The sequence below is a fragment of the Crocodylus siamensis genome, chromosome 1 (genome assembly GCF_052110815.1).
Source record: "Crocodylus siamensis isolate JL-2025a chromosome 1, ASM5211081v1, whole genome shotgun sequence".
NCBI classification, from domain to species: domain Eukaryota; kingdom Metazoa; phylum Chordata; order Crocodylia; family Crocodylidae; genus Crocodylus; species Crocodylus siamensis.
The window spans coordinates 10,147,633-10,724,348 of NC_143395.1; the positions used below are offsets into that span (position 1 = coordinate 10,147,633).

At 45.6% G+C, this 576,716-nt stretch overlaps 6 protein-coding genes across 14 annotated transcripts in view; 2 read left to right on the top strand and 4 right to left on the bottom strand.

The window, feature by feature from the left end:
- Positions 1 to 692: 692 nt before the first annotated feature.
- SPATS1 (spermatogenesis associated serine rich 1) lies at positions 693 to 14,937 on the bottom strand. The gene is made up of 7 exons (XM_090031357.1): positions 14,838 to 14,937; positions 11,501 to 11,657; positions 11,247 to 11,404; positions 10,212 to 10,373; positions 6,712 to 6,832; positions 5,603 to 5,665; positions 693 to 837 (listed from the first exon to the last, which is right to left on the bottom strand). The coding sequence occupies exons 1-7, from the start codon at positions 14,935 to 14,937 to the stop codon at positions 693 to 695; spliced, it is 906 nt and encodes a 301-aa protein (XP_089887483.1).
- Positions 14,938 to 57,696: 42,759 nt separating this feature from the next.
- LOC149872568 (protein eva-1 homolog C-like) lies at positions 57,697 to 364,943 on the bottom strand. Of its 3 annotated transcripts, XM_090031338.1 has the most exons (9): positions 364,690 to 364,835; positions 312,953 to 313,078; positions 263,827 to 264,041; positions 245,697 to 245,820; positions 231,270 to 231,422; positions 207,097 to 207,240; positions 78,272 to 78,436; positions 70,986 to 71,156; positions 57,697 to 59,090 (listed from the first exon to the last, which is right to left on the bottom strand). In XM_090031338.1, exons 3-9 carry the CDS (start codon positions 264,025 to 264,027, stop codon positions 58,720 to 58,722), a joined length of 1,329 nt encoding a protein of 442 aa, XP_089887464.1. In that variant the 5' UTR covers positions 264,028 to 264,041; positions 312,953 to 313,078; positions 364,690 to 364,835; the 3' UTR covers positions 57,697 to 58,719. The 3 variants fall into 3 exon arrangements, with proteins under 3 accessions (XP_089887464.1, XP_089887458.1, XP_089887471.1); XM_090031332.1 differs by lacking the exon at positions 312,953 to 313,078 and having other exon boundaries at positions 364,690 to 364,943; XM_090031345.1 differs by lacking the exons at positions 207,097 to 207,240; positions 312,953 to 313,078 and having other exon boundaries at positions 364,690 to 364,941.
- Positions 364,944 to 401,907: 36,964 nt separating this feature from the next.
- MRPL19 (mitochondrial ribosomal protein L19) lies at positions 401,908 to 409,261 on the top strand. The gene is made up of 6 exons (XM_090031352.1): positions 401,908 to 401,999; positions 402,306 to 402,444; positions 403,808 to 403,926; positions 405,157 to 405,291; positions 406,958 to 407,139; positions 408,906 to 409,261. Exons 1-6 carry the CDS (start codon positions 401,948 to 401,950, stop codon positions 409,119 to 409,121), a joined length of 843 nt encoding a protein of 280 aa, XP_089887478.1. The 5' UTR covers positions 401,908 to 401,947; the 3' UTR covers positions 409,122 to 409,261.
- Positions 409,262 to 413,770: 4,509 nt separating this feature from the next.
- Positions 413,771 to 458,303, bottom strand: GCFC2 (GC-rich sequence DNA-binding factor 2). Its single transcript, XM_090031396.1, has 18 exons — positions 457,928 to 458,303; positions 453,775 to 453,882; positions 451,624 to 451,770; positions 450,024 to 450,245; positions 436,416 to 436,504; positions 434,577 to 434,692; positions 433,132 to 433,318; positions 430,222 to 430,345; positions 427,248 to 427,335; positions 425,379 to 425,491; positions 424,321 to 424,520; positions 422,681 to 422,834; positions 421,075 to 421,196; positions 420,052 to 420,128; positions 418,853 to 418,919; positions 417,157 to 417,303; positions 415,469 to 415,593; positions 413,771 to 415,187 (listed from the first exon to the last, which is right to left on the bottom strand). The coding sequence occupies exons 1-18, from the start codon at positions 458,190 to 458,192 to the stop codon at positions 415,073 to 415,075; spliced, it is 2,466 nt and encodes an 821-aa protein (XP_089887522.1). The 5' UTR covers positions 458,193 to 458,303; the 3' UTR covers positions 413,771 to 415,072.
- An 87-nt stretch (positions 458,304 to 458,390) lies between these two features.
- The window catches only part of ITSN2 (intersectin 2), a 126,794-nt gene continuing 8,468 nt past the window's right edge, over positions 458,391 to 576,716 (top strand). The window contains exons 1-36 of one of the 7 annotated variants that reach the window (XM_090031381.1): positions 458,391 to 458,524; positions 485,505 to 485,568; positions 508,840 to 508,932; positions 510,820 to 510,883; positions 513,992 to 514,158; positions 517,325 to 517,525; positions 517,984 to 518,080; positions 521,903 to 522,045; positions 523,283 to 523,346; positions 525,309 to 525,446; positions 525,543 to 525,628; positions 526,489 to 526,751; positions 527,652 to 527,801; positions 528,066 to 528,206; positions 529,564 to 529,651; positions 530,111 to 530,250; positions 531,216 to 531,296; positions 533,733 to 533,869; positions 535,248 to 535,696; positions 536,860 to 536,981; positions 540,691 to 540,866; positions 541,134 to 541,278; positions 542,006 to 542,211; positions 543,566 to 543,630; positions 544,798 to 544,964; positions 545,548 to 545,593; positions 545,724 to 545,845; positions 547,276 to 547,372; positions 548,106 to 548,297; positions 568,727 to 568,848; positions 571,350 to 571,456; positions 571,856 to 572,039; positions 574,178 to 574,276; positions 574,408 to 574,575; positions 575,351 to 575,563; positions 576,377 to 576,498. In XM_090031381.1, coding sequence (XP_089887507.1) covers positions 485,538 to 485,568; positions 508,840 to 508,932; positions 510,820 to 510,883; positions 513,992 to 514,158; positions 517,325 to 517,525; positions 517,984 to 518,080; positions 521,903 to 522,045; positions 523,283 to 523,346; positions 525,309 to 525,446; positions 525,543 to 525,628; positions 526,489 to 526,751; positions 527,652 to 527,801; positions 528,066 to 528,206; positions 529,564 to 529,651; positions 530,111 to 530,250; positions 531,216 to 531,296; positions 533,733 to 533,869; positions 535,248 to 535,696; positions 536,860 to 536,981; positions 540,691 to 540,866; positions 541,134 to 541,278; positions 542,006 to 542,211; positions 543,566 to 543,630; positions 544,798 to 544,964; positions 545,548 to 545,593; positions 545,724 to 545,845; positions 547,276 to 547,372; positions 548,106 to 548,297; positions 568,727 to 568,848; positions 571,350 to 571,456; positions 571,856 to 572,039; positions 574,178 to 574,276; positions 574,408 to 574,575; positions 575,351 to 575,563; positions 576,377 to 576,498 — 4,886 coding nt within the window. In that variant the 5' untranslated portion in view covers positions 458,391 to 458,524; positions 485,505 to 485,537. The other 6 variants (XM_090031374.1, XM_090031371.1, XM_090031361.1 and 3 more) reach the window with 6 other exon arrangements.
- The window catches only part of LOC149872572 (protein FAM228B-like), a 41,123-nt gene continuing 30,051 nt past the window's right edge, over positions 565,645 to 576,716 (bottom strand). The window contains exon 10 of the mRNA XM_090031405.1: positions 565,645 to 566,071. Coding sequence (XP_089887531.1) covers positions 565,963 to 566,071 — 109 coding nt within the window. The 3' untranslated portion in view covers positions 565,645 to 565,962. The remainder of the gene's footprint in view (positions 566,072 to 576,716) is intronic.

Genomic DNA, 576,716 nt, shown 5'->3' on the forward strand with positions numbered 1-576,716 from the left:
TTTCTCCTCCACTTGTCTATGTTCATGTCCATGTCTTGTCTTATTTAGATAAGAAGCTCTTTGGAACAGGGATATTATATTAGCACTCGTGTATGGTTTTTGAATCAGGTGTGAGCTGGGCTTCAGGAGATAAATGTGACCTAATGTTTACCCACTTACATGCAATGCTGTGAAAATCAATTCAGGTTCAAAGCTCTCTGAGATGCCTTGGTAGAGGGCTCCATAGAATAAAGTTAGAGTATATACCAGAGACTCTACTGTAACCCTAGAAGGAAGTTTTGAATTCTAGCAGTTACTCCAGAGGAACAGATTTGTGGCATAGAAATAATCTGTTTGGGGAAGTAACATAGCATGAAACAAACAAAAAATCTCTGTACTTTTGTATTATAAATAGGGATGCACTACGTTCTCAGTCCATCCCTATTCAGTATCTCATTTAGCTTTGAACAACTAGTACAAGAAAACAGTTTGGAGCTTTTGTTCAGGGTAAAAGTGAGCAAGTGACAATCCAGAACTCAACAAGAAACCAGTAAATGAAAACTGGATATCTACAGTAATTGCCACATCAGGATACATGAACCACTGAAGTAAGAAACCACATCCAATGGTATTCATAGTGGGATATTAAAGCTCTTTTTTTTATTTTCTGTAGCTGACAAAATTATTCTTCAGAAAGACCTTCCCATTGCAGTTCATGATGTTTTTATTCTTCGTAGCGGTGAAGGAATAAGCAAGGTCTGACGCAGTGGTGGAGCAGGTTTCCATCTGTCTAGATTTTTCACCTCATTCCTTTCCCTTGCTAATTCCTTCTGTTTCTCCTTTACGTGATAGGGAACACTGAGGACAGGAGAAAAGCAAGTGAGGCAATAGCAAGGTTTCTTTGTACAAGTGGCATGACTATCCAAATCACTCCATCTAACAAAGTTGGAACATTTTAACCTCTCCAAATACAGATCTGTGTAAAAGATCCAACTAAAGCGTTCCTTTTACTAAGATGTCTTCTAAAAAAAATATGAAGTCTATTATCTGTTGAATGTTATTCATGATTTGATATTTCAAAAGGAAAAATATGAATTTAACACATTTTTTCCCGTGTATCTCAAAGAACATCAGTAAGTGACAAATGCCAGAGACTCCCCAGTCCCTGTGCCTGTAGAAGGATGACTGTGCCCAAAAACTTTCTAAGAACTTTTTTCCAACTACTCAGTTGGTCTTAATAAAAGATATCACATCTATCCAAAGATGCTTGCCTGACAAACCAGATCCCCAGCTGCTGTGAAGTGGCACAGCTATTGGTTTAATTTGTTACTCTTTTTGAATTAAGAGCAATCAAATTATGCCAGCCAACAGGTGAAATGGATCATTTTAACCCACATTGTTAAGGAAACAAATGATAAAGTTATAAATTATAAAAATAGGTTCTTTATAATAGGAAGTGTCATACAATCTTAACCAGCCTCAGTACCACTAGCTCGAATAAGGTACCTCTAGTATCAGGGACCTCTAGTATCTCAGATATTGCCATATAACTTTGGAAACTCCTCATCCCCAAGGGGCAAACATTCAGGTCCATTGAAAATACATTTCAATTGACTTCAGTGGATTTATGTTGTTCTACACCTGATGATGTAGCCTGGAGCATCTTAGAAGCTCCTATGTAAACAAGACCTCTAAGAAACCTGCTTCATCAATTATTAAAAATCGACTAGGTGATGTCAAAACAGAGGGGTGTTTATTTAACCAGAAAAAAAGGACTACTTCCCAAGGAGTTTCCTTCTGGTTTGGGCTGGGCACAGTAAAAATAGGGAAAGCAACACAACTGAAAGACACATAGGGCACATCCAGAAGAGCGTGCACGTGCCTCTTGCCCTGCCTCAAACTCCTTTGAGATGGGGCAACAGGCACATGTGGGAATGAAAAAATGTTTCCCACACTATAACTTTGCAGTGTGGGGAGAAAATGAGACCCCTGGATATCCAGGGGCCTAAAAAAAAATCAAAGTTTAAAAAAGCAGAGCAACCAGAGGCTGGATCCTCCATGGAGACACTCTGGCTGCCAGAGCATCTCTATAGTAGGCCCTTGCCCTGGCGCTGAAACACGTTGCTGGCCAAGCCACATGTTTCAGCACCAGAGCTCCAGTGCCTGGGACCCAGCCCCAGCCCTGCTGCCCCCCCCCCACTGCCCTGTGCTGCCAGGGGAGGCTCTGCCAGGAGGCCCCGGTGCCCCCCCACCCCTGCTTCTTAGGTAAGCAGAGGCTTTTTTTCCCCATTCTTTTTCTGTTTTTTTCCTGGGGTTTTTTTAACTGACAGTGCTTGGGTTGTGGGGGTATCCTTGGGGGCCTGAGGGTGCAAACTGGGGAGTGAGGCTGGGTGGGGCAGCCATTGAGGGGTCTGCAGCAGCTGGTGGGGGATGGGGCCAGGTGGGACAGTAATTGGGGGGCTGGAATGGGGCATGTGGGCCTTGCAGGGGGGCTGATATCCCTGTGGGGGGCACTTGGTCCCTGGTGGGGGGCCATACCCCTTGTGTGGGGGCCATATCCCTTGTTGGGGTGCTGAACCCCTTGTTGGGGGGCGGAACCCCTTGTGTGGGGGCCGAACCCCTTGTTGGGGGGCTGAACCCTTTGTGTGGTTGCCAAATCCCCTGTTGGAGGGGCTGAATCCCCTGTTGGGGGGCTGTAGCCCTTGTGTGGGGGCTGAATCCCCTGTTGGGGGGATGAACCCCTTGTGTGGGTGCCAGATCCCCTGTTCAGGCGTGGCGTACTCCTTGTGTGGGGGCTGAATCCTCTGATGGGGAGCTGTAACCCCTGTGTGGGGGCCATTGCAGCAAAATATGTATTCATGAATTCATGAAACTCGTATTTAGAGTTCACTTTATTATTATGATAAGAGACTTGCTTTAACACTGTAGATATATCAATAAAACATTGTCCAACTGATCACTGTCTCTGTCTCTCTCTTTACAGTGGTCTTTTGTTTTACTTGTGGAGGAACATGGATTTGGGGGTATTTTACAGAGTAACTTTGGGATTTTTTTATCAGGGATTTTTCAGTTTTCCAATAGGGAACACCAGAATTCCTGTGAGGGATGCCAGTGGCAGGACCCTGCCTGCTCAGAGCTAGCACCTTGGACCCAGCTGTCTGTGGCTGACCTCCTGGCATGGGGCCAGGAGGACGTGCTTTGACAGTTCAAAGCAGGCCACCACACCCAGAACATCTTCTGGGCAATAGCTGCCCAGATGGCTGGGCAGGGGGCACATGTGGCACTAGTTCTGCAAAGAGGCCAACCCTGCAACCACAGCCCACTGTCAGCTGGTCCAGAGGGGCAGATGCCTTTACTAACTGTGCAGTCCCCATCTGGGTCTGGCAGGTGGCAGCAGGTCACAGCCAGGCAGCAGCCCCCACTGCCAGACTGCTTCAGTGGGTAGAGGATGCAGGGAACTCTCAGGGCTGCTTCAGCAGTCCAGCTGGCACAGGGGGTAGTGTCCCCAGATACCAATTGGCTGGGCCCCAGAAGCTCCTAAGAGCTAGTAGCCCTAAGCTACTTGACAGGCCAGCTTTTTATACTGCTGGGGCCAGGTGCTGGCCCCTGCCTCTAGCTCCCTCTGGCAGCAGATCCGGGAGCCAGGAAAGTTCATTTTGCCCCAAGTCATACAATTTGCCCCGCACCAAAGTGCATTTCTGAGCATGTGCACTGAAGCAAATAGCCCCAGCTCAAATTTGTACCACTTCTATTTGAGCTGCTGCAAGCGCACGTGTTTGCATGTGTGGATGCACCCAGAGATGCCTACCCTTGAACTTTTGCCCATAACAAGAGTCATGCACTAGAAAACTTGTGCACATGATTTTGTTGGCATGCATGTATCGTTTTCATGAAGTTTATACAGCAACAGCAGTTTGTTTTCACAATGGGTAATTTGCAAATGTGGAAAGATGTGTTTTATGACCAATGAATTAAAGTGTTTACAAATCATTACATGCAAGGAGAACTATCAGCATCTTTGCAGCTTCTGTGGGGTTCTTAAAATGTATCGAACACCAAAAAAAAAAGCTCAAAAAGGAGAAAACAGAGCTGCTCTTGGCAGTGTCATCCAGAATGAAGTCCTGAGAGCAGACTGTTGACAATAACACTTAGCTTTAACTGCAATCTGGTCCTAAAAGTAGAACTCTTTGCCCAAACATTTTAATATTTATTTTATTTTTTAATACTATTTGAATTTAGTGATCATGAAAGGCACCAGCTTGATAAACTTAGGGGATGAAGGTCCCATTTTACCCAGATTCAGCAGAGGCAGCAGCATACGTGGCTTGATGAACTCAAGGGACTTCCATAGTCATTCAAAATCCAGGGGATATTAGAGCTGGATTTCTCTGCTCAGCATGGCTACAAGGTTGCTAATGAATTGTTTTTATTCAAGTTTTGTCCAGAATGTGTTAAGCTACAGGCTGGCAGGCATTCATGTGTGCACATGCACATGCCTTCTCCAGCTCCCCTGCTTATCTCCCATCACCTTCTAGAAACAGCCATTCATACCAATATCACTGCATTCATGCTATGGAGATTGCAGCTATACTACTGCAGTATAGCTACAATAGCAACATTGTAGCTATACTGCTACTCCTGTAGTAGTATAGCTAAGGAGACACACAGGCATGTCTACACGTGCATTTATGTGGCTTAAATTTACTGCACAGTAATTAGTTATGGCCAAAGACAGTAACTTGTCATTTATTTTGCCAAAGACTTAAGTCAGGGGACACATTAATAGAAGGGCAGAAACGCAAGTCCCACCGGAACTCAGGGAGAGTACCCTCCCCCTTTTTCTTTTTTCATCTGTCAATATGATTAAAGACAAACAATATTCTTATGATATAGTGGTGACACTGCTTTTCCTGAGTAATAGATTGCCCAGGCAGCACCAGCCAATGGCGACACCTGTCATCGTAATCCCTATATTAAACCCACCCATTCAGATATTTGAGTAAAAAAATTAGCTCTTTTTAGAGCCCTAGCATGGAGCTATTGTGCCATGAACTGTGCACACCTATCCTAAGGAACTGTGCTCGCCTTAAAATGTTTACAGACTAACGCCACAAGACAATAACTAGTCTGACAGAGCTGAGGAGGCATGAATTTCAAATCCCAGTTAAGGAGCACTACTGTAAATACGGTACATGATAGGAGCAAAGAATCATGGTTCTTTTTATACATAACTAAGGGTTTAGGTGCAGCATGTGTTTACCCCAGAGTATTCTCAATTTACTCCTTAGGCAAAATGTAGCACACAAATATAACACAGCATTTACTCCAGAGGGACGACCTTAAAAATTCTCAAGGAGTTAAAATGTTCTGTAGAAAGAAGAGATTCCCTGCTACACTTCCTGAGTTAGAGGATGTTTGCAGGGGCTCAATATATCCATGCACACACTAGCTGCTTATTCTTATGAAACCCAGTTGGACTTCTCCAGACACAAGACCTTATTTACACCACTTAAATCCATTGATTCTGACTGAATTACTCCATGACTTTTCCAAGGGCAAGAATGGTCAGAACCCAACCCCATGTATTCATAGCTGTCGCCTGTGCTTCAATGCAGATACTTACCAAGGAATCTGTGGCAAATGCTGAAGAGGGATAAATGTATCTACTCTCTTTTTATACTTTTCACTGTAAAAAAAAAGAAGAGAGAAAAAGAGAGAAAAGGAAGAAGAAAGAGTCATAAAGCTACTAAATCTTTCTATAGAGGCATGTCAATATTTGGCTCCCTTTCAGTAAAATGTGTGTGTTAATATTCATTAAAAATACTGAATTCCAAGTGTACTGTATTATAGAATTTTATCAACCGCTTCAATTCACACATTAATAACCAAATCCATATGTCTTTTCCAGATAGCATATTCCTCACTGTTATTGGTCTATTGGGATGTGTTGTCCATACTCTACAAGAAGCAATTTTCACTCTGTATTTCATCTTGGATCTGGAGGTTCTCTCTTTTACCCAAAGCACATAAGCACCTGGGCACTTGTAAATACTCAGCGAGCACCACTGATTTCAATGGGATTTTTCAGAGGCTTAAAGTTATAATAGGTGCTTAAATCCCTTGCTGAATCAGGGCTGAAGTCTCCATGAAAGCCATCCTGCTTATTTTGTCCATACACCTTGGACCATGTTTCAAGCTTAGCACTGCACTGCAGACATGTGCCTTCAATCTGGAGAAAACAGTCCTTCCTCACCACTACCTATATAACCTGGCTCTTACTACCCTTTCTCCAATTCTTCTTTAATTCTGACATTTTTTGTTACCATGTCTCTGTCACAGCATCTTTGGCTGTAATTAGGTCTGTACAAAGCATCGGTTGCTGATTCGATTCACTGGGGACTCGGCCCGATTCAATGGCCAAATCTCTGAATCCGAATCGAATCAGAAGACGTTTTAATCTCTCTGAACTGAATTGGAACCCTCTGATTCCAGGTCCAGCCTGTGGGCTATATGTTTGACACCATTGGGCCAGTGCCTCCACTCCCTGAAAACGTTTCTGGGCTTTTTCATTAATTATGTATCATCACCATGTAGTATATGGTGGCCAGGGTTTTTAAATCAAATATTGTTCCATTTCAGTTCCTGTATTCAGTAATAATATATTACTGATAACAATTTAATAAATGATTATGTATTTAACACTAAGAAATTGCACCCAGATTATGAACATACCATCCAAAATTCACCACTGGCCTTGTTGATCCGAATCTGTGAAAGTCCAAACTGTGTTCTGGACACTTGTAGCAGTTGTCACAAGGGGTTGCCGTGGGGATGCCATTTCTGCAGTCAATTTCTGACCAGGTTATAACAAAAAAAGAAATTATTTCCTTAACAAGCAAGGTATGCTGGATAAATCTGGGAGCTAGACCAAAGCTGAGGAGACTGAGGCTAGCAAAGCAAAACTGAAGCCCCAAGAGAGGCTGCAGCCAAGTCAGGGCTGAGGTCCAGGAGCTGAGGTCTCAGACAGTGGACCAGAGCTGAGAGCTTGGACAAAAAAAGAGGGGCAGGACCAGGATGCTTGTCGGGGGGCAAGGCCAACAGATGCTTGGAAGCCCAAGGGGGTGGCCCCTTAAAAGGGAAGCACCCCAAGGGAAGTGGAAACCCTCAGGTGTGAGACAGACCTAGAAGCAAGGACCAAGCTGGCTGGCAAAGGAATCAGAGGAGCTGCTCCCAGCCCCAGGGACCACTCCTCAATAAACCAAACCATAGCATCCAAGGTATGGCAGCGAGAGACTGGAGGTGAGGTGGGGCCAGACCCCAGAGGGGTGGCACACCCATGAGACCTGTTACAATAATGTAAGGGCAGGATTTCTTTCACAAGAAAGATCCTGGGTTGAAACCCTGAGAGATGGACAGTGACAGCACAAGCTTTGTCATTGTATCACCACCAGCTCAGGTATAATGTAGAGAGGGAGCCACCTGCAAGAGGTATGTCATGTCCACGCTATTCTATTTTCTAAAGGTCCAATAATCTCAGATAAGAGACAGGTGCTGCATATTTTAGGCAACAAGTATGGAAGTGTTACAACCTTGGTTATGCTGCTTGTACAGAGATTTTACTGGCTTTTTTTTACATCTTCCCTTTGTCATCATAGTTGATGTTCTCTTCATATAAGTAATACTCCACCATATTTTTATGCAGGAAGGCAGAGCCTGCAGTAGCTAAAACAGTAGATTTGTGACTCGGTACCATAGTGCTCTGACTCACCATTACATCTGTACAGGCTGGTGTGATGCCACTGACTTCAATAGGACTTTTGATGGAGTTAGACCAGCATACAATGGCTCAGCACAGTTGGTCCTGTTCCAAGCTGTACCCCTGACTTGATAATGTTGAGACCTAGTGAGCCAGTTCTTCAGCTGGGATAAGTTGGCATAACTGATGAAAGGAGCTATAGTGCTTCTCCTTAGCTGAAGATCAAAAGATCTCTGCCTCAGTTGGCAGTGCTTTAAGGCTTGCCAAGACTGCAGGCACCCAGGTACACTTCAATAGCTATAACATACTGTCTGGTTCCTGGATGCATGGTGTTATACATGCACAAAGCATTACTATGGTTATGCAAAGTTCCTCAGGGTTGTGGATGGAAAGGACCTCCTTGTTACAGCAGTCAAAAAAAGACACAGAGGCTTGTGACAGCTTTTGATTCTCCCTTGTTTTGAGGACCAACCTTGGTGTCCATAGTCAGACAAAACTGTCATGGACTTGCATAAGAGAGGCTTGACTTACATAAAAAAATAAGTTAGAAGCTCAGGTTTTTAGTTCTTCAGGGACTTCTGAGTTTTAAAAGAAATGGCTATTTATATGGCTACAAAATATATTTCCTGGGAAGGCCATCAACTCTGCATTATCTGTTAGGCAGATAGGCCAAACTCTTGGGGCACTCTTTAGCCAGCCCAGCTCTTGATATATCAATTAACCATTACTTATGAACATCCTGGTTCTTTTAAAACAATTAATTGGAAATGCTTGAACTAAATTAAAGATAAACTATCAACGGCATTTCTGCTATGTTCCATTATTGCCCTCACTGAATCTAGATTCCACAACAGCGTGTCGTCTATAGTGTTAAATTACCCTATTGCTCAAAAATATATGCTTAATTATCCGTGTCAAATGACATCGTCACATTTAATTATGCAAACTATAAAGCATCACTAATTCATGATTTAAAGCATTTACTTCTCTAGGATCTAAGACACTATATCTGGACTAATAACAACAAACACATTAGCTACAGTGTCTTTCTGTAGCCTTGCATAAGATTCCCTCTCAGTGAAGAGCAATGAGCTCCCCAGCCATTTGATAGGTTACTCCAGCTCTTGCTACTATTGACTTGAACAAAATAGACAGTGTAAAAATATATTTATGCTGTACAAACTGGTTTAGAAAACTTAGAGGGACTTTTAGTGCTCCAAGAGCATGTTCACACCTTTATCCTGGAGTGAGTTGGAGGCTTGTTCTCACTTCCGCTGACCCTTGTGGCCTCCTCTCCACTACTCTGCTTCAGCAGCGGGAAGGAAATGCAGAAGCAGAAACAAGAAAGCTGCCTGCTTTCTAGAACAGGAATCTCAAAATAATCCCTTCTAGCAATCATACTTACTACTTGTCTGCCCATAAATAGTTGGCTCTAATTATGGGCAATAGATAAAGTGGGATGGAGAGGAGCTGGAGATAGATTTCCTGTGATTACACCCTCATACTCACAGGTGAGCTGTGAACACGTTGCAAGGGGGATTCAACCCTAGGCCCTGATATTCAGCTTTGAGGCTTGGACTGCACTGCTGATGAGTTAAGAGACTGTTAAAAGAAACGGCTCGTGGGTTTGGACCTATGTCACAATATGCAAAGATGCCAATATAACTGCAAAGATGCCAATCCAAATAATTGATCCAAATAATGGATTGGACATACAATATGATTGTGTTATGAGACAGCCTTTTCCTTAAAGAATCAGGAAGTGAATAGGAGGAAGGGGAAGGTAGATGTTACGATTACCCTGTGCAAGATATGGACCAAGATGTTAAACCATGACTTGTTATTTAAATGAAGGATCTCCAATTCTGAGACACCTTAAAGAGTGTTGATTTCCCCCCTCACACTTCCCCACACACCCTGACAATGCTACACAGCTGCCTTTTGCAGATCTAACATTTCTAACAGTCAAAAATTTTTTTGCTTTTGAAAATCTTAATCTGGACACCTTAGGTTAGGCGCCTACACTGCACTTAGAAAACTATCCTGGTAAAGGTTAAGAGTGCACACAACTCCTGGATGCTTAGCTGCTCTACAACTCAAGCTACTTATTTAAATGCCTAAATATGGATTTAGGAGTCTATTTTAGCCATCCAGGTTTTAAAACATCAGTCTACATACACATTGTATGGCATGTCCTAGTGAACTGAGTACTGATGATTCTGTTTTAAACCAGCAGTTTGATCCAGATGGTATCCAGAACAAACCATTAATTTTTACCATCATTTTAATCCCAGTAGTAATACTGATCTATACCCCAGGACTAATATATATGAACTTTGGCCACTCCCTTTACCACGCTTGCACAAGTCATAATGAACCTGTGACTTTTTTCTCAAGCCACAAGTTCAATATATGAAGGCTGCCAAAGTCTTTTACGTAGAAGAGTCTTAGAATTAGCAAACACTCTAGAATTTACCATGTTTTTTTCTCCCCAAACACATTTCCAAGGTCCTTTCTGATGCAGAGGTTTTGTTTCGGAGGAAAGTGCCATTAAAGACGCATCGTTTCCCAATATGATATGTATAAAGACCAAACCGTGGATAAAAAGTCCATTCTAAAGCCAGTTTTGTCTTGTTTTCTGAAACAAAAGTCAAACACATAAGGAGTGGTGATGAATAAAGCATCTTCTAGTGGCCATTGTCTAATCAAAGATACCTGATTAGACAGACCTCTGAATTGACCTCATACAGCAATTACTATGATTCTATGCAAAAAATGCACAGTTCAAGACAGTGGACAGTTCTGAGTACTGGAATATAGATAAATGTAAAACGGTTGTATATTTTGGCCTCCTAAGCTATATAACAATGAACCAAATGTGAAACAGTACTAGCTCTCATTCCCACCCGAATTGCAGTTCTGCCACTGTTTAAATTAGCATAGTAGACAATCTCATAATATCATGCTGCTTCCTCCATTTACCATCCCTACTTTCTTAGAGGTGTCCCTGCTCTGCTTCAAACCTTTCTTCAATGCTCCTTTATTTCTGCTGATTTTCAGCCACTTATAATTGCTTAGTGCTGTAGACCCTCTGGCTTTGCATCTGGTTATACCAATGCCAAACAAAAAAGCCTGTCCCCCAGCCTCAAGGAAAAAAATCAGAGCCCAGACAGTCACTATCTTGAAAACATAATGGACCAGCTATCCTCCCTGCCAGGGTGTTACATCCCTTCACCTTTTTTTCACTTCCTGTCTCTCCTTGTCATCTGCTAGATGCCTTCTTTAGGCATCCAGAATTTGGCACAAAACCTTGTGGATACTGGGGCATGGAAGATGAAGAGGTCTGTATTTCCTCTGTTCAAAATGCCTAAGTTATTGTTAGATTGCTAGGAGCTTCCTTCTTGTTTTACTTGGCTAAGTGTTTTAAACTTAAAACACTTGTCTTGAGCTAAGGTTTGTTTGACACTGCAAGTAAAGTATTTCGTCTTGGCGCTCTTTACAGTTTACTCACGTGTGGGAGATTCCAGCAAAGCGATCTTCTCAGGAGACCTACTACACTGCAGAGCAGTTGCTGCTGAGTTAGTGTTGGGGAGTGGAGCATCCAAAGAGCCAGGAGTGGATAAAGAGGAAGGCCTGGACTTCAACTCCAGGTCAAGCTCAGGGCCATGGCTAATACAAAAAATAAAATGAGAGAAGGTCAGCTATTTCCTGGTAATCCCTGAAATGGAGCAGCAATGATGGAACAACTGTTAGTTTTGCACATACTTGGAACAACAAGAGTCTTCAGAGTGGATGCAAGGTCTGTCAAGACCGTCTTGACTTGCAATATGGTGAGATGCATGCTGGTGGCCATGAAGTCTGTGGTATTTCATTGTTTGGCTGCTGAGTTCAGGATGCTGGAGAGATTTGATGCCTTGAGGTCCTGGAATAGAGACACCTGATTGTTCATAACTCCTTTTTTGAGAGGATGCAACATTTCTAAAAAAATCACCTCCTGCTCAGCAGTAAGGTTGAGGCTCCTTGCTGTGATACTCTTCCAATGGGAAATACTTCTGGAGCAGGGGAGAGGTTTTATTTTTCTCTAAAGTACAGTGTAGATCCACTGATGTCAATGGAGATATGCCAGCTTACCTGGATCTAGCACCCAGCAACTAAAATCCAAAAGTTTTTTTCCCCCTTCAGTCAGCATGGGCAAATGCAATGTAGGTCTACTGACTTCAGTAGCATTATGTTGACTTGTACCAAATGATATTAAGGCCCTACAAATATATATGCTTAATTCCTTTTATCCAGCATGACACCTGAGGACATATAGGCAGGTGTTGTTTCAACTACACCTATGCATCTGTGAGTACCCATGAAGTCTCCTACTGCTTCTGCTAAAGAAACATCCTATTTGTGGTACTAAGAGGGCTGATCCTTTCTGTAGACCAGTTACTGAAGTGGGGAGGGACTGAGATGAACGCAAGATTTGTGTAACTTAAAGATCTTATTCTTTATCCCACTTCTCATCTACAAATCTCAGAGGGCTTTACATTATCATTACCCACATCTAACAAATGGGAAAGCTGAGGATCAGAGAGGGGAAGGGGCACACAGCGGATCTGCTGTGCCCCACACTTGTGGCGTGGCTGGATCTCTGGGCTCACGCTATTCATTGTTCTGCCACTGGCCTCTTGAGTGACCTTGGGCAAATCACTTCATCCCTCTGTGCCTCAGTTACCCATCTCTCTTATAAAGAACTAACGTCCTCCCAATAAAAAGGCACTGTGCAGGAGTTAGATATTTTGGTATAAACTCTCTTTTCAATAAAATCCCCACTGTGTTATCTAGTTACAATGTCAAGCCTCAGATCGTGTGTTCTGCCTAGACCTGAATTTAAAGACTTAAAATAAATCTCCTTATCTTTTGACTGAGCAGTGAAACGTTTTTTGTAAACATTTAATTTGGGGTCCATGTAAATGTTCTGGTCTGACTTTTTGGAACAGATAGTTATGCCATTCATTTCATGGGAAACTGCCAAATGAGATGCTTCGTTCTAGGGCAGAACCATGATACGTGTCAGCACCGCCGCGTTTCCAGCAAAACTGAAGCTCCAGGTCTTGCACGGTTCTGATGGCGGTGCAAGCCTCCCGAATCTTCTCCTTCATTTCAGACAGTCTGAAGCAGGGCATTGGGGCTTGTTATTATACTCACTAATATAACTAAAATAATAGAAACTAAAATAAGAAAACTAAAATAATAATAATGTTAGTTTATTGTGATTATAGTTTGTAGCAGGCAGTGGAATCAAGCAAATTTCAGGCACAAACAGTTTTTAAATGAAAACCCCAGCTTTTCCACTCTGAAGCTGGTGATAACAGGTATCTTAAGCTGCTTTGTTAAGATATTCTCTTAATGAGCTTTTATCAACATGGAGGTCCCCGTGGAAAGTTTTGCTCTTGATGAAACAACATTTCCTGACGAAGACGTGAGCTGTCATTGGGAGAATTCAGATCTGAGTTTTTGCAGTGCCTCCAAAGTAATCCATCGATTTACCTATCTCTACAGTATTTCTAATGTAGCAGACAGGTGTCTGGGGTAACTCTGAATATCTCCAATGCTGGATATTTTACATTCTTCCTTGACAGCTGTGTTCTGCCTCTTTACCCTTATTTTATGTATTTAATATGATGAGGCAGTGTCAACATGCATCACTCTGGTCAGCACCTTCCCTCTCCCCCCTATTATAACAGACTCCATAAAGTTATAGCGTAAAAGGGACTCGATGTTCCCCTGCCTGATCTGAAATGGGTAAGCATCGAGGAAGGGGTCCCGGCTAAGAGTCGCACTCTACACTCTATTCAACTACAATATACAATTATAAAAATACACAAAATAATAAGATGCAGTGTTACAAAATATAAGGTGCATAAAAGTCAAAAATAAGCTTGACTCTTCAAAATCCCTGAAGCCCAGGCTGTCCCTAAGGCCTTGGATGCACTTCAGTGACTGGTGGGAGGGGAAAACCCTAATGCCCTTGGGCCTTCCACAAACCCCAATGAAGTCTATGAACTCAGGGGCCTGCTCTCCCTGGGATCTCCCCTCCAGGTGCCCTTTACTAGCCAGGAGGAATTTCCCCATCCTGTGATCAGGCGAATGCATAGCAAATCAAAATAAGAGTCTGCATTTTTCCTAATATTTACAACGTCGACATTGGAAGCTTTTGCCCGTCACACACCAAAGTGCCTATTACCTCCAAAATGTTTCTGCAGCCTCGAGTATTTGTTTTCAACAGTATCAACAGACTTTTACCCCCTGATGTCCAGTTTAACTAGACATGTAACTGTAACTAGAATCACATCCCTTAATTGTTGTCATAAGCCAGGCCTGATTGCTAAAGGTTTATCCCAGGCACTTTCCAAATACAGACAGCCCCCCAATTCCCTTGAAGCAGAGGAGCAAAATCCTGTTTCTGCCATTGCAACCTGCTCTTGCCAAGCTAGTGAGGAAGTGAGAGAATGCCACCCTGCGGAGATAGGGCATCACTGCACCGTGATCACATTTTTGTCCTGTGAGACATAACCGCAAATTATACCGGTCTGATAAAGAGGTCGGAGGTCCAGATTCCTCCTCTTCAAAACAATTAAAAGCTGTTTCCATCAAGGACTCAGGTCTTCCTACCTGCACTGTATGGTGTCTGGTACAACAAGATCCCGACCCAGGGGGGAATCTTTGGAAACTACCACCATTCAAATTACTCACAGGGCACATCGACACATTCATTAACATGCCTTAAATACTGCGCGTTTAGTTGAGCACTTTCTTAATAAAGCACTAACTAAATGCACAGGACCTAAAGTTTCTGAGCAGTACCTGGCTCATGGCTATTTAGTGACGCTTACTGTGCATTAGCCTACTAACACTGCGCAGTAGGCTATTAGCACGGTTTTTGCCGTGACAGGCTACTATGCAGTGGTATTAGGCCAGTGCACAGATATCGTCTCATGTAGACGTGCCCACAGAATAACACTGCTGGGACTACACTGGTGTAGTGATGTTTGTTATGGCCCACAGAGGAAAGAAAAAGCCCCCCTAAGCTGTACCCATCTCTGAACCTTACCATCCTCCCCGCCTTCTTGTGACGTGCTGCCCGCAGATTGCACCATGTTATCTCCCGTGCCAGGATTTGGAAACCTAGCTCCGTTCCCAGTTACCACCATGCCTCTGCTACACCCGTATCCCTGTGCACTCTCGGGAGCTACTGAGACTGATGTGCAAGAGGAGCTGGGATGGGAGTGGGGGTCCAGTGCTAACTTCCAGCTGGAACGGCTTATTGTGTTGTCTCTTGGGTGTCAAGGAAACGGGAGATACCAACCTCCCCCAAATAATGGGGTGATCCCAAGAATCTGCTTCCTCCTCCAATTTATTATGGCATCTCCCACAAGTGGTGAAATTGCAGGCTCAGAGGTTTGGGCTGCTGTTGCCGATCACGTTCTTCACTTGTGTCCTCATAAACTTGCTGAATGCATCACAAACAACAGGGCATACAAAAAACTAGAACTGTTGGTTCCAAAATGATACCTTTTATTAGACCAACTGGGAAATTGCAAGAAAATTGTCCTTTTCTGCAAGCTTTCGGGATCAAAGTCCCTTCATCAGGCTCTGGGAAAAAGTATAGCTGGTACAAGATGGTAAAAAGTCACCATAGGTAGGAAATAAACTTCATTTTTGCACAGAGGAAGCTGAAGATAGAAGGCTGTCCCTCTGGGTCCATGACAGTGTCTTTGTGAGCTGTGCTGAGTAGTTCACAGGGAACAGGGAACACATGATGCACATCCCAAACTAGGAATGGCTCATTACTGGGTATGGCATTATCAGCAAAGCTGGCAGTGAGCCGGCTTATCGCTCTATGAGCTGGCAGTGCGATGCTGTAGCCAGTAGGGCAAATTCGACTCTGGCATGCATCAGTCGATCCATCTCCAGCAAAACCAAGGAGGTGACTCTCCCACTCTAGGGAGAGACCGCAGCTGGAGGACTGCGTCCAGTTCTTGGCGCCGCACTTCAACAAGGTTGTGGAAAACCTTGAGGGAGTCCAAAGAAGAGCCACCCGTATGATCAGAGTCTGAAAAGGCAAGCCATGCAAGGAAAGGCTGAGGGATCTGGGACTCTTCAGCCTGAGGAAAAGAAGGCTGAGAGGGGACCTGGTAGCAGCTTACTGCTGCCCTTGGGAAGTACATCAAGGGCTCGGTGAGCAACTGTTCACCACGGCACCCGAGGGGAAAACCAGGAGTAATGGCCACAAACACCTAGAAAATCGATTCAGGCTCAACACTAGCAAAACCTTCTTCGTGGTCAGGGTGTCCAGACTGGAATAAACTCCCCCCAGAGGTGGTGCAATCACCTCCCCTGGAAATCTTCAAGAGGAGACTGGACGGTCACCTTGCTGGAGTCACCTGACCCCAGTTGTCTTTCCTGCTTGGTGCAGGGGGCTGGACCCGATGATCTTGTGGGGTCCCTTCCAGCCCCTTACAAGCTATGGAAGACAGTACGATGGGAAGGATTCCTGCAATATGTCAGTCATCTTCAGAGAGGAATCTGAAGGTGGAAGGAGATCCTTTGGTGGACAAGATACAGCCCCTTTTACAAAGTTAGGAGCTGTTTCTATGTGTTCACAGATTGACTCCCACAAATACAGCCTGCCATGTACTCACCTCCTCACACGTTTTCACTGCTTACATTTTAAAGTGCACAAGGACAGACTTTTTTTAGTTTATCTTAAACTACCTGTGCTGCAGATCCCAGCCTGGGCCCTCGGAAAGTATGTTGGGATTGTCTGGTTCCCCAGGCAGTCTCTTTTCCCATCTTCCTCACAAAAGGCCAGCCTCTCCTGATTGTCTACCAACTGGTCCCAGTCCTTCTGAGTCCATCCACCAGGCTGGGAAAAGAGGAAGCCCTGAAATAAATCCAGAAATAGCAGTGCTTCCTTATGCGCTATAGATGGCACTGTTGTTACAGCCTAGGCTACTGGGGACTTCTTTAAATCAAGGCACCGAGTCTGAGTAGTAAAGGAAGGTAGCCTACAAGCATGTTTATATATCACAGCCCGCATGAGATACAGGCTTGGATAAACTGGTCAAATTTACACCTGAGTTTAGAAATGACCTGACTTCTAGCAGGTTGTCTGAGCCAGAATGTATATCTGCAAAGAGTTTTGAATGCTATGAAGCATTATAGACCAGTTAAGAATTGTCACTGTTTTGCAATAAAGTCAAGACTGGGACAAATGTGTGTTCTGTGTATTAGACCAACACTACTCAGTTGGTCTAATAAAAGATACAGTATCATATCTACTCAAAGAACCTGGCCGGCTCTATGAATAGCATATAAAATAGCTATATATTTTAATAGCCTTTTTTTGCTGTCTTGGATTCTTTCTTGGATTTCTTTTTCTCACCATCCCCTACTTGCGCGTGTTCAAAGTTTCTCTTCAGTTTGGGCTGAGTTGAACTTCGGGGCCTGAAGCATTCGGACACAGTTCAAATTAGGCAAAACCCATTCACTGAGCTCCATGCATTGTGTGATATACAAGCATAGTGCAGTATAAACCAGTGTTGCACCCAAGTGTTAGCCAAAGTTTAAAGGACAAAAGATAGGTGTTTAAAGATCCCATATGGTGTATTATACTTTTACAATGAATCATGCTACAGAGGAGTTGAGGGGCTTATTATTGTCGTTGTTCTAATAAGTAAACCTTGGCCTGAATTTCCTTTTTCCCCCATGGTGTTATCACTGACTCAACTGGCATCGTCTGAGAGGCAAATCAGTTTGTATTATTTTGTTTATTAAACACAATCATTTTGACCTATTTTGGCACTGTGTTTAACCTTCTTATACACACCAAACATGTTCCTTTAATAAATATGCCCCTTAACCGACCTCCATTTTAAATAAACTCCATTGCATTCCAGTTATTGGAATGCATCAATTTTTTTTAACAGTTATATTGGCTCAATCTTCCAGGAGAACATGTGATTTTTATTTCACTTCAAAATGAGCAGCAGCAGAAAGGTTTAAAAATACAGAGTCACAGTGAGGGCACTCTAAACCACTGCAGTTGATGGGCCCTTCTTAGCAAAACGCTAGATCCAAGCAACTCATCCTTTTTGAGGGAATTCAGATTTGGAAGGAATTGAGGAGATCGTGGCTTGAGCTGTTCTGTGTTATAAATAATGGGCCAGGTTCTACCCACCTTTACGCTGGAATAACTCAAAAGAAACTCAGCTCAAGTCAATAAAGCTGGTTCTCTGCACGCAGCTCTATACCCCGTCCCCTGTGCTCTCCAGTAAAAGCAAGTTGAGATATGCCCCACCTACCCTCTCTCATTTGTGTTCACCAAACCAGCAATTCAGTAGTGAGGCCAACCCAGGGGTATTCCTCTGTGTCTACTCCTGAGACCACTGCCTCTGTGTGCTTGAGAGCAGCTGGTGTGTAGCATCTGGGTGTAGCGTGTGTAAATAGTAGCAGGGCCTCTTTCTCCAGGAGCACCCAATACACAGTGTAGACATACTCTGAATCCCTGCACTTTGTGTACTCGTTTACACTGGAGGGAGGCAAACTCATGGGTGGGATCCAGACCACAAAGCTCATCACAAGCCAGATGCAGGCTGCGGGGCTTCCCATGGGCCAAATGACCAGCAAGCAGCAGCAGCACTAGTAATCCCCATGGCTGCTGGAGCCATTGATTCAGTCTCGCTCCAGGACCAGTTAATGCCACTGCCACTTTTACCCACGAGGGGCAACTCGTTTCCGAGGCAGGTCAGGGAACAAAGAGGATGGGGGCATGTGGTGTCAACTCCCTGGGTTCAGGAACCCTGCTGTAAGAGCAAGGAGTCGTGTCACTATGGCAGAGGCTGCAGCAACCACGGTGATGAGCCACGTGAGCCAAATCCAGCCCTCAGAGATGGGTGGGCCAACCTGCAAAAAGCCCCATGGGCCAGATGACTCACTTCTGTGGGCCAGATCTGGCCTGGAGGTCATATGTTTGACAGGATTTACACCAGTGCTTAGTAATTGCAATGTGCCTTTGTTCTGATTTTGTAGCATTTCGTACCCAATTGGCACTTCCTGTGCATAGATGTCATTGTAGCAATATGTTAAGATAATGTTCAAATATAGAATATTGCATTGGGAGGGGGCCTTTGTGAGTTTGAAAATCTGACCCCAGATAATATGAGCCCACTGAAAAATCTGTCCTTGAATGCCTTCAAATAGCTGAACTTTGGGGAAGAAATCCCACCCAGGAACATACTATGCCATCTATTTTGTTCCTCCTTCCTTTCTTGTGTGTTATCAGGTAATAATGAATACATGGATCTTTCAAGGGGGACAGACTTCCTCGATGGTACTGCAGCACTACAGCTGAAACACGGACTGTGGGGCTTAGCCCAGAGCCTCTATTTTTCCCGAGGATGTAGGCGGTGTTCCTCATGTAGTTCTGAACCAACTTTCACCAGTTGGATGAAAGGAGGGAAATGCTTTGTCACCCAAGCGCAATGCTCAGTGTTTGGTCGACATTGAAAAGCCACAAAATGGATCATCTCTGAACCAAAGGAAAAAGCAGCATGACTACAGCGTTAAACAGAGACAGGAAAGGCGTGATGGGAAACAGTCCCTAGGGTTTAGCACAGGACACTAAGAGCTGGGATATCTAGACCATGTTACAGAGTCTGTTGATTCCTCTCTGATCAGGACGAGTCATCTAAGTAGCTGTGGTTTGGTTTACCCAGGTGTTGAATGAGGCTAACAGTGCTATCTATGTATTTCGTACAGGCCATGTGACATTTCATTCATTTTTGTTGTAAAGTGCTATAAAGTGTCTGAATGACAGTCAGGTACCACAGGCTGAGGAGACTGGAGCAGGGTTTGAAAAACTGTAGGTGACTTCAGTAGAGACATAACTACCACAGCTGGCACAGCAGTGGCAGCAAGGCCAGGCCATCTGCAGTAGTGATGGCAGATGGGCCGGCAGTGGTAGTGGCTGCCATTCTTGTTCCCCTTTGAAGTGGGTGTCCAGGGCTCACCCGCCCCTCGGTACACTACTGGGCTTTGGTGAGCCCGGTACCGGGATGCAGCCTGTAGTTCTGGTGTCAGCCTCTGAGAAGCTGAAGTGAATGCAGATAAGAGATGGAAAAAAATGCTCAAGGACTGAAGAAAATGCCTTTCTGTGGCAGCCTTTGAGAATTTAATCTGTTTCGTTTATGAAAAAAAAGATGGAGAGGTGACTTGCTTATACTGTGCAAGTACATTTACAAGGGGAAAATGCCAAATACAAGGTACCAGGTACCAGGTACTAAAGGGGTCTTTCAATCTAGCAGAGAAAGCTATTACAAAAACCAGTGACTTGAAGCTGACGCCAAACAAATTCAAATGAGAAATTAGACACACATTTCAAAAGTGACTATCTGCTCACTTGCTTATTGATTTCAATCTATGCAGCTTAGACTATGAGACTATTGAATTGATTCAGCCTCCAACTTTTTGGCTGTCTGTACTTAGCCTTTGTCATTCTATTTGGCACCTGATGCTTTTTCAAGGTTTGGTATTTATAAAAACTCTGGTAATGAAAAAGCACGATTTTTGCCTGTGTTAGGATAGGCTCTTGCTATTATGTATTTGTATGACTGTGGAGCCTACAGATATCATTTGTGGACCAGGACCCACTGTGCTCAGTTCTGCACAACCCGCCCCCTTCCCCCTGCCCTCCCCAAATCCTAAGTCTCTTATTTCTTCATTGCTGGGTGTGTCTACATGTTCATTAATGTACAGTAGTTACTGTACATTTAGTTTAGTACTTACTTAATGAAGTACTAACGAAATGTGCAGTAAGTACAGTTACTGCACAGTAGTACGGGTGCATCTTTTTTTGTGATGCTTACTGTGCAGTAGCCTAATGCTACTAAAACTACAACTGTCAGTTCTGGGGGAACATTTATTTCTGGACACCGCATAAAATGTGGGCAGCAGCTGTAGGACGTAAAGAGGAAAGGCAGCTGAGATCATGGCCCGTTGCAGCAATGCTGCTGAGAAATCAAGTTCAAAGTCAGACAGCTCCCTCCAGAGGATATAGTTATGTCAAACCTTGTGGCAGAGATGACAATGTACCTGTTTTAGAACCAAAGTATTACAAAGAGCTTTTTTTATTTTTGCCTCCAGGCAGTAATTTGCTGAAGTGTACATACACATTTCCCATGGGCAGGATGAAAGGAAAACTTTCACCCCTTTTCTCTTTTAAAACACTACATTATGACATCTCTAAGAAGAGCTCTATTGTATGTGTGGGCTATTGCAAATATTGATGGAACAAAACTTCAATGATAACTTCTGTTGTCTGTATAAACACACATTCACCCAGTACTAGCAGGATTTCATTTGAACTTTATGCTAGGGTTTATAACAGGCCTCAGATTACAAAATGGATGTTCTTTATTCTGGTTTGTTGATTTGAAGCAATTTAGGAAATATAGGCTGTGTCTACACAAGACACTGACTGCACAGTTGTTACTGAGCAGTCATTTAGTAATTGCATACACAAGCGGAGCCACTGCACAGTAGCATCCCCAAACAGCTTTTTAGTGATGGTGACCGAGCAGGAGCTCGTTACTACTGAGCAGTACCTCGTTATTACTGCGTGCTAGCGCCGTGTCATGCTTTGTGTCACGCGACACTGTTGCACAGTAGTAACAAGCTACTGCGTAGTCAGCATCTCATATAGACACAGCCACATTGTCCTTTCTCATTTACTCTGTAGCAAGGCTGAGATCACAAAAGGGAAAGGTCATTTTCCTGTCCCAAGCAGATGGTATATTGTGTTAGTTTCCCATTTGTCCGCTTCAGTAAATATTTAAATCCGGATCACAACTTGAAAAAATGCAATACAAACAGTAAATTAGATTTTATTCAACCTAATTCTGCTCTCATTTCCTCCAATTTTATACCAGTGACACTAATGGAGTTACTTCTGATTTACATTGGTGAACGAGAAGGCACAATTGGCCTTTAAAAGAGCTTTTTTTTAAAAATTTAAAACAGCTGGGAAAATAAGAGGTAGACTAGGAATAGCTAGCTTTCCAGCAGCACGAAACTATGAAAAACCCAGCCTGACATGCACTTAAAAAATCATGCATCTGTTACCTGCCCCTAAACGTACTTGCTAAAGGCATTGCTTTGTAAGTATTGTTCGACTTCGGCAATCCATGTGAATGAATGAATTTTTCAAATCAGTAAATATACAATGAACAAGCCTGTGTAAAAGATTAATTCTGAACATTATAGGATTTTCATTCATGATAATAGGCTTTTATATGGCTATACACTAGCAAATGCTCTGTATTTTGTCAAAATAACAATCTTAACAGCATGACTACTTACTACATCCCCTGCTGTTAACTGGGGAGAGTGGGACCATTTGTTATGTAGATATGTGGTGTGTCAAACAAAAGAGCCCAGCTCTATTGTGTGAAAATTTTTATTACCTCTTTGATAAAACTCCACTGTACTCAGGCTCAGATCCAAAGCTCGCTTCCCCGTTTTATGTTGTTGGCTTTCACAGCAAGTCTGGGGAACCGAGGCGGTAAGGGCATTAAGCAGCAGGCATATTCCCTGGACCATCATGGGTATCACACCACTACAACACTATAATATCAGGTAAAAGGTACATAAGTGCCCCAGCATGGATTTCTGTGCCTATGTTGATTTTGCCACGTGTTTAATCACTTTGCTCTCATTGTATAACAGCCCCTAACCCTGCAAGTCCCATTTGTCGGCCAAAGTCAATGGGAGCTGATAAGATCAAACCTGGAAAGTAAAATGAAAAATTTTAGGTCAGCCTATGGGGTGCTGGGTGGTTTCAGGAAAAACCCCAGATGTGACCTTGGATTCTCACTGGAGACTGAAGCAGTAACATGGTTGTTTTTTGTCCTCTTTGTCTTCAAGTTTTCCATGACCGCAGCATGGGGTCTGCCGGAGGCAGCTGCCAGTTTGCACTCAGTTCAGAAACCACCCACTATGGAGGATATAGACTCACTGCGCTCTGAAATGGCATTTTTACTCTTCCTTGATTTTTTTTTAATCTAAAAGAAGTACTTCACAGTGAAAATCAGGGTCACTGTTTGTGTAGGGCAAGCGTGTCACCCGCCGGCTCTGAACAAAGGAGGCTGTCAGGAAAAAACCCTTTTTTCTTCATAAAGTATGAGGCAGTGGACCCATTCCTGTGGATGTTCTCTTGCTGCACTTCCAGATTTTCCAGTTAGAGCCGTAAGGAAAACGATGGATTTGGATGGTGAACACATGCAAAAATGTTCTACTTCTGCTACCCAAACAGTTAAAGAAATCATAACAATAGTAGTGACTTGAAGCCACGCTAGAAAGAAAGCACGGTTATGATGGTAGAATAACAAACATCAGAAATGGAAAAGGATGAGTCGATCATCTAGTCCACCTCCCTGCCAGGTTGGTATTGCTCCCTGGCTTGTTCTGATACTACTACCACCTGACCCAAATACAGCTGAAGTTATGCCCTGACCATGCAAGGCCTCGAAATTTACTCTTGAGCGCTTGTGTAAATGGACGTAGTCCCTACCGTACCACATAAAAAATGATTTTAACAGATTCTCTCTGTACAGAGATGTATAGCCAAAATATCAAACAATTCATGTTCTTTTCATCTTCCTCCCCTTCTTTTTTTGGTTTTCAAAAAAAGCATAACACAATACATTTAGAGTGATCTTCCTGGAGTGTCCCATGCATGTCTCTCCTGGTGAGCAGACCTTCTTTGATCTTTAAAGTCTTGACACTGAAAGTTTTACACTGATTTTCCTGGTACTTTTTGTCGCTGTTTCTTTGGCATGCATGAACAATATAGTACAGGCTCAGCCTAATGGTAAAAACACACCGCTTGAAGAAACATCGAGTGATATGATAACATATAAAGGACCTTGACCACTTGGTTTGTGCTAAACTGCATTACATCAATGCTTTCCCTAATTTGTGCAGGATATAGAAACTGGATAGATCCCTTTAAATAGCTGGGAGATCTTTAGCAGCCAGGACTGCTTCTATGTTCCAGAAGCACCAACACTGCCAGAGGAAGAGAGTATCTATATCACTATAGCTACACAGCTATATGCATGTTGTATATGCTGTGTTTTTCCAATTATAAATTGAACCCACATTTTCAGGTTCAATGTTAGTTAAAAAAAAAAACAGGCTTTTTTCCCCTTGAAAGTTAGTAACGCGCATAAACTGCTGTTCCCCTAACCAAAATCCCACAAGAGAGTCAAATAAACAAGGAAAGGATGCAAAGGGTTAGATGCACTAAACATACTAAAATAAAACCTGAGCTAAATATATTCTGACTTGGTATTTTTATTGCCCATTCAAAAATAGTGCAAAGTGCAAAAGGCAAGACTGTAGGGAGCCTGATTATACGTTGACCCTGCAAAAAAGTCACGTGTGATGTTCATGGTCCCTTTAGAGTGGAAGGAAAAGAGAAATTTATAATCAGAGCAATATGGTATTTAGTAAATATGGCTATTAGGGTTCATTTCAGACTGCATATTGAATAAAACCAAACTGCTACGACTTTTGCTCTTTCTGTAATCTACTTAACTCAGTATCCAAAGTAGAGCAATCTGAAACCCTCTGGACCCAAAGACCCTTTATTTTGCCCACCTGGTGGGATTTTCAAAATCCAGAACCAGGTTTTATAGCTGAAGCTTTTTGCTTTGTGCCTGTATACTGTTTACCCAAGGCAATGGTGCAATGCCTTTGACAAGCAATCATCATGTTGCAATCTGTTATTTTTCTTATTGAAGCATCAGTTGTTAAATATGCCATGCAGAATAATGGAATTTTGTTTTACAAAACACAATTAATTACAGCCCAGTGTTTCATTCCTTGGGGGTTTAAGGTCAATTGGTACATAGCACTGGGCGAGATCTGGATTTAGGAAATGCAGGCAATCATTTGTTTTCTCTATAAGAGAACCACAGAGCAAGAAAACCAGGTTCCCTTGTCTTGGTCTGGTTTAGAAGCTAATTCCAGGAGTTATGTATCTTTGGCTGTGCACTGCTCTGGAACTACTTTCTGTTTATTTAAATCACAGTTCATACAGCTGGGTTGAATGAACTGCTATCCAAAGACTCACAGTTTTAGTGCAGCCACCATAACTGCTTAGCCAAACTTCTCCATGCTCCTAAATGTTCCAAAAGTGCATTCAGAGCAGGAAAAAAAATGATTTTATAACAGTGACTACAATATATGAGCTTCCAATTTGTATGGAGCCATGATACTCCCAGGGATTTTTTTTATAGCATATCTCATGAGACAGAGAGAGGCATTTCTGGGTAACGCCCAGATAAGAAACCTCCAAGAAAATTCCAGCATACAGTCCTCGACTTACAACGTTTTGAGTTACAACATTTCGCACTTACAACGTTCATAAATTGACACCCTGTTTCAACTTTACAACCCCAGTTTCGACTTACAACACTTGATCCGATGCAACGCCATGCCAGCGAAGAAGTTTGCTGAGTCACTCATCTCCCTGGAGAACATCTGTCCAAACTTCATTGGACAGAAAGCAGACTAGACTCCAGAAAACCCTGCAGCCAGGACTCCTGAGAAGAGTCCAGCCAAGAACCCTTCAAAAAGTCCAACCAAGAGCCCTTCAAAAAGTCCAGCAAAGTCACCTCAAAGAAGTCCCTCCAAATCAATATGATTGCTATTTACAATATAAATACATTAATGTAGCTATATTACTCATTTATAATTGATCGAGTACAAAATTCTGGAGTATTTTTTGTGAAAATAGGGTATCGGGCCTTGGGTCAGGAACCGAACCCCCATTTATAGCATTGTTTCTTATGAGAAAATTGATTCCAAGTTACAATGTTTTGCCTTAAGGTGTGGTTTTCAGGAACCGATTGTGTCATAAGTCTGAAGACTGCCTGCTGGACCTACCATGCTCGTGAGACATACAAGAAGATTCTTCCTAATCAATAAAACATAATAAATTAGAAATACCAGAGCACAATTTTCTGCTAGAGTAAAGTCATGTAGACAAGCACTGTAAGCATTAAAGGTACATGCCCTCAACTATCCTACCCTGTTGAGCTCACTCATCCCTCATAGACAGGGGTGGGCAATTATTTTGGGCGGGGGGCCACTTACTGAGTTTTGGCAAGCCATTGAGGACCACATGCCAGGCAGCCAGGGGCAGATCAACATAAATTTTCTAAATTTTTTAGGGGCCCCGTGGGCTGGATAGAATGGCCTGGTGGGCTGCATCTGGCCCGTGGATCAAACCAAATTTAACTCTTTTCTGAGTTTTCCTGACTGACAAGAAAAAACAAGTTGCAGGACATTTAACAGTGGCCGTGTAATTTATAAACTTCTGGATATTTCCAACAGGAGACAGTCCTCCCACCCTTATGGGATTCTTCTTTAACTTTCATTCGCCTAAGTGTATGGGAAGAGATTTGATTTGAATAAGGGTAATGGCTGCCTCAAGATACATGATAGGGTACTCTGAGGTGGGTTGCCTTCATCCGATTTGAGCGGTTCACCTTTGTATAAAGGAATTGAAGACTCACTGAGGCAGAGCATGGGAATGACTTTAGCCAGGTGGTTAGCGCACTCGGCAGGTGAGGCTTCTGGATCTGAGTCCATACTCCAGTGAAAGTCGGTCTCAACAAGAATGACTTCCTAAAAGCAGGATGGCCTGGTGCCTAAGGCATTCCCCTGGGACGAAGGGGATCTGGGTCTAATACCTTTCCCCACGAGGAAGAAATTGAGCTCAGGTCTCTCACAAACTGTCTGATCGCTCCAACCCAAAGGTACCGGGAAAATCATGAGAACCTCCTCTAGTTTTCTGACTAGCACTTGCTATGCCCTCAGAAGTCCTAACTGAAATTATTCGGTGATCCTGACCTTATTTTTTCACAGTTGACCAAAATTTACTGTTTTCTAAAATGTCTCCTGCCCCCCGACTCCCCTATTCTAATTCTAAAAGGCTTTCAATGAGGCAGGTAGCAAATTTTATTTAAATGCTACATTTTTTGAAAAATTCAGTGAAGCAGAATGATGGAATAGCTCATTTACAACTGAGATAAATGAGGTAATACTTGAAGCTCCAGTGTCTCCAAACTTGGTGTCTCAGCGGGATCAGAACAAATCCTCTCCTACATATTTATCCGGGACTGACAATTGTAGGAAGGAAAACCCTTCCCTAAAAGCACTTTCTTACCTTCCAATGACCTGAACTTGCAAGTGAGTAGAGGGGATTCATTTTCTAGCCAGGGTGACACTGTGCGTAATACTCCCTGCCTTGAGAAACTCATGTTCTCTGCGAAATAAGGAGCAAGGCAAAACACTGGGCAATTTGTGTCATGACCCTTCCCATATACATTTGTGCTGCTTGCTAAAAATACCAAGGGCCTTTCAACTTCTGTGTCCTGACTGAACAAAAAGCATCATTGCCACTGCCTAACAACCCTAAGAGCAAGCCAGAGGGCCTAGAGGAGGGATCCACTGCTAAGAGGACTGTAAACATGAGTTTGCTGACAGTGCAGTACAGAGGGGGGTCAATTCGAACCGAGGTTCTTCGTCTTTCCTTGATCCACAGTGTTGACTCTTTTTTAAAAAGACAGCCAGAGGAGGAGTTACTGCACTTCCCTTTTATGCAAGGGCCCAGGGTTACAGCACTCAGCCTGGAAGGGGAAGAGTGGGGTTCAGGTCCCTCCTCCGCCCACAGAGATTGAAATCAATATTTCTTACCACCAAGGAGACTGCCATAACCCCTAGACTAATGGAGGAAGGAGGAGAAAGAGCACCCTTTCCACCCCCATTGATGCTGGGCTAATGTGCAACCAGAAATGCAGTGTCATGAGAGCAGAACAGTAGTATGAGAGAGCCTTAACTGGTGGCTACTGGTTAGAGCACTCCACCGGGCAAGGGGTAAGCCCTGGGTCCTAATCCCTGTCCCACAGGTTCTCTCTATATGTTAGCCAATTACTGCCTAATATGAAATACAGAAATGAGTCTGAGATCGGGACATAAAACCCAGCTCGCTCCTTCCCATTCGAGTACACCAGAGTAGGCTACAGCCTTGCTCTCTTGCCAGCCACTACCACTTCTTAAAAGAACCTGCCACCATCATCACTGCAACTGCACCCACCACCGCTCATCTGGAATGCAGTTGTGTTGGTGTTTTCCGTGTATCGGACCGAGACCCTTAAAAAAGGCAGGTAAGGGAATGCCTACTTTCTAGATCTTAGTAACGTTTGGGGCATGGGACCAATGGCAAATTGCTAAGCCTTGTCAAAGCTGGAGCACTTTGGAACGTGCCTAGGAGCAGTGCTTGGATGTCACCGGGACTTTCATTTAAAAAGCTGCTGCCCTTTTGGAAGGTTGGTACTTCAGGGGTTGGGCAGAAACAAGGGGCTGTGGGATCACCCTTTTAAATATAAGCACCTTAGTTCCACCTAAATCTTGGGCATACATTGTAATTAACTCTTACAGCAATGTAAACAAAAAGCAGACGCACAATAGAAACCTCCACCCTTGGGTGACTTCACCCAGTCCAACAGAATTATCCCTGAAAAAATCAGATATTATCCTGGTGCAGGTGTCATCTGCCCCTAGTTTGCCTCAAGGTAGCTATTAAGTCAGTGCAAACAGGCTGTTCATATACCCTCTGCCACCTGCCAGAAAGGTTCAGTCACAACTCTTTATAATCTCCTATCCTGGGATAAGCTTCTCATCTCAGTGGGCGCATCTACACATCGCCCAGTGGTGATGTCATGATGTGCTATGTCGCCATATGGCACGCTACGGCAATGTAGCAATCACACGGGTCTACATGTGATCGCTAGCTACGTAGTACTTCAAGGAAGTACTAAAGCTACCTGATCACTAGCTATCTAGTACCAAAAGGAAGTACTAAAGCATGGTGCAGTCATCATATGGAGATGCGTAGACCCCCCTATTGTCTATATGTGCAGTCCTATTAGATCGCGCTAAACTAATAAATGCCACTGTACATTAGTACTTGTCAGGACAAGTACTGTCTTATGGTGGTGATATTTAATGTGCCGTAACACACGTGTAGACACTAATGAGACTGGCTGGGGCGTGAGGGTGCTTCTGGGTTGGAGCAGCCCCAAGCTCGCAAGCTGACCCCCTAGGTCTCCTGCCAGCTGGGGCTGCTCCAACTTAGACTAAGAGACTGTGGTCCCAGGCACATGTGTAGATCCTGTGCCCAGGAGCAATAAACTGTGTTGTGAACTGCATCAGAATTTATTCAGTCAAATTTATTTCACATGTAGATGCACCCACTGATACACAGAACCAATTTAAATTAACCAGCATAAACATGTTGTGTGTATCTAGGCCATAAGTTCCATTATAGGAAACTATGTCTTTTTTTGGAGATATTTCAGTGACTTCTAAAACCACCACAAAACGTCATCTAGATGGGAATTCAGGCATCGCAACTCCAGGCTCAAACACCTAGTTCATAAACCCTTTCCCCCTCAGTGCTCTGCTCCCCTTCACATGCATGGATCAGGCTGAGTCAGCACAGAGCCAGTACTTATTTCTTGGACACGTCCCAGGCCTGAGAACCTCTGAAATATTTGACAGTAGACCCTCTGTCCAGTCACTATTTAATGGGGAACTATTAGGCACCAAACCACAGCCTCTTTGAAAGCCCAGGCAAATATGAGGGGGGAGAAAAAGCAAAAGTCCCCAAACTACCTGCATTTTATGTATTGCCTTCAGAAAGGAAGCTGGTGGTTTCCCAGTCATGCGACATGGCTACTGGTAGTCAGGAAGTGGCTAGACACGTATGGCTGTGGGCTGCGGATAGAAGTGATCCCCAAGCACCTAAGCAATTAAAAAGTTACAGTCCATTTGTAGAGTGGATGGATGTTCAGTGGATTGGGCTGTGTACACCTGAATTAAAACATAGGCCAAGCTACTTGACAGACCAGATGGACTAAGAATGCTGCAGCGAGAGGCCAAAGGAGGTGACAGAGTCAGGGGGTCTTTAAAAGCATGATTCACCAAGGGTTGCACAGTCCTGAATAAGACTTCTGCTATAACGAGCCCCTGAGTGGAGGTGCTGAGTGATTGCTTTATTGCTTCTTACAAACCTCACTGCGAGATCCCTGTAAATACGTTTATTGGCTTGTTGGGACTGCTTCCCCAATGCTCACTATACTGCAAACAAACACGCTTGCCTTTGATTCACGGAAGTCCTGTTTCTGGACTCCATTACATTCCCTTACTCTGCTTTCCAGCACAGCCTCGGGGCCTGTCTTGCCCGCACAGAGAGCTCTCACTGGAAGCAACAGTGCACATGTTTGGAGTTACATATTCTCACGGGACAGCTCAGCTTGCCACACTGTCCTGTAGTGAGCAGCTTGGTACTGCGGGGCTCACAAGGTCCTACCTGAGCTAGAACTGGAGAGTTGCATTACATACTGTTTGGTCCTAGCTTTGGTTTTGCACCTTGTGACAAGCTCATGCTTTCAGCCAGTGATTCACAAGCAGCAAGCTGCCAGGTCTGTTGCAAGGTGCTGTGAGGTATGAGGAGGTAAGTGGGGCGTTAGGAGATAAGCAGATAAACTAGGCAGATAAGTGCAGGCTTAGGTTTGTCCCTGCTTGAATGATTCCCCCCTCCCCACTGTCAGAGCCCTCTGCAAAGAAGTAAGCGCTGTCACCTATAAATCAGTTTTTGAAATTGGGTCCCACTCAATTCACAAGTTGCGGAGGGCTTCCTGAAGTCCAGCGAAGGGTGCCTCAAATCCAGACAGGCTGAGAATCACTACTCTAAGCACTGTACAAACACAGGTTCAGTTCCTATCAGACACGCTAACTCACATGGAGAGACTATGGTATGGAAAAAATATAAGTTCAAGCAGCAAAAGGTGAATAGGGATGGATTTAAATCTCGCTTTGGAAAGCGGTATACATATTGTGAGGTATTGCATGCTGTAGAATTGTACTCAGCAGAGGCCCAGCTTTCAGCGGCGATGTTCCCTATCCACCCCAGAGGCACTGAGATCACCCCAGCATATGACCGTGATCAGCATGTAGTGTCATGTGCTGCATGTCCTGAGACAGCACAGACTGCTGCAGTGGTGGTGACTGAAAAGATTGGCCCATGCAACGTGCATGTAAGTTTTGGATTGATAGCTTCACTTTTGTTAGTATTTCACTTTTACAGGCTTAGTTTACTGGCGTGAAACTCAGTGGCTTTGAAGCTCTGATTTGCAGATGGAGCAAGCCAGGGGCAAGCCAGCCCATTCCCAGGTGGCGCCAGGCATCCTGCCATCTGCAGGAGCCTGCTGAAGGCACAAGCAGTCAGGGGCCTGATCTTTTTTTGGCTGGAGCCTGCCCATCTCTCCCATGGCCAGAGGGCAAGCTAATGGCACAGATCAATAGTCCACCAGCTGCAGGAGAGGTGGACAGGCTCTGCTGGAAAAAAAAAAGGCTCAGGCCTCTCAGTGGTTCTGCCTTCAGGACACACCTGCGGCCCCCAGGACAATGACGCAGTGATAGAAAAATAAAACCTGCCATTACAATTACAAACGCACCGTTTCAGTTTAGGGGACATAGAATGCAATCCTGAAGGCCTAAACCCCTGTCTCATGTACAAGTGCCCCATATCTTCTTTGGTTTCAGTGAAAGGGGAGCCTGAGGCACTGAATTTGGATCTAGACACCCCCCCACCTGACTTATCCCAGCGCTCGAGCTGCTCACATGACAGAATTTGGCCTGGGACTGTCACTGGTCTAAGTCCCTGTGTTTGTCACTGCATTGGGCTGAATTTATTCCTGACGTAACGTATGTGCGATAAATTTGCCCTCCTGTTCTCCCGCCACCCCCACCCTTCACCCCCGCCCCCACCTTAAATTTGCTTTGACCAAAATCTCATAACGAACCTATGGGTTTTAGCTCAAATTGTGACTTTCTGGCAGTCTGGTGAAAGGGTATAAATGAGAGCCAGGTGTGTCGGAGAACTTCAGCAGATCTTTCACTAAGCCAGGACTCCCTTCCAGCTTCAAGGGAAGCCAGACGCCCGGTGGGGTCAGCATAGTTTCAGATGGGGCAAGCATTTCCCCTAGCGCAAGCTGCAAGATGACAGGGGCCACAAAAGTCATTTGGTGTAAAATTAAAGGACCTACTAAAATAGCTGGGTGCTGAACATACCAGTGCCACAAAATGGGCCTCACCATAACTTACTAGGACCCCAGCCGGACTAGCCAATCTATTGAAAGGGATGCAGAACAGTAGAGATGTTCGTGCAGGATTTAGTTCCTTGGGATTCTGGTGCAGGACTGGGGTTGCTTACAGTGAAGTCAGCAAAGCATGGTAGCACACAGCAGTGAGGCTTAATAATGGCTTTTTCTAGTCTTGCTTTATGGGACATGGCAGAAAAGAAAGTGAGCTGGGCTGAGCTACTATATATCAAAATAAAAGAGCAGGGATATTTTCCTGCCGCATAAGCCAACTGAGATATTCTATGCAATGTACGGGCCAGAAATTGAATAGTATTTTGCTACCAGACTAATCCCATTGAAATCAAGGGAATGACTTAGGGCAGGGGTGCTCAAGCCCCAGCCCAGAGGCCAGATGCTGCCCAGGGAACTATGCTATCTGGCCCGCAGGAGTCCCCATGGGCTGCAATTTTGGTGGAAAGGGAAGAACAGCATCAATTGCCACTCCCCTGCTGCCACTTTTCCAGACCTGTGGGGAACTCTGTGGGCTGGGTAACACATTGGATTGGCATGCAAAGGTGGCCTGAACCTGATCTGGGCATACAGGGGGCAGATGGAGGCAGCGTGGGGCCCAGGGAGGCTACACGGTGCCCCAGTCCAGCAGGGAGACCCCCAGGAGGTGGTGTGGAGCCCTGATCTGGCTATGGGTAGGATGACCATATGTCCTGGTTTGGCTAGGACAGTCCCAAATTTTGTAGCCATTCCGCTGTCCCGGCCAGTCGGTGAAAATTAAAACAAAAGTCCAGCTTGGCACCACCTTGCCTACTCCTCCAGCCAGCGTTGGTGATCAGCTGGGGTAGGGCAGGGGGAGAGCAATGCTATGAACATGGGCTGTTGTGTGTGTGTGCATATGTGTGTGTGTGTGTGTGTGCTCACACATTTGTGTGTACACATGCAAGTGTGTGTGTGTGCATTGGACGGGGGCTCCCTGGGCAAACTTGTATTTTGGCACCCTTGGGTGCCCTCCTAAGTAGTGACTGGAGGTAAAGGGCACACTGGGCCAGGCACTGCTCCTTCTGCTTGGAGTGGAGATCAGCTGTGGGGGAGGAGGGAAGGACGATAGTGTCCCAGATTTCCTTAAAAATAATATGGTCACCCTAACTATGGGGGGAAGGCAGTCCAGCTGCCTGAGGGAGGTGGTGTGGGTCCCAATCCAGCCCAGGGACCACTCATCCACCTCATGGCACCAATGACTTTGAACATAAAGGCACAACTCAGTGTAAGTAGAAGTATCCGGATACCACTCTGCACAGTGTCTTCCAGTCAAACAGCATCTTGAAATGCTTTAAAGCCATTAGTTACAGAGATTAAGAGGCATAAACATGAGATCAGAGCACGACTTCTCAGCTACGATTTGAAACAAGACAGAATAAATGAGGTGAATGCAGAAAGGCTGTTCCAGAGGGCAGACAATGCAGAGAAGTTTCTCACACCACTAAGGATCTGACCGTGAAAAGGGACACGTGAGTACTTTGCTTGTCATAAGAAGCAAGAGTTATGTTGGACAAGTTACTAAGATTGGAAAATGTTTAGTACAGTGTACACCTGTACATGAGACAGATGTTGTGTCTATATATGTGGTATATGCAAATGATACAGAAAAATGGAAAAGGATCTTAATGAAATGGGAGGATAACGGTCTGGCGGTTAAGCACTAGACTGCACCTCAGAAGATCTGGGTAGTATTCTTTGCTCTACAAGCAAATTCCTGATCTAGTTTAATAACTTATTTACGATGAGCTTTTCAAAGGTCTTTAGCCCCCCCCAACAACTTTGTTCACTGCTAGCCTAAATACTTTCAGGGATCTAGGTCTTCATCTCACTGTGTAAAATTTGCAAAGCCTCTTAAGTCATCAAAGCCATCTCTACATGGCAAACTTCCCGACCCAGCTCTGGTGCCTTCAAGACCCCCCAGGGCCTTGCACGGGGTGCCTTCAAAACCAACAGCAGCATAGCGATATGCACACAGTGCTTCAAGGGAGCACACGATGCTTCAACTGGCTCAGTCACCTAGTAATCCTAATTGGCCAGCCACTGTACAAACACACTGTAGGAGACAGTCTGGCTGGAACAGCAGCACAGCTTGAGGGTCCTGCTGCCCAGCATGGAAAGATGATAGCGTAGAGCTATTTTGCCCTCTTGGCTGAGTCTGCTGAGGGAAATTGCTTTTCTTTTTCTCTCATCCTTTGCCTCCCCGGGGCAGGGAGTGTTGTCTGTAAGTACAGCATTGACCACAATGGGCCTAGATCCCATTTGGGCTTTCATGATTCTAACTAAAGTATGCCCACGGATTTCAGCTCACCCTCATATCTAATTTGGACAAGTGATTTGCTTTAATTATGGAGAAAGTGAGACTATTGCTTCCTGATTGAAAAGGTAGGCCTTGGTGTCCCAGACCATCACAAACACCACCATACCGTAATCTCTAGAAGCAGCTGGTCCAGGGCAGCCTGCAGACACATCCCACAGAAAGGATGCCCGTTTCATGGGAATACACAGGACTTGTATCTCTGTGGTACTCGGTCCAGCATCTTTCGGCAGCACTGGGCATTTTTCAAAGCAGGAAACCAGTGGCATTCCCAGGGATACATCTATGGTCCCCATCCCTAGAATAGCATAGGTCCCAACCCTCCTGTTCTTTGCAGAATCTCAGGTCTGGCTCCGAGCTGCATGGCGTGGTGCCAGCCCTGGAATAAATAACATTTGGGGAAAAGGAAATGAGGGTAAAATCCCCTCTCCCCTAATATGCGACTGCCAACTGGTCCCAGAAGCAGATCAGATTTACTGCTTCTGTTCAACTGCTTGTGGAAGTAGGTCTGGCTATGCTGCAGCATGTCAAAGATATTAAGAAACAGTTGCCTGAGCAATGTGAAACCTGTCCACAGACAGAAATATTTCCCCTCGCTGCCTTGTGGGTCAATTACTGTGTCGTAGGCCTTACGGAGACATATGGCAGGTGACCCTTGGCTCCTGATCCGGAGACCTGCTTTTTGTCTTTTACTCAACTTTTCCACCCTCTCTTCTTGTCCAAGTCCCTAGAACTATTCCCTCTATACTTTGGTTCAGCCAGAGTTTTAAGATTCGATTCAGAAATGACTAGGTAAAATACTATGGCCCCAGGTACACAGAAGGTCAAATAAGATGATACCAGTGGTCCTATCTGGGCTTAAAAATACATAAATTAACTCACGTTAAGTAACAGAGTTGTAAATATTGGTCTAGATGTTCCTATTTATCCTAGTGATTTGCTGTATGTTGTGTCTTGAAATAAGACTATCAAGTCATTTGCAGTAATAGCTCACTGGCAAATCCACTCAGTTTAAAACTACAAACTTTACTCTGTTACATTATTAGTTAATTTTAGTGAGCCTTGGTGAAGGGCAAACCTAAGGCTCACCTTGGTCAGCTGGAACGTTAAAATACAATGTAGACAGTCAAAACCAGCCTTTGAAATGGTGTCTATTACGACCTGTTAGAAAATGCTTGTTGTAAAACCCTTTCTATAATTTATGCTTCTATAAAGTGAATTCAGTGCCAAGGGATACTACCTTGGCACATTCAGGGATGTTCAGCGCTAAATTTACCTTGAGTGTTTTCCACCTTTCGGTCTCATGTTTTATAAAAAGATGCTAAATTATTGCAGGTCCTACCAGTTAGGTTTCCAAGGGGATTATCAAATGGAGTCAGATTTATAGACCTCTCTAACAGAGTAGTAGAGGGAACATTAAATACGTGACTTCTTCCTCTTCAAGGCCATGGGCACTTATTCTTCGTTCACTGGAGTCATGTGTTTTGTGGAGTTCACTCTGATCAAGCGACTGAAGCTTGAATGAGGTGGTGAGTTTTAGGAGATGAGCAACATTGGTGAGCAGAGCAGATTTATCCCTTGGCAGGAAATGTCGTGATAGGTGCTTGCTAATGAGACTTGCTAAAGAAGCTTTGAGTGTTTGACTTTGAGAAACCAAGAAAATTGAGAGAGAAAACACCTGGGCCTAGTTAATCTACACACTGCTTTATCCATCAGTTGGGATACTTAAAAGATTTAACAGAAGAAACCTGTCATATTACCTCTTCATATGTGCTGGAGATTGGTTACTGTAACCTAACGGTTGTTAATCTGATAAAAATGGATTTGAGCAATTGATTTGGATTAACTGGGTCTGCTTTTTAGTGAAATGAGCTGGAATCCTCCAACGGGCATCTTAGCCATGATTAAATTATTGAAACACTCGCACAGCTAAATCCATGGCCAGTGTGCCAAGGTATAGGAATGTCATCATTATTGGGTATGTGTACATGTTCATTAATGCGCTTTTGGTAATGCACGTTAAATTTAGTACCTCCATTATGAGGTACTAGAAAAAGGCATGTTAGACTAGTTTAATGTGCGTTAGCAAAAGTGCGCCTTTTTTGTGATGCTTTAATGTACATTAAAATAGGCTAATGCATAGTAAAGCACATGTGTAGAGAGGGCAGTTTCCTCCCTCTCTTTTACTTCTGCTGGTAGGGGCTGGAAAAAACGAGGTATGAGAGATCCCCATCTATTGCTTTCTGGTTACAATTTCTGCCTCCTTTTGTCTTACTGATAGATGCCATGGGCCTTATTTGCCAAGTCACTATACAAGCAGTGAGACAGTGCCACTCTTTAGGTCATTTCCTCAGATATTGTGAATTCCTCGAGAGAAAAGACTTGTTTCTACCTCAGTTTGCATAGTACCTACTTACAGGGCTTAATCCCAGAATCATGTACAGCTGTAAAGAGAAATTCTGGTCGTTTCCTCTGGCTGCCAGATTAGACAGGACTCATTAAAGCCAACCCAAGAATGTAAAAGGCAAGGCTGCTTTTGGCAAGATAGGATGAAAGAGCAGGACAGGAAAGTCTACCTGGAGAAACATTGGGAATGAGCTCAACAGGGAGCTTGGTTAAAGAGTTTTACTTACATGCTTGCATAAAAAAAAGGAAAAGAAAAGAAAACCACAAAACAATGGTGTAGGGCGCTCAATGCATGCCCAGTGGTGGGGGGAAGCACCATTTCACTCACTGCCTTCACCCCCTGCCCCAAACACAGAACAAATTTCGAGAGCAAGCTGCAGCGCGTGTGTGTGACATTGGGAATTAAATGGCAAGTCAACCTGTTACCAAGCTTCAAATATCAGAGGTTGCTTAGGCTTCTTCCTTTGGTTATAGCAAAGGCTAGCCCTATCTAGTCATTGGGAGCCAAACAGACTCCTCTGGAAAGCCTGGCACATTGTCTCACCCAGAAAGATTGTCTCTATGAAACTGCCCCAGAGTTGGTCAAATGCATTAATTCCCATAAGAAAAAAATGGAAAAGAAAACCACAAAAAAGTTCTAGTTTTTTCAAATTTTCAAAATTGAAATTTTCAAAATTTTCAAAATTGAAAACCACCAAAAAGCAAACAAAACAATGTTTCTTTTTAATAGGCCTTTATACCGTGGCCCTTCTCACATTTTTGGGCATCTGCTAGAGGGGACTGACATTTTACATTCAGATGCATCCTGTGACAAGGCCCCTTCTAACTCAACATCTATACCAGGGTCCCAACTCAGTAAATAGTTTAAGTAGAAAACAGCCCCCTGGGCCTCCTGGTACCCCTCGCTCCTGACCTGCTGTCCCCCAGGCCCCAGTCTATGGGGCAGGGGGTGGGGGTGGGGGGGGTGAGGGGCCTCAAGCAGCCCCTTGCTGGCTGGAGCTCTGCCAGCCTGCAAGGGAAAACCTGAAGCTTTCCAAGTTCCTCTCCTTTAAAGGAGAATCCATTTTTAAAGGTTTTTTGCAACTCTTTCATATATCCTTACAACCCACTTTTGGGTTGAAAACCCATGGGTTGAGAAATGCTGCTCTAAAGGAAACTTATGCCTTTGCCGGTTGATTGCTTTGCTGGTTTACTTAATTTTTGGCATAAAAAGTCATTAAAGTCTCACAAAAAGAACTGAAGCAAAGTCTTCAAGAGAGAGCACAGCATGTACAGCTCCTTTGTAACAGGCTGCATCTGAACTTCACACCAAATGACAGAAACTGTCTCAAAGACTCAGGAAATATTAACGGTTTACAGCAAAGAAAGCCAAGTCAAAGCAAGCTGTCCCTGATCTAGCAGGCCATTCCTGATTTACACAAACTAAGGATCTAACATAATTTACATAGCATTTTAAAATTAAAATGCTTTGTAAATGCGATGCTGAGCTGACAGTCATCACAGGTAAAAATGACTGAGTGACTTAGGCACACATCAACGTTACCCAGGACTAGGTTCACAAAGGGATTCAAATGCTAAAACGTAACATCCAGACTGCTCCATCAGGCACTTTAACATAATGCCTAAAAAATAAATCACCTGCTCCCAGGAGAAAGAAACAGGACCAGGTTTCAAGGCTCCCTGCACAGTTTTTGGAGAGAGTTAGGCACCACCAAGGGTCATTCAGACAGCCTGGGCACCGAACAGGGAGCTTCGTGCTATCTGAATGCCCAAGCATCGGCGGAGACTTAGGCGAGTTTCGGAAGTGCTGCCCTTCATGACAGTGTGACAAGGGAGAGCAGGTCAACACAAGCTTTCCCACTTTCTGCCCCCCACTCTGCACCACAGCCCTGACCCTCTTCGACTGATTTCAATGGCATTAACTAGATGTGACTAGTTTTGATCCTGTGCAAATGCAAGGCAAGAGAAGTGGCCCAGTTGCCTTCAGTGAAGCTGCTGTACAGCCATGCAGGTGACTGGTGTTTTAGAAACGCATATGAAGACACAGTTTGTGCCCTGCAAACATTACTATCTAAGTAGAAGAGACAGATGAAGGATGGTTGGGAAAGATGACTAAAAAAGAGAAGTGAAGTGACTTGACCAAGGCCACCCAGCAGGTCATTAGCAGGAGCTAGATGTAAAAGAGCAGCCAGTGCATCACAGACGTGCCCCCTACCCCCAGGCTCATTATTCAAGTTTCCAACCTAAATTAAACTACTGCTAGATTCCCAGAGATCATTTTCCTTTTCCTAGTGTGGCTTTTTTTTTTCACTATTACACAGAAGAGTTAATCCTTCAAGACCCAAAGAGAAGGGCTATGAATTCCCTGCTGCTCATAGGAGATGGAACCCAATGCTGTCTTATTTTATTTTACTTATTATTAACAAACTCCTGGGAAATAAATTTAATAACACCCAGGTCGCATGACTCTGGTTGTGGTTAGCGCTGGAAAGCTGAACTTTCTCTCCATGAACAGTGTTTTCACTGCAACCCTGGGAAGGATCCAACGCTCCTTTGGGTTAATTTGTCAGGGCGGATTAGTTTTTCAGCAGCCCATTACTGAAGTGCAGCCTGCCCGGCTTTGGTCTTTGTTGCAAAGAGCCAGTGAGACTGAGCTGACAGCAACCATGGCCAGACAAGCTGCAGATGCGGCAAGCTGCTGCCAGAGCCTAGCAGTGACATCTGGAGATCAGCTTGCTGTTCAAGAGCAAGAGCTCACAGACAGATTTCAATGGGAGCAGAGGCTTGTCCTCTTCTTTAGCAGCAGCAATCCATTTAGTTGCTGTTTCTGCAAGTTTCCTTGAAAGAATTGGTCCCAGAGCCCAAAGAATTGGGACTCGGATAGCTTTTGTCAGAAGCACATAGCTCTAAGGGGATGCCGGGATGAGAATTTATACTGCAGCTGTTTTTTTAGGCAATGGGAAACTCATCCTGCCAGCTACTGAGGGTCTCCTATGAGATACCAAGAATTCACCTCCTCTCCCCATTCCTTTCACTTCCCCTTGACATCAGGGCACAGAACCACACTGGATCAAGCCCTCGGGACTATTTTTGACCCTGTGGAAATGCATTGCAAATCTACAGCAAGAGAACAAGTGGCCCAGTTTCCTTCAGTGAAGCTGCTTACAGTTATGCAAGTGACTGGTGTTTTAGAAATACATATATAGATACAATCTATGCCTTGCAAAGATTACTGTCTATGTAGAAGAGACAGATTAAGGATGGTTGGGGAAGATGACCAAGGAAGAGAAGTGAAGTGACTTGACCAAGGGCCCCTGGCAGGTCAGTAGCAGGAACTGGGGCTGGACTTCTATTAGTGCTCATGAAGGGTGTCATCTTTACAGCAGGAGAGAAGGAAGTCCCAGAGAAGAGGTTCAAAGGAAGATGCAGCAAAGACAGCCCAAGCCCATACTTGCCGTAGACCAGTAGTTTTCACCTTTTTTTTATTTGCAGACCCCTTGGGAAATTTTGAATGGAAATGCAGACCCCTTTGAATTATATGTGTGAGTATTCACATATGTTTGATTGATCATAGTCATCTTTCATGGCCCCTTCGACATAGTCTGCAGAACACCTTCCCCCCGCCCCCCCACAGGGGTCCACAGATTTCAAGTTGGAAACTGCTGCCATTGATTTTACCCTTGAACCCAAGAGATCTCAGATTGTAGGCTGGAAATTGGGCCTTTCTGGTGAGACTTCAGAAAGGAGACACCCACTTTGATAGGGCTGTGGGTGGCATCGCAGCCTAAATGTATGGTTGAATAATAGTGTTATTGCTCTGTTGGTGAGATCACTGGGGCGTGCATAGACAGCTGGCATCAGGTCTGATGACTCAGATATGATGCTACAGCTGAATAGTCTGCCCTCCTCCACTAGTCAGACTTAGATGGCATTTCCCCTAAGTTCACCAGTGTGAAAGGGGCCACGCTGCATGTGAGAGCTGTACCCATTGGTATTGACTCAGGAGCTGGCATGGGAGATTATTTTTGTTTAGGGATCAGTGCTAAGGGCCTGATACTGCTTCCTCGTATGCTCATATGAAACAGATGCATTTCCATACAAGTTGGTGGAGCTAATCTGGTGTGAAAAGCAGCCTGAAGTGGGAATCAGACCCCTTGTTTCCCCTTTTCTTTTTACTCGGCCTAGGAAGGAATGGAAATGAGCCCTTCTAATCATATGCACAGGCACGCTAGGGTGAAGCTTTCCAAGCTGTGCTTATTTGACTTTAGTGGGTTTAAGTGTAACATGATGTTTGCAGAGATCAGCACACGAGCTGGGAGTTTGAGGATGAACATGAAACGCATCGGCAAGTAAATTCAGTGAGAGGCGGCCACGACGGGAGTTGGGAGGCTTGTAGCATTCAACAGCTGGCAAGAAGAATAGAAGAGAATCGCATGCAAAGCCCAGTCCAGCTCTCACTTACCTTGGTGCGCATCAGGAGTGAATACAGTAGCATAATAATGGTGAGCAAAGAGCTGACGTATGAATCTGGAGTTTGAGAGGTGCCTAACAATAAAGTCTAAGGCGGCGCACAAGGGGAGTCAGATATGGGAAAAATGGAGCTAGAGAAGGAGAAGACACAGTTTGGTGCACTGGGAGAAGGCCACTAGCTGGGACTGAAATAGAGCATATTTCTCCTCCCCCCACCCCCTTCTCTAAAAGAAATATTGATATAAAAAAGGAAAGTATTTCCAGTAATGACGAACCCACCACAACCTTAGAAGTCTTCAAATTAGTCCAACCTTTGCAGGCAAAACTTTGTTTCTTAGTCTTCGTTTCAGTTCAAATGAGATTCCAGTCATTAGCTCTTGTCGTACATTTGCCTGCTACATTGAAGAACCTGCTATTACCAAATTTCTGTTCCCATGTAATTATTTATAGGCCAGTGAGTTGATTGGCGGGGGGTGGGCTGCAGTACATGACTCCTAAGGAGAGGCTGAGGGAACTGAGCTTATTTAGTCTGGCAAGGAGAAGACTGAGAGGGGAATTAATAGCAGCCTTTAACTACCTGAAGGGAGCGGGGGGTCCAAAGAGGATGGAGCTGGACTGTTCTCAGTGGCGGCAGATGACAGAAGAAGGAGCAATGGGCTCAAGTTGCAACAAGGGAAGCTTTGGTTAGATATTGGGAAGAATTTTCTCACTAAGAGGGCAGTAAAACACTGGAACAGGTTACCCAGAGTCATTGTGGAGTCTCCATCCCTGGAAGTTTTTAAAACCCGGGTAGACAAAGTCTTGGCTGAGATGATCTAATTGGGGATGGTTCTGCTTTGAGCAGGGGGTTGGACTAGATGGCCTCCTGAGCATATGGTATCTATGGGAGAGAAGGGATAATTAGGTTCCAGTCCAGTGCTCTGCTGAACACTTCATGCTCCCCTGACCTGGGATATCCCTTTCGTAGTTGAATGCTCTGAGTGTCGACCAGGTTGGGCCCCCAGGTATAGTAGACAGAGGACCACAGCAGGGCCTATATGAAAGACAGGTGCCGAGACGCTGAGCCATGGCAAGACTGAGGTGTTCCTTGTCATGGCCAGAAACCAAACATCAGCTGCATGGGGAACATTATTGTCCCAGACTTCGAACGCTTGCAGCTGTGCCCCTTTGGGACTCTGCCCTGAGGGCTCCTTCCAGACCACACAGAAGGTCATTAGCCTAGCTAAAGACATAGTCTCTAGCCAACAGAGTCCCCATCTAGTACTTTGAAGTACAAGGTCTATCTTGCCACTTGTCAGCCCAGCTAGAGATCTTACTTCCACCGTTGAAATACAATGCTTGCACATGCCTAACTTTTAAAATTGCACTAGCCCTGGGGTGCCGAACCCTTTTGCCCCGTCTGCCAGATAAGCATGGCCAGGTTGGTCTCTGAGTTGGGTCCAGTCCATAGGTCTGATCCAGATGTGTGGGACTGGCTTAGCCAGGACCCAATCCAGCGACATGGGGCTAACCCAGCCAGGGCCCAATCCAGTTGTGCAGGGCTTGAACACTTGGCAATGAGGAAGTGGTGGCAGTGTTTATTGCCACCACTACCCTGCCACCACATTTTTAGACCTGTGGGGAACCCTGAAGGCCAGATGACATGGCTCTGTATGTTGTATCTGGCCCACAGGCTGAGCACCACTAAACTAGCCTGCGGTAATAACATTTGAAAAAATCTTCCAAGTAGGATAAATGGGGAGCTGGAAAATTAGAGAGAGAACACCATTATTTCCAACACGCAGTTATTGTGTGCTGTGTCGTGTTTATAAAACCTCTTCTGAAGCCTTCATCGCAATCTATTGATTGCTCATAACATAAAACATAATTGTTGTGCCCACACAGTCAGAAAGCAAAGGCAGACAACGTGCCCCTTAGAAAATAATGAACATGCTTGTATAAGATCAACAAACAAAGGGCTATTTCCATTGCACACATTCATGCCATAAAAGCAAAGGAAAATCTGTAGCTGTTGGCATACAACACTGAGGGGAGAGATGAACAAAATTCATAAGGGACAGTAGCTGTGCCTTTGGAAATACACAACTATATATCACATGCTTCCTGCAGAGCCAGTAGGTTCTGAGATGAAATAATTTAGAGAAAGAAAGATTTAGTGCCTTGTGATCAGTTAATCGATACCAGCCTCTCTCCCCAGCCCTGCACTCATCAATATTTTATATATACACAAATGGATGCTCTAGCAGTGTTTAAACTGTTTTGCACTAAGTTGACTCATTTTAAACAAGAGTGCACTTGTGCTCCCAACTTCCCAAAGGAAAAGCAACAGATTTAGAGCCCAGCATGGAAATCCGATCTTAACATCATTCTTGTATAGCATCGATACATTCAAACGAGTCAGTAGCATTTTGCTAAAAGTTTTCATGGATATTCATCACTGGGTGACTTCAGCCAGTGTTCCTGAAGGGCACCCTGGTTTGCTTCTACACGGACCACATATTGGTTAGACCAGAGAAAGCATGAACTGGGACACACTTCCAAAAGCAGGGTTGGGTCTAGCCCAGGGGTGGGCGAAGTACAGTCTGAGAGCTGGATCCAGCACACCAAGGAATTTTATCCAGCTTGCAGCTTGCCATCCCTCGCCCCCACACAACCCAGGCACAGAGGGCAGCATGGCACACGGCACATGTAGCTGCTCCCACCACCCCCAGATGTGTAGTGGGGCTTGGGTGGCACAGCGGCTGGATTCACTTCCTGGCAGTCCCCATGACAGTGGCTCTCTCCACCACGACCACTAAACCTGGCCCTGATGCCTGAGCACCTCAGCCCATTGGCTATGCATCCACCACTGGGGGTGCCAGATCCCACATGGAGCAGGCAGGCAGGGTCTTCCTGAAGACTGGAAGCACTTGAGCTGCCTTCCTGTGCTCAAGTTTCTCCATCTCTGAAACAGGGATGACAACTCCACATTATCCCAATGAGAATCAGTGACATTAACATTGGCAAAGCTCTCATGGTGACAGCACCAAAGAAGTGGAGAGGGCACATCTACACATGTTGTTAATGTGCCTGAATAAACTCCGGCTCAGTTTGCGCCAAAGTTTATTGTCCCCAAGAGCAACATTTATATGTGCACCCAGAGCCACAGCAGGTTGAGCCAGGGCCACAGCCCCAGCTGGCAGGGGACCCAGGTGAGGCTGCTCCATCTCAGCTCAGTGTGCTGCAGAGGGGCCAGGTGGGGCACGAGGGCACTACAGGGCAGGGCTAGCCTGCAGGCAGCCCCCACACTATAGCACCCTCACGCCACAGCCAGCCAGGCAGCACCAACACATGTAGTTCGCCACACATAACTACTCCTCTGTAAGATAGTACTTATGCCAGGCAGTACTACCCTGTTAATTATTTTACTACACCTGGTGGCAACCACATGTGTAGACAGTGACGCTTTGCTGCAGAGCTAATCAGTCAGCTCCACAGTAAAGCATCTCTTGTAGACATGCCCAGAGAGAGGCTAATACGGTTGATGCTTTCCAGAGTTTGGATGGTGTCTGGTCACTATTGTGTGTTGCAGGGGAAGGGGCACATGCTGCCTGCATAGACCAGGTATGAAGAACTATTGGTATGAGTGAAAGGATTAGTTACTCAATGAGGCAGGGGCCCTGCTGGGAGAGGTAAGGGGAAGAAATAGCACATGAGTGTGTGATTAGAGGCGGTCTCCCAGCTTATGCACAAAGCAGGGGGCTAAATCCCAGCTACAGACTGCCTTCATTCTGACATCTGCTAACCCGAGGGCCTGACTCTGCCACCTCCACATTCCTTAATACAGCTGCTTGATATTAGTCATGCCCCAGCACAAGACTTAAGAGAATGGGAGGAATGTGCCAAGTAGGTTGTTTGAGGCCATTTATCTCCTGTCAAGAGTAGCTATGACTCTGCTCAGACGACACTTCTTGCTGTCTGCAGGTTTCCTGACAGAGGAGATAGTGGGAAAAACCTCAAAAGGACTGAATAAAGAGGCCAGGGTGCCACTGGAGGCAACTTGCAGCAGACTGCAGAAGAGCCTGATAAGGAGCCGACAGGTTGGAGTGGCCTCACAAGCTGCGCTGTCCGCCCACAAAAAGGTTTTCTGGCCTGCACTACTTCAAGCTTTTCTAGCCCTGTTTAACTTACAGTGTCCCTTGTGCTTTCCATCCAAAGCCACCTGAAGAGGCATAGCAAGGACACACACTGTAAGAGCTCCCAATGGGCCTGGTCCCCCGGGACCTCCAGACTGCAGGCTTAGCCACACATACATGGTACTAAGGAACAGACCTCAGGAGAATCTCCACTACCTGCTTCTCCAGAAACCTCTTCTCCTGGGGCCAGGCTCTTGTAGGGGACAGCCATCGGGATGTAGCGGGCTTGGCTTTTGGAGCTTGGGTTGAGTCCCAGGCTTGAAATCTTGCTGTCTTGATTGGCGGAGCTCATCCCCCAATCAGGAGGCAGCAAGAGGAGTTCAGTCATGCCCCTTTCCTGGGGGAAGGGGGAGAGGAGTTCCCCCCTCCCTGCCCGGTGGACCTGATTGAAGACTGCAACACTCCGGTCGGGAAGACTTCAGGGGCAGAGCCCTGGGGTGTGTAACAGTTGCTGCGTGCCCAGCATGAGGGAACACGTCGGGGGGAGAGAAGAGCGGGGCTTCGAAGAGCTGAGGCGAGCTGCTCAGCAGGGCGAAGCAGTAGCCCGGAAGCGCCCCTGAAGACTTCCAGCGGCAGGGAACGGTGGACGGCTCCAGCAGCAAGGCTCTCGGTGCGCAGACCCCGGGAGCTGCGTGGGGCAGCTCAGTCTGCAGCCTCTGGGGTGCCGCCAGAGACTCGCTGCACAGCACGGTGCATGGAGCAGGACCTTTGGAGCGCTTGCGCGGCTCGGGTCCTCGACCCCCGGAACGAGGCTGGGAGCTCGGTGCAGGAAGCGCTGCACGCAGGGTCCAGGAGCGGACCGAGCCTGGTGCCGCACGAGGCAGCCCAGGCCTCCGACCCATAGCAAAAGGTTGAGTCCAGAGAGCCGGATGGTGATCGGGCTACTGAGCCAGCCGACAGGGCCAAGCCAGAGGCCCCAGAAGCCCTGCCTAGCGGACCCCCCCCGAAGCCCATCACAGGCGAGAGAGCAGCCTGGCGCAGAGGACAAGGACCACCCTCCAGGCCTGGGAGCCTGAGTTGCAGGGAAAAGAGGATTCCCACAGGGGAGGGGGAGTCCCCCACCCTGGTTAGTTAAGGGCTCCTGAAAGGGGAGGTCCCATCCACAGGGCCCCCCTAAAGTTACCAGCTTCTTTGTAGGGCTTGGGAAAAGCCCAAGGGCATTGGGGTTTCCCCTCGGGATTGAGTTTATCTTTGGGGTTTATCTGTCTCAGATCAGATACTTACCTGTGACTTACCTGTATCTAGAGCACTGGTATAAGGTTTTCTGTAATTGACCCAGAGGGTATTGTTTATGTTACTGGTTTAGATATCTTATACATATATATATGCATTGTTCATGTGTTTGTATCCATGTTCCTTTCCCTTGTGATAAGTTAATGTAAATAAATGTGTATCGTTAAGTCCCTTGCCTGTCCTGGCCCGGTTCTGTAGGGACGGAGGGAGACTGAGCGGTCTGCAGTTCCCACCCCACAGCCCACCTGCCAGCTAACAGTCCCCTCCAGCTGGAGAAGGGGAGTATATACCCAGGTTACCTGTGCTACAGGGAGATAAACAGGGTGCCTTGAACACGGGCAGTTCTTCTAGCACTAGTGCCAGGTAGCTCAGTAACATTCAAGCAGAAAACTGCTTAATCCTACAGCAGAGGCAGTTTAGCCCATGGCACTGTGATGTCTTCTGCTGGTTTTCTTGAAGTCATAGGCCAACAGCAGCCATTGCAGCCTGGCTTCCTGTAAAAGTGTTATGGAGCCCCTCTGGCTATGTATTTGGCTGAGACTGTATCGCAGCATAGCTTTTAGAAAGCCTTCCAGGCTAGATTTGGGAATTCCCAGTGACAGAGAATCTACCACAGACTTGCAAAGCTGTTTTAATGGTGCTCTCGCTGTTAGAAACCCCCTGGCAGAGTGATGGGCAGGATGCACATAGCAAAGAACGGCAGCCAGAAGCTGTTGGAGTGTTGCTGTCACCGTGATGATCCCAGAAATGTATGCGAGAAAAGGAAGTTTAGTGATATCTTTTATTGGATCCACTATGTAATTGGGAGAGCTGTTGTGACCTGAGGAAGGGCACATGATGCCAAAAGCTAGGCACTCGAGGCACAGTAATTGAGCTAGTAACATGGAGGTGTGAGTTATGTCTGTCCTCCCGCAGACTGAGCGATGAAGTAGCTGCCACTATTTTTGTGTCCTTTCCATGCCACAAACAAAAAATTTAACTTAACTTTGCACTGCACGCTCATACATATATTCAGTTACCTGATCTGTGAAGGGACCTGGGATGCTTCAAACCATAAAAATCATCTCTGTTATCACCAAGGTTTTCAAAAATTACTTGAGATTGTGGCTGCCCAACTGAACACATCCTAACAGGGCTGGATTTGCAGAGAGAGGAACCTTTACACTCAGAAAATAAAGATTGCTTAAAATACCACTCAAAAGTGCCAGTACTGTATTGGTGCTGTACTCCCCTGGGTTTCGGAGATGTATGACAGCCATGGCCCCGACCACAGCAGCACAGGGCCTTTACTGAGGAATGCTGCAGCGTGGTTTCCATACAGGAAAGTGTTTTAGGCAAAGCATGCAGCATAGAAAGGATGCTGGATGTGCTCCAAGCTCTGTAGCTTGCTGGGTGGTCTTGCAGATTCCAAAAATGAAAGCTGTAGTTGAAGAAGACCTCATTTTGCCCTTTATAAAGGATGCCTTCATAGCCAAGTCCTTTCACACTAAAGAAGACAGATAGGATTGCACAAAATAAATGGCTATTAAAGGCCTTTGCAAAACATGGAAGGTCCAAATCACCCCCTTTATAAAGCCCAAAGGACTCCCCTGCTCCCCTCAAATGGCTCCAGAGTCACCCAAAATACTGCAAGGGGCTTGCATTTCATTCACACTACAGAACGGCATGAGACATGCATCACAGAGATCAACTGGCAGCTTTGGGAATGGTGTCTCGAGGCAGGCTTTGGCTTCCTTGACAACGACCCTCACAGCATGACGCGAGAAATGCTCGGGTGGGATGGGCTCCACCTTTTCCCTAAAGGTAAGCGTGTGTTCTCGTCTAGGTTGGCGGATCTCCTCTGGCGGGCTTTAAACTAGGCTCATCGGGGAAAGGGGAAGACGAGGGCAGAGGAAGCCTTGGACCGCCAAACCAAGCAGCAGCTGCAAGGACAGCCCAGCCTAGACCGACGGGTGGAACATATACCCAGGTAAGCAACAGGGGCCAGAGCAATGCTGAGATTAGGGAGCCAGTGCACACATCCACAGGTGGCCTCAAATGCCTCTACACAAACGCTCGTAGTATGGGAAACAAGCAAGAGGAACTTACCGTCGTGCTAGCTGACACCAACCCAGACATAGTGGGGCTCACTGAAACGTGGTGGGACCCAACACATGACTGGGAGATGACTATCAAGGGCTATAGGCTGTACAGGAGGAACAGGAATGGAAGGAAAGGCAGGGGTGTGGTGCTCTACGTTAAGGAGGAATACACATCCTTGTCAATTAGCAAAGAATTGGAGGAAGGACACGCTGAAGTGCTCTGGGTTAGGATACAAGGCAGTCGAGGGGAAAGAGTTTTAACTATGGGGGTCTACTACAGACCTCCCAACCAAGGGGAAGAGCTAGACCAGGAATTCTTAAGTCAGCTCATGGAGGTAGTTAGGTCAAAGGATGAGGTCATCATGGGGGACCTGAACTTTCCAGACATCTGCTGGGAAGAGCAGCCAGCCAGGTCTGACCGCTCACGTATGTTCTTGGCCAGAGTGCAGGACCTCCATCTAACCCAAGAGGTGCCCAGCCCCACCAGGGGAGAAGCCTTGTTGGACCTGGTGCTGACCACGGCTGACGACCTGGTGCGGGGGCTGCGGGTGCTCGACCACCTGGGCGACAGTGATCATTGCCTGCTGGGATTCACCACCCAGCGCAAGGTGGCAAAGGCATGCAGCAAGGCAGCAGCCCTAGATGTCAGGAGGGCAGACTTCTATGAGCTAAGGAGAATAGTCAGGGAAGCGCTGAGGTCCCAGAGGGGAGGGGAGCCAGGTGTCCAAGAAGAGTGGTTGCTCCTTAAGAAGACAATCCTACAAGCCCAAAGGGAGGTAATCCCAACACAGACTAAAGGGGGCAGGAGGGTGCAAAAGCCCCCATGGCTCACCAAAAGCATCCGGCAATGTCTTCTAGCTAAAAAGGAGGCTCACACCCAATGGCAGGGAGGGGCCATCCCCAGGGAGGACTGTACTGCAGTTGCTCGGGGATGCGGGGGGGCAGTCAGGAAGGCCAAGGCAGAGATGGGACTGGGACTAGCTTCCCAGATAAAGGACAACAAGAAGTCCTTTTTTAAATACATAGGGGGCAAAAGGAAGGTACCGGGTAATGTGGGGCCCCTGCAGGACACACTAGGAAATTTGGTCGTCACACCAGATGACAAACCTAACCTATTTAACAACTTCTTTGCCTCCATTTTCCTGAGCAGGGACCGAATCAGCCCCCTTTCCGGCCCCCCTCAGACACCAGGGGAGGCTCACCCAGGCCCAGGGTCAGGAAGGATCTAGTCAGGGAACTTCTGGAGGGACAGGATATATTTAAATCAGCTGGTCCAGACGATCTCCACCCCCAAGTGCTAAGGGAATTAGCTGCGGTCATTGCAGGACCCCTGGCATGGCTGTATGAGCACTCGTGGTGATCTGGTGTGGTGCCAGAGGACAGGAAGAGGGCCAATGTGGTTCCCATTTCCAAAAAAAGGAGGAAGGAGGACCCAGGAAACTATAAGCCAGTTAGTCTTACCTCGATCCTGGGTAAACTTTTTGAGAGAATTATCCTGGCACATGTCCACGAGGGGCCAGCGGGGGAGATTACACTTAGGGGCAACCAACACGGGTTCATTAGCGGCAGGTCCTGTCAGACCGACCTGGTGGCCTTCTATGACCAGGTCACCAAATCCTTAGATGCAGGGGTAGCAGTGGACATCGTCTTTCTGGACTTTCGGAAGGCCTTCGACACTGTCTCTCACCCTGTTTTCATTAAGAAACTGGGGGACTGTGGTGTCGACAGGGGGTACCAGCAGGCACTGGGGGAGTCCCTGTTCCCCCGAGCACCGCCAGGCGTGACCAGGAATAACGGTCACAAGCTGGCAGAGGGAAGGTTTAGGCTAGACATCAGGAGGCGCTACTTCACGGTCAGGGCGGCTGGGGTCTGGAACCAACTTCCAAGAGAAGTGGTGCAGGCTGCTACCCTGGGGGTGTTTAAGAGGAGGTTAGATGAACACCTTGCTGGGGTCGTTTGACCCCAGTACTCTTTCCTGCCATGGCAGGGGGTCGGACTTGATGATCTGCTCAGGTCCCTTCCGACCCTACTATGAAACTATGAAACCCCAGACTCTGAACACGAGTCAAGCACGTGTCCCTGCTGAAGCTGTCGAGAAAGATGCCTTTTTGTCCAGCTCTTACATATGCCAAAGGCATCTTTATGACTCCATCACTATAGTTTATATTTCTATATGAAGTCATAATGGAAGGGCAATAAGCTGTTTCTGATAGCACAGGTATAGCTTTGCCATTACACTTTTCACCCCTCTTAACAATTTGTTCTCAGAAAAATGGTCTGCCTTAAAAACAACACTCCTGCTACCCAGCAGAAAGGACCAAAGTACCAGGAAAGTGCCAGAGAGGCCATGGTGATATTTGGCAAAGGCTCCAAAGGCCCCGGCAGAAATGTGCCCTTCAAAGACGGGAGTTTGCTTCGCCCAATTCTCACCAAAGCATTAGAGCCAGCTGTGCTCAGCAGTCCCCGAGACTGGTTTTGAACAATGTCATTTAACTTTGCAAACAATCACAGGCCCCCACTTCCTCCCGCCGCTTCCAGATTTGTATTTATTTTTGTGCAATATGATGGAAAATGACGAGCGAACGCCACAGGCCTGGTCCATCTGCTGTGTTCACGTGTCACGTACTCTGCAATAAGGGGAAAGCACAAAAGGTATTTCTCAGTTGGACAGCTGAGAAAAAGGCAGGAAGGAGCAGTCGCTGGGAAGAATGACTGTTTGGGGGCCTGCAGTGTATCACAGTCAGGCGATTCGCTCTAGAAAGGCACGCTGCAAAGAAAGGCATCCTGGAAGGCAGCGACTCTGCAGCAAGAAGAGTAAAGGGAGTCAAAGGGAGCCATGTCTCAGAGCAAAAGTGTGCCTCTGCGCTGTCACTATATCACGTCCTCTCCTTTTCTTTGCTGGACACAAAAACCAGGTGGAGTCCTTATCTGCAGTATTTACCTTCCAGACACAGGAAAGAGCTTGTTCATGTGATGTTATTATTTCCTAAAATGATCTATTCACCAATGTATTTATTTTTTTGGTGAAGACTTTCCGGGTATTTTGATGTCTCTATTTTGTAATGAAAATGGAGCCTTTCAACTCAAATCACTCCCTTTTCCCTCGCCCCTCCTGCTCTTGAAAATGCCAGGGAAAGGGGAAATAAATTGGGGGGAGAAGGGTGCATTTCTAGCGCTGTTTTATGCCAAACAATTTTTTTTTTTAGCTTTTTCATTAAAATGTTGTACCTACCTGAAAGTTTGGGGAATTTGGTGAGCATGGCAGGTGTCTACTAGTGATACAACTGTGCGCTGCCGTCCAAGTCCCTTTCACTGTAGTGTGTAAGACAGTCCAGCCCGTGGTGGGCAGTTTTGGATCCCCGACTCCTCTGTGTAGCGGGAGGACCAGTCGCTGCTTGAGACAGAGGTACTCCTCTACTATAAGGGATGACTCTGCGTACTCCATGGGCCGGCCTGTTCCAGGAGCCCCCCCCCCATAGATTGGGGCTGTCCGACTTCTACGTTGTTGGGGCCACAGGTCCATCAGCCACACGTGTTATGGGCAGTGCCCCCCTGGGCTGTATGTCACACTATGAAATGGCATATGAGCCCCACCTCCCCACTGCACTGCCCGGTCCTGAAAGCACTGTGCAAGCCCCCCCTCTCCACCACTGCACCATGCAACCCCACCCCTAACACCCCCCTGCCCCCCCCCCAGCACACGGCACAGGCCCTGATGTGCAGTGCAAGCCCCGATGCCCAGATGTACCACAGCATGATCTATGCCTGCACAGGCAGCCATGCCTCCAACTATACTGTATGGGGTCCCCCAAGCCCTCTGGCCCTGGGCTCCTGAGCCCCAGGGGCTGTCCTAATCCTCACTGCCCCTGGTGGGGAAGCAGAGAGCTGAAGATGGAGGAGGGATGGGGAGCAGGGACACCAGTGACAGAGCAAGAGTAAAGTGAGGAGCAGTGCCCAACCCAGGAGCACAGGGGCTGCCGTTTAACCCTTCCCAGCCCATGGGCAGCCCTGCTATAGGGAACAAGGGGGGGCCTGGATTAGGCTTGCTAGGCTGTCGATGGAAGGAGGGGGCTGCCCTGCGGCATCATTCCCCTGGAAAGCTGCTCGGTGCAATGATGGCTCCTCTGTGCTTGGGGAGTAGTGGGGCAGGCAGGCAGACCCCACTAATTGCACCCACAAATGTTGTGACTGGAGCAGCTCGGTGCTGTGGCACAGCTCCTGACAGAGCGTTTCCTCCGCAGTGCTGCTGCCAGCAGGCTGGCGAGGACAGGCACCCTTGGGAAAGCAAGGCGTTTCAGGGCCTGTGCCTTGCTTCATTCGGGTAGGGAGCACATTCTGCCTCAGCACCAGCTGAGCTCTGAGAGGAGACCTGTGAAAGCTCTCGGCCCCCTGCTGCCCTACGGGCGGCCAGATCCACAATTTGACCCTGCTCAGGAGCGAGCTAGTAGCCAGGGAGAGCATCGACTTGCATCCGTTGCATCTCAAGCCCTCAACAGGGGAACGACTCTCAGGCACGATGAACAAGTGGAGGTCAGAGGTAAAAGGCTGTATAGTGCAGTGCTGCAAGCGATGACAATTCCCAGTGCTGCTGCCCGCACCATATCTGCTCTGTGGATCAGTGATTTCAGGCTCCATTGCTTTGCATTTGGCCATTTTCATAGCCACAGATTTCTCTCAGAAAGAGGGAGCCTGTTCATTCTCGCTCTCTCCTTCTCTCTCTCTCTCTATATATATATATGCTTACTACAGCACTTGCTTTAGTCACAGCATTAACCAAAGCCACAAAGGAAAGTCATTTAGGGTGGCGTTGGAGAGAAGGAGGGGTGACTTAATCTGAAATGTGATTAAGTCTCGAGTCAAAACACACTGAATATGAAGACGGGGGCAAGGGGGAGGCAGGGAAAGTGCAAGGAGAAAAATCTAAGCCATTCTGATAATATCTAGCAATTTTGGATTTTCAGGTTGCCTAAGGACATGAGCAGCTCCGGTCAGACTGTTATGAATTCACCGTGGAGGAAGCTTGAGTAACAAGTAGGAACAGGAGGAAAGTATAATGTGGTTAACTTCTTAAGGTGCCTCACACTGTAAAATGCCCATGCCACAAAACAGGAAATTCATATCCCCGCAGCTCTGTGAGCATATGATTTACATTGGGATGTCCCGAGAGCCAAACAGGGGCTTGCTTTATTTATGTAGCCCCTGGGGCACCATGAAGCATGGCAGCCAAGGGGTTAAGTAGAGCCACTCCGGTTTCAGGAAGGGAAAGCTATGCCTCATTAACTTGGTGGAATTCTTCGCGGATATTAACACCAGGGTAGACATGGGAAAAGCAACAAACATCACATTACCTCGATTTTCAGGGTACATCGAGCACGACGCTGCATAAGAGGTCTGTGCTTAGAAACTGGGATGACAGCGTAAGCGGGAATGAGCTGAAGGACTGACCCCCGGCAGAAAGACGCATCAAGGATCTTACTGGCACCAAGTAAGCTTCTGCTGTCTTTTCAAATGGTGGCACGTATCACAGGCAGATAGTTTTGGCCTGCTGTGTAAATTGAGATGTTGCAGAAACTGCTCACGCTTATCAGGGTCAGACTGCCTCCTCCATCCTTTAAAACCACCCTCTTAAATGAGTGAATTAAGATAAAGCGTGATTATCTCCAGTTACATAGCCATCATTTCATTGGCTTAACAGTCCTAGTCCAATGAATAAGGAGTTCTCATTTGAGGCTTACACAGCCCACAGACGAGCTTATGTTACACCGTGTGCGGGACACCACACAGGCTGGTTGGTAGTTTGCTCATCCACCAGGGCCACAAGAGTCAGCTCCTCGCTTGTGCTGTCACCAATAAGCCGACAGTCGTGCACGCTGCACTGCGTGTACTCAACAGCCTGACTCAGCAGTGCCTTTGCCCTCATTGCTAGGAGCAATACGGCACAGCTCGCTGCACAGAGACCTCCAGCCTCTTTAATAACCAGGAAGCCACTAGCTAATATCTTCCTGCCTCCGTCCTTGTACAGCCAGACCTCTAGCTTTAAGGGGCCATTTACTCCATGCTAACCAAGGAACTTAGATATGGAGTGGGGGCCAGGAGGCTGCATTACAACTCCCAGTACTTTAACTAGCAGACAGGATGCCAACCCCTATGTATACTACTGATGTGGGTCCCACGATCACAGTGTTTGAGCTAGTGTGTTGCCCAGCATGAACACTACATCTTGGTACTTTAGGCACAACCCCGTAATGTGGCAAGTGCCTGCTGAAAGGGTCTGTATGCCTTCAGTCCCCAGCGATCCAGTGGGAATTAGGAGGGCCCAGTGCTTTGTCTGAGCAAGTGAATAGGTGATTGCACTATTGACATGTTGCACAGAGGCCTCATGCCCTCAGAAGGGGCTACCATTTGGGGTGCACTGGGAAGACTACCCTTACCCAGCCAGCGCCTCGTGAGCTGCCCCATTGTGCCTACATTTCTCTTGCCAGAGCTGCACAACAAGCAGAGGGAGACGCAAGTAGCAGGAGGAACTGACAACCCCCTGCTAGGAATCACTCGCCTAACTACCTCTCTCCCCTCCTGTGCTTGGCAGTAATTACAGAGAGCAGAGCCCTTGAGTACAGAAGAACCAGATGTCAGGTGCTAGCAAAATTTCCCGGGCTAGGCCCCTACACCAGTTGGTGGGGGGGGGGATATAGTACAATCTGCAAAGGGAGGGGATAGAGGGAACCCTAGCCTCACACCACGGTCCACAGGCCCGGGGGTGTGAAAAGTTGCCATAAGCAAGCTTTTAATGTGAACAGTCACAAGGTTTGGGCTAGAAGCCAGGCCTAGGAACAGCCCTAGGCAGCAGTACAGACATGCCTTTGTCTCGGGAGACACAAGTAGCCCTCAGACTATCCTCCCCCTCTACACAACACTGGTCAGGCCACAGCTGGAGGACTGCGTCCAGTTCTGTGCGCCCCATCTCAGGAGGGGTGTGGACAACATGGAGAGGGTCCAGAGGAGGCCACCCGCATGATCCGGGGACTACAGGGCAGACCCTACAATGAGAGACTGCAGGACCTGAACCTGTTCAGCCTTCACAAGCGAAAGCTGAGGGGGGACCTGGTGACCGTCTATAAACTCATTAGTGGGGACCAGAAGGGTTTGGGAGAGACCTTGTTTCCCCTAGCGCCCCCTGGCATAATAAGGAATAACAGCCAAAAGTTGTTGGAGAGGAGGTTTAGATTAGACATCTGTAAGAACTACTTCACTGTCGGGGCGGCTAGGATCTGGAACCAACTTCCAAGGGAAGTGGTGCTGGCTCCTACCCTGGGGGGCTTTAAGAGGAGGCTTGATGCCTACCTGGCTGGAGTCATTTGAGCCCAGTTTTTCCTCCTGCCCTGGCGGGGGGTCGGACTTGAAGATCTACAAGGTCCCTTCGACCCCACTTCTATGATTCTATGACTACTAGATAGACTCCACTTTGCAAGATGCAAAGGAGCATGGGATGTGTCTTGCAGCCATGTGCAGGGGCCAGCTACCTGATGCTATGCAAATAGGAAAGAACAAGTCATGGCTCAGCCTGATAGCAACCTTGGTGGTGCCACTAGCTTTCAGCGTAGTCATGCCCTTAGTCACTTAGGTGCTTTAGACCATCCTCCCTGGGTATGTCTTCACGGCAAGGTTAACTCAGGCAGCTTCACACAGGGATGAGTCCCCGTATTAGCCTGGCCTGAGTGTGACTAGCCACACCGCAAAGCTCGACTGGAGTTAGCGTCCTCACTGCCTCACTGATGTGGCAGTCACCTGCTGCTGTGACCTCTGAGGGTGCACCCCACGGTTCTTTGCAGCGCAGTATGATCCTTAATGCAGCTTTATGATCCTTCCCAATGAATTGTCAGGGGGGACTCACCTGTCCTCCTAGCATCCAGAGGGGAAGTGTGGGAATGAACTGAAGGACTGACCCGATGCGCCTACTGCCCAGTGGATGGCTTGTCTGCCTCAGGCTGGTGGATGGGATCTGATTTCCAGTTCCTACCACCGCACTTCTTGCCATGCCACACATGCATGACAGGACATATGATTTTGGGATTGGCAAGCAGATCCAAATTGCACCCCACTTGCCAGTGCAAGGGGATCATGACCCTGGGTTCCCCCTACCCCAACAAATTGAAAGCTGAGTGCCCAACTTAATTGATCGTTGGCCAGCAGACATCACACCAGGGCCAGTTCAAGACCCTGGTGTGGTCCTAACCCAACCATGTGTTCAATTTAAGGCATGATGGAAACCAACACCAAAAATGTCACCTGTTTTTGGATAATTTTCTTTTTTTTTTGGCTAGTTTCCCTTTCTGTGGTGCCTTTGATTCCCTGAACATGCAAATAGGTTACTAGTTAAGACACAACTAACAGACTAAGCCCATATTACCTGTACTGTCTGTCTGAGGCCCCATTGAAAACAGCACAAAGTCTCCACACCTGGGAAATGATCTGCCCCAACTGGACCAGTCAGCCCACACCAAATGCACTACTAAACTCACTGGGGAGGATTTCATGTGTGGGTAACATAAAAGTTTGAGCCCCAGGTAATTTTGCAATGAAGACATACCCAAGCCAGATAATAACAACCGGCCTGTATGAACGTGCTAATGAATGGTATGTGGGGAGGGCACTTTTCTGAAGTGTTTTTATTCATTTAACAGTTGCTATAAGACACTCTCAAGTACAGGAGTGTTTGGGCTGTATTCAAAGCATCTTGAAATCAATGAGTATGTTTCCATTGTTGCTAATGGGCTCATGAAAGTGCTCACCACCGAAACCAGGGACAATGGAAACAGTGTGCACAGTTCAAGGGAGTACAAGACATTCCCAGGATTTATCTGCATTAGCCTTGAATAGCAGCAAAAGCTTGTTGCTATTCCAAAGTTTCTTACTGCAGCAAAAGCAAGAGGCAGTAGGGAACCAAATTAAAACAGAGATCACAATGCAGAGTTTATTTAGCATTTATTTCCCATCCTGCTGTCATATCTGGCCTCTTTTTGTCCCCATTCTCCTCTGGCAAATACAAACTTTTTTTTCCGTAATAAAATATATAAAATATTGCGCATCACCATCCGTAGGAAAATCAGAGTTTAACAGCAAAAAAGAATAAGGCACATTGCTGTGCAGCATTTTCAAATATATATTTAAAACAAAACCCCTTTCAACCTCTTTGAGGTTGATATCATTTCACCCATCACTGACACGGCTCTTGTAATACCATAGTTTCACTGTTGGGAGTGGGTTGGGTTGGTTGCAGTGGATGGAAGGGGGAAGTGTACTCAAAAAAATAATAGGATTTTATCCCTGAGGTGTCAGTATAAAATGCTGCCACTGAAAAGCAAGTTTAAAACACCGCCTTAAATAACAGATATGTTGTCAAACGTCCGAGCACCGAGATGAGGTGGTGGAAGAATCCCCGGTTCTCCTGAAGTCACATTTTTAACTAGGTTAATCTCATGGTTTCCTGAGTCACAAGACAGTTGCACTTCAGGCTTTTGCTGCTCCCACCCCATACCATCATTCCTGCAGCAGACACATAAGCTCAAGGAGGTTTGTTCATGATTCTCCTGAAATTCTCGGGAAATCAAAACACCCAGCAATTCCTCTCCCAACCACATGAGCAGCATCCGTACCGTTGCATGCTGGATTCATCTTCCTGGAAATGGGAGGTTTTGAACACTTGCCTCCCACCTATGGCAGAACAACAGCAAGAGAAGAAGTTAGCATTCACCTCCGCTGAAGGGAGAGATCAGAGAGACAAGACAAGGGTAAGGGTGTGTTTCCTAGGTGTCAATAGCAAGAGGTCAGGGGATAGTGGAAGGTGAAAGCTTTATTGCTGTCCATCCATACTGCTCCTGTTAGCTGTTCTGAACCAAAAGGGGAGGACTCCAGTCCACTCCTCCTTCCCTCCTGAGCACACTCAGAGAAGACCGAGGCTGCAGTCCCAGCCCATAGGATGTCCCAACACTCAATAATAACGGTTCAGGCTCCTGGTCCCTGGAATATCTGGTTGCCCATTCATCCATATCTCCCGGATGATGCGCTCCCGCTCTTCCAGCCTCTGAGCCCTCTCCAGCTCCTCTGCTGAAGTGAAGACATTCATGTTCAAAGTCCTCTCGAACCTGCGGTGCCTGCGAGCTGACAGGTCTGACGTGGTGTCCGAGTCATCGTCGCTGTCACTGCTGTCACTGTCGCTCTCCCGATCGCGGGTGGGCTTTTTCGGCGGGGATTGTTTGCAGTCTGTTCGGCAGGACACCCTCAGCACCAAGGCTGCCAGAGTCAACACCAGGCCGATGCACACTCCAGAGACAAAATACAGGGCAGCACGCTCGGGATTCTCTAGAAGGAGAAGCAGAAAGGATTCTCAGAGACGGACAATGTGATCGAACGACGCAATTACATAGTCCTGTTGCACGTGCACAAACTATTTCCCTTCCCTGATTTGCCCCAGTTACCGAGTGGTCCTTCCACCACTTCCATCACTGTGTCACCCCAGCGAATGTCAGGAGGGAGAGCTGTCCCCAAGGCATTTACCTGCACACAAGCCATGGTCTATCTGAAGACATTCCCTACAGCCCCCCGGCGTTTTAAAGAGCAGCCAGCGAGATTACAAACAAACTCCACCACCCGGTGAGAGCAATGCAAAGCCAGCAAGCTGCATAGTCAGCAATGGTAACATTTTTTTCCATATTCCAAGCGAAATTAGCCAAAACAAATTCCAAATCCATGAGTCAGTCCAGAACCGTAAGTGGCCCTACTGCCCGCAGACATCCTCTACCCCTATCTGGGGTTTCAGATGTTTCCAAAACTTTTGGTGGGCATCCTCCTTGCAGGCCCAAGCCTGAAGACTTGGGGCTTGGACACCCATGAGTTTCACCCGCCCCCAGCCATACGGCCCCAAGGAGCAAGCTAGGGAGGAATCTCCCATTTCCAAAAAGTGGGCACAAAGCCAAGATCTTCCCACTCCAGCAGCTAAGTGGGAGGTTTACTATACATTACCTGAGCAGGTACTATCCCCATGCCGGGAGAACGGTCTCCCCGGGAGCGACTAGGAAGACCACTTCCACGGCCACGGTGTTTCCCTTGCTAGGCAAGCATAGGACTACACTTGATCTGAGCTGAGAAGAGGCCAATGCCATGTACCTTTCTATCACATATGCCATCATCCACACCAGGAGTAGAAATGATAATAAAGCTTTAGGGTCTCTCTGCCCCGTGGCACATCTGACATGGTAAGCTTTGCATTAAGAGCTTTGCTTATTATCTATTCATGGCATTTGTTTGCTTGTCCAAGGTAACCATGCTGGCTTCCTGTCCAGCCCACCAAAAGGTACTACCTGTGCTGTCCATGCTGGATGGGCTAACTGAATGAATCCTGCATAACAAAGTGTAACAAGGGAGCTGTATTGTACCAAGGGAGCTGAGGGAGTTGTACTGTATGGTTTTTCATTGTTCTTTGGGCTTTTTAGAAATGTAATTAGGATGGGTTTGTGACCATAGACCCTAAAGGCTGAATTAGCATGGCTGATTGTTAAGTGTTATGAGTCTTTGCATGGGGATAACTTCCAAGCATGAGGGACAGCCTCAGAGACAGCATGAAGGTGCTTGTTTGAATTAACAAGTGGATGATGCGGACTGGCACTGTCGGCCGTGTAGAGGTGGGATTCAGCTTCTCAACAGAGAACAGGATGATAAGTAGGGTTGGGATGTGCCAAAAGGAATTTCAAAGCCACCCCACTTGTATTGGATACAATACAGTGATTGGAGGGACACACAGGAAGAGATGCTTAGAGCAATATGCTCGGAAAACAATCTTTGTGGTATCCTTTCTGGATGGATAGCAGTAGGATAAGAATACTTTTGCTACAGCCAGAGATACCTATGCGGCATCGAGATGTGAAATGACAGCCCAGATGAGAGTTTCAGCAGTGTGAATGATTACGAAAGATTTTATTATAGCTATGATATGCTAAATAAAACTGCAAGACTTCAATGTAGCCTGCACATGAGGACCAGGAGAGCTATCCAAGTTGAAGTGGTATCTGGGTTGCAGTTCTGAGTGATAGACAGGATGGTGATGTTGTCCTAAATTAATGGAGAAGGAGGAGGAATCAAGGGGAGTTTTGGTGAGGGAGCTGAAGAACTGTTTTAGGCATGTTGAAATTGAGGTCACCCATGAGGAGGCAAGTGATGATGTTTGTATGGACCGGAGACAGACTGGGAGTAGAAAGGCAGATTCGCGAGTCATCCTCTTGGAAACACTTGTTGAATTTGTAGATAAGATTTCTCAGAGAAAAAGCACAGAAGGAGAAAGAAAGCAGAACAAAGACACAGTTATCCTCAAAGAAAACTGGATTGGGTATAAGGAAGATCCATCAAAGGACACACTTGAAGGAATCATTTGGAAAGTGGGAGGAGAACCAGGAAAAATGGAGCCAAATAAGCCAGGAAAGAACTGATGTCAAGAAGGCCATGGGTTGGCTGCACTGAAGGAAGCTGATGGGTCAGGGAGAATGAGGATGGAGGTTGGCTTGGAAGAGATGAACAAAAGTGGCTTCAGAGGAGTGCAAGGGCTGCAAGCCAGGGTGGAGAGAGTCTTAGAGGGGTCAGACAGGCATCATAAACAGTACATCCAGTTAGCCTAGAAATGAAAGGGAAAGGGGAAAAGATCAGCAATTCTGGAGGGAAATGGGATTTTTTTTAAGATGGGAGAGAGATTGAAGCATGTTTGTATCATGAGAGAAAAGAGCCAAGAAATCTTCCATTGACTTAACTAGAGCCAGGATTTCACCAGTTGACTTCAACTTTACCCACTTGACACGCTGCCACTGACACTATATAAATAATGAAGTGACTATATTAAACAGGAAATTAGACTAGATATTCCTTAGGGCTGGGATTTCAAAGCCCAGAGAAAATGATTCCTTCCTCACATATTCGCCCAAGACTTGCCTTTGGACTTCAGTATCCAGGTGTGGTACCACTGTGTGCAGGCATTAACTTCACATCTGCGTATCACTTTCAAGTTAATACACGGACTGGAAATGAGCAAAACCAATCTGCACTGGCAGATGCTGCCTGGCCAATAGGGTTAACGCCTTGCTTTTACAATCACTACATTTATGTACACACATGGGCTCAATTTTAAAAAAATGTGATGCATCAGTTCCATAGATCATTCTTTTAACACACTTCATAAAAAGCATAGACTGGAGCTAGAGTGAAAGGAAAACAGATGGTTTCTCTTCCTCTTTTGCCAGTTTCCCTTTGCCCTTCTCTTTTCTGCACTTTCCCATCTACTTTCCCCATCTGGTGAGTGATCTTAAACTGGATGGGTTATTGGCCAATAATTCATCCCCCTCTGTACCAGCCTATATAGACAGCCTCTCATTTGGTTCAATGATGATAACTGACCTTTGGGCTCCACTGGCAGTTATGACCTACATTTACTACTCTATCAGTATTTAAGATACTACCTGGACTCCCTGTAACCCTACTGCAGACCTGACATATAGGCAATCTAGTCACCCAGCAAGCTTACTCCCAAAACATGTCTTTTTGCACATCAAAGATACCATTATTACAAAAACAGACTCCATTTTTCCTCTCTAGAAGCAGATAAAACACCACTGGCCAAGGTTTTGACTTTTGATAAGTGATACATGGTTTGGGGAGGTGTTCCCTTCTGAGAGCCCTACTTGTCAGCGGTGATCCCTCACAGTGGAGGACAACCATTCCCAAGGGTCGAGTAAAGGGGTGTAGATGAGACGCCTTACTGGAGATACACTAAAGGAGTGGGTTACTAGCATTTTCTGAAAATCGGACCCCCTAGGCAGTCTGAAGTTTAGCATCCAAACACAGAAGCGCCCTAAAATCACGTCAAGTTTGAAAATCCTATTATTAGCATATATTATATTTAATATAATGCATATACTTATGCATCACAGACCCCAGTCCCTGACAGAACCACTGTTAAAGGTATTATAGATATAAAGCAAAAAGACAGCCTCTTCTCCAATGAACTTACACATCTGCATTCACACACAGGCACACTATAATGGTGAGTTTAGCCAGATATCCTTGTCTTAAAAAAACCCCTCACAATTTAATTCAAGTAAATACAATACATAAAAGATACCTGTTAAAAATCAAGAGCGTGTGACATCATAGTAAAGAGACAACATTAAATAATGATAAAACATGGGAAACTAATAGACAAGGCATTCAATATCTGTTTGCAACTGAATTATAAATATTAGGAATCAATACTCATTGAAGGAAAACTCTTGCTACTGAATAAAGGGCTGTGAGAAGATCCATGCCTCTGCATATTTCCAGTTGTGGAGTGCAATATATATTCAGAGCAGTTTCTTTATAGTATGTATGTGGAGGGAGGAGGGTGGACTTCAAACCCAAACTTAAAGTTTAAAAGAAAGGTCTTTTGTTTATGCACACAAACTGTTAATTAATAATCAAGAACTGAATGGCTCAAGGGATTGGTAGGTGGATACAGAACCTCTGACCTGTTTGGGATCAATTCATGCTCCAAGTAACTTGAGTGGATCCGGTGGCTCCTGGATAGATGATATGAAAGAAGTTAGTGGTGCCAGTCCACATCCCAGTGGATGGGAAATCAGGAGATGACATCCGTTCATCAGCAAGTGATGGTGGTTATTGCATTGCAACTACTCTACTGACTAGTGGTGCGTTTGCTCCTGGGGCTGTGAAGACAGATGGCACTGCAGGCAAATCACAGTACTAGGAAACTCTGGGCTGGGCTGGGCTGATGGTAGTCTCCAGCCCTAACTTTGTAGGGCCATTAGGCTGAAAGGAATGCAAATGTTTAGGGGCCATAGACAGAACAATCAGCAAGAGGAAGTGCGATGTTGTAGTCCTTGGCTGGGTTTTGCGTTCCTGTCCCTGCCTCAGGAGCTACTTAAACATTTTGCATTAAACAGATAACATGTAGAAGCAGCATCAGGGGCAGGGAGTAGAGCATAAGCCTTGGTCCTACCCAGGAGCCAGTGTTTGGTATAGGTTGTCTTAAGTGTCCCCATGCCCTTGTGCTGGCTCTGGTGAATCCTGGCCTTGGGTGCCTGACTCTTCATTTTTAAAGTTCAGGGAACGTAGGCATCTAACCTGGGTTTGCAGAGTCTCTTTCTGGATCTGGGGCCCTACAGGTTAGGCACAAGCACCCTCAGCATCAGCCCATCTAACACCTAAGTGACTTGGGTCACACCTGAAGTCGATAGCAGGGCAGGGAATCAAACGGAGGTCTCTGAAGTGCCAGGCTAAAGCCTTCAACACAGGTCCATTTTTCCACCATGAAGGTGGAGGAGAGGATGTGGGATGGGTGTAAAGACAGTCAGATTGGTCTTACATCCTTAAATGCTGCCCCAAGGTCCTGGTTCAGCAAGCCGCTTCAGCAAGCCAAATTTTGCATGTGCTTAAATGCCATTGACTTCAGTGTACTTTGCTGAATCAGTGTCTATATCTATTTGGCAGATACTCCATCTGCCCCGGAGTATGTCTATAACCAGCCTTCTCGAGGAAGGGTCTCCCATGGCAAGCCCTGCCCACCTCTCCTCCTCGCCTGTGCCAAACTTAGAAACGCGGCAGTGAAACTATTCTGAGGGTCTCTCTCACAGTCATGCTCAAGCACACCAGAAGCTGATGCTCAAGAGCATGTTAGGCACACCTGCAGAATGGCTCCACAACTGCCTTTCTGGGTCTGGCACATGAGAACAGGGATATGGTGTGGACATCCCCTTATTTAACAGCATCATCCCATGGAAGCACTGCCTTCCTCTCTAGCAGACGGCACCGTGGGTTACTTTCTTATCCTCTGTGTTCATTGAGACCCATCCTAGACCTCAGCGCAGACTTCTCAGCAGAGAGTAGCTCTTACAGACTCCATGGGGCTGCTCTTTCCAGGCCGCATGTGCAGCTGAAAACGTCATTGATTCAAGACTGCTAAATCACTGCCTTTACTGTGCACAACCAGAAGGTGCTATTCTTCTCTTCTCAGTTCAAGCGGGAGTTACAGGGGTTTGGTATCAGTCAAAATTAAAAGCACATTTAAAAAAGTATCCAAAGGGACAGTAATTACTGAGGCTATTTCCTGAGGGCTAATGATTAGCTGGGAGCGCCGACTCAGATGGGCATTAATTCCCCAGGAAATGCCCCAAACCAAGGTTGTTATTGCTCTTATAAACCTCTTTTTTCTTGCTGTTGTTTCAATAACTAGAAAATAATCTGTGCATTACTGATCTGATTTCCTGTGATAGCATCAGACATTCAGAGAGCTGGCTGGCGAGGCGGGAGTTGAAGGGTCCAAGTAAGAGGGTCAGCTTTGACGATATTTGCTTTGCTGGGTCTTACTGGGTCTCCTGAGGAGGTTAGGGCTGGAGCAGCAGCCTGTCGGGTAGGGATGTCACAGCAAGGGCCTCACGCTTTATAATAATCCCAGTGCCAACAACTTACAAGAGAAGTTAAATACTCTCCCCCGAATCTTTTCTGTGAAACCCACGTATTAATGTATAGATGCAACATCGTGGTTTCTGGGTGGACTTTGCCGATTTTCCCCATAAATACTGAAAGGAAATGTTAGCACAAGTGATACACTGACAACACTGTAGACCCAAGTCCCCGGTGCACAGCACTGATACGGCACAAACCAGAGCAGTGAATGCATCCTCACGCCTTCCCTCTCAGTGACCTCCCAGCCTGGCCAGCACGGAAAACCCACTGCAAAGGATGCCACGGGAGTTCATTTTCTGTATCCGCTCCAGTCTCAGCCACGAAGGATGCACTCAGGCACTACTGGAACAATGGTCATTTAAGTCCTTTTATAAATAGGAGGGATGATTTTATGGTTGTTGTTAGTTTTTCAGTCACAATTACAAAGCCAAGCGATTGGATTCTGTGTAATGACTTCAACAGCCTTCAGAGCAGACCTGTAATAAACCCCTCTGTTGTTTGCAGGCAGCCCTTGTAACTAGGAACCTAATTCCACAAGAACACACTGTGGAGCGAGAGCATCCCTCACCCTTTTGCACTGATTGAGCCGTAAGTCACGCTTGTTTGCCTGATACCCTCAAATCCTACAGCCAGTGCTAACTGATGTTGTTCCTATTCTAATTTTTCCCCTGCAAGTTTCTAAAGGCAATTTTTAATTACTTCAACAGTTCTCTGGGATTGAGCAAAACATGCAAACGCGTTCCTTTGATGTAAGGCATAAAGGAAGCACTCTGGCTGCCCTGAATGCGATATGAGAAAGGTAGCAAGCACTTGTAAAGACAGAGCCATTGCCTGTCATTCTGGGCTTCGCCTTTCTTCGATGTGGACTTCAGTCAGGAGAACACAGGAAATGGCCAGTGTATCCCTCTTTGCATCTGCATCTAATCCTCCCATGTATGCAAGACACCTCAAGGGCCAACAGGTGCAAGTACCCAACACCTACTGCTGCCGCCTTGTGCAGGAAGAGACTGGACCAGTAAGCACAGTCAATATGCTGCCACTTTTTGGATGCTTTACTCAAGTGAGGAGGCAAAGTTAGTAAATGCTGAGAGGCCAGACTTCTCACAGGGTTCAGTGGAGATTGAGGTGAAATGTCACCATAAGGGACTGGGCACCCAACTAGTCAGGTTGTAAAAAAATTACAAAACACCTGGCTACTAAAGCCTTAGCATGTGTGCTACTATCTCAGAAAGACCTTGCACACACTACTTCACCAATGCAAAACCATCCTAAACACAGCAGATTGAGGACCCAAAGGATCTTCATAGATTTCACAGACATCAGGGCTGGAAGGGACCCCGGAGGATCATTGAGTCCAGCCCCCCGCCCCAGGGGCAGGAAGTCAGCTGGGCTCACAGGATCCCAGCAAGATAAACATCTGAATTTCTCTAGAAGGTGTTCAATGTAGGTGCTTGAACCAACTCTGGCGGCAGGCTGTTCCAGACCTTGGGGGCTTGGACGGTGAAGAAATTCTTCCTTAAGTCCAGCCTGAAGTGGTCCTGCAGGAGTTTATAACTGTTTGACCTTGTCATCCCTTGGGGCGCTCTGGTGAACAAACGTTCCCCCAGATCCTGGTGGTCACCCTGATAAACTTGTAGGTGGCCATCAGATCACCCCTGAGCCTGCGCTTTTCCAGGCTGAAGAGCCCCATGGATCTCAGCCTTTCATCATAAGGTCTGTTTTCCTGACCTCTGATCATGTGCATGGCTCTCCTCTGCACCCTCTTAAGCTTCTCCACATCCTTTTTGAATTGTGGAGCCCAAAACTGGACGCAGTACTCCAGCTGCGGCCTCACCAAGGCCGAGTACAAGGGGAGAATGACGTCCTGGGATTTGCTCGAGAAGCATCTATGGATGCACGCCAGCGTTTTGCTCGCTTTACTAGCCGCTTTACTATCTTACCTGGCAGAGTTCTCAGTGGTCTGGAATTAGAAGATAAGTTCTTTATACCACTTTTTTCCCCATTGCCTCTGAAAATACCACCCCAGGATCAATAGCCAAGGGACGGGGGCCTGGCCAGAGAAAATGGTGTGCCTGAGCTGCCCTCTACCCTCCTGCACCCTTGATACCCTCATCTATTGTAATGGCTCCCTCCTGACAGCTGGCATAGCTAGAGCAGCCCCAGGACCCCAGGATCAGGGTAACACAGACAACTATGCACCTCTTCAAGGCTCTTTATAAACACGAAGGAGGGTGATTTCACAGCGCTCCATTTTTACGAAAATTGCACCTTGTCATTTGCCAGTCTTTAAGTCCCTGCATTCATATACCAGTAATTTGGGAATTTAATGAAACAGCTCCAGATTCAATTATAGGGAATAAACTAAACCAAATCAATCTTCCACACAAGAAGCAAAGGACTAAATTATATACAGCAGATAAAGACGTGTTGGGATATCTGCTCTTTAGAACCGCGAGGAAGCCGTTACTTACTTTTTTACTAAGCAACTAAATTACAGTGCACGTTATTGAGACTAATAATCATCTAACAACCACTGTTTACTGTAATGGAGGAAATGGGTATCCAGCTTTCTGAAATCCTGAGCAAAACTGGGAGGTGAAAGTCAGACTTCCTCCCTATTTCAGGTCCTAGCTTTGTGAAGTTGACCTGAACAAGGATGGGGAAAACATGGGGTCAGGAAAGTGAATCCACAATTAGAGAGACTCGAAGTTTTCCTTATTTATTATCTAAAAGTCTCTGGCCCAGGACTGGGACCCTGTGGGATTTCATTCTATATAAAACTACAGTCAAAAGTGAGCATGTTCCATAAAACAGATATGGGCCAAACAGCTCCACCATAGAGAAAGGCACAGCCCTCGGTGCTTTCAAGTAGAGTCAAAGGCCTCAGCGCTAGTCCCAACTCTGTGATGGGCGAGTCACTTCAACTCCTGGGGCCTACGCCCCATGTATAAAATGGCACCGTCAATATTAACTTAATTTATAGGAGAGTTGCTGGAAATCGAGATACTTCCCAGCCAGATCCCCAGGTCTGACCATTTCCAAAGTTTAGTAAAGTGTAGACCATGATTCAAAATGTTTATGTCTGGTTTCTCTCATCATGAACCGAACCCTGAAATCACCTCTGCCAGAAACAAAGGGTGGGAGGGGAGATTCAGTTATGGGCCAAGGTTTGTGGCTGGAGTGCATCTTTCTTGACAGCTCATTAATATTTGCAAAATGCTGTCAGCTCTTCAAATTGAAGTGCTGCAGTGATGCAAAGTAGTAGTCCATTATCAATATGTTTCTAATTGCTTGTTTAGAAGCGGGTTTAATTCCTTTGAGCAGCAACCTGATTTTATACCAGTTCCTTAATAAGGTTCGGAGTCCAGCAGAGATGCTATCTAAGGCTGAGTACAGATGTTAACAAGCCCCTGGCGGACGTGCTCTCTCGTGCTTTACTTAAAGCGCTGTAAGTTAGAATGGAAGCAAACTGCGCAGATGTTAGCTACTGGATCAGAGGGGCTCACAGCCTGCCCACGCTGGCCAAGGTCAGCAGGCTGGAGGAGCTCCCACATGGCTCCCAGGAGGTTGCTGGAGCACCCCATCCTGCCCCGCTTCCCATTAGTGGCTTGGGGGGGCCACAATGGAGCCCCATGCCATGCAGGACCCCTGCAGCTTGCTGGGTCAGGACTGGGGTGGGGGGCAGGCCAGGTCTGTGCAGCAGGGGGCTCCCTCCCCGCCCCACCCCAGCCTTTGACAGCTACAGTACAGGCTGCCTGGCTTTTTGCCATGCCAGAAACAGGACAGAGCCCCCCTGCTGCATGGACCCAGCTCAGACCCACCCAAGACCCAACCCAGCAATTGGGGTGGGAGCATGGGGGCTCCCTTTCCCCACCCCCAGGTCTCTTTGCAGTGAAAAGCCGAGCCGGGTAGCCCCATGCTGTAATTCTTGGCCGCAGCTATCAAAAGGCTGGGGTGGGAGTCGGGAGGGAGGGAGCTCCCTTGCTGTGCACACCTCCCCCCTGCCCAGGCTGGTTTGGGTCTTGGGGGATCAGCTCGGGTTCACAGGGAAAGGGGGCTCCTTTCCCCACTCCCAGTTCCTGGCGTGGCAAAAAGCTGGGCTGGGCAGCCCCATGCTGCATCTGTCAAGACACTCAGGGGCAGAGGGAAGGAGGGAGTGCCCCTGCTGCACAGACCCAGTCCAGCCTCCTGCAAGACTCAACCCAGAAACCTGGGGGCTGGGGAGCCCGTGCAGCAGGGAGGCTTCGTCCCACCCCCCCCCCACCCACTCAGCCATGCAGAGGGGAGACAGTGCCTTTTCTGTCCTCTGTGACAGCCCAGGGGTGCGGCTGGGTCAGTGCTTGCACACAGCAAACAAGCACCAGCTGAAGCTAGCAAGCTGCTCAGCAAGGGACACCCTGGGGTGCCGGGGGGACGCAACCTACTTGGGATGAGATGTGGCGCAGATGTTCAAAAAATCACTCCAGCCCTAAAGTGCTTTAGTCTGAAACCACTCCCATTCAGCATTAACTTAGAGCAGGATACAGGCTTTATGTGCCATGAACGTCTGTTCTGTTACAGCGGTAAAGTGATTTCTGTGCATTTAATGCATGATAAGTACAATGTCTGTACCTAGCCTTAGCTGCAAAGAGATAGGATGGACAGTTGTCTAGGCAGAAAGAAACCCAGTACCCACAAATCTGGATTTCCCATGTCTGGCAACCACCATATATACCTTGGCAAAGCACAATGAAGGAAAGAAGCAAGATGAGAAGAACGATGGCTTAGCAGTTAGAAGCTTGGGATCCTTGAGTTCAAATCCATGCTTTTTCACAGACTTTCTGTGTCACTTCAGAAAATCTGCATAGGCTTAGGCAAGTCTAGGTTTTATTCCGGATTTTGAGCAAGCCACTTTAGTTCCCCATTCCCCCCAACTGCATTCCCTGCCTCTGCAGTGCAACCTCACGGGAAGCACAATTCACCTCTTCAAGACAGCAGCTCTGGAGCACCAGTTGTAACTCTAGGACAGCCCTAGCAGCTTGACTCCGCCCCAGGTTGGCTGATTCCTTCTACCTTTGCATTGCCACCAGCTCACTCAGGGCTCCCTCGTGCTAAAGGCAGTCGTGGGCAACTTGCACTACTCAGCACCTGTTTCTAACGGACCTTTTGCTACTGGAGGCCCATAACTTGGCTTCTTCTGGTGAAGTCGAAGTAATAACTGAGGCTCACAATCTCCTTGGAGAGAGAAACTCTTTAAAATCAATGCAAGTGGAAGAAAGTTCCTGTCTCACATGAAGGACGCATGTGGATGAAAGCTGTGATCCAAGGAAATCGCACCCTAAATGAGATTTAAAGACATAGTCAAGCAGAATCTCAAGTTACTTCATCTTCACGCTTCAACTGAAGATAAGCCAAATAGTCTCAAGCAGGGTAATGATCTAAATGTCGCTCATTTTCCAAATTACAAGACAACAAGCTTGCCTCCTTAATGCGCCTGCCTTTGATCTCAAGGAAAATGAAGCATTAGAAATAATACCGCATATAAGATTACACTGTATTTAACTCCAGATGTGAGCAAGTCCCAGGGAAGTCAGAGCACAATTAAGCCTGTTATATACCATCACCCCTTCTGCTACAGCTATTTCTGGCAGGTCTTTCAAGGGAAAACCTGCTGAGACACAAATGGAAAAATAAACCAGAGGGAGAAAGGGGCAGCAGATACTGCCGGCGGTTCCAGTGGTACAATCCCACGGAAACAGCAGGTACACGACCTACCTGTGATGAATGAATAAGCCGCTAGGATGTTGCTGAGCAGTGCCATCTCCGTGCTAATGCCCGCAGGCTCCATGCTGCTGTTGAACACCAGCTCTTGTGTCTCATCCACGGGGAGCAGCACAGGGCTGTAGTCCGGTGGGTAGAAGGTAGCAGACCTCCCTCTCTTCTTCTCTGTTTTGGAATACAAAACAAATGAGGGCCAAATTCCCGTCCGTCCCAATGCCACAGAATCTGCTTCTGTACTCCGAACCAAAAATGCCACCTAAATTTGGCAGCTTACACCTTCTCAGTTAACTTTGCCAGACTCTGCACAGGACAGGCACAGCAGCTGCTATGCTTGCAACCAGGCAGCATCTCCTCTCCCATCTCCTTCTCTTCCGTGTCCCCAGTCAGACACACCCGCATGCTTTAGAGCAAATCTATAATCAAGTGGCTTTTTGCTTTTGTAAATCAAAGGAGCCGTTATCAATGCTGGGGTCCCCCTCAGCTTGTAACGACTCAGCGTACAAAACACAGGCAGGCTCGGCAGCGCTCCGCTGTATCTCCCTGTAATCCTCGAGTGAGCTACACCTGGCAAACAGCGCTGTTTTCTCTCCAGCCTCCTTAAGGGAAGGGCGGATCGTTGCCTGCATTTATGACTTCCTTCAAAAGCACGCTCTCATTGTGTTTCACCCAGACATAATTTCCCCTTCAGAGAGGTGAGTGAACATGGGTTAATCATTTGATTTTATTTGTTGAAGACTAGAGCTGAGAAGGCGGCTAATTCCAGGAGACTGAAAGAGACCCTTTCAGACCTTATCAGATCACTGTTGAGCACTCACTGTACCTTGATCTGCTGGCAGATGCCGCAGCCAATGGCAAAATACTCATTGTTTTAAACACATTAAAAAGTCAGCACATGGCATACAGGTCACATAAGCACATAGGGACGCTGCTACAGCTTTTCAGATCCCTTTCCCCTGTGCATCTGGTCTTGGCAGAGAATAAACAGCGCACAGTCGCTGGCAATTGCACCTGGCTTCCACTTATCTGTAGGTATCAAGTTCAGGAAACAGACAATTCAAGCACACAAAAAATCATCCAAGCTACATAAGCAAAGGCACTTCCCACACCAGGGCGCAGCACAGGAAAATCGGTATTTGCGTGCTGACACTGTACGGGTGTTTGCAGCCCTTATCCCCAAGGCAAATAGTTACATTGTGCCACACGTGCATGGAAGCTGTACAGACCCCCTAGGCAATGATAGCAGGTTAGGTATCAGACTAGGGTAAAGTGACATTGAAAGGTGATGGAGCAAGTGGCGAACGTGTGTGTGGCGCTGTAGCTTTATTGCACGGTTCGAGCATACAATAAGGATGCTTTGGTTATGTCTAGGCAGCCTGTGGGACTGGCTATCAGGGCTCTTAGGCTCTGTTCCAACTCCAACAGTGGAAAACCGTGGAGCCAAGATGATGCCTTGAACTAGCTACCCTGTGACTGAGATGAATGTAGGAGACAAGGGAAGACACGAGTACAGGATAACTTTCATTTTGCATTATTATCTCCATCACGGCAGGCTCTAGGAACTCCAGTCCAGGAACAAGCCCCGTTGTTGTTTCAGCCACGGTTCGCACAAGTAACAAAGACGGCCCTCGTCCCAGAGAATGTGCCGTCTACCAGAGTGCAACAGGTGGAGAAAACTGGCAAGCCGGGTGGCAGACGGGTTGGAAGATGAGGCAATGAACTGAGGGGAGTTTAAGAGAGCAATGGAAGCCACAGCTCACCACTTGCCTCACCACTGCCCGCTGATGATAATTTTCAGGAATCAGAGCAGAGGTCGAGAGTTAAAGATGGATTTAAAGAAGAGAAAGGTCTTCCAGAGAAAGTGTAGGAGTGTTTCAGGGGTCTCCTCCCTTGTGTGATGTGTTGTGTTTTCAGTTAAGGGGGCGAGGATTTCTCTAGGATCCGGCACTGGAAGAGGCCCCCCAGGCCATAAAGTCTCAGTCCCCTATATTTATAGGCAACCGTTAAAAAAATACCCCAGAAAAAAAAAGAAAGAAAAACTCACACACTCCAGGCCCTTTCACATACTGCAGCCCCAGAACATTTTCTAAAAAGACCTAAGCCATGCCAGAGGCAAAAAGCAAAGACAGATGCCACCAAGGCTTTGGCCACAGAAAAGGGAAAGAATCCATTAAGCTAAAGTACATGGGTTGTGTCACGCATGCAACTTAATATTTATTACATGCTGTTAAAACATGAGGAAATATATATTAAAGCAGTTTAGCATGTGTTAAGTGTTATTGTGGCATTGCAAAGTTGTTCCCTTTCGAGTGAAGACTATCTAACAAACTAACTTTAATATGCAATAATTTTAATAGGTCATGACATCTCAATGGTTTGCAACTACTGCAAGCAAATATGTGACTACCCCTCTTAGGTGCTCGTGGGAAGAGGACCAAAACCTGATCCTACAAAGGAGGGCAAACATCCCAACAGCCCTTAGCAACTCATCTGGGGGAAAGCCAATGTGCTGCCCATCTTCAGGAAAGGGAGGAAAGGGGATCCAAGCCAATCAGCTTGACCTCAATCCCTGGAAAGAGTCTGGAAAAAATCAAAGAGACCATTCTTGACAAGCTGGCTGATGGCAACATCCTGAGGGATAGCCAGCATGGGTTTGGTGCGGGTAGGTCTTGCCTGACCAATCTCATCTCTTTCTATGACCAGGTGACTTATCACCTGGACAAGGGAGAAGAGATTGACATCATATATCTGGACTTTAAAAAGCCTTTGATCTGGTGTCCCACAATCTCCTCTTGGAAAAATTGGCCAACTGTGGCCTTGGCTACATTACAGTCCAATGGCTCAGAAACTGACTCGGAGACCCGACTCAGAGAGTGGTGGTCAATGGAAGCAAATCATCATGGTGCTCTGTGACCAGAGGTGTCCCCCAAGGCTCCATCCTTGGACCGGTTCTTTTTAACATCTTTATCAATGATGTGGATACTGGTGTCAAAAGTGGACTGGCCAAGTTTGTCAGTGGCACCAAAGTTTGGAGTAGAGCATCCACACCTGAGGATAGGCTGGTGATCCAGGCTGACTTGGATAGGCTCAGAAAGTGGGCAGATACAAACCTGATGATATTCAATACTGACAAATGTAAGGTACTCCACCTTGGGGAAAAAAATGCAGCATGCTTATAGGTTCGGCAGTGCTACATTCACTAACAATATGGCCGAAAAAGATTTGGGGGTCATACCTGACCACAAGATGAACATGAGCCACCCATTTGATGTCACAGCTGGTAAAGCAAACCAAACTCTGGCTTGCATCCATAGATGTTTCTCAAATAAATCGTAGGATGTCATCCTCCTGAGGCTGTACTCAGCCTTGGTGAGGCCACAGCTGGAGTACTGCATCCAGTTTTGGGCTCCACAATTCAAGAAGGATGTGGAGAAGCTTGAGCGAGTCCAGAGGAGAGCCACACACATTATCAGAGGGCAAGAGAACAGGCCTTATGAAGAGAGGCTGAGAGCCTGGAGAAGTGCAGGCCCAGGGCTGACTTGGTGGCAGCCTACAAGTACATCAGAGCTGTGCATCAGGATCTGGGGGAATGCCTACTCACCAGAGCACCCCAAAGGATGACAAGGTCCAATGGTCACAAACTCCTCTAAGACCATTTTAGGCTGGACATAAGGAAAAACTTCTTTACTGCCTGAGCCCCCAAGGCCTGGAACAGGATCCCTCTAGAGGTAGTGCAAGCACTTACTCTGGACTCCTTTAAGAAGTATTTGGACACTTATCTGGCTGGGATCCTTTGACCCTAGCTGACTTCCAGCCCTTGGGACAAGGGGCTAGACTTGATGATCTCCCAAGGTCCCTTCCAGCCCTATGGCTATGAAATCTATGAAAAGTCTTTCCTGACTGCTCATCAGGTGGCCTCTTTGGCTCTGTACATGAATCAGGCACCCAAGAGGTTTCCAGGTACTGTTTGGAGCAGCAGGGCACACAAGCCAATCTCCAGCTCCAACCATAACTAATGTTCAGGGCTTCCGAGGCAGGTGGAAAAAATCCCTAACATCAAACAATGCCTTTATAGAAAAACCAGAAGGCCTAAAGCATGGCATCACTGGACACTTCCCATACATGCAGCAACCCATCAAGTTTCCTTTCAGTCCCTTTAGAGGATTAGCAAACACTCAGCGCCACCTATCACATGCTCTGCTTCCTAGTCCAGGAGCATGTCAGTCCTACCATACTATCCCTTCCCAAACTTAAAAAGGTCCATTCCAAAGCAATCCCATTTCTTCACCTCCACCACTTTGCTCTGATGACCATGCCAAAACTTTGCAAGTTTTAAGCTTAGTTTCCAGTCTAAATCTCTTTATGGCCAGCGTGTACTCATTCAATCTTAGGTCAACATTGGCCTTCAGCTTTAATAGCCCTCCTCCCTTCCTAGCATTCACCCCACTCTGTATTTATACAGAGTAAATATATCCCCTCTCCACCTTCAGTTTTGCTAAGCTACACAAGCCAAACTCCTTTAATCTTCTCTCCTAAATGCAGCAGCACATTCTAGCCTATGAGGAGGTTCTTCCCACAGCCAAGGCTCTCACACGGTGATTAGTGAACCACTGGCAGGCATATGGGATGGGCAGACACCACAGTTGGTAACTGAGCACTAATCCTGCGGCCTGGGGATATGACATGCTGTTTGCCGTGTGTTCTCTGCCCTTTCCCTCCATCCTTTCCCCACTTGTGGAGGTAAAGGCTCTGTGTTCAAGCTCAAACACTGTAATCCCAGAGGTTTAGTCTTTAGCGGTAACTAAACTGATGGGCACAAGCCATGCCAACAGCTAATCATACCACTAGTCTGCTATGAGATGTATCGGGGAGCAGAACCATCTCATGCTGTGTAGCAATCACCTCCGTCTGTATTCTGTAGGAACTGTACTTGATGCAAGTGGAGCAGATGGCACCGCTGACTGAGCTGACAAATAGGATCCTCCCATTTCATTTCCAAAACAAAAACTTCTTCGGCGATCCCTTGCAGCCGAAGATGACTGTTTTTCATGAGTGTCTCTACCCCACTATTGAATCCAGTTTCCCAGCAGCTCAGAACTCATGACGACATCGGGAGATATTCTGGGTGGCTAATGAATGCATTTGGCAGCCTCTGAGCCCTATCCTTTGAGCAGAGTAGTTGCCTCGCCGCATTGTGGCGCTTCCCTGCACCCACACAACATGGTCTTTCTATGATATATCGTGACAGGAAGTCGCTCTTCCTCTGACAATAAGTGAGGATTGCTTTGCCTCAGAACTAGGGTTGCTCTATCAGGAGCAGTGCCAATTAAACTTCCTAATGATATAAATGAATGGCAGCAGCTCAGGTCTTCTGACTTGTGATTTGGAGGTGGGGACAGTATTAGGTGGCTGCAACCTCTGTAACCACTCCCTTCTCCCTAAGTTTTCCTTCCAGCTATAGCCCCCCTCCATCATCAGCTCCCCTACTTCATCTCTTACATTTTCACAATGTTCATAATTGGAATTCGCTGGATCACACTAGGACCAAGACTCCCTTTCCTAGGGCTCCTCCAACTTGTGTGCTGTGTATGAGACTGGCCGGCAAAAGCCCAGAAGAAATAAGGATTTGCTAGGCTCCATCCACTCTGCACAAACAACACAACACAACGCAAGTGCCTTGTTGGATGGGGAATGAAGAACCAGCTCCTCAGTGGAATTGTAAGAGGAATTTCACATGTCTTTCTCCCCTGCTCTGAGAAAAAGGAAGACAGGTCTTAAAAAAATCAACCAAGTTCCTAAATGAATGGTTATCAGAGTACTCTGCACTTCAGCAATGAGCAACCTCAAGTCACAGAACGGGTTTTCTAATCTGTCGGACAGTACAGTCATAAATGGTTAAGGCAGAAAAAACCACTGTGGTTATAACAGAGCGGGGAAAAATCTATCCTTCTGCAACAAAAACGCACCTTGAAACAGCCATTGGCTGCTATACAGTATCTTCAAACCTCTCCACAAGCTTGCCATTCATTCGATTCTGGTTCACTTATTCCCATGCCTACCTTAGAGATTGTGTCTTTCTCAAATCCATTTGTCTGTCAGTGGCAGCCTTTCATCCCCGCTGCCTCCTCCTTTGTAGCACCATATTGTTGAAACAAGCTTGCTTGATTTTTGCAGACAGGTGGCTAGCCCATATTAATTTAAAGTCAGGGCAAGGTGCCACCTTCGGGACAAACTGGTTGGGAGAGACATGAGCATCTTCAGGCAACAACCGACTTCAGTGAGTATCTGATGAAGTGGGTTGTTGTCTATGAAAGCCCATGGCTCTCGCATCCAGTTAGTCTTAAGTTGCCGCTCTGCCCTGTCTTTTGCCTTTATTACCAGAGCTAGACAACATTTTTTCAGGAGATTCATTGGAAAATGCAGTTTCAACATGAGCAGAACTATTTGTGAATATGGATCAAATTTGATAAATCATTTGGCTGAAGTAAAAGGGAACAACTGTCCAGAAAGTCCAAACATTCCTTGTTGACATCTGCAAAATGCAACATTTGACTTTTATGTCAGTTTTTTCTGAAAATTCACCTAACTTTTAACAAAGAATTAAAAACAGAATGCCAAACAAAATGATTCACTTCTGGTAGAAGTAGAATGTATTTTGGATCACCTAAAATACTTTTTTCTTGAGTTTTTTGTTTCATTAGGTCAATCCAAAAGGACCCTTTTTTTTTCAATTTTTCAGCTCCATCACTGAACCAAAATAAATCCATTCTCCACACGTCTCTGCTTGGCCCCTCACAGAACTTGTTCCCCATTTCCAAGCTCGGTTAGAAACTTATCTCTTCTCATTTGCATGAACCTCTTACTTTCTCATTCTTTCCTTATCTCTGCAATTGTATCAGATAAATGTGAAAGCATCTTGGGATATAAGTATATGCACATTGCCATAACTCTAATCTCACTGCCGAAGTAAATGGGAACTCTGTCCTTAACTTCAAGAGTAATAAGATCAGACCTTAAAGTTGTGTAGAAATGGTTGTACTTTGCTGACTTACACAGACTATGCCATTACCTGTCTTATGAACTCATTCACCCACAAAATCAGGAGCTCCTTACTTGTGTCATGACACAACAACAGTGACTCCAATGCTGAGAACAGGGTGCGGCATCTGACCAACACAAATACCTGAATAAGGATTCTCTTATTTCACATTCATTAATAAGGGCTCCTAGCATTGCTATCACTACAATAACGTTTGGGTCAGTGTTGTAATAGCCATAGCTACCTGGTAGAGCGCTCTTTATAATGGGAGAAGAAGCATCGGAAAAGAACACACCATCCCCTATAATGTTAGGATCATGCACTCTTGGCTGCTGTGGAAAATGCGGTTGCTGAATTCCTCGGTGGTGGGTTTGTTTTGGCTGGGTTTCATGCAGAAGCTTCTTGGGAACTGAAAGAGAAGCAGAAGTGAAACACAGTTGTTAGGATGGGTTATTCCAGCTGGTAGTAAACTGAGTTATTGTGTTATGCTACAGACGCAACCGGTAATTATACTGTAAGCAGACCAGGGAGACGCTCATTTATCACCATAATGTGTGCGCTCTAAATGCCTTAGCAGAGAGATTTGAGATCAGGATACAAGGTGCTCTGGACTCATTAAGATCTCACCTTATTTATAATGAACATATTCAGTCTCAAGATTTGTCTCAGTGTTCAGGTGGGGAAAAAAGTTCTTTGGGGTGGCAAGCCCTTTGATATCTTGACATCTCTTGGCATCTATAATTAAAAAGGATGTATTGTATTTCTGTGTCTTCCACTTTGCAATGACACTGTTCAGGTCAATGCTTGTCACTGAAGTTGAGACAGACAGCTCCTTGGGAGGGAGGTGAATGACAGTGAGGAGGCTAGGGACAGGCATTACACGTAAACCAGATTAAGTGATCAGAAACTGGTTTAAGCCTGTAACAGAACAGACATTCAGTGCACATAAACCAGTTTCAAAATGGCCCCAAACTGGTTTGAGATAAACCTGGTTGAATGTAGTATCAGACTTAACTGATTTGGCTCAAACCAGTTTATGCAATGTCTGTCCCAGACTTGTTGCTGGTTTAAGATAAACCAGAGACCCCCAGCATCCCAGCATACTCTCTGGGCTGGGCGGGGCTCTCTGCTCCACAGCAGGGCTGGCCCCTCCCCTCTGCTCTCTAGCCAAGGAGCACAGCCCCACACAGCCTGCCTGGCCACTTCTATCCCTGCAGCTCTGTGCCATGCCTGCAACTCGCTCTCTGACGGAGAAGCCCCATGCTGGACTCTGCGGGGAAGCAGGGGCAGGGCTCCCTCCACTCCCAGCAGAGTGCCAGTGCAGGACTGCACAGCACGGAGTGGCGGAAGCACCTGCCTCCAGCACTGGAGGTGCAAGCTCAGGCTGAGGCTCAGAGCCCTGGTGGGGGATAAGGCAGGCTCCACTCTCTCCCCCAGTGCAGTGCTGGCTGGAACCGCACCTGCGCTGGACACGAGCACCCTGACCTCCTGTCTGCTGCTGCTGCCAAGCAGCAGGGGCTGAAGCCCTGGGGGAGTGTGTGCAGCCATGGGGGGAGTGGTGGGGGCCCCTACATCCCCCACCCACACACCCCACCCTGCCCAGATGAGCTCTGCATTCCCGCTGCCCCTCTGCGGGGAAGAAGAGGAGGGAAAAGAGTTCCCCCCAGCATGGAACGGAGCCTCCCCCTGCCCTGGAGGGAAAGGTGGGGGGAAGAGTCCCCCTCTGGGGCTGGGCAGCCTCATAGAGTCCCCCTCCCCACCCCACGGTACCAGAAGGGGAGAAGAACCCCCCAGCACTGAATAGGGCCCCCTTCCTGGGCCCACAGTGGTGGGGGAGAGGGAGGAGGGGGAAGAGTTCCCCTCTGGGGCTGGGCAGCCCCGTGTGCCCAGATTGCTCCTGGGTGTCAGGGAGCCACTGGGGCCTGCCATGCTCCCCCTCCTCAGCTCAGCTTCCCCGAGGAAGGGAAGGTAGGGCTGCTCTAGTGCCCCAGGGCTTCTAGCTTGAATCACTGCAGCCATGTGCCATGTCTATCCACTTGCAAAGCAGTTCACTCTCTGCAGGTTAGACTAAACTGCAAAGACTGAATCAATTCAGGCTCGGGCTGTTTGAATGTCCGTCCCTGAGAGAGACACTGCCGATTTTTTTTTGTTTTTAAATGAGAATCATTCATTGGTTCAATTACAAACCAAACAGTGCACAGTGCAATGATTCCAGCTGTTGGAGACCTAACCGAGCAAGCTTTAAATCACCTAGCTCCGAGGATTCAACTTACTAGCGGTGGAGCTGCCATAGCCGCACAGCCTGCAAAATCGGTCCAAGCAGCTGCGTGAGCACTTGATGGGTTCGCCCCGTGCTATGCACAGTGCTTTACTGCTAGCAACACTTGAGTTACATCATGTAAAGCTAGGTACGGTATCAGCAGCGGTGACTCCAAAACAATCATCTCTTCAGTTTCCTGCTTTAGGCCCAGAGAAATCATATCAACACCACAGTATTCACCTCTTACAGTTACTGGGACAGATCCTCTGCCCTAAGTCAGTGCAGCCTCCAGGTCAGAGGAGCTATCTTGATTTATGCCAGCTGCAGGTGTCAAACCACAGTAAACTGACTTTTGCCACATAAACCTTAGCATGCCAGTTCATTTAGCCCGGCTTTCTGTCTCCAGTACCAGCCAGCACATACATTGCTCCAGAGGATAACATGCTTTGATAGGAAGAGAGCAGCCAAATACTTTTGGTCAGAAGATCTGATCTTAGGGTAAGAGAAAAACAACACGTGAACAGACAAAGTCTCCATCAAAAAGCACAATGCCTCTGTTGTCTTTGTGATGCTACGCATGAAAATTAAGACAAAATGGCCAGTTTGGCTGCACACCCTGAGGAGGAGGCACGTGGAAGAAGACTTGGCAAAGTGTGAAACCTTAAATGAGGAGGACAACTCCCTCCTGACCCGTGGAGGCCATCAGCTAACACCCTGAAGCATGAGATCTGATTGCCCTGGTCATTATTTAACTTGCCCAGCTACAAATGTTAAGGGTCAAGAAGTGATCCAGTCCTCTTGGCTGACCCTGTATTTTACTTACAGTCTGCTGAGGCTGAATATTCAAACTATATTTACTGACTCCCCTTCCATGCTTGGCTGTCAAGACATCAGCACTACAATTCTAGCCTTAATAGAGTTGTACCAGGTCAGGAAACAGACTTTTTAAAGAAAATAGTTTCTGAATAGGAACAGGCTGGCACAGTCATTTCTCAAGAAACCTGAATTGGCAAGAGCTCTCTGAGGGGAATTCAGCAAAGGAAGTATATGCCCTGATGGCAGCTAAACAGAAGCCAGAGGAATATCAAATACTGGAGTGGGAACTAAGTCCAGGATGTGTGTTGCTTTAAAGATGTTCTCCCCAGCACGCACACAGACTGTCATCTAGTGCCAAATCTAACACATGTTAAAAGAGGAAGCTCATTTGGGCTCGCAAACGTACGTTCTGCATATATCTCTGATTTATTCTGCAAGGTATATCTCTACCCTGCTTTCTACATGTTAAATGAGACATTTCCAGATGATAACAAGTCAGCAGCCTCTGAAAATCAGGGACCCCCTACTGCATCTCGCATCAAGGGTTTAAATGCAAAGGCATCAAAATCTCTACCACAGTTACTCTCTCCAACGCATGAGATAGTTGCAAGACTCTTAACTCTAATAAATAAAAGTTAGGAGCTTTCTTCTGGAGGGAGCAGAGTCTCACTGAAGCAGCCAACAACTGATCAGCAATCTCTCCAGGGAAGTTGGGGGGCCCTATTACTTCAACCTGATTATCTGCCTGCAGTAGATGGCCCCCTTCCCCATAGTAGCTGAGTGCCTTACAGGCTGTAAGACATACAGAAAACTAGAACTCTTGGTTCCAAAACGACCCCTTTTATTAGACCAACTGGGAAAGTGCAAGAAAATTGTCCTTGCCATTTCCCAGTTGGGCTAATAAAAGGGATCGTTTTGGAACCAAGAGTCCTAGTTTTTCTATGTCTTCTTGTCTCAGACCAACACGGCTACCAAGTGCACCCCTTACAGTCCGTAATGTATTTATCCTCTCATCACCCCTGCAAGGTAGGAAGAGGGTCTTATCTCCTTGCTACAGCTAAGGAACAGAGCAGCTAGGAGACTAACAGCCAGATTGCCGAAGGCGTTCAGGTATTTAAAGATAAGTAAGTGCCAAGCGGGATTTTCCAAAGCACCCAGACGCTTAATGCCCACTGATTTTCAATGTGAACTGGACATTTGAAAATCCCATGACGTGCTTATCTGCATCTTTAGCCCTTTCAAATTCTGGCCAGGACCTGCCCAGTCCCGTAAAGGAAATCTGTGATGGAGCCAGGACTCAAACACAGGTTAACAACCAAATTAATCACTGGGCCATATTTTTTCTAGTGCTCTTAGGAAACGGCCTCTGCTGGAAAAGGCTGGACCTGGTGACTTAATATGTAACATCTACTCTTATTCTAATTGATCTGCTACTCAGATAACATCCTGACAAACAGCAGAGATAGCCTGAGCTTAAAAGAAAATAAAAGTGAAAGGCCCACGTAAGTGCAGCCTCCAAGCGATTTCCAGTTGGTTCCTGTATTTCAGCCAACTGTGCAAGAAAAATTAAAACATCTGGTGCCTTTGAAACCCATCCTGCAGTTCTCACAAGAGGGGGAAGAGCTAACTTGACCATGGGAGCTGTAAGAAATACGTTTTGAACATGTCATTAAAAGTGCCTCCGACATTACACTTATCATTATTTGCAGTACGGGTCCTAAAAACACATAGCATGTGCTATGTTTGAGAAGTTCAGTCCACCAGTAGGACAAGCAGGCCAGGCAACAAAACAAGCAGAATAAGCTTTATATACTGGGAAGATCAGGAGAGAAAATGTGATACCAAGTCAAAGATGGAAATATTTTGGTACCAGTGGGCCCTATGCACAAAACCCCCGGGGAAAAACTGAGTGGCTCGGTGAGGGAGGGGTCTGTAGGTTATGGGCCTGGGAACAGGAGTCGGATTTGTCCTCTCGGTCTTTTTGTTTCTACATATGGTGCCCAACGGCCTCATTATCTGAGCACCACCCCCAAATTACGGGAGTGTGCACCCAAAACATCTGGGGTGACCCTGCAAAGGGGCCTGAAGATAAAGATCAAACCTCATATGGGAACACCGGCTAGGGAGGTGGAAGGCACCCCTGGGTTATCGAGCGCAGTCCCGGGCCCGCCTGCCCAATTATCTCATCTTCATTTTCCCAGCACACGGCCACTGGACAATGGGAAGAAAGCACCTGGAGAGTTCATCCCTAAATCACGCAGCCCCGGCTGGGTTGGTCACCGTCCAGTTCTCTACCACATGCTCATTTGTGCGTTTCCAGCCCATACTGTTTGCTTTGCAAGTTCAGTGTCATTACAACAGCTCCAGCAGAACATTAAACAAATCCTGCTGCTAATATTTTACGTACAGATCACATTAAACAAATCCTGCTGCTAATATTTTACGTACAGTGTGATCTGAGCAGCATGTGACTCCTTCACAGAAGAAAATTGCAACTGATTCTTTATTTGGGCAGGCTGTGGCCAACAACAATTACAGCTCAACATGTTTTTTAGAGAATGACACATCTTCTGTGGATAAACGGCCAACATGCATTTTTTTTCAGGACTGAAGGGCTGTTCTGAGAAATTGAGGTTTGAACCTTTAAATTATGAAGTCCTGCTATAAAAAAGGGGATATTTCATGCATTAGAGTCCTTAAATTATACTTTTTGGGCGCAGCTACACAAGACACTAACTGCACGGTAACCTAATAACACTGAGCAGAAGTGTGCCAGGCAAAAACCATGCTAATATGCTACTGTGCAGTAAGCGTCACTAAAAACCCATGTGCCGGTGCTACCGCACAGTAACACGAGTTACTGCACATTGATTTAGTACTTGATTAACCATGTAAACGTGCCCTGTCAGCCTGTTTAAATGCTTCTCTTGTGCACATGTAAGTGGTGTGACTTCTCAAGACTATGGCATTAAGAGTGATTTATTTGCTGCCAAAGAAAATCCAGTAAGTAGTTATTCAGCATAATCTGGATTTTAGTGCAAGTATGCCACTACACAGCACAAGAAAAGCACAATGCAAGGGGGAAAAAACACACGCATGTAAGAACACTATGTCTTTGATAATGCATTTATGTGGCATGTTTACTGTTAGTAACAATAGTAACCAGAGCTTATGGAGCTTTTTTTTGTTCTCTGTGCCCTGTACCAGTTGAGGACCATATTCTGCTTACCATGCCACACACTCTCTTAGAGGTAAAGGAGACCACTTGCATCACTCGAGCAGGGAGCATTGGGCATTTAAAATAATATACAAACCATATGTAGCAACTACAACACTATGATTGAATAGCAGGTTTTAAATAATGCACAGCAAGAGTTGAGGACAGGAAATGAATTTCACATCAGGCTGAAGCTACAGGGGACTTTAGGTAGGCAGAAAGTAAGTCCCAGTGTTGTTATTTGTTCAGGACACCAGAGTTTAACATCTCTATTCACATGAAAAAATAATAGATCATTAATGACTTCAAATGGTCAAGACCTCGGCTTTACATCACATTCATTTATTTTGAGCAGCAGACATTTTGGCCCAAAGTAAGACAGAACGTAAGCCTGAAAGTAAATGCAAAGTCCAAAAAAGGAGCTCCTTGATCTCACGCAGAAGTGTTTTTGTACAGACTTCTTCCAAACCACTGACAGAAGGAAATGACTCACACAGACTACAGTAAGTCCATTTTCCTGCAGCCTCAAGTGTCATGTGGGAATCAAACAGGACTTTCTGGGAAAATCTCCCTGTTGCAGCCCAACCCACCTACTCATACCACAGACACTGACTCAAAAGAGCCCACCTCCCAGGGTTTGCTTCTCACAATCCAACACTGTGTTAAACAGATGCAGAAACTCTGTGCCTCCATTTTACGTGTAGTAAAATTTCTGCTTTCTTGCTGGGGAGGAAACGGTAAAAAGGTCTGATGAGCAGGATCCAGGCAAGGTTCAAACACACCTATCAAGACTGCTCCTGCAGCAACCCTGCCGTCTTCTCCTAAGCTGGGACTACTCCTTGTAGCAAACCAGGAGATAGATCTGTAATGGGGAGACCTCTAAGTGAATTGTCTTTTAGGGAGGACATTGGCTGTATTTTCATACCACCCTTAGTGTGTTACCGGAAAAGCACTTGCAAAAAAGGCAACTTCTGGGCCCCCTGAGGCTGAGCCGACTTCCCCTAAAATCAACCCAAGTCTTTTAACTGATCTCACCAGGCCCTTCAGTCCAGTCTGAGTAATACCTGGAGTATGCCTCCAAATGTTATGCCTGATATTAATAATACGTCTAGAGTAATATCTACTTGTTCACATGACAAACCAGATTTTTACTTCTTGGTAGCAAGACAGAGCCAACACAGCTATGGAAGAACTCCCAAAAATCAAACTACCAGCATGTATCTAATATAGATCCAACCAAAGCCATTTTCACGATATCGGAGTGCTTTGGATTCCACTGCATTCTGCCCAAGGGCAGTAAAATCTTTATTACCAGTGCCAATGGATGAGGCAATAAAATTAGTAGATCCCAGGTTTATTGATAGTTTATAGGACCAGTAGTTAGGGGGAAAAGAGGTTATCTTTTTGACTGTGCACTGAGCAAATTTGCTATGGAGTCAGTGAAAGACTGTCTGTGGAAGCCTAGCATCAGGGCCAGACACAGGCATGGGCAAACCGGGCAGCTGCCCAGGACCTGAACAGAAAGGGGCACCAAAAACGGTAATTTTTTTTTATTATTATTATCGTTATCTCTGGTGAAGGGCAGCCTGAGACTAAAAGTCTGCCCGGGGCTGCCAGGAATCTAGGTCTACGATGCCGTCTATCATGTTGTCTTTAGCTTCACCTCTAATAACCCATGCTACGATTTTATATAGTGTTTCACATTTTGACTCACTTATTTTATTCCATCTCAACTTTTCGAACATAAGCAAGTGATACTACAAACAGCTGTATCTACGAGCAACAAAAACCCAAGTGTCCTGTCCATAGGCACTTTCTCCTCCTTATTTCACAGTCCGTCTTCCTTACAGTTCTTCTGTCACATTTGAAATGTAATTAAACATTTAGCAGCTGTTGCCAATGAATCACAAGCCTGATTGATGATGCGGCTTTTGCTTTCCACAGGGCTCAGCAGAAAAGCATCCACCAGGCTGCTGTGTACATATTGTATTTGGAAAGGAAGTAAACCAAAAGGAGTTCACTCTGCAACAGATGCTTTCAGGTACAAAGACAGACTTTCTCCCCAGGGCACAGAAATCCAAGTCCTGTTCAATTTTGATATGGTCTCAAATTTAATAAAGTTCTGCATTAATACCACAGGGCGCAAGCCTTGTGCAGTTCCCAAACGCCACCCACCCGGCCGTTCGTCCCCAAAGGTGCCTTCCACCAGCCCGAGATACCTGGATCTCTCTGACTCTCAGGCTATGTCCTATCTCCACCCAAAACACATAAGCCAATGACACCAACTCCACACTACTGAATAACAGCATAAGCTTTCCACACATTTATATCATAGGAGTGTCACAAAGGTGCTAGTGTGGGGAGCTGGACTGAGCCTATCATGTCTGCATCACCATTTCCAGATGCTTTTGTTTGCCATTGTAAGAAACAGCTATTGGCAAAGTCACTGTTAGAGTAATGGTCTGATGCCAAGCTGACTTAAACAAGCGCACCAGAATACCTCCGCTGGGTAAATCAAGCTACCTGTGATTTACACGGAAGAGTAAGGTAGATGAGATTAGGCTATTTGATCCTTGGTGCCTCAATTCCAGAGATATGTAGATATCCGGGGGAACTTTGGGTGCAACTATCTTAGCTTACAGTGTGGGGAATAGGATGATGGTCTACAAGAACAACAGCTACAAAAAACACCCGTAGATGTTAACTTCCTAAAAAATCCACGTGCATCCATATATGGGTTTCTGGCCCATCTCTCATGGCTATAATGAGCACAGGAAATATTTAGCATAGCAGAAGGATGATAAACTGAAATTAAGAAAAGGCATTAAATGTCCACTGGACCTACGAAAGGCATGTCACAAAAGTAGGATCCAAACCAGGAAAGGAGAGTACCTGCGATAGTGATAACTTCCAGGGTTACATTAGATAGGCAGAATACTTGCAATGCAATATAGAAGCCTTCAGGTTTCAGGACAGGAGCCAATCACTGATTGACAGGAGCCAACCACCCATGCCAAAAATGAACACAACAGGTTCCCCTTGTGGAATGATTTCCCAATAATGGCATGATTGCCCAATATGGGAAATTATGACTTCCTCCTGCTGCTCAAGTGTCCGATAATGGCTACCATCAGAGAGAGGACACTAGACAAACCACTAATCTGATCAATTAAGACAGTTCCCAGGATCTCATGGGATGCCAGCATCATGCTTGAGACCCCGGACAAGGGAAGAACGAGCAGTGGAACCAAACTCAGACCCAAGAACAAACAGATACCATGTGGAGAAGGTTTGGTGCTTAGAGGTGCACTATTAAAGGCAGCCACAGTATTAAAAACCCCGCAACTTTTGTATGCAAGTGTATGCATGCAATATTTGCCATATAAAAGATACTGAGGTTGAAGCAGGCATTACTGAGTATAATTCAACAACATGCAGCATGCAGGAAGTCAGGTAATTTAGCAGAATGTTCTCTTGGACCTTAAAATCTGGGATTTATGAAGAAAATACAAAACTTGCTTTCAATCTGAGTCTGAATAGTCAGACAGTCCTAGCTTTGGAGATATTGTCCTTTGGTGCTAACAGTTCCTAAGCTTGGCCTCAGCTGATAATTGGAAAATAGGAGAAAAATCCCTTTAGATACCTTTGAATTCTGAAAATCGTTTAAAAACACCCTGGTTTTAAAAAACACCTTTAAAAAGCAAAATGCTGTAGCCCTGAACGTTGTCCTTAAATTATATGGCCTATAGTTTGCAAGAAGTTCTTTATACAGCCAATATACTTTTCAGGAAAGCACACATCTTATCTATTGCTTCCACACACATCCTGGGGGAACAGTAAGTTTTGGGCATCCAGATATAACTGAACTCGCTACTGCAAGTAACTGCCAATTTTCTGGAGCAGCAAATTATAGTCACGTTTTCACTGCTGCATCAAACAAACTGCATCGGATAGGCAGCAAGGCTGGGGTGGGCTTTAGTTTACTCCAGAAAGAAAACAGGAGGACATCACTGAGCACCTACTGAGTGCTCTTATGCAACGAGCACTGCTGTGATTTCCATGCCAAGTGCAATCAGCAAGGATGGAAAAAACACTGTGGGAAAATGGAAAGCTGGATGGCCTTGGCGGCTGTCCAGTTCTTAATGATCTAGAAAAAAAGAAAGAGCATGAGGTTTTGAAGGCTAAATATGTCTTTCTATTAAATCATGTAGATTGTAATTGGTTTGATGAAATGTTCCTCAAGAACAAGGGGGGGGCTCCATGCATGAGTTTTCCTTGTTATCACTCTAGCCTACGTTCTGTTGAGTGCAATAATTCAACTTCAGTAAGGTCGGTGTCTCGATGTGCTATCAACTAAGGGCCATATTCACTTTGTTAATACTCATAACAGGCAGTTTCATGAGTGGGACCTTGCAGGACAGGGCTCTTGCCCTGAAAGCTGCTCTCCATGGGATTATAAAGGAAAATTCTGATCTCATGTAAATCTGACCTAAGACCACAAAACCTATCAAGAAGGTAGAGCAGAAGGCCCATTTCTGGCAAAACTCTGACCTCTACAAGAGTGTTAATTATTATCTGAACTTCTGAATGCACCAGAATGTCTTCAGCACATTGTCATCAAGGATTTTTCTATTTGTGCCAAAGATAACTGGAGAAGAAGAATGTGATTAAAAACAATTAGCATGGATTCACCAAGGGCAAGCCATGCCTGACCAACATGATTGCCCTCTAGGACAAGTTGACTGGCTCTGTGGATGCAGGAAGAGCATGGACATGGATGCAGGTAGAAGAGTAGATGTGGTATACTTTGACTTTAGCAAGGTTTTTAATCCAGTTCTCCCACAATGTTTTTTCAGACAAACTAAGAAAGTACAGGTTGAATGAATGGACTGTAAGGTGGACAGAAAACTGGCTGGAGCATCTGGCTCAAAGGGTAGCAATCAATGGCCCAATGTCTAGCTGGCAGCCCGTATCAAGTTGAGTGCCCCAGAGGTGGGTCCTAGGGCTGGTTTTGTTTAATACCTTCATCAACAGGAAGACAGGATGGAGTGCACCCTCAGCAAGATTGTGGATGACACCAAGCTGGAGGGGAGTAGTAAATACGCTGAAGGGTAAAGCTAGGATTCAGAGATACCTAGACAAATTGGAAGAGTGGAACAAAAGAAATCTCATGAGGTTCAATAAAGACAAGTGCAAAGTCCTGCACTTAGGACGGAGCAATCCCATGCGCCAGGGCTGACTGGCTAAGCAGCAGCTCTGCACAAAAGGACCAGAGAGTTACAGTGGACAATAAGGTCAACAGGAGCCAACAATGTGCCCTTGTTGTGATGGCACTGGTGAGGCCACATCTGCCGTACTGTGTCAAGTTCTGGGGCCCCTCTACAGAAAGGATGTGGACAAATTGAAGAGAGTTAACACAGGGCAATAAAAATGTTTTGGGACAGGGAGCATGACTTCTGAGGAGAGGCTGAGGGAACTAGGATTATTTAGTCTGCAGAAGAGAAGATTGAGAGGGGATTTAATAGAAGCCTTCAACTACCTGAAGGGGGGTCCAGAGAGGCTGGAGCTGGGCTGTTCTCAGTGGTGGCAGATGACCAAACAAGGAGCAATGGGCTCAAGTTGCAGCAAGGGAAGCTTAAGTTAGATATTAGGAAGACTTTTCTCACCAGGTGGGTACTAAAGCACTGGAACAGGTTGCCCAGAGAAATTGTGGAATTTTAATCCTTGGAGGTTTTTAAGACCCAGCTAGACAAAGCCTTGGCTGGGACCATCTAGTTGGGGGCAATCCTGTATTGAGCAGAGGACTGGACTAGATGCGACTCCCTGAGGTTTCTTCCTACCCTCATTTGCGACGATTCTAGGATGATGATGCAGGTTCTAGAAAGACCTGCAACTTATGTGGCTTTAAGAAACACAACCCATTTTCCATGTCTTGCTGCAACAGCTCCAGCCTCTTGTTCTTAGTTGCTTCACTTTTCAAGACTATTTACCTCAGCAAAAGAAATGGAGCTGAATCATAGCCCCCAGTCCCTTTAGAAATCTTGTTTTATTGCTCGTGCCCTGGGGAAAAAAGACTGTTAATTCACTGCAAAAGAATAATTGAGTTTCTACAGTACACTCTCTATTAAAACACATCTATTGTCAACTTTACTTTTGGTGACTCTTTCAAACGTATTGATCTACAGGTTCCCAGATGGAAGGGACATTGAATCCAGTGCCGATGCTTTAGGTTGCATACAATCAAAAGGAGTCTAACTGGAATATCGTTCTCTGTAATGTTTGGGTTTTTTCCATCTGATCCCACTGATAAAGAAATTATAATTAAATACAGCAGTTAAATTGCATTACCTAAATGTGAAGTGTCTACCCAAAAACCCCTTTCTGTGTAATGACAGGATACTATTAATGGTAGTTCCAAAAAAAAAATCCATCTTCCTTTCAATCTGAATGAAACCACCTCAACTCCCTTTACTGCATAATGGCATGGGATCATATACAGCCAGAGATGGGGAAGAATGATCAGACTGTGAAGTGCAAAATGTAGTCCCTGACTGCATCAGCTCTTAAAGTACTGAAGCTGAATTTAGCCAGGCAGTTCCTGAGTTCAATACCTACCCGAAACAAAAAGTGCACTGATTCAAGAGAGAGATGAGAAAAAGAGGATTCTGTGTTTGCATAGAGCTCAACATAAAAAGTGCCATAGTTTCATGTCTGGGGCTCCTGAGCACTATGATAAGATAAAAATAACTGAACAAAGATGAAAGCGGCAAGCCTGTCAATGAAGTAAAATAGCTGATTCAGCATCAAATGCACCTCCTCCCTATTCCCTAAGGAGAAACCTGCATGTCAAGGCCAGGAGAAGGTTCAAGGGAGATACGAATCAAATACATTCTGCCCGGAGTTTGTACCTGTACAATGTCAAAGAGAGTGAGCACCTGGGGAGTGTAACAGAGCACAGAATTTGGCCCAACACTCAGCCTGGTAAGGAGTCCATTTCTTTGCCTTGCTCCAGATTTCCCACTGAGAAAACTAGCTAGCCCATTAGAAGCAAAGATTGAAATGTAAAAATAATCCTTGCAAGAAGCTGTTTCCTTCACCCACAAGCAAATAATTCACTTTCAATTAGATGTGGGTAAGGGAACAATCTGACTTGAACTAAAGTTGAAAGCAAGTCACGGTGCAAAGGAAGTGTGTGCTGAACAATAGCCCAGTATTTAGAAGCAGACCCTGGCTTTGGACGCATACAGTTGAACTGCAAACAATTGTCTGTGCAATCACACAGGAGCAATTATCTGACTGCACCTAAGCACCATAATGCTCAAACCCCAAATGACATCAGTTCAGCCCACAAATATTTAGCTTGCAAAATGAGTGATTGAGCTGAGGCCTGATCTGAAATGTAATGAAACATGCAAAATGATAATCAAAAAGGGGACTGGGTGTGCATGTATTTTTCTCCAGGGATGTCATAATATACACTCTTGCTCCGCAAATTAATCTCAGCAGCAGATCTATGCTATACAGAGTATTTAGTAAAAAGCCTACGTGCTGTCGCAATGCGCTTGTGGCAAACATGTATGGTAGAAGGATCTACAAGTAATTTTGGCTTCATGTCCTCCTTTATTTTTTATTTTTTGGAGTAGAGTCATGTTATCATGCAGTGACATGAATGGAGTCAGACTTCCCACAGTATTCACACCAGCGTAATTCCACTTAATGTGGATTACAATTCTGTGAATCTATGAATCTTCCCTTCCCTTCATGGGTCCTCAGAAGAACAAGATTTCCTGTCCAGCTCTCAACAAGATGGTCTGTGTTAAGACAATGACTGTAATCATACGTCATTCTTCAGGGCCAGTTGCTTGATGGAGTCAGGAAGGAACTTTGTCCCATGGCCAGATACATTTTGCATGTTTTTCATCTTTCTTCCCCTTCTTCCTCTGAGGCTCTAGAGACTGGTTAAGACACTGGCACAGGAGAGGCCACTGCTCTGAGCTATAGTCGAGACCCTCCTACTTAGATGCCTAGATAACGTGTCTTGTCTACACACTCGGGGCAAACAGAGCACCGTATTTGGGATCAGGAAGAAATGTTCTTCCCAGATAGATTAGCAGGGACCTTTGAAGAAGGAGGGTCCTTTACTACGTGGCATGCACATGGATCACTTGACTACGTGGCACATGGTGCGTGTGGATCATGTGGCCGTATCTCACCTACTCAATTTCTGAGGAACGCATAGCCCCTGGCACTGTTGACACTTTTGGCTTCCTTGTTCTCTACTCATGTCACACAATAATTCATCCCCTGGAAAGCTGAAATGCAGTAGTCTAAAGCCATAGCATCAGGAGGAGGTATCTGGACAAAGGAACGGCCTGAGTTACACGGGAAGCCTGACTAGATGATCTAGTGGTGCCTTCCGGCCTTAAACTCTCCGAGATCCACGAATGCCTTTCCTGGAATGTGGATGTTCTGCTTCAGTGAAGTTCTGCTTGATTTATACAGGTGTAAGTAAGATCAGCATCAGCTCCCAATGGAGTTTCCTCATCACTGTTTCCTGAGTGTTTTCATATATGAACATCTGGTCTATAAGAAATCAACCATCAGAGGGAGGAAGAATGGTTCGGTGGTTAGGGCACAAGTCAGACACAGGAAAACTAATTTAACTCTGTCATAACCCCCCTGGTTCTCCTAGTGACTACTAGGCCTAGTAGTTTTTGCACCATTTCTGCTGGATCTTGTATGCTGCACACGACACATTGCCATAACAAATTGCATGCCAGAGCGTATACATTTTCTACAGGGCAGCTTCCAGGTCAGTGGAAGTAGAATCAAGGTTAGCAATCACTGGGCCAGGTCATGGGGACCCTAATGAAACGAGACAATTAGAGACTCCTGGCCAGTGACCATGAGAGGCACATGTAGTGTAATCAAATCCCACACAGAAGACAGCATATAGAAAAGGACTGGGGAATTTCCACCCTGTTGAATAGTCACTGATAGCATGAAATAGGAATTCCTGACACAAACGGGGATGATCGGGAAATTTGTCAATAGCCAGTTTACAATTTCTGGCTGCATTTATGAAAAGGCAGTACATTTGAAAGCCGGAGTGGATGTGCGGCCAGCCACGCGTTTTGAGAACTGCACCACTTTTTTCTCAGACCAAGGGTCTGTTAAATACTGGCGACTGCTCTTTTAAAGGGAGCATCCTTTGGTATGGTGATAGTACTCACCATGCAAGACAGTTTTTAAGGCATTGCTGGTCAGGCACTTGGATCACCTGACAAAGGAGCCTGGAAGTTATAAAAGGCAGAGTTTCTCATGAGGCATTTACAGAGGAAGCTTGGGGAAGGAAAAAGAAATGGAGGGACGTTTTCATAGCAGAGGGATCCAGATTCACTGTGGAACCAACTAAGGGAGAAGGAAAACTGCTGTAGAGGAGAGACATGGGCTCCCTAATTCTGCGAAGTGATGAGAACCATGGACTCCTTTGAGAAGTCGGACGTAACCCTAAGGAATACTGAAGTGTGGCTGGGAAACTAAGGCAGGGCGATGTTTACGGTCATCGCCGTGTCCAGACATGCACACTTCTTCTGCTAACTAATGGAAAGAGTGATTGGGTTTGGATATGCTTTACCAAGCTTGTATAGCTCTTTCTTTCCACAGTCCCATGTTCTGAACAGGTGAACTGCAAATCCAGAGTGCCCACAATGCTGGCACTCTGGGAAAGGGTGTGCTGACGTCTGGGAAGTCAACATTGCACCAGAGGGAGACAGCAGCTGGACCACAAAGTCCTATTTCTGTGTACAAGCAATGGACAAGTCTGTCCCCAGGCCAAGAAACAGAGCTGCAGCCCACTGAAATCAAGGGAGGCTTAAGAGCACTTGGGCCCGGGATGGAGGGACCCACACATAGCAGGCGTTTGAATGGTTACCTTTACCAAGGCTGTGTGCCAGAAATGTATATAGCCCTGTGGAATAGTCCCCATAGAAAAGAGCGAGCACAGACTACATCCAGACCCTTCCAACAGTCACGCGTTGGTGGCCTTCGATCTTTCTAACACATTGTCCCTGACTTACACAGTGAACCACATTCAGGTCTCAACTAGACTCATGCAAACCCCACTGGCTTCCCTGCAGCTACAACGGGAACAGAATACAGCCCACAGCATACGAGAGAATGAACTGCCCGACTAAGTAGCATGTTTATCGGGCTAATGTATTAGCTCGGCGCAGTGCTGCCACCGCTCACGAAAGGGAAGGGAACAGATCAACACATTTGCCCCTGATGTTACCCCTTTCCCTCTAAAGACAGACCAAAAGGTTTTGTTTTTTTTTAGAGAGTCTAGGGAGGAAACAGCAAACCCAAGTAATTGCTGAAGGACATTATCCTGACACCTCATCCATCAAAGACAGCGGCAAGGTTAAAAAGAAAGATGACAAGATAAAAGGGTCGCTTAGGGCCAGATTCAGCCCTGTCAGTTGCTCTGTCTCATACCCAGGAAAACTCCTGGACTTTTGAGCATCAGATCAATTTCATGATGTAAAATACACAGGCCTAAAATGATATGCAGGCTCAGTGAACTTATTCCGATGCAACTCGGGCTGATCCCCAAGATTTTTGTCTCTCTCAAATAACAGTGCTGCTGATTGAAAATACAGTGAAATTTATTGCCTGGCTGTGCTTAAAGCAGTCACTCTGCTGCTCCTATGATCCAGCTGCCCGCTCCCATGTTTACTGATAACCCAATAAAGCCCAGTTACCACCAAGGCACCCAGAGGGAAATAGTATATGCCTTTCAAGTTGGAAGCTTATCTCCTATGCTCAGGTCCCTTTTGGGATGGAGATTTCAATTCAGCACCCCTCATCAGGACTACATTTCTGCTTATGAATGAAAAACCAAAAGAGGGACAAATGCTACAAGACATTAGAGGCAGTAAGTGGTTTAATGCCTGTTCATCTTTATGTGACTGCAACAGGATAAAGAGCACATCCCCAGGGACCTCTCACATCCAGGTATAATTCAATTGGCATATTAGATTCAAATACTCCGAGACCGCAGAATCAGATCTGATCATCTGATTCCATTTTTTAAAATCCTCCATTATGGGGGAAATATCTCCCCTTCTTGTATCTTTCAACAGTCAGATGTTAGCCACAATCATCTGCTTCCCCTTGAAACTGAGCAGCTACTATATTTCAAGCAGCAACATGCCTAAAGTGTCACCTCCAGAGATTAGTATCCAGGGATTGATCCAGGGATTCCTTCCAGCGTGTGCAAATGAGACGCAGCAAAGTTCATCCCAGTGAAGAGCTGAATCAGTGGCAGCCAACATTTGTGGCCATGAATGAAGCCCCATGCTGTCCCCGAATGCCACTTCGGTCCCCGTCCTCCTCCTGCTCTGCTGCTCGGCTTTCTGTTCATTGCCCTGTGCTCCCTGCCTGATCTGCTGGCCTGCTTTCTGTTCCCGGCTTCCTTCCCAACCTACAGCATGCCACACACAGAGCCTGCCCCTGACACTTCTGGCGCACACGCTGAAGACAGGCCACCCTTGAGCTAAAAGGATCATTTTGCTGGAAAGGACAGTACCCCCAGCCCGAGAACCTTTGTGTTCAGTACCATGCTCCTCTGATAATCCCTGTCTCCAGTAGTCCTGGCCATGAACACTGTTCCCAGCACAGCCAGCAGTCCACCCCCATTCAGCCAAGACATACTGAGCCAAATTATAATATGGTATAAATCTACTGGAGAAATCTGGCGGGGATTTTTTTTTTTTGCTGACGGGTAAAACTGGGAAGAAAAGTTGAAATTCTACCCCGCCCCTTGGGTTGTCAGCCAAAAAACACATTAGTGCAAGCCTGCCAAAAAGCAGAACACCTTTTCCATCCTTGCCTCAAGTTGTGTGTGAAAACAAACGGCGGCCTCACCAGTTGGGACACTTAGATTTCACGGCAGAGTCTCGGGGGTCACAAAAATCCTCCCAAAGCAAATGAACAGTGGGAGCCCCAGAGGGCCACTAGAGAAAAGCAGCCCCCAATCCCTCAATCCTAATCCCATTTTTAACACTGATGCACTTTGTGGTTTCAGGCAAGTCACTTAACTGCTCTGATCTGCTTCTACCACTATGAAAAACAGGATTATTATTGTTCAGATGATGCACCTGGAGGCCACCACCAAGATCAAGGCCACAATGCACTATGTGCTGTACAAGCAGGGAGAAAAACACAGTTCCTGGCTTAAAAATCCCCATGCACAAGGCAAGGGGGTGACAGAAGATGTTACTCCCATTTTAGAGACAGGAACATGGGCCAGGTTTTCCAAAGGGCTCAGCTCCTGGCTAATGACACTCTGGCCACAGATGCTGATGCCCGAGTTGTGACAGTCTCCTAAAGTCACCTGAGAGTTTGGGGAAGAGCAAGAAATTGAGTGAAAACCCCACCCGCAAGCCTGAGGCTCCAAACCACTCTTCCTTGCGGGGGAAGTTGGGAGGATGATATTCATGGACAGGGATGGATCCAGAGGGGAGAGGTAGCACAGATGCACCAACCCTTTGGATTGCACCACACCATGAAAGCCTCTGAGGAGTTTTTAAAGTCTCTAAAGCATGTGAAAATGCTCCCTCCCTTCCCCTTCCAGCTCAAAAGCACTCCCCCCCACCAGCCTCTGCCCCTTCCACGCTTACCTGACTTCCCCTGCTGGCCCAGCAGCATTGCCAAGCGTATGATAAGCATCGTATTTGTACGATAATTTCAACCCTTGAATGATGTATGATAGATAATACTAAAAGAGTTCAAAACGTATGATAATTTTTGAGGCAGTTAATTGATGCAGCATATGCAAAACCCAAGTCACACTCAGAGAGTCTTAACCAAGTTTCAGTTCGCTCTCAGTGCTTTCTTATGACTGCTTGCCTCGAAATAAAGAAATGTTTCAACTTTGATGACCCAATTCTCACTCACTCACTGGAGACTTAGAAGATGTATTTGCATACTTATTTGCATGTGTATTTGCATAATTATGTGCATACTTATATGCATAGGTTTATTTTCAGCATACAATAGTTTTTTTCACAAAACACAGTAATTTGAGTTTCCAATACAATAATTTCCTATTTAAGACCGGGCAATGCTGTGTCCCAGAGGCAGAGATGCATCAGAGATGTTCCTTCCCACTGCTCAGGGGCTGGGCTCAGCTGGGGACAGTGACAACAGCAGCAGGGATGGACAGGAGGGTCCCTTTCCCCATGACTGCTCCACTGGGGGAGGGGAATCTACTGCCATGCCGTTGTCACTGTCCCCTCTCCAGTTGAGCCCAGTCTCCATTCAGACCAGCTGGTTCTGGAGCTTCCCTGCCCTGCAGCAGTGGAGAAAGCAGTTGCAGCACTCAGTGGAGTAGAGGGAGTTGAGGAAGAGGAGGGGAGAGGGCCTGTCTCTGACCAGATAGGGGAAGAAAGAGGGTATTTTCACCTGCTTTGAGGACTTAAAAAAGTCTGCCCACACTGGTGGGTGCTGGAGAAGGCTGGGAGCAGGGGTTTGAGGCTGCCCCTGCAGTGCAGGTTGGTCCTCTCACACCCTCCTCTGGAAAATCCTGGATCCAACCCTGTCCATAGAGAATTTAGCAGGTCTAATTTGTTATAGAAGAGAAAAGACAAAGTTCTTGTTAGTTGTTTGAAATGGTCAAAGCCAAAGTTTTCCTGGATAATTCTTACTCAGCTTCCATAGAAAAATCAGTAACAACTCAAATTCATCTTTCCTGTAGGACTGGAGTTTTGTTGCAACAGTGATGATCCAGGAAATGTAGGCGTATAAAGCAGTGGTCACCAACCAGTGGATCTCAATCCACCGGTAGATCTTGGAGCCTCTTGCAGTAGATCTTGGAGCCTCTTGGAGTCGATCCAAGGCTGGGGTAGAGGGCTGAGTGCCAGCGTGCATGCACACGCGCCTCAACACAGCAAGTCAGTCTGTGGGGGAGGGAACGGGAGGGGGATACATTGATGCCCCCACAGCGGAGACAGTGCCGCAGAGGCAGGAGCAGAGGTAAGATGAGTAGGGCCCCGGTCGGGTGGGACTTACCTGCTGGGGAGGCACACTCCCAAATAATTTTTTCTCCCTCTTCCTCAATCTGCCCCTCCTCCCCACCCAACTTACCTGCTTGGGGCGGGGGGGGGGGGGGTTGCAGTAGTGCACAGTAGATCTTGGGTTGCTTTTAATGCCAAAGGTGATCTCCTACTTAAAAAGGTTGGAGACCACTGGGTTTTTTACAATATCTTTTATTGGTCCAACCATATAGGTGTGAGAGGATCTGGACAAGTTTGGGGACTAAAAGCACCATTTGGAACAAGAAGCTGACACAGGCTAAGCTAAATAATGGGAAAAACAATAGGTTGTGTTCAACTCCAGGTAAATGAAAGCAGCCACTTAAAGAACAGAGGTTGGCTTGTGAAGGGAGCAGGCAGCTGATCACAAGCAGCTCCAAAACCAGGGAAATGCAGTTGGATGGAAACCTCCTTGCGTAGAAGAACAAGACTGTTCAAAAGGGGAGAAGGGGAGTCATTGCTACCTGTGGAATGCAGGGAGGTTGATAGAGATTGCAGGCCAACTGCAATGAGCCATAAAACCATTGTCTATGCCTTCATCTTCCCTGGCATTAACAAAAATGTATACACTGCTTTGCTGCAAACGTGTGCTTTACACAGATCTTTCATGCACTGCACTAGTTTTAGTTTAAAGCAACTGGTAAAATCCACCTGTGTAGAAAGAGACACAACTTCATTCTGTCAGTACAGCAGTGGCCTTCTTACAGCAACCTTCAGATTAGCTCAAGAAGGACGGAGGAATTAAAGAAAGAAGCAAACCCTGAGTGTCTTATAATACACTCCAAAGCAGCACTAATGAGCTGAGTAAAAAATGGAAACTAGGATTCCTCCAAAATACAATTAAATGGAAGTATAATAATACGTGTGGAGGGGAAAACCAATCTGATAAAAGAATCCGAAGCAAACCTCCTCATTTTGAATTGCTCAGTTTTAAAAATATTCTGGTTCTGTATCATTTGCTTCACTGAGTTGGGTAGCTATCTCAGCCCTTCCAGGCAGTCATGCCTCCATAACCAGTGTCAGCAAACAATAGTTCAACTCACCAACAAGAAGAAAAGCAAGTCAGATTGACTTTGTGATACACCGAGTTCAAGCACAATGAGCAAGGCAGGGCAGGTATACAAAGCAATCTGAATCACTTGCTAAAGTGGACCTGTACAAACATTAAGGCAGCCCAAAGCCAAGTTCTACGGCATGCAGGCTGTCCTTACAAACTGTAGCCTGGAAAGCGGTACCACTGAAAGGTATTTAGGGCTCACAGTGAACAAGTGACTCAACCTGAGCTCCCAATGCAATACTGTGATCCTGGGATGGATAAACAGGATTTCGGAAAACTGAAGAGCCACTAAAATTACTCATGAGCTGGAGAAACTGCCTTACAGTGGGAGACTTCAAGAGCTTATCAAAAAGACGACTAAGGAGTAAATAAACTGCAGTGCATACTTGCTAATGTGCTCTTTAATCCACTGGAGAGAGATTTAAGAAGAACTAATGGCTGGAAGCTGAAGCCAGATAAATTTGCAGTGGAAAGCAGGCCCGTATTTTTACCACCAAGGGTTACTGACCGCTAGAACAATCTACCAAAGGACATGGTGAATTGTCCATCTCTTTATTCCTTCAAATCATGGCTGAAAGTTGTTTTCAAAGATGCGCTTTGGTTAAAAGTTACTGAGTAACTTTATAGGGACATGTGGGTGAAATGTATGAGCCTGTGATATACAGGAGGTCAGACTAGGTGATCCAGTGATCCATCACCCTATGAAGAGCTTTACAGCTTTTAAAGAAAACTGGCTGAGATTTGACATTTAAGAGCTCGTCATGTAATGAGGCACAAGTGCTCAACCTTTTGGCTCTATGGGCCACATGAGTAATGCGGGCCCAATGCATGGGCCCAGCACTGCCCCCTCCTTGGCCATGCACTGGGATTGGGCCCTGGGGGCTGGCACTGCCGCCTCCCACCCCCACATGCCAGGATTGGACCCCATTCTGCCCCCCACCCCTCTTAATGGGATTGGGTAGTAGAGCCCAGCACTGCCCTTGCCTGACCCTGCACTCTGGGATAGGGCAGCCAATCCAGCACACAGGACCCAGGGCTCCCTGGGGCTCTGAAAATTTGGCAGCCACCAAATGTCAGGACCCATGGGGAGCCCCACAGGCCAGATGACATGGTGCTGCAGGCTGGATTGCATACTGGGTTGACGCATGCAGTTGATCCGGATACACAGGGGCTGGTTGGAGGCAGTGCAGGGCCCGAGCCAGTAACACAGGGACCTAGAGAGACAGCACAGAGCCAAAGGAGGTGGTGCAGACCTCAGGGAAGCAATGGGGACACCAAGCTGAGGGAGGTGGATCTGGGCCCCGATCCAGCAGTGTGGGACCCAATCCAGCAGTGCAGGGCCCCAGTCTGGGGACCTGGGACATAGGGAGGTGGCATGGGGCCTGATCCTGGTGCATGGACTCTGATCCCACAGACTGGCCCTGCACCACTCACCCAGCCCGCAGCCCCAAAAGCTTGGACACCACTGAGCTTGAGTATTTCACTGCCATTAAAACCAATGGTAGTCCAGGGGTCTAAGTCCCATAGCCAGCTTTGAAAACCTCCGATGCAGAAGACAGACTGCACAGATCAATCCTGCATCAGCAGACTGATGAAATGGCCAGCACAAGATGTCTCCTGTGCCGCCTGCATTCCCTTGCCACAGTATCCCAGGAAAAATCCCATCAGTAATGGCTTGGTTTCCTTTCTTCTCCTTCATTCCTTTCCCAGAGCAGGCAGAGGGTGCAGGATCTGTGTGTCCCAACAAGGTCACCTGTCTTTCCAAACTCTCTTTTCCCTGCTTTTTATTATACTGTTATTTGTATAATAAACTCAGGGCCCAATCAGGGTTAGGACTGTCTTGAGCTGAACATTATTTGGCCACTGTCTGCACCAGTGATTATGTTTTCCTGGGACAAGAATGTAAACCGGAGGAGCAGCAGAGCCCTGCTTGCAAGGGAGGGTATGTTAGTATTGAAACAGAGAAAGAAGTCTCTGTATATAGGAATCTGGCTTCAAGACCAGCTCTCCAGGGACAGAAGCTGATCCCTTGGGCCTGGTCAGACCATTTTTCCATTTTTCTGTTTCTTTCAGGGGGACAATACAGAGGCTGCTTCATGCTAGCCAGCTGTCTCCTTACATCAAGATGCATCACCGGAGCATCTCAGCACTTGTTTGCCAGTTATTTTCATTCACTCTTGTGTGCATGTGGTAACATTATTTTTTCATGGAAAGCGTACACGAGATGTGCATCACATGCCAAACCACACCCAACTGGGACTCCTAGCCCTCCACTTCCCATGTCATGAGACAGCCTAATATCTAATCACCATTCCCTGTTGGAGCTTAAAGTGTTCCACTTCTCCCACAACAGTTGAGGGGTTCACAAACCAAAAAGCAATTCCAGGAGTTGTCTTGCTTACATCCTTTATATGGCCATTAGCTGCACAGCGGTCTTGACAACTAAACAAAGAAAGAATCTATCTCCAACTGTGAGCGTTTGAAAAAAATGCCTGTCCCACCTGGAAATGTATATGCATGCTAAGATGATGACACAATACATGCACTGGTCATAGTTTAGATTCTTAAACTGTGTGTAAAATATATGTCCTTGTTTCCGTTTGCCTCTGTGACATGAGCTACCCAGCCAGGAGCTATGGTAAAGCAGACAGACATACCATGCAGTCATTTGAACTAATGAGAGTAACTAGCCAATGATCAGGTTTCTGTCCATCAAGCACAGCCCTAATGTGCATTTCTCTCTTTATATTTCTGACTATTTAAGTTAACTGTCTACATCGAGGTGGGATGTAGTCTCCGAAGGGGCAGCTCTCCTTCTTTGCTAGATAAATTATCAATCACTGAGGCTTCCACATGGACAAAGCAGTAACCCAAATGGCAGACTTCGATGGATTCATTGTCCACCACATATAATCCACTACCTTTGTGACAGCAAAACTTGAGGGTTTGGATCTTCAGGAGCAGCAGTCAAATTCCATAATGTGCACGTGAAATGGAGTCAGAAAAGAAAAGCCAGGAGACACGCTGGTTTCTTACTCCTCTAACCCAGACTTTTCTAAGCTGAACATTTGAAAACAAACATCTAATGCAGCTCCAGGGAAACGTTTTTTTCCACTGAGAGAAATCAACCTGTTCTTGTTTAGGAAGTGGCGGCCTTATTTGCTATCCAGAGAGCCTGTCTACACTTTAAAGAAATTGCTAGTTAAGTTTTGCTGGGCAACCCTCCAGCAGACATACAGCTTATGCCACAGAAGCGTTCTTTGGTAGTTATTGTTCCTACTGGTTCCCTGGTGGAATAAATTGTACTGGCAAAAGAACAATTTTTTTTCTGGCATCACTGCATCTACTCTTGGGTTTCTGCTAGTTTAAGGTGTGATCCTTTTGCACCCTACATAGCTCTGCTGGAAAACCTTGCATGTAGACCAGAGGTGGGCAAAATACGGCCTGCAGGCCAGATTCAGCCCACCAGACCATTCTATCTGGCCCATGAAGCCCCTAAAACATTTAGAAAATTCATATTTATCTGTTCCTGGCTGCCTGTCAAAGATGACAGGAGCCAAGGGTAGTAGGACACAGGGGGAGCTGGCAGCAGGACCCAGCAGCCCAGCCCAGCCCCTCCCCACCCCACCTCCAGCCATTTCCCTGCTCTCCTGCTCCAGCACCACGTGGCTCCTGGCTGCATCACTGGACCACAGGAGCACGGAGCCTGCACCAGTATCCAGGGCCAGGAGTGGAAGGGGGGGGGGGTGTATGAGTGCAAGGAGGGATGGAGTGTGTGTGTGTATGTGTGTGCCTGCACATGTGTCCAGGGAAGGAGGGAGGGACAGTGTGTGTGTGTGCATGCAGGGAAGGACAGCGTGTGTATGTGTGTGTGGGCACGCATGTGTGTGCAGGGAAGGAAGGACAGAGAGAGTGTGTGTGTTTGTAGGGTGAGGCTCATATGCACACCCCACCATAGACATGCACCCACACCCCTCCTCGCACTGCCATACATATAGACCCGCACACCCACACCCCCTCACACAGTCCAGACACCCTCCCCAGCACAAACCGATACTCACTTTGGCATGCCCCCCACCCGGCCACAATATACAAGAGTCAGACTTCATTTTAAGTTATTGTGCAAGCACCTTTATGTGTACTACACAAACACATGTAAACCAGGACAAACATATTTTTCAAAATCAAATAAATGAATGTTGTAGATGTTTGATTTTTAGAATATAATTTGGTATTTTTCTGGATCCGAGATGGCAAAATACCTTTCTGAAAGGAGTACGTCCAGCGGTAAGGGGAGTGGCTTCTGGTGGTAAAGGTCAGGGGTTAGGGGATGGGACTTCTGGTCACAAGATAGCAGCCAGGGGGTGGGGCAACTGCCAAGGGGTGGAGTTATCCATACGGCCCTCAACAGCTTGCCAAAACTCGGTACGCGGCCCTCCGCCCAAAATAATTGCCCACCCCTGCTGTAGACCAAGCCTCCCAAGTATGTCATAGAACTTTGTAAAGAGCTGGGTGAACACCATCCCTGACTCCTCTGAGGACCTAACCTGGCATCTAAAACTAGGGAATGGTGTGCAGTTGTAAGCTCCTTCATGCAGGAACCAGTGTTTTGTTCCATGTTTGTGAAGCACTTAACCCAGGGGGATTCTGGTCCATGAGCATCTCTCTAAGCCAGTACAATTAATAACAATAGCAACAGCAACTACAGCATGAAAACAGCAGGACAGTGGCTATAATGAAGCTTATTCCTAGATTATGACCACAGATGCAAACTCAAAGCAGCATCCATTCTCTATTAGAGCCCCAGAGGAAACATTACCCATGTCTGATAGCCTATGTAGTTCAGCTAAAGGCTTTTCTTTACTTTTTATTCCCTCCATTTTATTGTCTGCCAGCCCATCTTCGTGCCCAACTAAAGCAGTGATGTATAGCAAACCTTAAGTCTGCAAAATATCATCACAAAACATCTGCAGGATATAAAATAATCTGAGAGGCACCCTGGATACATAGCAATAGAACCATAAATGCATCACAGGGCTAGCCTTCCAGGGGGTGTGGGAACTCATCTAAGTGTGAGATGGAAAGGTGGTTGCTCAACAGCTTTAGCATGAAGGAACTGTCTTGTTAATGTCTTCTATTCCACCCAAGACACCAAAGATTAGCTCTGATGAAGCAGTACAAGGAAAACTGTCCAAGGGACTAAATACACAGGAATGCTTCAGTTTGTCCTTATTTTTTTTACGAACTAAAGCCCTAATCCAGCAGCAAAACAAGACATTTTTGTTCCCTGGGCAGTAACAGCAGCCAGGCCAACAGCAACCAATTCTGCACCTCCTCTAAGTCAGTGCCTGGGGCTGATGCCCCACTCAGCCACCCCCCCAGTGACACTACTGCCCCAGGCCTGTGAATACTCCTGCTTGTAAGTACATGCACCAGTCCACTGAGTGCTTCTGACTACTCATATGCATAAAGTAACTCAAGTCCTAAGCACTTGCTGAAGGAAAGTATGGTATGAAGAAAAAATGAATAATTTTTCCCTTTTTCTCCATCTCACCTGCATTGTAAATGTAAAGATTAACAACATTTTAGACAACAGATTGGCTCATCTGAACATATCCCACATGTCTCTGGAAGCACCAAGCTTTGAGTGAAAACAGAAATACTAGATGTGAGCAATGTGAAAACTCAGCTCTTCACCCCCACTCTGCAGTTTGTGTGGGTGCAAAATGTATCACAAAGGGTTCATAGATTTCACAGACATTTGGGCTGGAAGGGACCTCGGAAGATCATCGAGTCCAGCCCCCCCGCCCAAAGGGCAGGAAGTCAGCTGGGGTCATAGGATCCCAGCAAGATAAGCATCCAATTTACTCTTGAAGGTGTTCAATGTAGGTGCTTGAACCACCTCCGCTGACAGGCTGTTCCAGACCTGGGGGGCTCGGACAGTAAAGAAATGGTCTCGCAGTAGTTTATGACCGTTCGACCTCGTCATTCCTTGGGGCGCTCTGGTGAATAAACACTCCCTCAGATCCTGGTAGTCAAAAACTTATAGGTAGCCATCAGGTCACCCCTGAGCCTGCGCTTTTCCAGGCTAAAGATTCCCACGGCTCTCAGCCTGTCGTTGTAAGGTCTGTTTTCCTGACCTCTGATCATGCGCGTGGCTCTCCTCTGGACTCTCTCAAGCTTCTTCACATCCTTTTTGAATTGTGGAGCCCAAAACTGGATGCAGTACACCAGCTGCGGCCTCATCAAGGCCAAGTACAAGGGGAGAATGACGTCCCGGGATTTGCTTGAGAAGCATCTATGGATGCAAGCCAGCATTTTGGTTGCTTTAGTAGCCGCAAAATCGCATTGGAGGCTCATGTTCATCTTGTGGTCAATGATGACCCCCAAGTCTCTTTCTTCCATAGTGCTAGCCAGTGTAGCACTGCCAAGCCTGTAAGGATGCTGCAGGTTTCTCTTCCCGAGGTGGAGAACCTGGCATTTTTCAGTGTTAAACACCATCAGGTTCTCGTCTGCCCATTTGCTGAGCCTGCCCAAGTCAGCGTGGATCACCCGCCTGTCTTCTGGTGTGGATGCTTTGCCCCAAAGTTTGGTGTCATCGGCGAAATTGGCCAGTCCGCTCCTGACTCCAATGCCCACATCATTAATGAAGATGTTGAACAATATGGGTCCAAGGACAGAGCCTTGAGGGACCCCACTGGTCACAGGGCACCATGATGAGTGACTGCCATCAATTACAACCCTCTGGGTCCGACCACGGAGCCAATTTCCTAGCAGTGGATCATGGTGGACCCAAGGCCACAACTGGCCAGTTTGGCCAAGAGGTGATCATGGGATACCAGATTGAAGACTTTTTGGAAGTCAAGATACATGACATCAATCTCTTCTCCCTTGTCCAGGTGATAGGTCACTTGATCATAGAAGGAAATGAGATTGGTCAAGCAAGAAACACATGCTGGCTATCCCTTAGGATGTTGGCAATATCCAGTCCATTAAGGATGGCCTCTTTAATAAACTTTTCTAAGATCTTCCCCGGGATAGAAGTCAGGCTGATGGGCCTATAGTTAGCCAGATCCACTTTCCTCCCTTTCTTGAAGATCGGCACCACATTGGCCTTCTTCCTGTCTTCGGGCACTACACCAGAGCGCCAGGAGTTTTCAAAGATCCGTGCCAGGGGTTGGGCTATGACGCTCGCCAGCTCCTTGAGTACCCTGGGGTGTAGATTGTCAGGGCCAGCTGACTTGAAGGTATCCAGCCTCTCAACGTGTTCCTTCATGAGGTCAGCATTGATGGAGGGCAGGAGATCTCCCTCACCCGGACCTCCCTGTCCCGTAGCGGGCATGGGCGTCCCATGGGACTGATGAAAAACCAACACAAAGTACCCATTTAATAGGTTGGCTTTTTCCTGGGCATCAGTTGTCAGTTGCCCCATCTGGTTCAGCAGGGGTCCAACGTTGCCCTTGCTTTTTCTCCGGCTCCCCACATATCTGAAAAAGGACTTGTTATTGTTCTTGATGCTCAAAGCTAGTTGGAATTCAGATGCTGCCTTGCTTTCCTGGTTTGCTCCCTGCAGGACCAGACCAGTGCAGAATAAAACTGCTTGGAGGTGAATCCCGTCCTCCATCCTTTGTAGGCCTTTCTTTTTAGCCTTAGGAGGTCTGCTAGGTCCCTGGAGAGCCAGGAGGGCTGCTGTGAGCAGGGGGAATGACTTGGAAACTGTTTGGCTGCGTACATACCAGTGGATGAATCTGCATGTTCACCCAAGCCACAAGGTCAGAAAAAATATGAAGCTACAGATATTTGGATATGCATGTATTTAGATCAGAGCTTAATTCAAACCAATTATCTGGCTCCAAGTGCTATAGAGTGATGAGGCAGCGTGGATCTCAATCCCAGCTTTTAATTTAATCATAATAAACATTCATCTTAACAGCTCGTTCTCACATTGCAGTCTTCCTGGATGTGGCACAGAATAATCTTTCCAGCCAGTTGTCAGTTTTCATAATTGTCAAGCGAAGTAATTTCTCTAAACAATTGGAAGGAGTTATACAGTGAACAACCCAGGAGTTGTACAGTGAACACAGAATAATGTCTTCCAGGCAAACCTGGCTTACTACAGTGCAGCCATTTGGATGGGTTTGGAAATGCAAACTCTCATTATATGCTGGGAAAGGAGTCGTGGAGAAGGAAGAATTCATGTACCCCCAGCATGAAAACCCACACAACGGTTTCTTGAAAGATGCACTGTTTGAGTTGAACTCCATGTGGCCCTGGAAAAAAGCAGAGCTGTGCTGCTTCCCAGAAAATGACAGAAAAGAAAACTAGTGCTGGCCTCCTATGTCTACTGTGCATTAGGTTTAGTAGAGAATCTCATTTTAGGTTTTGTCTTCACTGGAGAATGAACTTGATGTTAATTCTGTTAGACTGCTCCCCGTTCAGCTGCCACCCCGCCTTGAGCCTCTTCCTGCTCAAGGCCCACGGCCATGTCCCAGAGTGTCTTCACCACTGCCTTTCAGGTTGGTGACCATGAGGAAGAGTGGGTGGACAGGGCAGGCCAGGGAGCAGGCATCAACTGGCACCACTGGTGACATGGTGTAGACATGCCCACTGTGAGGCTGGTACTTCCCTCTGGGGTACAGGGAAGACTATGAATTAGTTGCCTCATTATTTCCTAATGCAACGTGGCTCCATTAGAATGACTGAACATCACCCTCAGTTGTGCTTGGCCCTCCAACCATTTCCCACAATGGACCACAAAACTCTAGCTTTAATCCAGCCTTGCCCTGTACCTCTCATTCGTTCTCTGCTCAGAAAGCCCTCGCTTTCCCCCTGCTGACTCTCAGTCTCCCCTCTCCCTGCTCTACCCCCAGCTTCACTCACCATTGCTCGCCAGCACAGCAGCGAGACAAACGCCCACAAGCAAACCATCAGATGAGCAAGCTGCCAGCTGGCCAAAGGCTGATACCAAAGCACTGAAAAACCTTTGGGCTGATGCCAGCAAAGGAAATGACTGCAGGAGGCAGGCAAGAGCTGTTAAGCTATACAAAGCGATAGTCAGTAAACTCTGGGCCAGTTTGGGGATCCACTAGCACAGGGGGGGTGACCTAGGTGCTCCAGGTGGGGGAAGCGGCCTTTCGAAAATACTAAATGACTTGTGAGACAGCTGATGATTTCACTACAATTCTCAGCACTCTAAGACCAAGAATGCTACTAGCCAGCAAGGTGTCCTAATGAAAAGGACCATGCTGGTAGGGAAACACTGAGCACTCGGCAGAGATAAAAGAAGTCCCTTGTCCTAATGAAGCCTTATACCTTGTGTGCCATGACCTTACACTTGAACACAATTCTTTCTTTCACAGCAGCACAGGAAGTAGAGCTTACAGAAACCCAGAGGCATCATCTAATGTTTCCTCCTCCCCAGTATGAGATCAGCTATACCAATATTTTTGCCAGTAAATATGGTCCTAGGGCAAAACCCTGGCCCTTAATGCCAACAGCCACCAGGGAAGTTCAGATCCATGGCATTCGAACGAGCCATGTTGCATTAGCAAATAATGAGGCAACTAATTCATAGTCTCCCCTGTACCCCAGAGGGGAGTCCTGGCCACACTGTGGGCATGTCTACACCATGTCACCGGTGGTGCCAGCTGATGCCTGCTCCCCAGCCTGCCCTGTCCACCCACTCTTCCTCACGGTCACCAACCTGAAAGGCAGTGGTGAAGACACTTTGGGACGTGGATGCGGCTCACGGCGGGGTGGCAGCTGAACGGAGAGCAGTCTAACAGGATTAACATCAAGTTCATTCTCCAGTGAAGACAAACCCAAACTAAGATTCTCCACTAAATCTAATGGTTCCACCTGTGTGAGCACCGAAGGCTACCTTCCACCCTGACTCACACCCTACCATCCACCCCAATCAATTTGGTTGCATAGGTTGTATGGCAGAACAGGATTCGGGCATGAGTTTCCACACTGGAATGTGTAGAGATCGTCTCAATAGACAGAGCGCCAAAGTCTTAAATAGACAAAAGCATAGCAACTAGGGAGCAGCTCTACAGTGCTAAAGTCATGTGATGCGCAATACAGTATATGTCCAATGGATGCCTCACCCTGCAGAGGCAAAGGGGAAAACAAAAAGCCCCAGATCAGATACTGTTTCTCTACAGCAAACTGAGAAGACAAGGGGAAAGTAAAAAAGTTGTGGCTACTGGTATGACAAATTTTGCTATAGCTACCACAGCTAATAAACTGGTCTTGTTATGTGGGGGAGGAAGGACTGTCCAATGACTCGAGCACTAACCTGGGCTATGGGAGACTTGTGTTCAACTCTCCCGATTCTCTCACAACCCCTGGCAAGTTTAGTCCCTCTGTGCTTCACTTCTCCACCCATAACACGAACCTACCAGCACTGCTCTCTTCAGAGTTGTTGTAAGGATATAAATATATTAGGGATAATAAGGTGTGTGGGTACTACAGTAATGAGAGCTACAAAAGGACCTTAGGGTAGAAGCGCATGACATGTACTATGGTATAATTTACCCCAGATTTTAATCTGCAGTAAATGTACTGGATAGTAAAGCATGGGCATGTGACCTGGACACACAACCAGCTCACTCAAGTTGGCTGACTACAGTAGGCACTATTAAGTGCTTGCTTGGGCAGCATGGGAGCCCATCGACACTGAGGCACTTGTGACTAGAGGTAGGTGAGCAAGGATTCAGCCCTGGATGCTGATGTAGAGGGGTGCCAGAACAGTGGCCTCTGGGGAGCAGGCATGGCGGCAGCAGCAGCAGGATCAGCACTGCTGTCTGCAGGGAGCCCAGGCCCCGTGCCAGCAGCCTCCATCATTCGGGGAGCCCGTGCAGCAGTGGGGACACCAGACCCGTGTGTGGGAAGCCTGCTCTGTGCCAGGAGCGGAAGCAAACGACGGCTTCTGAGTCTTTGGTACGAGTCCCCCTCCCCACTCAGCGCTACACATTCTTCAGGGGATATCTTTACCCTGGATCTGAGCGACTTACTACACAGCAGGGCCCTGCCTCGTGTGTTCAGACCATTTAGTAAATGGCACCCTAAGGTAATCTGGTCCATCAATGGCTTTCTCCTAAAAATGGGTCTCAAAGATCAGCAAAACCCTAGAGGAATAGCTGGAACAGACCTCCGGAGGTCGTCTAGGCCAGCCCCCTGCTCGAGGCAGGGTCAGCCCCGTTAGGCAAACGTTTGTGTAATCTGCACTGGAAAACCTTCAATGACAGGGATTCCCCAACTTCTTTAGGTAACTTCCTCCAGGGCGTAAGCACCCTGGGAGTTATTCACCTCTCATCTAAATCCCCCTTGTGGCAATGTAACCCCCTTGGTCCCTGCCCTGTGCCATTCTCAGGGAGTCCAAAGAACAGCCGATGGCCTATTGGCGTCTGCCCCCTCCCAACTTTGCAGGGAGTCAGATCTCAACCTGACCTGTGTTGTGAGCTACATACCACAAGGCTGTCCACTAGTGGGAACTAGAGGCAACGCAAGAAAACAGACCCCAAGTCCCGTAGTGCCATGGCCCTTCTCATCGTTCTCCTTGCCTCCATTGGAGTTATATTATTGTCTACCTCTCCCACCTACCCTCCTTCGTGCCCTCCAGAGTTGCAATCAAAATCACATTTTCCTCCTCACATTCCTGAGAGCAAAGCAGGGGCTGTGTGAGCAGGCCTAGCCGTAAAAAGCTGCTCTCACAATGAAAGCAGCTCTTTCCAATAAAACCAAAGTAGTCTGGCTGGGTTGCTGCTGCTTCACTTCCCTGCTTTAGGGCACAGCTGCAGAGACAGAGCAACCTCAGACAAGCAAAATAAATAATACAGAGGCATTATTAATAATCAGGCAACTTCAGCCTTGCCAAAGAAGCAGCCAATGCAACTGCTCAAGCTACTGTTTACTTACAAAAACAGTGATCCCTGGAAACCTTCTCTCTGTTGGTAACTGAACCGATCGCCCATTTGACCGGTCTCTTAGTTGACTTGTTTATTGCCAAGTTCAAGAAAAAAAAAGTCTGAGCTTTCAGAGCCTGATTTATGAAGTGCCTATAAGTAAGCCCATGCATGCATGCATAAAAATACGCTGGCCTGGTAAATACAGCTGCTTAGGAGCAGGAGTGACAGCAACTCTCACTGCACAGTAATCACTACCTACGCAAGCCTTTTTACTTGACCTTGCAGATGTGCAGCTGGTGTAGATCAGCACTACTTCCATCAGCTCAGGGCCTGGCCCCTGACTTTAGAAATGCTCCTTTTTTATGCCGTCTTGAAAGAAGTCAGATGGACAGAGTGGGTTTATAAACGCCGGCCGCTGCACAATTCAAACGAGGTCAGAACTGCGCCATCAAACAGCCTAAAGTGTCCGAACTTTAAACCTTTACAAGCTTCGAAGGGGAAGACTGCTTAATTTTTCTTTTTAAAAGGTGGAAATAAGCATGTTAATAGGGCTTTAACCCAGCTCTGCTTAGAAAAATGTTTTGTTCCAATGCAGCAATAATAATTCAAGATACTTACAAAGCCACACGCTCAGCAGAAGCTCTTTTATTGACCTGGTAAGCTACTATTTAAATCCTTAAGAAAAAAATTGTGGTGATGTTCTTATTCTCAGTGAATAGGTCAATTTGCTATAGTCCACAAGTCCACAGTGACTGAAGAGCTATGAGTGACCCAAACAGCAATAGGCCAACCATCTACAATGTCCCAAGGAAACCTTCTAGTTGAAACAAGGCCATCATGGTGCCAGGTGGGTAACGTGAACTTGCACAGTGGGATCAGCAGATCGCTGTGACTGGGAGCACAAATTTGCATTCCTAGCAGGCTGCATCCCAAGCTGGTATCCAGGCTCCTGCTTTCCTCCCATAGGCCCAAGGATATTGAGATAGTTTTAGCCATTTGTTGGGGCCGTAGGAATTTTTTTCCCCTAACACTGCCTCATTTACCAGGGCAGCTGCAGGACCCCTGCCAAGATAAATAGATCCTAATTGTGATTGCACGCATTTCAGTTTGCCATCATGTGAGATGCTCACGCTAGCACTGCTCTACCTGGTATTTATTCTGGGCTGAATTATACCCCACTTCCTTACACGGCCACACAGGGAGTAAGGAGGATAGAAGGAGCCTGCCTGTTCTTCCACGACCAAATAAATTACAGCCCTTGAATTTGAGGGAAAGCAGAGGATGCTTGTTCATATACCCACCAACAGTTGCCAAAAGGGTCCAGGAGCAGAGGAAAGCACTAAACAACTGGTAATCAGAGGAGATAGTAAATGGGAGAGAGGCACGTGTCACAAACAACTCTCTCCGCCACGCGGTTGGAGAGCTCCAGATATCCGCCTGCCCCGCGGAGCTGCAGTGCCCCCCACCGCAACACCTGAAATGGGACGGCTGTGCAGAAAAGCCATGCAGTCTCGCCTGATGTGAGCACAGCCGTGCACCCTAGCCAGGGACAGCCCAGTGCAAGAAAGCGCTCTAGTCAGGAAGGGCCCTCATGCCCAGGCTCAACTCCTTTCTAGCAAAGGGGCAGTAAATAGTGGTAAACGAGATCAAACTACCCAAAACCAAATATCTCACCAAGAAAACTGTCCTGGCCCCTCCACCGCCCCTTTGCTGTTTACTGTGTCATTCCTGGTTAATTACAACGTTCATCCATGTCTGTCTTTACTTTTGTCTCTCCAAAACCAACTCAGATAATTAACCCCCATCTTAGCAGCCTCAGCAAAGACACTCAGGGTTGAACAAATAATATGTATTTGGCAGGACTGAGCATCAAAATGATCTGCAAACATTAATCCATTAGCCTGGACAAACATCTCCCAATTGCAAATGCTGGCATATGGTCGTCCTTTTGCAGCTAAGGAAAGGGAGCTATCTGACCGGCCCAAGGCCAGAGGAAATCAGAGCCAGAGTCAGATCTAGCAATGGGGAAGTTTCAGGTTTCTCCGTCTATACTCTGACCACTAGGCAATGCTTCTCCCTGACTGATCATGGGGACAGAAGTAGAATCATAGAAAATTAAGGTTGGAAGGGACTTCAGGTCATCTAGTCCAACCCCCTGCACAAGGCAGGACCATCCCCAACTAGAAAATCCCAGCCAAGGCTTTGTCTAGCCAGGTCTTAAAAACCTCCAAGGATGGAGCTTCCACCACCTCTCTGGGCAGCCTGTTCTAATGCTTTACTACCCTCCCAAAGTGAGAAAGTTTTTTCCTAATATCCAACCTAAACTTCCCTTGCTGCAACTTGAGACCATTGCTCTTTATCCTATCATTTGCCACCAGTACCTTTCTAACACAATCCCAGTGGCTAAAGGAAGGAGAAGTCAATGGTTAGGGCTCCATTTGGGGCTCAGGAGACTTAAGTTTAATTCCTTGCTCCGTTGCATTAGTTTCTTTTGTCACAGCTAAACTTTTGCCTCAGTTCCACATCTGTAAAATGGGGTTAAGTAGCTCTTCCCTCATAGGCAGGGTAAATATATTAAGAGTCTGCATGGTGTTCAGAGCCTAGAGTCCCTGCTGACATTATGTAGGTACTGCAGACAGCTACACAAAGGTTAGAGCTGAGCACATCAGTGACGGCTATACCTGTGTTTGCGGACACTTAGAGGAACTGGGTATCCCTTGGCCTCCAAAAGCTCTTCCAAAATCCTAACAAATGCAAGAAACACTGATGCAGTGCAGGCATCTGCCTTCTCCCATATTAACCCGAGTATGTGTGCATGTGTTGAACATCAGCTCCATAGTGTGTGCGCTTAAAACCAGGTTGGAAATTTGAGTATATTGATATGCCCATCGCTCCAGGGGGCCCAGCCCTACTTAGTCCAGACCTACCACCTCCAAGTCAATGGCCGTGACCTCTTTCCCAAGCACTAAAACAATGCGGCATTGCTCAGGTCTCAGCACTGGGTTGGCTTTGTTAAATTGCTAACCGCATTGTGGGCGACTGAAGCAGGGTACATATACCGGGAATATAGAGCCCTTATGTTCATCACCTTCCAGGGCTAGTCCATCCGTCATGTATCCCACGCACGGGATTCATCGTTCTCTGCACCAGTGACAAATTCAGTAACTACAAAAAAGACTTAATTCTTTTCAAGGGATTTCTTGTCTATAAAATCCTTTTTACGAAAGACACATGTGAACCTGACAGTTCAAAAAAATGGAGAGGGTCTTTCTAAAGGCAGGAATGAAAGTATTGTCATGCAGAATCAGCTGGAGCTAATTGGGGACTGCTCCGAAAGATGAGACAAGTAAATAGCTTCAATATGACAGCAAGGATTTGAGGAAGATTTTAGCCCATGGGCTTGGGGTCAGCGAGAGTAATCCCAAACAATCCCCCTGAAAAAGTACAGCAGTGATTCGGGGCACGAGGAAGGAAATGTGCTGCTCTTCAGAGAGGTTGACTGCCACAATCAGAAAGCATGCATTACAGAGATGGGGGGCTTAATTTAAAGCAGAGGCAGATTCAGTGAAGCAAAAAGAAAAAGAAAAGTAATGGTGAAGGAATGCTATGAGTAAAACAGGAAACCCCAGGCAGCCAAAACGCATCACCAAATGCTGCGGTAGCCAGACGGCAGCAGCCACACCTGGGAGAACCTTTTCGCTGCACAAAGATTTGGGTCCCTGTTTTGCTCTCTGCAAACATCAATGTGATATTTTTCTCCCCCTTTTCTAGAGAGACAAAAACACAACTTTTAACGACAGCCCTCGCAGGCTCTGCCCAATGGGAGCAAAGAGGTGCCAGTGCCATTTCAACAGGATCTTAGATGAAGACAAAACAACCGGAAAGTTTAGGAAGGCTGAGTCTTACCTCTGAATCCTCCTTGCAAGCTGAAGTGACGTGCCCTGAGGTCTCTCCAGCAGAGACGTAGGTGGGATTTTTGGCTTTTGTTTAGGCTACGGACCCTACAAATTGTGGAAACAAATCATTTTCAATTTGTCTCTCCAGGCACGGCAGGAGCAGCAGGCACAGACCTGATGAGCAGCTTTGCAGAGCGGTGCGTGAGCAGCCGGGACAAAGCGGAGGGCTGTAAGGGGAAGAATGCCACCGCCGTCTTCTGCGCTTGAGAAAGCCAAACACGGCTCTTAGCACGGCACCGAGAGCAGCCTTCTGAGCGAGTGAATTAAAAACCCATCACGGCAGGGATTCCTGAGCACCCGGCTCAAGCACACCGGCAGCGAGGGCAGCAACTCCGCGCAGCGTGCGGCTGTCACTGCACTGCACGCTCTGCACACACACGCGCAGGCAGAGCCAGGCTCACTCCCTGAATAACTGGAAACATTTGGCAGGGAGGTTGAGTCAGTGCGAGGGAAAAGGTTGCCTCATTTCCTTCCCTCTCCCCACCAAACCGCCCCGTCGCCCCCACCACTCTCTACTCTTCTCCCACCCCCCAAATCCACGCGTGGGAGGCGACAGAAAAAATGAACCAGCAGAGAGAAGTCGACTCTGTTATCACTCCCTGGCAGCCAGATTTTTTAAAGAGATAGAGCACTCCTCTTTGGGGCCCGGAGTCGTACTGCCTCGTCTGCCAGATTACTGCTAACCAGCCCGACTAAAAGACAGATGTTACTTTTGTTAACTCTCCATTTTTGAGTCCTTTAGAAAGGACGACAGATTGGACATCTCCCCCAGAATGGACCACCCTTTTATCAGCGTCTTTGATTTCATATTAAAACATCTCCACAGTTTACTTCCATACTATCACTAATCCTGGACACATATGGGCCCGATTCTCCATTCAAATACGGCCATTTACACCTTTCTAGCAACAGAAATACGCTGAAAACCACTGATATTTATCCCCACGGTTACCCTTACAAATCAGGGCAACAGTTATAAGCAAGGATGCTGCCTTTAGGAAAACAGAAATGGCTTGGAGTGTATCCATCCGCACAGGCGAGCATTAGTATAATGTGGAACGTCTGTGCGTCTGTCCTGTATATCTGTTTTCACACCTGGGGACGGGCAAGTGTTTCTGCCTTACATTTATATAGTGCCTTTCACCACCAAGAATGCCAAAGTGCCTTACAAGCTTTGGGGTTGATCTTGCAAGCTTTTAATCAGAAAAGTACCCTTTACACCAGCAAGTGGCAGAGTGTGCTTGGTGAATCAGGGTTGGCAGGTTCCTATATAAAAGCAGTCACTGCTCCAAGCACTGAAGTGTAGGCACCTCTGGTTGGACTGTGGCCACAGCCCTAGTATCACTTACTAGAGCTGTGATATCCTACATGACTCCTTAGATAAGGACTGCGAACTGGCAGGTGATGTTGAGAAAGATGATTGCAATTACTTATACTGGAATTTGGCTAGACTGGCAGAGTTAACACTTGTGAAATGCTCTTGTGAAATGATTCGCAAATCCAGAGCATGTACAAGTAGTAAAGACAAGTGACACTGGCCCCCTAATACCATGCTGGAGCATTACCTCAGTGTTCACCCAAAGGAAGATCCCTACCAGCTGAACCATCAATCCCTCTTGTGACCATGTATCTCACACAACCTGGAGAGGTCATGATTAATCTAATGTTAAAATTAGGAGCATACAGACAGCATTCAAAAGGGACACACCTCACTCATAACTGCATTCAACAGCGTAGAAGTCCCCATGAAAGAATCAGGGTTAAAGCCAGTATAAATTACCCTAGTGTAGGTGTCATGGGTTTTATTCTGGGATATCAATGAGTGTTGTCATAGCCACAAACTAGCGCTGGGAAAGTTGCACCTCTGTCTGCTCCTGTGAAAATTACTTCACTATGGAAAAGACTCAAAAGAGTCACTCATCATCTGTCCAGGCCATAATATTCATCACTGTAAAACACCCAGCTGCCAAAATGATGGATCCAGGATATGATTTATATCTGTGTCTCAAGCCATTGCATAGTGTGTTTCCCCAGCAAAGTCTATGTGCAAAGTCCATGCAACTTCCCACTATTCATTTGAGGTAGGGTCCATATACTCTGGCAAACTCAACACCAACTAGACAGACAAACATAGAGGCTCCCTCTGCACATGTAGGTAAACGTGCAGTGGGATCTAATGTGCAATTCACACAATTGCACATGTCTGGCAGGAGGCACGATTATGGGATCACACATTATGGGTACCCATTGTACCACAGGAAGCAAGCTCCCATGGCTGGGAGTCCCAAACGGCCTACTTGAGAGGCACCCAACACCCCCCCCAGGGCTTGAGGCTCTCCACTGCAGGGATCTCCCCACCCCATGGGTGCATGAAACCCCCTGGGCTAGGGGAATTGTGGCTACTGCAATCCTTACAGCTCAGGGGTTTTACACTGGGCATGGTACATCCCATCACCTGATGGGGCTCCTAGCCACAGACGTGACCCTGCTACATGTGCAAATTAAAGCTCAATAACAGCCAGCTATAAAATTAGTTCACATTTTTGAGTTCTAACTCTATAGCGGGTTGGAGCTTTTTATTGTGTGGCTACTTTGCATGTGTAGCTGGTCTCCAGTTAACTGCACAATACCTGTAATTTGAAGAGGGGGCCCAGGCCCGGGGAAGCTAGAACGCACAGGGGCATCGCGACTTCCACCATGCTGCCAATGTGGCTACAGCAGCAATGAGGTTTTTCTGCCTTCCCCCTCACCCCTTAAGTCAATGCCCAGGGCAGCTGCCCCAGTTCCCCTGCTCTAATTACACTACTGGACAGACAGACATGATACCAGGTAGCATAGTATATTATTCACTGCTCCACAATCTCTAGGAAACAATTGTTGTCTCTCCAATTTGCCAAATTATCTATATCTATATCTATTTTTTTTTAAATGCATGTTGACCATCAGAAATATGACACTCAACCAAGACCATACAAGTTTATCTGTACAGTTCGTATCAGGAACTACCTTTAAATATAAGGGTATGGAGGATAGGCCCTATGAGGGGAGAAGGGAACTGGGCCTATTCAGCCTTAGTAAGAGAAGGCAAAGAGGTGACTTGATAGCTGCCTACAACTACGTCAAACAAGAACACGAGGATCTAGGGGAGCAACTCTCTAGGAAGACACCCCAAGAGAGGACAAGGACCAATGGTCATAAGCTAACAGAAGGTAAATTCAGGCTAGATATAAGAAAGAACTTTTTCTCTGTAAGGGTCACCAGAAACTGGAACACTCTCCCGGCAGAGGTGGTGCAATCACCCTCCTTGGAGGTGTTCAAGATGAGGCTCGATAGACACCTCGTTGAGCTCATCTGAGCCCAATAACATCCTGCCCATGGCAGGGGACCAGACTTGATGATCTTACAAGTCCTTTCTGGCTCTATTCTATGATTCTATCATCCTAATATAAACTAAATTAAAGCCAGAAAACTCTAGAAGTCTTAAATTCTAGAGTTCTTAGTAGACAAGACTGTAATCTGGTAAACGTAAAGACCACAAAAGCTTCATTTCCCATTTTTACCCCATTTATTGCATCTTAAGGTCATTTAAATGCAATTTAAAAACACTGAGTTGAGTTAATTGTAAATAAGAACAGATTTCCTAGAAGGAAATTAAATACATATTTAATAGCTAATGGATTAGGAAGGCTCTTTGGCTATACTTGGTAAAGAAAGTTATTTGGATGCATTGATCTGGCCAACATTACTTTATCTGGGAAAAATCATTCACTTAATCTGTGCTTCTACTTCCCCACTTGTTAAAAGCCTTGGATGAAACAAGCTACAATAATGGAGTGGATCCAAAGAAAGACCTTACCAAACAAAGCTGGCTTCCTGCATAGCTACAATACTATAATCTTCAACAATAAAACTTAGTATTTAATTCAATCTACCTAGATTCTTGACTGCACCCATCACCACATGACTCGCTAAGAGCACATGCTATTAAGGTGGATAAGTGGAGAACTGAGAGGTAAATCTTGGTTTCCATGTAAAAAATTGCCAGCAAAGCAATGTTGGGAAGCAGCATTAAATAAAAAGAAAAAAATCACCCCGACATAACCATGTTGCTGACAAAAGCCTTTGCATGGACTCAAACAACTAAAAGGGCCTTCTGCTGGTGTAGCTCATTCTGTCTGGGCAACCAATTTAAGCTGTATTGGCAACGAGACTCCAGCCGATATGAGCTATGTCTCTGCTGGGGAGGTTCTCTCTGTTGGCCTAGCCAGGAAACTGCACATGGAGAAAAACCATTTCTCAAGGCAAAAAGAATAGCTGAGTTTACCAGAGAGGTATATTGAGTTTGCGGCAGGGCTGCGAAGAGGCATGAAGGTCCAGGTCCACAAAGATACTTAAGCTCCTAGCTCATTTATTTCCATGGGAATTAAGCACTAAATATCTTTATGGATCAGGGCTGAAGTCTCTTGACTCAGAATCCCCTACTCTGTGCATACAGGACGTTGTAAGCAGGAAGTCCTCATTTCCATTTATAATCCTTCTGAACATAAAGATGGGGAAGTGTTCTGGATTCCTTTAAAGAAAACGACTTTACAAACCAACCTGTACAGAGAGACCAGCTACAAGTTTTTGTATCAAAGGACAGGACACCTCAAAGAAAAGTCTTCAGTGGATTCAGCTGCAAGTGTAGCAAGTCTCCAGCCAAGTTAAGTACTTCTCCCACAGGTTCCCTCGAGTAAGATGACTAGCAAATATTGAACTGCTTCTGATAAACACTGGTCTTGCACCATCAGCCCCTGCCCCATTACTTCCCAGTTAGCTGACCAATATTACATAGGCGGTTGGGATTTCGCACAGGAATAATCACCAATCGTTCCATTTTAGCAGACGGGGTTTGTATCTTAAACATACGCAGCCCACAAAGCGCTGAAAATAGCCACAGGCATAGTGGATTAATAACTGAAGAGGCTGGGATGTCTGTCAAGCAGATGACAAGATCTCCCTCCCTACTAAAGCACTCCCCAAAGCCCCTTTAATTATGCAAAGTCATTAGATCACATGGCAGAATTTAAAAATATGTAAACATGCCTCTCCAATACATCCAGACTGACAGCTCTGAAGTCTGAAACCTATTCAGTCAGGAATGCCACCAGCAATTGGTAGTGTCAACCTGGCCCCCGAGGTGTTTTAGCCCCAGCTGAAGAGGTGGCTTTTAGAAATATGGGACTGTTCAGGCCCTTGTTCAGACTCTCTTCTGAAACAACTGGTAAAATCCAAGTTAGCATCCTTTCCATGTTAGGGACTTCTTTGGCTGCCATACCCATCTGAATACCTCCCAATCAGCAATATATTTAGTCTTTCAAGAAGTCTGGGGAACTGAAGACAGGTCTCCAGAGTCCCTGCCTAGGCATTAAGCACCAGGCAGTCTTTCCACTCCAGTGGATACCCGTCGGCTGGGTCCAGAACTAATACTATCAAACCAAAGGCCGACACCAGTCAGTCCAGGTGTAAATGGGTATCTGGTAGCTTGGATTGGGAAGTCAAAAATGATGTGATGCTAACCACATGGCTCTGTTGCACTGGGAGTCACGGGAGTCAAAAACTGATGTGACGCTAACCGCATGGCTCTGTTGCAGTGGCTACAGAAATTAGCCGGCCTTCATCACGGTGGCCTAACAGGCCATATAGGTTCAAGAACACCTTTGACCTTTCTTTGGCTGTGGAAAGCCCAGCTGCTAGCAACAATTACTTCTCTGGGCTATGAGATGTCACAGTATCCCTCCTGCATTTATTTCAGAAAATAGCTAACCGTCCCTACCTGCTAAAGTTGGTGGAAAAAAACAACAACCACTGTACATAGCTAATATATATTAAAAACTACCCTCCAAAAATGGGTAGTTTTTTATATATATACAGTACACGATTTAATGACACTGTCATTGCAACATTTTATTTTCTCTTAATCCATCTGCAGGAAACCTTCAAATAGTAAAAGTTATTAATTCCAGAAGCAGTAAATTGTCTCCAAGGAAGAGGGAAAAGGGGCTGCCCCTTTAATCTCCTAATAATGAAGCAAAGGAAATTACATCATACCCAGCATGGAGACTAATGTGGCTTGCCGGAGAGACAGAAGAAACAGCATGTCAGCATTAATGGCATCAGTTTCAGAGAACCATATAGACACAGAATTAGACACAAAGATGAGGGCGAAAGCCGGTGCCCAGACCCTCCTGGCTGTCTTTGAGTCTTGGTTCTGAACTCTGTCTGACCACTTTTTCCTCAAAACCCCCAAAGGCTGGGGAGGATGTGACCTTTGCTGTGCAGGCGCACCTCTAATCATTTCTTGAACCAGAGTGAGACAGAAGGATCATACCCTTTTCTCCCAAATCTATTAACCCATCCCAAACTGAAATTGAACTGAAAACAGCAGTGGTCTTCATTTTCAAAATCACGTAAAACTAAATAAGAAACAGCTTCTGGCCTGAACTTTGTTTTCTGAGCTACAATTTCTTTCGGATATATTATCTCTTCGGTAGCAACTGTGTTTTGTTTCTGGCTCCTTTTCTAACAGCTTTCTGGGTCAGATCATGGTATTTTTTTCATGTAACAAATGTGCCCCTTAACCAAGCTCAGGAGGCAGATGTTACTGTAGAGAAAGTTCCTCTGCAATCCCAGACACCAGCTCCATTGAGACTCCTTGTATTTGAATTGCTGTACACTTGAAAACCTGTCCCAAGTGACCACTCAAGGGACGAAAATCAGTTAGTCAGAGGAGAACTGTATTCAGCAAGCCTGGTTCTCCATTGCCGTGAACCTCACGTAGCCCTCCAGAACCAAGTGAAATGGGTGTAAACGGCACCAAATCAGGGTTGAGCATGCTGGCCTCAAAGGGGGAGTTTTTTAAGGAAAATTGTTCATGTCCCAAGTCAAATCAGCCAAATCAATTCCAAATCCATGAGCCATTCAAGAACCATATGTGGCTTTACCACCGGCAAGCATCTTCCACCCGCATCTGGGGCTTCAGCTACTTCCAAATTGTTTGGTGGGCATCTTATGTGCAGGCTCAAGCCTGAAGGCTTGGGTTTTGAATGCCCCCGAGTTTTGCTTGCCCTCAGCTGTATGGAGTCTCCTATTTCCAGAAAGACGGCATATAGCCAAGATCTTCACACTGGAAGTGAAAGTGGGAGGCTAACTATATATTACCTCGATCAGGGTACTACTCCCCACCAAAAAGTGGTCTTCTGCAACTAGGAAAACTGCCTCAGTGGTCACAGTATTTCCACTGCTGCCCTCACGGGATACATTGCAAGAAAGAATTAGTATGTGTAAGGCTAGTATGTGTAGAAATGCTTGGGAGTGACTCCTTGGGCTAGAAAACTTCTCAGGTAAGGGGATCGCTCAGGTAGGTTCCCCTGTAGTCCCTTATTTATAATGCCATCTACACAATAGGAGGAAATTTAACTGAAGGAGTCAGGAGACCTTTGAGGCACTTGGCTCAGTGGGATCCAAGTAGGTCACAGCTCAACCCTGCCCTTCAGTTAAAGAGACCCTGGGGCACAGTGAACCCTAAACGCAATCTTCAGGGACATAATCAACCTTCAGCAAGCCAAGAGTTTCAGTAAAAGTCTTGTTTATAGTCTCTGTCACTGTATTTACAGCGGCATCCAGAGGTCCCACCAGTGACCAGAACCTACTGTGCTGAGCAAATGCACAATAAGCCAGTCCCTGCCTCAAAACGTTTGCAATGAACAAAAGCTAAATGAAGGCTGGGATGAGACGCAGAGGGGAAGCGACTTGCAAGGGTGATACAGGGTGCCATGCAACGTTAGCACTGTTTGGTGTGCAAACACGACTCACCAGATAAACCCAGAAATTTCAAATAGGAATCCATAGTTTTAAAACTATTCTGACTTGATCTGGTCTTCCTGAGTTTTTTGCAACAGAAGGATTGCTGTATTATTTTTCTGTAGTCAAAAGCCAAATGGAAACAAAGGGCTACATTTCAAGGGAGCCTCTAGTCTAAAAAGGTTGAGAACCTTTGGCCTACAGACAAAAAGCTAAATGCAACAGCAAGGATGTTCCTAGCTAAAATCATCTCCCGGGTGAACGCCCAGCTAATATCTCGGTAGATAGAGTAGGAGAGACTGGAAGATGCTCTTCTTAATGGGCACCCACTCCACAGGCTTGTAGATGCTGCTGACACAGCAATACCTTGCTCCCTGTGATAGCTTCACTATAAAAATGAGACCAAACAGAAGTGATTTATCCTAGATTTTACCTATGACCTCCTCCTTTTTAACTGCAGGGATTCTCTCCTTACCTGTCCAACAATGCACTGCCCTGAAAGAGCCTTGAAAATAAGAAAAATCAGTCCCTCTTTGGACCGGAAGGAGAGAGAAGTCACCTGAGGCAGTGTCACATGCCAAAATACCTGAAGAGCCTCATTCAGAAATAATTATGGTTAAATAAAATGCTGCATACTGGCATCTTCTCTTTAACTGTATCCCTTCCACTGACGGAGCAGAACAATTCACTGCAGTGAGACAGAAAATCGGCTGGGTTCAAGCCATCACAGTCTTTCAGTGCTGGCTCCAGCCTCCCCTCCCCTCCCCTCCCCAGGGTAACTTCCCATGCGCCAGAGGACTCATGCCCAGGTGTTCCCCGGGGACAATCAGTGGTGGCACAAGGTGCCCTAATTTTCCACGGGGAATAAAATGTCCATGCTCCTGTGGATGTGGCCAGTGGTGGCAGATGACAGAACAGGGAGCAATGGTTTCCAGTTGCAGCAAGGGAAGTTCAGGTTGGATAATAGGAAAAACTCTCTCACTAGGAGGGTGGTGACGCACTGGAACGGGTTACCTAGAGAGGTGGTGGAAGCTCCATCCTTGGAGATTTTTAAGGCCCAACTCAACAAAGCCCTGGCTGCAATGATCTAGTTGGGCCTGGTCCTGCTTTGAGCAGGGGGTTGGACTAGCTGTGACCTCCTGAGGTCCCTTCCAATCCTCGTTTTCTATGATTCAATGATCCCAAGGCAGTAACAGCAGATGGCCCACTGACACTGCAGCATGCATCATCACTAACACTGATGAAGTTGAGTGAATGCTAGCAGCAGTGGGAAATTTTTGCCATTTGTGTGTGCATGAATGCCTTGGTATTTGAGAGGTTAATTTGGGAGCTTAAAGGGGAATACAGGACCAATGCAGGGGGAAAAATAAAATTATAAGCAGGAGTATTTATTGGCCAGCCCTCTACCCTAGAGGGATCTGCCCTGGTAAACCTAAGAAAAACAATTCAACCTAATCTCATCCCCAGCCCCTCGCCCCAAAGCATGCTAGTGTGCGGGCAATGCCCCTTGCCTCCCTGCTGCAAGACTCTGTGCAGCTCCCTCTCACGGAAGCTTGTTTACAGTCTTTGCTCCCTTTGCTGACATTGGCAGCTTGCTCCCAGCTTTGCTAAACTATGTTTTCTTGGATGTACTTAATCTGTTTTATTTTTATCCCAGTCTACAAGGGGGGAAAAAACGCAACCACAGCTCAAGAGCACTGCTTTTAGCATAGAAATCAGCACTGAGGATCCAATAAACTCCAGGCTAGGTTACTGCAGTGTACTCTGTGTGGTGCTGCCTGGGTGTATTCACCCGTAGATGGTCACTAATGTAAGATCCATTTGTAAAGCTGCTCAGAAGCCCTTGTCTCTGCAAATTACAGACTCCTGGGCTGATTAGCTACTTGCATTTCAGGTAGTTCAAGGCATTTCTTTTCTCTAAAGTTTTAAGGGAACTATTTTAGTAAGGGCTCTGGAGGGATTTGCATCGATGGGTAAATCGCGTTGGATATTTTTCTACAAGAGATGCTCTAGTTTAAACAGGATGTGACTTGTGAAATTCCTAGAGACCAGAGTTTCTCAACCTGTGGTACACGTACCCTTGGGGGTACGTGGGAGCCCAACACTCTCTCTTGTGCACACTCTTTTCCTCTCAAAACTATGGCAAAAAATTTGGTGCGCTGCACATTAAAATTCCCCAGTAATAATTTGGCGTACCACACTTTGTGCAGCACTGGGTTCAGCCCTCCTAGCTTTGGGCAACATCACTTGTAGCCCAGGTACGTTCTTGAGTTGTACACTGCTGGTGTAAATGGTGGCAACCCTACCCACAGCAGATCAGACATCTGCCATATCACGGCCTTATATACTCAGCCCTTCTTCCAACATATAGCACACATTAGTCTGTAAATATAAAAATCCCCTGGAAAATTGAGTGTTGGGGTACTTATTTTCAGAAGTTAGGGGGTACTTGCTACTTAAAAGGTTGAGAAAAACTGCTATAGACTATGTCAGCATTTCTCAATCCGTGGGTCGCAAGAATATATGAAAGGGTCGTGGACAACCTTTAAAAATACATTAACAAACTTTAAAAATGGATTCTCCTTTAAAAGAGAACAATGTGGGAAACTGTGGCTTTTCCCTTGCAGGCTAGCAGAGCTCCAGCTTGCAGGGGCTACTTGGGGCCCCCATGCCCAACACACCCCCCCTCTGCCCCACACACTGGGTGGTCTAGGGCCTGGGGGGAGGAGGGGCAATGGGTCGGGAGTGAGGGGCATGGGGGCAGGACTGGCTATCAGTGTTTACAAATGAGTCCACGTACAAAAAAGGTTGAGAACTGCTGGTCTATGTTATCCAAAGGCCCAGAGCAGATGATCTCAGTGGTCTCTTCTTACCTGACAAGTGTATACAAAGAGCCCAGATGGTCTGCTTGGCAAAGTAATAATCAGAGTGAGGTGACTGTAATGCCTGATGACCCAGTAAGGGTAGAGATACTTTGGCAGATGGTTGTAAATGTTTTGGGGAGTGTGAGACCTCTCCAGGAAGGCAAATGCAAAGTTGATGCCCCTGTTTTCTAAGAGCGAGAGAAGTACCAAAACCAAACCACTGTGCGCAGGAAAGGTCAGGGGAAAAAAAAAAAAGGGAAGCGATTGTAAGGGGCCTCCCCTATGCCAGTCGTCTTACCACCACCGGGGAACATGCAACAGTCCCAATCCCTGTAATTTTCTAGGAGAAGGAACTGCTCTATCTTGGTGTCGATACCAAAAGAGTCTTGATGGGAAGACAATGAGACCTTTGCCCTGCTTTCCCTCCACAACACTGAGCACCGCTGGCTGTCCAGAGCACTGCTCTAAGGGATATTGGAGTGGATGCATTCCTTCTGCACGCCAGGGAGCTCTGGGAAAGATCAGGCCCTCCCAAGACACTCATGTTTCTTTGAGCATCCCAGGTCCCGGGAGACCTCTCCACATTGCCCCTTTAACAGAGCTGTGCCTAATGGTCCCATCTGGTGCTTAGCAAAGAAGCTGTCTAACAGAACAGAAGCATCTATCATTTTATGGGATATGGATGAGCTGCAGATTTAGTTTTTCAAGGAAAAAAATTTAAAAGTACCATTTTCTCACGTTGTAACACCATTTTCTGCCCCTCAGCCTGACCGGGAAGATGCTGCAGTCATGCCCAACTTACCTTAGCCTTTTCCTTCTCACCACTTAATGGGTAGGGAAGGAGATTGCCCATGTGGAATGGATCAATGGTGGGAGGGAGAAGTGCGCTTAGATTAAACAGGGAAACCTAAAAGATCTGCAACATTCATTTTCCTAAGGATTTAACTTAATCAAATTATCAGCGGTCTGCAGTGCATTTCAAACCACTAGTTACCCATGCCCAGAAACCATTTAAAATAAATGTTAATGTCTGTAGTCTGTTTGATGAAAGCCTTGAAATGTAGATGCTGGGAAGCTTGAGAGCACTAACAACTGATGGGAAAATGTAACCACAAACATTTCCATTTTGTAACTGCCATCTCCTTCCACCGGCAGCACATGAGCGCAGGCAACGGATATTCTTCTCCTCCAATTTTCTGCCCCAAAGATGTCATTTTAATTGTTTTGGGATAACTTTACTCCTTTTCACACACATTTTTGTCATGAAAAGGTAACAGAAACTTAATCTTTTTCTAAATTACTACAACTTTGGAACTTGTGTTCCTAAAACCTTTCCTACTATATGGCACAGAGCTGAAACAATGAGCTGGTGCTCAGAGCCAATAGACCAGAGATCCGCGGAGAACCAGGAATCCCTGTATATCAGCAAAGCAATTTTGATATAACACAGGAAAAAAACTGGCCAGGAAAAGGGACAGAAGTCATGGATTGGCTTCCCACATACTCCCTTCCAATGAGCCACAAGTAGATTGACTAAAGTAGCATAGATTTCCCCAATTTACCCTTTGAACATCACGGGAGGTGTCACAGGGGCAGATAGGCATGGCCTGGCAAGAGTTGGGGGTGTGGGGAAGAGCCAGAGGAGCTGAGAGACCTGATGAGCCACAAGAGAAAGCTTCAGCAGCAAGAGAGGCTGCTTGCAAAGCAAGGCAGCAGGGAAGGCCACCAAATACAAGACAAGAGCTCTAACCATGTTGCCACACTTGGGAAAACAGAGATTGGGATCTACACAGATACCCCATAGGGAAACCCATATCTTTTCTGGAGGATTTCAGACTGTGAGTATTGCTACAACCCCACTGTTCAGTGAAAAAGATGATAGGGAATTCATTTCCCATAGAACCCAACAAGTGTTTATAGTAAGTTTTCTTTTCCTGTATGTTTTTACACAGAGGGATAAAATCACAGTGACCCAAAGTGAGTCGGGGAGTGGGGGTCTAGATGCCAGGACTCCTTTGGAGACCAAAGCTTAACTCCGGATTCATAATCAAGCATGAACGACACTGGGGCACGGCAGTGCTGGGAACACAGCAGCAGTAGTGGGGAGCTCCCACAAACGCCAACGGCACTGATGGCAGCGGGGGGGGGGGGGGGGAGTGGCAAGTGCCAACCAGAGTTTGGCAACCACCCGCAGACGCCACTGGCAGCAGTGGCAGTGGCCAGCGGCGATTGCTGACTGCCCGCAGACACTGCCAGTAGTGGGGGGGGGGGGGTGGCAAGTGGCGAGCAAGGAGAGAGATGGCAAGAAGCACTCCTGGTCCACTTCTGGGTCCACTGGAAAGCATGCTGGGCCCCCCCCATTGACTGGTGCCACCTGGGTCTGGGGGGGCACCCAGTGTCCCCCTGCAACTGACTGCCAATTCAGGGGGGTGCAGGGGAGCCCCAGTATGCTCCCTGGAAGACCTGGAAGTGGACCAGAAGTACTTCCAGTCCACTTCCAGATTCACTGCTGAGCATGTGGGGGCTCCCCTACCCTCCTGTGGGACGCTCCATCCACTCCAGCATCACAGCGTTCACAAGCCATGCTGGTACCTCAAGGTATGTAGAAAAAACACTTAAAGCTGTATCAATGTCCGAATCATTGATTCTCTGAATCAGCATCGAATCTTCAGATTCAGATTTGGCTGAACAAATCAGTGACAGTGATCTGAATCAACTAATTGAATCACTGTCCCTGATTCAGGCTGAATCGAATAGGGCCCATTTCACACACCCCTAGTGAAAAACATGCAAATCTGGAAGCAAAGAAGCAAATGCTGCAGGCGTGCAACATCAGCTCTGCAACTCGTATGTGCTCAGAAACACAAGAACAGACAGTTATGAAATTGGGGGGGGGGGTGTTCTGAATCCCAGCTTTGGAGTCCACATCTTCCAGGTTCAACAAAAACTCTGGTTACACATGGTTGTTTATGTGCTTTCACAATCTGCATGGTGTGAGACAGCATGGGCATCATGTCTGTCATTACAACTCTTACACAAGGCAGATACAAGTGAAATTCTTCCAGTTTCCCTTGTTAATAATACTTAGCCATCAAATACTTAGCTCTTTTTTTAAAGCACTAAGTAATGATTCTTGTGATATGTAGCTATGTAACATCATTTCCTCTTTGCAGATGGATAAACAGAATTACCTAAGGCCATAGAGGGCAAAGTACAGTCACAATCATGATTAATTAGATCTCTGGGTCTCTTATCTCCTGGAAGTGTGCTTAGACCCCACCTCTCAATTAGGAGCCAGATTCATAGTTAACCCAAGACATACATGCACAAACTAGGGCCATATGCGCCAATGCAGTAGGGGTAGAAATTAAGATATCTCTTGTGGCTACTTTAATTTGTGCTGGTACCAATAGTCCTGCTCTGCTCCTAAGAAACAAGCCAGGCCCATGGACAAATATGCCCCATTACATCAATTCAGTCTTTCACATGCTCCTATCACCTTAAACAGAAATTTCTTCCCACCACTGCTTTATTTTCAGTATTTTGGGCACTGCACTTCAAAGCAAAGAGAAATTGGAAAGAGTCCAGGCAAGAGAAGCAAAACTGATCCAAGTTTTAGAAAGCATGACATACAGGGAAAGGATGGAAGAACTAATATTACCTGGTTTGGAGAAGAGAATCTGAGGGGATACATTTAAAGTACAAAAAAAGAGCTGTTATAAAGAAGATAGTGATCAATTGTTCTGTGTGTCCACAGGGGCCAGGAGGGCTAGGGACAGAAGTTGCACATAAACCAGTTCAAGTCATCAGAAACTAGTTTAAACCTGTAACAATAGAAGTTCAGTGGACATAAACCAGTTTCAAAATGGCTGAATCTGGTTTAACTTCTGTCCCAGACCCCTTCCTAGCTTAAGTTAAATCAGAGTTCCTCAAAATCCCAGCATGCTTTCCAGCCCTGGGCTGGGCTGTCTGTTCCAGCAGAGAAGGGTTTGAATAGGAGAGAGGCAGGGACTGTCTCCCCCAGGCAAACCCCGACTGGGATCTGGGGCCAGGGAGAGGGGTTAAACCCCCTTCCTCCAAGTACAGAGCTTCGCTGCCCTACTAAACTTATTGAAAGATAATGCTGGCTGCAACTGTGGACTACAAATCCCAGAGGCACCCAGAAGAAGTGATGAGCAACCCTGCAGAGTCCTGCTTATGTGATTCTGGACTGCAAATCCCAGAGACCTCAGGGACAGCAGGAAGAGGAAGTGATTATACAGCCCATGCTGGCTATGTGCCAGAGAGCTGAACTCTATCACCTCCCCAGCTTCTGGCCAGAGGCACTGCAGGCATGTGGCTGCATTTCCTGATCAAAAGTAAATGTGTGTCCACTTGTTTCTCAGTTTAGACTCTGCATCTTAGACTAACCTGCAAAAACTGAATCAATTTAGCCTCATGTTTTTTGACTCTCTGTACTTGGCCAAAGTAATCAGTTTAAATTGTAACAAAGGAGATTTAGGTTACTTATTAGGAAGACCGTTTCCATGATGAGTTTTTGAATCTACAATGGACTTGTGTGGGATGTTTTAGACAAGGATGATCATGTGTTCAGCATGGTGTTTGGTCTAAATGACCTCTTGATGTTCCTTCTTGTTATATTGTCTATAAATGTGTGACTATTTTGTCTTCATCCTCTTGCTTCTAAAATGCACTGGGATAGACCAGAGATTCTCTACTCTTTCTGCTAAGCTCAGGCTATTCTATTACACACATACTTTATATCGGAGTTTACTGAGCCAAACTGCTTTGCTTTTCTATGATGGGAGAGGATCACTATTCAAGAGATCTTGGGGGGACTAGGTCTTCAGAGGACCCACTCTGTCCTCTAGGTGAGGACACAGCTGCAGAGGTGAACCGATGGACCAGTCAGTGCTTGACATTCACCTGCAGGCACAGTTCAGCATCAATGTACCTATACCTAAGGCTGTCTCTGCTATGCCACTGTATCCAGCAGGCTTCTGCAGTTCTTACAACTGTACAAGAGGACTACAAATGGCAGCCACCTACATCATGAAACTGGAATAGGTACTCACATCACACCAGGGTATTTATTCAGTGGGCCTGAGTCTCATTTAACCCAAATTCCCTTTCCCACAGGGGGATAATTTACATTTATGATCACTTTTATGTTGACAGAAGGAAAATGAGTGAAAAATTTCAGTGAAAATGAGAATCAGGCCTTAGCATTTTTTCCTAGGGTTTTTATACCACCACAAAGCTAGATAGATAGTAAGTCAAACTCCTTAACCAATACATTACTGTAGTTCAAAGGATTTTGACTGAACCAAGTTAGCCCTGGCTGCAACACCAACAGGACCAGCTATGTTGGAGCAAAAGGACTCCAGACTTCTTGCATATCCACTTACTTCATTTAATGCTTTCCATGGTACTTCACAAGCCGTTCTCTGATATCCTCCTCCTCTGCTGTGTGACATTTGGCAGTCAACAATACAGACATAACTGCACAATGCACAAAAAGAGGAACTGGATGGATCTGGCTTTTTCCTGCAAATTTTTTCCAGACTCACAAAGATGACTGTGGAAAATTACAGAAAAGTCAATGTGTGGATTAGGTTACTGTGCATTTTGATGCTGTCAGAAAATGAATGCAGACTGGCATGTGAGGAGGAGAAATCTTACTTTGATGGTCACTTGCTTCCAATCTTAACAGTCCTTATTTCTCCCAATGACAATGATGCATAGTGTTTACTTGGTGCTTTCCAAATGTTTATTGATCCTGACAAGCACCCTGGGAAATACTGAGAGATGTAGAGATGTATTTTTTATCATTTCCAGTCAGAAGATGGTTATGAACCTTACCATAAATATTACTAAGAGAGTACCTCTCTGGTAAAAGGCTTTGCTAGTGTTGCTAACTGAATACTGCATGCAATTTTGCAGCAGGTTCTCAGGGATGGTCAACATGAGTGGGACGTTTATCTACTGCTGGTTCCTCAAAAATGCCACTGTTGTGCTGGGCAAGGAGGACACAAGTCTTTCTACAGATCTAGATTAAAAAATAAAGCAGATGGCAAAATTCCACATTGAAAATTGTAGGCATAGAATCATGGAAGCACAGAAAGCTCGGGTTGGAAGGGACCTCAGGAGGTCCAACCCCCTGCTAAAAGCAGGACCAGCCACAACTAGATCACGCCAGCCAAAACTTTGTCTAGCCTGATTTTGAAAACCCCTGAGGATGGAGCTTCCCCCACCTCTCTGGGTGACCTGTTCCAGTGTTTTACTACCCTCCTGGTGAGAAAATTCTTCCTAATATCTAACCTGAACTTCCCTTGCTGCCACTTGAGCCCATTGCTCCTTGTCCTGTCATCTGCCCCCACTGAGAACAGTCCAGCTCTGTCCTCCTTTGAACCCCCCTTCAGGTAGTTGAAGGCTGCTATTAAGTCTCCTCTCAGTCTCATCTTCTCTACACCAAAATAAGCCCAGTTCCCCCAATTTTTCCCCACCTGTCCCCTAACCCCCTCACCATTTTTGTCGCCCTCCATTGGACTCTCTCCAATTTGTCCACATTGTTTTTGTAGTGGGGGCCCCAAAACTGAACACAGTACTCCAGATGTGGTCTCACCAGTTCTGAATAGAGAGGAATAATTACTTCCCTTGACCTACTGGCAACACTCCTACCAATGCAGCCCAGGATGCCATTAGCCTTCTTGGCAACAAGGGCACACTGCTGGCTCATATTCAGCTTATTGTCCACTTTCACCCCCAGATCCTTTTCTGCAGAGCTGCTGCCCAGCCAGTCTGCCCCCAGCCTGTCCCGGTACATGGGATAGTCAATCTTGCTTTACGGCCAAAGCTCCAAATCATGTCAATGGGAGTTCTGCATACGGAATATGTGGGGAGTCAAGATAAGAAACCAGGATAAGAGATCAAATGTTTCTTTGGTTACAAATCTGTTTTAACTCAAGAGGAAACAAGGAGAACTTCCTTAGCCTCAGTGGATCCATTCCTCTGCTCTAGACAGGGATGGCCCAAACCCTTGATTTTGTAAAGACATTTCTAAAGAGCTCCTCTCTTGCCTCATTCAAACACTACAAGGAAGGGCTTGTAATTAAGCTGGGATAGGTCCGTTTCTCTATGTGTTCAGTAAAATAGATGTTACGCATTACGCTCTTAAAGCCACATGCAGTTCACTCTAGGTTGGGGCAATGATCACGCAGAGCAAGTATCCGAAGTCAGATACAGAATCTTTATTCACTGCAGCGAGGTGCCTCTGAAGAGGGACCCCGCCTACCAGAAATACTACTGTTTTATACTTTGTTAGTATGTCAGCGTTAGTTCGTGATTAGCTCGTGCTCGTAAAAATACCCAATTGTCTATTAACTAAATCACTATCCTATCCAATCAAGCGGCACTGTGAGCATGAACACCAAAGTATAACTCTCGTGACTACATGCCCCATATTTTTTTTGCCCAGATGTAACTTATCTTATAAAAACAATCCTTGTAGCCACCTTCAAGGTTTCTCTGTTGATGAGACTCCTCTGTTGACTGGATTCAGCTAGTTTAATATCTTATCAGTAACCCTTACACAGTACCCCTCTTCCCTCCCAGCCGTCTCGTAAGTGCTGTGTCCATTTTTATGAAATGGAGGCAAAAGGACAAAGAAACAGCCTCACTTTTAGCATTACAAAGCCTTGCTTTAACCCTACAAGATTCATATACAACATAAACAATGACATTTCCAGTCAGCCCCTCTTGGCCTGCCTGGTGTATCTACATTGTCAGGCCTCTCCTCCGCCATGTGTGCACACAGCTCCTCACAGAATGGGGCCACTGAGCACTACTGTAATATTAATCTCATGTCTGGTCCCACTAGAGTTCTTTATAACTCCAGTTTTAAGGACTCAGCTCAAAAACTGCCTACTCTATTGACCAAGTTTGCACCCCTTCTAGCTATAAAGGAATGGGAAACAAAATATATATGAAATTTAATCTATCTGAGTCTGCCAAGTATCCCAAAACTGGAGCATTGTGTATAGTAAATAAAAAGTAACAAAACCAGAGTCAGAGGAATTTTGAATCTTTTATGCTCACTGATGTAATAAATCAAAGGTGCAGTTTAATATAGGAAAAATGTATTTTAAATACATCTGGGGGAAAGGACTGCATTTGAGAGTACGTACTTAAATGTGACATTCATGCAGCAGGCCAGCCATGAAAAGGATGTTGATATCACTAAAGAAAAATAACTCCTTGAAAGCATGAAATTCAGTGCATGCACAAGTATATTATATGCATCTATATGGACATGTATATGCAGCATGAATGTATTGCGCTACATTGGGGAGAAATAGTGGGGTATATGTTACTACATAGGGTAAATCAACTGGGCCTGACTGGGAGTAGCACGTTGTTTGACATTGCATACACACGGTGCTATTCAATATGAGAAATGGGTATTTTCCATGATTCTGGCATTTGCTGGTTGCCACATAGGACCAGGAGTGAATTTTTCCCTTCCTGCTGCTACATGTGTCAGGGGGGTTTTGAAGCCTTCCTCAGAGACATTGGGTGTTGGCTGCAGCCAAGGCTGGGGATTTTGAGTAGGGTGTGCCAGTGCTCCTGTTGGGACTTAAACCCAGAGATTTCTGCCTTGAGGGTCTTGCTCCTCTGCTCAGGGTCAGACTGAGGGCCACATTTGGGGTCAGGAAAGAATTTGACCCTATGGTACAGACAGCAGTGGTTTCTTTCTTCCTCTGTAGTGGGGGTGTGCCCCTCTTCCTGGGTTCTCGTAAGCATATTTGAACAACCTATGCAGCAGCAGGACATTGGCCACTGTGTTCCCCTTGCTTTACCTGTGGAGGATTGAAGCGTTATGTCTTGTGATTGTGTCAGGGATTACTCTGTAATTTTGCTAATAACTTAGACAATGGATTTGTATGGGATGCTTCAGATAGGGATGCTCCTCCTCAGGTATGGGGTTGGAGTAGATGACCTCTCTACTTCTTTATGGTTCTATGATGCTGTGATTCTATGAAATGGGTGTCATAGTCAGGCCATTCTTATTATTTCATCCCCGAGTAAAGTATAGTGAATGCTGGTCAACCAAGGACATTTTAGCATTAATACAGTCATCATGGATTTCTTTATTTGTTCATTTTATTTGCATCTTGTTATAACTCAAGGCCCTGATTTCCAAGTCCTACGGTGCGTCACACTGTCCAGAAACATAGTGAGAAACATGTGGGAGTATGTACAATCAAAAAGACAAGACATTCAAATAGTGGCCAGGAGGGTGAGTGCCTACAATGTGAGAAGTGCCTCCTGGTGGTGTCAGTCAGGAAGCCAACGAGCTACAGGAGGAGATGGTGAGCATCCAAAGAATCCTCCACCATGAAGAGTTGATTGATTCAATGCTGAAGGAGACCTCCAGGACTCTGGAGGAAGAACTGCCAAGGGCAGTGCTTGAAAAGGGAGAGGACATGGACTGCAAGAGCGTCTTTGTAAACAGGCTCCCTAACCTAGTGAAGAGGGCTTTAAACTAGGTTTGCTGGGGGATGGAGACGAAATCCCTGCGGTAAGTGGGTGACCTGGAAGAAAAGTGACCACGAGGAGGTAATAGGGAAGGTGTTCTCACACTTCCTGAGAAATCAGGGCAATCAGCTAGTCACCTCAGGTGTCTGTACATGAAGTCATAGAGCCTGGGAAACAAGCGGCAAAACTTGGAAGTCCTTGGACAATCACGGGCCTATGATGGGATTGGAACAACAGAGATTGGTAGGAGCTCACATGACTGGAGCATTGTCATGGATGGGTACAAACTGTTCAGGAAGGGTAGGCAGGGGAGTAGAGGAGGAGCTGCATTTTATGTAAAGAGCCATGTGACTGCTCAGAGCTCCAGTATGAAACTGGAGATAGGTCTGTTGAGAGTCTCTGGGTTAGAGTCAGAGGGGAGGTCAACAAGGGTGATGTCACAGTGGGGGTCTGCTGTAGACCACCAGACCAGGAGGAAGGGGGGGATGAGGCTTTCTTCAGACAGCTAGTGGAAGTTTCCCAATCACAAGCCCTTGTTCTCATGGGGGACTTCAACCACCCTGACATCAGTTAGGAGGGCAATACAGCAGTGTGCAGCAATCCAGGAAGTTTTTGGAGAGTCTTGGGGACAATGTCCTGGTGCAAGTGCTGGAGCAGCCAACTAGGGAGCTCTTCTTGACCTGCTGCTCACAAACAGGAAAGAATTGGTGGGGCATGTAGTAGTGGATGGCAACTTGGACAGTAGTGAACATGAGATAACTGAGTTCAGGACCCTGAGGAAAGGAAGGATGGAGAGCAGCAGAGTAAGGACCCTGGACTTCAGAAAAGCAGACTTCAACTCACTCAGGGAGCTCATGGGCAGGATCTCCTGGGAAGCCAGTCTGAGGGGGAGAGGAGTCCAGGAGAGCTGACTGTACTGTAAAGAAACCTGACTGAAGGCACAAAAACAAACTATCCCAATGCACAGGAAGACTAGCAAGTACAGCAGAAGACCAGCTTGGCTTAGCAAGAAACTCTTCAGTAAACTAAATCACAAAGAGGAAGCTTATAAGTGGAAACTTGGACAAAGAACTAGGGAGGAATATGGGAGAATTGCTTGGGCGTGCAGGGATGAAGTCAGGAAGGTCAAAGCACAACTGGAGTTGCAGCTAACAAGGGATGTGAAGGGTAACACGAAGGGTTTCTACAAGCATGTCAGTAACAAGAAGAAGATCGAGGAAAGTGTGGGTCTCTTACTGAATGGGGGAGGCAACGTAGTAACAGAGGATGCAGAAAAGGCTGAAGTGCTCAATGCCCTTTTTCACCTCAGTCTTCACAAGCAAGGTCAGCTCCCAGACTACTGTACCTGGCAGCACAGTTCGGAGGGGAGGTGAGCAGCCAACAGTGCTGAAAGAACAGGTTAGGGATTATTTAGAAAAACTAGATGTATACACGTCCACGGGACTGAACAGGATGCCTCCAAGGTCTAGCTGATGTGTTAGCTGAAGGACTTAGCTGATGTGACTGCAGAGCAACTGGCGATCATTTTTTAAAACTCATGGTGACCAGGAGAGCTCCTGGACAATTGAAAAATGACAAATCTAGTGCCCATATTTAAGAAAGGGAAGAAGAAAGATCTGGAGTACTACAGCCTGGTCAACCTCACTTCAGAGATCCCTGCAAAGATCATGGCGCAGATCCTCAAAGAATTTATTTCAAAGCACTGGGAGGAGAAGAAGGTGATTAGTAGCAGTCAACATGGATTCATTACGAGCAAGTCATGCCTGACCAACCTGATTGCCTTCTATGAGGAGATGACTGGCTCTGTGGATGTGGTGAGACCAGTGGATGTCAGACATCTTGACTTTAGCAATCAAAACTCATGACAGAGGTGATATCTTTTATTAAACCAACTAGATTTTTGCGAAAAACTTTTCTTTCATTGCAAGCTTTCAGGCACAAACACCCTCCATCACAGAAAAGATTGTAAAAGTTCTCCTGGGTAGAAATGAAAGTTCATATTTCATAGAAAAGTTGAAGGTGGTAAAATCTTCTGTTTGGAAAAGTTCATTTTATATGCAGATTAGGCTCAGAGAAAAGTTGGAATAGTCTGTTGGTAAGCAGGATGTATTCATATTTCCTTCTGGTTATGGTGTTTCATATTTCACAGAGGAGTAAGTATTTGGGATGCTCCTCTGGGCAGGAATTTTTCATCTGGTCAGGTGTCTCTGAGCTTTGTTGTGAGGCTCTGTGAAAGTTGGCATAGAGTGCACCCTCAGCAAGTCTGCAGATGATACTAAGCTGGGGGGAGTAGTAGATAAACTGGAGGGTAGGGCTAGGATTCAGAGAAATTGGAGGATTGGGCCAAAAGAAATCTCATGAGGTTCAACTAGGACAAGTGCAGAGTCCTGTACTTAGGACAGAACAATCCTATACACCGGTACAGGCTGGGGGCTGACTGGTTAAGGAGCAGCTCTGCCGAAAAGAACCTGGGGGTGACAGTGGACAATAAGCTGCATATGAGCCAGCAGTGTGCCCTTGTTGCCAAGAAGGCTAATAGCATCCTGGGCTGCATTAGTTGCCAGCAGATCAGGGGAAATGACTCTTCCCCTCTATTCAGCATTGGTGAGGCCACATCTGGAGTACTGTATCCAGTTTAGGGTCCCCCCACTATAGAAGGGATGTGGACAAATTGGAAAGAGTCCAGCAGAGGGCAACAAAAATGGTTCAGGGGCTGAGGCACAAGACTTGTGAGGAGAGGCTGAGGGAACTGGGCTTATTTAGTCTGCAGATGAGAAGACTGAGGGGATTTAATAGCAGCCTTCAACTACCTGAAAGGGGGGTTCAAAAGAAAATGGAGCTGGACTGTTCTCCATGGTGGCAGATGACAGAACAAGGAGCAATGGGCTCCAGTTGCAGCAAGGGAAGTGTAGGTTGGATATTAGGAAAAACTCTCACCAGGAGGGTGGTGAAGCACTGCAATGAGTTACTTAGAGAGGTTGTGAAATCTCCATCATTGGAGGTTTTTAAGATCTGGCTCAACAAAGCTTCGGCTGGAAAGATCTACTTGGAGATGGTTCTCCTTTAAGCAGGGAACTGGACTAGATGACCTCCTGAGGTCCCTTCCAATCTGAATTTTCTATTATTCTAAATGATCCCCATTTTTACAGCCGTGGAACTGAAGCACAATGAGGTTTATGTATCTCAGCTGAAGTCACGCAGAGGTTTATCACAGAGCCAGAAACTGAAACTTCCTCTCCAGAACTTCTTATAGTCATAGAAAGTCTCAGATAACTTTACGGTACTTCACAAGCTCTGGGCCTAAGACTCTGCTTGTCCTAGTGAAAAGCAGCTACCTGGGGGTGACACCATATTATAGAGTCTTTGGGAGGGAAGGTAAAATGAACACTGTCCAAAGACAATGGAGGAAATCTCTCCCTTTAGGAAAGGACCATGGCTCTGTCATGCCCAGCGGAGAGCGGAGAAGGCCAGGCTTTTCTGGGTCTATTCCAGAAGCGCCACATGAAACAAGACAGGAACGCTGTTTGTGTAACATCAGCAGTATGAATGTCTGAGCCGACCCAGCCAGGGTCACAGGTCACTCCATGGGGTCCAAGTATTTCACAGCAAACTCTTAGACCACAAATACTGTTGTGAGGCTGAGCTTATTTATGCTGTGGAAGAACAGCTTTTATGGTGACCCAGAGAAGTTGATCAAAACGATGATGAGATTCACTGAACTAAGAAGAACTGGAGGTGGCGTAGGTCTGGCCTACTCTGCTCAGTTTTGCTCCATCCGTCTTAAATGAAAAATCTGGCATTTATTACAAAATTCCGGCCTCAAGCTTCCTCCCACAGGATGAAGCAGAGAAGCCCAGACTTGTACAAATTAACCAAAAATAACACTTCCAGGGAGGGAGAGGATGACTGCTAATAGGATACAGAGGCCTTTCACCTCTCACTCACCAGTTCAGCCCCAGCCTGGGTCAGCAAATAGGAGTGAAAGCCAACCGCCTCAAACAGTTGCTTGGTAGCCTACAACAAATTAGCTGGTAGCCTCTGTCTACTTTCCAAGGAGCAAGAAACCACATCAAGGAAACTATGAGGCAGCCTCATTAGAGTCTTCAATCCAGTAGCTTTGAATGGACATGGAGACTGGAGGACTCTTTCAAACGCAGCCTCAGCCCCTGTAAAGCAGCTGAGAAATGTATTAAACCAATAAAAGACTTCAGACTCCAGCCCTGTCAATCCAGAACTAAAATGTGTTTCAGGATATTGCCTTGACTATCTTTATTGGACCATATGGTTTCTATGGCAATTATCACATGAACGCAGCAATGACCAGAGCCTCCTGAGCCCATGGGAATACACTGTCCTCAGAAAGGACTGGTATTTTGTATAATTTTTTTTTTTTTAAAGTTTGAAACAGATGAGCTGAGACCTGTACTGCCTCTGGACAATATAACAGCTACCTTTTGTGTTTAGGACTTAGGTACCACAATGATAAGAGCTTTAGATACACAATACTCAGGAAGATGAAGCAAATGAGACTGACTAGAACAAATAGAGCTGGCTAGTGTTAAGTCAGGTAGCAGCCGCAAGCCTTATGGAACCAATGCCAGAAAAGCGCGTGTCATTTTGATTTTCATGTTCAATTTATCAGGGAAGGGACAAAACATTTCCTGGCCAAGAGGAAATGGTGGCCAAGATGTGGAATTGTTGCTCTTTGTTGAAAAGTGAGTTTTGTCACATAATGATTCACGTGCAGTGTTAGGTTTGCTAATGTACTTAATGCACTTCATTACTACCCCTCAAAAGGGGGGAACGATACCCTTACAACCAGGGGAGAAAGCACAACTCGAAATGGGGAGGTAGGAAAATAAGCAGTCACAGCACGGCCCATTGACCAACGAACCGTGCCTGCCCATTGAAAAGACACTTTAAAGTCACACTTCATGACCACCCTGAATGCAGCCCACTAGCAGGGATGCCTCTTTGGCCTTCTCACACCCAAAGTACACAGTCGTGAAGGATGTAAAACTCCAAGCCAATCCAAGCACATACAGGCAGCCCTGCAGACCCCTTTGACTGGAGGATCACTTACCACGTTCAATCTATTTGCAGTCCGTATGTAACATTACCGCTGTGAGAGGGAAAGCGAAGCCTGGGGCAGGAAGCAGAAAGCATGCCGCAGACAGAATATAAGGAACGGTTCAGAGTCATGAAGAGGAAGCTGAGCCCCAGAAGACCCAGCCCAGAAGACCAAGGTGTCAGCTCTGCATGCTGTTCAGCATCACTTCATCCCCTTCATGCTCTCTACTTGAACAGGGAGTACTTTATCTCGTCTTCCTCTGTTCTGATCACAGCCTAGCCTTCACTAAAAGAGTACGATCTATTTCTGATTCAGTGTAATCAGGAGTGACACACTTAAGTCAGCGAAGCAATACCAGTATAACACTGGAGATATTAAAATCCATTATGCAATCCTTACCTGAGTCAAATTGCCATTGCAGTAATTGTAAGCCAAGTTTCCAGAGCAAACAGATCCAGATTTTTGAGTACTCAGCAATCACAACTGAGGCCAAGACCTCATCTTCCCTTTGGGCAACTCATCAGTAGGCAGATGTACAAAAGATCTCAGTTTGTGAATGTTGAAGTCTAGACCTAAAGGCTCCCAGTGTTATAGCTATGGCCTGATCTGGACAAAAAACAACACCTAGTATTCTGAAATCATTTGAAAATCTAGATTCTCAAGTGTACAACCCTTGTAGAAATGTGGCCCTACCATCTTATTCCATCCCATGGCACAAAATGCAGAATAAACTCTTGTCTTATTTCTCCTGTGAAGCTGAGTGACTGAGACTATGGATTCTCTGAAGCCCTCCTCTATGTGAGTTTAGATGGCATGTGCTGTGTCATGTATACTGAAAGGTAAAAGCAGGCTCCAGGGATATCAGTCAGCACATAGGTGTTAACAATGCTATAGTGTGAACAGAAGTCAGAGAGAAAGAATCAGAAAAACATTCATTGTTCTCTCTGACTTCTAACATTAACTTCCTTGTAAGCCCCATCCCAAAAAGGGAATTCAGAGCAGGATCCTAAGCCTTTCACCCTGAAGTTGGCAGCTCTGACTTTGTTCTTTAGGAAAAGTCATTAAGATCTGAAGGTTGATGAGCTACCTATTGAAATATCTTGAGAGATATCCAACCAGTTCCTTGCAAAAACCCTTGTTGGTGTAGACAGCAGCCTGAACAGATGAAGACGGACAGGAAGAGCAAGCTTTCCTTTCACCACAAGAGGTGATTGGGAGTGGTCAGAAATGAGGAACATTGCCAGGCCAATGTAAGGAGCTTGCACTGCGGCTGTGCATGATGCATCTAGTCTATGGCTGAGGCCCAATTCTTAACCTGGCTCTCCTGCACTCCCCCTCCAGCAAACCAAATTGGTGAAGGTGGAGAAACTGTAAAATGAAAGTGAAGTGAGGATCAAATGTGCCTTGAGCAATGATTTGGGGTAAACACATGCTGTATACACAAATAATTAGGATAATTTTTTTCCTGAAGCCAGTTCCCTGCCCTTTCTTCCTACTTCTAATTAACAGCCAGTTAACATTATATATGTAATTGCTGTTATTAAATTCTGCTGGATAGCTGGAGGTGTCCGTGATTAATCCTGCATGCAAAGATCATGCCGTTTCTCCACACTTGCTTTATCCGTTGATGTAAAACTGCTCTGCAAGCTCTTTTTCCTCCAGACTTAATGGCACATTGAAATTTACTATCCTACGTCACTTCAAGAAAGCATTTTAACTCCAAACGCCCTGTGGACTGGGCCCAGCATACGCTTCAGAAGTCATTCGCAGGCTTTTTTTGTTTTAATGTGCTGTGTCCAGGGAGAAAGGAGCGAGGACTGACTGAAATAGCAAAAGAAGTTACATTTGCCGCACTTTAGAAAGCAAATATCCATATCGTTTTCTTTCAAAAACAAACAAACATGAGCTTAGTGAACAAATAAGAAAACATCAGAGAGAACCCATGGTATAAGGTAGATTTATAGATGTCAAGCGCACGGTGCAGGTCTATTGGAGAACAGGACGGGGTTCTGGTAATGGTCATGCTCTTTCTAATTAAAAGAACTGACTTGTTAATAACCACCCTGGCTGCACTCCCCCACCAAAGCCCTGAACACTCACAAGCAAGAATTAGGGAAAATCTGCCAGTGTAAATACTGTGTTAGACCTAAAAGGCAAACGTGTAGGTGAAGAACGTGCACACACAGCATTCAGTTCTTTTGCCTCCACTCATTGCCATTCACAGCTTCTGTCCTGCCCCAAGCTGTTTTCTCCTGAATTGCTATTTTCTTCCATCAGCCAGTGTATCAAGCCCCCAGTGTTTGCTGAAGTGCATATATAACAGTCCTCTTAAATACCACCCTCTCCTCTGATGTGCACTTCAACAGAGACCTACATACAGCTCCTTCATTTCTGACATTCCACAGTCGGCTCCTTCCAGCTCTCCTGCAAACTGCAAGATTGAGCAGAAGGTGCTAAGCAGGGAGGGACCCAAGCACACAGCGTTTGGATTCAGCAGCGATATCTTTCCCAGTTGCCTCACTGTGGTTCCTTGCTCTTTCCCTGGCCGACCCAGTTAAGCAAGCAACCCTCGAATTTGCCACTGCCACATCATGCAGGAGCTATCTTTTTGCAATCAACATTATCAGGTGAAACGTTAACAGGACAAAACCAAACCCAAGTCATTAGATTTAGACTGAAATTGTCTACCAGCTTCCATCTGATGCTGAAATAACCCACGTCCCAAAGGTCGGAAGAAGAAAATGACTTTACCTTCCCTGTTGTTTCCCCGTGGCCGGGAGAAAAGCTGAGCCCTGCAGGACGGCAGGACACAGGAATGCAGCGTGACAGGAGAGCGCATGGGGTGTGTTGTCTTTGCCCCCTTCACATCCTTCCAAAAGAAGTGAGCAAGCGTGTGTGTGTGTGTGTGTGTGTGTGTGTGTGTGTGTGTGTGTGCGAGAGAGAGAGAGAGCGTGCAGGAGAGCAGCAACAGGAAATGACACGAAAACCTTCACCAAGCTCCAATACAAACTTGGCCCCTGACACGAAGGGGGAGATATTTCCCCCTCATTAACCAGCGTCAAAATCTGCTGACTGGGGTGGGCAAAAAGCCTCACAGTGACAAGTTTTATTAACTTGGGAATGAGGGGAAGAGGAAACTCCTACCAGAGGTTATCTTTTTGAGCAGGAACAATGGGATGACGTTAGACATCAGGAGGCAAATGCCCTCTCTGATGCGACTCATAGTTTCATAGTTTCATAGTAGCTAGAGTCGGAAGGGACCTAGGTAGATCATCTAGTCCGACCCCCTGCCTTGGCAGGAAAGAGCACCGGGGTCAGATGACCCCGGCAAGGTGCTCATCTAACTTCCTTTTAAAAATCCCCAGGCTAGGAGCCTGCACCACTTCCCCTGGAAGCCGGTTCCAGGCCCTAGCCGCCCTGACTGTGAAGTAGCGCCTCCTAATATCTAATCTAAACTTACCCTCCGCCAGCTTGTGACCGTTATTCCTGGTCACTCCTGGCAGCGCACGGGGGAACAGGGACTCCCCCAATACCTGCTGATCCCCCCTGACCAGTTTGTAGCAGGCCACAAGGTCCCCGCTTAACCTTCTCTTGTGGAGGCTAAACAGGTTCAGGTCCTGTAGCCTCTCCTCATAAGGCCTGCCCTGCTGACCCCTGATCATACGAGTGGCCCTCCTCTGGACTCTTTCCATATCGTCCACGTCCCTCTTGAAGTGTGGCGCCCAGAACTGGACGCAGTACTCCAGCTGCGGCCTGACCAGTGCCGCATAGAGGGGGAGGATCACCTCCCTGGACCTGCTCGAGATGCATCTTTGGATGCATGCCAGGGTACGGTTGGCCTTCTTGACTGCCTCCCCACACTGCCGGCCCATGTTCATCGTGGAGTCAATGACGACTCCAAGATCCTTTTCCGTCTCCGTGCTGGCAAGAGGGGAGTTCCCCAACCTGTAAGTGTGGTGCCGGTTCTTCCTCCCCATGTGCAACACCTTGCACTTATCAGTGTTAAACCCCATCCTATTCTCATCCGCCCACCGTTGCAACCTGTCAAGGTCAGCTTGTAGCCTATTGCACCCTTCTAGTGCACCCACATCCCCCCACATCTTAGTGTCATCAGCAAACTTGAACAGGGTGCTTTCTACCCCCACATCCAAGTCACTGATGAAGATGTTGAACAGTGCGGGCCCGAGGACCGAGCCCTGCGGAACCCCACTGCCCACGTCCTTCCAGGTCGAGAAGAACCCATCCACTACCACCCTCTGGGTGCGGCCCTCCAACCAGTTGGCGACCCATTTGACTATGTGGGCATCGACACCACAGTCTCCCAGCTTTTTGATGAGGACAGGGTGAGAGACAGTGTCGAAAGCCTTCCGGAAGTCCAGAAAGACTACATCCACAGCAACCCCTGCGTCTAATGATTTGGTGACCTGATCGTAAAAGGCCACCAGGTTGGTCTGACAAGACCTGCCACTGATGAACCCATGTTGGTTGCCCCTGAGCATGCATTCCCCCGCAAGGCCCTCCTGGATGTGTGCCAGGATAATTTTTTCAAAGAGCTTACCCGGGATTGAGGTAAGACTAACTGGCCTGTAATTTCCCGGGTCCTCTTTTTTTCCCTTTTTGAAGATAGGGACCACATTGGCCCTCTTCCAGTCCTCCGGCACCTCGCCAGAGCACCACGAGTGCTCATAGAGCCGCGCCAGGGGTCCCGCAATGACCTCGGCCAGTTCCTGTAGAACCCTAGGGTGAAGATCGTCCGGACCAGCGGACTTGAACACGTCCAGCCTCTCCAGAAGTACCCTAACTAACTCCTCGCTAACCCCTGGCCCAGGCGTGTCTCTCCCGGGGCCTGAGGGGGGCCCAGCAGGGAGGTGGCTGAACTGGTCCCTACTTAGGAAGACAGAGGCAAAGAAATCGTTAAATATGTTAGCTTTATCATCTGGCGTTCCCCGTGGGGACTCCTTTGGCTCCAGTGGTTTTATGCCAGGGAGAAAGCAAATTCTGGATGCGACCACTTGTGCCTTAGGCGACACAGAACAAAGAAAGTTTACGAGCTTCCCCTGGGCACTTCGGTTAGCTGAGAGACCCAGGATGATTCTGGCAGGCTGCGCACAGTCATTCAGAAAGACCGAGCATCCCTTCTAGCTCACAGCACTTCTGGGCAATGGAAGAGATATCAGGCAGCGCTATCTGGGCTATTCAGCTCAGCCTAGCAAGAAGGGATCTGCAATCACATGCATGCTGCACAGCGTTGGTACGAATATAGGCTGCAGTGAGGTGGCCGGCCAGCCGGATAAAATTGCTTTAACATCACAAAGAACCACGGAAGTGAATATTATTTGCGGCCCATGCTGAAGCCATTGCCTAATGAATCCTGTAGGCTCTTATAAGCTAACAAGCACCAGGATTGTATTTTATCTACTAGGTAGATTTTGAGTCAGCATTAAATATTCTTGGACTACTTTTTTAGACTCTTCCCTGCCTACCATGCTATCACCTCCCCTGTCATCAAGGCTGGAAATTGTGGGGGTTATCCCCTAACTCATTTGCCTCATATATCCAGCTTATCCTTGCTTCTCTCATATTCTACTGAAAATTCAAGCCTTCTGCTCTGTCTGGAGGATTACAACACTCTGCTAAACCCTGATCTTCCCTGATATCTCCTCCGCTCAAGGCACCCCAGAAGGCATTGTTACTATTATTTTATTCATTACTCATATTACAATATGATCTCTTAACCACAGTCAAAGTCCCACTGTGCTGGGCACTGCGCACACTCATAGCAAGACGCAGCCCCAGACTTGCAGAGCATACAAACTGGGGACACTTCCTCCAAGGACTCCCTGAAGCAGAGGGAAGTGAACCTTTTGCACAGTTTCAGACCTGTGACTCATGGGTAGTTTGCTGCCTCTGAGGTTCTTGGATGTTGGTTGCAGGCACAGGAATTTTGTGTTCCAGATACCTGCTTCTTAGGTTGGCAGGGAGAGCAAAATATAATGCTCAGCACAGCTGCCCATGATTTAGGGACCGTGGTCTTGGAAGATTCAGGGCATGTTCCCTTTGTGATCAACCAGGCCCCCTAGATGGGGCAGGGGATGAAGGCAGACACTTGGCCCCACTTCCTCCCTGCCTGTTTTGATAATGGCTTCTGCTCCAGAGGGTGCCAATAATCGATCCCGAGTCCTGGCAGGGTGGGGAACATAATAGGAAGGTGCAGCAAGAATTCTTCCAGTTACTGTTTTCATATCATACAGTCTCTCTAAAGTAAAGACAGGCCTGATTCATAGCCTGGGTCAAGTCATTGCCTAGTTTCAGAGTGTCAAACATATTAAGACCTAAAGGGATTATCATGATTATATCGTCTGACCTCCTGTATAGCATGCGCCAAAGACTCTTACCCAGCGATTTGTCTACTGAAATCCAAATATCTGATTGAGCACTTGCATATCTTTAAGAAAGACATCCAACCTCAAATTAAAGACTTCATTATGATGGGGAGGGAGAGTCCGTGACCTCCCTGAGCGTACCAATGGCACATTACCCTGATTATTAAAAATGTATGCCTCGCTCCTAATCTGAAATTCTCTAGCTGCAGACATCAACCTCTGAAATCTTTTGTCTGCTAAAATGAAGAGTGCTCTACTTCTGAAATCTCTCCCCCATGTAGGTACCTGCTAGTGTGACATCTCATCACTGAACCTTCTCTAGAGGAAACTGAATCAATTGACCTTCTTTAGTTTCTCACTACATGGCAGATTTTCCAAACTTCAAATCATTCTTTTCCAGTTTGTCAGCATTTTTAAATATACACACCAGAACCAGCCACAGTGTTACCATAGTAGTCTCAATGCTGCCATAAACCTTAAGGGTACTGAGACTTGCATCCAAACACAGACTTGGAAACATCTCTATTCCAGAGGTATATTCATGCCTTAGGTGGTGCATTGGCAGATCTGAATAGAAGTTAACTCAATAACTCAGCTGAATAAGGGGTTTATTGGCCTAGCATCATTCTCCTCCAAACTTCAGCCCAAACTACAAACATTTTAAGATTTGGCATTTATACAATGTTCAACATGGGCTTTGATCTAAACAAGGGTCTTGACCTCCATAACCCTTGGTGTATTTCTTTGGCTCTTGTGAATGACTTGAGTACAATTTTCAGGTATCGGCTGTCACTTCCTTAACAAGAGGTTATTTTCAATTCATCAATGAAATATAAACAGAGCCTTGTACTAAGTTCAAATAAACTCAGAACAGTTACTTCCTCAACATAGCTGTTCAGAACAGAGGCTGAAAACTGTATCCAATTTCACCCCAGGACTTTTGTGCTGCAAGAGACAGGCAGAGCAGATTTGTTTGTGCAGCTAACTTAAAAATCTATTAGTTCCAGTTTAAAGGCCAAATTGTGGCTTGCCTAACAGTGACACCTCTTTAAAGTCAATGAATGAGGCTGCCCAAAGAGCAATTCAGTAGAGAATCTGGCTCTAAATTAGATTGCTACTGATGTTATAAAATAGGGAAGATGTTGTAAGGCAGTAAGGTAGTGAACTCCTCATACTGTTTTATTAACCAAATCCCAGGCTCTCAACACACCTGAGCTTCAGGACAGCTCCCATCCAAATTGAATCTGAAACAACAGAACCGGGAGGTGGAAACACTCTAAGGGTGCATGCAGATGAGCGTGCACATGCGTTTTCCCCGAAGACAAACAGCAGTGGCACATAGTTGTACCGCTGTTACTTGTCCCCAGGAAATGTCCCTCCGCCGCTGTCCCCCATGTCCCTGCATACATGCTCTGGCACATGGCAAATTGCCCTGGGTGGGGTAGGGGAGGCTGGGGCCAGCACTTGGCCATGTGTACTGTCCTGCTTTTTTGGGGACATATTTTCTTTAGATCCTGGGCTGTCCTGGTATCTAATTTTGGCTCAACGCTGCAAATATGCAGTGCAGAGAACCTTTTAAGGTACCTCTGAGGCACCGCAATATGCACATTCCCACTCATTTGGATGCATCATAAGAGACCACCCAGAGTATCTCTCTGCAATATAAAACCATAGCCAATGGGTCACAGTTACATAATATATAGCTGTTAGTTACCAGATATTTCCAGGACGGCAAGCTTCACCAAAGCTTAACAAAGCATGAACATGCTCATGCACATACAGACAAGCCTCTTCATGTTCAAATATCTATGCAGACTTTTAGCTTCCTTAGCTCTCTGGGGAGGAACCATGTCTTTTCCCAAAGCCTTGATTTTGCAGTTACGTACGTCATCATGGTCCCTTGCAGACACACAGATGCACAACCAAATATATGGAACTGGTTTAATTGTCAGACCTGTGTTTGGGCTTAACACAATGGAGCCCCCAATCCTTTCACTATTATAACATACACATATACTTAGAATAAGAAGTTCACTTTAGGCCAGGAGGCCCCATTCTATCATTTCTCTGAACCCTTGCATGTCACAGGCCATTACATGTCTCCCAGTAACATGTATTTAACTAAAGAATATCTTCCAGAAAGATATCCTGTCTTACATCGAGATGGAGAATCCTGTGCTTTCCCTAGCAGTTTGTTCCACCAGCTAAACAGCCTCACCATTATACATTTGTGCTTTATTTTTCTTTTGAATTCTTCCTGGCCTCTGCCTGGTTCTACTTATGGACTTTTCTCTCATGATTAAAGGTTTCTGTAGTACCTGCTATTTTCTCCATCTGAAAGTAATCGTACAATGCAATCAAGTTATCTTTCCAACTTTATTTGATAAGCTAAGCAGACTGAGATCATAAATAACACCTTGTGCACTACCTGGATACTATAAGAATAATAGTACAGTCAGTAGAATATATTCCTTTCCACTAACATGAAAATAAACATTAAATTTAATTTTTTTACCCCAGAGTAGTATGCTTTGGGTCAGAGTAGGGTATGTCTCACAAGGATACATTCTGCATGGAAACGTTGAACATTTTTACCGTGTAGTCTGTTTCCAAAAGCATCATTCACCTGCACATATTTTAATCCCATCAAGTTTATATATGTTCTTCACTAAGTGAGATTCTAGACAGAATTAAAACAACTCGGGCCATGGACAGGTATTACATTTGTGTCTGGAAATACCCCATTTTTCCAGCACAAAGGGCAAGCGTACAAGCATCCGAGCAGTTCAGGTGGAAAAATCACAGCACTTCTGACAAACTGTGAGCTCTTTCAACCAGCAACTTTGCTGGAGAGCAGTGCCATGTGTAATGCCTGTACAGTTTTACATAATGGGATGGGGATTCATAGAAGCCCTGGGATCCCACAGTCCTCCATTCTCCCAACCCCCTCCAAGGGGGAGCTACTTGCATGAGAGCCCACCCCGTGGCAAGCTGCAGTCACTTGAATAGTCTTGTCTCTCCCTGTGACTGTTCAAGGGGCATTGGAAATGCCAACAGGAAGCAGTTCTCCTTCCCCTGTCACCCATGCAGGGTGGAGGATTGGTTTTGGAAGCTGCTAGCCAATCATCTCCCATCTTCTTTTATAAAGCACTGAGAATCCCCTCTACGTGCAACAAGACACAGCTATTATTTTAAACTGCATATCAAAGCAGTCACAAGGGTTGGAAAATTTCAGTGAGGAAGAGGAAACTGCCTTGTAAGTTCTTCTCTCCCCCACATTTTTAATTCCACATTAAAACACTGACTTCTAAACATGAAAACCGTGGCCATACCTATACGGCCTACCTGCCGAATCTGGGACCACTGCTAAGCAACAAGCCCCAGCTACTTGCTCCCATTCTGCCCATGCCCAAGCCCAGCGATCAGGCAGAGTATACAGCTTAGAGGGATCCTGTGGATACGTTTCGGTACCTACCCTACCTAATTGCCATGGTCATACTTGGAAAGAGTGGGACCAAGCATGTGGGGCTTTTTCCAGTCCCAGGCTTGGCTAGGAGGTGGTATAGACATGCCCAATATTTCATATTGATCTGATCTTGAGTTTGAATGGAGCTTTCTGCTGATTTCTCACAGGCATCCCTGTAATTCTCACAATATCTAGTTACATTATTCCCAATGCTTTCTCTACAGTTAGGCCGAACTGCGTCTTCTTGATCTGCACTTGATATTTCTGAGAAATTTCAGTTACAGAAATGAGCTGGGAAGACCTTGATAAGAGATAGATCATTAAACATGGGCAAGGAAACATAACCCTTGAAACCCCAAGTATTCTAGTCATGGAGAAAAGCTGACTTCAAATCCCCCGTCTGAAATGACCAAGAATTGTCCCTTTCAAAGCTCAGTCCTTCCCACTGAAGAAAACTTCAGCCTGGAATGCCTTGTTCATACGTCAGAAAACCTGTTTAGTCTTCTGGTGGATTTATCATTAACCATGTAAGCACATGTTAGCCATTCAATCCAACCTAATAAATGTGCTGTAAACAAACAGCTCTAAAAGCAGTTTTCACCTTACTTCTGCAAGCTGTTGCTACAAGGCCATGCAACTCCCAAACCCACTAATGAAAGCATGAATCACTTGATTATAATTTAAGGCATCAGTACTTAAGAGCTGAAACTCTGTACACTTGACTTGGGTTGGACCTCTCACCGTACCTACCATTTTCAGTTCAGTATGTCAAGTTTTCTCTTCTGATCTGTCATCGAATGCCAGAGAGACTTGCAAAAACATTTTAATAATGGAACATCCAATTAAAATGGGAATGCAACATTCATGCTGAAAGGAAATTATACTCATTTGCTTAGCTCTGAGAGTACAAGGTGTATCTCACTTTCAAGAGTAAAAATAAATCTTTTTAAACGCAGTTTTTTAAGGAAGGAAGGAAGTTTTGTAGCTGAGGTGCTAAGTCATGCAAGAAAAGGGTCTGGGTTCAGTTATGAACTATACCGCACACCTCTCATGCTATTTTGTGCCTTTCTAGAGAACTATGCGTTATTCAAGATGCTTGAATGAGGCTGTGTATGCATTCTAGTTGGCATGTTCTTGCGTTATAATGGCATACGGGCAATTAGCATTATTTAGCTGACAAAATGGCCTTGAAGGCCCTAGCGGAAAATAGACCATTTGAATTAAGATGAATGGAGTTTGGAGAACAACAAGTTGAAGAGTAAGCAACTATATTTATCACTATGCATTTCAATCTGGAACTGGAAAGATGAAGCTCAAATTCCCAAAGGAACAATACTCAATTGAGAGCAATTTTCTCAAATCGCAGCAAGGGAAGTTTAGGTTAGATATTAGAAATACTCTCACCAGGCAGGTATTTGTAACTGGTGCTCACTTTGTGGTGTGCAACCAGGTGTACTAGAATTTAGTCCTCACCCTCTGGGGCCTCGTTCAACAGCCAGTGCTTATTTTTATATCTATGCCTGTATGCTAGGTCTTCATTCTCACCCACCACAACTTGGATCTTATTTATTAGGCTGGAAGACTTCCCCAGGTTAAGGTCTTAAGCCAAGATTATTGGCTGTTTCCTTGGGGCTCCTCCCTCCCCTTTCACCCCATCTGTTCACCAACTAGTTGTTACTTCATAAAAAGCTCCAACTCCTTTTATACAAATTTGGTGTCAATTGTTATAATCATTCAGTTAACTCAATAAAGTCTTATCGTAATTTAGAAAGGAAACTGTATTATCAATAAACTCACAATTAGATGTTTTCCAGTACCATATCTCTATTCCTTGTCCTGTGCCTTTTCCAGGAATGCCACAGCCTGATTCTCACTCCAGTATCCCATTGGCCAGTCACTTCTCCAAATGACTGGACTTAGACTGCTTGGCGTCTAACCCCTCCCTGGGGTAGACTGCCTATACCAGGCCAATCTTGCTCCCTTGGCCAGCTACTTTCTTCTTTTTGGCTCCCAAGTTCATGCCAGTCTTCCTCAGCATGCAGACACAACTGCCACGCCTGGTCTTCCCCAGCGTGCTGGCATGACTGCCCACACGAGTCTTCCCCAGCTTACCTGCCCTGGCGCTAGTCTTCCCTGGTGTGCAGGCATGGCTGCCCACACTGGTCTTCCCTGGCTCTCCTGCCCTGGTGCCAGTCTTCCCCGGCGTGCAGGCACGGCTGCCCGTACCAGTCTCCCTTGGCTTGCTTGCCTCCAGCTGTTTGCCAGATTTCTGTTAAAGCTGACTACCCCCACGCACAGCTAGCACACACTTTTAAAGTGTGCTGGAGCCTGTGAAGAACTCATCCACTGCTCTTCTAACACTGCTGAGGCATCCTCCAGCCAGTGAGTAGCTCCCATGGCCCTTCCCTAGCCAACCACTTTCTTCTCAGGGTCCAGCAGTTTTCTTCCTGCTGGTCCCCGTTCAGGACTTTCCTCGAGTGTGGGAAGCGTACTCCCACAGTATTAAAGCACTAGAACAGGTTACTCGGAGTGGTTGTGGAACCTCTGTCCTTGGAGGTTTTTAATACCCAGCTAGACAAAGCCTTGGCTGGGATGATCAAGTTGGGGATGGTCCTGCTTTGATCCAGAGCTGGACTAGATTACCTCCTGGGCTGGGTAAAGACACTTTTACCAGGAGAAGCGATCAGAAACTGGTCTGTACCCGTAACAGAACAGAAGTTTGGCACACATGGATGGGATGGCAGAACCTGGTAAGATTTGCCCCTGCCCCCCAGAGGGTGAACGCATGTTCTGTTTGCCACCGATCCAAGCTATGCCACTTACAGAAAAGGCATAACTTAGACTGATTCTGTGTCCGGCTTTTTGAATGTCTGTACCTAGCCCTTACGTCCCTTCCAACCCTAATTTTCTATGATTCTATGACACAGCAAATGTGAGCAGGAAAAGACATAATCACATATGCTCAGTCCCTCTGAGTCAGCATGAGTAATCAGGAGTTTCTGAGGTCAATAAATCACAGAAGTAAGATAATAGATGAAGATGAGTTTGGATGTGAAGTGAGCTAAAGTTAAGGATGATGATAAAGGAATAAAAAGGGGGTGGACGCCAGGTATAGTTCCATGAACCACATCCTCAACTTGTGGAGACTCTCTGCAAATAAGTGTCCTTCTTTTTCTATTTTATCTTGAAGATGAAGAATGCTTCCCAATTTATAAATGCTGGAAAATCTCTATAGCACCTTCTCTTGTTACTGCAGTAGGTTTACATTACATTGGTTGCTTTATTTTTTCAGCAATTACAGCTTCATTTAAAAAGTGAGTTGCTGGAACTGAAAACTATCTTTTCTCTTTTATCCCCAGTTGTGGGGGGAGGAATCTGAAGCCTCAGAAAAGCAGAATCCAAGAGAAAGCTCTTAAGCTTTTGAACCTTTGAGTTCAAGGAATTTCCCATTTAAATACCTCACATCTTTCAAACTGGCCGTCACAGTGTTGCCAGCTGAGTGAGTGACCTTGTGCCATAGAAACATAAACAAGGTCTCCATGTCCGGCTCAGGCATTTCCCAATCAGGCTGATATACTGAAATGCTGATTTCTCTACCGAATGTAGCCATCCTTAACCACCTGTCTGGGCTCTTGTATCACTACAATACTTTAGGTATTTCTTGTTTTTAAAGGAAGCATCCAACAGGCAGTGACAGCAGTATGAAGGCATGTTTAGATGATATTGCTTACATGCTAATTTCAGTTCCTGCGGTACCCCCTCGCTAGTAAAAGTTAGCTCTGGCTATGCAGGTTAAAGCATTTTAAATGCTCTAAGTGCAAAGCCAAAGGTTAGTCGGCCCAAACAGAGAAAGTCACATCTCAGTAAGGCAAAACTTGCCTCAAGCAACCACTCGAAGTACTGATGAAAACCAGCTGCGTCAGGGTCACCTAAGAGAGAAGGAGCAGAAGTGCACTGTGTACATATGGGGCTGTTTCAGAATGATCTTGTAAGGTACCAAGTGAGATAAAACAAGTCTCTAGTGCAGGGTCCAATGTCTCCCCAAAGAAGCCTCATTTCAGTCTCTCAGGAGCCAGCAGATCCTTTGGGAGGGACTAGTCCCCTGTTTCATTTCCTATATTCCCTTGCCAAGTGAATAGAGGTTGACTGCAACTGTATACAAAAGCTATTATTATTATATTGCATGAACGAGACTAGAGATCAACTAACAATCAACTGTGAAGCCAGATAGATAGCATCCATATATAACTGGGTGCATTTAATTGCTTTCTTACTGCACATGCACTACCATGAAATGCTAAGTCTTATATTTTTATTTCCTTGCAGAACTACACATAACAAGAAATCATTAAAGGACAAAGGCCTGAAATCTTCCAATATTCTAAGTTGTCAGGATAGGAGGATGGGCACGTTACCCTGAATTCCTAGTTCAGGTGAGCAGTGTTCATGCAGCAGATGGGTGAGCAGGTTGTGAGGGGGCAAAGGTCTCCAGGACTGGGGGAGCAGGGGAGGGCCTGTAAGTGTTTGTACAGGGGAGGGTTAAAGGGACTCAGGGATGGTGGGGGTGAGCCCAGGTCATGGTGGCTGCAGCCCAAATCACAAAGCATCTCCCTGGAAGCAGAGGAGGGAGAGAGCAGGCCATGCTGGGATGCCCAAAGGCATCCCTGTGGCTCCAATCAACTGGGGAAGTGTGCAAGCGTCCATTTAAACACTTGAACCCCAAGCGACTGAGACGACAGCTTAGTCCAACACAGTAGAGATTAGGGCTACACAAAATTTCAGCAGCCATTTTATTGCAGAGGTGTTTCAGGCTATTTCAGCACCCAAAACAACGAATCCAAATCAAAACATTTAGGAAATGTTTCGGAGAATTTTGCCATTTCAGAGCCAGGCTTGCAGGGAAACAAAAACTAAGAGGAGGGAGGAGAAGAGCTACTCTGATGTTGACGTCTAACTCTCAGTTAGATTCCCCAGCTCTCTGATCCCTTCCCGCAGCTCTCTGATCATTTACCCAGCGCTTCCCAGGGGGGCTTAGGCCCCTGATCTGCGCGCGGGGTTTCAGCAGGCTGCTGCTGAAGGCTGGAGCCAGCGGCAGCCGCTCGGCGCAGCCCACACCGAGCACCAGGGAGACTGTGGTGCTGCCAGTGGCCCCAGCCTGCAGCGGCAGCCTGCTGAAACCCCACTCACAGATTGGGGGGGGATCCACACCCATCCCCCGGGAAGAGCTGGGGAAATAATCAGAGAGCTGGGAAATCAAACCAGGGGTTGGAGAGTGATCAGAGAGCTGGGGAATCAAACTGGGGACTGGGCAATCCCTGCTGTGTGACCTGGCTCCGTAGGGAACAGAGATCCAGACCGCCTTCTCTTCCCCACCTCTGCCCGCCCCCAGGATCCCAGCTCCCTGCAGAGTCAGGTCACGTGGTAGGGGCCAGCCCTGCCCTGCCCCGTGACTCGGCTCTGCAGGGAGCAGAGATCCACCCCAGGGTCTCCTCACTGCCGCTGCCCGCCCCATGCAGCCCCATGGCAGGGGGGCAACGTGGGGCGGGCAGCGGCAGTGAGGAGACCCTGGCATGGATCCCTGCTCCCTGCGGAGCTGAGTCATTTGGCAGGGATCAAGAGGCTTGCTCACCACTCTGTGCTGCTTCCCTGTCCTGTGACCCAGCATGACAGGGATCAGAGATCCATGTGGGGGTCTCCTTGCCTGCACAGAGGGCCACGGCTCTCCCCCTCCCCTGGATGAGCCACCCATTGTCCTGGCCTCCTCCCCACTGGGGCCCCAAGACCCACTTGGCTGGGCAGGGCTGTGTGAAGCTTCCCTTGCATCCCATTTGACACAGATTTGGAGGAGATTCAGAAGAGCTGACTCTCCCAAACAGATTCGTCCAAAACGAAACAGGACAGTGATCCGAAACACCAAAACAGATCAGTGTCCTCCGAAATGGCAGAATCCAAAACCGAATCAAAACAGCCGTTTTGCACAACCCTAATGGAGATTTCTACTGTGTCAGACATTTTGAAAGCAGCTGAAGTGCTTTGAATGCTTGTACACAGTGCATTTCAACTGGCAGAACTGTGATCCCGCTGACTGACATGCCCTGTCTACACTTACCTAGAATCCATGCTGAAGGGAAAAAAACATAATTTCTTATGTCTTTTGCAGAGGGAAACAACAAGGGCTTTCCCAGGCCTTCTTTCCAGCTCAACTGATTTAATGCTTGGCTTAGCTCAGGTACCAGAGCCCGTTTCAAACATGTTCTTATACTTGCTTACTTTGCATACCCTACAAATGAAAGGTTTGTGCTCCCATCAATAAAGCTTCTTCCCACAGTAGATGATAAAACTGTACAAAACCTGAGCAGCATTATTAATATATTGCACTGACAGAGGATCTGCTCCCAGTTCATTACAAGCTGTTGAAATCCCGCCTGGTGAAGTGTCAGTCGCATCAGTTCAGGCTGCCCCCTGAGGTCATCCTATGAAGTCAACAGTTTTGAAATTAGCCCCCAACCTAACACAGGCTAACCTTCCCTAAACAACATGGTTGTCCTGCACCTGGCAAGACAACGCAGTTATTCATGCCAGGCAAGAGTCACCTTGTTGTAATAATTAACTAGTATCACTCACACTGCACCTTCTTGCTGAATACAGAAGGAATTGCAACACTTGAAAGGGAGGGGTCTTTGGCAACAGTCTGTAAAATAAAAGACTGAAATCTGGCCTTCCAGGTAATTTCACTTGGCACAACAGACGTAGATAGAAAAATATCACCTCTATGTGCCAGCATTGTTATTTATCCTGAACCATGCCTCTCCTTCCATAAATTGATTCAGAAGCTTCCAATTCAATTTGAACCTTTTAATGGGTCTCCTGATTCGATTCGTATTCAGAGATTTGGCTCCTGAATCAGGCCAAATCTCCTCCAAATCAAATTAGCTACTGAAGCTTCGCACAGCCCTACTGTGCAGTAAACAGGAATAGGCCAGTGTCTACACATACAGGCATTAAAGCCCTTAATCCTGTGTGTGGACTGACTTACAACTAAAGTTAGTCCCAACTCAGTCCACACGCGCACACAGTGTTACTGAGCAGTAAGGCACCTACACATGCGTTATTAAACAGTGACTAATCAGGAATAAATTTGACACTTGCATGATACAGGTATCAAATTTACACTCAAGTCAGCCTAAGTTGCCATATTTACTGTGCAGTATGGGCATGCACATATAGATGCGCTCTCGTACCGTGCAGTAATTTCAGCTACTGCGCAGTAAATGCACATGTGTAGACACGCCCTGTGTGTCTGAATCTCAGACTTGGGGGAACAAAGACTCCAGCAACCAGCACTGGCAGAATCAGCAGTTGAATTCTGGAGATATTAGCATGTCGCTCAGGAGGCCTAAGGAGTAGCTAAATGAGAGGATAAGAAACTTTTCTTGCTTTGCTTTTCTGTCTCCCAACCCATAGTCTGTTGTGCTTGTACAAGTGTCTTCTCCTACATAATAAATCCTTTTGTTGCTTATCTACTTACTGATTGCCTGGGCAAGGACTGTTTTCTGGGCAAGTGATACTCCAGGTTTACCCTTTCTACAGGAAGGGGGGCCTATAATTTCTTTCATAAACCAACAAGGTAGCTGTCTGGGCTAGCAGAGATTCCCTCACTGCAGCTGCAGGGCCTGGCAGAAGGGCAGGGGAACTGAGGCTTTCTGGGTAGAGCGCTCCCAGGAGTACCTGTGTCTTGGGACAAGCAGTGGCACTGGGGGGAAGAACTCAGGGCTCTGAAGTCCCTCCTGGATGGGTTTGTGACACTGCTGAAAATCAAGCTTCCCATTTCTGAGCATGTTCACAGAGCAGCTTGTCAAAGGCCATCTGAAAGCTCATCTTACTGAAGTGAGCCCTCTAAACCTGGCACAATAAGTATTTGGGACATGGAAATGAAAATGTTTTTGTAGCACTAATGAAAGATGTTGAACTCAATTAATCAAGACAAGGAAAGACCTAAATAGAAGAAATTGTTTAATTGCCTCTACACAAATGCTAGAATCTGGAATGATAAACAGAAGGAATTGAAATTCCTTATTAATGAGCATAGGCAGACAAGGTTCTTTGGGTAAATATGATATCTTTTGTTAGATCAACTAAATAGATGGAAAAAATTATTCCTTACGAGCTTTTGGGTGCAAACACTCTTCTTCAGGCACAGCATAAATCCAGACTAGCTGGTATTACTGAAACCTGGTGGGAAGATTCACAGAAGAACATTCAACTCACTAAATATAACCTATTTCAAAAGAATCAAGTAGGGAAAGGGGAAGGAATAGGAATATTCAGCAAAAGTGATATCTGTTTCTGAGTCACGGACAGCTCAGAAGAAAATGATCTTTAATGCTTATTAATCAACTTCTTAACAAATAAAGTACAAGGTGAAAAGCTAGTTGATATCTGCTACACACCACCAAATTACACTAGAGGTTAGGCTGACTGGTTCTTAAAGTGCCTACCTACCATGTGTATAGTGGGGGAAAAGCCACATTATTATAGTGGGGGACTTCAACCTGAGTTACAGACCAGAGGTAAAACAATCCTTGGAGTTTCTAAAAATTATTGATGCTAATTTTCTAACTCAAACCGTGTTGCATTCAACACAATGAAACTGGACACTACACTTCACCAGGACAGATAAAGAGAAGTTGAAGAGATAGCTAGGTATAAGTGATCATGGCATAACTTATGTGCAAGTAGAATAAAGTCCTAACCAGTACTATACATAGCTTGTGCTTTAAAGCACCCAGTTTTACAAAACATATTGAACCAAACACTACGAACCAAATTGGCGGGGGGAGAAGTGAATATAAGACAGTTAACTAGATACTTGTGAATATTAATCAAAAGTTAGAAACTGTAGAAAATCGATCTCAGAAGCAAAAGACAAACAACAACAAACTAGACAAACCCAGATAAATAAAGATAAAATAAGTAAAATAAAAAATAAATAAGTAAAGAAAATAAACCTAAGAAATCTATAGCCAACAGAGGTCAGGACAGTACAAAGAAGTTTAAGTATGACAAAACAAAAGGAAACCTAGGAATGGTAACGGTCCGCGATGATAGAAATGATGACATGGTCAATAACAATGCAGAAAAGCTTGATGTATTTGATACATTTTTTGTTTTGAATCTGGAAAAATGTCAAATGATAACAGATGCTGGTAATAAAATACTTTCCATTCCAACAGAAACTAATGAAGATGCTGAACATCAACTGCTAAAGCTGTCAGGAAAAATTGCACCCAAGAGTTTTAAAAGAGCCAGCTGAGGAGATATCTTGACTAATATTACTATTGATTTCCTAAAAACTTGGTACAGTGGGAAAGTTCTATAGATGCAGAAGAAAGCTAATGATCTGCCAGTATCTAAAAATGGTGAACACAATGAGAAGGGTAGCCTTAAGCCTGTCAGCCCAGGCAAAAAGAAAGAACAACTGATAAGGGACTTGATTAATAAAGCGCTAAGGGAGAAAAAATATAATTAATACCAATCCAATGGGCTTAATGGGAAATGAGTCTTGTCAAACCAGTGTGATAACCTTTTTGATAAGATGACACGCATTATATGGATCGAAGGAATTGCGCTGTTGTAAGAGACTTCTGTAAAGCGTTTGACTTACTAACACTCCATATCTTAAATAATAAAGGAGAATGAGACAAAATCAATATGGCTCATGTCAAATGGATTAAAAGTTGTTCCCATAATTTAACTGCAAGCTAGAAAATACTGATCTTCTGCAGAGATCATTTTTGGCACAATTTTTCATTTTATCTATGACCAAGCAGAAAATATGAAATCATTCCTGACTGAATCTGCAGAAAACATAATCACTGGGGAAACTGTAAGCAGTGAAAGAAGGTGGGTCACTGCTACAGAGCAATCTGGAAAGTTTAGTATGCTCAGTCCAAGCAAACATTGAAACATGAGTTTCAATAAAGCCAAATGCAGAGCTATGCATCCAGGAACAAGGAATGCAGGCCACACTGAAAGCACGGGGGACTCTAGCCCAGGAAGTAGTGACTAAAAAGGACTCGTTGGTCAGGGTTTCATTGATTTCACAGACATTAGAGCTGGAAGGGACCTCGGAAGATCATCAAATCCAGCCCCGCACCCGAAGGGCAGGAAGTCAGCTGGGGTCATAGGATCATAGGGTGAATAATCAGCTTAAAATGAGCTTCCAATGTGAACCCGTGGGCAATAAAATTCTTGGATATGTCAACAGGAGATTCTTAAGTAGGAATAGAGATGCTTGGTACTAGTATAAGTGCTGCTATCCAATGGCCAGTTCATTGTCCATAGTTCAAGACTGATGTTGAAAAATGAGATGAGGTTCAAACCAGAGCTACAAAAATGATCCAAGTGCTGAAAGCATGCCTTGTGGTCAAAAATTCACAAAGTACTATCTGTTTAGTTTAAAAGTGAGGTGGTTAAGAAGTGATTATAAGTCTTTAAATCCCTACACAGGAACCAGGAATTTGACAGCGGACGGCTCTTCAGTCTAGCAGTCAAAGTTTTTATAAGAATCCATGGATGGAAGCTAGATAGAGTCAGACCAGAAATAAGTAATTAACCACTGGAACAAATTGCCAAGAAATGTGATGCATCCATCATCGCTGGAAATTGTTAAATCAAGTTAGGGTTCTTTTTTGAAAGACACGATCAAGTTAAAACACAAATTAATTCAGAGAAGTTCTCTGGCCTATATTATACAGGAAATCAGACTGGAAGGTCACAACAGTCCCATTTGTTCTTAATAATCTACCAATATCTGAAATGATGAGGCCTTCAGTGTCTCTACCATAAACTATTTCAGAGCTGCCCAACTGACAGTCCATGGGCTGTATGCAGTCCACAAGGGGTTAAATTGGGGCCTCCAGGCTCTCCCCCCATCGCCCCAGATACAACACTCCCTCCTCCTCTGGCTGCTGCTTCCTCCCTCTACCCCAGGGACAGGGCAGTGCAGCAGAGCACAGGGAGCTGAGGGTAGGTCCAGGCCGCACAGGTAAGAGTCACACCCCGTGGGGCAGTGATGGGTGGGGGTTGCCCACACAGTCAAGCACTGCAGCAAAGGATTGAGGGTGGGGGCGTGGAGCAGTGCAGCAGCAAGGAGGGGAGCATCTGCACAGTGCATGGCCACTGGGCCCATGGCTCACCTGGTGTGCCTCGCATGGTGTGCAGCTCCCCTGATGTGGACCCTTGGACAGCCCTGGATTACTTTATAGCAAAATGGGTCTCACTTCTGGGAAATCCATTCTGACTTTCCTTAGCTCGTATCTGAATGAACCACGATAAACATTTCATCACCCTGTCTATACTTACCCCAAAAAAATGATTATCCATCATAATAATCCATCAAACACCCTTCGAATGCTGGGACAGAGTGATCAACGGCCCTTTTCAATCAAGCAGCTCATATTTAGCTCCTAATCTTCCTCCATCATCACGTTATCTCCACCACTTTAAAACTGAACTGCAAATCCAAATGCTATATTTAGTTAAGCACAGGAATGTGTACTGAATGTTTTCCCCTAGTCAAGTACTGGGGCAGAGGTAGGAGGAATTCCAGACCGAGGAATGACGTGGTGCAGCTAACAAAACCAAAGTTTGCAGAAGTGGCAAAGGAAGTTGTTAAAAAGCTGAGTTAAACTACATCAATGTCCTTAGAGCCTGTGTCACTGTCCTCTACTACGTGCTTATTTGGTGCATGCTTTATAATCAGTTGTGTTAATTCCCATTTATTCTGATGATAGTCTGATTTGTGGTACTGGGATTTTTGGCACAGTGCATGTTCTTACTCATGATTTCCTAGAGATTGGAAAGAAGCAGTCCTCATGTAATAGAAAAAAGAAAAGCCCAGTCCCTGCCCCAGAGAGCTTGCAGCCTAAAATGTAGACAATATGCAACAGGTAATATAACAGACCAATGGGAAGGGCAAAGTGGGGAGGACAAGATAGCAGGAGAAATACAGACATTTATGTGAATTAAGAGTTATGTCAGCCTTAGTCATCAGGGTACAGCAGAATCACTATCACACAGAGAAGGGCTTTCACCTCCATAATCTACAACACGATGTCTTTGGGTGCAACCCAGTTACACTGTGTGTGTTAGCCACCATATTACACTGCTTTTTACCTAATGAAATGTTTATTGTCAGGCCAAGAGTAGTTGTAGGGTCTTTTTTTTTAGGATTAGCATCCTCAAAATTACTTCCTATTAAATAAATCTGCCTCGGCTTCTTTCCTCACTGCTCCGATGAGTTACCTTACAGATATTTTGAAACCATAAACCTAACGTTATCCCCTGACCACACTTCTAACCACTCAAAATCCCTATGTTTGACACTTCCCACAGATTTAGTACCATGCCCAAATTAAATTCATGTAATATTTACCTCTCCCTTCTCATGACTATTAGTCAAGTTAAACAAAAACCTAACACTGGCCCTTACAGCAGCCTTAAAAATTCCTCCCCCAGTTCACTGTCATTTATCATGACCCTTTCTTTTGTCCTCTTGGTCAGTTTTCAGTCCATGTTATAGCGGCTATCTCCCAAGTCAGTCCAAATTTATCTTTCACTACGGATGCATTTTTCATGAAAGGATGCATCAAGTCCCTTAGATGTATGGGCAGGCATCTAGTGCAGCACTTTGAATGGTCAAATTCCCTTCATCTGCTTGTTTTGCAGTTGGGTCAAAACCAAAGGTGAAGTTATGCCTTATAAATCTATGCAGGTCTTTTTCATTGTTCCTTTATTTCACAAGGGTGAAATTAATTTGTGCAGAGAGCCTACATACCTCTTATGTACCACTTCAACAGCTAGATTAAGTGGGATGTGAGTGGTAAATAGGGTTTCAAAAAAACCTGTCTCTGCAGGGAAGAATTCTGCTATAAATGCTGACAGATTATCATCTCTTAATAGCTGTTCCATTACCCTGTAATGAAGAAATCCATTCCCACCTCCTATAAGGGCCCCTATGCATCATTTATATTCCATTTAAGCAACCACAGAGAGGGTCTAAATAGGATGCGAGTGCTATTCGATGACTTTGTGTGGGCCCATTATACAGCAGAGAATTCTGCATGATGTGCTTGCAGATTCTTCTTTCCAGGCCTTCCCCATTCCTTTTACTAGACTGAGCCTAGGTCTATCAGATAATAACTGGGGTTGCTCTTTTTTTTCTAATTTAGGACAGATCCAACAAAAACTTTTGATGCTTCCCAACTCTTAAGAAATAATTGCTGGTGAACCAATAAACTCATTAGCTAATTAAAAGGAGAACGTACCATTAGGACATCATCCTTAAAATGTTTCAACTTTCATCTTTAAAGTTTTCCTATGTCCTAGATCTCTGAAATTGCCTTGTTAGCAGACTTTTGCCCCCATTCACAATGTATTCAGTTAATGTTAGTGTCATGATGCAAGGCAATGATTCAGTAACTCCAACAGTGCTGACTTCTAGTTCTCTTCCTGCAGTGTTTCCTAATGCTATCAGACAGCTTGAGGCCTAAAACTGAATGAAAGGAGACAAGGCGAGGTAAATATGTCACGTTCACTCACTCTTCTGCTTATGGATGTTTCCTAACTTGTTATAAAAGTCAGTTAGAGCACAGAAAAAGTAGCAAGGTAGCTTGGCAGCATTAAAAAGTTACTGCCTAGAAGTCTTTGTCTCAAAGATCACAGTTCTTTCTACAACATGTAACACCAGTCACTTTGGCAATCGATGGTAGGAACAAGTTTCCAGATCACTGCTTCGTATTCAGATTACTAGCCTCATGTAAATAAAAAATTAATCAGGCACCAAAGAAAGTGATGGTAATTCCTGGGTCATTTGGCCAACCTACCAATGATGGTACCTTTAAGATCCTCTGTGAAAAAGCATAAATTTGTATTCAGATCATTCTCCTATTTAAACACTGCTCTATGCATGCCCTTGCAGAGCATCTGATGAAGTAAACTTGAGCTCACAAACTTGTCCTAGCTTACAGACAGACCAGGAAACTTAAATGGCATCTCAAGCAACCGGCTGCCTAACTCCATTCACACTGAGGCACCAGGTTTTACAACAGACCCAGATGCCAACCGTACCCCAACATTAATACAGGCCACATCATCACTGCACCAAATAACATGAATTATAGCATTGGAGGCTAGTGAAACAGGGTCGTCTCCAGGGGTGGTCATGAGGACCCTGTAGTCCCTTTGGCCCTTGCTCACTCTGATGTCTCTGGGCAGTCACCCCTTCAATCACATGCCACATCTTGACGTATTTAGCCTAAATAAAGGAGGCGGACCCAGGGCTTCCCATTCGACATCTCACCCACACGATGGCCAGGTGTCCTAAGGGCTGACCGTGTGGCTCCATCTGCCCCCACCCCACGCAATGAAGGTGTCATCACTCACTGATGGTCTCTCTCTCTATGCTCTCAGCCTTGCTCTGGGCTCTCAACCACCCTGTTCTCTGATTCAGCCCCCCTGGGCTCCTGGACCCCCTGGTCCCACACTCAGCCCCTCTGCCGCAGCATGCTGTCCCCAGGCCATGGTCTGGCCATGCCCCTTACTCTCTGCTCGAACACAGAGCAAGGCCTGCTTTGCCCCTACCAGGCAAACCCCAGCTGGGGTCCCGTGTGGGCAGGGGAGGGGGTTTAAACCCCCTTCCCCCACCTCATTGCCTCAGCCTGGCCACAAACCAGCTTGACCTAAATCAGTTTAGTCTGATACTACATCCGACCAGGTTTATCTTAAACCAGTTTCAGCCATTTTGAAAGCACTTTAAGTGCACTGAACTTCTGTTGTGTTACAGATTTGAACCAGTCCCTGATCACTTTAACCAGTTTATGTGTAACTGCTGTCCCTGCCCTAAGGGTCTGATTCTGAGGCCACCCAGAAATAACTGCAGTGAAGTCAGTTGGGTTCAATGGTGTTAAACTGATCCGAATTAGTTTTTTGGGGAAGACCCTTCTAAGGAAGCCAGCCAAGAGACTAGTGATTTGGAGCATTTCTGTTTCTGGTGCTCAATTTGAGACATCCCGAAGTCTCCCAGTGTGGATATGCAGTATATAGAGAAAACGAGGCTCCTTCTGAACAGCACAGCTGTGGATGCTGATAATGTTTAGATGAGAAGCTGAATATGTGAGGTCAGAATAGGACAAGCACATCTCATGGAACCAGCATTTGTAACGCTGAATTGTTTGCCTCTATTGTCTTGACTTGGACATGTCAAAATAAACTTCAGTGCATCCCAGGCAATTCAGTAAAGATCCATTCAAATCTTTGCTGATTAAGATTGATGGCCACTGGCAAATGAAGGGTTTGAGGCTGTATGGGAACATGACGGTACATAAATGGTTTGGGGGCTGGGACACATTACTTAAGAGGAGAGGCTGAGGGAACTGGGCTTATTTAATCTGGAGAAGAGAAGATTGAGAGGGGATTTAATAGCAGCCTTCAACTACCTGAAGGGGGGTTCAAAAGAGGATGGAGCTGGACTGTGGCAGATGACAGGACAAGGAGCAGTTGTCTCAAGTTATAACATGGGAAGTTTAGGTTAGATATTGGGAAAAACTCTCTCACAAGGAGGGTAGTAAAACACTGGAACAGGTTACCCAGAAAAGTGGTGAAATCTCTATTCTTGCAGGTTTTGAAGACCGAGCTAGACAAAGCCTTGGCTGGGATGATCTAGTTGGGCGTGGTCCTGCTTTAAGCAGGGGGTTGGACTAGATGTGACCTCCGGAGGTCCCTTCCAACCCTCATTTTCTATGATCCTGTGATTCTGTAGCCCTTACCTAAAATTTTGTCTACATTCTTGTGTGGTCTCCACCACCGCTGAACCCGATCACCTCGCAGTCTAAGTATTTATCCTCACAACAGACCTATAAGTTATAGAAGCATCACAGCATTTTATAGAATGGGAACTAAAGCACAGCGTAGCAAACTGATTTAACTATGGCTAAACAGAGCTTCCCTGGTACAGCAGGAAATTGAGCCAAGGTCTCCAAAGTCCCAGGCTACAGACTTAGCCACTGGGACAGCTTTCTTCTCCATGATAATGTTGTAGCCATGTTACGAAACATGAAAACTCCATTTCTGTCACCCAAAATGTCATTGTGTGGTTCTTCTGGTAGGCTACAGAGCCCCTCACCCTGGAGGAGAAAGAAGTGCAGTGACCTTTTCCCCACCTTTCTTCATATGGTTCTTCCCTAGGAGTCAATTCCAGACAAACTCTGCAGCTGATTATTACCTGCACTGATGAAAAAAACAAATACAGACAGAGAACCCGGTCTATACCACAAGAAGATCATCATATGGATCCAATTCCCCAGCTCAGCTCTTGTTTTAGTGTTTGTCTTTTTTATTTTCAAAATTCAGAAATAGTCTGAATACCCCAGAGCCCAGCAAGCCAAGTGCAAATCAAGGGTCTAAACAGCTATCCATTAATGCCAGGGGGAACCCAGCTGTTTTGTTTTGTGGGGGGTGAACACTTGCTGATCTAGAAGTCCAGGGAAGAAGCAACAATGGAGAGGCAAAGAAAGACTGAGCTGCTTAAATGTGATGCTGCTTTGCTAAAAAAGGTATTGGTTGTTTCATGATCCTCAAACAAAGCCATGATCAACAATGACGTTCTGCTTTCCTCGAGAAGCTGACCAGAACATAGTGGGCAATGTCTTGGCCTTCACTGGCTATGACAACACGTCCACCAAACAAAACTTGAATGCATTCATGCTCAAACCACATCTGCGGTGGTCTAGCCTTTTATTGCCTGCACAGTTTAACCACCTTTGCTATGAGTGAAGTCAGGCTCCTGATCCTGCCTGGCAGTAGCCAAAAGGCATCTGTAGATACTTCCATAGCACCTTCCACACACTGGTCCCTTCCACAGCTGGTGGCTTCCTAGGGTGCACAGCTCCTGAGTGCAGCTTGCAGAGCCATCAGAAACACGTGGATGTAGGCATGCTGTAGTGGCTTGACACAGTTTCTGACAGGCAGGCCGCTGAGCTGCCAAGTTTTAAGTAGTTCAAATGACATTTTTGCAGAGGTGAGCACATGAAGTGAGCAGCTTCCCTGAGTCGGCCGCTGTCTCCTTGTCTTCCAGTAACAAATGACTGTCAGCATGTCCATGCTAGGATCTTAAAAGGCCATCACCTGGCTTGGATGTCACTGTGTATCATTGTTTCTTTTAATGGATGAGGAAAATAGGCATAGAGTGACTATCCTAGCATCACATGGTCAATCAGAGACAGTTCATCCAGGAGTGCTGATTCCTGGCCCTACAGATGAGCCCTAAAATCATCTATCCAGTTGTTGCTGCAGTGTTCTTTCTCCTGCGCTGCCCTCTCTCAAACCCATCTTTTTTTTTTATCATCACCCTTATTTCTATCTCTGATACCATTCTCCTGCTTTTGCATTGTTTATCCCCACACAATGATCCATCCTCTCCTTCCGCTCTTTCTCTCTCCCTGAATTTGTCTATATCCCCACTGGACCTTTATAATGTGGCCACTTCCAAGGGGCTGTGGTCAGGAGGTTATAGTTTTGGTCATCTATTCATCCCTGCTGTACTACAATGAGCTGCAAAGTGAGGAAAGTCAGCAGAAAAGGCAGTGAGCATAAAGAAGCCTCAGCTGCCTATTCAACAGCTCTGGGAGAAACCTCTACTAGCTGGAAAGAGGAGCTGACGGGGGAAGTTGCTCTTTGCCTGCAGCCTTACTCTACTGCTATTTCATATGACATGAGTGAGATGTCAACAGGAGGGACAAATGTCACTGGAGATGAGGGACCTGGCAGGCCCGCTCACAAGGCCTGCTGCCAACCTGCTTCATTCCAGCAGGAGGATGGAGTTGCTGTACAACTCCTGCTCTACCAAGACAATGGGAAGGCTAAACGCTGTATCTTGGCCGCTTCATAAGAGCAGCATATCAGGCAAAGCAGAGGGAGGGTCTCATCATGCAGAAGGGCCCTTGTGTGAAGAAGAGACAGGAACGAGGGTTGCAATTTCCCTAGTGTCAAAGTGCTCACGCTGGAAGAGCCAAGGTTGCAATGGACATGCACACATCCCAGTTACAAATCTGGCCTGCTATTTTTTAAAACTTAGGAAAGTTGTACTCACCTCCTTTGATTGGATCACTGCAAGCACAGCACCTGGAAGCTTGCTAACAAATTTAGCATGACAGGCAAAATAATTATTCTCTCTTAAGGAATGAATAAATGCAAGCACAGAGACATAATGTAGCCTTTATATCTGCTTTTTAAGTGCAGAATTCCCATTCTAAATTCTGAAATTCCTATTTTGGGCTCCGCGTGTTATAGATGGAGACAACTGCCATTTGCAATCATGGTCACCAGTCCACATCTTACTTCAGCCCAAGTAATAACACATCAAGGTAGCTCTTACTGTCAGTGAGCTGACTTAATCCACAGCAAGAGATGCAGCAAGTTTTGAGGAAGCCTGAACTATCTTACCAAAAGTGATTACAACAGAAGAGAGACCCGTGCAATGGCCGACAGCAAACTGGGGAGATCATTAATCTCATATTTTAGGAGTGTTGGTGTCTCATGACACTCAAACCCTTCCCTTATGCAATAAGCATCTCCCAAGAAGCATTTGCTTAAATAAACCTAGTGACTTCCGTGATGCAACTTGATTGGTTTACTAGAGGAATCATATTATGTGGTTTCCTGTAATAACACAGGGACCCCCATTATGTCCTGTGTTCATAAACAATATGTTTCCAAGTGATAATATGCACAGGATCAAATGCTATGCCAGAAAGCTCTGATTTTGTAACATAAATAAAACATGATGTTGCCCCTTCCACATAAACTTTCTCCTATTATCGTTTCTTAGATGAGTAAGGGCTCAGTGTGCTGTTTCTCAATGCGTGTGGTATCATACGCTGCAGTGCCTGTTCCCTGTAAGTTCTGGACACATGCTATTAATCTGCCGCTGCAATACATGACTTGTAAGCATCTGATTTACACTCTCTTCTGATCTTTTGCAATCATACAGGCATATGCTGCCGTTTTCTGCAGATGTTTTATATACTCTTATAATTTCTCCCCTTTATGAAAGCACATGTCCTTCAATTTTGTGTTGTTTTTTTTTACTAACAATTTAACATAATCACACAGGAAGCTCTTAACTCTCACCCTTATTAAACCCAAGTGCAAACACATGAAAACTAGGGCTGTGTGAAGCTTCAGTCCCTGATTCGATTCAGTGGAGATTCAGCCCAATTCAGTGGTCGAATCTCTAACCTGAATCGAATCATAGGACACTTCAATCTCTCCGAATCAAGTCGGAACCCTCTGAATTGATTTGGAGAGATTAAAAAAGATTCGGACATAGCTTTAAATGTTTTTTTCTACATACCTCTAGGTAGCAGGAGCTCATGAATGCTGCGATGCTGGGGCACAAGGAGTGTCCCACAGAAGGGCCGGGGGCTCCCCAGTGCACTCGGCAGCAGACCCAGAAGTGGACCACAAGCACTTTCCATTCACTTCCAGGTCTGCCAGGGAGTGCACTGGGACCACCCCCAGTACTCCCCCCCCAGCTCAGTGACTGCTACCTCCTGGGTCTGGGGAGGCACCTGGGGCCCCACCCTGCAGCCAATCGCTGAGCCAGGGGGGTGCAAGGGGGCCCCCAGCATGCTCCCCAGTGGACCCAGAAGTGGACAGGAAGTACTTTGCTGCCGAGCACGTGGAGGGCCCCCCGCACTCCTGTGGCACACTGCATGCACCCCAGCATTGCAGCATTCGCAAGCCATGCTGGTACTTCAAGGTATGTAGAAAAAACTTTTAAAGCTGTGTCTATGTCCGAATCGCGAATCTTCAGATTCGGCCAAGTCAAATCAGGGATTGTGATCCAAATCAATGCATTAAATCATTGGCCCCGATTTGGGCTGAATCTGAATCGAATAGGGCCTGCTTCACACACCCCTAATAAAAACTATACAAGGAGCCTTGTTCTGGTTCCTGTTTTTAAGTTGTAACATGGCTACAACCATTTTTGGTTAGTAAAGATCCCATAATATTTTTCAAATGATATGGGATGAAATCCAATCCCAATTCCAAAGCACAAAAACAACAACTAATTTTCCCTTGTCCATATACAAAGTTTTTCTTCACTTCCTGTCCCAGTGTTGCTATATGCTAGTAAGCAGTTGTCATCTTCCACTCCCTGAGCTGTCTACATTTCAGCAACAGAAAAAATGTCAGTAGTAAGTGAAACGTACTTACAAATTACTGAAGTACCGAAATAAAAAGTGGCATCTCTTTAATAGCTTATATCTGCATCGCAAGATTGTTTAAGATGCAAGGAAAATATGGATGCCATATATAGTAAGTGAAAAACTCACCACCTGAGCTGGTTGAACGATTTTCAACACATTGTTTTTCATCAAAAAGGGTTTCTTAGGTCCAGAACAGAACTTCTATCTAAAGAGAGACTGACAGATAGACAAAAAGAATGAGAAGATAGCCCGCAGATGTGAAGAGCAGATGCAAGACCCTGCTCTACCTGAGTCAGGCTACAACCCAAGCAAAATCCATAATTGTGAGGCTATGGAGTCAGCAGGCATCCCTGCTATTGGAGTTGTTCCAGTTCGTATAAAAAATACTCTTTGGGGCAGAGAATGAGTTGGTACACACTCATCACGTGGCTTTTGGCTCTTCTGGACTCTTTTTCTCTCTTTGTCTTCCTACAACAAACTTCCAGTCTCTTGTTTGTTTCACTCAGATTTCCAACATTTTTAAATATTCAAACTTTTTCTCAAGAAAGAATAGAAGTTTTCTAGCCAACCTACTCAACACAGGTTTAAATGTGGAGTGGCTGGTGACAAGTTCAAAGTATATTAATATAACAACCAATCCCACTTCAAAACAACGAGGAATTTGGGGCTGTTTCCAATGCGTGGTGTTTTAGACCTGTGCCTTTGCCCATTTAAAGTTCCAGTTTAGAGTACTCCAGGAAAGGCTTTCAAAGACAGCTTGAGTGTTTCTGTTCATTAAGGATGAGATTATCTTTATTGATATTGTGGCATCAGTACAACCTTCATGAACAGGAATAAACTACACTGGCATGGAACATTTTTAAACTTCTTTTACTGTGTCCATGCTAAGGAGGTAGGGTTTTATACCACTATAACTATTTTATATATAATATATGGTGTCCCATGATCTCCTCATGGAAAAATTGGCCAAGTGTAGACTCGGCTACATCACAGTCCAATGGCTGGGGAATTGGCTCCGAGGTCAGGCCCAGAGAGTAGTAGTCCGTGGAAGTGAATCACTGTGGTGCTCCATGACCAGTGGTGTCCCCCAAGGCTCCGTCTTTGGTCTGGTTCTCTTTAACATCTTTATCAATGATGTCGACACTGGTGTCAGAAGGGGACTGGCCAATTTTGCCAATGAGAACAAATTCTGGGGCACAGCATCCACACCTGAGGATAGGCTGGTGATCCAGGCTGACTTGGATAGGCTTAGAAAGTGGGCGGATATAAACCTGATGACATTCAATACCAAAAAATACAAAGTACTCCACCACGGGAAAAAAAACCCGCAGCACACTTATAGGCTCAGCAGTGCTACACTCGCTAGCACTACGGCCAAAAGAGACTTGGGGGCCATGACTGACTACAAGATGAACATGAGCCACCGATGCGATGTTGCAGCTGATAAAGCAAACCAAACTCTGGCTTGCATCCATAGATGCTTCTCAAATAAATCCCAGGACGTCATCCTCCCGCTGTACTCAACGTTGGTGAGGCCGCACCTGGAGTACCGCATCCAATTCTGAGCTCCACAATTCAAGAAGGATGTGGAGAAGCTTGAGAGAGTCCAGAGGAGAGCCACACGCATGATCAGAGGTCAAGAGAGTAGGCCTTATGGGGAGAGGCTGAGAGCCACAGGACTCTTCAGCCTGGAAAAGCGCAGGCTCAGGGGGCACCTGGTGGCTGCCTATAAGTATATAAGGGGGGTGCACCAGGATCTGGGGGGAACGCCTGTTCACCAGAGCATCCCAAGGGACAACAAGAACCAACAGTCACAAACTCCTCCAAGACTGTTTTAGGCTGAACATAAGGAAAAACTTCTTTACTGTCTGAGCCCCCAAGGCCTGGAACAGACCCCCTCCAGAGGGGGTGCAGGCACCTATTCTAGACTCTTTTACGAAACGTTTGGATGCTTAACTTGCTGGGATCCTTTGAATCTAGCTGACTTCCTGTCCCTTTGGCAGGGGCTGGACCCAATTATCTTGCAAGGCCCCTTCCAGCCCCAATGTCTATGAAATCTATGAAGTGTGTGTGTGTGTGTGTGTGTGCGTGTACACACACACACAATTTTTACAGTAACACTGAATTCAAATGAACTATCTTGCTGTAAAATAAAACTGAAGAAAAGACACAGATACTTTTTATGTCTGTATATCTATCAACACTGTGCCCTCCCCCCACCCTGACGTTTACCTCAACTTAGCTACACTAATGTAAAATTTATCACTGCCTTATCTCCATTAGTACCAGTATTTTATAGCAAGATAATCAATTTGAGCTAACTTTTACTGTATACACACACCTCTGGTCAGGAAAGACGTGGGATTAGGCAGTAAGATCTAGAAGCACAGAGACCGATGCTTGAAGAGTACGAATAGGTCCACTCAAAAGGAAGATGCACACTGTTAGCTCTTCCTGTTGAAACGCAAATTCAAGAAGGTTGATTTTATCATAACTCAATACTTTAAAAATGGCAACACTCATCCTAAGGAAACAGAAATGAACCCTCCTAATGGAGACTGCTAGCATTTATGCAAATGAAACCAGCAACAGATACAAATACATTTACTTTTTTCAGTATTTCCTTTAGCTCTTCCCACCTCATTCTAGAACCCAAGGACAAGATGCAAGAGGGGACCAGAAAACATGAGAAGTCAAAAGCCCTTTGCGTTTTTGCACTTTGTGCTCTTTAGCTGGAACAAGAAAATGTCTATGGATTGTGAAATCATCTAAAAAGTGCCTGGAAGCAGACCAAAAACAGTGCAATCAGAAACTTGGGTACTTTAGGCCTGCCTTCACTAGAAGCTAACATCAGGTCGGAACATGATCTTGCGGGGTCATGGTAACAAGCATGACATTACCCAGAAGCAAGCAGTCAGTAAAGGCAGGAACAATTTGCTGAACCATGAACTGGATGATGGTGGGACATTCGGGGTCTACTAGGGGATGCCGACAACCGGCTGACATGCCGTAAAACACAACTTCCATGTCCACGTTGAGTGCAAAGTCTTCTCTAAGGCCATGTAAATTAAACCTGACTCTTTAAGGTTCTGCATTCTTAGAAACACTAGATTTGTATTAGCAATAAGTCCCCAAAGACAATGCAGGAGAGGAAAGATATTCAGCTTTTTGTAAAGGGACAATTTGGGACACAGTGGGCACATCTACATGTGTGGTTTAATGCACATCAGCCTATTTTAATGTGCTTTAAAGTGTCACAAAAAACCATGTGCTTTCATAATGTGCATTAAAAAAGGTTAATGCACTTTTTTCTAGGACCTGACCATGAAGGTACTAAATTTAACGTGTTAGCAAAAGCCCATTAATGAACATGCGCCCAGTGACAAGGAAATGGTTATGTAAAGCAAGAATCTTGTGCTGGGAACATGTTGGGGAGGAGCAGATGACATGAAGGCATCTGAGAAGCACTGTAAACAGCCAACACTATAGCCACAAGCCTCAGCTGCTTCAAATATAGCCCATCATCAGCCAGCTGGGGTTGGAAGACACGAAATACGTTGTGCCCTCAGGGCTTTGTGAATCTGTTCATCCTGAACTATTGCCAGCAGTAGCTTTGGGTTGTAAAGAGATCAATATTGGGCCCCATATGATTTATACAGGATATCAATAAGCCAGAGATTTATCTGTAGGGGAGGGAAAACAAGGAAATCCCTCTTCTAAGCTGTCTATTTCCCTGCTTTGTATGCTCAATTTACCAGCCCCAGGGAGTATATTTTCCTCCCTTCTACATTTTTTTCTGTGGTTTGCAATATCATTTGCTAAACATAATACCACACACCATTTATCTTTAGCCTCAAGATCCTACCCCACTCCAGAGAGTTTGCAAATAAATCACAACGCTGAACCGTCTGATAGTCAATGATGTTTATACTGCCATAATCAAAACTAAAATTATAATCTAAGGAACCCTTGGTCACACACTGCACCCTAACCCTGCATAAACCATTGAACAGGCACATAAGTAAGGATTCTCCGCACCAATAATAGGCACAGAATCAATAAATTTCCCAGTAATTAAACTCCTGGCTGCCAAACTGAGTAATTTGGAGGCTGAACCAAATCTCATTGACTTCAATGGAAAGATGCCCTTATATTTCCAAGAGCTGGGATCTAGCCCTTAGAACATAATCTGAAGAACCGATGAGGGGAAAATCCTCCCACATCAATGATCATGGTAGAAGACTGTAGGAGTGGGACAGTGAATTATGGGAGTTTTGCCATCTGTCCTACAATAGCTGCTCTCAGATAGGGCTTTAGGTCTAATGACCCAGCCGCCACTAGAGGGGAACATGGCACTGCACTGCGTAAGTAAGGTTTCCAGCAGCATTGGTTTCATCTCGCATATCTCTAGCCTATACCATATAAACTCACATACATTAAAAAACACTACTTCCCTGGTCCATGTTAACTGGACTCCTGCAAAACAGCCTAGGTCTCTGCTCAGGGTGGCTTTTTACTGTCTTATGCTCTGAAATTACAAGCAGAATTTCTGTTTTGGACTCGAAGAGTCCCATCCAATCCTGGAGTTCCCCTTTGGCAGGCACTATATTAAAACCTCAAGATGGATGGACGGTGAGTGGGAGCTGTGCTCGCTTACACAGAGGATGAATTATCCTCAGAGGAACTAGTCTGAAAGAGAAAAAGAAGTATGGAAATGTGTTATTTTACTAATCTAAAACATTGAAAAATAACTTGGCTGTTCCTCTGATAGCCTCCATTCCTCAAACTCCTCTTTGTGAGTACTACTATCATCGAAGTTAGGCATTGGATACAAAAGTAAAATTGGGTCCAGTCTACATGGAAAGAAAGCCTGGAGCACACAATACTGCTCTCCATTCACTCCGTTCTGCGAGGATGATTAGCACTACAATTCAGGTGGTTCTCTTCCAACTCATGGACAAAAATACCAGGCTAGTAGTTAGACACCAAGGCCAACAGGCACACCAGAGTTTTCTGCAGGGGAGCAGATTAAGCACAGCAGAAGTCAACAGGAGTTGGGTCCCTAACATGCTCAGACGCAGCCTGAGAAGCACCTTTGAACATCTGGCCTCAAGAGCCTTGTAAGGCATCTGCAGTTTGCTTTTCAAAACATCCATGTAGGCTGAGAAAGCACAGCAATTAACAGGAAAAACTCCTCCAAACCTCACGATTCTGGATGAGGGGTGACTTAACAGAGCAATTGTTGCTCCTTGCAGAGGAGGAGGATATTAAGAAACACTTTGAACTGCTGAGTCGTCATGTCTGATCAAATGAATGAGCCTCTGGCACTGGGAGGTTTCCTCCTTGCTGTCCTTATGGCAGGGAAGCACAAACATGGAGAGGAAAGTACAAAAACAGGCTCAAAGCTGAGAGGGAGAGTTAGGCTGCTGCAGAGCAGTGTCACAGCCTCTGGTGTCATTTTCTTGCTCTCTTTTCCTCTCTCTTGGCTTCCCACATTATCAGAGGCATCAGGGATGCAGGTTTGCAAGTTTAGGCTTTCTTGGGCGTCCTCCCTTCTTCCTGCCTACCAGCACGGCAGCGGTGCTCCCACAGAGCTCTCTCCAGGCCAACTCTCACCCTTTTCCCAGTTGTCCCTGGGGAAATTATTGCACAACATCATAAGTCAATCTGCTATAAAGAAAATAATACTCCCAAATCTTCCAGGACAGTCTTCAATTTTGGAGCCGTCTCGAAGGAATCTCTGAAATGGGAACGTTGACCCCAGTTTGAAAAACAGAACAGCGGTCCCAAAACAAGAGAGATTAAAAGATTAAGTAAAGGAACCTGACCTTCATCTCTGACACACCAACCATCCAGGATTTGAACTTACAGACATGGCAAATCAGCAGAACCCCGGTGGGCGGCTGCGTCAACTGCAATGCACGTGGCATTTCTGCAGAATCCATGCCCTCCCACGCGGGCAGGTTGTCGCTGCCTTCCTTAGGTGTATCGTGACAGATCCTCTACCTCAGTCTGCTCCCAAAGGGCATTTTTACATGTGCCGGGATGCGGCACTGGGTGCTTTTAATTACTAAGCCACACAAATTAGAAGTGCCCATGCGTCACATGTATCAGCACCGCCGCACATCCCCATGCTGAAAAAATGGCGGCGGGGCGCTTTGATCTAAAGCTCATCAGATGCGTTTTATTTCAGAGCACCCTGCCACCATTTTTTCAACGCAGAGCTACATGGCAACGCTGACACACATGACAGAGGACTGCCAGAACATGTCAATTTTCATGCTCCAGAAGACTCGATTAATCGAGTCTGCTCCAACACACTGGATTTCCAGCGTGTCAGAGCAGGCTCCGCACACGTATGTAGGAGCCCTCTGTGCTGCTCAGAGGAGACATAGAGAGCGGAAACTTCCTGAAAGCCCCTTGCCCAGGAATCCCCCTTCCACCGAGATCCCTACAGCCAGCACCAAACCAGCAGAACTGGTTCCTGTGCCTTCCTCCCCACAGCCCACAACACAAAGCATGTCAGGGCAGAGGCAGGGAAGGAGGAGGGGGGGGAACTGCAATGGGCTGTTGTACTTCCCAGCTGGCACATGGCACCTAAGGAACTGTAGCCAGCTGGCACATGTGAAGGCAGCCCTAACGAGGCTGCTCTGATCAATGCCAACACAAGGGTTAGGGCAGTTCTCTGCTAGGTGCCTAGCATTGCTGTGTCCACTTAGGGGCTGCGTCCCACAGAGCCTCCGTCCCAACAAAGATAAGAGTTTCTTAGTTTTACTATGCCCCCTCACCCCCACCCACGCTTCACCATACCTCCCCCCACCCCTGTGCTTTTACTCTGTGGCAAACTGACATTGCCTCAGAGAGCTTTTGGTTGGATGGGCTCATGCTTTCAGTGCTGCAACACATCTTAACCTCAAGTCCCTGCTTTGTGCTGGCAAAGCCTCATTTGGAAATAGAAGAATGTAAACTTTTGTCCTTATCACCCCCGAGAAAAATAAAACGTCACTGAAAGGACACTAAATCCTTTCCAGGCTCTAAATAGCGAGGAGGCTCTTCCTGTAGCTAAAGAAGGATACTGCTACTCCTTCCAGTTTTATTGTGTGCTATTTTAGAAGGCAGATAAAAGGAAGGAAAATAAATAAGTATATAACTCTTTCTTTCTCTCTCTCTCTAACCCCCTCTCACATGCACAGTTGTCAAGATGTAAAATGAAGACTAGGGATAGATGCACTGTCTGGAAGAAAAAAAAGTGAAGCCCTTCCAAAGCTTTCTTTCAAAATGTAAATCAAACCTTTCATGGGCAAAATATTAATATATGTCTCTGTTGCAGGCAGACAGGACGGAAGGAAGGAAAAAAATAATCCATTTTTATGTACCTCTACACTTCCTGCTTTTGAAGTGGCCCAAAAATCTGAACCACTATAAACAAAAGCATCCTTGTGGATATTCCTAGCCCCGGTAAAAGCAAGTAAAAGGGAGGAAGTCTATCTTTGGCTCTATCTACACTGCAATCTCTGCTGTGACTGTTATAACGGAGGTAGGCCCCAGCAGCCATGTCTACACATGCAATTCGTGTGCAGAAAGCTTACTGCGCAGTAAAATACGGCACAGTGGCTGTGTCTACATATACATTTCCTGTGGCACCAGTTTACGCACGAGTAAATGGTGCCAGGCAGGCATCTACATGTGCAGATTTCCTGCCAATCTGTTCCTGCAATGTGCTCCTGTCGTCACCAGAACCTGGCAGCCCTCTTCAAAAGGCAGCATTGCTCGCTGCCGTCTGGCCAGCGACTTCCCTGGCCAGGAGCCGTGTGCCCTGCACAAAGACAGCAAGCATCAGCACTCTCCTCCCCACACTATGGCTGCTCCAGCCCCTGCCCCTGCCCCTGGCACTGACAACAAGCCCCAAGCTCCTGCTGGATGCTGCGCTGGCCCTGCTGACCCGCCAGGCCAACCACCACCAGGCCCACAGCTGTCTCACCCCTTCCAGCTCCCCCATGTGCAGTGACTCCCTACCTGTCCACTATGTGCTGTCCCAGGGCTGCCACCACCATGCACCAGCCACCTCCACCCTGTCCACCTGGCCAGACTCCACCAGGGATAACAACAGGCTCCAGGATGCTACTGCCAGGGACACTGTTGCCCTCCTGGGCCTCCAGCCCTGCCACCTCTGGGCCTGCCAAGCCAGCCAGGACTGGTGGCAGCACATCATCCAGCACATCTGGGACAATAAGCAGTGGCTGGAGGCATGCCACATGACCCAAGACATCCTGGAGGAGCCCCAGCCCCACCTGTAGTGGCAACACACCAGCATGCAGCCACCCCTCCTCGTGGATACCCAGCTGGCCCTCTCTCTGCTCAAGCTTGCTGCGCCCCACAGCCAGCAGTACATCGGCCACCTGTTTGGCATGGGAAGGGTCATCCTGGAGGTCCAGAACATGCTGGGGAACACTGTGCTTCACAGACATTACCCCTGACAGTAGTGGTGGGGTGCCATGCCTCAGGATTCCCCCACGGTACTGGGGCCTTGGACAGCTCCCACATCCCTGGCACCTGCCCACCCCAAGGAGACCTCCTGTACTAGAGGTGGCAGGGCTTTCACTTGGTGGTGCTCCAGGCTGTTGTGAACCACTGAGGTGCCTTCACGCACGCGAGTGGGAGCTGGGCAGGCAGTGCTCATGGTGCCTGAGTCTTTTGAAACTCTGAAAAGGTTGCCAGTCTTCTTCATGGACCAGTTGGGACCCTGGATTGTGGGCATAGGTGTGTGCATGGCAGTGAATAAGGTCACCATTGTAGGTCCTGCACCAGCTGTCTGGGCCCCTGTACAGCTGTCCCAGCATGGGACTGGCAGCCACAAAACAGAGGCAATACCCCACAGTACTTGTTATCTCAGAGCAGGCTGCTTGGGAGTGGGCTGCAGGCAGGTGGAGCTGGCCCTAGCAACCAGAAGCTGCCTGCAGCTGGACCTGGGGGCTGGCAGGCCAGGCTGGAGCCTGCAGCAGTCTGCAGACCTGGAGGGCACAGGCCTGGTAGGCACACAGCAGTGAGGTGCCAGGTGGGGTGCAGGCAGGCAAGGACAAATGGCTTGAGGTCTGCACAGGGTGACACAGGAGACTGGAGTGCGCTCAGGCTCCCTGCTGGTGTGCCCCAGGGCTCTAAGTGCCTACTGCTTTTAAGGCCTGAGGCAGGGGCTGCCATAGATGCAGCCCAGTCCTGGGGCCAGGGAGGCTCCCAGCCCTGAGCCCTGGGGCAAGCCTCAGGCTGGCCCTGTAGTGGCAGGGCTGACCTGGGAGCAAATTTGCTCCAGATTGTTTTACACATGCATAACTGTGCAGTAAATAAGCAACTTTGGGCAGGGGGCTGGACTCGATGATCTCCCGAGGTCCCTTCCAGCCCTAATGTCTATGAAATCTATGAAAGTGTAAATTTGCTACCTGCATTTGCTGGCACAAATATACTTGCAATTAAACATCTTTATTGAGCAGTAAGTGTGAGCATGTATAGACACACACACTTACTGCATAGTAAATATGCTGCTGCACATCTCAAGTAGACATACTCAGTAAGTTTTCCCTGGGAGCACATTTAAACATGCACCCATCAGGAACAAATTTGCTCATGACAGGAGCAGTACAGGGCAGGGCTACTCCTGCCCTGCTGTGCACCCATAAGGCATCCAGGGGGACCTCTAGGCTTCCCAAGGTGCTAGCCCCAGGCTAGCAGGGGACACTGGAGTCAGGCCTGGGCTCAAGGGGGCAGGGAGCGTCCGCTCTGCCTTGGGGGCAGCTGTTTCTTAGCCCCCTGCTCTGATCAGCCAATGGAGCAGCTGGCAGTCAGCCCCTGGCTGGGTGGGGAGTCTCTCACTGCTAGCTGCCCCACCAGTGGGACAGCCCTGGGCCAGCCCCCAGTTAGGCAGGGATTCCCCACCAAGCTGGGGGCCAGCTGGGAACTGTCCTAGAAGTGGGACAACTCCCAGCCAGCCCCGGGCTGCTTGGGAAATCCATGCCTAGCCGGGGGCTGCGTGGGAAAACAGAGAACTCCGAATTCCAGTGCTGCTCGGCTCCCAGCACCCATCAGGGACTACTGGCACGTATAGACATGCACTACTGGCCACGTCTACACAAGATGCTTTACAGTGAAGTAGCATAGTTTACTGTGCAGCAAGCATGTGCGTCTACATGTGCACATGTTTACTTGTGCAGTAAAACTTGCTAATCACAAGTAAATTTACTACCTGCAAATGCAAGTAGCAAATTTACTCATGTTTAGTAATGGCACAGTAGTGCTTGTGTAGATGCCTGACTGAAAGTAAATCTGCTCCCTTTCAGCCAGCCACCAATGGGTGGGAGATGGCTCCCTGCCCCTGGGAGCTGCCTGCTGCCAGGGCAGGCACCAGAGCCCAGGCAAGGACTATGTCCCCCTGACCCAGCAACAGGGAGCTCCAAGCCCCCCAGATCCAAGATCATGATCAGGGAGCAGGGAAATCCTTAAGAATCTTCCAGCACCAGCCCCAGAACCATAAAATTGGTGCTGAGAGATAAGGGTCTCCCAGCCCGAGCCCCATGACCATGGAGCTCGGGCTGGGAGATAAGGATATCCCAGCACCAGCCCTGCACCAGCCTTGCAACCATTGAGCCAGTGCTGGGAGCTCCCTGCTGAAGGCAGCTGGGGAGCCTGTTACCTGCCCAGTTCCATGAGCACTGACCTAGTGGTGAACTAGCTAGGGAGCATGGAGCTGAGTGGGCAATAAACTCCCCAGCCTGTTCCCTTCCCAGATCCATGCTCACAGAGCTGAGCAGAAAACAGGCTCCCTAGCCTCCACCCCTCAGACACAGGGTGTGGCTGGGAACTGTCCCAGTCAGGGCCAGGTCCCAGCCCCATGGTCCAATCAGTGATCCAGTGTAGGGTAGATCCCAGCCCCCTGCCCCAATCTGCCAGTGGGGCAGGTAGCTGCTGGATGTCCCACCAAAGGAGCCAGGGCCAGAAACTCCCTGCTGCCAGGGCAGGGGCACAGGCAGGGTGCAATGTCCCAGCCCCAGCCAGGAGACAACTGTCTCCTGGGTCTGTGCTCCCTTCCAGCCCCTGGGCTAGCACCCAGGGGGAGCCTAGAGCTCCCCCTGGTGGTGGCAGGGGCCCATTGGAGGGCTGCAGAAAATGGGAGCAGGTTGTTTGCCATTAGCAACAAATCTGCTCCCACTTCCCTGACTATGTAGATGCTTGCCCAGAAGCATTTACTCACAAGTAGTTTACTTGTAAGTAAAATGATCCCGGATCAAATGCATGTGTAGATTCACCCACTGTGCAGTATCTACTATGAAGTTAGTTTGCTACCTGTATTTACAGGAACTAGCTAACTGCACAGACAAATTTACTGGATAACAAATGGCACGTGTAGACAGTGATGCTTTACTGTGCAGTAGATTAGACTACTGTGCAGCAAGCATCTTGTGTAGATACATCCAGCAAGCCTTAAACTAACTCAGCTCTGGTACCAGCAAATGCAGCACTGCAGAACTTGCAAGCTAACTGTGCACTTACCTTGCTTCTCAAGTGGGTATTGCTGCTAGGCTACCCCACTCCCAGTACCTAAGGTGACTAATTTAAATCTACCTTTGGTATGCCTACACTACATCAAAATCAATGTAATGAGTCAGGTGCAGTTCTGTCCTTTGAGAGGCATTCATCTCACAATGCAAGCCAGGCATTCTTGAAATATATCAGAACCAAGAAGCTTGTGAGAGAATTGATATGGTCCACTGGTCAATGCAGGTATGAAGAAAGCACTTAAAAAGTCAGGACATAATAGAGTGCCTATATTAGTCCTTTTTTTACACGATGGTAAGGAAATACATAACCCAGGCCTGCTCTTTCTAAGAAATAAAGTAGTACTGTCAAAGATTAAAAACTGTCAAATAAGACAAACAGAAATAATGCAGTAAATTAAAGAACAAGCCATTAACTAAAATGTGTCACTTCATGTTAAATACCTAGAGTGCTGGATGACAGGAGGGTACATATTTGCAACTGCACTCTTCCTCAACAGATGCACCACCATGCTTGTCCAATGCTGGTGCTCCATCGCCTCCAGTTTACATACATTCATGGGTAGTCTAATGAATGATCACTTCAAAATCCTGAAGTTCAAAGTCACTGACTGATCAGATGCAGCTAAATTACCATCTGCTGAGACATCTGAACCCCTCAAAGAAACACAACAACCCAGAAAGCTAGGACACAGCATTTAAAGGCAAGGCCATCAACAATGGAATGTGCTTCGAGAAGAAATCAGAGTCATCCAGAGTCCAACCATCCTGAGGGTATATCAAGAGACTTGCATAGGCAGAACATTTCTAGGATATGTGGAAGGACAATAATGATGATTACTTGAATTTTCCGTGAGCACAGCCTTTGTAGTCAAGACTCCACAAAATTTGTTCTGGACCTCATATGACCAGTGCAGTAACTGGAACTAAAGGAAACACTGTATCAAAATATTATTTATTGTGGGTCAATGGATTCTTTTAGATCAAGTGACACAAACCTCCAGCCCGTGAGCCATACCCAGCCCACCAAACACCTGTATCCAGCAGACAAAACCAAGACATTGGCAGCAGGGGACTTTGGCATTAGGTTATCAGCAATGCAATAGCATGGGGTAAGCTGAGTTGAATGGGAAGAGGAAGCAGTGGCAACAGGTGGGTGACAATGTGGTGGGGAGGTGTAAGGGATAAGCGGAGGCCCACCTTCAGACCTAGCTCTGTTAGTTCAGCCTGATGTCCCGAAAAGGTTATTGACTCCTGCTCTAGGGGCAATTTAAGCTGCTGCCCTGGAGAATCTTAGTGACAAATAGCATTCTATAGTATTCTACAGAGCGCCGGTACAGGACAAGGACAGCTGGAGTGATGTCTCCAGAGCACTATCATCAAGTAAACAGACTGCTACAATCGGAGCCAACTGAAGCCTCCTAAGACCTGTGCACGCATTCCTAAATACAACAACTTGCTGTAATCTAGAGTGGAGGTCAAAATACGACCATGTCAACCTCCTACAAAGTGGGACATAGTTTTTCCTGGTCAACTGCAAACCGTATAAAGGTCAGTCAACTGAGGAGATCTATAAAGTAGCAGCTCTCACTGCTCTTAGAAGCCAGCTTCAGCATCTGGAAATTAAATGTGAACATATGTATGTACATGGCAACCACAAACAGAGAATCACAACCAGGGCCATGTTCAGCAGGAACAAAAGTAAACTTAAAAACACAAACATACGTCCATCCCTTTCTTGCCTCCATTTTCTCTGCTGCCGGTTACACTTCTAATTAACTGCAGTTAGGAGATAAAGGAGCTGGGGATGGGAAAGAAATCGGTTGGTTGTTAGCACTAGGAGAGACTGAGAAACGTTTCGCAACTGACAGGAAATTTACATTACACACATTCCTATTCCAATTTACTGAGTAGCCAACTCAACGCCAGCTGACAATAAGGAGAAGTAGGACTGTAAGCTCCTCTGGCCCCATTCTACCTGACACATGAGACACTCACAGAAGGTTTTAATAATGTTTAATCACATGGGGGAGAATGTTTGCCTTTCTTCTTTATGGGAAATCAAGCGCGGCCTTACTGCAACGGAAGCTGGACCCTTTGATCGTTGCATGACAGGTTAAGAAATTTGTAAACGTTATTGTGAAATCCTGGGCTAAATGCTGTAAGGTTTGGGTTTCGTTTTGTTTTAAGGCAGGGGAGGAGAAAAGTTAATGCTAGTTTTCTTTTGTGCCTAATCATGCTGCTTACAATAATACATCTTTTTAGAAGAAATTGTAAACTACACTCTAGACTAGACAAAAAGGAGATGCTGGACAATCAGTGATTCATAAGCTAGTGAACTAGAACTAGCACGAAGAATATGTGATAAACAAGCATCGTAATATATGGTCCATCTATTTTGAAAATAAGGTTCCTGAAAAATTGCAAGGAGTAGTAGTCATACCTAGAGGATCTAAATAAGTTTCGATGAACTCAGTTCAAACTTAGTTAGAGATGGTCCTAGCTCTGAAGTAAGTCTATAAGACTAAGCTGGCAAACAATGGACAGAGGCACACAGAGGTGAAGAGACTTTTCTTGAATCATGGAGCAGGGAATAGAGCCATGTTGTTCTGACCCCATCCTCTGGCACTGGACCATGTTGGCAAATAAATAACAAAAATGAAGCAGAAAACATTTACCAACCAATTGTTCTGCCTTCTCTGGTTACAACGTTGATATCTGGACTACATTAAAAACTGTGTGTGCAATTACGTTTTGCATATTTGAGGAAATAGTGTCAAAATTGCAACAACAGTTCGATTAGGAGCATCAGTAGTTAGGTCTGAATTTCCTTTACAGTGCATGGTAGTACAAGAGTGATATTGTAACCACAGTAGTCCAGAAATTATGAGAAGGAAGGATTTCTTAGGGTGATAGCTTTTACTGGACCAACTGCACAGTTGGGATAGAGGTAGACAAGTTTTTGAATGCAAGACATTTTTTATCTGCTCAGACCTGGGGATTGAACTTTTGAATGCAAGGCAGGCCTGATGAAGAATGTCTTGCATTCAAAAGCTTGTCTAATTCTACCCCAACTCTACAGTTGGCCCAATAAAAAATATCACCCTAAGAAATCCTTGCCTCTCTATAGTGCATGTCAGAGCTGCAAAATATTCCATCTTATCTGTTCCCCAAGCCAGCAACCAGCTTTCAGAGCTTCCTGTCTCTCTCAAGAGACCACCTTTGCCCAGCCAGGAAGCATCCTGATGGATTCCAAATGGAGCCGCATAAAAGTCCTCCCTCCACTGATAGAGGCTTCAAAGCCATCCACTCAACCTCAGGACCATTCACTTGCATTAAATAGCTTCCAGGATTTTTACTCCTATAAAGCAGCTGTTCAGAGGCATTTTAGAGGGGAAAAAGAGATGGCAAGTGGTGGCTGTATAAGTTAGGAATTGAGTTAAATATCCTCTGCAGGGATGTGGTATGGCTATTATCATAGTTTACATTATTCATTTCCAGTTGTAGTCAGGGTCCCAATCCTTAGTAATGTGGCTGAGTAGACGACCATGTAGGAAAATAAATGATCTGCAACCTTCCACAGGAGGTGAACACTTGCACTGAATTAAGTCTCCCAGGTGTGAGAAAATGACTGAAAACCTATAGTTGAACCACAACGGGAAAGACTGTGCTGTTCTTCCCAGTTCCCTGTGAGTGGCACTGTGCAATACGAGAAACCCTGCGGTTGCTAAGATAAGGCCAGTGAATGGCAACTTGCTGCCTGCCTCGGGGAAAGAAAATCATAAGCTTGTTCCATGCATTTGTTAAAAGTTATAGATAAATTGCAGGGGATTTGGAGAAGGGCAGACAAAAGGCAACCAGGCGGCTGGACAGGTTGATTTACGAGGTAAGATTAAAGGAAGTGAACATGCACAGCTCGGCTAAACAATCACCAGAAGAGGGTAAGAAATAAAGCAATTGTCAACAGTGGTTGAAGCACTCGTTTGAAGAGGCATTAATTGTGTAGGGTGGCATATAGGGCTCAGTGTTGAGCCTAGATGACTCCAGTGTGGTATTAAAGAATTGAATGCCAGATGAATATCTGGAACTTGTCCTGACAGCTGTGCTGGAAGCCCTGTCCCTGGAGACATTTAAAAATAGGCCATGCAAAGCATTAGAAAATGTCTTGTCTCAGAAAAGAGTTTCCTGCGCAAAGGAAGGGCTAGTACCAATCTCTAAGTACCAATACCTATCTCCAAGTACTTTCATAACACATGGTCATGGTCTGAGACGGGGTATCTCTCTGTGCCCAACCTGTAAGGAATCAGAAGTTGTAAAAGCCCCCAGCTACAGAAGTTTGGCTTTTTAGCTCAAGCTGTAACAGCACATGTTATTACATTGGAGGTCCGCAGTTTAATCTCCAGGGTGTCAGCCAAGATAGCAGCCATAGCACCATGACTCTAGTAAAGCATAGTTGAAGTTTATCTAATGTCACATGCTGATGAGACCTTTTGGCTAAAACCACTTGTGTGCACCATCTCCCACAGGCTTCGTCACCTTTTGGGGGCAGGCAGGAATAGACCAAAAAAAATCACTGTGGCTAAATAGAAGACATGGGAAGAAAGGAAACACGGAGAGGCGGGATAATGATCCCCGTGGGGACTTGGTGATGAAGACAGGCCGTTTATGGTGAGGCTTTGGAGAAATGGCAGGAGTTTTAAATTGCTCCTTCCTAAACTGAGGCTGATAGCACAAAAATGCTTTGCAGAAGAAACTACAGGCCATAGCAAAAGGAAATGTTGCCTGCGTTGCCCTCAGACAACTAATGACATCGAGGAAAGACCGTACATTTAGAGCAGGGCCCATTTAGAGACATAAACCACTCCAGAACATGCGTTCATGTGCTACCGGTGGGGAGCAATGATCCTGCAGGCAAGGCCTTGTATTGGGATCATTGTTTCTCCATTTTCTGCCCTTTTCACAGGCCTCTGGTGTTACTTTAGCAGATCTCAATTTATTTTAGCTCCCCCTGTGTAAAATTGGCTAATAGCCCTTTGTCTGGACTTGTCTATTTAGAATCGTAAGTTCATATGGTCATAGGGTTGGAAGGGGCCTCAGGAGGTCATTTAGTCCAACTCCCTGCTCAAAGCAGGACGATCCCCAACTAGACCGTCCCAGCCAAAGCTCTGTCTACCCTGGTCTTCTAAGGATGGAGACTCCACCACCGTTTTGGGTAACTTGCTCCAGTGCTTTTTCCTAATATCCAACCTAAACTTCCCTCGCTGCAACTGGAGACCATTGCTCTTTGTTCTGTCGTCTGCCACCACTGAGAACAGTTTCGCTCCATCCTCTTTGGACCCCCCTTCAGGTAGCTGAAGGCTGCTATTAAATCCCCTCTCAGTCTTCTTTCCTCTAGACTAAATAAGCCCAGTTCCTTCAGCCTCTCCTCACAATCATGTGTCCCAGCCCATGAACCATTTTTGCTGCCCTCCACTGGAGTCTCTCTCCAGTTTGTCCACATTCTTTCTGTAGTCAGGGCCCAGAACTGGACACAGTACTGCAGATGTGGACTCACCCATCCCAAATAGAGGGGAAGAACCACTTCCCTTGATCTGCTGGCGACATTCCTACCAATGCAACCCAGCATGCCATTAGCCTTGGCAGCAAGTGCACGCTGTTGGCTCATATTCAGCTTATCATCTACTGTAACCCCCAGGTGCTTTTCTGCAGAGTTGCTGCTTAGCCAGTCAGCCCCCAGCCTGTACTGGTGGATGGGATTGCTCCATCTGAAGTTCAGGACTCAGCACTTGTCTTTATTGAATCTCATGACATTTCTTTTTGGTCCAGACCTCCAATTTGTCTAGGTCACTCTGAATCCCAGCCCTATCTGCCAGCATGTCTACTACTCTCCCCAGTTTGGTGTCATCTGCAAATTTGCTGAGGGTGCACACTGTGCTACCTTCCAGGTTGTTGATAAAGATACTGGAAAAAAAGCTGGCCCCAGGACCAACCCCTGGGGCACTCCACTTCGTACTGGTTGTCAACTAAACATTGAGCCATTGATCATTACTGTTTGAGCCCATCAATCTAGCCAATTTTCTATCCACTATACAGTCCATTCATCCAACCCAAATTGAATTAATTTGCTTGCAAGCATGCTGCGAGTCAAAAGCTTGCTAAAGTCAAGGTATATCATGTCCACTACTCTCCCCACATTCACAGAGCCAGTCATCTCATCAAAAAGGCAACCGGGTTGGTCAGGCATGACTTGCCCTTGATGAATCCTTGCTGACTGCTCCTAGTCACCTTCTTCGCCTCCAAGTGCTTGGAAATGGATACCTATTCCATGATTTTTCCAGGGACTGAGATGAGGCTGACCACTCTATAGTTCCCCAGATCCTCCTCCTTCTCTTTCTTAAAGACTGGCACTTATCTGCCCTTTTCCAGTCATCTGGGACCTCTCCCAATCACAAGTTTTCAAAGGTAATAACCAGCAACTCTGCAATCACATCAACCAACTCCCTCAACAGCCTCAGGGGCATTGCACTGCATCTGGCCCCATGGACTTATACACATCCAGCTTTTCTAAACAGTCCCGAACCTGTTCTTACACCATTGAGGGCTGCTCACCTCATCCTAAAACTCTGCCACCAGGTGCAGTAGTCTGGGAGCTGACCTTGCCTGTGCAGACTGAGGCAAAAAAGGCACTTCAGCCTTTCTGCATCATTTGTTACCAAGTTGCGTGCCCCATTCAGTAAGAGACCCACACATTCCCTGGTCTTTCTTTTGTCACTAACACACTTGCAGAAACCCTTCGTTACCCTTCACACCCCTTGCTAGCTGCTACTCTAATTGCACTTCTGCCATCCTGCGTTCATCCCTGCACGCAAGCAATATTGTTATATTCCTCCCTAGTTGTTTGTCCACGTCCACTTCTTGTAAGCTTCCCTTTTGTGTTTTAGCTTACTGAAGAGTTCCCTGCTTCTCCTGCTCTTGCTAGTCTTCCTGTGCATCAGGATGGTTCATGCCTGCACCCTCAGTAAGGTTTCTTTAAAGTACAACCAGCTCTCCTGGACTCCTTCCCCCTTCAGACTGGCCTCCCAGGGGATCATGCCCATCAGCTCTGAGCAATCATACAGCTCTTTTATATAAAGAGTAACTCCTCCTCCTCTTCCCCCTACCTGTTCTTCCTGAACAGGTTATGCCTTTCCATGACAGTGCTCCACTCATGCGAGCTCCCACCAAGGTCTGTTATTCCAGGCGCATCGTCGTCCCTTGACTCTGTGAGGACTCCCAACTCTTCCTGCTTGTCTCCCAGGCTCTGTGCATGTGTGTACAGACACCTGAAGTAACTAGCCCATTACCCTGATTTCTCAGAAAGAATGAGAAGCCCTCCCCTGCTTGCTCTTCCTCCAGGTCACCCACTTCCCCACCTACTTCAGGGCTTTAGTCTCCATCCCCCATTGAACCTAATTTAAAGCCCTCCTCACAAGGTTAGTGAGCCTGTCTGCAAAGATGCTCTTCGTCAGGTGGATCCCATCTCTTCCTAGCAATCCTGCTTGGAACAACAGTCTGTGGTCAAAGAGGCCAAAGCCCATGGACTGTGCATCCATGCATTGATCTGCAGGGTGTGTCTGCTCCCTCCCAGGCCCTTCCCCTTGACCTGAAGGACTGAGAGCACAGCCCGAGGCCCCGTCCCCTTCATCCTTGCACCCAAAGCTCTGCAATCACTTTTGATCTGCTCAGGGTCACCCTGATAAGCAACACGGGGTAGTAGTCAGAGGGCCGGATAAGTCTTGGTAATCCCTCCCTGACATCTCAGATCTGGGCTCCAGGTAAGCAACAGATCTCCTGAGACAACAGGTCTCCATCCCCCACAGAAGGGAGTCTCCAACCACCACCACCCATTGCTTCCTCTTAGTGGCAGTGGTCTCGATCCTCCCAGTGTGGGGAAAGTCTGGCCTGGCCTCCCACAAAACATGCTCCTCCTCCTCTCTTGCTAGGGATCCATATCTGTTCTTCAGGCAAACTGCTGCCGGTAGAGATGAAGATCTCTCTTTGCGGCCAGAAGTCACAAGATATCAGCTTCCACCTTCTTGGGAGCCCATGTTCTCTCCCTTCTCTAGTGCTGCCTCTGGCAGCCCTTCCTCCATGGTCCCAGAGGTTTCCTCCAGCATGGAGCTGATGAAGTCCTCATGGTGGAGGATGCTTCGGAGCCTCACCATCTCCTCCTGCAGCTCTCTTGCCTCCTCCCTAAGGGACAGCACCAGGAGGCACCGCTCACTTCACAGCTACTCCCACCACCTCGCTGACACTGGAGGGAATCTGCAAACCAGTCTCCACAACGCCAAACCTGGATGGAAACCTTGATGGTGAGTGGTCCTGCTGGACAGACACCTCACAGGTGCAAGGAAAGGCAGAGAGGCAGTGGCAGTGGCTATAGTATTGCAATGTCATCCATTCATCTCTCTGGGTCTCTTAAATCCACCGCCTCTCTCTTCCTGCCACTCTCCAAGCAGGCCTTCCTTAGCAAACTCCCCTATACACTGCTCCTTAGTCCTGAAAGGTTCCCTTTTCCCTGCTAACCTGCTTCCTCCCACCACACTTACAGTGAAGGAAGGGGAGGGAGAGAGTTTCCAGGCAAACTCCCTAGCAAACTCCCCCTCATTCTGGACTTCAGTTAAACAAGGGGCTTACTTTTGGTCTAACTGCTGTGTTTTATTTACTTACGCTAAAAGGATGTAGGTTAGCAACTAAAGAAAGAGCTTACCTTAAAGGCTACCTTTCAAAGAGAGGAGCAGCGGGCTGCCCTGTGAACTGAGTTGCAAACTGTCCTGTTCCTTGCCCCTGGTTCTTCACTCCCTGGTTGCTCAGGCAGTCCCTTTTATAACCCGCCTGGACCTGGCCTGCCTCTGCCCCCTTATTAGGGCTTTTGTCCAATGCAGGCAGCGGTCGCCCAGCAAGCATCACCCCCAGGCACTCAGGGCAGACACCCAAACACACAGCAAACACTCAGCAAGGCAAACACGCAGACAGCCCTGGCTCACTTACCTTCCCAGAGCAGGATGTGGTGCCCAGTCTCTGGCTCCTCTTCCTCTTCCCCTTCCTCCTCTTGCTCCCAGCAAACTGCTTGCAAACTACCTTGTTTGCTGCCCCTGCTCGCTCACTCTCTGGTTGCTATTTAGGTCACAGCTATGCAACTTCTAAGTGGCCGAGGGCCACACCAGCAAAGTTAACACATGGTGCAGGGTGTACGGAGAAGGCCACAGCCCCCCCAGACCACACACTGCATAGGTCACACCAGTGTGACCCATAGGTCCCCCAGGGCAGCGGCACACAGGCTTCCCCCTCCCCACTGCCCACTGCACCAGGCCACACAGGTGCCCCAGCCCTCACCCTCAGCTCCCTGACTGCTGTTCCCCTGTTGCACCAAACAGGTGTCCCAGGTCACAGGCTCCCCTGGTCCTGTGGGGATGTGCTTTGCCCTGCCATGCTGCACCATCCCCTGGGGCAAGCACAGGGAGCAGAAGCCAGAAGAAGACAAGGAAACCTGGGGATCCCAGTTGCTGCTGCAGCAGGAGCTATGGGAGGAGTAGTGGCTGCGTGACCCCAGGGGAGCATAAATTAACCTCTCAGGGGACTCATGCAGCCTGTGGGCCACCGGTTGGGTAGGCCTAATTTAGACTATAAGCTCTTTTTAGGGAGGACTCTCTTTCTGTGTGCACACATGGCACAAACTATCCCAAACTTCCATGAGCCTCTAGGCACTACTGTAATATCACTGTAATAATGATACACTTTCTGGGTGGCTAAAGATACTTCCAGCCCACCAGGGGTATGCATCCTGCTACTAATGTACACGTTGGACAGACTCGGTGCTGTATTATTCCATTTCAATACCATCTCATGAACCCCAGTCCTGCCAAAGGCCCAAGCACTGGTGGCAAATAAATGCAAAAGACTCCACGGCAGAAGGCTTCTACCTTCTGATGGCTTTCCCAAAATGACCAGCTAATTTTCCCCACATTCCTTATGTCCCTTTCATGTTCAGAGAAATCACAGGCATGGGGATTAATCAAATCCCAGAGAATTTCCTGTTCACTTCTCATAAACTTGGAGAGAAAGAATCAAGGGCAGCTGGTAAACATTGGGGTGATGGTACTCGCACAGCAATGACAAGTTTGGTTATTGTTTGAAATAAAGCAGTAGAGGAAATACTGAGCTGTTAAAGAAAACAGGGTCACCATGTACAACAAAGAAAAAAAAACAAAACCATGGCAATAAAGACATAGCCCGTGCAAATTTACCTTAATTGATCATGGTCTTAAATGTCTCCCTTAAAGTCAATCTAATGAGCACTTTAAAAAGTTGCCAGCAATTTTCAGTAGCCTAAAGGCACTAATTAGTTACTATTAAGGTGTCAATGTTTTTGGTGTTAACCTCAATTATGAGGAGTTAGAGTAACTAATGAATGAAGTGTCAGCCATGCACTACTGAGACATTCCTCCAAGTCCAGCCTGCAGACTTGTATGAAAATAAGCTCTGCTACTCTGTACAGACTAATCTTCAAGTACACAACCATTTCTGTTCATTACCTTAGTCTGCTGGTCTTGGCAGATACCAGAATGAACACCAACCCCATTTAACAAACAGGGTCCCAATACATTATTTTCTCAAGATAAAACCAATAACGTGGAGTTGAAGCAGTATATATCTACCAGCTGCTGATGTCAGAACTCTTCAGAGATCATCAACATCTAGATTCACAAAGAGCAATAAATCTGTATGTTCAAAGCTAAACAGAAAACTAAATTGGAATATATGGAAACACAGATATAAGGTGTTTCAAGGACCCTTAACTTTCTTCCATCTCTCTCTCTCATCTGCCTCAAAATTCACCCTCCACATTTCTACTTTAGCAGACAACCTGGTATGATAATGTTTAGGCAGACTGGTAAAATTAGGGGTAAGTCAAATTTGTCCTTATAATGCAACAAGAGGTTCAGTTTTTGCTACAGTTGCTGTCACGTCTCCACAGTGCAAATATTCTGCCGATCTTAATTTATACAGTGCTGGCATTCAAAAGTCTTAGCTTGGCTTTATTGAAGAAAGTGAAGGAGGAAACTGAGCAGCCTCGGGGATGGAGAATTATTCAGTTAAGTAGGGCATGGAATAAAGTAATAATTGTGGACAGGCACTTATACACGAGTTAGGTCCGAGTCATTCTACAGGGAGCAGATAATGTAGCTTGACTACCATGTAAATTCACCTACAAAATTGTCTCTCTCCTCTCCAAAGTGTGCGCACTTTCCATGGACATGCACCTTTTTCATCTCAACTGGTGTAGAACATGGGATACGACGTGGAGGGGAGAAAGGAGAATAAAAGATATAAGAAAAAGTGCACAATGTTCTATGATTCTGCATTTCAGATATGAATTGTTAACAGGGAAGGGTGACAGATTTGTATGTAAACCTGGGTATAAAATGGTGGGTCATTCCTTATAACTAGGAAACTACCAAAATCGCAATTGCAGGTTTTTCGTGGGAAATGCAAAACTGGGCAGGCCCTGTGAAAAATGGCAGGCTCCATGATTTTGATGGGCTCTTTTCAAAAAAGCTGACGGAGAGAGACCATGTTCTTGCTTGACTATTTCAGAAGTGCTCAACAGAGACTGGCACCGTGGGCCGACTTGCTGTGGGAATCAAGCTCAGTATGGAACACAGGAGGACAGGGGAGAGGTGATAGGAAAAAAGGGCTTTGAAAACACAGCTGATGTTTGAGGGGACAGAAAAAGGAAAGTCTGCAATGAGATGCAACAAGACGGCTAACGGGGAGAAAAGGGATGACTAGAAAAATGGTCCCTCTCAGAATCAAAAGGAATAAAACGGCTGAAACACAACATATCCCTTTGAGAAGCTGAGAAGAAACACATCAATAAAAAGACCGTCGCCCCTCTCTACACTAGGTGAAGAACTACCAGACAGTAATAGCAGTTATCCTGTACAACATTGGCCAAATCACTCAGGCCCCAGCCCTCAAAGAGATTTAGGCACCTAATTCTCATGTAAATCAATGTGTTCTGGACACCTACACACTCCTGGACATCTAGGTCTTAAACTCTGTACCTAGGTTCTCCAGACCAAAAATGCCCCCTGTTGAGCCTCATTTTCTGACCAGGTTCTAATCTGTACAGTTTACATTCTGACATTGACTTTACACTTTCTAGCAATTATTCTTCTTAATGAGGAAGAAAATCACCCCTGCTTTCATTCCAACCCTTAGCTGAACCTGCCTTGTTGTATATATTGGTGTTCCACCCCAAAAGTTTTTAGGGCTCCTGTGGTGAGAAAAGTCATTTCTAGACAGAACTCATAGATTCATCAATTGTAAAGGGCTGGAAGGGACCTCGCAAGATCATCAGGTCCACCCCCCTGCCTTAGCCAGGAAAGACAATGGGGGTCAGGTGACCCCAGCAAGGTGACCGTCCAGTCTCCTATTGAAGATTTGCAGGGTAGGTGATTGCACCACCTCTGGAGGGAGCTTATTCCACAGTCTTGACACCCTGACTGTGAAGAAGTTTTTCCTAGTATCAAGCCTGAAACAATCTTCCAGGAGTTTGTGGCCTTTACTCCTGGTTTTCCCCATGGGTGCCCTGGTGAATAGTTGTTCGCCAAGCCCCCAATGTATTCCCCTGATATAGCACTAAGCTGCTACCAAGTCCCCTTTCAGCCTTCTCTTTTTTAGGCTGAAGAGGCCTAAGTCCCTCAGCCTCTCCTCGTATGGCTTGCAGTGCAAGTTTCTGCTCATACGGGTGACTCTTCTCTGGACCCTCTCAAGCTTTTCCAAGTCCTTGTTGAAGTGCGGTGCCCAGAACTGGACACAGCACTCCAGTTGGTGAGTAAAGTGGAAGAACCACTTACTTGCTTGAGATGCATCGGTTGATGCATGCCAGAGTATTGTTTGCCCTGCCCGCAACAGCGTCACACTGCTGGCTCATGTTCATACTATGGCTTATTATTACCCCTAGGTCCCTTTCAGCCATGGTGCTGGTCAGTTTGGCACCACCAAGCCTGTAAGTATGTTGAGGATTGTTCACCCCCAGGTGGAACTCTTTACGCTTCATCTGGTTCTGATCTGCACAACTTGCCAGGCTGTCTAGGTCCACCTGTATCTGCAGCCTATATTCAAGTGTGACCCCATCCCCGATAACTTGGTGTCACCCATGAACTTGGCCAGTGAGCTCTTCCCCCCCACATCCAAATCATTGATAAAGATGTTGAAAAGCACCGGTTTAAGCACAGACTCCTAAGTGCCACCACTGGCCACTTCTCGCCAGGACAACACAGATCCATTCATGAGAACTCTCTGAGTCCTACCCCACATCCAGCTTCCTACCCATCTAACTGTCAAGCAGTTAAGCTTGCAATCCTCCAATTTTCCTATGAGAACATCATGGGATACCAGATCAAAGGCCTTTTGGAAGTCTAGATATACAATGTCAACCCTCTTTCTCTTATCCAGGTGGTGAGTTACCTGGTCATAGAAGGAGATTGGACTGGTAAGACAAGACCTGCCCATGCTGGAGCCATGCTGGCTGTCATTCAGAATCCTACCTTCTGCAAGCATATCGCACTCCTTGATTAATTTTTCCAGGATTTTCCCTGGGATAGAAGTTAGGCTACTTGGCCTATACTTGCCCAGGTCCTCTCTCCTCCCCCTCTTGAAGATGGGCACAACATTGGCTCTCTTCCAATCTTTAGCTTTTGGATCCCTGAGAAGGAATCAAGAACGAGCTTTGACATCCCTGAGGAGGAAGCAAGACTCCTTGAACCTACCAAAAGTTTGGATCCGGATCTGATGTTAGGCCCAGGTCTACAATATTAATTAGAAATAGTTGCTGTCTCTGGCTTTTGAGCAAACAGAGGGACTACACATGGCCTAATTCTACTTAGTTTTACCATACCAGGTCTTTGTTCTTAGGACTAAATAGGAGTGAAACGGGCTTCACATAACCACACTACAGCTCTCATGCACTGCCAGGTCTTCAACACAAATTATATATGAGGTTAACAGAAAGCCAGGATAAAAAATGAACAAGGTACCATTAAAAGCAGAGGTAAGTCTATGTGCAGCAATATTCCCGTTCCAGTAGAATGACAGTTCCACCTGCCTCACCCACCCCACGCCCAGTGTGGCCATCTGGCATTTCACTCGTACCATTAATGACCGTCAACAGTGTCAGGCCTGAACTGGCAGAAGCATGAATGTTGGCAAATTACAAACCATGCTTGTAGGACCAGCCCCAAGTGCTCTCGTACGGATGCCAAGAAACAGTGGGTATGGTCGAGCTATGGTGAGCCTACAACCAACTCCTGTGCTGCGTTTAGTTGGTGGCCCTTATTGAGAAGGAGATTTTAAAAGTCAAGGTATAAGGAATAAAGGTCTCAGATGCACAGTTTGCACAGGAAGGGCAGCACAATGCTTTCAATGATACAGCTCCAGAAAGTGGTTTGAAAGCAACACGCAGCTTCTGGGTGCCATGGTGTGGCCAAGCATTGAAGTGGTTTTGCACTAGGATGGCAACCTTGCAATATCCCAGAGTGCCTGAGGTGAGTTCATGTTTTGAGGATGTGTTTTAAGTTTAGATCAAAGGGAATTCTACAGTTGTGTGTGTGCAGGTAAAGAAAGTCATACAGGGTAGCAGTGCTAGCCCTTTCTGGACAAGGATTTCTTTCCCTTGTTCATTCCTCCGCCTCTTGAACTCTTAATGAGCGTATAGTACTTGATACACCATATTTTACTGTATTATTCCCTTGCTTCAAGGGTTTCTCCTGGTTACCAGCAAACCCCAGGAAAAAAACATTTCTTCCTCCTTGAATAATCTGTAAAATAGCTTGAGCAAAGCACAGAGCATGGAAAGTAATTATGCAAGGGTAAAAGAGTTCAGATGGGCAGGAGACAGAAGGCCATGAAGGGGGTTCCTACCATCATCTGTCTGAACTTTTTCAGGGGCCAAAGGCTGTGAGGGGGCAGGCAGGGGGCAGTTGCTGCAGCGGGGGAGGGAGAAGATGCTGTGCAAAGGAAGTGGGGGGCAGAGACGACAGTGGGGCAGAGGCTGCAGCAGGCAGAAGGTGCAGGCCAGGGGGCACAGGCTGCAGGAAAGGGCAGAGGCTGTGGGGAGCAGGGGCAGACAGAAGATATAGGCTCCAGAGGGGGCAAGTGGTGGAGGCTGCCTGCCCCCCGCCACCCCTGCTGCTTGCATCACTGCAGTGGGAGGTGGGGAGAGAGGGATTTTAAATGACCCTCCAATAATTCAATTCTATACATGGAAAATGATAACATGTTCATACATTTTCCATTTACAGAACCTAATTATTCTAATTACCTAATTATGGGGGTCATGTTAAAGTTGAAGTAATCTTGGATTCAGGTGAAATACAGTACGTAGGTTGATACGATTTTTTAATCACAACAGGGATGAGTTGCAAATGACTCAGCATGAAAGGCAAAAGGGGATGGCTCCATGGATAAGCAATTACATATAAAGAAGAGATAAGAAGTTAAAATGTGTAAAGTTTGCAAAATGCAGCCAATTGACTGGTTTACAAAGTGATAGAGTCAAGCCTCTAACCTGACTGATTGCAAAGAGGCATTTATCACACAGCTCATTCTGCTTTGGATCATTGTAAAATCTGTCCTTTGAACTTCCTCCTCCTTCTTCAGCCCATCTTCTTTCCTCCCCGCCCCCAAGGCAGTGATGCTTATCTCAGGGTCTCTGTTTCTTCTCATTAAAATCAAAGGGCTTCCAAACCTTTCCCTCTAAGGTGATATCACCTGTTCCACCTCTGCTACCTCAGAGTACTCATTTGTCCTAATCTACATCAGATACTAACTCATTCTGCCCTGAAAATAGTGTGCGATTTTGTCTAGGCCAGCAATTTCTTCCACTTTAGGACCTAAAATCTCAGAAGACTGTCTTCAGAAACATGCTTGAACTTCTCACAGCTTCTGGGATCAGAGTGGCACTCAGGGAAAGTACAGGCCTTAGCTTGCAGCATACCTGCAAAAAAGGTTGGCCCCCACTTACAGAGGATGACCCTGGCTGTGCACGGTGGCCTGCTTATGACTACTGCATGCAAAAGGGATGAACACGACAGTGGCAGAGTCCCAAACCCTGCCTCCTCCCTCCTCCCTCCCAGCACCATGAGCCAAGCTGCCTCTGGCTTGCTTTCCTCCTGGCCTCCTGGCTTTTTCACTGTTGAAAAATGCCGTATCAACCCAAATAATATATAGCATTTTAATCATGGGAAAATGTGGATTTTAGGGGCTTTTTTTAAATCAGAGAAATTTGGAAATTTTTAAAATCAGAGAAAACCAGGGTCCCAGTGTACAACCAATCAGCCAGCTTCAACAGGATGCATGGAGAATGCCCTTGGCCCTGCCTATCCCATAGCCAAATGATCAGGGCTCTTTAGAAAGTGGACAACAAGTTCAAACCCTCAGAGGATCAGGGACCTAGGAGTTGGGGGGTCCACTCCCCAAGCAAGTGCCCTAGTAACTAAGATACGGAGTCAAAAGATGGGAGCACTCTCCTCCTCCCTCTCTAAACCACCAGTTCATAATGGCTTTTAGCCAGCTACACCTTCAGGGACAACAAGCATACATTGCCATAGTTTATCCCTTCTGAGCCTGCCTAGGAAGACAAGTCTATCTGCGCAGAGTAGGATCCAAAATCGGTGGGAGTGCTAAAAAATGCCTCGCATGTGACTACATTATATACATAGGATATGTCCAGATAAGCGCACACATGTGGTTTGTGACACTGCAAACCGGGAAATCCCGGTGTCAAAAAAAAAAGCAGTAGGGTGCGCGTGGCAGGAGCGTGCGCCACCGGACTGGAAGCCCGGCCGGCCAGAGCCACAGCCTGGCTGCCAGGCGGGCTCCCAGCGCCAGATTGCCACCACTGCTTCCCCGGGAGGCCCCAGCCTCCCCTACCCCAGTACCAGGCCATGAAGGGCTGCCTGCCGGTCCACAGTTTGCCGGTCCACGGTCACTTCCGGTCAGCGTGTGGTGGGCTCACTGCTTTTGCCCAGCAAGCCCAGCTTGGAGAAGGACACTTTGGATTGGTGGAACATTTCTACCAATCAGGTAACAGCTGGGAGGGGCTTCTCCTGCCCCTGCTTGGGCGGGGAGGGGGTGAGAAGCCCCTGGACCTGATTGAAGACTGCGCTTTGCAGGTCTGATAGACTTCGGGGGCGGGGCCTGCAGTGTAGATAAAAGCCCAGCATGCTCAGCACGCCGGGCAGAGATGGCAAGGGGCATTGGAGAGGGAAGCGCCTCCACAGGATCCCTTCTTCGCCCCAGCGGTGTGCAGCCCGGTGCGTGGGGCTCAGGCTCTGGGAGCCGCATCGAGCCAGCTCGAGCCTGCATCCTCAGCAGAGGGCTGGGCAGAGCGGTGTGCAGACCGGCACGTGGAGAGCTGGCCCTGGGAGCAGCTTGAGGCTGCTCGGGCTGCACGCGGCGTGCAGTCCAGCACACGGAGAACCTGCCCTGGGAGCAGCTTGAGGCTGTTCAGACTAGCCCCGGCGTAAGCTGGATAACTGGAGCCCCACAGTGTGGCCTGGCCAAAGAACTAAAAGAGCCCCAGAGCCTAGAGCAGGGCCCGGGAAAGCGGAGGCCTAGGCATAAGGCTAGGTAAACCCAGCCAGCAGCAGCTAGGATCCCCCCATGAGAGCTGGAGGAACCCCCATTGCATGCACCCGGGCAAAAAGCAGTGGCACAAATTCGTGCCGCTGTTTTTCTTCCCGCAGCAACCCTACACCCCTGCTCATGGGGACGTGGCCAGAAGTACTATTTAACTGATGCTTGGTGAAACAGGATTTGGTAAGGGAGATCCCTTCAATTTAAGTCTCCAAGTTTGAAATTCAGACTAAAATGATTTTCACCTATTGGAAGAATTTCTTTTGCATAAAGACAGCAGGGCTGATATTTTAGCTTGTGTTTAACAAAAAAGTGTTGCTGTGTTTGTAAATGTACATTTTCCACCATCAAAGTCAGAATTTTAAGAACAGAAGAGAACATGATGTTCATCTCTCCAAATCTTTAACAGACCATGGGATTCTTGCATCCAGCCAGAGGAAGGGTGACTCTGTGGGATACCCTGGACCTCCTTGTGCCTGGGCAAATACTCTGACCACTAAGCTAAAAAGCAAAAAGCCCCTTCAGCTAACACCTGCTAGGAGTGGTTTTATGCCTACCTAAAATCTCATGACTTACCTAGCATCACACACCTACTTGGGTGACTCTGTTTCCCTCAAGCAGTGGTCTGGCTGGAATATAGCCCTCCTGAGCATGCTCAGTGCATAAAGCTGAATCACAAATTGCAGAGAAGTGCCAAACTGCAGTTATGCAGCTGTGCATGTATTCCTCAGGCTCATAAAGTGAAATAGGATTTGGCCCATAGCATGTCACTGCAAGAAGTTTCAAGATCAAGAGAAAATAATGATGCCCATGTAAGAATCCAAACCTTCCAGTCACTATGACAAGCCTAGTTTAAAGCACCCAAGTATTTCACTTTAAGCATGTAAGGAATCCCACACCCCTGCTCAAGAAATCTTGAAATCATGTGTTGAACTTCAACAAGATTTAAATACGGGCATAAAATTAAGCATGTGCTCGCATGTTTTGCAGAAGAGGGATGGGATTACTCGTGATCTTAAAATTATGAATGAGTGCATTGTTGATTTAGGACTGGAAAGTATCAGGGACTGGAAAGGGGAATCAAATACTGAACAATGGTAGAAAATGAAGACCTAAAATAGGGCAAGAGACCCCCTCAAGAGAAGGGGAGAAAAGCTTTTAAGGAAAGAATAGGAGACTGAAAGAAAGGAGGTGGCCATGAGCAAAGAAACCTTTATATATAAATGTAAGAGTACAACCATAATAACCACAGTCGAGCAGCACAGACTGTAATCTGCCATGTTGTATAGCAAAGAGAGAAAGAAAGACAATTTTACCCCCTGTTCTGTGTGATCTGCTGTGCTTAGATGATTCAATTGTGCACCTCCTTGCTTGTTTCCATGGGCTAATAGCTCAGAAGTATTTTAAAGCAAGAACTGAACTAAATTTTGAAGCTCCCTCCACTTCGAGCCACTGTACTCAGCAGCAGTCCCAACACATGAATTTTCTGCTTCACCTTGATTCACTTGCTTTTTTAATGTTTTTTTTTATTAAAGTAATCCAGTAATGGGGAGCCACGCACTGGAAAATCCAGCCTTCTGTACCACGCCGTTAAACTAAACCTGGCACAGAATCAAACTTTAATATTTTGGGCTTGCCAATGTTCAGGTTTTGAATGTTTTCATATTGGAAGATTTTCATCTGGTTTTGGCTGGGCTAATGGAATCCTAATGTATAAGAGAGATTGCTATCTAATCTGCCTGCCAGTTTGTTGCTTATTTCAGTCATCCTGTACATACAAGCTAAGTTGTAGTATTTCCGCCGCAGCTAAGCGATGTCTATAGAATGTCATAGAAAATGTAAAAGGGTCTAACATGATACTCTGAAGACTGAGAACCGATCCCATTACACTGACTCGACATAACACAGGGCCCCCTGATGGCTGAAATAACTACAATAAACTACTTAAGCAAGGGGAAAAGCTGGCGTTGGACAGCAAGTTAGATGAAACTGGTAATTACTAACTTACCATTTGAAACCAGATTCAATCACATAACTCTAGATGGTGGAGGAATTCGAGGAGGAATTTTCAAGTCCAATCAAATATGGAGGCTGGGGGAGGGGAACGGTTTGAAACCAGCATGGCAGCAGCATTGAACTTTTAGAAGCTATTGATTTAAGAAACTAAAATTCTCCTTGTTTTGTTCATTTGCCGTTTTTAGAATACAGACAGAATTCTGCTCCCTATGTATTCAGTAGGAAAGCGCCAACCGAAGAGCTGGAGAAGGGCAGCAGAGATGCCAGGTCGGAAGACTTTTGCAGGAAGGCATAAGGCCCACTACAGCATCAGACATGAGAGGAGTCAATGGTAGGAAAGGTCTTATTAGATCACGCCACTCGGCCTCATCTACTGATGCGAGTCACTCAATTTACTACATTTCGGGTTTCTGCCAATAACCATGGTGTATTCTAGGTTCTCAATCACCACCACTTGGGTGTTGCTACATCAGCTAATCCCTTGGCAGATTTGTCACAAATTGCTACCAGCAGGAGACACATATTTCACATTTCAGCTTGCCCCAAGCTTTAGCCCTGATGGAGCACCCAGCTGACCTGTCATCAGTGCTACTGAAGTTTCCAATGTGGGAAACGCCTTTGCTATACAACCCCGTCCTCCCCTCGACTCACACCCAAAGGTTCCACCAATAGTTTCATTACAAAGCCTTTTGCAAAGCAAGTCAGTGGTTTCATAGCACTGGTACCAGACAACTTTTAGCTCTTCCTATTTCATTCACTGGACAAGGCGGAAGAGGGACACAACTCAGGCTGCAGGGCCTTTTAGGGAATGATAGGTCTGAGTGTCCAATTGGAAACACCTAAAAAGAATCACAGAATGACTAGTACTCAACATGTAGGCTCTAGGATGTATTATTTGATCACAGGATGATTATTAATTTTCAGTGAAATGAGACCACAAAAGAAGCAAACATGATCAAAGGATGTATTAGGTGAGGCACTTCCAGAAAAGATAAGGAAGTATTAGTGCCACCGCACCAGGTACTGGTGAGAACCCTGTTGAAACACCATCTCTGCTCCTGGTCTCCTACATCCCAGAAAGCCAAATAGCGATGAGTACACACACTGAGGGTAATTGGAAGGAAGCTCATTGTAGAAGAGGAGGGTAAAAGAGCAAGAGACAAAGTGCTATTGAAGATAAGGAAGGCAAGACCAAAGTCATGCTACGGACATTTCTACCCACGTTTATTTTGACTTAATACAGATTTCCATCAAATTTCTAGACAAAATTATTCTAAATCTCTCCCTGGTTTGAAGTACCAAGCAATTTCCATTTGTACATTTTTTATCCGGAAGGATGTCAGAGTTATATACACATACCTTACCAGTGAAATGCAGCCCCACTCCAGGTTGAAAGGCAATAGCGAACAAGCTAAAAACTAACAGTGGGTCAAGGATTCCCAGGCAAATATTTGCTGTTATGAAAAATATATGAGACATTTAACAGGGAGAACAGGCTCTTAGATTTTAAGTGTACAGTACAGTTGAAAGACCCAGGTACAGTAAATTGCAGAACATTCAATTCATCTATCCCCTAGATACATGAAAAGTGGAAATGCCCCCTCCGAAATCAAACCTGCGTGTCTATGGATCCAGCTTTTATGTTTAATAACTAAGCCTCTTGCCACTCAATAGTGAATAGGACAATTGTGAAAGTGATTTCACTGTCCTGTATTGTGAGAAACTAGCCTCAACTAATATGCTTCAACTATTTAAGAGTGTAGACAGAAGTGACAATTTTCACCCCATCTGGCCACAGAAAACAGTCCATAGCCATAACCAAACACAAGTGCAGAAAGCTTCAAAAATGGCCGATCTGGTGAAAATCTGACCTCTCGATGCATCAGGTGTCCAATAAAGACATTTCAAAATGTAGCATCTTTTGTAACTGGTGTCTGCAGAGCTCCCAGACCGTCACTGTTTTCAGAATGGGAGAGGAAAAGGGAGAGGAGGGAGTTGAGTATGGGAGCTTTTCTTTCTCCCTGGACAGTCCCCCCATCCCCGAGATTAGGGGGGCTCCAATTCACTCTCCCCACCCTTCAGCACCAGCTGGGGAGCCCCAAGAATGAGCTCCCTCCACTGCCTTTCCTTCCGACTCCCATTCTGAAAATGGGGCGCTGGCAAAGAGCCACAGCCATTGCTTTGGAAACCTGGCTGTAGCCTGAGCTGCAGTTAGAGTCCCCTGGAATCAACAGTGAACTTCTGTGTGGTCTGGGGTAATGGTGCAACTCAGAGTGCTTTGCAAAAATCAATCAGAGTGACAGCTGGGAGCTGCACTTCTGCCCGCACCCGAAGTTCTGTTGCATCATGTTCCCCTCATCGGCTCTTGGTCTCCTGCCTAGTCACCCAAAATTTCATTTTTTCTCAAGCCACCCCATGGCTTAGACAACCAAGTCTGCAGGGTATATATGGATGGATCCTAGAGAAGACCCCAACAACTGAATCTGTGGAGAAGAAACTGAACCAAACCAACAGCTTTATGAGTTACTTCACTTCAAAGGGGGTCCCCATCCAATCCAACAGGTCAGTCTTTTATACTCCCTAGGCTCAACTGCAAGACGTTAAGCATAGAAGGCTGAGTTAAAAAGCAGCCCCACTGAACTTCCTCTAAATTGGAATTGTTCCTTAAGCAGCCAGGGTAACAAGAGTTTGGGTGTTATATTCATCTCTTAAAAAAAGGAACATCAAAGCTTACTTCTCTCAATTCCAGGTAGGCAGGTTTAGGATTTAATTTTAGATTTTTTTCTCTTTTAAAGAGTTCAGCTTTGTTGAAACGAGTTTGTTGGAAGGGACCTGAGCAGATCATCTAGTCCAACCCCTGCCATGGCAGGAAAGATTACTGGGGTCAAAAGACCCCAGCAGGGTGTTCATCTAACCTCCTCTTAAAGACCCCCAGGGTAGGAGCCAGCACCACTTCTCTTGGAAGTTGGTTCCAGACCCTAGCCGCCCTGACAGTGAAGTAGCGCCTCCTGATATCTAACCTAAACCTACCCTCTGCCAGCTTGTGACCGTTATTCCTGGTCACTCCTGGCAGTGCTCGGGGGAACAGTGACTCCCCCAATGCCTGCTGATCCCCCCTGACTAGTTTATAGGCAGAGGAAAAAAAATTATTTGGGGGGGCTCAGTGCATGCACACATTCTGCCCCCACCCTTCCCCCAGCCCAGCAGGTAAGTTTGTTGGGGAAAGGGCGGGGGGAGGGGAAAGGGCCATGGGGGGCAGTTCAAGACCCCTGCAGTGAGGGAAGGACCATGGCATAGGCAGGGGCAGGGTCTGTGGTAAGTAGGGCCCTGGCTCTGAGTGCCTCTGCAGCTGCCGCTGCCCTCTGGAGCAGTTTGATGACATGTGCATCCCACCGCAGGGCAGGCAGAGGCACGGCGGAGCCCAGCGGTAGGACACACATGGTGTTGCGCTGCTCCCGGGGCAGCTGCAGAGGCACACAAAGTGCAGTATGCAGCAGCAGCTGCCACCACACCGCGCACAGACCAGGGGGGCACATGCCCCAGGGCCTCTGCTGGGGTGCACACAGCGGCAGGAGTCCGTCCCTACCCCTGCACCCCTGGATGAGCCTCCCATGCTCTGATTGTCCCACCATCTGGCCCAGCCGGGGCCCCATTCACCCCTGCCCCTGCCTGTGCCCCCAAGGGATAAAATGGGAGGACCAGCATACCAGCACGAGCACCCTCCATGAAGCTGCATCCACCAGCATCGAAACCTTGCTCTTGAGAAATCAGCTCCGATGGATGGGCCACTGTGTCCAGATGTCCATGAACTGCCTCCCTCGCCAGATTCTCTTTTCCCAGCTCTCTGTTGGCCAACGCTCAAAGGGCGGCCAAAGGAAACAGTACAAAGATACACTCAAGGTTGCCCTCAAGCACAGAAGCATCGACACCAATGGCTGGGAGGAGCAAGCTGCTGACCGTTCAGTGCGGCACCACCCGGTCCACCAAGGCACGCACCACTTTGAGGCCCAATGACTCGATACCAAGGCGGAACGGCGGTGGCAGAGCAAGGAGAAGAAGACCAACCCAGGGCTGAAAATCCCACTCCCCCGTGCAACAACATGCCTCCATTGCTAAAGAATATGTGTATCCAGAATTGGGCTCCTCAGTCACCTGAGGACCCATCAAAGCTGACGGACATCATCCTCAACTCCAGGGGACTGCCGCTGCCGACGCTCCATAAGACCCACCAAAGATGCAGCATAGACAGCTACAGTCACCCAACACTTTCCAACTAGAAAATTCACTGAGCTTTGCCTTAATATCCATGCTGCTTCTGCTCTCGTTTAAAAAAAAAGTCCCCTACAGACAAATGAAGCAACTGACGGATCAACAAACTTCTGAGGCAAATCCTCCCCAAACCAAATCATGCTCAAATGTTAAGAATCAATGAAATGCTGTCACTGGAAAAGACAAATTGCAGCCCTCCTGAGATCACAGAGCCCGGGAGAGGAACGCTCGCTGCTCCAGTCTACATCCATGACGCCTGGTTAAGTAGAAGCATGAACGGAGGCCATGACATACGGTACTGACTTGGGACACATTTCTTCTAAATGACATTAAACAGACACCAAATGCCCCACAGTCTGCCAGATGATGCATGGGTATCTTATATTAACCCCATGACAACAGATTAGTTCATTTCTAATTCTCTGTTTACACTAACAGAAACTGAGAACAAAAGAGCAGAGACACTGTTCAAGATCAAAACCTTGTGGCGAACAAATATATACTCCAGCGTCTCTACCCCCAAGTCACTGCGTTACCAAATCTTGAAGGGGTGAGAACGTGTGGGATGAATTAAAGAAAAATGCTCTCTATAAATTCTTCTTTACATCTCATTCTGCTGAGTAAGGAGACTTAGTAGTAAACCACTCACCAATGCACAGAAGCTGGCAAACCTCAGATTAATCTACCTTTCCCATGCCCACTAGACAGCGGAGTTGCATACACTGCATGGAGGTGTAGTCCATCCCACTGGGAATGTAGCATTTACATACTCCCAAAGGAACGTTATATCGGTAGCTTTTACTGTAGCTTACCGCAGGTGTAGATGACATTGAGATGCTTGCGCACACCTGAGTAACAAGGGTTGCCGAATTCATAGGTGCTGGCATACACGCTGCAACTCCTTTTCCCATGGCAGCGTTTGGTCATGAGCTGGAGAGCTGTAGCCGCCTGACACTCTGAAAGGGAAAAGGATATACATTACTGAGTACCCCCCTATCCACATCTGTATTTGCACAAGAATGCCCCTCTAAGGCAGGCTACAATCAACACATCTTAGCACTTGGACACTGACATGAAGACCACTAAGCCTCCATCAGAAAGAGGCGACAACTGGAGACACTGCGGATCAATAATAAATCACAGTACAAGGAAGAGGCAACTGGATTATGAGCTTGTAGGGAAGAGATCAGCTAAAAATCAGGAACTCCCCTTCCTCATCAAAATAAATGAAGTCACAAATAAAGTGGGTTTGTTTTCAAAGGGTAAAAAGGGATTTGTGATAACAATTCACACTTCCTACATAGTACTTTTCCGCTACAGACCTCTGAAAGCATTAACAAGGAAGGAACCATTACCCCATTTTACAGGCAAGGAAACAGAGGCATAGAAAACACAAGTGGCTCGCAAAAGCAAGCTGTTGGCAGAGCCGGGAATACCCAAGTGACTTGCAACCTAGGCCAGTGGATGAGCCACTAAATCTACCCTATCAACTGGGAAAATGGCACATGGCCAGCATGGAGGTGAAAAATAAAGCTTTAGGATTTTCCTACTCGTCAGTGAGTGCCTTTCAGGGAAAACAAACAGCAACATCCCCAGCAGACATCACAGAGTCTTTGCATCTCTTTTTTTTTTGAGGAGGAGGGAGAACACTGCTTGGGGGATTTCTTTTATTTGCTTTTTGATTAGTGGGTTGATTTCTGTTATTTTGTTGTTACAGTATTTGGTTGGGTGTTTTCAGGAGACATGCTGCTGGAGAGGGATTAGGTGATTTCCCAGTCATTAAAAACCTTTGTTGCATACTCTACTGTCTTCAGCCTAATATCATGGTCTATATTAATCAAAACCAGACCAATATCACTAAGGGAAGTATAAATTCCCCTGTTTGTCTTAGCAAGTTTTCAGATTTTTTCCCTCAAACTGTGATTTTTAAAGGCCAAAATAAATAAGATGTTTATTGCTGATCCTTTAAACAAAAAGATCCCTTAAGCATGCTTATTTGATGTGGCTGAAAACATTTGGCCTGTTAAACCATCCTCCTCATCCAGATACGTTTTGAATCAGCAAAAATGTTAGAGGTAAATGGCCTATACCAAGTACTGTTTTACCAAAGTAGGTCTGCAACTGCTCTCAAGAACTAAGGCGAAAATGGGTTATTTGTCATTTGGGATTTTTTTTACAGATGCCTTTTAAAACCAAAGAGCTCGAGTGTGATATTTTGTATTAAGCACACAAGTAGGACCAAGCGTCAGAAAATACAAGACACTTCTGAAAATTTTAAGCGATTTTTAAAAGCAAGAACAGAGCAATGGAGGAGAAAGGAGCATAGCTATACTGTAGTCATTGCACAATACACTCTTAGTTGCTAACCAAGAGGCAGCAAAAGGGAATATGAACCCTAAGAGGGATTGAATGTTAGCACTAAAGCAATAACAGAGTCATGACTGATGGGGGAGAGCCACAGAAAACAAAAGCCAGAGGGCAACATTTCTTTTTTCTGAAATCAAAGACGACATTTTATTCGCATGCTGTGTACGACAAAAGAACAGGGCTGCATGTCAGCATTTTCATACTGAATCCCACAAGTTTCCTCAGGGGGGATTGATCCAACCAGGGCCAGAGGTTCCAAGTGAAACATCTGGAAGGCAGCAATTCTGCTTTGCTCTCCCTTTGTCATGCATCCCATAAAACCAGTCAGTCTAACATAAGCCCTACGCAGGAGTTCACGGAGACTGTCTAGTCTTTCTACATAGTATTGTTCCCAGGCAGGATGGACAACCTTCCCTTGCCCCCCGACGCTGGCTTGGCACCACCACCTCAGCGGGAGTATGAAGAATTAGCCAGGCAGTTCCCATTACTGTTACTGCGAGATACGTGACCAATCTCTTCCACGCGGTACTGAAGAGGTCTCCCTTTGTAATGCATACTTGTAGGAATGAGATGTAACAAGCTACGATCTCTCGGCTCCGCCTTTGTGTCCTGTGCTGCTTCCTGCGCCTTTCAGATCTAGCGCGTGGAGCATGCTCCGGCTTCCATCTCGCACGCACAGAGCACCAGCATGCCCAGTTACACCCCTCACCTCTGCTAATTATCGCCCCCCTCCTGAAGACTAGTTCTAACCCGGTTCTTGGATCTACCACCCCGCTGACTTCAGTGGGATCCCAGGAGATCTGAAGATTCACCCTGGAAGCTCCATTTGCACGATCAGATCCTTAAACTAGGCATCTCCTATTTTGAATGCTCCAGTCCAGCCGCTTTGCTTGCACATTCCCGAGGGCACAGACCTTTCTCCTCCATTTTTGTTTATTAGGAACATATAGTGAAATCCACAACTCAGTCTTTCCCTAACTCTGCCCAATGCACACTAGTAAAAAGAGCCAGAGCACAATTGAGGGGCTCTGAACACCCCTGTCCCAGCTAGGGGATGATTCCCCCAGGACAAGAAATGGGGAAGACAGCTGCGCAACTGTCCTCCAAGGACTGCTTGCAAGCTAAGACACAAGGAAGATGACAGGGATTGGACTGGGCAGGGACAAAGGATGCACCAGGGCTGCTCAGCACAGCAGTGCAGGGAGTCTGTTCGGTGCAGTGGTACACAGGGTAGTCCTGGCAGGTGGCCATCACTGAGGCTCCCAGTCATGGCCCAGAGCAGCCCAAGAACAAGAGACTACAAGAAAAGTTTAAAGCAGGGGAGTCAAACTCATTTGGCCCATGGGGACAAGTGAGTGGCTCCAGACCAGTTCACAGACTGGACTGGGCTCAAAGATTGGCCCTGCATGCCAGATCCAGTGCACGGCACCAGCCCAGCACAAGTGCCTCAGGCAGAGGGCATCTCAAACCAGCTCTACATGGGTCCTCCATGCAGTGAGCCAGTAGCCTTAGGGGAGCCCAAATTGGGCAACCGCCTGGAGCCCCACACTTTAGGGGCCCCCAAAATTTTGCAACGACACTGAATATTTGTATTATCAATATTGTATCAAGATACTTTCATTGCAGTTTCATGGATAGGGCTAAGTGAAATTGAAATCAAAAATGTCTGACTTGCACACAACACAGGTCATCAAATTAAGCCTCTAAGGGGCCCCAAATGACTCTCTTGCCCAGGGCCCCAACAACCCTAAGGCCAACACGGAGAGGGCATACTGGACCAGCTTTGTGCAGCCTCCTCAGACCAGCCCCACACCCCACATGCAAAGCACATCCACCCTTAGCCCTGTGCATCGCATTCAGCACATGGCGCCAATCCAGTGCATACCACATGCAGCATATGGGTCTACTCTAAGTCCCACAGGCAGCAATGCAGGCCAGTTGACAGGGCTCTGAGCTGCATCCAGCCCGTGGATTGTATCTTTGACTCCCCTGATTTAAAGTCATCTGAGCCCTCATCCAGTTCTGAAAAACATACCCATTGTCATCAAAGGTGCCAGGATTTTGGACAGCAAGTCCAATTTCGTTCTCATTTGTACCTCCATGGGCCACATTCTAGTCCACCTATTAGGCATCTAAGTAGACTTAGACACCTAAATGTGATTCTATTCAATTATGTTAAAAATCATTTTTACCAAACCACCACCAGCAGTGATAAGACCCATGAATGCATCTACTTTTATAAGGTCATTGTTTTAAGATTGAATCACAAAAAATGCAGCAAGGAAGAAGAGGACCCAAAGATTGAATCACAAAAAATGCAGCAAGGAAGAAGAGGACCCACCCATCTTTTGCATTTAGAGTTTCTCAGAGAGTTGAGTAAGGTGGAACAGAACTGTATTTTGGCACCTAACTCCACTTACGTGCCTAATAAATGGAATAGGCTCTAGCCCTATGAGTCTACAGCCATTCTCATGGATTCAGTGGAATCACTGCAGATCTACACCAGTGCAAACAAGAAGAGTAAATGGCTAACTGACTGCATAAAGTTGGCAAACTATTTCCTTGAAAGAGTTTTCTATGATTACAGAATGGGTAAAATTGTTTTCTCTTGTTACTAATTTAAACAGAAATGACTCAGAGGCCCACAGAAACAACAGAAGAAGAAGTTATCAGCTCTTGTCCGGAGAGACCAATACTGAAATTAAAGTCGCCTGAATTCTTAATCTGTCACCATGCCAATTATCTGCTTTATACCTGAACCCCAAAATGTAAGAGAGGCACCAAGCCCTCCAAAGAGAACCAGATCTTTTGCATACTTCAAAAGATTTGTGATAAGACAGCCATTCAGCTAACTGGCAAAGTGTCATAATCTAAGCATCTTATTCCCGTGTTAAACTAACATGGAAGATGTCAGTAGCACATCTCTGAGACAGCTGAGTGACAGATGAGGTTGCAGCTCTCATAAATCAGTGTCTACTTCGTGACATTTGACATTAGAAATCACATCCTGGTGTCTTTAGACTTTTACACTTGGGCCCAAGACTAAAAAGGCACGTGCTAGCTTGTGTGCCCTGATGCATACAGAATAATTGGGAAGTCCCAGGGCTGACACTTTCAGTTAATTTCCCAAATGACATTCAACTCTAGAGTAGAAATATTAGAACCACTATTTCTGACCCTGATTCAATGCAATAATTTTTACCAAACACCAGCAGCTCCAGGAGATCCCAAACTACCTAAGAATCCCACACTTACCAGGCAGGACTGTTCTGGACTCGTCCGTGCGACAGAATGTGCAGCCATTACTGCTAATGTAATTGGTTTTATGCACCCTCAATATAATATTTTTAGTTTGTCTTAACAGAAAGATTATTGGGCATCCATGTTAAGGAGATGTGTGAAGCTGTTCCAATAAGCACAGATTTACATAAATAAAGGCCAGAAAGGCGAGTGTTGAGTAGGTTATTTCAAATCATTCCGACTCAAACAAACCAACCAAATGGATCACCAGCCCTGACCAAAACGCAAAAGTGAAAGTTACCATGTTGGCCAAAACACTGGAGATGCAAACTGGGAGCCTCCTACACTAAGTGCTTTAATAAACTAGGTCTAGCCATTCCTGAATAGCTCTCTGTGTAGACACGCTTATTCCAAAATAAGGGTGCTTTGCTCCCCTTCAGCATAATCCACTTGGTTTTTAATAGCTGTTTTCTTACAAATTACCATGGTATCTTGATCTACGCTAACTTTCAAGTATCGACAAGCTGAAAGTGCAACTGTCAAATATTCAGGTCCTCTGCAAAGTGGCATATGCTTACTCTTTGTGAAGTGATACAAATTCAGAAGCCTCACTCCCATCGTATGAGTGCTCAGCCTCTGTGTTCAAAAACACATAAAATGGGGGCTGTCCCATCCAGAAAATATAATATTAGTTTCGCAGTGAGAGAGATGTGGAAGCACTGTATTGGCTTTGCAGCAAGCTGACCATTATTATACAATGCTGGGCTGTTCTTATAGCATAAAGTCATCATTGCTGTGCAAACGCATTCAAAATTCAGAATCCAGGTCACTGAGCTTTGCCAGCAGAACCCAAACCCCAGCTCCTTCAAGGCTTCTGAATCCCTCATCTCAATGTGCTAATAGCAGGCTAGATGTGCAAATTGCTTTCTTCACTTCTGTAACAGGAGGAAAAAAGCCAATGTGTTTCCACAGAATTAGGTCAAAGTGACATTTCCTGGGATTCTGCCTTTGGGAGGACAAGAACAGGTGTGGTATTTTAGATGGAGCACGCAAACACAGGGGAATGCCTTTTTTTGCTTTGGTTCTGTGCAATCAGTGCATTTTGTTAAACATTTGTCCAGTAATGTGGCATTGGGCACTTGAAGTACAGGACAGGACTGCTCAGTGCAAAAAGTATTGGCCTAATTCTGCTGCCACTGAAGTCAACTACCAACAAGCCGAGTTAAGCCAATGCTGCGAGCTTTTTCAAGTTCCTGTACATGGCAAAGAGCAAATATTACAGCAAAGGTTAGAACCAGGCACAAGGGATAATCAGGCAGAACTCTCTTACATTGAATTGGCTGAGCAAACCTCTGTCTACATTGAAGTGCCCATGGCTGTAAATAGGGCGTCTCATTTGAACCAGAACTGATTGTTCTGGGGTTTGACCCAGATTAAAATAGAAGCAACATGGAGGCTAGGTACAGACAGCCAAAAATCTCAAGGCTAAATCAATTCAGTCTTTTCAGGTTAATCTAAACTGCACAGATTAAATTGAAACATAAGTGAACAGTTACCTTTGATTCAGGAAATGCAGGCACATGCCTGCAGTGGCTCAGGCCAGAAGCTGGGGGGGCACTACACTACACCTTTCTGGCTGTGTGTTCACTTCTTCTTTCTGCTGCCCCCAAGGTCTCTGGGATTTGCAGTCCGGACTTACAGCAGCAGAACTCTGCAAGGTTGCTCATTACTTCCTCTTCCTGTTTCCAGGGGACTCTGGGATTTGTAGTCCACAGTCACAGCCAGCAATAAGTTTCACTAAATTTAGCAGGGCAGAGCAGCTCTGTACTTGGGGGAAGATGGGTTTAAGCCCCCTCCCTGGCCCCAGAGCCCACCTGGGGGGGGCAGTCTCTGCTTTCACCCTCTGCCCCCCCAACCATACTCTGCTGACAGCACAGCCCAGCCCAGGGCTGGAAAGCATGTTGGGATGCTGGGGGACTGTGATTTAACTTAAACTGGGAAGGGGTCTGAGACAAGTTTCATAAACTGGTTTGACCCAAATCAGTTAAGTCTGATACTACATTCAACCAGGTTTATCTTAAACCAGTTTCAGCCATTTGAAACAAGTTTATGTGTACTGGGCATCTGTTATAGGCTTAAACCAGTTTCTGATCACTTAAACTGGTTTATGTGTAACTTCTGTCCCTAGCCTGACACACATTGCCCTTCCAAGTTGCATCGTTACTCCTTTGCCAGTCGGTGGCGAGTGAGAGCACACAGCCCCTCAGTCTTGTCTCCTGAACGAGCCACAGTCCCTGTACAGACATATGTGATGTCTTGAGAAAAAGTGTTAGCATGTTATTTTATCCAGGGATATGGGTTGTAGTCGTGTTGGTCTAAGGACATAGGCAGACAAGGTTCTTTGGGTAAATTTGATATCTTTTATTAGACCAACTAAAATTGTTGAAAAAATTCTTCTTTGCAAGCTTTTGGGTACAAAACCCTTCATCGGCTGAGGAAACGTCTGCAGCATACTTCAGAGGGACTTGAAGCAGGAATGTGGACATATACCTCTATGCAATCCTGAGAAAAAAAGGCTTTCTCCCAAGGCGAATACTATGTCTATTCATAGCTATCGGACACTACGGGAGCAGACCACTTTCACCGAAAGTGAAACCACGTCAAAGGCGTTTGCTATCCGTTCCACTGTGCTCTTAGAATCAGGGTTTTAAGCCTGAATTTGGGCAGGTTGTGAGGGGCTTTTTCCTTGTTGCTGTCATCATTTTAAGGCTGAAGAACTGATGGAGTCTCACTGCCCCTAAGAGCTTTGTGTGAATTACCTTTTGCATTAATGACCATGAAAACCTCCCCACAAACCCTCCCTGCTGGAGAGTTTTATTTCACAGTTCTTAATCTGAGCTCTCACTAGATAATTCATCCCGCTGGTCACGTTCAGTGTTAAAGGGTTGTTAAGCTGATACCGCCCCCCCCCCCCCAGCCTGATCTGCGATCTTTATCAGGCTAACCTCTGACCTGTTAAAACCCAAATCAGATGTCAGCTTTGACAAGGCGAGGGGGGAGAGGCTCACCACATGTGAGCATGTCACAGACAGCGCTGCAGTGGTATTTAAATGGCCAGGCCTGGAATTGGTGTGAGTGATGCATCGCCAAGAGCATTAAGTGCACTGCAGCGTGTGAAGTGCAGCCCGGCTCGAGCACCTTCCAGCATGAGTACTCCTCTCTCACACTTTCTTGTAAAAAAAAAAAGGGCCAAATTGAAGGCTGCATTTATTAATCACATCTGTTACTTCATAGTTACACATTTTACTCTTTCACTGGGGATACTTAAACTGCATCCACGTCTAAAGGCCTGGCCTTACTTTAATTCTCAGGCTTGGGCTTCCATTTGCTCCTCAGGATGCCCAGTGCCCCCCGTGCCAGCTAGTCTGGCACTGCATGGCAAGACACATGAAGAATTTACAAACAATATGGGGAAAATTAGAAAAATTTGCCTTATTTTCCAACCGCTCTCAGTGAGATTAAGCAGCTTCTCTTAGACGACATTACTTATCAGCAGAGAGAGGTACCTAGCTGTGTTGATCTGAATTCAGGCAGAGGGCAGGGCAGGGTGGCACCTTAGAGACTAACTCGTTCAGAGCACTATGTTTTCAAAAATGTGCCAGCCTGCTTCAGGGTGAGTGAGACATGAGCCCCAGGCACTGCCTAAGGGGGGATGGGAGGAGATCTCACCCTCACCCCACACATTTCCCACACTTTTGCGTGCATATGCGCACACACACACACACACATGCACACGCACGCACATGCACATGCACATGCACATGCACCTTCCCTGCAGCAGCTCCAGCTTCAGCAACAAAGAAGGCACAGTAGCAGTGGCAGCAGCTATGGTAACACATGGTACCCTGGGCAATGGCAGTGCACAGTTCAGGAGTAGCAGCCAAAGGTTTGCTGCTGTGAGGGCAGAGGTCACCCCAAACATCAGTGTTCAAATGGCTGCTTGACCCATGTCAGCCACAAAAAAAAGGAGGTGACCTCTTCCCTCCACAGCAGCAAACTTCTGGTTTGCCATGCTCTACCACGGCCCAGGGCACAGATCTGAGCAGTTACACCTCCATTCCTTATTTCAACCCAAAAAAATGCCTGTATAACTTCAGTTTAAGCCTAAATGTTTCTAATTTGTTGAAAAGCACAAACAAAACATGCCAGAGGTATTATTTAATCCCTTCTTGACTGGCAAGCAAATCGGTCCCACCACAGGCAGAGTTGGGAATTGAACCCAGACCTGCTTAATCCCAGGCCCAAAACTTAACTACAAGATGATGCTTTGTTCTTCCCTTATTTGAAAATCTAATACAAATAGAAATGTTTTCACCATTTGCTTTAAATTCAGAGAAAGCAAAATGATGCGTTTTGTTTTTCATTAAAACTTGCATCTGTCCTCAAACATCTCCCTTTTTATTAGAAGCCCAAAGACAATTGTCTGGTGTGCGCACAAGGGAATTGGAAAACAAATTAAATCTATAAAAAGCACAACCAGATCCTCAGCCTTTGCAAATAAGCAGAGTGCCATCGATGTCACTGCACCTCTATCAATTTGAAACAACTGCAAATCTAGCCCAAATAATTTAAACTTGTTGACTTAGTGTCATTAAGTTGTGTTACATGCAACAAGCAAAGAAACTACATTAATGGTGAAAAGTATTTTGGGTCTCCCTTCCCAGAGTTTCTCTCAAATCATAATATTTAGGTCCTTTTTCCTGTCCTATTTAATTCTGACAGTTTCCCTCCATAATTGCCGCAATACGCAAGTATGGGATTTTTGTAGATTCTGGGTAGGAAAATTTGAGTCATTCATCATCCAGTGCAACAATTCCTCTTTCATTCATGCATCAGATTACACCAGTTTTCATTGTGAACCTTTACAGTCTCTGTTATAAATTATTCCAACATGCCCGTGTCTGACATGATTCATACAAAATCTTTTTTTGGAACTGTTAACCAAAAATGCCCCCTCATGTGTACAGGGATGTCCTCTCAGACTGTGTATTCAGCACCATGAACACTCAAAAGAAACCATATGGCTGAAGTCTCTATTTTTCATTAGGATATGTTAGAAGGAGGAGAAGGAACTGGCAGATAATTGGAGACTTCTAGTTAAAAGCTTGATTTTCTGAGGAGTTCTGGCTTCTTCTTATACATTCGTCACAAAAGTGTCTCTATCAAAACGTATAACCTACAGTAGATCCTTAGCTCTACTTGCTATCTCTGAGCTGGACACAGAAGGAAACATGATACCACCTCATCATAACAAACCTTGCTTCCAATAACTGCCCACTTTTAATAATCCCAACAACATTTTTTCATGATTATTCTACAACAACGAATAGCAAGCACCCCCTGTTAATTAACTCTTCCTGCAGTCCCATGGGAGTGTTATAACGAGGCTGTAACATATGTGGGAAGTATCTTCCCATCAGATAAATCCAGTTTAAAAATGTGATTTGCATCTTTAGAAAATGTCCTATAGGGCTGAGGAAAGGATCTCTCTCCAGCACAGAGCATACATCAGGATAGAGGGTTGTCTGCTAAAAAGCCTGAGTATCTTTAAACAAAAAAATAAGGAAAACTCTATACTCTGAAACATGAGGGTAGTAGAAAATGAAGGACAGTTGTTGTCTTGTGGGGGGGAATCAGCTGAATGCAAGAAGAGAAACCCAATTCCTGCAGGGGAGGTCAGCAGACATCTGAATCAGCATTGTGGTTTTCTGCTTTATGTCTGCCAAAGGAGCAGAACAAACGTGCGCGCGTGTGTGTTGTGCCTGTGCGCGCGCACACGCACATATCTGTGTGCGCGTACGTGCACGTGAGAGAGAGACAGAGATGGATGTGATGGAAGTGATTTGAACCTTGCTTCAGGTTCAGTGGGTTGAACGTCATCACAGTTTCCCCACCGGTACCCCCAACCTGCCTCACTCTGTGAAAGGATGTAATGTGAGCAGACAGAGTTCATCTCCCACTCTGCAATAGCTCCTCTTTCTCTTTCTTAGCCATAGCCATCACAAAGTACAACAGCTGCATAAAACAGCATCACTTGTGGTCTCTGCTACACAGAGGTGTACCAACCAGCCCCTGTGCCCTGGGTCACAGAAAGAGCTGGGGCGGGGGCCAAGCCGCAGTGGCCAGGCTAGCAATGGTGGCTATCCCCATTCCTATGCACCCTCAGATTCAGCACAGGGGCTCATGCCTTGGTTGCCCACATCTGGTTATAATACTCCTTCTATGGCTGCAGACTTCACAGGCACGACAGAGTGTGAAGGAAGCATTGGTCAAAGATTTTACAGCCAATACGCAGCGCGTTCAATGTCTGACCTTTTTTGCCTCCACACTGTGTGAGGATATAGGCAGTGTTTCAAGTTATCTTTAAAGACCCTGTAAGAAGCAGTTAGCAATGACGGATATGCATCCTTTACATTTTCTGCAAGCACACTGGGAAAGTGATGAGCAGACTGGAAAGGTGATTTAAATATAGACTGGAGCTCAGATTATGCTGTGGTACCCAAATGCCACAGCAATGGGGACAGCAGAAATACACGCCAGAGGCCATAGTCTGGATTTTTCTTCCTTTCACGAGCATGTAAACCCTCCAGAAAGCAACTCGGAGTGTATTAGTTTTAGAAGCTCAAACGTACTTTTAGAAGCAAGTAGGAGAATGGAGAAGAAAGCAGAGTCACAAATAGTCAGGCCTTCCTTAAAAACAAATAAATTAACAAATGACTGTGTAAAAATAAGAAGAGATCAGGAAGGAAAGAGGGCAAAGAAGGGAAGATGAGGAGATTGAAAAAAAATCCCAGAGACAGAAACCAATTACCAGAAAGAAATTGTTTCAGAAACCAGAACAACAGAACCCCCTCCTGTGACCTGGGAACAATTGCACAAGATATTTCACTCCTCTTGCACAAGAGAATCCCTTTAAGCAGTGAGTCAGAGAGGATGAGAGACATGGTTAATGAAAACCATTCCTGAGCAGTAAATGGTAAGGCCTTGTCCTTGACTGTGTGGATCTGCCTGCGTTAACAAAAAACCCACTGATACGATATGCATAAAAGCCACTGGTCGCCTGCTGTCTTGAAAGGTCTTCGGAGCAAAGACCTCCTTTTTGTTCTGTTTATACAGAACCTAGTATGGGAGGGTCTTACTCTGTGGTTCAGGTTCCCAGGCATCGCTGTAATAAGACATAATAAATAAATCATATCAGAGCAGCAAAGGAATCTGTGTTGATGCAAAGGGACTGAATGTGTTTGCTTTGCAGAAGTCACTGAAAGCAGTGGGAAGAGAAGCATGATAAAGAGAGAGCTACACCTACACACTGAAAAAGCGCAACTGGAAATAAGTCAGTTTGGCTGAAGAGAAGAGGAAATTCTTCTTAACCATCAGCTCTATTCATATAGTTATAGTCATATACAATAGTTACTCCGATAGGGTCAGCTCCCCATTCACATTAATGCCACTTCACACCGTTCTGGAAGTGCAGAGGGCTCTTGGACAGAAACTAAAAGATATGATACTGCATCCTCCTGCAATCAGCAGAAATTGCTCAGGCACAAACTAAAAAATGCACCCATTGTAAAGGGCCATCGTATTACCAGAGTATTATAAAGTGACCTTAGTGGGAATATGGCTCATTGTCACGGGTATTTAGAACCCTTAAATCAATACATTCCTAAATTAAAGGGCTCGTACTACACGCTTTTTAATGCATATTCATATATTAAAGCAATCATTCGTAGCTCTGTGCAAACCTTTGGTCCCTGATTTGATTTGGCAGAGATTCAACCTGATTTGGTGGCTGCACCTCTGAATCTGAATCGAATCAGAGGACCATGTAATCTCTCCAAATCAATTCGGAGAGATTCAAGAAGATTCATCGATTTGGACATGGAGACAGCGTTAAATGTTTTTTCTACATACCTCAAGGTAGCAGGCGCCTCATGAATGCTGTGGTGGTGGGGCAGATGGAGTGTCCCACAGGAGCGCGGGGGGCTCCCCAGTGCACTCAGCAGCAGACCCAGAAGTGGACCAGAAACTCTTCCAGTCCACTTGCAGGTCCACTGGAGAGCACACAGCCCCCGCAACCCCCACACCTCCCAGGATCCCCCTGTGGCCAATTGCTGGGCTGAGGGGCCACAGAGGAAGCCCCCTATGCCCCCCCAGTGGACCCAGAAGTGGACTGGAAGTATTTCCAGTCCACTTCTGGGTTCACCACTGAGCTCATGGGGGGGCCCCTGCACTCCTGTGGGACGCTCCATCTGCCCCACCATTGCAGCATTCATGAGCCTCGAGTACGTAGAAAGAACATTTAAATCTGTGTGAATCGCTGGTTCTCCGAATCAGCATCGAATCTTCAGATTCGGATTCGGCCAGATTGAATCAGGGACAGTGATCCAAAACAATGAACCGAATCACTGTCCCTGATTCAGGCTGAATCCGAATTGAATAGGGCCCGCTATGCACACCCCTAATCATTGGTAAAGGAGCTGTAAGGTCTGCCAGGTGTATATATGATAGGTAGTTCCCTGATATATTAAAATGTCTGTGCTTTGAATCCTTCGCATCTGAATTAAGGAAAGGAAATTAAGTGCAAATAATGCTGAATTACCATCTGGGCCCTATCTTAAAATGACACAAACCAGGGAAAATGCTATTAGAGCAAAGACTCCTTTCTCAGAGCCATTACAATCATAGAATCATAGAAAATGAGGGTTGGAAGGGACCTCAGGAGGTCGCATCTAGTCCAACCCCTGCTCAAACCAACTAGATCATCCCAGCCAAGGCTTTGTCGAGCTGAGTCTTAAAAACCTCCAAGGAAGGAGATTCCACAAACTCTCTGGGTAACCTGCTCCACTGTTTTATTACCCCCCTAGTGAGAAAGTGCTTCCTAATATCCAAGGATCCTGGTTTTCTCTGTTTAAAAATTGCAAATCTCTGATTTAAACCCCCAAATCCATGATTAAAATGAAACACTACTATACATATAGGTATCAAGTGAACACAGTGTTTTATTGATATATTTACAGATAGCTGAAACCTGTAAAACATTTGTGATTAAATTTTTATTGAAAAAGTATTTCTTCAAACACAGGATTTTTAGTTAGCCTTTGACCAAATACTTTAGTGGAATCAAAACAGCTACATAAAGGTGTCCATGTGTAAACATGGGCTTAGGAATATCAATATATATTTTGACAAAAGTCTGACCTTGTGACTTGTTTATAGTCATACAATTAGAGGGCCCTTGTACTTGTGACTAAGGGTCCTTGTACACATGAGGAAATTGCCCCTTTTAGTGGTTTAATTGTCCTTTTTAATGGATTAATTGCATAACAGTGTGCACATTCGGGGGCAAGTTACAATTAAGTATTGTAACAGCGTAGACGTTCAGCAGTGTATTTCTATTTAAATGGCTTTTTTACATAGGAAACTAAAACATATCACACGTATTTTAGTTTGCTACATAACACATTACAGCAACACTTCTCACGTGTACAAAGGCCCTGTCTGGAGAAGGCGGTGGGGACGGTGCATGGGGTGCTGGAAGCCCGGGCATGCTCGAGGAAGCTCAGGCTTGGCGTCACACAGCCCCTGAGATGTGGGGGACCCCAGTGCTTCCCTCGTGGCAGCAGCACCTTCCGGGCAGCATCAAAGGGTGGTGCCACCATAGAGGGAAACACCGGGCCCCCTACAGCCCAGGGGCTGCCAGCAGCTCGCCCTCCAGCCACAGGAGAGGCGAGCAGGTTCCAGGAAAAAAAAGAATCGGTCCCTCACCGTTTTCCACCCCCTTTGGTGAGCCTGCCTGCTCCACGACAGGGGGCCCCAGTGCTTCATTCTAGCCCTGACTTGCCTGCATATCTGTTTGAAATGTCTCAGGATCTAAAATAATAACATGCTTATTCTGTCCGTCCAGAGTACTCTGATTGGTTGTTTCAGCAAGAATTGTGATTGGCTGCTGGGACAACCAATCAGAGTGCTCCAGACAGACAGAATAAGCCTATTATTATTATAGACTAGGAAATTGCCCATCAAGCATGACGGGGAGGGGGCTTCTTCTCAGAAATCATGTGCCCCAGCCCCCCAAATATTTTTATTGCCCTGTGCTGGATTCTCTCCAATTTGTCCACATCCTTTCTCTAGTAGGGGCCCCAAAACTATATATAAGTATTCCAGATGTGGCCTCACCAGTGCTGAATAGAGGGGAATAATCACTTCCCTTGATCTGCTGGCAACACCACTACCAGTGCAGCCCAGAATGCCACTAGCCTTCTGACAACAAAGGCACACGGTTGTAATTGTTAGCTCCTGAGAAGAGAAAGATGATAGCAGTGATGATAGCAGTAATGCCATAAGGTCCAAATCTTCAACCATAGCTGCAACATAAGTGTCATGGAAGTGGATGTGTCCTGCTGAAACCTGTTTGGAGCTCCCTCATTTACACTTCAAACCCTAGAGAAGTGTGTCCAGAAAACCGGAGACTCAAGCAGAAATGGAAACCCCCTGCAAAATACCTGGAGGCCTGCTTGGGTGCTGTGGTAACTCTTAAAATCTGTTAAAGAAATTTGACCTTATTTGATATTGTTTTAATGCAGCTTCTAGTTTGTGGCCAACATGCAGTGACAAGGCAATGTTCTAACTGTACAATTAGAATGCATAACATATGACAGTATCCCATTACTTCAAGCTATGTGAACTCATCCATTTTCCTCCTGGAAATTCTCCCACAACAGCACATACGAATTTCTACCATTGATCAGAAATGATGTTTCATTTCTTGCCAAATGTAGCTTTTTGTAGCCAGTGACAGTGACTTTCTGCCTTCAAACATAAGAAATATGGGCACCAATACACATGCAGTGAGGCTGCTCTGATGTGTTGTTGGTGCAGACTCAATTAATTGAGTCTGCTGGAGTGTGGTAATAACCGCACTCCTGCAGACTCCAACATCACATGTATCAGCATCTCCATGCTAAAAAATGCCAGCAAAGGCACTTTAACTAAAGCTCATTTAACAAGCTTTAGCTGAAGTGCCCTGACCACCATTTTTCAGTGTCGGGATGCTGATACACATGACACTTCAGGAGCTTTAATTAAAGCAGCTCTTGGAGCTGTTCCTCCCAGAGCACATGTAAAATATCTCTATATGTTGTATCCTGTGGTCCTGGGAGCTGAAATTCCTAAGTTCTAGTTCAGTCTCTGGCACCTATTCTCCATAGCACCGGATTAGTGATTTAGTCCCCCAGTAAACAATGTTATTGCCTCATTGTGAGCATATAATTAGCACCAGCAAAGTCAGTGGGATAGCTCGCATGTTTAAAATTAAACGTGCACTGAAGTATTTTGCTGGATCCAGGCTCTAGCTGCCTTCCCTCCTTTTCTCCATCTCAAAATAATGATACCTTCCAGCAATGGTGTGTTCTTGTTAGGATTAATGTTCATAACATGGTTCAGTAGCACTATCATCTTCAGCATATATAATTTTGTGCTTGAACATCTGCACTTCAAGGTGATGTGCATGATAAACAGCACAGCACCGAAGGTATATTATACCCCCTGGACATTTGGCAGCTCCACTACAGTTATTTGTCTAACCTTTTAGTATATGTTGTGGATGATCAATAGCATTACGACAGTAAACCATAAAGGAGTGAACATCAGAAGGCAAAAGCTTTACAGCGTGTTTCAAATTCCCCCTCATTTGTCTACTGATTAATTACCTTGTACTTGTATATGAGTAAAGAAAAAAAGTTAAATCCTTCAAGTGGCTTCTCTTTAAATAAACTTGTCACAGGAACACTCAGACTGAGAAGACCATGAAAAAGCACGATAAAGTATCAAGAGAGTCACAGCACAAACTTTTTGAAGTTTCTAGGTTAGAAAAGGTTCATCATTTTTTAATAATTTTCCGTAAAAGAAACCTCCCCATATTCTTTGCCTTGTCACTGCATGTTGGCCACAAACTAGAAGCTGCATTAAAAGAGCATCAAATAAGGTCAAATTCCTTTAATAGATTTTAAGAGTTACCACGGCACCCAAGCAGACCTCCAGCTATTTTGCAGGGAGTTCCCATTTCTGCTTGAAGCTCCAGTTTTCCAGGCACATTTTCCTAGGGATTCAGCTGTAAATGAGGGAGCTCCAAACAGGTTTTGCAGACACAGCCACTTTCATGACACTTGTGTTGCAGCTAGGGTTGAAGATTTGGAAGAGGGGGAGAACTGAGACCCTATGACACTACTGACCCTATCATCTTTCTCTTCTCAGGAGCTAACAAAGTTTAACATAAATTAGACAGAAAGAAAATATGCTCAGCATGGTTTACCATGCAGGTTTATCAGGCATAACTTTACAATTCCTACATCATTCCCAAGTGGCAGAACACTCTGTTATCCTGAACTTTATAAGGCCAAAACTACCATGTGCATGTTATATACGTTATTGTTTTGTAGGAGACCGAGTTAAGTTCAGACCTGCATCCACCATCCTGTTTCTCACCCCCACCGCATCCAAGCAGCTAGCAGTCATGGATGGATTTTATCCTCATAGCACTCCCATGACGTTGGGAAGGAGCACACTAGGAATTAGGTGCTGTCTGGTTGTCTTGGCCCTACTCAAATGTCCTATTCACCAAGCCACCCATCCTCACACCCATCATCCCTTATTTTCTACACATATATGTTATATATGTGTGTATACACACACACACACACACACACACACACAGATATATAGCAAGAAAGACATGTATACATGGCTTCCCTACCAACCACAGGCAGGGGCAATGCGTAGGGGGTGCACGTGCACACCCTGAGCATGGTGGTGCACCCCCTGCAAAAAGGCACCGCCAACACTGTCAGCAGCGCCTGTGGGTGGTCCGCGATCTCTGCTGGCTGCCACTGATGGCTGCGGGTGGTCACCAACCCTTGGTCAGTGCTCGCCACCTCCTCCCGCCACCACCATGCCCCCCCAGCTGCCAGGGGCAGGCGCCATTCACGACCACTGGACTAATACCAATAAAACTAGCCCTGCCCACTCACTCCACTCAGCCACACCACAGAGCGACAAGTTGGTAAAGCAGATTGCTCAGGAGTTGCCCTGAACAGCCTTGAGCACACACCCAAGCCCCATGTCCTGACACTCCCTGGGGCATGCCCTCAGGGCCTGTCCTGAGCTGTACACCCTGCCAAATTACCAGCCTGGAGGGAGTGAATAAATTGGAGATTTTTTTTGGCACTGATCCTACAGTCAGAAGAAAGGCCATATGCACGTAGCCCTAAATTTCCTAGTTCTTTCTCAAAAGGACTATGCATTTTGTTTTAAGGAGGTTGGAAGAAAATCTGCCCAAATGCCTAGGATGGAAAGAGGGGGCGGGGGGAACCATGACTAACCTTTTCATCTCACAAACAAACATGCGGTTTTCTTTTCTCATCAGTCACTTGCTCAGAATGCCTGAATAAAAATGTCAGACTTAGCCATCAGCAATCCCTCACGAAGAGTCTCTTTGCTCACTCCGATTCCTCGTCTACAAATCACCTGTCCCATGAAATTCAAAGTTGCATGTGCTTAGATTGACAAGGTTCTTTGGGTAAATCCAATATTTTTTATCAGACCAACTCAAATGGTTGGAAAAAAACCTTCCTTGCAAGCTTTCGGACACAAACACCCTTCGTCAGGCTGGGGAAGCACCTGATGTGCGCAGTTGGTGTGTGTGCGTGCTCTTCCTGGATGGCATGAATAGTGAAGAAGCCAGAGGCTGGGCTGCATGCAAGAAAGCTTAGACTATGGCTTGAATCACATTCAGGTGGACTGGATGGCTCCACTGGGGTTTGCAGCCTGTAGTTTATTTGTAAAATCAATTCTTTTCTGACGCTCAAAATTAACTGCTGTCCCATCATGACTGCGGACTGCACAGCCTTGAAGAACTGCAGAGCAACCTTCTCTAACTAGAGGAAGCCTTGATTTACAAATCATGGCATTTTTTAATCTACTCCTGGAGGAACGCCGCTGCTTGCTGGCTAGCCAGCCTCACAGTAGGAGCACATTCTCTGAATAAGGATGTGGGAACTATTTGTGTAGCTCTTATGATGGTTAACAGCAACTTGGAGCACGGGCTTCCCTATATCTCGGTGCTGAAAACCTATCTGTGGATTCTCCATTCTTCTGTGCAGTGTCTTGGGAAATATGAGGCTTTGGCAGTGAAGCTCAGAGAATATGCTCCTTTGCTTGATGTGGGATGAATTTTACATCAGTTTTTCCTGTGCTATGTGTATTTGGAGCCAGTGCAGGAGTTGTAACCACTGCTAAAATTCACCTCCATGTCCTCCACCATCTTGCGCCACCTCCCTCAGGATCCTCATATATAAAACAGATTAAGGGAAGTCAGGGCAAGCTGTCCATGAAGGACAAGGAGAAAGAACGCATAACACAGGTAGTATCATTACTCACTTCTGGCCAGGCTGACAAGCCACTGAAACATATACTCGGCAGTTTTAGGTGCTCACTCCTGAAGAAGGAAGAAGTTTAGGGGTTGAAGAGGCATCTTCCACTCCTACCCGTCTACCGAAGCATCCACTGGCACACAGTCTCCACAGGCTTCCACATCTGTACTGCATTTAGAGGATGTAATAGTATTGATGGATTCATCCCAGTGGGAGATGTACAAAAAACTTAGTTTCTACCTTCATACACTCAGTCTCAATCCTCAGAAGGCTCCTCAAAATCCCTCCATATCCCAGCCACAAGATCAGAGCATCTCCAAATGCTGGGCACAGCACATTTCATTCCCCCCATTCCCAGGCATCAGAAAGAGCCACCTACGCTCTCCCTCTCCTGGCACAGAAACATTTCCACTCCTCTCTAGCAGTTACGTGTTCCTCTGGTTTCGTGCCTGGTATGAAACAGTCTCAGGTTTCCTGCTTGGCAAGACTACTTTAACAGAGTAAAAATAGTTTCTACCATTATTTTAGACCTGAGCAGCTGCACACGTGTGGATTTTTGCTTCAGTCAAATCATGAGACACTCTTAGGATGGATCCCCAGCAATAAATCTGATGCCAACCTCTTTAGCTACCCAGGTGCTACATTATTGTAGAGGTCACCTCCTCCTGTATCTCCTCCTGTGGGAGGGCTGGCTGGGAAAAGCAAGAGAGTAATGAATTTTAGGTACTGTAACAGGCAACAAACTGCAGCCTCCTGGCTGTCATATTTATTTTACGGCTTTCTCTCCCCTTTGCAGCATTGCTCTACCCTCGCCAGCTCCTTACTTCTAACAGGGCTGATTCTGCCCTCAGTTACAGAAGTGCGAGCCCACTGGTTCCCAGAAAGTCGCACTTGTGCACTCAGCTGAGAGCAGAATCCGGCCACGTGATGCTCTCCTTCGGTGCCAGAAGGAGGATGCCATTCTGCAGCAGCACTCACGCAAGAGATCTCAGCTCCCTTCTATTTTGCTACCTGCACATGCCTGTTTCTACATATGGACCAAAAACAGAAGTAGAAAAGCAGAGGTTTGCCATGGGGATCACAGCAGAACCGTGCTGTTAACCGCTCGGCTGTGCTGCAGGCGCTCGGATTCTTGCACAGATGCAACAAAAGTGCAGGCCAACTTGTACGTATAACTTAACTGGCTCAATTCTAGTTCTGGTTTCTTAGCCTATAAGACAGGCATCATCCTTGAAGCAGGTGACTGACAGACATCACCTGTTGTCCCGCAGGGTTGGGCCCCTGACAGTCCCAGGGTTTCAAGGGTCCAACCCTGCAGGACAGCTGCTAACAGGATTCCCCCAGGGTTCGCCTGCTTGCAGATGCATGCCCCGGGCTGCTGCTGCACCTGGACTCAGGACACACCTATGCAAGCGGGGAAACTCCAGAGGAGCCCCATTTCCAGATCGGTATCCCGAGTGGGGGCATGGCAGCACGTTACACGTGCCTGGGAGGTTCCCAGGGCATGCCTCTGCAAGCAGGGAATCTTGGGCAGGTGCTCCCAAGGCTTCAGGATCCCAGATCCTGTAGGGAGATTCCCAAGTGCATTCAGGATTGGGTCCTGAAACCCCAGGAGGGCCTGCCCTGGGCAACTGGAGAGTGCTAGCAGCCCAGAGCCACCCAGACTCTCCTGCCATAAGGCAAACAAGTATCTGGCACAATAAAGCAGCACACATTTTTACTACCTATTGTTGAAGCCACACTTCTGGGCATCTGTGGTACAACAAGGGGCAAGATTCCCTTTAAGGTGCGCACATGCGCAGCTGCACACAACTAAAAGTGTGGCCACGCACCGCCTCTTCAAGGCCGCGCACGAGGAGAGGCTGGAGCCGGAGCCCAGTGCTGGCTCCGCCGGCTCCAGGAAAGTGCTCCGCTCCCCCGCATCAGGGCTGGGGAGTGGAGCACTTCCCCGGAGCCGACGGAGCCAGCACCAGCCGCCCACTCCAGCTCCCAGCTCCAGCCTCCAGCCCCTGGCCCCGAGCCAGCCTCTAGCCCCCAGCCCTCGGGCCCCTTCGGTAAGTGTCCCACGCTGGACCGAGGCGGCGTGCTCACAGAGCACTGCTCCTTAGAGGGAACATGGACAAGGGGCATGGATGTCTGCCTGTTTGCTTGGGCTTTGTGCTGCCATAAACCTTTCTATGGTGTCACAAAGGTGGCATCTGTCTGCAGCCTTACAGACACCCGCCATGCACTGTCACGCTTCTGAGTAGCTGCTCCTCATGGCTCTACAGGAGCCACATTTAGTTTCTAAGGGTGCTGAACAGAACAACTCTAGTGGCCAAAGATCTCCAGTTACAGCCCCACAAATGTCCTTAGCCCACAGTGGCCACCTCTAGACGTGAGATACGATAACACCATATGCCTTCCCACCACTTAGCTCTCTATCAGGAGAGTTGTGACACTCAATGCTATGAAATTATGAAACTATGAAATGCCAGCTGCAGGATTTTCTGAGGAAGACATTTGTCCGCTAGCAACTAAACCAAAATGATCAAACACATTTCATGCTGGCTAGAGTACAAGCAGCTTTAACTTGCTTTTAACTGTGCAGAGCTTAACCTAGGAACGTATGGAACCGATGGCCACATGGGAAAAAAGCAGCTACTTAAAGGTACCGTCGTCGATCAACCCTAACACGACTCAACTTAACAGCTTTCTTTGAGGATTTCTGCTGCTTTCCATTTTAACCTTCTTTATAAAACTTTAAATACGAGTTCTAGTTGAACTTAGCCCTCAGCAATCCAGGACATCTGTTGCTAATGCACTTCTCTGCAGTTGTCTACGGGGCGAGGGATGTGGCAAGGGGAAGGGAACATTGAACGAGACACTCAGCAGATAGCCTCAAATATTTAGTCTGCTACATTTAACAAAAGTCTGCACTGAACCAGCTTGATGAATTGGCAAGGGGAGCCTGACTGAGCCGGAGAAGTTTAGATGGGTTTTTGTCTCAGCTGAGGCATGGTTAGATAACTAGATACACATACCACATGTGTAGGCACATGCAAATCTGCATGTGGGACTGGCTCCCCACTGGGATTCAAAACGAGTCTGGGAACCACAACTTAACTGACTTCAAACATTGTTGCAGCTAACTAGTTTTTCATGCGATTTCAGCTGGCTGACAAGAGAAGGACCAAACTGCGAGCTGGCTCTGGAATAGCATCCAAATGCCATACAAAGGCTGGTTATGGAACAGGCACCAGACACTTCAAACAAATCCCAGACCCAAGGAAAACCGAGTTCCTGTGCAACTCACACCCTCATTCAAGCCAAGCAACCTGCATTAGGGACTCGCATGGTTCCTTCGAGGCAGCACAAAGAGAAAAGGGCAAACACGGTATGTTTACTTCCATTATGGAGGAGATGGGTCCCGCCAGGGCGTGGCAGTGCCCATGGAGTGAGGAGACCTGGCTCGGTGCTGGCACAGGCAAATCTAGAGGGGTGCAGTGGCACAGTTGCACCCCCTCTCACAACAGGCTGCCGGAGCAGCAGTTGGATGTTTATAAGTCCCCAAAGCGAGGAAGAATCGCCGCCTTCTTGACACCCGCTTCCTTCCCCTCCGTGCTCAGCGGCACGTCCCCTCCTCTCCCACACCCCTTTCCCCCACGCACTGTTTAGCTAGACAGATTGTTAGTAAAATGCATGCATTTATGTTCTTAGCTAGATCGTTAGGGGCTGGAAAGGACCTTGCAGACCATCGGGTCCAGCTGTCCGCAGCTGACCTTGGGACTGGGGGAGCTCCAGAGCTGCTCCTACCCCACTCTAACAAAGCTGCACAGGAACAGCAGTGGGAGCAGGCAGGTTCCCCCTCTGTTCCCAGTCCTCCCAGATGTTCCCCAAAAGTCAGGGAGCACATACAGGAATGGGGAACCTGTCTGCTCCCATCACTGTCTTGGCTGAGCCCAGGTCCCCACAGAGTGGCTCCAAGTAGCCCCGACTGGAGCAGGTCAGGAGTGGCTGGGACAGCAGCGATGTCAGGTGGGTCTCCCTTCCTGGGCCCAGAGATGTAAGTTGAGAGAAAGGGAGTTGGTGCTGAGCATGGAGGGGAAGGTAGAGGATGTCAAGGGAGGTGGGGGGAAATTCTTACCTGATCTGGGGTCTTAAAAAAAGTCCCCAGCTTCTGCTTCCATGGCATGGTCCACCTGCTCTGGTGGGGAAAGGAGGGGGAGAGGCTGGGAGTGAGAAGATGCAGCCACCCTTAAAGCACCAGCAATGGCTCTTGCACCCCCTTTTTAAAAATCCTGGATCCACCTATGGGGGCTTTGAGCCAATACTGAGCAAGTCACTTCCATGCTCTGTACCCTGGTTTCCACATCAGTAAATATGAGGATAAAGAGCACTGACTTGCATTGTAAGTGCATGAGATTTTTTGATGGGAAGTGCTGTAAAAGGGGCAAGAGGCATTCTTACAGCTCAAAATTTGCTCTTCTTAAAGCATCCTTCACTCCGGCAGTATAACACTCTCCAAAAGAGCTTCTCAGCATTGCCCATTCCCCTCCCATCCTGCACAAGTAGAAACCTACCAGCTTGATATACGGTTGTACAATCAGCCCCTAACCATGGGTGGTAAGTGTTTGTTTAATGTTAAAGAATCTGGATGCCTTTGAACAGCAATCCATCGCCCTTGCAAGCCACAGGAAACCAAGCAGGAGGAAAGCTGAATGAATAAGAGTGACATGGACCATGAGAGGAAGAGACAAACGGGGCTGGGGATGAGCTGAGGTGAAGAAGACCCCACCGCTCCACTGGCTGATTCTTTCAGCAAGGTCCACAATACAACAACAACGTCAAAGACACTCTCAAGCACCAGCACAGGGCACTGCACACTCTGCACGGCCCGCTGGCCTTCTCACCTATCATCGGCCTCCCTCGGTTCTGGTAGGGACATTCCAGGCTGTCTCCTTGTGTCCTTCCAAAGATAGCAGAATAAATGGCTATCACCATGCTTTTCTTACAGCTCAGCCTCAGCTTATCATCTTCACAGGCTACTTTGCTCTTGTACTCATCTGGAAAGACAAAAAGTCTCATTATTCAACTGGTTTTGAGCTGGGCACTCCAAGCAAGCAAGAAAGAAAATAAGCCAATGCTGCAGGGATCCCTGACCCTACGGCACATGTTTGTAGATACAGTAGGGTCTGCCAGCTGATACCTAGAAATAGTATGGACTTAGCTGTCAGCAAAAGAGAGCATTTTTTACTGCAGTGATCTTTTACCTTATATAGCACTCTCTATTGGGAATGATCAATGCTCCAAACTCAGAAATATATCTGTAAGGCCACTCTGGGATGGCCCTCGGTGCCATTCTCAAGGCATTGTGGGGCATTCCAGGGCCATCCTAGCCAGCACTCGGTGCTGACATGGTGTGAACATAGCCTAAAGGCATTTATAGACATGCTCCAGGAGGCAGAGGCACTTTAATTAGCACCGCTCCAAGAGCCATGCTAATTAAAAGCATTTAGAGTGTCACATGTATCAGTGTCCCCATGCTGAAAAATGGCAGCAGAGCACTTTGAACTAAAGCTCATCAAATGAGCTTTAGCTTAAAGCACCCCACTGCCATTTTTCAGCACAGGGATGCTGATACACGTGATGCTGGAGTTTGCTAGAGTGCGGTAATGATCACGGTCCAGCAGACTTGACTGGAATTACAGCGTGTCGGAGCAGCCTCCCTGCATGTATATAGGAGCCCTAAGTGACTAGTCTAGGACCACAATGGAAACTGGAGGCAAGGAGGGGTAAAAAGCCCAAATCTCCTGCCTTTCAGTCCTAGTCCTTAGCCACAGGTCCATCTTTCACCCATCAGGTGTCCATCCTGAACACTACTATAGCTGAAAGGTGAACTGGAACCGTTCTGATCAATAGGCAACAATAGCTTGTTAAGCAAGCTGAAAAGGAGTCTTGTGTTTGCAGTCACATAGGAGGTGCAGTAAGTTTCTTTCCTGCTGGGAGTGACTCTTGCTTGAGAGACCTGCTCTCAGATCCCATATCAACGAGACAGCCTTAAATGACAGGATATGCTCCTGCAAGGCTGACACATGCAGAACAAACCCTGATATTACACAGCCGACTGACATGGGATGTCCTAAACTTGTCTTCATTTTTATTAAAGTAACACCCGGAGACCGTAACTTGGATTCACTTTCTGTTGTGGCAGGCATTCTGCAGATACATGAGAAAAAGTCCCTGTCATGAAGAGCATATAATCCAACTAGGAAAGGGCTGCATGGCAGGACACAAGTGCAAAGAGAAGTGACTTCCCAAAGGTCATACACAACAAATCCATGGCAGAACCAAAACTATTACGTAGTTCTCTCCTGGGTCTCTCTACAGTGACCAGACACTGAATTATGATGTCTTTTCAAGTAAAAAATTATACAAATATATTCAAAAATTGGGGGGATCTCTGAAGTCCAGATGTACCAAATTACTTGGTACCAGAGAATGCAAAAGAATCATTATTGAGAAGTTTAATGCTGAAGGGTTTTATTCATGGCAGCTAAGACATAATGGAAAGTTAAAAAAAAAAGAACAAGAAAAGCAATGGTAACTAAATAGTCAAGAATGAATTCTTCTTTATTAGAGCCAGTCAGGAATTTTCCAATGAAATGGAAAACACCAACTTGAAACTGAAACTCTTCCCGGTAACATGCCAAGCATGTCGGGTTGGGGAACTGTGTCTGAGGTCCAAGGCAGAATTGCTATTGAGAACCAGAGACATCCCAACCTTAGAACAGCCAATAGCTTTGTGGTGGGAGCATGAAGGTGGGTCCCTGATCTGAAGCACTCAGAGCAGGGACCTGAACTGGGACTGCCCACATCCTACACAAGGATCCTACCCCATGAGTTGCTGGCAATTCTGGGATGCATGGTGGGTTTTTTTCATAAAAGCTTTGAAAGACCTTGATTTTGTCCCACTGTTTAAAAAAATGTTTGAAATCTTAAAGTTTGCATGGGGACAGGAAAACCATGACTTGCTATAATATCCTATTCCCAAGAGAAGACAGTAGAAGTAAAATAAGACTCAGACATGTGTGACCCATACGCACACGTACTCATACATGGCCACATATACCAGCAGGGGCAGATCCAAGGGGGCCATGGGAGGGTACAGTCTCCATCATTAATCATCGCCCTTTTCCCTTGCTGCCCAATTTGCTGACAGTTAGTGGGGTGGGAAATGATGCTGGAATTCATCCTATGCATCCTAGACACTGAATATTTGGACTGTAGTATATTTACCCAGAAGGGACTGATGATGAAACATGGACATTGATGCATACTGTCCATGATGATTTTATGATCTGTTGTCATTGGGAAGATCAAAACTGAATTTTAATGGACTCAGTCTCAGGATAATATCAGTGCTGAAAGATCCTGTACACTTAACAGGATGTGATGGATGACTCTAAATTCCAAAAGTTTCACAGCCATGAAAAGAGTACCTCTGGTAAGAGCTGGCACCAACAAGCCGGTGAGCTCCAAGCATTCACTGACTGTACATTGAACCACCAAAGAGGATGTGACCCCTTGTCTCCCTTTCTGGATCTACCCATGAAAAACACTAGGAATTTTTGCAGTGACCATAACACAGAGCCAGCTGAATATCTAAAATAACTACAGAACACAACCTGGCCTAGAACACCCTAGGGTCTTACCATAACAGTTACAGAACAGATCATCAATCTACGTACAAAGAGATATTTAGACTGTGCGCGTTGTCATGATGGCTGAGCAACAAACATAAGACATATTTTTCTCTCTCATTACTTATATCTACTAATCAGTTCATTGGGGACTGGCTTTATTATTGAGTTTTGCATTTTATTCTGAAAGCAATGTCCATGCAATACAAGGTGCTGCCATGCAGAGATGCCCTACACTGGCTCTGGATATGGAAACAGTATAGACATATTAGTCCAGGGCTGCTTGCAGGCTAGCTAGCTCTGCTAAGCAGAAGGCCTTATTACTCCAAGCACAGCACCACATTAATGGGATACACTGCTTCTGGCTCTGCAAGCTAGCTCTGGCCATCTCTGCATACCTGTGTATTGAAGAGTATATCTATTTAACCTCCACTAGACTCACTGGACAGTAATGAGACAATTACCACCAGAGCTATGCCATGATCACAGAGGTGGTGGGGCTGTGTGATAGAGCGCTTTGAATATTTAAAAAAAATTTAGCAAATTTGACTACACGCAGAGTGAGGGGCGATGTGCTCTTGGCCGCTGTATTACTGAGTGCATGGGCCAGAGCATTTTGAAATAGATGCGGCTTTATCAGGGTCCGTGGTGTCTTTCCTAGGAACTAGGAATTGAATCAATCAAGTCTGGAGGTCACCAGTATATGGATCACTGTGGCCAAGTCTGACCCGGTATAGGAAAGAGTGCTCTGGCTGCCAGAGATGAAACAACCACTAGGTATCTAATCATGGTGCAGAATCCAAACAAGGTACCATCCCAATCCTGCAGATCTTTTGAGGAACAGGTGACCACAACTGGCTCTACCATAGTTATGTGCACCCTTAAGAAATATGGGTAAGCAAATAAATGGGACATGCTATGACAAGTATTTTACTCTTCACAGCATCCCCCCTTCCATCTTGCCATGGAAATTATTCAGCAAGTTCTTTTTCATCCCAGGCACTAGGCTAAGAACTGTAACTAATTTAAAGGCAAGCTACAGCTAGCCCTTCTCCACGCATTTACCCAAGTTTCACAGGTTCTACCACAATGGCTTCATCCAGATACTGAAGAGGACTGGGATGGGACAGGTGAGGTCACAGAAGTGGCTGGAACTGGGAATGAATGTGCTTTGCTTCTCTCATACACCTGCATGTGGCCCAGTCACAAACTGCACTGAACTTACTCTGTCACAGTATGGATACAGTTCAGTACAAATGCAAACGTTTGTATTGGAGGGTTTCATGTTTCCACTTAAAAATTAAACATGCCTAAGTGGCAGAGAAAAGGTGGCAGTGATATTCAGCAAATGGCTTATTCTGCTCTAATCCCCTGCGCAGTCATTTGTAGGGCAGCAGAGATTTGAGATGATTAAGATATCTGCTAAGGATAATATCCCCCTTTATTGCTTGCTGTGGTTTCAGGGACACCAGCTCAAGTATAACTAGATGGGGAGACCAAGGAAGGGAACAGCTGCGGGCTTTTCCAGACACATTTCCAAGATTTTTATACGACGTGATTATAATGTAGATTGAACAATCAAGGAAAAGCAATAACAAATGCTTCTAATGGAAAAATTAGCCCTTGCAAATAGCAAAGTGAACTATTGGAAAGGGAACTATAAAGCTACAATAATTAGAAAATGGTGTACAAGGACACTGAATATTTGGACTGTAGTATATTTACCCAGAAGGGACTGATGATGAAACATGGACATTGATGCATACCGTCCATGATGATTTTATGATCTGTTGTCATTGGGAAGATCAAAACTGAATTTTAATGGACTCAGTCTCAGGATAATATCAGTGCTGAAAGATCCTGTACACTTAACAGGATGTGATGGATGACTCTAAATTCCAAAAGTTTATACTGGAGTACATAAACTGCAAGTATTTTAAAAGCTAACCAATTGAGAAACTTAATATAACACAATACAGAGATATGGGAGTGTTGGGTGGGATCCTGTGGATGTATGACTGAACCTCTTTCACAGTTCAAATAGCCAAAAAGACATGGAAACAGAAATTCTTCTTACCAGCATCATAAAACATCCAAACTACAGATCCTGGGAAGTTAACAATGAAAGAGATATAGTAGATGACCCTGGTAATGTTGCCTACCTCCTTATCACTGCAGAATGATTTCCTACACTAGAAACTCATAAGCATTGTCTTGCCTATGACTTGTTAATAAAGTTAACATCCTAAATGTCACTTCAGATTTTAAATACTTTCATTCTCAAGCAAGAATTTCTCTTCCACCTAAAATTTCCTTTGTTTCTTTCAATCCAATTATTCCTAAGTTATACCAACTAAGAACTCCCAAAACAGTAACTGCTTTGAGGTATGCACCTCCTATTACTTTGTTATTTCACCACTATTTTCCCTGCCAGCCCTATAGTGTACAGAGTACATTAATTTAGTTCTTTTCATCTCTTTCTGTATTGATAACTGTTAGGATACAGTGAGCCAGTTTATTGTTGCTCTATATTGTCAGAAACCAGATGGAGAAAACAGGATGGGGGGAATACTCTCCCAAAAGAAAATGCTTATTTTCCACCAAAAAATTTCAAGCCAGGAAAACAAACATCTATAAGCCAGCCTCTCTTGCTAGCATATATCTCCTATAATGCATTACTTCCCATCTCTCCCCATGAGAAAAGCACCTCCCCACGGCACATCATGGAAGACGGACTCCAGATAGAGAGCCCACCTTATGGGAAGAATATGCACACATGGCATCAAACTACACCATCATGTGCAACCAGGGGACCCGTCTGGATCAAATTACTTTGGGTACTGAGCAAAAACTATTTTTTCTTTCGGTTTTTCAATGAAATATGAAATTTTCCCCAGGAAATAAAATGTTTTTTGTAAAATTCAAAAATTATTTTTCTCTCAGCCTGAATTCTAAACTTTTACACAAAAACCCAAAACCTTATATTTTAAAGAACCAGTCATTATCAGTTGAGTTACAGCAATTTCACCTTTGAGGCTGACGAAGTTTATTTAGTAGCTTGCATAACGTCTCACATCCCAGGCACTGCTTTGGACTGCTGAAGCATTGATTCTCATTAAGGACCAGAATACACAAAAACTGATAGCTAATACAAAGTAAGAGCTATTAGATGCTGATTCCTTGCCAATTAAAACAGAAAAGAGCACCTAGGAGATCCTGTAGACCAGAGAACTGGTACTGGAATATAAAGCCTTTTGATTATACATTAAGCTAAAGATGAAAGATGTCACCATCCAATGACCACGATAAAAAATAGCTTGTGTGACAAGAGTTTGGTGGTCTCAGCCTAGTTCTCAACAGAAGAATATTCACATTACAAAAGGCACCACAATTCAACAAGCTTACTGCCAGGCTCATCAGAGAAACCATGGTTACAATAAACCATAGTATGTTGTATTCCTTGCCACCTGGATGGGGTCCCTTGAGTTCAGAGCTCAGCTTTGATGGTAAGGCTGTGTGGGAGGAGATGAACAATGCAGCTGTCTGTCAGTATGGTTGGAAGGGTCGGCGGCGGTCCCTCAAAGTTGAGGATGACATCCACCAGGCTTGATGGGTCCTCAGGTGACTGAGGAGCCTGATTCTGGATACACATATTCGTTGGCAATGGGGGCATGTTGTTGCGTGGGGGAGTGGGATTTGCAGCCCCAGGTTGGTCTCCTTCTCTTTCCTCTGCCGCCGCCGTTCCACCTCAGTATCGAGTTGTTGGGCCTCAAAGTGGTGCACGCCTTGGTGGACCGGGTGGTGCCGTACCGAACAGTCAGCAGCTTGCTCCTCCCAGCCATTGGTGCAGATGCTTCCATGCTTGAGGGCAACTTTGACTGTGTCTTTGTACCATTTCCTTTGGCCGCCCTTTGAGCGTTGGCCAACGGAGAGCTGGGAAAAGAGAATCCGGCGAGGGAGGCAGTTCTCAGACATCCAGACAGAGGAAATGAACAGTGCAGCTGTCTGTCAGTATCTGTTTGGAGGGGGATATAAAGGACTTCATTCGCCAAGAGTATCAGTCTAGTATATATTGGAACTGAGTTCCTTCAGGCTCCTTCATGGAATACAAGGCACTATCCAGACTCCTCAGCTTGGCAGTCTCCAGTCAGAGCTCTTGACTACAGCCTTTGACCCTAGCCCTAGCCCTGTTTTTAACATAATTTGTATCTGATAATCTGTTAATCTATGGAATCTGTTCCCCTCCCTTTGATGCCAGACTTTTGTTCTAGGTGGGCCCAAAATTCAAATAAAATAGCACTTACAGAGGCAAAGTTCCTCTAGACAATGTCCACAGACTCCTGGGACTCCTTTGTGGAGCAGTAGTTCATGTAACACTCTCATCTTGGCAGCCCCCCACACAATATTTTATTTGTGGTTTTAAATGTTTGACTCAATCCTCCCCACACACTTGTTTTAGCATGTTTTCATCCCAATTACCTCTTATTTTCCAGGCCTTGCGTCCCATCCCTCACCTGATTGGTGAGTTCTGCTGATGTCCAGGTTTCTCTGTCTAGTGTCACCTTGTGACTCCCTTGAGTTGTGCCATCTCTATCCCTGTTTGTTAATTTACTGTCCTTCCCCAGCCGCCCACCTTGGATCTGGTTAAATCCTAAGTGATTCAACTCCTCCCTTATGGGCACTGACAGATGTTAAAGTTAGAGTAGGTAGATGGGCAGAGTAAAGTTAGGTGGGTAGAGTTACAGTCTGCCCACTGTAACTCATGGCACTTCACAGCATCCCCCTATCTGTGGCTCTGTGACCTATAACGGTCTCTGGTTTTCATTCTCTGTCCCCATTTCAGATATGGATTCCATGACCTGTCCCTCATTTGAGGGGATTGGCTTTTTGTTGTGGGGGTAGGCTCCATCCAGTGGGCCACAATCTGGATAAGCCAGAACATTTCACCAACACAGAAAAATTACAAGGAAAACTCAACATTATTATTTTACTGTATTTCCCCCCTTTTAAATTACAGGCAGAGGTTTTTGAAAGAACAAAGTTTGTTAACACTGATGTCTAGCTCTCCACATAGTTATTTATCCAGAAAATCAACTGAAAGTCTTAAAATATCCTCTCGTAAGACAATGCAGATACTTCTCAAGCAGAATGTCTCCCAGTTTTGAAAGGCAAGCTGAAAACTCAGCCACCGACCAGTTGTGGAGGTTTGAAACTGTTTCAACAACCAGGAAGGCTGTTCGTTATAAATGACCTTGTCAGATTCCTTTAAAATTAGACTCACGATGCACCCATCCAATTTGCAGCCTTTAAAAGGAGCCTTTCCACCCTGTCACTTTGATTAGACTGAAGCAGTTGTCTTTTTATATTCTGCTTTGAAAAGGCTGGCAGTGTTGCAAATTAGCTGCTACACTTCATTTCCAAAGTAGGGCTTGGCTACATGGGGGTGGACTTTATGGTCAGATAAACAAAGCTATAGGGTGATAAAGAAGAAAAAGAAAATGGGTACTGAAATGTATGTACTATATGATGAGATGAAGTATAAACATAACACTGGGAGACAAGGACAGCTTAATTCCAATTACAGCCCTTCCAATGACATGGTAATTTTTCCCTCCATATAGATGCTGATTTAAAACTGGAGTAATACAATTTCAGATAAACAGCTATAAAATGGGTTTGGAGAGGAATATACACATTTGTGTCAATTAAACTATGTCTTAGTTTTTCTAGTTGAAATATATGTGACATGGTGATAAATCACACTTCCAACACAGCAATGTTACAAAAATGAATTATTGGGTTAAAATGGATCTAATCCTATTTTGTTTAGCTCTGCAGTCACTGGGACTGGCCCTACAACATAAATCAGGGAAAAACTGAGCCAAATGATCCTAAAGGTAATAGCCCCATGTGTATTGTTACAGTATTCTTCCTCCACATTTAATGTATTCAAAAGTCCATTTTAAATAGGCTGCCCTGAAAAACTCTACACTCGTCGTTCCCCTTTACACTCCTGTCTCAGGGCAAAGACACAGTTGGAACAAATACAGAGTTTTCCCAATCCTCCCAATTTTATCCCGGGCTTTTGGATTTACCTGCCTCAAAACTGCTGGATAATATACTTCTTTGCCCTGTTTATTGCACTGTGAGCTCTTTATGTAGCGTCTGAATGACAAGCACAAATCTGTAAACCCTCATTCCTGTATTAGCAAAAGTTTGTAGGAACAAGACTGGCAAGGTTCTCTGGGTAGATGTGATCTCTTTTATTAGACCAACAGGGTAGTTGGAAAAAAGTTCTTAGCAAGCTTTCAGGCATCTTGAGCTGCTCTCGAAGATGCATTTGCAGTCAATCTTGAAATATTTGCCATATCTTGGCTTTCCTGGGCCAGTGCTTTCAAGCCGGTTTTTTTTTGTTAGTTTGCTTCATTTTAACCTTGCATTCTGGAATGCCCTGGCACTAGTTTCCCAACATGTTTGTCCTGGTTAATCACCATGAAAAATGTCCTATTCTTCTGGCGTCAAAGGGGTTCCTATGTCACTAATTGTAAAAACAAACCTCTTCCCCTTGCAGCACTCAGAGCCATTTGTCACAATTGAAACGTCAACCACAATGCAGCCTCCATCTTCAGTGCATAAAGTTATGACAATTGTACACAATGCCTAGTGATTTGCTAGACTGTCTTTTGGTCTATTAGACCTGAGGGCAAAGGTTACAAACTCCCAAATCCTTCTGGAAATGCTATTTACCCACCTGCCTTTGTGAGGAATGGCTTGGGGAGACTGACTTGTCTTTCTTTGTCATTCATCAAGGATTTGGGAAAAAAACCTTCACAGCTTAAAAACGGTTCTTTACTAGCACCCCTTCCAAGGAAGCCCAGAGGACACATCTGGCGGGACCGACAGAAGGCAGTTTTATGGTTTGCAAAGCTCAAAGCAGAATGGAGCAGGGAAACCTCAAGAGTATAAATAATTTGCCTTAAAAGCAATTCGTATCTGAGTGCTGGGTATATCTGGTGCCTGACCCAACCGCAACGGAGGATGAAGGAAGTCATTGCTGTTTCTGTTTAGGACTTGACTCTTCTTCTGAACCAATATTAGCCAGAAATAACTATGGATAGCAAGGGGATTCCACTGGATTTTTGACTCTCTTTCACATCAGATGCAGTTTTCCTTGACTCTCTCCAGGAAATATTGGATATAGTGACTGATGATAATCTCTTCATTTGGTGAGGATGAAATCATGCGGTTCTGAATCCTGGCCCTGACAGCCAAGCGACGTGTGTGTTTTGGGGAGAGGGCTGCTTGACAGCATCTGAAAATCTCTGTCCATCAAGGTTTTAAAAGAGAATTGACAGCCAGTAGTAATGCTGCATTTATAAGGCTTCGTTTGATCCTGAGCTCATGGATCTGCCCTCTGATACTTATAACGGCCTTTTATTTACACCTTTCTATCACTGCGACACTCCCTGCCTGAGGTTTATTGCCATTATAAATTTCCGCTCCCTGTATTTGAAATAATACAAATAAGCATGAATGAGGTGATGGATGCAGGGGGTAAAAGGCCTATTTTGCTGCCTCAGTAGGCAGGCCAGAAAGATGTGCCATTTTAACAGCCCGCACTCCATCGTGCTGCTTAGAAGGCATGAGCCACCAAAGAGCAATGCGGTGAACAATACAATGAACTTCTCCTGCCACCAATAAAACTGTCTCATGAGGGAGACTAATGTTTTTCTGAAAGGGCCGACAACTACTGAATTACCAATCTATTCCAGCACTAAAATCAATCACTGGTGCTAAAAGAGCTAAGAATACATTTGGTCTCTTCTTTGCCTTTGCCTGGGATTTCTAGAGAAATAATGGTTTCTTTGGGGGCTAAAGCCCTCCCCCTCTCTGTATGCATAAAGTGTGCAGGAAAGCACATCAGAGGAGTAAAAAAGAAGTCAGTGCAAAGCTCTCATTAGCTTCAGTGGTATAGGATCAGGCCAGCAGGGAAGTGGAAAGGTGGACAATATGTTGGATGAATGGCAAGAAGAGGTCCCTCCCAAAATCTCTTGTTTTTGGTAAATGATCAGGCTGCTCTGAAAAGGCTGTATGGATGACTGCTTGGCAGGAGACAGGTGGGGGCCTCACCGAAGGCTCTGTGCCTTTCTGCAGCAGAAATCAGCTTGTGATACAGATCCTTTGTACGCCTTGCAAATATTACAGTGAGAGCTAACACATATCACCAGGATCACTTATTAATACTTCGCAATGTAGGCAAAGCTACATAGGCTAGGGACAGACATTGCCTAAACCAGTTTGACCTAAATCAGTTAAGTCTGATACTACATTCAACCAGGTTTATCTCAAACCAGTTTCAGCCATTTTCAAACTAGCTTACGTGCACTGAACATCTGTTCTGTTACAGCTGTAAACCAGTTTCTGATCACTTAAACAGGTTTACGTGTAATGTCTGTCCCTAGCCATAAAGATCACAGCACCCACACGACAGTGCAGCCATTGCCGGAGTGGAGCATGGCAGCTGTTCAACATGACAACACAGCACAGGGCATGGCAACATAGCACAGAGGTTGAATGTGAAGACTTTTTTCCCAATTAAAACCATACAGGGATAAGGTAAATGAGCTTATGTTGATTTGGGCCACGGCATCCCTACTCTCTGGAAATGTGCTGTGGGGTCAGGACTTTTAAACGGGACCAATGTTAGAAGAGGATGCCTCTCCAGTGCAGTCTCCAGAACAAAGGGTCTCTGTTAAGATTGGATAAAAGGAAGCAAATTATGGATGCTTTTCTCTACCAAACTCTATCTATCACACTTCTGGCTCTTCACCCCTCACCATGTAAGTCCAGTCTCCCTGGCTCAACACACTCCTCCAATCCTTGAAGTACCTTTTCCAATCATGTAAGTCTTGTTATTACAGATGGACGTGAGCAACAATGTGGGTCTGATCCCAGACTTTCCAAATGTCAGAGGCTCTCTTTTCCGTGCTCTGGTTTGGTTCATCACAGCCACAGGGGTCAGCTACAGAGTTTCAGCTGCTCTTCCTTCCATTTCAGGGATACTCAGTGTTAGTACCTGGCTACGGACCAGTCCCAGCTGTCAATTAGATGAGCTCTGCAAGAACTGACGTGCCATTGGAGCCCTGCTCTGGGCTAACCTCACGGGAGAGAGCGGTTTGCTCTGATGATAGGTACTGGACAAGGGCATCGCCCTCTAATAAGTCCTACTCATGGCACACAGAATATGTCTTAGTTTACAGCAATAAAAAAAAAAAAAAATACTATGCAGCTTTATGCCTTGAAGATAAGTTGGAAAAAACAAACCCTAAATTTATTTAATCATGTTGGTGAATCAGGATTTCAGTTAGAGGGCATGTGTGAGAGGCCAATTAAATATTTTGTCAGTTCCCTCTAATTATATGTTGCTGCAGCTTTCTTAATAATTACACTCAATGGGTCTAAATGAAATCAGCGTATTACCTGCTCACTGACGAGCAATAATTGTATTTTGCATATGGGGGGGTTTTTCTTAATGTTTCTGAAATATGCCCTGCAGACTGAATTTGCCATGCGTTCAGAGCCTGAGCTAAACCCAGTTCAAGGACAGTCATGGGCGGGAAGTTAATACAAGCAGTCTAGCTCTGCTCCCTCTTCTTCTCAGGAAAATTTCCCTCTGTCCCTATGTCTTACGCAAAACCCAAAAACCCAACCTACACAAACGCTTTCCTGCCAAACTTGTAAATAGGGGAACTTTCCAAGCCAATAAACCTTCACTTAGAGATGAGTTGCTAGAGTGTCTCCAGTAAATTAGCACAGTCTGCCCCAAGCAGGTTCCTCAGCTGAACCAGAAGACAAAACCTAGGACTGCTTTGTGGCTTAGGCGCCAGGGGCAGGCAATTATTTTGGGCAGAGGGCCACTTACTGAGTTTTGGCAAGCCCACACTGTTCAACATCTTCATCAGTGACTTGGACGAGGAGGTATATAGCACCCTGTTCAAATTTGCTGATGACACTAAGATGTGGGGGGATGTGGGCACACTAGAAGGGAGGAATAGGCTCCAATCAGACCTATGCAGGTTACAAGGGTGGGCGGATGAGAATAGGATGGGATTCAACACTGACAAGTGCAAGGTTGTCCTCTCCACAAGAGAAGGCTGAGAGGGGATCTAGTGGCCTGTTACAAACTAGTCAGAGGGGACCAGCAGGCATTGTGGGAGTCCCTGTCCCCCAAGCACTGCCAGGAGTGACCAGGAATTACGGTCACAAGCTGGCAGGAGGTAGATTCAGATTAGACATCAGGAGGCGCTACTTCACGGTCAGGGCGGCTAGGGTCTGGAACCAACTTCCAAGAGAAGTGGTGCTGGCTCCTACCCTGGGGGTCTTTAAGACAAGGCTAGACAATCACCTTGCTGGGGTCATTTGACCCCAGTACTTTTTCCTGCCATGGTCTGCTTGATGATCTGCTCAGGTCCCTTCCGACCCTAGAAACTATGAAACTATCAAAGGCTGCATGACAGGCAGCACAGGGCAGATTGATATTAATTTTCTAAATTTTTTAGGGGCCCTGCGGGCTGGATAGAACGGCCTGGCAGGCCTCATCCAGCCCCTGGGCCACATTTTGCCCACCCCTGGAACCAGTGCAAATCCCCACAACTAAGGCAGCATGGCAGAGACTTGCCAGAACAACAGCCTCATCTTGCACTTTGTACAGACATTTTGCACACAGAGATGGACATTGAAATCACTTGCTCAGACTCCACATGTGGGTTTCATTAAATGCTTTTCATTTACCTCCTCGTGGGTTGTGACAGCACTCTCTGCTCAGTTAGCACCAGACCCTGGATATTGCAGCAAGACTCTTATATTGTGCCACTCCTGCTATTCAGAACAGGATCTCTGTGTCTCTCTCACTTCATCTTAAAATCTCCTTTAATATTAGAATATTTTTTCCCTTTGCTCCCACTTTTTTCTAGTTTCTCTCCCTCTCCACTGTAACTAAATAACTGTATCACTAAGCTTGCTCAGAGGGCTTGGAATTTGGATCGTGTGAAAGGGGCTGCACAAAATTGAAGCCAAACGTGGGTATCTAAATGTAGGCCTCCCCAGAAGCAGCCCATATGTCAGAGACGTTGGATAGATGCAGCTCCCCTTAGGCTATTGGCCACATGGATTGTTGTGAGACTGTCAGTGCGTGTTGCCAACAGCTGCCGAAGTGCAGACTCATTTCTAATGGGTAAGTATATAAGTACACAGTTCCCCACACCCACCAACCCCTGCCCCCAGTCAGTGCAGAGTGGAAGTCACTGCAATACAAAGCTGTAGGAGCCCACCCAAGGATGACAGTGTTACAGGGCAGCATGAGCTAAACGTTGGCAAGAGCATTTGCTGGCACCTGCACAAACAATCCTCCAGTGGACTCCCAGCGAGAAGGAAAGAGCCAGCCAGCCAGCAGAAAAGCAACGCACTAGAAAGCAAGGGAGGGGGACCTTCCGCGCTCAAATGGTTTATAATTACATCAAAAATAAAGGCGGAAGACAGCAAAATCCCTGCAAAAGAGAACCCTCACTGCAAAAGATTAAGCAGGGAATGAATGGTGATCGCACAGAAGCAAACAGATTCATTGGAGAAGATACTTACTTGGCCTGCACTTGTACCACACGATGAGGTACTTGCCGGTTCTGGGGCACGGGTCTATACCAAACAGTCGGCTATTGACAAGAAACTGGCAGCTCCGTCTGTCCTGGCACTCATCCAGGATTTTCTACATAGGCAGGTGCATATGCACGCACGCGCACACACACACACACACACACGCACACACACATACAGAGAGAAACAAAAAAATAGAAAAACAGGAGCACTTTAGTATGGATAAAAGAGCGTATCAAATGGAGACAAGCTTTAGAACAGCAGTGGGATCTTGGTTTTGCTGAGGCAGTCTAGGGAACTTGCATGGAGGGGCCCCAAATACTTAGTATCCTGGAGGCTGAGGACTCTTCCCAGCATTGTTGGGTACATACACAGTAGCCCTTCCCATAAACTAGCCCCATTAAAAAACCAGAATGCAGGCAGTGCAGCACCTTGGAAACTAACTGGTTCAGAGCAACATATGCCTTCCTATTATTCATAGCATCTGATAGGCTAGGGACAGATATTCAAAAAGTCTGAGGCCAAACTGATTCAATCTAGTCTAAGCTGGCTAGGCTGAACCAGTTTGTAACTGTACAGACATCCCCTCTGGATTAAGACAATTCAGGCACATTCCTGCAGTGGCTCAGGCTAGGCTAGAAGCCGTGGGGTGCTACAGCAGCCCTCCCTTCCCTTCCACAATGCTGACCTGAGGAGGAACGGCCAGGCCTCAGCAGGACGCTCTGATTAGGGAGGGGTTCCCCCACTCCTGACCAGCCCAGCAGGGAATTCATAACAATGTGCATCACCCCTAACTCAGTGTTTATCTCCTCATCAGAAAACAAAGCCTCTCTCCATTAGTTCAAGCTCTTCTTAAACAGCTTTTCCAAGGAAGGAACTGGTCTGCCACAGTACGGACTGTAGCCAACATGTGGTCTGCTAGGGGAAGCCAGGAAGATTCCTGCAGACTCTGCCAGAGCTGCAACCAGGGAGCTGAGGGGAGGGGCCAGCCCTGCTGTGAAGCAGAGTCCCGGCCAGCCTAGAGAGCATGATGGGATGCTGGGGGAGTCTGATTTAACTTAAACCAGCAATGGGTCTGGGACAGGCATTGCATAAACCAGTTAGACCCAAATCTGTTAAGCCTGATACACTACATTCAACCAGGTTTATCTCAAACCGGTTTCAGCCATTTTAAAACTGGTTTATGTGCACTGAACATCTGTTCCATTACAGGTTTAAACCAGTTTCTGATCACTTAAACTGATTTATATGTAATGCCTGTCCCTATCCATGAAGTTAGGTTGTCACCTTTGAAAGCTTACTCCCCTCTGAACCAGTCAGCTCCTGAGGTACCTGACTTCAGACTAACACAGCTAACTATCTCCCTCCATTTACAAGAGATTTTGTACCCAATTAACTTTATACATTTAAAAACAAGGCTTCAGTTAAAACAGCACAATCTGCATATAAACAAGACCTTAGGGTAGGCTGCTTTAGGAGAGTGGACTGGAGTTTACATAGTGAATACCAGACCATTAAAACATATATGGCCAAATTCTGATCACACCACCATTATGGTTGTTACTGTTGATTTGTTCATGAGATCTGGATCCCCACCCCACCCCCTTTGCTTTTAAAGGAGGTCTTTTCCTGATTAGATAAGAAATTGTGGTCATTCTAATAATGAGCAGATATAGCAGGAACAGAGAAATACAGCTAACTTAAGTTTAGCTTGTTTCTCCCTCTCCCTGGCTGGTTTTCTTTTAGCTGAACTCATCCAGGGCTTGCGAGTCTGATGAATTCTCTCCCCTCGAGTACTTTTGGCATTGCCTCCTTATGCAGTCCTCTTCACCCAGCACCCGCTTCACACCTCCCCATCCACAACCTACTTATATAACTCCATCTTCAAATCCACAGGGGCAAGACATTCTGTCTCCTGTTAGAAAATAGCTTCATTAAGAAAGATTAATGATTTTTAGCCCTATGATCCTTTACAGCTGAAGGGGGGGGAGCAGTATTAAGTGGGGCAGTAATTAAGTTTTAAATTCGGCTGGATGACTTGGGTGGTATTTACCTACCCCTGCAGAGCCCCTAAAGCTTTAAAATTACCATAATGTTTGCCTGACACACATGAACCTGTCAGAGCATTTTGACTGAGACCACAGAGTGAGGTAATTCATTGGCCTTGTTAAGTCCCTGCTTTACGGCGTGCTGAATTCCCTTCCCAACCCGATTAATTTTTGCTTTCAAGGAGACTTCAGAAAATTCAGCGTCTCAAAAGCTCTCCCAGGCTCCCTTGCAGACACTCTCTCTTTATTCTTCTCCCTGCCCCTTTCTTTCATGCTGACCTCTTCTCTCTCCCCACCAATAATCCTGCTCCTGTACCATACATGCAGAACCCTTCTTTGCTTTCGGACATACTTTCCCCATGCCACAGGGACCCTCCATCTACTCTCAAACCTTGATTGCATGTTCCATAGGTCTTCCCTAGCCTACACCTCTTATTATTAGAGAAGATGGGCATAGATATTGGCAGGAGCAGCAGAAGCAACGGTTCTTGTTCAGATGACTTAACCATTTCCATTTCAAACCCCCTCGTTTTCGGTCTTTCAGCACTTCCTGCAGCCTGCACCTTTGGGCTGACATTTGAAAGAGTTTGTCTCCGTGGGAAATGGCATTTTATTTTTGAGCTTAAACAAAGATAATTCAGCCATTTTGTGAGCAAAGCAAATGAAGAACACATGCTGTGCTTTGCTGGTTATAAAACTTAACACAATCCTTGTGACCCTTACAGTGTTAGCTGATGGAAAGGCACGGAAATAGCCTTTAGCAGAAAGAGCTTCTTGGAAGTTTCTACACACAGTTAGTTATAATTTGACTGAGGTATGAACATTACGTACTCCATGTAGATCCAGCCTCTTTTCATATAGCTCAGAAAGCCCGTTGGGAAGAAGGATGGGACACTACTCACCCAATGCGTGATAATAGTTTCCTACAGAGTACAGTGATGTGTGAGAGAATAAGGGGAAGTCTCCACACCCAAACACCAGTTCATTTTGTAAGGTGCACAGAAAATGATGTAAGTGTGCCCCCTCCCTGAACCCTGGATCATTTAAAAGGATTGGCTGCAATTGGACCGTTAATTACTAAGCTACATCAAGAATACGGAAGTGGAGAAAAGACCCTCAAAAAGTATTCTTGCCTCCGAGAGAAAAGAGTTCTTCCCTCAGGAAGACAGAGTCCAGTTCTTGGGGAACATCCACATTCATTCCCATCTGAGCGGTATTGTCAAAAGTCTTTAATTGGCCTAACTGCTCCAAATGAACCACTCTTTCATTGGAAGTTATCACTGAGCTCCTGAATAAAGCATATAAAACATCTGCCTGTCCTACTGAGCAGTATGCCCTCTCCCTCCAGGCTCACCTCTACATGCCATGCACATCACATAAAAACTGCCAAAAATGGTTTGGTTTTTTTCCAATCTAAGTGATCATCTGACAAAACTAACAGAGCTTGCGTGACTTCATTAGCATGCAGCCAGTTCGCTCGTTTGGTAATACACCTCTGAGCTCAAGTTGTAGCCACAATGCTGTAAACCACAGACAAAGATGTTTAGCAAGAAAAGCTTCCTGTTGATTCTCTCATTTTACATCCTCCTTCATTTTATCCCAGGTGCTGTAAAGCTGAAGAGATGGAAAAGTATGACAAAAATACAAGAAAAGTCCTTGACCAGTCTGGACCTGTGTTAAGACCTGACATATAGTATTAGCCATAACTGACATACAATTGACTGATTACATCAGCATCATCTGGTGGGCCCTCTGCTAGTACAAAATAAAGTCACATTGTATTATAAAAACCATGCTAGCAGAGGAAGAAGGGAAAGAATTCCTGTCTGGCTCAAAACAGGGGGGAAGACACATTAATTGTCTTGTGCAATTTTATAATTGGGTTCCAGTGGTAAATCAAGCCAGAGGGCTGACAGCCAGAGCCCAGGAGGGAAGTCATGGCAGTTTAAATCCATTCCATTCTCTGCACCCTAATCAAGTTGAGAAGCCCTGAGATTTAGGAAAGATAAAGTAAGCAAAAAAAAGGGTAAATTTAACAAAAACAAACACTAGTTGAACCTCTGTGATTTATGCCCCTGATTAATCTCCCTTCAGTGACCTGGGTCTTAAAAGCAAGAGAGGCCTCAAGATCAAAATCAGGTCTTTCCTGTGGAAATGCAGTAGGAACACAGTTGATAAGCTTTGTGGTACTTGCTAGTGGGGTTTGGGTATTATGAAGAAGATATGTTTAACAAGCAAAACTAGACTGGAGCGCTGCAAAGGAGATGTTTTAAAGCCTTGCCCCCAGTACACACACACTTTTTCCCCCTTCCAGGTACTCATTAGGGATTGCATGCTGTATATATCATTCATTTAAAGTACTCCAAACAATGTTAGCACATGAGGGCAAGGCTCTGTCTATTTGGATCAAGGGTGAAATCCAGGCCCCAGAGGCAGTGATCAATTGCAAACCTTCCATTGACTTTAACAAAGCCAAAATTTCACCCAGGGCAGCTCTGTAAACAGCATCAGTCATGAAAAGGACACAAAGATGACCTAGGACACTTCAGAAGACAAATCTAGGAACAAAACTCATAAGCTAGGGACAGAAGTTACACATAAATTGGTTTAAGTGCACTGATCAGAAACTGGTTTAAACCTGTAACAGAACAGAAGTTTAGTGCACATAAACCAGTTTCAAAATGGCTGAAACTGGTTAAAGATAAACCTGGTTGAATGTAGTATCAGACTTGACTGATACGGATCAAACCAGTTTATGAAACTTCTGTCCCAGACCCCTTCCTGGTTAAGTAAAATCACAGTCCCCCAACATCCCAGCATACTCTCCAGACCTGAGCTGGGCTGTGCTGTCTGCTCCAGAGAGCAGGGTTAGGCCTACCCCTCTGCCCCCAAGCTGAAGCAATGAGGACTGGCTGATGGGGGGCAGCCCAGCTGGGGATGCAGCCCAGTCTGGTGGGGGGAGACTGGGGCCAGAGACAGGGGTTAAACACCTTTTCCCCAACTCAAACTTACTGCTGGCTGCATAGGCGAATTAATGGACAGGCCAGCTGGGCACGAGCCCAGGGGCTTCTACCAGCAGTTCAGGGCCCCGGGATGCTCATCACCAAAGAAGTGAAAGCTGCAGTTTTAAACTCAGTGCCTGCTTTTGTCTCCCAGCAGGGAGACAAAAATGGTGCCAAATTTAAAACCATGGCTTTTGCATTTGCTTCCCTGGGAACTCGAAGTTGGGGCCCTCCACCAATGGGGCTAGGGGGTGGCAGGGCTGGGGCTGGGCTGGGAGAGCAGCACCATGCCTGGGGGAGGCGGGTGGCACTGTACCCAGGGGGTGGGGGCCGAGCCAGGTTGGGAGAGCTGCACCCCACCTGGCAGAGGGGGAAGGCAGCAGTCAGGGTGGAGCCAGGTCAGGAGCGCCTCGCCCTGTCTACTGATCTTTGATGGCAGCAGTGCTGGGAGGCTCTCAGGGGCTATAGCACCCCAAAAGTCATCTTGGCACCCCCACAGCCACCCCTCCCAGTGCCACTGCCCAGGCACAGAGACACAGCGCAGCGCTCCCAACCCAGTCCAATCCAACCCAGCTCTCGCAGCTGCATGGCCGCATGGGACAGCCAGGCAGCAGCTCCCTGTAGGTAAGTGTAATAGGGGCTGGGGTGGGGTGGGGCTGCCTCCATGTGATTGAGAGTGGGGGAAGTCCTGTGAAGGCAGAGAGAGAGAGAGAGAGAGAGAGAGTGTGTGTGTGTGTGCGCGTGTGTGTGTGTGTGTTCATGACAGGGACAATGTGTTTGTGTCTGTGTCCATGTGCAGAGAGAGTAGAATGTGTGCACCTGTGTCTATGTACGCTTGTGTCTGTGCATGTGTGTGCATACATTCAGCCGTAGTGGGAGCAGGGAGCAGGGAGAAGAGGTGGGCATGAGCTCCCCCAGCCCGGCGGGGTCCACCCAGCCTCCTCTCCCAGAACTAGGAGGGGAAGGGCCCCTCTCCCCACCCTGCAGCCCAACTCCCATGTGGGAAGGGGGGCCTCCAATTTTGTGTTTGCCCATGGGCCCAGTACACATTAATCAGCCTCTGGAAGGCAGTGACTGTGGACTACAAATCCCAGAGGCACGTGGAAGCAGGAAGAGGAAGCGATGAACAACCCTGCAAGGTCCTGCTGCTGTAAGTCTGGACTGCAAATCCCAGAGATCTCAGGGGCAGCAGGAAGAGGAAGTGAACAAATAGCCAGAAAGCCCTGCTCTAGCACCTCCCATCTTCTGACCTGAGCCATTGCAGGCATGTGGCTACATTTTCTGAATAAAAAGTAAATGTCTGTTCACTTCTGTTTCAATTTAATCTGTGCATCTTAGACCTGCAAAGACTGAACTGATTCAGCCTTAGGCTTTTTGACTGTCTGTACCTAACCATAACCTTACTGGACACTAGAAGCCATGAACTGAACACAGACAATGGTTTTATGGCTAATTACAGTCTACCTGCAATCTCTGCTAATCTCTGCACTCCACAGGTAATAATGATCCTTTTCCTTCTTGAAAGGTCTTACTCTTCCACTAATTATGTTATCCTTTGTAGTGTACTTCTCTTGTTTTTAAGTTCCTACATTACAGCCTCTTATCCATCCCTGTTAGCACACTGCTTTCATTTACATACGCAGTTATACACAGACCATTTTTCTATCTGTTTGTCAGCTCAAGCTGCCTCTGCTTCTTTCTCAGCGCTGAAGAAGGACATCTTGTGCCCTGCAGCTTGTCTAACACCTTTTCCAATTATACAGTTGGTCCTATAAAAGATATCACAAAAAAGTCTGTTGCCTGCCATGTATTTCATTGACCACCACAGCTACAAAACCACTCTCCAACCCAAAGACACACATTTTCCTGCCCACGCATGAAACAGCACAGAAAGCCCACACTAAATAAGCATCCAAGTTGCACTTTGCAGAGACGCAGCAATTGAAGGAATTAGATGCATGATTGAATTTGAGAGATGTGTATTCAACATGAAGACTCGGATATAAGTTTTACCATATGATATGAGTTTTACCACTGGTAGGGTATGATATGAGTTTTACCATTGGTATGATGGTAAGTGGTATGATGACACCATTGGTATAATGGTAAACTTGGATATAAGTTTTATCATTGGTAGGGTAACAATACCCTTTAAAAAATATAAGTAAGCCACCTCATGCCAAATGCAGGCTTGGAGAACCCAGGGGAAATCCTGCTGAAATCAACAGTTATGCATTGCTGCACCAATATTTGCATTGGCCCAGTGTTAACTCAGACTAGGTCAGGATTTTTTCAGCGGAAAAGAACAAAGAACAACCAAGAAAGCTTTAGTTTGTGTGTCACTTACTTCATGTGGCTTCTTCCAAAACCAAGTCCCAAGACCTTTCTAGATGTTGTGGAATGTGTTGCGTCTTATATTATATGCTACTGTAACCTCATCAGAAATGAAAGCATATTGGGTTTTCATTCTGGCAAGAGTCTGAGATTCAAAACGAAACTGGCAAATACTCCTGAACAACATACGTAAGAAAAGGTCAGGCATTCACAAAGAATCCCTCAGTTCTTGGTGTGAATCACAGAGTCAGCTGATTTTTGCAGCAGTGGTGGGCAAGCAGAATGAAATCCAGGGTGGAGAAGGAGCACGAAGTGTTATCTCTGTGGCTTAGACCCGTGATGCCCATCTGTGGCAGCATCGAGCAGCTGCTCCAGTCTGTGTTATGCATATTGTGGTGAAAGCCCCAGGCCTGGGTTTGGAATTGTGCAAGGTGTTGGACACACCAAGAAAAGCCAACCTCTGCCCTAAGGAACTTGCAGTCTAATTAAACTACATGGTACTGCAAGTTCATTCTAGGTTGTCTCATGAGGCCATTCAGTAGCACACACAGCATACGAATATCACAATGCAACAAGCATGGCCTTAGAGCAAGATGAAGGCTGAACAAATCCCAAGACATCAATTCAAGTGACAAACATTCCAGCAAGTTTAAACCTGGCAGGTAGAAACTGAACTGAGAAAACATCCGTGATAAATATTAAGTAATTATCCAATGCTTATATCAAACCTGCATTATTGAGTAGGGCATTCACTAACAATGTGAGTTATGTGCCAGCTCTGAATGGAGAAATGCCAGTGTGGAAGGTATATCTAGGAGTCACAGGATTAAAGAAAGAGAATGCTTAAAATGCACGGAACAATGAAATCGCTGACAATGAAACATTATGCTGTCAAAAGTCTCCCGCGGGAGATGATGGAAACCCCATCAGCTAAAATATTCAAATCTAGATGGAAAAAAACCAAAACATTAAATGCATGTGCCCTTGGGAACTGGCCTGTTCCAGCAGGGAGGTGGACTAGGTCAGTCAGTACTGCATCTAACTTCTATTGCACTGTCTCTAACTTCTATTGCACTAAGGTATGCAAGCAGATAGCTCTGAATTGCATTTTAGTCAAAGCTGAAAATGTCAAGAACAAGGCAATTTAGAGATTAAACGCCTAGATAGTATCTGCATCTGCAGAGAGGTGGCAACAAAGTCTATTATAACTTTCAAATCAGCTTTCATTTGCCTGCTATATGCACTGCAGGGAACTATATTCACATTCCTAGCACAACGCAGCCTTTGCACTGTATATATGCCAAGTCAGATCAATTCTTTGACTTTAGACTAAGTTTGGAAAAGTATCGCAACATTTTCAGAGCATACGCTCACAGGCAACCACTAGCAACACATGCCTAGCCCCTACTGCACTGCTGCTTTTCAAGCTGTCGTGTGTCAAAAATCACCATTTTCAGCCTTCTCAGACTGACGCTGCACTTTTCCTCTGGTAGTATTTGAATGCATAACATAATGAGAGGCAGCAGGGCCTGGGAACACCAAATCTGGCTTCTACACCCAGCTCTGCCACTAACCGGTTGCATGGTCTTTGGGCAAGTCTTTTCCCCTCTCACCCCTTGCTCTCCTTGTGTATTCACCCTATGGAAGAGCTCTGTGGACCATCTCTTACTACGTCTGCATCACAACTAGCCACGATGAGTTCCTCATCTCTGCTGAGTCCTTACAGTGCAACTGCAACATATATAAAATGTATTATATGCTCATTGCTCTGCAGGATGAAGTCAGCAGGGCAAGTGATGCAACGGTCAAAGTCCTTGGCCCTCCTGAAAAGGTGGATCCAGTGACTTGTAAATGCTTTTCACTCCGTTTCACGCTCTTACCCTCAACATTGAGAACGTTGCAAGGAAACAAGATCTTTCAGGGAAAAGCTACTCACTTCCAATCCCCACCAATTTGCAGGGATCAACAGCTGCCCCACGGCTCATAAGCTGAAAAGCTTATTTGACCTTCCCATCAGCTCGCCATTGCTTCATATCATAGAAACCTCGCTAGCAAAGCTGAAAGAGTCAGAAAATCCCACGGTTAAACTGCAAGGAATCTGCTCTCTTTTGTCCAACTGCCTCTCGCTCTGGTAGAAAACAGGGGGAAGGTGTCAGATCTCTCACCTAAAGGATAAAAGGAAATACCACATCAGCAGCCTTAGTGACCCATGTCAGTGATGGCTGACCAACCCACGGTGAAGGAACGGCTAATGGCTCTAAGGAAAGAAGCCTGATTCAGCTCAGGAGGATTTTACAAACAACCCACAGGGTTTTCTTTACAGGGAAATAAGTCAAAAGGCTGAATTTTGCCCTTGGAAGTTCAGGTCTAGGCTGGCTTCATTAGGAGCTACACATGTATATCAGACAGTTTAATGTAGTTTGCGATCTATTTGACAAACGTCTAGAAGCAGATATACAGCAGATAAAGACTTCTCCGGTGTCTTTTTTATTTTCCTAATAAATATGCTTTGATTCTGGTTTTTGTCACCTTGTTAATATGAAGATAACAGCCTGCCACAAGAGATAATCTATGTATCTGATAACAAGTAGTGTCACACATTTGAGACTGTGATACTTTCTTCCAGACACTGGAGTCATGTTTAGTGTTGAAAATTAACCACATCGAAAATGCTGATTCAGAAATTAAGAGTCACAGCAAGCTTTTTAAATATAACAAGAATGCCACATCATTTCAGACTTCTTACACTGATCCTTCTAGCTCCATACCGCACTTTAAATGCTAGGTCAAAATCGCATGCTTTTGGCTCAGTTGATATTTTATAAGGATGCTAATATATGGACTTACTTATTTCTCATCAGGCTACAACACCAATAATAGTTATACTTTTTCTCCATGCACTGGTGCAAAGATTACACATGTGTCTGTATGTGTGTGCACGTGCACGTACATGCGTGCAGACATGTTGTACATAATTATTACACACACACAAAATAACTGCACAGGAGTCTAGTTTTGGCCCCAATCCCAAATGAAAAGTTACACGCACGTTTATTTTCCTGCCTAGAATCATCTTCCCATGGTTTTTCACATATAAAGGAACGTCTTGTTATTAGTCACCACACGCAGCCAAAGGCCTCAGTTGTAAATTGAGGTCTCTGCCTCAAAGGGTTTGCAATTTACCGTCAATACTGTATCATGGGAATTTGCATGGACAAAGCAAGATTGTAATTCTCTAACACCGGCAAAGCCATCCAGTAGCTGTGCTGTGTATCAAATTACCTGCAACACTGCCCCCAAGGTGACAACTTTGGTCCAAATCCAGCTCCAACATTAGACATGGAAGCAGCAGTTAGCCAGTTCACTTTGCAATGTAAGTGGTAGTTCAGGCCACTCAAGCAGATTTGTAGACCCTAATCCTCCAAAAAGGTGCAAGCTGCAAAATAGTTATGACAGTGGATGGAGGAGAAAGTAAACCTGTCTACCATTAACCTGTCCTCATCAAAAAGCTGGGAGACTGTGGTGTCGATGCCCACACGGTCAAATGGGTCGCCAACTGGTTAGAGGGCCGCACCCAGAGGGTGGTAGTGGATGGGTTCTTCTCGACCTGGAAGGACGTGGGCAGTGGGGTGCCGCAGGGCTCGGTCCTCGGGCCCGCGCTGTTCAACATCTTCATCAGTGACTTGGATGAGGGGGTAGAAAGCACCCTGTTCAAGTTTGCTGATGACACTAAGATGTGGGGGGATGTGGGTGCACTAGAAGGGTGCAATAGGCTACAAGCTGACCTTGACAGGTTGCAACGGTGGGCGGATGAGAATAGGATGGGGTTTAACACTGATAAGTGCAAGGTGTTGCACATGGGGAGGAAGAACCGGCACCACACTTACAGGTTGGGGAACTCCCCTCTTGCCAGCACGGAGACGGAAAAGGATCTTGGAGTCGTCATTGACTCCACGATGAACATGGGCCGGCAGTGTGGGGAGGCAGTCAAGAAGGCCAACCGTACCCTGGCATGCATCCAAAGATGCATCTCGAGCAGGTCCAGGGAGGTGATCCTCCCCCTCTATGCGGCACTGGTCAGGCCGCAGCTGGAGTACTGCGTCCAGTTCTGGGCGCCACACTTCAAGAGGGACGTGGATGATATGGAAAGAGTCCAGAGGAGGGCCACTCGTATGATCAGGGGTCAGCAGGCAGGGACCTGAACCTGTTTAGCCTCCACAAGAGAAGGTTAAGGGGGGACCTTGTGGCCTGCTACAAACTGGTCAGGGGGGATCAGCAGGTATTGGGGGAGTCCCTGTTCCCCCGTGTGCTGCCAGGAGTGACCAGGAATAACGGTCACAAGCTGGCGGAGGGTAGGTTTAGGTTAGATATCAGGAGGCGCTACTTCACAGTCAGGGCGGCTAGGGCCTGGAACCGGCTTCCAGGGGAAGTGGTGCAGGCTCCTAGCCTGGGGATTTTTAAAAGGAAGTTAGATGAGCACCTTGCCGGGGTCATCTGACCCCGGTGCTCTTTCCTGCCAAGGCAGGGGGTCGGACTAGATGATCTATCTAGGTCCCTTCCGACTCTAGCTACTATGAAACTATGAAACTATGAATTAACCTAACAGTCTACTAGTTAGGGCATTTACTCAAAAAGTGGAACACCAAGTTCTAGGCTCTGCTCACCCAGAGCCTGCATCAGAGGTAGGCAATTATTTGGGCTGAAGGGCCACTTAATGAGTTCTGATGAGCTGTGGCAGGCCAGGGGGCAGACGGGGGGCAGGGAGATACTTATTGATCCTCTCCATCCTACTGACCATGGCTGTGAGCCTAAGGAGGGAGGGCTGCGCTCTGTGCTGCTCTGCTGCAGCCAAGGCCAGGCTGGGCCACGCAGCACACAAGCTCCTCTGCTCCCCTGGCATCCACCCTCCGCATCCACCCGCACAGCTTCATGCTGGCATTGTGCAGTCCTGGCACCGCAGCCACTGGCATCCTGGCCCACGTGGGATGAGACATGACACAGTGCGCAAAGTAGTTGTCTTGCCCACCCATTCACCACAAAGAACTGCTGCCACCGTGCCACACCAGGATAGTTGGGGGCACCTCCTAGCAGTGCCACAGTGGCTTATCGTGGTGGGGAGACGGGATGGCTACCCAGCGTGCTGCATCATGCCCGTCCCATGTGTGCTCAGCTGCCAGCAGCTGTGTTGCCAGGACTGTGCGGATGCAGTGCTAATGGGAAGCCAGGGAGGGGGGTACTGGATATAGTGGGAGGGAGGGCACATGGAGGAGTCTGCATGCCATGCACTGCATGGCCCAGCCCAGCCCCAGCCCCAGCTGCAGCAAAGCACAGCAGCACAGGGTGCAGCCTGCCATCCTCAGGATCTTGGCAGCACCCATCAGGCTGGGTAGGATCACCTGGTAGGCCAGATACATCCCGCAAGCCATATTTTGCCCACCCCTGCTATATCTCCTATTTCACAAAACAGGGTCATCCCCACCCAAGCTATAATCAAGTTCAGGTTGGATGGCCTAATAGTCTCAGCTGAAAAGGATATCTCCAGGCATATACTTACAAAGCAGAAGTGGCAGCACCTGTTTTTGCCAACAGCCTTTTGGCTAGGGGTCTCAGCCAAGATATGAGAGACCTCGATTCAATTCTACCCCCTGCCGGAAGGTGACTCGGACCCTTATTTCCTAGCACCCTGAAAAACACCCTGGCCACTATACTGGAGGGGTGGATATGAGCCCTCCCCCCACTAAAGCTGGAATCCTAAATATTTTCTGGACCAATGAGAATGAGACTGTATATCCCAGTGGTTAGGGCATGGACCTGGGTGGTAAGACACCAGGGTTTCAGTCCCTGCTCCAGTGAGTATGCAAGTGTGCAATGTGAAACAGAGCACCTTGAACAAAAAAGACTGAGAAGGGCTCCTGCCAGAAAATCCTTCTGGGCATTAAGGAAGAGATGCTGTGTGCATTCATTCTTTGGCATCCATCATCATAGCTTTGATATGCACTCCTGGCTCATGCTGGGACTCTGGTTTATAATGGCCTCGTCAGAAATAATCAGTGCAGGACTCTAAAGCAGAACTGCGGAAGGGAGAGAGCGCGGGGCCGGGGTGGTGCGCTGGTACAATTAATGTGCTCCGCTTGTCCCAAATCTAATATGGCCAAAGTTCGCTCTAACTTGGAATGAATGGGTGCGTATTTCTCCCCACTTCTTTATGTGAACTTGGTCAAAGAGGCTTCTAGAAAATGGCAAAAGCTGCTCCAGGATTTACTTTAGCTGCTATCACAAGGTATCTCATGCTATTCTAAGATCCCCAGAACCCTAACATGAGGGCTGGATGTCTAAAAAAAGTGCCTTAAGTATGAAGACAGGCAAGCAGCATCTGATTTTCCACACACCTTTAATCTGTTCTTTTGATCTCCAGTCATTCAGGTTGTCCCAATGGCTAATTAGAGACCCAGCCCCTTTGAAACCAAAATCCCTATATGAATGGCTTTTTATTGCTCGGCTTCCAAAGTCTTGACACGTTTGGATATCTCACGTCGAATCTGACTTCTACTGTTTTCGAATAACAGAAATCTGTAGCTCCAGGTCACTGACTTAATGTTCCAGACATGCATTCCCAGGTGGCGTACATTTTGCTTCAAATGAAAACAAGTGCCGATAGCAAGAGATTCTGGCACTTGACCCCAAGAATCAAGGCCCAAGGCCTGGATTAGCGGTGGTAAATGCAGTGTAATCAACCTCAGCTTTTCCCTTTTAAACACACAAAAAAAGCCTTCCAGATTGGACATTAGCTGGGGTGGGGAGGCCTTTAAACAGGAATTAAGTGCAACTCATTAATCAAAAAAAAAGGGGGGGATGTGCTTGCACTGAAGGATATTAATAACCCCTGAAGCCTACTCCTGCAGAAAGAGAAACCAATTTCTACAGTCTGGGCTTGATTAGATACAGTGATTTATGTGCTTGATGGTGAAGGCTTCTGGCTCAGCTTTTTTTAATTGCTGTCAATCACAATGCACACACAATGACTCGAGCTATCCACAACTGAATTTGAAACACACACACACACACACACACACACACCCCTTCTGTTTCTTGGGGGCTGTTGAAAGGCAGCAATGGACAGGAGTGGGTAGAAGTCACTAGTGCACAAAGTGAGAAGAGTGCAGGGGCAGCATGGAAGGCCGTATAAAGACTAGCTCCAGAGAAATACTGAGAGGAATGGGAAGAGTACAGGCAGGAAGATACTGCTGTTGCCTCCAGGACTGTTGCATGCGAGCACCTCACAATCTACAGTCTGGGAAGTCAAGGGATATTCGTCCTGCTTTTTCAGGTGGGGAGGTGGTTTTAGCCTGCTTTGAGGCTCAAAGAGACTTAAAGACTCACCCAAGGTCACGTGGGAAATCTGTGGCAGGGTCGAGAACTCAGTATGGGTCTCCCAAGTCTCAGATAAGTGCCCTACCCAAACAAGGATGAATAAGAGTGGTTAAGTCTTCATCACTTTGTAAACTCATTCGACATGGGCTCCAAAGCAACGGCTCAGTGCCATTCGCAGACCCACACGGCCAGACCGACTGAAGCTCATAGCACTCATTCTTCTAAACGGGAAGGTTTTCTCTTCTCCAGAGGCAGCAAGCCTCATGCCAAAAGCAAAGGGACTAATTTAACCAGCAGAATGGACCAAGCACAGCCAAGAAGATCGTCATCAAACCATTCCTGAGCGCAAAATTATGGCATGGAAAAAGCAAGCATTACATCTCCCTTCTTCCCAAGCTGTTCCAGATGCTGGAGAGGCTTCTTATGTGCGCTGATTACCTGAAAGGGAAAGGGGTAGCCGCTTGCGCGGCCACGATGCCTGCAGATGAAGCTTATCAAGTGAATTGTAAAAGGCAGAGTTCAGCCGTAAATAAAAGGAGTAACAGATGGTCAACCAGCCAAAAATCTCTGCCCTTATTCTCTGAATCTGCCCCTCCTTCACAGTGTGTCTTCTGCTTGTCCCTCCTATAACAAATGTTCATGATCCTATCTGGGAGTGCCTCCCCTTTCCGATGCTCTCTTTTACTGTAAATTCTGGAAGGAGGCTTTCAGTCCCTTGATATGCTGCAATGGTGTTACGAGGGCAACTGCAAATCTGTCAGTGCGTGGGTTACTCACAGGGCAAACATTGCCCCAGTGCTGTGTTCTTGACTGTAGACCACTGATATTTGGAAGCAGAATGCACTTGGATCAACTTCTTTTAAAAGGTAGTGTGAATTCCTCTAAAAGTGCGGGGAGTCACATAAGTGAGCAGCTATATAGGGAATATGGGCGCTGGCCAAATCACAACAACATAGTTCCCTTGACCCCCTGGTTCATTAGTCTTACAAGTCTCTCGTTCTCCTAGCACATTTCCTACTAGTTACTCTTGATTTGCAGCAGTCATACAGGGGGTTTAAACACACCAAAAAAAGTTGACATCTCTGCCTAAAATGTTCCCAGTCTGAAAACCAGTCTTGGAAAGACTCAATGCATTTGCTTAGTCTTGTGTCCAGGAGTCGTCCTCATGGACCTCAGTAACAGGAGTCAGTGATTCTGTAACAAAGGTACCTCGCAAACAGTTTCTTGAGATGTAGAAGTCGCATATGATTTGAGGAAGCTACATACTGTCTGCGTCATTTGGATAAAATGAACAAAGGCAGTAACTGGAGTTATCCAAATCCAAGACAACTTTTAATTTAAAATGACACCCCCCACACTTATATTCCACACATGGAAAATTATAATTTTGTCCTAATTTTCCATGTATGGAATCTAATTAGTGAAAGGTTGTCCTAAATTTGTGTCCCCTACTGCTGTGCCAGGGAAAGCAGCAGCAGGGAGGAAAGGGGCCACATCCTTGCCTCTTGCTCCTCTGCCCCCTGTCCCCCTGTGCCTGCCCTCTGCCATGCACCCCTCTGGGGCCTGCCTGGGGACAAGGGGGAAGGGAAAGGCAGCAGGAGGCACATGCAGGCCAGAGGCAGATTGGGGCAAACACAAAATTGGAGGCCCCCCTCCCCACCATGGCAGCTGGACTCCAGCAGGGGGAGAGGCTCTTTCCCCTCCTGTTGCTGCTGCTGCCAAGGGTAGGATGGGCCTCCGTGCCATGTGGGGGAAGGTGGATGGACCCTACATGGGCGGGGGGTGGGGGAGCATATGCCCGCCTCTCCTCCCCCCACCACAAGCAGAGCAGAGCCCAGAAGGGTGAGGGTGGAAGCAAGCTGCCTGCTGATGGCTCAGGGCTCTCCCTCCCCACCCCTGCACAAAGTGCCTATAGCTCCATCCTGCTGCCTGCCCAGCCCCAAGTCTCATGCACCTTCCTGGCTAGGCAGTGCCCCCAGCCCCTGCCCCACACCCTGCCTCACCATGGGGACCTTGATCTGCACCCCCCATTCCCCTTCCTTCCCCCATGCCCCTTCCCCCCATTAGACTTACCTGCAGGGAGCTGGCTGCCTAGCTGTGCTCCTGGCCACGTGCAGCCGTGCACATGCACAGGGGTGATGCTGGGAGGGCAGCTTGGGGGGCTATTGCCACCCCAAAATTCACCTTAACCTCCCATATCCACCCCACCCAGCATCACTGCTGCCCACCCGCCCTGCTCCTGCCCACAACCTGCAGAGGTGCAGCGCTTCCAGCTGAGCCAGCACCCCCATGAGAAAGAGACTGGTGCCACCCCTTCATCTGCTGGCAGCCCCAAGCAGGACCCTTTGCAGGCTGGAATACTACCTATCTGCAAGGGGAAACCTCCCATTTCCCAAGAGAACCCAGGCATCTGAGGGACCCTGGGGCCGGGGCTCACTGATCCGTGCATTAATCCACCTATGGCAGGCACAAAGGGGCATGTTCCCCCCCCACACCCTGCTGTCTCCCCTGCACTCCTCTTAGTTGTGTGCTCCCTCCCCTGTCAAATATACCATTCCAGCCTGAGGCAGGCAGTGGCTCAGATCCAGCTTCAGCCCTGAGCCCAGGGCCAAATCCAGAACTGAACCACCACGAGCTGGTACTTGAATCCCGGATAAGTCTTCTCACCTACCCACCCACCCACCCCCTCTGCCCCCATGCTGATTGGAGGAAAAACCTTGTTTTCAATTTAAATAAATACAGTAACTATCATCACAAGATAAAAACTATCATGACAAGTTTAGCATTGTCAATTATTTGAATGTACTATAAGTGTATGCATTAATGTCCTCCTTATGATGGAATGATCTATGACTATTTACATTGGCTGCAAATCTGACTGTCTGAGTACAAGAGAAAAAAGTCAAGCCAAACATCCTATCCAGCTTTTATGCTACTAATTTAAAAGTGCCATCATCCCCCCAAAAATATGTTTCTGAGGTATGCAATCCCTACTGGATCACCACAGCAGGTATGTTTTTATTGTAAAACTACTCTTCAGAGTGATTCAATTAGTGGGAAGTCCTTCTCAACACAGTTACAACGGAGTTTGGCCTTGCAATATATTTCAGTTTTGGCCAAATGCCGGGAGAACTAGACCAGGGCTCTAGCAAAGTTCAAGAACATGCCAAGAAAACATAATTAATTCCTGTCTATGCAGCAAGGACATCCCACATATTCCCAGTGTAAGTTGACCAATGCTACTCAACATGGTTGTCTTTAAGGGCACTGGTCTGAGTAGCATCACTAACAAAACAACTGCTATGGGGCCTGAGAAAGGTGAAGCCTGGAAGAGACACACATTCACTTTAACCCACACAATACCTGAAGGGAGGTGCCAAAAGAACAGGTAACATCTTCCTTAATTAAAGTGGCGTAGGACTGTGGGTATCGGGAGGGACACATCTGATGACTTGGTACAATGCGGCCATAAAAGGAAGACTGGATGCTGATGGTGGTCCTGTGTGGGCATCTCAGGGAGACATATTCTCCGTCACAGGCATGGGCAGTGTAATTCTTCAGCATTCGTGATATATAACCTGCCAGAAAGACAAGAACCATCATCACTGAAAGGAAATGAGTTAATGGCAGCTTGGTATGCAGCTAATTAACTCTCGCCACACTCTTCTGAAATAGATTATACCCCATTTCACAAATGGAGAACGGTCAGAAAGGGTTAATCGAGTCTGCTGGAGAGGTCCAATGAAAATGCTGTGGCATGCTGCAGCGTCACATGTATTTAGTGTCCTGCATTTCCAGATGGCTGTGGGGGCGCTTTAACTAAGACTTGTTGAACGAGCTTTAGTTCAAGTGCCCCCGCTGCCATGTTGCTATGTGGGTGCCCCCACTGCAGCATTTTGATTACAGCTGCTCTGTGGGAGTCACTGTAATTGAAACACACACCCCCACCCCAGAGCACATGCAAAGACACCCAAAGGGGTTAAGTGACTTGCCCTTGGGTACATCTGTGGCAGAACGGAGAATTATTCCAGAGTTTGAGGCCCCTAGTCCATTGTTTAGGCTGCTAGATGAAGACGTCCCACATGAGGACTGGAATTTTTTTCCTTTGACAGCATCACCTCTTTTAACAGTGAAATAGAAAATTTCCTCTCCCCCGCCCCCTTATGCAAAGTTTTTACGGTTTTTGGAAAGGAAACTGCTCCATAGTTCCAAATCTTTCCAGAAAAGGTTATCTCTAGTAAAGGTCCAAGACTAGCGTGGCCAAGGCACAGCAGCTTTGGTAGCCAACAGCGCACAAGGGAGCAATGTGGCCAACATCATGTTCTGCCACCTTTAGCTCCCCAGTACTAACGACCTCATTGCCATTACAGCAGGATCAACTTGGGGGCAGCCTTCGGTGCGAGTTGAGAGCAAGGCAAATTCATGCTTCTGGAGCTATCACAAATCCCCATCTGCTCTATTACCACTGACCCTCCACATACGCACACGCGCGCGCACACACCACCGTCACCATCGTCATCTATCAGCTCTAAAAAAGGAAAATTAATTTAATCTAGTGGACAGGTGAACAGAGTCTCATTAAAGTTAAGCTAAGTAAGTAAAAGAGACTGAGGATCACTACCGATTGCAGATGGGTTATCATGGCATCACCTTCAGACTCTGCCACGCACAAAGCTCCAGGGAAAACCACTGCCGTTCTGACTCAGACATCTGTCCCCGAACCAAGGACCTGTGGGTACCTAGGATCTCTCAGGAACTACTAAGTCCTTCTCTTGAGCAATTTGAAACAAAACTATTGATTTCCAGGGTTTACCCTGACTAACCAAGAGGCGCTGTGTTTAAGCAAGTCCTATGGCCACTGGAAGAGCAAGCTAGGTCAAGACTCCCACCAGCAGTGAATTCTACCTGGTCCTTCATGCTGCTTCTGGGTGCCATCCCCAGTTGCTCAGCTAGTCTACACAATGAGAGCTGCCTTCTCCTACAGCCAGGCTCTGTCCTTCTCCCATCTGCTTCAGCAGCACAGGGCAGCACTACAGATCAACAGTCAAAGATGCTAGGACTTCTGGACACAGAGGCCTGACTCCTGCTGCTAATGGGAAGCAACAGTGACACCTGCTCCTTAGTCAGATGGCATGGTCACCTCCCACAGCAGCTCCAGAGAAGAGGACATGGTTGTAATTTGGAAGTGAAGAACTTTTCCCATTTGCACTAAAAATGGTGTGTTGCAAAACCAGAAACCAGTACACCAACCTGTATTTCAGTCCTTGTTTTTAGCATTTTCTTCTCTCCCTGCCCTTTTATCCTCCCTTTGCAGTGTAAAAAGTAAGGAGTATGGCAGGGAAGACAAGCAAGAAAAATGAAACAGGAAGGGAAAAGAGTAAAAAAGTTTGAAAATGAAGGTTAAAACCTGATTTTTTTTTTTTTAATAAATATATTCACGATACATGAAAAAGGCTCGGAAGGTCTCCACAGAATTTTCTTCTCTGTTTTGACCAGGTTTATACAGGAGACCACACAAACAAGTGAAGGGGCAGCCATGCTAGATGGGGCTCTAGCATACCTGGGACAGATGGAAGATCTAAAGGCATCGAGGACAAACCAAATCCTCCTCTGGGGCTTAATGCCACGATTCTCAGTCCACAGGTCCCAAGCCACAGAGCGTCTCTTCAATTTAGCACCCATGGACCCCTGCATCAAATGAGGCATTTGGTTGTTTTTCACTTCAAGCAGGGAATTTGGCATGTCTTTCCTGCAAGCCTGAATACTGCAATGCACGTGCTATATCTATCGAAGTTAACAAATGTACTGTAGGGTCTTTTCCTGCTGAACTGGAATGCATTTGCTACCATTCACATAGGGTTGTGGTGCTGTTTCTTTAGCACTGACAGCTCATGTGGCTTCTGAGCCATCAGAATAGGATGTCAGTGGCCCAAGAGTTAAACCAACACATGTAGATGAATCCCAACATGAGCTTCCTTTACGAAGGTTGGAGTTTTTTTTACTTCCTTTTTCGAATGTCATCATTATTTAACAGCGCTACTGCTGTACCTCATCAAGGTACAGACAAAATATACCCTTCATTCAAATCAACATACTGATTTGTGAGCATTCAGCAAAATTTGTTCAGAAGTAAAAACAGTATGAGATGCAGCCCCAACAGCTAGACGGTATCATTTGGCTGAATATGAAGAGGCAATAGCATTGTTATAAGTAGAAAATTTTTATCACTTGTCTGAGGAAGCTCTGTTAGTGTAAAATTAACTGCTCCGTGTTGTTCCTTTACATTTTAGAGAGCAAATGGCCCTGCACAATGTGGTTTTCTTTGTCCTGAGGTTCGCTGGAGCCAGATTGGATAGTTGCTCTCCCTCCCAATGGAAATCAGAAAGCAAGATATGCGTTGGGTAAGTCAAATTATCACAAGATACAAACAGACATCTCATTTGTCCTGAGATAAACCATGTTGTCCGGAGACAAAAGTGTAATCGTTTGGATGTCCATGTCTGCTGTCCTGGGATAAATGCTAAAAAGGGTCATGGGATAGGAAGTACTAATGGGATAAGAAGTTTATCCCAGGATATCACAAAGCACCTCTGAAACAGTTATCCTGGGATGGCATCATTGAAACAATGGCAGAAAAGCGACAGTACGTTCAACTGCTCACTAAACCCTGATCAGAAGGGCGACATCTGTTCGTGTCCATAGAACCAAAGAAAAGTAGGAGCAGAAGGGGCCGCAGGGGACCATCTAGTAGTCCAGCCCCCTGCTCAAATCAGAATCATTCTTGACTAAACCATCCCAGTCAAGTGTCTACTTTGCTCTTAAAAATTCCCAAGGATGGAGAATTTCCTGGATCTCTGGGTAGGCATTTCCAATGCTTAACCTCCCTCAAAGGGAGAAAGTTCTTCCTAATTTCTAACCTCAAGTCCCCCTGCTGCAACTTGAGGATTCAACACATTTTTTAAAAAGAATAAATTGTTTTGCAAGGTCACTTTACCATTCTAGGACTTCCCAAAGCCTTTGAATGTATTTGGGAGACAGGGAAGTGTTCCTTTTGCTAAGAGAAATGCAAAACTCTAGAGCTCTTGCTCCAGAGATGATACTTTTATTAGACCAGCCACCTCTGTGCAAAAATGAAGTTTATTTTCTACTTATGAGGACTTTTTACCATCTTCAGTTTTCCCTAAGCCTAAGGAAGGGTATGTATTTCTAAAAAATTGCAGAAAAAGATAATTTTTTGTGGGCTTTCTTAGCTGGATTAATAAAAGGTATCTCTGAACCATGACTTCTAGTGTTTTGCACTTCATTTTGTCTCAGACCAATATGGTTACCAAATACACCCCTCCTACTACGATGCGGTCATGTTGTCCTCGCTTAAGCCCATCCTCTGAATATTCAAATATTCTCTCAAGAGCCATCCCACAGTATACCTCCCATACCAGGATGTTCAGTCTCAAGGACGGCTTTCAGTCCCTGTAACAGGGCACATCACATGTTAATGCCACTCACTGTTCCTCTTTTCCATTGGAAATCTCAGGATATCTTGAGTTTGTTCAAGCTCAAGATAGAGAAAACCATGGTTTAAGCCTTTGGATGCTGACTAGTTCATTGCAACCAAAAGCATGATTTTTGAAGCCTCCTCTATAAGCTGTCCTCAGAGAAAGGATACTGGAATAGATAGAGCACTTGGAATGGCCACTATTTTCATAAGTAGAGGAGAAGGGGCTAGGTGTGTAACTGATAATTATTCCCTCTTTTCCCCTCCCTACAATTTAGGAAAAGTGCTTCTGAAAATGCCAGCAGCTTCTTCTTTATCCAGTGGCTCATCCTTCTACACTCTGAGGTTGGGAAAGTTAACATCTGAACTGATTTTAGCAGTATGATCTGGAAAGCCTGGAGATGATATGTCACAGGCCTCCAATGCTACATTCATTTTTGGTGATTATTTTTTTAGAAAAGAACCCAGTGTCAAACCCCTGGGGACGTCACTGATGATGCTGAGAGACCAAGGGGATAGATACCTTATAAATACACAAAAAGGGGGCAAGAAACACTTTCTTCTCTTTCCCTAGGTGATACCATATTGTTCTGATTATAGGTTGACTTTTGTCCTCCAAAAAGCAGCAGTCTCAAAAAACTAGAGATGAAAAAGATTTTAATTAAATCAACTTATCTAGCCCTTGTTCCTTGCAGAGTATATTTAAATCAGCCGCAAATGCTCATTACCTGGAATAGAAATGACTAAATTATGAAAACCTAACCTTCAAGACAAAAGATAAAGTAATTATTAGTAGACTTCTGCTATTTGCTGACAACAGACAGAGTTACCATGACAATTTTCTTCTGTATTGACCTGAAGTCCTGGGAATCTAGAAGCACTGTAGGTAGATCCTGGGCACTTCGAAGGCAAGAGGTGATTAAGAAATACAGGCTTGCTGCAGTGCCACTAGTTCTCCTTCCCAGAAGTTTTGTGTAGGGAAAGCAGCCTTGCAGCTCTCAAGAGTGCGTAAGGATTTCATAGATTTCATAGACAAAGTCGGCTTTTCTGAAGTCAAGGACTTCTGTGCTGCTGACTGACTTGCCAGCTTTACAGCGGATGGTGAAGGTGATCAGCTCGTGGTCGCTGTCACCCAGCTTCCCATCGATCACTAGGTCGCCGATTAGGTCGTCCCCCGTAGCCAGTACCAGGTCGAGCAGCGCTTTGCCTCTCGTTGGCCCGTAGACTTCTTGAGTCAGGGAGAGGTCATCCACGCATGAGAGAAAGCTTTGCGACCGCTTGGATTTTGCTGAGTGATCTTCCCAGGAGATGTCCGGGTAATTGAAGTCCCCCATGACAACCAAGGTCCTGGAGCAAGTGGCCTCAGTCAGTTCCCGGGCGAACTCCTGGTCAAGCTCAGGACTTTGAGTGGGAGGTCTGTAGTAGACTCCCACCGTTGTGTCCCCTGTGCCATTTTTCCCACAAATTTTTACCCAGAGGGTCTCTGGCTGTCCATGCCGGTCGCCAACATCAGCTTGCAGGGACATGTAGCTTTCCTTCACATAGAGAGCTACACCCCCGCCCCTTTTGTCAACACGATCCCTCCTGTATAGGGTATAGCCCTCTATCCCCGTGGTCCAGTCATGGGTGGAGTCCCACCAGGTCTCCGTTATCCCAAGGAAACTTAGTATATTTGAGACACTATTGCAGATCCCAGCTTCCGGGGGCAAGGGATTAGGCAATGATATCAAAACTTTAAAATGTTTTCAGAGAAATTATAAAAATGTGCTCAAAACCAGATGAGGAATAAGAAAACCCAAAAAACATTTAAAATCCCACAACTGGTGATGACATGGGATAGCAACAGCACTTTCTGTACTAAGGGACCCCAACACTTGCACTCTTAGTCTATTTTGCATGGTGAAGGAAAGGAGGAAGAAGGGAATGGATTTGTTCCTTTTATGTCTCAACACTCCCAGAATAACAACTCCACTGGCGTGATGCACTATGTTTTCCTTTGGTTCAAAGATATTTTGTCAGACGTCATAGCTGGGATTCACATTCCTCGGAGAAAATAGCAAGCAAAGGTCATGCCATGGTTTTTAATTTATTTATTTAAAGAAAGAGAGGAAATATCCCTTTCGTCCATAACATTTAAAGGGAGTTCTCTCAAGTCAAAAGTATTTGACTTATCAAATAGCTACTAATTAGTAATAAAAAAACTTCCTAATTAGTAGTAAATAACTACTAACTGCTTATAATAAATAGCGGGGGGAGTGGAAAATCTACAGTTTTCACCACTACAGACCTGCCTTTAGGGAACTGGTCCTTGGTTCTCATGCAACCCCCAATTCAAACTATGTTGCACATACATTGACCACGGTACAACAGGGTGTTATAAATGACACCATGGATCACTATGCAGTTATCACAAGCCCTGCCATAACCCTGTATGCATTCCTGTACAGGGTACTTTGAAACCAAAGCAGCTGATGGAGAGCTTCACAAAAGTGCATGCAACCCAAATTATATCACACTAGTTTTTCCTCAAGCAGATACAGAACTACTCACACCCCTTTATAAACTGTATTCACTGGTTTATAGTGTTTTGTGACCAGTGACTGCATTTCCCTGTTTCCAACAAGCAAAATTCCAGTTTCACAGGGCTATAACGCATGAGGCCGCTAAGAGCACCTCAGCAGCCAGTGCCTATTTCTCCTTTACCAAGAAAAATTTTTCATGGACTTGCAGTGTAAGAAAAAAAAATCCACTCGTGCCAAGAGAGCTCTACCAGCCCAATTTAGAAACAGTCTGGCAACCCCTTACCTTCACAGGAAATACATGATTGTTCCTCCTAGCCTTTAAAATAGTATGAAAGAAGCCACAGAACTTCATCCAATACTTTCTGCATCAAGCCTATTCCTCCTATCCAAGCTGCAGCTCATCTTTGGAGAGATGCTCAGTCTTGATTTAAAGACTGAAAGCAAGCAAGATGTCAACATGTCCTCCCCATTAAAAATGCACCCTTCACTTTATTCCTTTATCCATCTCCAGTTTCAACAGGATCTTGGCCTGCTGGGTAACAGAGCTGTCCACTGTCAAAAGCTTCTTTTCCAGACTGGTGCTTAGACTGTAATTGCCTTCTTTAGGATGAACTAAATCGGTGCTGTGCAACCTAAAGCCCATGGGCTTGATCCAGCCTCCCAGATACAGCCAAGAGCCCAGAGAATCAGTGGTGAGCAACTTAGCTTAGCACATCCCCGTCGCTGCCCTATACCATGCTGCCGATTCCCTCTGCAGCCGGAAGCAAGCTCTTTCCGTCTCTCCCTCCACACCTCCTTTCCTCTAACGTTAGCAGCCACCTCCCTACGCGCCCCTCACAACACTCCCCTACCAGGGGCAAATAGTGGCCCTCTGTGTAGCTGAACCATAGTCATAGGGTGCATCTACGCTTTGTCTTATGACAAAGTAGCGACATGCTGCATCACCGTACGGTGTGCTACAGCAATGTAGCCATCGTGTGTCTACACATGATCGCCAGCTACAGATCATTGTAGTAGCTCACTCCCCAGGTATAGTGTGCTGTGACAACAAAGTAGTCGCAAAATTTACCTGTGCACCGTGTACACGGCACAGATCGAGGCCCCCGCAGTGAGGGAGGGAGTGGGGCACAGGCAGGGGTGAATGGGACTCTGGCCCCATTCACCCCAGTGTGCGCACATGTTGGGGGGAGCACATGCCTCGCGGGCTTCCACCGGGGTATGTGCAGCAACAGGAGCCCCCCTCCCTCTCTGCACCCCTGGACAAGCCACCCAGGCTCTGACTATCCCATCACCCAGCCCAGCTGGGGCCCCATTCACCCCAGTCCCTGCCTCCGTCTGTGCCCTGCTCCCTCCCTCACCACAGGGACCCCGATCTGCCCCTCCCCCCCAGCCCTTTCCCCTACACAAAGCCAAGTGGTACTTGCCTGCTGGGCTGGGCGGCCAGTGATCCACATGCCGAGCTGCAGTTGCGCGCGTCACCCCTGCTGCAGCCACCTGGAGCCCACGGCTGGACTGCCCTGAGGCCCTACCCACTGTCCCACGTTTGGGGGTGCTGAGCCCAGTTAGCCCCAGGCTTCTGCCGCCTATGTGGCTAGACTGCTGGAGCCAATTATGTCTCTGTTATATTATAGACAGAGCTGGTAAAAGAAAAAAATGGGTTTACATCAAAGGTTTTTCAGGGGGGAGGAAGTGTTTTAAATTTATCCATGAAATTATCCAACATCTTGACAAAATAATGCTTCCGTTTTGTTTCAAGGTTTTGAAATTCAAAGGTTTTCTTGACTAGTTAGTTCTTGACACCATTTTCACCCTTTTATCCCGAAAACTGAGAGTGGAAGAGAAAAAGAGGGGAAACAAATCATTTTTATACTTTAAGACAAAATAAACATTTTGTTTTGGTTAAAAAGAAACAAACCCATAAAATATTATAGAAAAAAATTCAAATTTATTTTGAAACGTCCTTTTTTCTTCTTGCACCAGAAAAATGTAACCAAAATGCTGATCAGCTGTAATTATGAATATATGGATCCAGGATACATTTAGCTGAACAAATCAATTTGATAGGCAGAAAGCTGTATACTTAGAAGCAACTGATTTTCCATCATCTGAAACATATTAAGTCAATACAAACCAACTTCCCTTGTCCCTACATTGTAATAGGGTTAGTGCTACATTTGAGATGGAGTCTTTCAGTTTAGTGTTTGTATTTCTAAGATCTAGAAACAGTTTAAAAATCGCCAGTCAGGTTGTCATTTCCTATATTTCCCAGCGAGGGGTGTTTGCATGATCAAATTCCTTTTAAATATTTTTGAGGCAGTGGAACAAAAAAGAGGTTTTACCGATAGGGACATTATTCAGATACTTTACTGAGTTCAGATGATATTCACCCAAGATGCCAAAGCAGCCTTGCTCTTCAGACATGCTATTAACTCTTACTTTCCAACATACTTTTTATGCTCCCAGCAGTGATGCTACTAATGTCTCATTACAGCTGTGTTGACCTGGTAGAGTAAAAGAACATGCCACTGAAATATGATAGACAAACATGGCTGGAAATGGGACCTGCATCCAGGCTTCCAGCCAGAGTGAGTAACTCAATGAGTGTGCTTCGTGCCAGGCAATCTCACTGATAATCCTGTGGTTGAAACAGTAAAAGCAGCGCTCTGATATCACAGAGAGCCTAATACGTGCGCACGGAGTTTGTTTTGCTTTGTTACTATTACTCCAGATAGAAACTTGCCATTGTAAAATTCTGCAGGACAATTTATTTTCAGTCCAGCTTCACTCTCTTGCCCATTTTCTGATTTACAGTATTGCTAGCCATAGAGTCTCACTGGAATGCACTATAACAACAACCGCAAATAGCTTTGGATAGAGCTAGTCTAGGGTTTTGCTCAAAGGGGCAGCACCTGCCCTCAAAGTTGGAATAAGGTAATACAATTTTAAATGCACAGAAGGATTTGAAAAAGTCTCTGCCCTGCTGCTCGGTGTCATAGAGGTGCAGTGAGACCTGGATAACGTGAAGGGCTCCAAATCAGATATGGTAGCTTTCACTTCAGGGTTTCTGGCTTGCATCCAATTCATATCAATAGCATGGACTATTGTGGTAATTCTTTCACTCTTTTGTGAAAAACTGCTATATGATTTTAAAATAAGCATTTCCTGTCCACAGATTGTTAGAGCCGTCCCAGGGATGTTAATAGGCAATACCGTTCTAGCAGAGAATTTCAAGAGCCCATGGAAAAGATCTCATTAGCAATTCACTTTTCTTATTAGGTGGTTTTCTTGACGAGCCAGCTCTTGGGACTCTATAATTGCATGACGATCTTAGATTTTATTTCAAAAAAGAAAAAGGGCAAAGCTCCTAACCCTCATGCCGAAAAACTTAAAACATACAAACCAAGCACAACTTGAAGGATCAAAAACCAAAAGGCAAATAAAGGGAATCCAAACATTTTTCCTACTTGTTTAAATGTTAATCTTGTGGTTTTGCAGCCAGCCTCGTGATTTTTGCAAAGCTTTGGCCATACTAAATGCGATACGATCTGAGAAATGTTCACATAACTTCTGTTTTAGTGCCACAAAGCGACGAGCCGAAGACACGGTTCTACGACAGGGATCTCTGGTGTGCTGAGGGTCTCACGCGTCAAGATGCTGCACCTCTGATCCTCAGACCACGGCTTGGGAGCAATGTGCTTGCTGCACGTGAGACCCTCTGATGATGCTCACGACCACCAGAAATGTTGCTTTCCACAAATGCATTTTGTTCAGGCTGACAAGAAAAGCAATAAGATGTTGCCTACGGTGCATTACTGGCTTCATGCCGTTTCCCAGGGTCAGCAAAAATTGGCTACCACTGCTCTACAGCTAGAGAGATCATCTGGGTCAGTGTGCACTCCTGAACCTGTTGGTGCCATGCCACACTAGGTCCCTCCTACAACCCGACCCTCCTTTGTCCTGTTTCATTCATCTTATCACAGCCACAACAAACTTTTATAGCACTTTTCCTTCACTTCTCTACTGTGTGTGTTTAACAATAGGACCTGATCCCTAAACCCCCAAGTAGAGTCCTTCACCCCTTCAGAGTCCTCCTGATGTCACTGAGCCAGCAAGCAGGGTCTACAGGTAGTTAGGAAAGCAAATGTGTCTTCTTGATACCTGTGCTGTAAGGACCTAACATATGTTTCATTACTGTAAAATAAATGCATGAGTTAGCTCAGTGATTAGTTTAACTCTTGTGTAAGGGGATCTGCCCCCTGCTTGGACATAACTCGCACCCCCCTCCCTGCCAGTTAAAGAACCCCCGAACTAGACAACGGCAGCAACTGGAAGTCATTAATGATTGTTCAGTGGCCTGTATAAAATAAATGGGTGGGTTCTTTATGGCTGCTCTGGGTGGCACCGCCACACACTTTGTACACCTTGGCGATGATCTCAGCAGAGGACTGAATGGGAGTAGAAACCAAAGAGTAGGTGGTCCCCCAGAACACAACACAGACCCACGGGCCAGGCAGCACGGGGAAATGCACACTGCTGCTGCACACGCTAACTTCTCTGGGGGTTCGACTCCTCCAGGCTGGCAGCTTGGCATCTTTCCAGAGTGCTAAATTCATCTGAAGGTAAAGGAGCCAACTGACCGCTTTACGCTTCCATGCAATATCCTCTCTCTCCCAAGATGATTGATGGGGCCCGCAAATATTTCCGGAGCTTTTTAACATTCCCCACACAATTGCTCTAGGTTGTGCCATTTAATTCTGCCCATGTATTTCAGCAGAGGGAGTGGATGCCAAAAGCCAGAGCAAAATAGGAGAAAGCACAAAGTCTACCTACAAAGAGCTACATAATTATCCCAGACAATAACTGCTATGATAGAGTGAAAGCCAAAAGGACATAACTTAGGGTACAACATAAATGGATGTTGTAATGAGCCTAAAACGAGGCACTATAAACTCAGGAAACTCAGAGTCAAGATTGAACCTGAATGAAATCCAAATAGCTAAAAAGGTGCAGAAGGGAAAGCTAGGATACACAAGGAAATCTGCCCTGTAGCACCACCGTTAAATGACCATAAGATAAGTTTATCAGGGGTGACCACCAAGATCTGGGGGAACGTCTGTTCACCAGAGCGCCGAAAGGGATGACAAGGTCAAACGGTCACAAACTCCTGCAAGACCGTTTCAGGCTGGACATAAGGAAGAATTTCTTTACTGTCCGAGCCCCCAAGGTCTGGAACAGTCTGCCAGCGGAGGTGGTTCAAGCACCTACAGTGAACACCTTCAAGAGTAAATTGGATGCTTATCTTGCTGGGATCCTATGACCCCAGCTGACGTCCTGCCCTTTGGGCGGGGGGCTGGACTCGATGATCTCCCGAGGTCCCTTCCAGCCCTGATGTCTATGAAATCAAGACTGATGGACCTACTTGTAATATCAGACCAGATGTTAGCTTTTTCTCTCCTGGCTTTCTTCATGCATTTCCAATATCCCTTTATTCCCATCCTTTATGCAACCACAGATTGACATCATTCATTTTTCCCAATGAGCTAGTATGTTCATAAAAGCATAAATAACATGTTCCTTTCATAGGAAAGTCCCATCTTTTGAAAATATTCCCCAATCAAAATCAGACTATAAAACTGAAATATCAGATCTTGTCATGTAAAGAAAAAATTGAAGAAATTTTCAGTGGAAATGTTGAAAGAAGAAAAGAAACAACATTACTAATCAAAATGAATTTTCCATTACAAATTAATATTTGGAAAGTAAAAGGAAAAGAGTTATTAACTGTCGTAACAATAATTCTATTCTTAAATGTCAATTCAAAAGGAAAAATACATATGCTTCCTTACCAAAATACAAGTTGTTATAATGGATCAAAAGTCTCCGTTTTAATACAATTATGTTTTATATTGAGAAAACGTTTTGGCAAAAAAATTTGAATTTGAAAATGTGAATGAAGCCAAGATCTCCCTTATCCTAACCAAAGCAATGAGGAGCCCTAAGCAAGAATCAGAAAGCCCCATGATGTCAAGAGATGTAAAAATCGTGGACAAAAAGATAGTCCTGTAAACACAGAGGTGCTCTGTACTCAGTGCTATCAAGAGAACTGGTAGTAGACACCCCTTTTGAAGAGTATATCTTTGCAGAAAGCTCTGCAATAAACCAGTATTCTTCAATCACTGCTGACAGAAAAACTTTCAAAGTTTAAAGCAACCACAGGGGAATACTATAAATAAAATATTTTACATATTATAGTATTGTTGGAGCAATGCAGCCATGATGCTCCAGGAAACATGCGAGAGAGCAGGATTTCGGTGGGTGCTATCTTATACTGGACAGCTGCACAGTTGGGATGGACTTAGACAAGCACTTGAATGCAACGCTCCCGAAGAAGAGCGTGCTGTATGCAAAAGCCTATCTAAGTCCCTTGCAACCGTGCTATTGGTTCAATAAGAGACACTGCCCACACAAATCCCTGCCTCTCGCACACTATATTATATTAGGGTGACCACCCATCGCTATATATATTTGGGTGGGCCAGTCCCAAAATATGAGCATCAAGTCCTGGTCCCAGACTGAATGACTCCGGGACAGCATTTGTCCTGGATTCCCCTTGACACAGTCAACTATTGCCCCGGCACCATGTGCAGGGATCCAGGTTTTCCGTTCACCGCAAGAAAACCAGAGAAAACAGCGCGCTTCCCCTTGCAAGCTGGCACAGTTCCACCCCGCAAGGGTTTGCTTGGGGCTGGAGTGAGCAAGAGGCAGTGGGCACCATGAACATGTGTGCGCATGCATATGCACATAGCCGGGATAGAGCCCCAGCTGCCTGCAGATAAGTCTATGGGAGGGCAGAGGCAACGTGGAGGGTCTGGGGAGGTAGACTGAGGCCCCCACAGTGAAGGAGGGGGTGGGCAGAGTTGGGGCTGGGGCAGAGATGGGGCTGGGGGCACTGGCCAGCCGGAGCAGTGCATGGGGCCCATAGGGCCAGGGCACAAATGCACAGTCATGGGGCCCGGCCAGGGAGTGGGACAGTAATGGACCCTGTCCAAGGGGCAGCGGAGGGGCATGTATCCCACCTCTGCGTTGTGAAAAGGTGGTCACCTATATTATAAACTAGCAAGCTGCCCATCAAGAATGACGGGCGAGCGGCAGGGACAGAGCATCACCACCCACCCCCCCACACTGCTGCCACTTTTCATCCAGCCGTGCGCAACCCCTCCCCCCACACTCTGTGCCCAGCCCCCCCACACCTCAGACACACACACACCCACCCACACAGCCACACACACACAGCCACACCCCGCTCCCACGTGCCACATACACACATACCACCACACACAGCCACATGCCACACACATACACCTGGCCACATGCCACACACCATGCACACACACACCCTGCCACGTGCCACATGCCACACACCCAGCCACACGCCGCACACACCCAGCCACACACACAGCCACAGCCACATGCCACCCCACACAGAGCACCACACATGCCGCCACATGCCACCCACTGCCACACACACGCCTTGCTGCCCAGCCCACCCAGTGGTGGGACTCACGTGACACTGTGCCGCTGTCAAAGCAGCCACAGCAAGGCGGGGAGCAGAGGCAGAGCGAGGCCACAGCTGCAGCCACCCCTGCCCCACGCACAGACCGGGGGCCACGTGCTCCCTGGCACCACCTCTGGAGGAGCCGCTGGGCTCCAAGTGCCCCATGACCCAGCCCAGCTTGCCCCATTCACTGTGACCAGGGCCTTGGCTGGGCCAGGTCATGGGGCAATCAGAGCCCAGCGGCTCATGCAGGGCACAGCACGGAGGAGCCGAGGGGGCGGTGCAGGCCTCCCCACCCCTCCCCAGCACCCCCGCAGCACATGCTGAGGTAGGAGCTGACTGCCCGTGCCCCTGGAGGAGCCACTGGGCTCCCATGGCCCCATGACCCGGCCCAGCCTGGGCACAGCCCCGCTCCTGCCAGGATCAGCCTGGCACAGCCTCAGCCCCAGTCCCCTCTGGCCCTTCTGGTGGCAGCTGCAGTGGCAGTGGCTGTGGGCTGCCACCACGACCCCCACCCTGCTTCCCGCTCTGCACTCCCTTCCCTGCCGGCTATTGGGAGCCAGGGGGAGAAGCATGGCACGTGGCAGTTCCCTGGCCCCCGACCGTGTCCGCCCGCTCCCCTGAGCCCCGGCGCAAAGTCGTGCCCTTGCGTGCCAGGGCCAGCCAATCAGTGCCCACTCTCTGGATGGCACATGCACAGTTGGCTCCAAGCGTTACGGACAGACAGACCTGCAGACAAGGCTTTTATTATATCAAAATATATATTCAAATAAAGACTGTGCACAAAATATTGCTGTGTTAAAACTGTATGGGAAGAAAAGAGGTCTGAAGTAATCTGGAGCCTAGCTATCCAAAGGGATGGTTAAAACATCAGCTTCTGCAGCCAGTGCCAAATCAGGAAATAACATGGCTAGCATCACATTGCACTGTCCTTACTCTCCATCCCAAATGACCAGGTACCCATTTACAGTTGGCTTAGCTATGGGCAACCTTTCGGCACAAGTCCAGGGCAGGTGCTTGGTGAACCTCTAGAACCTCAGAGTCCACAGAAAGACATTTTGGCTGCTCCACCACCACATCCCAGGAAGTCTGATGCATCTGTGCTATTCTGCTATTAAGAGGACGATGGATAAGCATTTGACAGGGACGACGATAAAACACCAGATAGTACATTTCTTTAAAAACATAAATTAAAATTAGTTTTCATTCATAAGCTAGTGAACAGATTTGCCTGGAAATTCTCAGGAAATTCCTCCTGTGCTCCCTGAAAGTATGCTTTAATTTGGGAATGGGCGTACTATGTTTTTCATACATAGCCAAGTGGTCAGATCCCTGCTTGGTGGACAAATCTCACTTCAGTCCGGTCTATGGGGATGCAGCCAACTCCTCTACCGTTTTAGTTGCCCGGAGAGCATTCACTGATTCCGGCATAAGCAGCTTCTCTCTCTCTCTCCTGTTTGCTCAAAGAGTCTTCCCCTAAACAAACTCCTTACACAAATAAATCAGCACTAAGCATGAGCAGTTATAGAGCTTTATAACTACTTAACATAACAATTCAAGCAACAGGAAGAGTGTTCTCTAAAAACAAAGTGATAACAATTTTGGCTTAACAGCAAGAATAATAATTTCCCCTAATAAGGGCTTGTCTAAAGCAGGAGAACAATGGTATAATTAGTGCTGCAACGGTACCAGTATAACTCTCCATGATGTGACATGGAATGACACCAGTATCACTGCAGCAGTATAATTATACCAGTACCCTTCTGCTGTTGCAACCCATGGTGTTGGTTTACACTTCCAGTTCCATCACCCATTAAGACCTATAAACTAACGTGTAAATAAAGCCCTTTTGACCCACCCTCCCCACCATGACAGTCTTCTCTGTCAAAAAATGAAACCCCAGAGATCATCACCACCCCAGATTTAAGGTCCAATGGAAATGAGTCTAGTTAAGAAAACAAACCTAAAGCGCCGATTCCTTCAGCAGTTGCTGTTAGCAGCTATTGAACCATAGGTTAATATCTTGAACAGGATGTACCCCTGTGTGCAGCTGACTCCAAGGGCATGTCGATGCTAAACTTTTTTTTAAAAGACTCTTGGGGTCTTTTGGCAAGGGACTGACAGCTGTTCGGTATTTCCTGGCCCGATCACATCCCATTAAAAACAAGATGGTAAAAGCATCCTTTGAAGGAGCTGCCAAAGACCAATCTGTCTGTGCATTGCTCAGGCAATTAATCAATACAGGATTATGCAATCAGGGGTCAGTATCCATTTATCTCCCTCAGCCCACAGTCATCATAAGCAGGGATCTGGGCATTCTATTTCCCATGGGAACCAGAGAGAAATGCAGATTTTTCATTTTAACAAAGAAACACACAGATTTTGCACTTTTGCAAAGAGCCCTCTGCGGGATGGCAAAGTTGCACCCTGCAAGGGGCTGGGGGCGAGGGAGCAGGATGGGGAGACAGGGGGCACCATGTGCACTTGCATGTGCATGCACATGGCCACCAGGCAGCCTGGAGAGCAGCTCCAGCAGGTAAGTCTGGCTGGGTGTGGGGGCAGGATTGAAGCCTCCATAGAGTGGGAGGGAAGGAGTTGGGCAGGGCTGAGGCTGGGGCTGCTGCCCAGCCAGTCAGTGTGTGGGGCTTGGGGCCCAGGGCCAGAATGCATGGCCACAGGACCTGGGCAAGGAGCAGGATGGAGCTGCAAGCGGCTCATCTGGGGGGGCAGAGGAGAGTGGAGGCTGGCTCCCAACCACCGCATGCACGCGCAGGGGAGCATGGGGAGCACATGCCCCCCAGATCTGTGCATGGGGTGGGGGTGGGCTGCCCACTGCAGGCTGGGGTTCCCTGCCTACAGCGCTCCCCCCGAGAACCTCCGCAGTTCAGTGGGTGGGACCCAGCCCAGCAGGGCAGAGAAGCTCCTTGCCATTGCAAGCCCCGTACTGCCCTGGCAAAGAGGCCCCTGCCTCCTGGCAGCAGTGGGGATGGGGGTAGCATCACAGGGCTGTGCCCTTCGCTGCTGCCAGGTGGGCAGAGGGCACTCGCTAAGGTGGCACAGGGCTTATAGCAGCAGCAAGGAGCTTCCCCACCCAGCCCCACTCTGCCCTGCCGTGCCAGGTCCCACCCATGGGGCAGCGGAGGCCCCCAGGGAAGGGCAGCAGGATGGGGAGCCTGAGCCCACAGTGGGGACCCTACTCCTGCCCCCTCCACGGGCTCCACTCCGGTCATGCCCCCTGCAGGGGAAGGGGAACCGCGCTCTGTGCTCTGCTGCAGCAGCTGCCGCCTCCCATAGGTGGCAGCTGGGGCTCAGATGATGCCATGGGGGCAGGGGGCTGTGGACCCGGATCCCTGGCCCCGGATCCCTGGCAGTTAGGGGCCCCCTCTGGCAGGGCTGCAGGAGGGCTGTGGGTGGGGAGCAAGGGGCACCAGCGGGATTGGGGAGCTGTGGCTTGGGAGTGAGGGGACTGGACCTGCATCCTGGTGAGCAGAGGGAGCTCTGATTTTCCGTGATAAAAAACCTAAAATCAAACACCAAAATGTATAGGTATTTAGAATTTATTTTATTATCGTGATTGAGGCACTGGTAGGCTTCCAGATTGCTTGAAAATTGTAAATATATCAATAAAACTATGTTCAATTGATACCTATATATGTAGTGGCATTTCATTTTAATCACAGATTTGGGGGGGTGGTATCAGAGATTTTACTATTTTTATCAGAAAATGTCTGGGTTTTTTAATCAGAGAAAACCAGGATCCCTGGTTATAAGTGTCCTTCATTCATGGAGAAATTTCACCAGTATCTGCAAAGTCACCTCAATGCCTCATTCACAACCCTCCTTTGCCATGATGCCTACACAACACTCATCAGGCATCTGGTGCACCAAGAGCTTTACCTACCAAAGCTCAAGTCTATCAGGTGCACAATACTGAAAGACCCTGAGAATGTAAACAACACTCAGCCAAGTTACACATAAACTGGTTTAAGTGATCAGAAACTGGTTTAAATCTGTAACAGAACAGATGCTCATTACACATAAACTAGTTTCAAAATGTCTGAGACTGATTTAAGATAAACCTGGTTGAATGTAGACTTAACTGATTCGGATCAAAACAGTTTATGAAACTTCTGTCCCAGACCCCTTCCTGGTTCAAGTTAAATCACAGTCCTCCAGCATCCCAGCATGCTTTCCAGCCCTGGGCTGGACTGGGCTGTCTGCCCCAGCAGAGAAGGGTTGGGGAGGAAGGAGAAAGAGGCAGGGACTGCCCACCCCTCCCCAGGCAAACCCTGGCTGGGCTCTGGGGCCAGGAAGGGGGATGAAACCCCATTCCCCCAAGTACAAGAGCTGCCCTGTTGCTAACCTTACTACAAGTTACTGTTGGCTGCAACTGTGAACTACAAATCCCAGAGGCACCTGGAAGGAAGAAGAAGAAGTGATGAGCAACCCTGAAGAGTCTTGCTGCTGTGATGCTGGACTGCAAAACCCAGAGACCTTGGGAGCAGCAGGAAAAGGAAGTGCCAGAGAGCCATTTGCTAGTGCTCCCTGGCTTCTGGACTGAGTCACTGCAGGCATGTGGCTGCATTTCCTGAATCAAAGGTAAATGTGTGTTCAGTTGTTCTTCAGTTTAATCTTTGCTGCTTAGACTAACCTACAAAGACTGAATCAATTCAGCCATGGGCTTTTTGACTATCTGTTCATAGCCATACTGACCATATAACAATGCCACTATAACATGCAGCATAAGATTCCAGAAATTATCTCAAATCAGAGATGGATGGTGCATTATTACCATTTTAAGTGAGCACGTATTTCCATGTGAACAGGCAAGAAGAAGAACACTCTTCATGCTTTTTGACGGTCAGATAAACAATTTAAAGAGACCCCAGAGGTAATTAAGAGGCCAGGAGCTGAAGCAGTTGCCTCTCCACTTGAGAATACAGAGATTAAATTATGTTACTGAAAAGCATGGAAAGTCAACAAGCTGCACAGCTGGCAAAGAGTCCTCACAAACTGAATGGTTGCGACTGCAGCCAGCACTTGAGAAATGAATGGCTTCCGAGCTCTGGGAACTTATGATATCGCTCCCTCTTTCCCTGAATAAACTGGTAAAGCATCCAGTTAACAAAGGCCACGTAGCCCAAAATAATCAAGTCTGTAGTTACTCCAGTATTATCTACTAACAACAACAGCCTCCAACAAAAAGGAGAAATAATACAAGGTGTTGGACTACTCTTTGCTGCTTCTTAGCTTTTTTTGTTAGGTTTTTATTTTCAGCTACAGATCTCCAGAAAAGCAAAAATCATAATTAAAGATGAGATGCCTACCCATTAGGGCTGTGCAAAGTTTTGGGTGCCGATTAAATTTAGAGGAGATTCGGCCCGATTCGGTGGCTGAATCTCCGAATCCAAATCAAATCAGAAGACCAATAAAAATGTTTGTGTCACAGGGCGGGGGCCCAGGAGCGGCCGTGATCTCTCCTGGCGCCCCCTACCGTGCCAAGTGGGTGTCCATGCACCCTTGTTATCTCACCCGCCATGTCTTCTGATAAATATTATAAAAGGGAGGCTGCCTTTTACCCTCTTAAACACGGTACCCTTTGGCGTACTCCCGCCGGTACTCCATCTCCCGATGATTCAGTGCACTCCCACCACAGGGCTACGTGTGGCTCCTACCACCCCTAATACCATGTCCCAAGCCTCTCAGATGTCCCAGACGTTGTTAAGTCTATTATCTCTTCTTAGTGGCCCTCTTCAGGGTCTCTCCCTGTACGCTCACCCTCCCTCGGGCCCTCTCCTGGGGCTCCTTAGTCCTGTATGCTCTCCCTGGGGCTCTACTAGCGCCCGCGCCAACTGGGGCCTTGCTAGCACGATTCCTGCCTGCACTGGGGCCTATGTGCGCCCTCCCTGGGCTTCTTACAATTGGGGCTCAGGTGGCCGTAGCCGTGTCTGGCCCCCTGACCCACCTTCTGGGGTCACTCACCCGCACTGGGGCTCCTCACCCCTCACAACACTGCCCCACTGGGGCCGGGGTCTATATGGACCCCAAAATGCGGCACCCTCTCTGGTGCCAGGAACCCCCACGTTACTGGGGAGCCCCCATGAGGCCTCCTCCAACCCCTACAGCCTCGCCTGGTCCTCCGGTGTAACAACAAACAAAACCATCGGCCGTTCGGCCCCAACTCAAACTCAGGCCTCCTGGCCAAACATAAATGCTAAATCATCATGCTCTTTATCTTCCCCAGATCCCTACCAGGGGCTCCTCTGCCTGGTATCCTCTCTCATAAGGTGCTTAGGCCCTCAGGTGCCTCAACTCAGCCTGGTCCCAAAGAGCTCCAGCTCCCACAATTGCCAGAGGGGAACTGACCTCTGGCCTCAACCTGGCTTGTTTATAAAGGCCAGGCCCTGCCCCCTCCTGGTCAGCTGACCAGACTGGTTGTCTCAGCAACCCACACCTGTCCTTCTTTAGGAGCAGGCACTTCAGTGCCTGCGACAGTTTGAATTGATTCAAAGCTCTCTGAATTGATTTGGAAAAGATTCAGAGAGCTTCGGAGATTCAGGCAGACCCTGCTCACTGCCGCAGGGAGCTGAACCCGAACTCCATGCCGGTAAGTAGGGGTGGGGGGGATAAGGAGGGTACCATGGAGGGCCCCCACCAGGCCCCATCCCCCATCCCCCCACCAGGCTGCATCCCCCACCCCCCTGAGCAACCTGACCCCCGCCCGCTCTCCCAGCCCCCATCCCCATGGCTACCCAGCCCCATCTGCCATCTTTAAAAAAAAAGCCCCACACTCACCAGTCCTGCAGCTGCTGTCAGGGCTTCTGGGGGCTCATGGCAGAACCCCCCACACAATGGGGGGCAGCAGCCAGTGAGTGGGGGCTTTTAAGAGCCAGGAGCTGGGGCCAGGCAAGACAACCAGTGACAGGGCTGGAAAAGCAGGTGGAGGATGGGGCCTGTTTGGTTGGGAGATTCGGCCAAATAGATTCGGGACAGTGATTCGAGTCACCGAATCAAATCACTATCCCCCGAACTGACCGAATCTGAAACAAATACTTCGCACAGGCCTACTCCAGGCCTACTCCAGGCAAACACAGTATATACCCAAACCAAGGCATTTAAGAATTATTCTGGACAGAATTAACACAACGTAACTTTCTTGCAGGGACTGAACTATGTCGTTTCTTTCAAGCGCAAGTAATGAAGTTCGAGAGAATGATACAAGATTTGTTACAGGATACAGGAGTGTGTCTATAGTCCCAATTACCTTGTATTTGTGAATTATAATGTCATTTATACAAGAGTCCAAATGTCTCCATCTTGCAGGAGCATTTATCTTGATTTAACTGTTTTAACTACATTTCCAATCGTGCTACAATTTTGTTCAGTGGCCTTATTAAAAAAAAAAAACAGGTCCTCAGTGCACTATAAGACAGAAGTCAGATCTGTGACAATTCATCCACAGGATCTACTTGTTAACAGTGTGGTCTGTATCGTAGGTGCTGCCTAGTGGCCTTCCGGTTGGAAATTACATGGATCGCCTCCCCTTCCCATTCAGAATCATGCCTCTGCTTCATGTTTCCAGTCATGTCAGACGCCTGCGGAAAAAGCAGCAATCACAATAGGAAACCAGCATGTGCTTTAGCCAGCTATCCTGAAAGTAAGCAAGACTCCATGCATCCAAACAAGCCTTTAGCCATGAAACAACATTTGGAAATCACCGTTTGGGTTTTGTCTCCGAAGCGGTCAGCCTAACATCTTTCACAAATGCTACACCTAGCTATGCAAATAAAAGACAATGTCTTCACTGTATTATACCTGCCTGCATAACACTTTATAGTGCCAGGGGCTTAGATTTTAGAAAGTGGGTCACAGAGGTCTCCTACAATTATCCACACCTAAGAGAAACTCCTGTCCTCATGTCTAGAGATTGTGGCAGAGGGTGGGGGGCAGATGGCCATTCATGCACCTCCTTCTCTCCTACCCATAGGGTTTCCTCCAACTTCCAAAGTGTGAACAGAAGAGTAGACGGAGAATGCCACGGTTTCTTTCACTTTATTTTGCTGCTTTTTCAAATGTGCAGTGCAACACACAGTTGGACATCCACTATGTGCAGTTTAAAGTGCCACAAACTACACATGCATGCTCACCTAGATGTGCTCCACCTTCCCAAACCCAGGGCTAAATCCTTGTCTGAATTAGAAAATTTGCACCAGTGTAATTAGAATAGGTGCATGAATGTAACTTTACTGATTAAGTTGTATCACTTCAAGTTTCCCAACAGACAAGGTCTAAAAGTAACTTGAGCTTTTAGTCATGTGGCTTTCCTGAAAACAACAGAAACATGCCCTGTCATCCTTCAAATTAATTTTTAAATACCACTTTACATGGAGACATTAGAAAAAAAAACCCAGTAAACTGAACAGACAAATGATAGGCAAGACCTAATGCATTTTGACAGCTGCCTTTAAGTAAATCAAGTATCACAGCAGTATCTTGACAGTTTGACAAGAGCTTACTTGGCCCTTTTGTCTTTGGGGACTGAGAACACCAGTGCCAAACAGGCATTTCTCTCCCCTGCCCCTATTTCAGAAAACAGACCGTAAGGAGTCTACAAGCATAGAAAGACTTGGTTCCCTGGAATATAGAGAACTTCATTTAAAATAGGATGAGTGCCAAAAGTAAAGGCAAGAATGCAAAGCCCCATGGGAGCTGCTCATATAGCCATCATAAAAGAGCGAATTTCTGCACAGCATTATGCGTGGAAGCCTTCATACAGGAATGCAAAGCCTCGCTCCGTTGAATGAAGCAGATGTGAGCTGAAGAGTCACAGAATGCGATACGTTCTGGAGACGGTGGATAGCAGGTCTGAACCCCCGGTCACCCTACGGCCCCTTACACGCATTACATTTAAAACATGATTAACAGGTTAATCACACCTTAACTGGTAACTCAACCACACGTGCAAGTCAATTGATGACACAGTAAACAAGCCCTAAAGTTATTCCACATATACTCCATCATATGTGGAATACACATTATATGTGGAATAACTTTGCAGCTCATCTGTATCTTGCCTTAAATTGAAGGTCTGGCCACCCATGAGTGGGACCTGTCAAAACCCTATGACCCACAACCAGATGCCAGGGTCCCTGTGCACCAGGAGCTATAAATGCCACATGTGCACCCAGCTGAGCAGCACACAGGGTTTTGACAAGGTCCCAGTACATGAGGACCCTGACATTGGGCTGCAGCAGTCCAGTCGTCCCTGTGCCCAGTCACGCATCCTGCCATGCACACGCAGCCTGGTGGGAGGTGCAATTACGGGGGTCCCAGATCAGATCCCATCACATCTTAAACTGAATGCCTGTCAGAGGCCAATGTGAAAGGCAGAGAAAGAGGAAAGCCTGGTTTCTACTATACACACAGTCCTATTAAAGGAACCAAGAATCCACGCTCCAACAGGACAGCCCCCGCCCCGTTAACCTCTTCCACAGTTTTAATGCACCTTTTAACAGTCTCATGGTAATTAAGGTGGTTTTCTCCCTCACAAGTGGAACTCAAGGCTTTTGTTATTTGACAATGAGCAATAATGGAAGGCGACAGGTAGTTTTTCTGCTCACATCTGCTGAACTGCTCAGCATTGCTTTTCAGCCTTGCAACGTTTGCACTGAGTACGCTGGGAATTGTAGAGGACTGTGAAAAATGGCTGGGTGCAGAGGAAGGGTCTGTGATAGGCACAAAATGGCCAGTACAGGACCTTCTGAGACCCCGGGGAGAATCCACGCAGGTGTCACCAAGAACACCTGGGCTTCAAATCGCTCTGCTCCTACCCAGAGGGAAAACTCAAAGAGCAAATCCAATGCCTGATCCCAGCCCTGGGATTTTAGCTCCATTCTTTCCCTTCGGCAATATTACTCATTTATTTCTTTATACCACTGGTAGATCTAATTTTAAGGCTAATGGGACAAGCAGTTTCAGAACAAAACTCTATGCATCTCCCTAGGATATTCAATAGCAGCCAGGCGGTTGCCTGCCTAATGACCTTAGACTGTGAAAGCGTATTTCTTCTTGTATTAGGCAGGCCTTGGCAGTTTTATGAACCCCAAGAGAAGAAAGAAAACGCGAGCGCATGAAAAGAGGAAGACAAGATAGAAAGGAGTTAAACAATGAGGAGAAGCAGCAAAGAAAAAAAATAAAGCAGATAAAAAACAAAAATGAGGGACCCCACCACATACCGAGGAGGCTGGGACAGGAGGATCAATCTCCTGGATGGAAGCACTGGTCATAGAAGAGCATGCTCTTCCAATGCAAATCACCTGAAAGAGTGGGGGCGGGAAAAATAGAGAAATAAGCTTTGAAATGAGAGAGGTTCAAGCAAAAGGAAGTGGGAAAGAGAATTAGAGGAAAAGCAATATATCCATCTGTAGGTATTAAATCTCCCTACACTAACAAACATATTTCCTATGCCATACGCTTCCTGAATTAAGCTTCTTCCTGAATTAAGTTCCTGACCTCAGGCTTCTCCTTTGAACTGTGCTATAGGAAGAGTTGGTAACGTGGCCAACAGGAAGAAAATGCCTGGGGAACAGAGAGTGTGGGACTGGTTTTGCAAGGGGATTGAGTTGAAGCAACAAATTAAGAATTGCACAGACCTCCATAATCCTTGTGACAGGGAAAGATAAATCCAAGAGAAAAAGGACTGGCCTGGCACACATGGGTAAGTGGAAGCACCCAGAAGAGTCCAGCTGTAACGGGGGCGCGCTCCTTTGGGTCAGCGCCTCACCTGCTGTAAGTGGTGCTCCATTGAGTCCAGCAGCGGTGCCGGCTGGGAGGAGCAGGGTAGAGGGCAGCAGAAGTGTAACCGCATCCTTGAAGCCCTCTCTGCCAAAGCAGAAAGTGAAACACAAAAAACTTCTTTTCCACAGGGAACTCTCCCTCTCCCCCTTGAAGCGGCGCCATCATTATTAGGTGCTTCTTTCAGGGAGAGAAATAATATTTGGCTTCCTTGGCAACAAAGAACAAAGAGACAATGGAAATCCAACACTGGAATTTATTAAGCCGCATACTACACTAACCCCTTGTACAGGGGCCACAAACAGGCGAAAGAGTGGCCTCAAAGCAACAACCATTTAAAAAGGTTTTGGCAGAAAGCAACTAGTGCTGCTTCAATGTGGAGCAGTGGTTTGGACTGGGCAGGTGAAAGAAGAGGATTTCTTTTGCAGCTGCACTTTGCTGCCTCGCATCTGTACGCAACTGCCTTTCTCAGCTAATCTATTGCTTCCAGAAGTATATCGCTGGCCCGCTCCTTATTCCAACCCAACTCCACTGTGCTTGTGGAAGGACTTCTTTATTATTTAAATGCGACTTGAGAGAATATAGAAAAATCCAAGACAGACAGACAGGTGTGCAGAGTGATCAGCATGGTGGCTGTAATTCCCTCGGGGCATAAAATGCTGTTTGCTGAGCTTCCCATTCAGTCATCAGAAAGCAAAGACCGAGGTTAGAGCCAGCTGCGGGCAGAAGAGAAGCAACCAACCTCTCCGGCCTCTAGGCGAGTTCTGCCGCCCACAAGCTGGCCCACATCTAGAGGATGAGAACGGTCTCCGCTACCAGATTAGCAACTTTCTCTTTCCACACAGTGCCACCTGCATGCACGAGGTGATGGGAGCCAAGGTATTTGCAGTCCTTTTCTTTGATAAGTTTACAGTTTAGGGCTGAGATATGCAAGGCACAGTAAGTATAGTACAACAGAAAGCAAAATCAAGTAGCGTGAAATATAACACATGACTACATCGTGTACCCAAGTTAGCATAGGTCACAAGAACTGTTGTACTGGATCAGACCAAAGGTCCATCCAGCCTGATATCATGTCTCCACTAGCAGATTCTTTAGAGGAAAAGTATTTAAAAATACCATGTATACAGTAAAATACAGCATACAGAGAGTGACCATTCCCAGTCACTCTCAGTCACCAGCAGTAGGTCACAACCCCTACATGCTAGGTTTTAATAGCCCCTCATGAAATCTGCCTAATCCCTTTTTGAACCCAGTTACAGTACTGGCCTCCACAACATCCTGAGTCAATGAGATCCACATGTTCATCATGCTCCTGAACTTGTTTTAAGAAAAGGAGAGCCAGGTCAGGCTCTGCTACTTGCCCGCTGTAGTCCTATGCCCATCAACACCTGCTCCAATGCACGTAATCACACAGCACCCCACATTTCAAGATTCAACCTCTCAATACCTTTCCTGTTTCTGCCCTGAGTGCAAGAAGGAAAGAGCTGGTCACAACATCCAAGTGAAACTTTTCCTTGAAAGTGTTTACTTTTAAACCCATTCTGGTATTAAATGACCCGCTCTCCCTTCTCAAAGGAAGAAATAGCTTTCTCCAAGGTAGAGGATATCCAACCCCCAAAGTTTTTGCTACAAAATAATGAAATAAATTAACAGATTTTTAAACCAGCACTGCTTGACTCCCAGAATAATTCCAGCCACAGACTTTCAGCCAGCGTTAGGCTTTTCTCTGTGAGCGCCTACTTGTTCTTCGAGAGGATGATGCTTATATCCACTTGTCAAGGCAGTTTTCCACATTGACAGACCTAACATTTCTGTAAAACAATCTTAAAACCAACATATTCTTTTTAACAGAGTGGTGTGGAGTGCAAATTGTCATCAGTCTAGGTAATGTTTCAAAGCCTGTCCAGTTTTGTTCACATCAAAAATGCCCCTTGGCTAAACAAATAGTTCTGCATCACACCCAAGGGAGGTAAAAACAGGCCCTCCTGTGAAACTGAGTCCTTCGCCAACAGTATCGTCTATCCTTATCAAACTGACCAGTTTGTTTAATCAAACTCTTGCTGAGGACAGTATGTTTCACCTTTGGTCCCTAAGTCATGGGAGCAATATGGCTGCATGGAAAGGATTTAGTGATCATAACTTGATCACTAAATCCTCTCCAAGTATGTCTGGTCTTTGAGATTTAGTAACAGACTTGCCCTGATACTACAGTAGTGAGGGCTATAAAAAGAACTGTTAAAATATCAATATTTCTAACAGTTTTGTTATGAAGTCCCCATAATCGACTAATGCCAGCACCTTTCTCAACCACTGGGCTTCATTGGCAACCTACCAAGAAAATGGTCATTTCTTCCAGGGTCCAGCTTTACCAGCCTTTCCCTTATGTGCTTCTGTGAATGGTCTCTCAGTGGAGATTAGAATTAGGATTCCCAGCTAAAGACTGAGAAATGCATGCTGGGATATTCTCTTCATGTTGAAATAAAATACCAACTTTGAGCTGTGATACTTGCCATGTAAATCGAGGGATATCTACATGGAGTATCTTACCCTAAAAATAGTCCCATGGTCTGGAAACAGAATGGCTGACTATGAGAAACAATTACATGATAAATAGGACCAGCAAAGGTCAAAGAGGAACTCTGGCTTCCAGGTCACTCATTCAAATGGGGTACCAGAAACAAAAGCTATTAGTAGTGTGGTCACAATAACACTTTTTCACCATCAAAATGTAAAGTTCATTTTATTTTGAAATATGGTTTTTGTAGGTAAATTTCAAAATGACATTTTCAAAGCCCCAAATCTGAAACTGCTTTTGATTGATGTTCTTTGGTCCTACTCTCTTCTGTTTTGCCACTGAATACAACAATATGAATTCTTTCCTTTAGATTTAAAACAATAAAGGTCCCTACCCCAAGACGGTAGTTGTCCTAACCTAACCAGTCATAAAAATACCATTGCAACTCAGCAGCATTAAAAGCATCAGTTCCACATGAACATGGCTTGCCAGGCCTCTAGCCCTTCATCTTCCAGGAAATGTTCTGTCATTTCTGGGAGAATGCTTTCTCCAGAAATGCTACAGAAGTGACATTTCTTTCAGGGTGCAAATCATGCAATTTGGGCAATTTCAGACCCTGCACAACCCCATTCCCAAATATAGTTATAAATATGTGTATGTATAAGAGTGTTTAGTGGTTAATATTATCTATTGCTTTGGGATATAGATATGTGTGTGTGTGTGTGTGTATATGTGTGTGTGTGTATATATGTATGTGTATATATGTATGTTATGTACGTATATGCATAGTTGTATATAATTCTTTATATGTTAAATAAATTCTGTACATACTTAGGAACCCTTTGTGTGGTGTGGCGCTATAGAGAATAGATGGATCTGTACCTGAGTCACAGCATCCCACTCACAGCATTGTTGCCTGCTCACCTATCACATCCAACTGAGGAGAGAGCACGCCCTGTTTCCTGTTTTCCATGAACACTGCGTGTCTCCGGATGCTGGGGGGCGCAACAAGCTTCCACAGGTGGCAGCAGCACTGTTGGTGGCAGGAGCATGGTGGTGGTAAGCGGGGAGCTCCTGCAGGCAGCCACAATGCTGTCGGCATAGGAGATGGGGGACGGCGGTGGCGGCTGGCAGCAACCAGCAGCAATCATGGACTACCTGCAGACACCGTCAGCAGTGTCGGTGGCAAGTGGGGGTGGCGAGCAGTGACCACCTGCAGGTGCCACCGGCACTGTCAGTGGCACCTTTTTGCAGAGGGTGCACCGCCACACTCAGGGGGTGCACATGAGCCCATGTGCACCCCCTATGCAGCGCCAATGCTATTCTCCATTCTATAACTTTTCAAGACTTCTCCAACTTTAGAAAGTCACAGGGAAAAAAAAGAAAGGGCAAACTCTGGATAATACCTGGTCTATTGCTGCTTGCCCAAATAGTCTGTCTACACAAAGGAAAAAGAAATAAAGCATTCTTCCAGTATTTTATAAAAACATGGTAGCAAACAGGCTAAAATCCAGTGAAAATAAGGTAGGCTGTAGTTTTCATCTGTTTTAGCAGACACTAAGATGTAGGGGGATGTGGGCATGCTAGAAGGGAGGAATAGACTGCAACCGGACCTAGACAGGTTACAGGGGTGGGCAGATGAGAATAGGATGGGATTCAACACTGACAAGTGCAAGGTGATGCACCTGGAGAGGAACAACCGGCACCATCCCTACAGGCTGGGGAACTCCCTTCTCGTCAGCACAGAGGCAGAAAAGGATCTTGGAGTCGTCATTGATGCCAAGATGAACATGGGCCGGCAGTGTGGGGAGGCAGTCAGGAAGGCCAACCGCACCTGGTCATGCATCCACAGATGCATCTCGAGCAAGTCCAAACAGGTGATCCTCCCCCTCTATGCGGCACTGGTCAGGCAGCAGCTGGAGTACTGCGTCCGGTTCTGGGCGCCACACTTCAGGAGGGACGTGGACGATATGGAGAGGGTCCAGAGGAGGGCCACTCGTGTGATCAGGGGACAGCAGGGCAGGCCCTACGAGGAGAGGCTACGGGACCTGAACCTGTTCAGCCTCCACAAGAGAAGGCTGAGGGGGGATCTAGTGGCCTGTTATAAACTAGTCAGGGGGGACCAGCAGGCGTTGGGGGAGTCCCTGTTCCCCCGAGCACTGCCAGGAGTGACCAGGAATAACGGTCACAAGCTGGCAGAGGGTTGATTCAGACTGGACATCAGGAGGCGCTCCTTCACGGTCAGGGCGCCTAGGGTCTGGAACCAACTTCCAAGAGAAGTGGTGCTGGCTCCTACCCTGGGGGTCTTTAAAAGGAGGCTGGGTGTATACCTTGCTGGGGTTGTTTGACCCAGATGGTCTGCTCAGGTCCCTTCTGACCCTAGAAACTATGAAACTATGACTTCTAATTTGTGTTAATTGCCCCTTGTTAGCTAACAGGAGATAAGACCACATCTTTCCTCCTCATGAAAACCAGGCTAGAGGACTGAAAGAGAGACAGAGACAGAACAGGAAGGGCCCAAATTAAACTTGTGCCCCCATTGCCCACTGTCCCCCACAGGAGCAGTCAATCTTCCCCTGTCCTCCACCACTCTTCGCCTGTCCCCACTATCAGAGGTGCCCCACAAGTTCTCTGCAAGAGAAAAAACCTGATTCTCTGCACATTTTAACAGGGCGCAGCACAAGAAACAATCCAGCCCAGAAGAGAACCTCAAAAGGAGATGGGGAAAATGAAATCAGGGAGGAAAGATCTCAGGCCCCGCCAGGGGAGAGAAATAATCTTCTCCTGAAGCGGCAGATAAAGGCAAGGAGAAAAACACAAAAGGCAGATGGCATATGTGACCAGGAAAAACACACAGCTGCATTTGACTTTGTCATTAAATATGATGTTAATGTTGCTCAAGTTGCTATAAAGACAGGTGACAATTAGCACTTTACCTCATCCCAGGGTTTGTTTCTCTCCTTTTTCAATTACTGGAGATTTTTGTAGGTCATTTTGCCCTCATTGCAAGCCAGTTTTTTTATTCTATAGTGAAGCCAGAGTCCTTAAGCAAATGGCATCACAAATCAACTAGCACCAAGGAACCTGTGACACTGTAAGTTCAGCCTCCCCCTCAGTATCAACTACTCACAGACAAGGGAGAAATGTTAAAAGCAGATAGCTTTGATAATTAAGTAATAAAACTAGAGGATTTCGCCAGCATCCGAAGTCCTCCTCTAAATTCAAACACTATGAAACTTTCTTAATGAATTCTAGTCTCAGCTGTAACTTTCTGAATGTGAATGGGGGCACTAGCAGAATTTTCAAATACATTCATAAAAACTAAAGCATAATATATTAAAAATAACATTAAAGCAAAATCACTTAAGTATTAAGAAAACACCCGGTTCCTAGGAGGTTTCTAAATCACTAATGTACTGCATACTGTGATCAGAAAGTAAAAGCAAACCAGGAGTATCACTGTATCATTACCATGACTGGGGAGAAGCCTGTAAACTTATATATTGAATACAGCATACCAGCCATTAAGCCATTGTTATCAGTGGATAAAGGAACAATGGAAGAGAATGACATTAAATGTCTGTCAAATTCAAATCTAAATAGCCCAATACATAACCACAGCTTTCAGCTTTGGGTGGCATGTTTATTAGCACAGTCTATCAATCCACGTACAGTATCTATCCCTACTTCCATAGCCTGAAGCTGTCATCGTGATGTACATTGTATTAAAGAGAGTTAAAGAAAGAGGAAGGGAAAACGTGAAACAGAAGAACATTGCAGAGCAGGAAGATGAAAGACATGCAGGAAGGCACCAGATTAATGGACAAGCATTTACGTTGTGATCAGTTAATGCAGAGATTAGCATGCAAGGTATTTTCTGCACGAAGCATCCTGTCAAAGACACAGTGACATACAAAAGATGGAGCAGTCAAAGTCAAACAAGCTGTAACTCCATCTTCCCTTCACCTCCTCTCACCCTAGGGCCGGGGAGGAGGGTTAGTCTGGAGGAAAGGTCAGAGGGATAAAAACAATGCTGGGGAATCAGCTGGATGCCTCAGGTTCCACGAAGCAGAACCGTCCCTTGGAAAGGATAAATCAAAGACATAAATCTTGGGTTTCCACAGGCAGCATCTCAACAAGGAGAGAAACTTCTTGGATCCAGTTTCAAAGTAGACATTACCATCCTCCTGCCAAGAAACAACAGGGCTGTTTATGTCTTGGATCAAGCAATTGGTGCAATGGAAAAGAGCCAGAAGAACCTTCCCTTGTCCTACCCATGAAGGCACAGGGGTCAAACAGACCCCTTTGCTCATTACAAATGCAGGATTCAGATGGAGAAGGAGGAGCAGCCCCCAGCGCGAGTGCATTAGGAGGGGAGAGATGAAGGAGACCTAACTACCAGTGGCAATGCAACAAATGAAACGGAAGCTTTCGGCCCTGCAGACTGTAGGATCCTGAGCAGGCACCTCCCAGCTTTTGCTGTTTCTCAGCTGGAAGAGAGGGTGCAAGTAGGAAACTGTTGGGACAGACATCCCAAGCAGGTCCCTGCGGACTAAACACCAGCAAGGGGCCAGATACTGATGTAGGTCGGGTTAAGTATCATGGAAGCTGGTGGATGTAACCGCTACTGTTCATTTAAGACAGGGGTGTCAAACTCATCCAACCCCATGAGCCAGACAAGGGTCACAGGGCTGATCTGCGGGCCAGCTTAGGACCATGCACCAGATCGAACATTGGTGGGCCACCCCCTGCAGCAGAGGCCACATGCTGGCCCCATGCACCATGTGCAGAGCCCCAGAGTGTGACCGGCACATGCTGCACATGGCACATTAGGTTGGACCAGCTGTGTGCACTGCATGTGGCTTAGGAGCCAGCACCAGAAGCAAGCTGCACACAACACCCTCCCGGGCCAGCCCTGAGAGCTATACTTACTAAGCTATACTTACGTAGCTTGGCTTATTTGGGGAAAGAAGATACATGTTGAAGGTATTCACAGGTTACTAGATAAGGTCAAATATGGTCACACACTTTACCCTAAGTACCAGCAGGGAAAATAAAAATTAAATCTTCTTTAGAAGTCATTTTGGTACTGAGCCAAAGCCACAGAACCAGCCCTGAAACTATGAGCGGTTCAAAACCCAAACACGCAAGAACATTTTGTAGATGTCCCTTGAGAAAGCTGAACCCCAAATCATGAACAACTCTGCAAACTGGAGCATGTGAACTCTGCTAGGACTCATCTCTGGTCAAAATTCACTTCTGGGAGGGCTTTTCCTTGCCAGCCACCAAGCACAATGTCCTCATATTTCAAAACCAAATCAACTGAATGGAAAGTCAGATGCGCACCTCCATCCTATCTTCTTTGCCTTCACTTTGTCCTGTTGTTGGGGTTGCTGGCTCTTGCTATTCATCTCCAAGCATTCCCGGCAAGTGCATTATCCAAGCTCTCTTCTTCTGAGTCTTCCCAGTTCTTTGCCTCCAACCAAAAAATCCCACATCTCATTGGCCTCAAACAGGTATTCATTTCTGAGAAATTTCCACTACTAGAAAACTTTCTAGGAGAGGACACAATTTACCCTGCAACCAACCCTCTTCCTTGCCCTCCAAGGCTTCCCCAGACCTGACAGTCCTGGTCTGGGGAAGGTGTGGGGAGCAGCAGCTGTTCCAGTCCCCTCCTGGACGCCCGTCCTGAGGAGTGGACAGTTGCTCCTCCCCGGCCCTCCCAGTCTATGGGAGGCATGGGAGCAGTGGGGCAATGCTCCCTGTGCTTCTCCAGCCCAGGGTGACCCTCATCTGGGGAAGGTATGGGGCACATTTGCCCACCACTCAACTCCCAGTCCCCTAGAGGAGTCAAGAGGTGGGAAAGGCAATCTTTGATTTTTTTCTCTGATGAACACCCACATACTTGTGTTTTCTATTGGAAGAGTGGTGATTCTCCTAGTAAAAATGTAAAACCTGTACTTATCCAGGATCTCACATGACCTATCCATTTCAACTTGTTTTTCCCCCATTTTCTAAGATGGAGGCTTCCTACATCTTGATTCATATCATTGGTGGCTTATGTTCCTTTTGTTGTCAATCATGACAATGAGACCTGGGAGTCATGATTGATGACAAAAGGAATATGAGCCACCAATGCAATGCCGCAGCTGACAGAGCTAACCAAACACTGGCATGGATCCAATGAAGCATCTCAAACAAGGCAAAGGATGCCTCCTGCTCTACTCAGCTTTCATCAGACCACAACTGCAGTACTGCATCCGGTTCTGGGGGCCGCACTTCAAGAAGGACGTGGAGAAGCTTGACAGAGTCCAGAGGAGAGCCACATGCATGATTAGAGGCCTAGAGACTAAAACATATAAGGAGAGGTTGAGGGACTTGGGATCGTTCAGCCTGGAGAAGAGAAGGCTCAAGCATGGGGGAGTGGCACTTGGTTGCAGCCTATAAGTATATCAGGGGAGTACATCAGGGTTTGGGGGAGCATCTATGCACCAAAGCTGCCCAAGGGAGGACAAAAAATAATGGGCACAAACTGATTGAAAATTGTTTCAGGTTAGACATGTGGAAAAACTTCTTTACAAGCTGAGTGCCAAGGTTTTCGAACAGGCTGCCCCCAGAGGAGATACAGTCATCCACTCCAACGATCTTCAAAAAACATCTTGATGCCCATCTTACTGGGGTCACTTGATCCCAGTAGTCTTTCTTGCCTAAGTGCAGGGGGGGCTGGACCCAATGATCTGTTCAAGGTCCCTTCCAGCCCCTAACAACTATGAAAATATAAAAATATGAAATTTCAGTGTATACTAGGGGTGTCAAAGATAAGGCCTGCAGGCCGGATATAGCCCACGCAGCAGGAACATCCAGTATTCAGTGCTGCCCCTAGGTCTGGATCTGACCCACACACGGCACTGACCCACCCTGGCACCACATACAGTACCACTCTCTTACCCTCCCCCCCCACCCCCTGCCAGCTGCTCCAGGACATATACCACATGCGTCTCCTGCCTCACATGGTCCAGGACACATGCCACACACGGGGCCCTTTCCAGCCAGTCCAGGACCTGCACTGCATGAGCCATCTCCCTCTCCCCCACACCATTCCAGGGTGCAGCATGGGTCTCAGAGCAGCCCAGGTGGGTGCCCATGCAGCGTGCATCCCAGACCAGCCCCAGATAGTCACTGCATGCAGTGCAGTCTTGGGCCAGCCAGGCCAGCGCTGAACGCAGTGGATCCAGGATGGTGGGAGGGAAGAAATAGGTCCATGGACCTGAACTGACTCACAGGGCTGGCCACATGCCATTCATGAAGCCCATGGGGCCAGATGAGTTTGATACCTCTGGTGTAGCCCAGGGATGTGTTTCCCAACATGCATTTCCCAACTTGAGCAGGGTGAGGTAGCTGCACTTCTCTTTCTCATTGGCCAGTGTTTGAACTCTGCACATCACATATCTCCTAACCATGGTCTCATACACTCTGCTCTTTAGTTTCCTCGGCACATTCCTATCCCGGGGGATCCCTGCCAGCTCTCTCCATTTGCACCAAGCATGATCACATCTGCATCTCACTCCAGACTCAACCCTAAATCTGGGCATCTGAATCACTGTACAAACATCATACAGTCTCATTTTACTAGTTCCTCATTGTCTTCAGTGAAGAAATATATATATTCCTACTTTCATCCCTCAAAGCAGAAGCCATTTTTCCCCTAACGCAGCCTTCTGTTGTTCCACATTCCTGTCCGGTTCATGTTTACCTTCATGGTATAATACGGGGTGCTCAACCCCCAGCCCACAAGTCAGATCTGGGCCACACAGCCACAGAACCTAGGCTGAGGATCTCCCCACAGGTCTGGAAATCCTGCAGCGAGGAAGCAGTAGCAATTAACACTGCCACCAAATGTCCAAGCCTCATGTGGCTGCAGCAGGCCCCAGTGGGTGAGCCCCACTCTGTTCCCTTGTGCCCCAGCCTGGCCAACACTGCACACCAGATCAGGCCCACAGACCAGATCCAGCACGCAGGCAGACCTGCCATTGCCCATGTTGTGCACAAGCCAGAAATGTTGGGCACTACCAGTATAACACATCAGTAGCAACATATTGTTTGCATTTGACATAGAGCCCATCCCCTGAAAAAAACATTAAAAGCTTATTTGAGCAGTTGGTTAGACTACCTAAGAACTACTCGCAAGCTAAGTAATGGTAGGATTGGGCCCTTAGATGTGTCCATACTTTCTGAACAGGGACAGGGTCTCATATATGTCTGTGGTGCCGAGCAAACTGACAGCTCTCAGCCAACATCCATCACCTTTAATTTTTGTTTGGATACTGAGAAGACCTGATTTCAGGTCAGCTCTTCCTCCAAGTGTCATATGCAATATGCACACAGCTCATTGATCAACAAGTCCCTACTTGAACTACTCCTTTGTGACCTTCTGACCCAGAACAGAGTAGCAAAGTCAACATTTAACTTTTGACCTGCAATGCATTGGAATTGCTCAAGAAATCATTGCAGCTCTAACTCTGGCTGAGATTCAGGAAAGTAATAAATGGGCTTAACTTTAAGCATGTGTCTAGGAGTCCTGTTGACCTCAACCAAGGCTGAAATCCTTAAGCATGTGCTTAAGTGCTTTTGCAGAACTGAGTTGCTGTCCTGAACCCAGGATTTTGTCTTTTTCTTATCCCTCACCCCAACCCAAAGGAATTTCATGAACTAAATTTTCTCCAGTCATAAGATCCAACATTTTATTAGATATGGGTTAATTTAGATAATTGAATGCTTTAGAAATCTCAATTCCCTGCACTGTATAATATTCACCTCCTGCTTGGCGTAAAGCAGCTCACAGGACTATATGCTGTCAACCCTGCTGAACAACTGAGAATTAGTTTTAATCTTTAATCCTTACAGCTGTATTTCACTCTACATCTTATGCTACTTCTAGGAACAAGGGCTGCAGCAGGTTACATATGAGTGACTTGGTGATAAACAATGGAGGCTTTTGTATAAGGGATTGGCATGCTCCTTGGGAATGGTCCAGAAGAACAAATTGATAGGACATGCTTTACCTGTTATGGTAGTATTAAGTCACAGCTGATAGCCTAACTATCAGCTTACACCAAAAAATCACCTTGAGCAGAGCTATACTTCCCATTAACTGTAAAACTTGGAACAGCCCATGAACGCAGAGGAGCACTGGAGAAAATAATTATAATTTCTTTCAGCCTGGAGGCTAAGGAAGGGCTTTTCTTATATTGATTCTAGCATTAAGCATTATAATATATAACCTTCTCAGTTTATAAGATGAGTAAGTCTCTGGAGCTGTGAAACACAGGATTATATTCAGTATCATGAGTACCACCTGCAAATCTTTATTTATGAAGGTAATCACAGCACCCTCAATGGTAATGCTCCCACTGGCTTGGCAATAAGCACCTCAGAGAAATCTAAATGCCAGGTGTGCAGTACATTAAAATACTGCACCAGTAAAGCATCCTAGGGGATCACAGCATATGCCATAAAAACTGCTTCTGCCTGAATAGTTTATTTCACGTCTCCTCCTCCAAGGGAAACAAACGGTATAAGCCAAAGCACAGTCTTACCAGGGTACACATTTGCAATAGGAGGATTTGCCAACCCAACTCTGTCAGCCCCAAATCACATTTCAGCACATCCTCACAGATATAGTTAAACCAGCAAGGGACTAGAGCTCAAGCTTTGCCTAAAAGAGAAAGACCCAATTGTCCAGGTAGGGGTTATTTGTAACCATCTCTTCCAAGCATCAGGTGTCACTTTGTGGCCTACAGACTTGTTTTTAGCCTGCAGAAAGCCCCAGGCAGGTAGGAAGGCACATTCAGCACTCACACTGATCAGTTTGCAGGATCAGGTCTTAAAATCATAGTCTCCAAGGCAGGGATTATATAGCATCTACCACAATGATGTTCCAGTCCTGACTAGGATCTCTGCATGCCATGTATATATTAAAAGATATTTCCTTTAATATCCTACAATCATGGCCTGAGAACTCAGATGACACAACATTGATGTAGCTGCACTGAACAAGACCCAACAACCGGGAGATGGGCAGCTCAAAGGACATGGAGGTGGCTATACCTTCTTCTGGAAGTATAAGCAGGAAGGAGAACACCAACTTCACAGAGTTGGTTTTGCCATTAAAAATGAACTCATAAACCAACACAATGAGTTCCCTATCAGAATTAAAGAGCGCCTCATGACTCCCCACCTCAAACTGGCAGAGAGCCAATATGCCACCATCATCAGCGCATATGCCCTGACTCTTGATACCATTATCTTGTCTTCCCACAGTCTGTTTTTCATATCATGCATCCTCCTTTGGACTGCTGCCTTGGTTTGCTGGAGATTCAATTTCTTTTGCTTGGAGTTGATGTCATTTTTCCAAGCACAAAAGGCCTTGCGCTTGCGATCAATCAGCTCTTGGATCTCTTGGTCACTCTCATCAAACCAGTCTTGATGGTTCCCAGTAGAGAATCCAAGTGTCTCTTCACAAGTGCTGGTGATGGTGGCCTTGGGGGCACCCAACATGCTGCTGACATTCTCCCATTGTTGTCGGCTGGAATTCACCCGTTTTTCATTGAGGCGCTGGTGGAAGAGGTCTCGCTTGCTTGTGTCCTCAAGTCCTTCAACGTTCATCTTCCATTGACATTACTTCTGCTGCAGCTATTGTTTGGGTGCCAGTTTCAGTTCTGTAACTGAATAGATAAGTTGGTGATCAGTCCAGCAGTCATCAGCTCCTAGCATAGCTTGGGCAATGCAAGCATCTTTGTGCAATTACATAGTCAATCAGGTGCCAATGCTTAGATTGTGGGTGCTGCCATGAGGTCTTGTGCTTGTTTTTCTGGTGGAAGTGTGTTGGCGATGGTGAGTCCACGCTGCTGCTCTGCATGCCCCTCCCCCCCTGCACTGCACACCCCCCCTTGCTCCCCACACCCACAACTGCACCACACACTCTGACTCACCGCTAGCTCCTGAGCTGCAAACTCCTCTGCTACACTGAAGCACTCCAGACCGCAGGCTCCCCTCCCACTACAGGTTGTACCACCCCCACACCTGGGGCATGGCCATAGGCAGGAAAGGGAGGTTGGAGGGAAGGGGAGCCTGGAGCCCTCGGCTTCTGCTGCAGCAGGAACAATGAGGGACACTGGCAGCTTGGTGGGAGCCTGGGGCACATGGCCACAGGCTGCCAGTCAAAAAACCCTGTTTTAAACCATCACTGTAAATCAAAAAACTACTTTTGCTCCTAATAGCTGTAAATGATTGCTGTGCATGGTGGGTGGTGAAGAGGAGTACTGCTTCAGGAAACAAAAGCTTACTGTTGACCAAACCAGAAACATGTCTAAAGGCATCTTTAAGTGACTAGAAGGCCCAGGAGGGATTAGGTCAGGTCTTTGCCATGGCAAAACACCACAGAGAAATAGAGACTGATCCAGTTTGGGAAAAGAGAGAAAAATCAGTAACCTTGTCACAACAGGCATTCAATTCTTTCTCCATAATCCATTTTCAAAGGAAGAGGCACTCAAGCTAATTAATCCAAAAGCTCATAAAAAAGAGCTAAAAACAATGACTGTTTTTTAGTTCACAAGGATCCCTCAAACCACCCCACCTTCAACAAGTTCATGTAGCTCTTAGCTCTAATTACAGCATAGCAGTGAACTGGGGGATGCCTGTGGTCAATGTTTTATGGAGAACTCCATTCGGAGGGAGACGCACACATAGAGGTAGTGCCATACCATTGCTTTTAGGATCACAGCTGATTTTCTTCACTGTCCTACCTAAATATGCATTCAGTGACTGTTCAGAAGGAATATACCTTCAGACCAGATCCAAAGGGAAACTCTGTAGTCTTGCTCATCTCAAAGTGAAACCGAAAACCCAGTAAGTTCTTGTCCATGAAATTCTCTTTGCTGACGATGCGGCAATTGTTAATCATTCAGAAGCAGGGCTACAAAGCCTCATAGGTCACCTTTCTCATGCTTGTGAAGATTTCAGTCTGACCATTAGCCTAGAGAAGACAGTAGCCATGGGCCAACAAGTTGACCACCCTGCCAAAATTAGAATAAATTATGAAAGCCTGTAAGTGGTTGAAAAAATTCACTTACTTGGGCTCCACCATCTCACAAAATCTTGGCTTGGAAGCTGAAATTAATGCTTGCACTGAAAAGACAAGCAATACCACGGCTAAACTTCAAAAGAGAGTTTGGAAAAACAGAGTGCTCACTCTGTCGAAAAAGATGTCCATCTACAGCGCTTGTATACTTAGCTCTCTATTGTATGGCAGCAAAACACAGACTCCTAATGAATGCTAAGGAAGAAAAAAAACTGAACAGTTTCCATCTTTGATGTCTCCACTGTATCCTGTGAATAGAACAGCATAACAAAATCTCCAAGTTCACTTGTTCTGGAACAGGCCAAAATACCCATTATGTTTCTGCTCCTGAGACAGAGATGTCTCCTTCGGTTAGGACGTGTGAATCATATAAGCAACGGCCAAATCCACAGGGGCATACTCTATGATAAGCTAGCCACTAACAAATATCAACTTGGATAGCCCAAACCCTATTTTGTTGATGTCTGCAAGATAAACCTTCATGAGCTGCGAATCGATGGCCAGTGCTGGGAATCATTTGCTTTGGACCGCTGCAAGTGGAAAGCTGCTGCGAAGCAGGGCCTATGTCTCTTCAAGATAGAGAAGGCCAATGATGAAAAGAGGCATTGGGGCAGTTGGCTACAGTCGTAAGCCCAATTCCCTCAGTCTTGCCTCATAAGTCATGTCCCCCAGACCTCTATCCATTTTTGTTGCCCTCCGCTGAACTCGCTCCAATTTATCCAAATCCTTTTTGTAGTCGGGGGCCCACAACTGAACACAGTACTCCAGATGTGGCCTCACCAGTGCTGAACAGAGAGGAATAATCACTTCCCTTGACCTACTGGCAACACACCTATGAATGCAGCCAAGGATGCCATTAACCTTCTTGGCAACAAGGGCACACTGCAGGCTCATATTCAGCTTATTGTCCACTGTAACCCCCAGGTCCTTTTCTGCAGAGCTGCTGCCCAGCCAGTCAGTCCCCAGCCTGTCCCGGTGCATGGGACCGTTCTGTCCTAAGTGCCGGACTTTGCTGAACCTCATGAGATTCCTTTTGGCCCAATCCTCCAATTTGTCTAGGTCAGTCTGAATCGCAGCCCTACCCTCCAGTGTATCTACTACAACCCCCAGTTGTGCCCCAGCTCTAAACCGCGCTGCGATCACCACAAGATCCCAGCGCATGTACATAGTTGCACATGTACAGAGTTGCGAATCTGGTTCAGGGTTCACAAATGAGAGGCTACTGCAGAATGCTCTCAGTCAGTTTCTTGCAAAGAATTTACTCCCTCACCAGGGATTTAAGGGATGAAGACAAAGAAAGTCACAGTGCAACTGTCTAGCAGCTCTCCCGTTCTACGAGAGCTCATTGCTTTTACAGTGCTCCACAAATGGGAAAGGCTCCTTGAGAAAAAATGCTGAGGGCTGTGATGGCAGGAAAACAGTACATGGCACATAAGGATATGTCTGTCTACACTGAAGCTCAGGGCTCCCAGATGGGACCACTTCTGAGTAGTCCGTGCCCACCTGCTCCCACTCAGACACACCAAACCTGAAACGGTGATGGTGAAGCTGCCCTGGGATCAGAACTACGGTTTTACATTCCCTAAGAAGTGCATCTTGCAAACATCTGTCTTCAGCAATGAGCCCAATACCCCAAACACTCAAATCTACCTTGAGACAAAATAATATTTCCAGTGTGTCAATCAAGCTCATAGTACTGGGAGAATAACTGTCAAAACTGTTTTAGGTCCATGACATCTCTTCATTATTCAATCCACACAAATATTCAGCTTAATATCTCTATAAGTATAGAAAGATAAAGCATTTCCTCAGGATTAAGGATTTGCAGAGAGGTCCTTTGAGCATATCTCAAACAATTTATTCCTGCAAAGCTAGTTGTTAATCTAAATTAATTCCTGGTGTCATGGTGCTTATATCCTTTATAGGCTCTATGTACATACTTACTATGAAAATCTACCTTAGTGAGGTATCGTGCGAGTTTTGCCACATAATAACTAGGATATTATTGTATATTGCTCCATCCATCTAACTTCTGCTATGCTAGCAGGAGGGCGAGATTAGGCCCTGTGTGTCACAAAGAAGGCTACTGCCCAAAGATTTGTATTAATCAGAGGTACAATTATAGAAAAATAATACTGAAAGGGACATCAGGACCATCTCATTCAGGGGTTCCCAAAGTTTTTATGTCACGGCCCAGCAAACCGCAACTCGACAGTCACAGCTGACCACGGCTAAAATTTCCAGCAGGAAGACAGGTGAGGATATCCCCACCCCCAGGCAGGGGGGCTAGACCAAACCTTGCACTGTTTGGGCCAAACCCTGCCTCTCCGCCCAGCTCTGGGGGGGCTGCAGTTTGCCGGTGCGCGGCCACTTCCAGTCCAGCAGCTGACAGTGCTACAGACCAGCAGCCGACCTGCCGCAGCCCAGGGATTGAGAGCACCTGATCTAGTCCAGCCCAAAGCAGAATTGCTCCTGTATAAACCAGGCCAGCCAAGTGTTTGTCTAACCTGCACTTAAAAGCTTCCAGTAGTGGAGATTCCCCAGCCTCTCCATCTAACTTGTTCCACCCTCTAAGTTGATTTAGATCAACACTTGCCTCTGAACTGGACCGAACAGCCCCAGAGATTGGACTGAATGGCCCAAGAGGCCCCTTCTAGTCCTATATTCAGGAGCAAATTAATATTTTTAACCCAACATATTTTCAACTAATATGCTGTTTGGCTGATGCTGAAACATTTCATGGAGCTGTATTGATTACGATGAAGTTTTTTGCCAGGATGGTTTCTGCAGTCCAGGACTCTGGTAACTTCTCATGAGAGAAACAACATAAGCTTACATGGCAATACAGTTGTTTTAAACACAATTAAAAAATGATAAAACTTCAAAAAATTGCTGTGAAATGGCATGGTCATCCTCCAGCCAGTTCTAGGAATAAAGTCACTCTCATTTGGTCTAATCAGTGCCACCAGAAGGTCCCAACTCTACACAGAGCTCCATGTAAGCAAACCTCTAGTTGGACTACATGGGTCTCCTTGGAGAATCACATCCTTAGTAAAAATGCAAGAGGCAAAGTACACATGCCCAATGTATCTTTTTATTAAAAGTGTAGCAAAAAGTTCTCTAAGTTTGGTTGAAGACAGTCCAACTTGTTTTAACATAATCTACCATACCGACTCCCTAGGCAGACAGAGATGAAGCCATTATTAAAATAAAATTAGAAAAACTGTTTGATCATAGAAAATTAGGGTCGGAAGGGACCTCAGGAGGTCATCTACTCCTGTGGTTCTCAACCTTTTTTAGACTAGGACCCATTTGGAAACATTGATGGCCAGTCCCGACCCAGTGCCCCTCGCTCCCATCCCACTGCCCCCACCACCAGGATCCCAGTGTGTGGGGCAGGGGCGGGTGTGTGGAGAAGGGCAGGGGGGAATGGGGGGTCCAAACAGCCCCTCACAGGCTGGAACTCTGACAGCCTGCAAGGGAAAACCCATGGTTTCCCACATTTTTTTCTCCTTTAAAGGTGAATCTATTTTTAAAGTTTGTTCATGACCCTTTCACATATTTTTGTGACCCACGCTTGGGTTGCGACCTGCGGGTTGAGAAATGCTGATCTAGTCCAACCCCCTGCTCAAAGCAGGACCAGCCCCAACTAGATCATCCCAGGCAGGGCTCTGTCTGGCTGGGTCTTAAAAACCTCCAAGGATGGAGATACCACCACCCTTCTAGGAAACCTGCTCCAGTGCTTCACCACCCTCCTAGTGAGAGAGTTTTTTCTAATATCCAACCTAAATTTCCCTCGCTGCAACTTGAGACTGTTGCTCCTTGTTCTGTCATCTGCCACCACTGAGAACAGTCCAGCTCTGTCCTCTTTTGAACCACCCTTTGGGAGGGAGGGGGGGTTGAAGACTGCTATTAAATCCCCACTCAATCTTCTCTTCTCCAAACTAAATAAACCCAGGTCCCTCAGCCTCTTTTCAGAAGTCATGTCCTCCAGCCCCCCAACCATATTCATTGCCTTCCACTAGACTCTCTCCAATTTGTCCACAGCCTTTCTGTAGTGGGGGACCCAAAACTGGACACAGTGCTCCAGACATGGCCTCACCAGTGCTGAATAGAAGAGAAGAGAGTCATTTCCGACAATCCTACCAAAACAGCCCAGTACACCATTAGCCTTCCTGGCACCCTGCTGGCTGAGAAATTATAGCACAGGGGCCCACGCCAAGGCTTGAACCCTCATCCTTTTGGTCCCCAGCTCACTACACAGGCCCATGAGCCAACAGAAAAGAACTTGCTCGTGATAAAAAAAAGAAGAATTCCATAAAGGAAAAACAAGTGGATGAACAAAAATTGTGTGGTGCCAGAGGACAAGAAGAGGGCCAATGTGGTTCCCATTTCCAAAAAAGGGAGGAAGGAGGATCCGGGAAACTATAGGCCAGCTAGTCTTACCTCGATCCTGAGTAAGCTTTTTGAGAGAATTATTCTGGCGCATACCCATAAGGGGCCAGCGGGGGAGATCATGCTTAGGCGCAACCAACACGGGTTCATTAGAGGCAGGTCCTGTCAGACCGACCTGGTGGCCTTCTACGACCAGGTCACCAAATCCTTAGACACAGGAGTAGCAGTGGACATAGTCTTCCTGGACTTTCAGAAGGCCTTCGACACTGTCTCTCACCCTGTTCTCATTAAGAAACTGGGGGACTGTGGTGTCGACACCCACACAGTCAGATGAGTTGCCAACTGGCTGGAGGGCCGCACCCGGAGAGTGGTGGTGGATGGGTCATTTTCGAAATGGAGGGATGTGGACAGTGGGGTCCCCCAGGGCTCGGTCCTCAGGCCCGCACTGTTCAACATCTTCATCAGTGACTTGGACGAGGGAGTAAAAAGCACCCTGTTCAAATTTGCTGACGACACTAAGATGTGGGGGGATGTGGGCACGCTAGAAGGGAGGAACAGGCTGCAATCAGACCTAGACAGGTTACAGGGGTGGGCGGACGAGAACAGGATGGGATTCAACATCAACAAGTGCAAGGTGCTGCACCTGGGGAGGAAGAACCAGCAGCATACCTACAGGCTCGGGAACTCCCTTCTCGTCAGTGCAGAGGCAGAAAAGGATCTTGAAGTCATCATTGATGCCAAGATGAACATGGGCCGGCAGTGTGGGGATGCAGTCAGGAAGGCCAAGTGCACCTTGTCATGCATCCACAGATGCATCTCGAGCAGGTCCAAGGAGGTGATCCGCCCCCTCTGTGCGGCACTGGTCAGGCTGCAGCTGTGGTACTGCCTCCAGGTCTGGGCACCGCACTTCAAGAGGGATGTGGACAACATGGAGAGGGTCCAGAGGAGGCCACTCACATGATCAGGGGGCAGCAGGGCAGGCCCGACGAGGAGAGGCGACGGGACCTGAACCTGTTCAGCCTCCACAAGAAAAGCCTGAGGGGGGGATCTAGTGGCCTGTTACAAACTAGTCAGAGGGGACCAGCAGGCACTGGGGAAGTCCCTGTTCCCCCGAGCACTGCCAGGAGTGACCAGGAATAACGGTCACAAGCTGGCAGAGGGTAGATTCAGACTAGACATCAGGAGGCGCGACTTCACAGTCAGGGCGGCTAGGATCTGGAACCAACTTCCAAGGGAAGTGGTGCTGGCTCCTACCCTGGGGGTCTTTAAGACAAGGCTAGATGAACACCTTGCCAGGGTTGTTTGACCCCAGTACTCTTTCCTGCCATGGCAGGGGTCGGACTCGATGATCTGCTCAGGTCTCTTCTGACCCAACCAACTACGAAACTATGAAATTTAGGGCATCATCTGACCCAGGGTTATTCAACTGGGAGTTACTTCATGGCTCACAGGCTCCCACTGCCTTTACCTCCCTGCACTTTCTCCCTACAGGTCCAGGCACCGTTCCCTCTCAGCCAGTGCAGTCTCACTCCATCATCTACTCCTGCTGCTGCTGTCAGCACTGCCCCCCCCAGGCCACTGGGGTCTCTGGGATCACCCTTCTTCCTCCTGCTTCTGCTTCCAGGGGGCAGCACACTTTGTGGCCTGGGGCATCGGTGAATCCAGGATTTTAAGCAAGGGGGAGCAGCAGCTGGAGCTTCAATGGTTGCTGCAACCCCTGCTCCCAGACTCCCCTCCCACCAGGGTGGGCAGACCTTACCATTTGAAAAGCAGTCACCGAGACTTTTAAGTCCCCTGATCAGGTAAGGATCCTCCCTAGCTCCTGGCACCCCTTCCCCTCCATGCTCAGCAGCAGGTCCCCTCCCCTCCATTCCTCACTTGCCCTCTCCACTTATGCCCAGGATGCAGGGAGAGCTGCCTGCCACCACCGCTGCCCCGGACACTCCTATCCCACTCCAGCCTAGCAGGAGCAGAAGCAGGAGCAGGAGCAGGAGCAGGAGCAGGAGAGGCTCTGGAGCACTCCCCACCCCCGGTTCAGCCAGGAACAGTGGCAGTGGTGGGCAGGAGAAGGGAGAGGTTGGGGAGGGGGAACGTGCCACTGAGCATGGGAAGGGGTCCTGAGAGGGCAGATTCTTACCTGCTTTGGGGACAAAGTCCCCAGAGGCTACTCCCACAGCTTGGTCCAAAGGGAGGGGTATGATGGCATCACCCCACTCCCTCTGGGTCCTCCCCCACCCAGGGGTGCTCAGAAGTTGGGTGACACTGGTCTGATGCATAAGGAACTCAGTGGGGCAAGTGCTTTACTTCTAGGTCTGCCACTCATCTTCTGTGCAACCATAAACTAGTCACTTCCCTCGTCATTACCCACCTTTTTCCTTTTTGTTTAAACTGTAAGCTCTCGTGGCAAAGGTCTCTCTTTCACTGTGTGTCCACCCAGTGCCCTGGTTTCATCCTCTAAGCACTACGAAAATGCTTTAAAAATTACTTGCAGAACTTATTGCAAGCCACAGCTGCTGTTACAGAACGTAACACAAAGACACGCCGTCAGTAACTAGACACTGTTCACAAATCCATGCTTTGGAGAATCCCTGAGGTCCTGGAGTTGCCCAGGGAAGATCAGGGCATTGGAGATCTGTTCATGCTTTGCGGATGGCTGCTGCCATGTATCAGACTCCCAGGAAAGGGATGCTTACGCTAGGAAAATTCAACTCGCAGTTTAAAGAGTCTCTAAAGTCATATACAGAAAGCTTACGTTTTCACTAAATTTTTCATTCCCCGCTCCACAGTTCACCTTTGACTCGTTTGCTCATGAAAATTGATTTTAAAACCCCAAGCCTGCTCTATTCTGCTGTAGGTACAATGAAAAGGCCTCGTTTATTTTAAATTAACCTCAGAGAAATTCATTATACCCTTGTAAACCAGTTTAATATCACACAGTGAAAGCTTCACCCAGAAAGGTTCTTAACCTCATAAACCACAAACTTTTAACAAGGAAAAAAAAAAATCAAGAGAATATTATAATTCAGTTCCTCATGAAGGCGGCGACTGGAGCGCATTAAGCTCTCCGAGTCAGACTGGCAGAACAAAGCCATAATAGACTGGCTCAGGGATCTAAATGTGTGCCGGCTACCAGAGCATTTTAGTCAGTGAGGTTAATAAATATTGCAAGCCTGCAAAAATAAGTGACTATACATGCAGGCTGCAAGGATAATTGGGATCTGGCCCTTCTCTTGCTGAAGTCAGCATCATAACTCCCTTTGCTTTCCCTATCCTTTGTATTTAAATGGCCCTATTCCAGGGGTCAGCAGCCCCCTGCATGTATGCCAGAGCATGGCACACAAGGCCATTTTGTTCAGCATGCCACAGCCAGCCCTGGTTGTGTGGCTGCAAGCCCTGCCTGGGCTCCTTGGCTGGCAGCATCTACCCAGAGCCTGGGCCAACTGCAGCCAGGAGGTTGCAAACACATGCCGCAGCTTTGCGGAGGCAGCGGGTGCACGTGCCACTCCAGGTGGATGGGGGGATCCTGGAGCAACGCAACCTTGGCTCACTCTCCAGTGCAGTAAAAATACAAAATGGCTATAAAAGAAGCTGCTGGGAGAAGCGCAGGTAAGAGCATAGACTAGGACCTTGTCAAGCAAATCCACAAGTTCTTCCTAAATACTGCCCAGAAAAGACAAGCGCAAGTGTTTGAGTGCCAGCCATTCCCTAGAGAGAACGCAGGGTTTTAAAAAGCTTGAGGCCATTAGGCAAGCATTCAGATGAAGCTGATGCTAGTTTGGGTGAATGGCTAGTGACTGGACTGATCTGTCACTCACATATAGGAACATCTGGGGATCCCGGCACAGCTGACTCCATCACTATCATGAGCTACAAAAGGAACTTAATCTTCTCACCAACTTTCGACAGATCCTCCCCATGCCCCGGCCTCCCTCAACTTGTATCCCCACCTCCAGGCTCTGTGTTTTGTCTAGCAGCAAGCAGGTGAGATCGGCTGTGTGGTCTCATAAACTTTGTAATCTTTAGCCCAAACTTGCCTGACTGATTCTTCTGCTTAAAAAAGCAACAAAAAAGAAAGAAAGAAGAAAGATAACATGTCACTCTTAAGCCTTATTTACATTCCCTCTTCAAAGCAGCTCAGATAGCCCCAGCTCGAGCCTCCCTCACACCACGGATGAGAGATCTGCTCCCACGATCACCACCAAGGACAGGCAGCGCTGCAATTTAACATGTCAGCCATCTGTAAATCAGGAGTTACACCCGTCCTTCTCTTCATATACGGTTCTAGGTACAGGCAATTCTCTGATTAGGGCATCACACTCTCCAGCAACACAGATGGGATGGTGGATCAGAAACCAGCATGGTTCTTCTATGGGAAATGGCAAATTTCCAAAAATAGGTTTTCATTTTGAATCTCTTTGGACAGAAGCATCTCTCCAGTCCAAACCAATGAAGGTGGCAGAGCGAAATGGAAGAAAAGAGATGCTCTGTAACAGCCAGGAGCCTCCTAGTTGGGTCGCTCAACTGTATTACATGGGAGACCCAGGTTCAGGTCCTTCCTCAGCCCAATTTCAGAGGAGGAATTTGAACCTCTCAGATAGATGCTCTACCCACAGTCTGTCCCTCCTTGACCCAGTAGTGTATATTCCTATACAGAGCAGAGCTGCTCCTATGAGAGAGACTGACGGTTGAGCCTGGTCCCTCAGGGACTCGAATGTAGGTGTCCCATTCCTCCCATAAGAGTCCTAAGCAATTAGGTACTGGAGGAAAGGGTTGGCATCCTTCTGGCTTGTCATGACAAAGATCTTGTTTTCATCCAGATACAGAACAAGACCAAGCCCCAAAACTATTTTTTCATGAAACAGAATCCTTGTTTTCCTGCCAGGCCCTACTTGAAAAGGCACCAGTGCCCAAAGTCGAACTCCATCGGGCTCTATTAAAAAGACCACCCTTATCTTCCCTGTATTTCTGTTTCCTGACATGTCTCCCAGCCTGCAAAAATAAGTAACGGACAGCACCATTAACCCACCTTCAGACTGGTGGGGAGAAAGCACTACAAATGATTGTTCCTTACCGCATTCAGAAAGACCCGGCACGAACGGCTGCGTCTACCACTGTCAGGTTGTTTCACTTCTATTGAAGACCCAACCATGGGTGATTAACTTGCTTGTTTGAAGTGGGGGTGGCATTTATTTGTAAGCTGAGGAAAGATCAGAAAGCACACACTGGTTTTCCCATTGCCTGGCTGCACAAACTTGAAACAGAAAGGGAGGGAAATTTGCTACTTGGTGTTTTTACTGTCACAACAACAGTTTTAACTAGGCTTCAAGTAACATTTGGATGCAAAACAGATGCCACTTCCTTAATGTATATCCCAGAAGGAATTCTGTTCTGTTTGCATGCAGGCTGTCTCACAGGCCCTGTGGATATCCAATTTCCCATTCAAAGCTCTGGCAATAGAAAAGCTGAAAAGCAGATTCTTGTGGATTTCTCCTCTCTACCGTGCCCGAACCTGTAACATGAATGGGGCTTTTGGTAGCTTTGTCCATACCGCCTTCCTTTTTAATAACAACTCCATTTACTGCTTACAAAAGCCAGACTTCTTCCTTCACTGCAACCTCTTAATAAGATTCCCTCCTTGTCACTGAAAGTCCAATTGTGCTCTGGGACTCAGTTATTCAGAAGACAAGAAAGTTTGGGTTACAAAGCCATTCTTGCTGGCATTCAAACTCCCGCTACCCCTCCCTGCACAAATCAGTCCTTCAACACAGAGAGACTCTATTGCTGGCGCTACCTCCCGAGAAGGGCAGGCGGGAGGTACTTCCCACCAGGAGCCAGTGCACGTTTTCGATTTCACGGAGGAATATGATCTCCTAGATGAGAACTGAGAAGAGAAGCCAGGACGCTATCAGGACAAGACTGCCAGGTCTCCAGTGATATCTCCTACATGCGGTATACAGTGAACAAACTACTGTGTACAAAGAAGAGTGGCTAAAATGAATGGCATGCTATTGCTATCCTGCATTTAAGAGTCTGATCAGACACATCTGAATCCCAGTTGGAGTAGGGTGACCCTATTTGGGTGGGACAGTCCCAAAATGGAAACATCAAGTCCCAGTCCCAGGCTGAATGACTCCAGGACAGCTTTGTCCCAGATTCACAGTATCATGAAGGGCTCCAGGTTTTCCATTTCCCATGGAAAAATGAGGGAAATGGTGGGTTTCCCCTTGAAGGCTGGCAGCGTCCCAGCCTGCAAGGGGCTGCAGGGAGCAGGGTGCAGGAGGCGCCACGTGCACACATACATGTGGCCAGGAATACAGCCCCAGGCAGCGGTGGAGAGCAGCTCCCCCAGCTGCCTGCAGGTAAGTCTGGAGGAGGAGGATGCAGATTGAGGCTCCCACGACAAGGAAGAGAGTAGGGCAGGGTTGGTGCTGTCCAGCTAACGCGGTGCATGGGGCCCAGGGCAGAAGCGGGAGGTAGCCACAGGTGGCTTGTCCGGGGGAGGCAAATCCCTGCTGCTGCATACACTCCCCGCTTTATGCGCAGAGCCGGGGAAGGATGAGGGTTTGGGGCTCCCTGCTCTGCTGTCCTGCCCCCAGGAGCCTCATACCAGCTGCATCACCATGGCAAGGTGCCCCCTGCCTGCCTGGTGGTGGCAGCACAAAGTTGTGGTCCTCACCGCTGCTGGGTGGGCAAGGGGCACCTCACCCTGGCGGTACAGCCAATGCAAGACTCCCAGGGGCAGGACAACAGGGCAGGGAGTCCCAAGTCCACAGAGGGCAGCCTGCATCCACCCCCGCCCCCCTTGGACTCCAGTCTGCTCTGCTCCAGCTATGCCACGGGGGGAGGAAGGAGGCAGGCACGTGTCCCACCTTGCAACGTGGAAAAGTTGTTCCCTGTAGGTGGAGTCCCCTTGAACACAAGTGTAGCTGGCAAATTTTGCACCCTGGGGCGAAACCCAGATGGAGAGCGATGGGGGAGCAGAGGGGCTGAGCTCAGGAGTGGGAAGGCTTCAGTCCTACCTGCTCCAGGTTTCTGGCTGCCTCTGCCACCTTGCTGTGTGCTCACCTCTGGCTGTTTTTGCCATAGCACAGCTTCGCTAGGGGGCCACCATTCTGGGCCCCCCTCTAAGCTGGCTCACCCACCCCATGTTATGCTACTGCCCCTGGAGTGCCCTGAGGGTGGTGGGAGGGCTGAGCACCTCAGAGCTCCCACCACAAGCAGAGCCCACCTTCTGCCAGCACGGCTATGCCATCTCGTGGGGCGGGAAGGCTTCTGCCGCCTCCCGGCAGCCCAGAAAAGGCACATACAGACTCCCCCAGACCCTTCAGCAAAGTTAACCTCACCAAAGCACTGTGAGGTCAAGCCATGCTATTGTAATGGGAGCTCTCGGGCCAGGTGCATAAATCGAGCTTGATTTCAACTGTTGGGACCCCTCTTCAAAAACATGCATGTGTTGCCAGTTTGAGTTTCCGAGATCTGGTTGACATTAACAGGCAATTCCACCGCAGCTGGGCATGGAACGAGGGAAAGCTTACTGGTGGAAAAGAAACACAGCACCGATATGGGAAAACACAGCAACATTACAGTCCTATGAAGGAGGAATAAAACACACCCTCAAAATAACTTTGGCAACTTTCGGATAATTTAATTCCCCGCCCACCTGTTTCAACATCCAAGCAAATAGCACTTCCCCTCCACATCCACTAGTCCTCATTCATGGTGATGGCAGTGGACAGTGCGGTGCTGTCTCTTCCTGTTCGTGAAGCTCCCCGACGGCAGGCAGAGGGTTTTGTTCTTTTTAGTCAGCAGGGAGAGGATCCTCCCCAGTCTCTCTGCTCCGTTACTGTCCTCTGTAGCTTCAACAAGAGCCCTGTCTTTGGTGAAACCTGGCCTCATCACAATGATCCCCTCGATGGAGAGGAAACTAGGGGCATCACCAGACACACGTTCTTTGCCAGGTCTCCTCTGCGCCAGTCCACCGCCCTGGCCACCACACCATGCAGGCTCCCTCCAACACTGCTTTTCGGCAGCTTCAGGCTTGCATGGGAGGGAACAATGCTTGTGCGGGAAAGCAAAGTACTGCCACGGGACGTTCTAGCTGCAATGTGTACCCGCAAATCGTTCCCTTGTCCCTGGCAACCAAGTTCTGCTGCCAAAAGTTACTAAAGTCATATCAGAACTCGTGGTAGAGGTGATATCTTTTATTAGACCAACAAGATTTTTTTCAAAAAAAAAAATTGCAAAAAATCTAGGTGGTCGACTACAAGATATCACCCCTACCACCCGTTCTGATTCCTTTCGCCTCTAGACCAATACAGATACAATGTGGATACCTGAAGTCACGTCAGTACACAAGCTTTTGTAAACATGAGCCAATTCATCCCTGCTCCACTGACAGTGTTGCACAGTGTTACCCCAGAAATGAATTTGGCCCATACTCTCTCAAACACACAACACAACTCCTTCAAGCCTGGCTATACAACATCATGTTGACAGCTTTATTTTAAGCAAATTAAATGTCTCCTAATGACAGACAGAACTTTTAGCACTGGAGTCCGGGGGCCTGTGCATGTCTGATCTCTCCCTGCCCCCCTCCCACAAAGTAGGATGTGTAGACAACACAGGGAGGGGAAGGGAGTTCAAAGCAAATTCCTTTCAGAAACAGAAAGCAAAGGTTTCGCTCAGAGCGGAGCTGTTCCACTTCTCGGGCCAATTCGGGTCTTGGTTAGGGAGGGAAGGAAAGGAAAGAAACTGCTTCTCCATGACTTAGTCAACACTGATTTACTCCAGGGAAGTCGACACGGAAGAAATCCATGTATTTCCTTGCAGGCCCAGTCATCCTAGTACAAGTCACAATCACAGCTAACAGGATAACCCCACCTGTGTGCTGAATAGCGCATAATAGCATTACTAGGTAGTACCTGGTGCAGATTTGAACTATGGACAGGGCCTAGAGATGGCAATTACTATGGCACTGACTCCATACTCAGTTTCTGAGGGACAGCATTGTTTCCTATGTGATTTAGCACTATGCATCTCTGCTAATTAGACAACATGGTATTTTTCCTGCCCATACACTTCAGGGCTGCACTGTATTCAGCCAGCCCATGGGCAAAGACAAGTGGAGCAGACTGCAGAATGTGATCCTCCATTTACATAGGGACAAGTACATCTCCCTGCCCTGAGCTGGTGGCTACTTGCCATTAGCACAGGTACCCTGGAACATCTTCTGGAGAAGCAAGCACAGTTTTACACTTCAGGTGTCAGTGATGCCATGGTCTTATTTTACCCCTGTCCACCCTTTCACATATCTGCCAGCACGTTTCACCCTGGGATAGTAAGCTATATCCTATACATCTGCTTTTCTTGCACACGTACAGCATGCACAGTAAGGAATCGGATCCTGAGGTACCAAAGGCTGCAGAGAAAGCAAGCAAGACAGAAAGCCAAACTAGGATATTAAATCAGAGCAGCAGGAATCTCTTAGGCTGTTACAGTAAGCAGTCCTGTGCACCAGGAGGCAGCTAAAGAATGATGGAAATACACTATTCCCACAAATCCAGAATAGCTAATAAAACCCCATATGAATTATGGCATGTAAAGATGGGACCAAGAATTTCAAAGCATCACCTGCACTGTAGAATATTTCCACGTGCCAAAAAAGCATGAAAAAAGATCCTGGTATTGGAACTAACAAAACCGGGTCCATCTTTTGTCAAAAGGCAAAGGTGCATCTTGATCTCTCCTTCTTAGGGAAGCAAAGTTGAGGACATTAATTTATCATTCTGCCCCCCCCCCAAGTGGTGTTATGTTAGAACAGATGTTTAATCTATGCTCAAAAATGCAATTCAGGGCTCCAGCTGGAACTTTCTTCGCCTCTCTGAAGATGCCTTTCAAAAAGGGTGTCATGCCAATTCGCCTGTTTTCGCTTTTAGACATCATCTTCCATAGACTTCACTGCAGACTGGAGTGTTGATTAAAAGAAGTGAAGTTGGAATGGGTCCCACAGAAAGCAACCATAACATCAGCCAAGTACCTCTGTAAATGAGTGAAAAACCATGGCCAGAAACACCACAATGTTTTCAGCAGTGTAACTAGGGGAGCCCCAACTCAGAGGGGGCACAAAAGCGGCAGCCACTGCAAGTGTCAGCCCAGCCACCACCACTGCCACAGGCAGCACAGCCCTCCTGCCACCCCTGCAACCCCTGCCACTCAGGGAGCTGACCCCGGTAATTAGGCCTGCATTTGGCAGTGAAAGCCTTGCTACGTTCAGCACTGGTTGGGTACCCTGAAGCAAACGGGGTTCTTCCCAATTACATATCATTGAAGTTCTTTGCTTGGCCAGCGCCAAACACATTCTGCCTGGATGTGATTTCATGCACTGCACTTAATTTATTACAAATACATAGGCCCAGATTTTTTAAGGAATGAGCACAAGACTATGCTTCTCTGAAAGTTTGAATAATAATAGTGAGAATTTAAATACAGCTTTATTTATTCCAAGCACTACCCTAATTATTCCCCTCAGTTGGAACTGGGTGAGAATTTCTCCTCATCAGCAACTTTTCACCAAAACATTTTGGTTTGCTTTAACTCGAGGAGAAGGTTTTCTTTAAATGTTATTTGGGTTCCAGATTTCCAGATTTTCATTTCTTGTAATTGAGTTTTGTTTTCTTTCCCCCCCCCCCCCGCCCCAGGAAAGATACAGAAGTTGCAAAAATTTTCTTTAAGTTACGATGAAAAATAAGTTTTTTCACAAAAAAATAAATCAGCACTTGGACCATCGATACCTTCAAGCTATGTGGTATCTTCATAGTTCAGAGATGGAGAATGCTATTAGAAACCGCAGTGTGTCTCAAAATAAGACTGTGAGTAAAAGACCATAATGCATCATTTTCTACTTCTACAGTTACTTCTATTCTCAGCAGTTCAGAGCTTGTCAATTATGTATTATAAAAAAAAAAGAGCATCACACACACACACAAACACACACACACACACCCCCAAGGCACACACCAGAGCTGAAATTTGCTCCTAAAATTTCAACCAAGGATCCATTGTGAAAGATAGCAGGACCTCCTGGTTGATTCATAGACAGCAGATGAAGCAAAAAATGTATTTTGGTAGACCACCTAGCTGTGGTCTACCAAATGCTGACAAGTGGCACAGTCAAAGCACATCTAGGGATGAGGAGAAGCAGTTGAGCCAGTGACAAACAGCGGGGCTAGAGGACTGTGCTGGGAATAGGCCACAGCAGCGCCTCCTTGCCAAGTGAATCATTTTGAGAGTTTGCATAGTTTCTTTTTTAAGCTTTCACAGTTCAATGAAGAGTTCATTCTGTCCAGCACACAAGCCCTTCCGCACAAATTTTCTTAATCAGTAATGGAGGCCCATGGGTGTGCAACTTCCATTGAACACTTAGACCACAAAACTGGGTAGGATTGTTATAACCTTAATCTAGCATGATCTGTGGCACACTCCAGGCCTCAAAATTTCACCCGGCAGTTCCTTCATCAAACTCAACAAGATGTGAATGAGTTTTTCTGTTTGAAAGTGCTCTAATCTCAGATTTAAGTGAGAGAATAAGTGATAGAGAATCTACCACCTGGCTCTGGAAACTGGTTTCAGAGGATACGGCAATTACCCTCATGGTTAAAAGTTTGCCTCCTACTTCCAACGGGTATTACTTGCAAGTTAGAGTTGGATATGGCCCCATGCTTTCTGAGTAGGGGAAAGGAGCATTCTTTACTATCCACAGCTGTTCAAACATGACAAACTAAAGACTTTCCTAGCCATATATTGCTACAAAGCAACACTAGATTCACTGCAGGAAGACCGAGCCACTGCAAACTCCTCACAACTAAGGACAGAAAATCAGTCTTCAGAAAATCCATTTAAATCACAAGTCTCACACTAATTAGTGTTTTTCTTGGAGCTCCATCTCCTGGAGGTAAGCAATTATGGGAAAAATCTCTCCTTTAAGAGTATTTCTGGCCCTTACCATTATGTAAACATGATCTGACTTCACTCCAAAGGCTTGGAAAATAGAAGGCAAATAAACAGAATCTAATGCTGGTTCTTTATTTTCAAATCTCATTATTTTTAAGCCAGTCACGATTCTGGGAGCTGACTCAAATTTTTTGAGTGCTGGAAGTGGGTAATATGGTAGAATTCATATTCAGGCAAAGAAAAGAATGCCTATGTCAACAAAGAGGAGGAGCTGAAGAGTCTTCCTCAAGGAGCTGAATGGGGTAAAGGGAGCCTATAGCGGCTAAGGTGAAACCCAGTGCACACCAATGGTACACCAGCAGCTTTGCCAGTGAATTCAATAGAGTCTGCGGCAAACTCCATTGCGGAGGGGCTGGCTGGAGCACAAGGGGGCTTCAGCATGGGGCTAGCTGGCAGGCAGCCCCTGCACTGAAGCACCCTCATGCCCTGGCTAGCCAGGGCACCGTCTGCATGTGCGCTGCTGCGAAGTAAAAAACTGTGAAGCAGGATAGCACTTGTAAATAGTAGTGCCAGTATTTACAAGTACTATCCTGCTGCGGAGTTAATTAATCTACTTTGGCTGAATAGGGGTGCATGTGTAAACACATGTGATGGGCTAGCTGGTAATGATTTGGCCCAGGGGTTTTGAAAGGGCAAAAGATGATTGGAGGGCTTGGGATTCCCTTTTCTCACCGATCAGACTCAAGACTCTCCCTCCATGTCCCCTGATTAGCCTCTTGGGTCACCTGGAGGGGGATAAAAAGGGCAGCATAGCTGACTCAAGAGAGAGCAGCAAGGGGCCACGAGGAAGGAGTTTCAAAGAGCTGGCAGAAGGTGGGCCAGTGGGGCAGGAGCAGTGCCCCCGAAGGAGTGGGACCCGCAGGCAGCAGCTGGACCCTCAGCAGCGCGGCACATGGCCGGCAGGAGAAGCTCCCCGCTGGGCTCCAGGTTCCCCTATGAGAGGCTGCAGCCAGGAGAGGTTCCCCAGCTCCTGCAAGAGGCCAGGAAGCTCAACATGAAGCAGGGGCTCCGGGAAGGTCAAAACCCTTAGCAGTTTGGAGCAGTATCAGCACTGGTGGCTATGTGGTAGCGTTTCTGCCTACCATGTAGGAGATCTGAGCTTAAGTCCCAGCTGGGATGACTTGGGGTGAGTGATGTGGCAGGGAGAAATTCTTGTTGCAGTGGAAGGGTATCACTGTGTCTTCCCTCTTTCCCCCCATCAGGTACCTATATTTCTTGTTATCTGACATTTTGTATTTTGTGCATTTTATATTTCGCCAACCAGTATTGTTTGTTCTGCTGTTTGTGTTTTATATTTTGTTAAACCTGTCTTTTGTCAACTGGATGAATATGTGTATGTTTGTAAGTGCCCAGCCTTTATTGAATCCTGCCCCCTCAGGGCATTGTAGTGTCTCCTATACCCCCTGGTTTATACTGGTTATGTTCCCAGTACTGTTTTCTCATTAAAAGGTATACGGTTAAGTCCCCATTGGTGGTCTGGCTCTGCTGTATAGGAGAAGGAGGGTCCCTACACCGCCCCACAACGCTTGTGCACCTGCTCTGATCCCTTCAATTGGAGAGGGGGTACCTCTTGGAGTACCGCCCGGGTTACACACACAACATTTACTGTGCAGCTAATCAGTCAACTGTGCAGGAAACATTTTGTGTAGATGTGCCCACTGAACTGCAGAAAACTACTGCGTGGGAGTTTCCTTTGCACATGGAGAGACACATTCCTCAGGCAGGTCAAGGGAAAATTCTCTGCTCTGGTCTAGACAAAGCTTATGCACAGCCATGGCTTATGAGTAAGGGATTTGCAGTGAGGACCTAAAAAGAATATTTGCCCAAAAGAATAGCATTTTGGCATCTTGAACTGGGAAGTCAGTCAGCAAAGCAATGAGGGCACTGCCACAAATTGCTGTTGCTAAGTTATTATATTGCAAAGACACTGTGACAATGATGGGTAATGGGCTAAACTCTACCTCTGCTGCATTGCCAAGAACAGTACCAGCAGGCTCTAGCTTGCTCCATACCCTCTTGGGTGTCCCTGAGGCTGTTCTGGTGTAAAACAGAAGATAAAATGATCCCACCAAGGTGTCTGTCCAGTCTCCTCTTGAACACTTCCAAGGCTGGGGACTGCACCACCTCCGTGGGAAGTCTATTCCAGATTCTGGTCACTGTTACCATAAAGACGTTCTTCCTTACATCCATCTGAAACCATCTTCTAACAATTTATGGCCCTTGCTATTTGTCCTCCCCTGGGGTGCCCTAGTGAATAGTTTTTCTCCCAGCTCTCGATATTCACTCCTTACATACTTATAGATGGCCACCAAGTCCCCCTTCAGTCTTCTCTTCCCCAAGCTGAACAGTCCGAGATATCTTAGTCTTTCCAAATAAGGTTTGTCCTCCAGGCCCTTAATCATTCTTGTGGCCTTTCTCTGGACCCTTACAAGATTCTCCATGTCTTTTTTGAAGCGTAGCACTCAGAACTGGCCACAGTACTCCAGCTGGGGTCTCACCAGCACTACGTAAAAAGGAAGTATCACTTCCTTTGCCCTGCTCAGAATGTATTGGCTAATGCATCCCAGTATGCTATTTGCTCTGTTGACTATGTTACACTGGCAGCTCACATTCATCCTATTATCAGACATAACCCCAATCATCATGCCATCATGTTGGCCAGAACATCTCCTCCTAACTTATATTCATGTCACTGCTTACTTCTTCCCAGGTGAAGCACGCTGCATTTATCCTCATTGATTCTGCTGCGTCCACCTTTGCAGCTTGTCCAGGCCCACTTGGAGCCGTATCCTATCCCCTAACTTGACCGCTTTTCCCCATAACTTAGTATCGTCTGCAAACTTGGCCAGCATGCTTTCCACATCCTCATCTAAATCTTGATAAAAAATGTTAAACAGCACGGGACCAAGAACTGAGTCCTGCAGGACACCACTGGCCAACTCCTACCAAGATGATACAAACCCATCCACTAACACTATCTGGGTTTGACCCCTTAGCTAGTGCCCAACCCACCTGACCAGGGACTCTGACAGCCCACAATCCCCCCATTTTTTTTTTTCTAAGAGAGTCATGGGAGACCATATCAAAGGCCTTTTTAAAATCCAAGTATATGATATCAACCACATCTCCCACATCTAGGCAGTTCGTTACTTGATCATAGAAGGAGACAAGGTTGGCCAGACATGAACTGTGCACAATTAAACCGTGTTTGGTTATCCTTCAGCATCATGCCTTCTGCCAGTCTCTCACAAATGGACTTCTTCATAATTTTTTTGCAAAATTTTACCCAGTATTGAGGTCAAATTGACCAGCCTATAGTTTCCTGATCCTCCCTCCTCCCCTTCGTAAAGATGGGCACCACATGGGCCCTTTTCCAATCTTCTGGGACCTCTCCTGAACACCACGAGTCTTCAAATACCTTTGCCAATGGTCCTGCAATGACTCCAGCCAGTTCCCTCGGCATTCTCAGGTGCAGTCCATCTGGTCCAGCTGACTTAAAGATATTCAGCGACTCTAAGTGCTTCCTCTCCAGTGCAACACCGACCACTGGTTGGCAATCACCCTCTCCCCACCCCCATTCCTCTCACCCCCGCATCCATCCAGTATCCAACCAGGCGGGCGACCACCATTTATATGCAGGAACACCAATGCAAAGTATTCATTAAAGAGTTCAGTTTTCTCCTGACTGTCTGTTATCAGCTGTCCTGTCCCATTCTGCAAGGGCCCTACATTTCCCAACATGAATGGGTTTTGATTCTAGGTCAAGTCATACCAGAGAATAAGGAGGAGCTACTAATTATAGAGAGTGGAAAATTGCTTCCTTAGCAGCTAATCCTTCTATTTATCCATCCAAAAGGTCAGACCCAGAAACCCAACACCCTTTCAAAATACAGTGAATAGTCGATCCTTGTGGCCATGTGCCAGAATTCCCAATTATGTGCTAATCTGTACTTCCTAGGGGCAAGAAGCCTGCACTGACCATTTAAAGTAAATGTAAACACTGATTTTTATTCCTGGGTCACTTTAAATAGCCTTTTAAACCCATTAGCCTGAAAGCACAAATGCATTTCACTGTGGCCTATTTATATTGTTTAGCTAAGACAAGCGAAGCTTGGGTATCTCATTAGTTAAGGACAAGGCCTAACACATGACCGTGGATGCTATAGACTTCTTCACACTTGCAAGCGTGAACTGCTTATATAAAGGACCACACATGTAAGAGAGGATTTGCTACATGATGCAATTTTATCCTTAGGATTTCAAGATCCTTTTACCTTCAGACATATAAGTGTAGAGTTTAATCTTTAAAAAAAAAAAAAGGCATGAGTGAATACAGTGCTGTAGACGGGGGACTAAGGATCTAATCCATAGTTCACTGAAGCTAAAGGAAAGATGCCCTTGCCTATTTCAATGGGCTCTTAACCCACTAGTTTTGCCGCTGTACAGTGTGCGGGCAGTGCACAGGCTCCCATCCATAGCTCTGCCAGCACTCTTCAGGGCTGCCCAGACATGCTTCTGCTAATCCATTCACAGCCCCTTATATGCAAAAGATGATTGCCCAATACAAGCTGCGCCCAATGGCCTGTGACGAAGATAAAGGTGTAGAGGCTAGGAAGGGACCAACAAGCTCATTCTCAATTAACCCAAGAACTTGAGTTGATCTCTTTTGCTGTGGAAAGCCAGCCAGTGCACAAACTGTGCTGAACCACTCGGATCCCAGTACGGTCACTGTTTATTCTAAACTGGTACATCCAAAAGAAAACCAAAGAAACCCACTGAACAGGTTGGCAAGTAATTTTCCTAGTCACTCTTCCCCTTGTTCTTCCAGGGTGGACAAACTGCATCCAGGTCAGAGGGGTGTCTTTCAAATCAAATTTTAAAAACATTGTTGGTCCTTTCTCTTCTGTAAAACTTCAAAGACCTCACAATCAACTGAACTTGGGTTTGTGTCATTGGCCTACTCCCCCAGCTGCTGGGTCCACTCCAGAGGTGAGTACCTTTCAGTGCTGTTCAATGTAGGCAGTTGCAATGTGCTGTGGAAGGAGAGCTGCTGCATAAAGGGTAAGATCTTTTTCAAAGAGTCGCCTGATTTCTTTTCAAGTCAGTGGTAGCAATAGAGCAAAATCCTAACCAACCTGGTAGTAGGCCACAAGCTGCAATACAGAGCAACTGAAAATTGTACATGTGAAAAGAGACTGGACTTGTCAAACAGGACAGGGAGTCGTCTGCTTCTAGAGCATAATGCATCAAGCTGAAAGCAAGTGGGAACTCGAGGTGCGCCACTGATGATTTTTCTGTTGGCATTTGCCTTGCTCTTCCCTCATCAGCTCTAACAGCAGCCATCGAACATACCACTCCTTTCTCAGAGATTCAGGGCTCAAACCCAATCCCACTGAAGTCAGACATCTTTCCATTGACTTTAAGAAGGGTTGCATTAGACCCTAGTGGCGCAGACCCTATGTGTGCCAAACAGCACCTACCCAGACACGTGACCCAGCACAATGCTCTAATGACCAAGCCACAAGTTAGGCATGACTGAGACCCCAAGGAGGGTATCAAGCCCTCCTGTGTAGCCATGGGAGACAGCTACATTGGGCCAGGAAGAAGAAAGCAAGCCAGAGGGCATGTGGCTCAGCAAGATGGATTTTGCTCTGGGTAGAAAGTGGCCCTGGGTTGTACCCTGGATCTCTGTCCTCCATCCACTTTATTCACTGAATAGTAATGAATAGTAGGTGCAGTGACTCAGCTTCAACAGAAGAGCTGGAGAGAGGACTGGATAATGCCTGACCTGCAGGCCAGTGGCTGGAGCTCTGTGCTGGAAAGCGGATGCGTGTTCAAACCTCCTGAGTGAAGGGAGCCCAGAACATGGTCTCCCACTTCCTGAGTAACCTAACCACTAGGCTACTGGGACCTAACCACTAGGCCACTGAGAAGTTGTTCCTCCCCCTTTGGCATCTAACAGCTAGAGTGTGCATACCTGGGTGAGCATACAGTAATGTGTACCTGCCCGGCTCTAGAGAACAGCCCTACTGAGCTGTGTGGACGCTTGCAGGTACATACCACATGTGGACTAGATCACATACTGTAAGTGCCAAAACCAGCACTTCTGTGTCTGGCTTAGGGCCATTTGGGCATGTAAAGTGAAATAGGATCTAGCTCTAACTGTACATGTACAACCATTAAGGTACAACTACAGGAACCCGCATCTTAGAATATCACTCTGCATCGAATGACACTTTACACAGACAACAACCCCCCTACACATCATTATGATCTGCCTTTACACAGGAGGAAATTGCAGCAAGAAAACATTAGGAGACTTACAGAGAGTTAATGAATCAATTTATTCCTCAGGTCCTTCAGTGTGCCTTTATGTCTGTAAAGGTAAGAGCCGACAAGTGTAATACTACACCTGCAACAGCTGCTTCTGTGGTTTACATGTCCAGGACTGAAACATCAAGAAATTGGCAACACTGCCAAAGTTATTTCCTATTTCAAAGGTAGGGGCAAAAACTCATCTTGGATGCCATGATGTGATAACACTGGGCAACTCTGGGGACTCACCTCCCCTCAGTTCCATCAATGCAACCCTCCAGGTGTTAATTTATACTTGTATATCCAGTGTTTAAATTATCCAGTGTATACATTATGTTTTAACTTGGCAAATTGATTCTACAGGGGAATATGTACCTCTCTCTCTCATACACATGCACATGCACACATGCTCACAGTGTGGGGAACAGCCCTGTACTAGCCATGGGTAGATTAAAACAAAAAGCTCTTTTCAGTCACCAACTTCATTTTTGCAGTGAGATTCCCACCCTTGCCCTCTACCTGCTGCTTTGCATTTTTTTTTCTGCTTCCCCCATCCTCCATGTCTCTCAGGCCTTTTAGGCTACACTCTCCAGGACCGTAAAGGGGTTTCCCTTCCTATTTCATAGATTTCCTAGACATTAGGGCTGGAAGGGACCTCGGGAGATCATCGAGTCCAGCCCCCTGCCCAAAGGGCAGGAAGTCAGCTGGGGTCATAGGATCCCAGCAAGATAAGCATCCAATTTACTCTTGAAGGTGTTCAATGTAGGTGCTTGAGCCACCCCCGCTGGCAGACTGTTCCAGACCTTGGGGGCTCGGACAGTAAAGAAATTCTTCCTTATGTCCAGCCTGAAATGGCCTTGTAGTAGTTTATGACCATTCGACCTCGACATCCCTTGGGGCGCTCTGGTGAACAGACGTTCCCCCAGATCCTGGTGGTCACCCCCGATAAACTTATAGGTGTCCATCAGATCACCCTGAGCCTGCGCTTTTCCAGGCTAAAGAGTCCCATGGCTCTCAGCCTATCATCGTAAGATCTGTTTTCCTGACCTCTGATCATGCGTGTGGCTCTCCTCTGGACTCTCTCAAGCTTCTCCACATCCTTTTTGAATTGTGGAGCCCAAAACTGGACGCAGTACTCCAGCTGCAGCCTCACCAAGGCCGAGTTCAAGGGGAGAATGAAGTCCCGGGATTTGCTCGAGAAGCATCTATGGATGCACGCCAGCGTTTTGGTCGCTTTACTAGGCGCAGCATCACATTGGAGGCTCATGTTCATCTTGTGGTCAATGATGACCCCCAAGTCTCTTTCTTCTGTAGTGCTAACCAACGTAGCACTGCCGAGCCTATAAGGAAGCTGCAGGTTTTTCTCCCAAGGTGAAGAACCTTGCATTTTTCAGTGTTAAACACCATCAGGTTCTTGTCCACCCATTTGCTGAGCTTGTCCAGGTCAGCCTGGATCACCCGCCTATCTTCTGGCATGGGTGCTTTGCCCCAAAGTTTGGTGTCATCGGCAAACTTGGCCAGTCCACTCCTGACTCCAATGTCCACATCATTAATGAAGATGTTGAACAGGATGGGTCCCAGGACAGAGCCTTGAGGAACCCCGCTGGTCACAGGGCACCACGATGAGTGACTGCCTTCGATTACAACCCTCTGGGTCCGACCACGGAGCCAGTTTCGCAGCCAGTGGATCATGGTGGAGCCAAGGCCACAACTGGCCAGTTTGGCCAAGAGGTGATCATGGGATACCAGATCAAAGGCTTTTTTGAAGTCAAGATATATGACATCAATCTCTTCTCCCCTGTCCAGGTGATAGGTCACCTGGTCATAGAAGGAAATGACATTGGTCAAACAAGACCTACCCGCAACAAACCCATGCTGGCTATCCCTTAGGATGTTAGCCTGGGCCAGTCCATCAAAGATGGCCTCCTTAATAAACTTTTCTAAGATCTTCCCCAGGATAGAAGTCAGGCTAATGGGCCTGTAGTTAGCCGGATCCACTCTCCTCCCTTTCTTGAAGATCGGCACCACATTGGCCTTCTTCCAGTCTTCGGGCACTACACCAGAGCACCAGGAGTTTTCAAAGATCCGTGCCAGGGGCTGGGCTATGACGCTCGCCAGCTCCTTGAGTACCCTGGGGTGCAGGTTGTCAGGGCCGGCTGACTTGAAGGTATCCAGCTTCCCAAGGTGTTCCTTCACGAGGTCAGCATTGATGGAGGGTAGGGGATCCCCATCAGCCGGATCTCCCTGTCCCATAGCAGGCATGGGCGTCCCATGGGACTGATGAAAGACTGATGCAAAGTACCTATTTAATAGGTTGGCTTTTTCCTGGGCGTCAGTTGTCAGTTGCCCCATCTGGTTTAGCAGGGGTCCAAAATTGCCCTTGCTTTTCCTCCGGCTCCCCACATATCTGAAAAAGGACTTTTTGTTGTTCTTGATGCTTGAAGCTAGTTGGAGTTCAGTTGCAGTCTTGGCTTTCCTGGTTTGCTCCCTGCAGGACCAGACCAGAGCGGAGTAATCCTCCTTGGAGGTGAATCCCGTCCTCCATCCTTTGTAGGCTTTCCTTTTTAGCCGCAGGAGGTCCGCTAGGTCCCTGGAGAGCCAGGAGGGCTGTTGTGCCTTCTTGCTGCCTTTCCTCCATGTTGGAATAGATTTAGCTTGTGCATTGAGGATCACTTCCTATTAAGAAAGAACCTAGCCCGCTGTGCTCACTGCCACCGTCTAATACCTCAGCACTTTATTCTGCTTTTCCACTTCAACAGTCCTTTGCAACCGTGAACTGCAAATTGAATGACAGAGACTGCCAATTAATTTGCTGGGCCATTTTTCATCCTAGTCTATGCTGGTAGTTTTCCGAGATGTAAAAGCCACATAGCACTAGGGCCAAGGTGCCAGCTCCCCCATGCCCAGCAGAGCAGTGCTCAACTCAGCCATAACTATGCGTGGGAGAAGGTGGCTGGGAATTTGCTTAAAGACTTTTCCAGTTACCCAACTCTCAGCCTGAACCAGGGCCTAAAAGCTCTTCTAAAGGCACACCAGGCTACAAACAGTCCCCTAGGCACTGATCCTCTAGCTGCTGAGCCACATTACACGTAGATGCCAGCACAGCCATTCCTCCAGCAGACCTCACAGCCAGCATGTAGGGAGCTTAGGGCACAGACCTGGAAACTCACTCTGTGCCCTGGCTATGCCCTGTTAAGACGACACGCTGTCCTGCGCTGCTCCCAGAGCCTGGAAACTTGCTTGAGATGCTTACTCCAGGCAAATGATCTTGGATCTCATCTGTATACCAAACGCGTGCCCACTGTGACTCACTCCATGGCTGTGAATATCTTGAATAACAATTCTGTGCCTCAGTTTCCTCTAAGTAGCAAGGGGTCTCCATCTGCAGAAGGGGGAAAAGAGCAGTTCTGGAAACCCTCTGTTGTTGATGTTTGCACAGGACTTGGAAGAGGAAAGATCCTGCCTGTAGATTTTCCCATTTGATTACAAATGCAGCCCTAGTCTGCTTCTTTTTGACAATACAGTACTGTTTCTCAGTGGGAGAGCTTCAAGCACATCCACAGGTAATGCACAGGGTACCAGGGCGGGGCTTTGTGCAAACATTTTCTATTCACAAGGACCTGACAGGGCAGAGTCTGACCCTTCCCCTTTGGAGGAACAGCAGGTTTCAATCAACTACAGTTGGATCCCCCCCTCCACCCTTGCAGGTCAGGGTCCCTCATGAACTCTTCATGCCTCAGCTCCCGCACCCACATCATCAATCATCGCTCTGCCAGGCCTGACAGCCAGAACAACTCTGATTTACAATGGAAACACAGCCAAGGGAGACCCTCTGCTACTCCGAGCACCACTGCTAATAGGTTCTGCTCCTCTGGCTGCATGGCAGTCAGCTCCCCTGATCACAGCCATCTCAGTGACAAGCCCCAGCTCCTTTGAATGGTGAAGGAGTCACCAAAAGGAAGGAAACACCAAATTGGTTTATATGGACATCACCATCTTTCATTTGCAGCTCTCTGGGCACTACTTAATTGCCACCCCCTGCCCCCCATCCCTCTAAGAAGTGGGTGCATTTCTCTTGTGATATTTATATAATGTTCTCGTGCTTTTTACACCAAAGTGCTTTACAGGTCAAGGACCGAATTCCCTGCACAGGTAATGATCAGATGGAACAAGGCCCAAGTAACTACTCTAGAACGGGGGCCTGTGCTGTTACAAGAGGTACAGAAAGAGCTCAGCTGATCCTGCCAGGATCTTACAAAGTTACATGGCACTACCAGCCTAGTCTTCTGGATATTTAGGATTTGTTAAACAGTGCATCGGGCCAGATCCACAGCTGGTCTAAATCAGCCTAGCACTGCTGAGGTTGATGGAGCTAGGCTAAATAACACTTCCTGAGGATCCGGCCCACTAACTCGGACAATAACAAATCTGATACACTCCTGGAAAGAAACGATTCCTGCTTCCATTGCTCTTTGGCCTGTGCCATGGGGTGCATAATGCTGAACTAGCTAAGCCAGTATGAATTGTTACCATATGTGTGCTGTAATCACTGAAGAGCCACCTGCAGCTTGCCTGCTCTTTGGACCTTACATTCACAACTAAGAGGTTTATGTCAAATAATGTTAACCATGGATGCCAGTCACCATTCCCAGTGCACTCCAAAACCCAGCCTTGATCTGATGCTTACTAGAAAAAAATTACAACACACCACTGCCAGGGGAACAAGCCAGGATGCATGATGGCATTTCCTCCTGCCTTGTCCTATACTAGGTGGCAAATCATTGTTCCCCCGTTGCTGTCAAGCAGGCAAACTGTGAATGTGGCTAAGAGAATGAAGGGAAATTGGTCCAAACACCATCCATTTGAAGCACAAAAACTAGGTCTGGTCCCAGCAAAGGAGCAAGAACGGTAATCACCTGGGTCTTAATCCCAAATCTGTTATGATTCCTCCCAGGTGATTTTGAGTAAGTTGCCTAATATCAAAAATATTAAGAGCAGCTACTAATGGCATGTGCCTCAATTTCAAATAAATCTGGACCAGAACAGAGACATAACTAGTATTTTGGTGCCCTTGGCAGCAGAGGTATACCTAGCAGGGGGGCACTGAAATGGAGGCAGGGGGGCTGCAGACCACAGCAGCTATGGTCTCTCTCACCAAGATACAGGTCTACCACTTAGTCATCATCTCCATTCTCCCCATTGGGTGTGAAACATGGGTGACCCACCATCATCATCATCTCAAGGCCTGAAGAGGTATCAGCAATGGTGCCTCCAGAAAATCTTCTGCATCGAATGGGAATATCGTCACATAAACAGCAGCATCCTTCCTGATGCCAGGGTTACCGGCACTGAGTCAATGGTCCCCAAACAGCAACTTCACTGGATCGGACACTATGTGTAGATGCCCAACTTTCAACTCCAAAACAAGTGCTCTACTTCCAGCTTCGTTACAGCCTGAGACCTCGCAGCTGTCAGAGGAAACACTACACGGACACATTGAAAGCAGACTTCAAGAAAACAGATGACAACTTCAAAAGCTGGAAGAAGCTAGTTGCTAACTGACTCCAGTGGCATCCCAACCTCAGCTAAGTGGCAGCCCACTTAGAGGTAAAGCATCTTGCCCTCAAAGCAGAGAAGAGGGTGGAGGAAGGAAACAGAGAGAAATCCAGCACCCGTGCATCAGTGCTCGTGTCCTTGTCACCCACCACTAGTTACCCCACTAGATAAGATTATCGAGGATTGCTGAATTCCCACAGTTTGAACTGGAGGGAGAGGTTCCAGCAGGTTAGCTCTGCAAACTGGACCCATTTAAACATCTCTCATTGTGGAGACACTGTGGAGGTGGTTTCTGAGACTACATCTGCCCACATACACAGCCCCTACTTCTTATGCATTTTGGGGAAGAGACTGCTACAACGATGACAATTTGCTTTACAGAATTGGAGATGTGCAATTATTAGCATCTTACCCTAGCGCACAAGGACTCTAGGGTATTTCACCTTCATTTCTATGCCACCAGGTTGCCAGTCCTATAAGCCCAGCAACATGCTCTGATGGCATCATTAGCCTTCACTGGGGGCCTGCCCCCACCAGCTGCCTTCTGAAAATAGTCCAAGGATGACACTGCCTGGGACATCAGGCTCAGCTAAATAGCATTTGCCTGCACTCAGCTGTTTCATCACGCAAGCTGCTTTCTCGCTCAGACACAGCAGAGGAGAGCTTTTGCAAGGTACAGTTTGTTCCCTTCCTCCCAAAGGAGGGGCCCAGCAACGCCCTACCACCTGGCACAGGAAAGCCCCAAGTAAATTCTATTATCCAGCCCACTGACTCCAGTGTCTCCTCCCATGAACTAATTAAATTAACCCCACCCTTCCTAACTGCAGAATTTTGTTCCTTTCTCCTCACTCTGGATATCAATCTGTTTCTAAAAAGAGACCAGAGGTAAGAATAACAGACCCTAAGCCAAAATACAAACTGCCAAGCATTATTATTGTTGTTCTATTTTCCCCTCGCAGCTTAAACAAAGCCCCATCGGAGCCTTTGCATTGATCCAAAGCCCACTGGAATCTCTTTTCTAGTTTGCTCCACTCCTTTACCGTGAAGGTCCAACGCTTGAGTTGAAGAGGGAGGAAAAACCCCAGAAACCTCACCCCAAAAAGATCTGGCCTCACGCTCCCTACCCTGTGGTGATCTGAGTCTCAGTGGAAGAAAAGGGACTGTTGCAGCAGTGGACCCAACCAGCCACGCCAATGTACCATAAAGCAGCAGAAAGCCTTAAGAAATTAAACTGCATGCTGGAGTTTGCACCCACAGTTTCCACACTGGAGGAGGAGAACCTCATTTGGAAGCCCCAAAGCTCCAGCCTGATTCCATCCGAGCTTCAGAAGTACAGGCAGTCCTCGGACTTATGACACAATTGGTTCCTGAAAACAACATCTTAAGTTGAAACGTTGCAACTCAGAACTGATTTTTCCCATAGGAAACAATGTTACAAATGGGGGATTCATTCCTGAACCAAGGCCCAATACCCTGTTTTCACCAGAAATAATCCAAAATTTCGTATTCGATCAATTACAGAAGAGTAATACACCTAAATTAACGTATTTATATTGTAAATAGCAATCATATTGATTTGGAAGGGCTTTTTTGAGACGACTTGGCTGGACTTCTTGAAGGGCTCCTAGCTGGAGTCTTCTCAGGAGTCTTGGCCCTGGGTTTTTCTGGAGTCGTCTGCTTTCTTAAAGAAAGTGTCCAAGGAAGTTTGAACAGATGTTCTCCGGGGAGATGAGTGACACAGAAAACTTGTTCGCTGGCATGGTGTGGTGTTGGATCAAGCGTTGTAAAGCTGAAACTGATGTCAGAAAATTGAAGTAGGGTGTCAATTTTTAAATGTTGGAAGTGCGAAACGTTGTGTCTCGAAATGTTGTAAGTCGAGGACTGCCTGTACTGCAGCAATTGCACAGTCACTGCAACAAAGGCGGCATTGTAAATACCGCAATTATGTTCATTACATAAGTATCTCTACAGAAAATTACTCTATGTCCCAATCTACTGGATACATTGGGGGCTTCATTCATTAATGTTCATAAAGAACTTAGAAATATTTAGGAGCTATAGAAACTCCTGGTTTTCCTCTAATCCCAGGCCCTGTGGGCACAGCAAATAATGCCTGGACTAGAAGTTGGGACACCAGTTTAGTGACCTTGGAGGCACAGGAAAAAATGGGCATGTTTTCCCAGGTGCAAAACAGAGATGGCATTTTTCTCTGCCATTGTTTGGAAAAGCGCCTGGAAGTCCACGGGTGAAGAGCACTGTGACTACCTCTTGGCAATTCTGTTGAGTGCTCTGATGGGATTTCAAAATCGGCTCAGGAGTCAAAAAATGAGAGAGAAATATGTTACAGCTTTCTGATACATCTGGAAAGCTCAAAAAGGTCTCAGAAAAGATGAGTTGCCATTTTGGACTCAGCAAACCAAACTGCTCTTGCCCTGAGTCTTGCTGCAGCAATTGGGGATGGAAATACAGGGCACTGGAGCAAGAAGCCAATAAATCATAGTGGCACTGTCTGTCCGTTCACCAAAATAAACCTCGGAGCTCTTCTACCTGCAGTCACTGCTCATTACTGGATGTTTTAAGGATTCCAGAGAGCTCTTAAGAGCCTCATTAGGAAAGCCAACAAGGATTTATAGCCCTGACACTAGCCGGCAGTACAGTGCTCTGCCTGCTCATTCTCCTCCCTTCCCCCTCCCAAGAAAAAAAGATTAACCATCGCCAAAGTACCAAGCAAACATAGATCATCTCAGGGTTTCATACTCAACCAGAGAGCAGGAAGCTGAATGCTCTGAGCAACCAAGCAAATGAAACTGAAAGGGAGCCAGAGTCTCGAGTCTTTGGTCAAGCTTTGATTTTTGTCCTTAGATTTGCTGCAAAATCTCTTTTAAATACTCTGGAAGCCTCCCCCTTTCTCCCCCCTTGAGCATTTCCTGCCACAAATGTGCCAGGTTTGTGCCTGGTGTTGGGACCCAGAGGTCTTCAGGCCTATGTTTGACCTTTGTGCTTAGCTCAAGATGCATGCTTAGCTTGAATTGTGGCTGAGACCTGCACCCTATAAAAGAAGCAGATGGAAGCATACTGTCCCTGACTTAAAATGAATCAGGAAGTTGGCTAACTAAATTGAATATAACCTGGGCAAAAGAGGAAGAGTCCGAGAAAAACCTACCCCCACCTAAGAATAAAAAGATTACCTCAGAATAAAAAATTCCAGTTAAAGTACCATATTTGGCAAACAGAAGCAAGATTATTAACATGCATTAGGAGGAAGGCTTAAGCTAATTGTATGTATTAAGAAATGCAAGGTCTATGGCATATAAAGAGCGGTGAGAGAGTGTACCCTTCCGAACACTCCCGAAGAAAGCCTAAAGAAACCCTGTCACCGATCCAAGATCCTGTCTTGACATCAGACACAGGAACCAGGAGCCCCGGACAAGACTTCATGACCTGATCAACCAGCGAAGTTGCATTTGCAACATTTTGGGGTGGTAAGCATCTGCTTTGACTAGCTACAAACCTAATTTTCTTAACTTCTAACGCTCCTTCAGTTCTAATTAGAGTTGTATCTGTTAGGGTTCAGAAAACTTGTCCTTAGTTTAGGACAACCATGTCTTAGTTTCCTTGCCTGGTGTAAGACCCATTATTAGTGTCATAGGAATGCAACACTGGCCCTGAGGAAGAACAGACAGACAGAAAGCTTCCTTCCATTATCCTCTACCATGGCACGTGCACGGGGTGGGGGGGCAGCTTCATGTTCTTCATGTATTGTTGCACGATGGATTTATACAAATGCACCTTCACGCTGAAAATCAGGTCTTCAATCCTAATTGGAATCTATGGCCTTTAAGGAAAGTTTTTGGCATTTTTGATGGGTGCCTTGAATCTAACAAGGGGTGCTTTAAGTCTAAGAAGGGTAACAACCATTGCTTTAGGCTAGGGACAGACATTACACATAAACTGTGTAATGTTAAGTGATCAGAAACTGATTAAAACCTGTAACAGAACAGACATCTAGTACATATTAACCATTTTAAAATGGCCAAAACTGACTCGAGATAAACCTGGTTGGATATAGTATCAGATTTAACTGATTTGGCTCAAACCAGTTTATGCAATGTTTGTCCCAGACCCGTTGCTGGTTTAAAATAAACCAGACACCCCCAGCATCCCAGCATGCTCTCTGGGCTGGGCTTAGCAGGGCTATCTGCTCCAGCGCCCCTCTGCACTCTAGCTGGAACAGGGACTGGCCCTAGCAGAGACACGGGTTGGCATGGCCCCATTAAGTGGGCAGGGAGGGAGTTAATTCTTCCCTCCTTCCCCTTTTCTCTCACTGCAGCTGGGGTCAGCCTGTCTGCTGGGGAGCAGAGGGGAGGGGGCTACAGCAGTGTCCCCTGGAGCTGGCAGACCCTGGCTGCAGGGAAGGGAGAGAGGGAGGAATACACACTTCTCTCTGCCACCTTCACCTTAAAGGGGCCATGCTGGGTTGGTTGTCCCACAGGGTGTGGAGGGGGACTCTGTTCCATGCAGGGAGGGACTTTTCCCTCCGCTCCTCCTCCTCCCAGGTGTGGCACTGGATGAGGACACGTCTTCCTCTTCCCCTCCCCCCCTGCCACTATGGGGCTGGGGCAGGGAGCTCCATGAGATGCTGCCCAGCCCTAGAGCAAGGGTGTGGGGAAGGGGGAGGCTCTGTTCCATGCTGGAGGAACTCTTTCCCCTCCTCCTGCTCCCCCCAGAGGGGCAGTGGGAACACGGAGCTCCGTGCCTGCAGCTTCGCACCCACAAAGGGGAAACCCTGCTCTGGACTCCATGGGGAAGCAGGCAACGGGGCTCCCTCCACTCCTGGCAGAGTGCAGGGACCTGCACAGTGGGGAGCAGCAGAAGCAGCAGGCTCCACTGCAAGGGCTGGAGCTGCAGGCTCAGGGACCAGAGCCCCGGGGAAAAGGCAGGCTCCATTCCCTTCCTCCACCACGCAGTGTTGGCTGGAGTCAGTGCCCTGACCTCCCTGCCTGCTGGTGCTGCCAGGCAGCAGGGCCTGCACACCGTTGGGGGAGCGTATTAGGGTCTCCACACCCCTCATCTTCCCTCATAACCCACACACCCTACCCTGCCCAGCTGAGCTCCATGCTCCTCCTGCCCCTCTGTAGAGTGGAGGAGGAGGAGGAGAAGAGTTCTCCCCAGCATGGAACAGAGCCTCCCCCTGCCCTGGGGGGAAAATTGGGGGGGAAAGAGTCCCCCTCTGGGGCTGGGAAGCATCCCATAGAGCCCCCCCCACACACAAACACACACACTGCAGCACTGGGGAAGAAACAGGGAGAAGAGTCCCCCTCTGGGGCCAGGCAGCCTCACAGAGCCCCCCTCCCCACCCCACTGCAGAGGGGGGAGGAGGAAGGAGAAGACCCCCCCAGCACTGAACAGGGCCCCCCTCCTGGCCCCATGGTGGTGAGGGAGAAGGAAGAGGGGGAAGAATTCCCCTCTGAGGCCGGGCAGTCCTGCATGCCTGCATTGCTCCTGGCTGTTGGGGAGCCACTGGGGACTGGCCATGCCCCCCTCCTCAGCTCAGCTTCCTGGTGAAAGGGAAGGGAGGGCTGCTCTAGCACCCCCGGGCTTCTGGCTTGAGCTACTGGAGGCATGTGCCAAACATCTATCCACTTGCAAACCGGTTTACTCTCTACCAGTTAGACTCGGGATTTTTGAATGTTTGTCCCTAACCCAAGAGACTAAGACTAGCTGGTTCACAGAGGTATGAGCTTCCCTAGGCAACAATCTACAGTGACAGATGCTAGGAATCGACTCCCTTCTTCCCAGTCTCAGACAAATGTGGCTACCTACCTCTATACCCCCAAAAGGTAAACATCTGCTCTTTTGGAAAGAAGAAAGGTATTTGGACACTTCTACCCATGCCAAAAAATGTGAGTTTTCTTATCTAAGATCAGTCTTTCCATTGAATAGGTAAAAGAAAGGTATCTTTAAAGATGAAGGCATGCCCTACACATACTGATAGCTGATAGCTTCCCTCTGGTCTTGCAAACCATCCAAAAAAGGACCTTTCCTCAGCAGATTTCACTTTCATTACAGACAGGACCAAGTGCAGAGCCAGATCCAAAATCCTGTTAAGCATGAGGGCTGTAGTATTTTGATTTGGCCCATTATAAAAAAAAAGTGATTGGTTCTAAGTGATTCAGGCTTTTGGGAGGGGGGGACCCAAAGAAGCTTATTTCTGTGGGACATTTGTCTGTGCAACAAATCAGTCTCTGTGTCATTCTTTAGAAGAGCAGCTGGAACAAGGGTCTCCTTTCCAGGCATGTTATATATCTGCTTACAAGCAGGAGCAGGTCTGTTAATCATTTAAACAAATCTGAGTTGCTCCTCAGTAATATCTATTGGCAGGTGCTGGTACACTCAGGCAGTGGGGATTTTAAAGAGCTGGCAATCATTTTGCTATTAGAAAGTGACACACCGTGGTTATTTTGGTGATTCAACACCATTGCAGTACAGCATACTCTCCCCAGAGCTCTTCCAAATCAGGGAAACCTAGATGTTTTAGACATGGGTCAAAAAAATTGCCATCTCTATCCCTAGTGAGACTGCAAGATCTTTTGGAAAGGGACAATCTTGTTACATAAGTACAGCTCCTAGCACAATGGGGCCTTTTAACAGTGTGCTTTGGCACCACCCAGGTACTCATCTGCAGTCCCCTAATGGGGCCATTTTCACCCTCTTCACAGGACAAAATCTCTGAACAGTCTCTTCTTAGGCCTCTTCTCCCAAAGTGCTTTGACTGGCTAGAAGGAATATCTTTTTCCACTTCCTTGCACAAGGTCCCTAATGCCTGAGCCCCTTCCTGTCAGCTGGGCCTCCTCTTTCTTCTCCTTCCTCCATACCTACTGCTGGTTGGAAGGATATAAGTGAAGCCCAATGGTTCTCTTTACTGCTTTCTCTGCAGCAGATAGCTATTGAGTTCTGTAAGCATGGAGATTTTCAAGCCACTGCTACCTTGCAACATGGCTGAACGTTATCCTGCCCTCTTGTTCGCCTGCCATGCCCTGATGTTTTGGTTTTCTTGGTGAGGTTGGATGATCCCCTGGGCAAAGCTCCATCTGGCTAGACTCCCTGTTTTTCTTCAGGGATCCATCTTCCCTACAGCCTGCTGCTTTCTTCCTGGATCTGGGCTGTGGTGAAAGATTCTTGCCAGTCTAGTAAATTTCCAGTCTGGAGCCTCTCTCTGGGCTCCTTTCATATTCTTTACATCCTTGGTTACCTCCTCTTGTCTCTCTTATCATTAAATCAATATACAGTTGTTAAGTTGACTGGTTATTCATAAACATAACATTATGCACATTCACTTGCAGAGTCCCCAAATTAGTTCACTCCATTTAAGTAATATTATAAAGTAATTCCGTAACTCCATAAATTAACTCACTTGCGGGTTTCCTATTCACCTCCAGGCAAGGTTTCTTTGGGTAGATGTGATATCTTTTATTAGACCAACTAAATAGTTGGAAAAAAGATCTTTGAAAGCTTCTAGGCACAAATGCCCTTCATCAGGCACAGGGAGGCTGTGCTGGTGTTATGTGTTCTCTAAGGAAGAAAAGAAGCTAATTTACAACAAGCTTGTCTGTGAAAATGCAAATGAGTAGAAGTTAGGAAGACAATGGGTAGATAGTGGGGAGGGCAGGAAGGGAGGGAAGTGTGTGAAGGAATGCAAGTGGTCAGCTGGAGGCAGGATAGCTGGGGTATCAGATGTCAGGTGCAACTCTGTGCATGAGCTGTACTCTCTACTTTTGGGGGGACATCGACTTCTGGTCCATCTTCCAGCTCTTTCTTCAATTGCCTGCCTGGCTCATTGAGCCAACAAGGATGGGATCCCCTCCAGGCAAGCAACCCTGTTTCCTGGGGGTCCTGTCCCTTTCCTAGGCTGCTCACCTGTGACCACGTGGTTCTCCCAGACACACTCAGGTGAGTTTTCCCCTGGCTGGGCCAGCTTCTTGGGTTTGTAGCAGGGACTTGAGTAGTTCCTGCTACAGGTCCCATCACAGACCCCAACCTGTGAATAGGGTCACTGCTGTCATGTAAATAAGTAGGAATACATAGTGCTAACATTGTTTTCCACTACTATTTGGTAACACTCTTCTCCATGACCTCTAGACATTTGAGTAAATGCTGTTGTAACTGTGCTGGCATCATTCATGCCATGCTGCAGATGTAACGCTGTGGCAACTGCGTGCTACAGGCTCTTGTTTATGCCTGTTACACAGAGGCTATGAGTGTGTTAAAGTCCCAGCTTGAGAACAAGGCTCTTTTTACTTGAAACGAAAGCGGCTCATTCCTATAGCCCTGGGCTCCTTGACTTGGTCTCTGGTATGTCATCCAGGAGGGTGGCTATCATGCATGTTTCATAGTTGGTAGGGTTGGAAGGGACCTGAGCAGATCATCAAGTCCAAACCCCTGCCACGGCAGAAAATTGTACTGGGGTCAAATGACCCTGGCAAGGTGATTGTCCAGCCTTGTCTTAAAGACCCCCAGGGTAGGAGCCAGCACCACTGCTCTTGGAAGTTGGTTCCAGATCCTAGCCTCCCTGACAGTGAAGTAGCACCTCCTGATGTCTAGTCTAAATCTACCCTCTGCCAGCTTGTGACCATTATTTCTAGTCATTCCTGGTTGTGCTCGGGGGAACAGGAACTCCCCCAGTGCCTGCTGGTCCCCCCTGACCAGTTTGATCCTCCCTCAGCCTTCTCTTGTGGAGGCTGAACACTTCAGGTCCCGTAGCCTCTCCTCGTAGGCTGCTCTGCTCCCCCTGATCATGCGAGTGGCCCTCCTCTGGACCCTCTCCATGTTGTCCACATCCCTCTTGAAGTGCAGAGCCCAGAACTGGATGCAGTACTCCAGCTGCGGCCTGACCAGTGCCGCATGGAGGGGGAGGATCACCTCTTTGGACCTGCTCGAAATACATCTGTGGATGCATGACAAGGTACGGTTGGCCTTCCTGACCGCTTCCTCACACTGCCAGCCCATGTTCATCTTGGAATCAAGAGTGATTCCAAGATCTTTTTCTGCCTCTGTGCTGACGAGAAGGGAGTTCCCCAACCTGTAGGTATGGTGCTGGTTCTTCCTCCCCGGGTGCAGCACCTTGCACTTGTCAGTGTTCTCATCTGCCCACCCCTATAACCTGTCTAGGTCCGATGGCAGGCTATTGCTCCCTTCTAGCATGCCCACATCCTCCTATATCTTAGTGTCATCTGCGAATTTGAACAGGGTGCTTTTTACCCCCCTCATCCAAGTCGCTGATGAAGATGTTGAACAGTGCGGGCCCGAGGACCGAGCCCTGCAGAACCCTACTGCCCACATCCCTCCAGGTCAACAATGACCCGTCCACCACCAAAGCATGTGCTTCCATGCATGTGTCTGTATTGGCAGAAACTGGATGTACAATTAACCACGGCTGCAGATGGAAGAGCCAGTGCCTTCTCCATGCTTCCAGTGCTGCTTCCCACAAGGGGAGCCTGTATCAGAGGTGAATCAGCAGCCTGAGTTTTGCAGTAAAGGAGTGTGGTAAAGCTGCGTAGGCCGTGACGAGATCCAAATCATCTCATGTAGGCAATGTTTATGCATGAAAGAATAGTTCATCCTCTGGACCCTTTCTACTCCTTGATCTCTAAACTGAATCATTCGGTGCCTCAGAGAGGTCATGGTCTGTAATTTAACAGGTGACTAAATAGACAAGCATGGGTGTTTGGGTGGGAGCATTAGGTAATTAGAGGAAGAGGTGATTGTTATATAGGTAAATAGAAGTCTCAAATGTCCAGCATGCACAGGTTCCAGACAGGGCTGGTGCTGCTATGCTGCAGTTGCCGAGGACCTGCTTGGCTTCCCCATCATCCTCCTTGTATCCCTACTGCAGAACTTGCTCCAGGCAGCAGCACTTGCTCCAGGAAGCAGTGGTTGGGGAGGAGCTGGCGCTGCAGCTGGGAGGAAGCATGGGGCTGGCGCTAGAGGGAGTGTGGAGCCTGCATCTAGTGGGGCAACGGGAGTGCTGAGATCGCATGGGCAGTGTATGTGGGGTGTAAAGGAGGGTAGGGGGACATGGGGACTCCTCCCCTATACTCCCCCCACATGGCGCATAGCCCCTGCTGCCAACAGCAGCAACAGTAGACAGCAGGCCCTCAGAGTGCTCATGGTGCACAGCTCTAGCCAGTTCCAAGAGTTGCACGTGGCAACAAGGAGGAGAGCCAGACTGGCCTGCCTCTTGCGTGGGGGTCCCCACAATGCACCTACAGCTTCCAGCACTCGCATACCACTCAGTGCCAGATGTAGGCTTAAGCAATGTAAACTACAGCTTAGGGCCTCACAATATGAGGGGCTTCTAAATAAGAAAAAGAAAACTGGACGTTGTTGTTCTAATAGGACAAAAATATACATATATATGCCTCCACGGTTATTATTCCTACTAAGTTCATAAATTTGTGCAGAAATAATAATAATTAACCTTAAAATTTCATGAACATCAATTTTCATGGATTTTGTGGATTATTTTTATTGTATGAGGCCTCTTAAACTGGATATAGGTTAGGGCCTTGGCATGTCATAATCTGGGACTGGTACCACTGAGGGGAAGCCCCGCGCAATGGAGCCAGCTGCCTTCCCCACTCCCTGCCACCACATGCAGCTGCTGGGATTCCACCAGGAAGCAGGGGCCAGGGCTCCCCACCACTTCTGCTAGAGTCCTGTGAACTACATGTGATGGCAGCAAGTAGGGAAGGCAGCCAGCTCCATCACAAGGGGCTTTCCCCAAGTGGCATTTAAGTCCTGGGAGCTGTACATGCGCTGTGGGGAGCCCCATGCAATAGAGGCAAGACTCTTGGCCCTGCTTCTTGCTGCAACATGCAGCTTCCAGAACTGGGTGGAGCTGCACATAGCCAGGCAGCAACACCTGTGTGGGCCACGAGCACCCCAAGGGCCTGCCACTTGCTGCTGCTGCCGTCAGTGGCAGAGGCCATATGCCATGGGGGGGGAGTGTGTGGGCAGGTTCCCACACCCCTCCACTCTCCCTTGCACTCCACACACCCACACCCTGCCTCCATGCCCCCCCCCACATATACACACTCCCTGCAACATACCCGACACCCTCCTTACAAGCCGCACACACATGCACTCCACACCCCACCATATACACCCACCCACCCCCCACCCACCCAATATACAAAAGTAAGACTTATTTTGGGCAATTAAGCAATTACCTCTATATATACTATGCAAACACAAATCATGACAAAAGTATTTTTTGAAATAAAATTAAAATACGTTATAGCAGATGTTTGACTTTTAGGTTATAATTTTTTTTTCTAGTTCCAAGATGGCAACCCCTCCGCAAAGGAATACTTCTGGGGGCAAGGGAAGGGACTTCAGGTGACAAAGGTCAGAGGTTAAGGGCAGGACTTTGGGTCCCAATATGACAACCAGGGGGCGGGGCACCCTTGCAGCCCCCGACAGCTCACCAAAACTCACCAAGCGGCCCTCCAGCCAAAACAATTGCCCACCCCTGATTTAGGTTGTCAACTGTCTGGGCAAGGAGACTCTATGTTGCATTTAAGTAGGAGTTGGGCACCAATAACAATCTGGGCCATAGTAAGAGGCAAGACTCAGAAGCTTACAATCAAAGAGATGCATGGAGAAACGGAGGTGTACAAAGATGAAGAGTTCAAGCCAGCGTCTATTGAAACCTTTCAACATAGTTTAACTCCAATCCTAAGGGCACAGAGTCATGCCAGTCTGTAGCAGAGTTTAAGCCTCTTGAGTTACTCTCATGCCTTCTTCAGTAAAACGTAGTGTCTAGAGCACTGGGCTGAGACTCAGAAGATGTCGTTCTATTCCTGGCTCTGCCACTGGCCTATTATGACATTGGCAAATCACTTCACTTCCCCCATGCCTCAGTCTCAGTGTTTGTACCAACCTCCTTTATGAAGTGCTACTGATGAGAGGCACCGGGCAGTGTTAACTGGCTGTCTTACAACTAATATGTGAAACAGGCTTTCTTGTTGCTTCCTTTCATTCTTTTAGTGGGGTAAAATTAGATAGAAAATAGAGAATTATGGGAAATCTACCTCCTTTGATACAGCGACAGAGATTAGCGCAGTCGCTGCAGTGTGAAAATTGTAGAGATAGCTGGATATTACTGTTTCAATTGAAATGAGAAATCCCAGATGGCTTGAATAACTGTCCAAACAGGAAAAAATGGTTTTATTAAAAAAAAAGCAGTTTTATTGCTTTGTTCTTGTTATATTTCTGTGTGTCCAAAGATTTCTCAAAAAAATTCAGGACAAAGGTCTATTTTCAGCTTCATAACAAGTCCCATTTACAGCAATACTGCTCAAGAAGCTACTGTAGTTTGTCAGTGTTCATTATCCTTATTAAGAGAATGTCATTATCAAAGGGCCACTGTCCATTGATAACCCAACCACTGACAGAAATGCAGAGGTAAATGTGAATCCAGTACTACAAACCCGCAAGCATGTGAATAGTCCCATTGATTTCTGTGGGACCATGCACATGGGTAAGGACTACAAGGAAGGATGTGTAATGTTAGTAGTCTTCATGCTACTAATTAATAGCAATGAAGTACTGCAACAACTGGAGCAATCCAGATTCGGCACAGACCTGACAGCAAAGGCCAGTCCACTTAGTGCCACTACTGGACACTGCCTCCCCAGAGCAGTTCCAAATGTGGGATGTCAGCCAGGGTTACACTTACAGGCCCTTGGAAATACACAGTAATTTCCAAGGTCAACTAGACGCTACGTGCCCTCTAAAGCAGTAAAAATGGGTCCTGCATCCCAGGCTTCTCCCCAGATCAAAAAATGCCTTGCAGTCAGAAGGAAATGAAGCAGGATTCTCCCTTCCTGCTTTCCTGGAGGTGGAGATGTCTTAGAGGAGACACAGCTGGGAGAAAAATAATTCTGAGCCTGGGAGTCCTTGGCTGAGTTCGTTCCCCCATCCGCTTCCTCCAGGACTGCATCATTCCCTATGTTTTGGCCTCAGTGGGGCTCCACAGATGTAAGTGTGTCCCTCCTGTTCAGACCAACAAGCAGAAAAGGGGGCTGAGAAGTGAAAGAGATTGTTGCTTCCATCTCATGGTCCCAATCCATCCCTAATACAAACCCTTTCTAGTAGGGAATGCAGTGCTCTCCACAAGGGCCCTTCAGCTCACCATGATGTAAATCAAGTGAGACATTTAAACTACTCCACAGTTCATATCTAGACCCCGTGTGGACCACACTGCCTCCCTTCCTCCCACCAACAGGCTTTTACTGAGCAGAAACAATTCCCGTCACATCCAACACTGACATCTGGACGATGGGAAAATGCATATGAAATTTAAGCGAACAAAAGACGCCTTAGGCCTGCTGGGGTCAGAATGCATATCTGCATGGTAGACTGGACTTTCGTCTAATCCAGCTCTGCTTCTAATGAGACTGGTTCCCATTATTGGGAAGAAGACCACTCACTTAATCTGCCGAGAGGTCCATTTATCAAGCAGCCTGGGGAAGCAAAACAACTTGATCAGTTTGGCTCATTTGAACTTGAACCTCCTTCCCTAATTATAAAGACAGAGTTAAAAAAGGACAAAGGAAAAAAAAATTATTTCTACTTCTCTAGCATGAAAAAAATCATTGATGAAGAATAAGCGTTCCCCTCCTTAGGGCCATGACAGACCGCCATACTCCTGCTCCCAGTTAGGAAAATGCACATTTCATTGAATAAGGGGAAAAAAAAGTGTGTGGGGGGGGTGGGGGAAGGATCCTTTTTCTTTGAGAGCTAAAACTGGACTGATTTGGGAAAACGTTGTCAGAGCATTTGAAAAGGGAGGTGGTTGCGCAGTGCAGCAGTCGCGGCCTTAGGGAAGGGCAAACCAGGCGACTGCCCAGGGCCCCAACACTTTAGGGGGCCCAAACTTTTTGGGGGTGGGGAGTAAAGTTTTTTGCAAGGAAGTCACTAAATTTGCATTTTAACACTTGACTATTTAATTCCCCCAGAATATTAAAAAGATCCAGGATACAACTGTGGTGGGTTAATATTTACCTGAGTACAAACCTCTAAGGCAGGGATGAACAATTATTTAGGGTGAAGGACCACTTACTGAGTTTTGGCAAGCCATCGAGGGCTGCACGCCAGGCAGCCAGGGGAAGATAAATATTAAATTTTCTACATTTTTTAGGGGCCCCGTGGGCTGGATAGAGTGGCCTGGTGGGCCGCATCCGGCCTGCCGGCCACATTTTGCCCACCCCTGCTCTAAGAGGCCCCAAGTGACTCTCTTGCCCAGGGCCCCAACACCCCTATGGCCACCACTGAGTGCAGTTTCCGTTTCTGCAATGTTTCTTGAGCGTTTTATACCCGGAGCTGGTGTGGCAGGAAGCAAAACGAAACGGTGGGCAATGATCCTACCACTCCGCACAGTGCTGCCGCGAGCAGGGCTCCCACGGGAAAAGGCCCGCTGTCACATGGTACGGGCTGGAACGCATTTTACGCCGTGAGGATCCTGCAGTGTAGCTAAAACAAACATTATTTGGGAAAACACCAGCCTGCCTTCAGCTGCTTTTTTCCTCTACAAAATTCATTCCCTCAAAGTTATTTAGCGGAACGAAAACCAGTGCTGCCCCACATCGTTACGCTAGCAATCCCCCAACACACCAGCACAGCCGGGCTTCGAGGTGTGCACCTCACCGCCACCTGGGGAATCGCTGTCGGGCTCTGCTCCGTTCTAGAAAGCTCGAACCGCTTTGATTTCTCATCTGGCGTGAGCGCACAAACCCGGAAGTGAATCAGGGTTAACAGCAGCAGCAGCAGGTAGTTGAACAAAAGGTGCACAAGAAAGAGAGACCGTGTTCGGAAAGAATCAGATCAGCATCTTCCCTTTTCAAGGGGTTACATGAACAACGAAACCTGGAGAGAAAGCGAACTCAGCCAAAGACAAGAGCTTTATTTTACTGAATTTACTCACAGCAAAGAGGGGTCAGGATGTGCCTCGAAAAGTCATGGTTACTGACCGTGTATATTTGCAGAAAGAAAAAGCATGAAAACTCATCAAGGAAAATGTCTTTAAAGAGCCTGTTATTCATTTATGAGGATCTCTAAGCATACAAGTTCCTCGCACCATTTGGAAAATTCACCTCTAGCTTGTAGAATGCATGCCCTTCCAGCCCTATATGCTGAAAAATGCTCTTAAATAATCATGTGAAAAATTCCTCTTGTGTGAATCTACTCTAAAAAGGGACAGTTTACAATCTACCTTGGGCATTCAGCATCTGCAGTCACATCTGCAGATGAATGAAAGCTTATTTTGTAACCACTTTCAACAGGTTACACATAAAATAAACCTATGTTAAAAGACCATTAATGTTGCAAAATGTTGCAAAATGTGATGAAACCATCAGAAAAGCCAATGGCACTTTATCGTGCATCAGCAGATGCATGACAAATAAGTCCAAGGAGGTGATACTTCCCCTCTATCGGGCGCTGGTCAGACCGCAGCTGGAGTACTGCGTGCAATTCTGGGCGCCGCACTTCAAGAAAGATGCGGATAACCTGGAGAGGGTCCAGAGAAGGGCCACTCGTATGGTTAAGGGCCTGCAGGCCAAGCCCTATGAGGAGAGATTAGAGAAACTGGACCTTTTCAGCCTCCGCAAGAGAAGGTTGAGAGGCGACCTGGTGACTGCCTATAAGTTCGTCAGGGGGGCACAGAAGGGAATTGGTGAGTATTTATTCACCAAGGCGCCCCCGGGGGTCACAAGAAATAATGGCCACAAGCTGGAGGAGAGCAGATTTAGATTAGATATTAGGAGGAACTTCTTCACAGTTCGAGTGGCCAAGCTCTGGAACGGGCTCCCAAGGGAGGTGGTGCTCTCCCCTACCCTGGGGGTATTCAAGAGAAGGTTGGATGTGTATCTAGCTGGGGTAATGTAGGCCCAGCACTCTTTCCTGCTTATGCAGGGGGTCGGACTCGATGATCTATTGAGGTCCCTTCCGACCCTAGCATCTATGAATCTATGAATCTATGAAAATCAGTCACTTAAAGCTAAGGAAATGACAAAAGTATGCTCGTCTATGCAGGCCTGTTATGCATATGCACTGACACATGTGACTTAATGACCACCTCTTTTTTTGCCTTATTCACTGGATATGATGGGACTGATGTAGGGATAAAACGGGGTTACATAGGCAGCTTTAATTCTGGCAGTTCCTAACTTCTGAGTTCTTGACTTTACAGCCTAACGATGTTCTTCTGACCTTATTCTCTGCATTTACTTTTCTAAGTTTGCATTTACCAGTGTTGGGTGGGGGGGTAATTAGTTATGTCCTGCTGTGCCTCCTCAGCATGCATAGGGAGGCCTTGGTACAGTGAGATCTAGCTCCACAATATAGAAAGGTCTGGGGAAATTTGTGGCAGTTGATCACTGTACCAATGACGGGACTGCTCCTCCAATCTACACCTGTCCAGCCATTTTATACATATATGTACATGTATATATGCACACATATAGTACTTAAATTACTTGATGGCAAATGAGAATGAAATGGTGAAATCACATTTCTCTTTGTCATTTTTTTAAATTAGCATTATTGTTACAAGACTGACAGAGCGCTCCGTCTGTGACTGGTTTATAGACAACGAAGCAGTCGATGGCACACAAGAATACCCAGTATACGTTCCTGTACTATAGAAGACCAATCTAATTTCTTGTTCTGTTCAGCAAGTGACTTCCATCTTGATCTCTCAACATGGCATTGAAGTGGGCACCATTTTTACTGCTCGAATTCTTCACCAGAGAGACTTCAGTAAGGGCTGAGTACAGCAGTCTGTTATCTACTGCAGTGCAAATACATGGGGGTATCTGAAAGAGCTGGGCTTCCTAAGGGATCTCCCTGGCACCCCTGCCATAGTAGTACTTCAAGTGATTCACTGTTTTCTGTCACCATTCCCACTACTTCTGGCTACTGAAGTTTGCTTGCTATCAGCAACAGTGTCAGAGCAGGATTGGGCAGACGTCACCATATGACAAGCTGATGGCAACTTCTAGCTGTTCTCCTAAACAGATTTGGATTCAGTTTTAAGCACAAGGCGCAGCATGCTCTAAGAAGAAACATCCTTTTCAAACCACTGCTTCTCAGCAGACTTGTCTGAGATTGGCCTGTGCTCCCCTTCCTCCTCCTCCTCCATAGGACATCACAGCTGTTAAAAGGAACACATTTGCTAGTGTAAAACTAACTTTCCCGCATTTCTGCCATCTCACTATCCCTCATTTTAAGTATACTCCTAAATTTTGCTTGCCTGGAGTTTGGCCATCTGTAGTGAATGCAACAGATTACACATCCCAACGTACGACACTTCATCCTGATCTGAACTCCTTGGCTAAGGTCAAGATGGAGTATTACGTGGTGGGACCTGTACTCCACACAGGCCACAGCTTCTCCAAAAAAAGATGGCTGCACTGAAGGTCATTGCATGCATTTGAAAAGCCCTGCCCAAGCCTTATTTTATAGTGTGAATGATTGATAGTTGCCAAACCATCACCACCTCCTTTTGACATGAAGAAACATGCCTTGAATCTAAGGCATCCTTGCATTATGAGCCCCCTGAAAGAGCAGAAGCACATAATTGCTATGAGTGAATGAGCTCCCATCCTTACTTAAGGCACACACAGAAGAGCAGCTCCCTGTTGCATGAGGACTCCCCAGTGCCCTGGGCAGCAGACTCAGAAGTGGACCAGAAGCACTTTTGGTCCACTTCCGGGTCTGCCAGAGAGTGCACTGCCCCTCCGGCTCAGCAACTGGTGCCTCCTGGGTCTGGGGGGCACCTGGGATCCCCCCACAGCTAATCACTGAGCCGGGAGGATGCAGGGGGCCCCCCAGCATGCTCCCCGGCAGAGCAAAAAGTAGCTGGGAAGTACTTCCAGTCTACTTCCAGGTTTGCCGAAAAGCACATGGGCCCCGGGCTCCTGTGGGACTCCCCATGCACCCCAGCATTCACGAGCCACACCGGTACCTTAAGGTATGCAGAAAAATATTTAAAGCTGCGTCTATGTCCGAATCGCTGATTCCCCGAATCAGCATCAGATCTTCAGATTCGGATTCAGCCGAATTGAATCAGGGACAGTGATCTGAATCAACGACTCGAAGCACTGTCCCCAATTCGGGCTGAATCCGAATCGGAATCAAATAGGCCCCGCTTCGCACACCCCTACGGTAACATGCTTTCAGAGGCCAAATCCAGCAAAAATTGTCACTTCTGTCTGCACCCTCATGAAACGCTCTCCAGCATGCAAGGCAGCTCGCTGCCCTGCTTCATGGATCAGGGATTCCTGTAACAGAAAAAAACCCCGAGTATCAGCTGCGTCCCTGCACTTGTACACATAACTTAATATACACAGAAGTGGACCAAGTCTGTGAAATGCTCGTATGTCTACGCAGGAGAGAATGGCAATGATTCTAGATACCAAGGCCTAAAATGTTTGAGTTGGTTGCTTAATGAATATCACATAAACCACACTTCAAACACCTAAATAAAAACGTAGCCTAATTTTCAATTCCAGGCCCCAGAGAAGTCAGGCCATATTTATTTAGGTGTTCAACCATAAATGGAGGTGTCTCTGTTGGGGTGATTACAATTTAAGAAAAAAAAAAAAGAAGAAAAGGAGCAAAACTGTAACTCACTCATACAATTAGTGCCCTTGGTTGTTAAAGCTTAATGTATATTTTGCCTTTTGAGATCAAGTTTGCTTTTTGATATTTATTTCATACAGAGAAAAATAGACTGGGTCAGTTTCTCTTTGATTTAGTCACTTTGTAACCAATTTCACTTTCCGGCTTCTCTGCAATAGCGAAATATTGAAAAGTTGAAGTTGTAAATACTACAGGCCCAGAGGCACTTTCACTGTTTCTATTGATTTCTTCTTAATTCAGTGAACTAGTATTCTATAAAACCTGCTGTCTCACATTAAATCAGGAGCCAAATTTTACCTACAATATCATTTAGGTAATTGCCTAACTATCGTGTTTTCATTAATCCATCAGTGTCTGTATGTTCAGCATGATGTAAAGACACAGTGAACATGCTGCAACATCATTTTCCTGGAACAGGCTATGTGTAAAATGGAATGCATGGCAAATTGTCTCCCTTGACATATCCTAATCTGGGCAATTAAAAATGATCAAGTGGACTGTTTTTGAAAAGAAAACTACTTCCCTACTTTGAAGAACAGTTTTGTCAGGAGATCAGTTCCTCTCCTGTAGAGAAATATTTATGTACAGTCTACTTTCACTGCACCACTCAACACAGATGACTTTGAACCCTCAGGGCTTTTTTCTGTTACACAACATCCCCATCCCTGATGGAAGAAGCTGCATTCCTTAGCTTGCTTTAAGTACTTGGGATATCATCAGCAGTACACGGGGAGAAAGAGAAGCCTGCCAGCCCTGTATCAGGTCCTGGCATGTGGAAAGCTTTTCAAGTCAGCTTTTTGTTGCATGCCTACACGCATATTTAGGTTTGTGCCTGTGATTCTGTGCACGTGATCCCCTGGAGTCTGAGGTCCTCTACCGAGTCACAAAAGCGGAGTAGCCAAAGTATTAGAAGTGCAAATTGCCTTGACCTAACCTTGCCAGCATGCCTCAAACATGAGCTGGATAGGGATCGTCTCTGGAGCGCTGTCCAAACTGACAAATTTTATGCTACTTTCTGTGCAGCTGGAAGCTGTAGTGTAGACAGGACTCTGGTGCTTTGCCCCTGCATAATGAGACCAGTGGGCTTCCCTAAGGCCTTACTGAGCCCTCAGCAATTGCATCTCTTCCAATAAATGCGTACACTTGAGACTGGATTGGAACCGATTAGACAATCCTCCCGCGGTAGGAGAAACAGAATCGTGCTGTTACAACAGCTAGGCTTGGTCGGCAGGTATGATGGCTTCCACCAGGGACATCACTAAAAGCCTGAGTTTGTGCTAAAAACCCAGTTTTCTAAGCTGGGATCTGTCAGACTCATCCACTTCGGTAGACTTGGCACAGCAAAGGACATATAATGCACTAATCCAGCAGTTCCCAAGCACTGACAGACTGCAAACCACAATTTAAAACAATACACCCTTAAGTACCACCAGCAAATTTTTGTCATAGAAAGTAATTATAATAAATCTGTTAAAGTGTACCACTGACGGGTTGTCTCCATACCACTGGTGGTACCCATTCCACGGATTGGAAACCACTGCACGAATCTATAGGTTGCAGGCAGAGGCGTAGAGGGCTCCTATAGTCCCTGAGGCAGAGGTTATACCAATCACTGTGGGCAGGAAGGAGGTGTGGAAAAGGAAAGTCTTACCAGCTGCTGCTCTCTGCACGGTGAAGGCAGATGCTACTGGCTGAAGGTAGTGAAGGCAGCTCAGATGGCAGCAGCCCCGTGCCATGGGCTCCCTGGGAGCCACCGCAGGTGTTACATTCACTCCCTCCCACCCCAGATATGGGCGCAGGGCTGCATCCACTGTGACAAAAACTCCCTGGGGTTGAAAGGGGTGGACTATTCCACTGATCCTACTCATCCCCCAAACCCCAGATATGCAGCTGGGTGCCTGGCTCCTATGGTTGAGCAGTGCAGGGCTGCCTTTGTCATGGCAAAGACTCCCGGGAGGGCAATTCTGGTGCCCCCTCCTAGTCAACCCCCCTGAGGCTGATGCCTCCCTTCCCCCCACTCCCTCCATATGCTACTGGTTGCAGGACTTAAATATATTTTTGCCTCTTAAGTTAGGGGTGCGACTTGGAACGGATCAAGCAGCGGATGTCAGTCCATAAGAACGTAAGATTTCCCCCCATCACTGCTCCAAGGTGACTGGAACCTTAAAGATTAACTTTATACGCTGCCCGACACCTTGAGTTGAAACAATCACGTTACAAATTGCTGGGATTCCCGCAAGGGAGGTGTGTACACAGAGATCTCAGGAGGTGACAAGGGTCGTAGACATCACAAACAGAGGGTATCCTCTTTTCCTATGGATAACTGGAGCTGGAAAACTTCCTGTTCAAGACAGTTGGCCTAATCCCCTTGGCTGCAAGCGAGATGAATCACTGAGCATTTCAAAGTGCAGTTAAGTGTTGTATTCTCCCACCTGCCCTCAGACTAACTTCCAAAACAGCCATTTAGGGATGCCAGAGGTTTGCTTGAGGAAGTCTCATGACAAGATGATGCAAACACTCAGGTCTTGCCTAAACTGGTATATGTATAGGCATGGCATGGGCTCACAGGTCTAGAAACAAGTGCAGCTCTCTGCAGTGCTGAAACAGCCTCTCCGTTCTTCCTCAGGAGCACGGAGGTAGAACAGCAGCCAGCATATTACCTTTGGTCTGCTTTCACACTGTTGAAAGCAGGTCTAGACAACATGCCTGTGCCCTGTCTACATTAGCATTACCTTCCACTACGCCCTGCATGATGGTGACAGTGGGGAGAGTTCAGAGAGAGAGAAGGAATGGTCTTATAGAGGATATCCTCTTAATCTCTTCCATAAGGGGGCCATCTGTGGGGCTGGCAGATGCCCCGTCTCTGGGATCGAAACTGAGGAAGTCAAACATCCTCTCTCTGAGTTAAACAGACGAGTATTCAAACAGCTTGCGTCCAGCACGATCCATCACCAGCTCCTCTCCCCCTAAAGGTTTAGATGCCTAGAACGTCCTAATCTGGAGGCTGCACTCCTAACTATCACGTTTAATACCCACTGATGGACCTATCCTCTATGAATTTGTCCAAAGCCCACTTGAACCCATTTAACGTTGAGGTGTAACGTTCGGTCATCACGAACCTACACCTTGCCTTGATCTGACTTGGTGGAAGAATCTGCCTCATGCAACTGCTGTTCTCAGGCTAATGCTGTCCCTGCCACTATTTGCATGGACTTCATACTTAGAGTTGTCTGATTAACAGATTAAACACAATCTTGTTTGACTACATCTGCTGATAAAGCATTCTTTCACACACTTCGATGATAATGATAATTTGTGTGTATATTATGCACATATACAGCTCCTGGTCTTTTCCCTTTTTCTATTTAAGGTACTTTTATGCTTCCATTATCATGGTGTCTGAGCATCTCACATTTGATATATTTGTTCATATAACACCCCATGGGGTAGCAAAGTGCTGTTACCCAAGGCCCAGATTCTCAAAGGTTTTTCAGCACCTAAACGACTGGCCCATGCTCCCAAAGGAAGTCTATAGTACAGCTGGGTCTCTCATGTCTTTAAATGCCAAACAATTAAAACAATATTTTAAATCAGAGAATACCTATGTCTCCCTGTATATCCTATTACCCATCTGGCATCTCAAAGAGGTGGTGCTTCAGTGTCCCACTGTATAGAGTACAGCAGTGTACAGGCTGGTATGCACCTTTACCACTGTGTATCTACCACTGGGGTTTTATATTGCCACCCAGAAGCCTGACATCTAAGCACTCACCAAATAAAAATCAATTACTACTTTAACCATTAGCTTCTGCTGGAAAGGACCATTAAACTACATATCATAGTCCCTCTGCTGCTAGCTGTAATTCACTGCTGGCTCAAGAGGTTAAGGACCTGCATTTCAGGAGCAGGAGTTTCATGTTCTCTCCCTTGGCACAGCATAACTCAGAGCAAGGATTTGTTGTATTACCTGCATTCAGATACATGTGAGATGTCTAAATAGCTTCCTGTACCACCATACGCCCTATCTTTCCTCTAGTATGAAACCTTCCAGACAAGTTGCAATGCATACAAAGGAATCTTATGTGAAATGTTAGTCCAGCTTAAGATGGGATATGATTTTTTTTTTACCTGGTTTAGACAAACTAGTGCAGAAGGTTAAAGCAGTTTAGCTGGGGCTGGTTTGTAACGAGTTATACTCTCTAATGAAACTTTAGAGAGCAGCCAAAACCAGCTAAAAGCATCACACAAGGGGACTGCCCCAATATAACTAATGGGGTTAGTCCCATAGACCAGTGGTCTCTGCTTTTTGTAACACTGTTGTTTGCTCTTTGCAGGCAGGGCCAAAAATGCAACCCCTCCTCACCAAGTGATACCATACTTGTGTCAGAGCCAACCTTTCCCTTGAGTTAACAAACTTCTTCCTTTCACTGCCCACAGCTTTCAACACATTTGAATAATGGGCTTCCCCCCACACCACTAAACCTATTCAAGTCTTCAAGCCCAATATCAAAGTCCATTTAAAGGCCATCCAGAAGCTGTTAGCATGAAGATTGCAGTGATAATTTGGTGAATGGACTTGTCAAACAAATTGCCTTTATTACAGGCTGATTAAATGCAATCAGGGAGAGGGGCTGGTCCCCTTCCTATTCTAGCCCTCATCAGCTCAAACAAATACACCAAGGCAATTAGCAGGCAGGTGACAAAGACAGCTTACATTTTAAACTGGCCATTCCTAAACCACAACAAAAAAAAATGCTCTCCCTGTCTTAAAAGTCAAGAAAAGCCTTTGAGGGAAATTCAGGCAAGCTGCAGAGATGTCAAGCGGGCCAGAGGACTCAGGAAAAGATTCATGAATAAACATTTATAGTGTAAGTCCACTGGGGTGGGTGCTAGATCAATCCAAAACAGCCCTCGCCCCAAAGAATGCCAACAAAAACATGGAATGGCTTTTAGTAGTGGGGCGATGGCTGCCATCTTCAGTGACACTGGGCATGGAAACCAGAGGCTTCCAGTGGGAAAGCCTGAGCTCAAGATATATATTCAGTGCTGCAGCAAGTGGAGGCAAGTGGGGCAACTGCCCCAGGCACCGGAGCAAAAAGGCACCAACAGGCGCTACCCAGCTGGGGTGGGTGGGGGGACGGGATGGAGGCATTGGAGAAGAGCAGCTCCCACTGCTGCGTGCACTCCCAGGCAAGCATGGAGGGGCACGTGCCCCCTGGATCTGTGCGTTCCTATGGCACTGTATATATTTGTTGCAAGGGGACTATGATAGCACGTGTCCACTGTGGATCGCTCACAGACTGCGAGACTTGTAGAAGTTATGTTGACCAGCTGAATAGACAAGTAATTGTTCATGGTGAAACTTTCAACCACTACCTTTTAAACAAGTGCTTAGGGCCAAACTGGACCTCATGTTCATATGTATAATCCCAGCAATGAATGAGGTATGCCCAGTGCACCAAACCAGAAGTGGCGCATGCCTCACAGAGCCTACATTAAAGCCTGCCATTCACAGCTAAAGATTCTAGCCTAGCTGCAGTGGCACAGCACCCACTCAGCAGCATAAATAGCTCTGCAGCTTCCCCTGGTTCTAGCCCAGCCTTAGCAACATAACTGACTTCCAATGCAGACAAAGCCAGATGCTACTGCAAACTGTGTAGACGACATGCTGGGAGGCGTGCTGAGGGAGATGGGCGCACAGGCGGTCTTCTCTTCCATCCTGCCAGTGAGCGGTCGAGGCAGACGCCACGAGATGTGCGTAGCGGAGACCAGCTGGAGGCTACAGGAATGGTGCTTCGAGGCGGGCTTTGGCTTCCTCAGCCATGACCGGCACATCGTGATGAGAGACATGCTGGGATGGGCTCCACCTTTCCCCTAAAGGTAAGCGTGTGTTCTCTTCCAGGTTGGTGAACCTCCTTCGGCCGGCTTTAAACTAGGCTCGTCGGGGGAGGGGGAAGATGAGGGCGGAGGAGACAATGAACTACCAGGCCCAGCAACAGCCAGCGAGCCCAGACCAATGGTCAAAAGGGAGAAACAGGTAAGTGATGGGGGACGGGGCATTGCTGAGACTAGGGGGTCAGTGGGCACAACCGTTGGAGGCCTCAAATGCCTCTACACGAATGCTCGAAGTATGGGGAAGAAGCAGGAGGAACTTGCCCTCCTCCTAGCTGTCACCAGCCCTGACATAGTAGTGGGACTCATCCCATGACTGGGCGGTGAGTGTCAAGGGCTATAGGCTATACAGGAGGGACAGGATAGGAAGGAAAGGTGGAGGAGTAGCACTCTACATCAAGGAGGAATATACTTCCTCGTTAATCACCAAGGGGGTAGAGGGGGGGCACTCTGAGGTGCTCTGGGTTAGAGTAAAAGGCAGTCCAGGGGATAGAGACTTAACGGTGGGAGTCTACTATAGACCTCCCAACCAGGGAGAAGAGCTCGACCAGGAATTCTTAGGTCAGCTCACAGAGGCAGTGAGGGCTAAGGATGTGGTCATCATGGGGGACCTGAACTTCCCAGACATCTGCTGGGAGGAGCAGTCAGCCAAGTCTGATCGCTCACGTCGGTTCTTAGCCAGAGTGCAGGACCTCCATCTAACCCAGGAGGTGCACAGTCCCACCAGGGGAGACGCCTTGTTGGACCTGGTGCTGGCCACGGGTGATGACCTGGTGAGGGGGCTGCGGGTGATGGGCCACCTGGGAGACAGTGATCATCGCTTGCTGGAATTCACCATCCAGCGTAAGGTGGCAAAGGGCTGCAGCAAGGCAACAGCCCTAGACTTTAGGAGGGCTGACTTCAACAAGCTAAGGAGGATCGTTGGGGAAGCGCTGAGGACCCAGAGGGGAAGGGAGCCAGATGTCCAAGGGGAGTGGTTGCTCCTTAAGGAGACGATCCTCCATGCCCAGAGGGAGGTAATCCCAACAAGGGTCAAAGGGAGCAGGAGGGCACATAAACCCCCATGGCTCACTAAGAGCATCCGGGAATGTCTCCTTGCTAAAAGGGAGGCATACACCCAATGGAGAGATGGGGTCATCACCAAGAAGGACTATGTTACAGTCGCCCGAGGATGTAGGGGGGCAGTCAGGAAAGCCAAGGCAGAGATGGAGATAGGACTAGCTTCCCGGATTGGGGACAATAAGAAGTCCTTCTTCAAATACATAGGGGGTAAAAAGAGGGTCCCGGGTAATGTGGGGCCCCTGCAGGACACGATGGGCAACTTAGTCATCACGCCAGATGACAAAGCTAACATATTTAACGATTTCTTTGCCTCTGTCTTCCTAAGTAGGGACCAGTTCAGCCACCTCCCTGCTGGCTCCCCTCGGGCCCCAGGAGAGACACGCCTGGGCCAGGGGTTAGCGAGGAGTTAGTTAGGGTACTTCTGGAGAGGCTGGATGTGTTCAAGTCCGCTGGTCCGGACGATCTTCACCCTAGGGTTCTACAGGAACTGGCCGAGGTCATTGCGGGACCCCTGGCGCGGCTCTATGAGCACTCGTGGTGCTCTGGCGAGGTGCCGGAGGACTGGAAGAGGGCCAATGTGGTCCCTATCTTCAAAAAGGGAAAAAAAGAGGACCCGGGAAATTACAGGCCAGTTAGTCTTACCTCAATCCCGGGTAAGCTCTTTGAAAAAATTCTCCTGGCACACATCCAGGAGGGCCTTGCGGGGGAATGCATGCTCAGGGGCAACCAACATGGGTTCATCAGTGGCAGGTCTTGTCAGACCAACCTGGTGGCCTTTTACGATCAGGTCACCAAATCATTAGACGCAGGGGTTGCTGTGGATGTAGTCTTTCTGGACTTCCGGAAGGCTTTCGACACTGTCTCTCACCCTGTCCTCATCAAAAAGCTGGGAGACTGTGGTGTCGATGCCCACACGGTCAAATGGGTCGCCAACTGGTTAGAGGGCCACACCCAGAGGGTGGTAGTGGATGGGTTCTTCTCGACCTGGAAGGACGTGGGCAGTGGGGTTCCGCAGGGCTCGGTCCTCGGGCCCGCACTGTTCAACATCTTCATCAGTGACTTGGATGAGGGGGTAGAAAGCACCCTGTTCAAGTTTGCTGATGACACTAAGATGTGGGGGGATGTGGGTGCACTAGAAGGGTGCAATAGGCTACAAGCTGACCTTGACAGGTTGCAACGGTGGGCGGATGAGAATAGGATGGGGTTTAACACTGATAAGTGCAAGGTGTTGCACATGGGGAGGAAGAACCGGCACCACACTTACAGGTTGGGGAACTCCCCTCTTGCCAGCACGGAGACGGAAAAGGATCTTGGAGTCGTCATTGACTCCACGATGAACATGGACCGGCAGTGTGGGGAGGCAGTCAAGAAGGCTAACCGTACCCTGTCATGCATCCACAGATGCATCTCGAGCAGGTCCAGGGAGGTGATCCTCCCCCTCTATGCGGCACTGGTCAGGCCACAGCTGGAGTACTGCGTCCAGTTCTGGGCGCCACACTTCAAGAGGGACGTGGACGATATGGAAAGAGTCCAGAGGAGGGCCACTCGTATGATCAGGGGTCAGCAGGGCAGGCCTTATGAGGAGAGGCTATGGGACCTGAACCTGTTTAGCCTCCACAAGAGAAGGTTAAGGGGGGACCTTGTGGCCTGCTACAAACTGGTCAGGGGGGATCAGCGGGTATTGGGGGAGTCCCTGTTCCCCCGTGCGCTGCCAGGAGTGACCAGGAATAACGGTCACAAGCTGGCGGAGGGTAAGTTTAGATTAGATATTAGGAGGCGCTACTTCACAGTCAGGGCGGCTAGGGCCTGGAACCGGCTTCCAGGGGAAGTGGTGCAGGCTCCTAGCCTGGGGATTTTTAAAAGGAAGTTAGATGAGCACCTTGCCGGGGTCATCTGACCCCAGTGCTCTTTCCTGCCAAGGCAGGGGGTCGGACTAGATGATCTACCTAGGTCCCTTCCGACTCTAGCTACTATGATACTACTATGACATCTGACAAATACAAAGGGTAGGATATGCTGAGAAATTCAAAGATGAGGATAATTTGGTGTTACAGTTGAATCACTCTGCCCACCCCAGAACCCTGCTGTCTTCAGTTGGGCTATATCACACAGATATCAGGACCAACCCTTAGCCTTGGAGAGGTTACTCTCTATTAATCCCACTGACACTATGATTTCATTTACAAACCACATGAGTTCTCTGCCTCAGCAAATGCACTTTTGTGCAGAAGCCAGTACAATATGCCCCTGATTTCAACAGGTGCCTCTGAGAGGTACAGTGAAATAATCAGCAATTGATAAACCAAATTCTACCCTTGTCCAAATGGCAGGTATTTTATTTTGATACCAAACCTCACTGCAAGCTTCAAAAAACCAAAAGAAATATGTTTTTAGAATAACAAGAATCAACAAGTATGCAGTCAGCATTCCCTTGGCTCCCTCCTTACCAAATCCAGGGTCCCAAAGGTGTATTGGGAGATCCAGGAGTCCAGTTTTCTAGCCTGCCCTTTCCCACAGGCTACAGAGGTGATGGTGAACACTTCAGATCCTCTACATCATTAATGTTTGTAAAACATTGAGGCCTTGGGTTGGAAGTTCAGATGACATAGAAAGAATAGAGGTGAAACAGCCTAGACATAAAATCCACTTCTGCTACAACCTGGGGTTTGGCTCACAGCTTTCCCTCTTTTGGCAGAAGATGGAGATGCAGGACCACTGCCGGAGATGAGATGCAGAAGCTACAGGAGTGAGCAGAGCTGGATTCCCAACCTAACGGACACATTGATCAGAGGCTCTTTGCTATTAGACCAGATCACACAAAGCACACTGACCGATGTGCAGCTCCAGGCTGTAACTCATGGCACTTCACTTCCCTTCCCTTCCTTTTCCTCCCCCTTCATGCAGACAGCACTGGGGGCCCCGATCAGACAGAAGTTAATGAAGGTACACTACTTCGGAGCGCCTTCATCTGAGCCCTCATTATGCGAGGGGTAATTTGTTGTGTGATCGGGCACTTTTAAAGCACTCTGCAGCCGTGCATTTTTGTCAGGGTATGGCTGTGGAGTGCTTTCAAGGGGCTGATCATGTGACAAACGTCACTTCTGTCAGTGCTCAAAGTGGTGTAAATACAGAGACTAGTCAAGACAGTGGCTTCTGCCTTCTTTGTCTCCGTGTCTGGAGACTGCCGGGTAACGCCTCCCTCCCACAAACACGAATGTTTAAAGACCCATTAAAGAAAAATAAAACCTTCAGAATGCTTCACATAGCTCAAATAGTTCCAGAACAGGGATTTTTATTTTTTTTCCCTCTCAGATTACAGCCGCCCAGTGTTGACTCCCCCAGAATTCATTCAGGATTATTTTTAAACATTCAAGCTGAACAAGCAGTAAAGGTAAAGCATAAACATGAAGCAATAGGGGCCAGCAGCGAGGGTCCAGAGCGAGTGACAAGAGTCCTGTGTCAGCCCCATGTGCCAAGTAAGCAAGACCCACGGCTGTCGCATGCTGCATGCAGGCTGGGCCTGGTGCCTGGAGTGCTGCACAGGGGGGTGGCTCCAGTCTGGGTCACAAAAAGGCCCAGCAATTTTCATCCAGCCTTTGGAGTGCGATAAATTTGACCCCCCTGGTCTAACCTGGTGGCAAACTACATTGTCAAGCCTGATACAGCCACAAGACACACCACCCTAATCTCCTACAGGTAAAGCAGGGGGCCCACAATGCCCAACTGTACTGCTGCAAAAGCTGTTATAATATTCTTGTGAGCAGAGCCAGCCTGAAGGAAAACGCAGCAGGCTGGGCAAACTTGTATTTTGATGCCCCCTGCATCCTCCCTCTAAAGCCGTGCTGGACTGGACGAGGCGCAGTCCAGCAGGGCTCCTCCTGAGCAGCTGGGCTTGGCCCCACTCCTGCCACTGGCTGGGGCAGAGTAGGGCAGGGGGAGAGCACTGGGGTGCGTGCGTGCATGCATGCAACTCCCATAGTCCATACCGCTCTGACCGTGGGGTAAAATTCCTTCCTGACCCCAACTATGGTGATTGGTCTGACCCTGAGTGGAGGGGCAAGACCCTCTAGCCAGGAACTTCCAGATTTTAGTCCCAGCAGCAGCACTGCACACCCGGGCAACAGGCACCAGCCCCGGCTGCAGCCAACACCCAGTGCTTCTGTTGCTAAAGCCAAAGTCTATACAAGAAGTGCAAAATCAGCTCCTAATTCCCATCCTTCCTCAAGAAGCCCTGGTAGTTGTTTGCCCTACATGCGATGCTGCTATTCCATACAGTCCTGAAGGGGCAGGTATTTGAATGGGTTCAGGTCCTTCCCACCCCAAGTGAGCAGCTGATGAATTTCTGGGAAAGTCCGTGGCAGGAAGGGGAAGGAGTATAACCTTCTGTTGGTCAACAGTAACAGTCAGAGATTGTCCTAAACAGGCGTTAAAGGAACCCCATCAAATCCAATCCAGTTCAGACCAACTCAGCTAGGATGAAGGTGACTGCAACACAAAGCATCAACCAGAGACGGTGAGCATGTTTTGAGCTGGTCTTCAGTGTTAGGTCTCTTTTCCCTTGAGAATTCAAATAAAGACCTTGGGTGGAAGAAGAATGTAATATAATGGCTTCATGGGTCTCCCACTGACCTTTGCCAGCTAAATCCCTAAGACGGCCCTTACCAGCTAGGCCAACTAGGAAGCCACATGCCCTGCTCTCCTAGCCATGGTAACAATGGCCAAACAGCAAGAGACCAAACCTGCATGCAGATCACTTTGAAGAAAGGCTCCGACTTGTTATCCAAAAGTGTGACAACACCTCATTCTCAAAAGGCAGCAATCAAGAAATGCAGCTTAATAGTAATATCAGAGCCAGTAATAAAAACAAGGCAAATCTAGCTACCCGAGTACTTTTACTGTGCAAAAATGGGTATCTTACACCAGATGTTAGTCCTTAAGAGAAGACTGGCCCTCGCTAGAGAAAGACCACATTCAGCCAGGATGCTGGACATACATGAAGTGGGCTGAGAATGAGAATGGTAATAGGATAAGAAAACCACCCAGGAGGGAATCACTTGCTTTAAGTGCTAGGTATGGCTAGGAAAAATACTAGATTTTTATCTAGCACCTTCATCCTGCAGATACCAAACCATTTAATTTACAAAACAGAGTTCTGGTGGCAACCACAGTGCTTTAGGCTCGGTCCATACCCAATAGCAAGGCATGTTCCAGTCCTACATACCACAATCCACAGGACAAATGAAAGTCCCAATCCTGCTACACCCGCGCTGTATCTCTCAAGATATGCGAGGCTCCAGGCAGGAAGAGGAATAACAATATACAGATAGCCTATTTGCTTGCTTGTTTTAATGCCACATACAGGGAATGTGCAGCAATGTGGGTAGCAGACGGGATCTCGATGAAAAAGTCCACAGGGAAGCTCTGCAGGACCAAGGCCACCCTGTGGGGGTTACAGCCCACGTTTCAAAACCCAGGCATCACAAAGCTAAGGCTTAGACCACCAACCCATCCCCTCTGCTTTAACTAGCAACACTTCAGTTGAAAACAGCTACTCCATAACATAAGGTTTTGTTATCCACCCCCTCCCCAGCCCTTTTCAGAGATGTGGCATCCTTTGCCTTTGCCAGCATCCCTAAACAATATTGAATTCATTTCCTTTTTCTCACTGCTTTGCCATCAGCTTTGTATCCCTTTACTACAGGGTGTATTCATTCATGCCAGTGCCCAAGGCTACTACGTAATGCTTCCCAACAAGGTAAACCGGGATCTAAAGGATCTGTATTTCAGATGGGGTCAGTAGTTTCTGGATTAGGACTCACCCGTAAGCAAAACACATTCTCAGCGGTATTGTCTGAGTATTAGCCAACCCCACACACACCCGCTCTGTCCAACATGCCTTCAGTGATGGATGCAGAGGAAGCTCAAAGCTAAAGAAACTTAAAGAAGCGGGGGAGAGAAACACACTACAAACTGGAAGTGCCTCAGCTCCTTCCATTCACAGGCAGATCCCCTTTGAAAGGCAGTCACAGAATTGATCTGCCCCCAAAAAAGGCTGAATTACAGGCAGGTCAGTCCCTTCAACCCACTTTAAGTAAAAGACTTAAAACTACTGTACCCTAGTCTCCAACTTCTCACTAAACATCCCCTTTCGAAGCACAATTCTCTCTGCAATATGCAAATGTCCTGGCCACCAAGACCCAGCGCTTTAATGTTGGGAGGCATTGAAATTACAACCGTCCACTTCAGTCTAAACCCTTTGGTGACACACAGTTCTCACTAATGATGTGTTGCCACCAACAAACAGTAATTGAAAGCTCTTACTCTCCAAAAAGTTTTATAACGATCTTTTATAAAACATGCTGAACTGGATCCTCGCTCCAGCAGCCACCAGTTGCAGTCGAAGCGAGAAAGGGCATTCTGCAGTCAATACAGCTCGATCACTTATTCTTGATCTACTGCAAAATTAGTTATTTATTTATTTTATATGGGCCGGATTTGCTTTGACATACAGACATCCACAGGGTACAGCAGTAGAAATCTGATTTTAATGTGACTAATACAGCAATACATTGTTAAAAGACTTGTATCATATTTCACATCTGCAGAGGGATGAACACTTACCTGTGCAAATGGCATGACTTAGGCTATGGAAATATTAATTTCCCATTTTCAAAGGTAATGAGTCTGAATAGTTTCTGAGTTTTGTTCAAGTAGATGTGGGGTCAGATTCTGATTCAGTTAGGGGATGTAGTATCTTACCTTGTGACTACTCCCCCTGACTGCAAAGGACTGTTGGCACGTGAAAAAAAAAATTTAGTCTGATTCAGGGTATAAGAAGCCAACTTACAACAAAAAAACCCTCAGTTGTGCTGTGGTAGTTTCAATTTGCATCCAAGAACTTCTCAGCCCTTTACACCAATCCTGTTTACTTTCTCAAGCAAACTTATTCCCATCCCTCACCACAAACACCAATATAAACTGAGGCGAGTTTACAGTCATTTCTCTTCCCCTTGTTTCCTTCCCACGATGATTCAAAAAACTCTTCTGCTGAATTATTTTTCCTGGGGTTTGTTAAGAAAGTTTTTAACGAACTGAAATCCTCTTACTGAAGATCCTTTTCAACCCATTATTTTAAAAGGATTAAAACTGCTGCCTGCCTCACTATTTCAAACCTACTGCATCCCTTTCCCTCGGGCTGCCCCCTCAGGGGGCTTATTCATAGCAATTACTGATCAATAAATGCAGGCAGAGAAGGGGAGTCTCTCCTACCTGAAAAGTCTGAAGAAGTCTTAGCCAAGTTGCTGAAAGCTGTCAAGCACATGAGTCCCACGAGCAAGGCAGACACATCTGGGCTCATCCTTAAATATCCTATGCCTGGTTTTCCTTTAGAGAAAAGCAATCACTTTCTCCCCCCGGTTGGATACTCCTCATTGCAGGGAGATCACTATTAGTCCCATTGCACGTGAATGAGCACAGCAAGTAGCCAGGAAGCAGAAGCACACACTACACACAAAGCACACAGTACACGTACACACACACACACACACGCCCACACATCCCTGGGAGTGAATGAATCTCTGAGTGAAACTAACAAATGAGACAGACCTACCTGGTCTTGGCGGAGTTCCCAGGGTCCTAGAGCCCATCACTTCCAATTCCTCACCAGCCGCAGAGCACAGCATGGGCTGCAGCCCACTGGGGTGCAGGTGCCAAGCAGACAGGAAGAAGCCACATTAGATGCAAAGAGTTAATCCAGGCTGAGCATGTGAGAGGTTTATTTTACATGCAAGTACCCTGGATCATTCTGGATTGGTAGTTTGGAAAAATCCACCTGATTTTACTACATCCTTCGAAATCCTCTCTGTCCCAAGTGCACAAGGGACTACAGGAGGAAGGTACCGCAGCTATGTTCACAATGGCACCCCTAAACGAGAGACGTATATTCAGAAGCCTGGATCACTTGTTGCTTCCACTGAAATCAATACAAGATTCATAGTGCTACGACCCCGCAACAAGATGATCCCTCAAACATTTTCCACCTCCGATCCCAGTGCTGCAGGGCTGAGTGGACTTTAGGGGCTCCTCGTTGGCACCAGAGAGACAACCCACATCAAGCTCATTGCAGCATCACCAATCTCCCCCGCAGCCAGTAGAATACCACATTTCCTGCAGCACAGGCAGCCTCCTCTTGTTGTGCTGCTGGGATGGTGTATGTGGTTCATATTTCCACACTTAGTACCAGCACTACTGGTGTGCATGCAAGAACGTCTTCCCCTTTTGTGCTAGTCCAACACAGCACGAGCAGCACCACCATAGTCAAGATCTCAGACAGGGCAGAGAACATTAGCAGCCAGAGTCAGCTTTAGCATTTCTGGTGACTCTGCAAAAGGATCTTTAGCCAGTCCCTTCCCTCCATCAAGGGTAAAGGAAAGACTTGGTGTGAGGAATTGGGGGTGGCTGGATACTAAGCTGAAGCTTGAGATTTATTTATTTTTTATTTAATTTGGCCAAATTAGCCAAAACTAATTCCAAATCCAAGAGTGCAAAACTGTAAGGGGCCCTACTACTGGCAAACATCCTCTACCACACCTGGGGCTTCAGATGTTTCCAAAACCTTTAGTGGGCATCCTACTTGCAGGCCCAAGCTTGGGTTCAGATGCCCCTGAGTTGTGCTTGCCCTTAGCCATAAGGCCCTTGGAGCAAGCAAAGGAGGAGACTCCCATTTCCATAAACTGGGCTTAAAGCCTGCACCTTGGCAGGTATTGAACCACACCAGAAGAGCAGTTCTCCCAGGGTGAGGTTCAGGAAAATGCCTTCTTGGACACAGATGCATGACATTTCCCCTGCCAGTTTAAGAAGCCACTATGCTTGTCCTGAACCTTCAAGAGGCCGAGAAGTTGAATCTTGAGATACACCATCCAGATTCAATTGACAGAAACAGCACATGTGAACATGGTAAAGACCAGCAAACCTTCAGCCTGAACACAGCCCAGCTCCCTATTCCCCTGAGCAATGCCTTTCATTCTCACCATGAAAGGAAAAGGCCTAAACAGATCTTTGTCAGTTCAAATGAAAGCTGGGACCTTCCCCTCCCAACATCCATCTCCACAGCTCCCCAAGGATGGGAACTCGGTCCCCCTACAGACCAAGCTTCATGACCCCCAGGCCTGCCACCGTCCAAAGCCTGCAGTTCCAGCAACGCCAACTCACCGAGACAAGGGAAGCAGTTGTGGAAACACTGGCAAGATCAGGTTCTAGATACTGTAAGTAAAATTACCCACCTGAAGCCCAGCTGCCAGCATCAGGCCCTTTATATTCATAGGATCAGGGTATTGGTCCATGGTTAGGTATATTTTTATTTTGCTGTGTTTGCTTCTTTTTTTAAGAAACTTTTTTTAGCACCTGGGCTGGAACAACATGCTCAGGTGAAAATGGCAGCTGGCTCATATTCCTGTGACAAGCCTAGCCGTGAGGAATTAGAGGAAACTTTCCAGAAATAGTTACCTTTATATTAAAAACAAGCAGAAGAAAGGTCAGCCCCAGATCCCAGAGTGTAAACACCCGAAATCTGGTCACCCCCACCACTCTGCTAGCTGTCAGAGCGGAGGCAGGCTGGTGGCAGGGTTGCTCGTGAATGATGCTTTCAAGCTTGGAACTGTAAATTAAGCATTTTCACAGGAGGTTAAAGAGGGCCTGTGTGGAGCGCAGTGTCCCATCAGGGATCTACGTGCTTGGATCCTATCCACACACATACATCCCCTGCCCTGTGACTTCAGCACAGGGTCCAGACATGCAAAACTCCTGGTAGGCAAGCAAAACCCTGACAATATCCATCCTCTCCCCAGCTTCCCTACCACACTTCACATCTCTTGAAACTCCCATCCCAGATGCTGAGTCTGCCTGCCCCATAAGATGAAGGGCTATTAACTCAGTGAACTATTTATGATGATGCCAGAGAGGACCTGTTTCAGGTTATTCGGGGCAAAAACCCCAGGTGGCCCATCCAAGCTGAGACAGAAGTCTAGTGACGACTGCCATGAATGCATTATCAGCCTGCATGGCTGTTACATTCGATGAGCTACTAAGAGCAACTGTAATTTCTATCCCATCTGTTGCTCCGGTTCTTGCTCAGATAGAGAAGTATTGCTGTATCCTTTACATACGAGGTAAACAGCTCGGTAGCAGGACTACCCAAAGGCAACAGAGCCTCTAGAAACTCCCAACTGCTCCTGTGACAGCTTAGAAAGTGAAGCAGTTAACACCCTTTGCTTGAAACAGGCCACCCAGTTAGCAGGTGTTGATTTTACTGATTAATGCATAATTAGGTTCTGCTGACTCCATGAATGATCTAAAGGGGATGAGAATGACCGGAGAACAAAGGCGTTGAGGTCCTAAGTCAGGAATCTGAGGAGCAGGGAAACCTGGGGAGCCTGCGCTGACCCTGTATTATTGTGAATAATGCCAGGTCACAGGCAGCGGGGAGTTTGTATCTCTCTGTGGTCCCCGAGCTTTGTCTTTAAGTGGGTTTGGAAATATGCCTGTGAAAAAAAGAGACAGAAATCACTCTCATCGAAAAGAAGAGGTGCATCAGCCAGACAATTCGGCTTAACCTGATCTCCATAATACCCCTATTCCCGCGGGAACCAAGAAGCATCAGCTGTGTACTGCAAACAAAAAGTGGCCACCTGTGCCAACTGCTGCAGAGAGGGAGGGTTATTCCTTCATTGTGGGTTGTCCCATGAGATGCACGTTAATTGGGGATCACAAATCTGTAACTTCCTTGTGAGGAAAACAGATATGGAAATTCAGTGGTTCCTCCCAATATGTCTCCCCAAAGACCCACCAACAGCGATGCACATGTCATGTGCCTTGTTTGTGGGTTAGAAATATGGATGAGCAGACAAATCAGAAGGGAAACCCCCCCAATAAAGCCTATGGACATGAAAGCAGGGTCCAATCACCCAGCAGAGGATAAAATCAAGCATGAAACATATACTGCTTTTGACCTATTTGTTCCATTGCTCATACTATGCAGTTAGACTATCATTTCGTACTCAGTCCATGAAGCTGTCAAGCTGAGATGTATTTAAATGTACTTCTTCCATGCCAGGATATGTAAAACTCTGTATACAAGTCCAGTTCTGATCCTGTGCTCTTGACTTGATGTGTTCACTAAACCTCAGGAATATGCGTGTCGAAGCCACCAATGTATCTCTAAAAATTGTGGAAGTTGGAAGGCTCAAGTTCATAATGGCATAAACATAGAGGACAGGGCCTGACTTCCAGAGGTGCTGAGTTGAAGGCAAGAGGAGCTGTGAATGCTCAGCTATTCTGGTAAGTGGGGTCACTGGGTACCTATACATGTGATGAAGCTCTTCTCCAATGTGCACTAAATAACATGCATCAGATCAGGCTTAATTAATACAGTCTGCAACCTATCTTCATGGTGTGGGTTTGGTAAAATGCCTTTGCAATGCTACATGACCAAGTTACACAGCTGGATGCCAGCTCCACACTGGATCACTCAGGGGACAGGACAATGACGGTGCCCTCACTCCCCCCACCCCTGTTTTGTGTGTGTTTTTTGTTTCAGGCATTGTGCCTGATCATTGTGTGATTAGATTGATTGCCAAGTTTCTACAGGACGGGTCAGACAAACACGTATCTAAGATGGTTGGGCTAGGAATGATACTGCCTTTCTCAGGGTGTTGCACTAGATGACCTGCTGAGATCCCTTCTAGCCCTAATTGCCTTTGATTGCCTCTGGATATGAAGATGATGACTTGCTGTGACTTAAAAACATTTCTTCTATGAAGCAAACACTAGAAAGAGGTAGCCAAACAAGGAAACAGAAGACTCTCATCCTTTTTAAAAATATTGTTAAAAATGCAGCCAGTGGGTTTACAAGGCTGCTGGGAACTGAAGGATTCAGGATGAAGTCTATGTTTTTCCCCATATAAAATAAAGGACGTGACACACAAGGATTAAAAAAAAATGGAAAATAGATTACGGCAAGAAGGAAGAAGAAAGGGAAGGAGGAGTATCGGATGGTGAACTTTCCCCTCTGCTTTCATTACTTTAATTGGAAGCTTAACCCACTGATGAGTACAAGCTGTGGTACCAACTTCCATGCAACTGATCTACAGAAAATATAAGCTGATTACAGCTCCAGTTAAGGTTACAACTTTGGCCTTGCAATAGCCAGTGTCTTGGCTAAGAGGCTGGAGAATCAGTTGAAGACCTCCAGAGATAGAGAGCTGCTAAATTTTGAGCTGAAGAACCGGGTTTTGGTAGCTGGGGCAGTAACAGGCTCACACTTCATGTGTCTGCACTAATGAGAAGTTATAACACTTCTCATTAGTACGTAATAAATGTAGTAAAATCTCAAAGCACATTAGGAAGGAATTCAGTGTCATTAAACCCCATTTATAGAGGGAGAAGCTGAGGCATGGGGCAGTGAAGTGGGTTGTCCAAAGTCATTCAACAGGTAGTGGCCAAGCCAGGAACAGAGCTCAGTGCACCTGAGTCCCAGTGCAATGCATCATCCAGTAGGCAACACTACCTCTCGCATCTGTACCAGCATAATCATATTGCTATCCATGTGCAAATCCGCAATATCGTATTTCCACAATATCATATGTCCACGGTAGATGTTGGGTTGCTACTTAATACCAGTATAGTTAAAGAAGGAAAACTGTTTGGGGTAGATAAGCCCTAACTGGTATAAGTAGGTGTGACTCTTGTGAGTAGTCCCATTAAAGCAGATGGAATTTACTCATCTGAGAAAAGGATTTGCACATGGATTTGAAGGCTCAAGCTCATAACACAATGAAGTTTTATAAAGGTTTCTAAAGGAACAATAAAAGGGGTCTTGTGAGGAAAAACTTAATGTTTTCGTACATTAAGTCTAAGAAAAGCAGCTGCACAAAATCTTTGAAACATCTCTCAAAAAGCTGATCTTCTGACATCATATTTTTGTTTCATTAAACTGATCCAGTTTTTGCAAAACAATTATGAAATCCCAAGAGGTATACTAAAGACAAGGGGTTTTTTTGAGTTAACATAATCTTATTGTTGCTTAAACATTAGAGCAAAAGCCACAATGAGGGATACACTTTCACAGTAGAATATGGGAAATATTGCGTGTTTTGATACCAAATCCTCCATCTTGTGGAAAATTTTGCAAACAAGCACAATTTGGGCTTTGCAAAATGATCCAGAATGAGGGTTAAGCTATTTTTCCACATGTTTATACCAAGTAACTAATACTGAAGCCTCTCTCAGCTGGCAATTTCTTTATAGTAACAAAATATGGGTTGTAATAGTCTGTAAAGCATGATGCTATTTCTGGTTTTAATGTTACCCAAGATAATTTGCTGCCCAGAGTTCAGAGGACTTCAAGCACAAGATGAAGACTTGAGAGATTTGGGTCATATGCTATACATAAACTCTCTTTGTGATCATGGACAAGGAATTATGGCCTGCTTCAGTGGCAGATGAAATCACCCAGGATTTTTATGCTACTCTCAGTAAGCATTTAATGAGATCCTTAGTCTCTCTGGCTAGAAACAGAAGTTGCACATAAACCCGTAGAATTGATCAGAAACCGATTCAAAACTGTAACAACAGAAGTTCAATGCACATGAACCACTTTCAAAATGCCTGAAACCAATTTAAGATAAACCTGGATAGATGTAGTATCAGACTTAAATGATTTAGTTTGAATCAGTTTATTAAACTTCTGTCCCAGGGTGTTTACACAAGTTACATTTGTTGTGCAATCTGGCCCCTGACAACACTCTACAGCCATGACATAACACACGCTCATGGCTGTAGAGCACTTTTTAAATGGCTAATCATGCAAAAAATTAACCCTTGATCAATCAGCTATTAGCTTAGGGAACTTCTGTTCACGTTCCCTGGAGGGTTAATTTTTCACATGCTGGGGCTGGGCTCAGGAAAGCACCAGCCCAGCCCAGCCCAGTCCCTGGGGCTGTCACAGAGAGGAGAAAGTCACCTCCCTGTGCAGCATGGGAGGGAGGGGAGCAGGAAGGGAGCAGCTACAGCCACCAGCTAGGCTTTGCCATGGACAGAGCTGAGGGAGGGAAGCAAGAGCCGCCTTGCCTCATGGGCCCCCTCAGCTATCCCAGTTGGGGTACTGGGGGGAGCTGGGCCAGGCTTACAAAGTGAGGGGGCTCTATACTATGCTTCCCCGCTCCAGACATGGCAAAGCCCAGCTGGTGGCTGCGTGCTGCCCACTTTCACTCCACCTTCCCCTCAATCCCCTGCTCCCCGCCCAAGCCTCTTGACAGGGGCAGCACACAGCTGCCAGCTCAGCTTTGCCCTGGCCGGAGCAGGGGCCAGGAGGAAGGCGGGGCTGGGGAGAGGGGCATTTTGGCAACCTTCTGGGAGACTGATGGAGCATCCCTACCTGCTGACCAGGTAAATAACAGTTGGGCTGGGGGGGCTCTAACTCATGGTACTTTGAATAAAGCACCATGAGTTAGAGCGCCTCCCCTAAACATCTGTTGGCACCCCTAGATCCCCTCCAGATTCAAGGTAACTCACAGTTCCCCAGTATCCCAGGATGCTTTATACCTCCCCTGCAAGCCCCACCTCTCAGTGTGGGCAACCTAGTCTTAGCCCAAGCTGTTTGCTGTAGTCCCACGGGGAGGCATGCTTTAGTGGCCCCCAGCCTCTGGCCTGGGGCACTGCAGGCATGTGGCTGCATTTCCAGAATCAAAAGTGAATGTCTGTTCACTTGCAAATCAGTTCAGTCTACCCAGTTTAAACTAACCTGCAAAGATTGAGTCAATTCAGCCTCAGGCTTTTTGACTGCCCGTGTCAGGCCATGCTCCAGTGCCCCCCCTGCGAGCGCTGTCTGGGGAGTGGGGCCGCCAACAAAAGCGGCTGTGCCGCTTCTGGAAGTGTCTACAGCTGCACCTGCTTTTCAGTGAGTGAAATCGGGGGCAGGGAACCCCCCGGTCAGCATGATCAGCTGCCAGGGGATGCCCCCCTCTGATCAATGTGATCAGCTGCCAGGGGACGCCCCCCGCACCTTACCCCTGATCACTGACTGGTGTCAGGGGGGTATGTGACTCAAGAGGTACCACTCACACATGCTCTGTGCCTTTGCTTCTGATGTGTAAAACAGGGATAATAATTCTTTGTTCCTCTGACTCTTTTGTTGATTTTGCTTATTTAAATTGGCAAGGCAGGGACAGTCTTCTGTGCAGCACCAAACACTGTGGGGCCCTTATCTCAGTGGGCTTCTAGGTGCTGCTAGAAACTTTCAGCCATACAAGGACATTGATGGCAAGAGGTGGCTTTTCTCCCGACTCCCTCCACAACTCCGAAGAGCAGTGGTTCTCAACTTTGCCAGACTCAAGCACCCCCCTCCATAACTTTCTGGAATTGAGTGGCACCCTTTATTTAAGAACTGATTTATTTCTCACACTGCATAACCTCCTCAAATCCTGCAGCATCCTAAAGGGTTCATGGGACAGCAGGGTGGGCAGGGCACCCTGAGAGCATGGTCTTGGAGCTGGCAGGATGCTCAGCAAGGCAGTTTGTGGACCTTGGTGTGGGTCATTAGCAGGGATCCTGGTTTTCTCTGATAAAAAAAATCCAAAATTCTCTGATTTAAACCCCCTCCCCCCCCACACACATTTTTCTGTGATTAAAACAAAATGCCATATCAATCCAAATAATATATAGTGCTATTCTGTTTTAATCATGGAAAAATATGGATTTGGGGGGATTTTTTTAAATCAGAGAATTTTGGAATTTTTTTATCAAAGAAAACCAGGATCCCTGGTGATTAGTTCGCTGCAGGGGGCTGAGAGTGGTGGCTGGTGCAGAGGCTGGTACCAGCTGAAGGCAGCAGGGACAGACCCCTGCCATGCCCCCCTCTTTCCACAGTCTGCCCCCTTCTCTGCCTGGGAGGGTGCGTATGGCCCCTGCTACTGTGCCTGCCCCTCCAGGGCCTTGAATCCTGGTGCCTGAAGTCACCACTCTCTGCAGCCCCTACTGCCAACTCCAGGAACATATGAAGAGCAAGTGAATAAGCTGAAAAAGCACCTCGTGCCCACCCAGTCGTGGCAGACCGTGCTTCTCGGAGCACAGAGGCCGGGAGTACAGGGGCTGCCAAGGGGTAGGGGTAGCAGCTCCTTTCTCCTGCTGCTCCCATGCTCCTGGAGCTGATGAGAGGGGCTACAGAGGGTGCTGCCAGGATACTAGGGAAGGCAAAGGGTGCCTGTCATGTGGAGAAGCCAGAGTTTACCTCTTCTCCCAGGGGCTGGGCACCGCAGTACCCTTCAAAGGAGCTCATGGCAGCACCTTGGCAGAGAACTTCATAGAACTTCATATGGGATGACGGTACCTGCTGACTTTTCTGCCACCATAGCCTACTTTTTTGGTATATCCTAGGCCTGCTAAGAAATGCTTTGCTTGCATGCTCATGTTTGTCTGTGCTTAAAGTGCAGGGTCTTTCCAATTTGTAATATTTCCCTTCTCAAGTTCAAGTTCCACCCATCCCATTTCCCCGCTCCCTCCCTTCATTTTGACGATAGAGCATTTTTTCCGTGTTTTGACCCAGCATCGCTGAAATGTTAAATGCTTGTTAATTTTGGTGGGAGCCAGGTTCTCCCTCCAGCTGCAATTGCTTGGCAGTTCTCACCAGCAGCTCTGAATCTCACAAGGGAAAAATGATTCCTAAGCACTATTATGAAAATCAGATGTCAACTCAGTGAGGGAGACACTCAATCTCAAAGCAATGCTACTAACAGGGAGCCCATGGGATCAAGTCCAATCTTTCCTCTGGTGTGGACTTGGTTTTGATAGTGCAAGTGTTTTGTCCACTGCCCTCCCCTCCTTGATTTCATGGTTGTGCAAAGCTTTCCTTGTTCACTATCACATATAACTTCCCTGGGGCAGCTAACTGATTACGTGGGAAAGCAATATCAGGAAAGTATGTAAGTTGCCTTATACTCTGATCCAACGGATGCTTGAGCGTGTGCTTGACTTCCATTAGCCTTCATGTTTGTAGGATGGGGCCACTAGCCACAGGCTTTTTCTAATCTAGTGTTTAAAAGTGTGATGCTAGACTGCATCAGCAACCTTAGTATTGGCTTAACTGCAGCTAGTCTTGTTCTGGAAGTTGTTATTTCAGCAAGGTGGCTAGTATACTCTACTAAACTGTTAAATCCAAGTCTAGACAAAGCCTTGTTTTCTTCCTTTTATTAAAGTATGGTAATCACTTGATCTCCTTTTCCTCTTCATGCCATATGCTCCTCCCCATCAGCTCTGTCTTTTGGAGCTGGAGCAAGGGAACTGGCTCGCTGTGCCCTGCCAGCTCTCTGCAGATCAGTGACAAGTACTCAGAGACCACTGTGAATGAATCACTGACCCCCCCAAATTTACAAGACCTGGGGCTTTATAAATCCAAGTGTAAATAGAAATGTATTTATGAAATACACTTAAAGAAATTGAATGAAAACACAATGGGAAGGATTTAAGCTTTCCTTGAAAGGGAGTAAACCCCGACCATTTCTGCACTAGAAACTTTTGCTGCCAGAACTTTTCAGGTTACAGCTGCCAATAAGGTTGTGTCGCTGCACCACGGATTCACTTGGAGGCTTTGGTTGGTACTGCAAGTGGCTGCATCAACAGAAGAGTCAGTGCACTGTGGCTGGAAAGCCAGACTCACAGATGCTCACATCGCCACATCCCTGAGTTTTCCTGGCTTATATCAAAAGATGTGCAGAAACCCAAGTCAACCTGCAGCAACAAAAGGCACAAACAAAACTGACAAACTTGTATAGTCCTACACACAAGAGGATTCTGCTATTGCGTGGTACGTAAGTAATGCATGTGCTTATAGACAGAAATCAAACTCACCCGTCTGGTCTCACTGTCCCAAGGATGGGAAAGGCAGAAAGCAAACACGTAGCACAAATGGTGAAAAATCGATGCAACTTGAAAAATGCATTTGGCTTCAAGAAGCTAAGACATTTCTAGCAAACAGCACAGGGGGGTTTCTTATGCTCTTTAATCCTAGCAACCTTCCTTGAAGTGTGAGGCATGCTCCAGGACCCAACGTAGGAACTTTAGGAATTTGATATTCATGTATTCAGCAACTTCTCACTGCAAACATTTACTGTGGTTGCATATTCGCCTTTTAAATAAAATTATTTCCTGAATAACTCTTTACACCAGATTTCTTCACTGTCTGCAAGCTCCCTGAAGGCTTAAAGCTAAAAGGTGCTTCAGGATGTAGCACATGATGGATATATCTTGCCGTTGATCTGGTCAACTTCACTGCATATGTTTCTCCCAACTTCGCCTCTTATTCTTCTACTGTGCCACATTCTTTCTTTTAAGGTTTGACTCTTTCTTGTTTTTCCTGATAATCCTCAGTTAAATCCTGTGTCGAACTTTCTTTCTGTCATTACAACTTCCAGGTATCCAGGTTGTAGCTGTATTGTTCTAATTGTCATTATAACATTTTATTATTATATTATCTTATATTTTCATTATAACTTTATAACTATTGATTGTCATTATAACTGATTGTCATCCTGATTGTCATTATAACTACGAACTTGAGAGAGTCCAGAGGAGAGCCACACGCATGATCAGAGGTCAGGAAAACAGATCTTACGATGACAGGCTGAGAGCCATGGGATTCTTTAGCCTGGAAAAGCACAGGCTCAGGGGTGATCTGATGGCCACCTATAAGTTTATCAGGGGTGACCACCAGGATCTGGGGGAACGTTTGTTCACCAGAGCACCCCAAGGGATGACGAGGTCGAACGGTCACAAACTCCTGCAAGCCGGTTTCAGGCTGGACAGAAGGAAGAATTTCTTTACTGTCCGAGCCCCCAAGGTCTGGAACAGTCTGCCAGCGGAGGTGTTCAAGCACCTACATTGAACACCTTCAGGAGTAAATTGGATGCTTATCTTGCTGGGATCCTATGACCCCAGCTGACTTCCTGCCCTTTGGGCAGGGGGTTGGACTCGATGATCTCCCGAGGTCCCTTCCAGCCCTAAGGTCTATGAAATCTATGAAACTTCACTGGAGGACATTGTGGAATACCATTTTTGTGTAAATGTCTTCCAAGTTTGGTATTATTCCTTGATCATTAATTTCTCTGTATAACTAGCATTTTAAGGTTGTCAAATGATTTCACTCAGCATTAGAGTTGGCCATGTCCAAACGTAGGCTGTAGTAGGTAAACACCTACACCATCAAGCATTTGACCTTGGTGTCAGAGTGGCCTCCATAGTTTCATAGTAGCTAGAGTCGGAAGGGACCTAGGAAGATCATCTAGTCCAACCCCCTGCCTTGGCAGGAAAGAGCACCGGGGTCAGATGACCCCGGCAAGGTGCTCATCTAACTTCCTTTTAAAAATCCCCAGGCTAGAAGCCTGCACCACTTCCCCTGGAAGCCGGTTCCAGGCCCTAGCCGCCCTGACTGTGAAGTAGCGCCTCCTAATATCTAATCTAAACCTACCCTCCGCCAGCTTGTGACCGTTATTCCTGGTCACTCCTGGCAGCACACGGGGGAACAGGGACTCCCCCAATACCTGCTGATCCCCCCTGACCAGTTTGTAGCAGGCCACAAGGTCCCCCCTTAACCTTCTCTTGTGGAGGCTAAACAGGTTCAGGTCCCGTAGCCTCTCCTCATAAGACCTGCCCTGCTGACCCCTGATCATACGAGTGGCCCTCCTCTGGACTCTTTCCATATCGTCCACATCCCTCTTGAAGTGTGGCGCCCAGAACTGGACGCAGTACTCCAGCTGCGGCCTGACCAGTGCCGCATAGAGGGGGAGGATCACCTCCCTGGACCTGCTCGAGATGCATCTGTGGATGCATGACAGGGTACGGTTGGCCTTCTTGACTGCCTCCCCACACTGCCGGCCCATGTTCATCGTGGAGTCAATGACGACTCCAAGATCCTTTTCCGTCTCCGTGCTGGCAAGAGGGGAGTTCCCCAACCTGTAAGTGTGGTGCCGGTTCTTCCTCCCCATGTGCAACACCTTGCACTTATCAGTGTTAAACCCCATCCTATTCTCATCCGCCCACCGTTGCAACCTGTCAAGGTCAGCTTGTAGCCTATTGCACCCTTCTAGTGCACCCACATCCCCCCACATCTTAGTGTCATCAGCAAACTTGAACAGGGTGCTTTCTACCCCCTCATCCAAGTCACTGATGAAGATGTTGAACAGTGCGGGCCCGAGGACCGAGCCCTGCGGAACCCCACTGCCCACGTCCTTCCAGGTTGAGAAGAACCCATCCACTACCACCCTCTGGGTGCGGCCCTCCAACCAGTTGGCGACCCATTTGACCGTGTGGGCATCGACACCACAGTCTCCCAGCTTTTTGATGAGGACAGGGTGAGAGACAGTGTCGAAAGCCTTCCGGAAGTCCAGAAAGACTACATCCACAGCAACCCCTGCGTCTAATGATTTGGTGACCTGATCGTAAAAGGCCACCAGGTTGGTCTGACAAGACCTGCCACTGATGAACCCATGTTGGTTGCCCCTGAGCATGCATTCCCCCGCAAGGCCCTCCTGGATGTGTGCCAGGAGAATTTTTTCAAAGAGCTTACCCGGGATTGAGGTAAGACTAACTGGCCTGTAATTTCCCGGGTCCTCTTTTTTTCCCTTTTTGAAGATAGGGACCACATTGGCCCTCTTCCAGTCCTCCGGCACCTCGCCAGAGCACCACGAGTGCTCATAGAGCCGCGCCAGGGGTCCCGCAATGACCTCGGCCAGTTCCTGTAGAACCCTAGGGTGAAGATCGTCCGGACCAGCGGACTTGAACACGTCCAGCCTCTCCAGAAGTACCCTAACTAACTCCTCGCTAACCCCTGGCCCAGGCGTGTCTCTCCCGGGGCCTGAGGGGGGCCCAGCAGGGAGGTGGCTGAACTGGTCCCTACTTAGGAAGACAGAGGCAAAGAAATCGTTAAATATGTTAGCTTTGTCATCTGGCATGACGACTAAGTTGCCCATCGTGTCCTGCAGGGGCCCCACATTACCCGGGACCCTCTTTTTACCCCCTATGTATTTGAAGAAGGACTTCTTATTGTCCTTAATCCGGGAAGCTAGTCCTATCTCCATCTCTGCCTTGGCCTTCCTGACTGCCCCCCTACATCCTCGGGCGACTGTAACATAGTCCTTCTTGGTGATGACCCCATCCCTCCATTGGGTGTATGCCTCTCTTTTAGCAAGGAGACATTCCCGGATGCTCCTAGTGAGCCATGGGGGTTTATGTGCCCTCCTGCTCCCTTTGACCCTTGTTGGGATTACCTCCCTTTGGGCATGGAGGATTGTCTCCTTAAGGAGCAACCACTCACCTTGGACATCTGGCTCCCTTCCCCTCTGGGTCCTCAGCGCTTCCCCAACGATCCTCCTTAGCTTGTTGAAGTCAGCCCTCCTAAAGTCTAGGGCTGTTGCCTTGCTGCAGCCCTTTGCCACCTTACGCTGGATGGTGAATTCCAGCAAGCGATGACCACTGTCTCCCAGGTGGCCCATCACCCGCAGCCCCCTCACCAGGTCGTCACCCGTGGCCAGCACCAGGTCCAACAAGGCGTCTCCCCTGGTGGGGCTGTGCACCTCCTGGGTTAGATGGAGGTCCTGCACTCTGGCTAAGAACCGACGTGAGCGGTCAGACTTGGCTGACTGCTCTTCCCAGCAGATGTCTGGGAAGTTCAGGTCCCCCATGATGACCACGTCCTTAGCCCTCACTACCTCTGTGAGCTGACCTAAGAATTCCTGGTCGAGCTCTTCTCCCTGGTTGAGAGGTCTATAGTAGACTCCCACCGTTAAGTCTCTATCCCCTGGACTGCCTTTTACTCTAACCCAGAGCACCTCAGAGTGCCCCCCCTCTACCTCCTTGCTAATTGACGAGGAAGTATATTCCTCCTTGATGTAGAGTGCTACTCCTCCACCTTTCCTTCCTATCCTGTCCCTCCTGTATGGCCTATAGCCCTTGACACTCACCGCCCAGTCATGCGATGAGTCCCACCACGTTTCTGTGATCCCCACTATGTCAGGGCTGGTGACAGCTAGGAGGAGGGCGAGTTCCTCCTGCTTCTTCCCCATACTTCGAGCATTCATGTAGAGGCATTTGAGGCCTCCAACGGTTGTGCCCACTGACCCCCTAGTCTCAGCAATGCCCCGTCCCCCATCACTTACCTGTTTCTCCCTTTTGACCATTGGTCTGGGCTCGCTGGCTGTTGCTGGGCCTGGTAGTTCATCGTCTCCTCCGCCCTCATCTTCCCCCTGCCCCGACGAGCCTAGTTTAAAGCCCGCCGAAGGAGGTTCACCAACCTGGAAGAGAACACACGCTTACCTTTAGGGGAAAGGTGGAGCCCATCCCATCCCAGCATGTCTCTCATCACGATGTGCCGGTCATGGACCACTGCAGCCCTTCCTGGTATTGGAGAGCACCCTGAAGCTGGCCCAGGCATGGCTTCTGAAGCAGGGGAGAGCCCAGGCTCCTTCCAGCTCTGAGGATCCTGGCCTTTTGGTCCCTCACTCTTCCTGGGTCTCACATGCCCCTGACTCAAGGAGCCAGCATCTCGTTCTGCTCCTGAGAAGGGGCTTCACCTCCTGGCTTGGGAACCAAGTGCAACATAGCAGTCTCCTCATTAAAGATGTTTGCTGGGGCAAAGGCCACCCAGCCAGAGGTTCTCTGCTCCCTTCAAAGGGGTTCAGCAGCCCCTTCATCCCCAGCCAAGCCTGCACAGCTCTGAGCACCCCCAAAAGATACTCAGCAGTTCCCTTTCCAGTCTTTTCAGCTCCCCAAAGCTCCTCCACTTGTCTCAGTCCTCCAAGTCTTCTGGCCAGGAGCTGACAGGCTGACTCCCCCACAGCCTGCTCTCCCATTGTCATGATTATCTTCTCTGGACACCTCTTGGATTGATAGGCCAACTCTGTTGATGCTAAGGGTGTGCCACCCATCTCTATGCCATTGCCAGCAATGCAAGGTGCATGAGCCATTGGAAAAGCCAGGTGGTTCTTGGGGAGCCAGGCTGGCAAAGTCCCCAGTGTCCTGGGAACCAGAAGCTGGGGTCCACACAGTCCTCCAACCTCTTTTCTTCAAACACCTGCCCCAATCCAGGTCTCCTGCCCCATCTAGAGGAATCCTGGGACACTCCTGGCACTGACCATGGGCTGCACAATGGTCTGGGTACTCTACCACGCCCCGGGTAGCATTTGGCAGCAATGCAGTCTGGTTCAACTTAGAACGCTTTACAGCAGGGGTGGGCAAAATGCAGCCCAGGGGCTGGATATGGCCTGCCAGGCCATTCTATCCAGCCCGCAGAGCCCCTAAAAAATGTAGAAAATTAATATTTATCTGCCCTGGGCTGCCTGTCATGCGGCCCTCAATGGCTTGCCAAAACTCAGTAAAGCGGCCCTCTGCCCAAAATAATTGCCCGCCCCTGCTTTACAGTGTACTTGTGGATACTTCTGTCCAGGAACAACTGTGAATATCTTGGAATGGTTCAGATGTTATGTCTGGTTGCACCTATCTTGTCTCATCCCACACTGAGCCAGCCCAGGCACCTGACCCCTCATCTTCTGTGCACGTGATAATGCGGTAAACTCTGAGTCACAAATATTATAATACGAACACAGGTGACAGAGAAATTCCACAAGGAAACCTAAAACGGCGGTGAAGGGCTGGGAAGGGGGAGTGGTCAGGGCACCAGCCCCAGGCCCTGACTATGAGGGGACGTAGGGGGTGAGTGGGGCAACAGGAATGCCCCAGGAGTCTTTGACAGAGCAGGTGCAGCCCAACAGTATATCTAGGCCAGGGGAGGGGTGGGGAGCAGGGCACCGGGGCTGGTTTCCAGGGGGCTGCTGCAGCTCATCCCGAAGCTGCTACAGCAACAGCAGCAGGAGCACGAGCCGCTTTCAGAGTGCAGAGAGCCAGGGACAAGCAAGACTCCGCTCTCCCTCCCCTTGCCATCTTTTCCCCCTTGTCTCCAGTGGACAGCATGCCGCTTCCCCCCACCTCCCCCAGGCACAGACGGAGTTTGCTATGTCTCTGGCTGTGTCTGCTGGGCATAATGTGACTCCTGGCAAAAGAATGCATTTCCCAGTAGCCTCCCCTCTATCACTGCTGAGTCCATGACGTTATGGTAAAGTATTTTTTTTCACAATAAGTTTCATGCTGCTGATTAAGCCAACTTTCAGATTAATATTTTGTAACAGATTCACAGTCATTCCCACCATAAGTGTGAGCCTGTGGGGAGGCAAATGGCTTAGTGACCAACTGTTGAGAAATCGGATAGCCTCATTCCTTATGTTTGTTATCTACACTATCACACTTAAATATACTCTCCAACAGGTCTGGCAACTATGTCCTCATTTATAGCATCACATTATTTTTTGGGGGGCAACAGACTGTAGAATGGGAATTGCAGCAAATGTCATCCTCTGAAAAGTACTGCCATAGACCCACTCAATTGTCTTCTTTTATAGAGCAGTTTTCTGGTACTCAGATAAGGTTAGAGCAATCTCCATATGTAGGCTCAGTTCCCTCTCCAATCTACTTGAGAAAAGCAGCAAATTAATCTGCTCCAGCCATTGCTCTCCTGTTACGATGAAATTTTAATATTTTAAAATATCTCCACAATGGTGATGTCTCAAGACAGTTAATTATAGATGTGCACAAGCTGCATGGAACAATAAGCAAAACCTGCCTGAAATCACCTCCTAAAGCTATGACTTCCCCTCTAAATGAAATCTCAGTGTTCATTATGTCATACAGGAGGAGGTCAAGGCATGCACACAAAATTCATTCTAAATAGGTGGTGTCAGTGTGTCAAGTGAAAATCAGACAGATCTGCTTCTCATGGGGTACGTCTACACATGCACCTGATTGCACAGTTGTAACTCTGCAGTCATTTAGTACTTGCTAAAGTTGGTCTTGAGTACTTGCTAAAGCAAGTACTAAATGACTGCGCAGTAACTGCCAATACTGCGCAGTCCCAGTACTGCACAGGTCATTTCCGATGCTACTGCACAGTAGCAATAAGCTACGTGTCACAGTTCGTGCCCACTGACGCTACATCACCATAACAACAAGCTACACCACCACAGCTCATAGCAACATAGCATCTCATGTAAATGCGCCCATGAAGCCTCCTAGTGGACTGAAGCCCAGCACTGCCTGCCAATCTCTTTAAGAGGTCATAGGTAGCATGAGCTGTATTGCATAATGCTTTCCTATGACTACAATTTTTATTCATTTCTCACACTTCTTCAGACTTTTTTGTGACTTTTGAATGTTGTGCAAATCTACACGCTATATATAAGCTTGAAAATGATATATGATGTGTGGGGATGCAGTAAGTGCAAGTACCACTCATTGCTTCCTGACTTTTGGGGCTAAGATATAGATTTTTGGGGGCCAGAATGAATTCAGTGGAAAGGCTGTCACTGAGTTTGGTGAGCTATGTACTATGTGTGAGAGAGTGCTTATGCTAAGCAAGGCCTAGCATTAAAAAAAAATGCACTAAAACTCCCAGAATGCTTCAAGGAGGTTGAGGAGTCAGCAACTGACATTCTGGTAATCACTTTCTGACCCTTAGATGAAAATACTGAACTTCTGACCTTTAAACAATGATAAAAATAGCAGACATGCCACTTACATTGTTAAAAATAGGAAACTGCATGGCTAAACCGCAATGACGAAAAAACAACCGCATATTATGTCAGTTTTGACATTTTAACCCTTCAAAAACCAGCAAAACATATAGATGAATAATGTATTTAGGTTATAGAAAATTAGCATAAGAAATATAAAGGTCATTAAGAATTAACATAAGAAGCGTAATGATTATAATACAAAGCGTATCACCTGATATTATAATATAGGTAAGTTAACTAAATAACCAATAGAAGTAAGAATTAGAAATTCATATGTATAAGTGTTATCATATATAACTAATGGTAAAGTTATGTTAGATGCCTCACTTCCACCATGGGGACAGTTTTGTATCTTTTGCCTAAAAAAAGATAAGGGACTCCTTTTAAATGAGCTGTTGACCAGTTCTGAGACTACTGAATCAGGCAGCCGCACCTAGTCTCCGGGTTAGAAAGCAAGGGCTTGATTTGGGAACCTCGTGAACCAACAGACTTCCTTTAGTTTATGACTTTGTGAAACAATAAAAGTTTTAAATTGAACAGGTCTGAGCCTGTGCTTAATTCAGTCCTATATAATTCGGCATCGAGCTCCCACACTATGCTTTTAGGCTATGCCTACATTTCATTCAGGGGCTGTGATGCAGCCCACATCAGCATGCCCAAGCTAGCTAGCATGAATAACAATAAGGTGAAGGCATAGTGGCATGAGCTTCAGCATAGGTAAGATGCCACAGTAAGTAGATGGGTCCTTGGCTGACTTGCAGACCTTGTGATGAAGCCTGTGTTATTGCCTCTTCACTGCATTGTTACCCTAAACATCTAAATACATCTAAAGTTGTTAGAGAAGTATCATCAATGCTGCCAGCAGATCTTCTAAATCCAGTGGGAAAACAGAAACACCAATGCTAGCGTCCTCCTGCAAGCAAACACCATGAGTATTGGGGAGATGATCATCTGACCTCTACAGGCATACCTCGGAGATATTGCGGGTTCGGTTCCAGACCACCGCAATAAAGCGAATATCGCAATAAAGCGAGTCACACAAATTTTTTGGTTTCCCAGTGCACATAAAAGTTATGTTTACACTATACTGTAGTTGATTAAGTGTGCAATAGCATTATGTCTAAAAAAACAATGTACATACCTTACTTAAAAAAATGCTTTATTGCTAAAAAATGCTAACCATCATCTGAGCCTTCAGCAAGTCGTAATCTTTTTGCTGGTGGAGGGTCTTGCCTTGATGTTGATGGCTGCTGACTGATCAGGGTGGTGGTTGCTGAAGGTTGGGGTGGCTGTGGCAATTTCTTAAAATAAGACAACAATGAAGTTTGCCGCATCGATTGACTCTTCTTGAAAATCTGTTGTTTAGTGTAGCCACCTCCATCAATTATCTCAGCTAGATCTTCTGGATAACTTGCTGCAGCTTCTACATCAGCACTTGCTGCTTCACCTTGCACTTTTATGTTATGGAGACGGCTTCTTTCCTTAAACCTCATGAACCAACCTCTGCTAGCTTCAAACTTTTCTTCTGCAGCTTCCTCACCTCTCTCAGCCTTCATAGAATTGAAGAGAGTTAGGGCCTTGCTCTGGATTAGGCTTTGGCTTAAGGGAACGTTGTGGCTGGTTTGATCTTCTATCCAGACCACTAAAACTTTCTCCATATCAGCAATAAGGCTGTTTTGCTTTCTTATCATTCGTGTGTTCACTGGAGTAGCACTTTTAATTTCCTTCAAGAACTTTTCCTTTGCATTCACAACTCGGCTAACTATTTGGCGCAAGAGGCCTAGCTTTCGGCCTATCTCGGCTTTCGACATGCCTTCCTCACTACCCTTAATCATTTTTAGCTTTTGATTTAAAGTGAGAGACGTGCGACTCTTCCTTTCACTTGAACACTTAGAGGCCATTGTAGGGTTATTAATTGGCCTAATTTCAATATTGTTGTGTCTCAGGGAATAGGGAGGCCGGAGGAGAGGGAGAGAGATGGAGGAACGGCCGGTCGGTGGAGCAGTCAGAACACACACATTTATCGATTTATCGATTTGGCGATTAAGTTCGCCGTCATTTATGGGCGCGGTTCGTGGCGCCCCAAAACAATTACAATAGTAACATCAAAGATCACAGATCACCATAACAAATATAATAATAATGAAAAAGTTTGAAATATTGCGAGAATTACCAAAATGTGACACAGAGATACGAAGTGAGCAAATGCTGTTGGAAAAATGGCGCCGATAGACTTGCTCGACACAGGGTTGCCACAAACCTTCAATTTGTAAAAAACGCAATATCTGCGAAGTGCAATAAAGCGAAGCACAATAAAACGAGGTATGCCTGTACTTTCCTAGGACGGCCATATCATCCAGCTGTCTGACTCCAGAAGCAGGTTTTATTCTCCCAGCTCAGCCAAGGTGCATGCTCAAGAGGAGGGCAGAGAAAGTGCTTCCAGGATGTCCTCAAGACCAACTTAAAAAAATGCAACATTGATACCATCTCATGGAAAACTATCACCCAGTACCACACCAAATGGAGGAAGAATCTGCTGCAAAGACCTCAGTGTTTTGAAACTTCGTGACAACAGGAGATGGAAAAGCGGGAGAGGCAGAAGCAGTGTGTCCTGTGTCACAGGCCAGCTGGGCACTGTGAGTATATCAATTTAGTTGCAAACTGACTGAGCACTGCAACTTTATTAGCCACTGGGCTTTTTGGTTCGGGATCGAGGCGGTGATGTTGGAAAGGAAAGAAATGACAAGTTTCACTTACAAACAGGAATGAATTTTACTTACGACAACAAAAGAGATAGTTTGCACATATAATAGTGAATAAAAAGATTAAGCTAATAAACAGACAACATAACAATACAGATTAAAATTGACAGTGATAGTAAAACAGATAAAGAAATTAACCAAGAGTTCCCACTTGGTTAGTAACTTATCGGTAGTCCCTCGGTAAGAAGATGCACGTCAAGTTGAATCAGCAAAGTCAGACGTCTCTGAACTGGGCTGCCCAAAGGAGAACCTGTGGAAGCCCCTCGGTCAGGATCTGGTCCTCGCTCTCGCAGGGAGTAAGAGAGATCCGCGGGGTGCGGGACAGCAACGACCCTTCTGTTCCCTCCGTCCCCAGCATTACCATGACGTGTATGTTCGTTTGTATTCTAACTATGCTAATTTTTAGTTATATAGCCATTCATAACATTGCTTTATAGCTGTTATCCTATGGGGTTAAAAGGTGTTAGAAATTATTATAATAAGTTACTGCCCAAGCTTGGGTTTATCCAATAAGCAAACTGCAACACAACATCTTCAGGTTTAAAATTAACATTACTCCGCCTAAATCCAGCCCCTTCAAAACTCTCTACTATGCTTTTTTGAGATGTCCTTCCACTTAAACAAATCTTTGTAGGCACTTTGATTAAGGGACTAATATTATTCTGTGTTACTGGTCCCCGAACCTCTACTGCCCCCACAATGGCCCCTTGCACAGGGGGCTGGGTCAGCCAGGACTCCTACTGCGGGGGGTTGGGGTGCCAAGGGGTCGTCTTTTTCCCCTTTTCACCCTCACAGTGTTTGATCCATAACCCCTGCAGGACTATGGTAGGCAGTCTGTCAATTTGCTCTTTACTAAACCCTGCTGCCAGTAGCTCTCTCCACATTTGCACCCGCAGAGCTTTGAGTTTTTCATTTCCCTCTTTCCTGGAATTGGGGGGGGCCCGGCTGGGTCATCTTTCTCGTGGGACACTGCCATGGCATTGGCAGTTTTTATTGGTTTGGGAAGCCCTGGCTTCTGCAAGATGGGCAGAAGCTGTCCTAGCCTCCATATCGCATCTCTTACCGGGTGAGTCACTAACTCTTGTTGCAACGCCAGGAGAGCTGAAGTGCATTCGGTGGGCGATCTCCAGCAAAACTTTCTCCACATGGCCTCTGTTATTAATTCTTCATCTAAAGTATGCCTCCAGTTTCCTGCTTGAACAATTTCTGTCAAAGACAGCCAGTAAAGACAATGAATGGCTTCCTTTAAATTAAGCCATGCTCGTGGGGGTAGGGGGGGTTAAACTCTTCTTCCATGTTACCGTAACCGGCAGCAGCCGCTTGCACTGCAGCAGAAAACAGAGTAATATTTTGGTCCTGCTCGACCCACTGACCCAACTGGATTTCAGGGCGGAGGACCAACTGCGCTGCCTCAGTGCGACTTACAGATACTGCTGAGGCTCCTTCACTATACATTTGAACTAACTAATCTATTATTGGCTCTCCTGGTCTAGCTTTATGTTGCTCTTGCAATTCTTTGATTTCTGTGCGAGTAAAAGACCGTGTCTCCAGCCAGGGATTTCCCCCTTGTGGCCTTGCATGGGTCATCACCACTGGGAAGGTTTGGGTTAACCCTCCTCCCAAATTCTCTTGGACTGCTGGGGCATAAGGAGGTGGGATTTCACGGGCTTCTGCTGCAAGCCTCGCATACTCATCGTTTCCTGGCTTAGTTTCTGCAGTTTCACCATACAGACTTTCACTTTCTGGGTCATCCCACAGCTCAGTCTTTGGAATCCCATTATAAAGACGCTGCTGAACCTTTTCGAGGGAAGGTTGAACTGATTGTGCCACTTGCAAGGGAGGCAATTGCCTGTGTAACTAGCATCTTTCCCTTTCGGCGTTCTAGTATCTCAAGTCGATCCTGAGCTGTCCTTGCAGCTGCACACGCGACAGAGCTAGAATCTTTCTCTTCTCTTAATTCACTTTCAAGCAGGGTTACTCGATTCTCTAGGGATTGAATCGTTTGAGGGAGCTGAGTGGCTTCCTCTGCTCCCAGTCTTAGGCAGGTTGCCAGCAGCCAAGACAGACCTCCCTTCCTCGGTTTGCCTTTCTGCGCAGCAGTGAACGCAGCCCACTGACAGGGAACTGTGGCAAGGCCACTCCAGGCAGGTTTCAATCTCTCTTTATCCCACCCCGGATTCTTAATACCCGTAACCTCTTCTATTAATCAGTGGGGCCCACCCCTCTGACCCCTCTACACCATTCTTCCCCTTCAAACTCTCCATCCTCGATCCTGTTCATGGCACCAAATTGTCACAGCTGGCCTGTGAGTATATCAATTCAGTTGCAGACTGACTGAGCACTGCAACTTTATTAGCCACTGGGCTTTTTGGTTCGGGATCGAGGCGGTGATGTTGGAAAGGAAAGAAATGACAAGTTTCACTTACAAAAAGGAATGAATTTTACTTACGACAACAAAAGAGATAGTTTGCATATATAATAGTGAATAAAAAGATTAAGCTAATAAGCAGACAACATAACAATACAGATTAAAATTGACAGTGATAGTAAAACAGATAAAGAAATTAACCAAGAGTTCCCACTTGGTTAGTAACTTATCGGTAGTCCCTCGGTAAGAAGATGCACGTCAAGTTGAATCAGCAAAGTCAGACATCTCTGAACTGGGCTGCCCGAAGGAGAACCGGTGGAAGCCCCTCGGTCAGGATCTGGTCCTCGCTTTCGCAGGGAGTAAGAGAGATCCGTGGGGTGCGGGACAGCAATGACCCTTCTGTTCCCGCCGTCCCCAGGGTTATCATGACATGTATGTTCTTTTATATTCTAATTCTGCTCATTTTTAGTTATATAGCCATTCATAATATTGCTTTATAGCAAGAATATTGTTATCCTATGGGGTTAAAAGGTGTTAGAAATTATTATAATAAGTTACTGCCCAAGCTTGGGTTTATCCAATAAGCAAACTGCAACACAACATCTTCAGGTTTAAAATGAACATTACTCCGCCTAAATCCAGCCCCTTCAAAACTCTCTGACTATGCTTTTTTGAGATGTTCGTTCTTGAAATGTACTGGATAAGCTGGGCAGTTGAATCCAGTTTTTATCATCATCAAAGCTAAATTCTGAGCGAGAAAGAATTACTAGGTCAGCTAATTTCACAGCTAGAGCTTTGTCTTTGAGGCCTAATCAGTTCCACAAACAGTTACAAGTTACATTTGAGGGTTATAAAAATACAAGCTTCATATTAGACAAAAGTTCCAAATGCCTCCAAGAAGCACATATTTATTGCTTATTAATTTCTTTGGTTCTGGCCATCACAGTTGTGGACCAAATCAAGAATCCAGTACCACCCACCCCACATGGAAACATGTCTGAGCTGCAGGAGAGTCCGTCGATCCCAGATAGGCCTCATCAGACATCTTCGGACACGCAGATAAAACAATCATGGAAGATAATCATCCTTGACTGCAAGGAATTGCTGAAGAAGACATTGTTACCCAACGTAGCTAGATTAAAGCAAACTGGAACGTCTACACAGGCTGCATTCACGCTTCCTGATTATAGTGCAAACAGACTGGTAGCTGGGACAAGGACAACACTTACTTCTAATCACAGGATTTCCAAGGGTCATGTGCTCCTCCGCCAGAGGTGCTCTGCAGATAGCAGGCACAGTTTAAATCCACTGATATCCATGACTAAATATTCATCAACTTCAGCAGTACAGGATCAAGCCTTTATTCTACCTTATTATTGCATACATCTTTTTAAGAGCTGCTTCCTTCAATGATTTCATGCCCAGATTTTCTTGACTCTCGGGAAATCCACCCACTGCTAAACTGCAGAGAGATATTCTATTGAAACTGAACCACGTGTGATGATCAGTGCTCCTTGCTAACAGAGTTATAAAGAAAGTGGATGCAAAAGCTTGTGTTGGGAATGGACTACGAGGGAAATGGTCTCAAGCGTGACTCTGTTAGAGCTCTTACCCCTTTGCCTCGTGGTTACTGTTCCCCAGAGGCAAAAGATTCTTTTTTCTTTTTTTGTGCTTCTAGCAAATAAAGCAAAAAGCTCTGGCTCACAGATCTTAGATTGGTATGACATCTTCAAAGGGAGCTGGAGGAAATGCCTTTCTCAAGGTGGGTCAAATTAATCCCTGGTGTAATTCCACTAACATCAATGGAAATTCAGTGATGAATTAGGCCCACCAGTTGGAACAAGTAGTTAGGGAGGCTTATGAACACACGTAATTTTCTTCCATGTGTGTAAAAAAAAATTAACATTCATATGTTTTATTCGTTTGTGTTTGAAAGGGCTGTTCACAAGTAGATGCCCAGTAAAACATGCATTTAAATACTCAAGCAGGTATTATTGATGATGATGATTTGTATCATGGGTAATGTCCAGAAATCATTTGGTATCATAATCCAGTTGTATTAAGTGCTGTCAAAACTGAGCGAGACACTCCTCAACCCAAGAACCGCATGCAAAAAGTCTAAATGCACAGATCCCAGATGCAGAAGTGTTAAGGACTGGTTAAAGGACAAGTCGCATGTAGTCAGCAACATTTTCCACCAAGATACTGCAAATGTTGCTTTAGAACTAGCACAGATGAGTGGGCAGATGGTGTGAGGATTGCACACTTATGGTATAGCCTTCCTGTACAGATATGTAGTGGGATTGTTATACACAGGTGTAAAACTAGTCACCACACCATGCAAAATACATGTAAAATGCACAACATGTAAAATACAAATATATGGCACATATTCTGTATACAGATAGGCTCCTGGGAAAAGGGAATCCCTTTGTACAGAATTTAGCTTTAGCCATGAAGTCATGGCCAAAACGGTTAGCCTGTTTTTCTCAGATGAGGTGAATAGTTACTAAATCCCATCTAGCTACCTTTTCACTGGAGCTCCCCTTTGTGATGGATTGGCAGAACAGCTTCCTCCCCTGCCCGATGCCTCAGGACTGTTGTTTGCTCTACAGCTACCAATCTTTATTGTCTAATCCCGAGCGTGCCGATCAGGCAGCTGCCACTACGGGTTGTCACAGCCTGCTCAAACATAATCTGACCGGTGAAAAGCACAAGATTCAAAGGTTTTAAAGGGACTTCTTGGCATAATTCTTCACTATATCTGCAAACCCTGCCTGGGGCATCCTGAACCAGCCGCACTGCAGCTTGCCCTCCTACAGTTGCAGGTTGCTTCACTTATTTCCATCCCACTAGCTCAGCTAAGCAACAAAACACCTGCTGGCCTTGAAATCATCCTCCTCCCTACCCCAAGAAATGCGGCTTGTTACATAAGGCCCGGCTGAGAATCAGACAGCATTCGTTCATTAAAAAGAGGCACGCAGTGAAGTGAACACGGAGATTAAGCTAGTGCTTTGCTGCCTGGTCAAGGGAAAAGAGCCACAGACGGTGATGTGAGAACACCCAGTTTGGGCAGAAGACCCAGGAACTTACAGGTGGCTTAACAAGCATCTGCCGACAGTGGTTACTCCTGTGACTTTGCAGAGGAAGGAAAGCAGTGCTGGAAAAGCCCAATTTTGTTCCCACTGAAGCGAACTGAAAGCCTCTTGTTGAATTCAGTGGTAGCTAGATTAGAGAGAAGGTTCAGGAGAAGGCAACTGCAGCCCTCTCCTCCTGCCTTCCCAGGCCAGTTTAAGTGATCAGAAACTGGTTTAAACCCATAACAGAACAAATATTCAGTGCACATAAACCAGTTTGAAAATGGCTGAAACCAGTCTGAGATAAACTTGGCTGAATGTAGTATCAGATTTAACTGATCTGGGTCAAACCAGTTTAATGCAATGTCTCTCCCAGACCCCAGGGTGCTGATATACACCACTGAACCAGTTAGCAGTAAATAACTTAATGGTTTGAAATAGGGTTTATTGGAAGATAAAAGCTCCTGGCCCACATTCTCCAGTCAGTCATTCCCATGTTCTTGTAGCTATGAGCTTATTTTGTTTAAACTATGACTTTGAGGATTTTAGCATAAATTTGTGACTTGCTTTCCCTGCTGCCTGACCAGGCTGTGGTGGTAGGTATAATTCACCAAGACAAAACACTAGCCCTAATGAGGCACTGATCAAGGGGGGTGGGGGGGGAGTTCTGCCTTTCAAATCTCCTGCCTGCCTCAAGAGAGTAATGGGGTTATAAATGGAGAAGGAGCAAATATTGACTTTAAGAAATGTAAAGGTACCTGTGAGTTCACCCCAAGGTTTTCAGTTTACACTTGCCTCTTAAGATGAATGAGTTCCTTTACATAATCCCTCCTGATTTTGCACATTGGATGTTTCAACACTGTATGTTCTTCATAGTCTCAAGACTGTAAGGATTGTACCAGCTTTGTGATTTATGGGATCCGGAGGAAAAGGAGGACCCCAGATTCCTGGAGTGAGGCATGTGTGGCCAACCAGAAATTCTCTCTCCCTCCCCACCAGACACACCGCATTACTGCTGCAAGGGGAACGCGAATTGGTTAATCGATTACTCATTTGATGGTGTTCCTCATGTACAGGGTCTCAAAATAGTCACTTATATTACTTTTACTTAGGAACAGCCAAGGTACAAAACTCCCTGGGATCTCGGTATTATCCTCCAGTTAGTCTCACCAATACTGAACTCATGAGGACCAAGGCACTGCTGCAAAGAAAAGCTTAACAGAAGCTATTTATTGCAGCTTTATCGCTAATCTTCCATGTTACTTTATGTCTTTATCCAACCCCCAAACCTACAATGCCTCTCATATAGTTTCTTGTAACAATCACATGCTGTACAACATGTCTATCACTCTATCGATATATTTACAAACACCTTGTACAAGTATATCAATTAAGGAACTGATGATTCATGATCCCCTAGATAACTCGGTTTTATTGCCCATTACAACCCCAAAATGTGCAAAGTCACATGTGATTCCATTGTGGTTTGAAACAACCAAGAATCAATACTCAAAACAGCAAAAGAAGTCACAGCAGTGCATTGTTAAGAACTTGAGATGCAGTATGAAAACAATGGACAGCAGTCAGTCAAAAAGCAGCATGGCATCTGTAATAGCAAAGCAAGAAACATATTAGCAATATAATCCATATGTAGTACCGTGTGCTTGAATGTCAGTGCTGAAAAGACAGTAATTGTTAATTTTGCTGCCAACTTGTGTGACCCTTTCCCAGTTATAAAAATAGTAGCAGCCACAACTTTTCTTGATTGCACTAAGGAAGAGTTGACTTCTAATGGTTTTCTGGAACATTAACTGGTTTTCAGGAACCGTAACTGCATCCTTGGACAGACTTCTTAAGCAAGGTCCACTGGGAACAGAAGAGTTTTATATCACCTTTAAGATTAAGTGGGACAGGGCATGAAAAACTGCTCTAAGTAGAAAAGCTGCCATAAAGAAGAGGAAGAACAAGTGATCTTCCTTGCAGCATAGGGCAGGACACAGAGCAGTGGCTTTGAATTGCAGTAAATAAATGTAGAGTAGATCTCAGGAAAAACTGATTATCAGGCCAGTGAGGCGGTGGAAGAGACACCCAGGAAAGTTCTGTTTCCTTCACTGGAAGGTTTCAAGAATAAGCTGGAGAAGCAATGGTCAGCAATGATTTACGGGTTGGAGCAGATGATTCACGAGTTCTCTTCCAACCTGACTCTAATTCTACAGCGCTCAGTGAGAACCTGGGGCAGGCCATTTTCATAGATTTCATAGACACTAGGGCTGGAAGGGACCTTGGAAGAAAGATCACTGAGTCCAGCCCCCTGCCCAGGGGCAGGAAGTCAGCAGGGGTCATAGGATCACAGCAAGATAAACATCCAAATGTCTCCTGAAGGCATTCAAAGTAGGTGCTTGAACCACCTTTGGCAGCAGTCTATTCCAAACCTTGGGGGCTTGGACAATAAAGTTCTTCCTTATGTCCAGCCTGAAACAGTCCTGGAGGAGTTTGTGACCATTCAACCTTGTCATCCCTTGGGGTGCTCGTTCCCCCCAGACCCTGGTGAGCACCCCTGATAAACTTATAGGCAGCCATCAGATTGCCCCTTGCGCCTGCGCTTTTCCAAGCTAAAGAGTCTCATAGCTCTCAGCCTCTCATCATAAGGTCTGTTTTCCTGACCTCTGATCATATCCGTGGCTCTTCTCTGGACTCTCTCAAGCTTCTCCACATCCTTTTTGAATTGTTGACCCAAAACTGGACACAGTACTCCAGCTGCGGCCTCACCAAGGCTGAGTACAAGGGAAGAATGACGACCTGGGATTTGCTTGAGAAGCATCTATGGATGCAAGCCAGTGTTTTGCTTGCTTTACTAGCCACAGCATCACACTGAAGGTTCATGTTCATCTTGTGGTCAATCATGAGCCCCAAGTCCCTTTCATCTGTAGAGCTAACCAGTGTAGCACTGCCGATCTTATAAACACGCTGCAGGTTTTTCCTCCCAAGGTGGAGAACCTTGCGTTTTTCAGTGTTAAACACTATCAGGTTCTCATCCGCCCATTTCCTGAGCCTGTCAAGGTCAGCCTGGATCACCCTCTTGTCCTCAGGTGTGGATGCTTTGCCCCAAAGTTTGGTGTCACTGGCAAACTTGGCCAGTCCGCTTCTGACTCCGATGTCCACATCATTAATGAAGATGTTAAATAATTTGGCCCAAGAACAGAGCCTTAAGGGACCCCACTGGTCACAGCACACCACAACGATTGCCTTCCATCAACCATCACCTTCTGGGTCCGACCACGGAGCCAATTCCCCAGCCAGTGGATCGTGGTGAAGCCGAGGCTGCAGTTGGCCGGTTTTGCTAAGAGGTGATCATGGGATACCAGATTGAAGGCTTTTTTAAAGTCAAGATATAAGACATCAATCTCCTCTCCCTTGTCCAGGTGATAGGTCACCTGGTTGTAAAAAGAAATAAGGTCAAGCAAGACCTACCCACAACAAACCCATGCTGGCTATCCCTCAGGATGTTGCCATTGGCTAGTCTGTTAAGAATGGTCTCTTTGATAATCTTTTCTAAGACCTTCCCTGGGATAGAGATCAGGCTGATGGGCCTGTAGTTTGCTGGATCCACTTTCCTCCCTTTCTTGAAGATAGGCACCACATTGGCTTTCTTCCAATCATCGGGCACTTCACCAGAGCACCAGGAGTTCTCAAAGATCCGTGCCAGGGGCTGAGCTAGGATGCTAGCCAGCTCCTTGAGTACCCTGGGGTGTAAACGGTCAGGACCAGCTGACTTGCAGGTGTCCAGCCTCTCAAGGTGATCCTTCACAAGGTCAGCATTGATAGAAGGTAAGGAATCACCCTCACCCAGGCCTTCCCATCCCATAATGAACAGGGGCATCCCATAGGACTGGTGAAAGACCAACACAAAGTACCCATTTAGGAAGCTGGCTTTTTCCTGGGCGTTGGATGTCAGTTGTCCCATCTGGTTTAGCAGGGGTCTAACATTGCCCTTGCTTTTCCTCCTCCAGAGCAGAGTATTCCTCCTTGGTGGTGGTTCCAGTCCTCCATCCTTTGTAGGTCTGTCTTTTTAGATACATGAGGTCTGCTAGTTCCCTGCAGAGCCAAGGGGGCTGCTTTGCCCTTTTGCTGCCTTTCCTTTCAGATGAAATAAACTTTGCTTGTGCATCCAGGATTGCTCCCTTGAGGAGCAACCACTCATCCCCCTCCCCTTTGGATCGTGGTCCCTTAGGGCCTCACTGACAAGCCACCTAAGCTTGTCCAAGTCAGCTTTCCTGAAGTCGAGGAGTTCTGTACTGCTGACTGACTTGCCAGCTTTACAGTGGATGGTGAAGGTGATCAGATCATGGTCACCGTCACCCAGCTTCCCCGTGATCATTAGGTCACTGATTAGGTCGTTCCCGGTTGCCAGTACCAGGTCGAGCAACACTTTACCTCTTGTTGACCCATAGACTTTTTGAATCAGATAGAGGTCATCCACACACGTGAGGAAGCTTTGCGACCGCTTGGATTTGGCCAAGCGCTCCTCCCACAAGATGTCTGGGTAGTTGAAGTCTCCCATGACAACCATGCACCAGGAGTGTGCTGCCTCAGTCAATTCCCTGGCGAACTTCTGGTCAAGCGCTTGATCCTGGGTGAGAAGTCTGTAGTATACTCCCACCATTGTGTCCCCTGTGTCGTGTTCCCCACAGATATTCACCCAGAGGGTCTCCAGTTGTTCACCCCAGGCACCAATGTTGGCTTGCAGGGATGCATAGCTTTCCTTGACATAGAAAGCTACACCCCCACCCCTTTTATCCACTTGATCTCTCCTGTACAGGCTATAGCCATCTATACCAGTGGCCCAGTCGTGGGTGGAGTCCCACCAGGTCTCCATTATCCCTATGACATTTGAAGGAGCTGAAGGCTGATGGACTATGGCTCCTCCACAATGAGAGTATGCTCCGCTGCATAGTGTCCAAGTGACCATGAAAACCAACCAGATCCTATATTTAGGGTCCTAGCCTTGCCCCAGATGAATTTCACCTATTTCATCCTCTAACAAAGCTACAGAAGGCTGAAGATTCAAGTCCAACAACAAAGGGCAAGAGGTAGTGAAAAAATAGCTCTGGGAGAAGCCCAAATCTTTCTTTTTGACTGGATTAAGAGCCTTACTGGGGGGATACTGGCAAAAGTACACTGAGAAGCAGAGGATTACGTATAAAAGGGAAATAAGCATCACTGCCAACCAGCTACTTTAGCAGGTTATTGTTTTATTAACTCTAATAGATTCTTTAAGAGGATTTCAATAAAAATAGTATACTTTTTATTGTTAATGCAGGATCAGTATTTGCGAAATGGACCCCTGGCAGGCTGGGATAATGTCTATGCAGAGGTTCATATTTCACATATCACTCATTCTCTAAAACATAAACATCAGTGGCACCTGTCTTTTAATCCCAATAGTCTTATAAAATAGTCAGCAGTTTATCCTACCAGTCTGGAATTAAAAAACAAAAACATGCAGCAACAAGTTGGTTTTGTGCCACAAGAGTGATGCCCACTGTCAAAGGTATTCCTGGAGCCTCAGGCAAAGAGGAGGGCATTTAATGATCATCTCATCAGTCAGTGCTTTGCACGCAATGGAAAAGAGGCCTCATGGGTATGGCGAAGTTAATCACACATGACTCCAACAGGATGTACACTTCACGGCTGGTCTGAACAAGCCACAGTGATTATAATCCACTGTCACACAGAATAGTCCCTGCTGTTGTTAGGATGCTATTACTGAAAAATATTTTCCTTCTTTCCTTTATTTACTTTACAATAAATGTCAACACTGCTTAGCATGTGATGGAATTGTAATCTGTAGATCATAAGGTCAGAAGGGGCCATCAGACCAGTTGGTCTGACCTCTGATATAGTCCAGATCATAACTTTGCACCAGTATACTTGCACTGAGTCCAATGACACCTGTCATCCAGAAGGTCATGTTTTGCTTTCAGGTTGTTTGAAAAATCATAAAAAATCAGCTATATTTGGATCCTTTAGGTCAGCCCGTGACCTGTTCTTTGGTTCTGCAGCTACCAGTTATCCCAAGGGATGATAACATTACCTGGAGGCAACCAGAATAATGGAGTGTGCTAGGGATCAGCAGAAAGTAATCAGTATGCCTTTAAGCATAGCTTTTCTATCTGCCCCTCTTGAGGATGCCCTAATGAGAGTAAATCCATCAATGACTTGACCGCCTGGCTTTAGAACAGTGCAAAGCTGGCATACAGCAGTATCTGACCTACTTCACACTGGATTATAATAGGGACAAAGCAGAAGAAAGTCAGGGTCATGGATTCCATGCTACTTCCCTCACTGTCCTCCTTTGTAGTCAATGGCAGTTCAACTTCTCTGTTCTCCCTCCATCCATTGCAGGTGTTGGCAAACTACGGTCTATGGGCCCAATCTGGTGTGTGGGGCCATTTTTCTGGCCTGCCAAGCCAGGGGACCTCTGCAGCATTTCAGTGGCAGGGGGCTTTGCTGAGCAACAAGGAAAAGCAGCAAAGGGAAGCAGTGATGGCAGCACGGCAGGGAGAGTGGTGGGTGTCTAGCTCTGGCTCCAGCTGCGGCATAAACTGGGTTGAAAACAACTCATGCTCTGAGCTAAACTCCATTAAATTGGACCATTAGGCTTGGATGAACCTTTGAGCTTGATTCCCATATTCAGGAGACCTAATCCTACAGAAGAACCTGCTACACTCTTCATACTCCCATAGCTTGTCAGGGTAGCCATAATTTGTGTTTAGAAAAAATGACTGTCCTCAACAGTTTAGGCTACACGTAAAGTATATTTACAATGTATTTCAGAAACTGTTGTCTACAGCATCCTTCTGAGGTGACTATATTACATCCCTATCTATCCAGCCTGCATTATTACAGTCTCATGTATTATTCCTTGCAACAGGGAAGTGCTATTAAACTGAGACACAGGGAGCCAGAGCCTTGCTCACGTTCACACCAGAACTCTGTAGCAGAACAAGAATGTAAACTTGAGTCTCCCAAGTCCTAGGCTAGTGGCAAACCACTGGGCTTCATTTCATAGAATCATAGAAAATGAGGGTTGGAAGGGACCTCAGGAGGTCATTTAAGCCAACCCCCTGCTCAACGCAGGACCATCCCCAGGTAAATCATCCTAGCCAAGGCTGTCTACCTGGGTCTTCTTTTCTGCCATACAACCATCATTAGAGAGAATCTTCATTAAACCAAATGCATTTCTAGTAGAATTATGCATCACAACCCATCACAATTCAACATTTTCATCCATGATCTGGAAGTAAACATAAAATCACTATTGATCGAATATGTGGGTGACACCAAGATTGAGTAAGTGGTAAGTAACAAGGAGAGTTAGGGCAGCTCTACAGAGCAATATGGACCACTGGGTAAGTTGAGCAAGAAAACAATATGGGCTTTGATATGGTTAAATGTAAGGTCACACATCTAAAAACAAAGAATGTGGGTCTTACGGGATATTGAAGGACTCTATTCTGGGAAGTAATAACTGTGTAAAAAGACAGGGAGAGCACGTGTGCATGGAAACTTAATAGAAGTATGGAGTTTATATTACTCCTCTATTTGGTACTGGTGCACCTACGATCGGAAAATGGTGTCCAGTTGTGGATCATTCAAAAGTTACATTCAGAGGGCATGCATACATGTGCTGTTAATGTGTTGAAAGCTTACTGGGCAGTAAAATACTGCCCAGTAAGCTTTCCCTGGGAGTGTATCTACACGTGTGCTCATCAGGAGCAGTTCAGTGCAGGGATATTCCTGCCCAGCTCTGCTCCAATATGGCAGCCAGTGGGAGCTCTATGCTACCCTGTGTGGCAGGGGGTACCAGGGTCAGACCTGGGCTCTGGCAGGGGACAATGTCCTGGCTCCAATCTTGGAGCTGTGACCTGGCAGCTGCCTACCGTAGGGGCAGGGGAAAATTGCAGCAGGAGGCCTGGGAAGCAGGCAGGTTCCCAGGAGAGGGGACACTTCTCTCACCTCATCATCTGGGCTGACCAAGAGCAATTTGCTTCCGATCAGCTGTCTACCCCTGCACTACAGCGCAGTAGCTGTTGCATGGTAAGAAAGAGTGCATTAGCCTATTTTACTGTACAATACTGCTGTGCATGGTTACAATGACGCTTTACTGCATGGTAGTAGATTAGTCTACTACTCAGTAAAGCGCCTTATGTGGACATGCCCAGAGAAGAACTATAAGGACAATTAAAGGAATAATTATAGTGATAACCTACAGGCTCAAGGGAGCTGAATTTATTTAGCTTTTCAAAGTGGAGGAGACTAGATAATTAGCTACTTAGGGAACAAAATATTTACAATAGAGTGTTCTTCAGTCTCGCAGGCCACAGCTAGAAGCTCAACCTAGACAAATTTAGATTACAAATAAAGCACAAGCTTTTAGCAGTGATGACAATTTGCCATTGGAACAACTTTCCAAGGAGTGAATTCTACATCACTGCAAATTCTTAATTCAAATTAGGTATTTAAAAAAAAAAGCCAAAAATTCCAGTTCTGAGGGAAACTGACCCAGGAAAGTCTTAGTTACCACCACAGCTCCTGTAGGTCCAAACCACTGAAAGCCAGCACCAACCCGATTCCTGCCCTCTTCCCAAATTCCACTGCAGTCCCCACGCCCTCTCCCTCTCCGAGTGCTGCCCTCACTCTCATCGCTGGTGCCCGTTAATTCAGTACCCAAGGCTTGTGTATTAAATACATGGCTGCTAATGGCTATTGTGGCACATTTGGCCACTACTGGTCTAGATGATCACTATGGTCCCCTTTGACTTTATAATCTGTGAACAACACGTTCATTTACTGTAATCCTGAATGATCTGGGTTTGTGGTCTGTTTCCTTCTTTGCAATAGATAACAAAAGGTGTGATAGGAAAGTCTCTCCCCCCACATATCCTAAGCAAAGTGAGTGTGGATGGGCTGTAAGTCTGCATCAAACTAGAAGGGACAGCACTGGGAAGCTGTTATGGGATGAGCTAGACCAAGTGAAAGAAGGTAGTGACAGGGAAGGCCAGTGCTCTGATGCTGTTAGGAATGCAGTCAGCAACGGTGGAACAAAGTGTTAGCAAATTGTTTTCAAAGTGAGGGGTTCAATGTTTGGATGCTAAAATCTTCTTCCCTAAGGATTTCTGTAAGCCCAAGGTACCCAGTTTTCAAAACAAGACTCCATACAGGCTTGGGTGATGACCTGCCTGAACTCGTTTGGGCCACAGAGGCTGTACCATATCACTTGTCTCATGCATCTTTCTCCCCTCGAGTGTTAGCTCCTTTCCCTCCCTTAAAAAATCCTTGTCAAAGATAAAAGAGAAGTCAAGGTAGCAAAATAAGATACGCATTGAGCACAAGCTTTCATAAACTCAGGTTCATAAAACTTTGTGCTCTGTATATATATCTTATTTAGCCTTTAAGGTGCATATCTACCCTGCCTTCAGACGAAGACGGATAACTAACTCTCTCTCTGCTCTAAAACAATATCGCTAGTGCAGGTTTCTGAGGGTTTTTATTTTAGAGGTTAGAGTGCCCCCTCCTGGAGCCTAGACAGTCAAAATATGAACCACTTGTATTTTAAATCAGTGAATGCAAGAAGTGCATTACCTTCTTTTTCTCATCTACACCCCCTTTCACATTGCAGATAAGGATGGGAAGAGCCAATACCTTGCTGTTTCTCACCAGCTCACAGGCTTCACATGACAGCAGTGGCTCACACTGATAAGGCCAGCAGCCGCATAAACAAGGGCCCAAGAGCCTCACGCAATTTAACTTGCCAACTGTCTCAGGTGTGTTTTGGAGCAAATTCTTCCCATCTTTCCTGGAGGCGGAATGATGTTACACCGGGCCAGCAATCCCTGCCCTCCCCAACAAGGCGTCCTCGACAGACACAGGGCACCCCCTCCGTAGACCTGAGGCCTCCTCTAGAGACCCCAGGCACCCTTTGATGGACACAAAAACTCCTTTATAGACTCGAGGACCTCTCTATAACCTCAAAACCTGTCTAGATAGCCTCAAGACCTAGTCAACAAACTCAAGGACCTCAATGGATTCCAGGCCCCCCTCAGTAGACTCAAGGACCCCTCGATAGGCTCCAAGCACCCTCAATAGACTTGACCTGTCAATAGATTCGAGGACCCCTTGATAGACTCTGCACCCCCTCGATAAATTCAAGGTACCCTTGATAGTAAATGCACCCCTTGATATACTCAAGGTAGCCCTAACAGACTCAAGGACCACACGATGGACTCCAGGGCACCTCGATCGGTGCGAGGTCCCCTTGACAGGCTTCCAGCCCCCTCAGACAGACGTGAGGACCCACCAACAGACTGGAGGACCCCAGGCCAGACCCCCTACCCCCTCCATAGACTCGAGGATACAGACTCTGGACCCCCTCCATAGACTCCAGGAGCCCTCACTCGTAGGGGCACCTCTCAACAGACCCAAGGACCCCCCATGGACTCGAGGCGCGGGAAGAAACCGACTTCCCCTCCTCCCGTCAGCTCCCCCGGGGACGCTGCGCTTTTTGCAGTAGTTGGATCCGCCGCGCGCGCCGTAGCTCCCCTCAAAGAGGGGGCGTGGCCACGCGCCGCAGAGGCGGAAGTGAATGGAGCCAACATGGCGGCTGCCGGCGGAAGGCTCCTGGTGCGGAGCAGCGCCGCGGGATGCAGTAAGAGGCGGCGGCGACCCCCACCCCCCGAGGGACAGGGTGGCAGGCAGCAGCCTCAGCACGAGCCTGGAGGGCGGGGGAGGGGCGCACCTGACCGGTCACGTGGAGGGAGGCGGCGGGTGTTCCTCAATGCGCCTGCACGGTGCTGCCCCGCTGGCCAACCAATCAGAGCGCCCAGTGCAGGCCCCGCCTCCTGTTGTGCTTTGGAATCTTCCCGCCACGTGGTGCTGGAGACATCGAGGGGGAGGGGGGGTGCTGGGGTGTCGCTAACACACCGTGTGTCCCCTCCCTCCCCCCCATCCCCAGGAGGCTTCTCCACGCGCGGCAGCGCCAACAAGGACCCTCCCACCACCTTCCAGCCACCCCCCAAGCGAGAGCGCTCCGCCTTCCAGCCACCCAGCAAGCCAGTGTTCGTGGATGAGGCTACGCTGGGGTCACAGAGGAGGTGGGTGCCGTGATGGCCCTGGAGGACGAAAGGCCGCGGATAAACCCATGGCGGGGCTGCCCTGATGGGGCTGGTCAGAAAGAGCTGGCAGTCTGCCGACACCGTGACGCGCTCCACGCGGGAAAGTCGCTGGGGGCAGGCGGCTAGAAACGTCGGCTTAGCAGCTGTCTGGGAAACCAAACGTTAGGGAAGGGAGCGGGAAACCAAACGGAAAGTATTGCGGTGTCCCTTGATCCATTGGTGGCGTGTGGACGATTTGAAGACTGGGCCCAGTTCTGGTCCCCGTGCCTCTGAAAGGACACGGGAGAAGTGGAGAAGGGCAGCGAGGGAGATCAGCGGTGTGGAGGGGAGGCTGAGGAGGCCAGGCCCGCTCGGTTTAGGGAAGAGATGCTGGAGGGTGCACAGTGTGGGTTTATAAAACAGCGAAGAGGAAGTCGGCAGGGGTTTACTATTGGACGCTAGTAGATGGTGAGTTTAAAATGACAAAAGGAAGTGCTTTTTCACACAGCTCATAATTCAGGTGTGGAAGTCGCTGCCACCAGGCACTGTGGAAGCTGGCAGTTTAGGCAGGTTCAAAAGAGGTTGAACACATGCTTAGAGGAAAGGGGCATCAGTAGCTACTGAGCACGGGAGTCAGGGAGACAGCATCCGCATCAGAACTTCCTCATCCTTAAATGCTGGAGGCTTTAAGTGAGAGAAGAACAGTTAAAAAAAAAAAAAAATCCTGGTCTTACCCAGTTCACTCCTTTCAGCACCTGCTGTCTGTCATGTGGTGAGGGCAGGAAACGAGGCAAGACAGACCTCTGGTCTGACCCAGTAAATGTCAGTTCTTGTCTTATGTTCTTAGGCTCCCCAAACTGGTCTGCGGTCAAGTTAACTATATAAGCATGTCCTGAAAATGATTACACGTGCTATGTTATTACACAAAACAGTGAACACCATTTATGAATACAATAATATAATAAATTATAGTGCTAAGTAAGGATTCATTGGCCAGGTTTTAGCAAAGATGATACATGATGAAAAACATAGGCTTAAAATACCGCTCTCCTTTGCATCCATGAAAGCAGTGAGTTGAGACTGGGAGTATGTAGTTGTAAACATAATTTGAGCATAGGATGTGCTGTGAACTTTAATGAATGTGCATGAATTTTCAAAACATGAGAAGGAGGCAGATGCGGGGAGTCGGGACTTCTAGGTTCTGGCTTTGCCACTGACCTTGTGCTTGACCTTGAGCAAGTAACTCTGTAAAATGGGGCTGATGACTGTACTAGTTGCAAGTCCCAGCACAGTTGTGAAGAGGGCACAGCTGCTTTCTTTGGCTTATTGTTATACTCATTAATGTTCTGATTTTTCCCCACAGGTTCTTGAGCCCTGAATTTATCCCACGGAGACAAAGAACAGCGCCTTTTAAATTCTACGTAGAGAGACTGGACATGATCCAGAGGAGGAAAGTAATTAACATTCCAGAGTTCTACGTGGGTCAGTAACAGCACAGCGATTGTAATGCTGTTGTTCTAGTGTTAAGCACACTTTTTTTTCCTCCAAAAGAACTGTAAGAATTATATTCAGCTTATACCCAGGGTCAACCTGTAATCAGGAGCCCTACAGTCTTGACTTGAGTATTTGCAGTACATTTATCTAGGTAACAATAACATTGACTTGCACAGTCATTTCAGAGGAAAGAATTCTGTTGGGTGGTATCTTTTACTGGACCGACTATGTAGCTGGGATTAAGTTAACCAAGCTTTTGACAGACTACATTTGGTCCAGTAAAAGATGTCGCGCTAAGAAACCCTTGCCTCTCGCTTGATCTGTGGATCATTATGGGTACAACATCACTCTTGCACTGCCATATTTTTTCAGTAATCTTTTTTTAAAAATATTTTTAGTGCATTTAACCTTTTGGGTCTTGGTCTTTTCTCCAGCATTGGAGATTGTGGTAATAAAATATAGATCATGTTTCTTTGCAGACCTTAATGTGTAGCTGTTGTAGGCTACCAAAATCATGGGACACTGCAGAATGTGTGATTCGTAGATACGTTCCTATTTAGCACGTGCACCCCCTGAGCATGGCAGTTCACCTCCTACAAAAAGACAGTGTTGGCAGCGCCTGTGGGCGGTCACCTCTTGCCCCCCACCGACACTGCCACTGGCATCTGCGAGTGGTCAGCAATCCCCACTGGCTGCTGCTGCCAGCAGTGTCTGCGGGTGGTTGCTGACCTCTGGTCGGCACTCACCACACCCCCTCCACCCCCCAACAGCACCTGCAGCATCTGCAGGAGCTCCTGTTTGCCGCCACCATGCTCTATCCAGCTGCCAGAGGCACACGTCATTCATGTTCCTATTTCCATTTAACAAAAAAAGGAATGCGGATATTTTCTGTGCATTGTTTCCAACCTTAGTACTGGAACATGCAGCTTCTGTGTGAAGCCTACTAAGTGAAAGCAGACTAATCTGCCTGTATTTTCCAAGTTGAATAGATTAAAATAACAATAGCCTGCAATAATTATGTGACTTTAAAGGCAGGGAAACTTTAAAGAGGCATGGCCAGGTTAACTGTATCCTGTCTGCCAGTGTATATACTTTTTGTTAATTCAGTGTGTCTTGCAGTTTCTGTAGAACCTTAACTTGCCGCTAGATTTAATCATTCTGGACATTTTCCTCATGCTTCAGTGCCTAGTTTCTTAATTAGCTTCTCCTTTCTGGCAGGAAGCATACTTTCCGTTACCACCGCAGATCCATATGCCAATGGCAAAACAAGCCGTTTCGTAGGAATTTGCATTCAGAGAGGAGGAAATGGACTTGGTGGTACCTTTATACTTCGAAATGTTATAGAAGGGCAAGGTAGGTTTTCCTACAACTCTCATTATTATGGGGGAGAGAGGAAATGGAGAAGGTATGGTACCTAAGCTGTATAGAAAATAATGTAATGCTTTTGAGATATTATTAGTTTAAAAGAGACATATCAGCTGATACATACACAAGGATGCTGTAGAAACAAGGCACGTTGCATAATGCAGTAAGACCTTGGTGTATGGTATATTTCAAAGCTTGAAGCCACACAGAAGTGATCCAGATATACCAGATTTCCGTTTCATTGTTGGTCAGCAATACAATACCTATTCATTTGCAGCAGGCCTGGATTTAAAAATTGGCACAATGATTTAAAAAAACTTTATAATAGTGTTTGTGCCAGGCACCGCACAGACAGAACGTAAGATAATAGTCTATGTCCCGTAGAGTTTAATCTTGATTCTGATCTTGCATAGTCTCCTGATTGGTATATTTTAAAGTCATCATAGGGCAGGTTTAGTATTTAAATGGAAGCATTGCCAGAGAAAAAGCAGAAATAACCATACACATGGCTATACCAGCATTGTGATCAAAATACATCAGGTGAGTAAAATCCAGTCTTTAGTTTCCTTGTAGATTCCACTAAAAACTCTTTTTATCTCAACCTAGTGCAGACCTCAGACTACTGTATGTGCATTTTTCGCGCTTTTTACAAGTCCTGTATTTTAAAGCAGATGCAGGATGCAGCTTAGTCAGTGCTGCATGTGATAAGCAAAACACCGTCCTGAAATAACAAGGATATGAAACATCAAGGTTAACAAATTGCATTATATCAAACTAACCAAGTTAGGTTAGTTAACAGGAAAGAGATCTGGAAGTCACTGTGGGCAATTCATTAGAAACATCTGCCCAGTGCTCAGCAGCCATCAAAAAGGTAAAATTTTAGAGATTATTAAGAAAGGGAATGGTAAACAAAACGGAAAGCCCCTTGATAAATCTGTGGTGTTTCCACACTTTGAATGCTGTTCCCAGTTCTGGTCCCCACACCTCAGAAAAGACATAGGAGAACTAGAAAAGTTTCTGAGAAGGGCATCAAGGATATCCATCTCTGGATGGAGGGACTTCCATATGAGGAAAGACTGAAGAGGCTAGGCCTGTTCAGTTTAGAAAAGAGGCTTGAGGGAGGACATAAAGGTTTACAAAACATCGAACAGCAAAAAGAAAGTCAGCAGGGATTTAATATTTGCCCTTTGTCACAAGGTAAGAACAAGGGGCTACAAAATGAAGTAAGTAGGTAGTCAGATCAAAACTAACAAAAGGAAGTTCTTTTTCATGTAGCGTGTCATTAATGTGGAACTTGTTGCCACTTCTTGTGGAAACTGACAGTTTAGCCATATTGTAAATGGGACTGAACAGATTCCTGGAGGAAACAGGCATCAGTAGCTCTTGAGTGTGGGAGTTAGGGACACAGCTTCTGAATTGGAACTTCCTAGAGCTTAAATGCTGGAGGCTGCAAGTGAGAGAGGAATAGTGGAAAAAACCCTGGTCATACCCAGTTCACTTTCCTTTTTAGCAATCATTCTCTGCCACTGTGACAGTATGCCAGTGGCAAGATGGACCCAGGTAATGTCAATTCTTATGTTCTACACACAAACCTAATGCTGTAGGGGTTCCAGATTCTCTGTAAATCAAGTAAATAATTCTGTCTCCTTTTAAGGTGTTGAGATCTGCTATGAATTGTATAACCCTCGAATCCAGGAGATCCAGGTTCTGAAGTTGGAGAAGAGACTGGATGACAACCTGATGTATTTACGGGACGCTCTTCCTCAGTACAGTACTTTTGATGTGGCTATGAAGCCTGTGCATGTTGAAGCTTATGAGGATGTTCCTGTAAACACGGTAGGAGTTTACTGTGACTAACTTTTGGGGTAAAGGAGGATGATTTGAAGGATTGTAATGAAATAAACAAGTGGTGCTCAACCTTTTGGTCCTGCAGGCCAGATCAGGCACCATGCTGTCTCTGTCTAGCCCCAGATACTCAGATCGGGTCACTTATGTCCTCAGCTGGCCCCAGCATGCCAGGATTGGGCCCTGTGCTATCCCTGTATGCCGGGATCGAGCCCTGGAGTCTCAAGTGCAAGTATGAGGCCCCGTACCACCCTGTGCATCTGATCCAGCGTGCTGGGCCACACTATCCAGCCCATAGGGCTCCCAGTAATCCCATCACTCCCCTGCTACCAAAAGCTGTGGAGAGCATCACGGGCCAGATAACATAGCACCAGGAGCCAGATCTGGCACGCAGGCCAAAATTTAGCACCACTGAAGTAAACTATTTATATCTAGTCTGCAGGTTTGAATCCAGACAGGTAAGACCATTGAACAGTCACCAGGTGTCCCATGTAAAATGTGGATGTTTATTCATTATACCTATGGAATAAAAGCAAACACAAGGCACCTGAAATATGTGGACACCTTGTTAGCTGTTTTAGTACAGACCAAGGATTGATGGGCCTGGAACATGCAATTTCTTGTAGAGATGGTCACCTGTCTTCAGAGTTAAGGCACATAGGGGGGTTTTGCAGTGAAGTCTTTGCCTACATTTTATCCGTTCTTTAGATAGAATTTAAATGTCAGGCTAGAGCCGTTTGTGAATATTAACTGGTCTCTTTATGAGAGTATTTTGGTGTGTACACTTAAATGGGGGGAAGGTTAGTGGCAAATGCACAACATACATTAAGGTATAAATTCAGTAAATGTAGAGATTTTTCTTTGTAAAAGACTTAACATTAGCTATCTGCCATCCTCTTTGCTACCTCAGGAAGAAAGTTAGACTCTGTCGGGCATGTATAGGCCTGCAGTGTCTGTCATGTGCTACATACAGTCCTTTCAATCTGAAGATTGTCATTCATTTTTATATCTACTCTTAAGTTCTAGTTCTAATGACTATCACTGTGGTAAAGCACTGTGGCCTGGGTATTTCCACATGTAATGTATTGCCTTGTGCAGAAGTTGAGGTTCCTCTTTGACAGACCAAAGAGGAAAACTAGAAAAGAGTGGGTGTCAGGAAAGGATAGGAGGATGAAAATGAACATGTGCCTCCTTGAGCAGATGATGGAGGGAAGGGTCAGAGAAGATCCAATAATGGTCTGATGAGTGAGTGAATACTTTAGCGTAGGAGTTCTTGACCATTTTTGACTCACACCCTCAGAAAATGCCAGCTCCTAGGCATCACTTGGTTTTCTGACAATAGAAGAATACTAGAGCAATCTTTTTGTTGCCAGGAACTCAGAAAGACACAACAGGTCAGAATGTTTTTAACACTCGTGGTTCCTATTTTAAATCTCTGGGTTTATGTTGGGAATCATGTTTGCACACATCACAGTACTAACATCATGTGGTACCCTGCTACACCCTTGAAAGGATCTCCAGACATCCCTGCAGCAATCTGGGTGGGAATCACTACTTTAAAAAGAGAGCAAATACTTTTTAAGTGGTTATTGTACCAGAGTAGGGACCAAGACCCCTGCTTCTTTTTCTTCTTTTTAAAAAAAAAAAATTAAAGTAGCACTTGTTTTCCAGTTTAATTAGTCAAGAGGAAATGTACCTAGCACAAAACCAGTCAGACTTTGTATTTCACATATACTTCATTTTGTTTCCAATCCTAGCTAAAAGTCAGAATGAAGCCTAAGCCCTGGTCAAAACGGTGGGAACGACCAAAATACAACATTCAGGGAATCCAGTTTGAACTACCTAAAGAAAAAATGGAAGAAGCCAAAAAATGGAGCAAGCCCTGGGTACCATTTGACATGTTACGGGAGTATGACACTTCACAACTAGAGGAGGAAATATGGGAAGAAGTGAATGAAGGGCTGAAAAAATAATCCAATTTTTTACATGGTGGAGACCTGTTATGGAGTCCTGTTATGAGGCCCTGCCTTTGGGGCTGATACGTAGTTCCATAGCTGTATATAATATATACATAGACAGAAACTACAATAAAGGTGATCTTTTCAGAGAGTAATATTTTGTGTGCGAGTGAAACAATTATATCCATTTGGGGGTGGGGTGGGTGTCAGAAGTGTAATTATCATATCCATTCTTCTCCAGAAGTCTTGCCTGGCTTCAAGGCATTATTTTTACACTTTTCTTCCCCCTCCATCACATGACTCATTTAATAATAGGCCACAAACAGCTCATTTGACAACAAGTCTTTAAAAGTTACTCCAAGGACTATGATTTCTTCTGGCCATTTAACTGTCTCAACTAAGAAACTACTTTATGTGGCCACTATGAAAAAGGCAATTTCAAAGCCCTGTTCATGTCTTATTTGTCTAAATCAGTCTGTGAGTGATGCAGCAGGATTAGTCTAAGGCAGCAGTTCCCAAACTGATGTATGCATAACACTAGTGGTGTGGAAACAACCTGAGTGGTACACGGAAGGCCAGGTGGAGGGGTGCATACAGACATTCAGCTGCAGCGTACTGCAGGCAACCAGGAGCAGCCCAGAAGGTACACGGTGTTGTGCACAGCTCCGGAGGCAACAGCAGTGGGACGCAGAGCCCAGTGTGCAGTAGCAGCCTGCCTAATCCCCATGTGCAAATCCGGGCAGGTGCCATCCATGCCTACTCTGGGATGCATGCAGTGGTGGGATTCTCTCCACACCCCTAGAAAGGCCCAGGTTGTCCTGGGCAGGACCTGGGCAGCAGGAGCCCTGGATCTGGTTTCCGGGTTTTCCGGCGGACTCGGATCCAGATCCTGTGTCCTGCGCTGGCCCTGCTGGGGGAATGGAGTCAGCCAGCCCGAAGGGAGAAAACCCCCAGGGAGCAGCGGGCTGCTTGCTGGGTTCTGCACCCTGCTGCCACGGTTTGCCTCCTGCCGCAAGGCAGGCAGGGACGTGGCGCATTCAAGCCCTTGGGAAGGCGAGGGCAGGCAGGAAGCAGGGGCTGCTGTGGTGCTATGCACAGTCGGGCCATGGCAGGTGGGGGTGCCCAGCTGTACCCAAGGTGGGGCCTGGGCCGACCTGCACAGCTCCGCAGGGATGGGCTGCAACAACCCTGCCCATGAGGGAACACTACCTGGCCAAGGCAGGATGCCAGGCTCTGGGAGTTGAGGGCTTCCTGCTCCATGCTCAACCTCTGTGCACAACGTGGTGGCACAGTGTGAGCAGGGTGGAGCCATACCTGGTGCAAGGACTCGGCCATGAGAGCTCCTGAGAACAGCTACTGTGGCTGCCTTGGCCAGCCCAGGCCCTGGCCTTGCCCACCCGTAGCTCCCCTCAAGGGGTCGGGGCCAGGGCTGAGGCAGGCACTGCGCAGGGCTGCTGTGTTGCAGGTTCCTGGCCAGCTCAGCCCTGAGCACCATCTCCAGTGACTGTTCCCAGAGCCCGGGGGGGGCGCTCTGCCCTGCTCAGGCTGTGCACAGAGGCTTAGCTGGGAGCCCCCGAGCCTGGTGTCCTGTCCTAGCCAGGCAGCGTTCCCTCCTCGGCAGGGCAGCTACACCCCATCCCCGTGGATCTGTGCGGGCTGGGCCAGAGCCCACCTCAAATGCCACTGAGCACCCACGCTGCAGCCTGAGTCTGTGGAGCCCCAAGGCAGCCCCTGCTCCCCTCTCCGCCTCTGCTTTCCTCCAGCTACTGCCTTGCCAAGGGCCCAGCCAGGCCAGTCTACCCCTGCACCTACTCTGCCCACGCTTCTCCCTCTCTTCCCTGTCCCTCTTTACATTCCCTGTCCTCCCTCTCCATCTTCTCTCCCTTCTTTTTCTCCCCTCTTCCCTCCCTCTCTTTGTTCTCTCTCTCATCACAATGTGCTTAACAAAAAAAGAATACACAAGGACAAAGGTAGTATATGAAGTTTTATTGGTCACCAGGTTTAATATTTTTAGAAAACCTGGTATTTCCTGTAAAAGAGAGAAAGAAAGCAACATTTATGATTATTAACTGTATTAATATGTAGAGCATCCTGCCACGTACCCCCTATCCCAGTTTCGTTTTTCTGGTACGCTGGCATTCTGGCACCTTACAGGGTAGACATTGCGGCTTTTTTGGCACTCCGGTCAAAAATGTTTTCTACTAGTGGTTTACACCGTCTTTTTCTAATTTACAATTGTTTTATATGGCTACCATAACTGGTAAAACAATGTTTTATGATTACTAAAGATTTTTATGTTGTTTTAATACATAGTCTGTTACCTATGTATATGAAAAAACTGCTGGTCATACTTAAGGCTGTATCATTTTAAACTGGTGGAACAAAATCTGTCAGTTTGGGAACCATTAATCTAAGCAGTTGTGAAATAAGGTTTTTGTAGATAGTGACCCCCAGCAAGCCTAGCTACTTGTCTGCAGGTTGCACAGTCTGGGTAGTATACTTCCCTGAGGTCTCCAATTATGGTCCAATTGGCGGGTAGGGATTGTCTTTAGAGAATATACTCAAAAGATCAAGGAACAGGATATACCTTGTGGGCTCAGTGATCAGGGGACAACTGCTAATTTTAGTTTTGTTGGGATTTTTTTGAAGTGATGTAATGCACAAAATCCCACATAATTAGAAAACCCCCCAGTAAAGTCATAATTATTCCTATCACCCTCTTTAACATAGCAAAGCAGAGGAATACCTCTCCTTCCATGCTGAATCTTCATTTCACCGCAAATTTCAGCCTCAGCCTGTGCCTAAACATCTGGCTTACACCAGCATAACCTCTCTCATTCTATAGCAGGGAAAGAGGGGCATCGTGCCAGATTGCTCTCAAAACAAATCAGAGCACCCTACTGCAGTCATCCCCTTTCCATCCTGTACCTACTGATAGTAGGTGACATGACCCAGCTGTCAGTGATGGAACATGTCTAACATAGTCCGCTGTTGATAGTAGGTAACGTCTAGAAATCAGCATTTCATGTAGTCTCCTGTTAAGCGGGAAATGGTACTTTGAACAGTTTCATAAGCTAAATTCAGTCCAAAATAAAGCTTCTGAGATTCTTCTATTAATGATGTTTATCTCCTTTATAAAGGTCTGTAAGATCTGCTGAAAAACACTCTGTAAGGACAGGGTACTTATTTGTGGAAGAGAATGAGGTCCTGTAACTGGAGGGGCTTAACTTTAACAGCAGCTATTTTACCTTGTATTCCAGCCTTCAGAATATGGTTAAGACGATATCAGGTTTTTGTATACAGGCAACCCCTGCTTAACACTGTTTTGCTTAGCACTATTTCACTATAAGACTCTTTTAAAATTGACACCTGATTCCACTTAGTGCTCAGTGAGTTTCATTATAACACTTGCGGTTGCTGTCCCGGGTTATTTAAAACACTTGCAGTCGCCATCTTGGGTAAAAAACTTTGGTTTCACTTAACTCTCGTTTCACTTAACGTTTGTTTTTTCAGGAACCAATTAAAAGTGATAAGCGGGGGTTGCCTATAACAAGAAACTCACCATTGTGGAAGTGCCACAGAGTTGGCCCAGAAGCAGATGTAGGATTCTGCACTAAGGTGAAGCAGGATTTATTTGGTAATAGTTTACTGGACCAAGTATAGAGCTGGGAAAGATGTTAGACTAACTAGGACACACAATGCCCTTCCTCAAGTCACTTGTTTTAACATCTCTCCCAATAATAGATACCAAAACATACCAAACAAATCCTGTACCTGGCATATTCCCTGGATTGTCATGACTCCAAGAATGTTGCCTCTAGGCTTTTGTTTCAGCAGGAAATGCATCAAGTAAAAACTTAATACATTTTGAATTGCAAAAGTCCCAGTGAAAATGGTCATTTAAAATATGTAAGTATGCTTCAGTTAGGTATGTAAGTAAGCACCCTGGAAGCATAGGTGCTTATCAGATTAGCTAGACTTCACTGCCAGGTGAAAAAGTGCAACTGTTTAACAACTCAGTATTAATGCGAGACAATTTAGAACAGAAACAAACTATGGGGAAGACCAGGGTATGCAAAATGCAGTTACACAAATTAGACCTTTTCCTGGCCATCGCCATAAATACTCCTTACCTTTATAGTAGTGTGACTATATCTTTGAGCCTAAATAGTAACTACTTTACAGCACTGGGAACACCAATAGGTCAACGCTGCTAAGAGGGAATGTTACCTTTAATTAAACCTGCAGGACTATGTCAGGAGCAAGGCTTTAATGTACTGGCTCCTTTCCTGAAGATGCCCGTTTTACTTAAAGCAAAGCAAGTCTGACAAATAGAAAGGGAAGGTAGGGCAAAGTAACTAGATCACCACCAGTTCTGGATACCCAAACATTTTAATTGGAAGAAAATCTACCAACTGCTGGGCAACCTCATCTTCATGAGTAAGTGGATGCTGTGTAGTCATCACAATAGAAGATTATTGCTTTCTACAAGGGCAGAAACATACAGAGAGAGAGCATTGTAGCAGTCTGCTGCTTCATCACATCAGATGACAAAATAAGAGAATGCCCAGAACTGATGTCAACTTTAACAATAAATGGGAAACTAAATGCAAACCTGTTTTATTTTATGAACAAGCCCGTTTCTAATGAGTCTAAGCAATCAAAAATCAAAACTACCTAAAGTTAGTTACCATTAAATATTTATTTTGCAAAAAATAAATTCATACACAGTTCAAAATGAAATATAAAACTGGTCACGGAACAAAGATATACAAGTTAAGTTCTAGCATCTACTGTAACAAAAATATATCTGTATGTTAAACAAGGTTTGAGAAAATACAGGTACAAATGATTCTGTATCCAAATGTGTGCTGCCCTCTAGATTTCTATGACAAATTCTTTCTGTTCCACTGCATAGTGACCCTTATTACATACATACAAAACCTCACTACAAAAATATACACAAACTATTTAAGAATTGTCTAATAGAAGGTGGGTGAGCACATTCTGATGGGAAGCAAAATAATAATTGCAAAGGGAGATGCCAGTTCCCAGGGAAGAATGTGAAGATGCTGCCAGCCCATGTAATTCATACATCTCACTGTCTACCACTGAAGTCTGTACAGTTATCAAGTCTGACAAAACACAAAATTGCAGATCCCAGGCCCACACTCCTTGAGTAAAAAATCCACATCAGCCTCTGAAGTAACGTTACAACATGCAGTAGATGGCGTTCTTACAATGATGTTGCAGTGTTTTGTTTCTATGCCAAGTGTAATGCACATGTTGACCATCCCTGGCTATCTCTGTGCTGTTCCTAAAGGTCTGTGCCAATCAAGCTCCATGAAAATCCTACCACAAACACTGGAATCATGACATATCTCCAGGAAGGGGAGCCTGGTAATCTTCCTGAGACAGACTGATATTAAACAATACTGTTTCTCTGTTCAAAACTGAACGTACTAGTCAAAGCTATTTTCTTATAATGTAGTTTCCATGATACATTTTTTCAAACACTTTCTCTATCATTTAAATAAATCTCCCCAAAAAGAATAAAGTATTTCCACATCTTTGACAGGGCCTAAAACATGGCTCCAGTTTGGCAACCGGTTGTCTGACAAATCCAAAAACATAAGGAAATTCCAGGCATTTGATTATCAGTTCATCTCCAGCCAGTCTGTCCTCAAACAGTGCAACTTGTGCTGGACTTGGTCCTGCTTTCTTTGTGCAATAAGTTTTCCTGCTAATTTTGGTGAGAATTTTGGATATGGAAAAAGTGCATATTTGAGCCAATTACAAGCAAGACCACAAGGCCCTTGAAATATCTAAATCAACAGAGCGGACGTAAAGATTAAGCCTTAGTTTATATATATCCTCTGTTATAGTCAAACAGAAGTGTTCGTGGAATATTAGCATGGTGAGCTACAGCATTTTGAACGTTGTATTCCAGTCCTATTGCTGCATTTCTACTTTCCAATCATGGATTTCAGGTGTTCTAGTTTGTATTCCTCAATGAAGTCCTCCACAAGACGCAATGCATTAATTTTCACCAACAGAAGAATCACGTCTCTTGTTTCATCGCTGATAAAAAAAAAGTGTAACATTCAAGTATATTACCTCTTCTGTATACGTTTAGCTTATATACAGCTTATCTGGATTTAAAAAGTATGTTAAATAAATTTGAATTTGCTGTTGATTAACAGCTCTGACTCACCTTTCAGTGTAAACGGCTGACAATGCAGTCATACAAAGCCTCTTTAAAGTGCACTATGTCTTTATTTAGGCACAAAGCAGCTAATAAACCCCCCCCATCAAAGACACAATAATATACAATGCATTCCGAAGAATGCCAGACTGATTACCTGCAGTTACTTCTGTACAGGGTACGTGCAGATTGCAACAAATGCTGGCTGAAATTCACCAACTGAGGGAGAGTCGAATCACTCTTGAGGTCTTGGAACCATCTTCCTGGGAAACACGCAACCACCTGTGCAACCAAGAACATATTTTGCAAAGATCAAACATTCCTTTAACAGTGTTAACTCACACTCTGCTTTCTGTGAAAGGTACGTTTGTTTCCTCTTTCCCTGGTTCTGCGGTTGTAGTTAGTAAGGAGTTCTGTCAGATGTAGAGCCAAGTATCAGCACAATGGGCTATGGCTATTCTCGGCACACACAAGAGCTTTGAGGAATTACAGGCAGAAGTTTGTTGTAAGGATTGTGTGCATCGTGTAAGGAATGTCAGGATGGTACACAAAGTACTAAGAAAGCAGTACACAAAGTACTAGGAAAAGCCTTTCAGCACCTTTTATTTTGCCTCTGTTCTTCATTTGCAAGCATGTATTAAAAGAGACTACATAAAGACATCTTTTTTCTCTTGACATAAGACACTGTTAGTTGTTGTCAGTTTGAACTCCTGACCTTCAGAGCATATTAGCACACACTGGCATTAGGAAAAACCACTTGCTCATATTAATCCCTCAGGTCAGCGAATCAAAATCTACACAGCTGAAAGGGGCTCTCATCCTTTTCCCCATCAGCGCCAAAGGATTAACAGATATGACATTTTGTTGCTAGAGGAATAAACCCTCTAGCGACTAAACTTACATTAATTACAGCATTAGGAAAATGCCTATTCTGGAGCCAAAAGCTAAACTGCCATTCTCCCTTTTAGAAAGAGTTTATTCTACTCTCCAGTGGTTACAACTTGGAAACAAGAATTAGCATTTCCCCTTCTCCCAGCTATGGCAAGCTCTAACTCTGGAGTAGGACATCAACCACTGGCATTTTCAATTTGTGATGACTGAATGCAGCTTTGTTTGCCCGATCTTTCCTACATGCACTCTCACAGCATGCTTCAGCCAGAGAGGGTACAAGCCCTGTAAACTCCAAGTCTGACCCAGACTCCAGTGAAGTCAATAGAAGTCCTTTGATTTCTTCAATGGGCTGTAAAACAAGTTTTAAGGTGATGCTGATTAAATGGTTAATTACCCAGGATGCTACAGCCAGCAAAAATGACCTGCTTTTTTAGTGACTCACACCAATATAAGAACTTACATTTTTTCACAAGGATATTTACAGTGAAATGCAGGCCCCCTTGAAAGCAATGGTGAAATAATCATTAAGGTAAAAGGAGACAGTTTTTCACCCAAAGGCATTTTCCTTTGGACTGAAGCATTTTCCAAGTAGAGTTACTGACTCTGACTGAAGCTATTCCAGGAGATTTTTTTTCCAACATGACGTAACGTCATTAATTGTACTGTTCAACCCGTTCACAATATCAGTCTCCCAGATTGCTTTCAATAGTCACCGAGAGATCAATGCCAATTCTGGTAGACTCCCAGCCTACCCAGGAGGGTTGGCAACTCTGTTTCCAAGGCAGGTCAAATTATGGTTCGAACATACCAGCTATGCCTTTTCTAAAGCTATCAACAGCTTTTAGTGTTATTTTTAAAACTATAAAAGCTGAATGGTTTGTTATTTATCTTATCTTCAGACACTGTTGCCTTCATCATAAACTATAAAAATTTTTTACTACATATAATTTTTACCTTGTTACATTTTTCTATATTATCTGGTCCAGATGGTGCATTAAGGAGTATTAAAAGAAGGTAACGATTCAGCAGCTTGCTTAGTCCAAGTTCATGTAGTGTCTCTTCTGGTACAATCCCATCCCAAAGAAGAATATTACGTAATAACTAAAATGATCAAGAAGTGTAGAATCAGCATAGACAGTGGAAGGTGGTAATATGAAATACAAAACTATGATGTAGATGTTTATACATTTTCATGAGAGAAGACCTCTGAACACATGTGGGTTAGGATTTTCCTTACAGGTTCTCTCAACTCAGCCTTTTCCAAATTAAAAAAAAATGCTGCTGTGTTAATTTGGAAACACGGCCACTGAATTGCACGCTGACATCAGTGCTGGTGTCTGTGGTACGGAGACCCTACAATCACTTAAGTGATTCTTAACCAGGGACTGTGGCATCCTGAGGCACTGCAGCATCCCTGTAAGGATGCTCTGCCACCTGGGCACTGTGGAAGGAGGTAAAGTGCTCCTCCCCACATCTAATACCTTGTGCCTGTTTCAGCCCCTCATGGACAAGTGGTGCTTGTAGCTGCTCCTAAGCAGTGCCACTGTTGTCCTCCCCTGCCCTCTGACAGTTCCCTTGCCAGCCACCCCATGGTCTGAGCAGCATGCTCTGCTGTGGGCAGACAGACTGATGGGCAGAAACAGGGTTGCAGATCAACAGTTTTCAGTCCAGCTTATTCCCCCCAGCCCCCAAACTCCTCCTAGAACCAGTAGAAGGAGCCACGGGTACAGATGGCTCCAATCGTGGTGGTGTGAGACCTGGAGGTTAGAAGCCTGGGCAGCAAAGCTGCCCTTGCTCCCTCATGTACAGACCAGGGGCAGGGAGAAGGTAGATGGTAGAAAGAGGACACCAGCTAGATCAATGGTTCTCAAGTTTTTCAGCCTCAAGGCTCCCTCCAGAATTTCCCTGAATTTAGTTTCTAGCTCAGTAATTCTCACCCAGGGCGCTGCTAAAGTCAGAAAAGTTCTGGAGGGGTGGCTGAAGCTAACAAGCTTGACAGCCACTGAGTTGAGCACAATTTGGAAACACAAACACACAATATAAAGACCACCAGACCTTGTTGGTCCTCATAAGTAGGCTTCTGAAGTGAATTATGGGAGGGGAATTATGCAGGGTAAGAATAGTTGGCCAGCTCAGAGGGAGACTTGCCATTTGAGGCAATGCATAGTTAAGCACAGTAAATACATGGCACATTCTTAAATAAGTCTTTCTAGGCTTCATAAAGCACATATTCTTCAAGAGGGTGCACCATCTGTTCCAGTGCAACCTTGGATCCCTTGAGTGTGTTTTAACATTGACAGTGCCCTCATCCTCCTGCTTTACCTATGGCGAGTTAAGGTGTTGTGTTGATGTTTTCAAGCATTGTGCCTGATAAGTTGTGCAAGAGGGATGTGTGTGCAGTTTTAAGAACAGGTTAGAAAAATACCTGCATATGATGGTTGAGAGAGGGATAATCCTGCCTTGAGCAGGAGGTTAAACTAGATGGCCTCCTGGGTCCCTTCCACTTCCAGCCCTACTTTTCTGATACTATGAACACGCCAGCACCTTAGATTTCCAGCATCCCTGATAATATGTTTTGTAGCTGAGATTGAGCATGACTCAATTAAACCTGAATGATTTTTCAACTGGAAATTATGTACATCTTGATTACCTTTACAGCAGACCAAAACTGCCTTTCTTGGAACTTCGAATGTGGCGATAGTCTGTCTTCCACTGTACTGGTCATGGACAGAACAAAAAGGAATATATAAAATAACCTTTTCACAGCATTTGCTTAGAGAAATTGTTTATCTTTTCTGTGTGCTCCTGGATGTTAATTTTAGTACACCTTTAGCAAACAATGAGGCTTGCAAAAAGAAAATAGGTCTTTAGCCCACCACAAAAGAGCCTTTTTCAACTGAACGGGCATTTCTCCCAACACAGGGCTACTCTAATCGTACATCTTTCCTGGAACGAGATTTCTTTCATCCCAAACTGAGAAATGCACAGAACCTGCTAAAAACTCTAGAAAATAAGCACAAAAAACAGATTTTTTCCTCCAAAGTAAACAGTCTCAAGGAAGCCATAACAATTCATGGAAGTGAAGTGAAGATGAATCACGGGGGAGAAAAAACAGGCATCCTTTTAACAATCACCAACACGTAAAGCTAGACCAGACTGTGGCACCTGCATGCAACACTTACTTAGAGGAAAATCCTCTAGTGAACAGGACTACTCCTGTGACCAAGCATTCACCCACATGAGTAAGGGGTACAATAACCTAGTACCTACAATTTCCAAGGTATGCTATTTATAGCAAAACTGAAGGTCGACAAAGCCACTGTGTTGTCATTCCTGATGTATGCATGTGAAACCTAGACAGTGGGCAATGCTGTGCTATGAAGCTGAACCACTTTTACATGGACTCCCTCAAGTCATCCTTAAAATGCTCCATGCTAAACTGACCCAAAGTCTTGGGAAGATCTCGTTCATGATCATTCCACCTGGCGAAGCCTCATCCTTACTAGAGCTATAGGGTACGAGTACAGGAGAACTGCTGAGACAGAGCTGAAGTGTGACAGCACAAATCTCACAACAGCAGCTCGTCTGCTGTTGATCAAACAACCCAAAGCAGGATGTCTTGCTCAGCATGCCACAGACAGTTCAAAGCACAAACTGGCCTGATCAGTCACTCATATCTCACATACTCACAGAAACCAAACCAACCAGTGATGTCATGGTCATCTTCGAATTCAAAGGACAAACAACATTTCAGGAGAGGCTTCTATGCAATTAGCTTCTATTCATGTCCACAGTATGTTAGAACGGCACCTTCCAAGCAATAAAGTGCTATTACTTTATATAACTTACCTTTTAGGATACACAGGAATAAAGACATCTTCCTCTATTGATTTTTTCATTCTTGAAACAACCGAGTTCATCAGATCCTATTAAAAAATGAATTAATAACATACCACTGTCTTCCCACTAGAAAATGTAATACTTCAACTCTCACTTTTAGGATACAATTTTAAAGATGGCGTAGGAATAGTATTTCAAAGGTAAAATACTATGGCTGTGGACAGACATACAATGAACCTTTTTCGAAGTGGAAAGAGGGGACTTACCATCCAAGACTGCAAGTCAGATGAGCCACTGTAACTGTTTCATCTGTCTGCTCTATAGCACTGCAAGTTGTAGCTAAACTGCTACAACCTAAACCTGAATGAAACAGGTTTGAAGTTACAGTGGTTAAGTGTTACAATAGTGTAACTTCTATGTAGAACACAAGACAGAGGACAAAGGAAGCAGTTGCAACAAATCAGTGCTATAATTTTGAAAGTACTTTTACATCTGTCCACAACTTTTTGTTTTATAAATTAAAATCCCTCTATAAAGTAGTACAGCTCACACAAGTATACTCTTTTTAAAGGCTTTCTTTACTTCTACAGTAATTTTAAACTACAAAAACAAAGCTCTGAAGCATCCTCCGATTTTAACAGTTAAAAGTGTTTAAGGTTCACTGTGTATTCTTCAGAAAGTCAAGTGTGAACTAAAAATTCTGGAAAATTCACGTTCATGGAAGAGCAAAAAAGATTAGTCTTATGATTAGCCTTTTGCTAATAAGAGCTGTGAGTTTTCCAATAATAGTCAGAGCCTGCTTCTGCCCAAAGCAACGGACATCTCCCACTGACTTAAAAATAGATCTGAATCACAGAATCTGTGAGCAAAACAAATGTAACTTAAACCTTTTGCTTGTTACAGATAAGCAACAAAGAAGATAACCAAAGCCCAACTACAAACTGAATGCAGGTAGTGAGAGTAGGAATAGTATCCATGATATCAAATGACTTGAAAATGTCAAAGTATTTTCTTGGCTTTAGAAACTTTTACCTGTTTTGTTTTACTGGATTCTTTTCTAGAAAGGGAATAGTCTTCAAAGATTTTTTTGCACAGTTGTACCAAATTCTCTGTCTGTGAAGTTGACAAAGGATCCCATATATGTGCTATAAAGCCTGAAAATGATATTAATTACATCAGCAACAATGTACAATTCATTCTTTGCTTTGAAAACTTAATTTGCATATATGTATCTATCATAAAAAAAGAAATCAATGCTATTCCATTCTTTATCTCTGCAAAAAGCACATAGTAGAAATGTTTTGAGGGATAAATTTAAGCATACTACATATATATGTGTGTGTGTACACACAGGCATGCGTGCGCATACACACAAGAACCTCCCCCCAGAGCTACTTGTCTAAGGAATGGGTATATTAAATGGAGATACAATGCACTTAGGTTGTGCTAACTACTACAGATAAATAAGTCTACTTTATAAGCTTGCATTTATTTGTCTTTCTGTTTTTTGCAGACAAATACCTTCTCCTACGAAGTTGGGGACATGGTGGCATAACACGTTAAGTAAGCCAGGGATGCTCACCCCCCCAGCCCATGGAGCCATGTCATCCAGCCTGTGGGGCTCCCCACAGATCTGAAAATTTGGCAGCAAGGAAGCAAAGGCTGTGTTAATTGTTAATCCCCTACTGCCAAATTTCTGACCCTGGGGGAAGCTCCACAGGCTGGATAACATGGCCCTCCATGCTAGACTGGTCACACGGAGCTGACTGGGGTTGTGTGGGACCGACCTGGACAGTGTTGAGCCCAGTCCCAGCATGCATGGCCAGACAGAGGTAGCATGGGGCCCAATCCTGGCATGTGGACTGGCCCTGTGCTGCTCATCTGGCCTGTAGAGCCAAAAGGTTGAGCACCACTACATTCAGCCATTTCCCCACAGTTTCATTACACTCCAAACTTTTGCCAAAGGTGATGACTTTTAGTCAACCCAACTGAATGGTTCCCTGATCATCTGGGTTGGAGAGTCAAAGGGGACCAGACGTGATCTTATCCATACTGCTACCCTGTGTGCTGCTGGATATAAAAGCTAGCATGCTTTAAGTACATTAACCCAGTGAGACACTAGATTCTGGTGGACCTTGATGAACCATAGGAAGCACTTGCAGATATGCCAGGAATACATTTTTATATCAAGATCACTTATGACCATTTGTAAATTGTCTGGGATCACTACATTCTAATGCATGTGCCTCTACTGCCTTGAGCCAAGAGCCCCAGGCTGAATACGTTCTTCAGGTTCTGTTGCCCAGTTATTACTAGAGAGGGATAAAATGCCACAGGGAACAGGCGTGGGTCATAATAACTATGAGTTTTTCTTTTATATGAATCCCACTCCCTTTCTTTTTACATGAAACCTAATATAAAAAAGATCACCTTCCTACTTACAATGTGTTTAACACCACAGACACATGGCTTCATTCTGAACACCCAGAAAATCACTCCTGTCCCTACCTGCCCCTCCGCCCCCAGGACTCAAGCTTTACCATTATTAGTACATAAATAATACAGTTAAATAGAAAAAGAAAATTCAAATCTGAGTTGCTTCTCTGTATATAACTACATTAGTGCAACCTCAACGTACCTGTAATTTTTGGAAGAATTGTTTTTTCAATGATTGCAGGCAAAACTGTTTGATCGGGGTCGTTCTCTCTCCTTGATTCAGACACATCTTTGGCATCACTAAATTCTGCTACATCTCTGAACCATGGCATTTCTTCCAAGTCTGTGAAATTCTCCTAACAAAAAAGGGTGAGACATCAGGACTACTTAAGCCTGATGCAAAGCATTTCTGTCAAAGCATTTTACTGATATGTTTCTCAGTGAGAGTTTTCTTTCAGGACGATAAATAAAAAACAAATGAATTTTCATTTCACATAGGAAATCTAAGCTGAACCACTGAGCCACAGAAAGAAAAGATACCAGTTTCAAAGGCAGAAGACCCAGGACAGAATCTATTTCACCCTGTGGCTGAGCAAAATGCAGTTTCAACAAACTAGGAGTTAGGATTGCTCTCTGGATGCACAGATGCCTTCCTGTTCCTACTATAAGGGCACTTACGCCCCTCTACAGGATTAATGTAATTGCTCCATCATTTTAGTCAGGTAACTCAAGAGCTGGCCAAGCTGCACTTTGGTGGTCCACTAGGTAAACAGAAAGACTAGGAATAAAGCTGAAAGTAAAAGACTGGGATTTTCAAAGTGGCCTCAAAGAGTTCAATAAAAACTCTTTGGTTTTTTTGGAAAAGCAGATTTGTTCAAATATGAAGATAACACAGTACATCTTTATCAGCTTTTAATGTAGACATTACCATGGTATCAAAGAATGACGAGACAGGAGTACAGTACAATCCCACTTCCTTTACTTCTATTTTATTATAATAATATAAGTTAAATAAGGATGCACCATCAAAACTATTTAAGCTTGTAGATTGATTGTCCAATATTTATTGAAACTTGTAAACTTAGACTGAGGCAGACCCATTTGGGAAAAAAATTCTATTTGTAAATCCTTCACTGCACAGACCCTGTGGTTTCACTCTCCAAGTACAGAGTCTTCAGAAACTACACGTGAACTGGTATATGTGATCAGAAACCAGTTCAAATTTGTAAAACAACAGAAATTCAGGGCATATAAACTGCTTTCAAAATGGCTGAAACTGGTTTAAGATAAACCTGGATGAATGTAGTATCAGATGTAACTGATTTAGGTTCAATTAGTTTACTGAATTTCTGTCCCAGATCCCGTCCGAATTCAAGTGACCTCACAGTCCGCCAGCATTGTAGGATGCTTTGCACCTCCCCTGCAAGCCCCCGCTTGCAGGGTGGATAGGCTAGCCTTGGCCCAAGCTGTCTGCTCCAGCTAAGCAGGAATGTGTGCTCTACCACCCCCCGGGCCAATACAGGAATGTGTCTGCATTTCCAGAATCAAAAGTGAATGCCTGTTCACTCGCTTATTGGTTCAATCTATGTAGTTTAGACTAACCTGTGAAGATTGACTCAATTCAGCCTTGGGGTTTTTCACTGTCTGTACTTAGCCCTAGTGATGTGCCCCTCAGCTTTCCTCTGCTGCACTGGTGCTGAAGGACAAAGGCAGGTCTCTAAAATATCAAGGACCCAAATCATATAAAGCTTTATAGATCAGAACTGGCACCTTGAGTTGTATATCCATGCAGATGGAATACTACAGCAGCACTGAAAAATGAAAAATCACTGGGGAACCTACCTCAACAGGATTCCAATTAATTAATTGAAGTCGGATTAGTGGATTTAAGAGTTTAGGCAGACATAAACTAATGTAAGCATCGTAGTAAGAATCAGGGAACTTCTCTCTCCATTGCTGGAATTTCAACAGGATATTTCTGATGCTGCAAAAATCCACTTGCACATCTTCAAAGATTCCTTTACTTTCCTGTAAGATATTATCTGTGGATAATATATTTATAAATTGGGGAAACACCAGTCACACTAGTGATACAAAAAATAAAAAGTATGCATAGACAGTATTCACAGAGGAGGAATGTGCATGGTAAACTGTGTTTCTCACTTCCTCTAATCCAATTCCACTGAAATTTATTAAAAAACATTCCCTGAGCTGCTTCTAGCAGCTGTCATTTTTTAAAAAAATTATTTCCCCCCCAATAGTATTAGAACCTTTCACGGACACATCTCCCAACAGACAGCGATCAGTCTTGAATTATTTGACAGCTTTAAAATGGCAAATATCTTGAAATAAAGGAAAGGGGAGGTCCCATTTTTTCAAGGCAGGGCTTACTTCAAGCTGCACAGTACTCAAGATATCAGATATTAAAACCACAATGTTATATTAGAAGCTCTATAAATGGATTAGTTATCCTTTTCCTTCCCTTTTCCTCATGGTTATTAGAGGAGCTTGTTTTTATTGTACAGAACCAGTCAGTCCTTATTTTTTTAAAAATTAAAGGAAGAAGACGCAAAACACACAAAACTGTGGTATCATTGCAATAATCCGTATAATTCACTCGTAGCCTAGCCATATGCAAGTCATTTGGCTATTCCAGACCCACGGGGAAAAAATTACAGGAAACCACATCAACATGTGCTTTCCATATCCTTGTCATAAAAAACCCCTGCTAACTAAGAGTCAAACTTGACTGAGAGTATTTCATCACCATAAGTGCAGGACTATTTAATCAAAATCAATTTAGGAGTACTCATTCAAAATAAATTTTCTTTTCAAAAGCATTTTATTTAAAAATGTGAAGGGACTTTGTTCTAAGGCATTACATAAAGGTTGTCCCTCACCTTTGTTCTCCTGGAAATCCATCATCTCTCCTGGAGACAGCTCATCGTCACTGGACATGCCCTCATGGTGATCAGATTTCTCAGAACTCCCTCTTGCTTGTCTTCTCAATCGCCTGTATTTTTGTAACAAATTCCCATTAGTGACCCTTCCATGTACCCATATCCAAGAGAAAACTTTTGTGGTGAAAGAACTGCTTTCACAAAAGTGGCACGAGTTTGCAAAGTATTATAGGCTAAGGTACAGTGTCAAACTCCCTTGCTCTCTCTCCTCCCCCACTGCAAGCCAGATCCAGATCGCGGGGCTTCCTGAGGGGTGCATCCAGACTCACTGACCTGTACCTGTTGCTTGCCCACTGCCACCAAAATATGGCCTCAGTGGGGCTCCACCTCAGAATTTGATGGTGGACCCTGTCCCTGAGTGTCAGCCCTATCCAAAAGCCCCCTAAGCCAGATGACATGGCTCCACAGACCAGATCTTTGACACCCTTGGCCTAAGGATATAAGATCAGCTCTGAGAAATACAGAGGAAAAATGGCTATTGGGTAATAATCTAGAGTTAAAAGGGTATACAATGGGTCTAGAAATTCAGATTAAAGAAATCAAGATGTCAGTTGCTGGGGATGGATTTTTCTTCTAATTCCTCCATTGTTACCTTTTATCCCCACATGATGAGACATCACCCACCCCATCTTAAGTACTGAAAATTGTGTTCAGTCGCTTCTCCACTAGACTGCACTACTTTTATTGGAGTGCTCTGTTGCATTGTGGGTTATGGGGGACTGTAAATGACACAGCCTGAAAGACCTAGAACTGGAACACCCGAAGGCCACATCCAGCGAAGTGCAGGCGGTATCCAGACACATCTGCAATGCCACATACCGCAAGTTCAGTTGTTCTCCACACTGCAAGGGAGCAGTGCAGGGAGTATTTTTGACCCTTGGATATCCAGGGCTCAAAAAGATGGTGGGGGAAAAAAAGCAGACCAGTGCATGTTGGGGCAGCATGCACTGCTCAGAACCAGAGCCTGGCCGGCTGGAACCATATTCTGGACAGCAGGATTACTGCTGCTGCAGCCCCAGGAGGCACCCAGGACCCCAGGTAAGGCTGCTGGGACCAGCACAATGTTGGCCCCAGCTTCAACTACTCCACCCGGAGTAAACTGTCGTGCAACAGAGGGCACGCGGCACAGGTTTTCCCTGGGGACAACTAGGGAACAAGGGAACCAAATGTCCACATGCATGTGGACGTGGCCAAAGACACTTTTGTACAACAAACCAACCTAAACATTTGGAGATGCAGCTGAACCCCAATTCCCAGAATCTGTGTCTGCTTCAAGAAAAAGTTGAGTGGTTTACATGCAATTGCATGATTCTATTCATAGCTTAGTTGTTCTAAACATTTACCAGAAGGGAAGGTACTTATTGCATCATTTTCATTTATTTTGCAAGTGGGCTAGATTACATACTAGGTTATTTTCATCTTCAGTTTCCATGATTCGCTGACTCTCAATCTACTAACATTATATTGCTCCTTTTATCAGCATTTTGGCAATCCACACAAATTCTTCATACCAATATATTAGGTTCTCAGTCTCAGAGAACAACACACTGATATGAAGATCCTAAATGACCAGAGAATCAGGAACAGGAACAAGTAACAGGAGAAAGTTTGTTTCTAAACAGTCCTATCCTAAGCTTTAAAATGTGGTAAAATTCTTGGGAACAATTCTTAGATATACTACAAGTAGAATTACAAAATATAAGCTTCATATTTAGTTATCCTGCCGTTTGACATGCACTGTAAACAATAGGAAGTTACTCTAACATTGTGTAATGTTCGAAGTAACATGCATTTATGTTTTATAGTCACCTTCGAGCTTCACAGTCTTTCACCTGTGTTTCTTGCTGTGTTTTTTCATCAACTCCCAACCTGTCTTTAGTTGATTTGCTATTCTTACCTGTCAAAGAATAGATATAAAATATTTTTGTTTGTGTTTATTTGTTCTTTGCAGTGTTTAGAAATAGAAGGAAAAAAGAACCTCTTTGCAAAACCTAAACAGTGTCCTCTGCAGTGTTAAAGCACCTGTAAGGACGATGAGAGGTGGCAGTTTCTGAGTACACAGTATTAGGTCAGAGATAAGTATCACATTAGAATACACTTGATAAAGTTAGGGGGGTGTTGCTTCTCAGTATCTGTTGGGAAACAGAAGTAAATGCCTTATTGAGAACTTTGCTGACAGGTGTCAAAGTGGTAGGAAGGGGGAACTGAGTAATAGAGACTTCTTGTAAATGAAAACGTAATCTCTGTAATGTTTATTGCAAATTCAACAAATTATTCTAACTGTTAAACATTATGAATGACGGACATTCATTCTGGAAGCTAGATATGGTGATATAAACCACGGCTAGACTAGTCCACTAACAGTGCTGCCTACCACTGCCATTGAGTATTCACTTTAACTGAGTTCACTCATGAATTGTTCCTGGTCAGATCCTTTGACCCAACAGACAGTGACCTGACTGGCCCAGTCACTTACTGACAGATTTTCTTGCTTATTGTGTGCATGTGCACACATACACACACAGTTTTAATGAAAACAGTTGTAGAAAATCTACAATTTCCTGCTGTGGTATAAAAGGCAATAAGAACTGCTTTTCCATCACATTAAATAAATGAAAGGAGGCAACTTAGTGATAAAAAGGTTTTGCTAGATATTTATGTGCACTCTTATTTGTTAGAGTTGACAGTATTTAAATCTAACTTTAGAGGCAACTACTAAACATAGAGCACTATCCTATCCTTCCTCACTTTATACTTATTGTCAGTCTGCTAGAGCCCATCACAAACAGTTTACTGGCTTAATAGGTCAACGTTTTAAATTCCCAGGCAGCTTTGTGGAATCAAAGTACTGAGCCAATATGATTGATGGTTACTGTAGCTACATGTTTCTGGCATCCATATGTTCAATGGCAGCTTCAAGCACAGCTTTGTCTCTAGAGACCCAAAATGTTATGAATGACAAAGGACAATAAAGAAACGTGCAACAGTCTACAAATGATGAACTGTCATTATGGAAAAAAAGATGTTACAATCTTAATCTTTACTAAACCTATAAGCAAGGAGGAAGGACAAATATGAAGTTGGATAAAATTGTCGCAATGTCTCTTTTCTGTTGCCCTGAGTGAATATCATGGATATCCAAATGCTGTATCCAAACTTCAGACAATTAAAAACAAAATATGGTTGTCATAAGTTTGAAAATGCATGTCAGTATCCTGAATTGTCAAAATTGGGATATGAAACTTGTCTTAGCTCTTTTTAAATAATCAATCATCAATAGCACTGAGATTAACAACACAAGTTCAATTATAATAATTCAAGGTGATTGCCAGAATTAGCTTTTCTCTCTAATATTATATATGGTGTAGAAACAGAAAAAAAAGTGAAGGAAGTTACTAAGTCAGTACAATCTCAAGTTATAATTCAAATAAAACTGGTTTTCCAAAACACTGCGATGGAAAGAGATTGATGTCATATATCTTGACTTCAAAAAAGCCTTTGATCTGGTATCCTATGATCACCTCTTGGCAAAACTGGCCAATTGTGGCCTTGGGTCCACCACGATCTGCTGGCTGGGAAATTGGCTCCGTGGTCAGACCCAGAGGGTAGTAGTTGATGGAAGTCACTCATCATAGTGTCTGTCTTGTGACCAGTGGGGTCCCCCAAGGCTCTGTCCTTGGACCCATATTGTTCAATATCTTCATTAATGATGTGGACATTGGAGTCAAGAGCGGACTGGCCAAGTTTGCTGATGACACCAAACTCTGGGGCGAAGCATCCACGCCAGAAGACAGGCGGGTGATCCAGGCTGACCTGGACAGGCTCAGCAAGTGGGCGGATGAGAACCTGATGGTGTTTAACACCAAAAAAGCAAGGTTCTTCACCTTGGGAAGAAAAACCTGCAGCATCCTTATAGGCTTGGCAGTACTACGCTGGCTAGCACTACGGAAGAAAGAGACTTGGGGGTCATCATTGACCACAAGATGAACATGAACCTGCAGTGTGATGCTGTGGCTTGTAAAGCGACCAAAATGCTGGCTTGCATCCATAGATGCTTCTCAAGCAAATCCCAGGATGTCTTTCTCCCCCTGTACTTGGTATTGGTGAGGCCGCAGTTGTAGTACAGCATCCAGTTTTGGGCTCCACAATTCAAAAAGGATGTGGAGAAGCTTGAGAGAGTCCAGAGAAGAGCCACGCGCATGATCAGAGGTCAAGAAACCAGACCTTACGACGACAGGCTGAGGAGCCATGGGGCTCTTTAGCCTGGAAAAGCGTGGGCTCAGGGGTGATCTGATGGCCACCTATAAGTTTATCGGGGTGACCACCAGTATGCGGGGGAACATTTGTTCACCAGAGTGCCCCAAGGGATGACGAGGTCAAACGGTCATGAACTACTACAAGACTGTTTCAGGCTGGACATAAGGAAGAATTTCTTTACTGTCGAGCCCCCAAGGACTGGAACAGCCTGCCATCGGAGGTGGTTCAAGCACCTACACTGAACACCTTCAAGAGCAAATTGGATGCTTATCTTTCTGGGATCCTATGACCCCAGCTGACTTCCTGCCCTTTGGGTGGGGGGCTGAACTCGATGATCTTCCAAGGTCCCTTCCAGCCCTAATGTCTATGAAAACTTGCTACATAGACAGGACAACTTAAATTATTTTAAAAATACTCACTAATTTTCCATCTCTGTACAGCAAAAATTATTAGTACACATGTATTTCTGTTCAGAAAGTACAAAGTTCAGTTGCCGAAAAGATCATTTTTAAAATTTCATACTAACTTGATAGCTGTTGAATATAAGCAGATTCATTTCTCAGATCATCTTGCCTTCGTTTCAAGAGCATTTCAGCTGGTTGCTGGAGAAGTGTGTGCATAGCTGATTCTAGTTCATTAATTTGAAGTAGCTGGAATACAGTTAATCATCATCACATTTTCAGTTATCTAACAGAACTACAAAAAGAGAAGCCAAAATAAAAAATTGGCAAACGTAACAGTAGTTTCCCAATTATTTTTAAACAAAATAATTAAATATAATTATTTTAAAAATATTATGTATATGTTAAATATTCTCTAGAGGTTAGGTAACAGATTCCTGTTCATTTTCATTAGATTTTCAAGGTTCTAATCATGACAGATTAAGAAATGCCATCTATTGAGAATTACATAGCATAACATTGAAAAGTGCAGTTCTACACAAAAAAGGAACTGAAAATGGTATTCTGAAGTCCCACATCTGTGGAGACCTGACTTCTGCATCCATTCAGATTACAAATAAAAGATGCTTATCCCTAAAGCTCAATACAAATTCTGGAAGTCAAGCTGCTACCTCCCTTGCATTTCACACAAAAACACCAGCGATATGATTCTGCAAACCAAAATTCCCTACAGTCTTTGGAGCAGACCCTCTGACATCTTTGTAATTTCAATGCCTTAAATAGATTTGTATAGGTGTTACAGATTAGGATTTACTACGCATTTTTTTGATAATGCAGAAGATGGAATAGGCCAGCTCATTCCTAGCTGTGCAGGTTCTCATGGGGGGGATACAAGGCAAATCTTACTTTGCTACTAAAATAGATGAGACTCAGAGCATTCACAGGGAAATGTAAAGAAAGGTTGCATTAACAGTCATTTTTAAGAGCAGAACAGTACTTACTGGGATTGTGGACACTGTAAACCACCCCTAATTGATACCTTGTCATCCACAGAGTTTTGCTTCCAGTTTCAAAATCTCAACCAGCACTTCACAGAAAAACTGTGATGAAACTTTCTCTCTGATTTAATTAATAATAAGCACTAATACAAACTAGCTCAATTGTTCAATACTAAAAAAAAAAACCCAATTATTTTGGCAGAAACAATTAGAAGAGGTTCTCATTCCAAAGGGTTCAGCAGTTCAAATGGGCCCACTTTCCTTTTGCAAGTTGACTGAAATGAAGGAGCAAAACTGATATACTCCACTCGATCAAGTATATACAGAGAATGCTCATAACTGTTGCTCTTTGCAATTCAGACTGCATAGCATTACCTAGGGCTGGCACAAAGGCAGTGCATCCCTTGCCTCACCCAGGCTGCAAGTTTTCTCCCCTCCAAAATGTGTGTGATGGTTATGGTGGGAAAGCTACAGCAAACAGCTGTGGGTCAGTTAGTTAGATACGGCCCAGAGAAGTTGTGCAAAAGAATTTCCGTACAGATCTACAACTCCAGAACCAACCCAACATGAAACCTTTCACCTCTTCCATTCTTTAATATTGAGCAAATTCCTACAGAGTATGACAGGCACACAAAAGTGATTTAGACAAGACCTCCTGTTAGGGTAGCTTGTCATATTTTATGCTTTAAAGTTGCACCTGGTTATAGAGCGGTGAATTATAGCATTGTTTAAAGTTTTCTTTTATATTCAGCCTAAAGTTCTGTATAGCCTCATTGTTATCTGAACTTTTTATTTTGCTGATGTTTACAATATCAGCTGGCCTTGTTTCTGGCAAGCAGCTTATGGCCTTGAGTTTGCTCGCATGATGTTTCTTTCCTTTTTCTATCACCGTGAAAAGTTTTTCTAACACAACATGGTAATAGTTTTGTTACTAGCTCACATTAACTGAACCTGGCACTAACCAGCTGAATCAGCGGGATGAAATGATTGGATATGTTCATGAAAGGTGATAAAGGAGACCAAGGGACAATGCTTTAAGTAAGACACTGGAAAAAGGCCAAATTAAGAGTTGTGCTTGTAATGGAGCTGGTGAACAAAGGAATATGCTGACAGGATAAAATATGAACAACATGCTGACTGCAGAGAGACCAATCCAAAAGCAAGGACTCATCAAAGGAGGCAAGTTAAAGAAAAGCATAAAAGGGGGAAGCGAAAAAGTTAAGTGTGTCGTCATCATCATTTACATCATGAATCCAGCTTTCAACACCTGTCTGGATAATACCAGCCAACAATGCACCCTTTGCTTCAGGAACTGAGTGGCCATCTTTTCTGTGAAGCAAAGTAACATCTGAGATTGGGTGAGATCATTGTACTAAGTGTTTTTCTCTCTCTGAATATAGAAACTGCTAAGATGATAACACTATCTGTATTAATAAAGCTAGACTTTGATTTTAGGGTACTGAGTTGTCTGTGTTAATATTTCACGTTCCGTTTAAGGGTTAATTGTTCTTTAATGATCCCTAAGCACTATCTGCTGGTCAGTGGTGCAAACATTCCCATTTATTTTGTATTTGGGTCAAAAATAGGATAATTTATAATTAACACATGTCTACAGATAGCCCCATTCCTGTTAAATGTTTTACATTGGAAGACATTCCTGTGTTGGCAGAGCAATAAAGAAAACCCAAAACATAGACAAGTAGGGCTGGAAGGGACCTCTGGAGATCATCTAGTCCAACCCCGTACCTGCAGCAGGGACATCCCTCTCCAAACCATCGTTACCTATCCTATTATTAAAACTACAAAGGCAACCCTGTCAGATAGCTAATCCTCAACCCCTCTGCAGCAAGGATAAGCACAAAAGCACAAACCTGGCAAAGCAGCAGGCTCCACAGCAGAGGGGGGGCACTGCAGAAAGGATGATGGCATGTGCCATTGTCCCCCCCGACACACTACACTAGACCTTTGCAGCTATTCTATTCACTAAATATTGTAAACCCAGTCCCATGCCTTTAAAAAAAAAAGTAACATATGTACCTTTTCATTCAAACAGTCTATCAAATTTTCCACAAAAGTTTTCATAGCCCTGTAGAATTTGTAGTTCTGGCCAACGTCCGAAGACTTCTCTAACTCCTGAATAGTTGTTTTTGAGCTTTCAATGTCATGCATGTATTTTTCATATTCCCTCTGATGGGCCCGGTGGATATCCTGCAGTGATGTTACTCTAAAAAAACACCAAAATGTGTAAACTAAGCACAATTGCTGGCCAACACATTAATCCACAGTAAGCATTTCTCAGTTATGTTCAAGTATCCAGCCTAATGTGAGGAGAGTAATGATAGTGTTTACAGTGTTTCCCTTTCCATTAGTCCTGCTCAATTTAAGTCTTCTATACTATACCAATATTTTTCAGACAGTGGGGTGGGGACAGGTCACACCATCATTCTCCAAAGTCTCAACTTTTTTTCAAATGGTATGGTTGTACATATCGAATGTAACATTATTTCAGCATTCCTCAGATCACAAAAGAAAGAAGAGAAAATATGGTCTCATGAAGAGCTGAACAATCTACTGCGAGGCTATATGTGGGTCTGCTTCCAGCACATGCTGATACATCTGGGCAAGCTTAATCTAATTCAGAAGAATAACTATAGCTGTGAAAATGCAACAGCATAGCCTTTAGTGTGTCCTAGCTACTATAGGGACCTGTGGCGTACACTCATGCTGCTAGCAAGTGCTAAAGCCTAGACTGCCATATCTTCACCTGATATTGCTATTGTTACCTGATACATTAAGATGGCATAAGAAAGCTAGTTTTATGTCTACCACAATAATATACAGGTGTGATTGTAGCATATGCTAAAGTAGACTTATAACCCTGTATGACAGATGAAATTGTTATTGGTTTATCTTTATTTTCAGCTTTCAAGGGCAGACAGGTAAAAATGATACCATAATACTATTAACCTATAGATCTAATTCTCATTTCTAAATGTTATTCTATATGCAAGAGAAGTCAGAATTTAACTAATCCAACTCAAAGTGTTACTGGGCAGTTCTGTCTCTTGGATGCCTATGTCATAGCCAGAGATTGGTGCCCTGGTCACCCCCATTTAATTACAGTACTGAATCCAACCAAGTCTTAAATACTGAAATCAACGGGATTTTGCATGGGAGCAGCAATCTGTCTGCATATAGCTCACCACATGACAGGGACCTAAAACTGGTGTTAAGTTCTATCTTTGTGCTGATGCACATCCAAACCTCATTTTTTTTAAAGTTCTACATAGAGGATCAGAACATTTACTGCTGAGCACAGCTAAAATTGTAGTGCTATTCAGATACAGCAAATACATGTAAAACAATAAAGCTACAATCATCTAGTACTTGGGAAAGATTGCAAAATGGTTTATAAAGGCATTAAACAATAATGTATTTAGCACAGGTTGCTCAATATTTATTTGCAAACCACTAGCATTTACCTTGTAGTCAGTCGCTTCTTTACAATTTCTAAGTCTACAGGTGGCAGTGAAACAGAGGGATCAAATGTTATCTTCATGGTTCGGGATTTATGCAGAAAAGCATCCTCATTAATTCCCTGTAAGAATTAGCTGTGTTATTTTTTAGTAACTTGTTTTCTTATGCATAGATAGGCCTTACAGTTGGAATATGCAGCAAACTGGGCACAGTGTGCATAGCTTAATATCATATTTCTAGACTGAATGGAGAGTGTTTCCTGGGCACAAGTTTTGCAAAGTAAAGTTGAATAAAAGGACAGTTCTTCAGTTTGGACTACCCTTACTTTCTCTCTCTCAAATTATATCAATAGTTTTCTGGACTGTACAGAACACCTCTATACTGGCAAGCATAACCTGACTAGTATTTTGGAATATAAAAGCTGTCCTGTGTAGGGGTGTAACAATAGAGATTTTTGCAGCCAATACCGATAGCAGATTTTTAAGGAGACATATTGGCTGATCCTGATCTGATTTCCGATACGCAGCTCTCCATCTTGAAGAGTTGCATCCAGCTGGTAAGTCTAGTGTTGTGGAAGGGGAGGGAAGGGGTGTGTGGAGGGGCAGATCAAGGCCCCAGCGTTGAGGAAGGGAATGGGGCTGGGGAAGGAGAAGGCACTGACCAGCCAGGGCAGGGAGGGGCAAGGGACAGAGCCGGAAGCAGCTTGTGGGGAGGGGTGGCGGGGTTGTGTGTATGCCCCCTGGATCTGTGTGGCGCGAGGTGGGCTGCAGCTGTGGGTGTGGGCCAGGGCAGGCACAGGACAGCGGCATGGCTCACTGGGGCGGAGTGGGGGGCTGGCTCCCGACACTGCACGCGGCTTGTCTGGCAGCTCCTGCCGCTGCTCCTGCTGCTCGTCTGAGAGGGCAATTAAGAAGATGGTCTTTTGGAGGATGAATTTCCCGAACCAAATGGTCTACAACAAGCTGAATCCTGTGCTCTGGTACTGGAAACTAACACTTTGGAGTTACCCAAGAAGTAAATGTGGACATTGGCCTTATATTTCTTCCTATCCCAGGAAACAAATGATTTATGGAGAGTGAACTTCCTAGGGGCGTAAGACTCTCCCAATGAGTACAGGCATTTGGTATGCTTGTTCACAAAAAGGATAGCTTCCTCACAGAAAGGACAACATGTGAATCCTAGCAAGCTTAGGATAGCCATATCAGCAGACAAAGGACAGGTATGGCAAAAGAAAATGGCCCCGCTCAACTAGAAAAGCCATCTGGTAAAGGTCAATGGAGTGTTAGGTCTCATCGGAGAACAATGAAAACTGTGACAAAAATGAGAGAGAGAGAAATAAGAACTAAAAATCAAAATGGATCTGGAAGCACAGGAGAAAAAAAAGCACGGGTCAAAAGGTGACTTCAAGGGCTGAACACAATTTAGTGCGGGGGGGAGCAGACTACAGAAATTCCATTCTGCACCAAACCAACTGGGAGGAACTGAGGAGCAGAAGGTGTTTATCACTCTCGGTGCCCAGGCATGGAGCACAGAGAGGCTAAGGCTATGCTAGGATAAAAAAGTCTCCAAACTTAAATGCCTGAGAAGCACAATGCACAAGCAGAGGAACGTGTGAATGGTCAAGTGCTTGACAAAGAATATATCCTGTAAGGTTAATAACAGGGTTTGTCCTTGGACCATTAGCAGACTCTTCCCCTGTCTTTCTCTCACTTAAAGCATTAATGTCAGCTCCCCAAAACCTTGTCTACTGATCATGGAAAAAAGAAGTTTCAACACTGGTCCCCACAAAAATTCTCTTTCATTGGAGAAGAGAGCAGGGACAACAGCAGGAAAAAACATATTACCTGAGAAAGTTTGAGTGCCTTCTTCATTTGCTGTTCTTCCCATTCATTTTGAGTTTCCTCATCTCCACTTGACACGCCACTCTCAGATACTGGAAATAAAAGAATGAATAATTATGCAATCTATTACAGACTGTCTTTCCATCTATACCTCCTACCCAGCAAAAAAATGGCTTCTGTTCCCACAAGGTTTACTGTAGAAATGATATGGGTAAACAGAAGAGCACGGATGGGATTCTCAAAGTGGGACACAACAGGAGATGGCTGCAGAAATGCATAAAATTCAGAATTACACCTCAATGCTAAATCCCTAGAATATGGTTTCAGAGTGAACTGCTGCTGCAGAGCCACGGGAATCATGAAGCACTGTATTCTACCGGCATGCTGGCAACTTTTTATTTCTCAAACAACGCTGTACATGACCCATAATAAAACAAGGTAAATAGAGGTAGTAGTGGTACAGTAAGCAGGACTATAAACGTGGTAACTTCATACATGAAAAATCCTTATGCATATTCTATATTGTGTCAGCTTATTTCAATGACAAAAATGAATTTTGCTCTATTTGTTCCCTTTTGCATATCAGATCTAATGCAGATATGGGAAAATAGGCTGGATTCTATTCAAGCTTACTCATCAAATGAATCGTTAACTCAGTTCACATCTTGCAACCCTTATTAGTGTAAATAACACAAGGACCGTGGGTCTAGACTCACTAAAATTTGAACAGCAGAATCTTTACGATTAGCCAAAGAACACAGGTACAACTTCTAAGATCCCCAGCTGAGCTCGCAATACTAGCAGTTAGAGAAAAAACGATAAGCACCTTTACTTGTATATGGCAAAGTGGAAATTATTTAAATGTCAACAAACATGGGCTGTCCCCAGTGAAACTTTAACAATGTCACTATTCACAGCATAGTCACAATTTTAAGAAGTTCACATTTTGGCCTTGAACTACTTGATTAATTCCTTTTAAGGATGTCTGTCATGAGCTTCAACAAGCAGGCCACAATTAGTAAGTCTGACCTTTTGCTGAAGGTTGAAATAGCAGCAATAGAGAATGGAATGACAACCACAGACATACTTTACATGAGCTATCAGAAATTGATATAGGACTGCAAAAAAACTAATCTCAAAGGTCATTCATATAGTAAAGATGATGTTCAATATTAAAAAAATGTAATTGGCTTGAATAAAGTAAGAGAAGGTTTAAGTTTGGAAATAAGTCATTAACAGTATTAAAACTGACAGTGTTTACTTTGAAATAACCAAATGACTAAGAGTTAAAAAAATATGTAAGTGTCTACCTGGGATATAAATGTAAGATAAACTGATATATAATAGAAAAGCAACAGAGCAGGAAATCATTTAAAGAGCCTTGAGTGATAGTTAGAAAAAAATAATACAACAGAAAAAGTAAAACAAATACATTCATGATGATGAAACACTCAACATAGGTACTGATTTCTTAGATGGTCTGGGTCTCAAGCACCCACTGAAAAGTGTTAGCGGGTGCTCAGCACCCACAGAGCCACTTGCAGATGTTAAAAAAGAAAAAAAAAAGAAAAAACACGCTTTACTAGGAAAAAAACACATGACTTCAACCCGGCTCTGCAGTGTCTGTAAAGATTGGGCACTTCAGCAATGCTTTTTGGCACTTTTAACTAAATCTGATTCAATCAGCTATTAGATAAAAGTGCCAAGAAAGCCCCACTAAAGCACTCAGTCCTTACAGCAGAACTGGGTAGAAGTAACATGTTGCCTCTTCTGGGCATGCATGGGGCTTGGCACAGGAATGCACCAAGTTAAAAGTAAAGTGCCAGGTTTTTACTGGGCTCTTTTTTTTTGTGTGTGTGTGTGGGGGGGGGGGGGGGTTACACCTGCAAGCACCCACCGGCAAAAAAAAAGTTGGTGCTTATGAACAATCATTTACTAAACATTAAATAGCCAGTTTAGGGAACATTAAATACCGTATCTTCTCACAGACCACATGCCCCCAAATAAGACAAGCATCTTGTTTTTGGGAAGTCAGAATGAAGAAAAAGTTTTTTCCAGAGTTATGGCCACATATAGCAGGGACACAGCCTAATCATCAGCTCGCTCACCCTTCCTTTCCTGCTCAGGCAAAGGCTACAGTTTTAAACCTTCCACAGTTAAATTATCAGAGGCTCTTAGCTGCTCTGCCAAAAGTTGAATCTAGCTGCTGCTGAAAACAGGACTCCAGTGGTGTTGGGCCCAGGACCCAGTCCTGGCATGCAAGGCTCAATCTGGCCCACGGACCAGTCCCATCCCACTCATCTGGTTTACAAGGCCAAAAGGTTTCACCACCAGGCTGAGCCATTAGGCAGCGATTGGTGGAACAGGATAACAATTAAAAGCTAAAATGACCAACAGCAGCAGAACCACAGTAAAACAAGAAGCACCTTCCTAAAAAAACTGCAGAGCTTGGCCCAGAACGGCAGCTGACCATGAAAATCCCCATCATCATGGAAGCTGCGCTGCAATCCAGAAGCTCACAAACCATAGCTCTTGCTATCAGTAGCTAACCACTTAGGAGTGATTGATCAAACATCAGCTGCTGTCATGGAAGTCCATAGTGCTAGGTCTAAGTTGTCATTGTGCTATGCTACAAAGCCTGGCACTGCACACGTTCTTGACAGCTTTGCACAGATGAGATTCCCAAACTATAGTATGCCAAAGACTTTATCAAAGGGAAATGATATTAATCTGTGCTGCTGCAAGGCAGATCTATTTTTGGTAATATTGTTTCAACAGTTGGGAGAGATGCTAGACAAGCTTTCAGGCACAAAGTGCCCTTCTTTGGGTCTGGGAAAGAAACAGAAGCAACCTATGCTACAGACAGTATAATGGAGATAAACACAATTCATTGTTTTATCTGCTATATATTATCTAACATAACAAGGGACACCTGGTATTCAGAAAACAGTTGAGTGCCCCTTGTCCTATTAATTTTAACTAATACAGGAAACCCTTGTTATTTGCGGGTACGGCATTTACGGTTTCAAATATTCACGAATGCTGAACCTGCATTTTAAATACCGGTACACCTTATACACTTCCAGGAGCTCCTTGGGAGCGCTGCACTTGCTGCTGCTGGGCTCCTGCCGCCAGAGCTGTGCCCTTCCCAGTGCCTTATTTGCAGTTTTCGCCATTCGCGGGGATCACAGGAACTTGTCACCTGTACTAGTAGAGCCTCACTTCAAGCCATTTTCCACAGCACAGAATGATAGTAAAGTCCTGCTCCCCAACAGTTTCGGCATGGCTATCCACCTGCACTTCTTGAGTGACCTGCAAATTCCCCAGGTCACACTTTTTGACTAGCCTGATAAGTCTTTTCTTGGTCAGCTGACATGGCATTCTGTTAGAGGTGCGCCAATACATCGGGCCAATACCTGATTGGCATCGATATAAAGAAAAATGTCTGTACTGGAAAATCGGCCTGATGTGGCCGATAATTTGTCCGATAAATGCCTGTCCGTGCACGCAGTAGCAGCGCAACATGTAGGCAGTGAGGAGCAGAGCCATCAGCATGGAGTGCTGCGTGCAGCTGGTAAGTCTAGTGGGGTAGAAGGGGAGGGGGAGGAGGGGTGTGGGGGTGCAGATCAAGGCCCCCCGTGGTGATGGAGGGTGTGGGGTTGGGGCAAGGGCTGCCCAGCTGGGACTGGGGTGGGCACAGGACAGAGACACGGCTCTTCAGGGGGCATGGCTCCTGTGCATGGCTTGTCCGGTGCTCATCTGGCAGCTCCCGCCACTTGTCCAGGAGGTACAGGGGGGGGGGGGGGAGTGTGCCCCCAAATCTACACAGGGTGGGAAGGGCTGGGGCTGCAGATCTGGGGGCACACCCCCCCATCATCGGATGAGCAGCAGGAGCAGCAGCAGGAGCTGCCAGACAAGCCATTCGCAGTGGCAGGAGTCTCCCCACTCTCCCTCCAGTGAACCATGCTGCTGTCCTGCACCTGCTCCGGCCCCAGCTGCAGCCCGCCTCGCACCACACAGATCCAGGGGGCACACGCACTCCCCCTCACCCCCGCGCATGAGCTGCTTGCAGCTCTGTCCCTTGCCCCTCCATGCCCTGGCTGGTCAGCACCTTCCGCTTCCCCAGCCCCATTCCCTCCCTCAATGCTGGGGCCTTGATCTGCCCCTCCACACGCCCTTTCCCTCCCCTTCCACCACACCAGACTTACCAGCTGGATGCAACTCTTCAAGCTGAAGAGCTGCATATCAGAAATCAGATCAGCCAACATGCCTCCTTAAAGATCAGCTTTAGGTGTCAGCTGTAAAAAATCCCTATCGGTACACCCCTACATTCTATGATTAGGAGAGCTTTTGGTGGATTTTTTTCCATGTCAGCAATTATATTCTGATTTAAGAACAGAATAGGTTCCTGTTGGAAAGAGTTCAGCAGAGGGCAACAAAAATGGTTTGGGGTCTGGGGCACATGACATACAAGGACAGGCTGAGGGAACTGGGCTTATTTAGTCTAGAGAAGAGAAGACTGAGGGGGGATTTAATAGCAGCCTTCAACTACCTGAAGGAGGGTTCAAAAGAGAATGGATCTGGACTGTTCTCAGTGGTGGCAGATGACTGCAGAAAAAGCAACAGTATCAAGTTGCAGCAAGGGAAGTTTAAGTCAGATATTAGAAAGAAATTTCTCACTAGGAGGGTAGTAAAACATTGGATCAGGTCACCCAGAGAAGTGGTGGAAGCTCCAACCTTGGAGGTTTTCAAAACCCAGCTAGACAAAACTCTGGCTGGGGCTAGTCCTGCTTTGAGCAGGAGGTTGGACTGGATGAGGTCCCTTCCAGTCCTCACGTTCTATGATCCTATACAACACTCATTATCGTATCACAGCACTTGTTGGTACCACGTTACTAATCACATGTGCAGGCTAAAAAGAACATGTAGCAGTGTAGCAGATTGTCTAGGTTTGAAAGAGTTTCAGGTTTTTAAAATATGTTTCTTTGCATTTATGCTGGAGAAAAGAAGGTGCAAGAAGTACACCCTGCACTTGGAATAGAAAGTGATGATGTTTGTGACAGTACCTGTGGGGGTTTCAGTTTTGGACTGGTTCCCAAGGAAGTCTTGTATCCTATGTGAACAAACTCTACAATTATCTTGGAGAATTTTATTGCCAGGAGCACAGTTTGGCCATAGTTCCATCCCAGAGCTTGAGGTACTTTTACAGTATGTTAAAAGCACTTTAAAAAGTGGAATTTGAAGCACTTCTTAATTTGTACCACTATCAGCAGTATACAGACAGAATCCCCTCCCAGCAAAACTGACTCAAATTTTGTCAGAACTATTGACAGTATATTATTTCGCATCCATGGGGTGATGAGCAGGGATCTTAGCATCTCTTTGGACACCTCTATGTCCCAAAGAGAGCAGATGGCTTTGGTCTCCTTACCTTGCATGCACTGAGTGAGCAGCACCATTAAGTATTGTTGGTGCTCTCTACTGAGCTCACACCAGAGTTTTGACGTTGGCCACGTTTTCCACTGGGTTCAAGCGCTTTTGCCAGCTAGTATGCCCCGACATATCAGCTTAGAGCCCAACAAAAAGTCATAAAGCCATGTTCTATGCTGTGCAAGTCCACGAGCGATGTGCCCAGGGAACATATAAGAGATTCCAGCTTAGCAGCTGCCGTCCAATCATAGGACATACCTTTGGATACTTTGAGGCATGGTGGAGAATACATGGGGTGCACCTGAATACTAATGACCATTAACCGTCTGAGGGCATTGGATGGCATCCACATCCCCACCTTCTGCCCGGCCCAGGCATTCACCAACCGCAACGGCTACTTCTCCATCATCCTGCACTGTCGACCACTGGGGATGTTTCACCCACGTTTGCCGGTTGAGTGGACAGTGCCCACGATGACTGTGTCTTCTGCAACTCCCACTCCCTGGGCTGATAGGGAGTGGGCACTACACTACTGGGACCCCCAACTTTGTTATCAGCAACATCATCATTCCCTCCTCCTCACTGAGGACATGGCCTACTCCCTTCTGCCCTGGCTGATGAATCCGTACAGGGCCACCTGGACTACCAGAAGGAGGACTTCAGCTACTGCCTATGCAGGTACTGGATGACAGTGGAGTGTATCTTCAGTCACCCTGAGACATATTAGTGGACACTTTGAGGTGGAGGAGAACCTGATGCAACCCATCGTTACTACATGCATACTCTGCAACATCTGTGAGACCAGGGGGAAGGTCTTCCGCAAAGCCTAGGCCATGGAGACCTGGGCCACAGACCAGGCCTAACAGCATGAGCACATATGGCACTGGATGGGTGAGAGGATGAGACCCAAATAGCCAGTACCTTCCTCATTCTCATGGACAGAGGTATGCAGGGCCAGAGGGGAAGTGCCAATGCCCTGACACCAGGCCACAAGTCTCCTGACCTAGGCTCATCTGGCCCTGTGTCCCAGGCAGCATTGCCCACAAGTCAGGCTGCTCAGGCACCATCCCCCTTCCCCTCTCCCTCACCCAACCCCTCTCTCCCCAAGAGGTGTAGGGAAATGGTGTGAAGAAGAGATGTGTCTTGGTTTAATAAAATGTTGCAGCTGCCGATTTTTTCATGCATTTATTAAAGAATACCTGTTGAACACTGCCCATGGCAGAACTTGGTACCTTCTCCCAACTACCACAAAACAGAAAACCTTTGTAGGGGGTAGGGGAAGTGAGAAAGACGCAACCTAGAAGGGAGTGGTTTGGACAGGGAGAGAGGTGGGGTCAGGGGAATGCCGCAGCGGCTGAACTCAGCAAACAAAACTTTGGAGAAGAGGCACAGGGTAGGAGGTTTTTGATCTGGCAACCTACTTCAGGGGTCAGGAGAGCAGGGACTTCTCCATGTAGGTGGACAGGTATATGATCCCAGACCCACTGTCTGTCTGAGAGCTGCAGTGGTGAAGGCAGCTGCGGGGCAAGAGTCATCACCACAGCAGGTGCTGCAGACTCCTGGCTCTTCCACACAGGACCCTCAACCCTTGCCCCCAAGGCCCAGTCTCCCCTTTCAAGGACCCAAGACCCATGGTCCTCACCTATGCCTAGGGCTCATGTCATGCAGTTAGCCCGAGCCCAGGGGCTGCCTATTCCCACTGAGGCTGTGCTGCTCCCCTGCAGCAGGACCTGGGCCAGGAGTGAGACCACCAGGAGTGGAAAAGCTCCCTCCTGAGCCCCACAGCTGATGGGTGGATGAGCTGGGGCCAGCAGGCTCCATTGCCAGACACTGTCCTGGCGATAGTCTGGCTCAGTAGGCTGGTGGGCCATACTCTCTCCCCCATTCTGAGTGCTCCTGTGCCCTCTTGGGACTAGCCTGGAATCGCTTGGGGGACATGCACATGCAGAGCAACTTCCAGCACTTGGAGGTAGTGGGTTATGCCTGGGAAAAGGGGTGGTGTCCCTGACGGCCCCACCACTGGGTCTCGGACAACCCAGTCCCACTCCTCTCATCCACTACTACCCCTGAAAGCAGGCCCCGCCAGATGCTTCCCTGCCTCCTCAGACCACAGGTCAGCAGCTCCCACACGTCATGTCTCCTTTCCTGGCTTCCTCTCACCTCCCAGAATCTCCTGGTCAGGGCACAGGGGGAGTGTCCCCCTCAGCTGTCATTCAGGAGTCATTTCCATGAGACACCCATTCCTGCTGCCACTGGGAAGAGTCCCTGGAGTGGGGCTCACCATGCCATAGGGCACCGAGTTGCAAACTGTCCCACCACTCCTGCCCAGGAGGGCTACGGACTCTTCACTGGGAGGCTGCACTGGCGCCAGTCACGGGTGTCATAGGTGGACCCCAAGGGGTCCATGACCCTGTGCATGAACTATCTATTCCTGCACTGCAACTCTTTCTGATCTGCAACGGTGCAGGCTGTCACCTCCAAACAGCGAGTGACAATCTGGAGCCCCTGTTTCTGTGCCTCGAAAGCCTGGATGTAAGCATTCCCCAGCTTGTCCATTTCCACCTGCTGCATCTTGAGTCCTTCCTTGTCCTGGCCCCACAGCTCCTGGTGCTAGGAGCCCAGACAGCGTATCCTGAACTCAGAGACTAAGACCAGAGCTTGTAACAGCTCTTCTTCACTTCTCTGGCACCTCCTACACTCATCTCTCATGCTCTGCAGTTGTCTGGCTGGCTGTCCTTGAACCATCATCCTGGCCACCCAGAGCTGGCTCCCCATGCACAGATGTGGAGTCTACAGACAAAGGAGACAGAGCCTTTGTATGAGGTTGCAACTTTCAGTGATAAAAATGAAGTGATAACTAGAAGTGTTTTGGATTCTGTTGTCACTTCCTGGGCACTGTCAGACACACCAAGGGAGTTATGGCAATTCCCCTGCCTGGAGCCTTCCCCTGCCCAGGGCAGGAGATATGTAGCTGGTCTCCACCTGGCACAGTGGAGACCATGGGTCCTGGACATGCTGCGGGTGGGCAGCACCTGCAACAGGGCACAGCAGGGTTGCTGGGGAGGTAGGGCTTAGGTCCCTCTGCAGGCACTGTGGTGGGCAATTGCTCTGCTCACAAACCAGGGTCTAGGGACCCTGGTTCCCACAAGGACTTGGACTATTCCTGGAGTAGACAGGGACTGACTACACTGGGGAACACTGGCAGGGCTCTAACAATGCTCCCTTCTTCCAACCTTCCCTTACAAGAAAGACATTTCAGTGCTGGGTCACTGTGGAAGTAGCACTTAAGTAATGACATTTCCAAGATAAGACACAGCTGGGACAGCAAGTTTTTTACACCCCCTGCCCTGTGCTTCCCTTTCAGGAGAGGCATTTTGGCCCCATGTCCCTGATGACCCAGGTGTACCTGTGCCTCCATTATGATGAGCAGACACCCCAGGAAGAGTCTGCAACTTCCACCAGTACTGACACCCCAGGAAGAGTCTGCAACTTCCACCAGTACTGACACCCCAGGAAGAGTCTGCAACTTCCACCAGTACTGACACGCTGCTAAGCCCGTGATCTGACCCAGAGAGAATTCTCCAAACTGTGGATGCCTAAATAGAGTCCTGCTGTACACCGCCCTTGGCTTTCCAGCACCATTCTTCTATTAAGAGCACTTTGGGAGGGGGTTGGGGAAGGAAAGGGGCTGCTTTGCTTTCAGGGGTTGTGGTGATAGTCCAGGGCCAGGCTGGGCCATGATTGCTTGGGGGGAGGGGGGGCGGCATTGTTTGTTGTCCTGAGAGGTCAGTACAGCAACTGCCTGCACCATGAGACCCGGAATCAGCTGGCACCCAGTGGATTCTACCCATGGATCGGATCAGAGGAGAGGGGGAGAAAAGTGCTGCTGCACCACTTGCAAGCCTCTCCAGGTGCACAACCCAGGACAGTTCCCAAGCAGGGCTCCTGCCATCACATCTGTCCATGTCTTGGAATGAGATGGAGACAGGGAGGGAGGGAGAACTGAGGGCTTCTTTGCAAAGGGGATTTTTTCTCATTCCTGTTGTACCACGACTGTAGTTGTTCTCATACACAGCTGCATATGATCTCCTGTCCCTGACCTTGGGGCACTCTCTGCCAACTGTGCCTGGGCTGATGCCAACTGGCCAGCCACTCTTGTACCTTCCTTTTACACTTTGCCTGCAGAGCTCAATAAATGCTTTCAGTGCCTTTCCATGACTGCTTGGGAGGAAAGGGAGACAGAACACCACTGAGAAGAGGAAAACTAATTAGATACACTGGAGGACAGGGCTAGGATTCAGGGAGACGTAGACAAATTGGAGGATTAGGCCAAAAGAAATATCATGAGATTCAACAAGGACAAGTGCAAAGTCCTGCACTTAGGACAAAACAATCCCATGCACTGGTACAGGCTTGGGGCTGACTGGCTGGGTAGCAGCTCTACAGGAAAGGACCTGGGGGTTACAGTGGACAATAAGCTGAATATGAGCCAGCAGTGTGCCCTTGTTGCCAAGAAGGCTAATGGCATCCCGGGCTACAGTAGTAGAAGCATTGCCAGCAGATCAGGGGAAGTGATTATTCCCCTCTATTCAGCATTGGTGAAACCACATCTGCAGTACTGTCTCCAGTTTTAGGGTCCCCAGTACAGAAAAGATGTGGACAAATTGAAGAGAGTCTAGCACAGGACAACAAAAATGGTGAGGAGGTAGGGGACATGACTTCTGAGGAGAGGCTGAAGGAACTGGGCTTATTTAGTCTAGAGAAGAGAAGATTAATAAATGGAAAGATGGGATTTAATAGCAGCCTTCAACTACCTGAAGGGGGGTTCAAAGGAGGACAGAGCTGGACCGTCCTCAGTGGGGGCAGATGACAGAACAAGGAGCAATGGTCTCAAGTTGAAGCGGGGGAAGTTGAGGTTAGATATTAGGAAGAATTTTCTCACTAGAAGGGTAGTAAAACACTGGAACAGGTCACCCAGAGTGGACTCTCCATTCTTGGAGGTGCCGAAGCCCTGGCTAGACAAGCCTTGGCTGGGATGATCTAGTTGGGGCTGGTCCTGCCTTGAGCAGGGGGTTGGACTAGATGTGACCTCCTGAGTCCCTCGCAACCCTCATTTTCTATGAGTCTATGGTTCCACCTGACTGCTCAGGGCAGCTGTGGTGAGTCTACTTCTCCCAGGAGCTCAGCAGATTGATATTCCCATGGAAGGGGACATGAGCAGCTAAGCAACCGAGCCGTGGAGGGGGAGGTTGGAGGTAGGAGGACACTGCCACTTCAGCTGTGTACCAGGATGGGAGGGTGGGATCGTGGGGGAAGCAAGGAGATGAGGTCACTGGTTTGCTCAGTGCTGAAGGACAGGAACCTTTGTAGCATGCAGAAGCCTGTGGCCCTGTGCTGTGAGTGGGCAGGACGTGGCGATTCACCTACCCCCCCATGCTCCACCATCCCTGTACTCCCCACCCCAACTCCGTTCTGGGCTTCTCAGCCACGGCAGCTCAACAGAAGGTTGTGACCACAGGGGAGTGCTGTAAGGGCTGCGGTTCCTGTCGCGCCATCTTCCTTCCCCTTGCCCCCCTCCTTTTCTCCCAGGGTGTGGAGCAGGGGTAAAGCATACTGTTCTGGGCTACATGACATTCTCATTTGGGGCCCAAGTCATCAGAAGTGGGAAAAGGGCTGGCCACAGGTCATGCAGGTGCAGTGGCCACTGCACTGGTAGTGTGGGGGCTGGTATGCACTCTGCAATTCTGGGAGGGGGGCAGCAAAGTGTCAAAAGAGTTGGGTCTGGGACAGCCATGGCCCATGTAGGGAATGGTATCCCAAGGCCCACAAGCTCAGCTGTGAGCTGCCACGTCAAGGTCTGAGGTGGGGGGGCTCCTGCGAGGCACAAGGCTCATGACCAGACATTCATGGTGTTGGAGCTCTCCTCCCCATCCTGCATGCTGTGCTCCGTGCTCTCAGCAATAGGCAAAAAGATCTTCTTGGAGCTACAGGTGCATCTTGGCTCCCACATCCTATGATGATGCAGGGACCAGCAGCAACACTCCTGGCTCCTCAGGGAACAGCTCCAGCAGCTGTGCTTTTGCCCTGGGGACCTGCTCCTGGTTGTCCCACCATCCCGGGGCCTCCCTGTACATCTTCCTCCAGCAGGGTCTCTACTGGCAACTCTTCCAGCCCCCAACGGTGCCGTAGGTGTGCAGGGTGTCGACAGCTATCTGCTTGGCGAGGAAATGGAACAGCTCCTTGTATAAGGGCATGGCCTACCTCCAGGCCCCAGACCTCTTGATGGCATCGTGCATGCGATGATGCCAACTATTCCTCACCTTGGTCTTGGTGCAGCACTGTGACTAATCCTTGTTGCGGCCCCGCTCCTGCATGGGCTCGGCAATGTGCTTGAAGGCATCCCTGTGGCAGTGCCCTTTCAAAAGTTGGCACTGGATCTCTTCCTTACCCTACATAGCAATAAGATCCCTTATTTCCCCACAGGCCCAGCTGTATGCCTGGGTTTGGCTGGTGAAGATGGATGGGGCAGGGTCATCCATGGTTCACAGCAGTGCCCTTGGGGTCTTGGCATCTGTGGGTGAATGAGGATCCGGCTGCAAGGGGTGGGGAGGGATGGAAAACTAGATGGCTAGAAGCAAAGGACACACAAAAGGTGCTGATCCTGGCATGTGCTTCTCCTTCTCACTTACTCTGGAGGAGGGTCCACACCCAGCTGAAGTGGGGCTCTGCTGGTCAGGCCATCCCCACAACCTTGAACTTTCCAGGTACTTACAGCAGACTACTTGATTCTGACAACAACTTTCACACCAGGCTGGAAATTTCCATTGTCCTCCAGCTGCAACAAAGGGAGCTGGCCACACCAGACCTGCTCCTGAGGTTTCCAAGAGCATCTGCTTGCCGGCCCTGGCACAGATGCTCAGTGCCCCCTCCCCCTTGCCTTATTACTCCAGGACTCCAGAGCTGAGCCAAAAAAACCTTACCAGCTAGATGCCTATGGGCCAGGTACCTGCCAGCAGCATCCAAGCTGCAGAGGCCAAAGGATTGCTTCCCTGCAGGCCCAGTGCCAATGTTCTCCCTCTTGACACCCTGACCCAGCAGAGGCAAGCTGCCCACACCAGGGCTAGAGTACTTCCCTGCGCAAAGCTACCTGGGATGTCAGAACACAACCTATCTTGAGGTGCAATGGGATGAGGTACAGATGTTCAAAAAAAAGCACTCCAACCTAAAGCACTTTATTCTGATACCACATCTACCCAGAGTTAACTGAGAGTCCTTTAAAAATGGCAGATCCCACTCTGTGCGCCATGAATGTCTCTAGCCCTAGTGATTTTTCTCCATATAGGACTGAAGATATACTTTCTAAAAAAGGCAATTATGTTTAGAGTCTATGAAGGAGTCTGTCAGGCAGGGGCATGACTGCTATGATAGGTATACAAACTCACTCTCATCTTTAGGGACCTACTTAATTCATGCTTTTGCAGATTTCGTGGAAACTGTGAAGGCAGGGTTTATCTGCAAAATTGACCAAAAAAACCCCACCCAAAAATAAAATACTGGCATCCCAGTAGAAGCCAGTGGACCTCACTGCCAAGAGGGGAAAGCATTGGCTGGTAGGGTGGCACAAAAAGCAACAGACAAGACAGTGAATGTCCCCTCATCCATCTTCTCCCTGCCAAGCCAATCAGCGATAAGGAGCAGGGCCACATGAAGGGTAGCCAGCAATCAAGATGTCAGATACTCTTCATCCCTCTCCCACCCACCCGCCCCAAGCCCCTCCGCTCATCAGTGGTGATAGGCAGAGATACTGTGAAATAACCATGGAATTACAACTTTATGCCACAATCAACCCAAGAAAACTAGTAAGTGTCCCTGCAATTTAGGTAAATCCCTACTTACCTTGCATTAAAAAAATGCTTAGAACAGGTCAGGGAGATAACATCTGTTCAAGACCACTTCAGCTCACTGCAAGGTACACATGTGCGAAGGCATACTGATCTAGGTGCAAAGCTGTTTTATGTGGGATACTATGTGGACAGTTAAAACCAATTTCACATTCCACATATTTAAAGTTTAGGAGAACAAGGCTTAGAATTGAACTTTTCTGGTACATTTGATATTTTTTAAACAAGTAAGGTCTTGTTATCTTTACGTCTTAGAAAACAGGCATAAAAAAACCCTTACCTATATGTTCAGCCATCCTCTGCCTAAGAGATTTTGTTTTGGGAGTAAAGCTGAGTTTCCTTTCATGATCAGATTCTTCTTCACTCTCAAGATCACTGCTTTCCTTTCTCTGAGAAACCTGATGACCATCTGAAGTATCCAGTGAAATATAGTCTTCTCGAGTCCTGGCCAGCTGACGTTTTCTTCGGGCAGCCTGAATGTAAGCTGCACTAGGGAAAGTACCTACATTGAACAGAATGAAATTAAGATAGGAACCAAAATTACATTTTTTGCCATGAGAAATAATATTGTATTATACAGTGCTTTTTCTACAAATAACTGATAGATTGTAGATTGTTTTGTCTAAAATATACTAGGTTAACAACACACTGATATAACTAAACACTATTTCAATTATACAAAAGGGCACAATTTGAAATCTACAAATATTTAGGGCCATATCGATACCCCCAAATATTAATTTTTCAGAGTGCTGCAACAGTCTTCAAGCCCTTGAACAAAACCAAAAGCAGTCTTAATAAGTACTGGACACTAGGCAGTTTTACCTACGACATAAATGCTGATGGAAGTTGTAAGCTGGCATTTCTCTCTTTTGCCTGCTCCAAGTCCCAAAAATTATAAGCACAAAAACATTAATGAGTTTTAAATGTGAAAACTTAGGGATAATAAGAAAATGGAAAATATTCCTGCATCATGCATGCAATGTAAAAAATTCTATGTACTTTACATTTTTCATTATTCTTTGAAATATGTAACCTTCCTATTTCAGAAAGACCATTTCAGTGCATCTAACACCTTTTTTTTAAATGGAATTTAAGATTATACCATCATACTTTATACGATGATGCTTACTTTCAATTTTTTTTTTATTTTGATTACTACAAATATTATGGGGGGTTTTCTTTAACATAATATCATTCTGGAGGTTTATCCTAAATTTCAAGAGCCTTGCTTGCCAATAAAAATGTTGTGAGATATTATATATTCTGTTAGTGTCTTTTTAAAGTATACTTTGACAGTTTGTGCAAGAGCCAGACTGCTCTCAGGCTGCTTGTAGACATTAACAAAACAAAACAAAAACAAAAACAAAACAAAACTGTGCTTTGCCAAGAGGAGCAGCACATTACTTTGACCTGGCTCCGCAGCGTCTGTATACAATGGGTGCTCCAGTGGGGCTTTTTGGTGCTTTTACTAAAGCTGAGTCAATCAGCTATTAGATAAAATTGTCAAAAAGCCTTACTAAAGCACCCAATCTATACAGATGTGGGGTGAGCCATGTCCAACTAACATGCTGCCTCCTCAGCATGGAAACACGCCAAGTTTAAAGTGCCATCTTTTCTTTTTTCTTTTTTTTTTTTTTTTAAATGTCTGCAAGCAGCCACAGTTATACTAGTGTAACTCTAGACTATTTCCTTAATGCTTAGTGACTCCAGTGCAGCTACTGCAGATTTGGCAATAGAGAGAACACACTGAAGTTTAGGCAGTAAGAGGCATTTGGAAAACCTGCAGTATGTAAGATTATCTAACTACACTCTCTCCATGGAACACCATTTATCACTTTAAGGAGGCATTTCTTTTTAACAAAAAATTCTTTACAAACCTGGTGGTAAATCCTCCCTTTTCTGTGGAGAGCTGGGTAGAGGTTCAGATGCCGTGGATAAATTGCAGTCATCTTCTTTTGCTGAAGAACACTGCTCGTCCTCCTCGTCCGACTCAGAAGCATCTTTGATTTCAGTGGCTCTAGATTCTGAATGAAAGATTTCTGTAAATCAAGGGAAAAAACAAAGCCCACAACTGCAGCCTGACCTCTTGGATGGGCTTTCTGATTTCATATGGTTTTGAATGGTTAATTGATAATACTCAACCCAGCAAAGGATTTACACGCTTCACTTATATATGGTAGGGTGTCTGACTGACTTCAAGGATTTTATAAAAATATTTTTAGTAGTAATAAATTTTAACAAAAGCAGATTTGTAAGACACTGTAAGACCATGTATGCTGTGAATCTATACAAATTCACCTCCTTTTCACTTCTCCTGAATTTAGAATTAAGAGTAGATTTTAAGAAATTTTTAACACAGTTTAGACCTTTTATTGCCAACATTCATTTAAAAAAAATACTGATACAGCACAGTATAAATACTATGTAGGGGTGCGGGAGTGCGGGGGGTTGGCACTCATCCGGGAGTGCGGGAGGCTGGCAGTTCCTGCCACTGCATGTTGCTGGTCCAGAAGTGGCTTGTCCAGTGGCTCAGCAGCTCGTCCAGCAGCTCCCACCACTTGTCTGGGAGGGCATGTGCCTCTGGATCTGCACAGGGCAGGCTGGGCTGGACTGGGCAGGCTGCAGCTGCAGGCTGGGGCCAAGGGATGCACCGTGCTGTGCTCGGAACAGGCGCCGGTGGCACTGGGAGCACAGCCCCCCAGCCCCAACCCACAGCTGCAGCCTGGCCTGGGCCACCCCATGCAGATCTGGGGGCAAACCACCCCCCAGACAAGCGGCAGGAGCAGTGGTGGGAGCCGCCAGGTGAGCAATCAACAATCCATAACTATTCCTTAGATCACAATGCCAGATGATAGTAAATTAAACAGATTGCAGGGGGAGATAGAAGAAGGGGACAGCTGCCTACCTAAAAACAAAAAAGGAATAAAGGAGGAGGAAAATTATGTTTTTCAAAAAGTTAATACAACGTTCAACTGACCAATACTTACTACAAGGGCAAATAATGAATTATCACTGCTTGGAATGACATACAACTTTGAAAAGCTGATGTTTAAGTAAAAACTTAAATACATCCATAATACCCTGAAAGTAATCATTTTTGGTTTTAGAAGCCACATTAAACTCTACCTAAAAAAGCCAGAGAGGGTTTTCTGATAAAAATCAAAATGCATTTTGTATTAACCCAAGTATCCTTAACAAACTTCAATTTCAAACTGATGGGGCAATATGTAAATACCACAGATTTTAAAGGAGCTGCTGCTTGTGATACTAAGACATCACAAAGTTTTTTAATATCCACTTACTTTGGCAGCTCAGGATACTCAAAGATTAGCTCATAAATGCTCCTGCTGCTACCAAACTCAATGCGAGATTAAAAGATAACTTCAAGAGGTTCAAGGTCAAATTTAAGCCAGTTTTGCACTTGGGAATACGGGTTTCCCTCGCTTTATGCTGTACGTGTGTTCCTGGACAATGGCGCATAACTTGAATTCATATAAAGGGAACCCACTTTACAATGTAACAAATAGAGATACGTTCCAAGACCACGACTGTACTGAGCCATTTCTACCACTTTTACAAGACAATTTTGCTACTCACCAACAGACAGTACACACAAGCACAGGGTGCTGGTGAATGGTACCATAATGGGGATGGCAACTACAGAAACGTGTCACAGACAATGACCAAGGAGCACAGATCCACACAGGAGACTGTATTTTGGTGTGCATCACTCCCACAATGCACTGCACAAAGCAGCTGACTGCCAGTTCCACCGCATCAATCGCGTAAGAGTGAATTTACCTCTCATGTAACAAATTTTTGGTATAAAAAGGGTCATCACATAAGACCAAATTTGCACACAGAGAACCCACATAAAGCGAGGGAAACCTGCATATATTTAAGCTTATTGCTATTCAAATATAAAAGTATCAGGGTTTATAAGAAGAAACATATTGGATAACATGTTTAATCTGGGATCGCTAAAGGCTTTCAATTAAATCTACAAAGCATTCTTGGTAAACATCTACCTTTTCTGCTTTCAGTTTGCTCTGCAGAAGACACACTTTCCTTCTTCGGAATGTTAAATCTGATGGCACTGAGTGACGGTTTCTTTACTTGGAAGCTTTCTTCACTCCCTAGTGGGGAGAATAAAACAAACCATGAACAGCATGAACAGACTTCCCAAGCAAAACGTTGTTAACTTTTTGTGGCAGTGCACCTTTGGGTGTCTGCCACTTTAAGGGTTTAAGCAAGCAGGCTGCAGACCAGCCGGCAGGTAGGAGCAGACCCAATTGGGTGGTCACATGGCACCCAGGAGACTACCTGACTGGTGGAGTGCTGGGCAGCCTGGGTATAAGACCAGGCCCCAAGACCACAGCCAGCCACGTGCAAGAAAGAACATCACCTGACCTGAGTACTGCTGCTCCCAGGACATCTGGAAATCAGGTTAGGAACTGTGGGGATGGAAGAGGTCCCTGGCCTTGGATAAGACTTGAAACTACAACCTGCTAGGTTTAGATGGTGTGGTGGGGCTGTCTGTGGTCTCCAGGAAATGCCACACCTGTGCCTCCCCAGTGAAAGGCAAGGATGGCCTCAGCCACCACCACCTGATGGGTAACCCCATAGAGGGACCAGATTAGGGGTTCAGGCATGTTGACAGACACCTGAGGCCTAACAGGTGTAAAGCGCAGAAGCTCCAGTGAGAGGGCAGAGTAGTGGCCCCAGTGAGGGGGTACAGTGAAAGCGGGGGGCCATGTGGAATAGGGCCCATGGGAGCCTGAAGGACTGCGCATAGGTCAGCCAGAGTAGTGGCCCCAGTGAGGGGGGCAGAAAAGGCCAAGGTATATCTGAGGACACCTGAGGCCAATTGTGGGCTGGAGGCCAAGTGCAGCCCAGCAAAGGGGCCAGGGGAGCTAGAAGTCATTTTAGATGTCACCTGTGAGGCATGGGATATGGTGTAGGAAAGGTTCAGAGCTGTGTATTACACCCTTGGCATCAGGACACTGAAGGGGCAGCCTCCTGCCTAGAAACAACTATTTAATTCCAACAAAGGTGTGGTAGGAGTCAGGTGGGTGGGCCAACTATGAGGCTGCCTTGGCCCGTCACATTTGTAAATGCTGCAATTCCAAACCACATCCTAAGCCACAAGCACAGCAGATGAAAGAACATAGACATAAGAACTGCCATTTACTGAGTCAGACAATGGGACAGTCTTGCCCAGTGCCCCATGTCCACAGAGGGGTGCCACCACTTCCCCTGGCTGCTGCTGGGCCAGGAATCGGAAGGAGCCCTGCTGAGCTGCTATAGGCTCCTGCTACCCTTACCACCACTGTGCCTGGACCTACAGCCGACCATCACCACCCAGGTGCCTGAACCGTCTCCCCCAGCCCTGATCAAAGCCACCCTTGCCAGACTCCAGCACATCCTGCAATCCAGTACAGACATGGGAGAAGCAGGGTCCCCCACCAAAAACCAATCTAACCCTGAGGGAGATGCTGCACAGACCCACTGCTGGTTGTCCTGCTATTCCTTGTGCTACCCCCTCCCCCACCACAAGGGGCTGTATCTCTCCCTCTCCTGGTGTTGGGGGATGTAGTGAACTGGGTGGTTCAGGCAGTGCTCTGCTGGACCTTTGCCCCCATAGGGGCAGAGGAGGGGGAAATGCCCACCAAGCCAGTCTCCAGAGATAGGCACTGGGATTCTTCTGGCTGGAACAGCACTGGGTCTCTGCAGGTGTCCTGAGCCTCCCCTTGTGGGAGAGCAGACTTGGCCTGGTGAGCCTCTGCATCCAGGCCCACACCTACCTTTAGGCCTTGCAGAGGCTCCTGTACAGTGCCAGTAGTCAGGCAACGTGGTGTAGCCTATGCCTCATTTGGTAAGTAATCCCAGACTTTTAAAAGCTATATCAAGGCCTAAATTCTTTTGGAAAAAAACCTGCTTTTTGCTGCTGCCTCTACAAACGCAGTAATCTTCAAATAACCCTTTTAAGATGTGAAACAAGACAAATTGTTAACTATAGGCAACATTAAGTACTAACACAGACAGAATATGTCTGGACTTAACCATAAGGAAGAGAGAGGAAAACATATAGAAAACAAATTATATCACCGTTAAGATTAATCATACACTAACACAGGGATCAGTAGCCTCCAGCACACGTGCCAGAGCATGGCATGCGGGGCCATCTTGCTCAGCATACCACAGAGGGCCTGGGCTCTGGGCACATGTTGCTGGCCATGGAGCCTGGGATGTTCACAGCAGGTGGCTGAGAGGCTGCAAGCTGTGCTGCATGCAGCCCAGGCTCCATGGCAGGCAGCAGCTGCTTAGAGCCCAGGCTGGCTGTGGCAGGTAGCCGGGAGGCTGCAAACAGCTGCATTGGACTCCTTAATGACCACAGCTGCACATATGCCTCTGGGTGCAGGGCCAGAAAGGGGTTGCAGAATGCATGGATGGGGAAGTGATGGGGTTGCTGAGGCAGCTGCCACTGCCACAGAGCCTTGCCATACTCAAGACCAGTACAACTTGTTTGCAGCCTCCCAGCTGCCAGCCACAGGTGACCCAGGCTCTAGGTAGCTGCAGCAGGAAGCTAGGAGGCTGCAAACAACTGCACCAAGCTCCACAGCCCCAGCACTGGCTCCGTGGCAGTGGTAGCAGCTGCACACATGCCTCAGAACACATGGTAGGGAAGCAGCCTGGGGCAGCACAGGTGGCAGGCAGGCTGCCAACAGCTGCATAGCTCCCCTGCCATACTAAGTCCCCTCCCTCCCTTCTACCTGTCCTGCCACTTTCCGGGGCATGATGCCACTTCTCTTTCTCCCATTTCCTCACCAGACTGCTCCTCGCCCCAAGCTAAAGTATAACTCGTAGGGCATTACCAGTTATCAATACGTGAATGGTTAAGTGTTCACATCCCTATTTGCCACAGCCTAAAGTATTTTCAAATGAGGTCCAGCAAAAGAAATTTTGAGAACCCCTGCACTACTTAACCTGGTTAAAAGGCCTATATGTACTTAGTCACGGATAGTAAAAAACCCAGGTTGGATACCTGAACGTTTCAGCCAACGTGGAGAATTGTATGGTTTTGTGCAGAAAGGGGATCATGTTGTTTGTGGCCTGTGCAGTAAAAGAGTGGTATCTTGTACTGTCAGCATCCAGTACCATTTCAAACTTGAGTGCATCAGAAAAGCTGTTGATTCACTTGAAAAACGGACCCCTGGCTTTTCTAAGTTTGTAAGTAAATGTGCTCTTTACACACAGGCAAGTTACACTGCAGCTGTAGCTATAGCTCAGAAGGGCGAGTGCTTACAGATGGGTAGGACTTAAAAGAAGCTTTCTGAAACCATGCTGAGGAACTGCTTCACGATTTTGTGAATAACAAAGCCATGAAGAAATGCCATCGGCAGCCAGGACAGCTCAAAAGCGAGTAGACGTCCATGAGTTCCACCCTGAAGTTACAGGCTGAGAGAGAAAGAACTGCCTTTTGTTAGTTTTAATTTCATCACCTAGTGTCATTCTGTGACCCTTACTTCTTGTATTGTGAGACAGTCAATAACAAACCCCTAGTAACGTTCTATGCACCATTTCGCATTTTGTAAACTCTTAATGTTGCCCTTCAAACCCCTCTTTTCTCAGCCAAGCCTGGTGTCTTCCCCACTCCTCACACAAGCCCTCCACACCACCAGTCGTCCTTGTCACCCTTCTCTGCACCAGCTTTAGCTTCCTATACCCTTTGTGAGGTGCAGGGACCAGACCTGGGCATGTTATTCAGGGTGCAGATGCACCACGGATGTCTAAGGGAGCACCACAATACTTTCTGTTGCATGGAGTCAGGCAGTCATTGGTACATGCCAGACACTTGGCATGAGATGAGCAAGTGTGAGGCCAACCCTTGTACGGGATCCACAGACCTCCTCGCCTGCTCCCTCTGCCTGGCCTCAGGGCTTGGGACACACATTCAAATGAAAGCTAGCTGGAAACCACTTCCAGAGCCACTACACATTTTCAAGCACTAATTCTGTTGCTGCCTGGCCCTCAAGGGAGCAGGACAAATGTGGTTATCACCCGACTTGGCCCATGGGGCCAGTCCACGTTTACTGCGTGCTCCACCAGTGACTTGTGCCATGCGGATAGGGTGCAAAGGGGCCAAGCCCGGACGCCTGTGGGGAGGGGGAGGAGCTCTACCTTCTCGCTTCTCGTCACTGTCGAAGCTAAGCAGGTCCCCGCACCCCCGTGCCTGCCGGACGCCGCCTTCGCCTCCGTTCTCCGCCACCTCTTGGCCCCTCGCGCTCACCATCGGCGCTTCCGGGAGCCGCGGGGGACAGTGGTCGGGGCTGGCAGAGCCCTGCCGCCGCCCCTCCCCCTCGACGCCGGGGCCCGACTCCTCCTCGCTACTAGCGGACTGCGCCCTGCGGCGGCCCCGGAAGTGACGCGGACGCCGGCGGAACATTCTGTCCGGTACCGGTCACGCAGGCCCCGGTAAAACCCGCCGCCCAATGTGCATGCGCGCTGCAGCCCGGCTGGACAAGGAAGCGGGGCTGACCAATTACCTGGTGCTGGCCCCGCCCCGTGGCTGTCACAAGGGAAGTGGGAGGGGCAGAAGGGGCTGCTGGCCAATGAGGATGAAGTGTCTTCAACCCTCCCCTGGCAGGGACGAAGCGGGGTGCAGAGTGGCGGAGTCCTTAGTGCTGTTGGGGTGGTGCCGGCGGAGGAGCCCGGTCGGCGCGGGTGGTGTTTCCTGCAGGACCACGGGGGAGCAGATGCGGGTCGCGGCCTTCTCTGGTAAAGCAAGCGGGACCCGTGCAAACTAAGTACGGTAGCACGTGTCTTCTCCCTGACGCTGTTGTCTCTGGCTCTGCGCTGAGCCCCGGGGAGAGCCGCCCACCCGCCCCCGGCTTCAGAGGATTTGCTGCGGAGTAAAACCCGGGCTTAGTTGCACCGCAGCAGTGGTGGGAGGTGTCTGCGCCCTTCCTCTTTGCTGGGACGCTGGCACTTGTATGCGCTTCAGGTCTTCATAGGATGCATTTGGTAGCCTGAGACGCAAAGAAATACAAAAATCTAGAGCGCTTGGTTCTGAGATGAGACATTTTATTAGACCGAGGAAATCGCAGATGCAATTAATTTTTTTTCTGTGAGCTTTCAGGCAGGGTAAAATTAATCTTTCTGCAAGCAAGGACAGCCACACAAAAAAACGTCAGATGCCCTTCAGCCTCTGGGAAAGATAAAAATAGTGAAAATTCCCCATAACTAGGAAATAAATTTCACTTTTGCACAGACAGAGGGAGCTGAAGATGGAAATCTGTCCCTCTGGATCGATGAGTGTGTTGTTGTGAGTTGTTCTGGGTTGCTCTTGGTTGTGTAGATCAGGTACGCCTCCTTCCCTGGAGGTGTCAGATGGCAAGCGGGGAGCTTAGAAATCTCTCTTCTTGTTAAATAAAGTTTTAAAATCCAAAATCGGCTAAATTCAAGTCTTCGTAGGCAGGCAAGGTTCTTTGGGTAGATGTGTGATACCTTTTACTAAACCAACTAAATAGTTGGGGAAATTTGTTTTTTGCAAGCTTTTGGGCACAAACACCCTTCCTAGGGCCTAGGAGTCTGCTGGTGTGACATGTGCACTCCTGGGTAGGGTAGAAGCCAATTTGCAAAATTTAGGTTTGTGAAAATGCAAATGCGTAGCAGCGAGGATCAGAGGGAATGGGGGACAATAGATGTGAGACTGCTAAGTTGTGGGGAAGGAGGATGTTGACCTGGTGATGGAATGGAGTTGGTAAAATGCAGACAGGTTACCTGGGGTTGTCGGATGGCAAGCAGGTTATAACGTGCCATAAATCCAATGTCTGCATTTAGTGCATTATTTTTTTATTTTTTTTTGTATCCAATAGACTGATGAAGTGAAGTTTGTAGACTTGCCTTCAAGGATTAGAATTGAGAGAGGAGAGAGAGAGAGAGAGTGGTTGTCTTGTGAGAAGTGAGTACCCACAGGTAACTGGGTAATTAGGTCTCCGTAGAGTCATGGAAAACTAGGGCTGAGGCAGGATGATCCCTATTCAAGCCATGCTATACAATTCACTAGCTAAACTCTACGTAAGACTACTATCAGCCCTGACACAGCATAGACCTAACACCCTAACCTGCCACAGGTAACACAGGGGAATCACAGCAGACAGTGTCCTGCTTCTTTTCTTGTAGTATGAGCTCAGGGGATACCAGGCAAACATTACTGCAGTTGTTTCTTTCTGGCTACTTAAAAATTCAATAGTAAGGCAACCTCTCTTATCCACTAGACAGCGATTTATGACCTACATACAAGCTGTGGGTCATGGTGAGGAAATCTTTCCATACAGCTGGAATCAATTTCTGCTTATCAATATCTTTGTTTATTCCTCACTATTAAATAGTTTAAGCCAGGGGTGCTCAACTCCTGGCCTGTGAGCCAGATCCAGCCCACAGATCTATGTAATCCAGCCAGAAGGACTCCCTAAGTGGGGAAGTGGCGGTATCATTAATTGTTCACCCCCTGCTGCTAAATTTTCAGACCCATGTGGCACTCCCTATGCCAGATAACATGGCCCTGTGTACCAGATCATGCTAGATCACTCCAGTGAGCAATTGGATCCAGGCATGTGGGGGTCAGGCTGGTGTGCTGGACACTGCATGCCAACCCAGCATGGGACCTGGCCAGCATGCTGACCCTGTGCCACACATCCAGCCTGCTATAAGGTTGGTGCCCCTGGTTTAAGAACATGATTGAAGGGATCTGGCTATCATTAGTCCAATACACTATCTGGTCACAGAAAAGGTATGGGTTTTGGACCGGAAGAGCAAATCACTGATGGTTTCTAGCATGTCTGGACAAGCACCAATACTGCAGAGTAAGTGAGCCAAACTATGAAGTACGCCAGAGGCATAAGATAATTTTGTTCCTTCTGCTTCTGTTTGAAGAATGGACAATTTTATCTATGATCTGTTCAGCTGACAGTAGGGATTTACACCTATCACCTTTCAGGACATTGTGCTGCCTATAACTGGGACTTGCTGACTGACTGTAGGGAGGGAGCCAACTAAATTTCAAAGGGAAGGCACTGAAGACTTGAAAAATATGAAAGATCTGGTTGTTTTAAGTATTTCTAGAGCCTTTATTTTCATAATATCTTGGCATATTTTGTTGTTCTCTCTACAGAGAAGCATTAGCTCAGCTGGAGAGAATTAAATAAGAATAGAAAAAGAATCTCTGGTCACTGTAAACAGTATTTAATACTCCCTCCCTTCCTGCTCCTTCCACTCTCCCCAAGTCTTTCATCTTAATTAGTCTTTTCTCAATCGTGGTTTCTGTATCTGCAGTCATCCTGTATCTATGTCTGGAACAATCTCCTTGTTACTCAGCTGGTCTCTTCCCCCTTCCCCTCATCCTTCCTACCTGTTCATTACTCATCTCTTTGCCTTGAAATGCAGTCTAGAATCCTTACTGTATTTTCTTTCTGTGATTATAAACTCTGTGGGATAGGTGCTATTACTTGACTGGCTTGTAAAATTGCATTATAAGTATACATACCACAACTAATAATAAATGTCACTCTTACTTGTGACATAAGCCGGGATAAAAACAGTTTAGATTTTTTTTAAGTGCAGGATAGTGGTGTACAGGTCTGGGACAAACCCGGGGGGGGGTATGCACAGTTGCAAGAGTGTGGATTCTGAGAGCTGCGGAGGGCGAGACAGCATGCAGATCCACATTCTCTACTTGCTGCTGGCTTTCTGGCCCTCATGTTTCCCACATATGAGCATGGTGACACTCATTTCATCATCATCAGGGGGAAATCACAGCCCCCGGTGCTGCAGCTACTCCTTCTTGGACTTGCATACCAGTGACTAGAGCCACCTTTCCTTGCAGGCCCTTCCAGAATGTCCAGGAGCCTGGGAAGAAGAAGAGAATGAGCTGATCTGAAAAGCAGAGCTCTATAGCCAAGTATCCATCCCCTTGCATGAGGGCAGCTGGCACTGGGGCTGGAGTAGGGTGGGGGCAGGACTGGGAGCCCCCAGGGGTGCTGTTTGACTGCAGGACACTGGGGTGTGTGTAGGGTGTCCAACAGCAGGAGGAGCAAGGGCTTACTTCCCTTTGAGGGTCCTGCAGCACCTGGCCCCCATGGGAGGATCTTGCAGCGACCCAGGGTGCCAGTCACTGCTGTGAAGTATGAGGACATACATCACCAAATACAGGCAGTCCTCAGACTTTCGACATGATTGGTTCCTGAGACCACATCTTAAGTTGAAACGTTGCAACTCAAAACTGATTTTTCCCATAGGAAACTATGTTATAAATGGGGGATTGGTTCCTGAGCCAAGGCCCCATACCCTGTTTTCACCAAAAATACCCCAGAATTTTGTACTCAATCAACTATAGTTGAGTAATATAGCTACATTAATGTATTTATATTGTAAATAGCAATCATTGATTTGGAAGGACTTCTTTGAGGTGACTTGGCTGGAGTTCTTGAAGGGCTCCTGGCTGCAGGTTTTTCTGGAGTCTTGGACACTCTTAAAACTCCAAGGAAGTTTGGACAGACAAGAGATGGGCAACGCAGCAAACTTATTTGCTGACGTGTGGCGTCGGATCAAGCATTGTAAAGTCGAAATTGAGGTCAGAAAGTTGAAACAGGGTGTCAGTTTATAAACGTAAGTGCAAAACGTAACTCGAAATGTTGTAAGTCGAGGACTGCCTGTGCATCCAAAAGGAAAGGCTTCAGTCTGAGACACAGTACCTGTGGAAAAGTTGTTGCCTGCCCTCTAGAAAAAATCCGGGGAAAGTTTTAAGGGGAACATTTAAAAACATTAAATGTTTTGTTAGCGCTGGAACAAAACCAGACAACCAAAGCCGTTCGGTGCACGCCTTGCGAGTTGCGGTTCTGCTGCCTCGTATCCCAGTTCTCCCATGATATGGTCCCTGCTTGAGGCCGGCCACAGAGCTGGGCCGAGACAGCACAGGAGCATCCCACGCGTCCCGGCACAATTTGCCTGCAAACGTTTAGGGTTTCACAGCTTGGATTTTCACCGCAGGGTTTGCCAGGCTCCGAGCGACTTCTTTGGTTTAATTTTTCAGTCAAAGACTCTGCAAAAAAAACCCAAGTTGCTGAGCAGCTTCGACAACCAGCTTTTGGGACCAGGAGCGAGAGGGGGCCTGGCTTCTTCGGGGGGGCAGGTCGAAAGACCTGCAGCCTTTCAACTCGGAGCTCTTTCTCCACAGAGGCGCGTGGGGGCTTCTCGCCCGCGCCCCGCCCGGGCTGCTGGAGTCAGACTCGCCCCACCCGTGGGCTGGTTTTGCCTCGCAGGCCCGGGGAGGGGGCTGGGAGGTGGCCACATATTTGGATTTGTGAGGCCGATCCTGCACACACGGGTCAAGCGTGGAGGCCGGCCCGGGCCGGGCAGAGGAGACGGGCTGCGGGGCGGGCGCCGCTGCCAGCAGCCGGGGGGGAGCGCTGTGGGCCGGCTCCGCCCGCGACGCCGCCGCCATGTTGTGGGGCTGACGCTGCGGCCGCAGCAGCGGGAGGCGGAGGAGCTGCTCGGCGCAACAGGTAGCGGGCGAGGCGGTGGTGCAGGCGGGTGAGCCTGAGGGGCGGGGGTCGCTGCGGCCCGGCCCAGCCCGGCCCGGCCCGAGCGTCTCTCCGGGGCGTGCCGCGGCTGGAGCTGGGTCGGAGCCCGCTGGCACCTGTGGCGGGCGCGGGGCACGTGTGGCCGCGCGGCCTTCGTAGCGCGATGGTGCGGGTCGTGGCCCCGCGCGTGTCCGGGGCTGCGATTGCGACCCTGCCGCCGTTATGGCACCGCTCGCCGGCTCGTGAGGTGACGCTTCCTTCGCCACCAGTGTGGCCTCGCACCAGTCGGGGGTCGTGGCACCGCATTGCCTTTGCCCTTGGGCCCGGGACGTTTATTGCGCGGTTCGCCGTTGCGTGAGGTGACGGTTCCTTTGCCTGTGTGGCCGGTCTGTGTTTATCGAGGGCATGATAGATCCCCGTGTAACTGGGCTACACTTACTGCACTATTCACCATTTCATGGTGTGGTTCCTTTGCCTTTGTGGCCCATTTATTGCATGATTCGCGGTTCATGGCATGATAATTCTTTTGCCCATGTGGCCAGTCTATATTTGTTATGTGATTTGGCATTTTATGGCAGGATGGTTCCTTTGTCCATGTGGCCAGCCTGCATTTATTGCACAACTTGGGGTTCACGGTGTGATGATTGAATTGCACGGGTGGCTGGTCTAAATTTATTGCGTGATTCACCAGTGAATTTCATAATACAGGTGACATGTGGCAGGGGCTGAGGGCTGCAGGAGGCCAGGGAAAGATATAGCTAAAGTAGATCATTGTCATGCTGATTTGCTTCTTGTCTAATACTGGTCCAACCAGTAGTTTGAAGAAACTTAACAAGGGTTGAAGATGTATGTTGTCAAACATGGATTTGTCACGTTTTCTCAGTCTTTTTTTTTTTTTTCTTTTGTCATTGTAAAGAAAATAAAGTGTGATCACCATGTATCTAGAGTGCTTCATTGAGCTCCTTAGGTCTGAAAGCAGTCTGAATAATGAATAACAATGCTTTTAAAGGAATCTGTTTCTCCAAGACAGTGGGACACCGCATTAACACTGAGGCAAGAGGCAAGGCTTTCTTAGAGTGATATCTTTTATAGGACCAACTATGTCACTGGGATAGACGAGCTTAGTTTTGAGTAAGACGCACCACCCTACAAATAGAGAGATTGCCCTAAGAAATCCTTGCCTTGCAGAATTTCTGAACCATCACAGCTACATCACTCTTTCTTTACAAAAATGTAAAGGCTGATTTTACTTTTACTAATTCTTATAAGCATTTAACTAGTTTTCATGCATGTAAAACTTTTTTTTTTAAAAAACAAATACTACCATAACTAATCTGTCTTCATAAATCTCTTCTCTTGTGTGTGTTATCGCTCCTTTTTCATAGAGGAAGAAACAGAGGGGGTAAAAATAGCTTGATTCTGGCTGTGAGGAAGACTGATAAAGGTGGGATTACAGATTGGGGTATTTTGGCTCTTGTCATCCTAACACAAGATCATGTTTGTTTCTAGGGTCTTTTGAGTCACTGCTGAGTTGAACTGCTGTTCAGACTCCCAAGGTCATGTTTACACATGTCCTACGTGGTCCTTTCATTCTCAGCCGGGATGCTTGCATAACTCGTATTGATCAAACAAGTGGTCAACTGAGGCTTTTCATTTTTTATCAAACATTTTGTTTCCCATTCTCTCATTTTCCACCATGTATTGTTTAAACTTCCCGTTATGTCCTTACTGACACCTAGGATCCAGTCTCTCTGAGATGGGATCTACTTTTCTTATCAGTCTGTAGTGTACAGCATCTAGGACAAGGGGGCCTGATGCCCGATTATGATCTCTAGGTGCTCCAGTAGTATAAATAAATCAAGCGTTCCTCCAGTGATAGTGGAAGTTGTGCTACTCCTCACGCCATGTTTACTATCACAAATTATAATCTCCTGAAGTTTGTGCTAATAGTGAATTATGGTGTATTTTTTATCCCTGTCCTTGGCATGGATAAAGTCAAATAGATTACAGTAGAAGTGAGCTGTTAGTGATTTTCAGCACTGCTGGTAAGACAGCTATTTGTGAGCTTCAGAGAAACACGCATGGTATAAAGTAGTTTAGTTTACAAATATTTATGTTGCCATACTATTAACAGTAAGTGAATAAAGTTTACTTCAGGATATGAAGTATTGAATATTGTTTGCTTTAACACTTTTCACTCAGCTGTTTGCTTTGTGTTCTTGTTTAGTCAGTGATTCTTCCACAGTGACTAGACCTCTTCCATATACTCCCGTGATCCAGAGAAGCAGTGTTTGCTTGCTTTGCCTCCAGAGTGCACTTGGTGACATTCAGGCAGATGAGAACAATTTGTGTCAGAGATTTTAAAGTTCTTAATGACCTGAGACATCTTAAATGAGCACCATCCCTTCTAAAATCTGGCACCTGTGAGCGGCCTGAAGTTGAGGACCCCAAAGCTGAGGTACTCATGATCGGAAATCACTATTGCAGACTGTGGACCTGGTTTTTTCCCCTGGCTAAGTTGCACAGTAACTGACGCTTTAGAGCAGTGGTCCCAGCCTTTTTAAACTCAAGGCACCCTTCAGAAAATGCAGCTCTTAGTTTTCACTTTTTGACTATGGAAAAAAATAATACAGCAATTTTTCTGTTGCAAAACCTCAGAAAGACCATAACAGGTCAGAAGGTTTTAGCACTGTGGACTCCTATGTGAAATCTCTGGGTTTATCTTGTGAATCACATAGGTATTTGCACACCTAACTGTGCTAATACTGTGAGACAAACTATGCTGTGGCCCCCTGATAGAGAATCACTGCTTTCAAGACAGGAGCACTGACATTGCGTAGTAATGTGTCCATTCAGTCCCTTTGCAAAGCTTGTAAAAAGGGGAAGGAGGCAGTATTCAGTTGTTTAAAAACAAACTGGGTTCCTGACTACCTCTTGTTCTCTTAATTCTGTTGGATCCTCAGATGCTGCCATCTTGACTTTGTATTTTCATGGTCTGATTTATTTTCCCTTTCATAACATTCACCCCTTCCTTTTCAGTATTTAAAACTAGTTTTTCTTAACTTATTTGTTTTGTCATCTAAAACTTGTGTTTAAACCTTGCTTATCATACTGTGTAAGTTTAACTCCTTTGTTTTCTCTTTTTGATCCTATCCTGTTTTCAAATGATTTGTTTTCACTCTTGCAAATCAGCTTTTATCTGTACCGTAACATTCTTCCTCTCATCTGGTCCCCTAGATAATATTTCCTGGCATTTCTCCACATCAGTGATAGCAAGGATAAGTACAGTGCTTTTAAAAAGAAGATTGAGTGTTTGTGCTGCTATGTGCATGAAGACCTGTTTCTACCTTTTATTCCTTGACCCTGAAACTCTTGCTTCAGGTGGCTGGACAGTGCAAAGTGATCTGCTGTCCTCTCTGCATCTCACTAATAAGATGACTAATTTTAGCTATCTTTTTCTTTTGTATGCAAAGATGCTTTTGAGTCATAGGAGCACTTGTCAGAAAAGTAGAGTTGTTCGGATTATACATTGCAAAGGTGACTTCTAGCTATAAAATGAAGTAGTTATCTATATCTTTGAATACTAAAAACCTCATGTGAACCTCAATATTAATCTTATTCAACATCAGCCTAGTAAGATCAGGTTTCCCCGTGCCTGGGGCTTGTGACAGATGATGCAACAGATTATTCTAGCTTGGCTAAGCATGCTGCTTCTGCTGTTCTCTAAAAGTCTGATATATATATTTAAAGGTGTTACATCACAAAGATGCAGGGGTTTTGCAAAAGTGCCTAACTCCAGCTGGTAAATCAGTGTAATTTAGACACCAAACCTGCTTCAGTGCTTTTGAAAATCTCATTAGTCACCTAGCTGCGTATTAAGTAACCAGAAATCTAGCCTTAAGTCCCCATCGGCATGGAACTGCAGGACTAATTGGTATTGCTTGAATAAGAAGCTAGTGAAAATTGACTTTAAAAAAATGTTCAGTATGTTAAGTACTGGCATACTATTTTCTCTTTTTGATTCATTCATCTGCTTTCAATTTGCAAACTTATTTTCTGCTGTTGTTTTTCTGTAGCTATTCTTTTTCCAGATGTAGGCTATTAAAAGGGAAAAACAAAGTCACAAAGATACGGAACTGTATCTGCTTCTCATTGAAGTCAGTGGAAATGGCTCTTAATGCTTATTGCATCAAGTATCCCTCTCAAGAGGGCTGAGCCTATTTTTGATAACATATGTTTGCCCACAAAACATTAAAGAAGCACATTACTAGAAAGTGAATTAAAATGTTTTCAATAAATAAAATCCACTGGAGGATTTTTCTCTAAAGGTTTAGAAATGTTGTGTAGGCACTAGCTTAAGAGCCTGGAAATTACTAAGTTCTGACATACTAAGCATGTTACCTTCAATAGCATCATCTGAATAATTGGGATAATTTTTGTGTGTTTCATAGTGAAATATTGTAGGGAATAGCTAGTCAGTTTTTGTTAAAATGCTTTATTAATGATTCAGATTTTAGGATTAAAAGTTAACTCTTTATACCGTGTCCTTTGTTATGCAACTTTACTTCTGTATAATATCTGGATAGAACAAACAAACATGATTGCTGATTTTATTTTATTATTGATCTTTGTTTCCTTCTACAAAAACACATAGAATTATTTAAAAAAATTAGGGTTGGAAGGGACCTCAGGAGGTCATCTAGTCCAAACCCCCTGCTCAAAATAGGACCATCCCCACCTGTATCATTTCAGTCAAGGCTTTCTCTAGCTGGGTCTTAAAAACCTTCAAAGATGAAGATTCCACAACCTCTCTAGGTAACCTGGTCCCATTCTTCACCATCATCCTAGTGAGAGAGGTTTTTCTTAATATCCAACCTAAATTTCCCAAGCTGCAACTTGAGCCAATTGCTCCTTGTTCTGTCATCTGCCACCACTGAAAAGAGTCTTGCTCTGCTTTTCTTGGAAGCCCCCTTCAGGTAGTTGAAGGCTACTATTAATTTTCCCTTAAGGCTTCTCTTCTCCAGCCTAAATGGCTGCTTGCATTACTAAAAAAAAAAAAAAAAAAAAAAGCCAAAAAACCTGCACTGTATATTAAATTCTGCGCAGTCCTGTGCCAAGCCAAGTGCATGCCCAAAACAGGCAATGCATTAGTTTCACCCAGCTCTGCAGCATCTGTATAGATCAGGAGCTTTAGTGGACCTTTTTTGGCACTTTTATCTAATAGCTGATTAAATCAGCTTTAGTTAAAAGTGCCAAAAAGCCCAGCTGGAGCACCCAATCTATACAGATGCTGCAGGGCCAGGTTGAAATAACACACTGCTACTTCTGGTAACGCATGTTTTATGTTTTGTTTTGTGTTTTTCATGTGTGCAAGCAGCCAATAAGGCTAGTTCCTTCATCCTCTCTGCAGAAGTCATGTGCCCCAGCCCCCTAACTATTATCATTGCTCTCCACAAGACTTATCTCCAATGTGTTCACATTTTCTGTATTTGGGTGCCCAAAACTGAGCACAGTACTCAAGATGTGGCCTCACCACTGCCGAGTAGAGGAGGCAACACACCTATAAATGCAAATCTTGATCTGCTGGCAATGCACCTATAAATGCAAAACCATTAACATTCGTTGCAACAAGGGCACACTGTTGGCTCATATTCAGCTTACTGTCCACTTTATAGTGGACAGGCTAGTGTCCAGCCTGTCCCAGTGCATGGAGTTGATCTGTCCTAAAATCTGTGCAGGATTTTGCACTTGTCCTTATTGAACTTCATGAGATTTCTTTTAGTCCAGTCCTCCAACTTATTGAGGTCTTTCTGAATCCTAGCCCTACCCTCCAGTGTATCTACTACTCCCCAGCTTGGCGTGGTCAGCAAACTTGCTGAAGGTGCACTCCACCCATCTTCCATATCACTGGTGAAGATATTGAACAAAACTGGCCTCAAGATTGACTCCTCAGGCACTCTACTTGATACCAGCTGCCAACTAGACATCGAGGTATTGACTATTACCCTCTGAGCCTGACAATCCAGCAGTTTTCTATACACCCTACAGTTCATTCATCCAGTCCATTCTTGCGAGAATATTGTGGGAGATGGTATCAAAAGTCTTGCTAAAGTCAGGGTGTATCAAGTCCACTGCTCTTCCTGTATTCACAGAGCCAGTCATCTCATCATAGAAGGCAGTCAGGTTGGCCAGGTATGACTTGCCCCTGGTGAATCCATGCTGACTGTTCCTAATCACTTTCTTCTCCTCCAAGTGCTTAGAAGTGAATTCCTTGAGGACCTTCATGATTTTTTGCAGGGACTGAGGTGAGGCTGACTGGATCCTTCTGGGGACTATATCTTCCCTTTTCTAATCATCCACAACCTCTCCCACTCACCGTGAGGTTTCACAGATAATGACTAGCAGTTGTGCAGGGTCATCGCCAATGCCCTCAGGTGCATCACATCTGGCACCATGAACTTGTACATGTCCAGCTTTTCTAAATAGTCCCTAACCTGTTCTTTCACCACTGTTGGCTGCTCACCTCCCCTCCAAACTGTGCTGTCAGGTACAGAGCCAGTGAGTTCAGGATCATGAGGAAAGGAAGGATGGAGAGCAGCAGAGTAAGGACCCTAGACTTCTGAAAAGTAGACTTTGACTCATTCAGGGAACTGTTGGGCAGGATCCTCTGGGAAGCCAGTCTGAGGGGGTGAGGAGCCCAGGACCTTACTGAGTTGCAGGAATGGACCGTCCTGATGTGCAAAAAGATTAGCAAGTATGGAAGAACATCAGCTTGACTTAGCAGAGAACTCTTCAGTGAACTTAAACACACAAGGGAAGCTTACAAGAAGTGGAAACTTGGACAAACAACTTAGGAGGAGTATAAAGGTATAGAAAGCTGGCTGAATTGTCAGGCTCAACAGATAGTAATTAATGCCTCCATGTCTAGTTGGCAGCTGGTATCAAGTGGAGTGCCCCAGGGGTCAGTTCTGGGCACAGTTTTGGTCAGTGTCTTCATTAACGACCTGGAAGATGGCATAGAGTGCACCCTCAGCAAGTCTGTGGATTACACCAAGCTGGGGGGAGTAGTAGATGTGCTGGAGGGTAGGGCTAGGATTCAGCATGACTTAGACAAATTGGAAGATTGGGCCAAAAGGAATCTCATGAGGTTTAACAAGGACAAGTGCAAGGTCCTGCACATAGGACAGAGCAATCCAATGCACCAGTAAAGGCTTGGGGCTGCCTGGCTAAGCATAAGCTCTGCAGAAAAGGACCTTTGGGTTACTGAGGACAATAAGATGGATATGAGTCAGCAGTGTGCCCTTGTTGCCAAGAAGACTAACGGCATCCTGGGCTGCATTGGAAGGAGCGTTGCAGGCAGATTGAGGGAAGTGATTATTCCACTCTATTCAGCACTGGTGAGGCCACATCTGGAGTACTATAGAAAGGATGTGGACAAGTTGGAGAGAGTCCAGCAGAGGGCAATGAAAATGGTTTGGGGGCTGGTGCACACGACTTCTGAGGAGAGACTGAGGGAAGTAGGTTTATTTAATCTGCAAAAGAGGAGTGAGACTGTTCTCGTTGGTGGCGGATGAAAGAACAAGGAGAAACAGTCTCAAGTTGCAACAAGGGAAGTTTAGGTTAGATACTAGGAAGAATTTTCTCACTGGGAGGGTAGTAAAGCATTGGAACAGGCTGCCCAGAGATGTGGTGGAAGCTCCATCGTTAGAGGTTTTCAAGACCTGGATAAACAAAGTGCTGACTAGAATGATCTAGTTGGGCCTGGTCCTGCTTTGAGCAGGGGGTTGCACTAGATGTGACCTCCTGATGTCCCTTCCAGCCCTCATTTTCTATGGTTCTATTATTTATGAATTCATAGATAAGCAGTTTTGTGCAGGCTGTTAATTTATTTTCAGAATTTAAATGTAGGCTGATGACAATAGCAGCACAACACAATAGATTTGTTTAATGGAAAAATTAATAAGACCAGTAGCTGGAAAACTATTTATTTTGTGCAAGTTATGAAGCTAGGTCCAAAATCTCTGCTTCTTTAAGTAGGTGCAATTCTTTAAGTAGGTGTTGTACTATGGCTAACACAATCCATCTTCATTTAAATAATATAGGATCTGTAGATTAAAACAGGGTTGTTAAGAAGATAAAGATCGTAGTATTGCCAGTTAATGAAGATTAGTGTTTTCTATGTAAGATTCTTTTTATTCATTTTTGTTAAGCAGCCCTTGCACGTTTTAGCATGTTCAATTGCAAACTTATACTTTATTCCTTGTTTACTCTAATAACTGTAAACTCAAATTGATAGCAGGGCTTTTCATCCCAGGATAGATATAGTTGTGGGGTTTTGGTTTTTGTTTTACTGAGAACTGTGTTTGGAGCTGTGAACTTAAAAATGCTACTGTTTTCCTTCCTGGGCGGTGTATTTCCTGGTTCTCAAGACACAGTCTGTTACCTCATATCTCAAGTACTACAACATTTTTTTTTCTCCTTAGCCATAACCCATACTATTTTGCCCTGCTCATAATTACTGAGTGTTGCTTCAAATCTCATTTTCCTAGCCTGTTATATCTCTCCACCAAGTTTACCTTCTCTGTCTCAACAGTCATAAGCTATATACACTTCTGAGGCCCTTTGTGGCCTCTCTCTTCCCTTCCTGTTGCTTCTCATACAGCATGGCAAAATTACTAAATACTTCAGATTTCAGCCTCTAATGGTGACTTGTTAAATTTTCAAATGCACATTTCTGCCATGCTACTCCTCACACTAAGGAGCTCCCCAAAAATACCCACAAAGCAACTTCATTTTTCTCTTACTTCTGTATTACTCTTCTTTGCTCAACAGCAGGTAGAATGGTGATCTGTTGATCCCACCGCTTGTCATGCTGACTGATGTTGTCTCCTCATCAGGGATGTGGGTTTTCAGTTTCCCATGGAAAAACAGGAAAAAAAACCCACAGATTTTCCCTTTTGGCCAAGAAAAAACATGGATTTTTTCATTTTAACAGAGAAACGCACTGATTTTTCCACTTTTGCAAAGAGCTCTTGGCAGACTGGCAGAGTTGCAGCCTGCAAAGGGCTGGGGGGAGCAGGCAGAGGGTGGTTAGGCTGGGGCACCAAGTGCATGTGTGCACGTACACAGGTACCTGGCCGCTAGACAGCCTGAGCTCGTAGTCCTGAGGGCTGGGGGTCTGTGTGTGAGGAGCAAGGTCCACCAGCAGGACTAGGGGGCTGTGGCTTGAAAGTGAGGGGCCTGGACCTGCATCCTGGTTAGCGAAGGGGGCAGGGGAAGCTCTGATTTTCCATGGTAAGAAATCCAAAATCAAATACCAAAATGTATAGGTACTTAGAATTTATTTTATTATAGTGATTGAGGTACTGGTAGGCAACAAAGTTGCTTAAAGATTATAAATATATCAGTAAAACATTGTGTTCAGTTGATACCTATATATACACACACAGTAAAAGTTCTGTTATCCAGCATCTTACAAGCTGGTATGCTCCACTAACTGGTTTGCCGGCTTGTAAGATAAAGTGAAAGTGGAAGTGCCCACCGTGGCACTTCTGGTTTCTCCGAGCCCCCATGGCTTGGAGCAGAGCAGCCTGTGCTGCTGAGCCCCCACTGCCTGGGGGCATAACAGGCTGTGTGGGACCTGCCTCCCTGTACTGTGGGGCCCTGCGGGAGCAGCAGTTATGTTGCACGAGGGACATAGGGATGCCCCAAATGCGGGGTGAGAAGTGGCTGCCAGGCCTGCTCCGTTAACGGGCGTATTTTGTTATCCGGCATCCCCTGTTCCTGGGGGATGCCGGATAACAGAGCTTTGAGAGAGAGAGTGTTATAGTGGTGTTTCATTTTAATTGTGGATTTTGGATTTTTTAAAATCAGGGAATTTGCCATTTTTAAACAGAAAAACCAGGATCCTTGCATGTTCTGTACTTTCCTGTCTGTTTCTAGCTACCTATGCTGTGGTAGCTTGTTTTACACTTGGATCATAAGCTCCTTGGGACAGGGACTGTCATTTTGTTCTGCAGTTGTAAGCACTTAGCACAATGAGATCCCTGTCAATAGTTGGGCTTCTTAGGTATTGCAGTAATACAGATAATAACAAAAATAGCTGCCTGTGCTGGTTGATGAAACAAGGCTAAATCTGTCAGTAACAGTTGTAGCCAGTGATTCTTATGACCATGACATAATTTATATTTTTATTCATCATCAAACCACAAAATTCTTCAAGCTAGAAAAGTGAATCCAAATTTAACTGAGTTTCCCTGAAAAAAAAATGCTATAAGAATCTTAAGAGTATGTAAAATTTATCCTCTTGTGATATTCAATATGAAGTATTGCCTTTCATATGCTTTTCATATATTATATCTTTCTATGCTTACCTGCACCAGATTCCTTTGATCAGAATACTCTACTCTGAACTTTCTTCTGGGATTAATGCTGGAGTAACAAATTGAGAAACGGTTTGCTGCAGTGTCGGGATGTCTGAGATCCCTTTTTTCTCTGTAATGCGGTTTCCAACGTAAGTTTTGATTCCATGAAAGAAAGGGAGAGGTCTCTTGTAAATTGTTAAGCTTCTAAGAGGTATGTCCAGAATAGAAGACTGAGAATAAGAATATGGGTAACAATAGGGAAAAATCAGCAAAAGTCCTGGACATCAGCTGTGGTTCAGATACCCAGAGACTTCGACATTAAAAGTGTGTGTGTGGAACGCGTAACTTTTAGGAATCCCTAACATTTATTTATTTATTAACGTTATATGTCAGCCTTCCCAAAAAGGCTTAGGTAGCTTACAAGAAAAGAGAAAAAGAATGACAGAAAAGGAATAAAATACTAAGATAAGAACAAACTCCTCCTCCCCTTTCACCCTGTCTCAGTCTCCGCCAAAAGGTGCCCTTGCCCAATGTACTTTTCTTTTATTTACTTATATCACATTGATGTCAAATGCAATAGGCAAACAGTTCGAACCCTGCCATGGAGTCATGCCAGCCTTCAGTCTTCCTGTCTTTGTTCCTTTTACTCTGGCAAACACATGTTGGCAGGGGTTGGGCCCTTTGCAGACTGCATTATTTTTAGATTGAGGCTTTTATCTTAAGAATAGGCTTTTATCTTAAAAGATTTAAGAATTGCACAGAAGTTTAGGAAAATAAAATCGGCACAAATAAGAAAAAGCTTTTGTATTGCTAGAGTGATCACATATGCTGTTGCTGTTCTCCAGTCTTTGTTTCTGTATATTTTTCATCATCAGTGCTCAGAAAATCTGCTTTCCACAGAAGCAGAGGACGGTTGAAGCTGTACAAGTACTGACTCATACGCATGATGACATTTCTAAGTACATGTTTTGTTACCACTCTAACCTTTGCTCTTTTCATGCACATACCATGAGCAGCAGTTTGAAGGTTTATGTAGTTAGACAAAATTGGTTCTGACTGATGCAGCAGCCACACTTTAAAAGCCTCTTCTTTTCAAATGTTATACTGTTCTGGGAGAGAATCTTATCCTTAGAAGGGGGTAAAATTGAACAGGAGCTATCAAAACACAAGAAACTTCCAAGTGCAAGTGTTGTACTGGGTAGAATTACTGGTTTGTAGTCTTAATGTGGAGCAAACCTTTGGTGTGGGTAGTCTAGGAATTTAGGAAATCATGATACACTCCCTGATAGGTATGCAAGTATATAACCTTAGAGTTTATGTAGTGCTTTTACAATTTTTAAGTAAATTTAATTGAATATTTGGAGTGAAATTTTCTGTAAGATTGTCTCAAATGGCTACATTTGTTTCTTTACAAGCCCGGTGTCCCTGTAGAGTCCAAGTTAAGGTGTTTTGATGCCTCGTGTTTATTCCAGAATTGTGTAAGTTTATTCTCAAATCTGAATGTCCTAGTTTTGGTAATGTTTGAATGCAAGTGTAGGTTTTTGTTTTTCTAATTTTCTTTTTAAGGCCAGGTCTGCATTAGAAGTGCGTTTTTAGAATTTGTGAACTGGATATTTGTTTGCAGCACGGCACTGATGCTACTCCCTTACTGTCAAATTTCCAGACATGCCAGATTGTGCCAATATCCAGTGTCAAGTCAGCAGGCAAAATTGCTTTGTGGCTGGATCTGGTGTGTGGGGCCGGGCCATGTATGGGGTCACTCCGTGGCTGGATCTCATGTGCCAGCCCCATGCAGCCTTGTCTACAGACTGAGCCTGCCTGCAGCATCTGGGACCAGCCCCCCATATCACTCACATGGCCCATGGGCTAGACGAAAGATGAGCACCACTGTATTTAATGTGTTGTCACCATTTTGATTTGCACATATTGATGAAGTCATCGGTGGCAGGTCCTGTCAAACTAACCTGGTGGCCTTCTATGATCAGATAACCAAATCATTAGATGCAGGGGTAGCAGTGGACACAGTCTTCCTGGACTTTCGGAAGGCCTTCGACACTGTCTCTCACCCTGTTCTCATTAAGAAACTGGGGGACTGTGGTATCAACACCCACACAGTCAACTGGGTCGCCAACTGGCTGGAGGGCCGCACCCAGAGAGTGGTGGTGGATGGGTCATTTTCGACCTGAAGGGATGTAGGCAGTGGGGTCCCCCAGGGCTCCGTATTCGAGCCTGCACTGTTCAACATCTTCATCAGTGACTTGGACCAGGGAGCAAAAAGCACCCTGTTCAAATTTGCTGATGACACTAAGATGTGGGGGGATGTGGGCATGCTAGAAGGGAGCAATAGGCTGCAATCAGACCTAGACAGGTTACAAGGGTGGGCGGATGAGAATAGGATGGGATTCAACACTGACAAGTGCAAAGTGATGAACCTGGGGAGGAACAACCGGCACCATCCCTACAGGTTGGGGAACTCCCTTCTTGTCAGCACAGAGGCAGAAAAGGATCTTGGAGTCGTCATTGACTCCAAGATGAACATGGGCCGGCAGTGTGGGGATGCAGTCAGGAAGGCCAGCTGTACCTTGTCATGCATCCACAGATGCACCTCGAGCAGGTCCAAGGAGGTGATCCTCCTCCTCTATGCGGCACTGGTCAGGCGGCAGCTGGAGTACTGTGTCCAGTTCTGGGCGCCGCACTTCAGGAGGGATGCGGACAATATGGAGAGGGTCCAGAGGAGGCCACTCACATGATCAGGGGGCAGCAGGGCAGGCCTTATGAGGAGAGGCTACAGGACCTGAACCTGTTCAGCCTCCACAAGAGAAGGCTGAGGGGGGATCTAGTGGCCTGTTACAAACTAGTCGGGGGGGACCAGCAGGCAGTGGGGAAGTCCCTGTTCCCCCGAGCACTGCCAGGAGTGACCAGGAATAACGGTCACAAGCTGGCAGAGGGCAGGTTTAGGCTAGACATCAGGAGGCGCGACTTCACAGTCAGGGCGGCTAGGATCTGGAACCAACTTCCAAGAGAAGTGGTGCTGGCTCCTACCCTGGGGGTCTTTAAGAGGAGGTTAGATGAACACCCTGCAGGGGTCGTTTGACCCCAGTAATCTTTCCTGCCACAGCAGGGGGTCGGACTAGATGATCTACTCAAGTCCCTTCTGACCCTAGAAACTATGAAACTATCTTTGCTTTATCCAGTTAAGAAGGGTTTAGCAAATCAGTCAGCTCCTGGTGGGATTCAAGTTCTTGCTGACTTTTTTTGGTGCTGTGCATATTTTTTCCCCCTCACTTCATGTATGTTGTTATTAGGAGTATTGGCATATCCTGCCTCCAGAACAGTTGGTAGTCTTTTTCCAGTTGCATAGGTGTGACAGAACTCCATTCTGACTTAAAAGCAGAATTTTACTAGTTTCTGTTTGGAAAGATGTTGATAAAATAGATTCAAATATAAATTAAATATTATAAACTCATATATACATTCTCCAGAGAGCAAAACACAAGTAAAGGTACTTAATATGGGAACATAACTTTATTCCTATGTTGAATCAAGTTCTTGTCTTACCCCCTTCATGTTTGGTCTTGTTCTTTTTTCCCTCCTCCACCCAGTTCTTTCTTTTTGTCTCTTGTTTTTTTTCCTCACTTTTCAGCTTTAATAAGCATTGTGGAGAGAAACTGCTCTTGGGCAGGTCAGGTTGTGAAAACAAAATTGCTGCTTTTCACTTTGAAGCAGGTTAAATGATTATTTACAAGAATGGACAGATCTTTTGTTTAACCATAATGACATCCAGCTTTTCCTGTTTTTCCTATGCATAGCAATATCCTTTGCTACAGGCTGTAAACATCTGATAGAAAAGTTTGCATATGGCTGTGGTCCTAAGGAAGTCTGGTACTTTAACTGGTGTGAAATAGTTTAATGCCCTTTTTATTAAAACTTCACTAATTCCTGCTTTTATGCCACTTCTCCTTATGCTTGGAACAGTTAACAGCTGATGTTCACCAAAAACATTTCTTCCAAAACACTTAAAAAAAAAATCATCTTTTCTATGAGATGTTCCAGTTTAATGCTCATTATCTAGTATATTTGCTGTAATCTGAGTGTGTATTTAATTGTAAGCTCTTGTAGAAAAGGCTTGTGTTCTTTGTTGACATTTTTGTATAGTATTGTATTTATTTGTCTGTAGTACTGTAATAAAACATTCTTTGGAGTTTTCCAAATTTGATTATGAATTTAATAGTTGCCAAGTATCATTTTTAATACAGGAAATATTGTGCCGCAGTGGGAGCAGCTGCTTGGCACAAAGGAAAGCGGTCCTCCCAGGCAGCGTTTGCCACCGCCGCCTCTGGGCTGCCTAGTGCACAAGCTCTGGGCAGGTAGCAGCAGCAAACCCTACCCAGCACGGGAGGCGGGGGGCTGCTTTCCTCCGTGCTGAGCAGCTGCTTCTGCTGTGGCGCAGCCCCGATGGGCGAGCCTGTAGCCAGCTCGGGCCCAGGCTGGCAGCAGTGGCAGGTTACAAGCTGGTGTTGAGTGTGGGGAAAAGCAGCCGCTCGCCCGCCCTGTGGCCTGCGCCCCTCACTGCAGCTGCTCACAGCCCACATGGGGCTGCCTGTGCCTGCTCAGGACAGCCCCGTGTGGGCTGCAAGTGGCTGCAGCAGGAAGTGTCGGCCACAGGGTGGGTGAGGGGCCACTTTTCCCCATGCTCAGCACCAGCTCCTTCCCTACTGGCAAGCAGGGGGTTGGGGCTGCACACTGCCCCCCACCTGTATCGTGGGGCTGGGAAGCACTGAGAGTGAGCAGGTGGGGAGCCAGCGGGAGCATGGGGTCTGCACCAGTGTGTCCTGGGGCCAGTGCCAGCAGGGCAGAGAGCAAAGTAGCAGGAGTACAGGGCTGCAGGGGCTCTGTGGAAACGAGCCAGCTCTCCCCTCTCCCTGCTGGTGCAGCCCAGCCCAGCTCCACAGACTGCTGCCACCCTGCACCCTGCTTTGGGCCCCACTGGTGCTGGCCCTGGGACACTGGTCCCAAGATGGTGACCAGAGGGAAAAGCACCTGTTAAGGGGCGGGGTTACCCATGCAACCCTCAACAGCTTGCCAAAACTGGGTAAGCAGCCCTCTGCCCAAAATAATTGCCCACCCCGGTATAAAATAAGCCCTCTTCCTTCAACAAGTAGAGTTTCAGGTGCAGTCATTTATTAAAATAACAAAGAACCAAACCCTGCAAACAGTTACATGCACTAAACTTTACACAGGTGCATGCAGTTCCATTAAATAAGATTTTAGAGGTAATTAATTCTAGTTGTTAATGGAAAATAACTTACTGTGCAAAATAACGGTGCTGTTAAAATGTAAACGTAATTTCAATATAATTATAGAATTCTTCGTTTTCTAAAACTATTTCCAGCTTTTCTTCAGAATTTCCTTTTTCAAAAATGGTTTAAAGTTTTTGTAGTTGATTTCATTACTTAAGCATTCCATATGTTAAAAAAAATCAAAACTATGTTGAAATACATTGTATCTAATGGTGCTTGATAAGGTGAAACAGTAATGTTCTCACTTTATCTTTTTCTTTGACTTCTATGTTACCTTGACTTGCTTTTGCTTTTGGCCAGTTTACCTTGTTATGATTTGAAGAACTAGTACTTCTCTAATAGTAACGATACCCTTAGTAAAGGCCAAATCCAACACCTTCTGAAGTCTATGTGAACCTTTCGTTTGAAGTTGGCAGAAGTTGGATCAAACCCTAATTGAGTTGATAATCCAGTATAGCTATAGTTTGATACCATACATGACATCAAATTAATTAGCATATATTGCATTTACTTTCCCTTTCAGAAATGAGGCAGCAGGAATGGTAGTAGTACTCAGTGAGGACATCTACATGTTCATTAATGTGCTTTAGGTAATGCACGTTTAAATTCAGTACCTCCAGCGTAAGGTGCTAAAAATGCACATTAGCCTATTTTGATGCACATTGGCTAAAGAGCGTGGTTTTTTGTAACACTTTAATGTGCATTAAAATAGACTAATGCTCATTAAAGGGCATGTGTAGATGCGCCCAGTAACATTTTTTGTCTTGACTTTGTTCCATTAGAAAGTGTGTAGTCTTTCTAGTACTTTAATTACAAAAATAATAATTTTTTATGTTGTTTTATAGTCCTTGGAAATGTTACTTTGAAGCCAAGGAAGGAAATGCCTGAAAGCAGGAGGAAGCATCAAAACATTAGGACAAGGAAGTGGTTAATAATTTGAGGGCATGGGCTGGAGGAGAATAATACTACAGATTTGGAAATAAACAGTGTTTTAAATTTTATTGATATGCTTGAAGAAAATTGAGAACTTGTAGTTGAGAGAGAGGTGCACCAATATACCAGTGCCATATCGGATAGGCACCAATAAAAGGAAAATTAATATTATTGGCCGTCAGCTTTTTTGGTCAATATATCCGATAATGTACCGATAAATATAACATGCCTTCTGGCTGGCATTCCTAGACACTGGGTGCATGTGTGCAGTTGGACGCTGCATGCATACACATGGCTGCACACATGCATGTGCCCAGGAATACAGCTGGGCAGCATGGAGAGCAGCACCCTGTAGGTAAATTTGTGGAAGGAAAGTGGGGGGAGGGAGATCAAGGCCTCCACAGTGAGGGATGGAGTGGGACAGTGGCTGGGGTTGGGGCTAGGATTGGGCACTGAATGGGACCCCAAGCCTGGGAGTGGGACGGAGCTGCAGACAGCTTGTCCAGGTGGTCAGGGGTCCAGCACTTAAAAATGGTGGTGAGAGTGCTTGAACTAAAGCTCACTGAATGAGTTTTAGTTCAAGTGCCACCACCATCACTTTTAAGCACCAGAATGCTTTTAACCAGAGCGAGGTGAGTTCAGAGGTGGGCTGCCTGCTTTTGCCCTGGGAGCTGTGCACTGGCCCTGCTGCATCCCCTGCCCATCCAACAACAGTGGCAGCAGTGAGCTGTGTCTCCTACTGCTGGACAGGCAGGGGACACAGTGCAGTCAGTACATAGCTCCCAGGGCAAAGGCAGCAGGACAAAGAGCCCTGAGCCTACAACAGACCACTTGAGTTCATGCTTTCCTGCTGCCATTTTTAAGTGCCAGGACGCTGATCTCCTGGACAAGCAGTCTGTAACTCCGTCCCATTTCCCACCCTGGTCCCAGGGTCCCATTCACTGCCCTGCCCTGCTCCCTTCCTTACCATGGGGGTCTTGATCTGCACCCCCATATCCCTTCTCCACAGACTTAGCTTCAGGGTGCTGCTCTCCGCACTGCCCACCTGCATTCATGTAAATGAGTTATTGGATTGGTATCAGCCAGTATGCCTCATGAATGAATATTTGACTATCGGTATCAGCCAAGAAAATCTTTATCAGTGCACCCCTAAATTGAGACATTAAACATATCAAAAGAAATTTCTTCTGTCTCCGTATTTCAGATTTCTAAGATTTGAGGGTTGTTTCCTCATTTCTACAATCTGTTTCTGTATGTGGGGTTTTTTTTCCTGGGATGTATTTACATTAGAAATTCAAGTATGGTAGGTCTCTTTCCAAAGAAACTCTGTGCCCACTTAAAGGACCCATCATAATCCCATTCTTCTTTGCAGTAAATCACCTCTTAATATGTATTTTAAAACAGAATACAAACCACTTCACCATGGTGTTTTGTAATACTAATTTAATTCAAACTCTATACAAACTTCTGAAAGAAAAATATATTTTTAAATATCAGTGTCCCCTTGCTGCTTTAGTTAAGGGATCAGTAAACTCGTAAGTTTACTTGTGAGATATCTGCACCGTCAAATAAAACTGAGAAGTGCACAATTTGGTGGTGTTGATAACAGAAATGGAGATTTGTTGGTAGTGGTGAGTGGAATGACAAGCCTTTATTGTATACCAGGAAGAAGCAAAACGGCACGTTCCTATTTCAGAAGAAGTGATCCACAAAACAGAAGGGGATCTATGACAGGAAAGGTCATGTGTTGGTATCAGTTACAATTTCAAACTTCCAACACCACCAATTTTATGCCATACCATGGGGTGTTGGCCTGACCATTTGCAATGAGGTGATGATATAGCTGACTTACAGCCCCAAACACATGCCAATAGTCATAATCAAGACAGAGCCTGTGGCGCCTGGGGAGCTCTACTGTAAGAAAGCTGTACTGATTCATTTCCAGGATTTGGTGCATGTGCAGTGTAACAAGTAGACAAGTCATGCTTCACAGCAGTGCTCTTGGCACGGCACAGCACAGCAGTGGTGCAGATAAGTCCCAGTTCTGCCATAAAATTGCACAGGTGGATCTTTGTGTCTATGCAGAGTTCCTGCTGAGTACTCTCGATTTACAGCAGGGTTCCTCATGAAAGCATCCTCTTGAAGGATCTTAGCCCTTTTCTAACCTTTCCAACAGCTCATCTCACTTTATAAAACCGTGTCCTAGTGGTGTTGACAACATGGACCAGTACTTCTGGACAGACAGCCTGATCCCTGATGTCACTTTTGACACATCAGTTGAACTTACCTTCCATTTCTGTGATACTATTGAAAAACGAGTCAGATAAAAATAAGCTCCAGTTTTTAAATCTTTCCTTGTTGGGCAGTCGTGACAGCAGCATATCATGGGTTGATTTTAGATAAAGCATTGTCTTGTGAGTATCTTAGTATAATACATGGCTGTGTAATGTACAAACCAACCAATTCAGGTCTAAAATTAGATCTTTTTAAAATAGAATTATTATAAATATTGTATGCAGATTGTTCCTGTAGTGAAATGGCACAGACTGATTTCTAGCATTTTCCATTTATTTTATAAGCATATAGTAAGTCCATAAGTGTTCTGCATTCTGCAAGGACATTTTTCAATGCCTCCAGGAAGTAACCACATGTTCTTTGCAATCAATAATGCAAGCAGGTAGGCAAAAGTAAGCGGCCTCATTTAAGAAAAAAGTTTCTGCATTTTAGTACTTCTGAAAATGTTTGATTTGTACTTTTCACTATTATGTAACTGAAGGGAGGGATGATGATAATAAGGATCTGAAATGTGATACAAAAATGAAAATGTTAGAAGTATCTGAGCTCTGGGAAGAGAGTACCCGTGCAGCAAGGTTCTGCTTTTGTCAGTTGCCGCATTTCTAGGGGATTTTTTTTCATTCATAGAATCATAGAAGTAGGGTCGGAAGGGATCTTGTAGATCTTCCAGCCCGACCCCCCCGCCTGGGCGGGAGAAAAAGACTGAACTCAAATGAGTCCAGCCAGGTAGGCATCAAGCCTCTTCTTAAAGATCCCCAGGGTAGGAGCCAGCACCACTTCCCTTGGAAGTTGGTTCCAGCTCCTAGCCGCCCTGACTGTGAAATAGTTCTTGCGGATGTCTAATCTAAATCTACTCTCTAATAACTTGTGTCCATTGCTCCTTGTCATGCCAGGGGGCACTGGGGAAACAGTTTCCCCTAAACCCTTCTGGTCCCCCCTAGTGAGTTTACAGACAGTCACCTGGTCCCCCCTCAGCCTTCTCTTGTGAAGGCTGAACAGGTTTAGGTCTCGCAGTCTTTCAATGTAGGGTCTGCCCTGTAGTCCCCGGATCATGCAGTGGCCTCCTCTGGACCCTTTCAATGTTGTCCACATCCCTCCTGAAATGGGGCGCATAGAACTGGACACGGTACTCCAGCTGTGGCCTGACCAGCATCGCATAGAGGGGGAGGATCACCTCCCTGGCTGTACTTGAGATGCACCTGTGGATGCATGACAAGGTGCGGTTAGCCCTGCCAACCGAGACCTCGCATTGTCGGCCCATGTTCATCTTGGAGTCAGTAATGACTCCAAGATCCCTTTCTGCCTCCGTGCTCTCAAGAAGGGAGTTTCCCATTCTATAAGTGAGCTGCTGGTTTCTACTGCCTAAGTGCAGCACCCTGCACTTGCCAGTATTGAAACGCATCTTGTTGATGTCAGCTCACTCCTGTAACCTATCTAGGTCTTGTTGCATTCTTTCCCTCCCTACTAGTGTGCTCACCTCACCCCGAATTTTGGTATCATCACAAATTTAAACAGGTTGCATTTCACCCCGTCGTCCAAATCACTGATGAAGAAATTGAACAGCGCGGGCCCAAGGACCGAGCCCTGGGGGACTCCGCTGCCCGCTTTCCCCCAGGTCAAATATGACCTGTCCACCACCACCACCCTCGGAGTATGACCCTTGAGCCAATCTGCAATCCATCTGACTGTAGGCATCAATGCCACAGTCGCCTAGTTTTTTAATGAGGATGGGGTGGGAGATGGTGTCTATGGCCTTGCTGAAGTCCAGAAAGACTTTCCCTTCCCTTCTGTATTCCATTCCCTTCTGTATTCTGTTTGGTTTTTTTTCATGTTTTTATTCAACAAAATGTGCCATGTTCATTGCTCTTTCCTGAACAGTAGTTACAGATTTTAGTCTCAAAGTAGAAGGTGAGGAGCCATATACTTTTTCATGCCAAAGTTAAAATGATTCCATTGAGGCACCATCTTATGCATAGTGTTTTAAGTCAAGATTGTTCAGCTGGCAGAGCTTGGGCTGCATGCAGCCCAGGAAGGGTTAGTTTGCAGCCACTGAACTTCCACCCTATCACCACTCCTGCCATCACTCCAACTGCAGGATCAGCATCAAAAGGCTTTGGGGTCTCCCTCCCTTTGGATTCTGCTTCCTGCCCCACCCCAGGGCACAGGGCAGAACAGCCCGCAATGCTGGGGAAACCCATGACATGGGGACCTGGCATGGTGTGGTGCAGCAGAGCAGTCCACAACCAGGGAGCTGAAGTTGTACTTGGGGCACCTGTGCCCACACATGGTACAGCAGTTGGGCGGGAAGAGCCCATGTGTTTGGCTCAGGGGGGAAGTTCCCAGGTGGCCTGTGGCCTGCAGCTCACAGCCTCCAGCTGCTAAGAAATTGGAGAGCTTTGTTTCAGGTCATTATCTGAGTTCTTTATCGGTTAAAATGGGTAGTACCTAACTGAGGCACGTTGTAAGTATGTTAGTTAATGTTTTGCAAATATAAAGAACTAGTAAGTGTTAAGTACTCCTGAAATGTGACAAAGCAGAATATATTGTAGTCATTAGTAAGAAATATAGCATGTCATATCAGGTCATAGAAAGAAATAATTGCATCTTATTTTGAAAGCATATTCTATTGAGAAGTATCAGACAATGATTTCTTCTGGTCTTGATAAACTAGCAAAAAAGCAATGACTTCATAATAGTATTAGGTACTGGTGTTATGTGCAGGAAAACTGACTGTGCAATTTCATTATCAGTTAGTTATTTATAGAAAGCAGTGGGTTTCTGCCGAAACACTTGCAAGTTCTGTGGAAAGTCATGTATGCAATATTGAACTGACAAATTTGAATATTATGCTTCCTTTTGTTTTATAAATACAGAAAATCTATAAATTCTAACGTCAAAAAATATTAATCCAAGTCATGGAAGTCAGGAAAGGTCTGTTAGGTGGTCCAGGCCATCCTCTTTCCAGTGAAGGATTGTTCTGTGCAGCGTGTGTCCTGGTGTGTTGTCAAGCCTGCGTGGGTGGATCTTAAGCAGTATGTGCATGGTCGGCACAGTTTTCCTTTAAGAACGTGCTACTAGGTTCAAGACTACTGCATACCCAGTAAAAATCCCCCACTCCCTTCCAAACATAAATTTGGCTTGTTCAGCAGCAGCTTGAAGCCCTGCATTGTTTGCTGTCAGAAGTGTGAGCTAAGGGGACAGACATTCCCTCTGCTCAGCGGGAGCACTAAGCTGCGTTCTGCCCTTGTTGCATTATTAATGGGACAATGTTTTTATGTTGCAGATGGCTAAAAGCTAGCAAGGCACATTCGGGACCATGATGGCTCAGTTTAACACAGCCATGAATGGTAAGCAGCCTGAGCAGGGTGCATGTATGTGGGGCTGGGGAGCATTTGTTGTCTTTCTGTTTAATATTATGAGTAAGTAACCGGTTGTAATGTATGTATGTATCAATGTCTTAGTCAACTTACCGTAGAACATCTACTGTTTGCTGTCTGTCTTCTCACTTCCAGTTTGTGTTCTACGTGAATTGGAGAATTTCAGCACGAGCGTTGCTGCAGTATAATCTAGAGTGCAGCTATGCCTGGAGCATCTAGTGAGCTGAGATTTAAAGTATTGTTGCATACACACTGAAGAATGTGACTATATTTTGAATACTGAATGACTTCTAGTGAGGAATAGGCTAGGTAATAATCAGTTAAATTCATGTACCCATCTGTTACGTAATCTGACCTAAGGTTTTGATATCTTAATTTAGATATAACCAACATTTCTGTCTCCTGTATTTCAGCGCATTGATTATTCATAATCAGTGTAGCTTATGCTTAAAAATCATGCAGATCACCTTGTATATTTTTCCCTCCTGATTTCATATTCTGTTGAAATGTGAAATGCAGAAGCTACTTTTCTCCCTATTTCCTTTCAAAGACATGCTCCAGATAAATTTTTAGAAGGTTAATATGTTAAGAGCCAATTAGGTAACGGTCATTTGAATCCCTGTATTTCTAAAGATAATAGTTTATCTTAAAGAAATAGGTTACTTTGTTTGCTGAGAAATTAGATATTTTAATGTGTTACTGGATGACTTCACAGTTGTATACAAAGGTACCCAAAAAGGGAAAGGGGTGGAGCCATGCATTTTGAATTGGCCAAAAGGGGGAAATCTGGTATTGTGGGTAAAAACATGCAACTTGTCTGGTTTGTTATTAGAAGAAGCAAATTCAAGGCTGAATTTTCATTAACTAATTCAGAAGCTGATTACTATTACAATACATTAGGATAAGGTGTTTTTATGCTAAAGAAAAATAACTTGTGTCTTTGTAAGATAAAAATGTAGTTGATGGACTGGGTTGATGGATTTGTAAAACAAAATGTGTGAAAAAAACATTATGGTGATGTTCACGAGCACATTTTTATGCAGTGTAACTATAGCTGCATCCAGTAATAGCGTTTGTTTACTTCACAGACTTGCTAATAATTGATATGCTAGAATAAATGGGATGTGTGTATTGTATTTGTCAGTTGTCAGGCAAAAGAAAGTGAACATCAGATTGTCCCTTCCACCTTCTTTGACAGAAGACAAAAACGTTGATAGAGCCCTGAGGTCCTCTTGTATTTTTCCTTTTTGTTTTTGTCTTTTATTTGTTTACTTTTCATTTCCTTCCTCTTTCCTTATCCTTTGTATGTCATTTTTTCCTGTCTGTTTACTGCCTCTGCCCTCTGCAAGTGCATTCATAGCATGTGAAGAGGTAGGCTTTCACCTATGAAAAGCTTTTGCCTTTCTAAATGAGTTAGGGCAGGGTGGCACCTCTGAGACCTGTCTTCTGACTGACTTCAGACCAATATGACCAAATTCCTCTCTTTGCTTTCTTTGGTAGTGCTGTCTAACTTGCATACCACAGAAACTATTTTGGGTGCTCCAGACCTCATGATCAGGCAGGTCTTGCGTATCTCTACCATTTTCCCTTTATTCTTCCCTCCCAGATTTTTGTTATTTTGATGCTTTTTTGTCATATGTCATCCCTACCCTCTTCTCTTTCTCCAGCTGAGCACTGGGAGAGGGACAAGCAACATTTGAGGCAGAGGGCCAGGAGATCTCATAGGTTTGCTGGCTCAGGGAACTCTGCTCTGTCTGTACAGAAGCACACCTTGTTCCTCTGTACTGCCGTCAAAGGAAAAATGCCAAGGAAATGTAAGGGGATTCCCCTTACAGAGTTGGCTACCTACTGTTTGGAAAACACCCACAAAACAGAAAAAAATATGGCTTTAATTTAAAATATTTCCTCTCAGAACACACTGAATGAATGAATGTAGCTTTTCATGTTTAATCAGAATTAATTACAGTTGAAGCAAGTCAGCTGGGGAGAAGATAAAGACTTCATGAGATTTCATGATAATAAGCATTGGGTAACCTTATAAGGAGAAGAGTTTCTACAGAAAGCCTGTGTTCTTTTTCATTGTGTTTTATTGCTAATGCTATTTCCATTCAAATAGATCATTTGCTTTTACCATTTATTACACACTTGAGGTCCTCCTTCATACACTAACTAATTAAGATTTCTGACATGGGTGGTGCCTCCAAGTGCTAGATGAGGAATAAGCAAGGCATTAGGCAGCTGAACTGCCAAGCTATCCTGAACCAGATGGCAAGGAGAAAGGGATGCTGACCATGTACTTCTCCATCCTTGTGTATCAGCAGAAATCTTAGGGGACAGCCCTCTTCCTTTTTTTTTTTATCAGTCCAAGAGGGAAATTCTTGGCATGCTCTTTCATTACCTCATTTTTACTTTGTTAGTTATGTAAAGACTTGAAATGTTCTGTTTCAGCATTCTTTTGAGTGCCTGCTGGTTTAAAAAAGTAGCAGGTCCTTCTAGTGGATGTGTATACAGTGTACCAGATGTCCACAGAAATAAAAGACTACATTATAATGGTGTACAATAAAATTAAGTTTGAGATGGCAAACTTACTCATGAGTGAATTAGACAGATCATCTCAATGAGTGGCAATGAAATGTCTCCAGCACAGAAAAAATGGCTGTTTAGATTAAATTAGGTCAAAAATTTAAAATTCACAAATAGTCTTGGTCAAAATGGATTACTGGACTGAGTGAAGTTGGGCAGGTTAAAGGTATGTGACATGCAACTTTCTTTATAGTTTGGTGACTTGTGCCACACATAACGACACATACATTAACTACAGTTGGGTTCACTGGCATTGTGGGTTGTAGTCTGAGCTCTGCCATTCCCTTGTTCTGCAGCTTTCAATAAGGTATGCTTTCTTTTGTAGTTGTGCCAGTACACCATAGTTTCATAGTTGGTAGAGTCAGAAGGGACCTGAGCAGATCATCAAGTCCGACCCCCTACCATCGGCAAGAAAGAGTACTGGGGTCAAACGACCCTGGCAAGATGTTCATCTAGCTTCCTTTTGAAGACCCCCAGGGTAGAAGCGAGCACCACTTCCCTTGGAAGTTGGTTCCAGATCCTAGCTGCCCTGACTGTGAAGTAATGCCTCCTGATATCTAGCCTGAATCTACTCTCCGTCAACTTATGGCCATTATTCCTTGTTACTCCCAGTAGTGCTCAGGGGAACAGGGACTCTCCCATTGCCTGCTGGTCTCCCTTGGCCAGTTTATAGACAACCACCAGATCCTCTCTCAGCCTTCTCTTGTGGAGGCTGAATGGGTGCAGGTATCATAGCCTCTTCTCAAAGGGCCTGCCCAGCTGCCTCTGATCATGCAAGTGGCCTTCCTCTGGACACTCTTGATGTTGTCCACATCCTTCCTGAAGTGCAGCGCACAGAACTGGACGCAGTACTCCAACTGCAGCCTCACCCGTGTCATCAACCTTTATTTGCTGTAGTTCCCAGCTCATGAGGCCTTCATTTTTGCAAACTGCTTGAGGGCATATTAATGAAAAGTGCTAGTTTCCTATGAGTGGTTATCCATACGTGTTTTCTTTAGTGGGTGTGTATTTACCTCCTGGGCTTGGTCTTGGAAGTATGGGGCATGCAGGTATTCCAGCATCACATAGTTGTTGTTTAGATTTATATCTTGCCTGATCCAAAAAGGCTCAGAGGAATGTACAGTAACAAGCAACCCACAAGATAAGAATCAATACCCTAAAACTTTAAAATGTACCCCATCTCCCCCCCCCCCCGCAACAAACACAACATTAATTTAAAACTATAACAGTGTCACAGCCAAAAGACACTCCATTCCTGCTTCCATTCCCACCTAACGATGATGTCATAGGGCACCCTCAAGTGTTGACTTTTGGGAGTGCCTGCCTGACTATCTGTCTAGAGAAGCAGGTGGCTCTGCAAGTCCCCCAAGTCTTTCTCTTTCAGTACAGGTGGCCAAAATGATACTTGGATTAGTCCTGGCTCTGCCCCAGCGGGGTCGGAGTGACAGCAGCAGTACCTTGAGGGCACAGAGAGCAGTGCATGCTCCTACTCTCAGTTTCCCTCTTCATTACCTTTGGGCTGTAGACAGAGCCGTCTGCTATCCATCAGTCCATAGTTCTTTCCTCTTTATGGCTTGGAGTTGATCTATTTTATTGAGATCCCTTTGTATTTATTTAGAGTTCATATATCTTTTCTGTTGCCCACTGGAACATTTTGTTCGTATTGGCTCAGCATTCTACAAAGTTGGGGCAAACATGGTCATGCTCTGAGTCTCAAAGCCAGTCTTTTGTCTCAGCCTCACGTGCTGCCTTCCAGCCAATCCTTGCTCTTTTATGTCCCAAGTAGGAGGACTTGCCTGAAACCTGTTCCCATTTCAAAGAGTCTGGGGGCTGTACCCAAACTTCTCTCCTCCTGGAAGGGCCACAACTTGGAAGATTTAATAGGTTTCTAGGATTTGATGAGGTAGGTGGTGTCCCTACAGAAGAAGTGATAGTGATGTTAACAGACACAATACAGTTGATCAAAATGGCTTTGTCCATCTGTGGAGCCATAATGGACCCAGCCAGGATAGATTATCAGTTGCTGCCTCCTCTTATCCCATAGTACAGGAAATAGATAAAAGAAATCAGGTTTCTTTTATTTTTACACCTACTTCACCACTTCTTCCTCAGTTGCAGTTATAGCAAATGTAATATAAATCTAGATAGATAGATGCATTATATATTGTAGTATATTTGCAGTTTGCCTCCTGGAGTTGCTGGCTGTCTTCCTAATACATATAGCTCTTAAAGCTTCTGATATGGGGTATCTCCAGGGATCGGGTACAAAACCCTCAATAGCAGCTACAGCTTCCAGGTTCGAGAGATTCTCAACCTCCATTAATAAAGTGCTTTCCAACTCCAGAAAGAACTTAACCTCTTTGATATCTAAAGGCCAGACAGTAGCAAAGATGAACCTGTAAAAAGTCTTAGATGCAGTCAAGAGAGCCATTTGCTATGGCACCTAGCATGGTGATACAGAAATAGTAATGGCTGTAAGGATCTAGACTTCCATAAAAGTTGAATACCACAGAAGACCTACCATTTAAGGGGGAAACACTTTAGTGCTAAGACTGATGCAGCTGTACCTGCTCTTAAAGACTCTGGGGTGAAGTCTCTAGCTCTTAATTTCTGGTCCCAAAGAGAAAAGAAGAAGGATAACTCATCTTGGATTTCAGGAAACTTCAAGTCAATTGTATGCAAGCTAAAGTGAAGGTGGTCATGCCAGGTACTATAACCCCTTGCTGGAGCTGGAGGGAAGCGCAGCGGGTGTTGACACCTCTCCGTTTTTAAGATATACTCTCACATTTCTGTTCTATTGCTGCACAAGAATATTGTGCTTTGTGGCAGATCAAAGTCAGCATCAGGACAAGCTCCTGCCAGTCAGACTTTTGACAGGCCAAGAAAGTCATAGAATCACAGAAGACAGGGATGGATGGGACCTTGAGGAGTCAGCTATTTGTTTAATCTTGTCTAACCTGCTCTTAACCCCAGTGAAGGAAGATTTCATCCCTCTTCCAGCACTTAGCCATTCTTAGAGGGGTTTTGTGCCCTCCCCCCCATGTTTAAACTAAATGTCTCATTGCAATTTACGTCCATTGTGTGTTGTCCCATCCTTCAAGCTTTTTAGGTAATTTAAACAAATTGCAAAAGGTTCTTCTGACATAAATAAAAAGAGAACAAGGAAAGAAGTGACTATGCAAGGATGAGCTAGAGATGAAAGATAAATTTAGGAGTGATTCAAAAAGTAAATGAATATTGCACCTGAGTTTTCAATCAGAATGGTGAAAGGAGGCTGGCTAGTGAAAATGAGAGTATATACATGGACATTGTCAGCGCTGCTGTGGAGGAATGCTCAGAGATTCCTGTGCTCTCGTTGGCACCAGCTATTTTCATCCCAAAATTCTGAAGGAGTCAATACATGAAATTTCAGGTCCAATAGGATGGCTGTTTAGTGAAACTGTCATGCCTGGGGTATCATTATATGAATAGAGAATACTGTATTTACTCAAATATCATCAGCAATCCTTCTCAATGAAGTATAATTGTCTTGCATGATTGCCTTATCTGTGAGTCCGAAGATGGCTGACGAGGCCCATCAGTGATTGACAGACCTTGTTAGAGCTCAGGCAGATGTTTCCATGTGGGGTAGATGGCTCTGGGTTCTTGGTTCAGTCTGTCATGTGCTGTTTCTGCTGCTTCCATTTTTCTGTCTCCTATTTTCGTCATAAGGTTTCAAAATACTGAGATCCTTGCAGCAAACTATTCCTCCATTTGGGGTGGTCCTGGGTGATAGTCTCCCATGAGCTGATATCAATGTTGCATTTTTTAAAGTTGGCTTTGAGGGTGTTCTTGAAGTGCTTTCTCTGCCTCCTCTCAAGCATTCACCTGGACTGAGCTCAACAGGTTTCTAGGATTTGATGAGGCAGGCGGTGTCCCGACAGAAGTGATGGTGAAGTTAACGGACACACAATACAATTTACCGCATGTGGAAAAAATGTCTTTGCCTGTCTATGGAGCCACAGTGGACCCAGCCAGGGAGAATAACACTTGCTTTAGGAGTCTGGAGTTTGTAGCAGGGCCACATATGGTATGGTTCTTGGATGATTCAAAATGATTTGGACCTGATACGTTTAATTTGACCTGGGACACACAAATTTTTCTTTAAAAAAAAAAAATCTTGGTCTTTTGGCTCAGATCAAGGAGAAATACCATGATCACTAGGCTGAGATCACCTTGAATGCCATTGTGTAGTTAAGGGTGGAGACTTATCCAGTGCACTGCGGGCAGGCCTCCCTACAAAAGTCTGCTGTAGCCTCCGGGATGATCTCAGCCACATGCTTTATTTTTATAGAGATGAGGGATTTCTCTCTCACTTGTTCCTTTGGCCTTTTTGGCTAAGGGCAAGCAAAACTCAGGGGCATCTGAACTTCAAGGCCTCTGGGCTTGAGGCCTGCATGTAGAAGAATGTCTGCCAAAAATTTGGGAATATATGGAGCCCCAAGCTGAAGAGTCTGGCGGGGTGGGGAGGGTACTTGCTGGTGGTAGCACCACACAGACTTCTGCAGTCAGTAGAATTCAGAACTGATTTGGATAATTTGGCCTGAGACATGAAAATTTAAAAAAAAAAAAAAAAAATCTTGGCCTTTTAGCTAAGATCAAATGCAGCAGCATTTTTTTGACAGCAAGGGGAGGGTGTCAGGGCTGGCTCTGGCCATCTCACTGCTGGCCTGGTGTTGTAGTCCCCCCAGGTCTGGTGCTAGGTCCCTCCTGAGGCAGCAACTGCCCATTTTGGGGGGAGGTTGTTTGTTTGTTTGTTTGTTTTTAAGGGCCACACCACACACACACCAACAAACAGTACAAAAGGTTACCATGGGCATGTTTGCCCCATATGAGCCACGTACTTTGTAGTCATAGTCAGTGTTTGCTATGTTTAATCAGCTTCATTGTTTTCTATTACTGAACATATGCTGCTTTTGGCAGCAGTTCAAAGATAGAGTATTTAATGTAGTTTCTTTGTATGTAAATGTAAGGCATGGGCAGGCAATTATTTTGGGTGGAGGGCTGCTTACTGAGTTATGGCAAGCAGTCGAGGGCCACATGGGTAGCCCCCGCCCCTTGACAGGTGCCCTGCCCCCTGGTTGCCATCTTGGGACCAGAAGTGCCCCCCCCCAACCCTTGACCTTTGAAACCAGAAGTCCCTCCCCTTGCCCCGGAAATACTCCTTTCAGCAAGGGATTTTGCCATCTCAGAACCAGAAAAATACCAACAGCTGCCTGACCCCTCCCTGGTCTACCATGTAGTGTGCACACAGGCTGCCCATGCCACTAGTGGTATATGTGCTGCAGGTTGGCCACCCCAATCTAGTCCAACCTTTGACTCAAGACACAGTCACTGCTGATTTAAGCCATCCCAGTCGAGTGTTTGTCTAACCTGCTTTTGTGGAGATTGTACACCCTCTCTGGGTAGCCTGTTCCAGTGCTTAGCCACCTTTATGGTCAGAAAGTTCTTCCGGATATCCAACCTAAGGTTCCCCTGCTGCAATTTGAGATCATTGCTGCTGGTTATGTCCTCTGCACCCACAGGGAATAGTCTGTCTCCAGCCTGTTATAACCACTTGTCAGGCATTTGAAGTTATTAAATCCCCCTTCAGTCTTCACTTGTACAAACCAAATAATCTCGGTGTCATAGATTTCATAGGCATTAGGGCTGGAAGGGACCTCAGAAGATCATCTCTCATACTTTTGCACATCCTTTTAAATTTCTTCAGCCTTTACTGTAAGTCATGTTTCCCAGAACTCCTAATAATTTTAGTTGCTCTCTGTTGGACTCTAATCTGTCCACATCTTTCTTGGAGTGAGTGGCCCAAAGCTGGATACAGTATTCTAGGAGAGGTCTTGCCAGTGCTGAATGGAGTGAAAGGATGAATTTCCAGAGTATGCAAGTGACATTCCTATTAATACAGCCCTGCTACTAGCTTTTTATCTTTTTTGTTTTCCCCAGCAAATGGTCTGTAGTAGCTCATGTTCATCTTATGGTCCACTGTAACCCCCACATCCTTTCCTCAAGTACTGCAGCCTAGTCAGTCTTTCCCCAGTGTATATTTGTCTTTACATTTTTCTGTCCTAAATTCAGATCTCGCACTTCTCTGTTGAATTTGATTGGATTGACTTCGGACCACTTCAGTTTCATAGACATTAAGGATGGAAGGGATCTCGTAAGATCATTGGGTCCAGCCCTCTGTCCAAGGGACAGGAAGTCAGCTAGGATCAAAGGATCCCAGCAAGATAAGCATCCAACTGTTTCTTAAAAGTGTGTCCAGAGTAGGTGCTTGCACCACCTCTGGGGGGAGTCTGTTCCAGGCCTTGGGGACTCAGGCAGTAAAGAAGTTTTTCCTTATGTCCAGCCTAAAATGGTCTTCCAGCAGTTTTTGACGATTAGACCTTGTTAATTCTTGGGGTGCTCTGGTGAACAGGCACTTATTCTCCCAGATCCTGATGCACATCCCTTATATACTTATGGGCTGCTACCAAGTCACCCCTGAGCCTGCACTTCTCCAGGCTGAAGAGTCCCATGGCTCTCAGCCTCTCTTCATAAGGCTTTTTCTCTTGCCCTCTGATCATGCGCATGGCTATCCTCTGGACTTCTCAAGCTTCTCCACGTCCTTTCTGAATTGTGGAGCCTGTAATTGGATGCAGTACTCCAGTTGCGGCCTGACCAAGGCCGAGTACAGCAGGAGGATGACATCCTGGGTCTTGTAGTCAGTCGTGACCCCCAACTCTCTTTTGGTTTATTAAGGTCACCCTGCATGTTATCCCTGCCCTGCATAATAGCTGCACACGTCCAGCCAATGTGGTGTCCACTGTATATCATTCCCATCCTCCAAATCATTAATGAAAGATCACGAGTCCCTTCTAGTTCTGTTTGTAACACATGGTAACTAATATGAAGTAAAATCCTAGTGAAATAAAGGGAGCTTGTAGCTTTTCTGTTTGTTAAGTCAAGGTAAAGACTAGAGAAAGTATACTCTAGGGAATTATATGCAGAAAAAATGAAAACTATACATAAAAAATAAAAAAGTTGGGTTTTTTGTTTTTTTTTTACAAATTAAACTGAATATAACACCGTTTGAACCTTCTTTAGAATATATGCAGGAACTATGTATTTATACAACTATGTAACCCATTTTATAACATGGTGTGTGTGGAGGGGGGTTGTTGGGGGTAGGGCTTATGTTGGGGTGTGAGTATAGGGTTTTGTGGGTGGGTGTGGGGGATTTGGGGTTTGTGGGCGGGTGTGGAACCCTCTGCCACACATTTCCCTGGAGTTGCGCACCATTGGGCCGGGCAGACTCCATGCCTCCACATACGTCTTCCTGTTGGAGTCCTGCAAGCCCCACTTGGAGGCACAGAGCCAGCCGAGCCCAATGGCATGTCTTCTGTACACACCCACAAACCCCAGGCTCTCCCACGCACCCACCCACAAACCCCATGCCTGCCCTCACTCCCCCCTCAGGCAGGAGCTCCCCTCCCTGCTTACCCCACTCTCCAGTCACCTGGCTCTGTGCCTCCACATGGGGCTCCCAGCCCGGTGGAGGTGAAGAGCCTGCTGGGGTGGAATTATGTAGTTATGCACAGTCCTGCCTTTTATGTGCAAAATTGTGTGGGTGCATAATTGCATAATTCCCTGGTGTGTAAGAAAGGACTTAGCGTTAACTTACATTAAAGGTAGGGTTGCCTTGCCTTTAGTAGGATTTTACTTTATGATAGTGCTTACATTCTTTCTTGTGTAAGATAACGATATCAAAATAGAGTCAGAATCTTCCCTCAGATGTTTTCTGGGTCTGAAAGAATAGCTCTGCAGTGGCATGAGCCGCTTCATTTATTAAATTGTTGATGATATTAAATTGTAAACATTGTTACCAGTTGTTACTGATTCCACTGCTCATCAAAATACAGACACTCTTGAAATGAGGGTGGAGCATGAAGGGAGAGACCATGGGAGATGTATCATTCAGCAGAAGTAAGGCTTTCACAACACAGGGTAGAGATGCAGATTCTTGGAGGAGGGTTCAACCTTTAGCAGTCTGAGATATACTGTGGTAAGCTGTTATAAAAAAGTGGTATAAATTATTGTAATTTACAGATAACTACTTGTGAATCAAATGGTGCCTTTTTAAGCTTTTTATAGCTTCTCTCCTCTGGTCATCATGGCCTATCCATTTTGAACAATGATTCAATAATATGAATTGGTACTGGCAGAATGAGTTCAGATTTAGCCCTCTAATTATTATGCCAATAATAAACCCAATTTTTCTTTGCAGTGTTCTGTCAAATGTATTTGCACTGTACTATGTTCCTTAAATTAGAAACTGTGTAGGTTCAGGCCTTTCAACATACCAAGTTACTTCTATGGCACATCTGCTGTTTTGATTTTGATTATACAGTTATCTTAAATCTGCTCTGAGAAAGATGGTAGGAGTTGGTGGAAACCTTTCCAGATACACTGAAAGATTAACAGACATGAGCGTTGAACTGGTTCTCATTTAGGTAGAATTTTATCAGTTAATTTTAGAGAAAGAAGTTTGGGAAAATGTGTACAGTGCAGTTTAATTGGGCATGTGCAGTGTGTATTTATATGTGTATCCATGAATCTCTAAAAACAAGTAGAGCAAAAAAATTTCCGTAATCAAAAAAATATTCTATACCCTGGATATTGCTAATTTGCAAAGTTGTGCTTACCTATAAACCTTCATCTCTAAACATAATTTCTTCCCCTGCCCTTTTTTTAATGTAGGATCCAGAATACCCTTTTGATTGGCTTATAAAATACTTACTTTTGTAAAACAAGATCTGGCTAGACAAAGCCTTGGCTGGGATGGTCTACTTTGGAATGGTCGTACTTTGAGGAGGGAGTTGAATTAGATGACCTCCTGAGGTCCCTCCAAACTCTAATTTTCTGTGATTCTGTTATTTGGAACGTTCTGTATGCTATTTGAATTCCTGTATGGCTGAGCATTCAAGGTGCTTCAGTCTTCGTATTGAGTGCTGGAGTTGGGTTGAGTCATTTTGTAGTCAGCAGAGTTTTGGAACGGTTCCTCCCTTGAGAGTAGGCATTGGGATCCTTCTTTGTTGTCAGGTTGATATTGGAGGACTTGCTACATAGCAAACTTTTCGAGACTGTTAGAATATAATAAGCCATAGGGTATACGCTAGCTTCAGTATAATTTTGGCAGAGCCTAGGTCAATAGATAACAGTGGATTTGTGATTTTTCTACCTGTGTTTAAAGTGCATGGAATCATCTGCAGCATGTGTAGGACTCCATTTGTCGTGAACAGAGCAGGTGCTGTCTGTAGTGGAAAGTAGCAGGTGCTCTCCAAGGCTGAGGAATTGTTATTTAAGTATATGTAGAGGATGAACTGCTTGACTTATGTTTGAATCCAGAGATTAGAAGAGGTACAGTTCAACCAAATGTATATACCAAGATCTCGGGGCAGTAGAGAAGAAACAGTAAGGTACACTTGCTTTCAGAATAGACTTCCACTGGGAAATAATGTTTTTTGGTTCATAATGAACTTCAGTAAAACATGGTTGAAGGAGTTGACGGATACGTATTACCAAAGGAACCAATATAATAAGCTTCAAGCCTTTTGTCTCTTCATTGTTTTGATTGTTTGGCAGATTGTTCTTATTATTGCAGTGGATCTCAGTTATACTTATGTTAAACAGGACTTCCAAAAATGGATGAATGGAAAGGCTCAAACAAGTCTGTGATTTCTTTTTTTTTTTTTTTTTTTTAATTGCTTTGGAGACTAATGCAAATGACATTCTGTATTTTGTAAAAGTGCTTTGATTAAATGCTAAAAATATTAATCAAGTTTTAATTGAGAAAATAAGTATATTAAAATCTTGCCGATGCTTGGATAATTTTGTTAACATAATCTGTCATATTCTTAAACTTATTTTTAAGAAGCAGGATAATAGTTAAATTTCAGGCTTATTCTTAAATATATTTATATATAAACTTGTATGCAGGGAGAGACTTAATTGAAATAATCAATTGAATCAAAGGTTTTGGTACAGATCTATTAATTTAGAAAGAGTTGGTTATTAAGGTAAAGATTTTGAATTTGAGCTTATTTTACCATTGGACTCTACTTATTAAAGGCTTGGTTTCTAGACCATAAGAAAAAAATCTTAGTGTATTAAGTAACTAGTTTTCTACTTTGTAAAGCACAGTGTCAACTTAAATAGGCCCAGCATGATTCTACAGTCAAGTATTTCTAATGCAGCCATAATATCTAGCAGCTCCAGCTGTAAATGAGAGCGTTAATTATATCCTAAAAGGCTGTACAGTTAGCCACTCCCAGCTGACGTGTCTGCGTTCCTGATTACGCTCTGTTGGTCCAGTCATTAGTGCAGTCATTAGCGTCTTGTATCATAACCATGCCCCATATTATCTTGGTTCTTCCTCCCAGTGTTATGATGGTAGCACCCTGAATGTCTTCTCCCTGACAGTAAGAAGACTTTGATAACTAGCTGTTTGCCCTGCTGAATTTTGCCTTACAACCTTGTTATAACTCCATATTGCTTCTTATTCCTTGGCCTTCAAGGTTACCTTTCTCCTTACTTAACCTGTGGAATACAATGTACAGAAAGTACTATCAAGAGGAAAATTTGTCAGACAACCAGTCATATAAGATCTTTACCTAGTAATACAAGAAGCTTAGGGAATAAGCAGGAAAAATGGCAAGTCCTAATATGAACACAAAATTACGATCTAATTAGAATAAATGGGACTGGCTGGGATGGTTCACATGATTGGAAAAATGTTCCAAAATGAATTGGATGCAGGTCAGCAAGGATGAGTGCATAGTACAACACTTAGGATAGAGCACTTAGATGCACAGACACCAACTGGGGAATGATTGGTAAGACTGCAGTATTGCAGAGAAAGACATCAGTGGATCTTAAACTGAATGAGTCAGCAGTGTGCTCTTGTTGAAGGGGAGGGAGGAGTATACCAGGATATATTAACAGGAGTACCTTGTGCAAGTCACCTGGTACAGTACTCGCATGGATTATCATGTCCAGTTTTGGGCCCCACACTTCAAGAAAGATGTGAACAGTTTGGAAAGAATTCAGGGCAGAGCAACGGGTCTGGGAGGCAAGACATGAGACATGAGGATTGGCTGAAAGAATTTGGGCTATTTAGTCTGGAGAACTGTAGTCTTCAGTACCTGATGGGTAATTGCATAGAGGATGGAGATAGGCTTTTCTCTGTGGCTGTAGGGCACAGGAATAGGAAAAATGGCCTCATGCTTCAGAAGGGGAAATTTAGGCTGGTGATTAGGAGGAACTTTGTGACTATGAGGGCAGTCAAACATTGAAACAGGCTACCTAGAGAAACTGGAATCTCCATTCTTGCATGTATTCAAAATCAGGTTGGACAGGTATTTGGGTGGGATGCTTTAGTCACGGATGTGCCTTCCTTGAGCAAAGTGCTGTACTAGATGACTTCATAGACCACATCCACGTGAGTACACATGTGCATTTTCCTGTGGATAAACAGCAGCACCACATCCTTGTGCTGCTGCTACTTGTCCTCAAGGAAAGCTCATGCACATGCACTCTGGCACATCACAAGTTGCCCTGGGTGGGGTAGGGGAGGCTGGGGCCAGCATCTGAGCTATCCCCAGCAGCCCTACCTGGGATCCTGAGGCCTCCTTTCCAGGGCTCCAGCAGCAGCTTTCCCCACGTGGAGCCTGGCCAGCTGCTGAAGCGTAGCTCCGGCCAGCCACTCTCCTGTTTTGGACAGCGCACGCTGCCTCCACATGCACCACCCCACTTTTTTCAGGTGTGTGTTTAGTTTTTGTTTTTGTTTTTTTACACAAAACCCCACTGCGCTTCAAATGAGCAGTGCGGTGAATACCTACATGCGTGGAGCGTGTGGTTTGCAGTGTCACATACCACACACTTACACTTGTCTGGACGTACCCATGGAGTCCCTTCCAACCCTACTTTCTGATGATTCAGGCTCATGTAGAAGAGTCACTTCTATCTATTCAGTGCTTGGTGAGCTGTCGTCAGGAGTGTCCCATTTTAGCCACTGAATTTTAAGAAGCACGTGGACAAGCTTGGAAAAAGCCACAAAAATTGTTAGAAGCCCAGGAAACATGACTTACAAACAAAGGTTGGAGGAGAGAAGACTGAGAGGGGGATTTGATAAGTCTTCAAATACAAGAAGAGATGGATACTTCTTTGTGTACACAGGAGAGAGGACAAGAAGGAACAGTCCTAAATTGCAACAAGACAAATTTAGATTGGATATTAGGAAGAACTTTCTAACTATGATGGTGGCTAAACACTAGAAAAGATTACGTAAAGAGGTTGTGAGAATTTTCATCCTTCAAAGTTTTTAAGACTTTGACTGAGATTGTCCAGGCAGGCATGAACTTGCCATGAGCAGGGGAGTCCCTTCCAGCCCTATTTTTTTCATGATTGTATAAATACAAATGTGACTTGGTGTTCTGGCATTACAGCATACATATAACTGAAATGTAGAAACATAGATATAAATCTCTCTTCTTGCTTGAATAAGCAAACTAGATGTTTGGATGGCTGTAGAACATTTATTAGAGGTCTGCTCAGGAAGGACAAGTGGGGGAAAGGTAGTGTTAGGGATTGACAAACAGACAGTGGAAGAGTGGAACTAATACATTTGTCCTAATATACTGTGAAGCTATGAGAAGGACCTGATAAGTCAGCTTATTTGGAGCAATAAATGATAGAAACAACATAGTGAGGTAGTTGACGGAGGGGTATGGGCTTGACAAATCTGTTCATTTTGCAGCTTGAGGCAAACCACTGCATTAACATTTGTCACTAAAATGGGGCTGTTTAGTAACTTCATATGGTCATCGTGAGGCTTAATGTTCTGCTTTCAGAAGCTGCAAGGCACTATATAACTGACGCTCATTTTGGAGTCATGTAGACCAGGAACTCGGCTTCAATTTAAATTTATCCTCTCTGGAGAATTAATTAAATCTGTAGCTTGCGGGAGCATAGTTTTGATTACAAATAAAGCCGTTCAAATACAAAACAAAAACAAGAAAGAAAAACTTCTCCAAGACCATTTCAGGCTGGACATAAGGAAAAACTTCTTACCTGTCCGAGCCCCCAAGGCCTGGAACAGACTGTCTCCAAAGGTGGTGCAAGCACCTACCCTGGACTTCTTTAAGACACATTTGGACATTTATCTTGCTGGGATCTTTTGACCCCAGCTGACTTCCTGCCCCTACGGCAGAGGGCTGGACTCTGATCTTCCGAGGTCCCTTCCAGCTCTAGCATCTATGAAATCTGTGAAAAAAATTACCATCAGCAGAAAGAACAAAAGTCACTCCTCTGACACTTTGTGGAAAATATGAAGACTTCCCTTGGGTGAAAAGTCAGTTTTTGTGCCTAGATGTACTTGATGTAGGCTGATGTGCAACTGCCCCAAGTTGCAACCACTAAGGCAGGTATGGGCAAAATGCGGCCCGTGGGCTGGATGCAACCCCCCAGGCCATTCTATCCAGCCCATGGGGCCTCTAAAAAATTTAGAAAACTCTGGCTGCCTGTCGTGTGGCCCTCGATCGCTTGCCAAAACTCAGTAAGTGGCCCTTCACCCAAAATAATTGCCCACCCCTGCACTAAGAAGTATTTGACCTCTTCAAGCCTCTTTGTTCTTTTTCTAGGCTCAGAATTTGTTTTTCCATGTCCTCTGTAGTACCAGTTATTCTTTGTGATTGACCTTTTTATTAAGAAAAACAAAATCTTTTTCCTTCCTTGTCTGATTCCGCTGTATTCTAGGAACAAAAGGAATAAGATGGTCCATCAAAGCAGCCTTTTGAAAAAAAGGGAGCATATCAGACTATTGATGAACTTTTGAAGCAATATTTGGCTGGCCATAATATAACCACCCTTAAGAGCATTGTTTTAAGTAGGTCTTCACATACTGCCTCTTGGAATTATGAATGTCACTGAGAGCGTATTCTGTAAAGGAAAAGGAGTGATTCTTGTGATCCTCAGTAAAAGTGTTTGTATTTGCCCTCTCCCTGCCCTCCATTGGCACTGCATTGAATATTATATTTTCCTAAAGGTTTCTGGCTTTATGTGTTTACCTATCAGGATGCATGGATGTTGGACTTTCAGATATATTACAGGGCTGGGAATCTGTATGCCTGCCTTTTTCCTATTCCTCTAGTTGCGCGTGTCTGAGGAGGAAGTAAGATTGAGGTGTCTGGACTCTGAGCTCAGGCTTCACTCTTCTGACCTCAGACATTCTTGGTAATAACCATTTTTATTAAAGTATAACCGGAGTCTTCTCTAAAAACTAAAATCCTTTTCTAGAAGAGAGACAGAAAAATGCCTTTTTTCTGTAAATAAAAATAAGTAGGAAAAGTATCCTTTTGACCAAAAGGAACAACAAAAGGTTAAGATGGCAAAAACTTCTTTCACACAATAAGCAAGGGGCAGGTTTGTATGGAGTAAAATTCAGAGTTTAGCTCTTTCCAGAGTTTGACTTCTAGAAATATATCATTTGAATTTATATTAGCTTCAGACTTGAGGCCAGATACCAGTCAGTGGGCACATCTACACGAGATGCTGACTGTGCAGTAGCCGAATAATATTACACAGTAACTCGTGACAGCATGGAGTGCAGTAGCATCACTTAAAAAACGTTCTCCGGTACTACTGCACAACATGTCCAAATGTTTTTGAATCTGGAAGTCCTATGTGCCATCTCTGTGTTTCTCATCTTGTGATATAAACCCTTGAAAAGCAAAGTGTATGTAGAATTATAAATGTCAAATGGGCCAGTGTGCCATTTCTCTTGCATGGTATTTTTATGGTACTTGTTGCTTTCTGGACCAGTCCCAAAAGACCATGCTAGACACCAGGGTTTATGTCCATTATAAGGTATGATACTTTCAGGACTTTGGTTTACAGTGTTAAAAAGTATAAGTTTCCTGTCTAGCAAGGTATCAGGACTTTGGATAACTTTTTAAATGTTGTCTTGTGTTTTTTTTCTTCCTCTAATTTCTGTCAGGAATTTTGCAAACTTTTTTTTTTTTCTTAAACCATCAGAACTTCAGTACAGTGCTTTAATGGCTTGAAGACAACTTGGTGGGTTTTCCAAACTATACCTCTTGGATGTTGATAATTCTTGCGAGATAAGATGCAAAGTCCTCACTGAACTAAACTTGTTTTCCCCTGAAGTCTGATAGTAATCCAAGTGATCTGATTTGTTATTAACTTGCTTAGGCTAGAAAAGCTGTGGTAGACCAGGCTAATTTTTAAAGAGCTGTCACATGTTTCTCAGTATTCGTCCTGACCCGTTATCAGAGAATTTCAATCCCTGCCTGCCGTCAGGTAGTAGTTTTAGAAGTCTGAAAGTTTAGCGTGTTTTTGAAAGCACATTATTTCCGTCTTGATGTTTACATCTGATTTCTCCTCACTTCAAAGTAATCAAGAGACAAAAAGCATGAACTGGCCTTTTGGGAAATTATTTCAACTTTATATAAGTGAACGATTATTACATATAATGATTGCTAAAGCTCAGTTTTGTTTTCATGGGTGCGATATTCAAATGGATGAAATATATGCCACCTTAAACATGCATTTGACTCGCATCTGATAAAATGCCAGTGATCTTTGATTAAGGCCTCTAAGTGACAGTGGGTGTTTGCAGGCCTGTCTTCCATGCTGTATCTTTAAGCCAAGGTCTACATTAAACATTTTTGCCAGTGTAACAGTATTGGTTCAGGGCAGGGATTTTTAAATTACATTTTTACACTGTTGTAGATGCTGTTTATCCACAACATTTAGATGATATACTGTATTTACTCAAGTCTAAGACAAGGTTGGGTTTTTTTCTCTGATCAACATGGGGAGGGGGTGTGTGGAAAAGTCTTGTCTTGGATTTGAACCAGCTTGGGGCAGGCAGCTACTGCAGCCCCAGCTCTAGGCCCAGGGGGTGAGGGATAGGCAAGGGGCTGGGGGGTGTAGGTAGCAGGGAGGCAAAGTGAAAGTGTCAGGGTGGGTAGAGGGCAAGAGGCAGTGGTCTGTCCACCTGCCCCTCCTGCCCTACCCCCCACTGCTTTCCCTGCTGCTGCAGTGAGGGGAATGAATTCACGGTGACCCTCCAGTGGTTAGATTCAATACACAGAAAACTGTAACAGATTTCTGACTTTCTATAAATAGAATCTAATTTATTGGGGACTCATCTTACATTTGAAGTCATCTTGGATTTGGATAAATATGATACCTTCTGCCAGCAAAAGCACAATTCTGATAGTAAAAATGGTGTCTGAGAGCTTGCTGGTGTTTCTGTACTGCCAGACCTTTTTCCGGTGAAAACTAGAACTAAGAATCAGCAATGCAGAGTATGCAGCAGTTAAATGCCATGGGGCTAGGGTTACATAGTGATGTGTCAGTAGTTCACTTCACACAAATGTTACCTTCATAGAATAGCTCTGTGGGCTCCTCTCAAGGTTACTGGGGCCATGGCAGCATTCTTAAGATCTTGAAAGATATGTGTCTGGTAGGAAAAGGTAACTCGTAGCACACAATTAGTACATTTTTTCCAACTGCAGGAGTGCACAAAAGGCTCTGGTCAAAAAAAGTAATGATTATTTTACACTACTTTGTAGGTAAAGTGGTTGGGTTTTTGGTTGTAACCATGTTGGTCTAAGGACACAGGCAGGCAGGGTTCTTTGAGTAGATGTGGTATCTTTTATTAGACCGACTGAGTAGCTGGAAAGAAGTTCTTAGCAAGCTTTTGGGCACAGTCACCCTTGTGAATGTGAATGAAGGGGTGAGCCAGAATCTTGAAACATTAGGTAAATGTATGGTAGTATTTGTTTATAGTTTGTTTTTTTTTTATTTTGGATTTGAGCTAAATTGACTTGTAACTAACAGGTTTTTTGTCTAGTTTTAAATGAGAACTCATAAAATCAGACCATCTCGCTTGGATGGATTTAGCAGATCCTTAACTTAAATTGTGCTGAAAAATATGTGGAGGCTTTCAAGTCTTTGTTGCCAATGTTTTGCCCAGTTGATGACTTAATGAACTTAGTTTTTTTTCTATTGAATGTTGAAATGAACATCCCCGTGAAGTATTTTGGATTCAGAGTTGACAACAAAATGCTACTTGATGAGCTGGGATCTCCGTTTTCTGTTCACCATGAAAAAATACAGTAAAACCTGGATTTTCTCCTTTTAAGGAGAGAAATGTGGGAAACGGTGGGTTTCCCCTTGCAGACTGGCAGAATTCCAGCCTGCAAGGGGCCTCAGGGAGCAAGAGGATGGTGGTCAGGTAGGGGGGGCTCCATGTGCACATGTATACATGCCCATGGCTACAGGCAGCCTGGAGAGCAGCCCCTGCTGGTAAATCTGGGAGATGGGGAGGATTGAGGCCCCATAGTGTGGGAAGGAAGGAATTGGGCATGTCTGGGACTGGGGGTGCTGCCCAACCCGGACCGTGTGTGGGGCCCAGGGCTGGAATGCACAGCTGCAGGGCCTGGGCAGGGAGCAGGACGGAGCTGCAGGCAGCTCATCTGGGGGGCGGTGGGGTGGGGGATGGCTCCCCACTGGTGCATGCAGTCCCGGAAGGAGCATGGGGGACACATGGCCCCCAAATTTATGTGCAGTGTGGGGGGCAGATGTGGGCTGCCAGCTTTGGGATCAGGCTGCCCCCACCCTCCCCCCGGGGCCTAGCGGGCAGGACCAGGTAGAGCAGGGTGGGGAAGATTGGATCTGCTGCCACAACCTCCACACCACAATAGCGAGGTACCCCCTGCCCACCTGGCAGCAGTGGGAGCAGCAGTGCAGAGTTGTGCCCCTCACTGCTGCAGGGCAAGGGGTGCCTCACAATAGAGGCATGGGGCTCCTGGCGGTGGCACCGAGCTTCCTCATCTGGCCCTGCTCTACCCTGCTATCCTGGGTCCCATCCACTGAGCCAGCAGGTCCTGGGCGGAGGGCAGGGAGTCCCGTGCCTGCAGCGGGCAGCCTGCATCTGCCTTCCCTCCACCTAGTTGGCTCTGCAGCAGCAGCAGCTGCCTCCCAGGGCAGCAGCCAGGGCTTGGGTGCTGCTGTGGACCCAGGTCCCTGGCCCCTGTAGCCCTGGCAGCTACGGGTCCCCTTCAGCGGGCCTGGAGGGGATCAGGGACTGTGGGAGGGGAGTGAGGGGCAATGTTATGGGCAGGGCACCAGCATGTCGGGGCTGCTTAGCACCACAAAGCAATGTTGGGGGACAGCTGCAGCTGGGCCTGCATCGTGGTGACCAAAGGGGGCAAGAAGGTGCTCTGATTTTCCATGATAAAAAAAATAATAATAATAATCAAACACCAAAATGTATAGGTATTTACAGTTTACTTTATTATAGCGGTTGAGGCACTGGTAGGCTTCCAGATTGCTTTAAACTTGTAAATATATCAATAAAACATTGTGTTAAGCTGAAACCTATATATGTGGTACTTCATTTTAATCACGGAAACGCATGGTTTTTGAGGTTTTAACCAGCGAATGTGCAATTTTTAAACAGAAAACAGTGTTTATGAGCACTAGACAGTGAAACTGCCATTTGACTGTCACTAGTTAAGCTGAGGGAGGTGCAGAGAAAAAGAAGCATTATATGTTGAAAAATTAGCATCTTAAAAGATCAGGTGGTGAAACTAACCCCATGTAAGGAACTGTGAAATCATACTTCTGGCTTAAAGTGGCCACTACCCTGTGAATGTTGGCAGGTTTCTGACCCGTTCTGTTCTTGATCATCCCTTGAGCTCTTGCCACCCAGCCTGTTTCAGAGGATAATGAAACCTGTATTTGTATGAGAGAGAAACATGCTTGGGAAGTTGCACTGACAGTAATTTTCTCCACCTCTGTAATTTTTCTATTCATTTTTTATGGCGCTTTATCCCTGGTGCCTTTAGGAACGTACATTGCTGTTGTCCAGACCAGTCAAGTGCTGCGTGAATACAGTGCTGTACTAAGTACTTTGAGTGTGGGTCTCCCACTTGTGGATATATTTAGAAGTCCTAATCACTGCTTCTGCTGCTGCTGCTGTCAGCAGGAGTTGTAATTTGTAGATTGTGTTTGGTATCCTACCAGGCTTCTGGTTGCTTAGTCATGACTTATTCCATATTAAATAGCGGAAGTAAAAGAATTCTGCGTAGGAGAATCATAGCGTAGGTATGGACCTCAAGGGTCATCTAGCCCAGCTCCCTGCAGAGAAGCACAACCCTTCTTGACAGATGCCGATCCATGTGGATTAATAGACGAGACCAGTTATATTCCTAACAAGGTCTTGTCATGAGAAGAGAGAAACTCTCCTTGTTCTGCATACATAGGGGAACAGCAGGTGTTTGACATTCTGCCTGTTAGCCTCACACACATTGGCTTTGCTATGAGCTCTGGAAACTGTAAGGGGTTCTTTGGAAACCCTCCAAAGAATGAAATACTTTCCCCATTTTGAAACTGGAGCAGTATTTTGGGAACATGCAGGTGTTGTACAGAAATACTCTTTCTACGAGTGCTGTAGGGTTTTTTTAAGGCAACTTGCTGAGTGTACTTTTAGTTTTCCACTGGGCTAAAAAAATTATTTGAGGGACAGTTGAATAATTTTATAGAATTCCTGATGTTGAACTCAGTGTGTAGTGGTGGCTGTCATTGCTGACCATGAGGATGATCTCTGATACATATTATCACCCTCATCTCTTGAGATTTTTTGGCTCCCTTCCCCACACCCCCATTGGGAATGTTGGCTAAGTCTTAATTTGGTTGAATACAAATTGACAGCTAGCCAAAAGCTATCCCAGATAAGCTTTCCTAACACTTAACAACATTTAAAAAATGTATTTGAATTTTATATAGCACTTATTCAACTCAGTAACTTTTAATCATTCCTTTTCTCTACCAAGTGCATCAACCTGCGCTCCTCTGGTGGGATTTGGCACATCTGAGAATTCAACCCTTTGTTATGATCTGTGCAACACAGCACAACTCTTGGTTTTATCCTTTAGAAGGAACCAGGGCTATAAATAGGGAACATCTAAAGCAAACAGAAGGAAATAACTGTCACTGGGACTCCTTGTTTTTTTCTTAATTTAACTTTTTCAAGAGTAAGTGAAAATATATGCTATCAGTTTTGAAGGGTGATGCACAGCTCCACCACTTGTTGTTGTAAGCAACAATTGTGATTTTGCTGCATGGGTGAGAAGTAGCACAAGTCTGTAGTTGGCAGCTGCAGTACATTAGCCTCCTGTCCAAGAACCTTTAAACAACATTGACTCATATTTATTTACCAGTGAATCAGGAGAATAGTTTGGTCACACAAATTAGCCCAAACAACATACTTCCTGCTTGGGCTATGAACAATCAGCAGTGGCAGGAAGCTGCCCTGCACCAGCTTTTGAAAAAAATATAGCTTGTTTGAAAACAGCATATAAGCAAGCCAGATGCAACACTGAGTAAGTCTTACACATCACGTTTCATAAGTGTTCTTGCCAAGCTGGTAGGAGCAGGGTGTGTTACAGAAGCTCTTGGTCTAATTTGGTCTCTTAAGAAACAAAGCTTGAATTTCTCAATTGACAGAGACCATTTTTTGTTTTTAAATATCTTTTAATCTGTGTTTTTTAGGAGGGCCAAACATGTGGGCTATCACATCTGAGGAGCGGGCGAAGCATGACAAGCAGTTTGATAGCCTTAAACCCACAGGAGGATACATTACAGGTTGGTTTGTGCTCTACAGTAACCCTTGTGTACCTGAAGTACCTTTATAAAACAATTTAGAAGCTTTCATTTTCACCCAGTTCTTCATTATATGACTAATAACTATGCACAAAGCACTGGTGGGGGTTATAAAACTGTTCTCCAAGGTTTGGTCTACAGTCTGGCACAGAAAGTCTGCAAAAGGGTTTATTAAAATCTTCACTTGGAGAGCCAACCATCTTGTGCTGTCATCCCATCCGGTCATAGATTAAGTAGGACAATCAGTGCTCATGTGAGCAGCTGTGAAAGAGTGCTTATTGTTGTTGCTGTAGCAAATGACTGGTGATTCAGGGAGTGGCACTCTTCTCTCCCCATTAGAGGGCTCTCTGCTATGGGAGTTTTTATTTGGTATGAGGGGCAAAAATAAAGGGCCTGATGCTTGGTGTTTCTTCAGGAGCTTATGGAATTTATCAAAAGCAAGGGAATATTAAGCTTTTCACCTTCCACAAATTCCAGCATGTGTAATTGTATTTTGCCTAGGTGTAGCCTTCTGACAGTTTCATTTGCATTCAGTATTTTTCTTCTCCGAAACTGCTGAATCATTTTGCCAAGCACTGTCTCTTCCACCTGAGAAAAGGCTGGAATTCAGGGGTGAAGGATTACTGACCTGGCTGTAAAGTGCTTTACAATGCTATGTGAATGTAAGATGATTTTCTGCATAAATGCAAGTTCTGACTTGAAAACTCACTACTATGGAGGTGCAAAAACTTCTATTGCAGTGTCCACATCCCATATTTACTTGCATTTATGTATCTCACACACACCCTTTCTCCAAAAATTAGCCATCCAAACTTGGGATGCTTGTTTTAAGGGGGCAAACTGATTTCCAGGCTGGAATGGAGGCATGATGCTGGAATAGTGGTGGAGGGCTGTGCTGCTTTCCTAGGTTTATGCAGGAGGGGGTGGAGTCCAGTTTTCAGCGCTGCTCACCCTCTCCTTACTGCTCCAAAGCTAGAGGTTTAACCCTGTCACAGCCCCTTCTGAATTGGTAGCAGCTTGTGCCCAAGCAGCTGTGCTGAAGTTAAACCTTTAGCTATGGAGCTGTAAGGAGAGGGTCAGTGATACTGAGAATTGGTCTTCACTCTTTCTGCATGCACCTGGAAGTGTTCAACCACGGTGATCTGGTGCTGTAACAGGAAAGACTGGAATCTTTTTTCTTCATTCATTCTGTGTTCCCAAAATAGTATTGTGTCTTATTTGGGGATGTGTGGTGCTTGAGAAAATACCGTGCTTAATAATGTGATCTGTGTTTTATTGCTGTGAAACTTGGTATGGAGTTACATAGCACATCATGCCCCCATCTCTGCAGTACTGAATGATAAGTATTTACTGGTTGGAAATGTGTTCTCTGCGTACAGAATAATGTATTTTATAAAGCTTTCTTTTCTAGTTGAAAGAGCCTGTACTGGATTGAATTAGAATCAGTTAACAGCAGGAAAAAAAAAACCCTACTCTTCCTTCCTCCTCAAAAGTCAGTGGGGCCAACACTGAACACTCAATTCTTTAAATTTTACCTTTGTTTCCTTAAATCTAAAATTATACTGTACAAAGCTCTTGGTTCCTGTGGATTTATGATGTATGCAACAAATCTTTTTTTCAGTTAATTTAATCCACTTCCTGAAGCCAGGAGTCGGAACTACAAAATACATTAGCACTTGCCAACTAACATCACCAAGGAGCTGTGGTGCAGAATTTTCAAGAGCTTAACATCCAACATTTTGAGATCTTTTGGAAATCTGGCCCAAAGTGGGAGTGCTGAGCTCTTCTGAAAGCACTGACCTTGATAAATATCTGCTGCTTCATATAAGACTTTAGTTTTTCTTTTCTTTTCTCTTTTTTTGGTCATAGGTGAACAAGCACGCACCTTTTTCTTACAGTCAGGTCTACCAGCTTCTGTCCTGGCTGAAATATGGTAAGAATTTTTTTTTATTTAAAGGTTTAAGGCGTTTAGCTCATGTACTGACATTGGTTTGTTATTTACTAAAACTCCATTTTCCCACTCTCTATTTATAGTGGTCAAACAAAAATTTTGGGGGAACCCGTTTATTTCTTGTTTATTTTCCTGTTAGCTAAGGTTTGATCTCCTTTACAATACCAGAAGAAATGCTATGAGAAACAAAGTGATAATGGAATTTGAGTACTAAACAGTGAATTACATAAAAACTAGAGACAGACACCCCGGATTGTTTTTCTGGCAGAATCAGTGGATTAAAGGAACTCAGTAGATGTATTTCTTCAGGCCCTGAACCCACCATTTGACTCAACAGGACTGTTTGTGTGCAAAGATCTGCGTGAACCACACTTATTTCTGAATCAAGAATTTTATGAAATTAATTTGAAGTGGTTCATTTTGAATTATGCTCCAGGGATTAAAAACTGACTCAAATATCACAAACAAAAGGTAGGAATAAATTGGAGGTATCCACTGTGTGGGATGGGAATGGTGGACTGTCCCAAATAGCATTGTTAGGCCTCATGTAAGGATCAGCTAATAGAAACATGCTGGTCAAATGCAGGTAAAAAGCAACTGAATTCCTTCTCCCCTACTGCCACCACCCCAAAATATTGTATTAAACCTCAAATGCAAGAGAGATCTACACATGAAGATGGAGTGTGACAGGTCTTTTCACTGCAATTGCTGAGTCCATTCCAGGGTGCTGTGGTCAGTGTTGCGTACTTTTTGTTGGAAATACAGACGAATTAAAAAGCTCAGAGGAAAGACCCATAAGTATGTAAGAAATTGGAGGAACTGACTTGTGAGGAACCATTAGGGCAGGTTTTCATATCTTGATTAAACGTATATTTTTCTTCTTCTTTACACTCTTCAAATATTTGTAAATGATGAATGGGGAGGAATTGTATCATATGTTGTGCAATGCACAATAAATGGGAACTATAGCATAAACAGTGAAGGAAAATCTGGGCTAAACACCAGGAAGATGTCGACAATAAAATATATTGCTTTATGGAGTTATCTTCTGAGACGATTGAAGTTTCTGGGAATAGTTTATGTCAACCTTCCCATTTCCCTCTCATTATGTCTCAACCCTCTCATGTTGCAACCTTCTTGTTCTACCTCTTTCTCTTTTTTTTCTATTTTAAAGTTCTCGTATGAGATCATTACTTGTTAAAGTGCACAACAGCTTGTCACAGCTTCTCTTACTTGCTCACTAGTTTTGTTTTCAATTCTAATAGTTGCACATCAGTAGCCCATTCTGTTTCAACACACATAAAATTGTATGGTGTTCAGGTTAGGGAAGTACCAAGAAAAATGGGTGAGAATATAAGCTTTAACAATATATATTTTACATACTAATTAAATTTTAAATAATGATAATTTTTCTATTAAGATCTGTAACTACATTTAATAGAATGTTGATCTCTTGCCATGCCAAATCTTCATTTAAATGATAGATCTGGCTTGTGCTAAGGCAAAATTGATGCAGTAAGTGTTGCATCAGACTGGACCTGAAGGTGATGCTTTTCCAAAAAGCCTTCTAGTTCCATGAGCACTGAATGTTTTAATGTGTAATAATTTCAGAAATCGAGTCACATCAGTAGGTGCCAGGTAGCCTTTATTAGCATATTTAAAAAAAACTAGTCTCCAGTACAGCTTGACTTTCAAAGTGAACACTGTATCTTCTTGCATACAGCACATCCCTGAATATAATATGTCTTGTTTGGAAAGGTAGAATGAAGAAAAAAAGATTTTTTTTCCCAACTTGTGCCTTCATAGAGCAGAGACAGAACCTAATCTTCAGCTGACTTGCTCTCCTTTTCCTGCTTAATTAAAGCTAAAACCCTGCATGCTACTGAAGACTGGTCTGTATGGGTGGTCCTATGATTTGTGAAGAGAGCTAAAGAATTGCCAAGCCTATGAAACAAAAGGAAAGAGAAACCAGGAGCAGCCCTCAGACAACTGAAAAAAGAGACAATAGTTGACATCTCTGGAGTGAAGAACAATGAGCCATTATGTCAATTGACTCCTTCAGCTGCCTAAATAGTAATGGAACAGCTGCTGCACTGTGAGCAGAAATCAAAATAGGGTGCTTCCATCCCAGTCAGAAAATCAGCTTCCCTCCTAATATCCCAGTTTTGGGGGCCTGATTTTGGAGATAAAGGTTTGTGTTGTGTGCAAGAAAATATGGTAGTTTGGCTGCTAGAAAAGTTGGGATCTGCAGCCTGAGGCTTTGTGTGTCATGGAAGGTCATATCTAACTTTCTGTAAAATCAATAGCAGGTTAAACTCCAAGGCTAAGTACAGACAATTATAAAGCCCGATGCTGAATTGATTCAGTCTTCTCAGGTTAATCTGAGGTGCATAGATTGAACCAATAAGCAAGTGAACAGACATTCTGGAAATGCAGCCACATGCCTGCAGTGGCCCAGGCCAGAAGTGCTAGAGCATGTCTCCCTGCTGGCTAGAGCAGACAACTGGGTCAAGGCTAGCCTGCCCACCCTGGGAGGGAGTGGGTTTGCAAGGGAGGTGCAAATCATCCTGGGATGCTGGGGGAACTGTGAGTTAACTTGAATCTGGAGGGCGTCTAGGACAGAAATTCAATAAGCTGATTTAACATAAACCAGTTAAGTCTGATACTACATCCATCCAGGTTTATCTTAAACCGGTTTGGGCCATTTTGAAATTGGTTTATATTTGCTGAATTTCTGTTGTATCACTGATTTGAACAGGTTTCCAATCACTTATAGCAGATTATGAGTCATTTCTGTCCCTAGTCCAAGTGTTAACTGCGTCTTTGTCAGAAAGATAGATACTAAAAGAAGCTCGGACAAAAGACACTCATGTAATGAAAGGATTAGGCATGCCTTCCAGTATCTGGCATGCCTTCAGTATCTGCCCTTTGGGCAGGGGGCTGGACTTGATGATCTCCTGAGGTCCCTTCCAGCCCTAATGTCTATGAAATCTATTTTCTATAATAGAATAACAGAACAATCAAATTATGGAAACACTACCTTTTAGTGAAAAAGTTTAAACTAATGTTTCTTTCACTGTCTTTTCCAAGGGCTCTATCAGACCTGAACAAGGATGGGAAGATGGATCAACAGGAATTCTCCATAGCCATGAAACTAATCAAACTAAAATTACAAGGACAGCACCTCCCAATGGTCCTCCCTCCTATCATGAAACAGCCTCCAGTAGTATTCTCTCCATTAATTTCTGCTCGCTTTGGTACATACGAATATTTAATATGCTTACTGGTTTTAAGAGTAATTTGCCCAAATTGGCTTTTTTGATATAGACAAATGAGTAGGGTTATTGTATTGTGGACCAATTGTTTAAAGAGCCAGAAATTGCATAGAGGATATTCTGATTCAAAGGCTTTTTGCAAAGATTTTTTTCCCCAAAGTTATGAAGCTTTGGATATTTTCATTCACTGTGTTTTCATTAGATGCCTGCAATGTCAGATGGATTCCAGATTGGCTGAAGGGTCATACTCAGAGTGTGGTGGTGGATGGGTCATATTCAACCTGGGGAGAAGTGGGCGTCCTTGGGCCCGCGCTGTTCAATTTCTTTATCGGTGATTTGGACGACGGGGTGAAAAGCAAGCTGTTTAAATTCGCTGATGATACCAAAATTTGGGGTGAGGTGAGCAGGCTAGGAGGGAGGGAAAGACTGCAGCAAGACCTGGATAGGTTACAGGGGTGGGCTGACAGAAATAGGATGCATTTCAATACTGACAAGTGCAGGGTGCTGCACTTGGGCAGTAGTAACCAGCAGCACACTTATAAGATGGGAAACTCCCTTCTCGAGAGCATGGAGGCAGAAAGGGATCTTGGAGTCATTATTGACTCCTCCAAGATGAACATGGGCTGACAATGTGAGGTCACGGTTGACAGGGCTAACCACACCTGGTGGTGCATCCACAGGTGCATCTCAAGCAGGGACAAGGAGGTGATCCTCCCCCTTTATGCAACACTGGTCAGGCCACAGCTGGAGTACTGCGTCCAGTTCTGTGCACCCCACTTCAAGAGGGATGTGGACAACATGGAGAGGGTCCAGAGGAGGGCCACCCGCATGATCCGGGGACAACAGGGCAGACCCTACAATGAGAGACTGCAGGACCTGAACCTGTTCGGCCTTCACAAGAGAAGGCTGAGGGGGGACCTGGTGACTGTCTGTAAACTCACTAGGGGGGACCAGAAGGGTTTGGGAGAGACCTTGTTTCCCCTAGTGCCCCCTGGCATAACAAGAAATAATGGCCACAAGTTGTTGGAGAGTAAGTTTAGATTAGACATCTGTAAGAACTACTTCACAGTCAGGGCGGCTAGGATCTGGAACCAACTTCCAAGGGAAGTGGTGCTGGCTCCTACCCTGGGGATCTTTAAGAAGATGCTTGATGCCTACCTGGCTGGAGTCATTTGAGCCCAGTTTTTCTCCTGCCCGGGCAGGAGGTCGGACTTGAAGATCTACAAGGTCTCTTCCGACCCGACTTCTATGATTCTATGTAGTATTCATAAAGAATCATGCTGAATTTAAGTAAGAATGGTTTGTGAGATTCATGAAAACGTCTCACTGTTGGCATATAGTTTGTGGTCTGTTCTCTTGACTTGGAGATATTATTCTTCTCTCTTCAAGACACTAACCAAATGATAATTTTAAATGAGTAGAAAGCTGCAGTTTGGCTAGTACGTAAGATCTCTCTTGAGAGAGTTCATTTGAAACATTTTTGCAAGTCACCAGACTGAAACTGGTAGTTAAATCAAGGCTGTCCAACTTCTAAGCAGCTGGGGGCCCCACGCTGTATAAGCTGCACCAGCATGAGCCACTGACACCCTGCGCTGAACATGCGGGCACTTTCTCTCTGCACCTTGCACGTGACTTCAGCTTCAGCTCCTTGGCTGCATGCTCCCTTGCTGTACCATGCCACATGGTCCCCAGGCTGCAGGCTCCCCCAGTGCTGCAGGCTGTGCTGTGTTCTGCCACACCACCCTCTGGGTTGGAGGCTGGAAGAAAAAGCCAGAATTAAGGGGAGCCCAGAAACCATGAAGCTGCGCCAGTGGGGGAAATGATGTCTGGGAGTGAGCATGGAAACTTGAAATTAACCCTTTGCTGGCCACCAGTTTGACAGCCCTGACTTAAGTGAATCATTTCTGTTGCTTGTTTTTTTTTCCTGCCTTTACTCTTTAGCAGTCCATGTGCACATGGCCCAGTATTTCATGAGGTGTTTATAAAATAGCATGTTTAATAACTTTGACTAGAGTGCCTCTTGTTCACATATTTGTATGCATCTGTCACAAACACGTATGCGCATGCTTTTTCCACAAGAGATCTTAATTACTATATTTACTCAAATATAAGACACGTCATGTCCCCCCCTGTAATCAGCATGGGGAAAAAAGCCCCAAACCCTGTGTTTTTTATTCGCACATAAGAAAACCTCCTTCATTAAATACATTGCCTATCATTAAACTCTGCTCAGTAATGAAAAACAATTTTAAAGTTGATTGAATGTAGCCCAAATGGAGCATGTCTCTAAAACACTCGGTCAATATCAAGCAAACATACCAGTTGGAATTTACTTTTTCTTTTTTTTTTTAAATAAATTTCTCATGTTCCCAGCCAAATCAAGTCCAAATCCATGAGTCAGTCCAGAACTATAAGTCGCCCTACAACCGGCAAACATACTCCACCCCTGCCAGGGACTTCAGATATTTCCAGTGTCTTTTGGCAGTCATCCTACGTGGTGTAATAAAATTTATCACTTCTTCCAAGAGTTACAGTTCCTCTTATCTGCATGAACACTTTTGGATGGTCTCAGAACTCATGACAAGAACACCTGGTACCAGTCATGAGTGGTGGGTTCAGGATAAGCAATATTTAGTCTTGCAGCAGCGGACATCTCTTTTATACATAAATTGTCGTAACTTTAGTTCCATTATTTACTGTCCCTTAGAGGCTACACTTATGAAAAGCTTATAGAGAAATAGTTTTAAACTGGCTGTTTGTGGAAACCAGGTAGAAACATGTTTAAATCATACTATTTATTTCTTCATTTGTTCTTCTGCATTCCTGGTTAGAACATGCGAATTGTGTGTCCAAAATGAAGAGAGAAATTAGAGTTTATAACTGAGTATGTATGAATAGTTTAGACTGGGGTGTCAGAGGTATGGCACCATGTTTCATGGTCTGCAGGGCTGGTAGAAGGACTCAGTAGGGGTGGAGACAGCAGGGACAGGACCTGCTGCTGAAATCTGGGGCATAGAGTTCTGTTCAGGACATTTGTCATTTATGGAGGGATACGGGGAAGCAATGGCTGTGTAAACCCCTATACTGTTTCCGTGCTACAAAATTAAATGTTGAATTATTTAGCTTAATTATTTAATTTGTGCTCTAGGAATGGGTAGTATGCCAAACCTGTCCATCCCAACGTCTGTGCCTACAGTTGCACCTTTAGCTCCCATGTCATCCCTGGCTTCGGTGACTTCAGTTCCTCCTTTGGTTATCTCTGCTCCTCTGGTGCCTTCTGTCAGTACATCATCATTGCCAAATGGAACATCTGGTCTCCTTCAGCCTTTATCTCTGCCTTTCTCTTCAAGTAAGTACAGTACAATGAGTTACTCCGTTTTGGACACATGTATCTAAGTCTTAGTTTATTTTTAGATTGGCAATACGAGATCTTATCTGAATGCAGAAAGAATCTGTATTGTATGTAAAATTCTAATTTGTTCTATAAGGCCAGTTGTAACCAGTGTGGCCTGCTCAACTTCCTGTCCATACATTTGAACACATACAAAGTCATGAGTTTGTTATTGAAATAGCCTTTAATCACCTTCAGGCTGTTGGCAGTAGGATATAACGCAGAGCACATGAATTTCAATATTCCTTTACAGCTAATATTTAGTTATTATTTATGTATTCTACTTCATTATTTACACCAATTATCACCTGGATAAAATCAACATTGCTTAGCTGTCTTGCTGCTAGCAAAATCTAGGGCCTTCGCTACAAAGTAGCCATTAGCTTGTATCCATGTTATTTTATTTTCTGTTTCAGCATTGCCTCATACTGGCTCCTTAAGTCCCATGACAGGAGGGTTTGGTGGTACTAACATTCAAAAGGCACAGTCTCTGATCGATTTAGGATCTAGCAGGTATGAAACTTAAGATTCCCAATTTGCTGTGTCCTAGACTTCAGCAACAAATGCAGTTTTGAAAAATACAATGGATGCATCTTCTCAGCTTCAGAGTGCATATTATAAAAGTGTTGCATTTCTAAACATTGATAGAGTTTAAGGAGATGCATTCAGAGTTTAAAGAAGAAAGTGTTTGGATACACGCAATTAATAACGTTGTCAACAAATGTCATAGGAGAGTCTTAAGTAGGACTCAAGCCAAAAAGAATGGGATGTATAGTTGGTAAGAATGAGATGTACAGTAAAATAAACAGGCAAAGCATACAAAGAGGTGATAGAAGCCACAGACCAAATAGTCTTCAGACGACACCTAACTTCTGAGCATGTGCCCCGAGAGAGTGATTTGAAATGATCTGTTTTAAGCATTGAACATTTAGTTTTAGGCAGCAAGGAGCTCTCTACAGAGAATGGGGGGTAGTTCTTGTTTTCCTCCTCGCTCCATTACTCTTACTTTCTTGTTTGTCCAGTTCAACTGAATGCTCTCACTTATCTTATTCAATGCCCTGCCAGCCATGCTGATCTCCTGGGAAGTGGAAGAGGATGAAGGATGGCTAGAAAGAAAAGCCCATATCCTGCACAAATACTTTTAACTACTATACTTTCAGCCATATGGTGGACAGTGCTATTACCAATGGCAGTAGTGTGGAGGTGAATTCAGTGGGTTTTTTTATACAAGTTGGTCATGTCTTTTGTCTGCATATTAATGTGGCCCTTTCTAGGGCTCTAAATTGCACTTGGCTACCCCGGGCCCAGATATGAATCAGTCCAAAGGTTAGGGGAGAGTCACTTGCCAAGGTGTACGGTCTGGGTTGTATCTAAGCAGATGCCTGCCCTGAAGCATAGCTGCCCTGAGATTCTTACATTTAAAGGGAGGCAAGTACTAGATATAGGCACTTAAACGCTGCCTGTAGATATGCTCATTCATGTTCCAATTAGAACACATCAGAACAGACTCGATTAATCAAGTCTGCTTTGCGTTCTAATTAGAATGCTTCAGCATCACCTCACTGTCACATGTATGAAGCCCCCCACATTTTAAAATGGCTCTGGGAGCACTTTAACTAAACCTTGTTGAATGAGCTTTAGTTAAAGAGCCCCCACAGCCATTTTAATGTGTGGGGAGTGGGAGGGGCCTTAATACATGTGACTGTAGGCTGTTTTTATTAGAGTAGCCATCTGGGAATCACTCTAATTAAAACGGCTCCCTCTGCCTCTGAGCATGTGTATAGGCAGCCATAAGTAGCATTTAGGGTGCTTGCAGCAAGCCAGTCTGAATAATTCTATAGATTACGCATCAAACTCCTGTCTTAGTTCCATGTCATTACAGCAGTGTGTTCATTCATGCCGATTAGATAGAAGTATGTTTGTAGAACTTGTCTAAATGAGTAGCCATTGTGAATATACTTATCTAATAGAATTTCAAAAATAATGAAACTTAAGTAAGAATGGTATATGAAGTGCATGTTGTAATTTTAGTTTCAGATGCATGGAAGAAATACAGCGTGGTCTAGGTAGTGGTAGATTGGTCTAGGTAGTGAGATATAGATAGATATATATATATAAAACCATTGAACAAAAATCCAGACTGTTGAAGAAAACAAGCAGTCTGATGTGCTATTGTAGGATTAAATGTGTTACTGTACCAGTGTTAAAAACTAGCAAAGAGATTAATTTGTGAACCTATTGATACCATAAGGTTTAAGCAAGCCAATCAAGAATAACTATGGGTCCAAATGACTTCTACTCCCTAACACAGAAAGCAAACATCCTTGGAGAAAGTCAAGAAAATGGGAACTTTTCTGGTAGTGCTGTGTTTTAGAAAAGTAGGCCATCCCTGGCTGAACAGTAACCAACTCGACTGGTTATGACCAGTTTCTGGAATGCGTATTCCAGAAAATTAAATGACTGGAAATCTTGGGAGAAGAAGAAACTAAGTCCCTGTCTACAGAGTAGACTTACCATGATATTGGATGCATCTACATTGGATGCTAAAGGCACAGTAGACTAATTCTACTGTGCATTAGCATGGCCAGCAAAAACTGCTAACATGCAGTAGAATTAGTCTACTGCACATTAGCATAATGAAAAAGCATGCAGCTGTACAGGTGCACCAATTACCTCTCGTTAACATTAGTGCCTGTAACTACAGGTACTAAACTTAATGCGCCGTAATTATGGTGCATTAATGAACATGTAACCATGCCTACAGAGCAGCGTCTTGAAGAAAGTTTATGCTGAAGAAAAGCTAGGTTGCTCCTAACAGCCTGATTGGCTTCACATGTTAAAAGTGATCACATAAAAAGCAATTTGGCTTTTTGGTTTTTGAAATAGACCACATCATCATGAACTCAGTCAGAAACTATCAGCAGAAATGACAAAAGTTTTCAAATAGAAGTTTGCTTTTTTGCTCTGGGCTAGTATTTTTCACTGAAGTTCCCTGTGTAGTCAGCAGGTTTGTACTATGTAGTCAATGAAATTATATATTGACATCATGTGTTGTAAGAGCAGCACAAAATCTGAGCTAAATGGTATAAAAGAAGCCTTTTGTTTGGGGGTATTGGGAGGAACAGTGATTATAGAAACTCTAGATATTTTGGGGGGTGAGTTTGTTGGTTGGCTGTTTTCTATATGAATGTTTGATTTTTAGATGCAAGGATTTTTAGTGATATTGTTTATTGGACCAACTGTATAGCTGGGAGAGATGTTGGACAAGCTTTCAGGCATCCAATGTCCTTCCTCAGATCTAAATATAATCTGAAAACCAAGTTTTTATATTCTTTTTAAAAGTTGCTTCTCAGACTTTCTCCTTAGGCCTCAAGTCATTCCACAGGCTTTAACAAGCATTGTGATGTATTGTCTCATTCTTTCTGAACGTACTAGATATGTCATTTTGTCATGCTTTTCTCAGATTTTCGGTTTTCTGGCATGTTATTTATCAGTGCTGTCAGTAAAACTTTTTTTTCTGTTGTATTTATCACTGCAGTGCTCTAAAAAATCATGTTGCTGTATTTAATGCTGTATTTAATATAAACGTTCCCATTTTTCATGAAGAAAGTTGTGCACAGCTGTGTACACGTATATTCACAAAAGGTGGAATCATCTGCACTTCTTTGATTCCATCTCAGATGATTAGGGGTATGAAGAGCCAATCTTACAAAGCAGACCTGAAGAGTTTTGGCTTGTTTACCCAAGTTAAACAGTGACTGGGAAGGTGTCTGAATGCTCTTTCAAATATATCAGCTGGGTAAACACAGAGGAGCACTGCTATTTAAAAGACAATGTTGGCACAAAAACAGAAAGATGCAAACAAGCTATGAATAATGAGAAGGTTTCTAATCAGCCGGGCAATTTGCTGCTCAAACAATTTACCAGTAGTAGCAGTGGGGGCAAAAAAATTACTTTTAAGTTGAAGCATGATCAGAATATGGTGGGAATTATATAATATAGTTGTCTGTGATAGCAGAAGACTGGAGTTGATGATAACCTACCCAGTCCCTTTTAGTCCTGTGTTCCTAATTTCATTGCGGGCTTGAAAACATTGTGTAATGAAACTATTATAAGCCCTTTAGATAGGGTGGGGTATACATCTAAATTACCAAATAATGTTTATATTACAGTAGCGTCCTGAGGCAGGATGAGCATCATGTTATGCTAAGGGCTGCATGGTGTATAAAAGAGAAAAACAGCCCTGTAATAGGATAAATAGCATATAATCTAGGATCTGTGAAGGGAACCTTTATAATTTAGATTTGTTTTTTCTTTTAAACATTTGTATTGCAGTTCAAATTCTTCCTCTACTACTTCACTAACTGGGAATTCACCCAAGACTGGATCCTCAGACTGGGCTGTTCCTCAGGCCTCCAGGTTAAAATATAGACAAAAATTTAACAGTCTTGATAAGGGCATGAGTGGATATCTATCAGGTCAGTATAACATTTGAGCTAGGAAAAAGAGCTTCTTAATTGTTAGAAATGTAGGCCAATGGAAGTTTTTACAGTTTAGCTGTGTGTTCTGGGGCTCACAGTGTTAAATATAACACTGACCAACAGGTCACATATGTTAAGTAATGGGGAATGGCTGAATTGATCTTCATTCTCTCTTCTCAATTTAGCCTGATACTAATGGGGTGAATATACACTATATAATCTCATACACAGGTGAATAAAATAGAAGCCATCTGCAGTATCCTTTTTTTACTGTGCACTGATGTATACAGGCACTCTGTATTACTGTACTATGTACAAGCTATAGAAATTGCTCTGTTATATACCTTTTAGTGGTGTTTTTCCACTTAGACAAAATGAGCAGTGCAAGAAACATACTATTTCCCCACAGGAATTAAGGTAGGAATTTTTCAGAAGTCCCTGTATGCTTTGGGAGCACAAGCTCCAGTGATTTTTTTCAGTGAGATATTTTGTTTCTAAATAATTGATTTTGAAAAATGCCATACATAGTCACTAAGAAAGCATGGATTTCTCTAAACTCCTTAGGCAGGAGGCTAGGAAAGGTTTGTTATCTGCTCCAGTCCACAGGCCTGTGTTCACAATTGACTTTTGTTACATAGAGCAAGTCCATTTCCCTTCTCATTTGTAGACAGTTTCCTTGTCTATAAAATGGAAGCATTTTCACCGCTTTTGTAAGGGATGTTGAGATTGAAGAATGAGATACAGTCTCTCTTTTTTTTTTTCTCCTGATTTGGAGCCAGCTGATAATAGTAGAATCTAAGGCTGAAGGGCTTGGGAACTTGCCCAGCAAGTCATATATTTCTGGTTGCTGGGAAATGCCAGTGGCCCCATGCTTACAGCTCAGACTGTGGGCTAAGAACCAGTTATATTCAACATACAACTTTGAAGGTTGCTATAAACATTTATATTTACCCCAGGTTGTCTGTCCTGGGACTAGCTGAGTAAGAACAGGTAATCCCGAGAGCTCCAATTATATTTCTGTATGTATAAAGAGAGACTGGTATTTCCAGGTTTAAAAGAGGACAGAAGTTGAAACTACTGATGTTAATTTAATATCAGCACAAATGGGTCAAGTAAAATTTAAGAATTAACCTCTGCTTGCCCCAGGTTACAATGCACACAATTTTAGTATCCATCTTTTTGCCTAAATAAATGTTTTATTATAATTATTAAGAATTTTCATACCTTCACTTAGGTTTCCAAGCAAAAAATGCCCTTCTTCAGTCTAATCTTTCCCAGACTCAGCTGGCTACAATTTGGTAAGTTTAATTCACTGGCCAGTAAGAGATATAGTATGTGATGAATGTAATCTGTTCTTCAAAAAGGAATGTTAATGAGGTAAGTACAATTTAAACATTAATGAAAAATTAACCTGTTTCACAATTTTGCTAATTTTCTGTTTGTTAAAGCTACAGTGTTTGAAAGGTCGCTTTATTTTTCACTTCGTTGCTATTTTGCATTTCTCTCACATCAGACTGTAAATTAATTATATTCATTTCATGTTCAGTGAAGTGAGTTGTAAAACCTGGAGGGCTCGTTTCTTTAACACAATGGGTTAGAAGTAGAAGTTCAAAATCAAAATTCTGCCAAAATTGCAAAGTCTGTTGATTTCAGTTGGAGGTAGGAGGGGAAAGACTTTATTTGTTTTAATCAGTGGTCCTTCAGTTTATTAGTCACTGTGTGCTAATAGCTGTACGCTTCACTTTGATTAACAGCTGTCCTTGCTGTGGTGGTAGAAATAATTGCAGTCTTCTGGAGACTTGGATAATGAGTCTTGGAACGTCTAGGTTTTGCCTTTTGACACTACTCGGAGTGAGTTGTAAACTTTACCATCCCAGAGGAATCCACAACCCTCTGCAGACAACCCTCTGAGTCACAGGTCTCCCTCTTCCTTTTGTCCCAAGAGCAGTTGTTTACTATTGGCTCATAGGAGCAGCAAATTACAATTTTACCCTGTTGTCTCTGCTGTTAGGTGGTACATTGTAGGATCAAAATCAAGACTTGAGGTTCTGTGCGCCTGCTCAAGGTAGTGATGGAATAAGCAGATGCACAATGACTGCATCCTCCTGCATGTCCAGGCTCAAAGTTTGAATAGCCCTGGTTGGATGCAAGATGGTTTGTGTACTTTCACAATACTGATCGTCCATATCGCTGTCGGTATCGCCAAAGTGTGCACAGCATCTAATAAAGTAGGTTATTGCCTACAAAAGTTTGTGTATCTCTAAGCTAACTAGTCTTTAAGGTGGCACCCTGCCCTACCTTCTCCTTGACTTCAAATTAGTACAGCTAACCACCTCTCTACTCCAAAGCTGGGAATTATCAATACTTTGTTTTGATATGTAGTGTTATTTTAACATGATTCAGAAGTAGTGCCAGACAATAAACAGGAGAAAAAAAACACTTTGATTAACTGTGGTTTTGACTAGAAATCCCTTCTCTTATTATTTTCTGGTCAGACTTCTTCGTGAGGAAGATCACTGCAGTGGCAAGTACTTCCGTGACTTAGTCTTGCAACAAGATCTGTGTATCTAGATCAGACTTGTTCCTTTTAATGGATGTTCCAGTTCCTTTGCACACATCTCTGGAAGCATCTGTTCCTTACCTTTTGCCCTTGCAAAGTATTTTGTGTGGGGGTAGGGAGGTAAGGCAAGTACCTATCCTGCCTCCCCATGTAAACAGGTTCAGGAAGTGCTTGATCCTCTCATCTGCCTGCTTAAAGGAGCTCTGAAACAGCATTATCAGACAAACTGCTGGCATGGAGAAAAGAGCCTTACATTTAGGTTCCTTTAGGAGGTTGAGAACCTAAATTTAAGTTGCTGAAATCCTGAGAAAAGAACTGGGAGGTAATAAACCAGGAGATGCTGTGAAGTTCAGAAGAGTGGGTTGTATATAGGGCTGTCTTCTGTTCCCAGGTCTGCTGTTGGTTTGTCATGTCACCCTGAGGAAAGTCATGTACCTCTTTCTCATCCTCATTTCCCACTTGTGTTTTTGCTGTTTCTTGAAACAAGCTGTATAAAGGCAAGGCCTGTAATAAAACTATAACATAGCACAATAAAATTTTCTTTCGTCTGCCATTGATTTTATTAAGAGGAAGATTTTTTACCAGTTTATTCCATAAAATAATCCTTTCAGAAATTGTTCTGCAATAATTTAAGCTATCCCTTCCAAGTAATCATTCAGCTTCACTTCCGCTGACGTCATTGCTCTTATACTTTACTCAGGACACTTGCTGATATTGATGGTGATGGGCAGCTGAAGGCTGATGAGTTTGTGTTAGCCATGCATCTTACTGATATGGCCAAAGCTGGAAAACCTCTGCCACTGACACTTCCCCCGGAATTGGTACCTCCTTCTTTCAGGTGAATTGCCAAAGGCAGTGACACATGACAAATCTGATGCAAAGGCTACAAATATTGATACACTTTTAACCTCCCAACAAAAATGTATCTTTACAGAGGTGGAAAGTATGCTGAAAATATTAATGGAGCACTGCAGTCTTACCAGCAAACACAAGAAGAAGAGCCCCAGAAAAAACAGCCAGGTAAGAATGAGGTTTTGAGCTGTGTGTTAGCCTACAAAACTGTACTTTGAACTCTGCTAAAACTTTTAGAAACTAAAATGGGATGAGGGAACCCGGGGCTTTCAAACATCTCTGTTTCTGGGGTAATGTACCTTTCACCATAGGTAGAGGGAAGATTGTGTAGATGATGCTGTCAGTTATGTACAATTAAGAAAACATTATGAATGTAGGGTAAGCAGTACTTTTTCAACTAATACAAGATTTTGAGCCTGCAAGCACTTGAACGTAGCTTGCTTGGTCCCACAATATTAGACTTTACTACCATCTGTTTCTTGCTGGCCTTTGCCTGCGTCTTGTAGAGAAAATTTTAAAAATAAATTTAAAAAATGATGAGCTTTGTAATTTATGTACTTTCTTTTCATACGTTATAAACCAAGAACTCAGCTATTCCTCAGCTTCTGAATGTTACCTTTATATTATTCTGCACAAATAAAGTTATTTTATTTGTCAGTGTTAAATTGTGATCTGGTTTAAAAAAAAAAAACCAAACAGACCTTGTTCAGCCAGTGATGGTTTTTTTTGTTTTTGTCTTTTTGGTTTTTTTGTGAAAAGGTAAAATACCAGAGGAAAAAAATTACTTTGGGCTGACCATAAAAATGAAATTTTGCCTCTGGCAGGATTCTGAAAACTTAAGTGAATATCAGTGCTCAAAAAGAAAAGAAAACAATATTTTAGCTCTACACCATTCAAGGTGTTTAAAATATCTGTGAGACGGTGACCTGAGATAACTTAGTTTTCTAGGCATTAGTAATGTAGTAGAAGATCCTGCTTGAAGATGACATTTTGTCTGAAACAATGCTAACTGCCTTTCTGTGTTTTAGTTACATTTGAGGACAAGAGGAAAGCAAACTATGAGAGAGGAAACATGGAACTGGAAAAACGCCGTCAGATCCTGCTGGAACAACAGCAGAGAGAGGCAGAGCGTAAGGCCCAGAAAGAAAGAGAAGAGCAGGAACGAAGAGAGAGGGAATGGCAGGAACAGGAGCGAAAAAAGCAGCTTGAACTGGAAAGGCAGTTGGAGAAACAACGAGAGCTGGAAAGACAGAGGGAGGAAGAGAGGAGGAAAGAAATAGAAAGACGGGAGGTTGTCTGCTTAATTACACTTATTTTTAACGGTCCTTTAAGAAGTCTGTACATCCATTCAGTGAACCCAACCAGTTAAGCTATTCCTTGTCCATTTGGGGAGGTGTAATTTTGGGTGTGTTTGAACTTTCATTACTTCTCAGTGTAGCATGTTGGTCTAAGTAGTTAGAAACCCCAAAACTACTCGGTACTGAAGCATGAAATTGGTATTATTTTGCCTGTTGATCCTAGGACAAATGTGGTTTAAGTAAGTTTCTCCATAGTTTCAGTTAAAATTTATTCACTCTGACTACTTGCAGACATTAAAAACAAAAACCCAGTGCTTTACTTTAAACTCCACGTGTTCCCGCACCAAGTCCAGCACATGCCCAGAAGAGGCAGCGTGCATTAGTTTGACCCAGCTCTACAGTGTCTGTATAAATCAAGTGCTTTAGTGGGGCTTTTTTGGCAATTTTTATCTAATAGCTGATTGAATCAGCTATTAGATAAAAATGCCCAAAAGCCCCTCTGAAGTGCCTGATCTATAAGAGATGCTGTGGAGCCAAGTCAAAGTAACGCACTACTGCTTCTGGTGAAGCAAGTAGGGGATTTTTTAATGTACGAGCAGTCTGTGGCCAGTCCGGTCAGGTTCCTCCTGAATAGTGCCCTTCAGGCCAAATCTGGGATCTAGGGCTGGTTGACATTCAGTAAAGCTTCACTACTCTGGTTTTTCAAAAAGCTACAGACTTCCTATTACTTTTCATGGTTATACTGGAAATAATGTTGCCAACTCTTTATGTGGCTAAGAACAGGTATGTAATGTGTGTAATGTAAATATTTATAATCAGTACTATCACACTTCTAGTTGGCTTTAGAGTTTCTAAAGAATATTGTAGGTTTATGATGCTATAATTTATCTTAGGCAGCAAAACAGGAACTTGAGCGCCAGCGGCGACTAGAATGGGAGAGAATTCGGCGCCAAGATCTTCTTAATCAACGAAATCGGGAACAAGAAGAAATTGTCAAGTTAACTGCTAGGAAGAAGAGCCTTAATCTTGAATTAGAAGCCCTGGTGAGGCATTTGTCATACTCATTATGTTTATATGAAAGAGCAAATTATGTATTATGCAAATACATATTAATAACGTGCTCGTTTGTTTGAATGAGCTATGGAAACTTGATTTTGGTGGGGTTGGTTTATTGTTTGATTTTTGGGGGTTATTTGAGAATTATTCTTAATTACATTTTGGCTGAACTGATTTTTTTCACAGAAGTTTTAGTGATGCACTTGCTAAATTGTTTACTACACATGGTTTAATCTTCTGTTTATCTACAGACTGACAAGCATCAGCAGATCTCAGGCAGACTGCAGGATGTGCGAAGCAGAAAACAAATTCGGAAAAGTGAGCTGGAAGCACTAGATAAGAAATATGACTTGGGAATTATGGAAATCAAACAGCTGCAACAACAGCTTCAGGTATGTAACGTCAGGCTAACCCTAGTGTTCTCTACTTCTCCTTTCACACCTCTTCAGCAGTTATAAAGAAAGGCAGTATAAGAGAGACTAGTATGGTAATGTCAATTAATTTAATAGATAAGGTGCAGCGAAGACATAAAGCAGAAATGGCCAGTAAAATGAGGTTAGACAGTGCTGATTTCATTTTTTAAAAAGTTGGGAAAAGAACTTTGTAGTTCTGATCGATTGGCAATAACTTTTCCAGGTTAGAGGTGAAGTTTTGACCATAGTTCCAGTAATATATATTAGTTTTACAGAGCCCAGGTAGGAAGTTATTTTGGGGGATCCTACAAAATGTCTGCCTGTTTTCTACATCCTTCCAAAACCAAGTAAAATGCTTAAAGGGATTATCCTTACTGATGCCATTCCAGTGAAGACACGTGAGTTGTGCAGTGTTTTTTCTACAGTATCTTGGTTCTTTCTGGAACTTTGAATGAAGCAGGGTGATGGAGCTTATATAGATGATGCATCAACGGATGGTTTTTGATTTATTACAACAATTAGTCTATGTAGTTTAGCAAATTTTATTGAATTAATATAATTTATGAAAGATTAGTGGCTGTTTACTTTTGAAAATACAGGGACTTGACTTTTAACCTGAAAAAAGTTTCAAATGTTTTTGCCTAATTTCATAACACTTCCTGAAAAATAAAATTGGGTTTGTGTGTTTTAAAAGGAACATAGGCTTTTATGTCAGGACTCACGCATCTGTCTGGGCAAAATTTTCAAAAGTGTCTTTGTGATTTAGCAGTCTTGTTCCAGGCAAAGATGCCTTCCTGTGACTTGTAGATTTCTTACTCTATATTTGGACTAGACATTGGTGAGCTAAACAAGTGACTGGTCATTTATCACAATGCAAATTTCTAATGTATGTAAGATGTCACAATTGATTTGTGATTTCAAGAATTAAAAATGTCATGTGTTAAACCAATGAATAACATGTCACTAGGTTTGTGAATTGTGTGAATAGCGTTTTACTTCTGTCTTATTTATCAGAGACTGAAAACTATTACTTGATGGCTTGTTTCAAAAAAGCATTTGGATTTCTCTTTGAAATTTGTATTCTGCCATATGTACAAATGTTTTGCTGGTGTGCTCTATTCGTGTTCATTCCCTCTGTGCTTAATATTTCTGTGTCTCTTTCATAGTATATACTTGGGGATCATAAAATATGATCCATTACAGGAAAAAAATTGTACCAATGTTCTGTGACACACCCAAGTTAAAATGTTGAAAACTCTCTCCATAGTGCTTGTTAGTATGTAAACAAATATTAACCAGTCTTAAAAATCTATTGTACCTTTTCTTATATTTGCAGGAATATCAGAATAAGCTAATCCATTTAGTTCCTGAAAAACAGTTGTTAAATGAGAGAATTAAAAATGTGCAGCTGGACAACTCTAATAGTAAGCATGTTCAAATAAATTCTTTCTTTGATCTATATGCCAGTTTTCTATACTTGAAACATAACAGATACTGGCTACAGTACAGGCACTCTTGCTACCCAAATTTTCCTTTTGCTTACAGTAGTGTAAACTTTTGAGTAACATCATTTAAATGACAGGAGTTACACCAGTTTTATACTGGAAAATGAGTTGCAAACCATGTTACAGTCAGCTTTCAGGTATTTGCATCCAAGTTAAACTAATTCGATATAAAGAACTAACATCAACCATGTTATGTGGATTTTATGGGTGCCTAACACCTGTAAATGGAGACCAGGGTCCTGTTGTACAGTATTTGAAAAGAAAAAGACAGTATAAACAAACAGATTCTTAACTGGGAGTTCACAGGCACTAAAAAGAAATAGAAATGGTAATCAAAAATACAGGTCAGTGTAAAACTCCATGTTCTTTTATTTTCAGGTCCAGGAATCAATTCTGTATACAAGAAATCCTTAGAAAAGGACGAATTGTGCCAAAGACTTCGGGAACAACTAGATGCCCTAGAAAAGGAAACTGCTTCCAAACTCTCTGAAATGGATACATTTAATAGTCACCTTAAGGTACAGTACAGTCATTCTGTGAACATACTGCCCTATTACTGTAAACTGTGTTTTCTTCTCTGTCCAGTCATAAAAGTTTGGTGACCCTATCAAACTTGCATTTGCTATCTCATGATGCAGTTCCATTTCTGAAAGTCTGTCCCATCTTAAAGCTATCCAAATGTTTACCAAATGTCTTCCAGCAAAAGGCACAATCTGAAAATAAACAATACACACCTCATAGCTGTAAATTGATCTTTTTTACTTCTCTGCATGTGTCATGCTACCATGCCTTTCCAGATGTATTCATTGCTCATTCTGATTTTTTTCTCCTCAAAGAGACAAAGTTGGGGGTGTGCAGCACCCTACAAGTTCTGGTTCCGTGACTATGAGGTTGTGGTACTACCATTTTCCTGGTGTAAACTGAATGTTCTCATTGTTTACCTTTTACTGGAATAAGATACTAAAAAATAAGGCCAGAACAGCCCATAAGATATTCTGATTTGGTGATAATGTTCTTGTTCCTGTAACAAGTACAAGATATGTGCAGAGGGCAATAAAAGTAACATGCTGGTATAACAGGAGCCCATTTGCTTTAGATGCATATTAACCTATCTAATGCATGCAAGTTTCATATATAGGTAGCATTACTCTGCTTCATTTGCTAGTGTATTCCTAGTGGCATTGATGCAAATTTTAGAATAAACTGAATGATTTCTCTTCAGAGGAAGGACCACATTACATCCATTGAAAAGAGCTGAAGGGGAAACTCTCAATAACATTTGAGATTTTCTTCTTTCAAAAAAAAAAAGCCGTATTCTTCTCCACCCAATATTAATTACTTGTATTTGGAATCACATTACTGCATGGCTTGTTGATTACTGAGAGCAGTCCAGCTACATTCAGTGGCTTTGTCAACAACATAGTCTTCCCTTCAGTATATTTTAAAAAAATGTAATTGGCTTTTTATCTGCCTTATCTTGCAGTGTGAGAATATGGATGATTCTGTTCTTCAGTGCCTTTTGTCCCTGCTAAGCTGTCTCAACAACCTCTTCCTCTTACTTAAGGTTATTTTCTAATCTTTGCCTCTTTCGCTTTTAATTATTTCACAGTTTTTCTCTGTTTATATTTTTCTTTTGTGCATGTGATACTTCTTTAGCTCTTACCTGAAAATCTCATTCTGAAAATAAACTGACAGAAATGGAATGAACAGTCTTGTTTTCTTTCTGCTTGCTTTTAAATCTGTCTACTATCTAAAGGCTTCAAATTAAAAGCTTGGAAAACAAAACCCAAAAATAGTGATAACAGCATGTTTGTAAGTGGACTAATCTATCCATCAGCTAACCCAGGTATTTTTTTTCCTTTTCAGTTAGTATCATCAAAGTAACATTTTATGCTTTGATATAAACAAATCTCTCCCCTTGCATTCTCCCTTTTCTGTCTCCAACCCACATTTCTCACATGCCCTAAATGAGAGTCAACTCAGTGGCCACATCCAGATGAGTGTCACCGTGCAGTATGTGGCGCCACAGACATGCCACATATCACACAGCCATTCTCTGTGCTGCAAGGGAGCAGTGCAGGGGGATATCTAGAGGTCAAAAAAAGTGGAGCGGTGCACATGGGGGCAATATGTACTGCTCAAAACCAGAGCCTGGCTGACCACACTCCAGCTGCCAGCCAGGCTCTAAGCAGCAGGATCACCTCTGATGCAGCCCTGGGAGGCCCCCAGAACCCAAGGTAAGGCTGCTGAGGCAGCCAGATGCTGGCCCCAGCCATCCCTAACCCACCCAAGGTAACCTGCCATGTGCCAGAATGCATGTGGCATGGGCGTTCCCCGGGAACAACTAGCAGTGGCACAAGATGTCTGGCTGTTAGTTGTCCCCAGGGAAACAAATGTCTGCATGTGTCTGGGTACAGCCAGTGGCTTCAGAAGAATCCTGCAATTGCATCAATGCCCAGGATAGTACATGTAGCATCTTAATGTAATGCTGCCAAGCCACCAGGTTAACCCAATATAAAAGTTTTCTTACTGCTTTCTCCTAACACAGTTGGCTTTTCTGTGTTGTGGTCAAATTACTGATTGTGCTAATGGTATTTCACCAGTGCTTACTGTAAAATTCATACCGTCTTTTTTCTTGTAAATTATCTTCTGAATTATTTAATGGACAAGTCTACTTTTGAAACAGTAAAATTCTGTAACATTGAAATAGATTTTCACTAGTTTGTTTGTTTTTTGCCAATAGTCACCAAAAAATGTATTATGAAGATGCTTGTTATACATGAGTTTTAAACTGTTTAAAATGAGTGGAGAAAGTGTTCCCCCATCAATGCTAGGACTTCAAATAATATATGGAACATAATTTGCCTATTCTAATTTATTGCAGAGAGATGTCCTGGAGCAATGGAAGTTTTGTTACCTTGCCTTTTTTTCTTATTAAGTCTATTATACAAATACTCAGGCTTTCTAGGAAAAGTGTATCAGTATTGCAGTGGGAATAGACTATTCCTGAATATTTTCTATACAGTATATATGTAATCTTATATGAGATGCTACCTTTTACCTTCTTGTCGGTACGTGTATTTGATTCACTGTGGCTGTTAAGAAAAAATAATTGTAGTAATCTATAAATACATTATCAATCTTTTAAAGTATGTTCTGGTATATTATTGCTGATATGTTTCTTTAGGAAATTTAGACTGTGTCTACACAGTAAACTTACTGTGTCAGGCAGTGGTATTCTCAAACACACTGTGCAGCTTCACATGTGCTGCCCTCAATGCTAAGTCATATTTGGGACAGGAAGGAATTTTGCACCATGGTCAGATTGGTATGGATGTGGGTGGGGCAGGGAGGGTTGCCTTCCTTTACAGAGGGGGGCATGGCCCTCTTCCCAGGACCTCCTGAGTGTATATTGACAAAATTTTATAGAAGCAAAACATTGGCTGCCACGGTCCTCTTGCTTTTATCTGTCTCAGGTTACGGTGTTAGGTCTACATTGTGTCGGGGTAGATTATGGTTTATATGGGATGGTGAGATAGGGATGCTTCTACCTTAGCCAGGGGTCAGACTAGATAACCTCTGGAGGTCCCTTCCCGCCCTACTTTTCTATGACTCCAGTTCCAGGCTAGAGAACATGACTGCACTCCGGGTGGGCTAATTAGAATGGATTTGGTTTATTTGACCGTGTTAGTCAGCAGTGCTAATTGGCCATCCTGTAGTTCTGTGTAGATGCAGCTATACTGCTTTTCCCCTAAGAGGCAACCTACCCAGAGCAACACAAACTGAGTAAGAGGGTTTGCAGATCTGCTTGCTATTTTTATATTCTCCTCTGTTTGTCTCTCCATTTTCATTGAGTTCTAGCATCCATAATTTATTTTAGAATGCCCTGTCCATTTGTATTAAAACTTGGATCAAAAAGCATGTTAAATGCCTGGTTGGTCAGCTAAAAAAATGAGTTGACGTCTATCTTTTAATGCACTTCATTGTGTTTCCTCTGTAGGAACTAAGAGAAAGCTACAGCACACAGCAGTTAGCTCTTGAGCAGCTCCACAAAATAAAACAAGATAAAATAAGAGAGGTAGAAAAAAAAAGAGTTGAGCTGGCACAGAAAAAGCGACTGGAGGATGAGGCTGCAAGGTAACTTGGCTCAGAATTATCAGACAACCATACGGTTCTTAAAATGAAGTATTGCTTTGTTGAGGTTAGATTTTTTTTTTTTTTTGGTCACTTGTTATCAGTGACCTGGTTATAGCAAGTGCATTCTTATCTATTATTATTTTAATTGCTGAGATTTAGATTCCCAAGTTCTGTCACGAGTAATCATCAAGCATGTGGTAACAGCTTTGTTGTATGACCTTTTCCCAGTCCTGTCCAAGAGGTCAGTAAGATGCATGCAAGTGATATTGATTGTCTTTCATATAACTTCTACAATATGTTATTATCCAAAAACCAATAGTGTGAGCAGTTTTTCTACCACAAGACCCCTCTGAAGCTCTTCCCTTGGCTGAAGACACCGCAGAATATCAATCAGAGTAGTACATTTGCCACTTCGATATAGTATAGAGATCTTGTCCAATGCCTTTTTTTTATAACACACGAATAACAAAGACCAGATATTTCAGCACTGTCTCAAATCATTGCCTCCAAAGTGCTGAAGGTGCAGGGAGATTGTCTTCTAGAATTGTATTTTAGACACAAGTGATAACCTTGTTGTTGAAATAAAGGTGATATCTGTCAATGATCTCTTCTCTGTGTTCTTAGTAGGGCTGTGCGAAATGGCTGTGTTTCATTTTGGTTTTGGATTCAGATGTTTGGGCGAACAGCAATTCATTTCGATGTTTTGGATCACTGTTCTGTTTTAATTCAGCCGATTCAGTTTTGGAGTTTCAGCCTTGTTTTGGAGATTCAGATTGGTCGGGAGAGGCAGACACAGCTGGGCGGCTGCAGGTTCTCCCGCAGCTTCTCTGGCTGTGCCTGCCTCTGCCTTGGTGAGGAGAGCCATGGGAGAAGCCCCTGTGGCTGCCCTGCCCGTCCCTATCCCCTGCCTGGCCCCAGCCTCCAGGCACTTTAAGCAGAGAGCTACAGGGCCATGCCAGACTGATCCCGGAGGGCGCCTCCGAAACATCCAACACATTTCTAAAATGTTTTGGATGCTTTTGTTTCATTTTGGAAGTGTTTCGAAGCCGCCTGTTTTGTTTCAGGTTCGGTGTTTCAGGCGCCAAAATGGGCTGAAACACCTCCAAAATTAAATAGCTGCCAAAATTTCACACAGCCCTACTTCTCAGGGTAGAGACTGAACATGGACCAGCTTCCCTGCTTGGTTGAAGACCTGAAGCCATTGGTTCTTTTTTTTTGTAGCTAGTGAACCAGCAGTACTTCACTGTACTCCCAGAGGAAGGAGGATACTATAGATGTAGGGCCAGTCTTGTCTAAATTTCAGCTATGATTGTCACCAAGCTTGTTCAGGAATAGTGTATTGCTTACTTTCAGATTTATTTTCCCTTTTTTCTTTAAGGAAAGCAAAACGGGAGAAGGAGAACCAATGGCAGGAAAATATCCGAAAGGAAGAAGAAGAGAAAAAAAAGCGACTACATGAAGAGCGAATACAGGAAAAAATTCAAGAAGAAAGGCTAAAAGCAGAAGAGGCAGCTGCTCAGATGAGAGAGAAAGAGTCCCAACAGCAAAAACATGAGGAGGAAGAGAGGAAAAAGCAAGCTGAAATTCTGAGAGAAACAGAGCAACAAAGGCAGAGACAACTAGAAGACGACCAAAAAAAGCAAGAACAGATTACAAGACAAGCTGAGGAGCGGCGTAAACAGCATGAAGAAGTAAAGAAAAGAAAAGACACAACCAATACGCAAGAGTCAGAGAAACGAGCTTCTAAATTAAACTTAAATGAGAAATTGGCAGGTTTATTGAAACAAACGGATGGTCGAAATCTTAAGCCACCAGGGAAAAATGAAGGTACCCTTCACCTTTTGGCTTTGGTTAAAGTGTCCCGGGGGGTTAATAGATATTTGTACTTTTGTATTTTAGGCACCTTGTGTCAAAATGACAATATTGGAAACTTAGCATTTAAAAAATAATGTTAGAAAACCTGGTCCCTATCTTCAGTTGCTGTAAATCAGCAGAGTTCTGTTAACTTCAAGGAGGCTCCCCCAATTTACAAATCTTTCAGGAATTGCAGCCAACAAATCCTGCCCTCTCACAACAGTAACACTTCAGCTTTTCTGAGAGAGAGACCTGCACTCCAACCTTGAAAGCAGGATATTTGTGTAGAGGTTTAGAACTTATTTTAAAATAATTTTTAGTAGAAAATGAACAGATAAGCTCCAAGTAAAGAGAACAGGCCCAGCCTGCAGCCACAGCAACTCTTTTAATACTAACAGAGAAAATACAAGTGTCAGAAACAAAGTCAGTTATATAGAAATCAAGATAGAAATCCACTTTTATGGGGATTTGAAAAATGGTTTATGTTGGTTTAATGTTATCCCTGTTACAGCTAGTGGGAGTGGCGTTTATTATTGATTTCACAGGAGCAGAATTAGGGCAGTGCTGAAAGCTTGTACAAACCCCACTCACAATTTTTGACAGTCAAGAGCTGAAGGACATTAGTGCAGTTGGGTTAGCAGTAGCACAAGTAGAGTTAAAATGGCAAATAAGAATATACAGTATATTTCTGCTCCATCTATTTGTATCTCCTTGGCAAGATCCTCAGCCTGTGCTGTGTTGGGACAACTTTTTCTTTTCAGAAAATTTTAAAATGTTATAAATAAATAAAACCATTTTAAAACATGGCCTTGCAGAAATGATTTGACAGGAACAGGTGGGAGGGCAAATGGATTTCACACTTTGGCTCAGCAGCTGGTGCACTCTGTCCACTGTTACCTCTGTCTGTCATGCTGATAATAATAGTCTGTGCGGTGCTGTGCTTCCCTCCAACTATTTGTTGTATCCATTTATCTCTCACCATACATTTAGTCTGTAACGTTACTGAGGCAAGGACTGTCCCCTTGTTTATATCGGTATACATCATCTCACACAACTGGACCTGACCAAGTTAAAGGCTTCTAAGCATTACTGCAGTACCAAAACAGTAATAGTTTGGGGTTTTTTTCTCCTTTCAGGCAATGCTGTTAGTACCTCAGAATCTAGGAATTCAGTTGCCTTGGTAAATTACAGAGCTTTATACCCATTTGAAGCAAGGAATCACGATGAGATGAGCTTTAATTCAGGAGATGTAATTCAGGTAAGACTTGCAGTGCATACAAGACTTAAAAAATTAGGATATATGCCATCTTAATCAAAATAAATGTTCCTGCCCTATTTTAGACCCATTCAAGTTTACATTGATTGCTGTCTGGAGAAGGGGAAAGCAGGATTAATACATGTCTACTTTGGGGTAGAGGTAGAGTTGGGGATCAGTATTGCTGTTTTAAACAACAAAATGGATAGATCAAGAACAATACAATCTCTGTTTTCTCATCTTCTCTGTTGCAAATTTTTGCAGATGTGCATGTAATTGTGCAAGGAACTGCTTGCTAGAAATCCAGATTTAGCTAATGGTGTTATAAATAAAAACAAATTTACTCTTTGTGCTTCAATTTGCCCTTCAGCATTGAGCATAATGCCCTTCAGCATTCTTTTCCTGCTGGGCTCCACCTGACCTGTTTAATGTGGCCAATATCATTTTATGTCTCAGTGATGATCTCTATTATATCCTTGGTTTCATGTTTTGCTTTTGTAGTTGTTAGGGTCAAAAGGGACCTCAGTAGATCATCAAGTCCAACCCCCTGCCTTGGGCAGGAAAGAGCGCTGGGGTCATACGATCCCAGCCAGATGCTTGTCTAGTCTCCTCTTAAAGACCCCCAGGGTAGGGGAGAGCACCACCTCCCTTGGAAGCCTGTTCCAGACCCTGGCAGTCCTTACCATAAAGAAGTTCTTGTTGACGTCCAACCTAAACCTGCTGTCTGTCAGTTTGTGGCCATTGTTCCTGATTATTCCAACGGGTGCCCTGGTAAACAGAGCATCTCCTGTTCCTTGCTGCCCCCCAGCTCCTGATGAATTTGTAAACAGCCACAACATCCCCTCTCAGCCTTCCCTTGCGGATGCTAAACAGATCCAGGGCCCTCAGTCTTTCTTTTGTAGGGCCTTACCTGCAGGCCCCTAACCATACGAGTAGCCCTCCTCTGAACCCTCTCAACGTTATCCACATCCCTCTTGAAGTGTGGTGCCCAAAACTGGACACGGTACTCCAGCTGCGGCTTGCCGCATAGAGGAGGAGTATCACCTCCCTGGACCTGTTCGTGATGCACCTGCTAATGCATGATAGAATGCGGTTAGCTGTACTGATTACTTTGTCACATTGATGGCTCATGATCCCTTTCTGCTGCTGTGCTACTGAGAAGGTCGTCCCCTAGCCTTTACATGTGTTGGTGATTCCTTCCCCCTAGATGCAGCACTTTGTACTTGTCTTTGTTGAACTGCATCCTAGTCTTTTCTGCCCACTTTTCCATTCTATCCAGGTCTGCCTGGATTCTATCCCTTCCCACTAGTGAGTTTACTTTACCCCATAATTTTGTGTCCTCTGCAAAACTGGACAGAGTGCTCTCCACACCCTCATCCAAGTCCCTGATAAAGATATTGAATAGCACAGGTCTAAGGACCAAGCTTTGGGGGATCCCAGTGTCCACATCTTTCTAGGTCAGTCCGACCTACCCACCACCATTCTCTGGGTGTGACCCTTAAGCCAATTTGCCACCCACCTGACCATGTAATCATCTGTCACAGCTGCTCAGCGTCTCTGTAAGAATAGGATGAGATACTATATCAAAGGCCTTCTTAAAATCTAAGTAAATAACATCTACCTTGACTCCTGCATCTAAGGATTTTGTGACCTGGTCATAAAAAGAGACAAGGTTAGTTGGGTAGGATCTACCTACTAGGAACCCGTGCTGGTTGCCCTTCAGCATTACTTTCCTGCTGGGCTCCCACAAATGTAATCTTTGATAATTTTTTCAAAGGTTTTCCCAAGGATAGAGGTGAGACTAACTGGCCTATAATTACCCAGATCCTCCTTCCTCCCCTTCTTGAAAATAGGGACCACATTGGCCTTTTTCCAGTCTTCTGTGACCTGACTTGAGCACCATGAGTGCTCAAACAGCCGTGCCAGTCGCTTTGCTATGACACTGGACAGTTCCTTCAGCACCCTTGGATGAAAATCATCCAGGCGTCCTGACTTAAACACATCCAGCCCCTCCAAGTGTCCCTTTACTAGGTCGACGCTGACCATTGGTGGGCTGGTGTCCCTCCTGTGTCTGTCTGTAATGCAACGGGGAGATCTGTCTTGATCCATGTTTAGGAATGCAGAGGGAAAAAACTCATTGAAGAGTTCAGCCTTGTCTCTTTTATCGATCACCAATTGCCATAGCCTGTCCTGTAGGGGTCTTATGTTACCCTGCACCTTCTTTTTGCTCCCCATATACCTGAAGAAGGTTTAATTTTTCCTAATTGGCTGGTCTGTGTAAACTCATCTCCAGGCAGTCTTCCAGGGCAGTTTAGCGTGAAGATCATCTTTGTGTATACAGTTGTATAAACTATATTGCTGTCCTGAATCCCCTCCCCTAACCTTCACAACAGCATGTGATGCATAGGAACATAGGACTCAAAGGGACTTCCTGGATCACTAAGTCCAGTCTCTTGCTACTGTAAGCAATTATGTTGTATAATCCCTTTCACAAACCTATATTCATGGTGTAGATAAAAATGTTGAGAGACTGTATATTTAGGTGACTTATTGTTTGTACAGTATATGGGAAGATATCGATACTGTGGTATATTTTTAAAAATAATCAGATGTTTTACTTTCCCTTTAAAACTTATTCATTAACTAGACTGGAGGTGCTGCAAATATCAGATAATGATGAAGGCAGTAATCTTAAGATCTCTTAATATTTGTCTTTCATTTTATGGTGTTAATTATCTATTTGCATTTTCATGTTAGTGGAGCATGAAAGGAGAGAGAAAGAATAGTGCAAGTTGTTATCTCCAGCTTCCTCTCAAGATATAATTACTTGAATGTACTTCTATTGCAGACACCACTCTTTAGAACTATGGTACTCGTATTTACTGAACCATTTCTGATACTTTTGTTTCCTGTAAACAAATTCTGCATTTACTGTAAAGAATTTCCTGGCTACTGGTATCTAATAATGATTGGTAAATAGGCTTAGATAGCTTAGACAGAGGAGACTTGCATTATACAAACAGTGAATTAAGCCCCTTTCTCTTGCTTACGGGTATGGAAAAACCAATTTTAGTGCATTAAAAATGGCCAGGGACCTAACATGTCAGCTGTTCGGTGTTAACTGAAACTAAACTGTGGTTGCTTAGACCTCTATCGTTAATGGCTGATGCCCTGGTTTAATTTTCCTGTACCTTGAGGTAAATATGAACAGTTACTATGGAGCAGCTGATGTGAAGTTCCCCACTCACTTTCAACTCATTGTATCTTGTTCCTTTGTTCATAATTTCTGCATTTATATGGTGCATAAGATGAGGGAGCTGGAGTTTCTAGGTGATGAAGTAATACATATTATCACAATAATTTTCCAATGGACTCAGTTAACTGTAACTGCATGTCACATCCTCTCTTCAGTCTTTTAAATAGAACTAATATAAATTATGTCCCTACAGTTGCATTGTAAGAGGAAACAAGCAGTTGATAAGAACAATCGCCTTGTTACACAGCTTGGGATGGCATTCTTACTAGGCAGCGTTGCTTCTTAGTTATTGGAAAGGCAGGCTGAATTCTGAATAGAATGAAGATGATGTGGCCTGGTACTTGTCCAGGCATATCTCCTTCAGTGAAATCCATAGAGCTGCAGTGTGCCGACACACTGAATATCCTTTGTTTCTTATACTTTTGGCTTGTTTTTCTCTTCTGCCCATCCCCCCAGGTTGATGAAAAAACCACAGGAGAGCCTGGCTGGCTTTATGGGAGCATTCAAGGACATTTTGGCTGGTTTCCTTGCAACTATGTAGAAAAAATACTAGAAGGGGAAAAAGCTTTATCTCCTAAGAAGGCCTTGCTTCCTCCTACAGTATCTTTATCTACTACCTCAGCTCCTGCAGAGTAAGTTTGGGATACGTGTTAAATTGTCATCTGGGATTTTGGATTTCATGTATTATGCTGTATTAAAGCGTTGCATAAATTAAATGCAGAAAACTTAATACGGAAACTGTATGGGGGGGGTCTTAAAAGATACAGGTTCACCTTTTGATATTCTGATTTGCACTGTATGCCATATCCATTTTGCATATGTAAGAAATAGTAGTTATAGTTGATTTACTTTTTAAGAAGGGCTCTCTGTTGCTAAACAAGCCTGTGCTAAAATTTCAGACCACTTTCACCCAATAAATCAGGAGAAGAATCTGATTACCAAAACGTATCTTTTTCAAACCTAAATGTTAACACAACCTGGCAGAAGAAATCCGCTTTTACTCGTACTGTATCCCCAGGATCTGTTTCACCCATTCATGGACAGGTACGTTGTATGAGAGTAGAGTTGGAGAATTTGATGTTGTTTAATTTGGTGTGAATAAAGCTAATATACTGTTGTTTAAAGGATTTATGCCTTTTCTAGTGTCTTATTTTAAAAAATCTAGAAAAGACACTAGGGCATATTCTCAGGTGGTGGGACTGTGCATAACTCCACTATAATCTGGGAAGCTATATTACTTTGTAACACAGGAATTTGGCCCTTAAACTTTTTTCTTTCTTCTTTACACTATATTGGATCAGTGTGGTATTTGGAAAGAGTGAAGATACTGAGTATGTAGAAGTGTGAACTTTATGTTGTCATGTTGGGCCTCAAAATGACCCCATTTGGGGATAACTGTTTATATGTACTTTTGCCACCTTTTCCTTCAAATATATATGTTTTACTTCCATGCAGAAGACGGCCTTTATGTGGGCTTATTCCAGAGATGCACTCTGAGGCATTATATATCTTTACTGAATTTGCTGCTAGCATCGTTTCCTAGAATCAGAAATAACTAAAACATTTCCAGCTTTGTTAGCCATTAGGGACAGAGTCCAAAGATAACTTCTGAGTGCATCACTTGCGCGTGGCAGTGCATAATGCTGTCATGGCAGGAAGTCATTCAGCTGTCCTTTAGAAAAAAGCACACCTAGATGATGAAGTGTGGTTTTTGAAATTTACCTAAATTGAGTCCTCGAATTGAGTAACATCCACATATTTACTTTAACAGGGACAAGCTGTAGAGAACTTAAAAGCACAGGCACTTTGCTCTTGGACTGCAAAAAAAGAAAACCACTTGAACTTTTCCAAAAATGATATCATCACTGTGTTGGAACAGCAAGAAAACTGGTGGTTTGGAGAGGTACATGGAGGAAGGGGCTGGTTTCCTAAATCCTATGTCAAGCTCTTACCTGGAAATGAAAGCAAACGAGAGGAGTAAGTGAGACTTAGTAGCTTTTTGTTTTCAGCAACTATCAGTGTGTCTCTCACACTGTAAAACTAGAGTAATGCTTTTAATTAAGGAGAATAAGTAGCATGACGTGTGCCATACCACCTTGGGCTTTATTTTAATTACAAGTCAAGTCGGTTACGTAACTGGGAACTCTTGCAACCTGGAGAAAATGGTGTTTGATAATTCAGCAGGTTTATCTTGATTCAGTATTGGACCAATGCTTCAACAAGGTACTAGTGGAGGTACCAGGTCCTAGATGGTACAGTATAACCTCATAAATCCGGATATCAAAAATCCGGAATTCTCAAAAATCTGGCACTTTAAGCTTCCCCCTCCACTCTCCTAGATGTGGAGGGGGAAGCTTGCACACAGCAACTGCTACCGCCATCCACCACCCCACGGCACTACTCCAGGACCAGCCGCCACTCCTCCCCATGCCCCCAGACACGGAGGGGGAGCCTGCACGTGGCAGCGGCTGCTGCCATCCACTGCTCTGGGACCAGCCGCCACTATCCACCCTGCTCCCCACTACCAGCTGCCTCCGGTTTCCAAAAAATGGAATTCTCACACTTCCAGCAGGCGCTCAGTCCCGTGCGTGCTGGGTTTGAGGGTATACTGTATATGAAAATGAGAACTCTTAACCACTCACTGTTATGAAGCCTCCTGATGCATATTGCAGTAATAGTTCTTTTCCTAGTTTTCAGAAGCATTGATGTTAAGGTTAATATTCTAGCTAACAGTTCAGGGAATTACTGAAAATCAGTGCAGTGTGGCTGATATGGAATATTACCTCATTACATTTTAGAGATGACTGCAGCTTCACCTGTGAATCAGTCCTTGTCAGATACATGTGTACAATCCTACAGAAGGAGGGAATGTTAAGTGGGAAGTTGTTTTACGAAATCTTTCCTTTTAGCTTCATCACTGCATTTCTTGGATTCCAAAGTTTGTGACTTCATTTTCCAAGGCCTTTAGCTTAAATTATAAGTTTGTCCTGACTGAAGTTATATTTTTAGCTCTTGAGGACATCTGCTTTGGTCCACCTTACATTTTCTTAATTTCAGTTTTGCTTTTGCTAGTAATCTGTTACAGCAGCATTTGTGGCATTTTATAGGTATGCCCTATAAAAGTTAAGGGGTGCTGTATTAATGTTAGTGACTACTTGAAAAATTGAAATATGTTTTTAGGACCACAGTTTTACTAATATTTGTCAACAGAGCATGAAGTAGTGCTTGGCTACAATTATGCTTCTCGCAAACAATCTTAACAGTTTTTATATAATCTTTGTAACTAAATTAAGTCAACCAGCTAAAGTAACTATGAGCTTTTTGTCTGCAGACCAGAAGCAGTTTATGCATCTGTAAAAAAGAAACATAACACGCCATCTTATACACCTGGAGAGGGTAAGAATCCACCTTAAAGTGCCTTGAAGTTATAAGACTCATTTCTGTTTAATAACATGCAGTAGCATGCAAAATGACTTTGGACGTGCATAAAATTCTGTTCACTTATGTGAATGTTTGCTACGGAGTGGTGAGTACAGACACATAGATACTACAGTGGAAGTGTGAAGTAAAAACTTAAAATCTGTAACCAATTTTTAGGTTTAGTTGTTTGCAAAAGGTTGTGTTGCTCAAAATGTTCGTTAGTGACCAGTGCAGACCTCTGAAAACCTAAAAATAGATTCAGTAACCATGCATTAACTTTTCTCTTCCTGTTGCAGTGCTTGTTTCTCGAAATGGAAAAGATATTATCAGTGCTTTTTCAGTTTGAGTGTTGGAAGCCATTTTCCAGTGTGTATACTTAGATAGAGGAAGCATAAGTACAAATGAAGGGGGAAAAGTTTGTAATGAAAAATAATCTTCCAGCGTATCAATCTGATATATGACTGTTCATTCACTTACCTTTTCATCAGACCACATATAGAATGTTTGCAAGTTCTACTTGGACAGCTTACTTGTTCAGATGTCTGGAACGTGTGTGTGGGTGCGTGCGTGCGTGCGTGTGCGCGTACTGTTCCACTCTCATTTTTATAAAAGATTGACCCAACCTAAGATCTCTAATATACAAGAACGCATTTGTCAAACCACTGCTTTGTGAACTGTGGATGATTCACAGAGGTCTTATTAATCATATAATACTATCCTTCTTCCTTTCCACCTGTTAAATCACAGAGAGGAAGCAAAAATGCATTACTCTTCCATGTGAGGAGCTCCTGTGATTGCTGTATTTGTCTCAAGTATGTTTTGTTCATGCAAGTAAGAAAGGTGTCTACATCATTTTATATGGAAGTGGAGGGGATTCCTGTGATTATAGGTCAAGCAAAAAGAATGGCTCACAAAACTCCCAGATGCAATATGTTCTGTACTATGAAAAAGTTTGAGAAATCTTCTTGTGGGAGATCTCCGCATAGAATTATCTGACTGTTATTCCTCTCATTACATTCACCATACTATTGAGAAAATGAATAGATCAAACAGAGAAGATATAATTTGCAGTTTGGTTTCATTTGCTACACAGTACACGCATTTCTCTCAGTAGTTAAAGCTATATATACATTGTTCCCACAGAGTATGTAGCACTGTATTCTTATTCAAGCTCCGAACTTGGTGATTTGACTTTCACTGAAGGTGATGAAATATTAGTGACGCAAAAAGATGGGGAATGGTGGACAGGAAGCATTGATGATAGAACTGGAATCTTTCCCTCAAACTATGTCAGACCAAAGGATCAAGATGTGAGTGTTGGCTTTATTTTTGTACTGCAATGTGATCTGTTTTTGTGTTCTAGTGATGAGAATGATGAGTTCTTTAGAGAATGGAAGTTGCCTCTGAAGGCCGCAGAGCAGCCGGAATAAAGTTCTGGGTCCCAGCCACAGTTCTGCCCAATCTGGTCCCCCACACCCCCAGAGCACAGTCTCCTTGCTTCTGTTCCTCCATGTTTCTATTCCAGTAAAGAAAAGCCTGCTTCCCTACTAAGACACTCAGACTGATTTGCGGGAGAAGTGCATGTGGTGTGCAAGTAAATATGATATAAACTAAAAACCTTTTGTATATTTTATCTAGGTATTATGTCCAAATATTAAAATGTTGGTCTTATGATTGATTTACAAAAGTTATAGTTCTTATCTACGTAAATACTTAGTTTTGAAAAGTATCTAACCATTTTCAAACCATTGTGCTTTGTAGTAAGGGAATCATTATCCTTAGCAATAAAGAGTATTTTGTAGCAAGGTAGAACCCCTTTTAAAAGAAACAAGGGAAAATTGGCAATAAATTTTAATACTGCATATTAAAAGCTGGCTGCACTTTTTATTATAGGGTTCTGGTGCTTCTGGAAAAACTGGGACCGTAAACAGGAAACCTGGTAAGTACATTATAACCTCCGAACTTTTAGGGCCAGGACCCCAAAGGTATTTCAGCAGGAATGCCTGGTTACTTTTGTGGGTCTAGCCCTTACCTTATTGCATTTCTTACTAGTATTTTTCTGTCTTCAGAGATTGCTCAGGTTACTACAGCCTACACTGCATCTGGGACAGAACAGCTTAGTCTGGCTCCAGGACAGCTGATACTTATTTTGAAGAAAAATGCTAGTGGATGGTGGCAAGGAGAGCTGCAGGTAATTAAGGGGGGTAGGGGATGGGAAATAACCTTAACATAATGACTAATAATAAGGTTACCTCTGTGATTTTAATTTAAAAAGAGTGCTGAGTGCAATGTTCAGAAATCTGACCAAGAACCTATTTTTCTGCTGGAAAATGAGTTTAAATGTAAACCTCTTCTTCCTGTCACTGAAATCCAGCATGTGGAAGGATTCAGCATTGGCAGTGAATAAGTCATAATTAGAGCCAGAACTACTTAACTGATTTTTAAAAATAACAGTACTACTCCATTTCTTTGGTGGAGTAGGAGAGAAACTTATGTAGTATATATGTAACAATTTCTTGTAGTTAATATCTTTCATCTTGAAAGATTAGAAAGTAGTTTTCTGAACTGATAAACTGTACACAGAAGGAAGTTTGTTCCTATACCGGTTCATTCACTGCTTCACATAGCTATGTAGTGGAAAAATTGAAAAGCTGCTATCAGGCCTCACTGAAGCCATAGAGAAATTTAGCCACAATGTGATCAGGACACTGGAGCAAATACTATTCCACCCTGACCTCTTTTGAAAAGTAGCATGGGATCTTTATTCCTCCTGACTTTCCATCACTCCACCACCAGAAAATGGGATCTGTTCACCATAGCTGATTGAGAACCCATTCTGGGAGTCACTAAAATCTTCCCACAGCCAGTTATTCTCCAGATGTCCAGCCTGCACCTGCAGAAGGGGAGAGGGTGGGGATGCTGCTCGTTTTCTCCTTAGTATTTGTCCCCACCTAGTGGCTAGTTCTGAGTTGAGATGTTTTACAGCAGAGGTAGCCAACCTGCATGTGTGGCACGGCCAACCTCTGTGGGTGGCACATGGCAAATTAGGGAGGAAGCCGGAAGCACAGTGGCATGTAGGGCAGGGAGTGGAAAACAGAACAGCAGATCAGGCAAGGAGCACAAGGCAGGAAACAGGAAGCAATGTGGTAGAGATGGCAGGGGAAGGGAATCAGTGTAGTACTTGGGGAGGGTGTGTGGCTTAATTCGTGGCACACTTTCAAAAAAGGTTGATTCCCATTACTTTATAGCACCCTTCTCTGGTTCCCGGTGAGATTTTGAGTTGTAGAGACTGAGCTGGGCCTCTTGAGAGAGGCTGTGGTTTGAAGAAGATCATAATCAAAGGGGAAAAAATTAGGCCTTCTAAGCTACTTGAAGTTAATCCTAAATCTAAATCACAAGTCTCTTTTTAGAGTTGTTAGTACTCAGCTAAAAAAATAAGGTGCAGCTTTATGTGAATTCAGTACCTGAATTTTAGTACCTACAACCAAATTCCATCTTGTATTTAATTTGGTGTGTACTTTTGTGGCTTTTAGTTAGCTTAACTGTCTGGGTAGGGCATTTATTACCATCCTCCAGTCGTTTGTTTGTTTGTTTCTCAACTGCTTGAAATACTTTTTACAGGCAAGGGGAAAAAAGCGACAGAAGGGGTGGTTTCCTGCCAGCCATGTGAAATTATTGGGTCCAAGCAGTGAGAAAACCACTCCTGCTGCTGCCTCAGGTAGAAAAATATTCTTGTTTATGTAATTTTGCACTGCTAATTCAACCCTTTCACCTCAGATAGCAGTCTGTGTTATAGCTGTCATGGAAGAAACTGATTAATTTCTGTTTATTACTCTGGTAGTCATGGTGGTGATTTAGTAACACCCAGAGATCCCAATCAGGGTCTTTGACCCTACTGTAGTAAAACCTAGAAGCCAGATTAGGAACAGATGCATTAGAAGACATGATCTGTGTCCTGAGGAACTTCACATTTATAAAGCAGCTGCTCTGTTCTGTGGCTCCTGTCCTGGAATGTGCTGTCTGCTATCTTGGTGTGTTGCAACAAACCTGTTTCCCAGATGAAAGGTTATATCCCAAACTGCAATATTCACCTGTTGGAGTTGGAGCTACATACTCTTCTCCAACGAGCAAAAATAAGTGCAAGCTTGCAGGTTCTTGATCATGTCTAGAACATGAGCACCCTGCTTCCCCAGAGCAGTGGGGAACCTTACTATACTTTTGGGACCATGTGTCCTATTTTTTTCTAAGGATCAAAGCATGCAGTGTTAATTCTTGCATGGATTTTTGATCGGTTATCCAGCCTGATGAGCTTTCCAGCATATCACAGAAAGAAGCTGATTTTTATCCCACTGGTATTTTCAATAGGCTTTACAAAGCTTCAGCAGTTAGTTACTTATCGTCTGCAAGAAGTTTTGCTTAATCCAATTTATGAATATTGTTTTTCTTTCTAGTGTGTCAAGTAATAGCAATGTACGATTACTTGGCAAATAATGAAGATGAGCTCAGTTTCTCCAAAGGGCAGTTTATTAATGTACTGAGCAAAGATGATGCTGATTGGTGGCAAGGGGAACTCAGTGGCATGACAGGTCTCTTTCCTTCCAACTACGTGAAGATGACCACGGACTCAGACCCAAGTCAGCAGTGTAAGAGAATTTTTTAAAAGTATTTTGTCATTGTGTTTCAAAGATTCAGCATGAAATTATGCACCAGAGCGTCTGTGTTTAGAACTAGGATACCCAGGGTGTCCCGTAGGCGTAACAGCGCATTGGAACTTTACGCCTCCAATTAACTAAATTAAAAAAACATCGCCACTTCTGTAAATATAATATAAGTATAAATATTGCCTCTGCTAGCAGCACATTAGCAGAAAGTGCTCCTCTGAGGTCCCTGAATAGTAAACATCATACCTATGATAGATTCCTCTTCCTTTGGAAAGTATTCACTCCATTTGATAATGTACAAAGGATCCTCCCACTCAATACAAATGTGCTCGGTTCTACTGTCTGGTTTTTTTTCTTTCTTTAAAATTCTGCAAAATATAGGAGGGGGCAAAAACCCCCATTATCCTGATAATGTTTAGGCACCTTTTAATTACTTTTTATATTTACAGTTAAAAGCATGTACCAACTTAAACCATAAATCCAAGGGCAGCAGTTTCAAAAAACCACAGAAAGGAGGGGGAAAAGTTCCTCATTTCAGCCAGCAATCCCAGTCCTCAGTATATCGCCTCAACCTATTTGGCATATGCTAAGTATCAAGCGTGGCAAGGGACTGAATTCTGGAACAGGCTTTGCAATGAATGAAGGTTGCCAGTTATACTGTTTTCCTAACATACAAATACTGTCAATGTTTTGTTTTTAGCCTTTTTGCAGTGGTGGGGCATCACAGTTTTACTTCCCTCAGCTTTGCATCCTGAGGACGGAGTGACTTAAAGAACTTTGAAATCATCCCACAGATCAATATTTGTAGATAAATTTGATGGGTTTGGTTCCTCTTTTCACATAACATACCCTGTCCCTTCAGTGAATGTCAGTCTTCTCTTGATCAGGCAGCAACTTTTATTACAAAATAGCAAACTATTTCCCATTACATATACTAATATTTATGGTTGTTCCAGCACAGACAGCACACGAATTCAGACAGGGCCTAGAGTCTGATTGCACATAGTATAAGGACTTGCTTGCACTTGAAAAGTTTGGCAGCAGAATTTTACTGTTAGATGAGTTTTCTCTTCTCCTTCCCTAGTGAAGAGTTCTTTTCCTGATGTCTTAATTCCCTGAACAGGACAAGTTATCCCAACAAAAGGATAGCTTTCCTACTACTGCTCTGTTTGTGCCAGTGATTCTCAACATTTTTAGATTCAGGACTGTGCTCATTAGACTCGGGGCACTCCTCAGAAAATGCCAGTTCTTAGTTTTTATTCATTTCTTGACTTCAGCTAAGTAATATAAATAGCGTCAAGTCTTCTGTTGCAAAGAACTCAAAAAGACCATGACAGTTGAGAATGTTTGTTTATTTTTAACACTGGATTCGTATTTGAAATTTGTGTGTTCATCTTGTGAATCATGTTATAAGTATTTTACTCACTTACCAGTGCTAGTATTGAGCAGCCCCCTGTATCACCCTTAAAAGGATCTCATGGTACCATGTTTGAGAATCACTGGTCTCTGCTGCAGCTCTTCCAGCACAACTGTATTAGGGGCAGGATTTTTTCCCCACATACTTAATTGACATGGCTACAGCTTAAATGCAGACAGACCTAAATATATTTAAATAGATATGGATACGTTGGAGCACAGAATTCAGGCAGGATCCCAACTGTTGAAAAAATAACAATTTGGAATGAGCTGTGGGATAGAAGATCATGACCAGTTGTGAATATAGGCCTCTAGGGATTTTCAGAGTTGATAAAGTGGGTAGTCCAGCTTGGCTGGCTAGGTTACAGGTTAGATAAGTTCCTCTTATCTAAATTCTACAACACTTTCACTAGATAAAAATTGCACTTTGTTTTCCAAAGCATATTGTTAGCTTTTAAATACTAGTCAGCAATCGCTATTTCATTCCAGAGGAGGCTGCACTACAATGATTTAACAAGGGGGTGTGTGTGTGTGTGTGTGCGCGCGCGCGTGTGTGTGTGTGTATTTGTGGCCCTTTGGATTAATTTAGCTAAAATGTGACAAGTGCAAGATATTTACACATGTGATCCATTTTCAACAAAAGTACTGCTATAATCAGGTCATAATTAAACATTTTATGTGATGTTTGAGCTGCTTTTTGTTCACTGGCATGCCCATAATCAATCTTCCTTTTAAATTGGGATGCTGAATAATAGTATGCCCCACTGAAACAATAGCTAGGTCATGCAGAGAGAATTTCTTTTTGGAAGGGGTTGGATGAGGCGGGCTCAGCTGGCACAGGGCAGGAAACCTGGGTGTGTTCACATTTGCTGGTGCTTGCTTGCAGTTGCCTCTATTTCAAAATCAATCCTCTTAATATTTTGAGACCCAGAAACTTCATATTGAAAAAGTACAGCCAAAACCTTTCATGGTGTTTAAATTAACGAGAATTACTTGAATATGAATAAATATGCTGCCACCATGATTGATTTGTCAGGGAGGATTTGGAAATGACTGTGCAGCTCTCCTGAGTTAAAATAGCGAAAATACTCTAGGCTTCAATAAGCTGCCTTCTACGTGTAAAGTTCTTTCCCTGCCAGATGGTACCGAATTCCCAGGCAGAGCAGTAGTCCTACAAGCATGGCAGTGTGCTAGTGTCTGAAAAGGAAGGAGCATGCAGTGCAAGGGGAAAGTAACACTGAGCAGTAGGAGACAGAGGAGAGGTGAAACTCCCCCTAATCTGCAGCCTTGAGTGTGCTGTTTATTTTTAATACCTTGAGTGGTTGCCTATGACTGGCTCACACTTTCACCTCTGATCAGGTGTCTAACTGAAGCATAATACTTTCTGATATGACTGCACAATCATGCAGGCAGCTAAGCATTTAACTTCCTGTGTGTCCACCTGCCCAGTCTGTCTGCATGCCTCTAATATTTATCTATTAAATTAGGGGCACACACATTCAGTGGTAAAAACCTTGGCTTGAAAATTCAGTTCTGTTTTTTTTCAGTTGAACTATAAATAAAAGAGCTATCCCAAGGTATACAAATGAGTGATTGAATTTTACATCCAATCCCTCCATTTCTGTAGTGTATGATATGAAAGACACTAAATGTTTTGGGGGGGGGGGTTTGGAAATGAGGATAATATACATAATAATCCAGTAGCATTTTCAGGCTTCCTTGTTTTCAAACTCTGCTGCTGCAAACTTATGCTAGTATGGTGCAGAAACCAGTAGGAGTCTTCCCACAGCATTTGCTTCGTGCAATGCTCTAGGGACCTGTTTACGGACAAGAGAGGAATAGGGATTTTTAAGTACGTTTAAAAATTGAATTGCTAGCTTCAGCCCTATCCTCTGCAAGTTTCCTTTTTAAGAGTGCCAGCTTTCTCTGGTGTCTAGTACAGCCGATGAAATGGGCTCATTCTTGAAGTAGGCAGGAATAACAGACAGGCTCAAATGCTATTTTACAACAGCATAGGGCAATCCCACAGCATCTCCCGCATCCTGAAACTCTAGTCCGCAGGCCGCCACCGGTTCCCAGAACCCTCCTTGGCACTTCCCTACACTTAAAAGGATTTGCCAGCGTAGTGAGCTGTCATGTAGCAGCTGCAGCCCAGTCCCACCCCCCCTCTGCCCCAGTGGAGAGGCAGCTGATCCAGGCAAAAGAGCTCTTCTGCCAGTGTACCCAAAGACAGTTCTCTAGGCAGAACAAGCTATGCTGGCAAAAGGATTTTGCTATCTGTTACACACCTTCATTTTTCTAGGGTTTTAGCCAGCATATCTGTTTTTAGGGGGTTGATGATTGACACAGCAGTGGCAGCAAAGCTTCGGGATGTAGGTCGAGTCATGGTGACCTGCAGAATGAAATATCTGAGAGTCAAGCTCTGGAGTTTGCAGTGATGATCGGGGCACTCCTTGTGTCGTAGTGACACGTTGATAGCCCTTAATCTAATATTTGAGAAAATTGGCCCAAGTTAGATAAAGAGTGAATCTGCTTACAGAAAGCATAGAATTGGTAGGATGTTTAGCACTTATGTATGGAGATTTAAAGATAATTACAACTCTGTGCTAAACTAACAGTGGCATGCATAAGTATTCCTGTAACGAATAAAAAGGTTAACCTTGGTTGCTCCTTTGTGTTGGACATTGAATATCTGAATTCAATTTGTAATGGGGATAAAAGATCATTTTGTTCTTTTGATTTCACAATTGCATGTTTGTCCTAAAGACATTCGCTTTTCACAAGAACAAACATACAAAATCAGGGCCTCTCATCTGTCATGGAATCTTTTTCTTTTTTCCCTCAGAATTATTTAGCACTTTTAAAGTTTTTAAGGCTGCCATACTGGAGCCTGAAGTCCTCTGTCCTCAGGACAGCTACAGCTCGGGTAGTTTATTGCACCCCTACAGGGACTAAGTCCTAGCCTGCTGGTACCATTATTAGGAGTAAAAATTTCATGTGGATTTTGTGCTACTATAGACCTTGACTTCTATCATGAAGCTGCCAACAAGAATGCAGATCAAAATGCTACTTCCCATGGCATGGATATATGCTCACTAAGGGAAAGGTCTCATTTAATGTGGACCAGGGGTTGGCAACTTTCAGCCCGTGGAGCTATTGCATCTGGCCTGTGGAGCTTCTGACCCAGCCACTGCCACTGCTTCTCCCTAGTGCAGGGGGCAGGAGGGGGGAGAAGTTTTGGTCTGTGGGGCAGCCAGTGCGGGCTTTGCCCACACCACGTGGTCAGGTGGCTGGGAGAAGCAACAGCTGGGTTGGAAGCGCCAGCCTGCTTCACACCCAGGCAGGCTGTTCCAGCCCACCATTGCAGAGCCTTGCCGACTTGCTGATTCACCAGGTTAATGTTTTTCATAATGATAAGCCTACTTTCGGCAATTGCTTTCAATGAAAATATATGTAAAATGGTGTGGGAAGCCCTTCCTCTGAAGCTTGTGAGCAAAATCCTGGTTCCATAAAAGTCTGTGGCAATTTTGCCAGTGGCTCGGGTTTGATTCAGTGTATTATAGGTACTACATACTACTGCATTTCCAGTCTTCTTGGGAAGGAGAGTTGTGAATCATGTAGCTGGAGTGTACCGGGGGACAGGGCATCTGTGATAACTCGTTGAAGGTGATATATTTTTAGGCTCAAATAATTTCTGATATAAGCTTATTAAAATACAGAACTGAAAGAACAGAGATCACAGTGTTTCAGCTTTCAGAAAGTTGAATGTTAGTCATTCCTTTCTAACCTTTCAGTGTCGTTCTGTCTTTGTCCTCATATGTTTCACTCTTCAAATTTGTGTTTGTGTTCATTTTTTCCTTCATTTTTTTTTTTTTTAGGACCCAATGTTGTCTTCCAGTGTGAAAGCACCTCAGAGACCCACTATCCAAGTTTGACTATAGCCTGGAAGCAGGGTGGGCAGCCCTGCTCAGATATCTCTGACACAAGCCTTTTGCTTCGTACGAATGTTAGCTCCACTCAAGAAATTAAGTTTTGTGGTTTTTATAATCTACAGTGACAGTTAATTTGTAAAAGCAGGAAGGATAGTGGGTCTTTGTGTGGCTTTCACTGCTGTCCACTCTGGTTTCCTCTAGTGTTTTTTCCTTTTGCATTGATAATCACAGATCATTAGCATGCATATCAAGTTATCCCTTGCATGGTGGGATTTCAGACACACAAAGACCCACTATTTGCACAAGTTACCTGAGCTATTTTGTATGGGCAGTCATGTTCTTATAATGTTGTTACATGCATACTTTGCTGAATTAATATGTTTGCTGATTGCTGCTCTGAGACACTTCATCTAATCGCCTACACAGTGAGCTTTTTAATTGGCAACATATGTGATTCTCCCCAAAACAAAACCTGTCCTACCTGTCTACACTGTAGAGGGCCACTGTGACTACAAGTATGCGTTGTGGTCCAGGATTTAGATCCTAGAACTGTTTTGTCTGATCAGTCCAGCCTCTCAAAGGTCCTTCTTGTGGAGATGGGAGGACAGAGATGGAAGATGGTTTTGATTCCTGTTCTTCTGCATCATTATGATAGCACCGTGGAATGCCTTGCAAGCTAGATACACTCTGGGGGATGTGTTGCAAGTTGTTTCAGATAGATAAATCCTACCCCTTAACCACCTCCATCCATCAAGAACTTTACTGTTGTATTGCACATGCTGACTTCAGTTTTAGAGAATAATAACCCATCATCTGTACCAGCACCTGGCTGCCAGAACCTAACCCTGCCCCCACTGTTGGAGGTTACATACTTCTGATACAGAACTAAATTGCTCTGAACAATCTTTACTCTTCAGGACACCATTCATATCTGCCCCAAGTCAGCTGTAATTGAGAATAATTACCACCTGAAAGCTGGCTTTCTTCTTACAAAAACGAATGGACAATCTCATTCAGTTCCTAGTATAGAGGTGTCCACACATTAATAGGCACCTGGTTTGCTAGCCTCAGCAGGAAGGCCAAGGGTTTGGATGGGATTAGAAACTGAATAGTTTTTTCCTGCTTTAGAAGTGGTCTGTCCAAGTCAAAAATAAGGCACCAATGGTAAGGGACTGTCATGAAACTTGCACTGTCCATGCTCTTCCTGGGCATAAAACATGCGGTACCTGTTTTATGGACCCCTCCCCCCCACACACCCCTTTCCCAGACACTGAATCTAGCACCTCTTTAGAATGAAAATGTCCATTTCTTGGCAGACTGCTCATCTGATAAAACAGTTCTATGAGGATACACCAAAAAGAGAATGGTAGGCATAGTATTAAATTCATCAGCTTCCTGATTCGGGAATGAAATGATAAATGCAGCTTATGCGATCTGAAATGTTTACAAACTACTGCAAGTTTACTTATATTTATATATATGAATGTTGTGAGGTACTATCAGGAAAAGTGTTAATACCGTTACAGAGATTTAAAAGCCTTCCTCTAAAAGTTCTATAAAAGGAGTGAATATACATATTTAATATACTTTATCAAGTGATGTATGTGTCCTTTAGTTCAGAGATATATCTTTTGTGCAATACAAATTACATTAATGTGCCTACATCAACCGAAGTCAAATGGATTTTTATTCCAGTTCTATTTTGTCTAGATCAATATTTTGTTACAGAATGAATTGACATTGATTGTAGGCAAAGAATTTGCTAATTAATTGCTCAAATAGCAGTATTCTAGCTGACTTAATTGGGTTTTCCTTTCCTGCTGAAATCTGCTTTTTAGCTGAGGATGTTTCTACTAAAATGTGCTAATTTCTGATTTGGAAAACCCATTTAGTATAGGCTAAAGTGTCCTCCTGGAGTGCAACAGACCCTTAGAGTAGTCTAATATGCATGTGTCTTTGTCAACTATCCCATTCAAAAAGTCAAAATTTATGATGCTATTAAGCAACAGAATTTGAGCCAAATCTGGTTTCCTAAAAATGCTGGATATTTATCTTGAATGCCAAGTTCCTGATAGATCTCTGAAAAGACACATGTGTGCGCATGCACACATTATGGATGTTTTAGGAAACAGTATTACAGGATTTTAATAACGTTTTGCCCATTTATGCACAGCTGCTACTGGAGAGTAGGGAAAGCAGCATATATGCTTTTACACAAGTATGCCAGGGTTGAATATAAGCATTGCTTCATTCAAGTTCATCTTGCAAGTGTTAAAACTAAGTTAAGAGAGAAACCCTTGCAGGCTTTCCCCCTACACTTAGCTGGTTCAGTATTACTTGGAATCTCCTCCATTTGTTCTGCACTGTAAAGATAGAGATGTTCCTGTCCTGCACTATTTATCTTCTAAAGCAAAAAGTTTTTGCAGTTCAAACACAGCGCGCCAGAAAGCTGTGTGCTTCAGTCACACATTGGTGCAGGCGGCTTTTTATACATTTTGGATTATTGAAAAAACAGAGTAGGAAGACAGTGTTTGAGACATCTTTTACAAGAGCCTTCTGTGTCAATGCAGGAGCGTAGCTGAGACCAGTGGACTCAAAAAACAGTTTTAATTTTAAATGTAAACTTCCTTGCTCTCATTTTTCAGTTTCCACACTTAAAACCTGTTGGCGTGTCTGTGGTTCCATAGTGTTACTGCAGGTATTTTGGAAGGCTCGCTCCCTCTTGCCACAGAAGAGGCTTAGAAACCTTACCAGGGCAGCATATGAAATACAAAACCTCTAAAGAGAGATCTGAGGCCAGGAACATACATATTACCGTATTAGCACGGTAGCCGGTACTGGAACAGTTCCACGTTCTCAGATTGCCTTGTTTGCTTTGCGGGTTAGCAGCTAGCAAACCTTTGCCTTCAAAGCTAAGTTCCCAGTCCTGCAGTCAGGTCCACAAAGACAGAGCCTCTGCAGCCACACAGCCTAACATAGATCCAGGGGGTCCAAATAGTTACTGGTCTGGACCTTTGTAAGGCATGTGTAGCACTACAGAAATGCTAAATGTCATCAGATTATTATATCACAGCTAGGAGGAGAAAAGATGCACAGTTCTATTTTAAACCAATCTAGTAATTAATACCTGTAACAATGAGTGTATAATTACCCCTGGCTCAAGGCTTTGTCAAATTGTATCCCAGAGTGATCTTTGGTCAAGTTGCAAACACCTGTAAATAAGTGTCTGTCATGGGAATGCTGACAAACCCTTGCCTTCGGTGGTGCTGTGTGCAACTACAACATACCGCTGCTTCAGTGTAAGGAACTATTCAACTGTTACAGAATGGTGTGTGTTGCCTTAAAATACCTTCTTGTTGTTTTTTTCAATCTATAGTATTAATGTTTGGGGATAAATGTAAAGACAATGCAGATGCAGGCTGTGCTTAGCATGAGGTACTTGTTCAGCTTTTGTTTTTTAATAAACTTGTAAGATAACTATGCAAATGCATTTTATTAAAGGGACACATAAAAGGCTCCAGCGTGTGCGTGTGGTGTTTTTGTTTAAGTAACCCAGTCATTTTCTGTTCGTTAGCTTGCTAGGACTTAGAAACCTGTATTTTGTCTACCCTGAAAATGGGATCATGTCTTCCTTTTCTAAATGCAAGGAGCATGGACTATATTACTTGATCAGAGGCAGGGTGAGGGGTTGTGGCCCCAGCTCCCTTAGGCTGCAAGGCACACGGGCAGTAACCTCCTGAGCTTGCCTCCTGGTCAGTGCAGAGTCCTGCTCGGAGCTCGGCAGCTCATTGATGCCAGCTCTGGCTGGAGCCTGCACTTTTGGGGGACTTGAGACCCCAGTAGGTGAGCGCTGCTGCTACTCATCCCCTTCTTTCCCCTGCCACTGCATTTCAGCTGAGAGGGAGAGAAGGAAGGGAGAAAAGGATTTACAGCAGCATTCAACCCATGGGCTGCAAAAGCAGTGTCACCAGACACCAATCATTGGTGAGCTTGTAGAGCCTACTGTGCATACACATTGCAGCCAGAGGAGGGGTACAGCTGCAACACTGCCTCCCCCCTCCCCCGGTTCTGCCCTTGATCAGCAAAGTTTGGTCTTAAATTGTCAGTTGAGTGTGTTCCTATGGGCCTTGCCCCAGCCATGCCAAATAAGCCTGACATCAGGAGGGCTGCACAGTGGCTTTTTAGGAAATTAGATTAGATGAGTTGGAAAGAATCCAAAGCAAAGCAGCAGAAAGGATTAGAAGTCTAGAAAACGTGACAGATGAGGAGAGGGTGGTTAAGTCTGGGTTCATTCAGAAAGCGGTTAAGCACTGGGACAGACGGAGGTTGTGGACTCTCTTCAGTGGAAGTTGTTGTGTGTAGGTTATATAAATATAAGTGTGAGAGAGTCTGAACAGGATTGATCCTGCCTTGAGCAAGAGGTGGGATTGAATAACCTCATGCTGTCCTGTCCATCATTTTTCTGTGACCCCCGAAGGGTCATCCTTCTCTTTGTTTGTTACTTGCAGTGTGCTTTTACTCTCCAAGCACTCAAATCTACTTCAGTATAGGACATCTGATAAACAGCGAACATGGCTTTGTTACGGGTAGGTCGTGCTGGACCAGCCTTCTGTGACCAGGTGACGCATCACCTGGAGGAGGCGGCAGAGGTTGACGTCATTTACTTGAATTTAAAAAAAGCCTTTGACTTGGTCTCCCATGATGTCTTCATAGCATAACTGGAGAACTGCGGCCTCGACAACCTTACGGTCTGATGGCTGGGGAACTGGATCCATGGTCGGACCCAAAGAGTGACAGTCAACAAAACCAAGTCAGCATGGTGCATGGTGACTACTGGCATCCCTCAGGGTTCAGTACTCGGACCAGTACTCTTTAATATATTCATTAACAATCTGGATTTGGGTGTCGGAAGTGGACTGGCTAAGTTTGCGAATGATACCAAACTGTAGGGAAGCATGGTTACACTGGAGGATAGGCTGGGGATTCGGGCTGACCTGGACAGGCTTGCAAGGTGGACAGATATAAACCTGATGACCTTCAACATAGAGAAATGCAAGGTACTCCACCTTGGGAGAAAGAACTCGCATCATACCTATAGGCTCGGCAGTGCTTCACTCGCTAGTGCTGCGTCCGAAAGAGACTTGGAGGTCATGATTGACCACAAAATGAATATGAGCCCCCAGTGTGATGCTGCAGCTGGCAAAGCAAAGAAAACCCTGGCTTGCATCTACTGATGCATTTCAAACAAGACCCAAGATGTCATTCTCCCCCTTTATTCGGCCTTGGTGAGGCTGCAGTTGGAGTATTGCATCCAGTTCTTTTAAATTGAATGTGGAGAAGCTCGAGAGAGTCCAGAGGAGAGCCACGCGCATGATCAGAGGTCAAGAGAGTAGGCCTTATGAGGAGAGGCTGAGAGCCATGGGACTCTTCAGCTTGGAAAAGCGCAGGCTCAGGGGGGACTTGGTGGCAGCCTGTAAGTATATCAGAGGTGTACATCAGGATCTGGGAGAATGTCTGTTCACCAGGGCTCCCCAAGGAATAACAAGGTCTAATGGTCACAAACTGTTGGAAGACCATTTTGACTGAACGTAAAGAAGAACTTTACTGTCCGAGTCTCCAGAGTCTGAAATAGACTCCCCCAGAAGTGGTGCAAGGTGCCTGCTCTGGACACGTTCAAGTTGCGTTTGAATGCTTATCTTGCTGGGTTCATCTGACCCCAGCTGACTTCCTGCCCTTTGGGCAGAGGGCTGCACCAGATGATCTTGCAAGGTTCCTTACAGCCCTAATGTCTATGACTCTATTAAATCTTTTCACTAGGAAACGCACTTTATAGTATCTGCAAGATTAGTTGCAGTGTTAGTAAAATACAATATTCCTTGTTCATGTATATTTGGAGGAGAAAGATTACTTTTAAAAATGCTTAAAAGTAGGCAGGGTTTGAATTACACTTTGACTCTTGGTGGGGGGTGGTCTGCAAAAAAAAAAAAAAATTGGGCTGCCCATCATGATGGCCTAATAAAATCAGAGCCCCCCCCATTATGATTTTCAAATCTGACAGGGAGACTCTTGTCCCTTATGGGGAGGGGGCACTCAGTGCCCCTGAGCTCCCCTGTAATTTGAACTCTTAAACGTATATTCCAGATTCCAGCACTATGCTGTAGTCGTCATGTGTTGCTGGAGCTGTGATGGTCCAGGGAATATGTGAGAAGCAAGGCTTGTGAGGGAAATATCTTTCATTGGAGCAACATTATAGTTGGAAAAGGGGTTGGTTACACTATAAAGTTGGCCCCAGTAAAGGTATTGCTTCACTTCAGAAATCATGTTTCCAGTACCACTGGATCCTGCTTGACTTTATTTTGACTTACTGACTTGGGAAGTAAATACTTAATGAGGCAAAGTTGAATTGGGGCTGCTGTAACAGAATCAATGTTTTCTTACTGTTGCTTATTTACTGGATGCCTTATAAAGAAGTAGAAATTAATCTGGGCATGTCTATAAAAAAGATTGCTAAACTTTCTGAAAGGAAGATAAAGTTTGTGTCCAGAATAAGGTCACTATTTACCACTCAGCCATTCTAGACCATTATTATCTTTTTGTAGCAGCTGTCTTATTTTCTAGTAATGTGTGTAACCATCACTGAGTCTTGATACAGTTAAGAGTATCCAGACCTCAGTATTGATCTTTGCGGTACACATTGGAAACCTCGCTAGTTGCATGAGTGTCCATTCAGGAGATTTTTACTTTGTTTGTAGTTTCCTATTCTGGGCTGCATCTCCCAAAAAACAAAAATTAGTCTGAAGAATATGAGATATTCCCTATTCCGCAACATTTAAAATCTAACTACAAGTTGAAGGCAATAGCCAATCACAGGAATGGCATTTCCAGATGCGTGTTACATCTGAAAACACTAGGTGCACCTCTTTAAGCTGTATCTATTTCTTTGCAAAGCAAAAACTACATATTTTCCTTCCAAAACTTTCTAGCTTTTGGTAAATAGCATGTACAACACTGATGGCAGGCGTTTGGAGTGTACAATGAGTGGTAGTTATGAGCAAACTGAGCTAAGATGGCAGTAATTGGGACTGTACTTGCCAAGACGAGGAAACCTGTAATGGAGAGAGAATTACACTGGTCCAAGACCAGGAACTTCAATTCAGACACATGATGAGTAAAGCATTGCTAGTGTGAGAGCCCACTGGAGTGAACCACCAGGGCTCAGGTTAAATGTCAGGTGGGTAAACAGCAGTTCATTTATGACCACAATAGGTTCAAGGGATCAAACCTTCTAAAAATCCTTCCACCTGAGTTTGTTTCCTCTGACTCTTCTAATTCTGGCCTGATGGTTACCTGGAGAGCAGCTAAAGTAAAATTGATGCCTACATACTAAAAGCATGGTATTTCGACTCGCCTGCAGCTGCAGATACTAATTACAGTTTCCAGGGTTTTGTCAAAAAGATTAGAATCCAAGTAGTAGGACCAAGGGAACAAAATAGAACTGAACCCAGTGTCAGAGTCTGGATGTCTCCTCTATCTTCCACTATATTTTGCTGCAAAGGGTTTTATATCCTGTGAACATGCCACAAATTGGCAATTCTCTCTCTGACATGGATTCCTCTCCTGTCAAAGTATGCTGCTTCTACAAAGCAATCCACAATCCATATCCAAGAAGTATACAAGCTGGTGATGTTCAGAGAGGGCACTGCTGAGTCATGTTTTAAGTTACATTTTTAAATAAAGCTATCTTATTTGCATATATAATTCAACAAAATTAAACTTTTAAGGAGCCAAGAAAGACCTAACTCTGCAATCTCTCAGGACTTGGGCATAAAGATAGTTTACTGCAAGGCAAAAAAGGCAAGAGTTTTACTGTACATCAGCTGCCCCGCAGGTAATTGTTCCTGTAAACAGAACAAGCTCCTGATAGTTAACTTCTGCCTTTTGCTGAATATACTAATACATTCTAGTTTGTTGTCAGTGATCTACCCTCACGTGAAATACTGTGTCCAGTACTGATCCTGGAAAAGACTCTCTGAAGAAAAGAGCAAAACAAACAGAAATAGGGGGTGTCTGTTGACATGTGGGACATCTGTTCCAATGCGCTTTAATTGTGGTGCATCAGAGCAGACTAGATTCATTGGGTCTGCTGGAGTTTGCTAACTGGCATGCTCCAGCAGCCTCAGCATCTCATGTATTCAGTGCCCCTGCACTTCAAACTTGAGGTGAGAGCACATTAACTAAAGCTTGTTGAATGAGCTTTAGTTAAAACAACCCTGCCACTGTTTTGAAGTGTTGGATGCTGAATACATGAGATGCTGTGGGCACTTTAATTAGAGCAGATCCCGAGAGCTGCACTAATTAAAGCACCCCCTCACCTCCAGAGCACATATAAAGGTGCCCAGACACTCAGTGGGGAAAAAGCATGTTATTAATATCTAAAGTCTTTTCCAGCGTGTGAAATATTTCAACATCTTCATCAATAAACATTAATGATCTAGATTCAGGCATCAGACACAAACTAGCAAAGTTCACAGATGACACTAAACTCTGGGGGAAAGCGGTCACACTAGAAGACAGGCTGAGGATACAGGCCAAGCTGGATATGCTCGCAAGGTGGGCAGACCAAAACCTGATGGCATTCCATGTAGAGAAGTGCAGGGTGCTCCACCTTGGGAGGAAAAACCAGCAGGCTTGGCAGTGCTTCACTTGCTAACACCACAGCCTAAAGTGACTTGACTTGACTGATGACAAGATGAACATGAGCCATCAATGCAATGCCGTGGCAGGCAAAGCAAACCAAACCCCGGCGTGCATCCACCGATGCATCTCAAGCAAAATCTAGGATGTCATCCTCCCACTCTACTTGGCCTTAGTGGGGCCACAGCTGGAGTACTGCATCCAGGTTTGGGCCCCCCACTTCAGGGGGGATGTGGATAAGCTTGAGAGAGTCCAAAAGAGAGCCACCCACATGATCAAAGGCCAAGAGAGCAAACTTTACAAGGAGAGGCTGAGGGACACGGGACTCTTCAGCCAGAGAAGTGAAGGCTTGAGAACAACTTGGTGGTGGCCAAGATGTATATAAGGGAGATGCATCAAGAACTGGGAGAAGAGTTGTTCACCAGGGCTCCCAAGGGTTAACAAGGTCTAACAGCCACAAATTCCTGGAAGGCCGGTTTAGACTGGACATAAGGAAAAACTCCTTTACAGATGGAGTGTCCAGGGCCTGGAACAGACTCCCCCCTGAGGTGGTGCAAGCGCCTACTCTGGATTCATTTGAAAGGCATTGGATATTTATCTTGCTGGGATCGTTTGACCCCAACAGACTTCCTGCCTCTGGCAGGGGGGCTGGACTCGATGACCTCATGAGGTCCCTTCCAGCACCTAACATCTATGAAGTCCAAGTCATTCTTATTCCCTTTGTCGAACTGCCACTTAAAAAACTGGCTTTGAAGTTCCTCTAGCAATGACCCACCTAATGGAAAGGTGCTTTGTTCCCAAAAGCTTGTCCAAAATCTCTCCCAACTGTACAGTTGATCCAATAAAAGACAGCATAAAAAAATCTTGCTTCTCAAATATTTCCTGGACCATCACAGCTACAGCAACACTCCAACCCTACAAAAGGAGTTTAGCTTTCTTCCATAGTTTGTCTGCTGTTCAAAAAGAAGCCATACTTATAACACTATTTTTGTCACAAATATTTCCATGATCTTTTAAAATAATATATTCACTTCAGAGTTTGTTTAAAACCAGGATGGATAAAAATCGATGATTTTTTTTTTTAAATCAAAACAATTAGATTTTTTTTATCAGATTTTTTAAATTTAATCTTTATTTTTTGTTAAAATGCTTTTTTATTAAAAAAAAACTATATGAAGATGAGTTTAATTTAAGCTATGTTAAAACTCAAAGATATCATGGAATAGGGATTCTAACTTCTAATTATATACTCTTTGAGACAATATATTCATGTAGCCTTTTTAGAAAAGTTTTATAAATAGGTCACAACAGGCCATGGACTATATTAGAGGTCCAACCTTATGGGGTCCCCAGAGGCTCCTCTATAGATTAGTAAAGATTAAAGAAAACCAGTGAGACTCTGCTCAGTCCAGAAGAGCCCATTAAGCATCTCTCTGAGTTTCAGTTCTCAAACTGTGGATTTGTGTGTCCAGATATAACATCCTTGTTAATAGCAGTATATGAAGATGGGAGATAACAGAACTGATTACCTACCCATCAGCCCTGTTGTCTCTCTGCAAGTATTTTAAGTTTCTCGCGTTGACCTGGCTGAAATAATCTATTTATTTTTTTGTTAAAAATACATTTCACATTTATAACTAAAATAGTTAAAAATGAAAAAATACATATGTTTGTTTTGTTAAAATAAAATATGTTTGTAAATATACGTTTGTTGTTGAAGAAAAATATCCAAAATACATATGTTTGTTTTTGATTAAAACAATTTAAATGTCTGTTGGTGGTGGTGATGATGGTTTTTGTTGTCCACCTAATGCAGCAAGGCAAAAATATCCCCCAAATATCCTTGATTAATCTAGTAAATTGGAAATAGTTCACCTCCCAGTGACTTTACAAGTATCTGCTTCAGTTAGCTTTAGTAAATAAAACAACCGAATCATAATTCAGTTCTCTAATGTAGCTGCAAAATTAATCTGAAAAAATATCAAAATAAGTCACAGCTTTAAAATGTATAGTGTACCTTCTAATAATGAAACCTACATCTGTGTCTGAGTTGTGAATAATACATATTAAGGTGTCGCACTCTGAGTCTGCATCATGAATATGGCTCTGCCCCATGGCCAGGGTCCCCCTCAACTCGCCTGCCACGACTTGATGATATGTGTAAGCGGGGTTCTATGATGTTTTCTTCCCCAGAGACAGGGGTACTCATGGGTGCGCTGCAGTGTTCCTCAGGGCTCTGTCTCCCATACACACTGTCCACTCACCAACTGCTTGAGTATTCTGGTCTTTGTCCCAACAATATGTCAACCCCCTTGACAATGGGGTGCGGTGTTGACTATAATAATCCAGTCTGATACCAGGATGAAGATTACACCTACAGCTTCAGCCCTTACCCTCGTGGCCCTCGCCAGCAGTGCCAGGCGTCCTCCCCGAGAGGAGCGCCTGCTTGGATCTCCTTATTGCTGAGGGACTGGGAACTGCCTGTCCCCAGCTTGGTGCCAGCCACTGCTCCCACTCCTCTGCCGCGAGGCAGTGTCTGTGGAGCCACTGCTGCCGGCACACAGAGCCTCTCTCCATCCAGCATGCTCCCAGCTGACTTCTGCCCCTCTGCCGGCTTCCGGGAGAGTTTAAAAATTCCCCGCGGCAGCGACTCCAGCTGCTGTAATCAGCTGGCTGCCACCCTGCCCAGGAAGCAGACGCTTGAAGAGTCGGCGAAACCCAGCTCCTGCTCCATTCCCACCCGCTCAGGAGGTGAGTATCCCGAGGCGCAGGTGGCTCTCCTTTCCCTTTCAGGAACGCCGTGGTTTGCCCCCAGGATTTCTGAGGCCTGTGGGGGTCTCTCACCACCACATAAGGTTATATTAAAAATGTACTTTTTGCAGAAAACAATAATTCAGGGCTTCCTGACCAGTGATTTAAGTCAATTTGATTTAAAACAAATCCACCCTGTTTAAAACAACTATATTTTTCTTCAGTTTCTGCAACCCATTGCAGCATATAATGCAAGAGAGCTAGCAGTGACATAGGCTGAATCTATGAACCTGCAAACACTTGCATAATTTTACTTATTCAAACTACCATGGAGAACTTCAGCCCTACCCTGGTGAAGCATATACATAAATGTTTAAAGAAACAAGGACTAGTACTATATTGTCAACCCCAAGCATTAGTAAATCAGGCTAGGCTTCCCAAATCATAAGATCATCTTAAAAATCATTATTTTGTTATACATCTTTCAGCTTTAGATTTGTGCTTTCAGTATTTGTGCCTTTAGGATTTGCCTTTTTCAGCTTCTATCTACAACCAGAAAGACTAAAAACTTTTTTAGTGGAAAATGATTCTCACAATTTCATAAAAATACCAAATATGGTACGAATTGGCTTGTAGCTTTTCTAATCAAGTTGTCTGAGCTAATAAAAAGCCATAAAGGAAACCACACAAAAGTAAATGGCACATTTGATTTTTAAACTGTAATATCAGTTTAATAATCTAAAAGGTTAGTTACCAAAGCAGAGGCCATGAAGCACTTCCTTGTTTTTTGAAGTGTGTAAAGAGCTAGCGGGTCCTAGTCCTGGCCCTTCTCTGTTCCTGGGTATTGAAGGCAGCTACGAATTTGCCCTTCTCCTAGTGCTTTTTTCATGCAAGTAAATATTGTTGTCACGAATCTGTTGTGTGATTGTGGCAGGTCTGTGAGACAAGCTGTGAAGATGGAGTCTGCAACATGAAAATAGTTGAAAACTTCTTTAGCTAAAATATTTTTTGTATAAATAGCAGAAACAGAACTTTCAAGATCCCATCTTTTCACATGGATAACACATCAGACTTGTCCTCCCAACGCCCCCAAGTCTGTTGGTTTTTTTCACTGCTATCACTGGGCTCCTGCAGCTCTTCTCAAATGTGGAAAGGAGCTGACTGGTGCCCAAAAGCAGTAATCATCTTAAAGGGCCTCTCATCTCTGCAGGGAGCAGATGAGTCTGTTGGTGGCTAAGAAGGCTTGTACTACAAGAAGGCTTGTGACTTCTCTATAGTTCACTGGGCTGGGTCCCACCAGAGTCAACATCATGACAAGCCAGGGTGACCCCATAGCTTAGCACTGCTCAATATGTGTGTGTATGCTCCCAACAAAGGATCCAGGTGCTAATTAGCCCCCTACTCACGATGAACTGGATGTTCCTGTCATGAGTCCTGGGATCCTCTAAAAATGCATATGCAGATAAGGTGCAGGGCACCCTGGTCTTGTTTCAACCTCATGAAAAGTGGGGCCAGGCTAATCATATGCGACAGGCTGACGGGGATGCTTGGTGAACTGTTTGGGGCCCTGTTTGGTGATGTTTGCCAGGTATTTAAAGCTGGTGAAGAAATAGGCATCATTGGAAAGAGGAAAGAAAGGCGCAGCCCAGCTGTGGGAGTGAAGAAGTAAAAATGTAAGAAATGTAGTACCTCATCATGACTTGAAAAATAGTCAGCATTGAGAGGGACTGTGCTTAATGGGCACTACCATATATCTAATTCAGATTACTTGCACTAATCTATCTTTGATCTTTTGGCTAAGATCAAACGTAGCACCAAGGAGGTGTCAGGGCTGGCTCTGGCCCTTTGGTGCTGGCCTAGTATTGCAGCATCTCCAGGCCCAGTCCCAGTTTGTGGGGAGGGAACACCTACCTGTGTGTTTTTGGGGTGTTTTTTTAAGGGCAAAAAAACCCCAGACTTACAAAGGGTTCTCCTCAGCATGTTTGCCCAATGTGGGTCATGTGTTTTATAGTCATGCTCAGTGTTGGCTGCTTTTACTCAGCTTCATAGTTGGTTTCCATTGCTGATCACATGTTGCTTTTGGCAGTTTAATGATAGACAGTGTGTTTAGTGAGCTTTCCTTGTTGTCATCATCAGCAATCCCTCATGGTCAAGGATGATCACTGCCGCAGGTCAAGTAAAGGGTAGCAGATGAGTCCATTGATGGCAAAGAAGGCCAGTCCTAGAGCCACAGGCTCTTTGGCAGTCTCCATAGATGGTGGTTAAAGGGAGGATCGGACCGTGGATTTCTCAGTCTTGTTTCCTTTCCTTCCATTTCTGTCATATTTCTGTGTCCAGGGCAAGACGGTTTTCCTCAAAGTAAGATGTACCTTCTCTCACAAGTTGTCACCACGTAACTCTGTCCTGGGTTAGTTTTTCCCAATTGGTGACGTCAATGCCAAACTTCTTTATGTTCACCTTGAGGGTGTCTTTGAAGTGTTTCCTCTGGGCCCTGCATGTTCTTTGTCCTTGGCTGAATTGGGAGTATTAGTAGGTGTTCTGGTAAACGTACATCAGGCATGTACTCTCAATGCCCTGTCCACCAGAGTTGATGTTAAATGATCAATGCTTCCATACTGGTGGTGTTAGCATCGGTGAGGACACTGGCATTTGTGCAATGATCCTCCTGCAAAGGATCTTCTGGAGATAGCGCTGGTGAAGGTGTTCCAGGCTTTTCAAATGGTCCCTGTAGGTCACCCAAGTTTCACAGCCATAAAAAAAGAGTTGGGGTTACCACAGCCTTATGTAATAGGAGCTTTGCTCACATCCTGATGTCATGTTCATTGAACACATGATGATACAGTCTTCTGAAGGCAGAGCTGGCACATCAGATCCTATATGGATCTCCTTGTCGACGTTGGCCTTCTTTGAGAGATGGCTGCTGAGGTACGCAAAGTGTCCAACGTTCTCCAGCTCCTGTCCATCAATGAGGATCTTTGCAAGGGGAGTTGATTAGTTCGGATAAACAGTGTATTCAATGAGATTTCCTTGTATGTGATTATAAGATGGTGGGCTTTTTTCCCCATGCCAGTTGAGGGGAAAAGCCTCATCCCATGAGTAAATATGGCATTTCCTATTTTAAATAAAGGAGAACAGCTCAGGTTTCACTTAATATAGGGCAGTCACTATTTCAGCAAAAGTACCATCATTTTAAGAGTACCTTATTTTCAGAGTGTGTGATCACCTGAAGTTGACTCTGACTCCAGCTGGCATTCTGGGAACTGAGCACATTTGAAAATCAAGCCATAATGACCACAGTCTGCATTCAGACAATCATTAGGTTGGAAGGGACCTCCAAGGGTCATCTGGTTTAACCTCCAAAAATAAAATGAGTAATGCTGTACAAAGAAGGATGACCTGTACCATACAATACCATACTATATATGTTGCTGAAAGGGGAGGTGACACCACTCATGTGAGAATGATCAGGTATTTGGTCAAACAAAGAATAAATACTTAAAAAAAACATTTTATAGATTTTAGAGACTGGATCCTCAGCTACCATACGTGATGTAGTTTCATTTCATTGATCAGGTCATATGACTAGTTGGACCTAACGTCTTTCTTTCTTTCTTGTAGGGTGTGCTGATCTCCAAAGCCTTGACACTATGCAGCCAATGGAAAGGAAAAGACAGGGCTACATCCATGAGTTCATCCAGACGGAAGAGCGATACATGGATGATCTTCAGCTGGTCTTAGAGGTAAGATTGACTTGGAACAAAATGTGGTTTGGGAAAATCACAAAACAAACTTTGTCTGCCAAACCCTTCTTCCAGAACATTTGATGCATAACTGAGTTACAGAAGGGTTATTTACCATATGGAGGTAAATCTGTGCATGTTTAAAAGTAGGACAGGCTCAGATATTATCAGTAATAACATTGCAGAATTCATTTTCTCATGACATTAAACTCTTCAATTATTGAGAATCACCATGTAATCTAAAGTGAAGCTGCCAAGTGTGTCATATCAGACCTGTTTGATTGAATTGCTGCTGTCTGTCACCAAGACATTCATTGCCTATAACGATCTTTTAAATAACACTGCCTGAAGGTCTCCTTTGTCACCACCTTTATAGAGTGCTGGGTTGAGGCCAGTCCATCCCTGATGGCTTATCAAATGTCACTGACACCAATTATTCTGTTGCTTGCTCTGGGATAACTTTGGTATTTCGGTACTTATCTTCCTCCCCTAGAAAATACCACTTTTTCTCTGGCAGGACTTCCACTGTGGTAACCAATGCAAAAAGACATTTCATTTTTTATCAGGTCCTGCTTTTCTCTCACTGATGACTAGAGACTAAAAAGGCTAGGACTTTTCAGTTTAGAAAGGAGAAAGACAAGGGGAGATATGAGAGGTCTGTAAAATCATGAAGGGTCCGGGTCCAAAATCGTGAAGGGAGCTGTTGTTCATCGAGTCCCAGAATACTAGAACTAGTGGGCACCCACTGAAATTAGTGGGTGACAAGTTTAAAACTAACAAGAGAAAGTACTTTTTAGGCAACTTGTAGTTAACTTGTAGGATTCATTACCACAGACAGTGGTGGAGGCAGTTAGCATAGCCAGGTTCAAAAATGGACTATATAAATTCATGTATAATAGATGTATCAATGGCTATTGAACAGAATGGTTAGAAATGTTTCCTCTGGCATCTCTAAACCAATAATGGCAGATGCCACAGAGAGTACTGAATAGGGGATAGATCACTTGAGAGAGACCTGGTTCAGTGCTCTCTCTCTAATAGCATCCACTTCTGCTACTGTTGAAGACATTTTACTGGGCTAGATAGATGGACCATTGGTCTGACCCAGTCTGGCACCTCGTAGGTTCTTATGTACTTTCCCCTTCAAGGTCCCCTCTGAGTTAATATTTAGCACTGTTGCATCAAGTGCTTTACATTTACCAGGCCTCACTTATACCCTGTTCAGCAAGGGAAAGGGAAGGATTGCATGCACCTTACAATGAGGAAGCAAGGACAGGTTGCCCTAACAATAGAGGGGTTTAGAGACAATTCTGGGTTAGAATGTGAGCTACAGCTTAATAACATCCTTGGACCCCACCTATCAGTCTTCTCTAAACTGACTTTATCTTGCCAGATGTGGATTAGCCACCACCCTACTGGCACATCTTAACCATTGGTTACACTAGGGCCTTCCAGATAAAAAAGCATGAGTTTCTACAGCTTGAGCTAACCGGTCAGACTCTCCAGCTAGGGGAGTTGCTCTCTGGGAAAGAGCACTGGTATTGAGCTGAAGCTCCTGAAAGGAGGTATTGCCCTGCATCCTACTTAAACACTTGAGTCCCTGCCACACATTGCACTTAAAGACCATGTCTCAAATTGTAACCCAACCACTTGTTAAAGCAGTGAATGGCATCATAAAACAAGGACTAAGCCACAAAGTCGTTCCACAAAAATATGTAATAACTTTGTGGCTGGTTCCTATCATGCCATTAATTGAACGTGTGGCCATGTGACCCACCATGACTGGGAACCTGGATCAGCTGCTGGGGCCCCCAGCACCATGCACCCCCAACCTTGGAAGCCCACAGCTGATGGGGTTCCCAGCCATAGGAGTGCCCGTGTACTCCTGCATCTGGGAGCCCTGGGGCTTATGGTGCAGTCCCATGGCTGGGAGCCTAGATCAGTTGACAGGGCTCCCAGCCACTGGGGCACACAGTATGCTCCTATGGCTGGAAGTCCCATCAGCCAGGGGGCTCCCAGCAGCAAGAGCTTGCTACTTGCTGGTGCAGAGTCATCCCAAGCTACCCCCTGCACCAATTATAAGGCATGATGGGATCTGATGCTTGATCCCACAATCACACCTCCTGCCATGCTTGTGTGACATGGCAGGAAGTACAGTTATCTGGATCTTGCATCAGACCCCATCATGCCTTTACCTGCACATCTGGAGGGGCCATTAATTAAACATCCAGTTTAAATGGTTGCAGGCATGAGGCACATGAGTAAATAAAACAAGTAGTGTTTGAGCATCCCTGGATTCTAAATTGCTGATTTCTCTCCATTTTGAAGTCAACCTGCAAGGCAAGTCCAGTGCAATTAAAGCACATGAATGGATACCTCAGAGTACTGAGTGCTCTCATGTAGCTGCTAAACCATTTGTAATTTAGAAATGGAAAAGGCACTGGCCATGTACTGCTGTCATTGTATTTGAAGCTGCTCACTTGCCTGTTGTTTGACTGTAGGTTTTCCAGAAACCCATGGCTGAATCAGGCTGTCTCACAGAAGGAGAAATGGGACTGATCTTTGTTAACTGGAAGGAGCTCATCATGTCAAATACAAAGCTATTGAAGTGAGTACTGCCAGCTTTGTGCGTCCTGCATACTAGCTCGCTCGCTCACACATTTTCCCCATAATTTATCCTCCCATTCTGCTCCCTAGAAATCGATTTGATGGTAAGTGTTTCTGCTCTTGCTGATTACTTCTCATTCACTAATCCTGTAGGATGTGAATTCAGAGTAGCTAAGGGCATTCAAAGCATCTCCCAAAGAGAGAGTTTTGCTGAGGAGAATACACAGGAAGAACAACACGTATCTGAGAACCGCAGAATACAGGAGAAGGTTTCTCCCTGTAGAAACTCAGTGATGTGGTGGGATTCCATTTTCATGAGTGGTGGGACTGCAGAGGCCCCTGGGTGAGCCCACTGCAGGATGGCCAGCTGAGTCAGGCTGCCATGTTGTTCCCCATCCAGAGCCCTACGTGTGCGTAAGAAGACAGGAGGAGAAAAAATGCCCGTGCAGATGATTGGGGACATCCTACCAGCTGAGCTCTCTCACATGCAAGCCTACATTAGGTTCTGTAGCTGTCAGCTCAGTGGAGCAACATTGCTGCAACAGAGGACAGATGAAGATACAGAGTTCAAAGACTTTTTAAAGGTATCCTATTTGCTAACTTCCCTCTCAACTCAGGCTTCCTTTCATTTCATGGCAGGACCCTTTCAAAAGGAGGGCCTACCATTGTCTGAATGACCAGAAAGCACAGCACTCTAGAAGTTCACCTGTATACGTAGGGACACAGGCCTGGAAGAGGCCTCCTGGGCTACCGAGTCCCACGTCCTGCATTCACAGGCAACCAGTTACCCAAAGAATCCATCAAGGCACTTCTTCAGACCCTGCAAAACACAATGCCCATAACACTGACACAACCCACATGCTACGGGTAAAAGCAGGGGAAATGAGGACACAGCAGGGAAAACCACTAGCAATCACAGGGAAGTAATTGGTTAATATATGCTCAGAAGAGCCTAAGGAAAGGGCCATGCTCCATACTACAGAAGAACTCCCCACTGTCCTGACAGAAGGGAAAATACTTGACCCCAGATCTAGTGTTGGTAGTACCATGAGAGGAATAGCAAGATCCAGTAGCTGGCAACCTCTGAGTTTTCTAAGTACTGGCAGCAACATCAGCACTCCACTGCCAAAACCAGTGGCCAGTGTCCCAGTGATTCAGAGGAAGATGAAAAACCCAGAAGCCAACAGCAGTCACAAAAGGGAAAAATTTCCTTTCTGGCCCATACTAGCAACCAGTCAAGCCCACAAATGATCCTCTCCTTTCATAGTTTCTAGGGTCAGAAGGGACCTGAGTAGATCATCTAGTCCGAACCTCTGCCATGGGCAGGAAAGATTACTGGGGTCAAAAGACCCCAGCAGGGTGTTCATCTAACCTCCTCTTAAAGACCCCCAGGGTAGGAGCCAGCACCACTTCTCTTGGAAGTTGGTTCCAGATCCTAGCCGCCCTGACCGTGAAGTAGCGCCTCCTGATATCTAGCCTAAATCTACCCTCACCCAGCTTGTGACCGTTATTCCTGGTCACTCCTGGCAGTGCTCAGGGGAACAGGGACTCCCCAGTGCCTGCTGATCCCCCCTGACTAGTTTGTAACAGGCCACTAGATCCCCCCTCAGCCTTCTATTGTGGAGGCTGAACAGGTTCAGATCCCGTAGCCTATCCTTATAGGACCTGCCCTGCTGCCCCTGATCATGCGAGTGGCCTCCTCTGGATCCTCTCCATGCTGTCGACATCCCTCTTGAAGTGCGGCGCCCAGAACTGGACACAGGACTCCAGCTGCGGCCTGACCAGTGCCGCATAGAGGGGGAGGATCCCTCCCTGGACCTGCTCGAGATGCCTCTGTGGATGCATGACAAGGTGCAGTTGGCCTTCTTGACTGCATCCCCACACTGCTGGCCCATGTTCATCTTGGAGTCAATGATGACTCCAAGATCCTTTTCTGCCTTTGTACTGACAAGAAGGGAATCTTTCCTTTGAGGAGTCCTCTTATGTCTGACATGCTGCTGGTGCTGACACTCAGGGTCCACACTTTGCAGTCACAGCACAGCATGGTCTTTTCTTCCATATCAGCCTTGTGTTCTCCATTTCATGGCTTCAAATTCCTCTAGCATCTTTGCTGCACTTTTAAAGCTTCAGTGCCTCTGTCTGCCCTTTTTAAAGTATGTTCTACCAAGAGAGGCCAGGATTAATTCAGGATGCAAGACTTGTCATAAACACCCCATGTAGCTTGTAAAATCTGTGAACAGGCCGCACCGAGCTGTCACTAGCTTGTGCTTTGTTGGATTGGGTGAGACTGCCATGAGAAGGAAACAATGGTCACCGGGAAGTGGGTGTGTTCCTCAAATGAGCGGGAGGAGCTGCTTCCACAGCGCTCTGGGGAAGCATGCCAGAACTGATGCCATGAACGTTCAGCTTTCTTGTAAATGTAGAGACCCCTGTGTTAAGTAAAAGAAAAGTGGAAGCAGCTTTTTATGACAAGATTCTGGTGTTGGGGTGGTTCCATGGGCTATTTATGCTTTACCTTCTTGGCCTACCATGCCAGCCTCTTTCAGTCGAATGTCGGCTTTACCATTCCCTCCTGTTTGCTCTAAATGAAATGGCCTGTGGTTCTTCACCTTGCTAGAAAACTGCTCCACTGGTTACCATTCAGTGCAGCAGTGCAAATGTTTCTGTTTATGCGCTGATCCACAATGCAACCTCACTGTTACACCTCTGGATTACACTGTAGAAACTAGCTTCGGACCCTCGCTGTAAAGGGATGCCACTGTCCAGCTTCCTCCTGAAACCCATGCAGAGAATAACCCGCTACCCCCTGCTCATCAAGAATGTGAGTAGTGACATCCTGAGTCTTCTGCCTCAAAGTACAGAGAAAGCCTTGTCCATAACGAGGATCTTCTCTCTAAGTGGAGTATGCACGACACTGGGCTCACTTGTGCTTTATCTCTACTTCTCACCCAGATTCTGGAGAACACCCCCGAAAATCATCCTGATCACAGCAACCTGAAACTGGCCCTGGAGCGTGCTGAGGAGCTGTGCTCTCAAGTGAATGAAGGGGTGCGTGAGAAAGAGAACTCCGACAGACTGGAGTGGATACAGTCGCATGTGCAGTGTGAAGGACTTGCTGAGGTAATGGTGGCTCGGTGGGGAGGACAGTGGGTGGGTGCGTAGAGCTGGTCCTTACAGCCTTTGGAACATCATTTACTCAGAGGCCAGAAGAATATAGGGGTTAGTGCTTTACCACCTAGGATCTGTTCCCCAAGTGCCACCCCTAGTAGTCCCAAAGGGAGGTGCTTCTCATCCAGTCAGGCAGATCTCTTGCATCTGACTGGTTTCATATGTCTGCATGCGGGGAAATTGCTGACATTTTAAATGAGTTCCATTAAGCTCCTGAGCTAACACTCACTTAACAGTGAACAGAAACACTGGTATGTTCAAAGTTTTGCTCATGCTGGCTGCAGGCTGAGGCGAGTGTTGCTATGAGGTTTTTCTTCACATCACACCATAAGGGTGCAGGACCAGATCTCAGTGGTAAATAGGAAGTAGGCACCTAAATCCCTTTGGAGATCTAGAGATTGCTTTTAAGCCGACTTTCTGGAGCACAGAATGACAGTTTCCAGGAAACACACTGGCTAGTAACTCAGTCAAACGTATCTGTGGCTTTCCAGCCTTAAACCAATGGTTTCCATTCAGGAAAGGTTGAAACTGCTCCAAATTAAAGACGTCTGACCTTCATTCAGCCTTGCTAGATGTGACATTAGCCATTGGTGGAAATGCACAGGACTCTTGCAAGCATTAAGCATGGGAGTAGTATTAACTAGTTGCTGTGAAGACAAAGTGGGAACTAATGCACATAATTCCTCAGTGCTGCTGCCACTTAACTTACTGTGTCTGTCCCTCTTAGCAACCGATTTTCAACTCCCTCACAAACTGCCTGGGCCCACGAAAGCTCCTGCACAGCGGCAAACTGTACAAGGCAAAGAGCAGCAAGGAGCTCTATGGCTTCCTCTTCAACGACTTCCTCCTTCTAACCTACATGGTCAAGCAGTTTGTTTCCTCGGGGTCGGATAAACTCTTCAGCCCCAAATCCAACTCTCAGTTCAAAATGTACAAGATGGTGAGTGAATTACAAGGCAGTCAGCAGTGTTTGAAACGTGGGACCTGATCTCTCGGTAGAAACTGTAGTTGTTATCCAGCACGGACCATCACTTATCTTTTATGCCCGAGTTGTGTTGTCAGCGGGCCGCAGAACTTCATTCATGTAATGTGAGCACAGTGAAGAGAACAGCCCCTCCTCCCCCTTGCTACTTCTGTTGGTGAAGTCCTCCTTCCCCTCCATGTTGAAAGGACAGCAATACCAATAGTTACTAGGTGGTGCTCAGTGGTCAAGATAGGCCTTCAAGGAGGCTCCTGATTTCACTGTGACAATCCTAAAAAATCTCACCTGATTTTGAAGAGAATGAGACTTGCCTAAATACTGACTTGGAAGCCTAACTTGAAATCCCTCCTCTTGAAATCATTGGCCTCTGTGGCCAGCCACCACATGCTGGACCAGTCAGTGATCACAGGGAGGGAGGGAGGGAAGGAAGCAGTGTCTCCATTTTGGAGGGGAACCTAAAAGGGTAAGGGCTCTATATATTAAGCTCCACATGACTCCACACTGATGCTTGGCGCACACAATTTTGCCACTTTCATAAGTCTGTTTTCATAGACAGCCAGTGTAGGTTTTTATTCCTCTACCTTACAAATTCTTTATCCTAGAAAGATTTTCTCAAGGCTTTAAATAGTGACCTCACTGTTTATCTTGTGTGCGGTGAAGCACTGTTGTTTTCTTCTGGGAGAAGCAGTGTGTTTAAACTTCATAGTTTGGGTTGGGCTTACCCTGGTGACATCATTGTGGTGAGATTTACTTTTCCCGCCTTTCTTTCAGCCTGTTTTCCTTAACGAAGTCCTTGTGAAATTGCCAACTGACCCTTCCAGCGATGAACCTGTTTTCCACATATCCCACATCGACAGAGTTTACACACTAAAAACAGACAACATTAATGAGAGGTAAGTCCAGGAAATGGTGCTCTAAGGGCACAGACAGAAGAACAACTCCCTGTTGTAACTCATAGCACTTTGCAGTAAGCGCTATGAGTTGTAACAGTCCTCTGGACCCAACAGAGGTCTGCTCTTGGGTCCAGGAGCTGGGGATTCCAGCTGCTTGCTGCAAGCCTGCAGCCGGTCTCCGTAGCCGTGCCACTCCTCCCAGCCCAGAAACTGTTTTC

Coding starts and splice junctions, on each gene's coding strand:
- GCFC2 (XM_090031396.1), bottom strand. CDS start 458,192: ATGTTCCGCCGGCGTCCGCGTCACTTCCGGGGCCGCCGCAGGGCGCAG. Junction 453,883..457,927: donor CAGTGACGAGAAGCGAGAAG/GTAGAGCTCCTC, acceptor TCTCCCCACTAG/GGAGTGAAGAAAGCTTCCAA. Junction 436,505..450,023: donor GAGGATGGCTGAACATATAG/GTAAGGGTTTTT, acceptor TTTTATTTCCAG/TATCTGAGAGTGGCGTGTCA.
- LOC149872568 (XM_090031332.1), bottom strand. CDS start 364,777: ATGAGCCCAGATGTGTCTGCCTTGCTCGTGGGACTCATGTGCTTGACA. Junction 231,423..245,696: donor GTGGTACAAGTGCAGGCCAA/GTAAGTATCTTC, acceptor TTGTCTTTCCAG/ATGAGTACAAGAGCAAAGTA. Junction 59,091..70,985: donor GGCTTATTCATTCATCACAG/GTAGGTCGTGTA, acceptor TTCTCCTTCTAG/AGAATCCCGAGCGTGCTGCC.
- SPATS1 (XM_090031357.1), bottom strand. CDS start 14,937: ATGGTGGTAACTGGGAACGGAGCTAGGTTTCCAAATCCTGGCACGGGA. Junction 11,658..14,837: donor ACAAGAAGGCGGGGAGGATG/GTAAGGTTCAGA, acceptor TCTCTATTCCAG/GACCTCAAGGCATCAAATCT. Junction 11,405..11,500: donor GAAGACTCTTGTTGTTCCAA/GTATGTGCAAAA, acceptor TTTTTGTATTAG/CCATGGCCCTGAGCTTGACC.
- MRPL19 (XM_090031352.1), top strand. CDS start 401,948: ATGGCGGCTGCCGGCGGAAGGCTCCTGGTGCGGAGCAGCGCCGCGGGA. Junction 402,000..402,305: donor GAGCAGCGCCGCGGGATGCA/GTAAGAGGCGGC, acceptor CCCCATCCCCAG/GAGGCTTCTCCACGCGCGGC. Junction 402,445..403,807: donor ACGCTGGGGTCACAGAGGAG/GTGGGTGCCGTG, acceptor TTTTCCCCACAG/GTTCTTGAGCCCTGAATTTA.